This window comes from Capra hircus, chromosome 8, assembly GCF_001704415.2.
Source record: "Capra hircus breed San Clemente chromosome 8, ASM170441v1, whole genome shotgun sequence".
Taxonomy (NCBI): domain Eukaryota; kingdom Metazoa; phylum Chordata; class Mammalia; order Artiodactyla; family Bovidae; genus Capra; species Capra hircus.
In genome coordinates, this window is record NC_030815.1 from 29,615,021 (window position 1) to 30,191,736 (window position 576,716).

Consider the following 576,716-nt stretch of genomic DNA (forward strand, 5'->3'; position numbering starts at 1 on the left):
AAGGTAAGCGATACACAAACTAGAGTCCCTGACAACTTTTTAACTTTATGGATGAAATATTGTACTCTAAAAGAATCCTGGTTTGGATCACATGGTTTTGGCAGCTATAGTTTTCACCAATCGATGACAGCATTATTGCCTTGTTGTTGTTCAGTCCCTAAGTCATCTCCCTCTCTTTGTGACCCCATGGGCTGTAGCATGCCAGGCTTTCCTGTCCTTCATTATCTCCCGAGTTTGCACAAACTCATCCATTGAGTTGGTGATGCTATCCAACCATCTCATATCCTGCTGCTCTCTTCTCCTTTTGCCCTCAGTCTTTCCCAGCATCACGATCTTTTCCAATGAGTTGGCTCTTTCCACCAGGTGGCCAAAGTATTAGAACTTCAGCTTCAGCAGCAGTCCTTCCAATGAATATTCAGGGTTGATTTCCTTTAGGACTGACTGGTTTGATCTCCTTACAGTCCAAGGGACTCTCAAGAGTCTTCTCCAGGACCATAATTTAAAAGCATCAAATCTTTGGCTCTCAGCTTTCTTTATGGATCAGCAGTCACATCTGTACATGACTACTGGAAAAAACCACAGGTTTTATTCAAATTGTGAAATGATTTTGCTCACTGAAAAGTCAGGAAAATTCCTTGTACTTCTTTTCTTGGACATCAACTAAAATAGCAAGAGGAAGTATTAATTCTCTGTATAAGCTATCTATGTCCCTCATGTTGGTGTATCTCTATAGTGGGCCTATGGAGTTTGTTCAAATAAAATATTTTACCTGTGTGACTGTAGTTGAGTAGCTAAAAATTCAAAACTACATATGCTTGCTTTATTACCATAAGCTTATGGCTAGCTGAAAGCCTCTTTCTTGCTCTCTACAATATAGTAGGCCAGACTGATCTTCTTTTTTTGTTCAGACCCTATCTTCTTGATCTCTATCACCAACCTGCTGAATTGAAGAGAGTTTATATTCCAGTCTTTTTGATTCCAGACTTTAGTGAGTGTCCATAAATAAAACAAATTTGCATTTTCTGATCAAGTTATTAATTGAACAGTCTCCAGTAAATGGGCTCAACCTCTATCTAGTCCCTGATTATAAAGAAGGTAGTTTGTTTTGTGCAATAAAAATATACTAACTTATAGAAAATGATTTCTTAGAACCAAATCGAAATAGATGCAATTCACTTTCAGGGAGCCTTGCAGGGCTAGGATGTGACTGCCATCTCCTCTGTGGGGGCAGGAGGTCTTAAGGCCCAACTCATTGGAGCAGCAGTGTCCCCAGGAGTGGCAGCTGGTGATGACTTGCAGAAAGAGATTACCTGTCCCCCACCAACTGCTGCAACTTCATCCATAGGATCCGGACACAGAGAGTTGAAGGGCGGGCCGTTTCCAGTCTCTCTAGCTCAGCCAGTAAGAAGTATGCGACACGTTTCCAGTGCCCCTACCTGTCCTAATGTGTTGTGACTTATCTCAGTCATGTCACCCTGAAAAGCTGAAGATCTGTGGCCAGGCCTGGAAATGTGAGCCTTCCTGGGAGCTGACTCGTGAACGAAAATTCCCTCAAAAGCTGAATCAGAGAGAACGTTTTTCTGGGCAGGTGGGGATTCGAATCCCACTGCTGCTGCTCTGACAGTTTGACTTTGCACCTGACCTCTCTGTGCTTCAGTTGATTAGCAGAACAGGGGCAACACGAGGAGGCAGAGAAGGCGATGCATATCTAGTGTGGCTCCTGGGGACGATGACAGTGTTTCCTTCCATCCCTTCCCAGGAATGCAGTTTTTGTTCTCTGTTGCTTTTTTGAACTTCACAGCATTCAAAAGTCAGCCCCCCAAAGCAAACCGAAAAACATGCTTTGGATGCGAACTCTGATTGTCAAAAGTTTTAACACTCTCATGTCTTCACCTAAGCCCTGGCTTCTGATTTCAAGTCACATTGCCATCAGAAAGATGAACTCTTTGTTTTCCAGCCTGTTTGATAATAAGCAAAGAGATTGGCAGAGAGGTCACCGTCAAGTGACTCCAATATAAACATGAGTTGTCACTAGATGGCGCTGCTTGTCATTATTCATCAAAGACAAGGACCTCTTTTTCTTTCTTTTTTTTTCCTCTCCATGGATTTCTGGCCCAGCCTGTCTGCAACTGGGATCCTAATCATGCCAGAACTCTTCTGTTCTCTGAAGGGAGGTTCTATTTTCAACATATTATCATCCAGATCTGAGGACTAAACAGACTCCACCTACAATCTGGGGGAATTACCTCAACAGTGTTGCCTTTATCCAGAGGTGATTTTAAAAGAATATATTGTATTTGGATGTCAACGTTCAAAGGCTCCGAGGCAGAAAATTCCATTTCAAAGAAAGTGTGATTAATGAAGCCACATAAATCCTATAGATTTATGTAGAGGCTGGAGCAGTTTCAGAAATCACACCATACAAATCAAAGAAGCGGGTTTTTCTACATCCTCTCTCGCACTTTCTCTCATTCTTATTTTGGTACATCTTTTCCTTTCCTTCTCTCTTTCCCTTTCGAAGTCTCTTGAATGCACATATCCCAAATTCCAAAACAAGAGGGAATTTGATCGGATATCCTAAGTACAGCCACTTTTAAGCTCTAACCATCACCATTTCTCCTCACTCTTCCCCCAAGAGATGCAGAAACAGAGTTGAGGCTGTAACAGTTAACTCACATAACTCAGACTGCTTATAAAGTTAAGTCAGTTCTGGAACTCCGTGTAGTAAGACTCCCAGCTTCAGTAAGGGATCTTACTTAAAGAAAGCCAAATTTAAAAAATAACGAAGGTCCTTACTAAAGGTTTTCTAGGTGTTGGGGCAGTTCTAGAGATAGCTTCACGTAGAAATTTGTTCAAAATCTCCTTTAGACATATCCTTCATATTTCACACACTTATATCAACCTCTAACTGTACCCCTTACTTTCCTTCCTTACTTTTTTTATATTCTTAAACCATCCACTCTTTTATACCCTTCTCTACTCTGACGACATCCTGTTCAGACTCCCTATCTCTTTCATAAACTCTGACATGCTGGGAGTCCCCTCAGCCCCCTGAAAGTGGTGTCCTTAGGCCAGTCTGACTATATCTGCTTTCACAAGTGAGCCTGTCACCCTGGGTAACAATGTAAAATGTAGTACTGTGTTCTCTAGTTAGGGTTGTGGAGTGTGGTCTCTAATGGGGAAGCACATGAGCTATAGAGTCAGATTCCTGTGTTGAAATTCCACTTCTACTCATCACTTTCAAGATGACCCTGGTCAAGTTAGTAAGCTTCTCTGTGCCTCTGTATGTGTGTGCCCTGTGCTCAGTCGTGTCTGATTCTTTGCAGCCCCATGGACTGTAGCCTGCTAGGCTTCACTGTCCATGGGAATTTTCCAGGCAAGAATGCTGGAGTGAGTTGCCATTTCCTACTCCAGGGCATCTTCTCAACCCAGAGAATGTATGGGTTGACTTCTGCACTAGCAGGTGGATTCTTTACCACTGCACCAGCTGGGAAGCCCATGGCTTAATAGTCTCTCCCTCAAAGGGTTGCTGTGAGGATCAAATGAACTGGTATAAGCAAAGCATTTTGAAGAGTGTCTGGTTCAGAAACAGTACAGTATTCACTGTAGCTTTGTTACGCTCATAACTGATAAATTATTACTATTAATATATGCCAGGCACAATGATAAGTAAAGAGGTAGAGAGATGGTGAAAAGTGAAAGTGAAAGTCGCTCAGTCATGTCCGACTCTTTGTGACCCCACAGACTATACAGTCAATGGGATTCTCCAGGCCAGAATACCGGAGTGGGTCGCCTTTCCCTTCTCCAGGGGATCTTCCCAACCCAGGGATCGAACCCAGGACTCCCACACTGCAGGTGGATTCTTTACCAGCTAAGCCACAAGGGAAGCCCAAGAATACTGGAGTGGGTAGCCTATCCCTTCCCCAGAGGATCTTCCTGACCCAGGAATTGAACTGGGGTCTCCTGCATTGCAGGCGGATTCTTTACCAACTGAGCTATGAGGGAAGCCCAAAGAGATGGTTCAGTTCAGTTCAGTTCAGTCACTCAGTCGTGTCCGACTCTTTGTGACCCCATGAAACGCAGCACGCCAGGCCTCCCTGTCCATCAAGTAAGACTATACAAATAGACTATATCTTTGTCTCCATGAAGCTTTCAGGTTAATAGAAGAAACAATTAAGTCAACTGGTACTTGGCCTGCAGCATGATAAGATGATGTAAAGGAACACCACAGGTCTGACACCAGTACACACAGATCTTTAGTCCCCAGTGGCGAGTCCAGAGAAAGGTTCCCTTTGGCACTGTGACCCAAAAGGGGTCAAGGATTGACTTTTTCAGAGATAGCTACCAACACACACCTCTTCCAGCTTCTGTGGGAAGGGCATAAGCAGAAAGGCGGGAACCTTGTTCCTCTCTTTCTTGGGTTTTCAGCCTAGCTCCAATGCAGTGAGTCTTGAAGGGAGCCCAGCCCAACTGAGCAACTTGGGGTTCTGGATCTTTAGGAACTCTAGGAGGCTCCCAGAACAAGGCACATATAAAAGCAGTTAGAGTGAGAAGATGAAAATGGACTTATTTCTGATTGTCTTCCTGGACACTCCCTGAAATATCCAGGCATCTCTTCAACTAGAGGAGTAGTGAGGATGAGGGTGGACATTCTCTAACATCTGGTAGGCTTGATGAAGCAGCTAGAAATATAACGTCCTCTATGCAATGGAAAGTAAGTTTTTTTTTTTCCTGCTTTTAAAGATTCAAAATATCTGGTTTAATCTTTTAGCAAGCATATGTTAAGAGCCCATGCTATAAAACCTGGAGATGCAATAATGCTGAAAAAGAAAGCTCTCAGTAAGCTTGCAGTCTAAAGGAGAAATATAGGCACAGATTCAACTGCAGTCCATCAGGATGTATCATCCTAAAGCCTCATGGGAACACAGAGGAGGTAACGAAGTCATACAGGCAAAACATGTAGCTAGCATCTGACCTACAGAGATTACAACTGATAAAGGGAGAGGAGGTGCAAGATGAAGGCAGAGGCAGAAAATTTATGTAGAGATTAGCAAGTTATCAGACTGTGAATAGAAGACTCTCTTTCTCCTTTAAGCCAAAAATTGTCTTACAAATTTAAGACTTCCGGAGTCGTAGTTCAGGAGGATTTGGGAATACTCCCAGACAGGACAACTTCTCCATTCTCCAGGCCAGTGTCACCTTCATTTCCAAAGAGTTCCCAGGGAAGAAAGGCAAAGGGGGAAGAAAGCAAACCATTGAAAACAGATGGAGACAGAAGAAAGGACACTGTGGCTGTAAAGGAGAATGGCTGCCGCCAGGCTCTCCAAGGAAGCCTCGTTTTTCTCCTTGCAATCGTAAAGAACACCCAGGTTTATCTATTCTGTATGTAACGGTTTGCATCTGATAACCCCAAAGTCCACTCCATCCTTCCCCACCTTGCCCTCCACCAACCGCAAGTCTGTTCTCTATGTCTGCAAATCTATTTCACAGATAGGTCACTCATGCCATACTTTCGATTCCACATATCAGTGATATCATATGGAATATTTGTCTTTCTCTATCTGACTTACTTCACTATAGTCCATCCTTGTTGCCGCAAAGGACATTATTTCATTCTTTTTGATAGCTGAGCAGTGTTCCACTGTGTATGTATATCACATCTTCTTTATCCATTCATTTGTTGATGGGCATTTGGGTGTTTCCATGTTCTGGCTACTGTAAATAGTGCTGCTATGAGTGTAGGACTGAGGTATAGCACAGGGAACTATGTTCAATATCCTGTGATAAACCATAATGGAAGATAATAGAAAAATATGTGTATATGTGTATATATATGTATAATAAATCACTTTGCTGTATAGCAGAAATTAACACAACATTGTAAATCAACTATACTTCAATTAACAACAAAAAAGAATACCCAGGTGAGATCCCTCTGTGGAGAATCAACTGAGATGCAGAGGCTGACCATATTTCTTTTATTCTTTCACTCATTGATTATTTCAACTAACACTTACTGAGTATCTACTAAGGTGTTATTCTATGTGTGTGTTGCAGGGTGGGGAATGAATGAAATCATGCTTCTGCAGTGAAGTAGCTCATCGCCAATAAGATAGACAGCCAAGCAGACTAATATTATAGTTTCACACAATCAACTTTTGAGGTACTGTGGCAATCCTTCGGTTTGAGGTAAAATAAAACTAGGGATTAGGTGGCCTGAGATAAGCTTTTGTGAATATATGCACAAAAAAAGGATACAGCAATCTCTGAAATTTCAATCCCACTAAAATCCAGATGTACAGAGAAAATGTAATCTCTTTATATTGCTTATTATCAATCTGATCTTTCTTGTAAGCCCCACCCTATGGGTGGAAAGGCAGGAAATGATTGTCTAACTCAGTTTAAATTTTAGTCCAGTCCCCAAAGGTAAATACTCCCTATAGGTAAAGCTCAGTCTTGCCGAGCAGTGGTTTAGTCTTCACTTTTCTTCTGCCCCTTTCTTCCCAGCTCTCTACAAAGTGGCCTCAGGTATACAGCTGGGGCAGGGAGCAGGGCTCACATGATCTTGTTAAGGTAGAAGGAGGGGGTGGACCACACAGTGTCCCTCTCTTGCCCTCTGCTCCTGCTGGGACACGTGCTGCAGGTGACGGTGGTGAGCCTGATACTCTGCCTCCTCTCCTCTTGGTCGGGGTTTCGCGGCCCTTCCTGGCTGACTTGGCTGCATCTTGTCTCTCTTGGATGCTGAGGATACTTCTAAAGCCCTGCCACATGACCCATCTGGCCCTGTGGAAGACTCACTGTTCATCTGGGTGCAGTAGGAATTGGTGGATCATCCACGTCATTCAGAAACTCAGAACAGAGAGTACAACTCATTCTAAATACTCCACCTGAGCCTGCCACAGGATAAGCCCCACCTCCCCTAAGTAAGGACTGGGGACTTGAGCACTCCATATTTACTCAGTCTCCTCCCCCTCCTCTAGCCCAAAGGCTCAGGAGGGGAAATTGGGACAGATCTGATCAGTTTGCCCTTCATCTTTCTCTAACTGTCCCCCAAATGCTCCCAGCCCTAGAAAAATGGGCTTCCCTTCTCTTCTTCCTCTTCCTGCCTAGATGTCCCTTTGGTAAAATTCTACCTAGTCCATCAGACCTAACTCCAGACGGGGTCAACCTGGAGGTAAAGAAAACTTTAAAAAAATCCTCTCCCTCTCTGTGACACCTGTCTCTCCCACCTATTATCTTGCTGAAGATGCCCAGAACCTACCCTCAGAGGTCTGCCTCTGAGTCAGTAAGCCCTTGGGGTGAAGTCTCTGAAAGAGGTAGTGATACAGTGATTTTAAGAAGGAATTAAATTCTTCATGTCTTCCATATCTACAAAGAGCATTATCAGTTTTAAGATAATAGAATTGTATTTCCTTGTCTTCTAATTGGTGGTCCAAGGAATGCCATTCTGCAGGTGGTTTCTGCGCAAACCGTGCTGAGTGTTTCAAGCTCAAGTAAGTTTAGGGAATGCTGAGATAAACTTAAATAGGTTTATTTAATGGGAAACCATAGAGCCTTTAATACACTAATATGTTCTGGGAATTCTGCAATACTGTTTTCCAAAACTATTTGACCTCAGAACGCTGTTTTTCACATCTGGAAATAGTGTCCTGAAGAATATAGGGATGAAAGATGCAGAAAACTTTTGTCCCCAGAATTGGTGAAACCTCTATTCCTCCATCTTGCCTTCATTAAGTCAGCAAAGCAAAGTGTTAAGGCAACTGTATCCATATCTCTTTTACCCTTTTTTTTTTGGCTATGCTGGGTCTTCATCGCTGTGCATGGGCTTTCTCTAGTTGTAACGCTTGGACTTCTCATTGCGATAGCCTCTCTTGTTGTGGAGCACAGGCTCTAGGTACACAAGCTTCAGCAGTTTCAACACATGGACTCAGTAGTTGTGGCACAGGGCTTAGTTGCCCCATGGCATGTGGGATCTTCCTGGACCAGGGATAGAACCCATGTCCCCTGCACTGGCAGGCGAATTCTTAACCACTAGACCACCAGGGAAGTCCCATATTTCTATATCTTGTTTGTTTCCTAACTGGGCCCTCTACTCTCTCTAAGTCTTGTAGTTATTTTTAATGACAACAGCTTTGACATCAGTGTTGTAAGCACGAAATACCTGGGAATTAGATACTTGGAGATGCTAGACATTTTAAGGAGACATGATTTTGATCCCTGGGTGGGGAAGGTACCCTGGAGAAGGAAATGGTAACCCACTCCAGTATTCCTGCCTGGGAAGTCCCAAGGACAGAGGAACTATACTTCATGAGTCTCAAAAAATCTGACACGATTTAGCAATAAAGAACAACAATCCCAAAGTAAACAAGAATAATCCCCTCATGGCAAAATGAGAAGTAAAAAAACCCAATTCGTGGTCTTCTCTGGGGATTGTCTAGTGGAGATATAGGCCTTCCTGAGTTGCCCCTTTGCAGGATGAGAAGTGTATGATGGCTCATGGTTAAGGAATGCAAAATAAAGATCTTATGACTTTCAATATAAAAATATATATAGTGTAAGATTACTGCACCATTCCCCACAATCAGAAGGAATGCAAATATTCCCTGCACGGCCTCAATAGTGAAAACAGAACCTGAGTAGAGAGAAAATTGGTATCAACAGGAAAGTTCTGGCAAAAGTGCTTTGCAGAGAACATAATGATCTTAAAATAGATTCCTTAAAAGGAGCATTACCTAGGAAAAACAACCAAATCTCAAGGGATATAGATGAGATTCTAGGGAGGACAATGATGGATGAGAGGAAATGGCAAGAGAAAACCGTAGACGGCCGGGATAATGGGCCCAGCGACCCTTTTACCTTCCTCAAACTTTTCTTCTGTCCCTGTGTAAACAGAGAAGAGGCCTGACTCACCATGCAAAGTAAAAGTGGGGCAAAAATTGATATTTCATGTGCAGCCACATGTGGGCTGAAAGTATAACTCACAAAGAAAAAAATCCTTCCATCATATACATCTCTGTGCAAGCGGGGTTGATTTACATGAGCAGCTTCAGCTTGAGAAAACACGGCGAGCACACAGGAAAATAGTCGGGGCTTCCGGAATCCCAGAAGAGTCAGATATTATTGGTCATTCTGTGCCTTCATGGATAAGGGCAGTAAAGCATCCTCAAGAATGAAGTAGAAGGTTTTTGCCCCCTAGCCCTATTGCCACTTCCTGCTCCCTCAGTCTTCCTCAAGACAAAACATGATATAGGCTTTATTTTCCAAGTCATTTGATCAGAAGTGGTTATATTGGTAGCATTCTTTGAGTTACTTTGTATGATAAAATTGCTCTTGGCCTGTGGGCATACTTGTTCCTCAAGAAAGAGTTGATAGAAATAAGAATGGCAATTTGAGCTGTCATGAATCCCTATGGCTGTTAAATAAGTAAAATAAAAGCCATTCATACCAAGACTTCTGTTTTGTTGAGAAACCAAAACTATGGAGACCCCGCCTCTGCTGGCCTGGTCTGGAAGCGGTGAACATCACTGCTTAATGTACGTGTCAGCTTCCCCTCTGTTTCCTAATGTTCTCCTCCCCTCACAGCACAGCCGGTGGGAGATGGGAACTGCACTCTGCACTCTCTCTTGGCCACAGAGGTGGCCACTGGACCAGATTGGGCCAGTTAAGGACCATGTCCTTCTAGCCAAGCTCTAGGCACATGATCTGTGCTGAATCAGCTGGAATCCCTCCTTGGAATGTCTAGAAACGAAGGTGAGGCAATGTTGTCTCTAGGTCAGCCTTTCCAAGGTTTGGTTTTATGAACCTATTGGCCTTTAAGCCTTATCGCCTTTTAAAGTTTAAAAGGATGTTTATCGTGAAGTTGAAAGATGTCCAACTAATACAGAGACCTTAGCAGAGCGAGAAACCTTTACTTTCTTTTTCTTACTCCCTAAGAATGTTTATAGAAGACATTCCATGTGCCAGACTGGAAATACGGTGGTGAGCAAATGTAAGCTCTGCGGACAGTCAGGGAGATGGTGGCCTATTGGGTAGAGCTAGCAGTCAATGATGGCTGATAATTAATCAAGTTCAAGTACTTGGTGTCCTATAAGGAAAAGTAGCTAATAACTAGAGACCTCATATCTGAATGGGGAAGAGGTGGCAGTTTCCACAAGGAAGGGATGCTTAGTCTGACCTGACAGGGGTTAGGCTCATCCTCTTGACTAACATTTCCTTTGCTATTAAAACCTTGCACAGCATGGTAGCTGCCTCAGTTTAAAAATGTCTCTTGTTTTTTCAACTGACTGAGCTGACATCAGCCAGTTTATCTGATCTCATTACTGGGCATATGAGTTTTCCTGTCCTTTCCATACTTCCTGTAACATTATTAAGTTGAAAATGCACAAGAGAAAATTTTGATCTGAATAAAATAAAGTGGTAGACAGAAAAGTGGAACAAATAACCTTTAAGAAAAAAATATTTCTTTGAATTCTACTGTAATTAATTGTCTTTGGAGTCTTAAATATCTGTAAAAATTCTGACCCATATCTATATTTTTTATTCAATCAAAAATCATGAAAAATACAAAATAGAGTATACTTTGGTACAAAGAATATATACTTTTGTTAGAAGGCAACTCTAAAGATATCTCACAAGGAATCTGTGCTAGAACCATACCTTGTGTTAGTCACTCAGTTATATCCGACTCTTTCCAACGCTATGGACTGTAGCCCACCGGGCTCTTCTGTTCATGGGATTCTCCAAGCAAGAATACCAGAGTGGGTTGCTATTCCCTTCTCCAGAGAATCTTCCCAACCCAGGGATCAAACCCACGTCCCCCCCCCCCCCCCACTGAAGGTGGATTCTTTATCGCCTGAGCCATCAAGGAAGCCCAAAACTATATATACAGGTATACATATATATGTATATATACACATGCAGGCACACACACATATATATAACTGAATCACATTGCTGTAAGCCTGAAACTAACACAGCATTGTAAATCAAAGTATGCTTCCAGAAAAAATATTTTTTAAAAAGTGAATCTAAAGAGGGAATATATGTATCAGTTGAGTTCAGTCGCTCAGTTGCGTCCGACTCTTTGTGACCCCATGAACTGCAGCACGCCAGGCCTCCCTGTCCATCACCAATTCCCTGAGTTCATGCAAACTCATGTCCATCGAGTCGGTGATGCCATCCAACCATCTCATCCTCTGTTGTCCCCTTCTCCTCCTGCCCCCAATCCCTCCCAGCATCAGAGTCTTTTCCAATTAGTCAACTCTTTGCATGAGGTGGCCAAAGTACAGGAGTTTCAGCTGTAGCATCAGTCCTTCCAAAGAATACCCAGGACTGATCTCTTTTAGAATGGACTAGTTGGATCTCCTTTGCAGTCCAAGGGACTCTCAAGAGTCTTCTCCAACACCAAAGTTCAAAAGCATCAATTCTTTGGCACTCAGCTTTCTTCACAGTCCAACTCTCACATCCATACATGACCACTGGAAAAACCATAGCCTTGACAAGATGGACCTGTGTTGGCAAAGTAATGTCTCTGCTTTTCAATATGCTGTCTAGGTTGGTCATAACTTTCCTTCCAAGGAGTAAGCGTCTTTTAATTTCATGGCTGCAGTCACCATCTGCAGTGATTTTGGAGCCCCCCAAAATAAAGTCTGACACTGTTTCCACTATTTCCCCATCTATTTCCCATGAAATGGTGGGACCAGATGCCATGATCTTCATTTTCTCAATGTTGAGCTTTAAACCAACTTTTTCACTCTCCTCTTTCACTTTCATCAAGAGGCTTTTTAGTTCCTCTTCACTTTCTGTCATAAGGGTGGTGTCATCTGCATATCTGAGGTTATTGATATTTCTCCCAGCAATCTTGTTCCACCTTGTGCTTCATCCAGCCCAGCGTTTCTCATGATGAACTCTGCATATAAGTTAAATAAGCAGGGTGACAATATACAGCCCTGACGTACTCCTTTTCCTATTTGGAACCAGTCTGTTGTTCCATATCCAGTTCTAACTGTTGCTTCCTGACCGGCATATAGGTTTCTCAAGAGACAGGTCAAGTGGTCTGGTATTCCCATCTCTTTCAGAATTTTCCACAGTTTATTGTGATCCACATAGTCAAAGGCTTTGGCATAGTCAATAAAGCAGAAATAGATGTTTTTCTGGAACTCTCTTGCTTTTTCCATGATCCAGTAGATGTTGGCAATTTAATCTCTGGTTCCTCTGCCTTCTCTAAAACCAGCTGGAACATCTGGAAGTTCACAGTTCATGTACTGCTGAAGCCTGGCCTCGAGAATTTTGAGCATTACTTTACTAGTGTGTGAGATGAGTGCAATTGTGTGGTAGTTTGAGCATTCTTTGGCATTGCCTTTCTTTGGGATTGAAATGAAAACTGACCTTTTCCAGTCCTGTGGCCACTGCTGAGTTTTCCAAATTTGCTGCCATATTGAGTGCCACACTTTCACAGAATCATCTTTCACAATTTGAAATAGCTCAACTGGAATTCCATCACCTCCACCAGCTTTGTTTGTAGTGATACTTTCTAAGGCCCACTTGACTTCATATTCCAGGATGTTTGGCTCTAGGTGAGTGATCCTACCATCGTGATTATCTGGGTCATGAAGATCTTTTTGTACAGTTCTTCTGTGTATTCTTGCCACCTCTTCTTAATATCTTCTGCTTCTGTTAGGTCCATACCATTTCTGTCCATTATTGAGCCCATCTTTGCATAAAATGTTCCCTTGGTATCTCTAATTTTCTTAAAGAGATCTCTAGTCTTTCCCATTCTGTTGTGTTCCTCTATTTCTTTGCATTGATCACTGAGGAAGGCTTTCTTATCTCTTCTTGCTATTCTTTGGAACTTTGCATTCAGATGCTTTTATCTTTCCTTTTCTCCTTTGCTTTTCGCTTCTCTTCTTTTCACAGCTATTTGTAAGGCCTCCCCAGACAGCCATTTTGCTTTCTTGCATTTCTTTTCCATGGGGATGGTCTCGATCCCTGTCTCCTGTACAATGTTACCAACCTCAGTCTATAGTTCATCAGGCACTCTATCTATCAGATCTAGTCCCTTAAATCTATTTCTCACTTCCACTGTATAATCATAAGGGATTTGATTTAGGTCATACCTGAATGGTCAAGTGGTTTTCCCTGCTTTCTTCAATTTAAGTCTGAATTTGGCAATAATGGGTTCATGATCTGAGCCACAATCAGCTCCCGGTCTTGTTTTTGTTGACTGTACAGAGCTTCTCCATCTTTTGCTGCAAAGAATATAATCAATCTGATTTTGGTGTTGACCATCTGGTGATGTATACATATAGCTAATTCACTCTATTGTGCTATAGAAACTAATACAACATTGTGAGGCAACTAAACTCTGATAAAAATTATTTTTAAGGAATGAATCTGTGCTTCTGCTCAAATTAGCACCTGCTCAATCCTAGTATCAGAGAAGGCGATGGCACCCCACTCCAGTACTCTTGCCTGGAAAACCCCATGGACAGAGGAGCCTGGTAGGCTGCGGTCCATGGGGTCGCTAAGAGTCGAACACGACTGAGCAACTTCACTTTCACTTTCATGCATTGGAGAAGGAAATGGCAACCCACTCCAGTGTTCTTGCCTGGAGAATCCCAGGGACGGGGGAGCCTGGTGGGCTGCCATCTATGGGGTTGCACAGAGTCGGACACGACTGAAGCGACTTAGCAGCAGCAGCAGCAGCAATCCTAGTATGGCCTTCTTTACTTTGTTAAAATGTCTCTAGTTGTGATACATCCATTGTCCACTGATTTCCAACAAGTAATTTGCATTTGTCAACTCTCATTTGTATGTAGATATGATAACTCATATTGATAACCCATCTTCTTATCTTCCTCAGTGGAAGAGGTAATCTGATTTATCATTTTTATATTGTATACTAGGTATTCCTCTTAGCATCCAATGTATTCCCTTTATATTTTTGTTATATACTATATGCTATGGACTCCTTTTGAATGACCTGTCATGTTCATATACTTACATATTGTTCCCTAAAAGAATGTTTATGCTTTTGAGATCAGGGACTAGGGATTTGATGCCTTTTCAGCTTTTTTCTATCATGCCCAAAGCATCTTATCCAATAATTGATATTAATTTAACAAATATTTCTTGGCATGTATAAAATACTATTTCTAGGTCAAGAATTTGCTAGGTAAATGCTCTTTCCATTGGTGTGATTGTTATTATCTCATTTAGCTTTTGGTGAGAACTGCCATCTATAGAGAAAAAGGAAGGGAGGGAAGGAGAAAGGAAGGAAGGAAAAAGCTTGCGTCTCTGTATTTATGAATACCACAATTATTTCACATGGTATTAAATGCCTCTTACATGAGACCCAGAGTTTTTAAATTGCGTGCTAGTTCTGCAACAAAACAGTTAAAAGCAGGATGTGAAAAAGAAATCAATGCAATTTATTTATAATTAATTTAAGATTAAGTTAAAAATGAAAAAAAAAAAGTGGCTTACTCTCAGTGGTGCTACTGTTGAACTGTCATTTAAAAGCTTGTATATAATTAGTGAAAGTATGTTAATTGAATTATGGCAATTAAGTCAGCCTTGAGACAAGAGAGTCCCTTCTGATGGACGAGATTGTGGTAATTCTGTAACCCATTCTCCTCTGTCAGAAACTTTCAGGACCATAGCTCATCTTGCCCCTTAGTACTTTAGCTACTGTGATGTAGCCAAATCTTGATTTCTCTGATGTAATTATCTACTTTGTCGATTTTTTTGAACTCTTGGATTCTTCTTTTCCTTTTCCATTGGTTACTTGGTTGTCATCACTGATGGGTAGACTGGAGCCATGAAGAGGTCATGCAATTTACATCTGTTGGCTTTTTTTTTTTTTTAACAATGAAATATCCTCACCGGTAAAAGATAAAGTGTGTGGGGGAGGAAGTAAAATTATTTGAGAGGTTGATGTGAAGAAAGTGATTATCTCTTCAGCCTTCTCTTTAATCATGTCATTGTTGATTAAAGTGTTGAGAAAATACTGAAGCAGGAGTTGGCAGGAATTTGGGGGCTGTTTGGAGACTCTGTCCACGCTAACCCCTTTTTACAGGTGTTGTAGAATGAGCTAGCCATGTCCCTATCCTGATATTCACAAACAAAGTAGCCTTGGCAAATTTCCTTCCTCTCTCCAGGACTAAATTTACTCTATAAAATGAGATCACCACAGTTCCTTTCAACTCCAAAATTCTCCAGTTTTTGGTCTAGTCACAAAGACCATGCCATGATTTTTAGAAACTCTCAGTATGGATGGTTCACCTCCTATGCCCTAGGGTGACAAAGAGACGCAGGCAGAATGTATGCCAGCCTGATGAACCAATGGGAAGTGGAGCTGATGCCACTGGGGACTGGCATGGGGGTGGGTCCAAATCACGGATTCCTGCAGAAAAGAAAAAGCAAGAGGGAAGCCAACAGAGAGGAAAAGGGACAACCATACTGACATGCCTGAAAACGGAAGTCCTGGGGGAGTTCTGTGAGCCGGACCAGCCCGGTCATGTGCAGGACTGGGTGCGAAATGAGAATGTGGGGCTCCTTGTTTCAAGACAAAACATTTCAAATGGCACTGACAGAGCTTTAAGCTAAACAGAGGGCCTTCTCCTGTCGACCCTGTCTGGGGCCTAACTGGAAGGGATTGATTCTGTTTCCCAGGGGGTTGAAATCCCAGGAACCTCCCCTCCCTGGACGCCCTGAGTCTGCAGGGCTCACTTCAAGGCTGCTGCTCATTCAGCACTGTTTCTTTCTTGCTTGCTTCTTTTTTTTTTTTTCAACAGTGCTGCTAGCTGTATAAATATTTTACAGTTCCCCTATGAAAAGTTTCCAAGGGGCCCATGTTAAGGGAAAAATCTTTGAAAGGATTTTTTCCATAGCAATTAAAAACTTTCAAAGCACCGAGAGCTCCCCAGTCTCACTTTAGTGCAACAAACCTCTATTTTTTTGGACCAGTTTGGATGGCTCTGAGTCTGAAAACAAGCCAGCCTCTTTGTTTGGTGACTTTGTGGGTTGCCGATAGACATTTGGAATTTAAATTCATTAGATACATAGCAGAGCTGTGGATGGAACCGTCAGAGGGTTTAGGAATGCTGTGATCAGAAACTCTAACCCCGATTTCCTGTATCTCATTTACAGGGGTAAAATAACTATAAATCAAACTAAAGCTCATTTCAGCTCCCCAGATGAAGTCAAATGTACACTCTGACTTATGCATATACCATTTTTAGTTAACGCACCAATAAAAATAATTGTGCAAGCCTAAATTTGGAAGTGTTCCCAGCGTTTATGACAAAACTTAATAAAGCCAGGCGCATTGAATGTAATATGGGAATTTTATTGAAATGAAATTAGTCCATCATGTAAGCTCCACATTTTCCTCAGATTTCTTGGACTTCATATGAGCACTCTCCTGGGGACCCTAATAGGGTCCTGCAAAAATTCAAGTAGAGTCTGTAGAGACACACTTCAGACTACAGCTCTGCAGTGGGTAGAATGGTGTACCCCAAGTTTCCATGCAGCAAACCACACACACTTTTCCAAGCATGCCCCTACTCCGCACCCTGAGGTCTAGGCAGCAGGCATATTGTTGTGGTTTTGCTCAGAACGTAGGTCTCCTGGAGAGATGGGATGGAGGTTCATTTGTAACTCTAGTAACTGTGATATGTGCCAGAAACCTATTACGTAATTTCCCTGGGGAACTAGAATGGCAGCAGCATTGAATATATCCATGTAGTCTGGTTGTTTGACCGTATCTGGGATGGAAGTCAGGGGGATCCAGGGTGCTTTCTGGCTGCCCAAAGGAGGAGACAATATTTGTGGATTTGAAATTTAGGGTTTGGGGTGGTGTTGTAAGGATGAGATTGGAAGATTGGAAAGAAGGAATTCAAGTTCAGATATGAATTGTATTTCATTTACAGTGGTTCACAAGCTGCAATTTGTATAAACACTTCCTGGGGTACTTGTTAAAAAAGCCAATGCCCAGGCTCCACCTCAAGAGATTTTTAATCAGTTACAGCCACAGATGGACCTGGGAAACGGCTTTTCAAACAAAACCTCAGGTGGATTTGACACAGGTTGTCCAAGGATCTCAGTTTTAAAAATACTGCTAGTGGATTGATCATCACCAACAACAAACTCTTTTCATTATGTTTAATTGCTGTAGACTAAATGTTTCCCTGTAAATTCGCATGTTGAAACCTAACCTCCGATGTGATGGCGTTAGGAGGTATGGCCCCTGGGAGATGATTAGGTCATGAAGGTGGAGCCCACATGAGTGAGATTAGTGCCCTTAAAAAAGAGACCCCAGAAAGCTCTCTTGCCCTTTAGCCCTGTGAGGACGCAAGGAGAAGGTAGCCACTCTGAACTAAGAATCAAGCTCTAACCAGACACCGAATCTGCCAACACCTTGATCTTGGACTTCCAAGCCTTCGAAACTGAGAAATAAATTTCTGTTCTTTATAAGCCACTCAGTCTAGTTTATAGCATCCTGGAATGACTAAGGCATTACGAAGTGTTTATTTTTGAGGTGTTACTATGTGCATAAGGAAAGGTCTGGATCATCTCCTTCACTGAATTTGGACCACCATCTACATAGGTGTCTAGTCGATTTTTTTCAACTCAGAGGACAGATATTTTATAGCATTTTTAATAGCCTGTTCTCAGTGATTAATCATCATTACTGTTAAGACTTTTTTCCTTAGATCTACACAAATTTCTTGCTGAAATTTGAGCCCATTTCTCCCTATTCCCTTCTCAGAAGATATAGAGAATAATTGGATGGTATCTTGATAATAGGGCATCCCAGTTGGCACTAGTGGTAAAGAAACCTCCTACCAATGCAGGAGACGTAAGAGACTTGGGTTCGATTCCTGGGTTGGGAAGATTCCCTGAGGAGGGGCGTGGCAACCCACTCCAGTATTCTTAACTAGGGGATCCCACGGACAGAGGAACCTGGCAGGCTACAGTCCATATTGTCACAAAGAGTCCAACACAACTGAAGCAACTTCACACACACACACACACACACACACACACGCCATCTTGATAATAATCCTTTAAGGATTTAAAGAAAGTGAAAGGTATCTTGTCATTAATCCACATGGCAAGTAGTTTTGTTCATGGTCACAGGCCAGTTTCCATTCTTATGATTCCAATCCGTAGGTCCAAGGATGGCTAAATTAGGCCTGGACTTCAAATACTTCAGGTACCTGCCTGCTCAGACTGCCTTCCCCAAAGCCATCGTGAAGGGACTCTGGGAATTTAAGGAGTTGTTTTTGGACATTGTCATCACCACTGCCACAGTTTACATGGAGAGAGTAACTGTCTCTTCTTTGACCTTTTCTTAAACTCAATTCTTTCTACTTTCCCTTGCCTTCCCTATGTTTCATCCCTCTAATTAACAGACTATAAAACCTTGCCTGACCTCTGTGGTTGGAACAGAAAATGAACTGGAGAATTTAAATGGAAGTTGGGCATGGCCTTTCTTCTCTGTGGCAGTAATGGAAAACCTCTGAGGTTGTCTCCTCACACCCACGCTGTGTATGATCAGCTCCCTTTGAGTGCAGGCAGGGCCTGTGACTGTCTTCTCACCAACAGAATGCAGTTAAGCTGATGGGATGTCGTTCGCGTGACCACATCGTGTCTTATGAGACCCCACCTGCCTAGCGATCATGGCCCCAGAGACTCAGCTTGCTCGTTTAGGGAAGTCCATGTGGCAAAAAACCATGGGTGCCCATGAGGACTTGAGGGCAGTCTCCAGGCAACAGTCAGCAAGAAACTAGGGCCCTCAGTCCTACAGTTTGCGAAGGTGAATTCTGTCAACAACCTAAATGAGCTTGGAAGCAGATTCTTCCCTAGTCAAGCCTTCCCGTGAGACTTGATTGCAGCCTTGGGGGACCCTAAGCAGAGGATCAATGCAAGCTGTGCTCAGAGTCCTGCCCACATGAATTGTGGGATAAGTATGTATTCTTTTAAGCCAGTAACTTCATGGTAACTTATTACTCAGCAATAGAAAAGGAATGGAAAGACCACCTGATTTTACTTACCTGGCAGTGTGTAGGGAGAACTATACAAGGCTGATGAGAGAAGGCCTCCAGAGAAATATTTAGCCTTGGGGGGCCAGGATCAAAGGGGACCTAGTATTTATATCCTTGTAAATATTTTGGAGTTTAGTGGATGAGAAGGTGTTTGAAATCGTCCCTAATATTTGTATGAAAGCCATTTCCATTATAAGTTAATAGTGATCATTAGAATAATAACTCTCATTTTTGTAGCATGTACTTTGAGTCATGCTACAGTCACACTTTGGGTGTTTATATAAATCAATTCATTTAACTCTCTTAATTGTACTAGAAGATAAAAACCCCATTTTATAGATGAGGAAACAGAGGTACCCAGAAGTAAAATTATCAGGTCACCTCTTTATTTGAGAAAAATATAAAGGACAGGGGGCCCAGAAGGCAAACAATTATTTTTGCCAGCTGATATCCAATTAGGCTTTCATGTATCTTCATTTTTAGAATGATATCTAGCTATTATGAAACCTGGGCATGGCATGGGCCTCTTTAGACTTCTGGGAGGCCTGTGTGGATTTGACATAGAGGTATTTTTCCTAAAGATAATAGTAGTTGCCAAGTAGACAGAAGTGAACTGTACTTCTGTAAGGTTGGAAACAGTAGAAGCTCAGACTCTTGGACCAAATAGGATTTTAGGCCTATTAACTCTGGCAAGACATTTGCAATGCTGTCTCTATTTTAGTGGCTTTTACCAACATATTCTCAATTTTATTAATATTCTTTTGAAATTGTAGAAACAAAAGACTGAGCTTGACATGGTCAATGGAAGTACCATTTTGGGCTCTCATGGGTCATGCTGTTTTTATGCATCCTGCAATGATATTAAATTACCTTTGGAAATAGCTGCACAACATCCTAAGTGGGTAGGCATCCTATGATTTACTTTTTTCTCCAGGCCTTAGATTTAATCAAGCATTTCCAAGTTCCACTTGCAGTTTTTTTATTTCTTTTGGCCTTGAGAAACCTATTCAGATTCAGCTAACATGTTTTTAGTGAGTGCTGGGGGTAATTACTAGTGTTTTCACTTTACAGGTTAAAAAAACTGAGATTCAGAAAAGCTAACTGCCTGTGGTTAAACAATTAGAAATAACAGATGAAAGATTTGAAATCAAATCATCCAGCTCCATGCTCAGGACTCTGCACACAATACCAAGCTGAATGCTTTATATTTCTCCCCAAAAAGTTCTACATTTGAAATGACAACAAGATGGGTCATCCTTTCCCCCACATTCATGAGTATGTGAAAAGATAAAGTAGAAGGTATTTAAATGTGCCTGATTGTGTTTTCCCCAGATGATGCGGTTTTCAGCAAACCAAGAAGGTTCCACCTGCCTTAAAATGGGATCTCTGTTATCACGCACTCCACTGGAGATTTAGTCCTTTCAAAATAAAGGCTTTTTGGAATTTTCATAATGTTTCCTTGAGACTTTATCGACAGATTCTGAGAACTAGTGCCTTGATGACAATTGGCTGTTCTTTGAGAACCTCCCACCATGTGTATTCTGCCAGTTAGAGAGGTATGGCCTAAGGGAAAGGAGAGGGGTGGTCCTGGGCATGGCTGTCCCAGAGTGAGCAGCGCTGGGTCTTGAAATACAAGTGCCAGTCCCAGAACATTTGTAACCAGACACCACACCACTTGGAGCAGCAACTGAACTTTGCACTTCTTAACAGCCATTTAAAAAAGTACCTAAATTAAAAAAAATAAAATCTAAAAGCCGCATGTCCCACCCTTACTTCTGTCTTGTCCCTTGGTCTAGTTTCATGCTACACCCCACATCCTGAGCAGTCGCCTCTAGGTAGTGTCTACCAAGTCTGGAGAATTGTAGAAACTCTTCCTTCTCACTTAGAGTTGGGAGAAACCCACTGTGGCAGTAATTTTCTCCTGAATCCTGCTCCTTCCTTAGACCCCAGATTACCACTCCAAGATCTCTGACTGGTGGCAAAAGATAGAACTTGACTTGTGAGTTAGATGGGAGGATGGTAGGGAGGCCAGTAAAAACAGAAGAAAGGAAATGAATGTTCAGCGTGAATTTCTCACACTTCAAGAGAATAACCCAACTTGCCCTGTGCTGACTCACTCTTTAGCTAGCAGTAATCCTGGTGTGGTCTGAAACCATGTCCATTATCTCATTTCATATTATTCACTTCTTCCATGACATTTATTGAGACCTACTGTGTGAAGCACTATTCTAGGTATGGAGATTCAATTGTCAACCAGATTCCTTTCCTCAAAGCAGAAAAGGTTCAGGGAGGAGTCAGACTCATGAATGAGTGACTGCAGTCTTGGGTAATGAATTATCTGGGACCATAAGGAAAGATGGGCTTCTCTGGTGGCTGAGGCCGTAAAGAATCTTCCTTAAGTGCAGGAGACCAGGTTTCATCCCTGGGTTGAGAGGATGCCTTGGAAAAGGGAATGGCAACCCACTCTAGTATTCTTGCCTGGAGAATCTCATGGACAGAGGGGGCTGGTGGGCTACAGCCCATAGCATCGCAAAGAGTCAGACATGACTAAGTGACTAACACACACACAGGGAAAAATAATCTAAGCCCCTGCATTACTTATTTACTTATAACAGATCACCCCAAACTTGGCAACTTAAAACAGCAAATATTTACTATTTCATATAGATTCTGAGAGTAAAAAAATCAATGAGTGGCTTAGTTGGGTAATTCAGGCTCAGACAGAATCCTGAGATTGCTGTTAAGATGTCAGCCAGTGTAGAACTCATCTGAGAGCTTGACTGGAGCTGAAGGATCCTCTCCCAAGAAAGCTCACTCACAGGGCTGTTGGCATCTGTTCCTCACATGTGGGCCTCTTCCTCAGGCTGCCATCCTCCCCCAGAATCAGTGATCTGTGAGAGAACCAGGAGCTACAGTGTTTTTATAACCTAACAGCAGAAAATGTCCTACCATCACTTCTGCTATATTCTACTGGTCACAGGTCAACTCTGACACAATTTAAGAGGGACTTCTACAAATCATAAGTACCAGAAGGGGTTTTGGGGGGGACATTATGGAGGCTGACCACCACACCAGTCTAGGAGCTTTGGGAAAGGCCACCAACAGAAACCAAGATCACAAGGAGGAATAAAATTCGAGACCTAGTACAAAAGTACATCTAGTCAAAGCTATGGTTTTTCCAGTAGTCATGTATGGAAGTGAGAGTTGGACTATAAAGAAAACTGAGCACTGATGAATTGATGCTTTTGAACTGTGGTGCTGGAGAAGACTCTTGAGAGTCCCTTGGACTGCAAGGAGATCCAACCAGTCCATCCTAAAGGAAATCAGTCCTGAATATTCATTGGAAGGACTGATGCTGAAGCCAAAACTCTAGTACTTTGGCCCCCTCAAGTGAAGAACTGACTCATTGGAAAAGACCCTGATACTGGGAAAGATCGAAGGCAGGAGGAAAAGGGGGTGATAGAGGATGAGATGGTTGGGTGGCATCACTGACTCCATGAATAAGAGTTTGAGCAAGCTCTGGGGGTTGGTGATGGACAGGGAATCCGGGCCTGCTGCAATCCATGGGGTCGCAAAGAGTCAGACACGACTGAGCAACTGAACTGAACTAATCCTTCTATCATTCCTTGGAAAGAAGGCTATTAGAAACCCAGACAGAGTATTAAAAGGAAAAGGCATCTCTTTGCAGACAAAGGTCCTGATGGTCAAAGCTATGATTTTCCCAGTAGTCATGTATGATATGAGAGTTGGACCATAAAGAAGGCTGAGCACCAAAGAATTGATGCTTTTGAACTGTGGTGTTGGAGGAGACTCTTGAAAGTCCCTTGGACTGCAAGGAGATCAAACCAGTCAATCCTAAAGGAAATCAACCCTGAATATTCATTGGAAGGACTGATGCTAAAGTTGAAGCTCCAGTACTTTGGCCACCTGATGTGAAGAACTGACTCATTGAAAAAGACCCTGATGCAAGGAAAGATTGAAGGCAGGAGGAGAAGGAGGTGACAGAGGATGAGATGGTTGGATGGCATCACCAACTCAATGGACATGAATTCGAGCAAGCTCTGGAAGATAGTGAAGGGCAGGGAAGTCTGGCATCTTGCAGTCCATGGGGTCACAAAGAGTTGGACATGACTTAGTGACTCAACAGCAACAACAGGTAGATCATAAATATGGATAATGTTGAGACCAAGAGAGTCTAAGAACCAGTACCCATTACTATCTTTGAAAATTGCTAATATCCAGTAACATGTGTTCAATAAAACCTATTTTTGTCTTCATTTAACAGTGACTTTGTGATAAGTAATAGAAAGTTAGGGATGTTTACATTTCTAAATGAATAGCATCTTAAAATTTTTGCTCATTTTTATAAACTGTCAAAATGGAAACAGACATCTCTAAGAATCATAGTACATGCCTTTTTACTTATCACGAATCAACATTTTTTTAAGGATCAGAGGTCTGCTAAAAACTGCTGACATTTGCAAGGTGTCCAAGATAACAGAACTCTAACAAAAGACTAGTCCCAAAGACTGGGTTATCTTTAAAATTGATATTCCCTATATCAACAGAAATGATAAGAAAATTAATGAGACTTGACTTTAAATTCATAATTTTATGTGTGCATCTGTGCTCTGAGTCTGAATCAGGATGAGCTAAGTATTCGAAGCCACAGAGCAGAGAAGAGATGTTGTGTCCAAGAAAGTGGAAGCTGCTCTATGTCCAAATAGCTGCATCAGGGTGGAGGGATGCCCCTAGTGGGGCAAGAGCAGCGTCTACCTGAGGACTCAGGAATATCCACACCCTCTCTCTTTGTTTTATCTTTGTTATCCTCTTTGTTTTCTCTGACTCCTGACTTTCTGTCACTACAATCTTCAGTGCAAAACTGTGCTGAAGGTGACTTGCACTGGCTCATAAGAGCCAATTGTTAGATTTTCACAAAATTTGTGAACCTATGATTAAACATAGCCAGTGTTGAAAAATTAAGTGATAAAGCTTATAATTAAATCAATTACATTAAAAAGAAAACATTAATAAATACTCAAAGCTCACCACTTCCTAATTATTTGGCTACATTTTGCTATTATCTATGGTCTTGAGGTTATTTATCTATGATGAGAGTATTTGCACCATGGATAACAGCCAACACTATAAATCAGGGATTTTTCCCCACCAGAGAACCAGTTGTTAAATACTTACCAGCATATTGCTAGTAGCATCCTTCTATTAATCCCAAGTTTGTGGAAGTACTTGAGTCAGACTGACTTGGTTTAAAGCCAGGTTTTGCTATTTAACAGGTGACTTGGGCGTGTTATTTAACTTCTTTGTGTCTTAGTCTCATCATCTGTAAAACAGAGATAATACAGCACCTATTTCATAGGGTTGCCATGAGGATTAAAAGAGTTGATATTTGTAAAGCATTTTGGAAGAGTGCCTGAAACCTAATAAGTACTACTTCAGTGTTTGTTAAATAAAATAAACTACAATTCTAAGGGCTGTTATTCCCTCTTTGATTCTCATTTGTTTCCTCACCTCTTAAAATCAATTATGTTCTTTTCCCACATGAATAAAACATCTGATTTTTGTTGGATTCATGATCATCTAAGATTAGACTTGTCAACCTCCCATAAATAAATTCTGATGAAGACAATATAAACAAAAGTATTATATGGTATCTTCCAGGAATTTACAATGACAGTTGGAACATTCTTTTTGCCTTTTTCTTTTTTATTTCCTCTTCTGTCCTGATCTCTGAATCTTGGATGTGATGGCTGGAACTCCAGCCATGATATTGAATCCTGAAGAATAAAGCTATACCCTAGGGATAGGACAAAGAAATATGGAATAAATCAGTCATCGCTGATGGCAAGGAAGATATAAAAAGTAGCTGAAATATGTTCATGGTTTAGAATTAGAAAGATATACAGAATCAGGTTTCAGAGGTCTTTAGAGATAAACTAAAATTCTGAATGATCTTATAGTTCTAGATCTATGAAATTTAGCTTCTGTGGCTTTTCTTGGATTTCTGGAAAATTCCATATCCCTTATTATCATGTGAATGTTTATAATAAGCCTTAATTACTTGAACTAATGTAATTGGCTATTCCTTGTAACCAGGAGTGAAACTAACTAAACCTTATGGTCTGAAATATAACCATAAAGGTATAATTCTACCTACCTTCAGGCATATTTTTCTTATTAAAATTTTCCTGTGCAGGCAAACTTACACCATAGGAACTGAGGGCTTTTTCTTTTCCTTTGTAAATGTTCTACATCCTAGTGTGGTTTCTGGGTATCAAGTTTCAGTCTCAAGTAACACTTATCACTTCCCATCTTGAGAAGGCTCTGAATTTTTATTATACACTATCTGGATTTTTATATGTTATTTATAATTAATGATCCTCTTGGGAAAAATTAAGTGGACAAAGTTGCTTTTCGTCTGATTCCTTTTAATGTTCGTTCCAACCTGAGTTCAGCCCCTGAGTTGAGCAGGGGAGTGCACCTGATTAAATAGTCATCAGGTCTTTCCCAACCCAGTAACACTGGAGACTTCTCCCCATTTCATCACAATTTTCATCACATATAACATTTTCCTCAAATCATTGCTAAACAGCTGGTCAGTGGACCAGAGACAATTTTATTTCATTGAGGTATTATCTGACTCTGTTATAGGTTCTAATATTGACTCACAAAATAGAAGCTTTAAACTGATCTTTCCAGTTAAACCAAAGGGAAATTTAACATTTGTAGAATGGTTAGGTGTCAGCCATTTTGCAAAGGCCACTATTTAACTTTTCACTAATCTACCAATCAAAGATTTTAGTTGCAAACAAGAAAAATCAATTCTGAGTGACAAAAAATAAATTGGAAGGATGTTCAGAGGCTCACAGGATAGCCAAGACCACACCAGGCTTAGAAAATGTGCAGGAAAAATGATAAGGCAGCAACTAGTACATCAGTTACAATACTGACAGCCTATCAATATAAATAGATAAACTGTAAAATTCGAATGGTTTAAGACAAGATGCGATATTCCACGTGCAAATTTCAGCTGATGTTTGAAGGAAAGAAGATGAGGCCTCGCTCCATGCGATCACTAAGGAATTTGAGTTGATGAGAGCCTTAACAATTTCCACACCTGACTCTCAAGATCACCTGGAGCTTCAACATTTTGTCAGCAAATGGGAGAAAAGAAGGAATGGAGATCCATGTGTGAAGTTTTTATAGGCCAAGACTGGAAGCAGCATCCATCACTTTTGCTCTCATATTAGGGGTCAGAACTCAGTCACATGACCAAACTTAACTGTAAGTGTGTGTGAGCTTAGTCACGTCTGACTCTTTGCAGCCCCATGGACTGTAGCCCACCAGGCTTCTCTGTTCATGGGATTCTCCAGGCATGAATATTGGAGTGTGTTGCCATTTCCTCCTCCAGGTTATCTTCCTGATCCTGGGATCCAACTGGCATCTCCTGTGACTTCTGCATTGGCAAGTGGATTGTTTACCACTGAGCCACCTGGGAAACCTCCTTAACAGTAAGAGAGGTCAGGAAATTTAGTCCAGCTGGGGCCAAGGAAGAAAGAGGAACAGCTAGTGATCTCTGTTCCAGCCCATCTTCTTATCACCAAATATACATGCCATGCTTCTTCCCACAAAGAGAATACAATCATCTCCTCCCTGAGAAAGATAACTTCAAATACCGTCACTGTTGTTTTTGTTCAGTTGCTCAGCTATGTCCAACTCTATGTGACCCTATGGAGTACAGTACACCAGGCTTCCCTGTCCTTCACTATCTCCTGGAGTTTGCTCAAACTTATGTCCATTGAGTCAGTGATGTCATCCAACCATCTCATCCTCTGTTGCCTCCTTCTCCTCCTGCCCTCAATCTTTCCCAGCATGAGGGTTTTTTTTCCAATGAGTTGGCTCTTCACATCAGGTGGCCAAAGTATTGGAGCTTCAGTTTCAGCATTAGTCCTTCCAATGAATATTGAGGACTGATTTTCTTTAGCACAGACTGATTGGATCTCCTTGCAATCCAAGGGACTTTCAAGAGTCTTCTCCAACACCACAGTTCAAAAGCATCAGTTCTTTGGTGCTCAGCCTTCTTTATGGTCCAACCCTCACATCCATCCATAACTACTGGAAAAACCATAGCTTTAACTATACAGACCTTTGTCAGAAAAATGATGTCTCTGCTTTTTAATACACTGTCGAGGTTTGTCATAGCTTTTCTTCCAAGAAAGCATCTTTTAATTTCATGGCTGTGATTACTGTCCACAGTGATTTTGGAGCCCAAGAAAGTAAAGTTTGCCGCTGTCTCCATTGTTTCCCCATCTATTTGCCATGAACTGTCACTGAATTTGCTCAAAGCTCAGATTCTCTAAGGATGCTCAGTATTTTCCATCAGGTTCATGCTCATGGCTCATCATGGTTCAGCTTCCTCTTCCTAGAACAAATTACCTACTGCCTCCTACCAAAGCATCTGATATACAATGATAGAACAAGAACAAAAATAACTGTGGCAAATCCACCCTTGTGGAAAAGAGAAGATAGTCAGTGATCACTGGTATGTCAAGATGTTGGATGCTAATGGGCAGGCTTCCTGAAAACCCTACCCCTGGGAATGAGTAAGGAAAGCTTCTAGAATAAACTCGAGTTCTGCTTCCTGAGAGAAACTCTCTCATCCATTGATCTTCATGACTCCTTGCTCCACCATCTGTAAGCTTCTTTGTTCTTTCCCTCTTTGGCCACTTCTGATAAATTTGGAAGAAAGTATGTCCTCCTTGGAGGCTGTGTAGCTTTCAAAGCTCATACATTGCTAATAAATTTAGAGGCGCAAAATTTATTTTGATACTCAGAGTCTTATTTTAGTCCAAGTTCATGGTTTCTTTGGCAGTATAATTCCATCAAAAACCTAGTAGACTTCTAATCTGTTCGCATCCAATCAGTTTCATGTGCTAGTAACTGTACCCAATGTTCTTTCCTGGTCATTATTCTCAAGCCTGATTTACGGTTTTGCTTCCCAGTGCCTATGACTCTTTCCATCTACCGCCTAAGGCCATCGAGCTTAGATAGAAAGACCACACCCTTGATTGGATCTTAGCTGCAGGGCTGAGTCTTTCCAATCTGATTTCTTACTGTTTGAATTTTGGAAGCAGTCAATTTTTCCAACTTTTCAACACCTCTAGTTCCTGACATTCAGTTTCATTTTCATTTGAAAGCAAGCCAATTCTTGCCTGAGTTCATCCACTCTTTTGCAAATTGCTACTAACATTCTGCTTTCCAACCCTTTCCCCTAGAGCTAAAGAATCAGCATACACGTGACTTGTCTTCTGACTTATATCAAGAGACAGTTTTATCAAAGAGTTTTCTACTGCATAACATAGATCTTCATCTTTCCAGCCTCCAAAGCGAGTTTCCTTGCCACTCACATCCTCATTGCATACCCAAAATCATGAATTTAGATTTTTGTTATGGAAACACTACACTTCTGGTACAAATGTGTACATTAGTTAGGAAAATTTAGTTGCTATAAAGATAAATCCTAATATCATAATGGCATAATACAATAGAAGCTTCATATTTACTAAAATCTACTCCCTGCAGTCATCTGGGGACCCAGGCTGATGGAGGCTGTGCCACATTCAAAGTGTGATAATCTGGTTATTCTGGTTATGCCGAGGTTATTCTGGACATTGTCAGTCAGTTAACAGATGGACGCAGAGAGATTATAAAGGATCTGGTGGGAGGTTCTATGGATTCACCTTGGAAGTAGCATCTTTCTTTTGACAGCAGCCTTTTATTTGATCCCTGGATTGGGAAGATCCCCTACAGAAGGGAGCAGATACCCACTCCAGTATTCTGGCCTGGACAGTCCATGGTGTCACGAAGAGTCAGACATGACTGAGCAACTTTCACTCTAACTATGAGCCAAAACTTAGTAATACGGTTACACGTAGCTCAGAAAGGAGACTGAAAGATGGAGTCCAGCTTATGCTGAGGAGTAACGCATAGATTGATAAAAAACTACAAGGAGTCTCTCCTGCACACTAGAACCACTGCCAAAATCATGGCAGACAAAAGACAAGTGAGGGTGCCATAGCTACTGATGCTCAAGACTGGACATTGAAGCTTTACCGCCAATGTAGAAGGGTAATGTTGCTGCTACTTTTACACTGTCCGCACCCAGAATGGGTGCGGTGTGTTCCTAGTTAATTTAACTCACTAGCTCCCAAATCAAAGCCAGAGCAAACACATCAGAGGTTAGCTTAGAGGTTGAGCTTAGATCATGTAGCAACTCCATTATTACAGAAAAAAAGACGAGGAAATCAACTCTCCATTTTTACATCATATAGTGAACAGATCCTGCCCCCAGTTATAGCTCCTAGGATGAGATATTCTTTAAATACAGAGAATCAATTCAATCAATGAAATCAATTCCATGATGCAAATTTCAGCCAAAAATGGCAAGCTGGCAGGAGAGAGTATTTTAAAATTTAGGAAATGACTTACTTTATTCTGTATGTATGTATATACACACAAGTATATACATATATATTGATATATGTATGTATATACACACAAATGCATACATACAGAATAAAGTAGGCCATAAATATATATGATATACATGATGATATATATCATCTAATTCCTAGCCATTGAGAATTTTGAGTTTGTCTTCATCTGGACCTTTCTTGTTCACCACTATATCCCGATGCCTAGAATAATATCTGGTACTTGGTAGTCATGCAACAAATATTTGCTGACTGAAAGAATCCCTTGCCCAGTAAGTGTGCTTATTGTAAGTGCATCTGTTCCTGGCTCTTCCGATGGCCAGTAGGGACTGGTGAAACATATCAAAACATCAAAAAGAGTAATAGAGCTTCAGTATTACATAGCAAGCTCACAGTTCAGAACTGTCTGCCTGATTTCTGATAGAGGCATTCATCTATTTACATGATAGAAAGGAAAATGAATGCCAGTGGTGGAAGGAAAGACTGGTAAATATTGCCAGATTATTTTTAAGATTTTGAAAGGACATACTAGATATTCAATCTGGAAATTAAAAAAAAATATCCCAGGAGATTCATATCATTGGCACATTTATTTGGAAAGCTCTCCTTGAGGTTTCTGTTTAGTAGGATAATGGCTTTGAGTCTATCTCACAGGAATCTCCTTGTGTCTCTTGAGCATAGAATTCCTTTCTGGGAACCTGAGTTATGACATCTCTTGGGCAGAAAAAGGTTTGCATTTGTAGACATTTTGGGTGGCACTGAAATTACATGAGATTATTTTGAAAAACAGTCAGCCAGCATGGGGCAAAACCATTTCATCCTTCCCTCTCCAGATGAAACCATCTTCTTTGTTTCTGTATTACTAGCAAGAAAAGTACGACATGCAGTACTCTCTCACTTCTTTTGTCCTGATGCATGGTGCTTGGTCACTTAGTTGTGTTCAGCTCTGCTACCACATGGGCTGTAACCCGCCATGGGATTTTTCCAGGTAAGAATACTGGAGTGGATTGCCATGCCCTCCTCCAGGGGATCTTCCCAACCCAGGGATCAAACCCAGGTCTCCCACATTGCAGGCAGGTTCTTTACCACCTGAGACACAAGGGAAGCCCTTGTACTGATGTAGACAAGGTTAAAAAGTGATGTACTGAATGAGATTGCTGGAAAGATGAGAGAAAAAGGAAGAGAGTGGAAAGAACTCACATCATTTAAATTTTGAATGAAGATTCTAAAATATTACAACATAACAATGTTAGCCTCCATAACAGCATGAGAAATGTTAGTGGAAAGGGTACCCCACATCTTCTTTTACACCCTAAGACAGGGATATAGGCGCATTGCCACCTAGTGTGAATGCGCTGAGTTCAGTTCAGTTGCTCAGCTGTGTCTGACTCTTTGCGACCCCATGAATCGCAGCACGCCAGGCCTCCCTGTCCATCACCAACTCCTGGAGTTCACTCAAACTCATGTCCATCGAGTCAGTGATGCCATCCAGCCATCTCATACTCTGTCGTCCCCTTCTCCTCCTGCCCCCAATCCTTCCCAGCATCAGAGTCTTTTCCAATGAGTCAACTCTTCGCATGAGGTGGCCAAAGTACTGGAGTTTCAGCTTTAGCATCATTCCTTCCAAAGAAATCCCAGGGCTGATCTCCTTTAGGATGGACTGGTTGGATCTCCTTGCAGTCCAAGGGACTCTCAAGAGTCTTCTGCAACACTACAGTTCAAAAGCATCAATTCTTCTCCACTCAGTTTTCTTCATAGTCCAACTCAAGCCACATATAAAAACCTATTATTTCCTAAAGAAACAAGACTTTACTTTGAGCAGAGCTCATCATGGCCTGGAGAGCCAACTATACCCATACTATACCATTTCATAGCCAAGAGGCTTAGATTTCAGGAGTACAGAGCTGAGGGAAGTCTTTATCCCACTGACGATATATTGGGAGGCGTGCAGGGATAAAGCTGTGAGAACAAGCCAAAAGAGATACTCTGTTCAAACAATGTGAAAGAGGAGAGTCTCTGTGTTGGACAAAATTGTCTCAAATAGAACTGAGAATACTAGCTCAGGTCATCTTTTCCAGGTTCCATATTTCAAATGCTTCTTGGTATTTGCATATTTGTAACTAGCCTTTGAATAGGTACTGAGCGTTTTGGGGTTTTTTTTGACAAGTTGAGTACTTTTTGTTCCAGGATGACATGAGGAAAGAGAAAAATATTTTTTTAAAATTAATTTTTGATTTTTAAAAAATTTCTGAACATGTTGGAGTTAATAATTTTGGCATCTAGTATTTTATTTTGAGGCTAACATGCCACGCCATCTGCCAAATGACAGTGTCTTTATTAGGTTACCATGGTATATAAAAAGCAAAATGCTTTGCAAAGGTTTGAGCAAGATGATTTTCATTTCCCCCTTTGATTTTTTTCAAAATATAAATTAACATATTTTCAATAAAACTGTTGAAATTGGAGTTATAAATATTGAGATGATATGACCCAATAATTTAAGCCCTTTATTTTCTTTAAGATCTATTATTTTAAATCTGAGAATAATATTGGAGTTTAGAGGATTTTAAATATATATATTTATATAAATTATGAAATCCATAGCAGTGTTAACCACTGGAATAAACACTCAGAATTACCCACTTGGAGTTTTTATCTTAAAAAAAAGAGAAATGTTTATTCCAACTATATTTAAGAAGAGTGAAATTATTTTGTTCTTCTTTTGCATTAACTGGGAACAAAGTACAGAAACTGAAAGAAAGTGAAAAGAGAAAATGGGATTTGTGTACATTTGGCACAAGCTAATAATTTTCATCTAAAAGCTAATGCTTTACATGCACTATTTTGCCTCCATCTTCCAAAATGCACTTTTAGGTGGTGATTTGATTCAGCTTTGTCCTAGGCCAAATGGTTTTTGCTAATGTTTTTAAAAATGGTGTGTCATTACTATGCCTCTGAAACTCCCTGGTAGTCAAAGTTTCAGTCTTTATCCTCCTTCTGTCTTTGAGGAAAGTTTTCCAGGTTTCATTTTTTTCTATATGCTTTATAAAAAAAATTTAAAGTAAGCTGTTTATGTCCAGAGACTTATGCAGACATACACCAGAAGGCACACACATGTATCTGCTAGCGGTCACATACACTTTCAACGCACTTTAGATGTCACAGAAGAGTAGAGGGGGAAAGATTTTGGACCCACCAGTCCCATTTTTATCATTGAGTTAAAGCATGTTAAGGATTTTTCTGGGGAAGAATTTCTATAAACCATGAGCTAACTTTACTATTACAAACAGTAGGACTGTGCCTCCGGTAATAGACGAGACTAAAATAATAAGGAAGTGAGCTCTGGTGAAAGACTCAGAGTGCTCAGCATCGTGGCCTATTTCCAATCAAAACTAGGCAAGAATACTGGAGTGGGTAGCCATTCCCTTCTCCCGGGAGTCTTCCCAACCCAGGGATGAAACCAGGGTCTCCTGCATTATAGGCATATTCTTTATCATCTGAGCCACCAGGGAAGCCCCATGTCTAATTAAACACTTGACTAATTAGTTCTGTTCGGATCCATCAAAAAGAAATTACATTTCTAAAAGCAACAAGAGGGCACATAGACTATTCAACTTTTAAAGTAAGGCAGTCAATATTTGTTGAGTGACTACGATGTAGCAGCAACAATGCTAGGTACACAGAAGATGCCTTGAGTAAGACAGACCCTGTCCCAGGCTTCTCATGCCTTCCAAGTCAATGGAAATGTGCATTTCCCAATGATAGATGACACTGTGCTTAGAAATCTAGGACTCCGGAGACTGGAAGCAAGGCCTCATGAGGACAAAATCTCCCAGTCACATAGATTCCAGGGGGTAATGATGAGAGTGGAAGAGGGGATGACAAAAGTCAGAGTTGGGACAACGAATTGATGAAGCCTTGAGAGGGTGATAAGAGCCACCAATCTTATCATGCTGTGGGTAAACATTTAGCCTTTTAAAATAATTTAACTTCCAATGAGCCTTTGGAGAAAGACTCAAAATTGTCATCTCTGTTGACTATCTAATTGACCACTACTTCTTGAAACTTGTGTAAACAGTGTTTTGTCCCCTCTTGTGGTGATATAAAGAGACATTCATGGATCCAAACGAAGGTGAAATACCAGAGAGGAAAAAACCGAGGCTACTCCTGACTGGAGGAAAGACCGCTGATTGGCCACTCTGCAGGTGGCTCACTGGAAAGGCTTTGCCAAGCCATTGCCTCCTCCCTACCCCAGTGATGCAATATCACCCCACAGAATGTTTTGTTCTCCAAGACCCTGTTTCAATGGGTACATCCCATTAGCGAGGCCAGCAGATGTCAGTCCTGATCCACTTTTTCTACGGAGGAGGAAGAGCCGATCTGATTTCCCAATCACTGCCTTCTCCTTGCTGGCTTTTCTTCTTCCTGAGATGGAGGCCCCCTGCTTGGTTTGCTCTGTTAATATTTGCATTATTCAATAGTTATTATGTGATAAGCATGTTGTTTTCTTTAGGTTTTGGTTGGTTTGCTTTCTCGTGCTTTTATTCTTAGCTGATAGCTTAACTTAAGTGACAGCTGTGCTCTGTATCACCCAGCGGGTAAAGGATGAGTGATTTTACAGATTCTTACCTGCTGCCCCAACAATCCAAAGTTGGGCCAAAACAACAACAAAAAATTCCAAAGTAAAAAAAAATGGAGCTTTTTCCCTGCAAAACCATCCCTTTGGTATCAGCCTTGGACTGACCTCTTTTAGCATGAAGAAACATAGGTTTGCAGGTACTATGGCAAAACATTTCTGAATGCACATATTTTTACCTTTTCTGAGTAAGAAATAATAGCATCCCTGTCCACTTAGCAAGCAAGAATCCTGTCCTTGTGTGAAAGCATTTTATGTCTAAAGATTAAGTATTTATTATAAGTATAAATTGAAATGATTTTAAGTAAACAAAATATAAAGCTAATGTTTATAATCCATTCTGCTATTTGCACGATACTATTTATTATGAAAGCATGCCTCGGAGATGATACTGAAATTTTAAATCCTAGGACTTGCTAGTGAAGAAAAATGTGTGTTCTTGCCTTTGATCTAGTACTTGTTTGTTATAGCCGATTAGCTGTTATATGCACCAAGGTAAAATTGTCATATAAGACGATTTCAACACGCGGGTGAAAGAATCTGAAGCTTGCATGTTGGCTGGTCACAGAGTACATTTGGGCAATACTCTGTTGCTTAAATTAAATGTTAGATATTTATTTACCAAGTTGCTTTATTAAAAAAGGCAAGAACGTTCTTGAATTATGACTAACAATAAAACCTAGAGTATATACGCAACCTTTAAACATCTCCAGCTGAATATTTTCTTTCTTTGCGGAGCAGTGACTGGATTCCCCCAATGTATAACACTGACTTTTTTTTTTACATGAACATAACTTCTGCACTTAAAGAATTTAAAAACCTAATCCAAGTAAACTTATTTTACTAATATTTTGAGGGCTGGAAGAAAAAATCATTTTTTATGATTCTGAGGACACTAAGTAAAAGTTAAAAACTAAAGAGTATGTATCTGTAAGCCCGTATTTCAAGCTGATATTTTAATTGTCTAAAAATCCTTTGCCTAGTTTTCAATTGAAAAAAATGACTCACTGCTAGTCAAAAACGTATCTATACAAAAGTGTGCTTGTAAAGTATTTTCTCATTGTGTGTGTAGCACTTTCATAGTATTGTCAACTGCAAACTTAAAAGCCAAGCAAAGGTAATTTCTAAAAATGCGTTGCGTTGGCCTATGAAATTGTGTTCTATTTCTCTGTCCAACTATCTGGACCAATGCGGTTCAGTGGAAATGTATAATGCAAGCCTTAAATGTGAATTTACACATAAGCCACACATCATTAATTTTTTTTCTAATAGCCACTTTTAAAAAAGAAAACAGAAATAGATGAAATCAATTCCAGTAATATATTTCCAAAATATTATTTCAACATGTAATCAATATTTAAATATTATGCATGAAATATCTTACATTTTTTCCCTGTGTCCTAAATCTTCGTAATCCTATAGGTATTTTCACTTTGTGCACATCTGAATACACACCAGCCTCATTTCAAGTAGTCAGTAGCCACATGTGGCAAGTGGCTAAATTATCAAATCCCCACCTCTCAAACACATTGGCTGAATGACTTTTCTAGAATGTTACTGTTGAGTTGATACTGATCTAAGAGCTCGATTCTGAGTGGAGCAGAGACTTTGCATGCTTTGTTCCCGTTCTCATTTCTAACAGCTTGCTTTGCTCTGTAAGGATATATCAGCGGCCCTTAAACTGTGGGACCCTCTGTTTGTTCATGCCTGTGAAGTTGAGATAGTCACTCAGGAGAGGGTGACCTGGAGCAAACATTGTCAAATGGCCCAACTGAGAGAAGCAGAGCCTACAAGAATCTAGTCAGAGATCCATTCAGGATGTGGCAAGAATTCCAGTTTTTACTGGCTTCTGGGTTGTCTGGCATGCGGTCCTGAATTGTAACCCAGGAATTCCCAAAAGAAAGTCAACTCCATGCCTAGGTTTTCTGGGAGGGTCTAAATTTCACAAAGTTTAGTCAGTTTCTCTTTCACATGCCCCTGTTTTTTAGGCTACATGTCTCAATTTGAGGTTCAGAAAATATGGCCACTCTGGCAAGTGTCCCTCCAGTTGCAGGGCTGGTTTTCCAGGCTTTCACGGAGCTGGCACAGGATCGTGTGGAAATGGTATAGGGAAAGAGTAGAAAAGGCCAGGAGATAAACTAACTATTTCACGGAGAAGAAATAGGATAGATATTCTGAAGTTTATCCCCTTACCACAAGCCTTGAATTATTGTGCGTTTAGTTAAGAAGAAATTAAGCTGAAAACTGGAGACGGTTTTACAAAATGCAAATAAATACCTTTCTTTGTCCTTTTCACACCTCTGCTATTATACCCCACTCCAAAGTCCTTATCAAAAATAAATAAGAAGCCATTGATGTTTGGCATTTTCAATAACAGTGGGAGAAACATTCATATTATATCAAATAAGTATATTGCATGGAACCTGGGACATAGTGAGTACTAAATAAATGAAGGCCATTACAAAAAAACATACTAGTGATGAATGATTTGAGAAATATGAGAAAACTGTAAGAATGACAGAATGGCATCATTCCTTGAATATCTGTTTTATCTTGTGTGCCCTGAGAGGCAGTGAGTGCCCATTACATCTTCTTTGTACCCTTCTGAATGGAATCGTATTTTCATCCTTATTAATATACCTTAATTAATAGAGGTACATTTGTATAGCAACTTTAGCAGAACACCTCAGCTGGATAAAGGTTTTGCATAATTTTGTTGGCTGTCTTGTTATTTCTTGATTAAACTGAAAGAGAATATTGGTTCCAAGGTATTATCATTACTTCATATGGTCTTAGAAGAGGAATTTCATGGTTTTCTTAAATTGGTTCTGAGTTTCTTCTTAGTCTTGGGTCAGATAGAGATTTGTGATGAATTTCTCAAATCTTGAAAAAAAGAAAAAATGTTCATTCTCTAACCCACTTTTCAAATTATAAAGAGAAATATCACATTGGATATTTTTAAATCTCTTGGAGATGAGAAATATGAATTGTTTTCTCCAAAATTAGCACTTATTGTTTTTACTACCCAAATTTCCATTGCCATCACTGAATCATCATGAAGCTCTTCAAGAGGAATTTATCTAATAGCAGGAATACTCAGTTATCTTTGCATATTTATCTAAGCCTCTGTTGTTTACACTGTTTCTGTTTTGTTTTTTTCGAAGATTGTATGAGAGACAACCAAATATAATACCACAGAAACAGTATGCCGTGGAGCAGGGCAACAGCAATTTTATTAAGCTTCAGTTTTAGTAGGCAGTGGGTTTTTTTGTTTGTTTCGTTTGTTTGTTTAGTATTTTCACTGTTGCCCATCTAATATCCGTAGGCCTTTTATTCAAAACGGAAGGGAGAAAAAGGGAGACAAAAACAGAGAATGGGGCATAGATAGCTTATCATAAAGAAATGCTATCCACCCCTCTTCCCAGAAATGAAGAGGAAGAGTGTCCTTAGGATCTCTGATTCTACCTAGTTTTCCGAAACAAAATCAAATTTACTTCCTGTTAAAGTTATGGCACGCAAGCTAGAACAATGGTCTTCCAAAACCCATCTGCATCCCCACACTCCTGGGGCCACTGCTCTTCTTTGTCAATGCCATCAACAGCTCAACAGACCACAGGAACCTCACATTCTGCTATGGAGAATGATACTTGGTCACAGTCAGGCTCCCGTGACAATGACATTTTCTCTGAGAGTTCTGCACAGCTGTGTCACTGTTAACTTTTAATGAACATCCTTCCTTCCTTTGAAAAGTTTCAGTGAAATGAAACGGATGTGCAATTTCTGCTTTCATCTCCACTTTATGTGGGATAATATACGGTAATTCTGCCTGCCGAAGTCGTCTGCGACATGCCTAATTTGGGGCGTTTCAAATCTAATAACAATTTTGCCCACAGTTACCCACAAATATAAAACATTTTAAAGGCTTAGGCACTAAAATATCCTGTAACCTCGAATATACCTAAAAGTAAAAGAGACTCACTCCCAGCCTGAATTTGGCGACCCCCCCTCCTCCCCGCCGTTCATTTCAGGGGATTGCTGACTCAATGGAGCGCTCCGGTGGCAGGCGTGCCAATAGCTCCCTGGACAATGAGCGCACAGAGGCACCACCAGGTTATTTGGAAGCATTATTCTTCCTCGGTTTCCACAATAGCTGGGATCTGATAATTTAGCATTAAGCCTCTTTTCAACTATATGGAACTGTAATAAGGTGATTTAGCCAATGCGCTTGTCCATTGTCCTAAAGATTCTGTGATCTATTATGCGGTAATGGGTAAAAAGAAAAAAAAGAAAAAGGGGGATGGGGGGGTTGGGCAGAGAGGGACATAAACCAACTCATTATCCAAAACATGCAAAGCTGCTTTGAGAGAGCTGTTATTGGCATTTTTTATGAATCAATATAGATATAGGAATCAACTGCAAAAGCCTCTGGGTACGTTCGCATAATGAAAGCCCAATTAATATCCCAAAGCACAGTGCACCGCCGGCAACGGGAGCTGCAAGGACAATCACGGGCTTCCGCAGCCAACGCCGACAGCTGCAGCGCCCGATAGAAGAAAACAGCTTCAAAGGCCCGATCCCCACCCCGCCCCCACCCAGCCTCCACTCAACACTCCCTTCGCATTTCGCCCTCGCGGAGGCCAGGCCTGCCGGAACAGATGGGATACCAGAAGCAACCCATGGCTATCTGCGATGTCACCCAAGGAGGCATTTGGGGATGCTGTTTGGGTGGCAAAAAATGTCAAAAGAATATGGGAGGGGGAAGGGCGGGACAAGGGAGCACTTTTTTAGGTGAAATCTCTGCACGGCCAGGGATCTCAATAGGTGGGAGGATGGATACCGGGACGCCATGGCAGAGGTCACGCTGGGTCTGGGCTCCTCTCGGCTTACATTTCAGTTTTATTTTGGTGTGGATTAAGGGAGCTTTACATTTGTTGGGCTCACAAGAAAAGCATGCGTCTCCATGTCCTGTCGGCCTGTTTGCTTTGGATCCAGCCAGGACGCCCAAGCCCATGCCAGCCAGTGCGAAAGGGTATTCCGACTCTCTTTCCAGCTCTCACCTTCACTCGCCTTCTCAATCGCTACTACCTTTTGCAAACAAGATCCAAGCTTACTTTTTGAAGATGTAGCATCTCTTGATTTAAAAAAAATTTTTTTTTGCTATAAAATATGAATTAATCTCTAGCCTGAAAAACAAGGGTCTCGAAGCCGACTGGATCTTCCAAAGTGCTAACCAGGTGGCTGGATGGTCATAGGGGTGGAGCCTCTGCTAAGTCACGTCAGTCGTGTCCAACTCTGTGTGACCCCATAGACGGCAGCCCACCAGGCTCCTCCATCCATGGGATTCTCCAGGCAAGAGTACTGGAGGGGGGGTGCCATTGCCGTCTCTGGTGGAGCCTCTAATGATGCCTAAAATTGGCCAGGTAGTGACTCTCTCACAGAATGCATTGAAACCTGGGCACCAGAGATCTGAGGAAACCACCCAATATCAGGCTAGTCAAAGCAGAAAAGTAAAACTTGATTAAACAGATCATACAAAATTTTCAATTCTTGAAGGGGTTGAGTACCATTAGAGGAGGTTGTAAGGTGAAAATGTTCTCCTTTGTCTTGTATTAAATGCAATAATAGTTATTCACATTCTTACAGCCCTTCAGAGTTTGCAGAGATCTCTCATTTGATCTTCCCAGTAAATTTAGATACTTTTAGGCATTAATGTAATGATACTGTTGTTCAGAGGAGGAAGCTAAAACTCTGGATGTTTCAATGACTTGCTGATGGTCAAAGCTAGGAAATGTCAGAGGCAAGGTCATTCTCAGCTTTCAGTATCCTCTGCAAGACAAGGGAGCTATTTGAAGAAATCCATGAAATAATGTTTTTTAGGGGGCCAAGCATCATTACAAGTATGTTCCACCAACCAGTGTCCACATTATTCTTATGATGACACCTGTCATGTTGCTTTTGTATTTATTTATCTGTTTCCCCGCCATTGCATTGGGAGATCTTTGAAGGCAGGGACTTTCTTATTCATCCCTAAATCTCCAGTACCCAGAACAACACCTGGGGTATATCAATCAGTAAATGCTATTGAAAGTGGATGGATGGATAGATGATAAGAGTCTTATTTTTGCTGTTTGTATAATTTAGCAAACAGCAATTCAGTCTCAAAACCCCCTTCCTTGGTGTTGAAAAAATGGAACATATTGGGTTTAACCATTTCTATATACACTAGTTAGCCAAGAATACAGTAACTGATGTTAATAAGAAACGAAAAGAACACTGATAATGATAAATCAAGAGGGAGAATTATACTGTGAGAAAAAAAAAAACAACTAGGAAAAGCAGGCAATCACTGGAGCCGTTTATTTTATCATAGGGTCTTTGGAATAGTCCCTAGACAACTCAGGAAAGCCCTCTCTGGAACCTCTGTGAAGGGAGAAGAATCACAACCTTTGAGTGCTTCAGTTACTTTTTGGATAGCATCCAAATTAGTATCACTTTAACAAATGTTTACTGGAGCACTGGATGTGCCCAGCTTGGTGCTAAATGTGGAAAAGGTTATCAGGTGGAGCTGAAGCTGGCCTCAGCCCAGAGTGAGTTGACATACTGGGAGAGATCTTGCAGAATGCCTGTGGATACCTTCAGCACGACACTGGGCTCCAGCGCTCAAAAGCAAATCTAAATACAACACTCAGAGAAGGTTACTGCAACTTCCAGTTTGAGTTGAAAGCAGGGTCACAGAGGCTTAATGGACAAAGTAGCAGGGATGCATGTATAAGTAGGAGCCAGAGATTTTTTTCGGGGGGGAGCAAACACCAGACGGTAAAATGCACTCTTCAGGTCATATGCAGGGTTGTAGCAGTGCAGAGATGGTCCAATATGCTGGAGGTGTATGTAGCACGTTTCTCATAAAATAACTAAAGTGAAATTCATTGGATAAAGAGGCAGAGTTGGAGGAAACTTATTAGAAGGAACATTGCCCAGCTCTGTGTAGAGCGAGTTTAATAATTCAGAAGCATTGTCCAATTCATTACTCGGAGCTCCATCCTGACCTGCAGAATAATGTTAGAAAACTAAAGCAATGAATGAAATAGACTTGCCCAGCAAAGATAAAAATCTTAGCTTCTCAAGATTATTGATGCTTATAAAATAAATGCTTAAGGCGGTAGAATTTGTTAGTTCTTTCTTAATGTTCCCCAAGTAATATGAGTATTACGCTTCTAGAATGAATTGGTAAGACTGTTCACAAAATAACTCTGCTTAAAACTGCTGCTGCTGCTGCTAAGTCACTTCAGTCACGTCCACCTCTATGCAACCCCAGAGATGGCAGCCCACCAGGCTCCCCTGTCCCTGGAATTCTCCAGGCAAGAACACTGGAGTGGGTTGCCATTTCCTTCTCCAATGCATGAAAGCGAAAAGTGAAAGTGAAGTCACTCAGTCGTGTCCAACTCTTAGCGACCCCATGGACTGCAGCCTACCAGGCTACTCCATCCATGGGATTTGCCAGGCAAGAGTACTGGCGTGGGGTGCCATTGCCTTCTCCGGCTTAAAACTGCTAAACAACAATAATTCCTAGACATTAGCTTGTACTATGTGCCAGGCACTGTGCTAAGTGCTTTAAATTTGTTATTTAATTTAACCCTCATCCCCACTCCATGAGGTAACTATTTCTCACACTAACCTTTTGATCTTAGGATAGTTTAAGACCTACAGAAAGGCTGGAAAGGTGGTACAGAGGTTTCCTAAATACTCCTCCACCTAGTTTCCCATATTCTCTTACATTAGTAAGGTACAATTACTAATTAATCAACTGATATTGATACATAATTATTAACCACAGTCCATACTTTATTTATATTTCCTTAGGTTTTACCTAAGGTCCTTTTTCTGTCCTACAACCTCATAACACAGTTAGTCATTCTATCTCCTTAGGTTCTCTTGGCTGTAATGGTTTCTCAGACTTTTCTTATTTTTGGTGACCCTGACAACTTCGGAGCACCCTGGTCAAGTTTCTTTAGTAGAGTGTCCCTCAGTTTTGATTTCTCTCATAATTATATTGAGTAATAGATCCTTGGGAGGAAGGCCATAGAGTAAAGTGGCATTCTTCTCACATTGTACCAACAGTGCCTGCTGGTCTAGTGGTTGAGACTCTGGGCTTCCACTGCAGTGGGCACAGGGTCAATCTCTGGTTGGGGAAGTTCCACAAACTGTGCAATGTGAGGGGAAAAAAAAAGAGTGCCTGCTCTCAACGTGATTTATCACTGATAATGTTAAGCTGCTTGAACTCCTGGCTGAAGTAGTATTTGTCAGGTTTTCTCCACTGTAAAAAGGTGGTTTTTTCCCACCCCCTACCTTCTTGCCACAATAGTATATTCTAGAAGAAAATCTCTGTGCATAGCCCATGTCTGAGGGGGCAGTAGCTACATGAATTGTTTGGAATTTTTCCATGTGAGTGATTTGCCTGTTCTTTCCCATTTATTTATTCAATCATTTATTTATATCACTATGGACTCAAGGATATTTATCTTATACTTTTGGTTATAATCCAATACCACATTGTTTATTTTGTTGATTAAATGATCTCAGTTTTGGCCATTGGGAGCTCTTTCAGTCAGCTCTTAACATCCCTTTGGCATTCCCTCACCCTTGTTTGGTTTTTTTAGAGTATTTTCTTACTTTCTGACACTGCAAGGTGCTCCAGGCTCATAATTCGATAGTCCTTGCCCCAGAAATTAGCCATTTCTCTGAGGAGTCCTGTTTCCTCCTATTGGAGAATAGTGCTAAAAACCAGGCTTCCCTGAGCTCAGTCAGTAAAGAATCTGCCTGCAATGTAGAAGACCTGGGTTTGATCTCTGGGTCAGGAAGATCCCTTGGAGAAGGAAATGACAACCCACTCCAGTATTCTTGCCTGGAAAAATCCCATGGACAGAGAAGTCTGGTGGGCTACAGTCGATAGGGTCACAAACAGATACAACTTAGTGACTTAAAGCACCACCATTAGAAACCAAGATCTGGGTTTTGGTTATGGAAGTTAACTTTCCATTTTCTATACTTTATGGGAAAACTGAGGTTTAAAGAGATGAAGTAACCTTCCCAAGGTCATGCCTTTGAAAACTGTAGAACCTAAACTCCGAATTGGGTCTGTCTAATCTTGGAACTATGACATGATTTCTTTCTTTTCCCCTGCCCCCTCCCCTTGGGATATCAGTCTGCTTTCCAGTGAAACTTCAGTAGTGTTGGAAGTTTTCCTGGTCTGTTGACATATATTCTATTTCAGCATTCCCTTTCTTACTGTCCCTGAGATCAGATTTTGGTAGGGCTTATTCAAGACAATGGCCCTTTAGTTAGGGTTCTAATCTAAAATAACTATCCCTGGAGGTAGTGCTGAGGGTCTGAAAGCGATTTTTCCACATTTTGGGAAATCTAATGGAAATCATACGTTTAACCATGACACAACTGCCCAGGCTAAGGAGAATGTCACATTTCTTTGATTCTGTATCAACTCACTGTGGCTGACTACATGAGTTATTTCAAACCATTTGAAACTGATTGGCTGATGATGACTTCATAGGAATTTCTGAAGTTGGAGAGGATAATAAAGAGTCTTTAGGGGTAGAAATGTTGGAAAAGGCCACTTTCGTTACTGTTCTACTCGTGATCCAACTTTGATTGAAGTGGAGCCATTGTAAGAGCTGTCTCTGTGTATGTGGCAGGGAAAGAGTAACTTTTTTGGATATAAAGTAGACATATATATTTGGTGTATGTTTTACCAATTTTCTGTAATGTTTTAATGTTCAAATTTCTGGCCCAAGTTACTTTTAATTTCTGCTTCATTTTAGATGCCTATTTAAAATTTTTTTAAGTGTACACATTGGAATGATTTTTTTGTATTCTATTTTCTGAAGGAAAAACCTCTATCTTACTGTAGATAAGCATATGGATCTATTTAATATGTTCAAAAGCAGTGCATATGAATGACTCAAAGCCTAAGTTTGTGATGCTTGGATCAAGTGCCTGTTGGGATGGACTCAGAAAGGTGGTAGGAGAAAGGGGGAGAGATGAACAGACTAAACGGGAGAGGAGTAACATGTGGTTCTAGAAAACAAAAGAGGCATAAGTAGCCATAAAAGACAACTGGTTATGATAGAAGGAAAAGTCTCAGTGAATATTAACAGAGCCTGGCTTTTCACTCAGTTGTGTTCACTTGAAGCCATATGAAGAAACAGTACGATTAAAATACTTAAGAGAATGTTATTTGAAAGAAACTTTTGAGATCATCTGATTCAGTGATTCTTAACTCAGGGCTGCATACTGGAATAACTGGGGAAGTTCTCAATAATACTGATACCCAGGCTCCACATCTTAAGTTTCTGACTTAGTAGATCTGTGATGTAGTCCTAGCATGGGAAATTTTTTAAACTCCTCAGTAATTTTAATATGCTTCCAGGTTTGGAACCATTGATCTAGCTTTAAAAAAAAATTGAGATATTTCAAATGCACAAAAAAGATAGTGAAATTATATTAGAAGCCTATGTATTTACTATTTAGATTTAACACATAACTTTTAGCCACATTTGCTTCATTTGCTTTTGTTTCTTAAGATACAGGATGGCACACATACCCTTTGAGTCTCTCTGTGCTTAGTCGTTCAGTCGTGTTGACTCTTAGCAACCCCATGGGTTATAGCCCACCAGGCTTTTCTGTTCTGGGGATTCTCCAGGCAAGAATACTGAAGGAAGTGGGTTGCCCTGTCCTTCTCCAGGGGATCTTTCCAACCCAGGAATCAAACCAGGGTCTCCTACATTGCAGACAGATTCTTTACCAGCTGAGCTACCAGGGAAGCATATAACTTTTAGCCACATTTGCTTCATTTGGTTTTGTTTCTTAAGATATAGGATGACACACATATCCTTTGAGTCTTTCACTCACTTTCAAATCCCATTGCCATCTCTTCTTTCCCAAGGGCATTCGCTACCCTGGAGGTGGTAATACCCTGCCCATGCATATTCTCATATCTTTACCTAACAAATATGTGAGTATCTACAGTTTTGACTGTCTTACAGTTTTCATGCATATATTTTGATATATAGTATGTGGATGCTTTTGCATTTTGCTTTCTTTACTCAACATTATGGTTTTGCAACTTATCCCTGTAGTCAAATTCATGAATTGTACCTGCTATATGGTATTCCCTTGTATAACGTAATTTATTTATTCATTTCCCTACTGATGAGCTTTTAAGCTGTTGCAGCCACTTTGTTTTGTTTTGGTTTGGGTATATTAAAAACTCTATGGTAGACATTTTTGTACATATCTCTTTGAGTATACTTCTCTAGGGCAGAGCTTTCCAGCCAATGGTGCAGCAGGACTTCACAGCTGAGTAGGAAATCGGGGGTCCCTGAGCCTTCAGGCAAGCCAAGTGGGACCTAAAGGGAGCACAGACCCCGGGATGGGTCACCTCCTGCTGTGAGCAACCCCCCATCAGATTACCTGCAGTGTGTTATATGAGTATCATCATTCTCTAACTTGCCATGATGGAAAGGGAGTTGGAAAACACTGCCCCCTAATATGTGAAATGTGAAATGTACCTAGATGTCAAAGTCCTGTGTTTTAGAATGAGCACATTTTAGTCAATAATTATTGCTAAGTTATTCTCCAAAATAATTGTACATGCCTGTGTTGCAAGATTTGAAATTTTTTGCCAGTCTCGTAGACATGAAATGATATCTTGTTTTAATTTGCATTTTCTTGATAAAGCAGGCAGTCCTTTCATATGTTTATTGGCATATGTTTGTGGTTTGTGAATTGGCTGTTTCTGTCCTTTGCTCATTTTTCCATTGAATTGTTTCTTCTTACTGATTTGCAATGATTGTCTGTTTTCTGCATATTAATTTTGTGTTGGTTATATGTATTTGCAAGCTATAGCTTACCTTTTATTTTTAGGATTATTCTTCATTAAAAGTTTTTTGTTTTCTAGTTCATATTTCCAATGAAAACACTTGAGCCTCGTTTTACCTAGTGGTAGTATTTCAGTGGAGCATGCGTGCTCAATTGTGTCTGACTCTTTGCAACCCCATGGACTGTAGCCTGCCAGACTCCTCTGTCCATTGGATTTCCCAGGCAAGAAGACTAGAGGGATGTTGTCACCATGCTCACCACTCTAAACAGTGTAGCCATATTGAAAAGAACACGGGTCTGAACCCAAGGTTACAGAAGTCTTCAAGATCTGTTTCTAACAGTTGTTGGCAAAATGGTTGTAAAAACTTATTTTCTGATAATTAATTAAATGGTTACCTAAGTAAGGTGAGCCAAACAGTGATGAATAATTTAGTCACCTAGTCCCAAAACATACCTATTTAGTGCCAAAGCTACCAGAATGCCACATCTTTTCCCAAAGTGTGCCCTCTGGGGTCTTACTCTTTCAGCTCAGTTCAGTCAGTCGTGTCTGACTCCTTGTGACCCTATGAATCGCAGTACACCAGGCCTCCCTGTCCATCATCAACTCCCGGAGTTCACTCAGACTCATGTCCATCGAGTCAGTGATGCCATCCAGCCATCTCATCCTCTGTCGTCCCCTTCTCCTCCTGCCCCCAATCCCTCCCAGCATCAGAGTCTTTCCCAATGAGTCAACTCTTTGCATGAGGTGGCCAAAGTACTGGAGTTTCAGCTTTAGCATCATTCCCTCCAAAGAATACCCAGAACTGATTTCCTTCAGAATGGACTGGTTGGATCTCCTTGCAGACCAAGGGACTCTCAAGAGTCTTCTCCAACACCACAGTTCAAAAGCAATTATCTGGTCCATTTCACCCTTCATTTCCTTCTTTTAAAAATATATATACTTATTCATCTGTGGAATCTCCTTTTTCTGTGGAACATCTAATAACATCCCAAGATACTATTATTATCCTATAGAACAGACTTTGAGAATCTACACTAGAAAACATTCATCTCAGATCTCCAAGCTTGCCTTCCCCTGTGCTGGTACTTTGCCTGAACAGTACAGTAAATGCAGGAATATGGAAACACCAACATTTGTTATATTGAATGCCACGCACTGATCTGTAGCAAAGAGAAATTTTAAGGCTCCTTTTGTTTCCTAGTGGAATCTTGTGTTTTACTTTATGAGAGTGAAACTCTTTCCTTGTCCCTTATGTGTGCATCTCTTTAAAATGTGAATTATTATGTGTATGGGATTATGATTATTTACTGAGTTCTGTAGATATGGCTCTTTGGAAGGGTCTGTCACTTACCTGAAGACCTAAAATTCCAGGACAAAAGGCGACAGCTCAGAAGATGGACCTTTCCTAGAGGAAAAATATCTCTTTGGACTTTGATTTCTTGAGTCCAGAATTTAAGGAACTGGGTTATTCAGATGTATGTGTCCAAGAAATGGGTAGTAAGAAAACTGGGAGCTTGTACTTTCAAACTCTGTATCAGAAGGTATCCTTGTAAGTCAAGAATAACAGGCAGGCTTTTCTATTTATCTTTTTCTACATTTGAAATTTTGAATAAGCATATGTATTATCAGTTCAATAACTTGATGAAATTAATAATGAATGATTAGGGATTTCCCTAGTGGTCTTGTGGTTAAAACTTTACCTACCAATGTAGGAGGTGTAAGTTTGATCCCTGGTCATGAAGCTAAGATCCCACATGCCTCATGGCCAAAAACTCAAACATGAAAGAGAAGGAATAATGTAACAAATTCAATGAAGACTTAAAAATAATGAATGACTAGATTTTATCTTACGATTCAGCATGTGGTATCAGGATCTTACTATGCCTCTGACTGCAGTTAGGGGACTGTGGCAACCAAAAAGTTAGGAAATACCTCTGGGGAAGTGATTATTATGATACTGATGAAGAAATACAGGATTCAAATTTATGTATACAGAAGATCACAAATATATAAATTATGCATAGAAAAAAATGGCAAGAAATATATATTAAGGTGTTAACTATAGTGGTCTTTGAGTTGCTAAGAATATTGATGGGTTTTCCTTCCTTCTAATTACGAACTTTCTGTATCACCACATGCTACTCTTTAAATGGTTAAAAAAAATACATTTTATTTTTAGATGTATCAAAAAAAGCTTTTAAGTATACCAGATGCTGATACAATTTTAGTGTTAATACATGTTTTGCAAAGACCACCGAGCCCACTTGTGTATAATAATTGTATCCTGTAAACTGCCCATCAGTTATAGTCCTCATAATCAGTGGAAAGTAGCTAAAAAGTAATAATAAGCACAGGCTTCAGAAATAGAAGACTGAAATCTTAGTTCCCAAGTTTGGTATTTATTACTGGATGAACTTGGGTAAGTTTCTGAAACCTCCCTGAACCTCGATTTTCTCGTTGGCGGAGTGAGGAAAATAATGGCAGCTACCGCATAGGATTATTGTGAAGATTAGGTGAGAATCGTAGCCCTTAGTGTGGCATGTGCATAGAAAGCCCTGAGGATTGTCAGCTCCTGCTGGCAGTTTGAGCCCAAGACTTTCAGCTACATAGAAGAAATAAATGCCTCATATGGGATACAGACAAGTTAGCACCCCTGTGTAACTTCAAGAGGCAATTTACCAGAAAATCGAAGTGGAGAACAGGCTTTAGGGAGAGAAATCTCGTGGAAATACTTCTCAAAAAAAAAAAAAAAAAAAAAAGAGAGAGAGAGAGAAAGAAAGAAAGAAAGTGGTTAAATATTTTTCTGCAATAAAATGTAGGAAAAGGAGATGGCAGGGTAAAAAATCTATCAAATGATCTTGGACATCAGGTATAGTGTTACCTGTCGGGAGGAGATAAGAGGAAGGGCTGTAAGGTTACTGACCAGACAAAACCAAATAGGGTATTAAAGAGAGGGTTTGATATCGAGCCCTGAATAGAATTTCAGGAATATGAATGATGGTCTGGGATTACCATGTTATAAATCAATTGGGTGGCTCAGATGATATCATAGACCAGAAGAACAAAATTCAAATAGATATTAATAACACCTGACCTTGGATATTAACCTTCAACACAGCTATTTGTAATCTAAAATTCTGAGGTGGACAATCCTGTAACCATCTGGTTCTTTTTTATTTTATTTTTTGAAGGGAGGAGGTGGCAAGGATGGGCTTTGGGAAGGGAAAATAATAAAGGCAATTTAAAACAAGACATTTGGGCTTTGAAGGCAAGAGGGCTTGGAAAGGTTCGGAAGTGCTGAGCTATCAAGTGTCAGGATGGTGTCAGGTTTGTTTTCTGTGAAATATTTGAACTAATTTTATCAGCAGCATTTCTCTCTGGCTATTTACCACCTGAGTATTTGTCAAGGCCTTCAGAGGAGGCAGCCAAACAAGTACATCTGAAATTCTTTCTATTTGGAGCACAACTTGGGTGGGGAAGGCTCTCTGGTGACAGGGGTGGGGAGCTGACAGTAGATGTTGCTGTGAGAAAGATGGGATTTCAAGAGCTGTCATCAGGATTGCCACGTCTGGTTGCAGTCGATATTTTTCCAAATGCCAGCCACACGAGGATTTAAAAGAATGTGCAAAGAAGCATGTGGCGTGCTCCTCATGAAGCAAGAGTGGGCTAAGTGGCTCGCTTAGCATCACTCGCCCCCAGCCAATCACAAGCTCGGGCACCCTGGTCTCTTCCCTGCAAGGCCTTGGCCACATGCCCTCCTATACAATTGTGAGGAGATTGGATGAACCACGATGGTATTTAAAGCACTCTTCCATGGCACTCTTGCAGTTGTAAAATTTCCCAAGAGGCAGTTGCCAAGATTATGTTCTTTCCCACTGGCTTTTAATTTGTAAATTTTAATGGGCTTTAGATATGGCAATGTAGGTGATGCTCTGCAAGGTGGCCATAGATGAGAAGGTCCCGTGGAAATCTTCAGACTGCGCTCTCTGCCATCATAAAAGATGCTTTTTTAAAAAAAGGCATAAGGATCAAATTCTCTGATTGTTAGCATGCTGCTTACAGAAACTCTTAATTTTAAAAGGAATCTGTGAATCATCTATGTTCTTATAGTAACTAGAAAATCACACAATTTTGTTTAAAAGTAAACCACCCTTTAAAAATGAAAAGGAAACAGATCAATACTCGCTGGACCATATTTTTCTTTATGTTTTTATCCACCCTAATCATGCAAACTCTGCTGGCAGCCTTCCCAGATTCTTAGCACTGCCTTGACACTCTTTTTCTCTCCTCCTGGTGTAACAGCCCTATTTGAATTATTAATTCTGGGATACCTCCTTCCGCTCAACCTAGAAGGCAAACAGATCCGCCCATTTTGGGCATCAGAAGAGTAATCAATGGTATATTAAGATCCACTTCTATTTCAGTATTGGATCCTTAATAAAAGATTTACTTGAGAGTAATTCAGTATCCATTTTATGAATAAAACTGTTCACAGATTAACTAAGCAGTTAAACTTCACATAGGTGACAGATTACAGACATTTCTAAATGAATTTGCTCCCAAGCTCTTTTTCATTAAACTGTTAGGAAGGGTTTCAGGAATGGAATAAGCCTGTTACCTTTTGTTTTCAATTTCTGTCATCTTCCTTTTGCCCAATAATCCTCTTTTTAAGGGTTACACATTGCTTTATTGAGCCCAAGGCTAAACTGATATCTCTTCATTGCTTCTTTCTAACTTGTACACTGTTGGGAGGCTTCCAGATACCCAGCCCAAGAAACTCAGTAAGTGAAACATCTAATATCACAGGATTGCCCCGTCTGTAGAAACTTCTATTCTCTCTTCTATTTCTTGCTTGCTTTTTCTTTTCTGGACTTTCATTCTCTTTTCAGTGCATATCTCCAGTCTTGCAACTGTAGTTCATCTATGCCAATTATTCTTGTGGTGGTGCAATATTTCACTAAGGGAATATATCACAGCTTTTTTTTTTTTTTTTTATCCCATCGTAAGACACTTAGGTTGTCTCCATCTGGGGGTTGTCACAAACAGTGCTGCTTTGAACTTTCTTGCACATGTAACCCGATACACTTAGACAAGACTTTCTTAAAGATTTAGTCCTAGGAGTGGTATCGCTCTCCCCTGGGTGTGCCTGTCTTACTCGATAATACCAAACTATATTCCAAATAGGTTTTGCTAAGCAACTGCCTATTCAAGGGCTCCTATGTGCCCAGCTCTGTGATGGCCCAGTAGCCAGCACAACACAGTCCTATCCCTCGCCTCACAGTGCTCACTTATGCTGTAGTGGGAAGAGTGGTTCTGTCAAGTCACCGTCCTGACCGGAACCAGAATGGAGGGATGTTCATCTCCCCTCTCTCTGGGATCGCTCTTTGTCTGCCAGGTATGGTCAGCGATTGGACGGTTCTCTGTTGTGTTCTCTGAAGTGGTGTGGTCATTCATCTGCTCGTCTGGAGGCCTCCTCTTGGCATTGAAAAGGATTGTCGTCTGAGAAGTGTCTCCTAGATTATAACTCTTTCAGAGAGATAATTCAAACACTTCCTCGGTAACTCTTAGCAGCCAGGTGACTTTGTCCCTGCCCTCAGACTCTGTAGATTATAATAAGGGAGACAAACTACATAGTTAGAAATGAACAAGAGCCTAGTTGAAATGCCCTTGTAAAAACCACAGCAAGTGCTCAGGGTTTTTGCCTTTTTTCCCAGCTGGAACAGACATGAAAGGCTGATGCTTTGTGCCAAACATCGTGGCACCACTATTTCATTCCCCTCTGTAAGTGGATTGAGTTGGGAGGACTTAAGACACTCGACACTTATCTGTCTGTTCATGCGCTCACCAAATGATTGTTGAGGGGTCGCTGCATGCGAGCCGCTATTTTGCTGCCATCATCTTTGGAAGCCTACATCCTGATGGGCCCACTCTTCCAGGGCTTTCTCACTGCCTGTCTCCTTGCCTGATGTGGCGCCTTAACCACACTGAACCCCAAGCACATCACTGACCTTCCCTGAGCCTGGGACAGAGTTTCCCCTGCCCCTGCACTTAAGTACATCCCCTTTTCCCGCAGTGTTTTCACTTGCTGTCAGTTACAAAGCTCCACCGGCTACCTGGAAGTATCCTACGCCTCGTGTGCACGCAGCTTCCCTAGATCTTCCAGATACTGGCCCAGAACAATGATAATTACTATTTAAAGAGAGGTATCTTGCCTGGAGAATCCCATGGACAGAGGATCCTGACAGGCTACAGTCTATAGGGTCGCAACGAGTTGGCCATAACGGAAGCAACTTAGTACGTAGCAACAGTTTAGAAAATGCTTTTTGCATCCACGATAGTGTACTTATTCACATCAAATTTAGAAGATCCACAAATAGGCATTTTTATATCATTATTAGATTATTCTCTATTTCACAGATGAGAATTTCAAGGCTCAGAGAAGGCAGGTAACTTGCCCAAGATCACACAGTTAGTAAGTAAAAAGGTCAAAGTTTCGTCCTGCATGTTTCCCTCTATAATTTGACCTAATCTCCCATCCCACAGACTGTTCTAGTCCCAACTAGACCAGGCCTGCTTCTTCTACCATTCCCATGTCCAGTTCAAAGCCAACCTAGGTCTTTATTTTTAAACATGACTCTGGATCCTTGGGGACTTGCTACTAATGAAGTAGCCCTTCCTTGGGTTTCCCAGAAGTAAGATGTAAGTTCCAGGCATGACCTAAGATCCTGAGATATCCAGAAATGTAGCCATCTTTCAACAATCCTTGGATGCCCATCCTGTGCATACTATTCACTGTAGTAGCCACTAGTTACTTAAATTAAGAGGCTTCCCTAGAGTCTCAGATGATAAAGAATTTGCCTGCAATACAGGTGACCTGGGTCTGGTCCCTGGGTCAGGAAGATCCCCTGGAGAAGGGAATGGCTACACACTCTGGTATTCTTGCCAGGAGAATTCCATGGACAAAGGAAATTAAAATTAAAACTCAACCAAAAAATCCAGTTCCTTTGTCACACTAGCCTCATTTCAGGTGGCTACTGTGTGAGACAGTGCAGATTATAATTATTTCCATCAGGAAGGTTCTATTGGATGATGTTAGTTACAGCAATCTCCACATGTCCATCAGTGCTGCTGGGACAACCACCTGCTCATAAGTGGGTTTTAGTCATAAATAAATGTTGGGATCGAGCATTGAGGTCCATGGGTTTTGTTTTTTTTTTTTTTAATGAGGATAAGCTATTGATTGGGAATAAAAGAGAGGGTTGTTGTTGATTTTCAGTCTCTAAGTCATGTCCGATTCTTTGCAATCCCATGGACTGCAGCATGTGAGCCTTTCCTGTCCTTCACTATCTCCCGGAGTTTGCTCAAACTATGTCTATGGAGTAGGCGATGCCATCCAACCATCTCATCTTCTGTTGCCCCCTTCTCTTCTTCTTCCTCAATCTTTTACAGCATCAGAGTCTTTTACAATCAGTTGGCTCTTCACAAGGAGGAAGAGAACAAAGGGCCAAGATGTGAAACCCCGTTTCTCAGCCAAAAAAAGGAACAGGAACAATTTGAAATAAAATGGAAGTTGTGGGCCAGTCAGAAGTGGGCACAAACCGCAAGCACAGTGAGACTTGCCCCGTTGGGGGCGTTAAACCAGCCACTGCAGTTTGTACCCAAAGCTGCTAAGAAGGGATTCACTCTGGAGATGCTTTGATGACCTATAGCCCAGGAAATCAGGCGGCCACAGTGAGCAAAATCCAGGGTCAGAGAACCTGGGCCCCAGTGAGGCTGAGATCTGGGTGATGCGGGGACAGGCGAGGAGGGCTGGTGGCAACACTTAGCTCCCTACTACCTGGGCGTGAGTTCCTGTTCTGCCCCTTTCTGGCTGTGTGGCTTTGTGTGCATTACTCAGATTCCTGCTCTGAGAAGCAGGGATGGAAAAGCCTTCTCTGCAGCATAGGTCTGTGGATCAGATGCTAGGATGAAAAACACCAAGCGCTGCAGAGAGCCGCGGAGATGGTGCCACTTCTATCACTGCTCGGGTCAATGACTCAGTGATCTGGCGAGAGGCTCCAGGCAGGGGTTTTCTGGGTGCGACGGCATTTCTCAGGCAGAACTCCCTCTCATCGTCTCCCTTGTACAGTGAGAGAGAAAGAGCCTGGACTTCGGGAGGATTCATCTTCTGTATTCTTTTCGAGACAGATGAGTTAAGGATCAGCTCAAGTGAGTGAAGCCGTTTCCCTTTCATTCTGACCTGCCCAGTAGACTTTTCTATTTATCTCACCAGTTCATTTGATCAAAATCTGATGCAAGTACAACTGGTCCCTGGTTTGTTTTTGGCTCATTGTCTTTAGCCCTCAAGCGCTCAGTACACGTTTTTGTAACCCCTGTACCACTGTAAGGAGTATGGTTAAACTGGATTTCCTCGGTTGCTTCTTCCAGGTTTCCCCTTGTTTAAAGACCCAGATGCATTCTTGATCTAGGTGAAAAGAAGTTTGTTTTGTTTGTTTGTTTCTTTATTGTGGTGCTAAGAGCTTATTTTAAATTTTCCATTAACCTGTAGCTCAGAGGTGAGACTGTTACTGAATTGAGTTCATTTTGTTTTGCAAAAATATCCAGAAAATTGTACCTTATTTGGATAAGAAGTAATGGCAGAAGCCAGAAATATTCCTATATCCTGCCCTCAAAGGATCACATAATGTTTTTCTTACCTTAATTAAAATAAATTACTTTAGAAGGAAGAGAAGGGAATTTTGTAATTTGAAAATTAATCAAGCTCTCAGGCAACCTTCTCACCCAGAGTCAAAATGATGATATACCACAGTGACCTAAGGATTTTAAGATCCCTGGTTAAAAAGGTCAGGTTTATGTAAAATATTATTCTCATTATCATTCAAATAACTAGCAAGCAGGGAATTTTCACCTGCATTCAGAACTTACAGCTCACCACAAATAGCCTTTTATGTCTCAGCTGGTAAAACCATAAGGAGGTTGCTATTCTACAAAAGAGCTTTTCATAGAAATCTAATTCAATTTTAAGAAAATGAATATGAAGGGAAAATACCTGTTCCTTCTCTTTGAACAGTTCCTCCTACTCCCACTCCCACTCTGAGTCAAAGTTCCTTTAAAAGCTAGTCACTCAGTAGTGTCCAGCTCTCCGTGACCCTATGGACTGTAGCCCACAAGGCTCCACTGTTCATGCGATTCTCTGTGCTGAGAATACTGGAGGGGGTTGCCATTTCCTTTGTTGTAGCCACGCATTCTGGGAAACAAACGCGCTCAGAAGGACAATGCAGATAGTGGAGTGCGGTTTATTACACCAGAGGGCCCAAGGCAGAGTCTCCTCTTAGCCAAGGATCCTGACCAGTTTTTCTGAAAACCTTATATACCCTAAGTGTACATGCCCAAACCCACCTCCCCAAATTCCATGAAACTAGTCTGAACAAAGGAAAAGAAAGATGCAATCAAAGTTAAGCCTAGGTAGTTAACAGCAGACAATTATCAACAGGCCTGTGGTCATACCCCAATAAGCATAATAGAATTTATGATTCTATTCGCTTACACAGATAATTAGGGTATTCTTTTAGGCAACAAAGAGTTTAGGTATGAGCCCTGGGGCTCTTCCATCCAGGGGGCCTGGTTTTCCAGTTGGTATGTCATTTCCATAGATACTGGGCATAGAGCTCAAAGCCCACAGTCTGGCCCAAGATGGAGTCCTGCTTTCAAAATGGAGCCTGTTCTGTCTGTTTCCTCCTTCACCTTCTCCAGGGCATCTTCCCAACCCAGGGATTGAGCCCAGGTCTCCTGCTTTGCAGGCAAATACTTTACATTCTGAGCCACCAGGGACCTTCCCTAAAAGGCCTTTTTCCCAAAGAAAGGCAATGCCAAAGAATGCTCAGACTACCACACAATTGCACTCATCTCACACGCTAGTAAAGTAACGCTCAAAATTCTCCAAGCCAGGCTTCAGCAATACGTGAACCGTGAACTTCCAGATGTTCAAGCTGGTTTTAGAAAAGGCAGAGGAACCAGAGATCAAATGCCAACATCCACTGGATCATCAAAAAAGCAAAAGAGTTCCAGAAAAACATCTACCTCTGCTTTATTGACTATGACAAAGCCTTTGACTGTGTGGATCACAACAAACTGGAAAATTCTGAAAGAGATGGGAATACCAGACCACCTGACCTGTCTCTTGAGAAATCTGTATGCATGTCAGGAAGCAACAGGTAGAACTGGACATGGAACAACAGACTGGTTCCAAATTGGGAAATGAGTCCATCAAGGCTGCATATTGTCACCCTGCCTATTTAACTTATATGCAAAGTACATCATGAGAAACACTGGGCTGGAAGAAGCACAAGCTGGACTCAAGATTGCTGGGAGAAATATCAATAACCTCACATATGCAGATGACACCAACCTTATGGCAGAAAGTGAAGAACTAAAGAGCCTCTTGATGAAAGTGAAAGAGAGTGAAAAAGTTGGCTTAAAGTTCAACATTCAGAAAATGAAGATCATGGCATCTGGTCCCATCACTTCATGGCAAATCGATGGGGAAATAGTGGAAACAGTGGCAGACTTTATTTGGGGGAGGCTCCAAAATCACTGCAGATGGTGACTGAAGCCATGAAATTAAAAGACGCTTACTCCTTGGAAGAAAAGTTAAGACCAACCTAGACAGTGCATTAAAAAGCAGAGACATTACTTTGCCAACAAAGGTCCATCTAGTCAAGGCTGTGGTTTTTCCGGTAGTCGTGTATGGATGTGAGAGTTGGACTATAAAGAAAGCTGAGCGCCAAAGAATTGATGCTTTTGAACTGTGGTGTTGTAGAAGACTCTTGAGAGACCCTTGGACAGCAAGGAGATCCAACCAGTCCATCCTAAAGGACATCAGTCCTGAATATTCATTGGAAGGACTGATGTTGAAGATGAAACTCCAATACTTTTCGGCTACCTGATGCAAAGAACTGACTCTTAGAAAAGACCCTGATGCTGGGAAATATTGAAGGCAGGAGGAGAAGGGAATGACAGATGATAAGATGGTTGGATGGCATCACTGACTCAATGGACATGAGTTTGAGTAGGCTCCGGGAGTTGGTGATAGACAGGGAGGCCTGGCATGCTGCAGTCCATGAGGTCACAAAGAGTTGGACACGACTGAGCAACTGAACTGAACTGAACTGAAAAGTCCTCAGGGGTTTCCAGGTTGTCTGAAAAACAATCAGCATTCATTGCTTGATATGTAGCTTCTGCCAGAAGGAGATCCATTAAGGGATGCATTGGGGGGAAATAGTAAATATATGGAAAGTTACGCATGATGTTAAGATGTAGCATCTTGCGTGACTGATTATAAGTTTTCATGAGCCCTCTTTCTGAAGCAGTTTCTTCAACAGAAAATACAGCTCTGCTCGTGAAGTACAAGTGGCTACAATAGTGTCTCCCCTTCATTTCAAATATATCTCCTCTTTGGTAGAGAAAATGCACACACCCTTTTCTAATGCTATTAAAATGAAAAACATTTAATATCAAAGCCCAAATCAAATCACGTCTGAAGTTCAAAGTGCTGCTCTACCTTCAAACCACACTCTGACGTCCCTCTTCTGTAGGGCTGTGGATGGGCGGGAGAGATGGGTCCCTCTAACCAACAATCACTGTCTTGTACTCGTCTATTTTTTTCTTCTTAAATGTCTTTACCACAGTCCATCACTAGAAGATAATGACTGCTCCTTTAAATGAATCTCAGTTCATAGAGTTTTATACAGTGTAAGAATGAAGTGGTCTAGCAGGTGAAGGGGGGAAAATTGTGAAAATAATAAGTAGTATTTATTGAACCCTACATATAAAGTGGGGCTTCCCAGGCAGTCACTGGTAAAAGAATCTACCAGGAGGTGTGGGTTTGATACCTGGGTCAGGAATATCCCCTGGAGTAGGAAATGGCAACCCACTTGCCTGGGAAATCCCATGGACAGAGGAACCTCGTGGGCTACATACAGAGCCCACAGGGTCGCAGAAAGTCAGGCACAACTGAGCAGGACCACGTGCAAACATGGAGCAGATGTGGTGATGAGCCCCTCTCAGGCGTGAACTGAGCGTTTGTAACTCCACTCTGAGGCAGTCACTATTCCCTTTAGAAAGCTGAGGGAGCTGAGGCAAAGAGCCCTGAAACAACTTACCCAGATCCTAATGCTCGTAAGGAGCTGAGCAGGGTCCCAAGTAGACAAACCCCCACTGTCAGGTGCCTTTTTAATCTTTGCAGCTGATTCTAAATACTTAATTTGTCCACTTGTTATTACAACAGTGATTACATAATTATCGTCCAAAACGGGACCATTTTGGAAGATGAAAGTGGTCAAACAGTATGCCAGGACAACAAGCATAAATGGGGTCGATTCCAGGGAAATTAGATGTGTATTCAACTTAATTATTACGAGCTTAGAACATTATTTTCTGTAGGAACAATGTCACACACGGGAATTAAGATTCCAGGCCAATCCATTCTTCTCCTTTCTCTTAACGTTCTCCTTCATAGGCCCCAGGACACAGTTATTTCACAATAAAATATTAAAGTTAAATGCTCCATGCTCCATAAATACATAATTACTTCCCTTCCTAAAAACTCCTATTTTAGTAGAGTTTTTCTAATGTACTAGGTGTATATGCTGATTAAAAAAAAGTTCTTCAATAATGTTTTTTTTTAAAGTTCCAAAATAATATACACAAATATTTGATCATTTGGGTAAAACAAAAGGATTTTTATATATTTGCATTGCATGTATATGTGTGTTTATACCTATGTATGCTTCTGCATGCAGAATATGTCTCTAGATAGTGCTCACAAGAAATGTTTAGTAATTGTTCCATCACCAAGGAAATGAATCCTGCAATCTGGGGTGAAAGGGAGACTTGTTTACACAGTATATTTATTTGTTCAGATTGAATTTTTTTGCCACCAGTGTGTATTATTTTTCGAGATAAATAAACTAGATAAATAAATACCTCCCATTAAGTGAAGCTGTATCATAGCCAATAAGAAAGCAATCCGATTAAAGTAATTGGCACTGATTTTTGAACGACTAATAACTTTATCTCTTTTTATAAACTGACATTTTAAGAAAGGGATGCCTGGGAACCAAAGTGAATCTTTAATTGGTAGAATTTTAAGAGGGGAGTGAAGAAATTCACAGGAGAATAATCAACCATGCAGGAAACAGTGTCTTCTAAGTTGGTGCCAGTCTTCATATTTTCTTCCTTTTCACCAATTATTAACCCACAAATTTTCTAAAATGTTCACCTTTTTATAATGTAGGAAATGTAAGCTCCGGTAGTATGGGGAAGAAAAAGATTGCAGAAGATGCAATCATTTATCAAGATAATTTCTAAACAAGGAACTATTTGCTAAATTTGAAGGCTCAAGAGTGATGGAATTTTCTGCTCCTTAGCTGTGTACTTCCAAACTTCTGTAGCTTAAACTTCACTAATAGTGGAGAAAAAGATCAGAGATGTATAAAAGAATTCAATTTGGCCATGTGTACTGAGACAATTCAATGCAAAATTGGGTTGTTAAGCTAATGCCTTAAACACCATATAAATCAAACAGGAGCATCAGTGATTCTTAGATTATATACTGGCATTAAGGATATTTTATATGAGTATGATAGAGACCTCAAGTTTCACATTAATACCTGCTTGTCCCTTATTACTGTAATAGAATCCTGATTTCATTTAGGAGAGTAATTTTTCTTCCTAAAAGACCACATCTCCTAGGTTCCCTTGAAACTAGGTACAGCCTTGTGACAAAGGTTTGGCCACTGAATTGTAAGTGGAAATGTTCTGATGTGCTTCTGTGGAAGCTCCTTAAAGGGAACTAATCAGGGTAGGAGGGCTTTCCTTTTTGCCTTACCCGTTCCTCTTTCATGCTTGGAGAGAACATACAATGACTAGAGGGACATCTTGGCCGCAGGATGAAAGTCCCTGGTGACTTTGAGAAATCACCCTATGAGCCCCAGCAATCCAGAGACAGGATCTCTGCCATTAACAGCGACATGCTTTCCCTAACTGATCAAACAAATTACTTCCCTCCTTTGGAGAAAGACTGTCATGGAATAAAATAAATAGCAAATTCATTCACCATCATTCCTAATCTGTATACTTTGCCTGTTTTTAATTATGTTTTTAATTAATTCAATTTTTAAAAGACACCTCACCTTTTAGAACAACCCAGGAGCTGAGTCTTCAGTTTCTCGAGGTCTAGAAAAGTTCCTCCCCTTTATGAACAACCCATCTTTCAACTCACAGAAACCTCAATTAATAATCATTTTGCTCTCAAGATGACTCTGGAGGACATTTACTCAGACAGTGTGACTGTCACCACAGTTGCTGGAACTGGAGTTATATCCACAGATGAACTTTTCTCACTTGTTTATTTTCCACGTGGGGTGTCTCATTTAAAACAAATCCATTGTTCATCCCCAGGCCCTAAATGTAGGCTGTGTTATGGATATCCTTTGAAACTTCTCTCTGATTTTCTCCAGGAAGGAGGGGAGGCAAAAGCTTGACTGAAAAGAAAAAAAAAATTTATAAGAAACAAAATAAAAACCATATTTTTAACAGAAGGATTTTTGAAAGCCTTGGAAAATGTTGTGTTCACTCACATAAGGCCCCACTGTTTTAAACATATTTTACTATAATTTTTCCTTCAAAATTCTGACATGCGAAGTTGAACAGGGCTCTTTCAGTGTACAACCCCGGGATATGGAGAAATAGAAAGAACAGTATTCCAACTAATGCATGCTCAGTGGGGATCATAATATCGCATAATTGCTTGAAATCCACAGGCTGATCCAATGTCATCTTCAGAAATATGCAAGTTTCCCTTTGTTTTCTGAACTAGAGATATTTTCTTGCTTTAGGGCTTAACCCTTCAGCTCCCACCCCTAATTACTGAAACATGATGAAAAGTGAACATAGAGCTGCCCTTCCAAAACCTACTCCAAATGTTCTGTAAGATTCTCCCAAATCTGCCAACTTTTCTTCTAACAGAAACGCACAATATGTGTTTAATTTTATCAGTGAACCTCAAGTGTTCCTTTTCACCCATTTCCTTTTCTACCTGTTTCTAAATACACACACACACACACACACACTCACTCACTTACACACACACAGTCCTAAAATTTCCACAAGAAACTCTGCAAGAACAAAGAGTTGCTATTTCGGAGCATGTAATGACATGTTTAAAAGTTCATCAACTTCCTCCTTATAAGAAAAAAAAAAAACCTGGCAATGAGTCTAAAATAATAATTCAGAAAGATTTAGAGGAAAAAACCTTTAAGACCTCTTCTTCTGTAACATTATGTAAATCATAAATATACCCCGGTCTGGAAGTGATTACAAGCTATGAGACAAAAGGTACTCCAGCAGACATTGCTGACAATAGGCTCTGTTCTCTCATCACGGTATAAGAGGATTTGGGAAGGTAAGTTCTTGTAAGGACTAATAAGAGTTTCATGTCATTAGGAAGAATTCCCAAGTGTATGTGTTCCAAATATTAACCCTAAGTCCTGGGCCATAACTGATTGATAAACTCAGTACAGAAGCGTGTCGTCTCATTCAAGGTGAAGGACTCTGGATGCTCCCAGCATTCACTCACTCTTCTCCAGTTCTGCCTTTTCTTCTCAGTTGTCATTGTCCCTGACCTTCCAAACAGGATCCCTGTAATGAAGAGGAGGAAGCACTATATAAACAGTTCATTCTAGAAGCGTGAGTCATTCCTACCTCAGCTCCCCCATTGCCTATCGAAGGAATACCCATTCAGATCTAAGCTTCTCAATTGCTTTTAGAAATCATTTCTTTGTTTCGTTTTCCCCCATACCTTTTCCCCGAGGACAAAAGTTTAACTTTTTCACTCTTCTTAAAGCATTGCAATACTCAGTTTGGATATTCAGTTAACAGAACATCAAGAATTGCATTTTGCTTGATCGTATAGCATTAGAAGCTAAGGCCCGCCAACTCAAAGGGACTCTGCAATGCCATTTTATAATTAAGCAGAGCACCCGCTGGACCGCATGTTCTAACAGATGTTTCCTGGCCCCAGGTACTAAGCCAGCACATAGTAAAACTGCCCAGAGCCTCCCCCTGAGCCAAGATGGGTCAGTGTCTGGAACGACTCCTGTCTAGTGTCTCTTACTGTAATTAGAGAATGAGGCTAGCTTTTGGTCATTAATTCCATTTGAAAAATAGCCATGGCTAAATTGAAAAAAGAAAGAACATCAGAGTACTTTTAAAATTGAAAAGCCCATAAGAAAATGGAGATAATTTATTGGTGATTTGTTATTTCAAATAGTGTTTTAGACCTTATATAAACTCTGTACAATGATTTGCAAAATTCTTCAAGATGTTTTGCAAAATTTTCACTCCATTTATAAAATGGATAAAATTAGAGGTTCCTTATGCTTAGGCTGGAAAAGAGTTTGTAGATTGGTTAGTACCAGGAAATCAAACTCATATGCTGTAGCGGCCAGTTGGTAAATGAACAAGTCAATCAAGGGCAAGAAAAACCATTCTGCCTTTAAAAAAAAAATCTAGTTTTCTTTCATTTACTTGTTTTCAATAAGAGATATGGGCACAGAAATATATTATCAAAGAAAACAACAGATCAAGCAGAGCTTAAATTCAGGAGATGTGCTCCTGCAGTCAGCAAAGTCCGTATACCGTATTCGGCATCTGGAGACTGCTCTCAGCCTCTCAGTGATGCCACCCTTGCCCTTGCCCCAGGAGCTCTTGAGCCTCCCCCAACAGTCAGGCAGCTAGGGAGAACAGGGCATCCCTGGGATGTTGTACCTAGCACAAAGGTAATCCATTCTGATGGGTGAGTCCCATGCCTTAGTAGTTAAATGTTTTTAATATCACTCTGAGTACAAGTGCATGGACAAACAGAAACCAGTATTTTGCCTCTGTGTAGAGCAGACTAAAGGTCAGTAGAAAATGATGAAGTCATGGGGCCCCATGCCATGTTAAAGGGCTCAGGGGGTCCACTAGTACAAAATGAGTAGAAATCTGGGACCCCTGTGGCCAGATCTGATTTCTTGAGAGAAAATATAAACCTACATTCTTATATGGACTCTCCCAATTAAATGTCACCTCATTCAAACACTATAAGGGTTAAACAACACACTTCTGTGGTCCAAGTCTGGCCTAGGTGTTCCGCATTTGCAACCTAGAGTTTTAAGTGACTTGCCCAACCATCACTCAAGTGACTCTAGATATAGGCTAGAACTAGAACCTAGAGTCTCTGACTCCTTATCCAGTGAGACCTGACTTGCATTTCAATGATCCTATAAACCACTGAACAACTTTCAAGAGGGATTTATAGACTATATACCCTAAGAAGCAGGAACTTTGATATTTTTAGTATTATGGTTCTTTACACTAGCGTTTTCTCCTACAACAGAAAAGAAAAACTCATTTACAAAGTTGACATACAGAGGAGGAAAAGATAAAGGTTTCAGCGATTATAGGCAATCTATAACTTCAAGAAAATGTTGGTCCTCTGGCAGGTTGGAAAGGACTGAGGAAAATTTGTTTTAAACAAAGAGATGGATGGAACTCTAAGAAAGATTTTAAAACATTTAAAACCTCCTATGTTGAGGGTGGCCCATAGCAGGGTAGGAAAGCCTTCAAGTCAAAACAAACCTATTAGGAGTGATCTGGCTTTAATGGATTTCTATTTCATATGATCCTGAGGCCAGTCTGTCCTTGTCGTAGCTGTTCTTTACCTCTGTTATTAAGCAACGTTGTGCCTGGAGGGAGGTTAAGTATTCATAAAATAGATTTGTTCATGGATGTGTGTGTGTTAGTCACTCAGTCATGTCTGACTCTTTCTGACCCCATGGACTGAAACCCACCAGGCTCCTCTGTCCATGGGATTGTCCGGGCAAGAATAGTGGAGTGAGTTGTCATTTCCTTCTCCAGGGGATCTTCCCAGCAGAAGGATCGAACCCAGGTCTCCCACATTGCAGGCAGATTCTTGACCATCTAAGCCACCAGGGAATCCCTGGTCTTCATGGATTAACTGACGTATGTTGAGTATGTACCATGTCCAAGACCAAAATCTCAAATATCTGACTCATCTTCCTTTTACCACTTATGTTGTTATCATTATTTAGTTGCTCAGTCGTGTCTGACTCTTTGGCAGCCCTGTGGATATAGCCTACCAGGCTCCTCTGTCCATGGGATTTCCCAGGCAAGAATATTGGAATGGGTGGCCATTTCCTTCTCCAAAGGATCTTCCCAACCCACGGATCAAACCTGTGTCTCCTGCACATTTCCTGCATTGCAGGTGAATTCTGTACTGGCTGAGCCACCAGGGAAGCCCAATTATGCTATTAATCATTTATTAAAACAAACAAACAATGTGGTCTTTTCCCTTAAACAGAAAAAAAATAAAACCTTAACTAGCCTTACATTGGGATAAAGCTTACATCAATGAATTAAGCAGTCCTTGCCCTTAAGTTTCCATGGATCATTAATACATAAAGAACTAATTTTAATAAAAATGTTGGAAGCGTTTTGTTGAATGCAAAGGAAAATTAATTTTCCTTGAGTCATCTGGGAGATCTGAAAAGAGCCTCACCCTGGATGTGATATTGGGTTGAGCCTTAAGGAATGAGCAGGAGTTTTCAAGGCCAAAAGGGAGAGGAAGGTCATTCTGAGCAGAGGAAGCAGTTGGAAGAAAGGCAGTCCCACGGTGTGTTCAGCATTTGCGGAAGAGCAAGTGGTTCAGGAGAGCTAAAGCCAAGGACACATGAGAAGAATGGCAGGAAAATCTGACTGGGCTCAGTTTTAACTAAAATAATTATACAGGAGTGAGTATAACCTCTTAAGCTGAAGGTGAGGGGCACTGCCCAAGATTTTAGAGATGGAGAGTGTCCAATCTGTTCTAAGTTAGAGAAAGATCGTCTTGCCTTCAAAAGGCTGGTGAGTGAAAGTACTGAGAGTAAGACAGTCAATTTGGAAGCTGTCCAAACTCTTCAGGCAAAAGATGGTGACATGCAGTCAGCCCTCTGTATCCAGAGATTATATTTGAAATACGAAATTCCATAAAGTTTCAAAATGCAAATCTTGAATTTGCCAGCAACAATTTACACAGCTTTACTTTGTATTTACAACTATTTACATAACATTTACATTTTATTAGGTATAACTAATCTAGATACGATCTAAAGTATATGTGAGGATCTGTGTAGGTTATATGCAAATACTATGTCATTTTATATAAAGGTCTTGAGCATCCATGGAGCTTGGTATTCTGGCAGAGGCCAGGGGCTGCAACCAATCCCCTACAGGTACGGAGGGACCTCTGTACTGAATTAGACAGTAGCAGCTGAGATGAAAAGGGAAAGCCAGATCTGAAAATACCTTTTTTGAGGTAGAAACAATAGAACTTGGTGACCAGTTGAGTAAGGCAAATAGGAGGGTTAAAGATTGAATCTAAAATCTTGAGTGCCTGGGTGGAAGAACATGTCATCTACCAAAACAAAAGGGAAAGCAGGGTTTCTGGAGGGTAAATTTTGGAGAAGGAAGAGGGGCAGCTGGTAGATGAGCTCTGGCTTGGAGATGTTAAGGCTGAAGTGTCCCTTGTAGATTCTAGTAGGTGAAATGGGACTCAAGGGACTCAAGCAAAAATTACAAACCATGATCTTGACCCATGTAGAAATGCTCTGGAAATAACCTTTAAACGATATGAATGGAAACTATTGGGTTAGCTAAAAAGTTCATTTGGGTTTTTCTGTAACATCTTATGGAAAAACCTGAATGAATTTTTTGGCCAGCCCAGCACATACTGAGAACCCTAAAGGATGACAATTAAATAACTTGAAAACTAGTAGTAAACAAAGGTACGAAGCAGCACTTCAATCAGCTTCCATGTCCTTTTTTATACAATAAAACTGGGAAATTATTAAAAGAGCACCAGCCTTGGAATTATGCAGACATAGGTCTGAATACTAATCATGCTATTTACTAGATGTTTGACTTTGGACAAGTTATTATGCAATCCCTGTTAGCAAGACACTTAGGTGTTTTGAGGCAGATACTATTCTATGGACTGGAAATACAAAGATAAATGAAGACCCTCAGAAAGCTTAAGTTTCCTTTTCTATAAAACAAGATTATAAGGAGTACATTTCAAGCAGGCTTCCCAGGTGGTTCAATGGTAAAGAATCTGCCTGCCAAAGGAGGAGACATGAGTTCCATCCCTGGGTTGGGAAGATCCCTTGGAGGAGGAAATGGCAACCCACTCCAGTTTTCTTGCCTGGGAAATCCCATAGACAGAGAAGCCTGGTGGGGCTACAAGTTCATGGACTTGCCTAAGAGTCAGACACAACTTAGCAACTAAATCAACAACAGCAAAATATTCCAAGCACCCAGCACAGCCTAGAGAGTACTAAGACCTGTCACCTTACTATGTGCCAAGTACTTGCTATTCATCGGCTCATTTAATTCTTACATCAAAACTATGAGACAGACATTAATGTTGGTCCATTATACAGTTGGGAAAACTGAGCTTAGGCATGTCTTAGTTTCATAGGGAACATATTAAGAGTCATCTGATTCCCAAAATGCTGCACTTCATCTTCTTTCCTTTGCCAAAACCAAGTGAGTAGGTGTAGCCAAGAATCGGAGAAGGCAATGGCAACCCACTCCAGTTCTCTTGCCTGGAAAATCCCATGGATGGAGGAGCTTGGTAGGCTGCAGTCCATGGGGTCGCGAAGAGTCAGACACAACTGAGCGACTTCACTTTCACTTCTCACTTTCATGCATTGGAGAAGGAAATGGCACCCCACTCCAGTGTTCTTGCCTGGAGAATCCCAAGGATGGAGGAGCCTGGTGGGCTGCCGTCCATGGGGTCGCACAGAGTCGGACACGACTAAAGCGACTTAGCAGCAGCAGCAGCAGCAGCAGCCAAGAATACCTTCTCTGTCTCTCTCTCACGTGTGTTTGTGTGTTTGTGTGCACGTATGCACACTTAGCCATGTCCGACTCTTCATGACCCCATGTACTGTACCCCGCCAGGCTCCTCTATCCATGGGATTCTCCAGGCAAGAATACTGGAGTGGGTTGACATTTCCTTCTCCAAAAGGGTCTTCCCAACCCAGGGACCACACTCATGTCTCTTGTCTCCTGCACTGGTTGGCAGTTTCTTTACCACTGAGCCACCTGGGAAGCCCCACCTTCTCTCTCAGTTCCCTGAAAATATGAGTAAGTGAACTAGAAGTTATCATCCAAGGAAGTACCAATTAAGTGGAGACAAGTGCTTCATATTAACAGGAGGATAATTAAAATTCAAGCTAGTCGAGATAGTGCTGGTATGAATTTCTTTGAATGATATTCAGAATAACGGAACTAGAGATGACTCCCTACAAATGCTCTTCATCAGTTTGTAGATGGCCGAGGTTACATAGTCACACATGGTGGTCCTGGCTGCTGCTACAATCTCTTTCCTACTGCAAATCATTTTTGGAAGTAAATGGAGAAAGAAATGCAGTGAGTCCATAATTTAATATTAAAAGTATTTTGGAAGTAATTTTCCCTGTTAAATAATGAAATACAACTGCTTAATAGTCATTCTGGAGTGAGAACCTTCATTCTACGACCTTTTAATGTCTTCTGCTTTGCTATCACTCTTAAATCTTCATTCTCATTACCATCACACTGGCTTGGTTTAGGCTTTCTTCATTTCCCTCCTGGATAGCACTCAACCCCTTGAGCTCTCTCTGTGGAACATGCTATCACAATTGCGCCAAATCTTTATCCTGTTCCGTAGTTCCCTTTCTCCTAAAAAGCCTACCCACATTCATGCATGAATACAGGTTGCTTACAACAGTTTGACCTTCATTCCCATTGCACAGAACATCTTAGGTTCCACAGGTAGCATGCTATTTCACACCTCTGGTCCTTGGCAGTTGGTAGCCTCTCTGTATGACATGCCTTACCCTAAGTTTATCTGATAAACTCCAACTCATCTTTAAACACACAGCTCAAGAGTCATCTCCTCTGAGAAACCCATCATTACCTTTTCATGTTCTAGTCTTTATATCCCATATGATTCTGTTTATTAAGAAATCTGTCACACTAAATGACTTATATTTGTTTACATGTTTATTTCTCCAAGTAAATGCTAAGCTGTGGGAAGAATGTATATCATCCTCTACATTTTTGAATCTCCATACGGGAGAACCCCAGTGTATACAGTAGGGGCTCAGTAAATAGAACCGATTCCAGTTGTCATTATCATGGGCATCATTCTATGGTTAGTGGATGCCCACAGGAGTGTAACTTGGTAGGTGATACATTCAGCGTTTAGAGAGGTTGACAGAAAGGTACCCAAACTCCTTGCTGTTTCTGATGAAAAGAAATGGGGGTCTATCTAAAATAGGAAGGAAAGAAGAAAAGCTAGAGGAGCCTGAAATGTGTTCATTTTGTCACTTTCGGATGCCAGAGTTTGGGATTTTAGTGCAGGCCAAGCCACTTATCTTAGAAGGTTTTGACAAATTTTCTGGGAAAAAATAAAAGAAATGAATAAAACAAAAATCTGTGGTCAGAAGGTTACAGAAAGGAATGGCACACATTTCTGCTGAGGAATAGGAAGTGGTCTTGTCTCCCGCAGCAGGGCTGTCTAATAAATCTGGAGAGTTTTATTGACTTCATAGGCGCAAAAATAACCACCCGGAGAAGACATCGGGTTTCACTTATTTTTTTGGAAAGTAATTTTTCACAGACGCGAGGTTAAAAGAAAGTGGTTGCACGGGCTTCGGCTGTGGTGGTGTGTCTTCTGGTATGTGTAATGCAACTGGATCTCAATTCTGGGATGATGCCCAGTTTCAGAGGTCTAAAAACCTCTGTTGAAAACCATGAGGACAGAGTGTTGCCAAAGTTTTATGTATGCAACTGTAGATCGGTTGTCTTAGTGCAAGGAGAGACTTTGATCAAGAGCGTCTGGAGGGAGGGGTTTCATTAAATGCTGTTTTCAACCCTTAATTCTACAGCTTTTATGTCTGCTTGTTCCTAAGTCTAGCACAGACCCCTAATGGCCCTGACACAGAGAAGCCCCTCCCCAAACCCACGTCTGGCTCTCCCACAACAGCAGTGAGGGGCATGGAAGGCGTTCTTGGGTAGAAAAGATACACAGTTTGGAAGGTTTTGCTCCTTACTCCCTGGATTTCAGTCTTGTGTTGGACCATTCAAAGGGGAAAACGTTCTCCCCCTCTAGCCTCATGTCTGTGATTCATTAGGAAACTTCCCCTACACAAAGACAAGCTTTCCTAAGAAAATGCTTGATAAGACTGTACATTTGTTGACTGAGTTCTTCCTTTTAAAAACATCTGGCCAAGAAGGGAAACTTCAGCCAAACTTAGAAGGTTTAAGTGTCCCTTTCTGAACTCGTTTCTATTGTCCTCACAGTCATGGAAGAGATGGCAACTTGGTAATATTTTTAACCAACCTTCATGATCATTTCTTATGGTGAACCTGCAGGGACCTTCTCCCACAAGGCAAGTAAAACCATTTTTTCCATACATTGGCATTTCTTCTATGAATCAATAGGAATGCAGATAGAGGAGATGTGATCTTAGCTGGTTGGTTCATGAGTGAAACCACCTGGTGTGCGGGAGGCCAATCATTCTCAGCGCCTCCAGCAGTCTCCATGAAAGTGGACTGGGTCTTAGAGTAGGATCATTGGATTAGAACTTGGGAAATAAAATTTAACACTACTCCATCTGAAAGAGTGACCTTGTGTGAAAGACTAACAAATAAATGGGTGGTTTCAAACTGTATGTTTTAGTAGCAGAATCCATTTTCAAAGGAAAATCATACATAATAAATTAGTAAACATTTATTGAGTCTTTGGGATGTGCAGGGCACTGGGCTGACCCAGGGATCAAACCCAAGTCTCCTGCATTGCAGGCAAATTCTTTACTGTCTAAGCCACCAGGGAAGACTTTTACATGCATCGGTTCAGTTCAGTCGCTCAGTCGTGTCCAACTCGTTGTGACCCCATGAATGCAGCACGCCAGGCCCCCCTGTCCATCACCAACTCCTGGAGTTCACTCAAACTCAGGTCCATTGAGTCGGTGATGCCATCCAGCCATCTCATCCTCTGTCGTCCCCTTCTCCTCCTGCCCCCAATCCCTCCCAGCATCAAAGTCTTTTCCAATGAGTCAACTCTTCGCATGAGGTGGCCAAAGTACTGGAGTTTCAGCTTTAGCATCATTCCTTCCAAAGAAATCCCAGGGTTGATCTCCTTCAGAATGGACTGGTTGGATCTCCTTGCAGTCCAAGGGACTCTCAAGAGTCTTCTCCAACACCACAGTTCAAAGGCATCAATTCTTTGGCGCTCAGCCTCCTTCACAGCCCAACTCTCGCATCCATACAGGACCACATACATAGTATTATTTTATTTGAAATTCACTACTCTCAACATTCTCTACTCTCATGTCTATTTTATAGATGAGGAAAGGAAGGGATTGGCTTGCTCCCGATACCATGCTGTATAACCAACCATATGAAGCAGATCAAAGTGGGGCTCCTGTGGAATTAGGGTTAGAGTACCACGAACCTTTAAGACCTTCCACCGTACTCCTCTGTCAACTTGTGTCTCCCGGAAGCAACATCAAGGCTTTGTAGAGCTAGAGTTTCAAAATCTGTTGACTGGATAAATCCTGAAGTTTCCTCCCAGTCTAGTGCCCAGTGGTCCTAATTCTGGACACATAAACCATAGTAATCCTCAAAATGAGCTCCTTTAGATTGGATGTTGGCAAATGGAGCTCTTCTTAAATGGGCTGACTCAGAGTCACTTATCACATACCTTTAAAGAATAGATTCTTCAAATGACTTTGCTCCACTAAACATTGGAGTGAATTCCAGGAATTGTGCAGAGGTAAGCATTCTGATACTATAAGATTAAATGTGCTGTTTACATTAAAACATTTCTGCCCAAGTCAAGACCGCTCTTTATATTTCTTTCATGATTAAGTTATTAAGTATTATAGAACTAACACATTTGCTTATATATTCACTGTGAATCATCTCTAATCCAGCTAGGCACAAGGATCAGGTGTTAGAATTTTTGCTTCTCATCTTAGCTAGATGTCTGTCTGGGTATTGGCTCACTGAGAGCAGAGGGCTCATCAAGGAGAGGGGGAGACTTTTGATGTCTTTGTTAGCGGTTCACAAAGGGAGAAAACTCCACAGGCTGAATCTCTTAACTCCTAACTCACATCAGACATCCCTAAATTGCCCGATTTTAGTGTTGCTAAGGGAGGGGGGGCAGGCTCCTCCTTACAGTGTAGTTTGGGGTGTAAATTGGTATAAAATTATTGGAGGGCAATTTGGCAATAGCTATTAAAAATGAAGTGCTCATACCCTTTGACCTGATAATAATTCACCCTCTGGGAATTCATCATAGAGAAACACTCCTACAACTGCTCAAAGATGTAAGTGTAAAATGATGTTTGCAAGAATCTGTGTTACAGGGAAAACTGGAAAGGGCCCAAATGTGCATTAACAGGCAATTGGTTAAGGAAAGTTTGGTTCAGCCGCACAATACAATACCATGGAGCCATTAAAAAGAAGATTAAAAGGAAGATCACTCTTTGCAGACTGGCAGGGAAATATGTCTAAGACATATTGCTAGGTGGAAAATAGCATGCTTCAAAGTTGAGAATATAATCCCAGTTTTGTAAAATAATAAATAAAATGTTAATATATGCCTTGAAAAAAATGTTAACTGGTTTTCTCAGCTGTGTGGGATTAGGAAAGATTTTCACTTTCTGTGCTATATATTACAATGTTTCAAGTTATTTATGGATGTATATTATATACATGCTGTTACTTTTGTAATCAGAAAAAAAAGTAAATGTTTCTGTGGCTTGGTCTCTTGAGCCAAGAGAGCCTGTTGAGAAAGTGTGGAAGCCTAGTCCACATCCTTCAACTTGAACAGAAAACAAAACTTAGCTGATGTTGGAACAGTGATGCAGCTTAACCAAAAGGAGGACCACGCATGGAAAATCTTCTGGCCTTTAGAGTCTGTAAGCCATTGCAATAATTAGCCCACAGTGGAGGGTTATTTCACGAAGGAGTTAAAGAGAATAAGCTTAAATGGCAGTCGGATTTTGAACCACTACTGTGGCTGAGAGGACAAGTGAGGACCAGAGGCTCAAACCAAGAGGCCTCAGGGTCAATAGTGACTTGCCAGAGGTAAAGAATAGCCATAGAAGATGAAGAGGACTTCGTGTTTGATTTTCACACTCATATCAAGTGAAGATTTGATGCTATTTGTAAGGACAGGGGAAGGGTCTACAGCTTATTGATTAAGGGGACTCAACAAAAAGAATGCAAAATTACAAATACAAAGTTAAGTACAGGGTTTTGGAGCGGGGGGGGGGGGGCGGGCTGAGAAAGAGGGGTTCCCTGGTGGCTCAGTTAGTAAAGAATCCACCCCCCAATGCAGGTGACCCAGGTTCAAGACCCTGGATCAGGAAGATCCCCTAGAGGAGGAAATGACAATCCATTCCAGTATCCCTGCCTGGAAAATTCCATGGCCAGAGGAGCCTGGTGGGCTACAGTGCAGGAACTGGACACAACTTAGCGACTGAATCACCACCACCTGAGAAAGAGGGACCCTTAAGCTATTCTTCACCCGTTTTTCAGCAATTGGGTCTGCTCTGGCTTAGAGTTTTTAAACTAAGGTAACATGAAGAGTGATACATACTTCCTTTTCTTTAAGAATTATCCTACCAGAGAAGTATTTCCATTTCATACCTGGTGAAAGCCTAGAGGTGGCACCTGAGCCCTGGGAGACTGTGCTCCCAGGTTTTTGGTATATTTGCGTTTCTGGGGATGTATAAGCTCTGGACAAGCTCTGTTTGTTGACTATGGCAGATACCCAGTTCTTGATGCTCATAAAACTGTGGCAGTCAGAGTTGGAAAAGTCCTATTAGGTCATCAATTTAGACTCGTGTCCAAGGCAGGATGATTCCCTATTGTAGTTGGTCCAAGCCTTCCTCCAGGCAGTTTGGAAATATCTCGAGGGCCTAACTCTTCTGAAGGCTGTTCCTCTCTTCTGGTTCCTGGGAAAACGCTGAGGCATTTGATGGGGGCGGCAGGGGTGGGGTGGGGGGGCGGGTGGGAGGAAAGCATTTTAGAGCCACACAACTACTTAATTATATCCATTCACCTAGATTCCTATCGATGTTTTCCACAGGAAGAAAACAATTCCGTGTAAAGAAACTCTCGTATCTCTGGCATAACGTTGCCATCAGGGAACAAATCACTGATTTTTTCTGGTTCCTTGTATTTCAACTTTGGTGGTGAGTTTCTTTTTAGCTTTAGGAACAGAGCAAACTTGTTTGAATTCTCCATAGCCAGGGTTATCAAGAATGAGTAATATTTAATTATTTAGCAGCTTTCTAAACACTTATTTTGAGACTGTTTACTTCTGGTTTTGCTCAACTTGATGTGTTCCCAATTTTTATTTTAGGCTTCCAGGAGGCTATAAAAATGGGGAGTCTGAAAGCTACAGTTTTAATTTCCCCATGGTTCCTTGTAATTCTAAGTTGATAATGAACCTAATCACCTCCAAAATTTTGGGAGCTATTTTTTTTAATGTATTTTATGGAAGTATAGTTGATTCACAACATTGTGTTAATTTCTGCTGAACAGCAAGGTGATTCAGAGGACACACAGACACCCACACACTCTTTTCATATTCTTGTCCATTATGGTTGATCACAGAGGATTGAATATAGTTCCCTGAGTATACAATAGGATCGTGTTTATCCATTCTATAAATAGCAGTTTGTGTCTACTAACCCCCAAATCCCAATCCATCTCTCCCCATTAGTGGCTACATTTTTGTACAGAAGGAGAATTATCCTAGAAGAGTGGGCTTGAATTGTTATTGACTGATTAATGTATACGTCCTCAGTACAATCTCTTATTCCCTATGTGGTTGTTGGTTTTTGTGGGTTTTTTGACTTGAAAATACTCAAAGTCTCTTTTTGATACGTAATGCTACTAGCAAATATAAAATACTCAGAATAATGTATTAGTTGGATACTTGCATTTGAAAGTTTATTGTCTTTTTAAATCAACACAAGCAGGCATTTGTTTATTGATGCTAGTGACATCAGTATTAGAACTTTTATCAACATGCAACATTCACCAACCTTTTTTTCTTAGAATTCCTAAAGATGGGCTCCCAGTTAATCAGCTATTAAAATACTATCTGTTAAAGCTGAGTTAAACTTAGCTGAGTTTAATTAAATTTTAAAAGTTGACTGGGAATTCATCCAAAATGCGCTCATCAAAAGACAAAGGTATTTGAAAGTAGAGGTAAGAGATAGGATTATGGGGGAAAATTAATTTTAAACCTCTTGAACTGGAAAAATGGTTTAGTGATAGAAAAGCTGAAGATAAAAAGATTTTACTTTAAAAATAGTTCAGTACTGTATATCTGTCCCTAGGATTTTCTGTGGCACGCTCCTTTCAGAAATGTGCCTGCCCACATTAAAAAATTACTAAGGATGATACAAAGTGAAAATTGCTGAAATGTACAAATTACCAAAGGTACAACATCGTTTGGAAATAACTATATTTTCCCAACCTAAAAACTCTAAAAGATTTTTTTATGATCTGTGAATGTACTTAAATGTAATCTCATAAACAAGTTAAAGTATTTTAGCTGTGCATTAAACAAATTCTCTTTAGGAAGAATAATGAAATTACATGAATTTAGCACTGTCTGGAAAAATATGGACTACAAAATGGAAAGTTAATCCTGCTGGTAATCTCATTAATGTGGGTTACACTGAACTCCTTACAGGCAAATAAACTGTTAGCTCTTACATAGATGGATATCTGTCCTGAGTAGAATGTTTGAGACATGTTTGGCTCAGTAATTATCAGTGGAACAAATAAGCATGCTTTGTTCAGATAGATCTCAGATTGTTCACTGTTTGACATATAGTTATGTTTGATTTAAATAATAACTAATGAAATGACAGCAATTTTATGTATTTACAATCCTATCTGTGCTCTGAAAATTAACATGTCTATATTGGTCAAGCCAACTCATTAGAAAAGATCCTGATGCTGGGAAAGATTGAGGGCAGGAAGAGAAGGGGGCAACAGAGGATGAGATGGTTGGATGACATCATTGACTCAATGGACACGAGTTTGAGCAAACTCTGGGAGATAGTGAGGAACAGGGAAGCCTGGAAAGCTGCAGTCCATGGGGTCACAAAGAATCAGACACAACTGAGTAACTGAACAACAACTGGTTAAGAACTTGGTTTAGAAAGAAAAGAAATTAATTTGTTCATAGAATTTTAAAAATTCAATAGTAGAATAGATTCAGCTTCTCAAATAACACTGTCTGGATTCTGACTCTCTTCTTTCTGTTTCTGCATCCCGATTTTACCACTTTCTATGCTGTTCTCCTTCTTTGGCAAATATTCTGGCAAAGACTGAACCGCTTAGCAACCTTTAGTAGGAGTATATTTCTTTTACAATAGGAGCTGACCTCCCATTGTCCTAGCATGGGTTACACGCCCATCACTGAACCATATAATAGTGCTGCAGTGGTTTGATGGTACCTTAGCTTCCTGTGGCAGCCAAAAGAAATGACCACAAACTGGGTGGCTTAAAACAGAGGAATTTACTTTCTCATTTTTGGAGGTCAGTAATCAGAGGTTAAAGCGTCTGCCTCCAATGCAGGAGACCTGGGTTTGATCCCTGGGTCGGGAAGACCCCCTGGAGAAGGAAAGAGTTGGACATGACTGAGGGACTTCACTTAATCCAAAATCACAGAGAAGGCAATGGCAACCCACTCCAGTACTCTTGCCTGGCAAATCCCATGGATAGAGGAGCCTGGTGGGCTGCAGTCCATGGGGTCTCAAAGAGCCGAACACAACTGGGCGACTTCACTTTCACTTTTCACTTTCATGCATTGGAGAAGGAAATGGCAACCCACTCCAGTGTTCTTGCCTGGAGAATCCCAGGGACGGGGGAGCCTGCCGTCTATGGGGTCGCACAGAGTCGGACACGACTGAAGCGACTTAGCAGCAGCAGCAATCCAAAATCAAGATGTCACCAGGTCTGTTCTCCCTTCAGAGATTCTAGTAGAGATTCTGTTTCTTATCTCTTCCAGCTTCTGGTAGCTCCAGGCTTCCTTGGCTTGTAGCAGCTTTACCCAGATCTCTGCTTCAGTGACCGCTTTGCCTCCTCCTCAGATCTGTGTATCTCCTCTGTGCTTTTGTGTTCATCTCCCTCCAAGTAAGAACACATGTGATTATATTTAGTGCCTTATGGGATCATCTAGGATGATCTCATGTCAAGAACCTTAATTTCACCTGCAGAGTCCTACTCCAAATAAGATCATATTCACAACTTCCTGGGACTAAGATGTAGACATAACTGTTGCCGGGACACCATTCAACCCACTCTAGCTGGTAAATGTTTAACAATCCCCTTGACAAAAAGGAAAAACCCTTATATACAGTATTTGCCTACCTCTGTGGTGTAAATATTGCCACCACGTCCACTTTCAAGCTGTCAACTGGAAGTCACTGAACTTGGAGTTGGGAAAAGATGCACAGTAGCAGAGTACTCTAGGACCTCCACCATCCAGATTCAATAGATGTAAAAAGCCTTAAGAGCATAGATAATAGAGTAATAAATTCAAATGATTAGAAAGTAGTGAGTTTTGAGGACCTATTCACTTTGTTTTAAATATAATTTATTATATATTCATATACTTTAATTTTCAGTGGTGATGATGTTTAACAACTGGCTCACAAAATTCCTGAAAATTTACTGGTGGGTTCAGAAGAGCTGATGTGATTCAGCACCAATACCACTGGGTAGAATCTGCTACCTGATCAGGTCAGAGTCATAAAGCCTAAAACATAGGGTCAGCAACATGCAAACCACCCAGACTGCAAATGAGGTTGGTGGTTCCTTAAGAGAACGCTGGGGTGCTATTAGTTAAGAAAGAGAAAATAATATGGAAAAGACAAAAAAGACAAAGCCACTTCCCATCATTGTTTACAGAGATATTAATGATTTCAGGCTTAGAAAAAAAATTTAGCAGTGTGAAACTTACAGGTATTGTGGCTACGTGTAGTTCTTCAAATCAGTCTCTCTACCTGAGATAAAAATCAGTTTTCACATTCTCTTTTCTTGGTTCATACAATCTGTTTTTAAGCCTAGACATATCTATCCCAAGGCTTCCCTGCTGGCTCAGATGGTAAAGAATCCACCTGCAATGCAGGAGACCTGGGTTCAATCCATGGGTTGGGAAGATCCCCTGGATTTTCTACCCACTCCAATATTCTTGCCTGGAGAATCCCATGGACAGAGAAGCCTGGTGGGCTACAGTCCATGTGGTGGCAAATAGTCAGACATGACTGAGCAACTAACACTTTCATATCTATCCCAAGGCAATAAACTTCAGAAAAAGACATAACCAATGGTCTTTTTTAGAGTATCTTAAAAAAATTTTTTTTAAACCTTTATTGAGATACAATTTATACATCATGCAATTTACCCATTTAAAGTGCGAAATTCACTGTTTTTTGGTATATTCTCAGAGTTGTTCAACCTTCACCACAATTAACTGTAGAACATTTCCATCACTCCCCCACCAGAAACTCTGAGCTACTCAACTATCATCTTCCAGTGCCTGCACTCTGACCTATTCCCCTCGGTGACCACTAGTTATTTTCTTCTCTCTAGATTTGCCTAGTCTAAGAATTTCATACGAATAGAATCATATAATAATTGTTCCTTTGTGACTGGCTTTTTCAATTAACATAATGTTTTAAAGGCTCATCCATATTTTAATGTGTCAATATTTCATTCCTTCTTATTGCCAAATGGTATTCCATTGTAAGGATAAACCACAAGTTGTTTAGCCATTCATTTAGTTGGTGGCTGTCTGAACTGTTTCTCCTTTTTGGCTATTATGAATAACGCTGCTGTGAACATTTGTGGACAAGTTTTCATGTGGACATAATTTTCATCTGTCTTAACCCAGTGGCCTTTTAAGTTAAAAATTTTTAGTGAGGTTTCTTATATTCCACATGCTGATGGGAACTACCATTTAGGAATGAAATCAGAAATGCCACATACCGAATTCCAGTTCTCTTAGATCTTGGGTCACTACCTCAACCCCTTAAGAATCTTGGGACTGGTTCAGTCCAGAGGAGGACTCTGCTCGCCAACTCGAGGATGGAGGAGGGCACTGTTTGTCAGAATGTAGGAGGTGACTTTGGGCAAATCACCGAGTAGGTTTGATAGAATTTCCTCTCACACGCAAGGCCTGGCCTTGCCCACAGCAGGCTCATAATCATTAGTCCATCACAGTGCCATTTGGGCACTCTCCATAAGCCAAGTATAAAGAATAATAAAAATAAAATCTTAGTCTCTGACCTGGAAATAAGAGTCATGGGGTTTGGGACACTTGCAGAAAAGAGGGAAATTTTTAGCTTCTCTGATAGAGGCCAGTAGAGAGCTTCATTTTCTCCCATGAGTGATGGGAGGAGTTCTTTCCAGTTCTGTCTTGCAGACCTGGGATGGAGGGAAAAAAACAAAAAACAAAAAAAACTCCATATTAATTTATACAGCAGCTTTCTTCCAAAAAATTCAGAGTGTTTCAAACAGTCTTTCACTCATTCCCCTGAGGGAGTTTGCATAAATGTGCATATGAAATTATTTCTTTTAAAATTTACACTCTCCAGTTAGCCAGTCCTGGGCAGAAATAGAACTGGAGAAGCAGACCTCCTGACTGAACATTCCACTATAACATTTTCAGTGAGCTTCTATAAATCAGTGCAGAGCCTTAAAAACAGGATCTCTCCATAATATGCCGGGACTTTGCTCCCTGATGACTGACATTCATTTCCCCAGGGGCAAAATTTTCCCTTCCGAATGAGACTCAACGGGCATGGCGCGCACCACGACCCTCAGGAACCTCATTCACTTACAGTCGAGGGCTTAGGCCCACCTTGAAACAGGCAGCCCAGATTCCCTCTCGCAGCTCAGCCCTCCTAACCTAGCTGGAAACCTCTCAAGAATCTTGAGACTGGCTCAGCCCAAAGGAGAAGGAGTCCTGCTCCCCAGCTGTGGGCAGAAAGCTGTGGTCTAGCCCGCCCTCTTCTTCTGTCACTGTCCTGCCTCCATGTTGCTGGCCCAGGGAGCCGCACTGCCCTTCAGAGTCATGGGGGTCACAGCGGGGCATATACTCCGTTTGTTTCCCAGAGCCCAACTAGGTGCCTGGGAGCAAGGCTCTCGGAGAGCTTCCAGCATCAGGCATACACAGAGCCAGCCCAGCTCTCCACCCTAAACCAAACATTAATTCCTCCTGTTGGACCTCTTCTCAACATATTCTTATTTTGAGGTTCTGATCACCCAGCCCTGAAAAAGAAAAAAGTTGTGTGGTTGTTATTGACATTGTTAGAGTTACACTAGCTCATGTATTTAGAATCTCAGGGAATCACACCTGGGGAGTATCTATGCGCACTGTTCTTCCCACCCGCAGAAACCTCTGGGCTTCACAAATTCCTTCACAGGGACACTGGGGGAATGGGAAGTCATAATCTATTTAGCAACAAAAAGTTTAAACTTGTGTCCCATGCTGCATGCAGCCTCAGACATATTTTGTTTCAGCCCCTACACTCTTAATTAACCATGTTTAAATTTTATTTAAACTTCATGTTTGGATTGGTTCCATAGTTTGGGGGGTCTGGTGCAATGTGAAAATGCAAACCCCTTGTTCAACGTTGAATAATTTCACGTGACACCAAGCACCGAGGCCCTTCTGAGTACCAGTCTCATGGGACTACACAGATTGCTTGTCTGTGAAGCCATCAGCCCTGCTGCCAACATTTAAGGAGCAAAAGACTCTTAACCTCTCTCAAAAACTAGAAAAATTTGGTGCGCTAGGTTTTCTTCCCCAAATGAAACACAAAATTGGCTGGTGCTGAGAAGCCACTTGCATTACTTCGCTAGGGCTACCGTGACAAAGTTCACAGACTGAGTGACTTCAATGACAGTTTATCTTCTCACAATTCTCAGGGCTATGCAGCTGAGATCAAGGTGTCAGCAGGATGGCTCTTCTAAGGCCTCAATCTTGAGGTTCCCCCTCCCTATATCTTCACAGGGTCTTCCCTCTGTACTTGCCTGCGTCCTAATCTCCTCTGCTTATACAGACACCAGTCACCTTGGATGGGAGTCCACCCTACTGACCTTTTAATTGACTAATATTTTTAAAGGTTCTATCTCCAAATACAGTCAGATTCTGAGGTACTGGGAGTTAGAGCTTCAACATATAAAATTGTGGAGGGAACCCAGCACAGTTCATTCAGTCCAGTATACAGTTGTTCCGGCTTCCTTGGTGGCTCAGCTGGTAAAGACTCCACCTACAATGCAGGAGATCCAGGTTCGATCCCTGGATTGAGAAGATCTCTGGAAGAGGGAATGCCTACCCTCTCCAGTATTCTGGAGAATCCCCTGGACAGAGGAGCCTGAGGGCTACAGTCCACAGGGTTGCAAAGAGTCGGACACAACTGAGTGACTAACACTTTCATTTTCACACTTGCACTTTAGGGAACTGAAGGCACAGTGCTCCAGGTCAAAGCACCAGCCCTGTGCTCAGCAGCCACCATCCACCGTGTTGTATGGGCTCTGTTTTCATCCCATTTCCTCTCAGAAAAGCAGCCTCACTCCTCCCGGGAAGCATATGGGCTAATTACACTATCAACCCTGACTACATACTCCCTGAAGCTCTGCCTACTAAGGTCGCTACTCAAGTGATCCTTGAAAGCACTATAATCAGTTTCTTAAACACAAAAACAAAAAATGTACCCATTCTGTCATGATAAGACTTCAAGTGCAGAGCAAAAAGAATTGCCCTGGGAGTACAACTGACTACTCAGAGACTTGATCTGCAGGTTTTAGGAGAGGAAACTCACAGCCACCACAAACCTCTTCCTGGGGCTGATCCCACTGAACATCACCTGACCATACAAGGGAAGGCTCAACATGTCAGTGGAAACCCAACTCTACAGCTCCTTGGAGGCGGCACACTCCCAAACAGGCCTTTGTACCTATTTGCTGAAATGTTAGCCAGATTATAGCTGAAAATTCTGCTAATTCTGGGGAAGTTTTTGGTCTTGTGCCTGGAACTATTGAAACATACATTCACACCTACCACATGTAACACTTAGCAGCATAATTTCCAGCACAACACTTTCATACTTTATTTTTAAAAGAAACAGAGCAGAGACTAAAGACCTGCACTCACTCTGCGGCTTTTTGCAGGAGGCTCCACAAAAGGTGGAGAGGATGGCTTCTGCGATGAAGGGAGGGTTGTTTTGCATTTTTAAAGGAAAGGAGCCACACAAATCTTTGCTCAGAATCAGGGAACTCAGGATGCTGAAACCTAACATTTGCACCTGCACATAAATAGAAAATAATAATAATAATAGTAATGTGCAAGGCTCTGGCAAAAGAGTAATGATTATCTCATAAATCCCAGCAAAAGTATTTTAAAACATCTTACTGTAGCCCCTTTTGTGTTAAAACTGAAAAAGGGAGGTTCTTAAAATGTTAAAGACTCAGACCAGCTCTGTGCTTAAACGCCCGATCTTTTCTCCCAGCCAGGGCAGTTCCCACCCCACTAGGTTACTTCTAAACAGGCATTGTCCTGCCGGCCTAAATTGCATGCCAGAATTACAAAACCCGCTCACTTTACACCAACGTCTCTATTTAGACTGCAGAGTTGAGAAAGCAAAGGCTATTTCAACTTCAACTCCCTTAGCAAACAGAAGAAAAGGCATCTGACTCGCCAACTTTTCCAGCTGGTCCTTGGGGTCTGGTCGCCGGTCTCCGCCGCAGCGCGCGGGCGCCGACCGCCAGTCTGCCACCAGGGGGCGCAGCATCCTTTGTCCTGACACAGGCATTGAAAGCAGGCTATGCAGCTGGCTGGGCCTCCCCGAAAATCTGACTTTCACTCCTTTCATGGTTTCTCTCTGGAACCAACCCACTCCCCGGGCCGCTTCATTCATTTTAAAACCGTTTCTTCTTCCCTGATGCTCACAGTCTCCCTCCATCTCATCTCAGATCTGGGCATGTTACTGGACTCTGGTCAAGTTTCTAAAAGGGCTTTTCAGAGGCACCAGTCCAACCCCAGCTGCTCTTCCTCTGCAAAGCTTAGGAGACCCGGGCCCTAGCTTATCATTTGCTGTCACTTGGAGGCCCCTCAGTTGAGGATGTTTCTAAAGATTCTTCCAGAATGAAGGAGCCTCAAAGACAAGACTAGCTTTCTGGAAGAATTATTACATTCATTCTCTAATAGCCCTCCCCTTCCTCTCAAAAAATAATAACAAACAAATGAAATGACCCCCCACCCCCACCCCAACAACCCGGCAGTGTTCAGCTTCACCACCCCTCCTGCCCCTGAACAATCTCAGGTCAGCTTTTGCAGGTAGACACCTACCCTCGGGGACCAGCTAAAGCATCCTTTCAGCCACACCTCTTACCACTCACTGTGCTCCCCAAGCAAGGCAACTGCCTCCTCCTACCCTCAACAGCTTGGCTGTATCTATTCTCCAGCAGAAAGAAATCCACCCAGATACCAAAGACTCAGAGTTGTCATCTTTCAGGGATAAAGAAACAGCCGTTTCTACTTTAAAACACACTTGTAGCCCTGCCCCTACAAACAGACAGAACACAGACAAAATGCAAACCCTTAGATCCCTAAAAATCCACTGTTCCGCAGGAGTAGGGCACAGGGTTCCTATCCAGGCCTTTGAAAGGCAGCTGCTCTATTTACATGGAAAGATGTCAAGTTTACAGTGTTTTCCCTGCCTCTCATTTTAGCCTCAGAGCAACTCTCAGAGACAGGCAGCAAAGTCTCAAGCCCAAGACATCTGCTCCAGCCTTGGAGCTAGCACAGGGCAGGGGAAGCACTTTGGGGGCAGTACTCAGGTGACCGGGGTCTGAGGAGAGCTGTGGGCCCAACTGCTGTCACAGACGAGCCGCAGGATATCTGCACTGAGAGACCCATGGTTTGGTCTCCTGAAAAACTGTGGCCTGAGTAAGTGCCTAGATGGGGCAGGAAGAGAGGAAAGGAAGGGGTGATATTAACTCTAACGTGACCTTCTTTTTATCTCTGGCTTTCTTCACTTCCATTTTCTCCCCACGCACCTTAGCTAATGCAGAAGGGTGGAAGTGCTGAGCCTGGGGACAGATAGCCCCAGCCAGTCCACCTAATGTGAGCTGGCTTCTCCTTCTTCATAAAGTAATGATAAGGTCTGTCCGATAGGGAAGAGAGTCACTAAAGGACAAAAAAGGTCAGTGGTATTCTGGACAGGGGGGAAGAGCAGAGTGGGAGGCTTTTACTTTCATTTTATGCCCCTTTGTATTTTGATTTATGCATATTATTACTTTCATAATTTGATTTTAAAATTTTTATTGGGGCTAATGATGCTCTTCAGAACTGCTGTAGTGATGACTTACGTAAAGTGTCTGGTGTGCACGTGGTCTGGCACGGAGTTGATGCTTCCTGAACAGTAGTTTACTTTAGCAATCACAAGACCCTCAAAACTGAGCAAACGGAATGCAAAATCAAGAATCTCGGAGTATAGTGCAGACTCCGCTCTCAGCTCACTGTGTCCTCTTAGGAAGTCAACTACCTTCTCTGAGCCTTTGTTTCCTCATCTGTAAAATTATGAGGTGCAGGCCAGTTGATTTGAAAAACTATGGGGAGGACAGAGCAGGGCTCAACTCTCCCTCCAAAGTGACCAAGGCACCTTTTAAAACTCAGCTACACGCTTTGCAAAGGAGGTCTCTTAATCTTGAGTTCATCAGAGACCCTTCCTAAAAGTTGTCAACTAGGGTAGGCGGAAAGGGCCAGACACAGCTGAACAAGTTTTAAAATAATACAGGAATTACATTAGGAAACAAAAATACATCAACACTGGGAAGGCCATCAACTTAAGAGGGTGGGGAAGGTGGGAAAAGATAGTTTAGGCTCTTCTCTGGGTGCAGTTGGCACCATGATGATTTCCTGACGAAAGAGTTGTCATTGGTTGGCAGAGGGGATGAAATTCAAGGCCCAGCCAGGGTCAGCCCCAGTCCAGTCTCCTAGGCTGAGAGTTTTATGTGGGCGCAGGGCTGGCCTTGGAGAGACTAGACCCTCCCCTTAACACAACCATAAGGAGAGCTGCCCAGGAGAATTGGACAAAAACACCTCTGAGGTTTCTTCCAACATTACCTGAACCACCACCACTATCACCAGCACAACAAAAGTGGGAGACTGGCTCATAGAAGGCAGAGATGCTCAGACAATAACACTTCAGCAGCTTGATTGGGGAGACCTTTTCTGGGGCAACCCAGCTCCTGATAATCCAATGGAGGCTTGTTTCTGGAACATGCGTGGATTCACTTCCCACCCTGCTCAAAATCAAATTTTTCCTTATAGTCTCCTTTGCCAGTGCTGGGCCTTTGGGGAGAGGATGGCAGGTAGTCTGATGGGTAGGAAGGTTGAGACTCCTTTCACCCTGTGGTCTTCTTCCTATTTAAAGCAGCACCGCCTGTCACAGCAGCCTCTTGCCAATATTGGAGGCAGGAATATTTTTCTGACATTGTAAGGGGGGTGTTCAGAGCATATGGGAGGCCCTTTCCCAAGGCCACTACAGGGTAGAAATTGGTTTCACCCTCTCCCCAGGAGGAATCTTCAGCCTCCACCGCCCCCCCCAACCCCGCCCCGTCCCCACTCTGGAGGTCAGACTCAAAAAATATCTACATTTCTATTTTTTAAAAAAGGAGAAAAGTGGATTTTTTTTCGTATCTCTGAATTATCTGACCATGCCTGTTACAATGACATCTCCTCCCGAAGCCCGTGTTGTCACTGCCTAAAGAGAAGGCAGTGCTTTCTGTTCTTGTGGGATCTGAAATAACGGTACCAAAGTATGGGGACACCTGAAAGACCCCTCCCTTTTTTTATGAGGCTAGCGATCTAAGAGACGGGAAGGGGTGGGGGGAGAGGGTGGAGGAAGGAGTCTCCTGTAGAGAGGCATCCGCAGGTAGCAGCAGCTCTGCCTGATTTCCAGAGAAAAACTAAGTAAATACAAACTGCTCCATCAATCATCACGCTTTGACAAACATATTCCTCGAACTTCAGTGTCTTTCAGAGAAATACCTTCCGTTGTACATTACAAGTCAATTTCAATGGCAGTTCTGAATGTCTGGCCACTTGTTAAAATGCTTTCTGCGCTTGCTTTTCTGTGTGGTTCTTTTCTGTGCCCGTTTGTATCTCTAATAAGCAGCATTGTTTATTATCCTTGGGTCCGTGCCCCTGGGACTGAACTGAAATAGAACAGGAGTGCCGAGTTTGAGCGCTGGAAAATACTTCGGGTTTCCCAGGCCCCTGAGGGGTCTCTGGGGCAGAGGAGACAGCCGCGTGGGGAAAGCCCACCCATGTGTGTGCGCCCTGCGAAGAGCAAGCTTTGCAAGAGTTGTTCCAGACTCCCTTAGGTCCTGGGCAAGGATGCTGAGATGAGTCCACAGGAAGGAGGCACATGGGTATGGGAAATGCCACTAAGGTCTGGGACTAGGTGTTTGACTTAAGGGCCAAACAGTCTAATATTGCCAGGATCATAAAAAGAGACTGTGGCGCGGGAAAGGTTCTGAGCTGTCTTTTAGGTTCGAAGTCTCAATACTCATCCCCGTGCAATTAATTCTCACGAATAAATTCTCTTTCTTCTACACAGCCCTTCAGTCTCTGTTGTCAAAACGAGCATCCTAAACAAGACGAGGATTACCCCCCTTCTTCCCTGCAGTTGCCTAATATTTCTCCCCATTTCGTTTTCAGCCGGGTGCTTTGTAACCATGGGATGGAAGCGCGTGCGCCGAGAAATAAAGCTCCACTGTACCCCTAGCTTCACAGACTTTCGGCCCCCTCCAACCGCCAAATCGGCCCCTCCGTAAGGCCTCTCCCAATTCCACTGCTCCCGAAACAGAGTGGGGTTCGTTATCAAAAAGCAGAAACCCGCATCGGAGATACAACCCGGCATGCCTTCCGCGTCTGGGGGAAATTTTTCCGGTATAGCCCAGCCTGCGTTTAAACGTCCACCCCACTTTAATGTCAGGGCGGGATCTGCCGGAGAGTTTGCCGGAAAGAATGCTATTAAACCGCGTGAGCTAGACCCTGGCTGTGTGCTTCCCAAGCGAGACTTCTAGACCCAGGGCCCAGCCCGAACTGTCCTTGCCACAGGTTCATGTGAGAGACAAGCCCCTGTCGGCAACTTCCGAAATTTCCTCCAACAGGCTGCAAAGACTGCTCAAATTGTCCTTCCTAGCTCCACTCCCTCATCCAGTTTGTTTTAAAATACAGAGATTCTGTTTGCTCGTAAGAACAGAGTGATTTCCCTCAAGCAACTCCTGCAAGAGCTTTAAGCAGCCTCTGGGTTGCAGCGCGTCCAAGCGTCTGAGGAGTTTTCCGAATTTCCAGAAGTAGTAAAGAGAATTTTGGTGCCGGAGAAAGTGCGGGGTATGCGAGTGCCGGGTGGGGGTGGGCGCCGAGGAAGCCGCCTGGAGGCTTTTTGTTTTTTAAAGTTAGACTTGCACCGAGGTGCCAGTACAAACGGCACTGCTTCGTGGTTTCCTAATTTAGAGAATCGAGCTGAGTTTGGGCCCATCGTTGAAGCCAGGGGCCCCGCTCAGCGTACTATTAACAGTTTTCCAAGAGCGAGCAGGAGCGGGCGCAGCTCACTGGGCACTGCCAGGCGCAGCTGACTTTGTCCGCTGCTCCCGGCTCTCCGCTCCTCTCCCTTCTCGTGCCAACCCCAGAGCCATCCCATCGCTGCCAGGATTGCTCCGGGGAAGTGAGGGCCGAATGTCTAGGCTGCAGAATCTCCCAACAGGTAGTTTCACCCGGAGCTGGCAAGGCTTAAATATCAAAGGTTGGGTCGCACGGGCTGCATTAAACTAGAGCACGGACGCGGTCACCGGAGCAAGGAGAAGAAAAGTTGCTTTCTGGGAGTCACTTTAAATAACCCCATTTTCTCTCCAATCTCCAACTTCTCTCGAAATAGCGCGAGCTGTGCCATTTGGAATGGCACTCAATGAGCCTAAATAAGCCGCTTCAGGCTGTAAACTCATATCCGATTTGAATTCTTTCCCCCCCTCAGTAGTTACTAGAGAACCCAGCTCGGCTTTGGAGCGATAGGTATTTATTTCAGAATTGGGAGATTCGCCTTCGAAACGTCGTAGGCTCCAGGGCAAAAGAGGAAAAGGCTGTGTTGCACTTGGATGATATAATTGAATTATGCCTTTCCCTGGTGTGCAGTGAGGAAAAGCAGGATGCCAGGCAGTATGTGGAATGGGCGGCGGCAGCCTCGCGCTCCAACGAGCGAGCGCACCACACTTCCTTCCCAGGGCGCGGGGAGAAGTTGGGTTGGGCCACTGTGTCCTGCCTCCAGCAAGGATGTGCACCAGCTGGAATGTCGTCCCAGCAGCACGATCCTGACTGCGTGGCCCCCTCCCTTCGGGGGCACTCTCCCAAAGGTGCCCGCCGGAGTCCGTGGACGCACGTGGTACATGGAGACCCGGCGCGCGACTCGAAACCGCGCGTATCACCCCAAAGATCCTAGGCGCGCGCAAGGCCCTCACCGGGTGAGGGAAGGTGGGGGACCCGGCCCTAGAGCCAGCGGATCTAATCCCGCTTTGGCAGACGAGCTCTGCGCTGTCATGGGGTAATGCTTTCCGCACGACGCAAATCGCGGAACTCCGGCTCTGCCTGGTCAGTCTCCTAGAGAAATGTTCTCAAACTTTCCCGGGGTACTGGCCCCTAGAAGCCTCTGGGGCCATAAGCGAACCTGACCCGGGAGACTTGGATCTTTAACCGCCTGAGGACCTGGCGTCCCAATAACACCCAGCCGGCTCCCCCATGCCTTCCCCAGTACGGCTTGCTTGCGCTGCGCCTCCACCGCTAACCACGCTACCCAAACTTTCCAAAGTTTTCTACAGCTTCACCACCTCCAGTTCGCCTCGGCTGCAGCGGGCGAGAGGAGAAAAAGAACCCCCCCCCCCCCCCGCACACACCCTCCCTCCACCTCTCTTTCTCGCCTCTCCCTCCCACCTTCGGCCTCCCGTGTGAGTCCAAACCTTGCAAGTCGGAGCGTGCGGCTGTGGAGCCCCCGAAGGCACCGACTCTGCAGGGGACGGATTTCTCGCCGCATCCCCCACTCTCAGAGCCTCGGCCGTTCCGCCCCCTCCTCCCCCACCTCGTTTGCGGCGCAGGGACCTGTGGGCTTGTAATTTAGTTTTGTTCAAATTTAGTTTTTTATCCCCCCTTTTCATTTTAAAGATTTTTTTTCTTCTTTGAGATTACACTCTGTTGGAGCTCAAGAGGCTGCCTGCCTTCCAGTTTCCCTGCGCGGGGTTCGGGGGACGCATCCTTCGCGCCGGGCGGGTTGTCTTGCGAGTGGGGCCAAGGGCTCCCAGGCCGTGATTTCTCCAGCTGGGTTTCGTCTCCCTGAGAGACCCTCCATCCTGGCGAGGGGGCAAATTCGTGGCGGAGTTCAGCCTCAAGGCAAGCCTCCTGGGCCGCCACCGCACCCCACCCCGCCCCCTACCCCCGCCAGAGCTACGGCTGCAGTTGGTTCCAGGGATGTTTTTATACCAGTTTAGGAGACAGAGTAGGCAGTAGAGGGGAGACCCTATTCTAACACCTTCCTGAGGTCTTCCTACACAAGGAAAATTCGAGGTAGAAAGGTTGCCTCCCTCCAGGTTCCGCAGCGACGCGCGCCCCACCAGGAGACCCCCGCACAAATGCCCCAAGTTGGTTGGTTTGCGGCCTATTGTGTTTTTATTTTGTCTAGGATTAATGTGGTTGGAGATTTTTGCAGCCAGCCTTACTACCCTGGGGCTTCAACTTTCAAACCAAGTCAACGGGAACATTCCGAAGGAAACTGGATCCCCGGGTGCGCCGCCCGTTCGGGTGCGGGGCAGAGAAACGTAATCCTCTGCGCACCGCGCGGGGCAGACTCTTGGTCCTGGGATCATTTCTGAATCCCAGTGGATTGGGCTGGGGATCGGACTAACCCCCCTCCCCCCCACCCAACCCGAGGGTTGGGGCCAACACTTTGCCTCGATCCTTCCACGTGCTGGGTTCCTGGTGCCGTTTGCAGACGACGCCTGCCCCGCGCGCATCCCTAGGGGCTAATGGGTTCAGCCCGGCCGCCTTAGCGTCCCCAGCATCAGACTCGAGTTTGCCAGGCACTCAAGGTTAGGCTGCCTGTTACCTCGTGTGACCACGGACATGAAAATCTACCCAAAACAAAGGTGCCCACAAATGGCTACCGGAGGGAGCAGCTGAGACCTGGCCCCTCCTCACCTCCTCCCTTTGACCTCCCTGCGCTGGGGAACACCTGCCCTGCATGCCCCACTCGTTTGGGGCTCCTTCCGGGCGCTCCTCACACAGGCCCCGCTAGGACTCGGCGGCTGCCTGGGACCGATGTCCCACCTCCTCTCCCCTTCGCCCCCCCGCAACCCCCTGCTCCCCGCACCCACCCCCGGGCTGGTCTCTGCCGCCTCCTGCCCACGTTGCCACCAAGCTTATGTGGGAGAAAACCCAGCGGAGTGTGGCCTGGGAAGGAGGGAGGTTTCCCGGCCCGTTCAAATGGCAACCCAGCAGTAACAGTAAAACCGCTTCATCGGCGGGTGAGATGCCTGTGGCGGCTTTTTAAAAGACGTGGTGAGTGGGGATGAAGAGGGAGGCGAGAGAAGAAAAATTAAGGTAGAGGAGGAAGGCAGTGGATAAAGTTGTGGGTGTAAGCTGCCCTGATTCTTAACTCCTTATCCTGCCACCCCCGAGTCTGAGCAGTTGACAAAGCTGTCAGTCTTTTAAGCCCCAAACTTCTCAAGGGCAGGGAGGAGGAGAGGCACCCTAACCCCCAGAGCCAGCGGTGCCCAGCCACACTTGGCTTGGGGGCAGGATACTCCACTGCGGTTTACTTTGAGTATAAAGGATCAGTGCACAAAGAAACCCCCACTTCCCTTTGCCATCCCCACCCCCACCTACCCTTCCATAGTCCTAGGGCTGTATTTATTTATTTTTCATCTCTGGCACCCGAGATTTCACTGGGAGATTTTAAGGCAGGAGAGGAGAGAAGGAAAGTAAGATTAAGAAAAGGGCTGGCTGAGGACTACAGAGGTATTGAAAACCCAACTTAGATGAATTTGGGAGTGTTTTAAAATTTCATTTCCTTCAGAAGCTGTCTGCTGCAGACCAAAACCTAGTTCCATTACTGGAACAGGAAACTAGAAGTCTCTCTGGAAACAAAGAAGTGAAAGGCTGGAGGGACACCCCTTTCCCCTGTCTCTCCTCAAGTGAATAGAAAGCAACTCTCTGCTCAGCGTTGTGACACCTAGCTGCCCCATCATGTGGATGGTCACTTCCTTTCAGGAAGGCCGAGGAGGGGGTAGGGAGTGACCCAGAGCCTGATGGCTGTGCCGTTTATCTCCTGGGATGGAGCCTGGGAAAAGCCGGGTGTAACACCAAGAGATGGGGCAGTGCCTTGGCAGTGTCACTGGAGGGATGAAGAGCCATCCTTCTTCAAAGCCCCTCTCCTGATTATTTACAACTTCAGGTTTATATTTCAAATCTTGAGGCTTAGTTGCTGTTGTTTTTTTAAGTAGAACATTTACCAATGTGTTTGGAATTATTTCTGTATGGTCCCTATTACTGTTGTTTGTAGGATTTTCTTCTCCTTTTTGTCTTTTCTTTCTCCCCTCCTGCAGTATTGGCAGCCCCATAGGAAGAGCTTTAGTGGGGAGGGTGAAATGGACCCGTTCATTCTTACTACCACAAAAGGCAGCATACACACCAACTCTCCATTCTTAATATAATCCTTTAAAAAAATTAATAAAACAGTCACTTAGGCAGGAACTGGTTAGGAGTGAGAAATTGCTAATACTAGGACACTAGCTAATCCTGTCTCTTTAAGAAAAATCCATAAAGCTCTTCCATCAGCCCAGTGTCTGGGAAAGAAGCAAACTCAGTACTTGGAACAAAAGAGACAAAGAGGCCAAACAACAAAACAAACAAACAACTCCCCCTATCCCCCCCTCGGAGACAACAATAGACGAGACACAGCAAGTGCAGTTACTGCCTGGCCCGCCCGCTGCTGTCCCACTGCCAAGTCTCCTGCATTTGGCTGGAGACTTTCTCTCTCTCACCCCACTCCCACTCGTCACCCCCCTTCCTCAGCCCTTTCCTGTCTTTCTCTGTGTGTGACTCTCTCTGTGTGTCCTTCTCTTGGGGTCTGGCTGTGTGTGTGTGTGTGTTTTGTCCCGGTCTGTCTGTGCTGCTTTTGTTTTCACTTGATGTTGCTCTGTCTCAGACCTTCATATTCTCTCTCCCTGTCCCCCTCTTTCACACTCCCGCCCCCAGTTTAAAGGCTCACAGCATATTAGCATACTCTGCCCTTTATATATTTACTTGCTGGCCCTTTTCTGGGCATCTCCTAACGGCCTTCTCAGAACTTGTTTCTCTGGGTCGTCAAGGTGGCTTGTTTTGTATTTTGTTGGCAGCCCTTTCTGCCAGGAGAATCCCAAAGTCCATTTGCACTTGGGTGTTTAACTGCTTCTCCTGTTCAGGTCTTTGCGCTTTTTCTATAAGGCCCCAGGCACACTTTGTCTGCCTGTCCCCGGCAGTCCTTTTTGCTCTTCTCAGCTGCTCCTCCGGCCTCTCATGCATGCCTGCCTTTGCTTTCTCTCACGGTCTTCCCCCCCACACCCCCCAATCCAGCCTTTTCCTTCCTTTCCCCTCCTCTCCACCAAACTTTAATACAATGCTATAAACATCTTTGCCTGGCGATGGCTTTTCTTTGTAAAGTGAATATAAACCGTTGGAAGGTAGGGAGTGGAGAAAAAAAGGGAAGGATCAATCAATGGAGCCTGCAGACAGCAGAGGCTGAACCATGGAGCAGGCGTCCCTGCCAACAGCTCCATCCTTTTCACACATTTCTCTCCCTAATAAACCCTTTTGTGATAGTATCTCCTCCTGAAGCATCTGTGTGAGCTCCAGGGAGACATGGGATGGGAGTGGGGGAGAACCTGGTCAGCTCTCCTCAGCTGGGGAGGGAGATACAGCCTCATGACTATGCAGCCCCCAACCCAGCCCCTCTCCCCTTCCTCTCAGGAAAACAACACAGAGGTTGTTGGCAAAAGGGGCAAGGTCTTTGATGCCTGTTTCGGAGGTGCCTCTTTAAGAGAAGTATGGGATGACTGCTTGAAAAGAAGCTTCTCCAAGGCTTCTCCAAGCTTGTCCAAGGCAAAGGGAAGATTCCAACTATCAGAAGGTGGTGGATTGAAGAGGGCTGCGCTGTGTATCTAAAGGAGATCTGAGAATTCCCAGTTGGTGGTGCAGGGTAGCACAACTGTGGCACTCGCCCCTCCCACAAAAAAAGAAAACAAATCCTGCCCAGCAGGCAACAGAACCAGGACGAATGATCTCCCTTGGCGTCAACCCTTCCTCTTCTCCTCCTTTCCTCAATAATATACAGGCAAAGTCTGGTGCCGACAACATTGGAGGCCACTCTGAAGAGAGGAAAACCGATTAGCTTGAGGACATGATAAAAAACAGAAATGTAACAGGAAAGTTATCTGCATTGTTTGGTTGCTTGGTGACAAGGGCAGTATTATGAAACACTGATGTGATAAAACACATATGCACAAGCATATACACAGGTGTATATGTATGTAGATTTAGTCCATGGAAAAGAGAGGAAACTGGAAATTAAACCTGACTTGAATATAACCTGGCCACTCATCAGCTGGGCAACTATACCAACCTCACAGTGGTGTTCTATAGTGTCTGCGGAATTGCATGAATCAAAAAGCCAAAAGCAATGTCTGGCAAGCAGTCTGTGCTCAATAAGTGAGTCCTCCCTAACTGTGTTCCTTCCTCCCTCCCTCCTCCCTTTCCTCCCTTCCTTGCTTCCTTCTTTCTCACTCCACTGGCTTTCTCCCTGAGCCTTCTACGGTGCAATCAAAGGGGAAACCGTCCAAATTGCCTCAGTTTCCAGACCCTGAGGGAAATTTGAGATCTTGCTGAGTCCCAATATTGGAACAGGGCAGACCACACCATAACTTACTCCTTCCATGCCCAAATACCACCTGGACTAATTTGTCCTTGGATGGCAGTATTTGGCTACTACTGCAGCACCTCCCTTAGAGTCTTTCAACAGTTAGCAGGGAGAGAATCCTTTCCCCAAATCCAATCTTTTACGTGTTTTATTAGATACTGTGTACCCTGAGAGCCTCTGTGTGGGTGCATATATTAAAAATCACACCCTAACCAAGAGGTCTAAGAAGGGAGAAGCAGAAAAGAGTATGTTCTAATGAACTGTGATCCTGACCTAGAATTGCTCACTTGGGAAGGCTGTTTTCTTGGTATTTTGACCTTGTCAACATGACTGATTTTTTTTCCCCCTCTAGAGGAGTCACTCTCTGGTTAAGCTGTTTCTTGGGCAGTGTTTTGGGAGGACACTTCAGTGCATCTGGAAGCATTCACTGGTTAAGGCGCCTGTCCTGACCCTCCATCAGGGACTGTTGCCAGGACGCCTTCTCTTCCTTTCTCTTTCCCCAAAGCTGAACCAGCTTGTGACAACAGCAGGCAACCCCTGAGCCATGTGTGGCAGGGGCCCTAACTTCAACTAGTGAGAGAGTGAATATGTGAAAAACTTTCCCACCTTGGACTTCCTTTCTCTGTGTATCTTATTGTCTTTTCTACAGATACTCCATTTCCATGTTTCTCTGGCTTCCTATACATTTTCCTGTTTTATCTCCACCTTCCCAGCCATGGAGGGCACTGATATTGGAGCGTATTCTGTGAGGGTGGAGAGCTCCTCGTAACCTCTCCCCAACACTTTCCATCATTTCTCATCTCTTCTTCTCTGCCTTCATCACCAGGCCTCTGCTACCTATATCCAGGATATGGTTGTGTCTTTGTCTCTCTCCCTCTTCAGGCACCCCTGTTTTCAGGTGGGGCCTTTCTGTGAACTGCAAATAGAACCCTCTGTCCTTCCTGAAAACACCTTTTCTGACTTCAGATTTCCACCCCCATACACCAGGTTCCCCTGGGCAGTGGACAACCTGTGCCACCATACATGGGCACTCTGAATTTCCCTCTTTGACAGGTAAGAGTGTTGTTGGGCACTTGGTCATTTAGGGATGCCCCCTGAAAATGGAAAAGACCATGAAGTGTGACGCTAGGAGGCTAGCAGCCTCTGAGACCTTCCAAAGCCTTGTCTTCTACTCTTCTTGGGCTCCTGTCCAGGAAGAAGCCTGAGATTAGGTCTCATTATTTTGTTTTTGACCTACATTCTTCTTCTACTAAGGCCTCATTGCCATACCAATGGCAGCAAGGCATTTGTTACTGCAGAGGGTACAATGAGTATTGATGTCTAAATAAACTCCTAAACACTGGTAAGTCCTCTGTTCTTTGCTTGACTTTGCTTCTAGTGGGCCAGCTTTTGTAGTAAAGGAGTCAGTCCCTTTGGGACTACCTGAGAGCTTTAAGTTGGTACTAATGCCCATGGTTAAAGCTAAGTTTAGAAAAATTGCCCCATGTAAATACCAGCATCAAATTAGTAGATTCCAAACTACATTATTCTGAGTTGGCAATGTAATTTGCATTCTTCACATGGAAAAGGTTTGAAGAGCAGGTCAGTTTCCTGTTTAAAAGAAAGGTTTGCTCCTGATTGCTAAGTTACCATGGTTCTGTTCTGATCCCATTCTATAGAACAAGAAACTTCTCCATTTTGGAGTCTTTGGAAAAATAGTTTATCCTGGGAGGTGGCTTGCAACCCTGGCTGCATTAGAATCACCTAGGGAGATTTAAAAAATTACCAGTGCCTGGTCTCTCCTCAATCCAATTAAATTCAAATCTCAAGGGGTGTGGTGTGGGCATCGGCATTTTTTAAAAGCTCCCTTGGGTGATTGTAATGTTTAGCCAAGGTTGAGAACTACTAATTTATAGGTTGAGAGCACAGTGCATCATGGTGAATAATACTCATTCCTTTAATAAGTGTGCAGAGAACTCCTACTAAAGGAGACGGTTTGCTCGGACAAAGAGATGAAGTTGATGGACACTGCTCTGTGCATCTAGGATTTAGTGGGCAAATGCTAACAACATAGGTGTCTGAACAGAACCTCTGGGAAGCATGATCAACTTGGCTGCTGCAAAGATCATGAGACAGGAAGTTAGAACTCCCAGTTCCAATTCAGGTTCTAGCATGAGCTAGGGAAGTGACCTTAGACAAGTCTCTTTGCCTCTTTGGGTCTCAGTCTGATCATCTGTAAAAGAAAGCAGCTGAAACGCAGTCTAATATTTGTGCTGGTGTCCTCCAGCCTTACAGCGTGTTGCTAAATTCTCTGACACCCATAAGCTGAGCCAGGCAGTTACCAAATTCTTTTGGAAGCTGGCTCCTTTCACTCATACATAATGCTGACAACTGCCCTTCTGATGTTCCACCAAATCTCTTTACAAACCCTAAGTATCAGAGTGTTAATTTTTAAGTAATACTGGGCTCCCTTAATTCTCTCCCCTGCACTCTTACAAATTAGCAGATGAAGGGAATGGAGTGGTGGTAACGTCTAGGAGCAGTGGATAATGACTAACAGAAGTTTATCCAGTTGGATAAATGTCTTGTGGATTGCTACTGGGGTCAGTGTTAGTTCTGGTCTTAATTAACATCTTCATTAATAGTGTGGGAGAGGGAATAAACAATAGCTAATGATATTTGCAGATGGTGGTAAATTCAGAGGTGTTGCTACTACCAGTGAGAGCAACAAGAGCCATGGGGATATCAGAGATGTGAACAAGAAGTGATTATAATGATGTTTGTTCTGGAAAAGGCAGAATGAAACCTTTAGTAGGGGAAATGACACAGGAGGCTGGGAAATGCTGAAAAAAACAACTATTGCTATATTTGTAACTGGGGTAGGCATTTGGCAAACAAGGCAGCTAATGGCCTTATGACTTTGGTTGCCTGTACTGGGGTGCTTGTCTTGAACAGCAATAATAATCATCAGGAAAATAATAACAAGAATAATATTCAACATTTATTGAGTGCTGAGAGTATGCCAGGTAAGGTTCTAAGTGATTTGTTAACACGGTTTTTAATCCCTCAAATCATGCTGCACTATCTTAAGCTCTCTAAAGATTCTGGCTGCAGTCTTGCTATGGCTCATGGACTTCTAGGTGTGAATAGACCTAGGAGGTGAAAGGGAAAAGGACAGAAATGGATCATCAAAGTGTGTCCTGTGCTCTTTCCCCAGGCTTCAGAGAAAAATCTCCCACCTTTAATTTTTCCTGACCCTAACATTTCTACCATCTTTTTCTTTCATTCGAGAATTGCTGGATTAATGAGGTTAATGAGGTAGGCAGAAAAATCATGCAAAAGGAAATGATGGAGGGGAGGGAGGAGAATAGAAAGGAGGGAGAGAGAAAGAAACCCGAAATGTATTGCCCACGTCCACAAGTCCTGCAGAAGGGGTAGAGCTGGGTACATTTCACAGACTTTCTGTTTAACCGTCACACATCTCATTCTCACAATGATTTTCTCTCGTAGTCACTTCTGTTAATGAAAGAAAAGACTCAGAGAGGCTGAGTCACTGGCTTTGAACACACAGCTGCTAGGTTGAGTGAGGTTCACACTCCAGTTGGTTTACTCCTAAATTCATGTCCTTTCCAACCTTGAATACATGTTTTCTTTTTTTAAATTTCGCCCTGTCCAGTTAGTGACAACATACAGGCACACATAGAAAGCCAGAAGGTAGAAATATTAAGAAGAGAATAAACACTGAAGAGCAGGGGGATAAAGGGAAAGTAGCCAGCACACACATCCACTGCCCAATTCAATCTGATTGAATTATTTATAATTATATTTTGAAATTAGGAAAAATGGAATTTGCAAACAAGAAAGGCTTCAAGACAATGGAACCCATAATAATGTAGATTTGACCTTGAGGGAATTTGGCAGAGAGCATTAGTGTCTGAGACGAAAGCAAACTGAAAAGAAAAACATTTGAATGCTATAAAAGCCAAGACTCTTCTTGGCAAATGTGGAAGCCCAGGGCCAGATGGATGCCAAAGGTCTTCAAAATGATATCAGAGGAGCTTCAGGAAGTTGGAAACATGTGGCCTGGGCATGCGGCTGCTCCCTACCCCGGGCCTCCCACCTCCCTCACTATGGAATGGGGGTCCAAATGCCAATTTAGGGTTAGCGCCAGGAACTGAACTTTTAAAAATGATGAGATGTACATTTCAGAGCAGCTGAATGGAAGGTATAGTTCGAAGAATAAATATAAACAACAATGTAAGCATGACCCAAGTCAAGAAAGATAGTGTTGCCTGAACCTCAGAAGTCTCCGCCTCCCCGTCATCTCCCCCTCCTGAGAGGGAATCATGGCCCTATTTTTCCTATGATCGTTGCTTTGCTTTTGTTTTTGTACTTTAGTTTTAGTGTTTATGCGGGCCTATTTTTGAACTTTATATAAATAAAATCACACTGCATGTACTCTTTTATGACTTGCTTCTTTTCTTTCAATCATATGTTGTATATAAATACACAGTGGTGTATTTAACCATTCTGTCTTTGTGGGGACTTCTGGTTTGTTTCTGGTTTGCAGCATTCACGAACTGTTCTAATGTGAACTTCTTGTCCACATCACCTACTGCACACGTGCAGGACTTTCCCCAAGGAGGGGCCAGAAACCTACTGTCCGCAGGCCGAGGAGAACCCACTTCTTATTTTCTATGGTCTGTGAGCTAAGAAAAGTTTTCATGTTTTTAAATGAATGAGAGGAATAAGAGAAGAAAAACGTCTCATGATATATAAAAATAAACACTTCATTCCAATTCAGTGTTCATAAATACAGTTTAATTGAAGCACAGTTGGGCTCACTTATTACATGTCATCTATGGCCACTTTCCTCTAATGTGGACAGAGGCAAGTAGGTGCATCAGAGACTTGTACGACCTGCAAAGCCTACAATTTGGATTGACTGCAGAATATTTCATTTAAAATGAAAATTCAGAAGCTCACCTAAGGAAGAAAGCTTTCAGTAGTTTCAACATGGGGACAGCAGAGTTTGCAACCAAGCACAGAACTTTTCTTAGTATGTAAGAAGGAAGATTTAGTTATTCAGTCATATCTGACTCTTTGCAACCCCATGGACTGTAGCCCACCAGGCTCCCCTGTTCATGGAATTCTCTAGGCAAGAATACTGGAATGGGTTGCCACTCCCTTTCTCCAGTGGATATTCCTGACCCAGAGATTGAACCGGGGTCTCCTGAGTTACAGGCAGATTCTTTACCATCTAAGCCACCAGGGAAGCCCTTCTAAGTGTGCGGTACTATGCAAATACCTTGACCCAAGACTGGGAAATTGACCCCACCTAAAACATTTGGTTCTTTACAAAAAAGGCTTTCTGATCCTGTTCCAGAGTGTATTCCTAGATGGGAAATTACAAAGATCTTAGATAAAATAAGATGCTATATGCAAAAAGCTCATCCAATGACTGATAACTTGTAGGAATTACTATGAACCGAGGCAACCTTCCCACTAACCTTTCACCTGGGCTTTCCTGCCCCCAAGAGGTCAGTCTATACAGTTTGTTTCCAAAAAAGTTCAGGTTCTCATCTGGCTGTCAGTTGCCATCATAGCAGATGATGGTTTGGTTTAATACTACAACAACTGCACACGCTTTGGGGTTCATGCATTTTTATCAAAGATCTTTGAATTAAGATGACATTTAAGCCCAAAGGACTGAAAGAATTAAAATGCACGTGTGTTATTCCCAGCTCTAAGTAAGAAGAATGTCTGTCTGAGTGTATTCAAGGTTTCTTAGAGAAAACTTGTTAACAAATAAAACACTAGGAGAGCACATCAAAAGACCAACAGAAGAGTTCATCCAAAGATAATATTACAGAGAACAAATTTAGAGAACTAACACTACTTGATTTCAAGTATTATTATAATGCTATAGTGATTAAGACAGTGTGTTATTGGCCTCCAGAGAGAAAAATGGACCAGCGAAATAGAATAGGAAGTCTAGAAAATAGACCCGTACATATACGGACAATTGACTTTCAACAAAAGTATAAAGGCAATTCAGTGGAGACCAAAATAGTCTTTTCAATAAATGGTATGACACAACTGTGTATCCATACGGGAAAAAATGAACTTCAACCCATACCTTACACAATATACAAAATTTACCTCAAAGTGGACCTCCTTGTAAAGCATAAAACCACAAATTCCAAAAGAAACAAAGAGAAAAATCTTTGTGATTTTGGATTCAGCAAAATATCTAAGATATGAAACCAAAAGCAGGATCCATCATTTTGACCTCCTCACAATTTTAACATTCTACTCTTCAAAGAACACAGTTAAGGGACTGAAAAGAAAAGCGACAGTCTGGGAGAAAATATTGTGAATCAAATATCTGATAAAGGACTTGTGTCCATAATATACAGAAAGAAACTTTAGTCACTCAGCAATAATAAACAGCTCAGTTTTTTAAATGGGCAGAAGATTTTAAACAAACACTTTACGAAAGAAGATTTAAGAATAGACAGCATATTCAAAAGCAGAGACATTACTTTGCCAACTAAGGTCTGTCTAGTCAAGGCTATGGTTTTTTCCAGTGGTCATGTATGGATGTGAGAGTTGGACTGTGAAGAAGGCTGAGCGCCAAAGAATTGAAGCTTTTGAACAGTTGGAGAAGACTCTTGAGAGTCCCTTGCACTGCAAGGAGATCCAACCAGTCCATTCTGAAGGAGATCAACCCTGGGATTTCTTTGGAAGGAATGATGCTAAAGCTGAAGCTCCAGTACTTTGGCCACCTCATGCGAAGAGCTAACTCATTGGAAAAGACTCTGACGCTGGGAGGGATTGGGGGCAGGAGGAGAAGGGGACGACAGAGGATGAGATGGCTGGATGGCATCATGGACTCGTTGGACATGAGACTGAGTGAACTCCAGGAGTTGGTGATGGACAGGGAGGCCTGGCGTGCTGCGATTCATGGGGTCGCAAAGAGTCGGACACGACTGAGCGACTGAACTGAACTGAACTGAACTGAACTGAACTGAATGTGCACGTGGAAAGATGTTCAACACGATTTGCCATTAGAGAAACAAATGTTCAAATGACAATGGACCACACTACATACCTGTTAGAACGGTTGAGGAGAAAACAGTTGATCATACTAAACTGGTGAGGACAAGGAGAAACTGGAACTCTCACACATTGCTGATGGAATTGTAAATGGTACAGCCACTATGGGTGACAGCTCGACAGTTCCTTAGAGAGTTGACCCTTTAAAGAGATACCTACCACATGCCCTCAAATTTCTTTCCTAGGTATTTACCTGGGAGAAATAGAAGTCTATGTCCATACAAAGACTAGTATACAAACGTACATTGTAGCACTGCTTGTAATACCCCCAAACTGGAAGCATTCTAATTGCCCATCAACAGGTAATGGATAAGTTGTGGTATAACACACAAGAGAACACCACTCAGTAATAAAAAGAGATGAATTGTTGATACACGTAACAATATGAGTACATGTCAAAGTACACTGAATGAAAGAAGTCAGGTGAGAAAGAGCACAAGCTGAGTGATTTTATTTGCATAAAAATCTAGACCATACAAACCAAGTTATAATGACAGAAGCAGATCAATCCTTTCAAGACATGGGAAGCAAGAGAGAGGAATTATCATGAGGCATAGAAAACCTTTTGGAGGTGAATAAAATTATTCCTATCTTGTATGTGGTGTAATTTCGGGAATTTACACCCATGTTAAAACTCATTAAATTGTACCCTTCAAATATGTTTCAGTTTATTATGTGGAAATTAATCCTTAATATATATCTTTTAAAACTCACAAAGATATTATAATGTTAAATGAGCAAAATTGTAAGTGGAAAGATAATTTGCAACAGACAGAACTGACAGAGGTCTCATGTCCAGAATGTGTAAAGAACTCCCAATTAGAAAAGAAAAAAGGAGAGCCCAGCTAAAAATGGATGAAATATCTGAACAGACATTTCACAAAAGAGACTATCCAAATGGTCAGTAAGCAGGTAAAAAGCAGCTTAATCTCATTAATCAACTGCAAAGTACAAATTAAAACCACATTGAGAGGGACTTCTGGCGGTGAAGAATCCACCTGCCAATGCAGGGGACACAGGTTTGATTCCTGGTTAGGGAAGATTCCACATGCCACAGGGTAATGCCACAACTACTGAGCCTGTACTCTAGAGCTGGTGAGGCGCAACCGCTGAGCCCACGTGCTGCAGCTACCGAAGCCTGGGCAGCTACAGCCCGTGCTCCGCAGCATGAGAAGCCAGCACAATGGGCAGCCCGTGTACCGCGGCTGGAGGGTGGCCCCCACTCACTGTAACTAAAGAAAGCCCTCACGGCAGTGAAGACCCAGCACAGCCACAAATCAATAAATAATTTTAAAAGTTAAAAAAAAAATTTTAAACCATATTCAGGTATTTCAATTCTCTAGAAGTAAAAAGGAACTGATACAAAGTGTTGGTGAAAATATGAAACAACCAAATCTCTCTTATACCTAGTAGGAGTGTAAATTAATACAATCATGTTGGAAATTTTTTGTCATTATCTACTAAAAATTTTCATAGGCTACTTCATAACCCAGAAATTCTCCTAGGTGTACACCTAAGAGAATGCATATATATATATATATATATATATATATATATACTGGAAAGCATATAGAATGCTTCTATTCCTTTTATTTGTATTGGCTCCAAACTGGAAAAAAGCCGGTGGTGGTCAAGTGTACAACAGATAAATGGTGTTGTGTGCATACAATAGAATTCCATACTGCAATGTGGAAAAACAAAACAACTTTGTTTTTTGCAACAGCAGGAAGAGCTCTCATATGAAATGTTGAACAAAATTGTTCAAACATAAAAGAGTAAATATCATATGCTTCCTTTTTATATAAAGTTCAAAAACAGAGAATACAACTTTGTATTGTTAGAGATGAGAATAGTGCTGTCTTCGGGAAGGATGGTGGTAGTAGTAATTGGCAGAGAATGGGATGTGTTTTTTTTAATTGCCAGTAATTTTCTATTTCTTAAAATGAATAGTGGTGGTATGGGTTATCCACCTAACTATTAATATACACTTATGATGTGCACTTTTCTACATGCCTGTTGTAGAGAAGTGTGTTCTTTTCCTTGGTATATAATATTCCACTGAATGATTGGATGATTGTTTATTTTTTAAAAGCTGATAAGAGAGAGGGAGGTAGTCACTTAGGTCTCCCCCTTTAGAGATCCAAAGAATGAAGACAAAGATGCTAAAGAGTCTTTTCTCCTTAGTGACTAAGTCTTCTTGGGCCTTTAGTGTTACTCTGTAGTTGTGCTAAGTTGTACCCACACTATGGCTGCCTGTTAGGGAGTTGTGGGACATAGAATGAGCCCTACAGGTAAAGAGGAGAGATTTTAAAGTTGGGCAAAAAGTCACGGTATTGTGGGGAAGGGTGTGCAGGGGAGAGGAAAACGTTTGCATGAAATTGGTGGTGAAGAGCCAAGGGCCTGGCACAGACTGCCTAAGTGCGTAACCTACCTTTGGAAGCTATTGACCTTGGTTAGGTAAGTTTGTTTCTCTGTACCTTAATTTTCTCATCTGTAAAATGGAAACAGTATTGTACCTGTTCTTATAGGATGGGTAAGAAGATTAAGGATTCCCTAGTGGCTCAGACCAGAGAAGGCAATGGCAACCCACTCCAGTACTCTTGCCTGGAAAATCCCATGGATGGAGGAGCCTGGTGGGCTGCAGTCCATGGGGTCGCTAAGGGTCGGACACGACTGAGCGACTTCACTTTCACTTTTCATTTTCATGCATTGGAGAAGGAAATGGCAACCCACTCCAGTGTTCTTACTTGGAGAATCCCAGGGACGGGGGAGCCTAGTGGGCTTCTGCCTATGGGGTGGCACAGAGTCAGACACGACTGAAGCGACTTAGCAGCAGCAGCAGCAGCAGTGGCTCAGACAGTAAAGAATCCACCTGCAATGCAGGTGATGCAGGTTCAGTTCCTCGGTTGGGAAGATCCCCTGGAGAAGGAAATGGCACCCCACTCTAGTGTTCTTGCCTGGGAAATCCCATGGACAGAGGAGCCTGGTAGGCTACAGTCCATGGGGTCACAAAGGGTTGGACATGACTTGGTGACAAAACAGCACCACAACATTAAATGAGTTAAGTGGTTAATTAAGGGTTACAGTGTGAAAATGAACATGTTATCTTGAAATGAAAAACATGGCCCTAGGTATTCAGACTTGCAGGATGCTGCGAAGGAGAACCTGTGGTGATTCTAGATCAGCTGCCAGAGCTCTACAGCCCTCAGAGGCTGCTCCTGTCTCCACCCCTTTGTGCTGCTGCTAAGTAACTTCAGTCGTGTCTGACTCTATGTGACCCCACAGATAGCAGCTCACCAGGTTCCACCGTCGCTGGGATTCTCCAGGCAAGAACACTGGAGTGGGTTGCCATTTCCTTCTCCAATGCATGAAAGTGAAAAGTGAAAGTGAAGTCTCTCAGTCGTGTCCGACCCTTAGCGACCCCATGGACTGCAGCCCACCAGGCTCCTCCATCCATGGGATTTTCCAGGCAAGAGTACTGGAGTGGGGTGCCATTGCCTTCTCTGCCACTCCTTGCTAGATGCCCCTGATTGTATGTAGTAAAAAGCTTTGTACACTTCTCTTTCCTTCTTTCAGTAAACATCTTCCTTCCAGGTTTCCAGAATTCTCAGACCACCCCTTTGACCTCACAGGGAAGCCTAGCAGGTATATGAATTTGGAATACCACCACACAAACTCTCCGTTTGCTCCTTTCCCCACTCCAAGTCTCTTTCCTCTATGCTAGCAGACTGTTTGGTTTATTCACACCCTGTCTTCTGGAAATAGCAGGTGCTCTTTTGTTGCCTAAAAGTTACATCATCTCATTCAGTTGCCAAGTGACACTAAGGATATGGATGGGTTCTGGGGTATTCTCACTGCTTCCCATTTGGGTAGCAGCATTCTATGCCTGCCACTAAGTCAGTTGTTTGGAAACTGTTCCTGAGCACAAGAGCAGTTCCCCTTGTTCCACCTTGAGCTGGAAAGGGCACTTTGTGTCGGAAAGAGCATTTGATTAATAGGTTGTTACATTTTGTACCTTTCTAGAGATCGCCTAGGAGTAAAGTTGAGATAGAAACTGCCTCCCAGAAACTTCAACTCACATTATAGCCTCCTTTCAATCCATCTCCCTGAGCATCAGAGAGCTAGAAACATCACTCTTGATTCTTCAAGTGTAATTGCAAATAAATGCTATATACCAGGCCCAGAGGCTCTCAGAGGGCCTCTGAAGTCCCGTCATTATCACAAACTCTGTTAACTTTTCTTTATTATCTCTCACCACATTGGAAGAACAAGGACAGAGACAAATAATAATCTGATAGATTCAGAAAATACTTACTGAAAGAGGACTAAATTTCAGACACCTTCCTACATATTCTGATGCAGATTATTTTTAGATATTCTTTTCTCAAACAGTAATCCTGATGTGGGAATTATTTTCTTACATATTTTTTGAAGGTGAGGAAACTTTGGCTAAGAATTATTACATACCTTGCCCAGAATCGCATAGCTTTTGTCAGGATTTGAACCCCAAACCTTGGTGCCTCTAAGTCCAAGTGTAAAGCCTCTATCCCATTACTTTCAGAACATGCTGGAGAATGAAAATCATCTTGTTACATTCCATCTCGCTTTATTTTCAACCCAAACTGGTTTACCCAGCTTGATAAGTTCTTTAGTCACTACAGGGTATTGAATGAATCATGGTCATATCCAAAACTCAAATCCACGTTCAAAGGAGGAAGATATATCCCACTGATAATATTTTAAGAAGAATGTGCCTGGGGTTCTAAAGGCAATTTCAAAAGAAGAGTGATAAAAATGTATTAAGGAATACTTGTAAAACATCCCAAGGCAAACTTCTGTGATGCTGCCACGCTCACCTAGGTGGCTACAGTCTAGCCCTTGTTCTTGCTGCAAGTACTGGTCTGCTATAGCCACAGGCTTTGGAATTAGAAGCCCTGAGATTAGGAACACCCTGACCTTCCATTGGTGACTTAATCTCTCCTTGCCTCAGGTTCCACATCTTTAAAAGGGCTGAAATAATATATATGACATTCTGAGCAGAGAGCACAGCCATAGTTAGGCTTCAGTAAGTGGTAATTATTATCACTTGTCATGACTTTCATTTTAACCTAACGGGAAAAACTATCGCCCTAGGGGAGACCTCACTTAATTGAGGTGCTGCGGTTGGTCACAGCAAAGGAGAGGATTCAGTCTGCAGATACTTATTTAAAATAATACAGAAGAACAGTGCCTATCTGGTCCTCAGGGAAAGGGAAAATGGGCCCAGAGAGTCTGGCCTCCTTATTGATGTTCAACTAAGAGGCTGCTTTGGCCGGAATAAGAGCAGTGAATACTGCTGCTGATTTATCCCTCCCTCCCCCATCTTTCCCCTCTGGTATAAATTAAAAGGCTAGGATTAACATATACACACTACTATAAAAAAATAACCAGGAAGGAACTATTGTATAGCATAAGGAACTCTACTCAGTACTCCGTAGTAATCTATATGGGAAAAGAATCTGAAAAAGAATAGGTATATATGTATACCTGAATCACTTTGCTGTATACCTGAAGCTAACACAATATTATAAAAAAAGTATACTTCAATATAAAGTAAAAATTTTCAAAAAAGACCATTTCTGTGAATGAGCCTAGAGCCTGATTGAATACAGATCACTTTCATGTCTGCCAGAAAGTAATTGTAGATTCAATAAGTACATAATAGATGAGCTTCTCAATTATTTACTATTTACATGTGACTCCATGACGTTGTCTGCATGTTCTTAGGTCCTTCTCCCATTGGGAGCAAAGCCTAGAGAGTAGGTGTTCTGTCTGGAGGTCAAAGCACTACCAGAAAGTGCAAACTGCATGGGACACTTAAAGGCAGTGAGAACACTGCAGTTCGTCTTTCAAGTCCCTCTTTCTACGCAAATTCCTAAGAACTGTCCACACAGATATAGACACTGGGCATTCTTCAATGGTCTACATTTTTATTATTTTTCATAAAGCCCATTTATTAAACCACAGCTAGCAATGATTCATTTTCTAAAACGTTTATAAAACTTTCCAAAATCTTAAACTCACACACACACACACGCACGCACACAGGTTCTTGGTTGAACCATGTGTCCTGGTTAACAGTCTAAAAATAGTCTCTGTATAGATACAGGAGTTTTATATTTTCTAGGAAGTGGTTGTTTGCTAGGGTATTGGTACTTCATCACACCTCTATGAGATAGGTCTGATAAGAATATCATAAAGTTTTTTACTTTTTCATTAGGTAACACTTTTATTAACAGTATTAGCAGCAGATTGAATGTTACCTCTGTAAGTGATCAGCTTCCTGTGCTTGCATTCTGATATTTTGTTTTTAATAAGAGAAAGAACAGGAGTCCCTGTGAGCAGGGCCAGGACTTATGGAGGTGCAGATGTCTGGCTTGTGCACATCAAATGTTAATTGTGACTTGGAGTGAACAGGTGGCAGGTGGCTGACTTGGGACATTTCAGTCTGTAAAGGAGGTTGTAGTCAAGGAAGTTCTGGTGAGGTTTTCGGAGTGGCACCCAGAATCCCACTTCCCCACATGCTTGGGAATGAGTGTGAATACACAGGATGCTTCTTTTAGAGTCAGGAGGTCTCTTTCACAATGTGAGCAATGCTACTTATTAGCTTTGTAACCCTGAGCAAGTCACTTTTACCTCTCTGAAACTCCTTTTCCAGCTTTCAACTGTAAGAAGAGCATTTGTCCGAGATCAAAGGTTGTAGAAGAGGGGGAGGAAGAGGCGCGTTGGTAACTAGCATAAGGGGACAGGGAGTGGTGGGGGCTGTGGGGACCATGTGCCACCTAACAGGGATGGGAGTGGCGGGGCAGCAGTGGCTGCTTTGCTCCAACCTGTGTGCAACATTCCTCCCCAGACTGTCTCTTCTCCTTCCCACTTTTTCAAGGGCAGGAGGATATTTGGATTTTCAAGTAAGACATCCCAACTTTAAAATATTGACAGTGACATCCAGCATTAAAAATATGAGAGGGCAATATGCAGGATGTTGCTGGTTTCATTTTTCTGTCTCTCACCTGGAAGCCCCAAAAGTGTCTTCTAGTTTTAATATTTTAAGTTTTGTGTTTCACTAATGTCAATGATAGAGATAAGTGGAAAAGTTAAAAGACAAAATTCTATCCACCTTAATATTATAACCATGCACATAGAGTATGTGTATGGAAGCAAAGCAAATACTAGATTGGAATACGTATAAATGAAACAAATTTATAGGTGATGAGACTGTAGGGGGATGTCATTTGTATTTGCTAAAATATCTCTGCTCTTTCCTTGCTTGTACAACAAAAAAGAAAAACATAATAAAATAAATATTGAGTGGGTCAGAATGGTACCAGACAAAGGAGAAAAAGGGAGAGTGACTGATGTTAAATTATGTTCTTAAAACTTATATTTCTGTCCTGATCTCTGTATTTGCTTGTCAACATTCTTAACCAATAAAAGCAGACAGTGTTCAGTTGCATGTAGGCAAACTCCATGTGCCTGAAATTTCCCACCTAATTAGTACTATTCTTCCTCCCCTCCCCCCAACCTGATTATTTATAAAAATACTTCCCACATCATGAATTAGAGTGGTATCAAAAGTTTCACAGAATTATTAGTTTGGCTTCTGAATATAATTTACAAGGGTTTTTTTTGTGTGGGTTTTTTTTTTTTTTTTTGCTTTTACTGGGTGGTAGGATAGAAAGGGTAATTTATTGTCCCTAATTACATTTTCCTTTGCTTTCTATCAACACTGTTTTCATTCTATAAATCCACATCAACTACCCATAAAGTGAGCAGAAAACCAAAGGTTGTTATTTAATGTGTTTATTGGAAGGCTTTCAAGATGCCCTGGGGGAAAGTTACTTTCTTATAAACAAATTTAGAGGAGAATATTAGCACAAAGGAATAGAAGGTCTTTTTATCACAAATGCAGAAATTGTCAAAAATCTATCCATCTTTGCAGGGTAGTATCCAACCCCATACTAAATATGCGATGCATGTCTATAGAAAGATGGAATTTTTCCTCTACTCCCTGGCCTGCATCTAGACTTTCTTAGCTGGGGAATAAATCCACAAAAATGTGGTTATTGATCTTCTTTAGTAGTGGGAAAGTGAAAATAATCCCACCACGTTCTAGATACATCAAGAAGTATCTTTTGACACTGAGGACAATCAGCCCCAGGATGTGGATGCAGGGGACTTGACTTTCACTTTCTCACTGAAAATGGTCCTCTGAGCAAAAAGCAGGATGGTCCTCTGCCAGCATTGTAGAGAAGGACCAGTATACTGTCTAGCGCTTTCTTGCGTCCTGTTGCCTCACTGATTTCTGGATTGCCAGATGCTTCTGTTTTTTGAAAATGGTTTAAAAAAATACCTTAGGGATTCTGTTGTTTCAGAAACCTTACATATGGCACAAAATATCCTAAAAATTTTTTGAGAAAACATTTGCTTTTTCTTTGCTTAATGTAATCATTGCTGAAGCCCAAATTCATTCAAATTTATTGTTTTCTTTTCATGGACATTTTGATGGTTGAAATTCTAAAGTTACATAAAAGTGTGAGTAAGCAAGTTGTGAAGATTTAATTGCTCATTTTTTTAAAGTAAGTCTTAAAACCATAAGTCGGCTAAGAGAGGTTGAGAATTTAACCTTGAAATTGAGAATTCATAACAACTGAGATAAAAATGATTTTTTTTGAAGCTGGAAGATAGCCTTGATTTATCCCCATTGAATCAGAGAGCCGCTTTCTCACACATTGAGTCATAACTAGAGGCTGTTTTTTTTTTTTTTCTCCCCTTTTGGTAAACCACCTTAACCCACTCTTGAAAACCTCTGGTTCATGTACAGAATGAGTCTGAGTCTGCCTCTATTTAGCCTGTGAAATTTAACAAGACCAGAGCCTGGGGTTGGTGAGGCTGTGAGCCACACCACCATCTCAGATTTTTGATGACACCACAAACCACTTGAGATTTATTATGTTAGCAGATGTCATCAGATATATGTGTGCACAGGTGCAGCATGCAGCGAGTGAAAGAAGAAACACCGCATGTGTATATTTATTTTTGTACCCATACTCTCAGTAGTTAGAAAGTGACCTGTTGTGCCTGTCCTGGGCAGTGTGGTGTTTTGACTCCATTGCAAGCCCTTATCTGATAATCTCTTGAAGTCTTTTCCATAGATATATCTCCATATGATGAGCAACTATGTCTGTGGCAAAGACACTGTTTATTTTCCCAGTCAATGTCTAAAGAAGAGGCATAACGGAGTATAGCTAAAGATTGTTATAATTACTGAAAAATAAAAAGTGTCACCAGAGGTGGTTATTTATACTTGGGGATCCTTCTTATACAATAATATATTAGATATCCATTCTTTTCTACTCAATAAAAGTTGCATGGGATAGCTCTCAGCTATGGAACCCAAAAAAATGCCAGAAGTTGGCACTTTATCAATGTCCTAATTTAAGCCTCTCTACTATGTTTAAAATAATTAAGAAGTAATTGAAACTATTTTCTGGGGGTAATATGAAATATGAATGTTTACACAGGTTTATACCTTTTGCATTGTTAATTCTAAAATGTAATCATTCAATTCTTTTAGAAGATGGTATTATGTTTTATTTAGTATTGAATTATAAATATTCCACTATATTATATACATTAAATTTGCACATTTGCTAGTATAATAGACTAAATATAATAATCTAATAAATTAGTGTGTACCCTTTAATAGTAAAAATAATAGAAATAAAAACACACTTCCTACATTTTTTAGAAATAGGTAAGTAAGATAAAATAAACACCTTTGGAGTAATGACTGAAAATTACTGGTTTAGATGGGGTAGAGGAATTACTTCAATTATGACATAAAGCATTATAATAATGCATGCCTTTTAGAAATAATTATATAGTGATTATTCTCAGATAAACACACGCAGATGTTGCTTGTAGACTAAAAAAATTCTTAATTTGAAAAAAATACAGAAATTGCTTTACCAGTTAATTGGCTTTAGGAAAAAATAGAAAATCTAAAGTTTCAGTGTAGTGGAGACTCTTCTGTTAAGTTCTAAGGAATGAACCATGCCTCTAACGAAAGGCAGGGAAAAAACAAAAAGCTCTTCTACTGGAATCACTTCAGTTAGATGTGTCAGAAGGTTAAAACACCTAAGTAATGTTAGATACTCCTGATTTTTTAATGAATAATTAATTATAACTTATAAAAAGTTAAATATAAAAAGACATTGGACCTTAAGTATATTAGGAAAGACTTCTAAGCAAGGTAGTTTTAATTTAAGAAGTATCTATATTCAAACACTCCGATTTCTACATATTTATTTATATCAGAAAGTATAAAAACTGGAAGATCAATCAGTGTTGAAGATTAGAAGACCACAATCATTAGGCCATTGAAAGATTTAGGAGGAACAACCTGCTGAAGTGACTACAAATTAGTGAGACCAATTTCTATAGGACATGTAATCTCCTTAGTTTATAAATCTTAGATATCATTTAATTATAATATATGTACATATTTGACAGACAGAAGAGTGATTGGTATAGGAGTAAGTACTCTCGTGAGTTTCACATGTCAAAAGAAACAAATGACATGCAAATAGAAAGAGAAAATCTGTAATACTGAACATGACATACAATGATACATTCTATTACTAAATAATATGCTTAGAAGAAATTCTCTGATGGGTGACACTAAATCTAGATTCATTCAAGTCATCACCAGGAGCAGAGGAAATCCTTCCCTTTCCCCTTTCCTGTTCCTTTTCCCATTTTGTGTCTTGCGATATTTCCTAAAGAAAACTGGATTCTCTGTGTAACATCTTTTCTTCTTTGCATGAAATAGACGTGGGGAAGTTTTGGTAATTCTGGTATGGACTTCAAATAATTACAATAGAGAAGCTTTCTCAGGCACATATAAAAGTCTTATAATTTGATAGCACTGCTCATTTAAACACTCCTTCCACCACCCTAAATAATATATTTTAATTGAGCTGCACTGAAATTTCATATTTTATATTTGATTCCTTATTGCTAAATGTGATTTTATGAACCATGAAACTACTATTAGGAAATCCTAGGATGGAAACAGATCTGCTTGTGCCTGGGTAGGCTGAATTTTAGCTATACTACTCGAGTGGTTAAAATTACCTAAATTGGAACAAGATAGATGATAATAATTAATTTTCCTTGGGAAGTTATAGCTAAATGGGGAGTTACATATACGTGTGTTTCCCTCACCTCTCTCCCAAAGCTGTATAGATATACACTGTGTTGCTTTTTTTCTGAAGGAAAACGGGGAGGTAATAACCCACTTTAAAGTTTGGCATTTTCCAAAGTTCACCTGGGTCAATCTGGTTTAGTTTTGTACTTACTGAAATTAAACATGTACACTATTCACAAAGATATATGTAACATGTACATACTATATGTATGTAATATATGCATGTATATATGTGTGTATGACCGTGCCGGAACAGGGAGGAAAAAAAGAAAAACTTTTTTTGGATAATGAGGCCAAAATGTCTCTTTTACAATGTGTATTGTTGGAACAAAGAACCTGAACAATATTGTTTAAGTTGTCTTGGACTTTGAGGATAAATATAATTGGGATTAAAACACTGACGTGCTCACATTTAGTAGAAAGATAAGAACAATTCATTGGGAGCTATTCCAGTCCCACTAGTAATCACATAATTGAGTAGGGTTTTTGGAGGATATTTGAAGCTATTGCTGTCTGTTGTGCTTACATAATTACTCAGGATCTCTGTAATAAAATCCTTCTCAACACAGGTGAGTTAGTATTAAGTAAATTTAGGGCAAGTGTTATGTTTTTACTTTCAATACTTCAGTTTTAGATCAGAATTATAGAACTTGATTTAACAGTTAAGCATTGTTATACCACATTACAGATGCTTAAAATGCAAAATAACTGGATTACTTGAAAATTAAGCAAAAATTACATAAAGTTTAAAAAACACTCAAACAGCTTTACGAACATGAACCCGCCAGCACATCTCACCTAGAGTGTTTACTTTTGGGTTGCATATTTCTTTGGGGTTGATTATTTCTTCAGTGAACAGTGTGAAAGTCGCTCAGTCGTGTCCGACTCTGCGACCCCATGAACTACAGTCCATGGAATTCTCTAGGCCAGAATACTGGAGTGGGCAGCCATTCCTTTCTCCAAATTATTTCTTCAACCTACCCCTGAATTGTTGATATTTACCTGCATGCCTATAAATAGTAGACTTCTGGTTGTTTTGCTTTAATGATAAGGCTACGCAGCGAGGAGCATTTCAGAATTCCTTTTACAACGAAACAAACGTGGCCTGGCAAACCGGACCCAGCAACCCGGCGTCAAGCAGGGAAGAGCACCAATCCCGTCTCATTATTATTTGGTGACGCGTCTCCCGCGGCCGCTCGGCCGGGCTCGGCTCTCGCGCACGCCCGCGGGGAGGCCCCAGAGCGCGGGAGCACAAAGGCGCGCGGAGCCTGGCGGCCCCGCAGACTGGCGGCGCCGCCCTCCTCGCCCGCCCTCGCCGCGCTCCGGCCCCGCCCGGCGGCACAAAGAGCTGAGCCGCCACTCGTGAGAGGCCCCCGCGCAGCGCAGCCCGCCACACCCACTCGGGCCCGCTCCCGCCTCCGCAGCCGCGGGCGCCCTAATGAATATGCATCACCGCGCCCCCGCCCCCGGCTCCTCCTTTCGGTTTCCTTCCCGCCGCCAGGCGGAAGCGAAGAGCCACGCTTCCCGCGCGCTGAGCCGGCCTGGGTGGGGCGGGGCCGGGCTGCTGGTTCGGAGAAAGAGAAAGCCGGGGAGGCGGCGGCCGCAGAGCGCGGGCCGGGCCGGGCGCGGAAAGGGTGCGCGGATGGCCGGCGGTTCCGGGGTAGCGCCGCCGCCGGCCCTGAGGATTCCAGGGCGGGGAAGAGGAGAGCGCGCAACCTCCCGGCCGCGCCGGGTGCATCAGCCTTAGCGCGCTCCGAGCCCGGGCGGGGAGGCAGCCCTCACCCCGGAGCAGCCCTGCTAAAACAACAATAAAACCCACCAAGCACACTCGCGCACGCACGTACACACGCTCACAAATACAGACCCGGCACTCTGGACGGCTTTCAAGTCAAGCTCACGTCTTCTCCAAGTGAGAGGAAGCAAACTGGAAATCCAGCCAGGCTGAGGGGTTGCCTGTTTTTAGACTTGACTTTTACCGCCTTTTCTTCTTCGGGCCAGGAATTGTGGCATTGCAGAAATTATCATTAAAAACAAAAGTAAGAGCCTACTCCTGGGTTGCGCTCTTAAAAAAATACAAAAGCGACACTAAAACAACTCGAGGAAAATCCACAAATCTCTACCTGAGATACGTGAAGTCAGCGGGCCAGGGTTCTGTTATAAACGCAACATCTCTTATTTATTGCAATAAGCAGTGGTATGTAGCTTTGAAATGAAGAATTTTATTTGCTTGTCTCTTGCATCCCCTTCTATTCCCAGACACAGATTTTTTTCCCCTTTGTACATTGTAAAGAGAACCTAAATGTCATTTCTGCTTTACAGGTTGAGCCATATGTTGGATTTTCAGCCCTAATGTTTTAAAAAAACACAACTTTGTCAACTTTAGTGTACATGCCACACTTTTATGATAGGAATCCGTGGATAATATTGTAAGTCCAAAATTGAAATGTAGCATTTTTTCTGCTTCATCTCCCTAACCCCCTTCCCCATGATGGAAAAAATTACTGTACAAATGCTACTTCAGTTGTACCTTGTAGTCCATTCTTTTCGGAGCATTTTTTTCTTCCCTGCACAGATTTGTTACATATTCTCACTTAAAAGTGTATTTACTTAGCTCTGATTGGTGTATTGGAGTTTTTAAAATCATTCTTCATTCCAAAGTGTAGTTACCACCACTCCCTTGTTCCTGAAGTGGCAGGATAGAATTGTTAGCCCTCTCCCACTCTTCCCTCTACTTAAAGAAAAAGAAAAAGATTATGATGTATTTCTTCCCGCTCCTGTTTTTTTTTTTTTTTTCTGCCCTGCTGTTTTCACTCTAGTATTTTTCACCCCCTGCCTAACAAAGTGTGTGTGCGTGCGCGTGTATGTGTCTGTCTGTCTCCCTCTTCCCTTGTCTTCTCTTTGCCAGTATGTCTGGGACATATTTTAATGCACGATATCCCATCCATTAAGTTGTGGTTGAATGCGGAGTGTGTGAGGACTTGGCAGCTTTCAGGTTGAAGAGGGGGCGGGGAAGCCCGTTTCGACTTTGACACAAGATGCCGAAGTGGCGTGATTGGAATTATTATTAGTGCTGTGAACATGGCCATCTTCTCCTCTGGTTAGAAGAACTGCCATTGAACTTGAGACAGGACAGACAAGATCTCCAACCCCCAACTGCCCCCCCCTCCCCAACCAAGTACAGTAGCTGGCAGGGAAAAGGCGCCAAAATACACAAGATTAACTCTAACTTTCTTTGACAGGATCCTATAACACCATCCTTTGTAATTTTAACTTTCCATCGGGTGGGAAAAAGTTAACTTGTGAACCCATACTTGAACAGACATTTAAATCAGCCCTAAAATGGAATAAATCCAGAAAGTCATACACGCATGCTTATGTGGTTAGGAAAGAATGCACATGTAAATAAGCAGGGTGCATGTGTGTATCTGGGGAGTTCAAGATTTAATCAAAATCAGAATGAGTGTGACTTTTGAGTACATTTACTCTATGGGGCAGAGCACGGTGAGGCAAAGAAGCTGACCTTTAAGCAATCTAAGTAAAAACTGCAAAGAGTTGTGAAACACAAAACGTTGTGGTTTCCAGTTTTACATTTGAGGTTTGATGTTTTCATTTAATGGTATGAGAGATGGAGAAAGCACCAGTGCTGAAAAGTCCCTATTAAATCATATGTGGGCAAAGGTCAAGCACTCCAATTCACTGATACAATATACTGCAGATTCCTGCCTCACTGATGGGGAGCACAGGAAAAAGCGCTTGGGCAATAAAAGTATTAGAAGGGTAATTATTGTACGTGGTTGGGACTGCATTCTTGTGCACTGGGAAGAGGTTTTTACTGGCCCTGATGAATTTTAAAGCTGAGTATTGTTGAAAGCTGTTTTAATAGGAAATTGATTAGCTGAGTGTTTCATACAATAAATGGTGACAGTTTCATTGTTTGATGTCCAAAATAAATTCTTTTTATTCTTTAGTAGACAGAGTCATCGGTTTAAGATGGTCAGACAGCAGCAACATAATTATGAGTGAATGTGATGTCATGAACATCTGTAGCTTTGCTTTTGGAGCTTGTGACATCACACAATTTGACAATATTATTGCTTTGGAAGTTATTAACTTACTGTGTGTTGTAAAATATTTTCAGATGTATCTCAGAGACAAAGTTTACTTAAAATATTAGTATGTATTTTGTATAGGCCCAGTGGTTTGTTTTCTATCATTGTAATTATGCAATTGTTGGCTAAATTTTATTTTGAAAGTTAAAATGAACAGTCTTATTATTGTGATTGTTTTGGTTTTGAAACAGAAACGCAGTTTTCAAGAACAGATTTACAGAAAGGGATGCAGAAAGTTTATGTTGGTTTGCAGTGCACTTTCTACATTTCTTCATGAACAATATAAAGACAACTTAGCCATGTTGCATAAAAGCTTTCTAAACAGCTCATTAAAGCCAATTTTTTTCATGTCACAAAGGCGCATGTAGATAGGAAACAAAAACCAACTTACATGTAGAAATAAAATGATGGTATAGTTTTAAGTGTTAGCGATTTTGAAAAAGGACAATAGCTACAACTCTCACAGGCTCAGCAAAGAAGTCTGTGTGTGAAGGTGCCTGTAAGTTCTGAAGTATTGTTAGTGAACCAAGACAATTATTACTGTGATTTTCAAAGTTTAAAATCATACAAAAATTACAGGGCAACTGCTGACTTTGTAATCCCAGAAAGCAATGTCTTTAGAAGCTGGGAATCTCCGTTGATGAACTAGCCTCATTTCTGTACAGAAGTGAAAACCAGCTAAACTTAATGCTGGCCAGTCTACATACAGATTCAGTGGTGGTTTGAAAATGTGCCCGAAATGTAGGCACACTTAGCGGGACGGTATTTTTTTTTTTAAACAGTCGAGTACAGGCATTTCAGCAGTGACATTATTAACAGCGTCATTTTTCTCATTTAGTTTTGTCCTCAGGGGACACCGAACAGCTCCCCGAGGATGGGAAAAAAAAAATCCACAGTTATTTATTCATTTCAGTGAAAGGCAAAGCGCTGGCAATGGGGGGTGGGGAAGCTAACCCGTTGTGGATTTTGTAGTAGGGAAAAATTGCTACCCTAATTTGACAGTAGTAGTTTAAGGGCTGATAGAGCTGGGCATGATTTTGCAATTCCCATCAAGTGCAGGCAATTTCAGTACTTGTTGGTTGTTTATACATGTGTTGTTGAGTGGATTTTTGATGTTCTTGCTTGTGGATATAAAATCGTGTTTTCCAGGCTACACATGTATGATTTTTGTGGTTCATTTGGAAGAAGAAAAGGTCCCTGGGCATGGTGTAGTGGATACTTGCAGTCTTGCAGGCCTGTTTCCTGGGGTCAGGAGGTCATCTGTCTCTTTTGTATTTAGTTTTAAAATATTGATATTGGCCATGCAGCCAGGGTGTGTGGAATTGTTGAGCCACCCCTCTAGTCACATGCAAGAGCTAAAAAAAAAAAAAAAAAAAAGAGTCATCGAGTGTATTGAAAATGACAGCTTTGTTAAGCTCCAAGAACTTTTCCCTAAACTACTCAAGATTTACACCCTGTCACTGAATTTCTTTAGAAAGGAGAAGATTAAAAGGAAATCAATATTGGAAGACCCTTGAGATGTTATGCTCCTCTCTGGAGGTCAGTGAAAGGCTCCAATTGGGTAATACTGCTTACTTTTTCAAATATACAACTGAGTTTTGAAAAATCCAGTCACCTGAAGAACAGACACTCCAGCACTTCTTGAAATTAAACTGTCAGAAAAAAAACAAAAAACAAAAACTTTCCTCCTCTGTAAGATGGCAGGGAATAGGTGATCTAGGGAGGAGGTCTTTAGGGATTCTGAAATATCAGATTTTCCTGTTGCTACAGAAGGTTTTCACTTCTTTCTTCCAGCCAGATTTTGGGGTGAATGAAATTAGTTTAACTCTTTCAGTGAGTGTGAGAGAGAGAAGTTTAGGAGAGGTAAGTACCAGTCTCAAAAGTGTTTCGCCCACTTTGATAGCATCAGAAGCTTTTCAGAGATACTTTCAAACCACCCTTAATGCCATGGCACAGAAATGCTGGGTAAAAGGGAAAATGGCTAAAATACCATATGTACCTTCTCACTTCCTCCTCTTTTTTTCCTACCTGGTGTTTGAAAGATTGGCATTTCTGAAACCACAGACAGTGAAGTGTCCTGCTGAGAGAAGTCACGGTCTACCCCCTTCCCCCACCCCAGTCCCTCCTTACAAAAGGCTATCTTAAGAGTTCATCTTGAGAAGACTTGCAGTGTCCCTGGTATTGGCTGCACAAGAAGCAGAGTTCTGGGTGGGGTGAGGTTGAGGGGATGTCAGCCATTTCATCCATGGTTCCAAGGCCTAAGAAGACAGTCAAAGCCAAATCCACTGAGTACCCCATGTCTCTGTTGCTCATTTTTCCTCCCTTTGAGTTTCCCCTTCCTTTCTTATTTTCCTTTTTCTTGGAAACAAATCAAAACCCCCACCACCAAGTATCCTCCATGCTCATCCATAAGTGCCCTACAGACAGGGAGAGGTTTGAACCTCTAAGTGATAGGCCTGGGAGGCCCCAGACATCTTTAGGTCTCGGGGGTCTTACCTGGGTCTGTTGCTGCTTCATCACCCCTGGTGCTGCTGTAGCTTTTGTGGGCTCTTCTGTGTTAAGAGTTGTCTTTCATTCTTCTTTTCTAAGCTCGTGAGAAACTTTTGGAGGCGACCTAGTTTGGGTGGCAAAAGGAAAGGGTTTCTGTTGGTAAGGGAAACTAGTAAGGGAGGAGGGGTGGCGATGTCTGCAGACACTTGCCCAGGGCTCAGCACTGGGCCTCTTCTGCCAGGGGACAGCGGCTGGTTCTGGGATCTCTGGCTGAAACGGAGCACTTGCAGGGTGCCAAGATTTCACTGGGGGTGGTGTGGTGAGGAGGGAGGGAAGAAGGGAGGGAGGGAGAGAAAGAGAGATGGGAGCTTGATTTTTAAAGAGACCCCGAAATAATGGCTTCTGTAAGAGTCCAGGCATTCAAAGAGGTGTGTTCAAGGACAGGAGAGTATTCGTGCCAACGGGAATGTCTTTATGGTAAATTAACCCCGGTTAAATGGAATATTTGTTCAAAGGGAAACTCCAGTAGTTAAAGCTGGTATTATCAGTAGCGCTTCCACGCACCCACCCCCCACCCTTCAGACCTTGTAAGAGGGTGAGAAAAGGGATGCGGCAGAATGTGCAACACAAAGTGATGTTTTGGGCTTTTTTCTTTTTTTAAATCTAGGATGAGATTGCTTAAACATTTCTGAGAGAAATTAGTATTTATTCGGATTAACCCGTACTGTCACTTCATTTCTTTTATCTATAAAGACTGTCAACTTTATTCTGGCTTTTCAAAAGGAAGAAATGACCCACACAAAGGAAATTAACGTTGTCAGAACCCGGACTAGAGGATTCCGCTCCCAGTGGGGTGTGCCCTAAAGGGTTAACTCCGGGGGGTTTTCTAAATTTCCCCGACTTTACCTGTCTTCCAAGAACCAAAGCTCCCCCCTCCAACCCTGGCCTCCTCGACTCCCCCTCCTTCCCCACCGCCTTTCTTCTTTAGGCTCTTGCTTTACGGGGGCTGCAGCTGGTGGACTTGGCAGGCTCGCCTCATTAAGAGCGCTCTTTGAAAACGGACTGTGTTTGAGCATTTCCCTAATGAGGACAGGACGGGGTTAAAAAGTGACCATTTCATGGTTGACTTGAACCTGCCTACTTTTCTTGATGTGTCGTTGTGAAATGCTTGATGTGGATAACTCCCACTCGGTGAAGGAAAAAGTCACTAGTTCCTTCAAGTCCGCTGGTGGTGGTGGTGGTGGGGGGGGCGCGTAAGAAAGGGGTGGGAAGAGCGCAGAGAACGAGATAGGAGAAAGTTGAGGGGAAAAAATCGAGAGGAAGCAAGCGAGAAAGAGGAAAGGGGAATCAGGAGAACCTCCAAACGGCTCCAGAGCACAGCTGGAAGTGGGGGCGGCCCCGCCCCCGGGCTGGGGCCTTCGAGTGCCCTCCGGGGCCCCCGAGCTAGGTAGACGCGTAGCCCCTGGCACTCACTTTTCCTCTCTCCATTGTCTGCACAGCCTTTGCTTCCACCTCTTCCCCACCCACCCCTGGCCGAAAACCGGAATTTGGGGGGCGGAGTGTGTGTGTGTGTATGTGTGTGTGTGTATGTGTGTGTGTGCGCGCGCGCGCGCAGAAAGAGTGCGAGGCAAAGCGTCGGCCTCCACATCTCCGAAATCAAGTTCATTCACTCGGGGCCCGCGGCTCGCGGCGGGGTGAGGGCGGGGCCTCGCGCGGGAGCGAGGCGGGCGCGGCGGCCTCTGCAGGGCTCTAGAGACACACGCACCCCGCTCGCGCGCGCGCCCGCCCGCCCCGCAGCCCCAGGCGCGCTGCGGCCCCGCCCTGCCTGCACCCCGGCGGCGCGGGAGCCGCTTTCCGCCGGCGCCCCGGGCCCCGGGGAGGGGTGGGGATTGGGAGTGAGCCAGACGAGTCGCGGGAGGAGGACTAGAAGGAGGAGGGCGCAGGAGGCGGCGGCGCGGCCCGATCCTCCGGCTCCGAGCGAGGCCACGTGCACCGGGCACCCCCAAGGGAGGGCGGCAAACCGCGGCGAGGCGCGCCGCTTGTGCGGAGCTGCCCCGGGATGCGGGCCCGTGCTTGGGAGACCCCGGATGGGCCCCGTTCCCACCCGCGCCGGCGTGCCCCAACTATTTAAGTCCAAGTTCGTTCAGCCATCCCCCCTCCATCTCCCCCTTCTCCTTTCAGCCGGCGGAATCGGCGGACCGCGCCTGCCGCGGGTGCGAGAGTCGGCGCCCCAGTCTGGGCCCCGGGGCGGCCTGGGTGTGAGGGAATTTTCCATTCGTTCCTTTCTCGGGCCCAGTTCGGCTCAGGGCTTCTCTTAACTCGGAGGTTCCCGCGGCTTAAAGAGTCCGCAGCGAGCACCGAAATACCTTTTTCCAGGGCGGGTTTTCGGGGTGTGTACGTGTTGGGGGAAGGGCGCGGGACTTGCCCAAAGGGCGGAATGATCATTTATTTAAAATTAAAAAAAAAGTTGTGGTTCTATTGCAGTGGTATGAGAGCTTTAACAAATGAGTGAGAGAGAGAGGGAGAGAAGCAAGAGGAGGAGGAGGAGGAAGGTGGGGGGCGGGGGGTGTGGAGAGGCTGGTGCAAAAGGAATGCGCGTTTGCAGGAGGAGGAGTAAAGCGATGATTGTGTAATTAAATAATAAAACAATCCTTAAGTCTGATTTGGAGAGAGCTCGAGCGGGGTCCAGAGGGTGGAACCGGTGAATTTTTCAACTTCCAAGTTTTGCAACGAAAGAAAGCGAGAGAGGGAGGGGAAAAAAAAGAGCCCAGAGCAGAAAGAGAGGAGTTTGGAGCCGAGCGGGAGAGCGGGATTTATCGTTTGGGATTTTTCAGGAGCGCGTGCCGATACCCCCGGGCTCTGGGCAGCCGCGGCAGCAGCAGCAGCAGCCTCCTCGCTCGGCCGGGTCAGACGCGGGGCGAGGCGGGCGGCGGGCGGGCAGCCGGGCGTGGAGGAGTCGGCGCGGGCGGCGGCCGCTGCAGCCGGGGACCGCGCGCCGCGAACCTCTTCCGCCCGGGAGACCTGCGCTCGCGCCCCCTCCCTCACCCCGGCCTCTGCCGGCTCCCCCACCCACCCCGCCCCCACCCCGGCCCTCTCCCGCGCGCGCCCCGCCACCCGCGCGCACTCGCTCACGCTCCCCCCTCGCGCACACACATGGTCGGCTCGCGGCAAAGTTTCGCCTGCGATCGCCACTCCGGGATCCTGCCGCAGTGCTTGGGGCTGTAACCTTGAACTTTCCCAGCGCGGTGACACATTCTCCTCGCTCTCCCTCCCGCCCTCTCTCCTGCGCCCCCCTCCCCGCCTTTTTTAAAAAAGCATTTCACCACCAACCACCACCCCAATCCGACCCACACCGAACCTTCGCGCACCCCCTAGCCCCCAACAACAACAACAACAACAACAACAACAACTGCAAAACAGAAAACAAACCCCAAACCCAGGCGAAAAGCAGCCAGCACCGGCGGCGGCGGCGGCGGCCTCGGCGAGCACGGCCAGCGCGCTCGGACTGCAGGAGGGTTAAAAGTGTAGATTGGATTTCACCCCGGGAAATCTAGCACGCCGAGTGAACTTGAATCTTTGGCTATTTAAGGAGGACTGGGTTTGTTGTGAAGTTGCGGTGATCCAGCGCAGAGCCCTGTCCTGATTGATCGCATCGCGGGGCTCAGATGACTGTAAAATGAATAGATGAAATTCTTGCTTCTCGAAGATTTTCTTGGGCATCTCCGGGAAAGTGCGTTTTAAGGCGAAGTCATGATGTATTCTCCCATCTGTCTCACTCAGGTACATGTCTCAGTCGCTCTCTCGAGCTTTCTCTTTAGCTCGAAATGCCTTTGTTTTGTTGCTCTCGTCCGCGGACAACTAATGGTTTTAGTTAACCTCCGCACACCCCGGTAACCCAGCAGCAGAAGTGGTCCGGAGTTGCGGCGGGGTTTGCAGGGCGGCACCACAGCCGGCGAGCGGCCCCTAGCTCACAATCACCATGCGCGCCCAGCCCGGCACGCTGGGCACGGAAAGCGGGTGCCCGCGTGCTGCCAGAGCGGCTGGGCCGGGCGAGGCCGCCAGGGATGGGCAGGGCCCGGGCCCGCGAGAGCTAGCCCGCCTGCGGCCCCTGGAGTGCTTGCTGCGCCCCTGCCCAGGGTGTCTGCTGCCTCTTTTGGTTGCTTGCGCGCTGAGGTGGACTCCGGCTTTAGAGAAGCTTTGGGGGGCGGGGGGGGGTACTGAGCCTTAATAAACAAGCAGTGAACTTGGGCGAAGGGACTCCAGTAGGAGTCCTTGTGGGCGCCTCTGGACTCCGCTGCAGGCAGTGGGCGGGAGACGAAGCGAGTCGAAGGTTGTGGTCCGGGGACCATTCCTTTGCTTAATTTGGGGATCTGAAACTCTAGTCCATCGCGATCCGCACTTTGAGGTTTCCAGTGATCATGCCACAAAGGCGATCTAGACGTGGACTCGAGTTAGTTGGGATGAAAGTTAAAGGACTTTTAAAACATGCTCATTTTGTGGAGACCTGTTCATTTGACGATATTGGGGCGTAGGTTAGAAAGTAATGCTGGAAAAGTAAGGTCATTTTCAAAAATTCACTTTGAAAATTGTCCTAAGATTTCAGGTACAGTGTTATGAAATAAAATATTGGCTTTATACTTTTACAGGAACACAATTTACATAATTTTAAACCGATCGGTCAAATGGAAAAGTGGAGAGACGGAACAGACTTACCTGGGGGCGGCTTTCATCGCTGCCCGGCTAACTAAGCAACTGACGAACTAACTAAATATCTTAGCCTAGAGTTGTTATTTGAAGCAGTATTTTAAACCTCTAAAGGTGTGGGAGAGTTGACTGCAGCTTTTAGGAGGCTATGCCACGATTAGTAATTGATAACCATTTTCTTTGACATTGGCTTAAAAACTATAAATAGTTTAAGAAGTGTCCCCTAGTTTTAGGTGTGTTACAAGTTTTAAAAAATCCAGTATCATGATGATGCGTTTTTGTAATGGACAAATGATTAAGATTTCAATTGTATGACAATTAGAAGCCATTGTGATTCAAAAGGACTGAGGCATTCATAAATTGTGAATGAAGATGAAAACAATGATAAGGCTTATTCAGTGATTGGATACAGTCCTGTAGCTTTTTGGCTGACACATTTTTTATTGTTTATATTTTGTTTGGCATCTGAGTGTGATTAACTTAGATATGGCTATTTTCAGCAAATAAACATGCACTTTAATTTAACAAAACTGGAAAAGATGAGTTGCTGACCTATTTGTATTTTTAAGGCTGTGAATAATGGCCAGTAAATATGGTGATGAAACTGTTTCAGGTATAACGAATTGCCTTCAGTTGCAAAAGTTACCTTTCATATTACCCATCAGCAGGATTTTTTCCTCTTTCTGGTAAACCACATCCATTTGATATTATTTTTACATTATTGAAGCATAGTTCAAATAAAACAAATTGAGGTAAGCTTTTCACATGCAAAGTGCTGCACTACTTGCTCTCACCTGTGAATGATTGTTTTTCTGTATTGGTTCATATTGCCAGCATCGACTTTTCAGAAACATTGCTAGCGATTACATTGCATGTTTGGTTTCCTCTAGATATGAATCGAAAAGTCACTAGCTTTATCTAAATTTGTGTAAGTTAAAAATAATATTGTAGCATCGTGACATATGGAATATTAGGAGCATGTACAGTATAGTCATTCGACTGTCCTATTAGTATTCAGGGATACATACTTACCAGCACTAATTCATGATGACTGATATTCTCTACTGTTTTAATAATGTAAATCTAGGTTGACATATTGAAACTGTTTTGGGGATTTAAGGCCTAGATTAGAAGAAAAATTTTAGCTTTAAAATTCTCCCTTTAATATCTGTGTGACTTTATAGATAGTGTAAGGTGTTGCAGAAGTAGTATTAACAATGCTATTTTGATATCAGACCAGTAGTTTAGTTTTGTATTATAGGAACTTAATAGCTGTAGCAAAACATTTTTTAGGATTATGTAAATACAAAATAGAGAAACATTCTTAATTGATTGAAAACTTTGCAAAGTGCTTTCGTTGTTGCTATAAGATATCTAGGCTTTAGAAAGAAGTTTCAAAAGAGGCTATGGTTGATATTTATCAAAGTGTTATTCAAAATTATCAGTATATGGATGTAAATCTGTATTTTTACATCAGTATGAATCAGATGTAAAAAGAAAATTAAACATCATATAGGATTTTGTATTTGCTTTTGCTAAAAATAATGTAAACCCTTAATAATGTAACTTTCACTTGGAATGATTGTATTGAATTTTTTTTATTTCACTATTTTTCAGGTTCTGAAGGTACATTTATAAAAATGGTTTATTGTTAAATAGCAGTGCTCCAAGAACATCTAGTATTTACTCTTCTACCTCTATATTGGTCTAATTTTCCATCCCTTTCATGGAGACCACTGTTTTGTGAAGAAAAATAAATATTTCCAGTGGAATTATGACTATTTACTTTTATATTTGAAATTTGTAACTAGGTTGTTTATCAGTTTAGTTTAATAAAAGAAGTTTGAAAAGAGAAAGAATTACTGAATGCCAATGTGTTTTAATAAAAATTCTGCAAGAGCAAGGTGGCCTATTACCTTAGCATAGAGACATTAGATATTAGCTTACTTAAATGCTTTGCTTTCTTAAAAAAACAATTTTCATAGTTGTTTATAGTGTTATTGTGATAACCTATTAATTAGGACATTTGAATACCTTAATCATTTTTTTGATGAAGACAAGTTACTATGCTTCATATAGATGCCATTCAAAATCACTACAGATATATTACAACTCAGCATTAGAAAACAATCATACTTGGGAGATGGTACTTTAGTCATGTTAATACAAAAATACATGTGACTTATTGAAAAACTCTACTTACCATTTTTTGAGGATATCTTCGTGTCAGAAGTAAGCGTTTTACTTGAAAGGAATTCGCATAATAGTAAAGCCCTGAAAGATATTTGTAAGGCGACTGTGGACTCAGAAAGTTTGCTGCTTCTATTTATCAAAAGAAAAAAACTATGTTTTAAAACATTACTTGGCAGCATTGGCAACAAGCTAAAGGCAACCTTAAAAAAGCAGTCAGTGTTTTATGTGCGTTTGCTAAGAAATTCTAAGTTTAAGCCCTCAGTGTTGCATTTTGGTTGTTTAAAATAAGTTGTTCAGATTTTGAAATCTATTACATGATAGATGATTAGAAACTCAAACAAATGTGATCAAAGTTATATTTGAAGTCTTTATAAGAAAATGAAATGTTACTGAACATAGTACTTAAGGATAAAAGTACTTGAGAGTTACCACATTGCTTAGTATCTGTTAAAATAATACTGCATTTTAAAATAAAATAAATAAAATAATACTGCAAGGGTAGAGTGAGTGAGACAAAGCTCTTCCCATCGCATGTACTCTTTATGATTTCAAGGTTTTAGTTCGTGAGTATATATATGTGGGTTTTTAAATCATATCAATAAATCATAGGAGAAGTTAGATTATAGGAAGTGAGTTCCCAAAGCATGAGTCCACATTTCCTCGAGCAGGGTTTCCTCTTGCATATATTTCTAAGGGAGATAAACAAAGTTTTTGTAGTTACAGTGAACGCTGAAAGCATGGCATTAGAAAGTGTATGGAGATAGGGAGGTCTTATCATGGGCTGTGGTTGCTGTGAGCAGGGCTGCCTTCCCACACAAAGAACAGATTGTGGTTTAACTCTTTCCATGGCCTAGTTTAATGTGCTCGCATAGTAACTGAATTGTTCAAGTCTCTGCTGGAAACTACTGATCGGTTTAATGATTTCCTCTATGGCATTTGGTTATGCCTCATGCTGTGATGTAATCATCCACATTCTGTATTGTTATAAAATTTTGATTTAGGCTGATCCTGCTCTCGGAACATTTCATGGCAATATGTTAAAACACTTGAAAATTGCATTATTGATTGGATGGGATGTATAACTCTTCTGGATCCGAACTATAGACTGCGAACATGCCGCAATCTTTAACATTGAAACTGAATATGATCTTGAAAATGAATTCGTAACTCTGTGGGAGTTTGGGGGCATCTTCTTTGTTAGAGTCATTCATGATACTTTCATCATTTTTACCTGATGGAATTCATCAGACTGCTGATTAGATAGAATTTATTCCATATAGTTCAGGGTGACCAGTACTAGGCTGTCAATTCTAACTTGGGATATAAGTCGTTAGAGAAAGTTATTTTGCGGTTGAGGTGACGATACAGTCACGAGAAAAGTGGCCGTGGTGGAAGTTCTCATTTGTTTCAGATCTGGCCTCACTGCCCACTTACAGTGTGCACGCCCTGGATGTTAAGCTCTTTCTCGGAACAGTAACAGGCCTGAGCTTAGGAGACAGGTTCTACCTATGGCAGGAAGTAATGAAACACTGACTGCTTTGGGAAGTAGCTTGAAATAACTGTAGGTGCAGATTATCTGCCACTCCTAGCTGCCTGTCTGCCTTACAAAAGGCTTGGATGAAACAGGCAGGAAAGACACAGGAGCCTAAGGTGAACCACTTAATTCACTAGACGGGATCTCTCCACGTGCAGATTCACAAGCCCATGCATATGTGCACCCACAGCCCTGTCCGAGAATTCAGAAGTGTAGCAAATGAATTGTATTGATTCCACAAAAGCAGGGAGTGACCTGCAGTGCACTCCTGGTGTCACCCTGCCACCGCATGCAGAGACACAAAGAATGTAAAGTTGGTGCCAAGTTGCCATTTTTCATTGTTCACCTCAGATTGATTTTTAAGGGTTTTAGAATAATTGCCATACTCATGTGATCGGTTAAACAAATTAACTGACTCAGTGGGGCTTCAGATTCTATAGGAAGAGCTGCTGGAAGAACATCTGAGTCAATTCTGTTTTCAACTTTAGAAACTTTTATTTAAAAATGCAAGAGTGTGTCTGTGGATCTGTGAGAGAGTAAGAGCGTGCATGCGTGTATTTTTGTGTGTGTGTGTATATGTGTGTGTTGGGGGCTAGTGTTGCTGGTGGAGGGAGGGAATGTGCTGCTCCAAGTATGGAAACCTTCTGTTCAGGACACCGATACGACAAGCTGTGTCCTTTGCCCACTTTCCCTCACCGTATACCAGTTTCTCTAGTTACCACTCCTGGAATGGTGCTGTTTCAGTGTTGGAATGTTGGACGTTTGATAAGAAAATGGATCAAGTTTAATGGCGCATGCTCTTTGTGCCACCAGCAGCCTCTTGCTGAGAGCATGCTCCAAAAGCGGGAACTGTGTGGCATTACACTGAGCATCTATATGCTTTGTGTTTCTGTGCCACAGAGAAGAGAAATGAACTGTGCCATCGCTCCTGCCTTCTGAACAGCTCTGCTCCGATTAAAAAAAAAAAAAACTCACTGTGTTCTTTGTAAAATGGTACTGCTTAGTGTTAGTTGGTCAAGTAAATATTTAAATATTGAATTAGGTGCCAAGCACCTTGGTTGCTTACGTTTTAAAGAATATAGGATGCATGGTGGGAATGAGGGGGATGGGGCCAGAGTGGAAATACAAACATGAATCTTTATTCCTTTTTTTTTTTTTTTAGGAGGGAGAATCAACCTGTGAGTCTTGGTGGAAAAGGGGCAGCTTGGCATACTTTATTTTCTTCTGGTCCTGCTATTTTGATAATTTTAAATAAGAAAAGAATGTTATTTTTATGTGTAACTTCTGGTACTGAATTGGGAATGGGTTGTGGTCTGATGGTTTGGAGCCTTTACCAAACTAAACTGACCGTGTATGTCTTGTTTTTCCCCCTCATCTTCCACAGGATGAATTTCACCCATTCATCGAGGCACTACTTCCACACGTCCGTGCAATCGCCTATACTTGGTTCAACCTGCAGGCTCGGAAACGCAAGTACTTTAAAAAGCACGAGAAGCGAATGTCAAAAGATGAAGAAAGAGCAGTCAAAGATGAGCTTCTCAGCGAAAAGCCTGAAATCAAACAGAAGTGGGCATCCAGGCTCCTGGCCAAACTGCGCAAAGATATCCGCCAGGAGTACCGAGAGGACTTTGTGCTCACCGTGACTGGCAAGAAGCACCCGTGCTGTGTCTTATCCAATCCTGACCAGAAGGGTAAGATTAGGAGAATCGACTGCCTGCGACAGGCAGACAAAGTCTGGCGTCTGGATCTAGTCATGGTGATCCTGTTCAAAGGCATCCCCTTGGAAAGTACCGATGGAGAGCGGCTCATGAAATCCCCACATTGCACAAACCCAGCACTTTGTGTCCAGCCACATCATATCACAGTATCAGTTAAGGAGCTTGATTTGTTTTTGGCATACTACGTGCAGGAGCAAGGTAGGAGCAGATTGTTCTTTCTTCTAGCCTGGCACACATTGCCCGCAGACCCCACGCACAGAGCACCTGGCTTGGGTTAGATGGTCCTGGAGGCCCCTAGGTCTCTTGTTCACCTGATCTGGGGAGAGTGGCATGCCCCTATTCCTCCACTCGCTTGTCCACTGCCATGTGCAAGCCATGGAAATACACATGGAGCTTTCCTACCTGGATAGGCGTGGATATTTAAAGACCACAAAGAGATGCGTTTTCAGATGTCTTTGAAATGATACACCTTTTCAAAGACACAGAATAATCTGAAGACTATAGTTGATTACACTTTGCTCTTTGTCCTCGGCTACATTCTTTACATCTAGTCATCTTTTGCCAGTTTGAAAATGTAACTTGATTTATGAATAGTCAAACTGTTCTTTAACAGTCTTTGTATTAGCTTCCTAACGAGGTAGATGAACTTTGTTCACGAATCTAGTGCTACTGCACTGAAAAATAGAATGAACATTTCCTATTACAGAATGCTTAAGATAGCCAGTATCAGAAAGTATATCTTATGCAGACTTAGATTTATTTAATTTAAATATTTCTATCAACACCTACTTTTGATTGTGTAATATTCGCTGTAGATTAAACGGATTATAGGTCTTGTTTAAATAATTTATGTTCTAATATTCTCCCAGAGTGATTTGGGAACACTTAATACTGTCCGTTTACTTGAATGTAAATTCATGAAACTTACCAAGGAGAGAAGTCGCAGCTCTCCTTAGAGAACAAAAACAGAAAGTAGACTGGTTACGCTGGTTTAAAATAAATCTCAAGAAGAATGTAGAAACCGCATACCATACCTATTTTAAAAAATCCTTGATAAAGAGAGTGGGGTGAATGTTGCCTGAATAATTTAAAAATAGGTGATATTTTTTGCTGAGTGTTTTCTGGGCTCATGAAATATGTTTATTATTTTTATTTTTCTTAATATATTTTCTTTAAGGAGGTGAGAATTTCTTTACTTCAAATAAATTTATCGATATATATTGATGTGCTTGTATTAGCAACAGTCCATAGTAAAACATTAAAAAAAAATCTACTGAAAGTGGACTGTAGTTTAATCTACCATAGTTGGTGGTACATTTCTTAACTTGGCCAGGTGGTAGGGAAAGTGGCCTGCAGATAGCCAGGTGGCAGATGGTTATCTGATGTTTGTTATGTAAGTGTGGGATATAGTCAATTGTATGAACTTCATCATCCCAAAATATAAAATATCAGAGTTACTTTTGACTCAGAAATCTAGGTATTATTATGTGTTTTTTTTTCTTTACATTTCCTTGGTATAGTTTTAGAGATATGCTTAAAAGTTAGCTAAACATTTCTAGTTTGATTTTAAATAATGGTGCTTGAGATCATATATTTGGAAATATTCTTTTTTTAAATAAAAGACTGCATATACTATTTCTATATGTTTAAAAGTTAAAGTTGAAGTAATGATGGTTTGGGGAAAAAAGTGTTTTTTCCCTGTGTGTCCTAAAATAAAAACTCATTAGCACATGACACTTAATTTGATTGACAGCTGTCTAAGAGGTGACATTATAAGGTGGGCCGTATATATGTGTTGGATTGACTGTAAATGTGTTGTAACTCTGTCATGAAAGTCAAGACTGGAAGTAAAGTTTTAGAAAGTGGGTTATGTAACTTTTTAGTGCAGGGAGAGAAGATTTGCAAGCACCTCACTGCTGCTTGCATTTTAACTTGCTTGAAGGCTGTTCCTTGAGGTGTGCACACATGTACACTCACTCCTGGGGCAGGCGGCCAACTGTCTTAGTTGATGAACTGACAATAAAGAACATATCCTTTGGATCTGGGAAGATAGATTGAAGAAAGAAAAAATGCATAAATGCCTTCTGCATTAAACCATTGGTCGTGATAGTCATAAAGTTTTAAGTAACTCTTGGAGACCACATTTTCAGATAAAAAATTCATTTTGTTGTTGTTTTGAGTCTCATTTTGAAAACCTTTCATTATCTTACACTGCGCACCTAATTTATATCTTCTGTTACTTGTGAATACATCATATCTTTATAATATCTGATGGCGCTTTCTTTGAAAAAGTCACATCAAGATGCTTCTGTGTTTTCCCTTTAAAAAATTTTTTCCTTTGGTCAAATGTAGATTAATTACATATTTTTGTGGTGCGGTTGGTTGAAGAGGGCATTTTAAAAAACTAATCTGTAGTCAATCAGAGAGCTGCATATCTCCCATCGTGACTTTTTACTTCTCCTCTAAGTGCATGGAAACCCACTTAAGTCTATTTTATTAATCAGGTAAAGAAGTATAAAGAAAAACACAAGAGAAAATTCAGAAAAGAAAAATGTAATGTTTGCAAAGAATGAGCAACAGAATTACCTTTCCCCCCTTTTTTCTTTCTTTCCCCACTTCTAAACGACTGGGAGGAAAACATGAGAAAGAACAGAGAGAATGCCAAAGATGGTTGCCACTGGCACCAGGATTGGCATCGGACCCTCTTTGTTTAGCTCAGGATGCCTGTGATTTGTTAGTTGGCATCCGCATTGCAGTGTGGAGTGATGTTACAATATATTGACAATTTCCAGATCTAGAAATGTCAATAGTCCTCTTGGTTATTTACACAAGATCACAAACTGCATATCTTCTGGAGAATGAAATAAAGACCAGCAAATAATAAAGTTCATTGTTGACCAACTTCCTATGCTTTTTCCCTCTTTCTCTTTTGGTTCAACCCACACTTTTATTTATTTTTTTTTCATGCCCAGCAGCTTCAGTCTCATCTATTTTTTTGAAATGTGGAAAGAGTTACTATAGCTTTGACACAAGCTATAGTGCTACATCTGCATCTGATACAGTTTTGGGGAGAATGTATGCATTTTGAAATCATTTCTGATATATAGTTCATTAGACTTTTGCATCCCATGGCCGCAGGGCAGGATTTCCTTTAAAGCGAAATCTCTTTGTTATTCAGCCTCTCCTGTGCCTAGAGTCTGGTTGACCGCAATTTAGTCCATTTTTCTATTGCTCTATGTTTAGGAAAGAGTCATATTCAATATAGTCATTTATTAAATGATGCTACCCCCACTTTACCTAAAATACACACATCATGTGGGAGTCCCTGCATTTAAATCCATAAAATCATTTGACGGTATTGATTCAGAGGGCTGCGCTTCGGCTGTTTCGTTGCTACAAGAACCGCCATTTTGTTTGTGAAGTGCCAGGCGAGGGGGAAAAAAAAGGCAGACACTGTGCTGGATGCCAATAACGGTTGCCAGTGGCACCGAGGTTGGCATCAGACCCTCTTTGTCTAGTTGCTGAATGCCTTTGATTCGTTGGTTGGCATCCGCATTGCAGTGGGCACACTGGAAAGTTTTTGACAATCCCTGAATGAAAGCTGCTTGCTTGCTTGCTGCAGCAAACCTTAGCTGATAGAAAACCCTTCCTTTTATTTTAATTTTTTTCGGTTTCCTTTTTTCTTTTTAAGATGATGACCGATGAAAGGAAAAAAGCTCTAATGTGTCCTCTATTTTTCCCAAGATATTAAAGATGTCCAATGATTCTTGGGCAGGTGCTACCTATTCCCCATATTGTCTTTGTTATTGCCTTCTTGAAAGCAAAGCAAAAAAAAAAAAACAAAAAAACAACAAAAAAACAAAAACCAGGCAGGCCTTGCACAGGACACCTTCTCGGGACAGAAGTGTACTGTAGGATGCCTGGTGTGCTCTGGGAAGGGTGTGGAGGGCTAGCTGGCTGCAGTGACATGGAATGCACTTGCCAGGACTGACTGTGGCAGTCACATCACTGCTTATTTCTTAGGCAATTTCTAGTTCCTTCAGTTTCTACACTTCCAAATTTTATAGTAAGCCATTGAGAGGACATTTGTTTTTTTTCTAGTTATGTGTAGTAAGTAGTAATGTGTAACAGTGTAAATGCTAAAAAAAAAAAAAATAAGAAATGAGAGAACCTTCGTGAGGAAACATGACACCAGGAAGACCAACAAAAAGGCCAAAATAATTTTGGTTGAAGTTTCTCGGATAGTTTGCCTGAACATTGATTTCCAGTTAACCATATTTATCTCATTAATTAATCAGAAGGATTAGCAGGCTGCACAGAAGGAAGTCTGGCCTGTGGAAGCCTTGAGTAGCCAGTCTGTGTCCTGTCTGAAGGGGAAAAAGGCAGGGAGGGGTGGGCAAGGTGGGCTGGGCTTTCTCGGAGGGAAGAGCTTCGAAGAAAGAAGTTTCGAGATCTCAAGAGAGAGTAACTGTTGTCATGAATTTGCCAGATTCGAGTTTCAACTCAGCCTGACTGGTTTTTGAACTGTACTTTGCACTCCTGTTAAACATGTTTTGGAGTGCTAGAGAGATGCCCGGAACCTTATGGCTCTCATGAGAGAAGAGTTTCCGTTTTAGCTTGGTGGAATCCTTAAAATTGTGGATGGCAACTTCTGTTGTTTTATTGGTAAATGATATGATAATCAACGTACATTTTGAAGTTGTGAAAAAATGTGACTTGTTTACAGGGGGAGTTGTAATCATTATTATTGTGTTTGAAACAGAATCCTTCCCGGTTGTCACATATTATTAGAGAAGAAGCTAATGCTAACAATTGTCTTCCTCCCTCAGTTACTGACTTTGAGAATTCTTTGGGGGTAACAATTGTTATTTTTTTAATGAAAAGCTTAAGTAGATAATTGTTTGCAAGTTGACAGCATATTTTACCATTTTAATAAATTTTGCTTCATTTGCAGATATTTCCCACTACAGGGAAAATGAAGCTTTCATAATTTGTTAACATGAGGCTGCTCTCCAGGATGATTTGGTGTGCTTACATTGTGAAATGCTCAGAAAGCATGACGTTTGTATGCATGTTTGATTTAGGGGAACCCTGTTAAGTTTTCGCATCTAGAATCCTGTCCTTGACTGAACTCATGAACTCTGTGCACGTTTGTTTGCATTCTGGCTCTCGCACAATTCGCCAGATAAAGAAGGGCTCTTACTGGCATGTCTTGCTCCTAGGCTTAATGAGACCTTTGTGGGAACACATATTGTAAGATAAGATACTTAGCAATTTTCTCGCTGATAAGGAGAAAACACAATCCGAGAGGCCAGAAGTTCGCCCTCTTGGCCATGATGTTCCCGCCCTAAGATAGTTTTGCTGGACAGTTCAGGAGTTAAACTCTGAGGCCCCAGTTGCCAGTTGGGAAAGCTTGGCATCTGTGTTCTGATGTGGCAAACTAAGCTCTTGCATTGCTCTTCATATGATCTCACTTTTCAAAGGGAAAGGGGAGAGAGAGAGAAATAGAGAAAGAAATGGAGGGAGGGAGAGAGAGGTATGGTATTTGTTGTATCAATTATGATTTTTAGGTATTTAAAAAGTAGATGACCATCCAGTTTCTGGAGGCAGCAAAGATCAATAAAACACCCTGTCGACAGCTTTAGGTGTCTCTCCCCACCTTATTCCTTCTCACCATAAACACAGCACTGCATATCTTGTAATAAAAAAAAAATTTTCAACTAGATTATGTGTTTAGATTTTTAGATTTAGTGCACTCTGCTTCTTGGGTGGGAAAATAACTCCGTATGCAAAGGAACCAAAATGATGTTCATTTTTCAGGAATACTGGTTATTTGAAACAGTGCAATAACAGGAGATGATGGTTAGGTCTTCCAGAGGGTGCTTCCTAACAGATAAAGAATGAGTGCCTATGGGCCCAGCTGGGCAGGAGCCACTGAAGGAGGCCTTGGCTTCAGGCTTCAGTTCTTGAAAGTTTCTGTTTTATAAGTGGTGTCTGAGAGGTCTGTCCACCCATAGGTGTACTATAGATTTCATAGGGTTTTTTATTTACTTTCTCATTCTTCCCTAAATTTGGAATTTACGAGGAAACTGCCAAAAGGAAATTAAAGTTTTAATCCACCATTAACTTTTTCCTCTTAAGTTTGGCACTATAATTTGGAACAACAATCCAAGATATCTACCTAGTAATGTCTGTCTCCTCATAAACTTTCATTCTGCTCGATTGAACTGAAAAACTAGACCAATGGGCTTAAGAAACTGTTTTATGACACTCTGACTCTTGCCATCCCTGCCGACCAGTTGGAATTTCAGCCCCTGAAGAGGGAGGGACTCAGTGAGAAGCTGAGCCACAATTATCTGGAGCTGTTAAAAGTTGAGAGAAGTTTTCTGTCATCTCAGTGGCTTACATGCTAACCGACTTTATAATCTGAGGGCTCATTACTGCTTTGTTGGAAGGTTAAGGTTTTTAGAGAGTGGAAATAGCCTATGAGTTGCTCCTTAAAATAGGGAATTCCTACATACCTGAAAAAGATAGGCAAAGGCAAGGGTGATCCCTGGGTCTGAAACTGACTTTGGGTGGAAGCGTCTCTTCAGCTGATGAAAGAGTGGATTTTCTAGTTTGAAGTTGAAGAAAGTTTGACTTGTGACACTCGAGGAGTCTGTTAGTCTGTTTGCTGTGACAGAGAAAATGATCAGTTGATGTTGTGTTCAAAGCAAAGTTTTCCAGCCTTTCTTCCTTCCGTCCTTGTGTCAGAGGAATAATTTTAGAAATCTCAGAGAACTAGTGGTTATGTGATGGGAAACGCGCGTTCGGTAGCACTCCTCTACGCCAAGCAGAGCCAGAGGGGAGCTTCCTCTTCAAGCTCACTTTTTCTCCGGCAATGTGGTGTGTCATCTCATTTTAAAATACATTCTTGGGTCCTTGAACTCTAATGATGTGATGTGGTTAATTTCACTGAATTCTGTTGTTGGGATTTAGCATAGAGAATAAATCACTGCACTGCAGAGAACTTGCGAACGTTAAGTGCGTGTCTTGGAGGAAGGAGTCTGTGGGATTAGTTTGTGTTAGACTGGATGTTACAGGATGTGAGGCTAATGGGACTTGAATGCTTGGGCATTTTGGTTGTTATATTATTCAGAAAATTGGAATAAATGACCACCAGTTAACCAATGAGGTGAAAAGACCTTGAGGCTGAATTGAAGGCCACACATACAAGAAAAAAAAATCTTCAGAAATTTATATCAAGCAATGTTCTAAGAGTGGAATGCAAATTATTCTTGCACATAAATATATTGTATATAATAAAACAGTTAGATACACATATTCTCACTGTTTATGATGATAGTTTAAACAGGATAGCATTGATGAATCACAGATGAATTAAAGAACTCTGAATAAAGACTATATAATTGAAAATATGGGGTGATGGATGAAGTAATTTTACTAGCTGAGAGTTGCCTGGAGGTTGTTTATTTTCAGAATCCCATTTTAAGGCAGTTCAGAGCATGTAGTAAGTTATGGATGAAGAACAAATCAGTTGAAAATGGGATTTGTTTAAACAAGCACAAAAAAGGAAAATAAGAATTGCCTTTGAGAAAAAATTCCTTAAATATATTGGAATTTTTAAAATTCAGGTTAGCTTCAACTCCATGTCTCAAAGTAGAAAATTCAGTAAATAGTATTGAATTGAATTATATAATACCTGTGTCTCCAACAAAACTGCACAAAAGCATTTAATAACCATCAGTTCATGTTGTGACACTACTATACTATGCAGCATGAAGCTGAAGACTTTTTATTTTAAGCTTCAGTTTTTCAAAACTCATATTGTAAAAAAGTACATGGAGAAAGTTACTGTTGTTAACAGGGAATGGTAGAGCTTAGGACAAAAATCTCATCATGGGCACAGATGTTAGGATGGTTATTTGAAATAGGGTATATTCTGTAATTCATGTGAGTAGGGGATTACATTTATGTCCATGTTAATAACACGAGTATGTCAATATGAAGTCTATGCCCCTCTGTTAGTGAATTCTAAAGTGTGAAAAATGTTCCTGCTTAGGACAACTTGTATTTTATTATTCTGACATCTGCAGTTTCTGGATGGATTACCTTAAATTTGCTATGCTATGTTAAAAGCCTTGTTTTATGAGGTCGGTCTCAGCTTCTGGCCTTGGTGTCAGGAACCCTGCTACGTGATGCAACTTGCCTTGTTAGGTTTAATTGACCAAAGCTGATGTGTTAAAACAATTCATTTGTGCTGTAACTTATGCCCTGGCTAAGTTGCTACCTGAATCCTTTGACCTTGACTTGTCTGGGTCATGAAATGGCTGCAAGCTGTTTGACCTTTCTATTGTGTAGTAATGTCACTGTTTCCTCTTATTCTTTTATGGTAATAGCTGACAAAAAGCCCCAGCCCTGACTTTACACCCCAGTGGATTCCAGGCGTCCCCTCCACAGCAGCCACGTCTTCTGTTTGACATGGTCTAGCTGTAGAAGTGACTTTCTTTTGTTTGCTGAGAGCGATGGGAACAAATTTGCAGCCCTCATTGCTCCAGGAAGTGGGGGATCTTTGGGCATTTAGAGAAATTTGAATTCCTTCTGCTTAGATGTTCAGTTTTCGTGTTTTATGATTATTCATATCACCGTTTACCTACCCCCTCTCTTCCGAGGTTGGCTTTTCAGCTTTTTATATTTATGGTTTCCTTAATAATTACTTTTCAACATTTTCAGCTGTTACAATAAAAATACTTTATTGTCACTATATAGGGTAAAACTGGTAAACTTAGTCATGCTTTGGGTTAGTGTAGGTCCTAAAATGACTGACTTTGAAACTTCACCTCTTAAACTTGTCTGGCATTGGAAAAAGCTGTATGCTAAACATGTAGGATTAGAACAAATTTTTAAGAACTGAGAGTCATGTTTTAACTTTATATAGTCCATCTTATAGTTTTAGGGGAGACCTATTCTTATGACTTAGATGGCTATATTTCAAAACATTAGTGAACCATTAGTAAATTTGAAGTTTTTCTTTCTTTGGGGACATTTGCCAACATGTGAAATTCAATGTTTATTTCAACGAATATTAAATTTTTTCCCCCATCTTTATGAAACCCTCCTATGCAAAAATAGAGAATTTTACCTCTGTTCTCTTCCGAAGCAGTGAAATAATTTTATTTTTAAAATATTGGAAATGCCTTCTAAAATGTTAAAACACAGATATTTTTATCCTACCAAATTTTTCTTTGCCAAATACGACATTGTAGTTCATGATTTTTTTTCCTATATTTGCCAGATTAAATATTTAAAATCCAAGCTGTTACATCTTATTTTTAAATTATTAGAGGAAGAGAGGAAGTTTAAGTTAGAATGTGCATTTCCTTACTCGTGTGTCCCATACTGTTTATCCATGTGTGTGGAGACACTGGCAGATGGGAGACAGTGTGGCCCAGGCACTAGAACCTTGGGAAAAGGCGTGTGATTTTTCTATTCCCATTTTTAAAATATCTGAAATGGCAGGTGAGAAGGTTTTTCTTTTTCTTGATTCTTGCTGTTTTAAATGATTTTTTTTCCCCCAGGAATGTTCACAGAATCAAGGAATTTAAATGCTTTTCAGCATTGTGTTGATAATCCAGCATCCTCAGACCCAAGGAAGGAGGGTGAATGAAAAAATCTGGTTTTAGTCAAGAGCCTCAGTTTCTCTTTCCTGTCCCATAAAATCTAATCTAGACTTGAAAGCACCTCTCAGACCTTTCTGCTCATTCAGTGGTGTCTCAGCAGTAGAGCCAAAATAGAATTGAGTTGGGATGTGGTTAGTGGGCTAATCGGTCATATGCAGTGGGACTGTGGTACAAGAACAGTGGACCAGCCCCCAAGGGTTTAAAAAATGTCTGCGATTTCTTCCAGAAATCTGCCTCAGTTCCTCCAATGAAATGATTTATAACAGATCTCAGCTGCTGAGCTAAAGAGAGGAAGTTCCTGGATCTTGGGTAATTGATGTGTGTGTGTGTTTGTGTCTCGCAGAGTTGAAGTGAATGCAGAGGGAAAAAAAAGGACAGCTCAGATCTTGCGGGAAGGATGGTTCATTCATAGGTTGAAGGGTAAATAACATACCATTTAAAATATTCGGTTAGCTTTAGAATTTGGATTCCTTCAGAGTTGAGCATATCTCCCTTCTTCCTGGCTTTTAGTTTTCATAGAGCACAGGAAAATAAGTGCATTAATCAGACATTTCATTCTGGTTTTGATTCTACTCTTCATCAGCTTTAGTGACCTTGGCTAAGTCACTCAAGCTCCATGTGCCTTGGTTTTCTGTTTTGTAAAATGGGGTTAGGATGCCTACTTCACAGGACTGTTTTAGGGTTACATGAAGTAATTCACATAAGTAAAAGCTATAATGTTAGTAAGAGTAATGATTGCTCTATATAAAGCAACATGGCATAAGGTAGACACCTAGAGAAAATACCCAGCTGTGAAGAGAATGGGTTAGGCGTTGCTGCATGGGCTTGTCAGTTAGTTTGGGTGTATCTCAGGTGATAAGACATTCCAAGGAGAAAATGAAAGTCCTGAGTACAGTGGTGTGTATAGATATTTGTTAGTAGGTGCATGAGATTAACTAGTTGTGTGTGGGTTTTAGATTAGTTTAAATTAGAATTACTGTGTCAGAAAAGGCGATGGCATCCCACTCCAGTACTCTTGCCTGGAAAATCCATGGACGGAGGAGCCTGGTGGGCTGCAGTCCATGGGGTCGCGAAGAGTTGGACACGACTGAGCGACTTCCCTTTCACTTTTCCCTTTCATGCATTGGAGAAGGAAATGGCAACCCACTCCAGTGTTCTTGCCTGGAGAATCCCAGGGACAGGGGAGCCTGGTGGGCTGCCGTCTATGGGGTCACACAGAGTTGGACACAACTGAAGTGACTTAGCAGTAGCAGCAGCAGAATTAGTATATAGTTTCAGCAATCTTTTATGTCAGACTTACCAGACAGTTAATTTCTTGATCAATCTAGGAATCATTGAAAGGAAGGAGTTATTTTATTAGTAGCTGTTGGAGTAAATAACTTTGTGTCAGATGAAGGGTATCCTAGGAAGTTCTTGTATTGATAATTTATTGCACTCCAGTGAAAACGTAAGACTTGTGTGTGTGTGTGTGTGTGTGTGTGTGTGTGTGTGTGTGTGTGTGTGTGTATAATGAAATGGACACCAGCTGGGAGAACTCCACTTATGTTTTACAATTGGTGGGACGGAAGTGGTGATGATATGGACTGGGTTGTTCTTGAGGAAGAAGCTGCTGGGTTTTTAGACTGTTAGGTCTGAGACTGTCTTATTTAGAAATGATATCCACTTGGGTCAAAATTCACAATGCTTCATTAGTTACATGAATTGTTTTGACTTTCTTGCCACTGAAAATCCTCCTCCTTAAGTCAGTCTTTCTCACTCATCCTTTTTAGGGTGTTAAGAACATTAATTAAATAATCTTAAGGGGAAAAAAAGGTAATATTTCTTACTTAAAATGATGTCGCTTTTTCTGAGAACATCTGAAAGTCATGTAGGAAGTGGTTGAAACATTCTCTTCTTCTCAGATTTGGGATTAGCCTTTGAGTGTTGTGGTTCTGGTTGGTTGGATCTGGGTGGTCCTGAAATCTCTTTGATGGGCCAGATTTTTCTTGGGAAGCAGTCATGGTGCTTCTTTTCCATGGACTGTGGATTGCTTTCCTCAGTTACTTTGTACAGCAGGTTTGGAAAGTGGACAGTTTGCCCTTACCCGTAGTCTGTAGCTACAAGGGAAATACCTTAAATCACATGTCACACTGACGCAGTGCAAAAACTGATTCATATTTTTCTGTGAAGCATTTTATAATAATACTGAGGAGTTCTGACCAGGAGTTAATAGAAGTTCCCTCTCTGTTTGTTCGTCTGTTAAACAGTAACTGGGGTATGCAGAAAGTAGAATCAAAACATTGATTATCAGCTGGCTTAGATCCTGGCACATCATTTTTAATAATCTGTGTCCTGCCTCTTCTTTTTGAGAACTTACCTGGTATTCAGTTGCACTTCTGTTCAAAATCAAGAAGCGTGTATTTTAGTACATGACAAATGTACAACTCCAATTTTTTGACATATGTAAACTGGATTGCTGTTGATGGCAGAAGGATTTGGTATTTTGTCTTTCGACTTTGAAAAGCTTTGTTTGCACTTAGGATTTAAAGTTAATATGGACCTTAAATGGGAATGCATATATGATTCTTAAATATTGGTTGCCTTTTTTTAGCCTCATGGAGATGCTAACATGTTTCTTTAAATTTCCTGACGGTAAAGCATTAGTATTTTTGGTTAGACGTATAGTTATCATGTAACAGTGTCTGTTCTATTTGCAGTGTCCAAGTAAAGGAAAAGCTGCTTATAGTAATATGAGGATCACTGGTCTTACAATAATTAAATAGACTTGTTAGACTACATTAATCCCTTTTAGAACATTTGGAATGACTTCTTAGTACTAACAACACAGTATTAGGGCCTACAATTAATCTGCTTTTTGTATCCAACATTTGTATAATATAAAACGTGTATAGAGAAATATATTTTGACTTTAAAATGAGTTCATAGGAGGGCAAAATGAAATTATATTGAACTGTGAAGGAAGATGAATATGATTCTAAGTACTGATAAAATATGGAATTCATTTCAAGTTAGCATAGATTAATTTTTTTTTTTTTTTTTGGTGAAGACCTTTTTTGGGCTCTCAGAATCACTTTCCCCCTGAGTTCCAAGCTTTGTACATGACACACCAGATATGTACAACATGAAATGGAAGCATTTGTTCAACCTAATATCTAGGAGATATGTTAACTCTTTGTGAGTTGGTGTTTCTTGCTTGGTCTTTGCATTGATACAGCTATTTATTAACTCTGGAGAAAGTGAAGCAGACTCGATTTTAAAGTCTGGTCCAATCTTGTTCTGTGTTTCATAGAAATGGTTTAAGTCAAGGACAGACTCTGTACTCAGTATTCAAACAGCATTATTACGGATTGGTTAAAGGACTTATGAATTAGGATTGTGTTCACATCTTCTGTTGTGGAGGTCTCAGGAGGTATAATTTCCTCCTCGAGGTGGGTTCTCTTTTTGTTATGGAGTCTTTCACACCTAGGGATGTGAATTCAGCCTTGGGTATTGCAGTTACTGGGAAAAGATTTCTTGAAGGATGCAGTATTAGTGCAATTCTGGGGCAGATTGCAGGCGTGTGTACAGAGTACTATGGAAGCGCTGGAATTATTGAGTGGTTTGTAGCCATTTCAGACCATGTGCCTGGGACCAGCTAACACATTGTCAGGGAAAAACATGATGTAGCAACAATATTAGATCATGCAAATGAGACTACTGAATAGTAATAGTTATGGGCAATATTTTGGAAAACACTGATTAGTGACAGTTTTATTACAGCAAATGTATGTATCAAGTCCCCAGATTTCATTGTAATGCACTGAAAACAGATGTCAAAGTGTCCCAAACAGAATTTCATGGTTAATCTACATATTGCATGGAAAGTACAAACAAACCATTTAGAATTCTGTTATTTAATCCTTTTAGAAGGAATCAAAATATACAATTTAGATTTACTCCATTCTTTCTTTTAATTTCAGATTTTTTTTTCCTAGGGGCTGATGATAAATTATTTCTTTTCTTTGCTGTTTTCTTAAGATGCGTATGGGAGAAGACATATCTGCATATGGACTTGGTTTTACTTAATGTACTTTGAACTGTAGGTTTCTGAACATACGGTCTTTGCATTAAAAAAAAAAATTAGGCTCTAAATTATTTAGTGACCTGGTAATGAAATTACCTTCTTCTGTTCCTTTGTGTACTGATGTAGAGTTTCACTCTGTGCTACTTAGTGATTGAAGCAGACTGAAGCCAAAGAAAAGAAAATGGGTAGCCCTCCTTCCTGCAAGTACCTGGGGGATCTGGCACCTCTTCTTGACTTGCTTTCTCTGTCCATCAAGTGAGAGAGTTGGCCAGAAGGTTTTCACTGTCCCTCTTAGCACCGGAATCTGAGGAATTTGACTTCTGGTTACCCTGGCAGGGGAAGATCCCCTTCACATTAAGCAATATTTAATGAAGTTTAGCACACTCTTGTTAAATCTAGGATTTTAATACACTTTATTTATTAAAGAGAAATAGAAAATGTATAACTTGACTCTTGAGTAACACTTTCATGTTGCTCAATTCAAAGTCCAATAGTCAAATCATTTGGTTCAATCTAGATAAAAAGCTTGCTTTTTAAAGAAAGAGGTCTTTAACTCATAGATTTTTAGAGCTGGAAGGATCCCTAAGGGACCGTCTCACTTTACAGCTGCGGGTACTGAATCTGAGAGAGACTCAAAGCCACTTCGGCTGTTTGTGTTAGTTTTACTGTTATAAGAGCATAAATAAGCATAAATAAAGAACAGTGTTATTTTGTGAACTTAGCAATTTTTTTTTTTTAGGTACAAAGAGAAAATTTGTGATTGAAAGACATATGTTATCATTTGTAATTTATTTAAATCAGTTGTTTCAAGAGTTTGGCTGTTTTCTTTTATAGCTTTTCATAGAATATATTCTATTGAAGTCACTCTGTAGCTGGGGTTTTTATGAGAATTACTGTATTTATCTTTTCAGTGGGTGAAGAAAAGCTGTGTAAGTTATGGTCAACTAATATGCATTTGATTGTAGTTAGAAAACAGAAAGGATCCATTAAAAATGTGCTGCCAGATTTCCAGTAACCATTAAAGGTCATGTTTGAGCCTGGTTGTAAGAAAAAATTTTTTTTGAAAGTCAGGTATTGGAAGAAAACTTGGGAGCTGGTTATGAGGAACTGGTTTAAGTTCTGCTTCCTGGATGTCTACAATTTTCAGATTAGCTTGATAATTACCACGTCTCCATTTTCCTTTGTGTGGTATATGTCTCTCATCTTAGTTTAAAAAAATTGCTTTTCTCCAGTTTAAAGCAAACATCCATATGCCTTCTTTTATTTAAGAGATGTTTCTAAGCATTTTTTCTTAGTTTAATTTTAGAAACCAAAATAAATTCACAAGGGGAATTCAATTTTAAAAGGAAACTTTCAGTGAATCCTTTTGCTATGGTGAGAATTCTTTTATGACATGAAAGATTTATCTGTCAATTGTGTTATATGAGTGTCCTGTAGTATGCTTATGTATATCAAGTCACCTCTGAATATAGCAGAGATGATAACTTTTAGAGAAGAGATATTAGCAGTGTTAGAAAAAGTTTCATGTCAGCTACTTTTAGTAGCTTTTAGTTTGAAAGTTTATGAGGAAAGCTTGAAAGCATGTCTTAAAGGCACGATTGTAGACAGAGAAACAGATGAATAAAAGATGGATGTTATGTAAGTTCATGTCAAAATAATGGGAAATGGCTTGGGAGCACATTATAAAATTGATAATAAGTATTTGTGGAATGAATGAAAATAAACTACTTAAAACAGTGTACAAATATTAGGGGCAAATCAGAGAACTGTTGCAGTTATAATTTAAGGGAAGTTGCTGAAACTGGAGAGATCTGATTTTTCCCGAGACTTGTGTTCTGTTTCCACTAGTGACTGGTGACTGTATAAGAAGTATTATCCATACCTTATTTGTGCTTTCAGTTTCAGGAGTGATTAGAATAAAACCATATGAAGTGTAGTGTCTGTATTAGCAATAGAACATATTTTAGAATCAAGCTGTGGCTTTAAATGTTTGTTTTGCTATTATTCATTATGTGGTTGGGCAAATTAGGTATATTTCCTGAGATTCAGGTTTTTGAGCTCTGCAGTGGGTGGCAAGGGTAAAATGAGAAAATGCTTGTGAGATGCTTAACACCGTGCCAATCACATTGTAGGCTCTCAATAAGATGTTTGCAGTTATTGCTATGTCTTGTAGTCAGCAACCAGTACGGTGCCTGCTCATAGTATGTACTAAGTACTTATTCGGTCGATGAATGAATGCTTACCACCTATTCTAAGGAATCTGAAAGACTTGATCTCTTTTGTGGGACAGGGCATTAAATTAGGGATAGTATTCTACCAAAAGACGGAGAAGGCAATGGCACCCCACTCCAGTACTTTTGCCTGGAAAATCCCATGGACGGAGGAGCCTGGAGGGCTGCAGTCCATGGAGTCGCAAAGAGTTAGACACGACTGAGCGACTTCACTTTCACTGTTCACTTTCATGCATTGGAGAAGGAAATGGCAACCCACTCCAGTGTTCTTGCCTGGAGAATCCCAGGGACGGCAGAGCCTGGTGGGCGGCCGTCTATGGGGTGGCACAGAGTCGGACACTACTGAAGCGACTTAGCAGCATTCTACTAAAAGAAGGAAGAAACATATTAAGAAAGCAAAAATTAAACTATTTTAGTTGCTATGTAATGTCTCAAAATTGATCTATAAAGAAATGAATGATACAGAACCACCTACGAATCACCATGCTCATTTCAGTATCTGTAGGTGACTGAAAGAAAATAGCCTTTCCCAGGAGCAATTGCTGCTTAGAATCCAGTATACTTTACACTATCCATTTTTCATAAGGCTTTTTCCTAGGGTATAAGAAAGACTTAGACATAAACATAATCAGGAAAAAAAACAACATATCTGTAACTGTTGCCTAGCCAAGACTACCTGTGGCACTGGGATTTTGTGCAGGAAACCAAGACTTTAAAATCCCAAATCTTTCATGGGCTTGAATGGTAAATACTTTTTCTCCTTTTTGTCTCTGATAGCACTGAATTATAGTCCCACAAAAAGTTTAGATGAGAGATTTTTAGTCTTTTAGGTAAGATTATTTTCTGAAGAATAATTTTGACTGTTGTGTCTTAATCATTAAAAATGCATTACATATTTTAAAAACCATTTCACTAATGATATAATTTAAGTGTCTAAAAAATTTTGGTGTTGGCAACTTTTCCTCAGTAGTCACTGGGTAATAATCGTTACCCAATTACTATTCATTTGATCAGTCATTATTAGGTTTTCCTGAAGAGAGTGCCTGTGTATATGCGTGCTGTGTGCTCCGCTTAGTCGCTCAGTCATGTCCGACTCTTTGCGACCCCATGGAATGCATCCCACTGGGCTCTCTGTCCATGGGGATTCTCTAGGCAAGACTACTTGGGTTGCCATGCCCTCCTCCAGGGGATCTTCCCAATCCAGGGATCAAACCCAGGTCACCTGCATTGCAGGCAGATTCTTTACTGCTGAGCCACCAGGGAAGCCCAAGTGTGTAAGGCATATATATGGAACATTAATTCTTTTTATTTGGTATGTGATTTATATGATTCTGCATATATCGTACAGTCAAATAAGTGGGCATGTATGGATTTATTAAAATGTATCTTTCAAAGAAAATATAAAACACCTGGTATACAGGTGAAAAGTGGTTGAGAAGTGCATTTATTGAGTGGGAACTCTGTGCTAAGCATTTCAGCATTTTAAGGAGTTAGGAAAGAATGGTGAAAATATGGGTGACCTTTCCCAAATAATTTATAAGTAGAAAAGAGAAGATAATGGTCACTTATAGTGAGAAAGAAAAAGACAGTGGAATAGGTATACAGCCAACTAAAGTCTTACCAGCTACTATATGTAGTTGGATTTACTGAGCTCTCTGGGTGGACACCCTGTGGGACTGCCCTGGAAAGGTCGCAGAGAGGAGATGGATCTCAAGCAGAGTTTTCTCAGGGGTCATATCACAAAAACAAAACAAAAACGAGACAGGTAACCAAGGATCTACCTCTTATGTAAATGATTTCTATTTGGCAATGATATATATTGTATGAGAATTATATATTTTATTATTTTGGTAACAGATTTGGTGTTTTTAATAATTTGTTAATAAAGGAAAAGTCTAATAGTAAGCTGTAACCCAGATGCCAAAATACTCAATATTAAATGGCTTGAATTGATTAATCTCTTTTTTAGGGTAGGTAATAATATTCCAGTAATTCTAAACAACATTATTCTTATATGCAGCCTAGCTCTTAGAATTCAGTGTAATCCTGTATACATGATTTAAAAATGTTTAAATATCTTTTAAATTTAGTTTAGTATTCTTTATTGTTTATAATTCTGAATGGAAAATGTGAATACATATTTGTTAAGTGTCATATATCTAATAATTTGTTTTAAACATTTTAAAACTGAGATGATAATTCTGTAGGCAGTTAAAAAATCTGGAAACCAGAAGACATGCTGCAGAAATATTTTGTTTAAAATATACTCTAAAGATAGCTGAATTTAGTTTCATGTCCAGTTTATATCACTATTATTATTTTAAAAATCAAGTGAGGCTCTCCAGTTCAGTAGAAAAAAAGAATTGTTTCAGTGTGATGAGATGTCAGGCTGAATTTTATAGTCAGGCTGAATTTCTGATTTGAAGCAAATTTATACTTTCTTTTTTCAGTAAGAGCAATGGATCTGTACAGTGACACACCCAACAATAAAATAAGCCCCAGCTTTACATATTGAATTTTTCTAATATATTTTACTTTCTGTAAATGATACCTATTCTATACCTAATGTTTGCATATAGAAATAAGAGAAAAAATATAAATGAAAACCTTGGTAATCCTTTGGCCTTAGCTATGACATAGGTAACTTCTTTAGATTAGCTTTCAAGCGTTAAAGGTTAGCAGCCTTAACACCTGAAGAAAGATTTGAATCCAGTGTGTGAAATCTCTGTTCCTCTATACTTCCTCAGACAAATAAGATGTGAATATAAGTTCTTAAAGGGCAGTGATCAAGTTTTCTCTTTTCTCATGCTTCTCTTCTCCTATTCATCAACATATATATACATACATACATATATATATACACACACACATATGTTTACACTGTGTTGATTCTCAAGCTGAATGTTGATTATGATATGCAGATACAGTGAAATTAGGAAATGTCTCAATTTTTCATTTTACGATGGCATTTTAAAGCCAGCCTATCTACAAACAAGTTGCTTAGTCATTCAGCAAATATTCACTGAGTACCGGCTTGTGAATCAGGCACTGTGCCGAACACTGGGATTTCAATATAGAGAAAATGGACATTGTGCTAACTTTTGAGTAGGGAACGACAATTTAAGAGGAGTTATCCAGTATTTATAACTATTTTTTCTTAACTGAGAAATGTTACTATTAGCTTCTTGATAAACGCTTTGTGGAAAGAGTAATGTTAGTGAGTATCATCTGAAGGAAATGACTTAGGAAAGCTTGTGACAATTTCTGAGAAAAAAGTGAGATGGTGAGAACAGATAATTTCAAAGAACAATTTTTCATCCATATGACAAATAATAGTTTTGACGGGTGCACATGGTAATTTCCAGGTGGCTCAGTGGGTAAAAGAATCTGCCTGCAGTGCAGGGGACTCGGGTTTGATCCGTGGGTTGGAAAGATCCCCTGGAGAAGGGCATGGCAACCCGCTCCAGTATTCTTGCCTGGGAAATCCCATCGACAGAAGAGCCTGGCGGGTTATAATCCATTGGGTCACAAAGATTTGGACACAACTTCAGTGACTAAGCGCACACACTCATGGTAATATGAGCATGTTCTGGGACATCTAGTAGTGGGTAGCTTTTCTTGCAGGAAACTGGAAACATGTCAGGATGCCTTTCTGAACTCTGGCCTTGCTCCTAACTGGAGCCGTCGCACTGGACTCTGAGTGGCATTAGCACCATACCATTCAGAGGTGAGAGAATCAGGAACTGTAGTGAGGCCTGAGGGAAGAGTGAGTACTTGCTGGGCTCTGAGCTGATGATGGTAATTAATAGAAGAAACAGAGTAGACGTGTAGCATTGGAGGGACACTCAACAGAGTTCCTTGGATGTCAGCAGATCTGTTGTAGATTTTGAAGCTAATGTGCCAGTCTGATGGATGACTAGGGCAAGTGACTAGAAGCACAGGGGGTGGGAACTTGCTGGAAGGAGCCATGAAAGCAGTGTCATGGATTTAGAATCAGGAATACTGAGTCTAAAACTCTTGTTTTGATCATTTTTACCTGTATGACTGTCAGCCAGTTTTAAAATTCCTGATGCTCCATTTCTTCTGTGTAAAGTGGGGATAATAATAATCTTAAAAGCTCTGAGTAGGGCTACATGAATTAATGACTTGAAAAGGCCTTGCCTAGTGAGTAGAGGGTCTCATACGAAAGCACACTAGGATAAGAGGAAACGACAAATGAGAATGACTGCATAGTTTAGCAGAAAAGATTAGGATTTTCTCGGCTGTGGCAAAGTTCCACTATGCTTTTTGGTACATAGTTGTTCAGCTAAGATTTTGTGAGCACTTACTGTGTGATGAAGCATCCTTTGGAGAGTTTTATCCATGTGACTTGTTGCTTCCTCCTTAACCATGTGAGGTCGATACGTTACTGTCCTTTCACACATGAGAAATCCGTGGCCTAGTCTAGTGACTGAACTCAAATTGGAACCCACGTAGTTTGTCTCTAGGTCTTCCCTGGTGGCTCAGATGATAAAGAATCCGCCTGCAACGTGAGAGACCTGGGTTCAGTCCCTCGGCTGGGAAGATCCCCTGGAGAAGGGAATGGCTACCACTCCAGCATTCTAGCCTAGAGAATTCCATGGAGTTCCTTCTTAATCCTACTTCTAGATAATGAAGTTACTCCATCCACAGCAGGGCAGAAGGGACAAAATGTTACCAAGTGAGGGATAATCGAAGTAAAAAAGATAAGCTTATTTTGACTTAGTCACACACACATTTTTAAAAGGATTGACATCATCATTTGTTTTACCTTTGACTTGTAAGTTGTTTCTTTCAATTTTGAGTAATTCTGATACGGAAAGTAAAAGTTGTAGTGATTGCCAAGCTAATATTTTCTCCTAAACGATGCAGTCTTTCTCATTTTGTTGCTTCCCCTTGTTCTCGTGTGCTTTCATATGAGACCCTGAAATTGGACGTGTTTATTGTGTAGACCACAAAGGATCCATAGGGAAGATAAAACAGCCTTAAAGAGAGGATTAAGCGAGTCAAGAGCCATACATGGTAATCCAGCTCTTCAAGAATAGGCATCATGGCCTTTATGATTGGTTTATGATAAAAAAACCTTCCCTGTTTCACTCACACCATGCTAAATTAATGGTTTTCCTGGCAAGTCTCAGAACAGTTTTTCTTCTTCTGTCCTTCTTATTTGTTAGAAGAGCTGGGACATTTTTCTCAGGTTTACTGACATCTGCTTACTTTTCAGTAAATGTACTCTGGCATCATTCTGCAATGAGAGCTTTTGGAAGGAAACAAGCACTTGAATGAAGGACAGGTATTTTGGTTTCCATAATAATTTCTTTGTTCAGTTTTTCTAAACAAACTATTTTTGAATTTTAAGTGCCTGCTTTGTGGATTATTTAGGTCAGAGATCATGAGATTTATAAATCATCCTAGAGTTCGCAGAGCAACGCTGCTTCATCCCCGAATCCTCTATGTTTCATTGACCTTTCGGTTTGGTAGATTGATTTCCTTTTTTGATAAGAGAGTGAGACTTAGAAGGATAATGTGATGAGAAGATGCAGACATGGCTCTTCTTTCTTTTCAGAAAAGACAGGGATCCGTCTTATTATTGCTGCTTTATTATGGTAGTAATAATTGGTATTGATAGCAGCAATATCAAAAATAATTGCAGGGTGTTGAGAATGTCCTGTGTGTCCCACGAATTACTTGTTGTTCAGTTGCTAAGTTGTGTCTGACTCTTTGTGACCCTATGGACTGCAGCACGTCACGCCTCCCTGTCCCTCACCATTTCCCAGAGTTCACCCAAGTTTATGTCCAATCGGTGATGCCACCCAGCCATCTCATTCTCTGCTGCCCTCTTCTCCATTTGCCTTTAATCTTTTCTAGCATCAGGGTCTTTTCCCGTGAGTTGTCTGTTTGCATCAGGTGGCCAAAGTATTGAATGAATTATTCATGAATTCATATTATTAATTATTTACTGTAATCATTATAGTTATCCAAAGAAGTAGGTGCATCCTTTAATAGATGAAGAAGTTGGGGTTGAATGCATCGATTAACTCTCCAGTCAAACAGGAAGTCAGCGACAGAGCTAAGATTTGAACCCATGACTGCCTCCTTCCCATCTCATATTCCAACTCCACTACTCCTACCTTGCCATTTACAAAGCTTGTCCTTCAACCATCTCCAGGCAGAATAATTATTTTTATTTTTTTAATTCTTCACTTTCAGGGGATGTTATTTGCATTTTATAATCATATATGCCTATTAATTAAAGAACTGTCACCAAATCTCAGTGTGGTTCTTCCCATCTAGAGTAAGAAATAATTACATTTATTTTTTCTGTCCGATGTAAATATTTCTTTTTTACCTGCCTGGATGTACACTGGTTTGTTCCCCCAGACACTGCTGTTCTGTCCCTCAGTGAGCAGCAAGTGACAGGAAACTTTCCAGTGTTCCTGGATGTTGGCAGAAAGTGTTTAAAAATGTTGGCTTTATATATTCATCCCAAAACATGAGTGTGGGTTCTTTTCTCTTTCTGTTCCTTTGGTTTCCTTTCAGAGATGCTTTATGTAAAGACCAGGGAAGGCCCAGGCTGAATCCACTCGAGTTCGTGCAGCCCTCAACACCATCAGGATCACTCTTGCCCTGAATGAGGAGTTCATTGTGCTCCAAGACATTATGTTGAAGCCCTTAACTGTGAACTCTCAGTCAAGATGCTAGACTTGCCAGTTAGTTACACAGAAACTATTCTGTCTGGGCTGGAATGTGGCAGTTAAGGCAGGGGAACTTTGATCTTCAAGATAAAGTGGATACAGACACTAACGCACTGTTGCCGTTTTACCCCAGTTTTAATTTGTATGTTTTTTTTCTCACTTTAATCTAAATTCATTAAACCTCTATCTAGTGAATGGTGGGATGACACATATCAATGAGTATTTTGTTAGGAAATATTTAAGGACAGCCAGTGCAGTCATTCCCCAAGACCTGCCCGCGCCCACCCCCCACCCCAGTCAAGAATTACAGGGATGTTTAGTTACGTCAGTTAGTTTCCTTTTAGAATGTGTGCCAGACTTTAATCTCTGGGTTTGATATTTATGTGGTTATTTATTTAATCTTTTAACCCTGTCCAAGTTGTCTTAGCCAGCTCTAAGATGGCAGTAACCATAACAAAGTCACAGCATCTGTATTTATTAAGGTCTTACTATATTCCCGGCAGTGTGTTTAAGGACTCTGCTTACTGTATCTCAGTTAATCCTCACTAGTACCTGATGTGGAAGCCATCACTCTTAGCATCATCTTCTTCCTGGTAGAAGTAAAAATAATCAGGTGGGCAGAGATTCAGCCATGACCCGAATTTGTACAATAGTGGGTAGGAGAAAGCACAGGGCTTTGAACCTGGGTATTTGGACTTGGGAGCCCTGTTCATCTGACTGCCTGGCTCCTCGTTTGTTCTGTGGTTTGGGGCAAGTAAGCCCACCTTCAGGAGCTTGTTCCTGATCTGTGGGAAAAAAATGTGCTCTTGCATTTCAGCTTATTAAGGAGACCAAATTAGCATATGTTAAAAAAACAAACAAACAAACAAATCCCTGTATACTTTTTAAGAAATATACAAATAGATGAGATGATTTTCATGGCATCAACACCTTCTAAAGATTATGTTTCTATATTGCCAATTCTATGAATAATCTCAGAAAATAGATTACCTCACTTATAAACAGGACCTCTGCAATGGGCCATCAATGTAATGTTATTGTGATTTTTGCATTTATGTTGTTGCTGATGGTAAACCATATTATGCTTTAGGGTGAAGGTCACTGAAAACAATTCTGTATTTTATTCCAGAGTACCACCCTTACATATTGATTGAATGTTCAGGATTCCCAGGTGGTTCAGTGGGAAAGAATCCACCTCCAATGCAAGAGACGCAGGTTTGATAGCTGGGTTGAGAAGATCTCCTGGAGAGGGAAATGGCAGCCCACTTCAGTATTCTTGCCTGGGAAATCCCATGGACAGAGGAGCATGGTGGGCTACAGCCCATGGGGTCACAAAGAATCAGACACGACAGGAATGACTAAACAACAACAATTGGATGTTTATTGTCCTCTTGTGCCCATTAATACCCTTTGCTGGGGGAGGGAAGACTGACGATTATAAAAACAAAAGAAATGGATGTAATAGTTCTGCTTGTAGCCAATGAAATGAGGTAAATAGTTGGATCATTGTTACAAAAATGTTATCAGCGTGAGTAGATAGATTTAGCATTTACAAAATTACTCTCCAAAAAAGGCAACCTAAACCCCGCTTATACAGTAGCAGAAGTTTTGATACTGAATCAAATTGCCTCAATCCTTCTTTTCCCCTGAGTACACAGAGCTGCAAAATAGAATATTTTTAGAGGGAACACTTACCACAAAATGTTTCTTCTAAAATTTAATTTGGCTTCTTAAAATATAATACCGATTTATAAAAAGCACAGATATTTGACCCATGCAGTGCGTATTTTGTACTCCTTTGGGTATTTATGAACACATGATTTAGTAGTTTTTATGTTCACTCAGTTTGTTTCCTTAAGAAAGACAGGTGTGGAACATGCACCTGTTTGTGTGTGTGTGCGTGTGTGCATCTGAATGTGTGAAAATGCAGCTTAGGGATTACAGCAATTTAGTGAAGGTCATAAGTGACCTGCCGTGCCCTTGAACATGCTGTTTATAATTGCTGTGGTTAGTTTTTCTTCTCACTGTTTTTACCTATAATGTCAAAACACAATTATATGGAGTTGGTATGTTCACTAATAGCAGTTTATCTCTGCATGGTTTATAGACAGAGTCAAAAGCCAACAACTATAATTACATCCATGTTTCTAACTTAGCAGCAAGCTAGAAAAGTGTGGTTGAAGTATGCTGTGGGTATAGTGCAGCCAGTAGGAATTATAGGGTAAAGTCATTGCTTTGCATTCTTTTGGTTTTATAATAATTGTTACTTAAATTTTGTTTTCTGGATTTTACCACTGTCTGTTGTGTTTATATGACCACATAAAGAGTAGTTGAGTTATGTGTCTCTCCACTCTATTTTTCTACTGCTTGCCTTCCTCTATAAATGGACTGGTTCTCCTTTCACTTTCTTCTGACTCAGCAAACAGTACATTACAGTTAATAGTTTTCTGAAGCAGCCTGATATTCATGCTCTATGGAACCCATAAGACTTCTCCTATTTGCATTTTATGTTTAATTGGATAATTGTGGGAACCATGTTGAACTGTTAACAACTGTCAAGCCTTTGATTAATCTTTTGAATGTTCATTGGCATGGTTCAAGTTAGCAACTGCAATGCAGATTTTTGTTTGGGCTTTTTGTTTTGTTTTTGTTGCTGTTCTCATGATTATTTGAGGGTGTTAAAAGGATTTATCTGGAAAAATATATGTAATTTCCCATTTTGGCTCACCTTACATATTGCAGCAAAGAAGAAGCAATGCAGTTTTTGGATCACTAATTTATTTGCATGTGAGATATTGCAATCTAGGAAATCTCCAGAAAAATTACTACAAGAAACCATCTTATATTTTGAATGACCTCAATGATATGAAATACAAAGGAGAATCTTTATTTCGGAAACAGTACTGAGTTGAGTCCATAGTTTGGAAGCAGTAATTAAAAGGGAACCTTCATAAATTTGAAGAATATTTGGTATTGAATCATAGAACTAGAGATGAATTATATAGAAAATAATTCGTTTACTTGTGTTTGTTCACTTCATATGGGTCTTATATGATATGAAATGAACTTCAGAATTCACAGAGCAGAAAGTTCTATTCAAACATAAATAACTCTCAAGCACCCGTAATTTTTTTTGTCTATTTCCCTTTAAGTGCATGTCAGCATGCTTGTGGAACAATAAAATGTTAGCTTTTCTTTTAGTACGCTGTAGGTATTTAAGATATCTGGCCTAACATTATACAGTTTTGGGAGTTTGTGTGCATGTATTTTGGTATTGGATAGAGAAAACAGATGCACAGTGGAAAGGTTAGAACGAATAAATGAATATTTACAAATAAATCCTAAAGACTTTCTGTGAATGCCATAAAGACTTATAGGGGCTTGATACTGTTTGATTAGTCTCTGTATTTTCCTTGTGTTGACTGAAACTCACTCTTACTAGAATGTGTACTAAGAAATGTAAGACTTCGTTTTATGTCACAAATTTCAGAGTAGAACTTTGGATAGCACTATTCCAGGCTTTAAAATATTATTTTTAATTGTACTTTGTTGTTTAGTGGCTAAGATGTGTTTGACTCTTTGAGATCCCGAGGACTATGCCCTGCCAGTCTTCACGGTCCATGGGATTTTCCAGGCAAGAGTACTGGAATGAGTTGCCTTTTCCTTCTGCAGGGGATCTTCCTAACCCAGGGATCGAACCTGCATCTCCTGCCTCAGTAGACAGATTCTTTACTGCTAAGCCATGAGGGAAGCCTTTCAGTTGTATAGTGACACTCAAATAGTTTCTCATTGTCAGAGCTGGAGTAAATACAGCTAACATTGCTCCAACCAATTTCTGCTCCTGTCCAAGGAAACCACTGTTACCAGTTGGATCTGTCTGGGCTTTCTCCTATATCTCAGGAGTTATTTTGTTCTTGTTTTGCTATGTGTCGTGGAGAGTGTTCTGTTGGTCACAAAAGAGATGTATCCTCCAAGGAGCCACAGATCTCACCTGGGTTTCCGTCCTGAGCTGTCTTCTAGGTTCTCCGTTTCCTGACAGTGTCTGGTGCAGGAATGAAATTCTTTGTGAACTGGTTGCTATAGGAGGAGACTAGCCAATGAGATGCCTCATTTTTAAAGGCATGCTGGAAGATCTCCTGGAGAAGGGAATGGCTACCCACTCCAGTGTTCTTGCCTAGAGAATCTCATGGACGGAGGACCCTGGCGGGCTGCAGTCCATGGGGTTGCAAAGAGTTGGATGCAACTGAGTGACTAACACTTTCACTTTCATAAATTGAATACTAAACATAGGAACATTGATCTTATAGGAAATACATCTAGTTTTAAAATCAATAAAATCAGGTTGCCAGGGTAGGAAAGATTGAAGTGTTAAAATTGATAGGGATAGATTTTCCTGGGTAAAGATTTGATGCTGGTGGATAAATAGCAGCATTCTTTTTAAACTCTTGAGTTTGTGATTGTGAGTTTGTGTGTTTATGTGTGTATGCACGTGCACGTATCCAGCTATTTCTTACATCAGCCCTGTGAGGCAAGCTCTGTTATTATCTGTTTTTTTTTTTTTTTGTATATATTTGAAGAAACCAAGGAACAAAAAGGTTAAATCATCTGTCCAAGGTCACAGAACTAGTAAGTGGTGGAATTAGGATTTGGACATAGGCAATTTTGTTAATCTATTATTTTAGATCAGATCTTAAGCTGGCTTAGTGAAGCTAATCCAGGATAGGAATAACCTCTTTAGCAGACTTTGTACTAAACTAGATATACAGAGCTCAAGATTAATTTCTCTTCCTTGGAAATAAAATACTGGATTCTACCTGTCATTTCCAGAGTGTGTTGTTTTGAAGTACCATCTTGGATCAAGTTAATAGGTTGGAATGGGCACTTCAGCTGCTTGTAAAGCAATCCTGCTACTTATGTTGAAAGTGTATTTTGGTGCTTTAGTCAAATGCACACAAGACGTGGGGGAAGGAGGATTATTTTAGATGAAGAATATGCAAGAGGAATCTAACACCAATTCTCACCTCTTGAGTTTGCATGATTTTTATAAGACCATTGTTGGGAGCTTGGGAGCTTTATGGTAATTGAACCTTCCACTGAGGCTCAGGACGTGCTCTTCAGCCACCTCCTAATAGGATAACTGGAGAGAAGGAGTGAGGAAGGAGTGTGTAGAAGGAGCAAATTCAAACTAGAAGCAGCACATAGTAAGGCCTGCAAATGTTCATCCAGGAAAATGTTTTAGGTGCATTGAGTTGTAGATGAGCAACTTACATCCAACTTGATTTGTACTTTGTTTCCTGAAGTATGTTATTTCAATTCCTCCTGCCTCATAACCTTTTCCTTGTAGTGTCCTTAAAGCTCTTCCCCTTGCCATCTCTAAGGAGACAGTCTGATGACTGTCAGCCTCAGCTTCCCTATTTGGGTTTTCCATAAGCTCTCAAGCTTAGCAGTCTTAGGTAAAATGTTTGTGTGAAAGGTAATGGAAAAGGGATATAACTTTGAGAATATATTTATTAATAATGAAAACAGGATGCACAGCTTTCAGGCCTGATAGACTTCTTTCATTCATGGAGATCCATAGACATAATATTCTGTTATTATTGCATAGTATAGAAGAAGGTGCGTCCCTGGTGGCTCAGACGGTAAAGAATCTGCCTGCAGTGCAGGATGCCCAGGTTCGATCCCTTGGTGGGGAAGATCCCCTGGAGAAGGAAATGGCAACCCGCTCGAGTATTCTTGCCTGGAGAATTCCATGGATAAAAGAGCCTGGCAGGCTACTGTCCATGGGGTCTCAAAAAGTCAGACACAAATGGATGACTAACACTTTCACTTTCACTTTTAAGGGCTCTGCTAGGAGCCTTTGGTTTCCATTACCAGCTATGGATACTTAAGCTTCAGTTTCAATTCCAGAGGATAATTTTGATAATATGCATGGAGGGGCTTTGTGAACTGTAATTGGGTGTTCCTCCTCATGTGTGTGTGTGTGTGTAAACAGGTGGTGGTTTAGTCTCTAAGTTGTGCTCAACTCCTGTGACTGTATGAACTGTAGTCTGCCAGGCTCCTCCGTCTATGGGGCTTTCCAGGCAAGAACACTGGAGCGGGTTGCCATTTCCTTCTCTAGGGGCTCTTCCCAATCCAGGGATTGAACCCTTGTCTCCTGCCTTGCAGGCGGATTCTTTACTGTCTGTGCCACCAGGGAAGCCGTCCGTGCAGATATATAGACATCTTTTTGTTTACTCTCTCTCTCTGCGCTAATGAAAAATGCCTGAGACTATGAACTTTGACTTATTCTTGACACCTTGCTTAATATGTAGTACTGGTAATCTTTTTGTATTGAGCCTATTTTGGATTCTTAGCCTCTCTTAGATAGCTTACTGAAAATCTGAAGTTAATCCATACATTTTTTTTTTTTCACTCAGTGTTCCTATAGTTGATAGATGGAGCAGACTTGTACTGCTGGGAAATGTAAGGGACACAGGACAAGGTTTTAGCCTCAGGCCCTGACTGGTGATACTTTCTCACAGTCCTAGTTTTTCACTTTCTCCAGAGAACGTCACCGCTTATGAATCATGCTGAGGGTAAAGGTCTAAATTCCCTCTGTACAGTCCAAACGTTACACCTCAGTAATGCTTCTTCCAGGGTCCTGCCCCATTCCCTGGCTCACCTTTATTTTTCACGTTTTGTTCTCTAACCTCCACATCTGAATGTTCTAGGCTGTGCTTGCTCATAGCTTTACGTATTTTCTTTCCTGATGTCTGAGACAACTGGAGGAGATACACTGGTCTTCCTTTTCCATACGGTTGTTTGTTGATTTCCATGGATGTTTCAGACCATTGAACTGTCCAGGTTTGGAGATCCAAAGAAAGACTTCGATTGAACATATGTGTCTTGTTAGCAGTGTTATGACAAATAGCAGCAGCTGTATAAACTAATCTTTCTATAGCTTCACACAGGGGACTCAATTAACAATGGACCACTGTCAGCATTTAATCCTTTCTACCTCTTGGTTCTTGTGGACTTTTCTATTAGGTATCAGGATTATTCTTACCCACAAACAGAAGAAAATGTCAAAATTTACAAATCAATTGAATGTCCCTTGGTGTTCTCTAAGGTGACCTGGAGAAGAGAAGACAATTATAATGATCATTTTATTCATCCTAATTAGAAACATACTGGTCATGAGGAGGGTTGTGACAGAATTTATGAATCACTTTGCTTTGGAATTGTTTTTGAACTTAGCACCGGAGTCTGGTCTTGACTGCTAAACCTCTGAAGTTTAGAATGACTATGGCATAAACAGGGCAGCAAGGAGCTTCTCCCAGATATACTCATAGAGACAGACACTTCTTTGTGAGCTCTTTGTCATGTAGAAGTCGACTTTTGCGTATGATAATCTGAAGACATGAGAAATAACAATCTCAAGTGATCTTTTACCACATTAGGTAATTTCTATCTTTGTTTCTTTGTCAGAAAAAAAAGAAGGCACACTGGATGTTCAAGTACAGTGGGGAATTTGGAAAAGCAGAGTTACAGCTTTATGATAACAGTGAACAAAAGTTCAGGTTCAAGTTTAAGTATACTTGACATTTGAACTTGTCTGAAGCCCTTACTTTGGGTCTGTCTGCAGAGGACATCTGAAATTCCTTTGGCTTCTGATCTGTGGCAAGTGAACAAGAATGGATGACAAAGGGATGTAAAGATAGAGCTCAAACAAGTTGTTGTTAATTCTTTCTTTCACCTAAGAGGACTAATGAAAAGCTTAAATTACTAAATTCAGACTAGACCATTGCCGCTACTTGCCAAGCAGTACATGCTTGTGCGTCTGTCTAATCCATATTTGAAAGCCACAAACAGAAGCACATAATTTGGCAAAACACCAAAAACATGCCTCGGCACACTTCTAGAGAGTCTTCCAAATGACTTATTGATTCAAAAATTTTAGAGTGTGTCTGTGTGTGTGTGCATGCAAGTACACATATATTCATATTGCTGAGATGCTTCAAGTAAGTTCTGCCAGCAAACCGTGTGTATTATACTTGTTTCAGGAGCGGGGGAGTTGAGGACTTTCTTTCAAAATTCTGAATTATAGAAAGCAAAATAAAGCTGATTATTGGGCAGTTACTTTCTCTTTTACTTTCAGGATAAGTGGAAACTTATTGCTTAAAAATGCTCCTCAAAGCACAACATATAAAGCAGTTTATCCTTAAAGAAGGTTAAGATATCCAATTTGTTTTTAAAATGTATTTTGAGGTTTTGTTTTGTACAAATGGGTCACAAGTAGTAACTCATTATAAGAAAAGAAATCTTCATAGCACCATGAATAAATTTCTTACATTGATAAATTATTCTTTTACCAAAGTATTGTTCCTTTGCCAGGTTTCTGTTTGATGTAGAAAGGATACACTTTTTAAAAGCACATAATCTGAATTTAATCCAGAATACTTGAAGATATTTAGAAAGTAACTACATGAAGTTATATTAACAAGACAGATGTGGAAGACAAATGGTCCATAAGAAATTTCTGGTGTGGTCTACTTCCCCTTGCATGAATATTATTTTTTAAAGTCAAGGGCTTTTCTGTGTAGCATTTTATTTAAACACTGCAAGCTTCCCTTAGACATTATTATTCCTTCTTTGTTGTTGTTTAGTCACTAAGTCATGTCTGACTCTTTGTGACCCTGTGGATTGTAGCCTCCAGGCTCTTATGTTCCTGGGATTCTCCAGGCAAGAATGTGGAGTGGGTAGCTATTTCCTTCTCCAGAGGACCTTCCTGTCCCAGGGATAGAACCCACATCTCCTGTCTCCTGAGTTGGCAGGCAGATTCTTTACCACTGGGCCACCTGGGAAGCCCATTCCTCATTTAAGGAAGAGGAAATCAGAGCTCAAAGAGTTTAAAATAAGCTGCCCAAAGTCACACAGCAAGGAAGTAGCAAAGGTAGGATCCCTCTGAAGCCTGCCTGAGTCCACAAATTAGGCCCTGGACCCTACACCTCTCAGCCTTCTCAGATCCATCCCTTTGAATTGCAAGCCATACTGCTGTGAAGGTAATTGCACGTGGAGTATTTTAATGTATTTCCTTTTGTCTTTTATTTACACCATCTTATTTAATATTCATCTCAGTTTGACAAGATAGATATTGTCCCCATTTTACAACTGAGAACCATTAAATCCTCACCCAAAAGGTAGTCAAGAGCTGAGCTTAAGTATGGGATCCTTCCTCAACTGTTTTTTTCTGTTGCAGTTTAAATGGCTCCAATCCACAGAAAATCAATGCTAGGCTCTGTATCTCATATTCAAAAGTTAAGCATTATAAAGCTAGAACTTTTGGGCTTAATTAATCCCCCCCCCCCAAAAAAAAAAGAAACCCACAGTACCTGACCATGTAATTCTTTGTAAGCACCTTCTCACATTAGAGGTGCAAATTGGTAATTGGTTGAGCTATGTATGTGTTCAAACACATTTTGGTTATGATTGAGTTCCTTTTTTTATCCTTCCTAGTTTCAAGGAAGTTTGTGGTATTCTGGTAGGGGTTTGACCAGAACAACTTTTAGTCTTTTGGTTTCATTAGGCATAACAGGATTAGATACATTAAGGCGACTGAATTCACACAAATGCAAAAAACAAAAAAATGGGCAGGGGAGATGGGAAACAGAGTTAGATGGGGAGAAGGAGTTAGTTGTCACTGTTTTATTTATCGATTTGCAACACCATTTGAAAAATTTCACAGGAAGGTGTTGTCCTTCCTGCAGGCTTCATTTTGTATCAGTTTCTTAGTGTCCAGGGAAGGAGAGTATCATACTCATGACCTTTCAGATAAGTATTTGCGATGAGGAAATTAAAAGGCTAAAATCTTAAGCTGGAATGTGTGATCGGGTTTTCGCTTACATACATGTTCATTATCCCTCAAGGTAATGCTGGTGGTTGGGCTGACTCGGAAGGTAGCCTTGAGAATCTTTCTGGCCTGGCAGGGTTTCGCTGCCGTGCCTCCATGTACTTTGTTCTCACTATTTATTCCAGCTGCATTTATATCCCTTTATTAATTCTCTTACTCTGACTTTGAGATTGACAATTACCAAGACCCCCAAACTTGTCAATTCAAGTGTGTTCCTTTAGAGGAGGTGAACGTTGACTGATAAAGAGGAAGCTGACATGAGATCACAAGAAAGGTAACGAAGTCTGGATCACTCATTTAAATATGTGGTGCAGATGGAGAACATGCAGACCTGAGTGCATGCTGGGAGGCAGTCTTGGCCCAATCCATGTAAACTCTCATCGCAAATTACCATCAGCGCCATCTACCATGCTGAACTGAGGTCCATCAGACAGACTGAGGCAGGGACTAGCGCTAAGAACTTTTAGCCAGTCTAGGACAGTGATTTGACTTTTTCTTGAAACAGATCTACTAGAAACCTCTCTTTTATTGGTTGCCTAAACAATGTTTCCAAAAGTTAACTAACTGCCTAAGTTCAGTTGATTTGATTTTCTCAAGAAATCAGTTAATTTCACTACAAAACACACAGAACTCTGCCACCTCTTGTGTGGTGCTTAAACAGTGTTTTCAAAAGATGATTATCCTTCAATCAGAATGGAGGAGGTCCATTTTTTATTTTAACAAAAAGATACTGCTTACTCCCTCTTTTTGGTGAATTTTAGTCTATTTAGACTTAATTCTTATGCCTCATATTGAACATTTGTTCTAGAGAAATGTGATCCCAGGAGTGCTGGTGATGTGCTGTTCAGACGGCGCTGTGCTTTAGGTTTCTGTTCCAATCTAAGATTTCAGAAGAGTCAGTAACTGCGAATAATCTAAAAGGGGAAGAGAGAAGAATGCTTCTAACTTTCCTTTGAAATGAATAGCTCTGCTAGAGCAGCAGCTATTAGAAAAACAAAAACAACAAAGAAAAGCTGCCCAGCTCAGCACACAGAGGTAAATTTACTTACATCAGACTGAAAAATGAGGGCTGGGCTTTGAAAAGACATCCCTTCTGACTAGAGGAAAGCTTGTAATTTTGGCATGGCTGCAGCCCTCCTAAGCCCCTGAGAAATTCTGAAAAACATTACAGAAGACTGTTCTTAATATTAATGGATGTCTTCCTGTGTGTGTGTGTGTGTGTGTATGTGTGTCTGTGTATGCACAGGGAAGAAAAATGCCAGCCAGGGAAGGGAGAAAGAATGAGAGAGAAGGATTAGGTAGAATGAAGAACTACCAGTGAAAGTGTCTCATTTCTGCAAAATCTTCTGCGTCTGTCATTTTCGACTCTTCATCCAGTAGAGTGTCTCAAGATGATTTTCAGAAGAACCCCAGCCATTTAGACACTTCAGGTTATTAGCCTTGCGATACTCTGGTCCTGTTAACAAACTCTTCCTAAAATGCTTTGTAGATAACATGACTCACTGATATAATCTCAAATCATGGTCTTATCTGTTACATGACATCAGAGGTGAAAAAAAGATTGTTTCCCCGTGTCTAGCTGTGGTGAGCGTCACATCGTGTTGTACTGTGGTGAACAGTTTCAGGGGTACCAAGGGCCTGCAGCTCTGTCTCTTGGGAGGAGACTTTTCCTTTGCAGCTTAGCTTCAGGAAACCTGAACATTTGTGTTTTCAAGACCACATACCATTGGGAAGGAAGTAGGGGTGGAGATGCGTGCTGAGATTAAGTGGCTACGAGAATCCCTGTGCTGTGCAGGATCTGGGAACCGCTAGGGTTTCTGTAGCCCTCTTTGTGGCATGCCTTTAGAATTTGCGAAGTTCTGCTGACAACAAACACTGATACTTGCTAAGGATACTCTTTGCAGAATAACGTGTTGACTTTTCAGGCCCTTCCAGACAGACTTCTGTACAGCTTGCCTGACCAGCATGGCTGTAAATTGTGTGTGTGCTTGTCTCAGGAGACAGACGGATATCTGCTGCCTTAAGAGTCCACCGTCATACTTCTTTGGGATACGTAACTGTTACCTATCATGGTAAAGGAATTTAATAATTGTGGGAAACAGTTGTTCAAAAGCAACTTGTAGATTATTTTCAGGAAGGAGGTGTTAACTCCTCCTAGCCCTGAGTCAATCTCTCCGTTTCGGGCACTGGCCCACGTTACCTTTAAGGACGCTGGCCTTTTCTGGCTCAACATGTGGACCAGTTTTGCAGATAATAAACAGAGAGCCAAACTTCTTTTCAGGATTGACAATGTGGGGAAAAAAAACAGAAAATGCACCCATTTAAAAAGGGTGCCTTGATTTGCTGTGGAGTTTAAAGCTGGGAACGTGTTTTCCCAGACATGTGGCAAATAGTTCTGTAGCATCGCTGCCTAGTTAATAAGTGATCTCCCTGGCCTGTTGTGGCCAGGCATGTTTTCCTGACTTAGGACTGACCCTCTTCTTATAATCTTAATTCATTTTTAGTCTAGGCTGACTAAATCTTCTGATTTGGCAGAGTAGAGTGTCCGGATTGCCGTGTTATGTTTGCTCTGGATTTATATCTTAAGTTGAGGTTAAGTAACATATTTACATAAATCAACTCAGCACTAGATTCTGATACAGAATTGTTTCACTGAGAGAGCGAGAGAAAAAAATGAATTGTATTGCTTCCTGAGATTTGCTTTCATTTTATATTAAACCTCAGAGGATTTATCAATTTAACATGTTCTGTGTTAAAATGAACTCTTCTGTGGGTTTTGCTGCTTATAAAAGAGAATGAAAAAAAGTTTATTTGCCCAGAGCTGGTTATATAGCTTTTGCTACAATGGGATGACTTTTCTAGAGGTAGAATGTAAAATATAGTAAGCCGATATCATTTAGCAAAAATATCAATATGCTTTTATTCGTGTTTTCTTATGGGTAGCACAAGGACTCCAAAAAATTTGAAAAGTTCTTTCAGTAATAAAGATACTGCAGAAAGGTAAAGAGGTTTTAAATTTATGGTTGCCAGTATTTAATGGGAGTACTTTTTATTGTGATTCATGCAAATGTCTTTCCAGAATTTTATTTCTTTTAAAATAATGGGAAAGAGTATGTCATGGCTGTATTGGATGGGTCATCTATTAATTCATACTCTATTTAAAACAGTTTTTACTTTTGTTAAAATATACTTGTATATATTTCTAAATCATAATAAAAACGTTCAGAATTTGGGGATAAGATATTTTAAAAGATATCATTGCAAATGCCATAAATATATAGAATGAGCAAGAGATTGCTGGTTATTTTAAGTTTATTGAAAAACTACACTGAAAACTTGCTACTTTCAATACTATGAAATATTAGCAAAACACTACTGTCTGTGAAATATAATGTTAAATGTCTGACTTTAAATTTTAATATTTTTATGACTACTGAACAGAATTTGCCTAATTTTAACAATGATGGTTTTATGCATTCATAAAACTAGGAAATGCTAAGTAACTTCATGACAGGTTTTTATTTTCATCTTGAATATATTTTCTTACTAGACTATTATTAGCATTGCTAAAATATCCTTCTGTACCTAGGGGAGATATTCTGTCTCCTGGGTTCTTGCAAGTGTATCTAAGATTGCCCAAGTGAAGGGGGTCACATTAATTTTGAACAGAATAGTTTTCATGGTGGGATGGCTTTGTATTGTGTTTTGCTTTGTTTAAAGAAATTATTATTGACTCCTTAAGTGTTCTTCCTGAGGTTCCGTATTTCCTGACTTTATCTCATTTTGCACCATTTAACGTTAGTGTGGCTGTCTGGCCAACCGCTCATCCTTTTTCATCCGTTCACTTGAGAAGATAGGATCCATATTTCCAGTCTCTGCAAGGTGGAAGCATGTGTTTTGTCCAGCTGAGTCTCTTGGTCTGTTTTTTTTCCTGGTCCTAATACATGTTTATTCCTACATGTGACAAATCTGCAGTCATGTTTTCTTTCTGAGTTATAATGACTCAGATGTCATAATTAATTTGATGAGCAGGTGGGGGTTATTAGCCTTGTGCTTCACTTGCTAATAGCTGCACAGTTTTTCTAAAGTACTCTTTCAACTAAGGAGGCATTTCTTCACATAGAATAAACAGTACGGCACAAAAGCCTCAGTTAGATAACTATCCGTGGGCTTGAAAAGCTGCCAAGCAGATGTTGTTATTGGAGCTGGCCCAGGCGAGATTGGGCAAGGCAGATGCTCGTGGGGCGGGGTGGGGGGAGGAGAAGGGGGAGGAGATGTGAGAGAGCAGAGGTTGTGGGGTGGGGGGAAAGGGAGGTTCTACAGGACTCTTGCTTGCTCTGCAGGGGTTGGGCCAGATTTTGTTGGGGTGGGAGTCATCTTCTCGTGAGCCACCTCCATGGTGATGGCCTCCTGTTGGCCTCTTGAAATGTACATAAATGAGGATGGGGTGGGGTTGGAGGGGACCCTCTGTAAATATCCACATGGGAATGAATCCTTGTGTTCATCCAGAGGGCTGAGACTTCTGGTTTGCATTAGGGCGGCTGTGTGCAATTTTTGAAGGGCCTACGGAGACTCTGCTTCATACCTACCCACATATGTAATGGACATGACTGCCCTGACATTTACCAGAACTCATAGGTTCTGCTTTATTGCTATAAATTAGGTTGTGCAAATTTAAGACAAAATACTGTTTTGTTTCCTGTCACCTCACCATATAATTTTTTTTTTCTGAGCCTTCCCCACTCTTTATTAAAATATTGTGAAGCAGCAGCATACTTTAAAAAATGAAAATCAATCTTGGAATGTGTTAGATTTGTATGAGGTAAACATGTGGCAGGTTTAATCTAAGCTGATCTTGTTTCTGTCTGTTGTCTTTTTTTCTTTCTTTCTTTCTGTTTTTTTTTTTTGGTGATCTAAGGCTTTTTAAAACTCATCTCTCACTCCCCTTCACTAGATTAAATTCTATAATCTCATTTTTCTTTGAGCTGATCTCAAGCCAGTGGTCTGGGGATTTTATAGCCAAGGATAATTTTTGATAATGGGCTATTAAAACACTTGCAGCTCCTATCCTGTCTTTCAAATTAGTGTGTGCACAGATTGTCTTTCTGGGGAAAAAGTCTTTCCCTTGGCAATAAGCAACTGATTATATGTTACAACCAGCATAAAAGCTTCCTGTAATGCTTATACCAAAAACATAGGTAAATAATAAATGATAAATAACAAGGGTGACTGTACAGTGGGAACAGCAGCTCTGCCCAGGATTTTTGCTTTATCCCATGGAGAAAAAGTCCTGTTTTCCCTATTCAGACAGATTTAGTGTGTTCTGACAACAGGGTCATCTAACAGTTTCCTTAACGATGGAAGTACAGTGGCTGGAGACAGCTGTGTAAGGTCACGTAACTTTCATTGTTGTTTATAGTATGCTTATTAATAGGTTAAAATGAATAACTCCCTGGACAGAGGTCAGGTAGCACCTGTATAAATAATGAATTTACCCTTCCAAAATATGTAATGTGAAATTAATATACATAGCTTACCACTTTTTTAAAAATTTAGTTCAGCTTCCTTTCCTTTCTTTAGTTTTCTGAAGTATGATTAAAGTAAAAATTAATGAGGCCTGAGAAGGCAAACAAAGCTGTTCCCCAATATCCTGTTTCAGTACGACTGAGATTTTGTTAGCATACAGTTAAAGCCAGTAGCCTCTCTCATTAAAAACGGTACCTGATTCTACATTGCAATCATTTGTCACAAGGAAAAATATTTTGGACATGCAGGCATATGGAACATAAAGTGATGTAAGGCCACCAGTTGTGAAACTGATGTGATGTGTGTTGTGCTGAGAGTTGGCATGAATGCTTTTCTTCTTCATATGTAAAACTGGGGTTCAGATGTATCTATATGTGAAATGCATAGCTGCATTGTGTGCAGATAATAAGAACACATATGTCACGATACCATTTTTTATGCCTGTATGCTTCATTGCTCAATAGCCTGATAGATGCATATGGCTGAATTCATTCATTCTGTTGATCATACTTTTGGAAATGATGTTGTGATTTGGCAAACTGGATCTTGGTTGGAGAGCAATACTGAAAGCAAAGAAGTAGCACACTTTTGATTCTGAAACTTGTACTCAAGAATTCTGAAACTTCTTCAAATATTTCTAATCTAGTAAAGGGTTTCTCTGTATCCAGGCCTTCAACTGTATAAAATTGAAATCTGTTAGCTGGTAAAGTGGATGTTAATTCTGTTTCTTATCTAGTAAATGGTGCTGTACCCAGGCCTTCGACTGTATAAAACTGAATCCAGAGCAGACATTATCAGTGCCTCTTTCATTGTTTTAATTATGCAAATAAGAAGTTCAAGGAACCTTTGTTAAATTCAGTAAACATAATATATGCCTAGCAATATGCTAGTGTGCTAAATATTAGGGAACTATAAAGACCAATAAAGTATTGATCCTTGTTCTCAGGGAGTTTGTAATCTGATCTAGTAATGGAAATAGAAGCATAAAGCTAACCACCCAAATTGTATGAAACAGATGGTAGACAATGATGTACAGACAGATAAAAAGTACTGTTGGAGAGGAGAGGAGGGAGTTAGTAATTTATGAGAATCCAAAGAAAGCTCCTGCAGTAATTCCCTGGTGGTGCAGTGGTTAGGACTCTGCACTTTCCCTACTGAAGGCCCAGGTTCAATCCCTGGTTAGGGAACTAAGATCCCACAAGCTGCACATGGTGGGGCCAAAACCAATAAAACAAGTCACAGAGAAGGCTCTCGTGACTTTTAGAGATGAGCTAGAAAGATGAGTACAGTTTTCTCAGACAGAAATGTGAGGGGATGGGGCTCCTGGATGTTGGAATTAGCATAAGGAGAGGTAAGTATTGGGAGCGGGTACGGGCACACTGGTGGTTGTGGGTCACGAACAACCAGGAGGGTGGTGAGATTTTAGCTTGTGTAGGAATGGAGAGTCTCATAAGAGGCTAGACGGAAAGAGTAGGGTTGCTGGCGGTTTCAGTTGCCACATTGAATAGTTTCCAGTGGGTACCTCTTCACAAGTCTCTTAAAAGTTATAATTAGATTGCCTTATATATGAAAATTTTGACAGTAAAATGAAAGATGTATTGGAGAAGGGAGAAAATGGAACTGGGAAAGGGACATTTTAGGCCAGGCTTTAAAATTTTCATGTAAAATATTTGTCTTCTCCCTGTATTTTGTATATTGCATATAAAGATTTAAAACAGAAAATATAGACTTCATATTCAATAATTTAAACAATTTTTATTGAGCACCTGCTATAAGCCAGTGATATTTCTAAGGGCTGTGGATATAATCATGAACAAGACAGATATGAGCTCTGCCCTCAGGGAGCTTGCCTTCTGTTGGGAAAGAATGATCAAGTCAAACCAACAAATTAATAAACAAGTCATTTCAGATTGTGATGGAACAAAGAGAATGTGATAATACCAGGATACAGATTAAACTGGAGATGATTATTGGGGAATCTCTGTTAGCTAAGGTCTTATGGGAAAGCCTTGTTGAGGAGATGGAATAGGAAAGGATGAGGAGTACAGTAGTATCCTAGTATGTTTGATACTAGTTTGTGACCTCCGTTATCAATGTAGCTCTGGTTAAAAGTCCCTTTCTGGCATTGGCACTTTCAGAGATGGTCTCAGGGACAGGTGATGCTTTCATGATTGTTAGAGAGCTCTCTATAAGAAGCATGTCATGGTATTCCTGGACAGACTTCCATTTGCAGAATCCTCACTTAACTTTAGGTGGTCTTCACTGTAAACAAAATATTTAAGAAATATTTTACATGTAAAGACCCGTATATAGACTACTTTGCTTACTTTATAAAAACTGCATTTTCCTGTTATGTTGTTCATTGCCTCTCATTCAGTGCGTTACTATTCTATGCCTCTGAGGAATCCAGGCAACAAATTTGTTGGCATGCCTCTTTTCATCCTATGATGAGACTTGTGTAGTCAGTGTTACGGTTGTCTTTTCCCAGTATGACCGACAGCTTAGAGCTCAAAATTTGTGTGTGTTTGTCTGTTCATCTCTGTTTGGAGTTTGTGATAGCAATTTCCATTTCCTGTCTGTCTTTATCTTTTGGATTTTCTGTTTTCATACATGAATTTTTGCAGTTTTCTGTTAAGCGAAGTGTCATGTCATTATTTGTAATAATAATAAAGATTAATCTTCAGATTTGATGCTTGGGATCTGACTGAGTACAGAATCAGCAGGAATGACGGGATTCTGGAAGTATTGATGAAAGGGAGTGTGATACAGAATCAGCAGGAATGACTGGATTCTGGAGGTATTGATGAAAGGGAGTGTGATGATAGATGGACATGAAGGGTAAGGGGTGGGGAAGGAGGAGGAGATGGCTATACCATGGGGAGAAGCCTAGGGCAGCTTACAAACACAGGCAATCCAAGAGCAAGAGCAAATCTGAGGAAGGGATAAAGACTCAGGTTTCAGTCAAACTGTTGGTCATATGCCCTGCTGAAATGAACTGTCTATTAAAAAGAGTGCTAGAGTAGAAAAGGAGGGTTCTGGTTAGGAATCCAGAATTGAGTGTCATTGAAAGCTTGGAAGTAAATGGAGCTATTAAGGGAGGGATTGTTTCTAGAGAAGATCTGAGGGCTGTGAATGGACCCCTGAGGGAGGTCTACAGTGAGTGTCTAAGGGAGAGGCCCTCACATCTCCCACCCTCTGCGTGTGTGTACACTGTCCTCCCACTAAGATGACATATTTTATCCTCCATCCTGCCTCTGACTAGTTCTTGTTCATCCTTCAAGGCCCATCTGAGACACTGCAATACGTTGACCCCCCTTGTCTGAGATGGTGGCTTGTCCTTTGGGCTCTTATAGTACTTTGTACTTGTCAGTAGTAGGACTTACCACATATTGTTAGAACTGCTTGGTTCGTTCTTTTTCTCCCCACTGCCCTGTAAACTCTCCGAGATATCTTGCATGTAGCTGAATGCCTGCTGCATAGCTGACGCTCAAGACACATTTGAGGGGTAAATAAATAAATTAGAAGAGTCATCCTAAACATGAGAGGAATGCTGTCTCAGAGATGTCAGGGAAGACAGATGAGTGTCTAAAGAGAAGGACACATAGTCAGCATCAGGGTGCTCATGATATGCCTCCTGTCTCAGTCACCTTGGCTGCCATCGTCAAATACTGTAGACTGGGCAGCTTAACCATTGTTTCCCATAGCTCTAGAAGCCAAGAAGTTTCTGATGCCTCTTTTCACGGTTTGTAGGCTACTACCTTCTCATGGCGTCCTTATATGGCAGAGAGAGAACAAGCAAGATCTCTGGTGTCTTTTTATAAAGACACTAATCTTATTGGATCTTATTAGACTTCCCTGTAGCTCAAACGGTAAAGAATCTGCCTGCGGGTTGGGAAGTTCCTCTGGAGAAGGGAATGGCGATCCACTCCAGTATTTTTTTTTTAATTTTTAATTTTTTTAATTTTAAAATCTTTAATTCTTACAGGCGTTCCCAAACATGAACCCCCTTCCCACCTCCCTCCCCATAACATCTCTGTGGGTCATCACCATGCACCAGCCCCAAGCATGCTGTATCCTGCGTCAGACATAGACTGGCGATTCAATTCTTACATGATAGTATACAACTCCAGTATTCTTGCCTGGACAATTCCATGGACAGAGAGGCCTGGCAGGCTACAGTCTGAGGGGTCTCAAAGAGGCAGCTAGGACTGAGTAACTAACACACACACACACACACACACACACACACACACACACACTCTCACAATCTTACTGGATCAAGGTCACAAGGGTGGGGCTGGGACTTCAATATATGAATTTGGGGCATGCACACAAATTTTAAGTCCATAGTACCTCCCTCATAGCTGGGTACTGTTTGTAGTTTATACATAGATAGATAGATAGATTAGTAGATATTCCTAGTTGAAAGTATGATATAACATCGGATCCATAGTGGAAAGTGTGTACCTTTGCTCTGAATTCTGATCCAAAGGACTTTGCCGGGACAACCCACATATATACCTAGTTGCAGTAAATCAGTTCTGATCCAGTAATTTTTATGACTGATCCTGCAGAGTTTCTCGTGATATCCACTATATGTGTCTTTTTATTCACTTGGTGATGACTGAATGTGCTTAGACTATAGCTTGAAAGGAATTTCATGAGTAGAAGGGTGTTAGGCTCAGGAATTTAGGGAGGGAATTTATGGAGCCTGATTTATTTTAAAATTAGATGATTATCTGCTTAGGTTGCTCTAGGTGTGGCTTTGCCTTAGGTGTGGGGATAGCCCAGATTTCCTTTTAAGTTTCTTACTGGCTTTCACATCCTCTGATTGGAATTTAAAAATTCATATTTTTCAGAACTATTTGAAATTCTTGTCTTCTCCATCTCCTAGAAATACTGTCTGTTGAAAATAAGGCATAGTCAGGAGAGGGTATCTCTATAGAGTTGTAGCAGAAGACGTAACAGAATCTTTGAATAATTAATGAAAATACTTGTCTTATTCTATAATGGATAATCCTGAGACACATAAAAACTCATCGCTGATCATTTTTATTTTTCTGAAGAAACCGATAATGTGTCTTTTCTCACCTAAATGCTCCTGTATACACAGATGTTAGCAGTTCCTTTGGTTTCTCTATTTTGATAATTATTTAACCTCTTGTAGTTACTTTCTTTATTCTTAAGAACATTATTATTGGGCATACACTTTTGAGTTTTGAAAAGTCACAAGTACAGAAATAACCTTCTCTGGATATAAGAATGGCTGTTGACTGGGCAGATGGAATAAGGCTGGGGTGTGTGATGGATCATGTCTCCTAGTATCAGAGAGGGAGGAAAAAAAGTATTTAACTTTTTGTATACAACATCTATCTAGTCTTAGTAGAAAGATTTGTTGTTGTTTTTTGTTTTTTTGGTCAATTTAAAATGGGCATTTCTATATTTCTATAATGTTTGCTGGGAAATTTGTTTCCCTAAGGCCGGAAGTCTGGGCCAGAGGCAAACCCTTTGAAGTGTGTCTCCTTTCTTCCTTTGTACATTAAAATAAATCAAAACAGAACTCTAATCCCTTTATAATACTTGACAACCATGGACTATTGTTCTGTACTGCATCAGCAAAATCACTCTTTCGCACTTGAACTGAAAGTTTTTTAGGGTTGCCTCTTTGCCGCCTGCGTGTTTTAGGGGCAGATACACGACACAGAGGCAATGCTCGTTTCTGGGGGGTGAGTGCTTGAGTACAGACACTGATATTTGAGCTCATAGTTGGCACTGTTCGCTTTCACTTTTCACTGAATGGGCTGCTCCGTTTGTCTAAGACTCACTTTCCCTTTTGCTCTCCCTAAGCTCTTCCACCACTGAGATCCATAATTATTCTCCATAATGAATACATAACACAGATTCTTTGGGTGACTGGAACTGTAAATATGAGGAATCTGGGTGACAAACCTGTGTATGGCCCTCAGTGCCCATTATTGTCACCAGTGCTGAATTTCATATATATGTATTTCTGAGGTTTCAGCCAGGCCACATGGGAAGCTGTGTCCCTCTTCTCTCTCCCTGCCCCTACCCCCATCTTTTGGGAATGAGTTTATGTTTTAACATTTTAAACACAGTTTTTTATCCATAGTCAAATACAAGTGTTGAACTTGACTTAAAAATCAGGGTATTTGCTCTTTTTTTTGTCAGAGCAATGAAGGAGAGTGCTGGGAGAAAAAAATCTATCCTGGAAGAGATTTTCTGCACAGGGAAGAACTGATGGCCACCATTTCTTCATGCTCATCCTTGAGTCTGCAGCTTTTATGAAACAAGTCTCCTCATGCCATACAGAATGCCATCGAAACATCAAAACACTTAAATAATGTTTTAAAGGAACGGCCTACCTTGTTTAACGGTAGTTTATTTAGAGGCTGCACAAATAACAAAATCATGCTATAGGTTAAAACAAAAAGCCATGGCAATCTACCCTATCACGCCTTTCCTTTTAGGGGAAGAGGGCCAGATGTTTAAACAATATTGCAAGCGGTGTGCAGACTGCAGCTCTTGGAGGCCTTGGGAAAGAAATCATGTCTGCACCCCTAGTGTTTCACAGTTTTAGACCCCTGACCTAGAAACAGTTTAAACAGATGTTTAGTTCAAGGGATTTATGTCGACATTGAAATTTTTTTCCCCCTTGGAAATGGCTGCCTCTAAAACTGGAGCTTTTTCTTAGAAAAAGGACCAGAGAAACAAGGACATCTCACAACTTCATAGTTTCATGTTGCAAGTGTCCCGGTGCAACAGAAACAGAACAAATAGGTACCAACCACCTCATCAGCCACTGCTGTTCATGTGTATGGACATTTTTGTAGCCCCCACTTTCAGTTCTGTGTAGGTGAGCACAGACTTGGAACAGGAAGTTTGCTAAAGCAGAAAAGACATTGGAAAACCCCTTTGGCTTATGAACCAGCTGAAATTATGGCTTCTCTGCCTCGCTTATTTCTTTCCCCCTCTCCCTTCCAAATCTTCCTCTACCTCTTCTCCCAGAAATAATTCCTTTCAACTTTGATCCTGGTGTGTGGAGTTCATACCATGACTTGGGTCAGTCAGGAACAGTGCATTGCATCATAGCTGCCTTTATGAAAGTGTTTATTTCATATCTGAAATGTTTTCATGTGCATTCGCTCTGCTTTGACTTGCAGAAGGGGAAAGAAAGTAGTTTTACTGGAGGCAAAACAGCCACCTGTGAAAACTAATTGCGTAGGTAGACGTTTGATGGTATCTCTGGGAGGGACCCAGCAGGAAGAAAGTAAATGTTCTTAATCTACAGGGAAATTACCTGCGTGCCAAGCTGACCCTCTTCATCAAAGCCAGGGTTGAAATATACCATCAAGTTGGTGGCCTCTGTTTAGGAGGCCGAGGTGGGGAGGGTGATAAGAAGGAGGAGCCCTGAAAGGTAGGTACGATTCATCGGGATGAACTGAATAGACAGAGGGAAAAATGACAAATGTGATATACTCAACTGAACCACCTCGTTAAGGGCTGACATGTGATGTGAATGTTCTATAGTCACTTTCAAACAAAAGCTTGAGATGTGGCTCCTCCTTTCTTCCCCTTCATCAAGTTCTCTTTTTAGTCTTAAGTCCTGCTGTCTTGGCTTTTTTTTAAAAAAATCTTTCCTCTCCTTGATCCATCAGTCTAGTATACCCACGTGCCTTGCCATTGAAAGGGCAAAATGTACTGTGACGGAGAAACAGGAATCAGTGATGCAGGCTCCCTCTTGTTACCGTTTGAGTAGCTCTCTGACTGATTATACGCAAGTTTAGAAAAATCCGGTCCCATGGGGCCATACTATGTACCCACCGATAAGTGTAGGTCTCTGTGAAACTAACCAACCTGTGATTGGTCTTCCGATGGCAGGGTCTGAGCTCTCTTGTAAGCGTCTGCATTTTGCTGGTCACTCTGCTTGGCAATCAGCAGTAGTCTTGGTACTAGATGTTTTCTACTCACATACCTACATGTTGCCTTAGCTGTGTAGCCAGAAAAGTTTGACAGCACGTGTCTGCATGCTGGTTGTTGTTTAGTCACTAAGTCGTGTCTGACTCTTGGTGACCCCATGGCCTGCAGCACACCAGGCTTCCCTGTCTTGCACCAGCTCCCAGTTTGCTCAAACTCATGTCTGTTGAGTCGGTATCTCATCCTCTGTTGCTCCCTCTTCTCTTGCCCTCAGTCTTTCCCAGCATCAGCCTCTTTTCCAATGATTGGCTCTTCGCATCAGGTGGCCAAATAATTGGAGCTTCAGCTTTAACACCAATCCTTCCAATGAGTATTCAGGTTGATTTCCTTAGTGTCTTTCCGGAATGGCTGTCTTTCGTGGGAAATCAAAACTCTAGAGGAGAGGGGAAAAGTCCCTAGTGTTTGAAGCGCTGTGAGATTTAGGGAGATTTGGGGAAAAGTTAGACTATCCTTCTGCGAGATTAATAAAAAAAAATTTTAGAGAAAGACTAGGGAGTTTTACAAAAGCTCCATAAATTAAATAAGAACACGAACTAAAAGGAAAGTTACGTGATTTTTAAAAGGAAGCATTTTGTGTTTGGAAGACTTTGGACATTCCTTACTGTGTGGGGTCCTCAGTCGGGCCCTGGGTGCAGTCACTGGGATGCTGAGCTGCCCAAGGGAGGCCAGATTCTCTTGGAGGCTCCATTGCCTTTAGCTTTCACTGTCTGGGAGTAACTAGATCCATGCCTCTGAAGTCCGTGGGTGCTCACTTAACCCTTATGTACGTTGACTTCTTCCTACTTGTTTTCCTGGCCCAGCGTCTTGTGGGTCCCTTGAGGATCCAGCGATTCAGTCTTGCGCCTGTCCCTGAGAGTGCTTCCTTGGAGCCTCCCACTTCAAATTGCCATTAGAAGCTCTTCTACAAAGCTAAACAGGAACCAGTGTGACCCTATCTGGAGGTGATATTGGAGTCCAGTTCTCAAATTCAACCCCAGTTGATTAAAATACCTGGGATCCATAAATAACATTCCGTCAGAAGACCTTTCCAATCATAATATGTGACAGGACTCCTGGGCCCCTTTCTCTAGAGCCTCATAAGCTACTTGTGTGAGAAATTTCTCCTCCATCAAATGTAAGATAGTATCTTGTTCAGGAGACATCTACAGTTATGTCCAGTTTATTTCCATGGTGCCTAAACACTTAGAGCAGTGTATAGTAGACCCTTGACACTTCTAAGAGATATTTCAAGGATGATCATGAATTTCTAAATTTACAGGCAGCCCCGTGGACTACAGTTTGTTCCCCAGGTGTCTGTATTTGGACAAGAGGCACCACTTCCATATGCCTTTTCACTTTCTCTTAACTTCTGTCACCATCACAAGTAATTGGCCTTTCTTTCAGTAGCCTTTATTTTTTAAACAAAGGAACAGTGTTATCACTTCATGAGCTTTCTGTGTAACAATGAATAGAGAGAGAACAACAAAATTGCTCCGAGATGTGACTGTGGAATAGTCGGCCGGGTTCATACAATACCTAAGTGATTCTCTTCAGTCTTGCATGCCTGTGGATCAGATTTGTCCTCAGAAAAATGACAGATTTTGATTGTAGAATTTCTCTCCTTAAAGGAACTTTTGTTAATAGTTCATGTACTTTAGAACATGGTCTGGGGAAGCACTGGTATTTTGTAGGAGCTCCTGAATGAAAGCAGATCCTAGAAAGAAGGCATCATAAAAAGAACCAGAGATAATGTGTTTGTTGTTAGTCCTGGGGTTCAGTTTCAAGTTTAGCAAGTGTGTGTGTGTGATGTGAATGTAGAAAGATTCATATGTGTATATTATGGTTATAATGTTTCCATGCAGTGTGCTTTAAAATGGAATGACATCCTTTCTAACCTGATGTATGAAGCCACTGTGTAAAGCTGTCTAAAAAGAGTATTTACAAAATGAGGGCGTTATAGAAAAGTAAACCGCTGGAATAGTGGGACTGTTGCTCAGAGTAGTTTCCTGGTTCACATCAATGATCAGCAAACTCATTTGGCATGGTTTCCTCTATAAGACATCCAGGGGCAAACACAAAAATATTTTGCTGGTAGCTGCAGCAGAAAGAGATTTCATAAGGCAGGTAGTAGTGAGACCTCATCAGGCTTCATCCCAGGAAGTACGGGCTAGTTTTATGCCTGCTGCCTGCTCTGTGGCAGAAGAGGGCCCTGGCAAAGAGAGCAGATCTGGAAGGGCAGCACAGGTAGGTCGAATGTCTTCAGGTACTTAAAACCATCCTCTTCTCACCTACCTGCAAAGCTCTTTGACCTGAAGGGCCACGTTATTCAGCATAATTCTGAAAGCACTGTTTCTTTGCTAATAAGCAGACAAGGTTAGCCAGCCTGTTGGTTAAATTGTATGTTGAAATCAATTGCCCTGTTAGATCACAGCAGTTATAAAAGGAGAAGATCTGAATGAAAGTTCTCAGTCATTATAAGCGGTACCTTTGTCTCCATTGAGTTTATATTCTAACGTGAGTCATCAAAGAGGCTCTTTTACAGCTTACTATGTCTGTAAAAGGGAGGGGGACATGGCAACCCACTCCAGTATTCTTGCCTGGAGAATCCCATGGACAGAGGAGCCTGGTGAGCTATGGTTCATAGGATCGCAAAGAATAGGACATGACTGAAGTGACTCAGCACGCATGCCCATAAAAGAGCACTCAGGATGCTTGACGGCAGCAGCAGCCACCACCACTAAAAATGTAAATGGAGGGGAAAAAAAGCCCACACTTTTCAGACAGTTTACTGGATTGCATTAAATAAAACCTAATCATAGGAGCTGTAAAGTGATATAAGGCTCTAAAAAAACCATTGTCCCTTTAAAAAAATCTTATCTTCCTTTAGCAGTACAACCAATAATTCTGCCTACATGTATTGATAAATTCAGACAAAGACACCATAGAAGGTGCACTGTAGGCGTCATCTCTGGAATTATCTCTTTATGACTCAAGGATTTTTGACATTTTAATCCTTGTTCATTTCACGCTGAGTGAAGCACCAGGGATGCTGGTTTTTGCTGGCCCTGCCTGGGGCATTCACTCTAACATCCAGCTCATGAGAGAGCCACCTCCAGTGTTTCACAGGCTTTGCAGCTGTGTTGTGCTAAGTCCCTTCAGTCACGTCCAGCTCTTTGTGACCCTATGGACCATTGCCCACCAGGTTCCTCTTTCCATGAGATTGTCCAGGCAAGAATACTGGAGTGGGTTGCTGTGCCCTCCTCCGAGGGAACCCAGGGCTCGAACCTGTATCTTCTGCGTCTCCTGTATTGGCAGGCGGGTTCTTTAGCTGTGCAGTAGCTGGAATAAATTAGCACCTTGTATCCACAACGACTTGAGACTGGCCTGTTATACATATGTATCATCTCATTTAATGTTCACAGTAATCTCGCTTTGATTCCCATTGAGGGGAGCTTGCCCAATGGCTCAGTGGGTAAAAGAATCCACCAGCATTGCAAGAGACACAGGAGACTCGGGTTTGATCCCTGTGCCAGGAAGATTCCCTGGAGAAGGAAATGGCAAGCCACTCCAGTGTTCTTGCCTGGGAAAGCCCATGGACAGAGGAGCCTGGTGGGCCTCAGTCCATGGGGTCGCAGAGTCAGACATGATTGAGCAACTAGGCCTGCATGCATGTTTAGGTGAGGAACCCGAGGCTCTGTGTGGAACTGACTTGCTCAAGGCCAAACCACTAGGAGTGGTCCCAGTCAGGTAGAACCAGGGCAGTCTGGCTTTAGAGCCCTTGTTGCTAAGCTGTTAGGCAAAACTTCTTGATCTCTACGAGTGACTAAGGTTTTGTTAGAAATTGGGCTCTTCCTCTCAGAGTTCTTTCAGATCTGCTCAGTTCTGAAGAGGCAGAATCTCCTTAGAACCGGGGCAGAGGTGAAGCCAGGTCAAACCAAGCTGCGGGGACTGACTTAGTTCCTGGTTCTGTTTAGAAGGCAAGTCCGAAAGTTAGCCTGAGAATGCTGTCTGTCTCTTCAGGTTCTGAAGAGAGCCTCTGTAATCTATAAAGTGTTGGAGCAAGTCATCCCCCAACTCTGATCCCTTTTGCCCAACTGGTCTTGTCACCTTGGGTCCAATTTATGAGCTCATGACTATTAAGTAACCTTGATGCTTGTAGTTTTGTAACTGCGGCTGCCAAGCAGGCTAGTGTTTCTAAACTGTGTTAATGGTATGGCATATTCTCTTTCTTTTTGGAAGTCTGTGAAGTCAAGGCAGGAATATGAATATTGTATTTCATTCCCTTCCTTCCTTCCTGTCTTTCTCTATATCTTTCTATGAGTCCTTCTCTCTCTCTCTCTTTTTTTTTTTCTATCCCATTCTCCTGATATATTTTCTTCTTGATTTATAGCAGTGAAGTTGGGAGTGTGGATTAAAGGGACAATTTTCTTTCTTAAGGAGGGGGACTTGTCTAGTTAAAATTTTTAAGGAAATGGATTTATTTCTAAATACACAGAAAAGGAGAAGGGGGCCACAGAAGATGAGATGGTTGGATGGCATCACTGACTCAATGGACGTGAGTTTAAGCAAGTTCTAGGAGATAGTGAAGGATGAGGAAGTCTGGCATGCCGCTGTTCATGGGACGCAAAAGAGTTTGACGTGACTTAGCGACTGAACAGCAACAATGCAAAATGAGTACATGGTTAATACGTTTTTTTTCTTCTTGGCCACAGTGTTTGCCTCTGTAACTATGTTTTGGTGTGAGATGAAAGATGAAAAGCTAGATTGTTAAGACAAGAAATTCAAGAAGAACTCTGTTACCCTCAAACCCAACCTCTCTGGAGTTTGATCCGTACTTTTGTTGGTTTGAGGCTTCTGGAAAATGTAGGTCAAAATGACTGCTTTTGATAAAACAGAAGCTACAGAGTTATGTTTTCTTTTTAATTCTCACAACAGCCATATGGCAGCAGGTACCATTATTAGCTTCATTTTACATATAAGAGAGACATCAAGGAACTTTTCAAAATCACACAGTTAATGAGTGGTGGGTTTAGATGAGGTGCTTTGATTTCAGAATCTGTGTAGTTCACCACTTCAGTATGTATCGGTATAACTGCGGCACAGAGGCTAAAGGAATCTAGCGATATCTTGAACAGGTAGAGTTGAGTCTGAAGTTTTGGAATGGCAATCAGAGCATCATTTGCTCATTTTTCATGTGTGACATCCTTATGGTCAGTTAAGTGCTCTATAAAGCACACCAAGACTGATCAACGAACTGAATTGTTTAAAGTTAATTGTTAATGACCTTTTATAACTTCTCTATGCTCTGCTGCTTCATCAATAAAAGTGAATCCTAATTTTTGTTACCTTTTAAAGGATGTTAGGAGGGTTAATCTCTTCCTACCCTTGAAATAGTTTATAGAAATTGAAGTACGTTTCTGTCTATATTAATTATATTAGATCCAAATCTTACCACTCCTACCTGGTCATTAGTATGACCTACACTTTTAGATCATGCTTGGTTAACATGGAGGTTATCACTCCCCACCCCCAGTCACTGAGTACATGCTCATTTAGTGGGAAGAGTTAAACGAGGCAGTTAGTTGCTCAAAGTCCTTGATATGTAATATCATTGAGATTTAGTCTGCATGTGGTTTTGCACTAAGGATGTACCCTTTATATGTTAGGGGCAGAATGGTCACCACATTAGGTAAGACTCTTGTGCACCTGCAGAACAAAAAGTACCCAGGAGTTGACCCCTCCTAGTTCAGCCAAGTTTATTTCATATTCTAATTTGGGAACGAGATTGGTCCTTTCATATGCTAATGTTTTGAGGGTTATAACTTAATAGTTTTGTCTGAAGTTCACTGAAGAGGGGTAAAAGTCATTGTTACCACTTACTCCTCTAGTCCCTGCCTGTTAAAACACATATACATATTTACACACACATGTACACAGAAGACATTAATAATCTTACCTCATAATCTAATAATATTAATCTGTGTTTAATAATCACAGACACTGTGATGGTTCACTTGTTTAGCTCAGATACCTGTGTGTTGTTATGAACACGGGCATTTTAGCAGCTAAGCTTCTGGATGAATGAAAAGCTTTTGGGTGGCTATTAGAAAACCAAGGCACTGGGGCCCAGTAAAATCAATGTACCTCATCTGTTCGCTTCCAATCAGCAGACAGTCATTAGTGGGCAAGTCCTGAAGGTCAAGTCTCCATTCTTATAGGTTTATGTGGGGTGGAGGAGATAGATTGGCAAGTATGTGAGAACCCCTCATGTTGGCAAATAGGTGTGGAGCTACTGAGAGGTGGAGGAGGGGCTCAGCTGGAGGTTGGGGTGGAGGAAGCATCTTATGGAGAGGTTGTGTTTAGAGATTATGGTTTTACAGGATATTGAATCTAGTTCCCTGTGTTGTATTATAGGTCCTTGTTGTTTATCTATTTTATCTGTAGTAGTTTGTACTGCTAGTCCCAAACTCCTAATTTATCCTTCCCTTGCCCCTTTCCCCTTTCTTAACCATAAGTTTGTTGTCTGTGTCTACGAGTCTGTTTCTGTTTTGTAAATAAATTCATCTCTGTCACTTTTTTAGATTCCATAATAAGTGATACCATATGATACTTATCTTTCTCTGACTTTATGATAAGCTCTAGCCCCATCCATGTAGCTTCAGATAGCATTATTTCGTTCTTTTTTATGGCTGAGTAGTATCCACTGTTTGTGTGTGTGTGTGTGTGTGTGTGTGTGTGTGTGTGTGTGTGTGTACACATGCCGCATCTTCTGTATCCATACGTCTGTTGATGGGCGGTTAAGTTGCTTCTGTGTCTTGGCTGTTGTAAGTAATGCTGCTGTGAAATTGGGGTGCATGGATCTTTTTGAATTAGAGTTTTCTCTGGATATATGCTCCAGAGTGGGAATGCTGGATCATATGGTAGCTCTGTTTTTAGTGTTTAAAGGATCTTCTGTACTTAAGGAAGTGGCTGCACCAATTTACATTCCCACCAACAGTGTAGGAAGATTCTCGTCTCTGCACCCAGAGGGGTGGTGTTTTAAATTGATCTCAAGACATGGACACGACTGAGCGACTTCACTTTCACTTTTCACTTTCATGCATTGGAGAAGGAAATGGCAACCCACTCCAGTGTTCTTGCCTGGAGAATCCCAGGGACGAGGGAGCCTTGTGGGCTGCTGTCTATAGGGTCGCACAGAGTCGGACACGACTGAAGTGACTTGGTAGCAGCAGCAAGACATGGATTTTGTCAAATGTGTGGGAGGCATTCGGATCAGGTGAACCAAAGTCACCTTTTGTGCATAAACAAAAGTCAAAGGGCAGGAAAATGCAGGAGCACTTTTGTAGTGTGGCTAGAATAAAGAACCCATGCATGGTGCAGCAGGAGCCTATGGGAAAAATGCAGTGTGGTTCCCTCCTGGGGAGCCTTGAACTTTGGCCTGAGCAATGTGTACTTACTGTACCAATTCCTCAAAAATATCTGGAGGCAGCCCCCAGGATATTACTTATTCTCAAAAGAGAATTTCAACCAACTTGACTTAAAACATCTTATTTATGTGTTATTTCTTCACTGTTAAAAGGATCAGAATTTCTCTTTCTTTTTTCCTTCTGGGACTTTTGGTTTTATTGTCCTAGCAGAGAAGAGCACACGTGACACGCAAATGGGCTGTTCTCTCTTTGTGCGTTTCCAGCCTTCCTTGAAACAGTCATCTTGAGAACTGTCAAATTATCCAGCTATAATCTAATTGGTGGTGACTGCTTAGTCCCTTTGCACCAAAGAACTTGTATCTAGCAAGATTCTCTTTTTCAAACATTTGTTCATTCATTAAAGATGTTATGTTAGAGGTATGCTATGATGATGCATCTGAGAAAGAAATAAAAGACCAGGACAAAAGACAAGTTGAATAGTCAAAGATGAGCTGTAACCATCAGGGAAAGCTAACTATAGCACCTGATTTTGATTGAATAACTGGTGATCACATTGGCTTTGAAGTTGTTTCCAGTCTGCTTAAACTTTTTCATGGATGGAATGAATGAAAATTATGAAGCATTGATGTAAAATAATTTTTTTTGAGGGGGGGTCTATTTTTCTTCTTTCTGTCCTAAGAATCAACTTTCCTTTTCCTTCCAGTCTCCCTTCCTCCCTCCCTCTCCAGTCTTTTCTTATCGAGCAACTTCCTTGACAGATTGACTTCTGATTGTAAATGTTTATCTGGATTTAATACAGGTGATTGTCATGGGTGCAGTCTTTTGCTGCAGGGAAAAGGAAAGGCCATCCATCCCCTCAACAAAGCTGTGGCAGAAAGGAACATGGAAAACTCCACTAGTAAACCTTAAGATACCTTGTCCTCATAATCATCTTCTCAGTCACTTTGCTCAGAGGCTTCCCCAAGGTAATACTTGCTAAGAATGTACCCAGCAGTGAATAATATTCATTCATATATCAAACATGTATTGTCTTTTATGCTTATAGTAGAGTTAGTAGAATTATTATCTTTGTTTTTCTTTTGCCTGTTAAAACCAAACCAGTTCCTGTTTTCTTTTAAAATTGTAAATGTTTAAAACTGTCCATAATTCTTAATTAGTGCATATTTTTTCTTAACAGTTTTATGACTTTATTTACCAGCAGGGAAAAGAAAGGATGGAAAAAGCTAAATATTATGATAAAGTAGAAATTCTATGTATAATATTTTTAGCCTTTAAAATATTTTTTAAGACTTAGCCTGTTTAAAAATAAGTTTTTTTTAAAGTGAATTCATCATAAATAGGTCTCATGCTACCCTAAGAAGGAAATCATAAAGAGGAAAATTAGAAATAATTTAAGGTACTTAAAGCATTGGGAAATAAGTTCCAGAATTTGAAAGTACAGTCCACAGGCTACAGTTGCCCTTCCTGACACTTATGCTTTCTTCTGAAGAAAGGAAAGGTTAAAAAGTAGGTCTCATTTTTAATTTTCTACCTTGTGTTTTGGGGAGTGAAATGTTATTTTACTGAGAGCTAAGGGTTGCCGCAGTTTTTAAAACTGGCTACCCCTTAGATGCAGGCACTCTTGCAAATCTTGCAACAGCTGAAAAACCTCCAGGTAGATGTAAAAACAAATTAATGTCTTACTGCCATGCAGGGAGGGCTTTCCTGGTAGCTCAGCTGGTAAAGAATCTGCCTGCAATGCAGGAGACCCCGGTTCGATTCCTGGGTTGGGAAGTTTCTCTGGGAAGGAAATGGCAACCCACTCTGCTATTCTTGCCTGGAGAATCCCATGGACAGAGGAGCCTGGCGGGCTACAGTCCATGGGGTCACACAGAGTCGGACACGACTGAAGCGACTTAGCATGCATGATGGCTCAGGTGGTACAGAATCTGCCTGCAGTGTAGCTGACCTGGGTTTGATCCCTAGGTTGGAAAGATTCCCCTGGAAGAGGGCATGACAACCCGCTCCAGTATTCTTCCCTGGAGAATCCCCATGGACAGAGGAGCCTGGCGGGCTACCGCCCATGGGGACACAGAGGTGGGCACGACTGAGCGACTGAGCACAGCACCGCGCAGGGAATGTGGGCACATGTGGATAAAGCTGACTAAATTCCACAGAGTGTGTGCGGCTCGCCTGTGAAACCTCAAATAATGTCATAGGAGTGAAAGCCAAGGCCCATTTTCTGTTATTTTCCTACCTGGCTGTTTATTTATAAAAGTCGCACCTGTCGGTTTTAGGCTCTAAGTGTCCCCGTGCAGGGAGCCTGAGTCATTGCTGGTCATGGAGTGGACTCTGGGGCATGGGACAGAGTGCAGGATCTGGGTCGCTGGGGCTGACAAACTGGAATCAGCTGCTTTTGCACAAGAGACTCCAGAGGCCCCTGGGCCCTGGTGACAGGCCCAGCACCTCCGTGTCTCTGTGACCTCTAGCAGTAAAGTGCCGGCCTAGCTCACTGATACCATTCGCAGGAACCTGAATGACTGGTTAGTCTGGTCAGAAGAAAATAGCACTGACATCATGTGATTCTGGCAAAGTAAACCACATTGGAACTTGGCCTTTGAATACCCAAGGGGCTGGCAGCGATCTCAGGGGTTGGCTGGGAGCCCCATTGAGTTCACTAGTAATCAGTTGACTGCTGAGCTGGACAAGCTGCCCTAGTTTTCCTGACAAGCTCTGTCTAAAAGAATGATGGGCAGTCTGCCATTAGGATTTTTGAGCAGAGTTGCTAAAGATTAACTCTTTAGCTACTGTCCATATATCATGGCATGCAGTTAGGTACAACTTTAGAGGGAAAGTTCAATTCCTCATTCAGTTCTCACACACGGAATTCCTGTCTTGCACACCAAATACCCATAGGCAGGGAGGACTACTGTAAAGCCCTTTATGTGTATGTTCTAAAGGAATGCCAAGTGGATGAGTTTTCCTTGAAGTTTCTAGTCTGGTTTATTTTTCAAACAAAATACTATCATTTTTAATTTTGCAAAAAGTCAGATTTGCATGCTAGCCATCCCTTGGGAATGGATATTACCTAAGAGAAGCCTTTGAAAAACTATGAACATTTAATATGTTTATTTATTATGATTGATATATCCATACATATTCTTTCTAATAAAACTTGATAATTCAGAGTTTTCGAGAAGAAAGGGACTAGTTGCAGTCAGTGTGTCCTAGGCTAGAGAGACCCGTTTTGGGGGATAAACCTGACTTCTCAAGGTGCTTATCTGTGCATCTTTCTCTGGAAAAGGTGATGCCTTCTTATCTTTTATTCCTGTTAAATTAAAATACAGTTGGTAGTGTTAAACAGTTTGATCAAATAATTCTACACGCTGTGCTCCTGGTGACGAGTTTGGTGTGTTTAAGCTTGCTTGGGGCCTCCCTGGTGGCTCAGTGGTAAAGAATCCACCTGCCAGTGCAGAAGACATGGGTTTGATCCCTGTGTTGGGAAGATACCCTGGAGAAGGAAATGGTGATCCACTCCAGAATTTTTGCCTGGGAAATCCCATGGACAGAGGACCCTGGTGGTTGCAGTCCGTGGGGTTGCAACAGCGTTGGACACAACTTACGGACTAAATGCTTCATGCTGGTAATTTTTCCTAAGAGGCACTCTGTTTTCCACGAGTAGCTGTGACAGTCTCAGCTGGCCACCACAATTCCGGCCTTTACCACATCTTTCGACAGTCAGATGGCATTTGTGGTGGTGCTGCCGAGGGAGTGCGGTTCCAGTGATGTGTTGTGTATCTTGGTCCACAGCGGGAGTTTTAGTGGCAAAAACTGACGTTCTGGACTTCTTTCTTCCTTCCGGGTCAAGTCTTTCATTCCGACGCCTCTCTGATCTTTTCTCCCAAAAAGCCATGTTTGAGGAATAGTACAATGCCTCTCATGTTTAAGAGATTTGTGACATTAGCAACCTGGGGACATTATTGTCCACAAGAGAATTTATAGGAAGGGAGCAGAAAGATAACATAGGTACAGATATTGTTTAATGAGCTCTTTCTGGTTCCAGCACTTCCTGTCTCCCTTCCCCCAGCCCAGGAATGCTCCACAGGCCATCACTTCAAAAGAACCATTCCCCCACAGTACAGCTAAACACTGAGAGTGACAACCTGTCAGGTTAAAGGAACATTTTCAGGAGTTTTTAATTTGGCTCGTCACCCTAAGAATTACCAAGAGAAGATGCAAGTGATTCAGGGGTTTTGAATTTACAAATGGGTGAAACTTCTGAGTCTCTTTGTTCCTACCAGGTGTGGTTTGGGGGACCAGCCAGTGAAAACACACACAAGACTTTGGCATTCCTGATGCTGTTCCTGCATGGTTCAGGGACGCATCTGTCTAGCGCTTTGTGTGGGGCACTGTCGCCAGGCCTTCTTTTATCCAAGAATGGACTTGGGAGTGGTGACGGCACGATCCAAGAGACGTGGGTTACCCTCCCTCCTTCCCTGTTTCTCTCGCTTTCTTCTTGTCTCCTCCCTTCTCCCTCCATTCTGTTCCCTCCCTCCATCCCTTCTTCCTCTCCTTTGTTTTCTCAGCATTACTTACTGGAGCATCTGCTTTCACCAGGCGGTACACAGTGATGAGCAAAAACAGTGCTAGTCTAGCACTCAGGGAGTTCCTGGTCTCATGGGCGACAAAGATGCCTCTAATCAAATGATCATAAAAATAAACACGGAATGAAGAATTATAGTCAGTAGTTTGATGAAGAGGCAGATGACAGCAGGAAAACGTAGAGCAAGGGGATCTTCCTGTATACCAGGAAAACTTCTGGGTAAGACCATTTCGTGGTAATACTTAAGAAAATCAAGAAATCAGATCTGAGGTTGAATCTCAGCTCCACAATTTACTATTTCAACTTAATCAATGGACTTAAGCTCTTTCAGTCCTAATTTCCATATCAGTAAAATGAGGATAATAATATCCACTCCCCAGAGTTTATATGTGGTTGGAAATACTAATTTTGAAGCATTTAGTTGACACGGAATTTAACAAAATTATCTGTTATTATTAATGCTGTAGTTCAATGAACTAAATTAAAGATACCCTGTGGGTTTATTTTTCCCTGTCATTAAAATACCACTGACAGCCTAGTTTAGCGCATCCCCATTGTTCCCACAGCCTGCTGCTGAAATGTAAGAAGTGAACCAGTGTCTCCAGCTGTCTTTGCACTAATATGGACATTGCCGTGGTTTCGTTCACTAATGTAGCTAATGCTTTTGAGGTGTGTAATAACCCATTGACATTTTCAGGGATAGTCCCTGAAAAATGCTGCCCATACTTTCGTCTCTCTTTCCTAACCTTTCTTTCTGTTTACTTCCAGGGATCCTTTTGGTCATTGAAAATTGTCAAATTCTTGCTGGCATTCAGGCTGTATATTAATTGCAAGTGTCAGGAGCTGAAGTCATGCAGACCGAAGAGAGAAAGGGGAGTTATTGGCTGATATAACTGAAAAGTTCAGCATCCTCAGGCGTAGCTTGATTCAGGTGCTCTGATGATGTAACAAGGAAGGTTCTCTGCCTTCCTCCGCTCTCCTCTTGGTTACTTTCCATCTTGGGCAGGGTTCTCTTTCACAGTGGCTGAGCTGCAGGTTTAGCTTCCATCAGCTGAGCATCTTCAATGGGGAGGAATGTGGTCCCTTCTCAGTAGTTCCAGGAAAAGTTCCTGGGCTGGCTCTCATTGGATCCCCATGCCAGTCACTGAATTTGCGCCCTGTTATTATCAGCAAAGCCCAACTTGCCTGCCTGCTGTTGGGGCTAGTGGATGAAGGCAGGACATCCAAGGGCTGTGATCTCAGAGAGTGGGGTGAATGGCTCCCAGAGGAAGATTAGTGATATTACTACCAGGAAGTAGTAAATGTACAGAAAACACCCAGATCAAACAAACAGAGGCAGAAATCCACTTATGGATAAAAAGAAAGTTTAAACCACCCTTATTCCTACTTTTGGAGCTTCCCTGGTGACTCTGACAGTAAAGAAACTGCCCCCAATGCAGGAGACCTGGGTTCAGCCCCTGGGTCGGGAAGATCCTCTGGAGAAGAAAATGGCAACCCACCCCAGTGTTCTTGGCTGGAGAATTCGGTGGACAGAGGAGCCTGGTGGGCTGCAGTTCACGGGGTCACAAAGAGTCAGACATGACTGAACAACTTTCCCTTTTTACATTCCTGCTTTTGATGTGGGTGGGAGTGGAATTGTTGATGAGATGACATCCAGGCTTAGTACCTGCTAAGTCTTGACTGTATGCCAGGCAGCAGGCTGTACCCTTCTGTATCTTACTTCTGATATTCACAGTAACCCTATAAGGTAAGTGTTAAAATCCTCCTTCAATAGATGAAGAAACTGACATCCAGTGAAATTGTGTAACTGGTTCAAAACTGAATAGGTAGTCAGTGGTGAATGTAGGTGTTAGCCCCCAGCTTCCTACTTCAGAGCCCATGTTTCAGAGGCATAAGATCTCTGATCTTCTTGTTGCCCTGCATTGGTGCCCGGGACATGCCAGGTAGCCCTTCAGGCCCAAGGCAGCACAGAGCCGTGCCAGTCATACCTAGATGACTGGCATATTTTCCTGTGGATGTAGAATACTCTTTTCCAGGACAAGGTTTTGAAAGCCAGGACTTTAGAATTGTGTTGCGGGTACGGGCACCATCTCTCCCTGGATGACTCACGGAAGGCCACACATTCTCGGTGTTCTCTGTAAATCGGTGACAGAACTCTTACAGTGTTGGGAAATTAATTGATTTGCAAAATTACGCGTACTGAGTGTCATATCAGAGATTTGAAAAATCGGTCTCAACACTCAATCCTGGACTGCTCCAGTTATTTTGGCTAGGGTAAGTGACTTAGCTCCTACTACTGTAACAAAATACTAGAGATTGAGTGCCTTCAACAACAGACATTTATTTTCTCACCGTTTATGGGGCTGGAAATCAGAAATCATAGTGCCCACATGGTACAAGCTCTCTGCCTGGCTTGCAGGAGGCCACCTTCTTGCTGTGTCCTCATGTGTCAGTGAGAGTGAGAAGCAACTCCCTGGGGTCTCTTCTTATGAGAACGCTAATCCTATCATATAAGGGCCCCACCCCGTGACCGCATTTAACCTCAAATACCTCCAGAAATTTCCTGGAGAAGGAAACAGCTATCTGCTCCAGTATTCTGGCCCAGAGAATTCCATGGACTGTATAGTGCATGAAGTCGCAGAGTCAGACACGACTGAGCGACTTTCACTTCACCTCCATAAAGGCCCTGTCTTTGTGTACAGTCACTTTGGAGTTTAGGGTTTCAGTGTATGCATTTTGGGGGGACCCATTCAGTCAGTAGGAAATTAGATATTAGTGGTTTTGTATGAACCACACTTCTGCATTGCTGTTTCCCTCTAACCCTTTATGTCTATTAATGGCACTGAATAAGAGGGCTTGGTAGAGGGTATTTCCTTTTTTTCTGGCTGCGCCGCATGGCATGCAGGGCCTCCTGCAGTAGAAGCATGAAGCCTTAACCACTGGACTGCCAGAGAAGTCCCTAGAGTGTTTCCTAACGTGTGGGCATGCGCACACGTGCTCAGATGTGTTTGACTCTTTTGTAAGCCCATGGATTGTAGCCCACCAGTTTCCTCTGTTTGTGGAATTTCCCAGGCAAAAACACCAGAGTGGGTAGCCATTTCTTTTTCCAGGGAATCTTCCTGACCCAGGATTGAACCAGTGTCTCCTGCATTGGCAGGAGGATTTTTCACCACCGTACTACCTAGCCTTTGTGTTCTAATACTTATTTGTTTCTTTTGGTAAAGGGATTTACACATTGCTCATTGACATTCCCAGTTAGAGTAACAGGTTTTAGAAAATGACAAACATGTGGGCATTCACTCTACAAATCCAGATGTGCGATGTATAGAAATAGAAGTGTTAACTTAAAGGGCCTGAAAACTCAGGGTTAAAAATAATCCAGGGTCCCTGGTAGGTGCGGGGGCTGGGGGGGCTTCAGAAAAGTGAATCTTGGTATCACAGGATAAATGGGATTTCAAAGGGTATAGGGCAGAGAGGCTTTCTGATGACTGGGACACAGTCCTGTATGACAAAACCTGCTGAACCCAAGGAATGGTGTTTGGAGACCAGTAGATGCTGTCTCCCAGCTAATTGAGTCAGAATTTGGAGTCCTTCAACTGCCTGCTCATCTGGATTTTATTTTGGAAACAATGGAAAGCTGTGGAAGGTCTTATGGAAAAGGGGAAGTATCATAGTTAGACCTTAGCTTTGGCCAGGCATATTTTGAAAATATATAGCTTGATTTAGAGGCTACAGTTGGAGGTCTAGCACGTGCTATTTCTGCTGTGTAGAATGCCTTTCCTACTGTTTGTCTTCCCACCAAACTACCATTTGCCTTCAAAACATTGTTTTGGAGCAGTGTCCACAGTAAAGGTATTCCTGACCTGTCCAAACAGAATAGTCTCTCTGTCCTGTGTCCTTCTCCTATAGGTTATGGGGGCCTATTATGACAGGCTTGTATAACACATAATACTGTATCATTATGTGTTTACAGATCTCTCCCACTTCTTGAGATGAAGGACCTTGAGAGAAGGACTTGCATCTGTTTTGTTTTGCATTCAGAGTGGACAGGGCTTGGCACATCGTAGATGTGCTTGACTGTGTTCCACATCATATTTGTTGAACACGATGAAGCTGCACTAAGGCTGCTGTGAAAATCAGGAGAGTTGCAAGAAAATGAAAAAGGCTGCATTGTTAGGAGTAGGAAGCAGAGACATACTGAGGGTGTCAGAAGACGAGCTGGGGATGATTCTGGACGTTTCTAACTTGGTCATCTGGGTAAATGTCAGTTCCAACGGAGATGTGTGTGCTAAGTCACTTTAGTAAGTGTCTGACTCTTTGAGACCCTATGGACTGTAACCCTCGAGGCTCTTCTGTCCATGGGATTAAGGAGCATGAAAAAAGTTTGGAGGTGAGAGAATGAGTTTGGTTTTTTCTTTTTGTTACTTAGGAACATTCTAAGTGGTGATGTCTGGTAGACAAATGAAAATACAGGTCTGAATTTAGCTTGGTCGTTATCTCAAACCTTTGAAGCCAAGGGTTTGATTGTGATTGCAGACAGTGAGAAAGTGGGCCAAGAATGTAGCTTTGCAGAACGTTGACTTTTAAGGAAATGGAAGAAACTTTGGGATGAACAAAGGAGAATGGAAGTGAGAAGTCCCAGAAGTAGGAGGAGAATCAGGACAGCTCAGTGTCATAGAATTAAAGAGATGAGAAATGGGGCACAAGCTAGACCTGTCTCTGGCTAGAGATTTTTTTTTTATCATGAATCCTTTCCTAGTAAGAAAAGCAACAGCAGCAAGAATTGAAAGTAATAGTACTCATCATCTCCTCAGTACTTGCTGTATTCCAGGCATTTTGCTAAATGCTTTTCCTGCATCTTATTTAATTCACACCTTATGCCTGTTATCCTTAAGTAGACTTGCAAAACCAAACTGATAGGTCGGATAATTTATCTGAGGTCAAACAGCTAAGTACCGGAGCTGGGCATGCTTTGCAAACTTAGAAATATTGCAAAACATGCTAAGCAGTTAATTTTATTTTACTCTTTGGTGGAAGCAAGTCTGCAGATAGCATGGGGATGAAAGTTATCTGAAAAACTTACTTTAGTCATTCTCGTTAACTCAGAAGAGATATAATTCTTTCTTTCTTGGGTGAGAGGGTAAGTTGTTTAGTAACATTTTTTGAACTACTCATGTTAAATCAGCTGATTGAAAATATATCCATCCAGTTGCATATATGTGTATATATACACATTTTTTGAAGTACAGTTGATTTAAATGTTATATCAGTTTCAGGTGTATATTCAGTTATATATATATGTGGTATTTATTTTAACTTTGTTTTCTTATTTATTTGGCTGTGCCGGATCTTAGTTGCAGCACAGGGTTTCTTCTGTCTTTGATGCAATGTGTGAATTCTTTGTTGCTTCTTGTGGAATCTGATTCCCTGACCAGGGATTGAACCCTGGCCCTCCTGCCTTGGGAGTACAGAATCTTAGCTACTGGACCACCAGAGAAGTCCCTAACTTTGTTTTCTACTATAAGTTCATTTAAAAATAGCCCTTATTTATCATTTTTCTACAGCCTGACTTTTTATATAATAAAGGGCATCATTTAATTGGAAAGAGAAACCTGGATATTTTTTTAGCAATTATGTGGTTTAGTGCTTTTATGTAGAGTTGTATACATAAGACACATACACAGTAGCAATTCCTGAAAATATTGGCTCATAACTGCTGCACTCTTATGGATGTATTTTCATATATAATTCAGGAAAGAAAAATTATTACATATGATAGATTAGTATTACCACATAAAACTACTGATTTGTGTATCCTATTTTAGTGCATTGCTAATTCTCAAGAGATAGCAATACAGTAATTTCTAAGAAGCCAGACAGTTTAATTTTGCTACTGGTGTCAGGTTAAAGCATTGGCATATGTTTGCAGCTGTAGCTGTGGCTCCATCTCATCCTTGTGCAAGACACCTTTGAGCAGCAAGGATTATGGTCCGGGCTCACCCAGACAGTTTACTCTTACCCCAGCCTCACCACTTGTGGTTTCCTATGTTTTGAGTAGTGAATATCTCCAGCTTTCAGGCCATCAGAAATGAGATTGAGATTTCTCAGGAAGAACTGTTATAAGGAAAACAGTAAGGGAAGTGAAGGACAACATGATACTGTATAGAGAAATGGACGAACACAAATTTGTTCATTTGATTTTTGAACTTTAATTAGGTGAATCTAACCACAGATTGGTTTTCAGGCTGGACTTGAAGACTCATTTATGCCCAGTTTATTTTCCTTCAAACAAAACAAAAGAACTCCCAAAAGCAAAAAATGAAAGTCTGCCCTTATTCTGGATCCTGGAAGGGATGAGGAATTGGGGTTGAGATGGGGGGTGGGTCAAGACTGGCATGCTTGCTGTTTCTTATCCACCTGGTGGCTCTTTTTCTGAGTTAACATTTGTTTCAGAGTCACATGCCAGGTTCTCCACCTTCAAACGCCTTTTGATGCAGAATATGATGCTTTTTGAAACAGTAATATAAATTTGCTTCTACTTCTTCCAATCATGGCTGTCCCCACCCTGTTAGAAGTCAGAAAACCTCTTGGAATTTTCATCAAGTGATTGGTTTTCATAGTTTCTGTGTCTATAAAGAGGGAAAGAATGAGATCGAAGTTTTTAAACTGAAGATGACTAAAATATTCGCAGACTTGGTGAAATCTATGATCTCTTTACATAAGTATTGGATTTCTTTCAAGGTGCTGTCTTCTTACCAACATACTGTGCAAATAATTGCAGTTTAATATAGAGATATCGTGATGTGGTTAGATTTGGTAAACCCTCTTATCTTTCCGACATGCATCTTTTATTTAAAATGCATAGGCATATGTTCAGAACAAAGTTATTTTCAGTGCATATATATTCATTAGCCTGTGTGTGAAAGAACATTCAAATAACAACCATCTTGATATTTGTTTTCCTTTCAAAGCTTTCTTCTCTTTCCATCTTGGTTTAATTGAACCCTAGACCGGAACTTTTTAACGCATTCCCATGGAGCCAGGGTACATTCGAATGTCTTGAACTAATACAAAATTGCTTTGTTGATCATATACCCATACATGATAAGATATGCGTAAGAAGAAATCTGGTACAGAAGTATAAATAATACTTATCTTTAAGCCAGCATCTGTCATCTGCTTCAGCAGACAGTGCTTGCTTTCTCCCTAGCACAAAAAGGGCTGAAAGATTTATGGAGCAGCTTTGTTTGTGTTCCATGATGCTTAATCAATTTTTATTAAATTCTAAATTAAAACTTGGCTTTCACTACAGTGACATCTCTGATGTATAGAACAAGGGGAGAGAGCATGGTGCCCCGAACAGGTTAGACATGGGTGATATGAATCCTTGATCTAGTTCTTCCTGCAGAAGTTTTCCTAATAACTTTCATAAGTCTGACCAAATCCTTGTAGGCTTGCACAGGAAAAAAGTAAATACAAACTTAACTTTAGACTCTTCAGACTTCTAGAGAGAGGGGGAGTTTTTTGTTGGTTTTTGATACTCTCATGCATGTTCTAAGAAGGAAATGGCAACCCACTCCAGTATTCTTGCCTAGAGAATCCCAGAGACGGGGGAGCCTGGTGGGCTGCTGTCTATGGGGTTGCACAGAGTTGGACATGACTGAAGCGACTTAGCAGCAGCAGCATGTTCTAATATCTAAGAAAAGAACGCATAAATTATTCCAGTGTGCAGGTAGTGTGCGGACTTTGCATTCAGAACGGTTTGATAAATGGAGACTCACTACTGCACTTACTGAGAAGGCTAAAGTTTTTGTAATTGAAGCTTAATATGTTAAAGGTCTGATGGACGCCTGGGCTTTGCAGCCTTTTTTCTGCCTAGTTTACCTTGTAAACTCTGTGTTTGCAGTTTTCTGGTCTTATTTCATTCAAATGCTTTTTGTTAATACCAGCATATGGTAGGAAGTCCACTCAGAGAACCCCATTTATAAATGATCATCTTATTTTTGCAGCCGTATGTATATAAGAAACTGAGATTCATGGTCAAATTGAATTTTTCTTTTTCAGATGAAAGTTAAAAAAAAGTTATACCTGTGATTAGTTTTCCTAGATCCTATACCTATAAGGAGGGGAAGAATGAGATTTAATTAGAAATTTATTTTTCTGTTGCATACTGATATTTCTGGTTTTGAATTTGCTTTTTCTTACATCTGGTACACACCAGATTAACCTGTACATATTATTCCTTTGGAAACATATGTTTGTGGGCCCTGATCCAAAAGTAGCTTATGTATCTACATATTAAAGTATAAAGTTTCTTGAAGAGAAGTGGGGGGGGTGGACAACTATGAGATTTGTTAATTATTGTTTATTTTCTAGAAAATATGGCAAGCTGTAAACTTAAGATCAGAATATCTGTGTTTTTGAATTAGGTAATATGCTAAGAGAAAAGTGAATTAAAGAAAAATTTGGAAGCCAGTTCTTCCATGCCCAAAGAATATTAATAATTCATGCAGCTCTTTCTCTCCCATCACTTATCTTTTCATTGCCATGTTTGTGCTTTTGTCTTACACATTGCCATTTTTTTCGTTGTAAGTGCCAAATGTAGATATAGATGTCCACATTGACATATTCTGTTTATCTCTCTGCTCACTACCTAAGTCTCGATGTTTCTCCAGCCTTGGTATTGCCTAGTATGCCATGCATATCTAGCTAGGGGTGCAGTCTTTTGATGATCTGGAATTATTCAAAGGCTCTGCCTAGAGCGGTTAAATGGCAGGTTATTTCTGAATACATTTGCCCCTCATTTGCCTAAAATGTATTATGTTTGGTGCCTGACTGTATTCTTACCATGTGCCTTCTTTCTCAGCTGCCGCTGATTCAGAAAGACCCTTTAGAATTACTGTGAGAGTAGGGAAGAAGCCCTGGATTACTAAAAATGAAGACAGTCCTGCCCAACTTGATATGCAAATTAGCTTTGAGGATGTGCAGTTGGTCCTGGCTTTCTAACCTTAGAACTGCTTCTTACACCGTGGCTTGCCAGGGCTACCACTTTGTGATACTTGCAGCCTGTATAGCTAGGGAGATTGTCTGCTTTCCGTGTTTCTGTGGAGTCATTTTGAGGAGATGAACTGAGGCGTGGGAGAGATTGCCAAATGAGGTGGTGATGATGGCTAAAGAGACTTGGACTTAGGGAGTGCTTTCTGGCAGAAGTTCAGCTCAGACAGTATCGTGTTTTTGACCATGGTACTTTAGACACTCTGCCAAGTGTTTGTAACGAGATAGGGCTGTTACTATACTTTGCTTTTAACTTTACTTTTGCATACAGTATGCCGTTCTTGTTTTATAAACTGTGTCGCATACTTTTTGTACCTCTATAAACAAGTGAAGCTGTTGAGTTTTTGGATAAAGTTTGAAGCAGTCTTGTGTTGCTTCCTCTTTGCTTTCTGCTCCAAGTTGAGAGCTGAATAGTGAGATCTTTTTTCACACCATTTATAATGCGATGCACATTTTGAAGGCAATTTAAATTCTTTTGGCTCCCCAGCCATATGCTTCAAAATGGAAGCATTATACATGTATGGATAGGGGAATAGGTAGGAAATTGGAGTGTAAAGATATATGGCTGGGTATGTAGTAGGGTAATACTATCCAGAGAGAGAGGTAGGGGCGGGGAGAGTGAGAGAGAGAGAGGGAGGGAGGAAGGGAGGGAGAAAGAAAGAAGAAAGGGATGTTTCACTCTCTAGGAATTTTTCCAAAGTTTAGGCCCAGTTTTGCTGAAGAAAATAATATTACAGAAGAAGTTTAAAGTGTTTCCACAGGCTATACAAGAACCTTTATACATGTAATTTATATGCCTAATGAGATTTTGGAAATTTACCAGTGTATTATTTGAGAAATTGATAATATAGCCAAGAGGAATGCACTTTAAGGTATTTCTAATGGAAGGACAAAAACTAATATAAGCTATAACTATAGCCTTGTTTTATTATTACATTTTATATCATTTTGGGGGTGATTTTATTTTTCTCCATTCTTGCTTTGCCCTTCAGTTTTTTCTCAGTTTATTTCTACATTGGAAAAATGAAGTATAATATTCTCCTTAGCACATAAACTCACTCTGTCTCTCTGGAGATTCTTTTTACTGTTTTCATAATCCATTCTGCCTGGGTAAAAAACACCAGATTTCTCCAGTATTCTGAAAATAATTTTTACTTTGCTTAAATGAAAATACCCTGCTTCTGAAGTTTCTCACTATAACCATGTAAGTTTCTTGTGGTTATGCCACATTGCTCACAAAGAATATTGTTATCAATTAATTGGGTTGATGTTTGGTTGATATATTTATGTATATTTACGTTATGTCAGGGACCCCTTTCCCATTCTCATTTAACTTGTCTACCTTATTTGTTTTCCCTTTTCCATCATAGGTAATAATATGATAATAAGATTCTAATATTAGTTCAGACGTAATACATAATTTCTTCTATAACTTTCACTGGAAATGAGAGTGCTGTGTCAATCCAGGTGTTTCTATACTTTTTCCTGAAGAAAATATCCTGTAGGTTAAGTATATCTCTGAAGCATTTTTTATTTAGGATAATATTCCTAGAATATATATATATACATATATATATATAGTTAGTTAGTTAGTTGTTCAGTCATGTCCAGCTCTTTGTGACCCCATTTTCTGTACCCCGCCAGGCTTTGTGACCACATGGACTGTAGCCCACCAGGTTTCTCTGTCCATGGGATTCTCCAGGCAAGAATACTGGATTGGGTTGCCATTTCCTTCTCCAGGGGATCTTCCTGACCCAGGAATTGAATTCAGGTCTTTGGCATTGCAGGCAGTTTCTTTACCCTCTGAGCCACCAGGGAAGCCCAAGCTTGGGGAGGTCTAAATAAAAGTACACATTAAAGGCATGGATCACAAGTTCCTCAAAAGTCTAATCCGACAGATTAGGTTAGTAGTTCTAGTTTAACAGTAATAATTTAGTAGTTCAAACTTAATAGTAATTTAATAACAGTAGTTCTAAGTGCCAGGCAGTTACAGAATGGTCAGAGACCAGGAAAAGCTGACCGAGAAAGCAAAGTTCCATACACACGCTTCGCCCATAGGCTTTCAATTGCTCACACACTCAGGTGCATGATAGAGTTAGTAAAATAAAGCAGAAAGCGTGTATACTGGGTATATGTGTGTATATATTTAAATATGTGTGTATGATTATATATACATATACACATCTATACACACACACACGCTCCGTTCTCTTTTGCTCCCAGTACACTGTGCATGCAGAAATGATGCGAACACCTTATAAAAATATAATTGCAATTTGTATATATTGTCTTTGTGACTATTTTATAAAAATAGTTTTCAAAGTTAAATTACTATTCGAACATTTTGAAAATAAAATTCCACACATCTTTTGAGTTACCTTATGGGAAATCATTTTGTTCTTTACAACAAATTTCTTAATTTTCTTAGATCTCTATGTTATGGGATACATTATTGGGCACTTTTATAGAATACAAATTTCTTATAAACTACATAGTATAAGATAACAGCCTTTGAATAGTTATCTTGTAGCACACTTTCACCATCAGTTGACTTTATGTTGTTTAGGAAACACATGGGAGACTGGGAATTAGGAAACAAAAGAGAGAGGGAAAGAAAAAAAATTAATGGGACCTGAATTTCGGTCATTCATTCATTTATTTTTGAGAAGGGGTGGAAAAGCCCACAGATTCGTATCTCAGTAGGGTGAAGTTGTATTACTGTTTATCTGTATCATTTTCCCCCTGTGGCAAGAGACGTGAAGAATAGACACTCACTTCCAAAGATACCAAGTTCCAAAGCACTGACTCATGAGCCCACAATGAAATCCTAGGATGCAGCCATTTCCTACCTTTGTTTGGAAATGAACTGATTGGACCAGGCGGATGTAAGCCCTCAGCTGCAGAGCTTTACAGAAGGAAATGCTTTTGGTCTCTCTTAGGTACTGGATGCTGTTGAGCCACTTCTTTATATTTGATATGGTCAGCCAGTGTGAAAATGTTTTCCTAGTGTGTAGAAAATTCAGAGCGGGGTCCTTCTGTGTGTTTGTGCCCATGTAGCCTCTCCCCGATGGCACCCCCTCCCTTTCATGCAGGGCTTTTTCATTGTAAGCTTGTGCATCAAGCACGTCACGCTGGTTTCCCTCTCTCTAGCTTGGTCTCATTTGTGTTTGCAGTCTCCCCATCTCATGGTGACTTCCGAGGGCTATAAACCCTGGCCCCTGCCTCGCTCTCCTGTCCAGGTCACACTCCACCTGCTCTGTTAGCACCCGGAGCGCCGGCCATCTCACCACTCCTCCAGCATAGCTGAGCCTCAGGCACTTTGCTCTTGCTGTTCTTGCTGCTGAGAAGCCTTTCTTCCCAGGTCCTTGCAGGACTTGTCCCTTCCTGTCATCCAGACAGTTAAAGTTAGGCACTCAGTTGTGTCTGACTCTTGGTGTCCCCAGGCTCCTCTGTCCATGGAAATCTCCAGGCAAGAATACTGGAGTGGGTTGCCATTATCATCCAGAGGTGGGCTCAGAAAGGCCTTCTCCCGCTACTCCACCCATTTCTACCCCGCCGCAAGCCTCTTTGCCTTTCCTCCGTTCGACTGTTTCCCATTGGGCTCCCTGACATATTTTATATTCACCTGTTTCCTGGTGTACTGCTTCTCACCTCCAGTAGACTGTGAACCTCTTGTGAGTTGGAACATTGATCATTTAGCAGCTTTCTGCCTGGGCCTAGAACATACTAGATAGAGGTATAGTACCTACCGCAGTACAGAACCTGGCAGATTCATAGTGACGTCTGTGGAACAGGCAATGCAGACCTGCCAGAGATGGTGCTCACCTCTGCTACTGGGCCATTTGGCAAGTTCTGTACTTCTGGATGCCTTGGCTTTCCCATTCGATGAGCAGGGACTACATTTTGTGCACCTCACAAAGCTTCATGGGAAGCTGAATAATGGCAAGTGACTTTAGTCATGAAGAATGAAAGCTCAAACAGAGTTTTTATGAAATGGAGCGCTGAACTAATGAAAGGGTCTGTGCCAGATGGGAAGGGGTATATCTAAGATGCTCAGGATTTTCTGTGTGTGTATGTGCTGTCCCTGGACACTTTTTTGGTGATAATGCTTGTGATAAGCCTCTAAGGATGGATGAGGAGAAAGCTAAGGATAAGCTTAAGCACAAACTTAAAATTGAAAGATAATTTGGGGGCCACAGTAGAGCAAGCGAATGAGGACGATGAAAGAGGTTGGCTCTAAAGAGAGCGTTTGAAATTCTAGCTTGTTGTCATATTTACCACCTTCCGTTCTCAGACACGATAGTTTTCAGTCAGTAACCTTTCTGGGATTTTCTGAAGTGTGATTTTTACCTTGAATGTATCAGAGCTGAAAACAATTGTTTATGTTTATGCAGTTCAGAATTTTGCAGTTTAGTTTGTGTGGGTTAGTGGCCCTACTGTTCAACTGGATGGCAAATCTGTGCTAGGAGGATACCATATGCACAAGTATTTTCTTAAATAATGTTGGCGTTTGCCACTGGTGTTGGGGGAGAAGGGAAAAAAAAATGAGAGTAATTCTGGAAGCCCTCCAGTAAGGGGTTAGGAAGGAACTTAGGGACAAATGCTCCTACTTGGAACACAACACCAAATAGTGGTTTTGTGTGTGTGTGTGTGTGTTTTAAAGAGAAGCCAAAATTAAACACAGTAGAGTTTACTGTTTGCTAATCAGCATGTGTTTACTTTCTCTTCCAAAACTGAAGTTGCCAACCAATACATTTCCTACCCAGTGCTATGAATCTGTCCAAATAAACATGGGAAGTAGTAAAACAATGACACCACATGAAAAATATATCCTCATTCATTAAATAGAATCCAAAAAATTCTCTGGAATTTAATTCTAGCAATGAAGTGAGAATTGTTTGGTCTACTAAGAGAGGATAGTGACTTCCTGCCTTGGTTAGTCCAGCATGAAAGGATATGTTTCTCAATTCCCATACAACTCTCCATGCGTTGGCCTAAACCTGGAGAGACGTAGATGGATTATTTCATGTGAACCCCTCGCCCACATTCCCAGAGGACTAGAGCATTTGGGGTATAACATTGTTTTATGACAGTTACGAGCATAAGCAGCTTGTAGAATTCAAATAATTTTAATTTCTATCTCCATCACTGACAATTACTGACAAGGAAGTTCTCAAGATGAAATTAAAGAGTCTTCTTTGGGAGATGGCAAACATAAGGAGAAAGAGAAGTTGTAAAGAGATGCTTTTATTTTGTGGTCATTCAACTTTGGCAAATAAATTCAAAAGCAGTAGCTATAATCAACAGTACGGAGAACCTTATGTTCATAAGTATACCAGTTTACTTTAGCTGTTAGTGAGCAGTCCCATATTCAGTCATTATCTATACTGTATATGTGTATCTTTGTGAAGAAGCTTTGCTATAGTAATGTTAGATGGAGATAGACTGATTACTGTGGTATTATTTTTATGGTTTAAATTTGCATTTGAAAGTACCCAGTGTACTCTTCATACTAGAGCCCAGATACCCCTGGAGCTGACTCCTATCTTCTATCTAAACCTGCTTTCAGGAAATCATATAATATTAGTCATTTGCTCTTAAATGTGAGTTTGAATAAATGCATTGAGCTTTCAGTTTTTCCAGTAGTCAAGTATGGATGTGAGAGTTGGACTATAAAGAAAGCTGAATGCTGAAGAATAAATGCTTTTGAAATTGTGGTGTTGGAGAAGACTCTTGAGAGTCCCTTGGACTGCAAGGAGATCCAACCAGTCCATTCTGAAGGAGATCAGTCCCGACTATTCATTGGAAAGACTGATGCTGAAGCTGAAACTTCAGTACTTTGGCCACCTGATGTGAAGAACTGACTCACTGGAAAAGACCCTGCTGCTGCTGCTAAGTCACTTCAGTCGTGTCCAACTCTGTGCGACCCCATAGACGGCAGCCCATCAGGCTCCACCGTCCCTGGGATTCTCTAGGCAAGAACACTGGAGTGGGTTGCCATTTCCTTCTCCAATGCATGAAAGTGAAAAGTGAAAGTGAAGTCGCTCAGTCATGTCCAACTTAGCGACCCCATGGACTGCAGTCTACCAGGCTCTTCTGTCCATGGGCGTTTCCAGGCAAGAGTACTGGAGTGGGGTGCCATTGCCTTCTCTGGGAAAAGACCCTGATGCTGGGAAAGATTGAAGGCAGGAGGAGAAGGGGACGACAGAGGATGAGATGGTTGGATGGCATCACTGACTCGATGGACATGAGTTTGAGTAAACTCTGGGAGTTGGTGATGGACAGGGAAGCCTGGTGTGCTGCAGTCCATGGGGTCACAAAGAATTGCACATGACTGAGCGACTGAACTGAACTTCAGTAGGAATCACATTAAAAATCTTATGAGTATTGTAGAGTTAAGCAGTTCAAGCCTTGGGGAGAAATGGTGTGATCTAGTAGGAAGAGGCATCCTTTCTGATGGGTCTTTTCTGGCAGAAGTGACTGTTTTTTTTTTTTTTTCTCTCTGGACAAGTAAAGCCAGCCCCTGATCTTTACTAATAGGCAGGTCCCAGTGTTGCTTCTGGGAACAGCAGAACAAAAGGTAGTGGGTTCTTTGAAGGCAATTTAGCAGCTAATTGTTATTCAGGATTACATTTCCAGTCATTCTAGATACTTCAGGACAACAGTGCTTTCTTTTTTTAATAAGAAATTAATTATCTGTACAAATTTACTTCTTGGATTTACTTAGGTAAATGGTATGTAACCAAATAAAAATTTTGAGTAAAACTAACAGCACATGAAAACCCAAAGGGATCTTTTAGGATAAGAAAGCCTATGTCAAAGTCGTCAACTGAAAGCTCTATAAATATTGGTTGTTGTCCTTGTTATCTAATCTAATCATTTATAGATAAGGAACCTGAGGCCTTTACAGCTAAATGTCTCACCTAGGCTAGGGAGGAAGCAGTCTCGAAGAACCGAATTCCTTTAGGATTTATACAGGACTCATTCTACTCCAACAGGCTGCCACCCAGACCTTTTTCTTTAAGTTTCCTGAGCTTGAATTCAAAGGAATAGAATGTAGAAAGTTAGTGATTATTTCCTAAAAATCTGGTGTCAACAGCTGCTTTCAACATTCAATACATATATTATCAAGCTGCATAAGAAAGTTATTTGTTCTGTGTCACTTTTTCATCTGACAACCGCATATATTTGATATGTACATAGATTTACATACCTATATCTTCCTGGATGTAAGAGAATGGATATATGTGGGACTATTCTGTGTATGTTTTAAATTGAAGAAGAAAGTGGAAAGATTTTAGAATAGTCATAGTGTTCATTTAGCCAATCACTCAGTAGAAGTATGGGCTTCCCTGGTGGCTCACACAGTAAAGAATCTGTCTAGAATGCAGGAGGTCTGGATTCAGTCCCTGGGCTGGGAAGATCCCCTTGAGAACGGAACAGCAATCGACTCCAGTATTCATGCCCGGAGAATTTCCTGGACAGAGGCGCTGGTGGGGCTACAGTCCGTGGGGTGGCAAAGAGTCAGACATGACTGAGTGACTGACACAGTAGATGTATGGATAGTGGGAATGCAAAGGTCAGAAGAACGGATTCTGTTCTTGACTTTATGGGAATTAATAAACCTCAAGTAACTGTCCCTTGGACTGCAAGGCAATCAAACCAGTCAATCCTAAAGGAAATCAACCCTGAATATTCTTTGGAAGGACTGATGCTGAAGCTGAAACTCCAATACTTTGGCCACTTGATGTGAAGAGCCGATTCATTAGAAAAGACCCTGATACTGGGAAAGATTGAAGGCAGGAGGAGAAGGGGACAACAGAGGATGAGATGGTTGGATGGTTTTCCTGGCTCAGTGGGCATGAATTTGAGCAAGCTCTGGGAGATAGAGGGAAGCCTGGTGTGCTGCAGTCAGTGGGGTTGCAAAGAGTCAGACATGACTGAGCAACTGAACAACAACATCAAAGTAACTGTAAGGTATGGATAGGGAGATAGCCAACCAAGTTTGATGGAAATATGGGAGAAGTTATGATATTGTAACATAGAATCTCATGGGGACAAAAATGAGACAGACCCAAGTACCAGATCTGTGAAGGCAGCTGGAATGAAAGTTAACCAGGGGAAGGGAGGTGGTGGTGTTCCAGAAGGATGGAACAGCATGTGTGAAGCCTCAGAGAGCTCAGGATTGGAAATGGTTAGTAAAGGTGGTTTTAGGAGTCCCACAAATGAATCAGTCTGACAGTCTTCTTTCTAAGTTTCCATTGGAGGTTCTTAAACTGCATGAGAATTTTTTTTCTGGCATAGTGTTTATTCTTTATATTGTTTTTCAATCATCTGACATTCTCTGTAATGTCCTGCTTGAGTAAAATTATCATTGTCATCAACAGACATATCTTTATTAAGTACCTATCAGTTGTGAAGGCCTGTGTAGTAAGAATGCCACATTTGAACCCTGATTATAGTAAAGGATTTAAATTTGAAAAGATTAGGTTGTTTTGGTCTGTTCAAAAAGACCAACTGTACATCCTTGAAGCTGTTTTTTCCCCTATAATTCTTAGATCTGGTGATTTCACCTCATTATTCCTTTCCTAATTTCCTTGGTTCAATTTCTTAAAAATGTATTTTTAAATATTTAAGACATACAAAAATAGATAAATATTTCTACAAATTCATGCATGCACCAGCCAGTTTAAAATTTTGTTTAAATTTATTTGAATAAAATTTAAAATAATGAAAAGTTTAAATATATGTGAATAAAGAAATAAAAATTTGAAATTAGATTAATAAAATCCCTGCACGCCTCTTCTCCCCATCTTATTCCTTCTTATCCTGTTACACCAGGATAAGTCTAAGTGTATTGGGTTCTTGTTCCCAGGACTTTCCTTGCCTGGGCATTTTGTAATGTGTTTGATGCTAATAACTTGAATCTCTTTGCCATCCAATCTAGGGAGTAATCCTCTGACATTTTCTGTGGGATAATTTCTCCTGCGTTTGATAGTTCAGTGAGACAGAGGTCTCTAGGCTCCAAACTTATGTTTCCAAGAGTCACAGAAATTCTCAAGGTATCTTTCCTTGACAAGTAATAGAATAATAAAGCATTGCTTTTGATTCTTGTTTTGGTAATTATAATTGATAGCTGCTTCATATATGTTAGGTGATATATAAAATTCAGAACAGTTTTCCTTTTGCATATTTGGGAAGAGTGCTAATGATGACAGAAGTGTCCTCTGGTTTGATTTCAGATCAAAATTGATAGACTTGAATGAAACAGATATTTAAGTTTACAGTACTAGTTAGTTTATTCTGCCTTGAATATAGGCTTATTTTGCAATCTATGTAGTTTTGCAAGCAGATATTAAAGAATGACTGCAAAAGAACCAAATGCTGAACCTCAATCTTTACAACCCTCTTTATGATAAATTGTTAGATATTTTTCATGAAAAATTTTGGGATCACTTTCAAAGAAATTTTTCCACACCTAGAAATTCCAGCTTCCAGATACCCATGAAGGAACAGAAAAGGTTTACCTATTATTTTCAGTTGGAAAGAGAGTATTTTAAAACTACATTAGTGTGGATATCACAGTTGCAGCATAATTTATTATCTTTAGGGCTTAACTACATGTCTGTAAAGGATCTTTTGAAGAGCAGTCGTAATACAGTTAGTTTAGGAAATGCCACAGCTTCAGCTTCCTGTTCTTTGCCTTGGCCTTCTTAAAAAGTGAAGACTTTCTGCTCCATCCTGTCAAGAGCAAATACGGAGTGTGTCAGCAGAAGGAAGGAGCCAGAGGCAGGCCTGTCCTCTTGACCTGTCCCGCTGGGTGTGTTGGTTTGCTCTGTGAGACCTGGCCATCCTGGGCACTGCATCAGCGGACCCTGCAAGTAGGTGAGGGCATTCCTGACTTCTGTAATCATAGCCCACTGTAGGGGCAGAATTTACCATGCAGGCCAATGAATCCATGTTAATGTCTAAAGTAAGACAAATAGTTCAAATCATGTTAGAAACTTGTCAAAATTTAGGATTCTCTGAATCATTTAAGAGACATAGAAGACGAATATAAGGATTCTGTTCCTTAAATTTCTAATTTGAGATTTTCTAAGGTGATGTCCTTCTTAAGAAATAATTCAGTACTGAGGCTTGTTCCCTCATCCTCCAAGACATGATCTGCTTCTCCGGGCTTCCTTCTTGGCACCTGCCAACCTTGGTCTTCCATTTCTCAATGCTCATCATGTGGAATAAATGTGGCGGCTTTCATTTCTTCCTTTCCTTCCCTCGAGCAGGTGAGTGGTGCCCACAGCTGAGTGTTGTCTTCAGAAAGCATCTAGGACCACTGTGTGTATTGTGTTTGTCAGTGGGCAGGCCAGGCACGCACAGAGTTAAGCCCACCGTCGCTCTGTGTTAACAGAACATTTCTCAGTGTAGCCGGGTCGTAATCCCTAAGCAGATGCTTTCTGGGGTCTTGTTATTGTCCAGAAGTGGCTCTTGTATGAGAAAACGCAGCCATGCAGAAACGGCACACACACTGTTGACTCGCCCACCATGGCTTACAGTTTTTCTTTTTCACATCCATGAACCCTAGATTTCGTCTCTACCTAGGCAAGAAGCATTGGCACCTTCCTGGTCTCTACACCTTTAACTCGTTTAAAAAAAAAAAAAAACAGCCATAAACTGGAATCACATCATAACGTTCCCTACTGATAAGAGGTTCTGATTTTCCTTGGGATCTTTTCAGTTTGTTGTTGCTGGCCCAGACCTTGCCCCTTTCTCAAGTCTTCCAGCCGCATCGTGGCCTTTCAAAACCTTTAAGTCCTGTAATACTATATTTTGTGAAGAAGGGAAAAAAAATAAGATTTTTTTCCCTCCTTGCTTTTGTTAACCCATTCTTGTTTTAGGCTCCAACAAAAAGGGTTTTTGTTAACTGGAGCTTAAAATCGGCCAGCTTGCAAAGCATTCTCCCTTTTTATGCAGGGAGGATTAGCCTGGCATGTTATGCAGTTCCCTTGTATGAGCCATTCACGTGTCCTGTCAGAAGGTGTATAATTACTCACTTCACCATCAGCAATCATTCTTAAGTTAAAACCTGTTTTAAACCTCTCATTAATATAAATCATACTGGGAAGGTAGAAAATACACCTTCAAAATGAACGAAGTGTTAGAGAGTTAATCTTTTCTTTTCATAATAGACCCAGAGTAAATAATTTTTACTTAGCACTTCTCTCTCTTTGCAATCAAAATACTTTGTGATAAAAGATCGGGTACCAGGGATTGCATAAACGTGCAGTGTTTTATTCAGACAGGATTGGGCTTCCTGCTTGGTGCCAGCCTCGTTTTCTCTCTGTCACCCTTGAACAGTGAAGTGTGTAATCCTCCTTTCTTTTAAAGTCAGTCCCCCGACAGAATGTCCTCTCTCTCCCTCTTTCTCTCTCTGTTTCTCTCTCTCACACACACACAGATTCAGGAGCAAAATGTTTTCATTTTTCATGTCCTTCTTTCAGTGAATGATCCCAGCATGCTTAGCTAACTGTCTGAACTTCTAAACAATGACTCAAAAGTATGATTTTCCTTCATGAAAGCACCTCAGGCGAAGGACTCAAGTATCCCTGGTGTGTTTATTCATCTGTGGTGAGTCCTGATGCAGATATGGGAGCTCGGAAGGTACACTCCAGGGACTCATCTTCGTAACAGACAGAGGCTGCTGCCGCTCCTCCTCCATGCCCCCCACCCCAGAGTCTCCCCTGCCCCCTGCCCCCTGCCCCCTGCCAGAGCTGTTCTGCTTGTGGAATGTTCAGTCCAAGTTGGGGCTTTGCGATGAGACAGGTCAAATTCTTAAACATCCTGAAAGGCTCGGACATATCTGGCCTTTGCCCACCTCTCCAAATTCATTTCTCACTTTTTTTCCTAGAGCTTCTGACTCATCATTTTGATAATCTCCTTGCTAAGTTGGCCGAAGACCGCTGCTCCTTTCTACCCAAGGCCATCACTTCTGCTATCTCCATGTCTCCCAGCTAGTTTCGACTCATTCTTCAGGTCTATATTTAAGCCAATGTCCTTTCATTTTTACACATTTTCTGCAATGCAGGGCCAGTGATGTGCCAGAAGTTATTCTAGGTCCTTGAGATTCAGGGTTAATTTGAACAGATGACATTCCTACTCTGATTGGGCTTATATCCTGGGAGAAGCTTTCCACAAAGAAGTCTTCTTGGACATTCCAATCCATGTGGGCCCACTTTAGGCTGCACTTCCATAGAACTCTATGGTTCTTCATTTTATTTCCTCATACTAAAGGAATAAAGGAATGGCTTTATTCGTTTATCTCTCTGTTCCCAAACATCTTTCTGAATTCTTTTACATCATTCTTCTACTCTCTGAAACATTACACTGATTAGAAATTTATTGGGATTGATAGACTTTTTCTTAAAAAATAAATGTCAATTACTGGAAGCAGTTGCTTTAATTGATATCATTTGCTCTTCTTTTAGCACCTGGTGGACATTACTGGCTGCAGGAATGGGGATGAGGTTGGGCTGAGAGGTGATACTTTTAATGTTGGGCACAGTGGGAGGTCGAAGGGCACGGGGCGCAGGACCTGGGAGGATGGGTGTCTGGGTTATGGGAGTGCCCACAGAAAGAGAAGAAGGTTTAGAAGTCAAACTTGGGTTTTTTTTCAGGAATTTAAAGAGAGAAAGCTAAGTCCTCCCTTTTCTATTTTGTCCCTTGGGAAACAAAGGGAGGACTAAAATTAGTTAATCTTTTATGTGCCAAGAACTTTCCATATGTTATTTCTTTTAGGGGATTATTTTATCTCCAGTTTATATCTCAAAAGTAAGTCTCTTTAATTCTAGAATTAGAACATGTAAACTGACACTCTGTAGCTTCTTGGTTCTCAATTAATGTCTTATGAATGAATGACTTTATTGTATAAAAACATGTTCTCCATTTTGGCATGCGTCTTCAGGCCAGCTTCCCTCGACTCAGATTTCTTATTGGTATCACAGTTGAAGTGCATTCAGGGTTGAATTGGGCTTCAACTGGTATGTAAACCTAGTTACTTTGTATGATACTCTTTTGATAGGAGATTTCAGTGTGGGTTCCAGACCACTGACTCACCTATGAGCTTTTGGAGCTCTGTTCCTTAGTAAGTTGGGGATTATCTACATGTGAATGCAGAAATTATAGGAAATTAAATCTCATCTGTTCTGTTTCCTTGTAATACTTAGGATGCTTCTTTTCTAATTGAGTTTAAGTGATTCTGTCTTTTCCTGTTTTTTTTTTTTTTTCCCCACAAATCTTCCTAAAGCCTTTTTGTAAGGCAATGGCACCCCACTCCAGTACTCTTGCCTGGAAAATCCCATGCGTGGAGGAGCCTGGTAGGCTGCAGTCCATGTGGTCGCTACGAATCAGACACGACTGAGCGACTTCCCTTTCACTTTTCACTTTCATGCATTGGAGAAGGAAATGGCAACCCATTACTGTGTTCTTGCCTAGAGAATCCCAGGGATGGTGGAGCCAGGTGGGCTGCCGTCTATGGAGTCGCACAGAGTCGGACACGACTGAAGTGACTTAGCAGCAGTAGCAGTAGCAGCAGCAGTATACCTAATGGGCTTGCCAGGTGGCTCAGTGGTCAAGAATTTGCCTGCCGAGGCGCAGGTTCAATCCCTGGGTTAGGAAAATCCCCTGGAGGAGGAAATGGCAACCCACTCCAGTATTCTTGCCTGGGAAATCCCATGCATAAAGGAGCCTGGAGGGCTATAGTCCATGGGGTCACAAAGAGTCAGATATGACTGAGCAACTGAGTACACAGTATTCCTAATAAAGATAGTAATAAAAGTTATCACCTAAAAAGATTTTAAAAAAGTGAAAGGAAAAAATAATTTCTAAGATCCCACAAATATAAGATCTTTTGATATGCCCCTGTTTCATATTGAATCACTAGGAACATGACATTAAACTGATTTGAGTTTGGGTTCAAGTGGAAGAGAAACCACATTAGTGATTAACTCTAATAAAATTGAAACATGGTCAAAAGGGAGACCCCATATGGACTGAGAGAGGCAAACGGTGAGGTCCTTTCTTACATAATGGTAAAGCCTGTCCAGAAAGAAATCTTTTTCACTGGAATATTTCCAAAACTAAGCATGACCCCAGTTTACAAGCGGTTTGAATTTGTATGTAATTGGCATATCTCAAAAATATTAAACAATGAAATGTTTGCTATTTTGACTACTAAATTTGAGTGGGTAGTGAGAATAAGTAGGCTTTTGTACATGGGCTCAAGTAGATTATTTGGTTAAGACGTGGGAATCACTATTAGTAAAAATAAGGGTCATATCAAGAGTCTAATGTCTTTGATGTATATGTTTCTATTGCTATATACTTATTTTTAAGTCAGTTTCAACACAGTATATTTACAGTTGCTTCTACTGTTCCTATATCTATTTTTAAAAGATACATAGAAACGAAAAGTTAGATAAGAAACCTGATTAAAGGAAGAGTGCTTGAGTGATTCAGAATGAATTAGAATATAATTTTTCTTTAAAAAGTGTTCAGTTCAGTTCAGTTGCTCAGTCATGTCTGATTCTTTGCGACCCCATGAATGCAGCACGCCAGGCCTCCCTGTCCATCACCGTCTCCCGGAGTTCACCCAGACTCACATCCATTGAGTCCGTGATGCCATCCAGCCATCTCATCCTCTTTCGTCCCTTTCTCCTCCTGCCCCCAATCCCTCTCAGCATCAGAGTCTTTTCCAATGAGTCAACTCTTCGCATGAGGTAGCCAAAGTACCGGAGTTTCAGCTTTAGCATCATTCCTTCCAAAGAAATCCGAGGGCTGATCTCCTTTAGAATGGACTGGTTGGATCTCCTTGCAGTCCAAGGGTCTCTCAAGAGTCTTCTCCAACACCACAGTTCAAAAGCATCAATTCTTCAGCACTCAGCCTTCTTCACAGTCCAACTCTCACATCCATACATGACCACAGGAAAAACCTTAGCCTTGACAAAACGGACCTTTGTTGGCAAAGTAATGTCTCTGCTTTTGAATATGCTATCTAGGTTGGTCATAACTTTCCTTCCAAGGAGTAAGCGTCTTTTAATTTCATGGCTGCAGTCACCATCTTCAGTGATTCTGGAGCCCCCAAAAATAAAGTCTGACACTGTTTCCACTATTTCCTCATCTATTTCCCATGAAGTGATGGGACCAGAGGCCATGATCTTCGTTTTCTGAATGTTGAGCTTTAAGCCAGCTTTTTCACTCTCCTCTTTCACTTTCATCAAGAGGCTTTTTAGTTCCTCTTCACTTTCTGCCATAAGGGTGGTGTCATCTGCATATCTGAGGTTATTGATATTTCTCCTGGCAATCTTGAGTCCAGCTTGTGCTTCCTCCAGCCCAGCATTAAAGTAAACTTGGAAAAATAAATTATGTAAAATTAAATTCATAGATATGGATTATTCCTAAGTACTGAGTGACCCTGTAGTTCAGTGGATGGAACACAGGCTTGGAAACCTAGAAGGCTCTTCTCTGCAGTTCAACAGCAGCATTAACTTGGGCAAATTACTTAACCTCTTGAGGCCTCTCTTTAAGGTTTATTTTTAAGATAGGGCTAGTAATAATAGTATCTACCTTGACAGTTTGTATTGAGAATTAAACCAACTTTTGTGAGGCTTATTATCAAATGCCTGCTTATCTAAGATGTCTCACACAGTGGATCTTCCCATCAACCATTATGTAGCAATAGAGGAAAGTTATTTCTAAGAAATGATTACCAGTAAGTCATGGTGTATTGTCAAATTATCATACTGTTCTCATGATACTATTCCTGTTGCTTAAGTTCAGGGAAGAATATCCAATTCATGAAAATCCAAAGGATCTCTGCTTTTTTTTTTTTCCCTATAATACATGATATAATACACTTCAAGTTTAAAGAGGGACATTTCAGGGACTTCCCTGGTGGTCCAGTGGTTAAGATTTCGCCTTCCAGTGCAGGGGGTGCAGGTTCAATCCCCAGTCAGGGAGCTAAGATCCTACGGCCAAAACCCAAAAACAGAAAGTAGAAGCAATACTGTAACAAATTCAATAAAGACTTTAATAAACAAATAAGAGGGACATTTCAGAACAATGTCCATTGACTTAAAAAATTCATCAATTTTTCATTCATTCAATAAACAGTTTCTGAGTACCTAGTGATATTCTATGTTTTATAATAACCTCTAGGAATAAAAAGCCGGAAAAGGCAATGGCACCCCACTCCAGTACTCTTGCCTGGAAAATCCCATGGACGGAGTAACCTGGTGGGCTGCAGTCCATGGGGTCGCTAAGAGTCAGACATGACTGAGCGACTTCACTTTCACTTTTCACTTTCATGCATTGCAGAAGGAAATGGCAGCCCACTCCAGTGTTCTTGCCTGGAGAATCCCAGGGACGGGAGAGCCTGGTGGGCTGCCGTCTATGGGGTGGCACAGAGTCGGACACGACTGAATTGACTTAGCAGCAGCAGCAGCAGCAGCAGGAATAAAGAGCATAGGCTCTTTCCACAGGGATGTCACAGTCTAGGAATAAAATTTTACCAAGGAATGGTAATTCATTAGTCAATGGTAAGTGGCAGAAAGCTTTGAATGGATAAATAATTGTTTAAAATTGTAGTAGTTTTTTGGGCATCTTTAGGAATGCACACACACACCTTGAGTTTATGATGTTAGAAAGCCATTTAAAATGTTAACCAAAAAGTCCAATTAAATTTTTAGTCCATGGCAAAGATATAGTTAGCTGAATGTTCATTTTTAAGGTGTGCTTGGCTGTCTTAATCTAATGTTTATTTTTAAAATGTTATTAGCAATTATCTGGAATAATTTTTAAAACATATACTTCAATTAACAAAAGTTATATCAACTTTTTTTGTTTTCTGTTCTTTGAGACTCATAGATTTTATATTCATTGCTTTTTTAAAAGGTGGTTTTACTGAATAGATTTTGATGAAAATTGTTCTTAAAATATATCTGATTGGCTTACTGGTAGAGGGATGATTCATCTCTCAATGAATTATGTTTTCAGCTCTTGTTACAAAGCCAAATTGTCATCATTAAATGATTTTAGAGAAATAAAACCGGTTCTTTAAAATGTGGGGTCCATACCTTCTCAATTAATTATTCTGATAATGTTTATTGAACAATGAGAGCCAATTTAAGATTACAATAATTGAATCTTATGAACTAGTGTTAAAAATTTACCCAATCAATGTTCTAAGTCATATTTTAATCAATTTTGTTAAAATTAGTTATATTCAAAAGGAAATAGCATGTATTTCATCTCAATGACCAAATATTATGTACAACTAATGTAAAAGAAAAACTCAATAGAAACAAATGTATTGTCTTGGACCTTTAACTATTTTGTTTTGTGTTTCTGAATACTTTTTGGATCTTTTCGTAGAGGATTACAGAAACTTTGGGACTGAAGTCTGAGAATTCGATAGAGCCGGATCTGCTTCTGAGCATAATGCCTGCTTATTAAGCTGGAAAACATTACTTTTTTTTTACATTAGACTTTAATATCATAAACAATGACAGCCTTTTCATGTTGTTTTCATAAAACAAAATTTCCTCATAAACCCAAAGCCATTAAACCACAAAAACCCCAGACACAATCCATCACTTTGTTCCATCCCAAGTTCAGTTTATTGCTTTCAAATACATCATATAAAGTGCCCTTTACTTGAGGAAGAATATAGTATAAGGATGAATCCAGTATTGAAGAATCTCTGGCCTCTTGAGAACAGAATTTATATTTATTCATTTTCTCATAGAATTCCTTAGGATTTGAATTCTTAATATCCAAATCAAATGCATTCAAATAAACAAACCCTACAGGTCATATGTAAAAAGTGCTCTCAGAGGAGAATTTATACAATTAAAAAACCACTTAATATCCTTGAAGGGAAGCAACTATATACCTACATTAGTGGTAAAGAAAATATGATAATGGAAAATATATAATTCTGGAAAAGAGCAAGACAGGGCAGATGATTCAACTGAGATCATATAAAGCTGATTTTTGTTCAGGACTCTTTCAATTCCAGTTACTTTCCTTGGTTCTTAGCTGTTTATTTTTAGTGGTGAGGTCATAGTGTTCCATGATTAGCGAAATAGGGTCTCCACATGGAGGTATGATGTGGCGACCAGAAAACAACTGTACTATCAGTGGAGCAGAGGTCTCAGAAAATGCTAGTGTGGCTTTCCCCCCCAGCCCCAGTTTTGAAAAATAATCGACATACATCGCTGTATACATTTAAGGCATACAGCATGATGGTTTGATGTATATTGTGAAATGATTACCGCAATAGTTTCAGCTACCACCTGTCTTCTTATATAGATAAAGAAAAAAGAAAAGAAAAAATTTCCCTGTGATTAAGAACTCTTAGGATTTCCCCTCCTAACAACTTCCCTATATATCATATAGCTGTGTCAGCTGTAGTCACAATGTTGTATGTTACATCCCTGGTACTTACTTACCTTGTAACTAGAAGTTTGTATCTTTTGACCACCAGCCTCCAGTTCTCCCACTCTCCACCTTTGGCCTCTGGTAACCACAAGTGTGATTTCTTTTTCTGTAAGTTTGTTTGTTTAGATCCTACATACAAGTGAGGTCATACAATATTTGTTCTTCTCTATCTAGTGTTTTCGTTACTTTTGGATGTATTCCCTTTTTCCCACTTACACACCAACATTTGTTATCTCTCGTCTTTTTGATGATGGTCTTTTTTACAGTGATGAGGTGATTGATACTTCATTGTGGTTTTAATTTTCATTTTCCTAACAACTAGTGATTAAGTATATTTTTATATACCTGTTGGCCTTTCATGCATCTTCTTTGAAGAAATATCTATTCAGTTCCTTTGTCCATTTTTAAATTGTTTTTTGTTTTTGCTGCTGAATTGTTTTGTATATTAATCTAAAACCTGAGTTCTTTATATGTTTTAGGTATTAACCCCTTATCACATATATGATTTTTACTTTGTTGATGATTTCTTTTGTTATGCAACTTTTTAGTTTGATGTAGTCCCATTTCTTTATTTTTGATTTTGTTGTTTGTGTTTTAAATATCATATCCAAAAATCATTACCAAGAGCCATGTCAGGGAGCTTTGTTTCTATGTTTTCTTCTAGGAGTTTCATGGTTTCAGGCCTTACATTTAAGTCTTTAAGTCAAGTTGATTTTGGAGAGTAGTATAAAATATGGGGTAGTATAAAATAGTTTTAAAAAATGAGACTTTTTTTACATGTGAAGAGCTAATTATCTCAGTACCACTTTTAAAAAATTTTTTATTGATGTACAATTGATTTACAATGTTGTGTTAGTTTCTGCTGTACAGGAAAATGATTTGGTTGTACATATGTGTACACCCTTTTTTGTATGCTTTTCCATTATAGTTTATCATAGGATATTGAATATAGTTCTCTGTGCTATGCAGTAGGACCTTGTTTATTCATTCTGTATATAATATTGGTATCTGCTAACCCCAATCTCCCAATCCTTTCCTCCCCTACTACCCCTTAGAACGACTCATTGAAAAGACTATTTTTTTTTCTATTGAGTGTTCTTGGCCTTCTTGTCAAATATTAGTTAACTGCATATGCTTGGGGTTATTTCTGGGTTCTCGATTTTCATCCACTGATCTATTTGTCTTTTTTTTTATGCCAGTAACTTCCTGTTTTGATGACTACAGTTTTATAGTATAGCTTGAAATCAGGATGTGTGATGCTTCCTGCTTTGATCTTCTTTCTCAGGATTCTTTTGCTATTTAGGGTCTTTTGTGGTTCCTTATAAATTTTACTGGTGTTTTTGCTACTTCTGTAAAATAAAATACCTTTGGAAACTTGATTAGGATTGCATTAATCCTCTAGATGATTTTGGTGGTATTGACTTCTTAACAATATTATTTTTTCCTGTCCATGAACATGAGATACCTTTCCATGTATTTATGTCTACTACTATGATTCATTTCATCAGTGTCTTATAGTTTTTGGAATAGAAATCTTTCAACTCCTTAGTTACATTTATTCATAAGTATTTTATTATTTTTGATGGTATTGTAAATGGTATTGATTTCTTAATTTCTTTTTTAGAAAATTCATTATTAGTGCATAGAAATGCTACCAATTTTGTATCTTGCAATTCTGCTGAATTCACTGGTTAGATCTAACAGCTTTTTGTTTGTTTATTGACTTAGGATTTTCTGTGTATTACTATAAAATCATGTCATCTGCAAATAGAGACAGCTTTACTTCTTTCTTTCCAATTTTGATACCTTTGTTTTTCTTGCCTGTTTAGCTAGGACTTCTAGTATTATTAATATGTTGAATATGTGTGGTGAGAGTGGGCCTCCTTGTCTTGCTCGTGATCTTGGAGGAAAAACTTTCTATCTTTCCTCCATGAGTATGATATTAGCTTCAAGACTGTCATGTATGGCCTTTTTTTATGTTGAGACAGGTTCTTGCTGTACCTACTTTATTAAGAGCTTTTGACATAAATGGATGTTGAAATTTGTCAAATACTTTTTCTGCATCGGTTGAGATGATCATATGCTTCTTTCATTTTATTAATGTGATGAATCACATTGATTTATTTGCATATATTGAATCATCCTTGCATTCCAAGAATATATCTCACTTGCACATGGTGAATGATGCTTTTAACATGCTGCTGTATTTGGTTTGCTATTTAGAATTTTTGCATCTATATTCATCAGGAATAGTGGCCTATAGTATTTTAGTATTGGGATAATTTTAGTATTGAGATAATGCTGGCTTCATAAAAGAAGTTTAAGAGTGTTCTTGACTCTTCAGTTTTTTGGAAGAGTTTGAGAATAATTGTTGTTCATTCTTCTTTAAATGTTTGGTAAAATTCACCAAGGAAGCCATTTGGTCCTACTCCTTTCTTCACTAGGAGATTCTTTGCTGATTCAATCTCCTTGCTCTGTTTAGATTTTCTCCTTCTTCCTGATTTAGTCTTGGTAAGCTGTATGTTTCTAATAATTATCCATTTTCTCTAGGCTGTCCAGTTTGTTGGCATATAATTGTTCAGTGTGGTGTAGTTTTTATAGCTTGTTTTCCACTTTATGCTTTTTGAATATGGCCTTCTGAGTATGTCAGAAAGATCTACTCAATAAAAAGTTGTTTATAAGGGATGAGGTTGAATTTAATGAGGGACTTTTTTGGTTTCATTTTATTATGAGCTTATGTCTTTGAGTATTTTTTAAATTGTTGATGGGTTAGGTAGAAGCCTATTTACTAGAAGGACAAAATCCTAGAAGATATACAGAACACTCATTGGTGGCTTCTTGGCAAACTGGAGTGTAGTTGAGGGGCTGATGGAATGCAGGGTGCCTGGGAAGGAAGCCGCAGCTAGAGCCTGTGGGACCCGGTGGGTTCCTACTGCTTCAGTTGCCCTCTTAGCCTCCAGGGAAGCCCCTATCAATCACAGGCACCGCCATCTCCTTATCAGGTGGAGGTGTAGAGGAATTGAGCTAGAACTGATAGGAAAGTTTCTCTGTTTTTCCATTTCACTGAAATTAGATTGGCTCTAACCTATACCTTTAACCGCTTCTTCATTTTTTCTTTTCTTTAAACAGTGAGGTCCAACATAATTTTTCAAAATTTTCCTTTTTGATTTCTCTCTCCCATGGAATTGTACAACAGGGAAAGTACTCAAAGTACAAAAGAAGCCAGTGTAATTATTAAATAATGAGTGGTTATATTTTTGTAAATAAATGTCCTAAAATTAAAAAGAAAATTCTGGAACGCTAATTTTTAACAGTGTTCGTATCTAAATGTGTTTCTTCTGGGAACTGTGGGTGGGAGTTATGCATTCTAGAATTATTGCAAATAGACTGCCATTCAGAAAAGTAATGCAACATAAAAATTAATTACTATCACCAGTTTGAACTGGCATCTAGTGTAATCACTTATTAGAAAGTGGAGGGCCCAGTTAAAGTAGTTAGCGCCAAGATCCACTCTGCTGCTCAAAGTACCCGAAGTGCAGCCTGGCTTCTGTTAGGAAGAGAAGAGTTTTGTGGTCAAGTCCCTACTCTGCGGCTCTATGATCCAGGCATAGTGCCTAACTCCTCTGAGAGTTAATAATCCTCTGAGCCTCTGGATAGCTGTGTAACTGACAAGATAGAGCTATAGGTAATATTCTGAGGGGGCAGCAGAAATTCAGGATTAATGCTGAGTCCAAAGACTAGGAAAAGTTCTAGGAAGAAAATGGCATTTGATCTGGTCTGCATGGCATACTGGTTCCCAAGTGCTGTGGAAAAAGAGAAGGACAGACCTGGGGCAGTAGCATGGGCAAACACACAGTGGTTCAGCTCCCTGGGTCTTGAAGTGTCTGACTTTGTGTCAGGGGAGCTGAACCTAGAATTTAGGAAGTGGCCATTGAGGACTCTGAACACTGCATGAAGTGACTTTATTCAGTAGGTGTAGATGATTCTTGTGCTGTGTAACAGATTACCACCAATTTACAGCAACACGCATTTATTAGTATGCACTTTTGTTGGTCTGAAGTCCAGTGCAGTGTGGCTACATTCTCTGTGCTGCTTATTGTAAGACTGAAGTCAAGGAGTCCACTGGGGTAAGGTCTGCTTTGGAAGTTCAGAGGAAAAATCTGTTTTCAAGTTCATTCTTACCTTTGGCAGAATTGAGCTGCTTATGGGTGGAGGACTGAGGTCTGAATTTCTTTGTGGGCTCTCAGGGGTCTGTCCCCTGTCCTTACCATGTGGCTGTCTCCATGTTTAAGCCACCAATGGCACATTAATGCCATCTTCTGCTTTGAATCTCTCTGATTTTACCTTCTGAGACAGACTAGAGAAAATGTTCTACTTTTAAAGAGCTCATGTGACTAGATCAGGTTCACCTGAATTACTTCCCTAATTTAAGGTCAGTTGTGTTATGTAACATAATCTAATCTTGGAATTAAACTCTCTCACGTTCACAGTCCTGAGACTATGCAGAGTGTGTAGACCAAAAGGCAGGAAATTTAAGGGACCAACTTAGAATTCTGCCTTCACGGCAGGTAACAGAGAGTTATGGGCTCCAAGCAGTGTTCTAGAAAGTTAACAATAGTGGAATGTAGAAAATGTTTGGGAAAAATGAGAGACTGGAAGCAGTTGACATGGGAGGAAGTCTTTGCAATATCCAAAGGGCCTTAGTACTGCTTATGTCCTCTTTGGGCTTCTCTGGTGACTCAGTGGTAAAGAACCTGCCTGCCAGTGCAGAAGATACAGGTTTGATCCCTAGGTTGGGAAGCTCCCTGGAGAAGGAAATGGCAATGCACTCCCAGTGTTCTTGGGAGTGGACAAAGGAGCCCAGTAAGCTACAGTCCAGGGGGTCGCAAAAAGAATAGGATATGGCTTAGACACTGAGCACGCATGCATGCCCTGTTTTGTACTGATTTAGTACAGCTCAGCTTGAGAAGGGCTTCTTCAGAGCATTGGAAAGAGGGATCCAATGGTCAAAGAGACTTGACAACTTGCTACCTCCAGTTTCAAGCCAAGCTTGTAGTCATTTGTGTTTATGGAGGAAAAGATAGTGGGTGATGCTAAGTAGGTGGTCTTTTTATGCCTCCCCCTCTAAATCAGGCTCACCTTGATCTACTTTATGTACTGGCACTTCACTTGTAAATTAAATTCCATTTTTTCATTTTCATTGTTTCATCTAGAAGCCAGTTTGAGGGCTAACAGCTTCACTTTATGCACGAGCAGATAGTGGCACGGGAGGGGAAAGGGCGTCCCTTTCAGGGTTTCTTGTCCTTGACAACTGTGATGTTTAGTTTGAGAAGAAACAGCCCATTGGTAAAGAATGAGGAGAGGGGTAGAGGGCGTAAGTGGGTGAGTTCATGTTACTGTCTCATGGATTCAAGGGAGACTGGGATTAGCTTGGTTCCAGATTTGTTAGGAAAACTTCAAGGAAGGAAATGGGTCTTTGTCTGTCTGTTAAAGGAACTAATGGAGGGAAAAATCAGCTTTGCCTAAGAAAAGATCTGCAGATAAGGCCAGGTCTGCAAAGCTGGGTGTGAGACATGCTCCAGAGACAGTGTGGTAGTGAGACCTGAGCTCTGAGGTCTTAGTTGTGTGACATTGGGGAAATTATTTTGTCTTCTTGAGCCTCAGTTTTTCCTACTGTGAAATGAGGCCAATAATTTTGCACATATAAATACCTAATAACAGTTCTGTAGGTGAAAACCCGTTGAATATCTGAAATCTTAAATGTTTCAGTCTAATCTATTAATATCTGATCGGGTTATTGTGAGGCCTGGGTATGATAATACATCTTTACATAGTACCTAGCTTACAATTGGGCTTCCCTCCTGGCTCAGATGATAAAGAATCTGCTGTCAATGCAGGGGACTCAAGTTCAATCCCTGGGTTGGGAAGATCCCCTAGAGAAGGAAATGGCCATCCACTCCAGTATTCCTGCCTGTAGAACTCCATGGACAGAGGAGCCTGGCGGGCTACAGTCTATGGGATCACAAAGAGTTGGACACGACTGAGCAACTAACACACTTTAGCATAGGATCAGTACTGAGTGTATAACACTGGTTTGAAATATTATTCAAGGAATAGGAGATTTCAAACTTTGGGATTTAGGTGGAGGGGTTAACCTTTCAAGCCAAGAGAAGCCTTTCACTTTGAGATATAGGATAGTAGCCAGGTTACAAGGAAGAAGATTCTGGATTTCAAGTGAAATGTGCGGATATCAATCAGAAGCTTGACTCAGGAGGGCAGAAGGATTTCTGATTGTGTCAATATTTGACTTGACCTGGGAACACAAAGTTTAGCCACTTGCTGTGAATTATGGTCATAGAAAAGCTCACATACTTGGGAGGAAGCTAGATAGGCTATAGGCAGGATAAAATCTAGTTCAGAGCAGAAAACTGTCCCTGGGAGGGGCAGAGAGGGCCAGGAAGGAAGACAGGGATGGGGTGTGTGTTTGTGTTGGGGAGATGGGGGAAAGAGCAGAGCTAGGTCTCACTGGATGAAGAGCAGAAGCTCTAAGTGGTGGAAAATCGTCTGGACCTGCCTGAATTTTAATAATGAGATGGGGCAAAAACAAGGAAGTGACACTTTTGATGAAGGAAGTTTTCTGGAAAGGAAATGAGGGTTTCTTAGGGAAGAGTGAAGAGCTGGGAGAGGGGCCAGAAGAAGAGGAGGAAGTAAGGGGAGGGCTGAGATTTGTTAGTGTTGAGGGTGTGGGGGTAACGGGCACACTGAGATGTGAGGTCTGTTGGCTGTGGTCCACTGGCCAGGACACCGTGAGCCTAGCATCCAGAGTGACAGCAAGAAGAAACCAAGGCTCCCGGAAGCAGGGTTTCCGATTTCCCTAGAACTCTAGGTTTGGTAGGAAGGAAGACCCCTTATGCAGAATAATCTACGTCTTAATTGTCCCCCCGCCACAGATTCTTAGTACTTGGAAATGCTAAGTCGTTCCACTACTCCAATGCATGAAACAGAATCAGAGAATCTCTCTCTGAGCCTGAGAACCACAACAAGGGCTTTACGACAGCTTCAGAGAGGTGCATTTACCTTGATGCATGTACTAATTAGAAAGGGCTGTTCTCTTTGTGGTGTAAGACTTTGCAGTGGACCTACATGGTCATTATTATCAGTAATAATTAATGAGAAAAGTTTAGAACATGTGTTTGGTAATCCTGGGTGGAGAGATGTCAGGGGATCTTGTTCCCTGACTCTGCCTTCTCGCCACCTGGAAAGGAGGCTCATGAGCCCAGCAGACCCCAGCTGGGTGGGGGCGAAGTGGGTATTCCTGGGCTCACTGTAAAGAAGGCATGGCATGCTGATATTAGTGTTTACCACAGAGGAGGGCGGCTGCTCTGATACTCTCTCAGGACTGGAGATGAAGTAGCTGATGTGCAGATCCATCCTCTCATGGGGAAGTTGCTCCAGTTCCAGGCATGGAAGCTTGGCCTTCGGAGTCACAGGGTAGATGCTGACATAGCAAGTCAAAATATTGGCTTCTAGGAGAATGTTTGATGTGTTGTTTTATTCACCATAGCTTTAATTCCACCATATAAACAAGAACATGCCATTTTCTTGTCATCTGAAGAACCCTGAATTTCTTAAGTCTCATCAAAGAGTGAAAGTCACTCAGTCGTGTCCCACCCTCTGTGACTCCATGGACTGAAGCCCACCAGCTCCTCTGTCCATGGAGTTCTCCAGGCAAGAATACTGGAGTGGGTTGCCATTTAAATGTTGTCAAATGTAGTGTGATTTACTCAAGCTTTCTTCCTGAATTCTGCCCTGGAGTGTTGGTAGGCAGTTACATTTATCTCTGTAACATTGCTCACCATTTAGTAAAAGAAACAAAACAAAACAAACCCCAGCAAACATGCCTCCTGCATAAGACATAAAACAGGAATAACATGTGAATGAATAAGATCCCGCCTTGAGTTCATTCTCTTGCAACAAATGTAGAGTTGTCTGTGATTTTGAGTAAATGAGTCTGCAAACCAAAATAGTTAGTAAGTTTAATTTGAGGTTTATAGTTTTGACATTGTAACCCTAAATTACATCTTATTTGGAAAAATCTTTTCAACTCAAACTTTTCTTTAACCTAGTGCCACAAGATGACTCTATATTAAAATTTCTCAGGACACAGTATAGCTCTGCCCATCTGTCCAACCACCTAAATTTATATATAGATAATAAATAGTAATGTTTATATCAAGGTGAAAAATGATATCATTATTTGCCCCTTAGATTTGCTATTCTTATTGAAAATGTTGGTAGTCCTAAATATAAAACATTTAAAAAAATGAAAAAGCCTTTAAATGTGGCAGAGAGGAGATAATAGGTTGTATAAAACTCCATCAGATGCAACATCTTAGGGATGAAAAAAGGCTAAAAATCAAAATTTCTTCCAAACTGGCTTATCTACATGAGTTTTATTCAGTTCAGTTCAGTTCAGTCACTCAGTTGTGTCCAACTCTTTGCAACCCCATGAATTGCAGCATGCCAGACCTCCCTGTCCATCACCAACTCCCGGAGTTCACTCAAACTCACGTCCATCGAGTTGGTGATGCCATCCAGCCATCTCATCCTCTGTCGTCCCCTTCTCCTCCTGCCCCCAATCCCTCTCAGCATCAGAGTCTTTTCCAATGAGTCAACTCTTCGCATGAGGTGGCCAAAGTATTGGAGTTTCAGCTTTAGCATCAGTCCTTCAAATGAACACCTAGGACTGATCTCCTTTAGGATGGACTAGTTGGATCTCCTTGCAGTCCAAGGGACTGTCAAGAGTCTTCTCCAACACCACAGTTCAAACGCATCAATTCTTCGGCACTCAGCCTTCTTCACAGTCCAACTCTCACATCCATACATGACCACTGGAAAAACCATAGCCTCGCCTAAACGGACCTTTGTTGGCAAAGTAATGTCTCTGCTTTAGAATATGCTATCTAGGTTGGTCATAACTTTCCTTCCAAGGAGTAAGTGTCTTTGAATTTCATGGTTGCAATCACCATCTTCAGTGATTTTGGAGCCCCCCAAAATAAAGTCTGACACTGTTTCCACTGTTTCCCCATCTATTTCCCATGAAGTGATGGGACCAGATGCCGTGATCTTCGTTTTCTGAATGTTGAGCTTTAAGCCAACTTTTTCACTCTCCTCTTTCATTAGCCACCTTTTAATGAAGAACTAGCACTTAAGATGCTATGGTTTTCCCAGTGGTCATGTATGGATGTGAGAGTTGGACTGTAAAGAAAGCTGAGTGCCAAAGAATTGATACTTTTGAACTGTGGTGTTGGAGAAGACTCTTGAGAGTCCCTTGGACTGCGAGGAGATCCAACCAGTCCATCCTAAAGGAGATCAGTCCTGGGTGTTCATTTGAAGGACTGATGTTGAAGCTGAAACTCCAATACTTTGGCCACCTCATGCGAAGAGTTGACTCACTGGAAAAGACCCTGATGCTGGGAAAGATTGAAGGCAGGAGGAGAAGGGGACGACAGAGGATGAGATGGTTGGATGGCATCATCGACTCGATGCACATGGGTTTGGGTGGACTCAGGGAGTTGGTGATAGACAGGGAGGCCTGGCGTGCTGCAGTTCATGGGGTCACAAAGAGTCGGACACGACTGAGCAACTGAACTGAACTGAGCACTTAAGAAATGTTTTTGTAGTTGGAGACTGAGGCGGTAATTAAATGGTCTCCAGTTAGAGCTAGTAATAGACTAAGAGAGGAATGGTTTTAGGTTCCTTAGAGGATAGAAAATGTTTCTTTAAAAAACAGTCACTTGGTGTTGTGCCTCCAAGAGCAATGTAAACAAACAAGTACTTAATAAGTGTCTTTTGATGATGGCAGTGGCTGGTAGATCAATAGCTGAAAGTGCCTGAACTTATGAGACTACAGGCTAATAGAAATATATCATCAGCTGTGATAAGATCAATGTATTGAAAGAAATACTTTTCTACTTCGGACTCATGGGGAAAAAGGGACCATGCACTTCAGATGCCAAACACTTGACCAACTCTGGGCAGTAGTAATAGCCTCTTGTGGCCCTTGGTAAAATCTCCAATAAACTAAATACCAAAATCAAATATAGAAATGAAGGGATCTCTGTGGACTAGCTGAGTGACATGGATAGTCATTGGTCTCTCTGGTGGCCAGGAGTCCAACTCAGAGTTCTATAATACTTCACTTGTGCTTGCCCAGGACCTTCAGAGTCTCGGATTAATGTATGAAAAGTCTTTTTCAGGAGCCTTTTCGAAGATCTGTTGGCTTGGATAAAATGCTAGTGGGTAGAGTCTGGGTTTTATCAGGTGCTGCTTGAGGAAAAACATTTATGGTAGTTTAAGAAAAGCAGTGAAATCAGAAACACAGTTTGGAGTTTGTAATTTGGAATCAGATTCTTGAATGTATCATGGAAACAAAACAATTGTAAATTTTAAAAAATATTTCATTTTATATTTGGCTTGAATATGGTGATCATGTTTGTCTGTATTTCCTGGACAACTGGCCTGTTCCTTTGGTATTTTTCCTTCGGGAAAATGTATTCCTTCCAAATGCTGCCTTGTCGTTCACACCTCATTATTCTTATTCCCTTGTTAGGTTCAGCAATCTTTGTTTTCTTCTTAAAAATGCTGTTAGTGCCACACAGTAATAGAAGAACTCTCAGCAATTACAGAGGAGACTACGTCTGCTGCAGAAAGTACAGTTTAGGGAACTTCCCTGCTGATCCAGTGATTAAGGCTCCACACTTCTCATTCATGAGGCACGGGTTCAATCCCTGGTCCAGGAACTAAGATCCTGCATACATCGTGGTGTGGCCCAAAAATTAAAAAAGAAGAAGAAAATACAGTTTATTGGCAAAGTAGTCTCAAAGAGTCAGACAGGACTGAGCGACTTGGACTCACTCACTCACTCACAGCAGAATCTAATGACTTACATTGTTGCACCCCTCACTGCCCATAAATATTTTATTTTCTTACTTTGATTTTCTCTTCCCTCAGAATGACCCTCCTATTTGTTTTATCTATCTCAAATAAAATAATTAGCAATATGACCACTCACAGCAGGATTTTATGAGTCTTCCAAAATAATGTAAATTTAGAGTTTGCTTAGTTTGTGTCTTTTTCTTCTATCTCCCAACGTTATTAAATAATTAGATAATTTATATCTTAATCTTTTGGTTGTTCATGCACCCTCCAGAAATAATTTGTAAGGCAATCTAATTTAGATTCTGTCTAGTTTGAATAGGAATTAGTGTGGGTTGCATATAACATAGTAAAAGACGTAACCTGTGCCAAGTTATTGCCCAGAAGGTTTGGAAATTACTATTCATACTATTTTTCCTTTGGGCATTATAAGGCAGTTGATCAAAATGGTCAGCTCAGTACATGGAATATGACTTTTGAGTAAAGCATACTTAAGAATTCAGATATTAAATCATTTCACATATTTTCCACTTAATTTTATTGAGTTCTGCCCAACAGCACTTTCCAAAAATTATTCATAACTTACTTATGCTGCTATGGCAATATTTTAGAAGATGGATGGGGATAGCTATTTTAGTTTGTAGTGTAAAGCATCATGTCCTATACAAACAGGCCAGAGTATTCCTTGTGAAATAAATGACTTTTAGTTGCTGGGCTGCTGGACGCAGATTTTTTACTGGAAAGTATACTTATTTTCCTTTCTTTAGCATGACTCTAAAAGCAGTTTTGGCAAATACAGCATAGTTCGCAGTGTCACGTGAGTGTGATGGAATTGAAGTGATTGTTAATGTGGCCTTGACCTTGCTGTTGTAGCAAGGGTACTGTAAACCCTTTAGAGCATACAATATCTTTCTTCTGGGATTTTCTAATGTTTGTGGAATTTTACCTTCTCCTCAACTTTCTACACACACATACACAGAATCTTCATTCCTACCAGTGGATACAGATAAACTTTGGTGGCACCCACCTGAATCCTGCTTCTAGCCTTTCTCTTACCTGAAGTTCTTTTGTGTCTGCCCCATATTCACAGGACTTTTTGAGGGGTCAGCAGAGTGGATAAACTAATAGATGCCTCCATGTTAATACAGACCTTCCCTGTGGCATCACCCCAGCCTGCTTGTCAATTTATATATATATATATATATATACATTTTTTTTGCAGATGACCATTAGTTTAAAATGGTTTAGGTGTTTTATTTTTTATGTAAATTCATTTTAGACAAATGAGAAAACAAAAATTCTTGACCACTGACCATTAGCTTCTCAGCTCACCTTTGGCACCCTATCATTTCTAAACACACACTGCTATGCTGTGCTTAGTTGCTCAGTCGTGTTCAACTCGTGACGCCATGGACTGTAGCCTGCCAGGCTCCTCTATTCTTGGGGATTCTCCAGGCAAGAAAACTGGAGTGGGTGGCCATGCCCTCCTCCAGGGGATCTTCCCAGCCCAGGGATCAAACCCAGGTCTCCTGCATTACAGACAGATTCTTTACCTTCTGAACCACCAGGGAAGCATCTGTGTTTCTCTTTATATTGAATATTATATGTGACTAACTTGAAATTCTGCTGTGTCAGATAGAATTGGAAATGTACCAGCTTTATCGTCATTGCTAAGAGCAATGATAATACCTATTATTTATTGCACACTCACCACGAACAAGGCACTGTGTTGGGAATTTACATGTAGTGTCTCAATTCTCACCTCAGGCCTGCTTGGAAGAGATTACTTTTTTATCTTTTACAAGTTGATTAAAGGAGCTCTGAGATATTGGGCCATTCATCCAAGTTATAATGCAAATAAGTGGACAAGCAGGTTGAGAATTCTTTATTAAATTTTGCTTGGATAACAAGAGTAATAATTGCTTTTGTAGTAATATTGCCGTATTGTAGAAGTATATAAGGTAGGAAGTTAGACTCCATCTCAGTACATCATTCAGAGAAAATCTCCATTAACAAATGGTCCATCTTTATCTGACTCTTGAAAGTAATCCTTGAAGTTTATCTGCTAGTTTTTAAGTAACAGTTTCTAATTCTTTTTCTTATGACTTTTTGTTGATGTACTTTTTACTTTCTTTACAATTGGATCTGAATGCATTATAAATTTAGAATAGGCAAAATTCTCACTTCAGTATAACTTTTCACACATTTGTTTTCTGACATTTTTTAATTCTCAAATACCCAAATCTTTCCTTGTTAGTTAACTTTTAACAATCATTTATTCATAAAATTGCCTTCAACTAGTATTTGCAGATGTTCAGTGCTATCACTTCTATTTTTCATTGACCACCATTAAATGTATACCAGAGACAAAATTTTTTAAGCTGCTTGTTTTACTTCCTGTTTTTTTTTTTTTTCAATTACAAATATACTACAGAGTCTATAGAAACATGTTCTAGTTGGTGTCTTTGGAGATTAAATAAAGATTGTGCCAGCCATTATTTTTCTTTTCTTGCTTTACTAAGAACCCCATTAATGAGCTTGACATGAGTTATTTTTACACACCTATTTACTTTAAAAATTAATAAGTAATACATTTACAGAAAATCATTATATACCACATATAGGTAAAAATGAAAAGCAAATGTCCTTCTTCCCCTTGTTTCTCTCTTAGTCCTTCACTCATTCCTAAATTTCTTCTCTTTCCAGATTTTCTTAATGGACATACAAGCATAGGCACAATGTATGTACATATTTTAAGTAATAGCGTCTTTTCAAGTTTAAATTATGCAGGATGATGACCATCTTTACAGTGCATGCCTCCTTCTATGCTCACTGCACTTCTGAATAAGCAGGTCTCAGCAGGACTTTTATATTCAGTAACATGAGAATACATTTCAAATGTGTAAACACAAGTAGGCCAAGAAAATAGAGATGGGGAATCAAAATGTGAAAAAGAATACAAATTTATAGTTTATAAAGTGTGCTTCCCAAACCAGCAGCATCCAATCTGTCATGGGCTTCTTAACAGGGCAGAGTCATGGGCCCCATTCTGATTTGATTTAATAATCAGATCTCTGAAGATAAGCCTGAAGCTGGGTTAGAACACACTCTTCAGATGATTTGTAGGCGTGTTAAAGCTTGAGAACCACTGCTGTGGAGCATGGATGACAGAAGGAATTTAGAAAGTGTTTGTTATAAATCCCTTATTTGACTTACGATGAACCTGAGAGCTGGGGTGAATAAGTAACTTATCAAAGATGAACTTAATGGTGGTTGATAATTAAGACATGAGTCTCCTGACTCTGCTCTGTCTTTAGGCTGTGTAAACTTCCTAGGCAATGAGAGGATTATCAGAAAATTTTTGAAAGGAAGATATAATTATGTTATATTACCTTTTCAAAACAGTGTCTACTAAAGTATAAATGGAAATAGGCAAATAATTTAAGTATGCAGTGACTGATATATAATCTTTGCTTGTATATTTCACATGCAATGAATGTTATGTTTGTGTGTCTCAGAACAGAATAGGGAAGAAGGAAGTGACTTCTCTAAACTTAAGCTAATTATTCTCTAAGCAGTGAATTTATTAGGTCTATGACCTTGGGTAAAACATTCAATCTCTTTGAGCCTTAATTTCCTTATCTATGAAATGGGGTTAATAATAATTGCCAACACTGTTGTTAGGATAAGGAAGCTTATGTGAAAGTGTTTTGTAGGTTGTAAAGCTTTATAAATGTGAGTGATATTGTTTTTATTGCAGAGTTTAAGTCCATTTATCTAGCAAACATTTATTAAACAAGTGTTACAGGCAATATTATAAGAATAGACATTTTAGAAATGTGTTTTTGTTTGGAAGAATTACAATATTTTAAGGTGATTTCCTAAATTATTCACATAATTAATCAGTAGGAAACCCACTTAGTTTTAATAAGGGAATTTTTGCTTTGAAACTTCAAATCCTATGTTTTGTATTGACTCATCTTAAGTTGTTAGTTTCCTTCTGACTTTTTCTTAATTCTTATTTTCTAGAGACACTTAACCAACACATTGTGAGGTGCACTCTACTTTAATATTTTTAATTTTGTCCTTTAAGAGGTGATTCAGCTTAAAAATTAAATGAAGGTATAGTTATTTATATAACCTTACAGAACAGCAGCAAAAGTGTGTGAGTAATTTAAGTCAACGAGTGGTTTATGTGACTCATCACACCTTAAAATGAATTGGAGTAGTTTTGCTTTCATCAATTAAGTTGAAGTATAGTGGTTATTAATAGGAATCTTTTGATTTGTTCATTTAAGCAGGTTCTAGAAGTTCTTTGTAGATGTATGCTAGGATCTCTCTGAAATGTTATGTCTCTTTAGCATGGAAACACCCACTCCAGTGTTCTTGGGTGGAGAGTCCCAGGCATGGAGGAGCCTGGTGGGCTGTCCTCTGTGGGGTCGCACAGAGTCGGACACGACTGAGGCGACTTAGCAGCAGCAGCATGGAAACAGTTCATTTCTTAGGAATGCCCACCTACCTACCTCTGGGCTTCCCAGGTGGCATTAGTGGTAAATAATCCATCTGCCAATGTAGGAGACATAAGAGATGAGGGTTCGATCCCTGGGTAGGGAAGATCCCTTAGAGTAGGAAATGGCAACCCATTCCAGCGTCCTTGGAAAATTCCATGGACAGAGGACTGCGGCAGGCTACAGTCCATGGGGTCTCAAAAAGCCCGACACGACTGAGCGCGCGCGCGCGCGCACACACACACACGCCTACCTCTAGAGGTGGCGGCGCTTCTTTAAAAAGTGGTACTTTATTTGCATTTACACTAGGTAGTAGCAAGGAAATGGCAACCCACTCCAGTTTTCTTGCCTGGAGAATCCCAGGGACAGAGGAGCCTAGTGGGCTGCCGTCCATGGGGTCGCACAGAGTCGGACACGACTGAAGCGACACGGCAGCGGTAGTGTTAATTAATACCAGCTAAAATGCAGTTATCTATGAAGCCCAGGGATATATTCCTTTGATGGGAACTGACAGACAGTTCTTTAAATATTTTAATCTTTTGTTCATTATTTGATGTTGAAGATCTTTCCAAAGTACACACTTCCTTTCCTTTAAGGGCAATATCATTGTCTTAAAAAAAGTTAGTCATTTTAATAACATGCCACCGTATGGTTCAACTCACACTTCATTGTAGGGTCCAGGAGAGGCCAGACCTGAAGGGTGCCCCCAAGCTGGGCTGGTACGAGAGGTAGAGAGATCATCAGTAAGGCTGTGCTGGGGGGTTAGCATCTCTGCTATAAATGAACAAACCTCTGACCTCACGCTCACCACCTACTCCCTTTACCTGGCTTTGCTCCTGCCTCTGGACTCTGTGTCTTCTGTTGAATTTCAGCTTGTTGGTTCCTTGCCTTAAGGGATTATCCTAATATTTTTAGAAGTAGACAGTGGAGTGGTCAAAGCTTTTCTCCATTTGCACTACTTTTTATAGTAATGTCATTTTAAAGTTACTAAGATTATTTTATTTTATTTTTTAAATTAACTAATGTAGATAAATCTTTATAGCCCATATATTGTGTTTCTGTACATTTCTATTTAGTTCCATACTAGTATTCTAGGGAATGAAGTATATTCCTTTTAAGAAATCTCCCAAATCCATTAATACCTGAATTCAGGTTGTTTTTCGAATGCAGTTTTTAAAATTAATTCTAATTCCAGATTGAAAAAATTAACACAGGTAATATTGCCATTAAACAGAGACAATACATATTTTAAAAATACAGTATCATGGACATGAAGTTAAGTGCAGTATTTTTTTAAATGAAAGATTGCGTTTTTATTTTGGGTTTTTCCCAGGTTGGAGTGATTCCTAACATGGTAGACATATATGTATGCTATAAATATTCTAAGCTTTAGGGAATGATTATTAAGTATTTTGCTTTTAGTCTAAACAGAGACAAAATAATCATGTACATGCAGATGTATGATTTCAGTACAATTTCAACCTGTTAACTAGGATTTCTTTAGTTTTACTGAGTCAGAAATACATTACATACTAACTTCCTGGAAAATCTGCAGTGTACAAGAGATACAGCTATCTTGATACATATTAAAACTGACTCTGAATAAATGAAATTTGAAATGGGAAGTTTTTAGGACTCATTCAAGAGCATTTACATGTGATAGTTTAAAATATTCTTTCTTCTTTTTCCTAGCAAAATTTTAAACAGAACAAAATTAAAATAATGAAGGTGTTTTCTATTGTACTTATTGTATTACCTCTTCTGCTTGAAATTTTATATTTTGGCCTCATATGAAGTGACAGATCATTACAGCCAATTTGTGGCTTTAACAATCAGAAGTAACTGACTAATGATGCTATTCATATTTGGGTTGGGAGTTTAAGAAGACTGTGTGTGTTCGTTTTTGTGTATGCTTATATTTTAGTATTTCCTTTACCATTGAAATGCCAAAAACAATTTGGAAAGCTATTCTAAATTTTTGATGTTCTCAAACTCAAGGTTGTTAATCTTTTCTTAGTTTTTTTTTTTTTCCCGATCTTGTAAATACTTCAAATTATTTTTTGTAAAAACATTTTTTTAAGAAAAATTAGGAACTTTACTCCTGATCCTGGAGCAGATGAAAGGGTAGAGATCTTAACCAGAAGAAAAATGTTTTAAATGCCCTCCACATTTACAACTTTAGTTGTACAACTTGGATGCCTTTTTATATATTTAGTTTCATTCAAGTTTTCCACTCTTCATTCTGAAAAGGAAGCAAAATACTGAATCCATTTTCCAAAGGAAAATGTTTGTAGTGTCATGAAAAATGAGAACAGATGGCCCTGCAAAGCTTTGGGGAGAATATCGCTCTCCAATTCAAATTGTTAGGCAAAGTCAGAGACAAACACAAGCTACCAATCATTGCAGTGATTTGTATGACTTAATTCAAGTGTGCCAAACAGAGAGTTACAAGGTAGAATTTTGCCTCTTACATTAACTTAAAGTTGTTTTACTAATTTACAGCCCAGACTTGACTAAGTGGATGCCCCAGAAGGCACGTTTTGTTAGGAAAAAGAATAATCAGGGAAAAGCAGTCCTCGTCACTTCAAATGTATTCTATAATTTTGTGTTTCACAGTGGGCACGATTATCCAGATGCAGTGTGTACTAGTGGAATAAACAGATCTTCTGAACCTGAAGTCCTCTGCTGTTTTCCCTCCACCTTTAACTAGATTAGCTTTGCAGTGCATCAGGGCTTGGGATGTGTGGGGTGCATTAACTTCTCCCCACACTATTCTGATTGAGCAGCAAAGCATCCATTACCAATACCATATCCAAAGTGACGTTTCCATACAGGCTGCCTGCTGTTTCATTCATAACCACAAAACAGACTGAAATGACTTTCCTTCTTTTTACAACTTGCAAAGAGTTAATGGACTGTGCTGGCCCCCTGCCAGAACCTTTAAGAAACTTTATTAATGTGTTATAAGGCTGGGACACCATAGTGTGGGATTTTATTGGTTATTCATCTTAATGAGTAGAAATATGTATGCACAATTAAGGCCATGTTCTCCAGCAATTGCCTTCTAATAAATGTTGAGTCTTTGTCAGGACTCGTCATTGCATTTGCTGATCAATTTTGATTCTTTTTTTCTTCTAAACCTAAAGTTATCAGCAGTGTAATAACATGGCTTTTGTTTAAAGAAATACCAGCTTAGTATTTGAGAGGAACAATTATTTAATGATGAAAGGAACATTCTTAAGTAAGTGGTAAGAATGACTATTAAAAAAAGAAACCAAAACTCGGTGAAAAACAGCCTGAAGCATAATCTGCAGCATTTTCTCATTTTTTATGTAAAAAAAAAAATTCGTCTATGATCTACTAATTCTTCAAAAGGCAGAGATAACATAATTTTGTACAGATTATGTGGGAAAGAAATCTATGAGTAAGCATTAAATGTTTCTTTCCTGTCTGTTCTGACATGTAAGTTATCAGAAAACTTATATTTTTAAATCAGAAAGCATTTTTATTTTCATATAGTTTCATTCTTCTTCCACTTTTGACATTTTCTCCCTACCACCCTAAAGGTGGAGTGTTTCAAGTAGGGAATGAGGGCAGAAATCATATCATATTGAAAATAAATACAAAAATAGGCTGAATCAGGTCTAGGTAAATTTCATGCTGCAGCTATTTGGAAAATAATGAATATTTTTGCATGTTTTGAAATATGTACTTTCTCCCCTAAATAGAATACTGTGCACCTTCAAAGAATGTTGAGTAGTCTTTTTCAGTTTGTGAAAGTAATCACAGGCACCTCAAATGAGGAAAACTTCCAGGAAATTTTTTTGGCAAAATGATTTTTATATTATGGTCATTGGAGTGACCATAATATGGGGAATATGGGGAAATTTTATACTATTTTATAAAAAGTAGTTCTGAACAGTTATTTAAAAAAATCTTTGGTGAGTAAAACTACCCAGAGAATGTTAGTATATTACCCTTGCAAGGCAGTAGAATAAGTTTAGGCCATGTTTGTTTTTATGGATTTGAGTAAGTTCGTATGAATAAGTCTGATCTTAATTCATACTAAAGTTTCTGAGACATAAATTCATCTATGATTTTGTCTGGAGTGGAAGTGAGAGTAATTCAATTTTCTTGAATTAACAAATTTAGAAATATGCTTAATTTATTTCTCTTTGACAGTTTAACCTTGATGTTAGAATGGGTGCCAATTGCAATGAAAATTCAAACAGCCATTGAATTTAACACCTAGTAGCATTTTCACTTTTCACTTTCATGCATTGAAGAAGGAAATGGCAACTCACTCCAGGGTTCTTGCTTGGAGAATCCCAGGGATGGGGGAGCCTGGTGGGCTACCGTCTATGGGGTCACACAGAGTCGGACACAACTGAAGCGACTTAGCAGCAGCAGCAGTTTATTCTCTTAAAGATGAGCCAGAACTTTGCCTTGAGTTCTAAAAATGATCTATCTTGAGGTTATTAAAATGATTATAAATAAAAAATAGATAAATAAAATAAGATTACAAATAAGAGAATAAAATGTGAAAGATGATTCAAAGTGTATTTGGGGGGGAAATAATCTTTCATTTTAGATTTCGTATCCTGGGTGTGGCTGGCTGTATTTTCAAGTGGAGACATCATCCTGTGTTGCTTGACCTTGTGAGTTTGATGATTCTGTGCTCTGTGTTGAAACTAACCACCTAAACTGAAGCAAAGGAGCATTTTGCCCTTGCACTTTTTCTTTGAATCTCATTCATCTGAGGAGGAGGATATGGTGAGAGTGGGGTTGGTGGATCTCCTTCAGGTGGCAATGGAAGCTGGCTCTTCCCTGCAGCCATGTTGTATCAGTAGACAGATAGATCAGACCCCAAACCCTGGTTAAGTACAGCTAAGCCTGAAGTAACATTCAAGGGAAAAACGGCACAGGGGGAGAAATCAGGCTGTCATTTGCAAGATGTGGCTTAGAGGGGGAATTACTTGAGCCTGTGGTGAAGTCTCGGAACTTTGGTGGGCGATTAGGTGGTTTGTGGGGAGTGAAGAGGGCAGTGACTTTGAAAAGGGTGTCTGGTGGTCACGTGTTATCACGGCACTGAGCTGCTCACGCTGAACTGGCCCTTTGCCATTCAAGTGCATGCAGCGACTTAGTCCTCAATTTGTGGCCTGCCACGGGCAAAAGGGGTTTTCTGGTCTCATCCTTCTCCCAGCCTGTGCACATTACCAAACCACAACATAAACTCACTACAGTCAGCAGCCTTCATTCAAGTGAGGCTTCCGCCAGGAAAATTGGGACATTATGTGTCAAAAATTAGGAAGGTTGCCCAAGAAACCTTGTAATTGTAGAAGAGTAACCTCTATGTGGCCTCTCTCTTTCAGTCTGATGGTGACACTTCTAATTTGAGAAACTAGCAGATTTATATGGGATTCTGCAGTCAGATTTGATTGAGTTTAATTCCTGGCTGTTTTAATTGTTTGTGGAATAGCCTGAGGCAAGTTTTCTTACCTGAAAATGGGGCTAATAATATTAATACCTATCACACAGTGTTTATTGCAAGGAAGAAAGCCACCTAGAGTACAGAGAACACTCTTGGACAAGTAAACAAATGCCCACTGACTATTAGCCTTGCCATTATTTATTGTTCTTTATCCAGAAGATATCTGCTGATGAAAGAGAGGGTATAGAACATTTAAACACATAGAACATATGAGGCAATGGTGCTTTGTGTAACTAATTGCATCTATCCTCACTAGGTTCCTTTCCAGTGTAGGGATCTATTGTATATGTATTTCACTATCTTGTGTACTCAGTGAGACATAAAGTGTATGAGTTTTAGACATTTGTACTTTAGTTGGGGATACAGAATATATCTACTTGGCAATATGTACCTGAAATGACTCACATAAGAAAAAATCTGAAACTATTTTTTAGTGTTTTGTGTAAAACATGTCTTAATCTCCTATTTCTGTATGTTATAGCAGAGTCTCTACATGTAGTAGGTGATAGATCAACATTTGTTAAATTCCTCTGTTTGTCGAATAGTTTATCATTTTAGAATTTGGGAACTCTCGAGGAAAAAAAGAAGTTAATGGTATCAAACCATAAACTTACTTGAAAGTGAAAAAAACGAAGCTCAAGTTTGAAAAGTATCAGTAAGTCAATAGTGAATATTTTCTGAACACACCAACTTTGGTTCACCAGTCACTAAAGAGTGGCCTGCTATTGTACAGCCGTGTGACTGACTCTCTTGATAACTAATTAAACAATGGCTGAAAATTCCCATATGTTTTTTTGTGCAGGATTATAATAATGGTGAGAAAATTTTCTACCTTAAAAACACTCGAGAAGTATGTGTACATAGGCACCTTTATATATATTTCAGATGAGTACGGGAGAAAGAACAGTATTCAGAATACACTGTTAAAGAGACACTGGCGTTTCTTCTTTTATGACGGGGATTTTAAAAAATAAAGTAGAAATTATTGGAGTGGCTCTGCTGAGTGTGTGGACTTATAATTAAAGCTAGAAAGCCTGGGCATTTAGGGAATAAGCACCATGAGTATAATGAGTGCCACCGGTCTCTGTTAGCATCATGGAATTCATCTTTCACCTCTGAATTATCTCTCGGCAGAGGCAATGTTGGATTCAGTTGAAGCTTAGAATTACGGAACCATAATCACTGCCAGTAATGATTATAGGATAGTATACCAGGCCTACTGTGTCTCTCAACCTGGGTTTATAATTGTGGAACACCCTAAAAGAGAAGAATCCAGTGACCTCAATATGCAATATTTGGCAGCTGTGAACATAGCATTTTAGCTGGGACTTAAGTCTAAGAGAGAAAAAATAAGACAGAGACAGTACACATCTGGCAAGATCTAGCTGTATGTTTGTAATTCAAGTGTTGTGTACATTCCTGCCAGGAGTAGGGCTTCCCAGGTGGCTGAGTGGTAAAGAATCCACCTGCCAATGCAGGAGACCCAGGAGATGTGAGTTTGATCCCTGGGTCAGAATCCCTTGGAAGAGGAAATGGCAACCCACTCCAGTTTTCTTGCCTGAAAAAATCCAATGGACAGCGGAGCCTGGAAGGCTACAGTCTATGGGGTTGCTAAGTCAGATATGACTGAAAACACAAACACACACACACCAGGAGTAAACTGGGTGGGGTCACAAAGAGTCCGATAGGACTGAACACACACACACACACACGAATAAACTGAACACACAGACACATACACACACACACACACACACACACCCAGGAGTAAAGTGGATGGGGTCACAAAGAGTCCGATATGACTCAACACACACACACACACACACACACACACACACACACGAGTAAACTGGACACACACACACACACACACACACACACACACACACACGAGTAAACTGGACGGCTGGAGTTCCATGCAGTCCCTCCGTCTCCAGCCCTCCCTCCTTTTGGTCAGCTCTTGGAACTTGCAGTCGCTATAGATTTGGTCTCAGTTTTTACAGTTAAGTGGGTTTTGTGCTATGGATATTTGCCATAGAAAACTTTTTCCCCCTTCAGCTTTGTTACTTTAACGATGTAAAAGAAGCATTGCTCCTTAACGAGAGAGAAGGAAGCAAATTAAATAGTTTTTTGGTTTTCATTTTGCATATACACATGCTTTGCCACAGACTCTAAATCCGGTCAGAATCGTGCATTGAAAATGGGAAAATGTGGTCTTTGCTCAAGCTTTCCTGTTGTGTATTTTCCTGTAGCGGGGAGTTCCGACTTTACTTTTTTCCGGAGAAAATTACATGAGTTCCTCTCATGAGTAGCAAACGTTGTGGGCATAGGCGTCACTAACATGTGGAGGTGAGTGGGATTCAGAAAAGACCCGTCACCACTTTATAACTTGGAACATTGCAATATTGCTTTGTAGTTTTTCAAGCAACTTAAAAAAAAAAAAATTGTGATAGCAGGCCGTCTTTCTGTGGGAATGTGCGTCTTGGCTTCCTGCGAGGCCGTCGTGGGTCTGCCCGGCCGCCGGCTGCCCTCTGCCCTTGGTGAGGCGGGCCAGGCCGGCGACATTTCAGGAGGCCGCTTGGCAGCCATTTTAGATCCTGCCCGCGCGCAGGGCTCCTGGCTGCCAAGAGCTGCAGCCGCTCCGTGCCAAGACACTCTTGGCAGTGGAGATAAACTTTGTAGAGATACACAGTCCAGAAATATCTTATAATTACAAAGCACAGGGGGCAGAATGTTTTTACAATACAGCTGTGCTAATGTAAACATTTAATTTGGCAGCCTTCTCCACCCACTTTTCAATTAACCGGGTTTATGCAGATACTTTAGGTCTGTAATAAACTTTATTGCTACTTCTCTTGGAGTACAGTTTATGAAACACAGATTGGAGGGGCTTTTTTGGGGGGTTTTCCATCCATTTAGGAAAGCACATGGTGAAGGTTGTGTTGCCATGAAGGGGAAGTGTAAGCTTTCTGTCTCAAAAACTGCCACAGGCCTGGCTTAACTGAAACAGTGTCTTTAAGGAGAAAAATGTGGGGGCTGTCTCCTTTGGCTTCTAAAGCCTGGGAGAGGATATTAATAGAAAGAGGTAAAATCACTTATATAGCTACAAGAAAAGACACTTGTGTTGATCATTAAAAAAGATAAATGTCCCCTGCAAGGCATGAGACTGTTTCAAGAGATAAATTCCCAATAACAGTTCTTACAGATATAATTATAATAATTGTGTAATCGCCGTGATAATTATTCTTATAGAGTGAAAGAAATAATTTTCTATCTAAAGTAGCATTCAACTGTTCAGCTCACAAAGCTAGTCAATAGATCCTTTTCAGCTAACCTAAAAAAATGGTAGAGGTCATGGAGTTTTAAAGCTAAATTTGGTTTTAATTGACATTGTGAAAAAGGAAGGTATTTTTTTTTTTTCAGAAGGAATATGACATCACATTTCAGGATATCTCTTTGCATAGATTTGCTTATATGTTTCTCACATAGATTAGAGAGTACCATATAAATGCCATACACATGAATAGTTTTTTTTTTTTAAGACAAAAGATTTTCAAGTTGTATTTTCCTGTTTTACCACTTAGAAACTTTGCCTTGGTTATGGTTTTTAAAAATTAGCTTTTCCTCTTAATGATGGATTTTCTTAATAGAAAACCATTCTTATAATGTTTTCGCCTCAGGACTCCTTTTGAATCCCTCATTCAGTCTGGCTCCATCACCATTCAATCTATGGGTGTGACCATAAAGTAATTTTCAATCTGAAGTCGTGTTTGACTGTTTGGCTTCCAAAGCTCAACAGATCCCTTTCAACTATTCTGAGAGATGGTGGAAGTCAGAGAATTATAGAGCTGTGGTATCATTATTTTATAGTTTTGTTTCATGCTTCCATAGCTGTTTTGTTATCATATCGCCTTTGTGCATTCTGCTTATCACAGCTCAACAAGGCATTTATAATGGCTTTTATTCTCTCAGGTGTTTTATTCATTAAAGCAGAAATAAAAAAATGTGTCACAGTGAAAGATATGTGTGCATTATGTCAATTTTATTTTCAAAGTATAATAATTGGGGATACTGTTTATTTATCAATTTCAAAAAGAACTTTTTATCCATCAGTAAGTGCTGATGAAGTCAGCACAATGTGGATTAAATTATAAGCTGCATGAAGAGAGGAGCAAATGGTGTTTTTGGTCTCTATTGTAGACTGAGCTCGAGGGTTGGTACATGGGAATCTTGTCACAGTCAAAGAGGTCACAGTCTTCTGCAGCGAAGCAGCATATGTGCCATCAGCTGTAATGCAGTATTCAAGTCATGTATTACAGATAAGAGCAAGGAGTGATGGGCCTTGGGGGTGGCCTTCTTAGCAGGGAGAAAGTAAGTTTAAGAAAAGATAGAATTCAAGGGCTTTGAAGAATGAATTAGGAGTTCATAGCTTTGAAGAAGGGATATTTTAGAAAGAGAAACCATGTGGGCAGAAGCATAAAGGCCTGAAATTGCACAACATATTCTAGGAATTTCCAGAGTGCGCTGGAGTTGACATATTGGGAAATTGGGCATAGATGAGAAAAGGGGTGAAAGAAGGTTGTCTTTTGATTGCAGTGGGTGATGAGGCTAGGTTGGGGCCAGGTGATGATGAAGAGCATCATTATTGATTCAGGGTAATAAGGAATCATTCAAATGTTTTAAAGTTTGAAGTGTTGTGACTCCTGGCTGGCAGTGCAGAGGATGGAGTCTGCTTTCATTGTGAATAATAAATCCTAATGGTTTGAGGAGGCTGAGGCTATTGTCAGATGAGACACGAAGGCTCAGTGAGGGATTTTAGCAGCGTTTCCAGAGGAAACAACGGGGTAGACTTAAGAGATAGAGTCTAGCCCAATGATTCAATGTAAGGCTTTAGGGAGATGGGGTTTCCAGATGTCTGAGTTTTCAGCTTGAGACACTGAGTGGGTATGGAAGCCGTTAATTGAGGTGTGGAAGAGGGGTTGCTGAGTGTGCATGAGTCTTGCACTAGGCAACATCAGGGGGGATTTTGCAGTTGAATAGAGAGGTTAGGCCTAGAAACAGAGGTTTAGAATCTCTCACAAATGGGTAATATTTGTAAACATGGAGCTTGTTGAGTTGTTCAGGGGGAACCAATAAAGACAAGATGGAAGGCCACTTGCTTGGTTGTCTTACAGATCAGCAACATGCAAGGACCCTGCAGATGAGGAGACGGCCATAGCGATTGAAAAGTTACACCCAAAAGACAGTCTTAGAACGAGGAAGGATCAGTTCCCTGGAGAAAAAGGGAAGGAGAAGTTTTAGAAGTTGCGGATACTTAGTGTCCAAAGTCAATTAGGTAGAGTTTGAGAAGGTGAAGGCAGATTGTGATTTATAGAAACAGTGATTTTAGAGTTAGGACACATCTGTACTTATTGATTCTGAGAGCTTGGTATTGTGTATAAGATTATTATTTGCTGAATTTAAATGGTAGTCAGGCAGTGTTAAGTTTTGCCCTTGCCTTTTACACCTCAGCATGTAACTTCGGTGAAACAGATTGTCAGACTGTGGTCCTGGGTGGCTTAACAGATTAATTTTCTATAGACCTTAAGAAATATCTGGTAGAAAACAATGGATTATGTTTATTTGTAATCTCTCTTCTCTCCTAATTCTGTTGGAAATAGGTTTTTTTTTTTTTTCCCCATCTCACTTCACCACTGGCTACTTGTACTGAAAATAGTAGAAGCGACTTTGAAAGTTTTGTGTGGATTTTGGAGAAGTTATGAACAATTTCACAGAAAAGGAAAGGTGCCTAACCTCTGAGCATACCCCTTTAATTGTTCTTACGAAGCCTTCAGACATTCCCTTGGGAAATTACGCATCTAGCTCCAGGTCCCAGAATTCACCCTGTTAACTGCAGCAGTGAGGTTTATTTGTACAGTCCCCTCTGTACCTGTTCTCTCTGTGTGACTCCCCAGCTGAGCAGTAAAAGACTCAGAAAATGGTGATATTATGCTAGAACATACAGATTATATTAGAAAATAAGTGCCAACTTATATGTAAGTTAAAACAATAGCCTGCTGCAAACTGGGTGCAGCTCTGCCGTCTCCTGGGATATCTTAGCAGGTTTTGTTAAGTCCTTTTTAAAAACACCTGTTGCCTTCAAATGTGCTGAGGTCCATCTTCAACATGCAATGTCAACTTCACAGTTGCCTCTGAATAAAAATAAGTGAGCAAGTAGAATGCTTGTTAGTTAAAATTGAAAGCGCAAATATATATGGCCCTTTCAAAAAGCCAAATGTACTAGACTCCAGTACATTTTCACTTGGTTTTATCTCTCCAGCCCTTTAACCATCCTAAGATACTGCTTCACCACTTCCTTGAGGAAGCACAAGCAGGAGCAAATTAAGTTTCCGAAAGTAAAGTTGGATCCTGTTTAAGTAGATTAGGGTCTGGCATACCATTTAATTTTATCAGGCATTTAAAGTGAAGGATGTACACTGTGGCCGTCTGTGACTTGCCAATTAGCTGGGCTTTCCCCACTGTTTCTGGTTTGGCAGGGACGAGGTGGTTCACCCTGCTGCACTGCTGCCTGCCAAGGACACATGGCCAGTTCCCGGCTTCCTGTCTTCCTCTTTGTGTCCTGGCCTTGCCTTCCAGGGAGCTGCCAAGACACCACTGCCAAAAATCTTCCTTCGGAAAGGTCAAGCAACCTCAAGTCACCTATGCCAATATTTGTGTTTTCTTTTAAATCCTTCTGTTTCGGTGCTCAACTTGGAGAAGAGTGTACAACTGAACATGCAGAGAGTGGAACCTGGGGTCACTTTGGATCACTTGGATAAAGCAATAGAACCCAAAGAATCCCTTGGCCAGTCAGGGTATGATGTTTCTGGTAGAATTCTATTTAAAGCTCTGTGAAGTGTGATAGAGTTCAGAATGGTTCAATGTGGATTTGGATGTAGTTTGCTTTTTACGATTCACTATACACATGTGATTGTTGGCTGTAGCTGTCTCCTGGTGCATCTCGTGGTAGGGAGAGAGAGAGAGTAAAATGGAAATTGGTCTTGGCTTGAGGTCTGCAATTCTGTTTGTGTTTTTAGGACTCTATATAGTCACATGCTACTTTTGCTTTCCAGTTTGCAAGGAAACATCCTGGTAAGCAGTCTGAGAACAGTGCACAAGAGAGTTTACCTGGGGTGCCTGTTGAAAGTGCCACTTCCTTGGCCCCAGCACTGCTGTATGAATCACAGCCATTGGGAGTGAGGTCTGGGAATTTGAATTTTTAACAAGCATCGTTAATGATTCTGATGCTCACTAACTTGTGGACTGAAGGTGTCACTGATTATGAAATGAAGATAAGGCAGGTAGCATTTATTGTCACCAAACAGCAAATTGTCCCACCTGTTTCCTTCAGTTGATCTTTTGGAAGACGTAGATCTTAATTTGAATCTTCAGATTGTATGCAAACCAACAACAACAAATGCTCTTCGGAAGATTGAAGTTTTAAAAAATACTAATAAGAAATGTTATCTAAATAAATATCTCTTGTTTGAACCCTCAGTTTTAAGGTTTTTAAAGTTTTTTTCCCATGACACACAGGGCCACCACAGGTTGTATATGGAGCAACCCTAGCTATCTTACCACCTGTAGCCCACCTGTAATGTTCTGCAGAGTTACAGTGTGATGAGCCTAGAAACACCCCTCACTGAAAGAAAGTTCATGTTGCTAACATTTCAAAATTCCAAGTGGTTTTCTTTAATTTGAAAAGATTCTATTGGGGGAATATGGAGCTCTTACAGTGCCTAAAACTGTGGTACCTACTGATTCTCAGGGTTGTTGTCATTTAATCAAGAGAACACCATGTGTTCTGCCTGTAGATTCAAGGGATGTTCAACGTAACCCCAGTATTCTCTTTTGGCTTTTCATGTGAAATTGTCCTTAGCATTTCCTTACTAAGTAAGCTCTGTTTAATTTTCCTGTATCTTCTGATATGCTATCTCTTTTGGTAAGGATAGTCTTGAACCTTTTTTTTTTTTTTTGTCATTTATTTGTAGCATTCCTAGAGTTATGCCCAGGTTACCTTTGTAATTTTGCCTTTTTCTTCCCCCTAAACTATTTCCAAAATTTGCTGAAAAGCTGTAGCCCCAGGGACACCTCTGCTTTTCTGACATGACTGACAATATCTCCAGTAATATGGAACACATGTTCTGTGAGAGTTTGCCGATAGTCTTGGGTTCCAAATTTGCAACATCAGCATCTTCCATTGAAAAGAAACAGCATATTTTTTCTTAAACTTCCCCTTTGCTTCCCCTTAAACCATAGTCTTTTATAACAGTAATAAGGAAATGTGGTTATGGGTATAATTGCCAAGAGGCAATTGCACCCCAGAGGACTGGCAGAATTTTCTTTTCTATATCTGAAGGCTGGGCTCCATCAAGAAGCTCCATTTGCAAATAACCCAATTAGAATAATCACAACAATGTCTTTATTTTTGTGGCAGCTTTCCCCATAGAGATCAAAGTACTTTGGAGACATCCTATCAAATTCATTGTTGTAATACTCGGTGGACTAGGATAAAAAAGTTTTATTATAGCTTGTTTGGAATAAGTGATTGAGGCAAAAAGAGGGTAAGTAACATCCTATAGGTCACAAAAAAAGTCAGCAGTGCAACTGCAAAGAAGAATTCAGGTTTCCTGTTACTCTGCAGGTTATCAAGCTACATTCTTTCCTGGCCATTGGAAAGATTAAGAATAAAGAAACCCTCTTTTCAGATTGCATAACAATGTAGGTGAAAGTGCTTTGAAAATTGTAAGGCATTGTTGCTATCTTTATCACTTAGTACAAATGCAAGGTAAGAAAGAACCTCACTGTCAATAGCTAGTTGTTCCAACTCATGTGACATGGATTTCTACAAATTCTTGGTTGACCGGGCCCAAATTACCATTCATCTCTATCATCAGTGAAAGACTAATGAAAACTTACATCTATAATTCTGAATTAAATAATGCACTTAAACATTTTATAGCTCTTTACAAATTCTTAAACTGCCTAAGTTCCATGGGATTGATACCAAACTTTGACTCAGTTAAGAAGCCAGTGGTCAAAATTTCTATGGTTAGATAACTACTTAACCAAGAGCCGATCTAAGTGTTCTGACTTAGAGTTTTTACTCATAGATTCTATAGTTCTGAGGGTGGGTCTAAGGAATTTCAGCCCTGTTTTTTAATGGGAATTGGAGATTTGGAAGTAAAATTGCTGTTGCTGCTGCTGCTAAGTCGCTTTAGTCGTGTCTGACTCTGTGTGACCCCATAGACGGAAGCCCACCAGGCTCCCCCATCCCTGGGATTCTCCAGGCAAGAACACTGGAGTGGGTTGCCATTTCCTTCTGCAATGCATGAAAGTGAAAAGTGAAAGTGAAGTCACTCAGTCGTGTCTGACTCCTAGCGACCCCATGAACTGCAGCCTACCAGGCTCCTCCATCTTATGGGATTTTCCAGGCAAGAGTACTGGAGTGGATTGCCATTGCCTTCTCTGTAAAATTGCTACTCATTTTCTAATCTAATTTCAAATTGCTGCTCTTCTTTCAATCTGATTTCAAAGAGCCTTGGCGGTTACACCCTCTGGGAAAGAGACACAATTAATGTGATGTTCTTAATTATTATTGTTTGCTTAGTGGTTAAAGTGACATATTTTGGTGTAGCTCTATACGTGTCCTCTGTACTGGTATTGGGGAGGGTCAGGAGTGGTAGGATTTCCTCCTGTGAACAGGAATCTCTTTTCCCAACCAGGAGCTGAAAACTCAGAAACATCCCCCAGTTATCAGACCTTGCCGTCTAATGGGAAAAATGAGAAGTTCGGCATAATACAAATATGTGATGTTTTGAAGCTCTCTTTTGATTTTCGAAGTTCTAGAGTAAGTTCCGAGTTTTTCCCTCTAAATAAGTTTTTCCCTTCACATAAATGAAGTCATCTTTCCCTTATCATAGATCCTCCCTGTGCATCTCATGGGAAGAGTAATGGCCTTGAGACTATCTCGTCATCATTACACTTCTTGTTGTGTCTTAATGCTTAATGAATGTTAAGCTGAAAATGAATCCATGTGAACAGGGGAATAAAAAATAAAGTTCAACCAATGAGGCAGCAGCCCAATGAAAGTCTTCTCATTTTTATAGTTTATGTTTGTCAAGCAAAGTCCAGAAATTATCATTTTCTTAGAGATTATTTCCCTGTTTCACATCCTTGCAAAATTAGCTAGACTTCTTTTAAATCCTATTTTTACTTTATTTAAGTATTCCTTAAATATACAGTTTGGTAAGAAATTGGATATTTTGTCAACAAGATGTAAAATGACAGGCATCATTTTCTTTTAAGCCCCCTTTCTTTCCTTCATTTCTTTACCGGTGTCACGGGAGGGAGAGGGGCTGTGCTCCTCTCAGGCAGACAGCAGAGCTTTGCTGTCTTGTCTTGGTAAGTTGGTTTCCACCTTGCTGTCTGTCTTCGTTAGTTGGTTTTAGTTCTGCTTAGGTTAGTTGTAGCAAAAGTCCTCTTCTTCTGGGAGTTGAATGTCCAGTAAAGTAAGTGAGTGGTTTCAGTTCACGTCTTGGGTAGAGAGACCCCAGAGTTAGCACTCTGGTTCCTGCAGTATTATTCCCAACTGACATGCCAAGGCTGAAGATTTCCATCCTGGTCAGGTGTAGCACATTAGAAAGGAACGTAGAGGATGTCACACTAAGAGATTTACTCTTTCCATGAGGGAGAGAGAAAGAACACACACATGCTGGATTGAGGGGACACAAGCCCCCTTCCAGTATTAAAAAATTGTTTCCTTATAAACCATTTCAGTGTTATTCTGTTCCATTATATCTGCTGTGACATTTGTAAGTGGATGGAGATTTTCTGTTTATTGGCTTCCAATCAGATCTTAAGATACATTGTTTGAAAGTGGAGATTAGTTCTTCTTGCTCTATCAGCCCATTGGTAGGAGGGTACCTCTTTATACCTATTTCTGGGCCAATTATTAATACCTCTGTCATAATTTCAGTTATCTGCTTGGCATAATGTAGTCAGTTCAATTTCATTTGTTTTATCTTGGCTCTGAGTTATAGATTCCTGTGTGATGATTCTTAAATCACAGAATCCGCATATAGAGTATATTGGAAAAATTGGCGATAATTTTTTCTTGCTTTGGATTGCAACTCAACAATGAAAGTTTAACTACAGAATATGATCTATGTAGTAAAAAAAAAAGAAAAATTTATTTACAGGGCAACAATGGAGAAACAGACATAGAGAAAAACTTATGGACATGGGAGAGGGGAGGAGAGAATGAAATGTATGGAGAGAGTAACATGGAAACTTATATTACCATATGTAAAATAAATAGCCAATGGGAATTTGCCGTATGGCTCAGGAAACTCCAGCAGGGGCTCTGTATCAACCTAGACGGGTGAGATTGGGAGGGAGGTGGGAGGGAATTTCAAAAGGGAGGGGATATATATATATATACCTATGGCTGATTCATGTTGAGGTTTGATAGAAAACAGCAAAATTCTGTAAAGCAGTTATCCTTCAAGAAAAAACAAATTAAAAAAAACTGTTTAACATTTAGATTCATTTATATTTGGCATTAGGCTTCCTGCCCCTCATCCATGTTTCCAGAGAATTTCAAGGACTGTTTCTAGCTTCTGGTCTCAGCATTATTCTTGTAGTTTTCCATGTCTGTGCACTGTGTCAACTGTCATGTTATGGAGGTCGTCTTTTGGCTTATTCATTGTACTAGAATTTTCTCATTTGAAATAAAGGGAAGGGATAGGAAAATGAAAAAGTAGAATTTATTATCCAGCTTATTTCATGCTCATTTTATGCCTGTTTAGACTATAACTCATTTTCCTTTTTTCAATAAAATTTATTGAATTAAATTTACAAATTTCGCCTCAAATGACAATGATTGACTAAATAGATTTCAGGCTCAGGTTTAGAAAAATGTAATAAACAATGATTTTCAGTTGATGAACTCTCCATATGATGTTTGGTGGTCACTATCACAAACCAGGACAATAATGTTTAAGAAACAGGAAAATAAATGAGCACCTACTGTATAGCACAGTGAGCACTCTGCTCACTGCTCTGTGGTGACCTAAATGGAAAGGAAATCCAAAAAACAGGGGTATATGGATTCGTATAGCTGACTCACTTTGCTGAACAGCAGGAACTAACGTAACATTGTAAAGCAACTATATTCCAATTAATTAAACAAAAGAATTCATTAAAACAAGAGAAGCATGAAAGTAAAACTTTGGTGGGGAGGAGTGGGAGAGTTCCAGATGATTGAGAGGAAATAGAAGGGCATGGCATTACAGTGCAGTGCTGGCAGCTGAGTGTACCTCCCAGGTACCAGTGTCATCCTGTCAGTAGTTTCATCAGAAGTCGGCAACATGGATTGTAAGTCGGCAACAACATTAATGTGGATGAATGCTTTATGTTTTCTATAATAATGTCCCTCTAGTGGGGTGTTACGGAGAAGGCAATGGCACCCCACTCCAGTACTCTTGCCTGGAAAATCCCATGGGCAGAGGAGCCTGGTAGGGTCTATGGGGTCGCTAAGAGTTGGACACAACTGAAAGACTTCACTTTCACTTTTCATGTTCATGTATTGGAGAAGGAAGTGGCAACCCACTCCAGTGTTCTTGCCTGGAGAATCCCAGGGATGGGGGAGCCTGGTGGGCTGCCATCTGTGGGGTTGCACAGAGTCAGATACGACTGAAGCGACTTAGCAGCAGCAGCAGCAGCAGCAGTGGGGTGTTATGTAGCATATCAAGCATATTCATACTGTTTGCCTTTATGATTACAAAGTTTTGATATTTTGATATTGTGAGAAGTATGCATATACTTCCCTGTGCATACAAACATAACCAACTTTGTTTTCTCCTATTTGCGGAGTGTTCCAGTAAAGCCTCATAGATTATGCAGTCCTGACTGAAGAAAATACTTGTGCATGTTCTTATTTTATGACTGATGTGAAAATGCTGGATGTCAAGTGAGGGAGAAAGTAATGTTGAAATTATTTCTCTTTTTAAGTATGAGAGTGAAAGTGTTTGTTAGTTGCTCAGTCATGTTCAACTCTTTGCAACCCCATGAACTGTAGCCCATCACGCTCCTCTGCCCATGCAATTCTCCAGGCAAGAATACTAGAGTGGGTTGCCATTTCTTTCTCCAGGGGATCTTCCCAACACAGGGATCGGACTTTGGTCTCCTGCATTGCAGGTGGATTCTTTACCTTCTGAGCCACCATTCAAGTATATATTTCTTATGTTGGTATATGTCAGTCTGTAGGTAAGACAGCTTTTTCATTATCTCCACATGATACTCTTTGTTATTCAGATAATTGATAAGCACGTCAGAGTTGTTTGTGTCATGAGACAGAAATAAATATACCATGTTCTATAAAAATAATCAGGCTCATAAACTGATCTAGTAGTCAAGGAACAGACAGTCATGTTTATAGGAAAGTCACATACACAAGGAAAAACCCAGTTATCGTGTTATTTGTTAAAAGTTAGATAGAAAGACTAACTCTGAGATGGTAAGAGGAAGACTAACTCTGAGATTGTACACCTGGGTGGGACCTGGATGGGTGGGTGGGAATATCAGATCTCCTGGAAGAGATGGATTTAGAGCTTGGCATTGAAAGTCTAATTAGTTAATCTGTTTTAATGTTGATTACCTTTATGTGTTAATATCGTGCATTATAAAAGACTGGAGTATAGCATTTCATACGTAGTACTGAATGGTGATGGTACTTTGTCACTTTTATGCTTGGGGCTGGTGAATGGGGATGACCCAGAGAGGATATGGGGAGGGAGGTGGGAGGGGGGTTCATGTTTGGGAACGCATGTAAGAATTAAAGATTTTAAAATTAAAAAAATAAAAAACTAAAAAAAAAATAAAATAAAAAAAAGAATCCTAACAAATACCTGAAATGTATTAATATTCTAAATGATATTATATTTAATCCAATACTGATAACTCCATTACCTGACATCTATTTTAAAGTAATGAATATGTCAAAAAACACATCTATCTGTCAGGATCCAGAATAATACAGCTCCTACCAGAGTCCACTAGAAAGAATAAGATAGGGGAGACCAGTTATAATGATGTTAGAAGAGGTGAAAAGCCAGATGGCAGAGGCAACCCAGACATTAGCATCTGTAGAAACCCACTATTGCAACTAAGGCTGGAGGGATAAAGGGAAGGTGTGGTATTGCCTTGGAGGCCACAGAGAGAGCGACCCACACTGTGAAAGCTAGAAAACAAGTGAGGCAGCCATTGCTCAGAGTTACTTGTTAAAACAGACAGAAGGAAAGAGATACCTCCCCTTCTTTCTTCCCAGTCTGCATTTCCCAGCTCCCACCAGTGCCTCTAACTTGAAGCCAGTTGCTGACAGAGCTGGGAAATGTAATTTGCAGGAACAGAGGGAGGGATGTCTCCAAGGACACATTACCGTTACATGGCAATTCTGATTTTGGAGGTGGGGTCGGGGGATAGAATTGAGGTGAGTTCAAAGCATTGATCTTGTGAGAGGGATTAAGTTTGCAGGATATTATCCAAAGCCTTATCATACTAGGTTTTCTTACTGGCATTGAGTTAACTAAATTTTTTTTTAATCCTACTGGAAAATTTAGCTTGTATCTTTTCATCATAGAGTTACTGTTAGATGCTTTTGAAAATTCTCTACGAATGATCTTGTTGGTTAATTTTCAAATGTTAACATACTGTAAATGTCAGGAAGTATTTGATCTTTTCTAATTAGAGCCAGTCTTTAAAACCCAAAACAACAGGTGACAGGCTCAATTGTTCCGATGCCAGTTAGTAGCTCTCACAAAAAAATTATAGGCACCTTCTCCCTTTCCATCTTTTGGAGATTTTAAGAATGGGCTAGGAAAAGTTCAACTCCTCCTGGAATCAAGCAGTGTCTACAACTTGAAGATAATGATGTGGTTTCTTGGTTCTTTTGTGATTTTTGCTTCTTGGAGGTTTGGGTCTGTGGCAGAGTTTGTAATTTGTTTCTTGATTGGATGGCAATGTCAGGTTTGAAATGGCAGCGTAATAATCAATTTGGAAAATTGAACATTAGCCCTGTGCTATGTGCAGTGAAAGTAATCTTTGTTAGCATGGGAGATGAGGCTTCAGTGAAAACTTGACGTTGGTCTGTGTTAAAATTTTGTCACATCTGGAAGGCATTTGATGTATAAAATTACATAGGTTTGATACCATGTAGGCCTAAGACATATGGATGGGACATTATGCAGAAACTTGTTCTTTTCCATATTCTTTAGGTTAGAGATTTTTGAATCATAAGGAGTCCATTTGAATCTCCATTGAAGATAAACTGAGTAAAATGACAAAATGGAAGGAATTTTGAGCACATGGTCAACAGCTCTGTGTCCTTATACTCCTGATTCCCTTCTTTAAATTGATTAAGCACGTGGGCATGGTCATCATTTTTTCTCATTTTCTAAGTAACCATAGTAATGAATATTGGATTCCATGGTAGGCTGCTGTAATAGGCTTTTTATTATTCTTGGTTAAATTTACCTGCATTTTTAGCTTTCCTCTTAAAAAGATCATTTGAAGTAATATTGCCCCATAAAATTATAACAAATCATATTTCTGTTGGGTTATAAACTTTTCAGAGTTCTTTCAAACATAGTATTCCACTTATTAGAATAGTTCTGACCTTGTCTTGAAAAGAAGAATTAAAATCATATTCATTGGGTATTTTTTGGCTTTTATTTTATCAAAAAAATTTACTTTCCTCTCATGCACAGTTTTCATTTGGAGGAAGTACTCCTCATCTGTTTCCTCATTTTATCCTTTAAGAAAAATGTTAGTTTACATGATGGTATTATTCAAGCAGTTTTATTCCTGGTAAATTAACTTTTGTCTGAAAAGAAGGGGACATAAGTTCTTTGAACTACTTATCAAGGAACTGTTAGGACATTTAATACCATTATCTGCCACATCAGCAAGCTTCCTGTTTCATCAAGTGACTTCTCTGATTTTTCTTCCTCCAATATTATGATACAGTTATTTTATAAGCAAAAGTAGTATGAATGTCTGATGTACAAATCTGCTGTACCTTGGTAGAATGTATATCCTCTTTGTCTTACTCTGTTTCTCTGCTAATGATTATGCACTTTTGATTAAACATGAATTTATTTTTTTACGAATACATCATCATAGACTTAAGAGCCATGATTTAATAATAAAGCAAGGCTGACTTGTTGATGACATACAACTAGTAGGGTATGTTAAAAAACCCCAGTAATTTCTTTTCTCTAAACTCGTGTAATGATTTAAATATGAACATTTTACTGATTGGGCAAATTATATTTTACCTTCAACAATGGAGAAATCTGTCGAAGTGAAACATTTCTTCTTAAGAACATATGCCAGTGATAAAATGAGCACAGGAAGAAGTAAGAATATGACTCTTTGGTCACTGACCGCATCATTTGCTTGTATTTGTGGGGAGTTTGCACTTCCCTGGTGGCTCAGAGGTTAAAGTGTCTGCCTGGAATGCAGGAGACCAGGGTTCGATCCCTGGGTCAGGAAGATCTCCTGGAGAAGGAAATGGCAACCCACTCCAGTACTCTTGCCTGGAGAATCCCATGGTAGGCTATAGTCCATGGGGTCGCAAAGAGTCAGACACGACTGAGCGACTTCACTTTTTTCACTTTTCACTTGCAGACACTAAAAAATACACTATATGTAGATAATAACCAAACAAGTAAAAATTATGATTAATGACTGCCAATTATAGTTTGAAAAAGATGGAAAGTATTTTAAGAGCTATCAGCCATCAAGGTCCGGTTCATTGTAAAGAGTGGTCCTTTTTTCATCACATATCGATTGGACGTCTACTGTATGCCAGGCAGTGAGTAAGGCTAATATGGATCTTGACCCCATGAATGTTATACTCCAGCAGGAGACCTGAACACTAACACAGAACTTCACCTGTGTTGTTAGGGTTTCCAAGGGGAAGTATAGAGTGAAAACAGAGGACAACTAGCTAGGTGCTATTTTGGGGGTGGGAGGGGTGAGTGTGGGAAATTAAACCTTAAAGTATATTTTAAAAAAATGCATTTCTGCACAAATATTTATGCATATTTTCACTGTGACTAAAGCTAAAAGCTCTTACCTTTTTAAAATTCAGTTTTAAGTGATTGGGCAAGATACAAAGTGATTCAGGCATGAAGTGGTTTGCTTAGGGTCAAAGCACAGGTATTGGTGGTTACTGAGTAGAACCCAGGAGTCTGACTCTCCAAACAGTTGTGAGAAAACATGTCCTGTTCCCTGAGAAGAAAGATTGCCAGCAAAATATTAGAAAGTCTTCTGTCTGGTTTTAATCTAGATAAACAATACTGTATTAAGTTTGAGAGAAATATAAGAAATGATATAGGGCTTCCCAGGTGGCTCAGTAGTAAAGAATCCCCCTGCCAGTGCAGGAGACGCAGGAGAGGGGGATTCGATCCCTGGGTTGGGAAGATCCCCCGGAGGAATAAATGGCCACCCAATACAGTATTCTTGTCTGGGAAATCCTACAGACAGAGGAGCCTGGCGGGCTACAGTCCATGAGGTCGCAGAGTCAGACACGACTTAGCAACTCAACGATAACAACAACAAGAAATGATATAGCAGGGACGGGCCATATGTACCCAGAGTGTGCTATGTGTAGGACTCAGAATAGTGCATAAAGACCCCAGGAAAAAAATAAAGCATATAATGAATTACTGTGCCAGGCAGAGTAACCAGTGCTGTTCAGGACACTGATGGTAAGAGTATTTGTTTTTTGCCCTGGTTTCCTTTTAAGAGAACATTTCAGACCAATAGGATCACAAATGTTGCATTTGGTTTATGTTGAAATTTTGCATTGATTTTTCAATTTGCCTCCACAATTATGCTCTTGAGTCTGATGACATTCTGGTTTTCATTTTCAGATTCATATTTCACCAGCATTCTCTTTGCACTACATACCTTGCTATAAAATGCAGGTTTCGTGGTTTCCAAGGGGGAAAAAAAAGTATATTACATAGTATAGCTGAAATCCACAATGTTTCCCAGATGGGAAAGACAGAACATTCATCTCATCTTTTCCTCCTGGATCTGGTGGGGTTTTGGAAAGGGCTTCATTGTTTTCATGTGGCAGAGTGCATTGGCAAATTGTTTTCTAAAGTACGCAGTGGCGTGTTCTTCTAATATTATGAGATATGGGCAGCATTTATGAAAGATTATAAATCTTACAACTCTCCTCAGAAACTTAAAATACAGCTGGAAATGTTTTGCTTCCAACAAACATGCAATCTTCATAAAATTGGAAAAGAAATGTTTTGAATAAATAATGTTTTGGTTTATTTCTCTCTAGTGTGAGATCTATTTTTTTTAGTCAAAACCATGCCATAAAACTCCTCCTCCTTCTACACTAACACCCTTGCCTCTGTATTTATATTTTGCTGGTGCATCTTTTTTTTTTTTTTTCAGTTTTAAAGTATGCCAGATTGCTTTTCCTTGTTTTTAAAGATAGAAAACTGGATTTCTCCCAGGGACTCTTTCCCTAACTAGGATGGTTTAAAACCGAAACAAGGATTGAGTCAGTTAATTAATTTAAATGAGATTACAAATCAAAAACATATTACACAATCTTGATTTAATTACCGCATTTTATTTACTTAATTGAAAACACACTGTAGAAAGTTAGCAGTCTTGACAATGACCAGTATAGTATCTTTACATTCTATAAACTAAAGTCTTTGCAATCAAGAAGTTTAGATGATCCTGGTTGTGACCTTTGGTTCACTCAATCCCTGGATCAGTAGAGAGTCACTGAACTTAATCTTAGGCCAGAAAGGTCAGATACAATTATCCCTGCTTTCATTTGGGAGAGTTTGGTGCTAGTTAATGAAGCAGTGCAAACCTCTGGTCTGACGTGTTGGCAGGTTTCATACTTCTTGGGCAGGGTTGTCCCACTGCATTGGTGAAGAGTCTCCTGGCATGAATAGAACCCTCTCAAATGGGGAGGTGATTTTTTTCACCCCCTTGAATTTCAGTGCCCTATATTTCCTGGCTAATCACTTGTGAACAAATTTTGGTCTTGAGCTCAAACAGATCCTCTAATCCTCCTGTTAAGCAGAAAGAGAAAGTAGCTCTTTAAAAGAAAGTTTAATAATAGAACTAGTGGAATGTGTAGGATAAGAAATTGAGGGGATAGTACCTATCTACTGTCTTGTTGTATATTTTTCTTTGGTTAAATAAGTTACTTTATCTGTAAGGAGCCTCAGCATAACAATTTTTTTTTAATAGCAACCTTTTTAAAATCTCTGTGTTTTGCTATGTTGAAGATACATTTTAAAATCCATGTTAACCAATACAAAATGAGATCTGAAGGTATGGGTCTTCAGATGGAAAAGAATATAGATTAAAATGCATGATTGAAAATATGTAAAAAGCCTTGTATTCCAAGTATTATTTTGAATCTGCCAAAAGTATTGGGAGAGATTTCATTTCTCTGCCTGCTCAGTACTCAGTTTAGGGGAATGGATACAGACAGCAAAAATATGTCGATGGCTCCATTAACAAAGTGACAGAGTTAACGACCACTTCCCGTGGATGGCTGGTTACCCGAGTTTTGCAGGGAACTTGATGCCGTGTCATGGAATGTCCTATTGAGAATGGACAGACTGAACCACAGAGGGAGAGTGCGAGCGTTTTGCCGCATGTTTCCATGCTTATGAGAGATAAGGAAGCACTCAGTTTTCCCAGGTTCTTTACGGTATTCTAATAACCATTTAAGAGCAGAAAAGGGAAATATTGCCAAACTCTAGTTTTGTGCCATCCCAGTTGATGAAAGAGCCCTCCGTGAAAACTGAAGCTATATAGATTTTTTACTGTGCTGCTGAAAAAAATACAGCAAAATATGTTCTTAGAATTTTGATTACACAAGCTAACAACAAATGCCAGGGAAATTAGCGCTCATAGAAAGTAAACTCCCGAGAAGGAGGCAGGACAGTTTACACAGGGATAGGGAGGTGTGTAGGAGAAGCAAAGTTTTCTCCTCTCTCCTTGTAAAAGATGGATGGTTTTTGTTTTACTTTGTGTTTTCTTGCTATAAAGTGCACGGATTTGTATCCCTTCCTTCAGGTTTTTGTTTGTTTCTTACACTGGCTTTTCTCTTTCTTAAGCTCTTCCTGGCATACTATATATGTAATTTATAAAAATATTCTATTTTAGTATGTTGGTAGTTAATAATGTTTTGGAGAAAAAGAAGGGGACTATTCTAAGCCTTTAGAAAACTCTTGTGGTATTCTTTAGTTGACAATGGGCTGTTTCTTTACCTGCTTAAAGCAGAGGAATATGACAAAGGGGCCCTTTATCACATGATGACTAATTTTAGTTCTAGCAGGAGGCTATCTGTAGGTTAACAGGTTACAGTGTGGATTTCATTTACTCTTCTGATATCCCTTGATATAAAAGCTATATTGTTAGACAGTCACAGAATTTTAGAGCCAGAAGGGACCTGACAGGGTACCTTGTTCAACTGCTGCTTTGCACCAGAATAATTATATGTAAAATTAATGCCTCTCAAATGTGGTTTTCTGTTGATACTCAAGTCATGGTGTCAGAGAGTAAAATGAATTCCTAAAACAAGCGTCACCTTGGGTTAGAAAGACAGCCTGTATAGAAAGATCATCAAAAGCTTCTTGGCTTCCTGCTTGCTTCCTGGAACCCCCCACAAACATCTCCTCCTTTTTGTAGGAGAAAGGCAAATATGAATTTCTGTCTCAAAATACTTCCTCTTATCTACTGCCTCCCATTTCCAAATATTTCTTCAAAAATTAAAGGGAGAACTAAGACTTACAATAGGCTGGGAGACCCACCCTGGGAATTGTGTCTCTCTCCCCTTTTCTTGTTACAAAAGGTTTGCCTGCTTGATTCTTCTCTTTTTTTATTGTGAATAATTTCTAAAGACATTATTTATTCTAAATTGAAGTATAACTGATTTACAACTTTTCAGGTATACAGCAAAGTGATTCAGTTATACATATACATATTCTTTCTGAGATTCTTTTCCATTGTAGATTATTATAATATGTTGAATATAGTTCTCTGTGCTATATAGTAAGTCCTTGTTGGTTATGTATTTAATATATAGAAATGTGTATTTGTTAATTCCAGCTCCTAATTTATCTCTCCCCTACTCTTTCTCCCTTTGGTAATCATAAGTTTGTTTTCTGTGTCTGTGAGTCTATTTCTGTTTTGTAAATAATTTCATTTTCAGCATTTATTTTTAGATGTTTCTGCATTGAGGAAGCAGGCCTAGTTTTTCTTTTATTCTAGTCTTTCTTCTTTGTGCACCTCTGTAGTTTATAGACAAATTGTTTTCTGTTCATTTGACAAACACATCTGTGAGACAGTATAGCAAAGATTAGGGCCATGAAGCTAAGCAGGCAGTAGCCCTGCCTTCATATAGTTCAAAATCTGAAAGGAATGACCTCAGCATGGAGGAATTTAGGGGGGAAAAAGACAGACAGCATGTGCAAAGACTCAGGCGCATCAAATGGAGGTGTGGCACACGTGGAACTGAAAGGCTAATGTGTGACCCAGGTGTCAGTAGGGGCCAGATCAAAGTGCCTTGAATGGCATCCTAAAGTTTTTGAAGTTTTTTTCTCTTATGTATTGCAAATACATGTACGAATTTTAGCAGGGAAGAAGCTTAAGCAGTTTTAGGTTTTAAAGAGATTACCTTGGTAGTAAAGAGGAATATGTATTAGGAAGATGTGAGATCTGTTCATTTTTCAAGACCCTGTTCCTGAGGTCACCTCCCTCTGATATATTTTATAACATGTCCTTACCTATCCGTCATCAGTTCAGTTCAGTTCAGTCGCTCAGTCGTGTCCGACTCTTTGTGACCCCATGAATTGCAGCACTCCAGGCCTCCTTGTCCATCACCAACTCCTGGAGTTCACTCAGACTCACGTCCATTGCGTCAATGATGCCATCCAGCCATCTCATCCTCTGTCGTCCCCTTCTCCTCCTGCACCCAATCCCTCCCAGCATCTGAGTCTTTTCCAATGAGTCAACTCTTCGCATGAGGTGGCCAAAGTACTGGAGTTTCAGCTTTAGCATCATTCCTTCCAAAGAAATCCCAGGGTTGATCTCCTTCAGAATGACTCTTTGGATTTCCTTGCAATCCAAGGGACTCTCAAGAGTCTTCTTCAACACTGCAGTTCAAATGCATCAATTCTTCGGCACTCAGCCTTCTTCACAGTCCAGTTCTCACATCCATACATGACCACAGGAAAAACCATAGCCTTGACTAGACGGACCTTAGTTGGCAAAGTAATGTCTCTGCTTTTGAATATGCTATCTAGGTTGGTCATAACTTTCCTTCCAAGGAGTAAGCGTCTTTTAATTTCATGGCTGCAAATAGGAAGAACCAATTATTTCCTCTTGATATATACTCATTTATAGCTCCTATCCTGGAGGACATGGCAACCCACTCTAGTGTTCTTGCCTGGAAAATCCCCATGGACAGACGAGCCTGGTGGGCTACAAAGAGTCAGACACGACTGAGCAGCTGAGCAGAGCACAGCACATAGCTCTTTATCATAGTGTGCATTTAAAAAAAATTGTGCATTTCTGTCTTAGCAACCTCTGAACTTCTAGAATGTGTAGAGTGTATAATCTTCTTTTTGAAACAATATTTTAAGGGTCAATAATGAAAATTAAATGGAAATTTAATACATATTATGGAGAACTCATTATGTTCCAAACATTAGTAACTGGAATACAGAAGATACTCCATAAACCTTATTGATTCTCATTTAATTGATGCTTATTTGAATGACCTTCAAAAATATCTTTCACAGTTGAGATGATCCAAGCACATCAGATAACTGAGTTCATCCCCTTCCACCTTTGCCCACTGCCCGCCTACCCCAAGAAAGTTAGTACTCAGTAACAAACATTTAACAGGTTATTATTTATTTATCTTATATATTTAACAAACATTTTATTGGACTTCCACCAGATTATCAGTAGAACACTAGAATTTCCTTTGTTTAACAATGAGAATCCAAGCTAAATATATTTAAAGCTGGCTTCTTTCTAAAGCATCAGTTAGTGTATGGACATCAGTGAGACTAATAATTATTTACAATTTCAGTTAGAAAAAATGTGTAGGAATTTTAAGGATTTTTAAATTTCTGAAGAAGGTTGTGAATATATTGGTAAATAATGGGGGAGGAGGGAGACTAGGAGAATATAGTTCCCAGAAATCTTTAATTGAGTGAAATGTCATTTGGCTTTGCTTGATTATGAGATTGCTTCATAACCACTCAAGAGGCAGGGTATCTTAATGGGTGGCCCATGTAGAGAACTCATGTTTTAATAGTTGCCATGTAACTTTGGACAAGTCATTTAGATCACTTAAGTATCCCAGGATTTTCCACAAAATTGAGTCATTAGAGAAACTTGGTTACTTCTTAGGTGAGGCTTAGATAGTAGAAGAACATGAAAGATTGGCTTCTTTTTAAAAAGGATACAAGGATTGAAGGAAAGTTAGTAAGTGTCATGTGTAGATTAGAATGTTTCTTAGTCCTGAAATCTTTAATTTGGGGGAAGAGAAATTGATTGTTTAAAAAGCATTAATTTAGAAATGGCTTCATTAACTGTTGTTTTTCCTAGAAGAAATACATTGTGTTTAATTCATACTTTTAAGACACAAAGATTGAGTAGTAGGAGTTTTGTATGTAATACAAAATATATTTCAGTCCTACATTCTGTCAAGTCAGAAAGAGACAAAGAAGTGTGAAAGATATAGATTGAGATCAAGGAAGAGAAAGCAAAATGTGAAAGGAATGATGGGACTGGTTTGGGTCTGCTGCCTTCAAGAGCCCTTTCCCTCTCTTTTTCTTCATGGCATCAGTATCTCAAGACTCAGAGTGCTGGTCAGTTCACAGTTCCCATTCTGACCGCCCTCCTTCTTCAAAGACTTCGGTCATCCAGAAGGTAATTTTCACTCCTGACTTTTGAGCACGACAGCTCCCTGAGAGCCTCGAAATGGCAGCAGTGCCTTCCTCCCTTTTGGGGAGAGTGGGACCAAGGTATTTACAGAGGAATTCAAGAGGCACACACTTGCCCATCTTCAGTTAATTCAACACAGACAATTTTAGATGCTTACACTGGGATGGACAGATTTAGTCATATCCCTTTTCTCCCTTTCTTCCTGAAAGTCCATTAAAAATATTAGTCATTTTTTGAATGTGTCCTTTTTATGTTTAACAATATCTTTTACATATTTAATTGTGTAAGAGGTGTCTGACCAGTACTTAATGCTTATATAATAAAATCTTAACAGTGATTCTGTAAATTAGGTAGTAATATAGTTAAAGATGAAGACCCTACAAGTTAAGTAATAAGATCACACTGCTACTGAGGGACAGAGCTGGGATTCACTATAATACTTGATGTGTGGGTACACACACATTTGCACACACAACTTGAACAAATGTTGGAAGCAGTTAAAGAAAACCTTTGGGTATAGAGTAATTTGACCTAGGTGGTGGATTGGAAGGGTTTTAGATGTGGTCTGAGTAATTCTTTCTCTGAAGTTAACCACAATAACAGTTCATTTTTGGTTTCTCTGCCAACTGCAACTCCCTGGTTACTTCCTTTTCCAGCAGTTGGAATTAAGTGACCACCGATATGAGGTGACATAAGAGTTAAGAATAGATTAGAGTTAGAATTTACTGTTGGAGAAGTAAGTGTTCTCCTGCTTTGAGGGGGCCTCTTCTGTGTTTTGGGGATCCCGCTTATGCTATTTTACTTCATGAGAAGGCACAGACATTGGAATATGAGGGAAAAATCTGTCATTGTGTGTCAGTAAATGCCAGGTTATTTTAGAAAGTGGCATTGTTAAAAGCAAATATACGATTCAAATTTAGGGTCTACTTCAGCTTTCCCTCAAATGTTTGTGGTTTTTTTAAGAAATTTCAGTTTTTTTTTTCAGTTGAAGAAGCTGTTGTCTGCAGTTGTTGCAAATGGGGGAAAAGGGTAATATACAGCAGAAAGAAATAGAGTTTTCCAAAGGGCTATTATGGTAACAGGGTGTGTCATTGTTCTAATGGAATACTTTCTTAGGAATGGAAGAGACCTTAATTCCTTACTGGTCCAAACTTCAGCAACAAGATGTTGGGAAAGAATTTTGTGCTCTGTTTTGAAACTGGTTTAACTAAACCTGCTGAGGCTCACCTGGAGTATACAGCTCCTGTACCCTGCAGATGGACAGCCTTAATCTGCCTCCCATTGTGTTGTCCCGAAGATGGCATTAACCTCCTTGAGGGATGAATACCTAGACTTTCATAAATGTGAAGAGTCTACTTTATGAAGTAGACTTCCATAAATGTGAAGTAGCTTTATTAAACATAAAACAGGGGGAGTCCCTGGTCAGTGGGTTCACCGTGTAAGTAGAAACTTCTCAAAATGTTAGAATCACCTGAGAAATTAAGCTGGAATATAGTATCAATTCTGAGGGACATTTGTCAGAGCAACTCGAGGCAGAAATAGCTGAGGCTATAGCAACATCGTGTAATTTATCTTTTTTTTTTTTTTTAAAGGTAGCTATCATACTCCGTGCCTGGAAAGTAGCCAATATTGTGCCATCTTTTATGGGCAGAAAGAAAGAGAAAGATTGATCTCCTAAGTTAGAAGTCACTGAGCCTTGCCTTAAAACCAGAAAAACTAATAGAATTCGTGGGAGATGAGACAAACATTTTGAAGAGAATCTTATTCTCTTTGATTGTCTGGAGATGATTCTAGCCAGAACTCAGACTGCAGGAGTAGTCCTTAACTGGTTTCGTTTCCATTTGGAAAAATTAGAAATAAATTGGAAGATAATGTGGGAATCATTAAATATATTTACGAAGATTTTATAAAAAGTGTTCTAGGGCCAAAAAAAAAAAAAAGAAAAAAAAGGAGGGAGAAGAACAAGAAAAAAGGCAAGGATATGGGAAGAAGGGGAACAGTTCTGATTTCAGCATTAAATCTAGTTAGTAGGCATGAGGCAAAGGGCAGAAATAAATAACCAAGTTTTATAATAAAGGAAGTCAAAAGAATGTCCTTGCAATTAATAGTAGAAGCAGCAATTGCAGTATGTTAATAACTTCAATGGAAGAGCAGAGTAGCCCTGCTGAAAAACACCAGCATAAGATGTTTCTGCTTAAATAAGACTGGATCCCTGTCTTAGGTGTAATGGCTAGGTTTGGGGAAAGAGACTTTTGTCTGTGGCCACCTGTCACATTTGTTGAAATTCACTATCAAGTTCAAAATTGCCTTTCCTAGGCAAGCAAAGAAAGCTTGCTGAATCTGAGCCATCCAGCCCAGTGCATTCACAGCCGTGAACAGCACATTGAGGAAGACACAAAAGAAGTAGACAGAATCTCTGCCTCTGCTTAGGAGCATGCAATTTAGTTGGGGAGACAAAACTAAATGCTAGAACCAATAAAAGAAGATTACAAAGCAACTTACAAGTAAGTGTATAATAATATGGCACAAATGACACAGATAAATGCAGAGGGGACATAGAGGAAAGAGGAGTGAGCCAAACACAACAGTGTCAGATTAGTTAGGAAGGCATGTTTCCTAACAGTACTGTAGCTTCTATGCTCCTTTCTGTATCAGTGATGAGGAATAACGTGGGATAGGAAATTCAGATGTTCCGCATTGATCTCTTTCTCCTTATCTGCCGAGTCTGTCTATCACAGATGGAAATTAAATTGATCCAACAATTTACTCTCCACAAAGCCATGTTGGTTTCTACCTAGTAATTTATGCTTTTCTTGGTGTTTGCGAATCGATCGCTATTATGGGATGCAGTCAAATCTGGGCCTGGATCCAGTAGGTTGGGGGATTATTGGAGTGGATATGTATGTATACACGTGAAATCCTGGAAAAATGGACTCTAGTTTCTGTGTATTTTTACTCATTGGGTAAAAACACTTTCAGGTTTTTTAAAAAAGCATGTTTAACTGCACTCAAATTGCATTTTTAGGGAATATGTCTTATTTGTTTCATATTACTCCTGACAGGCCCAGCCTTCAAATCCCCTTCAGTGGCATTGTCGCCAGACCTTTTGTTTTAAAAAAGCCTTTCCTTACCCCATGAATATTATAGATCTCTACGTTTTTTTCCCTCTTGACAAAGAAATATATATATGTATACGTATCTACAGATTTTCATGTAGTTTAATAAATAAAATATTGCTGCTGAAAGGCTTAGGAAAGTATACTTTATTTAAACACTTGACTTCATTGTTCTACCTTAAAAAATTTTTTTAAGTCCTTCTGAGGATTGTGAAATTCTTTCAAAACAAATTAAAAAGAAAACATTTTCTGTGATTTCTTTACAGATTCTGGACAATCAGGAAGTCCAAGCCACAATGATCCTGCCAAGAATCCTCCAGGTAAATATGTGTTCCAGGACGTTTGCAATCTGACATTGTTGGAGAACAAAGGTACCACTGTATAGATAAACACCCCTTAATTGGTCAGCTGCCTATTTTGTTCTGGAGGGCAGGTATGATCAGGACAAGATGTGATTCTATTCAGACCCTTCACAGTGGCAAATACCTCCACATTGGCGTCATCAGTATGTACCTAATCACTAATGTTTTACTTTTTGTTGGTGTTTCTTTGAAAATGAATATGCATGTATTTTATAGTTAGTTGTGTATCCTTCAGGTGCTAAAAGGCACTGCTGTTTGAAAAGCCAAAAAGTTTTCTTTCTTTTAAAATGCACAAGAAAAAGTAAAAATTTTCATACTCTTATTATAATTTATCAAATCTCATTACTTTAAAAGGTGGGGTCTGGTGGTAGATGATTATGTCTTCATGAGGGATTTTTGCAAATAAGTTTTTATTCCATAAGGTTCTTTATAGAATTCCCAGAATCAGGAAATAATGAAAATCAGGCTTTTCCTTTCATGTAATGTATGCCCAATACTTTCTTGGTTTTCAGAAGTTGTTTCAGCTCTAAAACTGGCTTTTATAAGAAATCATACTGTCTTTATGATTTTGTTTTTCCTAAGTTTGAAGACATAGAATTTTGATGTTGATTTAAGGGTAGTATCTTTTCTGATGAAGTAAAAACTAGTGCAAAGAAGAATTTCTAAAATTTTAATCTTAAAAGATTTTTAATTGTACCTCTGACTTTAGTAAAAGAATGCTCTAAGAATAACGTAATGAAAACAAAAGCAAAAAAAAAAAAAATCAAATCAATCACATATACCCTCCACGTCCCAAAAGGATCTCGTGTGTCTTTTCATTGAAAATAAACCCCAGATTTATAAAAGGTAATGATAAAGGTTTCCACAGGTCGACCCAGTTTTAGGTCCTTAATTGCTTGATCTTTCTATAATAATACTTTGTTAATGTGAAGTCGAAATACCTGAAAAATCCTCAAAACTACAAGAAAATATGTCAGAACAGTCTTGCTTTAAAATGATATTAGAAAGATATAGCAAGTAAATACATAAGTAAAGATGCAAAGTCAATACATTTTTTTCTTCCTGAAAGACTGAAGGCAGGATTCTTCCTTGCTTATATTTTGTTCTTTATTTTTATCTTAGGAAAAATTTTTTCACCAACATATTAACTTCTTCTATATTGTACAGGATCATATTATATGACAAAAGTAGGATATCCTTCAAAGATTAAAAATCTCTAGTTATAGATTAAAATGTATACTAAATTGATTTTTCTTTACTTTCATCAAAATCACTTAATATGACTACAAATTGCTAATGAAACATTCAAAAACTGAAAGGATCTAAATGTAATTTCCAGTTAAATTGATTGTTTTATTTTCTGTGTGGATGAAACCACAAAGGTGAATTATTTAGAATATACTAAACTTTGTCACAAATTTTCTAAAGTTGAGAAAACTTATCAGCTTGCAGTGTCTTCAACTTTATTAAAATTTCTTCTTTTTAGTTGACTAACATTTCCTCTGTGTAGCATGATAACCAAAAGTGAATTGTATCCAAACATTTTTTAAAACCGTCGTTACTCATTTTACAAAGAACGGGGAAGGAGGGAAACCTTTCCTAGAAAAAGAGTTGATAAGTATTGTAAGTCAGACTAAACAAAGGATATGTTCTTTGCATTTGAATGACAGCTTCGTTTGAAATTAATAAAGCTGTTATTGTTTGAAATGCATTTCTGAACATGTTCAGAAAGAATCATGCTCGCTTAAAAATGTTCTGTGCTTGAGCTGAATGAATAATCTCAGAATAGTTATGCAATGACAGAATTAGATTTTTCAGTATTTGTTGAGAAGCTTGCTTAAATTTTTCCTTTACTACATTCAATGTAACAGTTATTAATGTATCTGTTTCCATATAATATGACAGAAACAATCAAGATGAAACGTCTCTATTTTTTTTTCCTATTAAATTTTCCTTAGAAATCAACCTTTTGAGAACTATGTCTTACGACTGGAATGTTGTAGGTAACTGCAGACTATGATTAGTTGAATACTGTGTGCATGTAAATTGTACATTGGTTACCAGTTTTTTCAGAGATAGAATATAATAAAACATACAAAATATCAAAATGAAGTGGAATAAAATTAGAATTTTCTTTGATGATTCAGAAGCATTCCATCATTTTAACTTGCTTTGTGTATCATTATATTTTGGTCTAATAGTGGAGATTATGAAGGAATTCTGTTTGATAAAAGCAAGAGTTTGTTCTGTAATACCTTGAAATAAATCAAGCCATTAGGAATATTAAATAGTTTCTAATTGGAAATGTGAAAAAATCATAACTTATTAAGATTATTGTTTTGCAATCAATAGGGATAAATTATACTTATTATTATAAGCTCTTTTCATAAATATAAGCCTGTTTGGTATTTTTAGAGCATAATTTATCTCTAGGAGCCTCTGTTCAGCTGCTTTCTGGCGTTGGCTGAAGTGTGAAATCTCCGAAGTTCACATTTAGTATAAGAAGAAGGGTCTATATCTTTATGGACAAATTCAATTTACTACCATATGCAATGAAACAGTCAGATCCCTTTGCTGTTTGTATTGTTGTAACAAAGAGAAAGTAAACTTTTGAAAAAGATTGCCTTGAGTGGAAGCACTGTCTTGTTACTGCTAGTTTTCCACTGGGAGTGAGCAACCTCTGGACATTGCCACCTTCTTCTGTGTTTATTGCATAACAACTTGGGAAGAGACAAAAATTCAAGATCTTTTCAAGGCAACGTCTCTTTGAAATCTGTTTTCCTCTGTTGACATGAAGGTGGAAATCACATCCAATCCTCCTATAAGTACAGGTGCATGAATCTCCCACAAATGGGGCATCCCTCTGGCTTGGATTTTCTCCAGCATCAGACATGACTGTCTAACATGGAGACATTTCCTTGCTGATTCAGAAGAACTTCTGAAATGTGACCTTGAAGCTCTTTATACTGTAGTATGGAGTCTACAGATAGGCTTTTAGTTTTTAAAACTAAAACTAGTGTTTAGTGTTGCCTTCTTGAGATTCGTATTTAGTAAGCAAACTAGTCACAGGTATTTGAACAAAAGCTATGCATTTTGGGGAAGGAAGAATATTTGTTACTCACTATTTTTAAATGCATTTAAATAGTTTTTTATTGAGAAAAAATAGAGATGTTTTATCTTGTTTCTGTTTCTTTTTAAATAATAAAATAATATTTTTTATTATTTAAAAGTACAAATAATATGTTATTTAATGTTATTTATGTCAAATAATTTGTCACCTTATATCCTTTCTGGATAAAAATGGAGCTAAAGAAATACTCAAATAAGTTAAATAGTCTTAGTAATATTTCCTTATACTATTAATATTTTGTGATTTAATGTTTTGTCTTTATCCTTTGTTACGTAGTGGAGATGGGCACCATAATCTTTTCTGGGATAAGGTGCACCAAAAGTCTGACTTTGTCCAAGGACATGACAGTATTATTTTGGTTAAGAAACAGTAGACTACTTCATTTTTTGTATGAATCACGTTTTTCTTATTTATTTTGGGGTCAAAGGTTATATGTTTATATCTAGATGCTTCTTTTTGAACAGTAAATTAATCCCTTCTAAGCAACAGAACTGCAAGAGTCCTGTCTCAACTATAGGAAACAACTGTTGTGGACCAAAAGAGAATAAACCATTAAGTGAGGAACTTAGACACAGACCTAACTTTATTTTGAATGATTAAATCCCCCACTTTCACTTTGAGAAGGTGTGTGATTGGATTATATTCTTTTGAAATGAACTTTGATGGGCTATATTATTTTGCGTCTCTATATTCCCTGGGCTATGAACTTTCAGAGTTCCCAATCTCAGTCTCTTGCCCAGTCCTGGGGAGTTGCTTTCCAAGAAAAACAAGAGAGTCTCAAAGTTGGATTTTGCCCCTCAGTCAGCTAGAAGTGGATGCCTCGTTTTGGAGTTCAGGAAGAGTGTAGGTTTGTGGGGAGTTGTCTCTTGGAAATATAACAAGGAAACATTGAATCCTAGGACACTTTTTTGCAAATTCTATACTGAGAGCTTATGAAGCATTCTAAGTATCACTAACCAGAGCTTTCTTACCTAGAATGATATGGACTTATCCTGCTTTTCTTTTTTGCAAAATTTGTCAGATGCTTGTGTTGTTTTCTGAGGTGCTCTTGCATGTAGTTTGGCAAAATCTCTGGCAGCTATTAAGATCATACATTGGGTAAATGTCAAATAGTTTGTCATTTTATATCCTTTCTGGAATAAAAATGAAACTAAATAAATAATTGAATAAGTTAAATAAAGTGTATCTATTAACTAGCAATGTGCTTATCTTGCATTTAAGACATTATTTTATGTTTATATAAATTCTATATTTGAGAGATCATACAGTAGTTGCCTTTCTCTAACATATTTCATTTTAGCATAACGCCCTCAAGTCCATCCATCTTGTCCCAAATGGCAGGATTTTGTTCTTTTGGTGGCTGAATAATATGCTATTCTATGTGTGTACCACATACATATCACAATTTCTTTATTGATTTACCCATCAATGGACACTTAGGTTGTTTTTGTATCTTGTCTATTGTAAATAACCCTGCAATGAACATGGGAGTGTGTGTTTTTTTAATTTGTGTTTTCATTTTCTCAGACGTAGAATCAGTGGATCATATCATAGTTCTGTTTTTAATTTTTTAAATTACTTCCATTCTTTTTTCTTAGTGGCTGCCCCAATTTACATTCCCGCCCTTTTCTCCATATCCTCTCCAACACTTGTCTTCTCTTTTTGATAATAGCCCTTCTAACAAGTTCAAGGTGATATCTCACTGTGGTTTTGCTTTGCACTTCCCTGGTGACTAATGATATAGAGCATATTTTTATGTATCTGTGTATATCTCCTTTGGAAAACATCTACTGAGGATTTTTGCCCATTTTTAAGTCAGCTTTTTTGATTCTTTTGCTATTGAGTTGTATGATGTCTTTATATATTTTAGATGTTATACCCTTATCTGATATATTCTTTATCAATAGTTTTCCCCATTCAGTAGGTTGCTTTTCATTGTGTTGATGGTTTCCTTTGTTTGCAGAGCTTTTTAGTTTGATGTCGTCCCATTTGTTTATTCTTCTTTTGTTGCTGTTGCTTTTGGTGTCAGATTTTAAAATCACTACCGGGGTCAACATCAAGGAGTTTACTGTGTTTATTCTAGAAGTCTTATGGTTTCAGGTTTTACATTCAGAACTTTAATCCATTGAGTTAGTTTTTGAGTACAGTCAGATAGTTGTCTAGTTTCATTCTTTAGCATCTGGCTGTCCAAATTTTCCAGTACTGTTTATTAAAGAGACTGTCCTTTACCCATTGTATATTCTTGGCTCCTCTGTTAAAAATTCGGTTCTGTTCAGTTCAGTAGCTCGACTCTTTGTGACCCCATGGACTGCAGCATGCCAGGCCTCTCTATCCATCACCAGCTCCCGGAGTTTACTCAAACTCATATCCATTGAGTCGGTGATGCCATCTAACCATATCATCCTCTTTCATCTCCTTCTCCCACCTTCAATCTTTCCGAGCATTAGAGTCTTTTCAAACGAGTCAGTTCTTTGCATGAGGTGGCCAAAGTATTGGAGTTTGAGCTTCAGCATCAGTCCTTCCAATGAATATTCAAGACTCATTTCCTTTAGGATTGACTGGTTTGATCTCCTTTAGTCCAAAAGACTCTCAAGAATCTTTTCCAACACCACAGTTCAAAAGCATCAATTCTTCGGTGCTCAGCTTTCTTTATGGTCCAACTCTCACATCCATATGTGACTACTGGAGAAACCATAGCTTTGACTAGATGGATGTTTGGTGGAAGAGTAATGTCTCTGCTTTTTAATATGCTGTCTAGGTTGGTCATAACTTTTCTTCCAAGAAGCAAACATCTTTTAATTTCATGGCTGCAGTCACCATCTGCAGTGATTTTGGAAACCCCAAAATAAAATCTGTCACTGTTTCCATTGCTTCCCCATCTGTTTGCTATGAAGTGATGGGACCGGATGCTTACTCCTTGGAAGGAAAGTTATGACCAACCTAGATAGCATATTCAAAAGCAGAGATATTACTTTGCTGACAAAGGTCCGTCTAGTCAAGGCTATGGTTTTTCCAGTGGTCATGTATGGATGTGAGAGTTGGACTGTGAAGAAAGCTGAGCACTGGAGAATTGATGCTTTTGAACTGTGGTGTTGGAGAAGACTCTTGAGAGCCCTTGGACTGCAAGGAGACCTAACCAATCCATTCTAAAGAGATCAGTCCTGGGTGTTCATTGGAAGGACTGATGCTGAAGCTGAAACTCCAATACTTTGGCCATCTCATGCGAGAGTTGACTCATTGGAAAAGACCCTGATGATGGGAGGGATTGGGAGCAGGAGGAGAAGGGGGCGACAGAGGATGAGATGGCTGGATGGCGTCACCAACTCAATGGATATGAGTTTGACTAAACTCCGGGAGTAGGTGGTGGACAGGGAGGCCTGGTGTACCGTGATTCATGGGGTCGCAAGGAGTCAGACACGACTGAGCGACTGAACTGAACTGAACTGATGGGACCGGATGCCATGATCTTAGTTTTCTGAATGTTGAGCGTTAAGCCAGATTTTTCACTCTCTTTCACTTTTGTCAAGAGGCTTTTTAGTTCTTCTTCACTTTTTGCCATAAGGGTGGTGTCATCTGCATATCTGAGGTTATTGATATTTCTCCCAGCAGTCTTGATTCCAGCTTGTGCTTCATCCAGCCCAGCGTTTCTCATGATGTGGTCTACATAGAAGTTAAATAAGCAGGGTGACAATATACAGCCTTGACGTACTCCTTTTCCTATTTGGAACCAGTCTGTTGTTCCATGTCCAGTTCTAACTGTTGCTTCCTGACCTGCATACAGATTTCTCAGGTGTCAAGTCAGGTGGTCCAGCATTCCCATCTCTTTCAGAATTTTCCACAGTTTGTTGTGATCCACACAATCAAAGGCTTTGGCCTAGTCAATAAAGTAGAAGTAGATATTTTTCTGGAACTCTCTCACATTTTCGATGATCCGTTGGATGCTGGCAATTTGAACTCTGGTTCCACTGCCTTTTCTAAATCCAGCTTGAACATCTGGAAATTCACGGTTCTGGAATACACGGTTCATGTATTGCTGAAGCCTGGCTTGGAGAATTTTGAGCATTACTTTACTAGTGTGTGAGATGAGTGTAATTGTGTGGTAGTTTGTGCCTTCTTTGACATTGCCTTTCATTGGGATCAGAATGAAAACTGACCTTTTCCAGTCCTGTGGCCACTGCTGAGTTTTCCAAATTTGCTGGCATATTGAGTGCAGCACTTTCACAGCATCATCTTTCAGTATTTGAAATACCTCAACTGGAATTCCATCACCTCCACTAACTTTGTTCATAGTGGTGCTTTCTAAGGCCCTCTTGACTTCACATTCCAGGATGTCTGGCTCTAGGTGAGTGATCACACCATTGTGATTATCTTGGTCCTGAAGATCTTCTGTGTATTCTTGCCACCTCATCTTAATATCTTCTGCTTCTGTTAGGTCCATACCATTTCTGTCCTTTATCAAGCCCATCTTTGCATGAAATGTTCCCTTGGTATCTCTAATTTTCTTGACGAGATCTCTAGTCTTTCCTATTCTGTTGTTTTCCTCTATTTCTTTGCATTGATCGCTGAGGAAGGCTTTCTTATATCTCCTTGCTATTCTTTGGAACTCTGCATTCAGATGGTTATATCTTTCCTTTTCTCCTTTACTTTTCGCCTCTCTTCTTTTCACAGCTGTTTGCAAGGCCTCCCTAGACAGCCATTTCGCTTTTCTGTGTTTCTTTTCCATGGGGATGGTCTTGATCCCTGTCTCCTGTACAATGTCATGAACCTCTGTCCACATTTCTTCAGGCACTCTATCAGATCTAATTCCTTGAATCTATTTGTCACTTCTACTCTATAATCATAAGAGATTTGATTTAGGTCATATATGAATGGTCTAGTTGTTTTCCCTGCTTTCTTCCATTTCAGTCTGAATTTGTCAGTGAGGAGTTCATGATCTGAGCCACAGTTAGTTCCTGGTCTTGTTTTTACTGACTGTGTAGAGCTTCTCCATCTTTACTGTAAAGAATATAATCAGTGTGATTTCAGTGTTGACCATCTCATGATGTCCACGTGTAGAGTCTTCTCTTGTGTTGTTGGAAGAGGGTGTGTGCTATGACCAGTGCGTTCATTTGGCAAAACTCTATTAGCCTTTGACCCACTTCATCCTGCTTCATTGGAATACCCAAGGCCACATTTTCCTATTACTCCAGATATTTTTTGACTTCCTACTTTTGCATTCCAGTCCCCTATAGTGAAAAGGATATCTTTTTTGGGTGTTAGTTCTAAAAGGTCTTGTAAGTCTTCATAGAACTGTTCAACTTCAGCTTATTTCAGCGTTACTGGTTGGGGCAATGACTTGGATCACTGTGATATGGGATGGTTTGCCTTGGAAACGAACAGAGATCATTCTGTTGTTTTTGAGATTGCATCCAACTACTGGATTTTGGACTCCTTTTGTTGACCATGATGGCTATTCCATTTCTTCTAAGGGATTCCTGCCCGCAGTAGTAGATATAATGGTCATCTGAGTTAAATTCACCCATTCCAGTCCATTTTAGTTTGCTGATTCCTAGAATCTCGACGTTCACTCTTGCCATCTCCGGTTTGACCGCTTCCAATTTGCCTTGATTCATGGACATAACGTTCCAGGTTCCTATGCTGTATTGTTCTTGACAGCCTTGGGCTTTGCTTCCATCATCAGTCACATCCACAATTGTGTGTTTTTGTTGCTTTGGCTCCATCTCTTCATTCTTTCTGGAATTATTTCCAGTAGCATATTGGGCACCTAGCAACCTAGGGAATTCATCTTTCAGTGTCCTATCTTTTTGCCTTTTCATACTGTTAAAAATTAATTGATCATATATGTTTAGGTTTATTTCTGGTCTCTCTATTCTGTTCCACTGATCTTACATCTGTGTTATGCCAATACCACACTCTTTTAATTACTATAGCTTTGTAATACAGTTTTAAATCAGGGTAGATGCCTCTTGGTTTGTTCTTTGTTCTCTAGACTGCTTTGACTATTTGGGATTTCTTTTCTTCCACTGAAATTTTATAACTGCTTGTTCTATTTTTGTGAAAAATGCCATTGAAATTTTGCTAGGGATGGCATTGAATGTATATGTTTCTCTGGGTGTTGTGGACATTTTAACTACATTAATTATTATAATCCCTGAGCACAGAGCATCTTGCCATTAATGTGTGTCTTCTTCAGTTTAATTAATGTTTTTAGTTTTCAGTATAGAGTTCTTTCAATTCTTCTGTTTAATCTATTCCTAGATATTTTATTCTTTTTGATGTATTTATAAATGTAATTGTTTTCTTATTTCTTAATTTATTTTTCTGGTCATTATTAATATATATAGAAATGCAACAATTTTTTGAGTATTAGTTTCATATCCTGTAACTTTACTGAATCCATTTATTAGTTCTTACAGTTTTCTGATTGGGTTTTAGGGTTTTCAGTATAAAATCTTATGCTATCTGTAAATAGTACCAGTTTTGCTTCTTCCTTTCCAATTTAGATGCCTTTTATTTCTTTTTTCTTCTTCTTTTTCTAATTGCTCTGGCAAGGACTTCCCATACTATGATGAATAAAACTGGAGCCAGTGGGGATCCTTGTCTAGTTCATAATCTTAGAGGAAAAAAATTTCAGCTTTTCCACTGAGTGTGATATTAGCTGCAGGATTATCATATATGGCCTTTATTATGTTGAGGTACATTTTCTCTGTATGCACTCTGTTGATAATTTTTATCATGAATTGATGTTGAATTTTGTCATACTTTTTTTGCATCTATAGAGATGACAGAATAATTTTTATCTTTCCTTTTGTGATGTAGTATATCACATTGACTGATTTGTGGTTATTGAATGATCCTTGTATCACCTGAATTAATCTGACTTGATCATGGTGTATAATTTTAATGTGATATTGAGTTTTTTGTCTAATATTTTGTTAAGGGTTTTTTTAATCTATGTACATTAGGGATATTGGTGTATAATGTTTTTTTGTTGTAATGACATCTTCTACTTTTGTTACCATGGTATTACTAACCTCATGAGTTTGTACATACTTTTAATTTTTGGGTAGATTTGGAGAAGGATTGTATTGATTCTTTTTTGAAATCTTGGTAGGTTAGCTGTATTCAGGTGGGAATAGCTGATCATGATAGATTTGGTTTTCTACAGATTCTATTCTGGTGTCTTGGTTGGACACTGCCAGAGAAAGTCATTTGTGATTTGGGGTTGCGCTTGAAATCTACATCTGTAAAGTTTTCTACTGTTCATCTAGGTCTGCATGCACATGGCAGATACTAGGTAGACCTTGTGTCTTGCACCTCATCACCTGTACCTCAACGCTGGCTGTTTGTTCCAATGTAGTGTGGATTTGGAGAAGGAAATGGCAACCCACTCCAGTGTTCTTGCCTGGAGAATCCCAGGGATGGGGGAGCCTGGTGGGCTGCTGTCTATGGGGTTGCACAGAGTCGGACACGACTGAGGTGACTTAGCAACAGCAGCAGCAGCAGCAGTGTGGATTTGCAGGAAGAGCAGGACAGTTCTACCTGTCCTTATTTTCCAATCTAGATTTTTGTAGACATCTCCTGACAAAGGTACTTAATAATTGCTCTGTTGGAACTTTCTAAACAATAAAATACATAACCAAAAAAATTTCACTGAAGTGGTCTAGTCCTGAACTTTTATTTTTTGAGAGGTTTTGGATTACTGATTAAATATCCTTACTAGTAACTGGTCTGTTCAGGATTTCTGTTTCATCATGATTCACTCTTGGTAGGTTGTATGTTTCTAGGAATTTATCCATTTCTTCTAAGTTGTTCATTCCATAGAGTATAATTGTTCATTGTAATCTCCTATGATACTTTGTATTTGTGTGGTATCAGTTGTAATATCTCTTCTTTCCTTTCTGACTTTATTTATTGAAGGCATGTATCTTTTTTTTCTTGGTCAGTCTAGATAAAGGTTTGTCAATTTTGTTGATCTTTTAAAGAACTAGCTCTTAATTTCACTGGTATTTTCTATTGTCATTTTGCCTTATATTCATTTATACCTGTTCTAGTCTTTATTTTTTTTCCTCCTTCTACTAACTTTGGGCTTCATTTGTTGTTTTTTCTAGTTCCTTGAGGTATGTGTTTAGGTTGTTTATTTTAGATTTTCCTTATTTCTTGAGTTAGATATTTGTCACACTAACTTTCCTTGTAGAATTGCTTTTGTTGCAGCCCGTAAAGTTTGGTGTGTCTCATTTGTCTCAAGGTATTTTTTCTTGTTTGATTTTTCCTTTGGTCCATAGTAGTAACTATTGACTATAATAATATGCTAGTTTTGCATTAAAATTTTTTTTTTAATCAAACAATTTTTGAGGTTCATCTCTCCCCTACTCAACTTTATTGATACTGAGATTGAAGTTGCCAAAGGGTTGTCATGAATCTAATGAAACCAACCAAATAATTATGAAGAAAACTAGCATCTGCAATTGTACTTATCATCTACAGGGATCCCTAGGGCCTATATTTGACTTCTCACAATGTTTTTGTCGAAATTTAGCATTTGGAACAAACATTACTCTCTTAATAGTTACAGAAATAAAGCCACATTTATCTTTGCTGTTTGCATATGATGGCAGAAATTTACCATAGATCCTAAATAACCTTAGGGCATGTTTTATTTTAGAATATCATTCATGTTTAAGATCAAAGAAAGGGAAATATTTACTCTTTTTTTAAATACACTATTTATTTATTTGTTTTATTCTTCATGGAAAGCATTTTATTTTACTTATTTATTTTTTATTTAAATTTTTATCTTTACTTTATTTTGCTTTACAATACTGTATTGGTTTTGGCATACATTGACATGAGTCCACCACGGGTGTACATGAGCTCCCAAACATGAACCCTCCTCCCACCTCCCACCCTACATCATCCCTCCGGATCATCCCCATGCACCAGCCCCAAGTCTGACTTTTTAACAATAGTCCATTCACGCCTTAGTTTATAAGTTCATACCCACTCATTCTTGTATCCTCATTTATCGTATCCACCAGAATCAAGTTGTTGTTGTTGTTTTTTAATGGGGATGGGAAATGCACTATTTCATGATACATAGCTGCTGCAGCTGCTAACTTATTTCAGTCGTGTCCGACTCTGTGCGACCCATAGACGGCAGCCCACCAGGCTCCCCCATCCCTGCGAATCTCCAGGCAAGAATACTGGAGTGGGTTGCCATTTCCTTCTCCAATGCATGAAAGTGAAAAGTGACAGTGAAGTCGCTCAGTCGTGTCTAACTCTTCGAGACCCCATGGACTGCAGCCTACCAGGCTTTTTCATCCATGGGATTTGCTAGGGAAGAATCAGTTGAGTTCACTTCAGTCGCTCAGTTGAGTCTGACTCTTCGTGACACCATGAATTGTAGCACGCCAGGCCTCCCTGTCCATCACCAACTCCTGGAGTTTAGTCAAACTCATGTCCATCGAGTCAGTGATGCCATCCAGCCATCTCATCCTCTGTCATCCCCTTCTTCTCCTGCCCCCAATCCCTCCCAGGATCAGGGTCTTTTCCAATGAGTCAACACTCACATGAGGTGGCCAAAGTATTTGAGTTTCAGCTTTAGCATCAGTCCTTCAAATGAACACCCTGGACTGATCTCCTTTAGAATGGACTGGTTAGACCTCTTTGCAGTCCAAGGGACTCTCAAGAGTCTTCTCCAACACCACAGTTCAAAAGCATCAATTCTTTGGCATTCAGCTTTTTTCACAGTCCAGCTCTCACATCTGTACATGACCACTGGAAAAACCATAGCCTTGACTAGATGGACTTTTGTTGGCAAAATAATGTCTCTGCTTTTGAATATGCTATCTAGGTTGGTCATAACTTTCCTTCCAAGGAGTAAGTGTATTTTAATTTCATGGCTGCAACTACCATCTGCAGTGATTTAGGAGCCCCCAAAATAAAGCCTGACACTTTTTCCACTGTTTCCCCATCTACTTCCCATGAAGTGATGGGACCAGATGCCATGATCTTCGTTTTCTGAATGTTGAGCTTTAAGCCAACTTTTTCACTCTCCTCTTTCACTTTCATCAAGAGGCTTTTTAGTTCCTCTTCACTTTCTGCCATAAGGGTGGTGTCATCTGCATATCTGAGGTTATTGATATTTCTCCCAGCAATCTTGATTTCAGCTTGTGCTTCATCGAGCCCAGCATTTCTCATGATGTACTCTGTATATAAGTTATGTTAGCAGGGTGACAATATGCAGCCTTGACGTACTCCTTTTCCTATTTGGAACCAGTCTGTTGTTCCATGTCCAGTTCTAACTATTGCTTCCTGACCTGCATATAGGTTTCTCAAGAGGCAGTTCAGGTGGTCTGGTATTCCCGTCTCTTTCAGAATTTTCCACAGTGTATTGTGATCCACACAGTCAAAGGCTTTGGCATAGTCAATAAAGAGAAATAGATGTTTTTCTAGAACTCTTCTTTTTTCGATGATCCATGGGATGTTGGCAATTTGATCTCTGGTTCCTCTGCCTTTTCTAAAACCAGCTTGAACATCTGGAATACACGGTGCATGTATTGCTGAAGCCTGGCTTGGAGAATTTTGAATATTACTTTACTAGCGTGTGAGATGAGTGCAGTTGTGTGGTAGTTTGAGCCTTCTTTGACATTGCCTTTCTTTGGAATCAGAATGAAAACTGACCTTTTCCAGTCCTGTGGCCCCTGCTGAGTTTTCCAAATTTGCTGGCATATTGAGTGCAGCACTTTCACAGCATCATCTTTCAGGATTTGAAATAGCTCAACTGGAATTCCATCACCTACACTAGCTTTGTTCCTAGTGGTGCTTTCTAAGGCCCACTTGACTCCACATTCCAAGATGTCTGGCTCTAGGTGAGTGATCACACCATTGTGATTATCTTGGTCATGGAGATCTTTTTTGTACAGTTCTGTGTATTCCTGCCACCTCATCTTAATATCTTCTGCTTCTGTTAGGTCTATACCATTTCTGTCCTTTATTGAGCCCATCTTTGCATGAAATGTTCCCTTGGTATCTCTAATTTTCTTGAAGAGATCTCTAGTCTTTCCCATTCTGTTGTTTTCCACTATTTCTTTGCATTGATCACTGAGCAGGGCTTTCTTATCTCTCCTTGCTATTCTTTGGAACTCTGCATTCAAATGGGAATATATTTCCTTTTCTCCTTTGCTTTTTGCTTCTCTTCTTTTCACAGCTATTTGTAAGGCTTCCCCAGACAGCCATTTTTGCTTGTTTGCATTTCTTTTCCATGGGGATGGTCTTCATCCCTGTCTTCTGTACAATGTCATGAACCTCCGTCCATAGTTCATCAGGCACTCTATCTATCAGATCTAGGCCCTTAAATCTATTTCTCACTTCCACTGTATAATCATAAGGGATTTGATTTAGGTCATACCTGAATGGTCTAGTGGTTTTCCCTACTTTCTTCAATTTAAGTCTGAATTTGACAATAAGGGGTTCATGATCTGAGCCACAGTCAGCTCCCAGTCTTATTTTTGCTGACTGTGTAGAGCTTCTCCATCTTTACTGTAAAAAATATAATCGGTCTGATTTCGGTGTTGATCATCTGGTAATGTCCATGTGTAGAGTCTTCTCTTGTGTTGTTGGAAGAGGGTTTTGCTATAACCAATGCGGTCTCTTGGCACAACTCTATTATTAGCCTTTGCCCTGCTTCATTCCGTACTCCAAGGCTGAATTTGCCTGTTACTCCAGGTGTTTCTTGACTTCCTACTTTTGCATTCCAGTCCCCTATAATGAAAAGGACATCTTTTTTAGGTGTTAGTTCTAGAAGGTCTTATAGGTCTTCATAGAACTGCTCAACTTCAGCTTCTTCAGCGTCACTGGTTGGGGCATAGACTTGGATAATAGTGATATTGAATGGTTTGCCTTGGAAATGAACAGAGATCATTCTGCTGTTTTTGAGATTGCATCCAAGTACTGCATTTCGGACTGTTTTGTTGACCACGATGGCTACTCCATTTCTTCTAAGGGATTCCTGGCCACAGTAGTAGATATAATGGTCATCTGAGTTAAATTCACCCATTCCAGTCCCTTTTAGTTCACTGATTCGTAGAATGTCGATGTTCACTCTTGCCATCTCCTGCTTGACCACTTTCCATTTGCCTTGATTCATGGACCTAACATTCCAGGTTCCTATGCAATATTGCTCTTTACAGCATCGGACCTTTTTTCTATCACCAGTCACATCCGCAGCTGGGTATTGTTTTTACTTTGGCTCCATCCCTTCATTCTTTCTGGAGTTATTTCTCCACTGATCTCCAGTAGCATATTGGGCACCTACCACCCTAGGGAGTTCCCCTTTCAGTATCCTATCATTTTGCCTTTTCATACTGTTCATGGGGTTCTCAAGGGAAGAATACTGAAGTGGTTTGCCATTCCCTTCTCCAGTGGACCACATTCTGTCAGACCTCTCCACCATGACCCGTCCATCTTGGGTGGCCCCACAGGACATGGCTTCATTTCATTGAATTAGACAAGTCTGTGGTCCATGTGATCACATTGGGTAGTTTTCTGTGATTATGGTTTCAGTGTGTCTGCCCTCTGGTACCCTCTTGCAACGCCTACAGTTTTACTTGGATTTCTTTTACCTTGGATGTGAGGTAGCTCTTCACGGCTGTTCCAGCAAAGCGCAGCTGCTGGACTAGGGTTATCCCCTCTTGGCTGCCCCTCCTGACCTTAAACATGGAGTAGCTCCTCTAGGCCCTCCTGCGCCCGCACAGCCGCCGCTCCTTGGACGTGGGGTTGCTCCTCTCAGCCGCCTCCCCTGACCTCAGGGGTGGGGTAGCTTCTCTCGGCCGCCTCCCTTGACTTCGGATGTGGGGTAGCATAGATATAATTCCAAACTTCAGCTCTTGACAATATGCAACAGACTATAAACAGCCTTTCTATTCATAAAACTATAAGTAGAAAGAAAGTAAAAGTGTTGGTTAACTGTAGTAAGACCTCACATTATAGGTAAACCAGCTTTTAAGTAATTTGAGAATGAGGTACATGGGAGTCAGTGTGAAAATCAAAGGATTTTTTCCTAACAGGTTTTGTTTCCGAGGAGTTTTTCTTCTTTATCCTTTAACTCTTTGAAGGCATCACATTCAGTACATTTCTTAAATGTTCAAACTGAGGACAGAACTCAAGAGCAGAAGAGGGGTGGATAGGAAATGTGTTTTGTTAGCAGATTAATTTTAGGAGGTCTGGAAGGGCACATAGTCCTTAGCTACTGATTTTGACAGTTTGCATTATGGGTGTGTGCATGCTTGCCCAGTCACTTCAGTCATGTCTGACTCTGTGCAGCGCTATGGACTGTAGCCTGCCAGGGTCTTCTGTCCATGGGATTCTCCAGGCAAGAATACTGGGATGGGTTGCCATGCCCTCCTCCAGGGGATCTTCCCAACCCACTGTTCGAACCCATGTCTCTTATATTGGCAGGTGTGTTCCTTACCTCTGGTGCCACCTGGGAAGCCCAAGCATTATGGGTACTCTTGTATCACCCATTCCTCAAAAGTTGATCCACATAGCAGTTGGCTCCTCCATGCCTAGCCTCTTCAATAGGTCCAGTCTGATTACTTGTAATATTAATTTTGGAGGAGAAAGACAATTGAGAAATATTTTATGAGGACATGAAATCAGATTTATTTATATTGTCCCAATTATCTGCCCTGTTAGCCTACAGATACTGCTACTTGAGTGCTACCTGGTTGCTGATTTAAGATTTAATTATTACATTCCAGGAGACAGGGTGTGGATGGATTAAGCTCTATATGAGTAGAGACAGCCATTTGTCCTGCACCATTCCACACCAAGAAAAATAAACAGCCTTGAAAGAGCTGTTTATAGGTAGATTTTTAGCCTCAGATATTTAATGGACGTCTGTTTGGTACGTGGCACTAGACTTGATGCTGTGGAAGAGTCAGAAGTGATTTACATATGAACCTTGCTCTCTCAAAAGATTCTGTCCAGTCTTTAGGGTTTTCTATGTAGAGGATCATGTCATCTGCAAACAGTGAGAGTTTTACTTCTTCTTTTCCAGTTTGGATTCCTTTTATTTCTTTTTCTGCTCTGACTGCTGTTGCCAAAACTTCCAGAACTATGTTGAATAGTAGCGGTGAAAGTGGTCACCCTTGTCTTATTCCTGACTTTAGGGGAAATGCTTTCAATTTTTCTCCATTAAGGATAATGTTTGCTGTGGGTTTGTCATATATAGCTTTTATTATGTTGAGGTATGTTCCTTCTATTCCTGCTTTCTGGAGGGTTTTATCATAAATGGATGTTGAATTTTGTCAAAGGCTTTCTCTGCATCTATTGAGATAATCATATGGCTTTTATTTTTCAATTAGTTAATGTGGTAAATTACATTGATTGATTTGTGGATAATAAAGAATCCTTGCATCCCTGGGATAAAGCCCACTTGGTCATGGTGTATAATCTTTTTATTGTGTTGTTGGATTCTGATTGCTAGAAAACCCTAAAGACTCCACCAGAAAATTATTAGAGCTAATCAATGAATATAGTAAAGTTGCAGGATATAAAATCAACACAAGAAATTGCTTGCATTCCTATGCACTAATAATGAGAAACTAGAAAAAGAAATTAAGGAAACAATTCCATTCACTGTTGCAACGAAAAGAATAAAATACTTAGGAATATATCTACCTAACGAAACTAAAGACCTATATATAGAAAACTATAAAACACTGGTGAATGAAATCAAAGAGGACACTAATAGATGGAGAAATATACCATGTTCATGGATTGGAAGAATCAATATAGTGAAAATGAGTATACTACCCAAAGCAATCTACAGATTCAGTGCAATCCCTATCAAGCTACCAGTGGTATTTTTCACAGAGCTAGAACAAATAATTTCACAATTTGTATGGAAATACAAAATATCTCAGATAGCCAAAGCAATCTTGAGAAAGAAGAATGGAACTGTTGGAATCAAGCTGCCTGACTTTAGGCTGTACTGCAAAGCCGCAGTCATCAAGACAGTATGGTACTGGCACAAAGACAGAAATATAGATCAGTGGAACAAAATAGAAAGCCCAGAGATAAACCCATGCACCTGTGGACGCCTTATCTTTGACAAAGGAGGCAAGAATATAGAATGGATTAAAGACAATCTCTTTAACAAGTGGTGCTGGGAAAACTGGTCAACCACTTGTAAAAGAATGAAACTGGAACACTTTCTAACACCATACACGAAAATAAACTCAAAATGGATTAATGATCTAAACATAAGACCAGAAACTGTAAAACTCCTAGAGGAGAACAGAGGCAAAACACTCTCCGACATAAATTGCAGCAGGATCCTCTATGATCCACCTCCCAGAATACTGGAAATAAAAGCAAAAATAAACAAATGGGATCTAATTAAAATTAAAAGCTTCTGCACAACAAAGGAAACTATAACCAAGGTGAAAAGACAGCCTTCAGAATGGGAAAAAAAAAATAATAGCAAATGAAGCAACTGACAAACAACTAATCTCAAAAACATACAAGCAACTTATGCAGCTCAATTCCAGAAAAATAAACGACCCAATCAAAAAATGGGCCAAAGCGCTGCTAAATAGACATTTCTCCAAAGAAGACATATGGATGGCTAACAAACACATGAAAAGATGCTCAACATCACTCATTATCAGAGAAATGCAAATCAAAACCACAATGAGGTACCCTTTCACACCAGTCAGAATGGCAGCGATCCAAAAGTCTACAAGCAATAAATGCTGGAGAAGGTGTGGAGAAAAGGGAACCCTCTTGCACTGTTGGTGGGAATGCAAACTAGTACAGCCACTATAGAGAACAGTGTGGAGATTCCTTAAAAAACTGGAAATTGAACTGCCTTATGACCCAGCAATCCCACTGCTGGGCATACACACTGAGGAAACCAGAATTGAAAGAGACACGTGTACCCCAATGTTCATCAGAGCACTGTTTATAATAGCCAGGACATGGAAGCAACCTTGATGTCCATCAGCAGATGAATGAATAAGAAAGCTGTGGTACATATACACAATGGAGTATTACTCAGCCATTAAAAAGAATACATTTGAGTCAGTTCTAATGAGGTGGATGAAACTGAGCCAATTATACAGAGTGAAGTAAGCCAGAAAGAAAAACACCAATACAGTATACTAATGCATATATATGGAATTTAGAAAGATGGTAATGATAACCCTCTATGCGAGACAGCAAAAGAGACACAGATGTATAGAACAGACTCTGTGGGAGAGGGCGAGGGTGGGATGATTTGGGAGAATGGTATTGAAACATGTATACCTTCATGTAAGAAACAAATCGCCAGTCTATGTTTGATACAGGATACAGGATGCTTGTGGCTGGTGCACTGGGATGACCCAGAGAGATGATATGGGGAGAGAGGTGGGAGGGAGGTTCAGGATTGGGAACTCAAGTATACCCGTGGCGGATTCATGTCAATGTATGGCAAAACCAATGCAGTATTGTAAAGTAAAAATAAATAAATCAATAAATAAAAGAAAAAAAATGTTTCTGTCCATAAGTACATACAATATTTTACACATATTGTGAAAACATAGTATCACTTAGTGCTACAACTCATGTGTTATGGAGTTTGAAGTTGTGAGTTACTATTTCCAGCCATTATAAGGAGTGTATTCCCTGGTAGCTCAGATGTTAAAGAATCTAACTGCAATACAGGAGACCCTGGTTGGATCCCTGGGTTGGAAAGATCTCCTGTAGAAGGGAATGGCTACCTCAAGTATTCTTGTCTGGCAAATTCCATGGTCAGAGGAGCCTGGCAGACTATAGTCCATGCAGTCGCAGAGTCAGACACTTTTCTGAAGTGTGTCCGAAGTGAAAAGTGATAGTCACTTTTCACTTTCAGAGTGGAAGTAACAATTAATGGAATTACAAATTTCCCCTGGATCAAGGCTCCAAGTTTTACAGTGGTCACAAGGGCCGTGAGTAGCATGACCAGATCAGCCCCCTTCTCTGTAACTCAGCACAGTCACACTCATGCAGGTTCTTGGTGAAAGGTAAAAGGGAGGACTTTTTCATCTTCCTTTCTCTCCAGCTAGGTTTATCAAGAAGACTTTCTGCAGGAAGTATCATTTGATGTGAATCCCAATAAAAATCTGTTAAATTGTTACGCTGTACTCCCCTAAAGACTTCAGATGAGATAATGTTACAGATCAAGATAAGGTGCATAAGAATAGAATATTAGAGATTATATCAAAGAGACAAAAGAAACATATTTTAAAGTCTCAAGGTAGAATAGAAGTATGGTTTTATGGTAGTCAGTTTTTTCCTCAAGCCTTTGGCATAACAGGAAATGTGGAATGAAATTTTGTTACATAGTTTTTCATAGTGAGGTGAGAAAGGGTACAAATGTATCTTTTGAGATTACTCTCCCACTGGCCACACTTTGTATCTTAGTCTGTTATATTCACTTGTATAAATATTTTCCTGCTTGCCTTTACATACAAGCTACCAGCTCTCTCCATTGAAGATTTTCTCTATCCCTTACTCTTCCTGGTCCTCTCAGTATAACTCCCTTATTCTGTTAACTCCTTTCTGGAAACCTATTTCTTTAAAAAAATTAGGTCTTTTGGCCCTCATTTAGACAACCCCTTTCAACAAAGTGACTCATCTTGCTCTTCTTTTTCATGACATAATATAAAAGATTAAAATTTCTACTTACCTTCTCCTACAATTGGACTTCTGTCCCTACTTGAAATGATTCTCATTAAATTCACTTTTTATGACCAGAATCCAATATGGTTCCTTTCCATTCTATTCCTGTTTTGGTATTATTGAACATGTGATTTAATTGATGATGTGCTACTGAAAAATTTTTCCCTTGGTTTAACTTTTTAAAAAGCTTTAGTTCACCAAGAACACTTAACATGTGGTCTGCCCTCTTAAGAAATTTTAAGTGATTCTAGAAACAGTATTGTAAAACACATTTCTAGAGTGTGTTCATCTTAACTGAAACTTTTTGCCTGTTGACTAGTAACTCCCTATTTCCTCTTTGCCCCAGCCCCTAGCAACCACCATTTCACTCTGATTCTATGACACTGACTATTGTAGATTCCTCATGTAGGTGTTTTTCTATGACTAGTTTATTTTACTTAGCATCACATCTTCAGGGTTCATTCATGTTGTTGCATACTGCAAAGTTTCGTGGGTTTTTTTTTTTTTTTAAAGGTTAAACAGTATTTGCTGTATGTATATAACATATGGACTTCCCTTGTAGCTAAGTTGGTAAAGAGTCTGCCTGCAATGCGGGAGACCCAGGTTTGATTCCTGGATTGGGAAGATCCCTTGAAGAGGGAAATGGCAACCCACTCTAGTATTCTTGCCTGGAGAATCCCATGGACAGAGGAGCCTGGCAGTCTACAGTCTATGGGGTCTCAAGAGTGGGAACTGACTGAGTGACTAGCCATGCATATACCATATATTTTTGTCCATTCATCTGTTGATGGGCATATAAGCTGTTTCCACATCTTGGCTATTATAAACATGAGAGTGGGTATCTCTTTGAGATCCTGATTTCAATTCTGTTCAATACATACGTGGGCCTGGGATTGCTAGATTATATGGTAGTTCTGCTTTGAATTTTTTGAGGAATACTCCTCATATTGTGTTTCATAATGGCTGTACCGTTTTGCATTCACACTTGCATTCACCAGTGTGCAAGGATTCCAGTTTTTCCACATTCTCCACTGCACTTACTATCATTTTTATTTTTTGATAATGTGTGTGCTTAGTTGCTCAGTTGTGTCCCACTCTTTGCAACCCCATGGAATGTGGTCCGCCAGGCTCCTCTGTCCATGGGATTCTCCAGGCAAGAATACTGGAGTGGGTTGTCATGCCTTCCTCCAAGGGATCTTCCCAACCCAGGGATTGAACCCAGGTCTCCTGCACTGCAGATTCTTTACCATCTGAGCCACCGTCCTGATGAATGTGAAGTGAGATCTTATTTTGATTTGGATTTGGAATTAACAACAGTTAGTGATATTGAGCCTTTTTTCGTATGCCTGTTGGGCATTTGTATATCTTCTTTGAATAAAAGGCTATTAAAGTCCTTAGCCCATTTTAAATAAGGTTATTAGTTGTCTTTTTTCTTTGTTTTGCTATTATGCTGTGTATGAGTTAGTTGTTCAGTTGTGTCTGACTCTTTTGCGACCCTGTGGACTATACCTGCCATACCTGTTCATGGGATTCTTCAGTTAAGAATACTGGAGTGGATAGCCGTTCCCTTCTGGGGATCTTCCCTACCCAGGGATTGAGCCCAGGTCTCCTTCATTGCAGACAGATTCTTTACTGTCTGAGCCATCAGGGAAGCCCTAGTCTTTGTTTTGTTTTGCTGTTATGCTGTAGGAGTTCCTTATATATTTTGGAGATTAACCCTTTGTCAGATCTATGGTTTGTAATGGTTTTCTCTCATTCTGTAGGCTGCCTTTTCACTGTGGTTTCCTTTCCTGTGCAGAAGTCTTTTAGTTTGATACAGTCTCATTTGTTTGTTTTTGCTTTTGTTGCCTGTGCTCCTGAAAACAGGGCTTTTTCCTGGTAATCCAGGAACCATAATGTTTTCTTTTAGTTAGTGATTAACAGATTTCTGTCTTTAGTTCTCTGTTTTCAATCCCCCTGTGACTTTTAAGTTCCTTCACCTTTCATTATTCTTAGATACATGCCTTTGGAACAGGTCTCTTTCCCAATGTTTTAAGTGCCCAACTTCTTGTTGGACATTTTGGACTTTTTGGACCCTGTGTCCCTTGGGTAACAGCTCCAAAGTTCAATTCCTTTTTTCTCCTGCCAGACTTTATCTCCACAAGGGCCACTGGAATCTCCACAGACACCCTTGGCTAGACTCGTCCCCAAGTTCTCTCTCAGGATCCTTTCTCATCCTCTACGTATCCATTTGCTCCTTATATACTCATATTCCAGGTCATGACTTTAAATGCTGTAAATGCAAGTATATCAGATTCCTTTCCTTTCCCTTTCACCCACGTGATTTGCCCTTTCTCTTCCAGGATTGCCATATCCACCCTAGGAATTCTTGTTCATCCTTTATGTCCACACCATTCCGTATGTCTTCTTGGATTGTCCCAGGCAGAGTGGGGCTTCTCTACCTGTATTATGATTGTTGCTTTATGTTTTACCTATATTTGTTTATACCCCCATGAAACTGCTAACATTTTTAAATGAGTAATTTAAGACTCATTAATAATTCAGTATATTTATTTGTTTGGCACATGCTTGGAAACATGACTCCAAAAAACAGGTTGTTGGGTGCTTATCCATGGCTAGTCCAATTCTCTATGTATGAAAACAGTGCGGAAAAGTTAAGTGATTTTCCCAAGGTCCCAATTAGTTTTTGGCAAATTAAACTAACTCATTTTTTCCGTAGGTCAGAACCTTAAATTAGTAGTAATTCCACTGCATTATTGGCACCTTTGTCCTTGCTTCTCTTTCCTTACCCGCGATGGATGATACAGTTTATTGTGGTACATTGCTTTGTGAATGATGAGAACAGTTTGGCCTTGACTAGGCTTGGTCTAAGTATTGGTGAGTGTGCCATGAAGAAGAAAGGAAAAATCTTTGTATTGAGATGACTTGGCAGGACAGTCTGGGTCCCCTGGCATTCACAGAGAGAACCACTCTTGAGTCCCTGGTGGCAGTTTCAACAGCTGTAGCTGCCAAGACAAAGAGCAGTGGGCAGGTGGTAAGGAAATGATGGAGGGGACTCTTGAGTAATCCTTGCCTCAGTGGGGTGAGCTTGGGGAGAGATGTCAGCTGAGTTTCTGAGGTGTGGGATCGGTGCATTGGTGAAGGAGGAGGCTTCATTGCCAGGATAGTACAGCTGCTGGACCTCAGTGCCTCCGTTGTGTTTTCGCGTCCCTCTTTTGAAGTTCATGTGCTTTACCTTTGTTTGTATAGGTCGGAGACCCACTTGGTACACAGTCACAACTGCAATTTAAACCTAAAAACTACTTTCCTTTCACAAAGCTGTGACAGAAAGAACTAGTTCTTGGGCTATGGTTAATTATTCAAGCTATCGTTTTTTCCCAGCTCCTCATTTTATAATTGCATAGATTGATCTTGTGGTATATGAAACAATATCATCATGAGGTAACATAGAGTCCAAGTGAAAATATACTGATGTAGGCACTTAATTTATGTACTTCCTGGGTGGCATTCGTGGTAAAGAACATGGCTGCCAGTGCAAGAGACCATAAGAGATGCAGGTTCAGTTCCTGGGTTGGGAAGATCTGTTGGAGGAGGACATGGCAACCCACTGCAGTATTCTCGCCTGGAGAATCCCATGGACAGAGGAGCCTGGTGGCTATGGTGCATAGGGTTGCAAAGAGTTGGGCACGACTAAAGTGACTTAGCTTGCATGCATGTACTTACTTTATACTGCACCTATTTCCAGAAAACTTTGAAGAGGCTTTGCACCTAAATAAGTTGCAGTTTGTCAAATTTTGGAGAGCAAGTCTCACTTTCTTTGCTGAGTGTCTAGGTTCCCCATAGGCAGGGCTGGAGTCCCTGTGTGAAAAGCAGTCTCCCTCGTGACTCACCTAGGTTAGGCTGTGGCTCAGCCTTCTGCCCCTAGCAGTTTGGTGATGGACCTTTCACTCAGGAATCTCAGGTTCCTTTTATTATACAGTGACTGCCTGCGTCTGAAGTTTCCTCTCAATTTAAATTCTTTTCCCTCTCTGTATTTACAAGGTTGGCTTTTACAGCATATGGCTACAATTTAATAATGCAAAGCATTTTCCTCCTCACAGCTGGAAAGCTGCGATTGTTCGGTATCACAGAGAGAGTGGACTTGCTCCAGGCTAGTTAAAATCACTGAACTCTGCAGAAGCTAAGCTTGCTGCATGGATTGTCCTATACAAAGGCACCCAGGGGACCCCAGGTTGCATATAAGAGCATCATGCTTGGAAAAGGGATCAATTCTGTATATTGCAAGCAGAATAAAATACTAAGTGTGTGTGTGTGTATATGTGTATAGGTATATATGTATATACATATATATGTATGTATATACACATACACCAGAGAAGGCAATGGCACCCCACTCCAGCACTCTTGCCTGGAAAATCCCATGGATAGAGGAGCCTGGTAGGTGGCAGTCCATGGGGTTGTGAAGAGTCAGACACGACTGAGTGACTTCACTTTCACTTTTCACTTTCATGCATTGAAGAAGGAAATGGCAACCCACTCCAGTGTTCTTGCCTGGAGAATCCCAGGGACGGGGGAGCCTGGTGGGCTGCCGTCTATGGGGTCGCACAGAGTCGGACACGACTGAAGCGACTTAGCAGCAGCAGCAACATACACATACACCTCTCTCTAGATTTTAATCTGTTTCTACCTCATAAGATCGAAGAATGTGTTTTCAAGTTATTAGGCAAATCAACTAAAACCTCATTTCTTTTTCTGTAACTATCAAAAAGTATCAAGGTATCAAGTAACTTAAGCAAATACTTTTGTATGGTAATTTGACTCTTGGCTTTTATGGGGTTGTCCAAAAAATTCATTCGGGCTTTTTCATATGGTGTCACAGAAACACTTGAGCAAACTTTTTGGCTAACCCAATACATAATATCATTAGTGGTTGACAAATTTAACAGAAAAATTAGGTTTTGTTTTTCAAAGCTGTTACTAATCTTTCGGGGCCTTTTAGCTTGTGTGCTGGTCTTTGGGGACCTTGCCCTCTTTCATTTTCTTTTATGTAGAATTAGGGACACATTCCTGTTTGCACTGAGATATTTCCAACTCTTGATTCTAACAGATATAGCCCCTTCCTCGCCTGTACTCCTTACCTGAGCTCATGCATTTCCCCAGTGCATTTAGGAGGAAGAACACAGAAAAACCACTTGACTTTCAGATTTGATCTTATCATCATTAAAATCATCACATATACTTGTTAATGACATGAAATAAGCAATGATATGATATATATTTTAAAAATATATACATCATAGGTTCTACAGATATGACGTGTCTGGAATAGACAAATCCATAAAGACAAGAGTTTAGAGGTATTGAGGGAAATGGGCACGTAACTGATAATGGGTATCATGTTTCCTTTTAAGGTGATGAAATGATTTGTAATTAGATAGATACACTCTGAAGATACGGCAAACTACTAAATTGTATACTTTAAAAGGGTATGTGAATTATATCTCAGTAAATCTGCGATTTTCATGTCTGTTTTAAGTATTTATGAGCCATTAGGAGAAAAAGGTCTGGAACTCAGAGCTATGATAGAGACTTGGGTAGGGGGTTGTGTTGTAATCTGGGGGTTAGGGATCTCAGGAAATCCAGGAAGAGAGGCCCCAGGGAAGTCTAGCACAAAGAAGTCACATGGCAAATGGTATGAGATACGCATTTCTCTGAGCTTTGTTCTGTCTCAATAGAGCCCCTTACTCGGGTGAGGTACAGAGGTCACCGGCACGTGCCAGTGATGAGTGACATGATGTACTGGCTCCATTGTTTATTCTGTGGCACTCTTGTAGGTATAGCAGATTTTAGTTTCAAAGTTTAGTATTTTGGGTTGCAGTCATTTTCTGAAATGAATTCTTTCAAACTGAACAATGTTTTCTAAATAAGTAAGCAAGGAATAAATGATCCTCTTTATTAGAACATAATAAAGTATTCTGCTCATTGTTGGTCACTCGCCAAGTTGTGTCCAGCTCTTTACGACCCCAAGGACTGCAGCATGCTAGGCTTCCCTGTCCCTCACCCTCTCCTGGAGTTTGCCCAAGTTCATGTCGATTGCATTGGTGATGCCGTTGACATGGCGTCCTCTGTTACTGTCTTCTCCTTCAGCCTTCAGTCTTTTCCAGCATCAGGGTCTTTTCCAATGAGTCAGTTGTTTGCATCAGTTGGCCAAAGTATTGGAGCTTCAGCTTCAGCATCAGTCCTACCAATGAGTGTTCAGGGTTAATTTCCCTTAAAATTGACTTGTTTGATCTCCTTGCTGTCAAAGGAACTCTCAAGAGTTTTCTCCGGCACCATAGTTCGAAAGCATCAATTCGTTGGCGCTCTGCCTTTTTTATGGTCCAGCTCTCACAACTGTATGTGAATACTAAAAAGATCATAGGCTTGACTATACAGACCTTTGTCGGCAGTGATGTCTTTGTTTTTTTTAAGCACACTATCTAAGTTTGTCATAGCTTTCCTGCCAACATCTTCTGGTTTCATGGTTGCAGTCACCATCCACAGTGAGTTTAGAGTCCAAGAAGAGGAAATCTGTCACTGCTTCCACCATTTCCCCTTCTATTTGCCATGAAGTGATGGGGCCAGGTGCCATGATGTTAGTTTTTTTAATACTGATTTTTGAGCCAATTTTTTCACTCCCCTCCTTCACCCTCATCAAGAGGTTCTTTGATTCCTCTTTGCTTTCTGCCATTAGAGCAATATCATCTGTATATCTGAGGTTGTTGCTGTTTCTCCTGGCAGTCTTGATTTCAGCTTGTAATTCATCCAGCCCAGCGATTCTCATGATATACTCTGCATGGAAGTTAAATAAACAGGGTGACAATAAACAGCCTTGTCATGCTCCTTTCTCAGTCCTGAAGCAGTCAAGTGTTCCGTATAAACTTCTAACTGTTGCTTCTTGACCTGCATACAAGTTTCTCAGGAAACAGGTAAGATGGCCTGGTATTTCCATCTCTTTAAGAGTTTTCCACAGTTTGTTATGATCCACATAGTCAAAGCCTTTAGCATAGTCAGTGAAACAAAGGTAGATGTTTTTCTGGAATTCCCTTGCTTTCTCTATGATCCAGCAAATGTTGGTAATTTGATCTCTGGTTCCTCTGCCTTTTCTAAACCCAGCTTGGACATCTGTCAGTTCTCAGTTCATGTAATGCTGAAGCCTAGCATGCAGGATTTTGACCATAACCTTACCAGCATGGGAAATGAGTGCAGTTGTCTGGGTGGTTGGAACATTCTTTAGTACCGCCCTTCTTGGAAATTGAGATGATTGACCTTTACCAGTCCTGTGGCCACTGCTGAGTTTTCCAAATTTGCTGACATATTAGCAGATAGCATTCTGCTATTTTATATTTAATATGCCCCTAGTTGACATCTGGAAATAACCCATTGCTTTACCTAGTGTTGACTGGTGAATAGTGGATTATCCATGAATTTTTTGAGAGAGCATGTAGAAAGAGAAGCAGAGAGACGAGGAAAGACCATTGATGGGGTTACTCTTAGAACAGATGAGGAAGGCAAAATATTTTTTTAAGTTCTGAATCTTAATGTGTTATTTTAGAAAATATTGACACTCTGTCCTTTTAACTAGAGCACCTAGATTTTTAAAATAATTTTCTTAATCTCTGTAACTGGTATTTTTGCCTTGGTTCTTAGTCCCTGTGATACATTCTGTAATGAGCCCTGGTGTTCTCCAGAATGTGAGCATCTAATTATTTCTTTCTCCTCCCCTGTCTGCGTTAAAGGTTCCCACTCTAGGCTAAACCTAATCTTTCCACGGCATCTGATGCAGCCCATAATGGTGTGTCCTCTGCTCGCCCTTCCATTGCCCACGTGGACCTTGCACCCAGCCTTTGTGTTCACCATGTGCCTCTGCTTTGTCTTTGTCGTGTTTTTCTGCCTGTACTCCCTTGATGCTTCACCAGTGAAACTTCTCCAGACACTCTCTTCAGTACAGTTTACAATAACGACATCTTTATCACATTGTGCTTGTCTTTTTCACTAAGTAGATTCTGAACACCTTCAAGTGAAGACTGTATTTGTATTTGTCAACCCAGTATCTAAGGCAGTGCCTGGCCAGAGACAGTGTTCAGCAGTGTTCAAGATTTAGGCAATAGAGGCTTAGACCAACAATAGGTTAAATACATTTTAACCTGTTCTTGAGGTTGCATTCCCCAGAATCTGACCTAAGTCAGGAGAAGCAGAGCGTTTCATAGAGACAGGCATGGTGAGCTTCTTCTGCCCTGGAGGTAATCTACGTGCTAGACATGACTGACTGACTGAGAGATGTTCTGAACTCCTAACTTGTGTAGCATGTCCAGTGGTAAATTTGGTAGGGATGCATCAGACAGAGAATTGTAGTGCTCTAATATCATTACTGATTCAGGATACCAGTCTCAGATGCATCCAGTTTTTCTCTTCTCCCAAACTAATGAACTGTAGAGAAGGTCTATTTGCTATTTCATGCTTTTGTTTGGTATAAATATCAAAACGTTCCTAGAGTTTATATGATCATGAATGTGTAAGCATGTGTAAGGTGGCTTTCTAGAAGTTGTGAAAATTTCAGGACTAATGAGAGTCATTATCTTCAAAAATTTTCCTGACTACATTGACTATTCTTTATTCATTTGTGATTCTTTTGGAAATATTACATTCTAAAAATTTCAACCCCATTGTTTATAGATTAAAGAGGTACTTTATGTTTTATTAAGGTATAATTGACATATAATATATTGCATATCTACCTATTATATAAATATATATCTATGTATATAAAAATGAAGAGAATACTTATCAAATATACAAAGCCACATATTTATGTGTGTGTTTCTGCTCTATTTCATTGATCTATCTTTTGCTAATACCAAATGTTTTCTTGATTTCTATAAATTTATAAGATTTTAAAATTATCTTTATGTCCTCTGGAGAAGGCAATGGCGCCCCACCCCAGTACTCTTGTCTGGAAAATCCCATGGATAGAGGAGCCTGGTAGGCTGCAGTCCATGGGGTTGCTAAGAGTCAGACACGACTGAGCGATTTTCCTTTCACTTTTCTCTTTCATGCATTGGAGAAGGAAATGGCAACCCACTACAGTGTTCTTTCCTGGAGAATCCCAGGGACGGGGGAGCCTGGTGGGCTGCTGTCTATGGGGTTGCTTTAGGTAAAGGTTCATTAGATGAAGGACCAGCAGTCACTAGAAATTGATTAGATTTGGAAATTCTACTGTTACTCATACTACTACTGCCATTATAAATAATTGTGTATTAAACCCTAAACACTTCATATATACTTTCTTATTTAATAGTTGCTTCAAATCTGTGAGTTCAGCATTACTATCATTATTCCCCTTTCACAAATGAGAATTGGAGGTGGGGAGTGGGGAGTAGAGAATTTAAGTATTTATTCAGTCATTAATAAAACAGGAAAAGCCTGAAAATTGAACTGAAATAGAGTTTAAAGTGCCAGAGCCTGGCATATAACAAAAAATGGTAGCCACTGTTGTATTATCATCATCATTATTATCATTATTATTATTCCTTATTTATATTAAATAAATTAATCAAATTTATCCAGCTAGTAAATGATAACAAATGATAACATGGGAATACCAGACCACCTAACCTGACTCTTGAGAAATCTGTATGCAGGTCAGGAAGCAACAGTTAGAACTGGACATGGAACCACAGACTGGTTCCAAATAGGAAAAGGAGTATGTCAAGGCTGTATATTGTCACCCTGCTTATTTAACTTATATGCAGAGTACATCATGAGAACTGCTGGACTGGAAGAAACACAAGCTGGAATCAAGATTGCTGGGAGAAATATCAATAACCTCAGATATGCAGATGACACCACCCTTATGGCAGAAAGTGAAGAGGAACTAAAAAGCCTCTTGATGAAAGTGAAAGAGGAGAGTGAAAAAGTTGGCTTAAAGCTCAACATTCAGAAAACAAAGATCATGGCCTCTGGTCCCATCACTTCATGGGAAATAGATGAGGAAATAGTGGAAACAGTGTCAGACTTTATTTTGGGGGGTGCCAAAATTACTGCAGATGGTGACTTCAGCCATGAAATTAAGACACTTACTCCTTGGAAGAAAAGTTATGACCAACCTTGATAGCATATTCAAAAGCAGAGACATTACTTTGCTGACTAAGGTCCGTCTAGTCAAGGCTATGGTTTTTCCTGTGGTCATGTATGGATGTGAGAGTTGGACTGTGAAGAAGGCTGAGCGCTGAAGAATTGATGCTTTTGAACAGTGGTGTTGGAGAAGACTCTTGAGAGTTCCTTGGACTGCAAGGAGATCCAACCAGTCCATTCTGAAGGAGATCAGCCCTGGGATTTCTTTGGAGGGAATGATGCTAAAGGTGAAGCACCAGTACTTTGGCCACCTCATGCGAAGAGTTGACTCATTGGAAAAGCCTCTAATGCTGGGAGGGATTGGGGGCAGGAGGAGAAGGGGACGACCGAGGATGAGATGGCTGGATGGCATCACGGACTCGATGGACATGAATCTGAGTGAACTTCGGGAGATGGTGATGGACAGGGAGGCCTGGTGTGCTGCGATTCATGGGGTCACAAAGAGTCAGACACGACTGAGCGACTGAATTGAACTGAAATGATAACAAAAGAATCCACATCCAGTTATGTTAATTCTACAGCCCTCCTTCTCAATCTAAAAACTGTATGCATTTTTTGAAGCAGAACCCTAAATTTGAGTACCCTGTAAGTAAAAAGTAAACAACCAACTATGTCCTTGGAGAAAATACTGAAGAACAAGGGAAAGGATTTATCATTAAGATCCAGAAGAACATGTCTTTAAAAATGAAGAACTAGAAGAAAATTTCAGAGAAACATTTTATTTTCTTAGAAAAGGGGCTTACATAAAATGAACAGATGAGAGAAGAGCTTCAATGAACAGAACATCATGAGTTCATTCACCATTGCAATGAAAAGAATAAAATACTTAGGAATATATCTACCTAAAGAAACTAAAGACCTATATATAGAAAACTATAAAACACTGGTGAAAGTAATCAAAGAGGACACTAATAGATGGAGAAATATACCAGGTTCATGGATTGGAAGAATCAATATAGTGAAAATGAGTGTACTACCCAAAGCAAACTATAGATTCAATGCAATCCCTATCAAGTTACCAACGGTATTTTTCACAGTGCTAGAACAAATAATTTCACAATTTGTATGGAAATACAAAAAACCTCGAATAGCCAAAGCAATCCTGAGAAAGAAGAATGGAACTGGAGGAATCAACCTGCCTGACTTCCGGCTCTACTACAAAGCCACAATCATGAAGACAGTATGGTACCGGCACAAAGACAGAAATATAGATCAATGGAACAAAATAGAAAGCCCAGAGATAAGCGCACTCACCTATGGACACCTTATCTTTGACAGAGGAGGAAAGAATGTACAATGGATTAAGGACAAATCTCTTTAACAAGTGGTGCTGGGAAAACTGGTCAACCACTTGTAAAAGAATGAAACTGGAACACTTTCTAACACCATACACAAAAATATACTCAAAATGAATTGAAGATCTAAACATAAGACCAGAAACTATAAAACTCCTAGAGGAGAACAGAGGCAAAACCCTTTCCGACATAAATCACAGCAGGATCCCCTATGACCCACCTCCCAGAATATTGGAAATAAAAGCAAAAATAAACAAATGGGACCTAATTAAAATTAAATGCTTCTGCACAACAAAGGAAACTAGAAGAAAACTGAAAAGACAGCCTGCAGAATGGGAGAAAATAATAGCAAATGAAGCAACTGACAAACAACTAATCTCAAAAACATACAAACAACTCCTGCAGCTCAATTCCTGAAAAATAAACGACCCAATCAAAAAATGGGCCAAAGCGCTAAATAGACATTTCTCCAAAGAAGACATACGGGTGGCTAACAAACACATGAAAAGATGCTCAACATCACTCATTATCAGAGAAATGCAAATCAAAACCACAATGAGGTACCATTTCACGCCAGTCAGAATGGCAGCGATCCAAAAGTCTACAAGCAATAAATGCTGGAGATGGTGTGGAGAAAAGGGAACCCTCTTACACTGTTGTGGGAATGCAAACTAGTACAGTCACTATAGAGAACAGTGTGGAGATTCCTTAAAAAGCTGGAAATTGAACTACCTTATGACCCAGCAATCCCACTGCTGGGCATACACACCGAGGAAACCAGAATTGAAAGAGACACGTGTACCCCAATGTTCATCGCAGCACTGTTTATAATAGCCAGGACATGGAAGCAACCTTGATGTCCATCAGCAGATGAATGGATAAGAAAGCAGTGGTACATATACACAATGGAGTATTACTCAGCCATATAAAAGAATACATTTGAATCTGTTCTAATGAGGCAGATGAAACTGGAGCCGATTATACAGAGTGAAGTAAGCCAGAAAGGAAAACACCAATACAGTATACTGACACATATATATGGTAGAAAGATGGTAACGATACCCTGTATGTGAGACAGCAAAAGAGACACTGATTTATAGAACAGGCTTTTGGACTTTGTGGGAGAGGGAAAGGGTGGGATGGTTTGGGAGAATGGCATTGAAACATGTATAATATTATATAAGAAATGAATCGCCAGTCCAGGTTCGATGCAGGATACAAGATTCTTGGGGCTGGTGCACTGGGGTGACTCAGAGGTGTGGTATGGGGAGGGAGGTGGGAGAGGGATTCAGGATGGGGAACACGTGTACACCCGTGGCGGATTCATCTTGATATATGGCAAAACCAATACAATATTGTAAAGTAATTAGCCTCCAATTAAAATAAATAAATTTAAATTAAAAAAGAAAAATTAGCAGGAAAACTAAAACTGGTTTCATACAGTTAAAATATGGATTGGAAAAATAAAAAAGATAGCTGATGTTGTGTAAATAATCACTGATACAGAGGACAAACTTGAGATATTTGTTCCAAAAGCAAAGGAAAAGAGCAGAGAGGTTAAAATTGGGAAAAAGGTTTATGATGGAAGAATAGAAAATCAAACATTAATTTAGGTTTTCATGTTAGGAAATCAGAAATTTTAGGAAAGAAATAGAATCAAGGACAAATGAAGAAAACTTTTATGAGCTAAAAATGATCTAAATATGCCAATTAAAAAGGCTGATATTCCTAGCCAATAGTAATAATATTGAAATATTATGCTGTTGCAGTTTTTGTATTTCATAAGTGGAAAGGAGAATCTTGTAGAGATTAGAGAAAAACAGTTACCTAAATTTCTTTTAATGTTTGAGGAGTTTTATTTCTAGTCAAAGATGATATAAATATAGTCTTTATTATTTGTTGTATCAAAAAAATAGTCCCTTATTTTCTTTGTAAAAATTTTGCTTGAAAACTTCTTGCAGTTGACAAAGTGATGCACCAAAAAAAAAAAAAAAAATTAGTAAGAGAAAATCCTTAGATATATACTGATAGTTATAAATATCCTGTAACTACTGTAACTAAAGAATTGCAGGTGGATTTTCTACTATCTGAGCCACAAGGGAAGCCCAATAGACTAATAATAAAAATAATAAATAGAAATTTATGTCTAAGTAATGGACAGAGGAGCCTGGCAGGCTACAGTCTATAGGGTTGCAAAGAGTTGGACACGACTGAAGCAACTTAGCATGCAAGCCAAGTATTGTAAATAAGATTATAGACATAATTTCCTATGTAAAATGCAGTTCTTGAATATCAATAACAATAACAATTATCTGGGTCTCAATTTGCAGATCACTTTTTTTAATTGTTGTAAAATACATATAACTAAAAATTACCATTTTAGATGTAAAGTTCAGTAGTGTAACATTTATTCATTTTGTTGGACAGCTGGTCTCTAGAACTTCATCTTGCAAAACTGAAGCTCTGTACCCATTAAATAACAACTCTCTTCTCTCTTCCTCCATTCTTCTTTGTTTCTAGGAGTTTTTCTGCTCTAGATACCTCACCTAAGTGAAATCATACAATATTTGCCTTTTTGTTACTGGTTTATTGCAGACTACATTTTTAAGGAATGAAAAGAGGAAGAGATTTAAAGAGATTGGATAACTAAGAATGGCAGACTGATTTTGTCCTTTCAGGATAATTTAGTTTGGCTTTTGCTGAAGAGTCTCTATTGTTTGCTTTTATCTCTTTTTCTGCTTAGATTTGTTATCAGGGAAGCCTTCTTCTCTTCGTGGAGTCAAGTACATTCTCAGCCACAATTGACATAATCATGTGTTGTTCTTTGTTGTCATTTGCTTGTTTTTTAATTTTTTTCTCTATTATATGGATAGATTTCCTGACAGTGAACTACCCTCATTTCTGAAATAAACTCTAATGATAATATAGCATATCATTCTTTTGATAACAGTATTATATTCAATTTAAATATATGAATTGAATGCATTCAGTTTTATCTAGGATTCTCAAAGTTGCATTTAACTGCAACTTATGTTTGCATAAATACAGTACATGCATTTATGTTTGCATGACTTTTGGTTGGTTGTTTGCTTGCTTTGTTTTGATAAGGGACATTGCACGTTTAGTTATTTAAACTTTGCTGTCCTAATGAAGAGTTTATGAGAGAGCCTTCTTCATAAGGTAGCTTGTCATCAATTTCTACAGCCTGGGAATGTGTAAATAGCATTGAGATTTGAAGGCAAAGTAAAGGATAGCTCAAACCTAGCTGTGCACCCATCTGTACCTGATGCCATTTTTAAAGGTGGTTTTAAAAATACTTATTTATGTTGTCCTAGGATTTTCAAATTTTAAAGTACACCTGAGCTCATTAAGCTGCCGATTGTAGGCATCACAGTGGAACCTGAGCTTCTGCATTTCTAATAAGCTCTCAGGTTATGCCAATGCATTTGGTTCTGGAATCACATTTTGAATAAAAAAAGACTAGCATGGTGTTCCCCAAATTTTGTTGCACATTGAAATCACCTAGGGAACTTTTAGAACATCTGCATGTCTGGGACACATCCATACCAATTAAATCAGAATAGCTGGGAGTGGAAACCAAGCATAAAGTGTTTTTCAAGAACCCCATGGGCTTCAAATGATCAGCGAATTTTGGGAACCACTGTGCAATTTGTTTTGTTCAGGTTCCACTTTGCTGAGTTTTGGTTACTTGCCCATTTAAGTTTCAAAGTCAGTAAGTTTCATGTTTTAATCTCTCATAATTCTTTTAATGTATTTGGTTTCTATGGTTATGTCTCCCTTCTATTCTTGTACTTGAAGCTTGTAAATAATTTTTTTGTTTTGTTTGACTTTTTGGAGAATCATATTTCCTTTTTTGCTTTAAATATTCCTCTTTTTTCCATATTATTAATTTCAGCTTTTGTCTTTAATTCCCTTTTTAATTTTTTTTGGATTGTTCTGTTGTTTTTCTATGGTGAATAATTTTCCTTTTTTTTTTTGTCTTTTTTTCTTCATTGCTTCCTAGATAGTTGACAGTTTTTCTTTTGATTTTCTGTTTGATTCATTACTAATTTTCTTAATTTTCATGTGGTTAGAAGATATGGTCACTTTTTTTTTTCGCTTTTAGTTTTATTTGCCAAAGATGAGACAGATGATGGCCAGAAAAAGTTCTCTGCCTTTAAGAATTTGTTAACGTTTTCTTTTTGGTAAAGGACATGATCAATTTTTATAAAATGTCTGTGGATATACCAACAAAGTATAAGTTGTATTTGAATGATAGAAAGTGAGTCTGTATCTAGCAGTCATGTTCACATCTAAGAGAAATGTATTCTGAATTCTCAATATAATTATACTTTTATCAAGTTTCTTGTATTTTATTGGCTTTCATTTTATGTATTTTCCAGAATATTTTTGGTGAACGTGAGATATGTGATTTATCTTCTTCATTGATTATGTACTTCATTAATAATGTTCTTTATCCTGTTTATTGTAATTCACCTTAAATTGCATCTTAACCGTTGCTAATAGACACTGATTTTTTTTTTAATTTGCCGAAATTCTTTGCTTACTATTTTATTTTCAACGTTTTGTTCTTATTCTCATTTTGTTTTAAGTATGTTCCTTAAAAACAGCTAGATTTTGTATGCTTTAGTTAATCTAATGCTCTCTATTGGATAATTCAGTTCAATCTTGTTGTAATGATTGATATACTTGATTTTATTCTTCCTATTTTACTTTATACTGATCATTTATTTTCACATCTTATATCCTTATTTTGGCTGTCTTGATTAGCTCCTATTACATTTTGTTTCCTCACTGTAAAATTCTACCTTCCCTTTCTTACTCTTAGAATTAAACACCTCTTTTGTTATTATTTGAAGATAATAATAGAGCCTGATTTACAGTAATACATATTGACTTAGTGGTACTATGATTATCATCTGTATTGTAAAGAAGAGAAATAGGGGGCATAGAACAATTGCTTAGCTTTCCTTAAGTTTACATAGTAAGTGACAGAGTTAATTTATTAGTATAGCTTAATGTAGTTTAATATAATTATATTAATTATAGTATATTATAACAATATATAATATTTATTTTACTATAATGTCCATACAGTAAAAATAAACATAGTCCACTTAGTAAACCATAAAGTATATGTGCTAAGAAATTTAAAAACCTGCAAAAATTGATTTTCTTCAATAATTTATAATAATACTATTTCAAGGCCAGACAATAGGAATAAATTTCTTGAAAGACTAATAGTTGTCTAAGAATCTTTGCTGAAACAGATTCTGGGAAGATGATTTTACCAGTGAGTTTTTCTAGACTTTCAACTTTTTGTATTTTATTTTCATAAAGGATAGTGACTCATCCAGTCCATTTTATGAAGCACACATATAACCCTGATGTAAAAACTTAGAAAATAAAATACAAAAATTCCTACAAAAGTATCCCACCTACATATAGGGAATTTGGAAGAAACTGTCAATAAACCAGTTCAACAGTAAATTAAAGAGGTATGTACCATGAACCAACAAAGATAATATAAGAAGTCTGTAATATGTAACAACAAAAAATGCTGTAAGGGATAAAAAGGATAATCTCTACAAGACCAAAAAGGCATTTAGTAATAATAACTATTCTGATCAGAAAACTTTAAAAAACTCTGAGAAAACTAGAAACAAGTGAATATGTCAAATACTGAGAAAGAAATCAATCATCAATGAATAGCCAAATTATTACTAAAAGTATTCTCGTTAATATTATGAGTAAATATTCCTGCTATCACTCTTATTATTTACATGTATTTGAATGTTCTCTTCAAAGAAATAATGAGAATGTCTCTGAAAAAATCCTACCTTATTATAATTAGTGAAAATTATAGCATTAATGTAATGATATCTTTTCTCTATCAACTATCCACAATTAAAAACAAATCCGATTAATATGTCTAATATGTAATTCTGGCAACAGGGAAGTGACATGAAACACTCAAGATCTGCCCGAGGGAATATAAATTGGCAAAAACCTTTATGGAAAGTAGCTTGACAGTTTTTACCAAGAGCTTTAAAAGAGTTTATGTCCTTTGACCCAGTAATTCCACTTCTGGGAACTCCAGCCTAAGAAAATCACAAGAATTGCTGACAAAGATTTGTGTACAAGGATGTTAATGGCAGTGCTGTTTATAATATTTTTTAAAATGGGAAATAACCTAAAATGCCAAACAATAGGAGAGTGGTCAAATAAAGTATGATACAGCCATGCAGTATAATATGATACAGGCATTAAAATCATGCTATTTAATTTAAAGGAAAGATATAATGTTAATTAGAAAAAGTCAGGATATGCATTTATTTAAATTTGATATCAGTTTTATAAAAATACATGTTTATATGTTATATATGTAGGAAAATTTTAATGGACTGGAAGGAAAAACTAAACAAACATAAAAAAATATATTAATGTAGTACTATCAGAGTGTGTTAAAGTCAGAAAAGTTCTCTCTGCCAGATCATGTAAATAACCATCAGGGATTTACATTTCATATTGAAGCACAAACTTCATTCTAAACTAATACTAAAATATTGTCCTTAGCTGTAGGCTGAGGTTCAGTCTCTGTGCAGAGAATCATTGCCTTTGCAATAATTAGTGTATCTATTTTATAATCATAGTTTCCATCCTTAACCATGGACAGTTCAGACCAGTTAGGAAACTGAAGAGAGCCCTGTCTTAGAAAATCACCAGTTTGTTAGGTTTTGTAGCTGAAGTTTTATGAAGATCAGCAAAGAGTTAGTATGAAATAATCCAGTGTTGCGCTTTGCATCCATTAGCAAAAGGATTTAGGCATCTTTACACTCGGTAGAAGGAAGTGGATAATTGGAATCCCGCAGCTGGAGCATGCCTGTGTGATATCCAGTGTCCTCTTCTTTTCCCAAATGCACAACACGAGGAAACTTAACAGGAAAACCGCCATGTAAGAAAGAGAGGACTCTGAATGTTTCAGTGGGCTTTTGAGACACTCTTATCCAGTTTCCGATCCATAATGAGAATTCTTAAATGCAGTAGCGGGGGGAGGGGTCTTGATATCCACTGAGAAACCCCCTATGTTTGCAGATACAAGTTTTCTCATCTGTAAAATGGTAACAACTTGAGGATAACTACGAACTTGGCATGAACTCATGCTTTCTAAGATTTTCGTAGCTTGGCGTGTCTTGGTTATTATTACCTTTGCAAGGTTTCACATTCCTTTCTAGGACTTTTCTTATTGGGTGACAAACCTGTTTACTGAGCCAAAAAACAGTTCCTGGACTATGCAGAATAAGTCTAATCCACCATCTACATTAACAGTCCTTCAAATACTCGAAGACAGCTTTCATGAATTTAATAACTGCTTTCTGTGGGTTTTTTTTTTTTAATTTCAAGAATAGAACACAGTAGACCATAAAAATGAGCCATTATCAGTCTTCCTTTGGATTTTCTGTGTGAATGTTGTTTAACATTTAAATGGTGCTGATTATAATTTGAGATATTAGCAGTTAGATATGCCATTGTGTCACTCTGTTATTGTTTGTAAAGGAGGTTAAACACTATATTAACTTCTGAGCAGTGATTTATTGTTGCTTTTGTTAGAGAAAAATAAAAAGTGTAAAATAATATAATTTGATATTGCCTTTGAGAATTTTCAGTTTGCAAAGGTCTTTATTTCCTACTCAATTTTATTTTTTAAAAAGCATACATGTAGTGTAAATACAGCATCACATAAATGCTAAGTTGTTCTTTGCTTCCTGGCATAAGCTGTTGTGTAATATTGCTCTGTAACCATTAAGCAGCTGCTCTGTCTCAGAGATGCTCATATTTCCTTTGGTAGATAAAGGGAGTTTGCTAAATGAATGTCTCCAAATTGCTTTAAGATCTTTGGCCTTTGTGTCAGCTATTCTAGATTCACAGTGGTCTATATAACACATGCAAACCATGTTTTTAGAAGGCCCCAACAGCCTGGAGGTTACAGATGGGGTTGTGTTAACAGCAAGAACCTGCGTTGTGCTGAGTCTTACCTTCTATACTGTATAGCAGGGCTCATGACTCGCTGCGTGATCCTCTCCAGTTATTTTCCCAGAGTCCTTAAGTACTATCTCTTGTATGCTTGTGAGCAAGCACAATTAGCTGTCCAAGTACCGTATCACCCCCTGATTCTTTTCTTTAGGCTGCCTCATCTTGGGTAATGCCTGTCCACTGTAAAGGCTGTGCTGCATGCAGAGATGCATGAAGGGGGCAGCTGTCTGCTTCGGGTGTCTCTCCCAGGCTTCCAGTTGGCTGATTCCCACCAACCCCCGTCCCTGCCCCACATAAGGTCATGGTGTCATTGTTATCTTGCTATGCCCCATGCAGGAGTGGAGCCCAGTGGTACCTATGATGTTGCAATTTTGCTTGTGGGTGCCAAAGCAGTTTGGACCTACTTCTAATGCCTTTCACAGTTTTAGTAAAATAGCTCTTTCAGTTTTCCTTGTAGATCCAAATTCCTTGGAACTCGGGGAATTGGGGATAGGGAGTGGAGAAGCATCCTGCAACATTCTGAATTGCCTTCCCTTTTCCATGTGATAGTCATTGTGTCTGTCTGTGTGTGACTGTCTTACTTTCTTCTTCCTGGTAGGATTACCTTGAGGTGACTATTTGCTACCTTAGGATTTGGTTCCTCATGGACCACGCATCACTCCATCTTAATGAATATGACTAGAGCGTGAAGCAAATAGAGTCCTGACTACTCTGGAGTAATAAGGAAATGAACTTCAGATAATATCCATATAGTGAAATGCTAGCCTGTATTGTTCAGTCACTAAGTCATATCTGCCTCTTTGTGACCACATAGATTACAGTACCCCGGGCTTCCCTGTCCTTCCCTATCTCCCAGAGTTTGCTCACATTCACGTCCCTTGAGTCAGTGATGCCATCCAACCATCTCGTAATCTGTCACGCCTTTCTTCTCCTGCCCTCAATCTTTCCCAGCATCAGGGTACACGTGGTATAATTTGTATAAATAAATTGAAATATTTACCATTTATTCACTCATTTGTCAATTTATAAATATTTGTGAACTGTTTGAACACTGCTAGTGCCTTGGTAGTTATTTTATACTAAATGCCTAGAGCTGTACATTAGTTACACAACAGAGTTAGAGATATAATCTGACTGTAATCATTATACTTTCCCTTTCTGCCCAATAACTTAAATAAACTCCTAAGCAAACAAATTCCAGGGAATAACAAGAATCAGTAAAAGTATCCTTCAGTCTTGAGCTATCTTTATCTTCATTGTTATAAAATTATTAAGGTATACATTTGTGACCATGTTTCAAAAAGTTGAATTTTACAGTTTTTTTCTGCAAGTGTTTGCTAGTTAGTGTATATGTGGGCTCTGAGTTACTTGTTAGGAGAGAAACAGAGATGAACAAAACCCAGTTACTGCCCCAAATAAGAAAAAACACAAGACTTGAAAACAGTTATCTTAGAAAACTTGAATGTACAAAGTGATGTAAAGTAAGTACAAACCCGGTGCTATGTGAATATAGAAAAAGAGATCAATTTTAGCTGGCGTAGGGGTTGGGAGAGGAGGGTGGAGAAGCAGTTTATGGAACAGGTGGTGGCTGAGCTGGACACGGAAGGCTGAGAGTTGAGTGTGGATAGAGGGCCTTCTGATCAGAGGCAGCTGTGTGAGAACGGCATGACCGTGGGCCTTTACAGAGCGAATAACCTTGTCTGGTTGGTTAAGCATGCGAGCTGTCATCATGATAAGTAAGTCTCTATATTTAATGTACTTGTCATATGTGAAATGTTGACTATACATAAAGTACAGTGTAAGCTATTATACTTTAGAACAACAAAAACAATAATGATAACCAATCAGGAAATTAAAACTGTCTTTGTCTCCAGCTACAGAGCGGGAGTTGATGTCCTTTTCTGTCTCAGTGGCTTTTAGCGCTTGGTACAGTGGTATCTATCTGAAAGTTTCTCAGTAATCACTGAAATGAATTCAGCCTGACAGAAAATTAATTGCTCAAGAAGTAGGCGTTTCTTAAAATAGAGCTGCATTAAGTGAGGACATTTAGTTCTTATCCTCTTAAAAATGTATATCTTTTTTAAAGTAATGATTTAATATGAGACCTGAGTTTTATCACCAGCTGAGATCTCATAATTTCTTCTCATTCTTTCATTCTTTTTTCTAAAGAAGGTGAATGGATGGATATAAAACAGTGTTCAGACAGCCTTCAGACATATACAGCTCCTCTGTTTATTCCCAACAGTGAAGTATATGTATTAATTAAATGATTTTCTGTCTTTTCATGCTATGTATGGTTAAAAAGTAGGGAGGTGACTCTCATTCTGGTTAAGTTTCCAAATGGTTATTTATAGTTATCTTGAGACTGGAATTCAGTGTGTATATTTCAGTGTGTGCGTGATTGTTGCCTCCATGAGCCAGTCCTAATTTATTGGTAATGTTTAATCTGTGCCTACTCTGCGTTTTATAGTTTTATCTCACTTATTCATAACTCTGTAAGGTAGCTAATTTTATTGATATTATCTTTAATATATGAATGAAAACTCTGAGGCACAAAGAGTCTAATGTTCCAGGACAGCTATTATTATTAATTCCTATAAGTTCATTATTAATTATTATGATTAATTATTCCAGGATGCCATGGTGGCAAAGTGTAGTCAGGAGTCAAAGCCCAGCTCTTTGACGTGAGTGTGCCATGTTGCTAAACCACTCGTGCCTGTCTTTCCTACAGTAAATCCAATCTCTCAGTCAGCCCCAAAGTGCTCTGCAGCATTGGATCAAATTGCCATTTCTTGGAATTTAGAGTTTTTTCCTGGAAGCATTCGAATACTGAGGATTTTCACGCTTATTCTCTCCCTGGGGCAGCAGAGAGTATCCACATTCCATCTACCTGAGGTGTTCTTCCCCTCCTTACCACCGTTAAACTTTCTTCTCGTTGGCTAGAACCTGGCGACAGGACAGTCGGTGAGAGTCCCATCTCCAGTCCTGGGCAGAGCTAGGCCAGCCAGAAAGCCTGTTTGACTTAACTCTGGCTCCTGACCGGTGGAGGTCCCTGAAGGGTCAGGAGGCATTCCTGGAGGTCTGGCCTCACCACTGTTTGCCAGAAAAAGGATCCTGTTTTTGAAATGGAGTACCAGGGAGTGGCAGCAGGGTGAGAAAGCAGTGAAATTGTGTGAGGTATATTAAAGGTGCACGGAAATAGGTCCGTGTGAAGTGTTTGCTCTGTGTGCCGGCTCTGCTTTTGTGTGATTCAGGAAGGGAACAAAGGTGGGAGGGCTGGTAACAGCAACTCACTTTTCTTTACTCAGGGAAGGATTTGTTAAAGAACAGTGGTTTCCAGAGATCTTTGAAGTAATTCCAACAAGGTGCTAATTGTGGTTGTGGTTTTCCTTTTTCTTTCTTGCTTTTTTTTTTTTTTTCAAATGGTTGGACTTTAGTCTACCAGGTGCTACTGGCCGAGGGCCCCTAAACCTTTATTCCCTATGCATGAGCCAGGCAAATAAAACCAGACCAATTGCCTTGTACACTTGGAAAGTTACAATTTTTTTCTGAGAGATTATTTAGCTTCTAAACTGTAAACTTTTGTTTTAAAAGACCCAGTTTGCATTTCACCAGCATTTTGTTTTTAACGTGTCTCTGTTGTACGCATACTTGGTTTTTAGTCGAACCTTCAGTTTGAAACACTTGAGTGAATTCTAGTGTTAAATCATTTATTTGCTTCCTGCTTATGTTGATCTCTTTCCTCTTGATGTTTATTTTCAGGATACCTTGAGGATAGTTTTGTAAAATCTGGAGTCTTCAATGTATCAGAACTTGTGAGGGTATCCAGAAGTAAGTAAACTCTTTTCTTATTATTTAATTATACAGTATGACTTAAAATGTTTTATATTTTTAAAGTGAAATACAGTATGAAGGGAACTATGTATTAGGAGAATTTCAGCTTCTAAAATCTCTAACTTTTTGATTTCACAAGTGAATTTGTCTGGCTTTCTGAAATATTTGCATTTAAATCAGTACTTTTTGTAGTACAAAAATAATTTGGAGTTTGTTCTGCTTGCTGTGTTGTTGGTGTTCATTTAATTCACTGTTCACTCTGTGACCATAGATGGTCATTTATATCAAAGGAAGTGTGATTAATTAAATGTACTCGGTGTTGTTATGATAACCCACATAAGTTTCCTGTAGATAAGTGCTTTTTCATTTTGCTAACATTTTGGTGGGGGCTTGGAGATGTACAGGATATACACGCTAACAGGCAGAGTGTAGAGGGATGCAGAAATTAACTTTGCAGATTGTGGTTGGATATAGATAGAAAGCATTGTTATCCAAAACAATGCCAAATTGTTTTCACTGGCCACCTCACCTGAGACACCATTCTTAGCAGCCGGGAGGAGAATTTTCTCGAGTAAGTTTACCTGGTCAGCTAACTAAGCAAGGAGAAAGTTTTCTTGATCACCTCTTTTAGTTATTATGATGGTGTCTGCAGATATATGTAAGAGGCAGTTCTTATCTCATTGATTATGCTGAAGGGAGTGACTCATTTCTACTTGCTCTCTTCTTTGATTTAGCTTATGTATGTACCTTTGATGGCTGTATTTTCACCTGGCATTTTGATAGGGAGTGTCACAGTTTGAAATGGTTTATTCAGATGATGTAGGGCCACTCTGGTCCCTGTTTAAGCTGTGTTTTTCACTTGGGTCAAATTCAGAGGTCATGAACAGGAATTATGATGATCCAAAAAGAACAAAAAAAAAAAAAAAAGACTTGCTGAGGCTAAGTATAGGTAGTACTTTAGCATGGCATTCAGTGAAGTAGTCTCCAATGCCATAGGTGACTTTGTCTTTGGAACTGTAGTTTCTCAAATTCAGATTTCTGAAGTGACTAGTGCACCTAGCCTGTGTTTCAGAGAGTTCTGTAAATAAACATTTAAGACTTTAGTAGCATCCTTTCTGACATAATTCTGCAGTGGATAAATATTATGCCCCAAATACTTCTGCCTTTGTCTGTTGACTAAGGAGTAGTATAAGTGACCAGAACTTCATATCCTGTATCCCTGTGTCTATTGGATTCATGTTTGCTAGGCAAGAGGATTTTGGTGGTCTATTTCACTGACCAAGGCCATGAGACTTCTGTGTTTTTCCTGATCAATATGTGTTGTGCTAAGACTGCAGTATTTGAACTTTTTATGTTTATTTTTAACTTGTAAAGGAACGTGCCTGAGTGACTTACTACCACTTAATGGCATTGTGTAAGAAAGGGAGTATTTGAAGGGGTGTGTGTGTGTGTGTGTGTGTGTGTGTGTGTTGCTCTTTAGCAGAGAGGCTATGCTGCTACAGTTATGAGAGTTTATGAAATTATTTGTTTAAATTTGTAATTTTCTCAGTTTTATATTTCTATCCTTCTTATAAGGATAATAGTGTTATCTGTCAGAAAATATTATTAGTTCCTCATTAGAGGTAACATTATGTTAGATGCTATGAGAGAGCCATATAAAAACTTATAAAAACCCATATTGATACTGTGAGAAATCTGAATTTGAAACTTAAAAAATATATTTCTGTAACAGTTCAGAAGTGAGGTAAATTTAACATACATCATTCATTCTTTCTTAAATCACACTCTCCTCTCTTAGAGATTTTTAAGTTATCTGTTATAACAAGCATTACTGATTTGTAATTAGTATGTTAATTATCTATATTCATTCATTAGCTAATTAATTCAGCAAACATTTTCTATCCCATATGTAAATAGGTGTCTCTGAAATGCTTGAGAAGTTATTCTCCTAAGTGTTTAATATATCTACATTATAACCTTATTTATACAATTGAACTTCATTGTTTATGAAATAGGGTTTGCTAAGTAAACATCAACTTCAGCACAACCCTTTTGCTGTACATCACAAATTCTGACTTGAGGGTTTACGATATGTTAATGGTTTCTGTCCTGTGGGGTTTTACTCTGGTATGACCCTCTAATGTGCATGTTGACTTTAGCTAATGAAGCTGTTCAATTTTAGGATAGTGATCTTTCTGGTGAACGATATTATCTCCATCTTAAAAGTTGATTTAGGATCAGCTTTTGGAGTGAAGAGAACAATAAGAGAGATTAAGGGTTGCCCTCTAACCCTTAGAATCTGAGGTTCTTCTGAGCTTGGTTTCTAAGAGGGTATTGGCAGCCTCTTAAACATGATTTGCAGCCTTAAGGCCCCTTGCTGCTCTCTGGGAGAGGTGCTAACAATGATCTTTGCATCTGATAGAAGTTTTTCCTGAGGCTTTTAAATAGGCCTATCTGCCGGGACTTGCTGTTCTTACACACTTTGTCATTAGATAATTTTTGTGCATGTGCTGTTTTAGAATTTGGCCGTGTTCATTATTAATCTACTTTAATTTCTGTAATCTCCCATTTAGTGTCAAAATCTACACTAAATTTTACATTGCTTGTGTGTAAATCTATATACAAAATGCTTTTGTCTTTTCTTAAGCCATGACTAAAGCTTTACTCTCCGTCTTGTCCTCACACCCCTGCCCCAGTTTTAATGAGACTTAGTTGACATGTAGCACTATATAATTTTAAGGTATATAGCATAATGACTTGACTGACATACACTGTGAAATACCATAGTAAGTTTAGTTAATGTCTATCATCTCATGCAGTCATGCAGCTGTCAAAAAGAGAGAGAAAGAGAAAATGGTATTTCCTTGTGATGAGAACTCTTAGGATCTACTCTCTTAACTGCTTTATATATATATATATATATATATATATATGCTACATTAGCTATAGTCATTGTTTTGTACATTACATCCCCAGCATCTATTTATTTTATAACTAGAAGTTTGTACATTTTGCCGACTTCCTCCAATTCTCCCTCCCCACTAATACCCACTTCTAGTAAACTTTTCTATGAGCTTGTTTTTTGTTTGTTTAGATTCCACATATAAGTGAGATCATACAATATTTGTAAATAAAGTATTTGTGTTGCTTCCTTGATATTTTGAAATAATCCTTCTGGTACAAAATTTAGGAAAAAAAATAATATTTCCAAAGATCTGCAATTGTCATTTTCCTATAAATTATACCTAGTATGCTTATGGTCAAGCAATCTGTGTTGACTGTCATGCCATATGTTTATTAAATAGGAACTACAAATCTTTGTCTAAATATTGCATGAGCTTAATAAATTGCAGCTAATTGATATAAGATATAACATGTAAGTTTCCTGTTGGTAACTCAGTTCTTTGAATTGTATCCATTATTACTGTCGAAAGCCAAACAGATTGTTTTACTTTCACTGAGCCACTCAAATGCCTCCTTCCAGCACTACTCTGCCTTCCAATGTCACGTAGAACATGGTTCTAATAATAAACTTTAAAGCATGTGGTTATTGTGGGATTTCTTACCTTGCATTTTTTTCAACCTCTGGTGTACCTCAAGCCACAACAAGCAACTACATTTTAACTGTCCAAAGAACTGAAGCCATTAGGCATAGTTATACATTGAAAACTAGCATGTTTATATAAAATGAAGCTAAATCATATTATGTAATATGAATAACCTAACAGCAGGCAGAAACTGCAGATCTTTAGAGCTGAGACTAATCTTGTATGTATTAATTTATTTTGACTTAATTTTTAATAGAGCTATATCCATTGTATATTCCTTGATTATTTCTCTGCAATAAAGCATGTACCTTCTAATCACATTTTCTAAAAAGATACTTTGTTAGTCTTGGCCTGCCTGATATTGAAATACAATTCAACTGATAGTGAACACATTTCAGATGTCTATTAAAAATTCTACGTAAGAAAAATTCCTTGAAAATCAGTGGTCCCTTTGGAATTTTATACTCAACATGAGGTTAATTTGGAGAAAGGGGAAGATAAAGTGGACTCTCTGTTGTAGTGTGAATCTCGGAGGCTCTAGAGTTTTGTTGCCATGGGCTAGAATAGACTTTCCCTCATCAATGATCTTGAAGGCCTGGTGAAAACAGGTGAAGAAATAGAATTTATTCTTAATCATGGTCCTTTGACTCCAGCCTGGCTGATCTCCACCTTGCATGTCATCTCTGCCCATGACCTTGTTCTTTAGAGTAACTTGTTATTTAGAGTAACTTCCCTTTAGTACCCACCACATCCTCTAGAGCCCTGGGCCAGCTGTGGCTTTCTGCAGATTTCTTGGACCATTCAAGCTTATATTGGATTCTTCTTCCCTTGAAATCCTATAGCATTTGTTGATCATGTCATTCTTTTGGAAGTTTCACTATAATCTGCATTATGCTTGTATTTCCGTGCTTTTCATGACTGTTTTGTTTACCCAACTTGTTGCCCAATGTGTCTTATTAAGGACAAGAACTATCTTATATCTTAGACAGTTTTGTGTCCCTTTCAGCACCTGTCAGTAATGGATACAATAACTTGTTGAATGCACAGACCTTCAGTGGATAGATTCATTTGTACCTATTTACTGCTGTTCATAGGTTTTTGGACTGTTTCATCTTTGCTAACCACTGTAGGTTGCCAGGGAAGAGTTTTGGGGGAGAAAGCAAGAAAAGGGAACTCAGACTTGTTGAATATCTGTTATCCACTAGGCATCATGATAGACTTTTATCACTCCTTACCTCATTTCATCCTCAAAATAGTCATATTTGATAGCTTATTATAATTCTCATTTTATAGTTCAGGAAACTGAGGTTTATAGCACATAAATGGCAGAGGGAGTTAAAATATTAAGTCTGTCTATTTCCTAGTACTCTCCTCATTCTAACACAATGTGCTGCCTGAAAGATTTATTCAAGAAGTTTAGAAACCAATTTTAAAAATTTAAAAAGCTGTAATCCATGGTATGACAACCAATACTTACATCAAAAATCTCAGTTCACAATATATCAGCAAACTAAAAAGACTTCTTGATTTATACCTTAAAGTATAAAACTCCTAGAGTATATTTTAAATGACTTCTGAAGTTGGGCATATAAACTTTTTAAAAAACAAGACATAGAGTAAAACTGTACTTCCCATCCATATATGAAACCGAATATGTATTTTGGAAAAAGAAATCTTGACTTTTATTTCATATTTGTTGACTTTACTTATATACTTGCCTAATACAATAATTATTTTTATATCAAATAATTATACATATGATATCTAATGTACTTTAATATTAATGTTAATATTGTTATAAAATAATCCTTTTATGGAAATATTTTAATTTGATTTATTTAACAATAATTTGATTTTTAAGAGCTGAGTTAGTACAAAGGGCCTTGCTTTGTCCTGAGCAATAATCAGCATGTGTGTTCCCGGTGGCGCATCCATAGACTAGTGGGATGGCAGATGTAGTGATGGCTAACAGTAAGGACTGAATGAAGAAGCTTGGGCAGTGCGAGTAGAGGAAGGGATAACCAGTGATGACTGTCTTAGTGCCTTGAGTTTCCACACTTGAACATTGGCATAGTGAGGATGCTTGCAAGTCTTAACCAGTGGACGGTTGATACTAGAGTCTTAAGGTAAAGAGAATTCCTCTCATCCTTGCCCAGAGGCATGGAAAATATGAGATTATTATACCTGAATAGAGATGACAGTACGAAATGCCATTCCCAATGCTCTTTTTGTTGTCTTATTCCTCAGCGCCCATAACCCAGGGAACTGGAGTCAACTTTCCAATTGGAGAAATCCCAAGCCAACCATACTATCATGACATGAACTCGGGGGTCAATCTTCAGAGGTCTTTGTCTTCTCCACCAAGCAGGTAACTGAGAGAGGAACTGCTTTTCTTCTCAGTCTGGTATGCAAATAAGTAGGTAGGGATACATGCACATAGATACGTTGGCCGGTAAACACGGGGAAATAAAACAAACAGTTCAAGATTTGTTGCTGATTTTTCACAGAGTTTTAACCTTTGTTGGTTAAACGTATTTTGAAATTTGAAAGTTAAGTGTAATTGTTGTTCAGAGCATTTTCAACAATCATTTCGGGGGTGGGGGGACAAGGGAACTATGAAAATGTATTAATATGATTTTTATCTTCTATGAAGTATTGCAATTTCACAAGTCATATAATTATTTTGGTGACCTTAAAAATGATGTTGCCCTGGTTTAGGATTGATCCACCCAACTTTTATCCTAATAGCATGTCCAAACTGGGGATAATGAAGTGAAAAATAAAATGTATCATTTATTTAACTTTAAAAGGCCTTATTCTAGGCCACAGGTTTGCCAAGTGCTTCAATTAGTTGATGCTCTTTGAATAATTTAGTTAACTTTTAGTTACCAATGAAAGTATTACCTGCTCTGAGATTTGGCTGAACCAGTTGGGAAAGAGCTACAGTGAGGTGACTTTGTCTTTTAGTTCTCTGCTGACATTCTCATTTTTCTCTCTTAACCTTCTAATTGTAACCTTCAGGAGTTTAAAAGGAAATCTTCTATTTAAATGAGGGAAAATTAGCTTGGAAAGTTATTGTGCATTAGAATTTCATGATATGTTCCTTTATTGTAGAATGATAGAAAAGGACTGAGTGAATGAGAAGGAAAGATAAACAGATATTGTAGCTTTATTGGGTTTTTTGGAGGTCGAATCTTCAATACAGAAAGACCAATCTCATCTTCAGAGCACTGAAAATACCGATGATCAGATAAAAGATCCTACATGAATTCCAGAGCAAAACATGTATTTTATAATATCAACTTCAAAAAATAAAAAAATCTGGATAACCATTTTCCTATGCTAGTCTCAGTAACAAAAATTAATTGCATTCGGATTAATTATGGGGCGGTGCACATTTGTACATTTATTAGCTAATTTAATTGTGTGTCATTTATGGTCAAACTGTGTTTTCCTATAGGAAGATTTCGTAGCAAGTATTAGGTTTATTATTAAAATTGTCTGTGATATAGTAATTTGTTTAAAATGCTTTGATTTTTCTAAATTTAAAATGTGAATAGTAATATTTTTATTTTATATGATGGATCGGTATCTTGTCCACCAACTCTTTCCTCATGATCATTCAGTATTAAATACAATACTATGTCATTTAGAATAAAAAAGTTTTAAAAAACATTTATCTTTTATTTCCTTATAAAAATCTTTTCTCCCTCATTTCAAGTTTTCCTGTATTTACTGTTGATTCACAGATGAAAGAATTAGATTGAAGGAGGGATTTAAAAATACATTCTAATTTTGGATACCCTAGAAAGAAACTAAATATCTACTATTTATTCTCACCGTGAATTAACACTAATAGAAATTGCCATCTTCTACATAATTTTAATAGTTTGGGAGTTGTGAGTTAAATCTTAATCACAAATGTATCTATGAGTATACCCAGACATGCGCATGTTTCCAGGATTTTGAAAGAGTACAGTCTAGGAAGTCAGGCTGCTACAATTAACATGCTCTGGACAATTGATTTTCTTCAAATTTGTCTCCCTACTTGTAATAAAATGGAGGATTGGATTATGTGTGTGGCTTCTAAAGTCAGTTACAACTCTGAAATCCTATGATATTAGGTTTTTTATCACTGCTGCTGCTAAGTCGCTTTAGTCGTGTCCAACTCTGTGCGACCCCATAGACAGCAGCCCACCAGGCTCCCCTGTCCCTGGGATTCTCCAGGCAAGAACACTGGAGTGGGTTGCCATTTCCTTCTCCAATGCATGAAAGTGAAAAGTGAAAGTGAAGTCACTCAGTTGTGTCCGACTTTTAGTGACCCCATGGACTGCAGCCTCCAGGCTCCTCTGTCCGTGGGATTTTATCACTACCTCAAGTTTATTCAGAAGATTTCCTTTTTTTAGTTTTTACCTGCATGGGTGTGAATAAGAATTTTTTTTTTACTCTAAGGAAACAATATCCATTTTCATATTCATAACTGTTTAATAGAATATTGGTGGAGAGATATGAAGGCATATATTAAGCAATATTGCATGTGGCATAGAATAGCTTTTTAATCGTGGCTCTAAATGTTCATTTTTCTTAGTTATAGTGATAAAACCATGTTTTCTTTATTAAAATATATTATTTTGGAATTATACCATTGGGTTTGAATTTGGCAATGACGATTTTCATGGTTGACCTTAAGAGTAAAGGATCAGCAACTGTATTTTTTTTTTAGGAAAAGGTAAATAAGAATATATGAAACAGTTTATAATCAGAGAAGTACTATAAATTTTTAATATTATTAATTATAGGGTTACTACTACTAATTACTATTTAATAAGTGCCGCCACTAAATGTATGAGCTGTATATTTAATAACTCATTTAATCCTCCCTACAATTCCCCTTTGAGCAATGTTTTATTGTTTCCATTTTACAGATAATTAAATTGAGTTTAGAAAGGTTATGGACCTTACTTATCTATGAATTCATATGAGAGGATTACATTGTTAATGGCAAGTACTGTACAAATGAACATTATTAATATTGATAATTATGAGTTAGGTGCAATCTTAATAACAATTTTTAAGTTAGTATACATATCACATTAAGAATTCACTTTTTAACTACCAAAAATAGTATTTTACTACTGGAAATATATTTCAAAAGGTAAATATAAGAGACATCCTATTCATTACACAAATATAATTCTACTGTTATAATAAATGATACAAAAAACTGGAAATGTTTGCTACTCCTGTTGATGTCTTGAATACTCACCATTATTTCCGGGATATTATTACTTGTGTTTGTGGAAATTTCTCCAGCAAGAATATTCTTAGATTATAAACTTTCAGGTGATACACATCTTCCTAGAATTCCCATTAACATTAACTGTTGTCATATTTTAACAGCAAAAGACCCAAAACTATATCCATAGATGAAAATATGGAACCAAGTCCTACAGGAGACTTTTATCCCTCTCCGAATTCACCAGCTGCTGGAAGTCGAACATGGCACGAAAGAGATCAAGGTGAGTGATAAGGAGTCGCCTCTAGGGACAGTGGAAGAAAATGTCAGCTCCTTCCATAAGTTTCATTTAGTCAAAATTTCATAATTAAATCAATGTGGATTATATTTCTTCACGAAATGATTGCAGTACAATTTTTTTTAAGGTCATGTACTGATCAAATCGGAGAAGGCAATGGCAACCCACTCCAGTACTCTTGCCTGGAAACTCCTTTGGACGGAGGAGCCTGGTAGGCTACAGTCCATGGGGTCTCGAAAAGTCAGACACGACTGAGCTCTCTCTTTCATGCATTGGAGAAGGAAATGGCGACCCACTCCAGTGTTCTTGCCTGGAGAATCCCCGGGACGGGGGAGCCGGATGGGCTGCCGTCTACGGGGTCGCACAGAGTCGGACATGACTGAAGCAACTTAGTAGCAGCAGCAACTTATCCAATGTTATTGAAGTTACAAAATTCCCATATATTTATGTGTTTATTAAAATTGAACTTTTTTTTTTAGGCAGAATAATCTTTTAGAAACCTCAGTATGTATGTGACTAATGATGGTCTGGCCATATTAGTTGGTTGGATTATAGCAGGAGCATAAATTCTCATTCAGTCAGATCAGTTTGTTCCTCTTAATGGGGAATTTTAAGGTGGAGCCAAACTTTAAGCAGTTCTCAGGTGCCAGTTACTGAAAGTTCTCATTTAAAAGAAACCATGCTTTCTTTTGGAAATAGGTACAATGTGAACAATAAATAAAAGTGTGATATTAGACACTTGGTGTCTCAGTCAATCTAGTTATTTCTTCTAGATGAAACTATAACCTAACTCTAGGGCAGCTCTAGGAAAAAATATAAATTTCAAAATAGGTATTCTTTGACTCTCTAAATTCATACTTTGCTCTTTTTTTTTCTCAAAGTCTACTGGGTTAAATATATTTCATCAGATATACTCATGCCTTTTTGCCACAGTTGGAGGGAGATTATTAAACATGGACACAAAGATTAGCTAACAATCTTTGTTGGTATGTGTGCAAAAATGATTTATAGAGCAGAACAAAGTGTATTTGAAAGTTGTCTTTAAAATTCTCCATTTAATTAAAAATGTAAAAAAACAAAAAAAGCTCATTATCAGTGATTTTCAGTCCATAACTTGGGTGAGTGTATGTGAGGGTTGAGGAGTTGCATGTCCAGTAATCTCAGGAAACCAAATAGTCCTGAAGCTTAGCAGTTAAAGCCAAAATTCAGGATTCCCTTTCTGCTGCTCCATGTTTTTCTACTGAGTGCCATAGGATTTAAAGAATGGTGAAATAGTCTTCAAGGAGGAATTGACATTGAGTCAGGTGGAGTTGGGTGGGTCTCCTTTAGCTTGCTGAGATTTTAACCTGTAAAGCAGCGGGCAGGGTGGATGAAGACAATAACAGAGTTAAGCACTGAGGTGGGGAAGTGAGTTTCCGAATGGCCATGTGTGTGCCCTGTGGCTGGCGGCTGTTTGTGTGAGTGGAAATAATGGGAGGTCATTTTAAGAAAGGATTTGAAAATCAGCTGAAGAGTTTGGGCTCTGAGATCCTACCCTACCTCCCCGATCTATTCTGTAGACAGAACCATCTTTTAACGTTATATCATTCCCCTGCTTCAGTTACGTCCTGCTTCTCCTCGGAGAGAATCAGGATTCCCTCACACGATTCACAGATCTTTCTGTGAATCTGGCCTCTGACCACTGCTCCAGTCTCAGCAGGGGCTGTCTGCTTCCTTCTTGTGCTTGAGCCGACTGCTTTGTTTAGATTTGGAAGTGTAACACCCAAGACCTTCATATAAGCCATGCCCTCTGGAACACTCCTCTTCTGACTCTTCACCTGGCAAATTCTTGGTCATTTTTCATGTCCCAGCCTAAATTGAGGGATTTCATTCTGAAACCTCTTGACACCTGGTATTGTTCCCTCTCTGTACTCATAGTATGTCGTTCCATATTTGCTTATGGGATTAATTGTCTGAGTCTGTCTGCATTGTGAGGACAGAGACTTTATCTGTTTTGGCTACTGTGTATTCAGAGCCTAGGAACCATGTGCAACACTTGGGGCTCAGCAGAGGCAAATAGATATTTGCTGGCTACGTGAATCACTGATAGGCGAAACACCAGTCTCATTAGCGAAGGCCAGAAATAACAGGGCCTTCATCAGACTTGCGGAAGTAAGAAGAAAAGCTAAACCCTCAACCCTTTATATTTTATTGCTTGTTTTACTGACGTTGTCAGCTTTTTCTAAACAAAGCCATATTTTCCTCGTCAGAAAATTGTTCTGGAAAAGATTCTAATGGTAATAACAATAACGTCGTGAATGTGTGTCAATGGATGTGTTGTGCAAAGTGTAGGTGTTCTTTATGATAGAGAGTGTCACCCTGTAAGAGTTGATTCCTCTTTCAGCCTGCTGAATAAAGCCAATTTCAAATCATATTGTAAAACATTTTTGAAAAGTAGAAGAGAAACTGTCATTCTTTCTCTTTGTAAAATCATTGTATTGTCTTGGTGATTTTCTTTTATCAAGATGACTAGAATTATTGGAGAAGTCTGTAAAGGCATATTATATTAAGAGTAAGAAAGAATGATTCATTTTCACACATGCTTAAAAAAAATGTGTGTCACTTTGATTCTGAGACCCTGAAGATTTTGTAATATGCACAATAAGCCACTGTGGGAAGAAGACTTCAACTATAATGAAAACATGAGGGCAGGACAGTACTATCTTTATAAATTTCCTAAACCAAATGCAGTGCTTTTGTTCGGTGAAAATTGCTTTCTTCAGATTTGCAAAATAAAATGCCTCATGGCTGTTCTTGTCCATCTTCACAAGTTCTTTAGTTACACTTGCCTGTCGTCTTGAAGGGAGTATTCTAAAGGGCATATTGAGTACCACTTGATATTGTAATGGCTTTAGTACATGTCTAAAAACCCCTGCACTAATTGGTATTCAGTGACTACTTACTGGTCGCTTAAAATATACTTGTGTTTACAATTGGCAGAAATGTTTAAAATTTACTATGAATTATTTCCTGCATCTGCCTTATTCTGTTCATGTCAATTTTGCACTAAAATCTACACTTGCCATAGTCCTTAAAACCGAGTGAACTATGTGAATCAATGAGAGTAAAATTATGGACAGTATGTGTCATTCCACCTTTCCTTATAATCTGAACCACGAACCTAAACCTTTCAGATTTATTCCAAGTAGATAAAAATAAAGGATATAGTGTAACTAAATGATTATCCTAATTTCATTTTAAAAAATTAGGTAAAAGTTTAAAAGATCTAAATTCATGCAATAAGAAATGCTCCTGTAATTTTAAAAATTTAATGCAAAAAGTGTTTTTATTTTAGCATATAACATAGTTATATTTTTCTGTCTTCCAGAATGCAAAAAAGTTACATTTCATAAAATCATTGTAATTTTTAGTTTTGTAGAATATAGAACATTTTAAAACTGAACAGTGCTTAATAGTGTTAAACATTTTGTAGGAATCTTTATGATTTGCTCAATTTTCTTCTGAGAAATAGTGCAGAAATTAAATTTGCTAGCATCTGTATTATATAATATTTATGTTTTAGCTTTGTATTCTTTTATATATAAAGGAAGAAAAAAGAAAACTGGGGCAGTAACAAAGGGATGTACAGCTGCTATTACATTGTTTTCCTAGATTCTAGAATACGTTTGTCTTGCTTGGTCTCTGTTTTGAATTTCCTAGTCTTAAACTGCGTGACTGCTTTTACCACTCTTGACAAATTAGTTTCTTGGATACTGCTTTCCATCATTTTAGATTTTAATAGTTAAATTAATTGAACTGGGTCAGCTTATCAATTTGCTTGTTGAAAGTTTCTTTTATTATTCTAATAGTTAACCTCACAAAATATTCCATCTGAGAACTTGTCTACCTGAAATTTCTTCCACCTGAGCCAACTCATAGACTAAATTCCGTGTTGATATAATTCCCTTGAAATCATTAAACTAGTCCTTTGTAACTTATGATGTAATAGGAAAAATAGAGATAGGTCTGAGTTTTTCCTCTAATTTAAGTTGCTTTCTTGAGACTCAAGCTTGTAGTATTTTCAAGGCCAGAAATTTAACAAACTAAAAATTTTACCTAAGATTACTAGTTGTTCAAATACTTATCAGACTGAGAAGCTGTAAAATTTTCCGTTTATAAAGCCCAAATGTATATTACAAATACTTTTACTATATCACTAAATGTCTATTAAATAGTGTTTTAGGAGTTTTATATTCAGGCTTTGATGAATCAGCAATTATTAGAATGGCAGAAGCAGATAAATACTTTTTTATTATTTATTTATTTTTATTATTTATGAAAACTGCTTCACAGAGAATAATGTAAATCAGATTATGAAGAATCTGTCTGCATGACCATCTTAATTTTGAGCATTATGAGAAATAAATCTTTTACAAAAATCAATAAGTTGATATATTAGCAAAAACTAGCACTACTTAGAGGTGTGTTGGTATGTAATCACAATTTTAAAAGCAGTTTAAAAATTTATATTGGACTCTCAAAACAGTCAGTCTTTAGGAGTAGTGTTCTGCTTATTGTAGGTACTAGAAAAAAACACTTTAAAAAAGTTACAGTTCTGTCATACAAATAAGTCTCTTTAGCTAGGTTTTTTGAAGTTGTAATATATTTCCAAACCCTAGAGATTTATTTGTGATGAATTTGCAAAGGTTCTGTTTAGTAATAGAGTCTTATATGTTGTGCTCAATTTCAATTTGCACTTTATAGAGTTCTATAAGGATATGGTATTAAATATCTAATGAATTAAGCCAACGGCCCCAAGGGAATACTCGGGGCTAAAGAGTAATAATGCCAGCTTAGTATCATGCATTTAATCAAGTACAGTCAGTAGAATGTGGTGACACCAATAGAACCAGAATCAGAGACTAGCCTTTCATAATTCAAGTTTGCTGCTGCTACTGCTAAGTCACGTCAGTTGTGTCCGACTCTGTGTGACCCCATAGACAGCAGCCCAACAGGCAAAGAGTATTAATAGATGAGCTAGATATGAGAGCATTCAACTAAGATTGAAAATTTTTATTTATATAAAACTTTAAACTTCCTTATTCATAAATCATTTTGTAGAATATTTAACATGCTACTGTCGGCTATGAATATGAATATCTCTCAGTGGATATTGACAGTATATGTTTATTAAGTTTGTGACCTTAGAACCCTTTTTCCCACCATCTAAGAATCTATAGGGAGAAACCATCATATATTCAAACTTTAAAAAACAACCCTAGCCCAAACTACAGTCTGACAAATGATAAACTCTCAAGGTTTTTCTAACTGTAGAAGTAGGTGAATGAGCAGCTTTCACAAATAATTGAATAACTACTAACATTCAGTGATGTCCTAGAAAAATGCAAGGAAACAGCTTAGTAATCTCCTGAATGTTTAAGTTTGCTTTAGGGGCTAGATAGAACAGCAACAATTCCTTATATCCTTAGAGTTTGTATCACAAGGATTAAATATGAAATGTTCAAATATCAGATTTTGAATTAAAATCAAAGATACAAGTGATCTGGAAGGATACAAATGATCTTGAGGGATACATGTTGTTTAAGCACAATTAAAAAAAATTTTTTTTGGTTCAGTTTATTATTAAAAAAACATCAAGAACTTACAGTTCTTACAGAAGTTGCAGTGAATCTCCATATATCATCCTGTTATCAGAGGGCAAACCCTGTTGATGCCTTCGTCACAGTCTTTTTCATTTTCTTCAACCACATGGCTATAGATGAAAAATCAGATTATGAATATCTTTCAAACAGAAAGGAAAACAGTACATTGTTGGTGAGGCTTTCATCAGAATCCTTATCCTGACTGCTATAACAGATGTGTGTGCTCTTTTCACGTGTTTTGGATGGAGCACAACCTGTGTACCTGTTAGAAGAGACAATACTGCTTATAAGTGGCAAGTGATACTCAAGTCCTGTTCTCTGGAGCCTTAATAATTTGAAAATACAGCATTTTGCAGAAAAACCACCATGGATAATTGGTTTGAAAAAAATGGCTTGCTGTGTGTGATGCTGTGCTTCTAGACTGGGGGAACACAGCCTAAATTAGGGGAGCGGAAAACCCATGGGACACAGTGTGCTTCATTATCACAGAGTGCCCTAAAAAGTTTCTTGAAATGGAAAAAGGTTTTATTTCAAATCCATTATGCACTGATTTCCTATTAAAGTTTATTTTGAAGTAGCTTGGAAACCCAGTTTCTTTGGTTATTATGATACCAATATCATACACAATAGGAAGTTGATTTTTCAGACATAAGAACACATATTATTAGAAGCCTTAGTGAAAGTCACTCAATCCTGTCCAACTCTTTGTGACTCCATAGACTGTATCAGTTCAGTTCAGTTCAGTTACTCAGTTGTGTCCATGATTTTGAGACCCCATGGACTATAGCACTCTAGGGCTCCCTGTCCATCACCAACTCCAGGAGCTTACCCATTGAATCAGTGATGCCATCCAACCATCTCATCTTTTGTCATCCCTTTCTCCTCCTGCCTTCAATCTTTCCCACCATCAGGGTCTTTTCAAATGTGTCAGTACTTCGCATCAGATGGCCAAAGTATTGGAGTTTCAGCTTCAGCATCCGTCCTTCCAATGAATATTCAGGACTCATTTCCTTTAGGATTGGCTGGTTTGATCTCCTTTAGTCCAAGAGAGGCTCAAGAGTCTTCTACAGCACCACAGTTCAAAAGCATCAATTCTTTGCTGCTCAGCTTTCTTTCTAGTCCAACTCTCACATCCATACGTGACTACTGGAAAAACCATAGCTTTGACTAGATGGACCTTTGTTGGCAAAGTAATGTCTCTGTTTTTGAATATGCTATCTAGGTTGGTCCTAACTTTTCTTCTCAGGAGCAAGCGTCTTTTAATTTCATGGCTGCAGTCACCATCTGCAGTTATTTTGGAGCCCAAAATAATAAAGTCTGACACTCTTTCCATTGTTTCTCCATCTATTTGCCATGAAGTGATGGGACCAGATGCCATGATCTTCGTTTTCTGAATGTTGAGCTTTAAGCCAACTCTTTCACTCTCCTCTTTCACTTTCATCAAGAGGCTTTTTAGTTCTTCACTTTCTGCCGTAAGGGTGGTGTCATCTGCATATCTGAGGTTATTGATATTTCTCCTGGCAATCTTGATTCCAGCCTGTGCTTTATCCAGCCCAGCGTTTCTCATGATGTGCTCTGCATATAAGTTAAATAAGCAGGGTGACAATATACAGCCTTGACGTACTCCTTTCCCAATTTGGAACCAGTCTGTTGCTCCATGTCCAGTTCTAACTGTTGCTTCCTGACCTGCATACAGATTTCTCAGGAGGCAAGTCAGATGGTCCAGTATTCCCATCTCTTTCAGAATTTTCCACAGTTTTTTGTGATCCACACAGTCAAAGGCTTTGACATATTCAATAAAGCAGAAATAGATGTTTTTCTGGAACTCTCTTGCTTTTTCTATGATTCAGTGGATGTTGCCAATTTGATCTCTGATTCCTCTGCCTTTTGTAAATACTGCTTGAACATCTGGAAGTTCACAGTTCATGTATTGTTGAAGCCCGGCTTGGAGAATTTTGAGCATTTCTTTGCTAGCATGTGAGATGAGTACAATTGGGCAGTAGTTGGCTTATTCTTTGGCATTGCCTTTCTTTGGGATTGGAATGAAAACTGAGCTTTTCCAGTCCTATGGCCACTGCTGAGTTTTCCAAATTTGGTGGCATATTGAGTGCAGCACTTTCACAGCATCATCTTTTAGGATTTGAAACAGCTTAACTGGAATTCCATCCCCTCCACTAGCTTTGTTCATAGTGATGCTTTCTAAGGCCCACTTGACTTTGCATTCCAAGATGTCTGACTCTAGGTTAGTGATCACACCGTCGTGGTTATCTGGGTCATTAAGATCTTTTTTGTATAGTTCTTCTCTGTATTCTTGCCACCTCTTCTTAATGTCTTCTGCTTCCATTAGGTCCATACCATTTCTGTCCTTTATTGAGCCCATCTTTGTATGAAATGTTCCCTTGGTATCTCTAATTTTCTGAGGAGATCTTTGGTCTTTCCAATTCTATTGTTTTTCTCTATTTCTTTGCATTGATTACTGAGGAAGGCTTTCTTATCTCTCCTTGCTATTCTTTGAAACTCTTCATTCAAATGGGTATAATTTCTTTTTCTCCTATACAGTCCATGGAGTTCTCCAGACCAGAATACTGGAGTGGGTAGACTTTCCCTTCTCCAGGGGATCTTCCCAACCCATGGATCAAACTCGAGTCTCCCGCATTGCAGGATGATTCTTTACCTTCAAACTCCTTATTTCACAGGTAAGCAACCCAGGCTTCCTGGGTGGCTCAGTGGTAAAGAATCCGCCTGCCAATGCAGGAGACACGGGTTCAGTCCCTGGATCAGGAAGATTCCTTGGAGAAGGAAATGGTAACCCATACCAGTATTCTTGCCTGGGAAGTCCCATGGACAGAGGAGCCTGGTGGGCTACTGGAGTCACGAAGAATCAGACACAGCTTAGTGACTGAGCACACACTCCCCATTTAAGTATGAGAGGCTGTCTCATTTAGAGTGTCTAGATATTAAGATCAGAGCCTTAGTCTTCTTTTTCAAAGGCTGTTTTTTTTTTTTTTTTTTTTTCTGTTATCCTGCCACCCACCAAGGAATCGATATACCTTATGTAGGGAGAAATGGACTAGGAGAATCTGAACGTTGCTTAACATGTCTTGGCAGTTGAACAGTTCTTGTAGGGAGCTTCATGGAAGGTTCTGTTAAACCTTATAGAACTAGAATAAAAGTAGAGATGAATTTATGAGGTTTTAGGTTCTAGAAGAATTGTCAAAACAATTTTGAGATGGTAAAATTTTTATCTCATTTTTTAAAAAAACCTCTTGCACTTACACTTTGTGCCATGATAAAGTTTCTGAACTAGGAAAAAAAAAAAAGGAGATATGAGTGCTTTCAATGGATAAATGTGGAGGAGAGCTGGTTTGAATATTTAAGCATGCTATTTAAAGTTTAAAAAAAACTTTTTGTTATAGAGAATGTAAAAAGCAGAAAGAATCTTACAGTGAACTTCCATGTACCATTTTTCAGCTTTAACTGTCATCAATATTTTGCCCATCTTGTTTTGTTTAGTATCTCCTAGGTTTTTTTTTAGTATCTTAAAGTAAATCCCAGACTTTGTGTTATTTTACTTGTGAATACTTAAGTTTCTAATAGACAGTGAATTTTGTTTTTAATATAACCCCCATATCATTATTAACTTAACAAATACAACAATAATTCCTTAATATGTACTGTATAACTCATGTGTGAATTCCCCAGAATATCTTACAGGTTGTTTGTTTAAATGAAGATCCAAAACAGTCCATGTACCATACTTGTGTTTTCAACCAGTCTTTAACCTATAATTGTTCTATTAACTATTTTTATATTTATTCCCTTTTATATATCATTTATTTATTGAAGAAACCACATAAATTTAATTTTTCTGTTCAACAAATACATGTAAATGAGGAAAACCAGACCCTTCTGCCATTTGTGACTACCGTTTATTGAGCACTTACTCCCTTTCAGGATTGAGCTAAGGCTTTAGATATATTTTTATTTTCAACCCTCTTTAGAAACAAACGTTTTTTTCCCACAGCTTGTTAAGCCCATTAGTGGCTAAGAAATCTGACATAGAAACACAGATCATAAATAGCAGAGGTAGAACAGAGCCCGTGTCTCTTTAGTTACTGAATCCATACTCATTATTACTATATATACTGCCTTCCAAAGAAGTCAGTCATGCTCTGTTCATGGTTTTGCAAACTGGTTACCAAACCTATATGACAGATTTTCTTTTCCTTACACAAATGAAATTTCATTATAAACACACATGATGACAGAAGAATAAACTTCAGGGATTCATGAATACAGTCCGTGGGCTGAGCTCAGCATCTCTTTTCCTTTTGATACTAAGATGTTGTTAATAAATCATCCTAAAGTCTAGAATGTCTTTAGTAGAGGTGTGTGATATGCATTCAGTTTGAAATGAGCTAGGTGTGTCAAACTTTAAGAATTACATTTAATTGACCAGGAAATTGTAAATAGTGGTATGGCCTTAGACAAATCACTGAATGTCAGTAAACTGAGTTTTTTCATCTGTGTGATGGCAAAGTTGGATACTAAGGTAACACTGTGTTCTAATGTTCTGGATTTTAAATTAATTGAAGTCAGAGATTTTATAGATCTTTAATACTTGAGTCTTTAAGCTTTCATTAACCTGAATCTTTTTTAAAATTCTGAAGGTTTTCAATTTCCTAAATTAGTTTTTAGATGTTTGTTTTAAATACTCTCATTGAATAACATGATAATTGGCTCTGTAGGTGCTTGGAGGCATCATATGTTTTGCCTTATACCTGAGGAATGTGCAGTTCTTACAGATACATGCCTTGTCCTGCACCATTCTGGTACAACAGATGATTGAGAGAGACTGAGCTATTATAACAGAACCTTGTTATGGGATCAGTGTCTCCTACTTTGAAAATAAATGACTCAGCCAGACGGCAACATTTATTTTCTCTAAATGACTAGGGATGTAGCAATAGGAGACCATTATCCTGTGACAATATTCTGTTTCATTGACATTATCTCACAAATGTAATTGGTCCATTACTAAATAGAGGTTTTGTTACTGATCAATTTCACGTGCTTTCTAAAACCATTAGGATAATAAATTTGCCATCATAGTAATTTCATTGACAGGATGTTCTTTTTTTCTTCATTTACATTTGTTAAAGGAAAAATATAGATTTAGATTGAACTTAAACACTACAATTTATAACAGTTTTGACTACTTTTCCCTGAAGAGAAATGGAATATTTTGCAGAGTAATCGTATTTACATTGAACTGCCAAAGTGAGGACTTTATAATTTTCATGATTTTTTTTGTCTTCTATAGTAAACCACATCAAATCATAATTGTCCCTAAGCAATTAGTTTACTACCTCAGGTTAATGATTTTATTTGAAATAAGTTCCAAATCATTTCTAGGACTTTCCTGTAAATCCACTAGAGTAACACATCAGTAAAGTCAACCCTAACAATTACCAGCGTGTATAATAACGCCATTAGTAACAACCTAAACCTTGAGATGTCTTACAGCGTAAATGTTTCTAAATGCATGGCTTTTCCCCAAATGTTCTCTAAAAAGTCATCTGTAATCTTGTTAAATTAGAACTCTTCCAGTATCTCTCTGACTTTTACAGTTAAGGTTACGGTATTGATTTTATTTTATAGTCCATGGCTCTCAGATGCTTAACACTAATAAGCCTCTATAGCCAAGCAGTTCTCCCCAGAGGCATGGTGAATAACAGCTATTTACCTATGCCAATATTTAATAAGCATCTAAAATATACTCCAAATCTTGCATAATTGTTTGGTGTTTTTCCTCCTTGAAAATTAGATTTTCTGGCATTACTCAAGACACTTTATCCTTGTCTGTCTGTTAAAATGAAATTGCTTAATGGACAAAAGTATTTTGAAGTGCTTTTAAAAATGAAGTTTTCACTTACTCAGTATTCACTCTTTTAGCATTGTTCCTCATTGTTCAAGACTTTTTCTTTATGTATCAGGAAGGTGTTTGTGAGCTTCAAAGGGGTTTGAGCTTTAACTTGGCATTGGGTGTGGGTGAAGCTTGGAGACTTTTTTTTTTTACTAGAGTTGTGATAAACAGAGACTTGTAGAAACATGCTGCTTACAGGCTTGGGTTGGAATATACTATATAGAGAGACTTAAATTATCACAAAAGTTTTCAGACTGCTCAAGGATACAGTATTATACTCAAGTGTAGTTAAGTTTATATAACTCAAATATTATAAAGTAAGAATTTTCATATATTTAACATGAAGACTACCATATTTTCTGTTTTCCCCTTTGAAAAAGAACATATTTCTTTAAAAAAGAAAAGACTGACAAATCTAATTGAAGATGATATATATCTTATCTCCTCTTACTGTAGCTTGCTGATTTTCCAAAGTTATTTTAGAGTATGGCAAATATATATATATATATACATATATACATATATATGTATATGTATATGGAGATACTTAACATGGCAGTTAATTGTTTTTTGAATCATCTGGCATCATCATCAAACTACTGTAGGGAGATTAAGTCCCTAGGTTTTGTCATAACATTCAGAGCTTTTGTTAACTTGGATTGTGTGGGAAGGACTTTTTCATATTTGCCACAGAATCACAAAATTTTACATTTAGAAGAGTCCTTAGAAAGAGATATTCAGATATTTCTTTTCACTTGCATTCTCAAATTCATTAGTTTGCCTCTAGTCAACTAGATTGCAAATGTTATATTGAAGCATTTGATTTTGCATTTTTGCAGCATCTAATACCTAAGACCAGTGAGGCATTTCCTTCTTAAAGTGTAGTGTTTGACACACCATCAATATCTGATATTGTTCACCCATCCTTGAGAACTATTTAAAATATTCTATGGAGCTACAGGCAGTATTTTTCTCCAAATATGTATTTTACCATGTTTTATTATAAAAGGAAAAATTTATTTGTGGGAGATTTGAAAACCAAACTGTCAATTATAAACAAGAAAATAAAAATTACCTATAATTCTATCATGTATAGATAACTCATGTTAATATTTGGACATATGCCAGTCTATTTTCTATATAAATATTTTTATGGATATCCTATATATTCTATTTCAAGTAATTTTTTTTCACTAAATTGGGCTTGTGTATGCTGTTTTATAAATTGTTTTCTTTTTTTTGGTCTTTTATTTATAATATAATAGCATGTTACCATGTCATTCAGGCTTTCCCAGTGGCTCAGCAGTAAAGAATCCAGTTCCAATGCAGGAGACTCAGGAGACCTTGGTTCAATCTGGGTTGGGAAGATCCCCTGGAGGAGGGCATGGCAACCCACTCCAGTATTCTCTCCTGGAGAATGCCATGGACCGAGGAGCCTGGAGGGCTACAGTCCATGGGGTCACAAAAAGTCAAACATGACTGAAGCAACTGAGCATGCACTCACGCCATGTCATTCAATTTCCGCTTCATAATGACCACAGCGTATGTTACCCTTTGGCTATACTATACAGTTTTAAAGGTCTACTTTGCTCATGAATATTTAGATAGTTTCCAACTTTTTATATAATTAATAAAGATACAGTAAAAATCATTGCATACAAATCTTTGTACTTAAGTTTCATCATTTTGTTCCTGTCTAGCTCTCTTCTGTGGCCCTGTACCTAGTATACTGCCTGGCATTAAGTCACCAAATATAATAGATAGATGCTCAATGAATTGTACTCTTACTGTAGAATTCCTGAGTTAAATATTATGTCCATTTCTAAGGCTTTTGATAAATACTGGCACAGAGTCTGGAAAGATCTTATCAACTTAACATTCTCACTAGCAGTGCCTGAGTGGTTTGTTTAATTCCACTGTCCTACCCATACTATTTAGACAGAGCACAGGGCTCTATGAGCAATTTTGAAGCATGTCCTCTGACGTGTATTTAAAGAACAGTGAATCAGTGCCTTCTGAGTCTACTCATGCCTCTTTTTTTCTCATTTATCTTTCGTTTAAGCCATTGGGCATCCAATTACATCTTTTCTTCCTGGGACCCAGGAGAGCCCCCATCCCATTTCTTTGTGGAGGAAACAGGGAAATGTAGAGGGCACCTTGTGGAATATACACAACTTTCAAGTAAAGACACCTAAGTATTCTCTCTCCTTTCTTGTCCTCCAGGCATGCCCACTCTGGGTACTTCCCCACATCTTTACATTATCTACAGGGAAAATAGGAAAGTAAGGGTCAGTGTGGTTCCCCCCAGGGAAATAATAGAAATAAATACATCAGAGCTCTGTGCTTGGTAATTTCAGTGTTTTACATAACGTTTTTTCAGTTATAGGTAACCTCTCCTCTAAGCTTTCCTCTCTTCCCCATGATTTACCCCCAGGCAGAAACGGAGAAAGAGAAACCTTGGTCTCTTTTAGAGCTTAGTTGGCAGAGTCATCTTTCCTACCTTCTCCCCGTCCTCTGGGCACAGGGCCCAGGCAGTTTCCTTGTCTTGGGACTGACTCTAGATTTATGGCCTGAAGTAAAAGTATCAGATTTCCAGCTCCTGAACTCGTCCCACACACCAGATTTAGTGGCCTCTCATTTATTATCTCATGTATTATAAATAGCGTTATTATTTTATACAGATGGGTCATTTCTTTTTCATGTTGTCACCCAGCTTTCACCCCACCATTTTAATGGGAAGCAGGAATTCCCCAGTTTAGCTCACATTCATATTTCACTCCATTTTGTGTTGTTTGACAGACTCTCAGTGTTGAACGTGTTGACCACCTTTGCCTTCATCCAACAAAGAGTTCGATCTCTGAAGAGATTCTCCATATCCAGAGTTTGTGTAAATTTTTAAAGCTTCTTAAAACTCTAAAAAAATGTAAAACCTGTAAAATAAATAAATAAATAAAGGAACCTGGGAAACTATGAGAGGTATTAAGTTAGGAAGACTTGTCAGTATAATACAATTTTATCAAATCCCAGTCGCTGGACTCCCTAAGCTAAGTTTTCCCACAAATGTACTTTTCTTCTTTGATCTGTGTCATGCTTATTCCAAAGGGCCAAAGTTTCATTGCACCTTGAGCTTTCCTTTGCAAAAGGAAAAAAAAAGGAATACTGTAACATCTGCTCAGAAACTTGATGATGTGTAAAATAGAGACATTTTAAACAATGATTATAGCTATTTAAGCACCTAGTAATAAAATATACCTTAATATTAAATATTGGAAAATAACAGATGTTAGCAAAAGGTGATTTGTATCTAGAGGATTCTTTTAGACTTGTTTACAAGTGTAGCAGATAAATGAGAAAGACAACTTACTAAGATGTAAAAGGATTGGAATTTTAAAAGATTTTGAGGCAATTTACTTCTTTGTTAATTAAATGAAATAGGTTTTTCTAAATCATAGGAATGGCACAGTTAATATATTTTAATTTAGTGTTATACTATGCTTGAAAAGAACAGCTTCATAGGCACTCAAGAATTTGTGTGTGATCTTACACAATTGACTTCAAATAGTTGTAAACCTGTAAACCGTGTCATATAGAGCAGAAGAATAGGATTTTTTTTAAAAAAAGAAAATGATACGGTTTCTTGTAGGTGATAAAAATTAGATTTGTAACATTCATCTACTGAAGCATATGGGAAAAGATAACATATTGCTCTCCTGTATGTGAAGGAGCAGGTGTCCCAGACGGGCACGTGTTAAGGTGGCTGTTTGAGCTTGCCCTAGATCACTAGTTGACTTCAGTGAAGTTCTGCTAACAGGTGGCTAACTGATTGGAGTGCCATGTGACATTTATCCCGGGAGCGACTTGGATGACAGGCTGCTACAGACTGAGGAAGGGGTCTTTGCTTTGATGAAGAAATTGCCAAAACTCATGTCTCATTAGTGTTTCCTAAGGTTCTTTGGAAGTGAACAACAGTTTAATTAAGGGCTGACGTAAACACGTTTCTGCACACTTTCCCTGCAGCATTTTATCACATTAGAATTGATCAAAATTGTTGCCTTGGGCTGACTTGAACAGATATACATCTGGGGCACCATTTGTGCAAGCTGCCGACGAGTCAAGTACATACGCTGTGTTTCACAGCAACGCTCTTCCTTTGTAGATGAAATTACCTTGTTGGGAAATGAGTTGATCTAGCTGCTTTATTTGCTTATACCTTTCTCTCTTTGAAGTGATACTGTGAAATGAATGACACATCAGGGTTTAGGATGTATGTATGTCAGAGTGCCAACAATATTATAGTATGGCTAGTAAAATTTATGTGATAACATGCTTTTGCAAAATATTTATTTAAAGGTATGCTTAAGTCTAAATGAACCAACTTAGAGAAGTATTCTCCGTGAACCTTTCCTTACATGGCAACCTTTTATTATGTATTTAACTACATAATTGGTTTCTAAAGCCATAGCTAATTGTCCAATTATAAATGTAAACATGGGTGTGGACACTGAAGATGAACACCATCAATGTGAACCTCCTTTAAAAAGCAACAGACTCCTAGTTTTTTGCCATTTAGAAGGATCCTTTCTATGACCCAATATTATCACACTTGCAATTGTTTAATAGATTTTTATAGTTGATGTCTGTCTTCTGTGCTGAGCTGTGTCATCAGCACAAGAAACAAGTGGTCTTGTTTAACATCTTGCAGTTTTCCTACACTTCTTAGAAGCTCAGTGACTGATTTGGTTCTTTCTGTTCATTTTACATTCAGTTCTTTCTCATCTGGCGGTGTCTGTCCCCTCATGATACATTTTAAGACTGACTGTGTTTATTTCACTCATCCTACACTACTGGTTATCACTCGACCAGACAGCTTCTTTCATGTGCAAGAGATTCTAAAATAAACTGCCTAGACGCAATGTCTGCTCTACCTCTTCTTCCTTCTTTTAATTCTAGATTTAAAAAATTCTTTTTGTGAGCAGCATGATCTTCTATCCTCCACGTTTTTTGTGCCCTTGATAAAATCATCTTCTATACGTAGTAAGACATTAGTTAACTTTTTAAAAAATGTACATGTGTGCGTGTGTGTGTGTGTATATATACACACACAGATGCATACAGATGCATGTTATGGATGTAATAAGTACAAAATAATAATATAATAACAATAACAAAATAATGAAATAATGATGAAGTAATATAGTTCAATTCAGTCGCTCAGTCGTGTCCAACTCTTTGCGACCCCATGAATCGCAGCACGCCCAGCCTCCCTGTTCATCACCATCTCCCGGAGTTCACCCATACTCATGTCCATCGAGTCAGTGATGCCATCCAGCCATCTCATCCTCCGTTGTCCCCTTCTCCTCCTGCCCCCAATCCCTCCCAGCATCAGAGGCTTTTCCAATGAGTCAACTCTTTGCATGAGGTGGCTAAAGTACTGGAGTTTCAGCTTTAGCATCGTTTCTTCCAAAGAAATCCCAGGGTTGATCTCCTTCAGAATGGACTGATTGGATCTCCTTGCAGTCCAAGGGACTCTCAAGAGTCTTCTCCAACACCACAGTTCAAAAGCATCAATTCTTTGGTGCTCAGCCTTCTTCACAGTCCAACTCTCACATCCATACGTCACCACAGGAAAAACCACAGCCTTGACTAGATGGACCTTAGTCGGCAAAGTAATGTCTCTGCTTTTGAATATGCTGTCTAGGTTGGTCATAACTTTCCTTCCAAGGAGTAAGAGTGTTTTAATTTCATGGCTGCAGTCACTATCCGCAGTGATTTTGGAGCCCAGAAAAATAAAGTCTGACACTGTTTCCACTGTTTCCCCATCTATTTCCCATGAAGTGATGGGACCAGATGCCATGATCTTCATTTTCTGAATGTTGAGCTTTAAGCCAACTTTTTCACTCTCCTCTTTCACTTTCATCAAGAGGCTTTTTAGTTCCTCTTCACTTTCTGCCATAAGGGTGGTGTCATCTGCATATCTGAGGTTATTGATATTTCTCCCGGCAATCTTGATTCCAGCTTGTGTTTCTTCCAGTCCAGCAGTTCTCATGATGTACTCTGCATATAAGTTAAATAAGCAGGGTGACAGCATACAGCCTTGACGTACTCCTTTTCCTATTTGAAACCAGTCTGTTGTTCCATGTCCAGTTCTAACTGTTGCTTCGTGACCTGCATACAGATTTCTCAAGAGGCAGATCAGGTGGTCTGGTATTCCCATCTCTTTCAGAATTTTCCACAGTTTATTGTGATCCATGCAGTCAAAGGCTTTGGCATAGTCAGTAAAGCAGACATAGATGTTTTTCTGGAACTCTCTTGCTTTTTTGATGATCCAGCAGATGTTGGCAATTTGATCTCTGGTTCCTCTGCCTTTTCTAAAACCAGCTTGAACATCAGGGAGTTCACGGTTCACGTATTGCTGAAGCCTGGCTTGGAGAATTTTGAACATTTCTTTACTAGCATGTGAGATGAGTACAATTGTGCAGTAGTTTGAACATTCTTTGGCATTGCCTTTCTTTGGAATTGGAATGAAAACTGACCTTTTCCAGTCCTGTGGCCACTGCTGAGTTTTCCAAATTTGGTGGCATATTGAGTGCAGCACTTTCACAGCATCATCTTTCAGGATTTGAAATAGCTCAACTGGAATTCCATCACCTCCACTAGCTTTGTTCGTAGTGATGCTTTCTAAGGCCCACTTGACTTCGCTTTCCAAGATGTCTGGCTCTAGATTAGTGATCACATCATCATGATTATCTGGGTCGTCAAGATCTTTTTTGTACAGTTCTTCCATGTATTCTTGCCACCTCTTCTTAATATCTTCTGCTTCTGTTAGGTCCATACGATTTCCGTCCTTTATTGAGCCCATCTTTGCATAAAATGTTCCCTTGGTATCTCTGATTTTCTTGAAGAGATCTCTAGTCTTTCCCATTCTGTTCTTTTCCTCTATTTCTTTGCATTGATCGCTGAAGAAGGCTTTCTTATCTATTCTTGCTATTCCTTGGAACTCTGCATTCAGATGCTTATACCTTTCCTTTTCTCCTTTGATTTTTGCCTCTCTTCTTTTCACAGCTATTTGTAATGCCTCCCCAGACAGCCATTTTGCTTTTTTGCATTTCTTTTCCATGGGGATGGTCTTGATCCCTGTCTCCTATACAATGTCATGAACCTCATTCCATAGTTCATCAGTCACTCTATCTATCAGATCTAGGCCCTTAAATCTATTTCTCACTTCCACTGTATAATCATAAGGGATTTGATTTAGGTCATACCTGAATGGTCTAGCGCTTTTCCCTACTTTCTTCAATTTAAGTCTGAATTTGGCAATAAGGAGTTCATGATCTGAGCCACAGTCAGCTCCTGGTCTTGTTTTTGTTGACTGTATAGAGCTTCTCCATTTTTGGCTGCATAGAATATAATCAATCTGATTTTGGTGTTGACCATCTGGTGATGTCCATGTGTAGAGTCTTCTCTTGTGTTGTTGGAAGAGGGTGTTTGCTATGACCAGTGCGTTTAAGAAACAATCAAAAGATCATTAAGGAAGTCTAGACCTCCAAAGTTTTTTAGGAGGGATTACTTAAAAAGAAAATAAGTCAGTTTGGTTCATTGGATAAAATATTGTTCTATAAATGGAATAAGAAGACAGAACGACCTAATTTTCTAGCCTGAGGAACCATCATATGCTAGGAAAGGCGCTGAGTTAGAAATACATCCCCTGTGGCCTTTTTCACTCCCAAGACACCATAAACGGATTAGACTAGCTAAAGTTTAATAGAATGATAAGGAAATATTTATGTAAAAATGTGGTACCATGCTAGATCTTAATATGAAGAAGATACCATTTGAAGAAGATGATTCCAACTATTCTTTTTATGCTGAACCACAATGAGGAATATTTAAGAAGGAGTATAGAAAGGAAATTCTTGTTTAACCCAATACAAATCAAATGGGCCATGTTGTGAAAGAGGAAAAAAATAGAGTTTTGGAAAGTTTTTCCGTCTGAAATCAATTTATTTGTATATTGCTGCTTTCCGGGTCACATTTAAATTTCTTTGTCTGCTTTCAAGCCTTCATAGTCCTCTGCTTTCCTTGCATCTGCCACCAGCAGCTCCGGCCTCCTTCTCACCAGAAGAAAAACCAGAAAAACCTTTTTCATCATCTTGCTCTCTCTTCAACTTCTTTATTTCATGTATTATTCAATGTATGCATTAATATGTATGTATTATTATTCAACTTATTACATATTTATATATTATTGTTATTATTATTCAGCTTATTTTCAACATAATCTTTTTATGTATGATTCTTCCTGCTTGAGGGACATTAGATTGTGAAAAACTGGACATTTGTTTTTCTCCACAGAAAGGACCATCTTTCCTATGTATCTATTCCTCAATCTTTTTTTTTTTTCTGTAGAATATGAGAGCACTAAACTTAGAAATGATATCATTTTTCAGTTTGGCATGAAGTCTGTTGGACTGCAGACATTAAAATAAAATTAAAATAATCTGAGTTTGATTCATGCTTAAAATGTAATAGCTAGTGACTCTATCTTTACTTCTCCCAGATAATTGACCTTTATTTTTGTTCTCTCTTCAGGCCAGAGAGGTTTTTTCTCCTTTGTGAAAGAGGAGGGGGCTCCATTTTTGTCACCTTAAGTATAGTGCATTCTACATCCTGTACACCAATATATTTTTATTGACTCAGTTCAGTTCAGTTAAGTCGCTCAGTCGTGTCTGACTCTGCAACCCCATGAATTGCAGCACGCCAGGCCTCCCTGTCCATCACCAACTCCCGGAGTTCATCCAAACTCATGTCCATTGAGTCGGTGATGTCGTCCCCTGCTCCTCCTGCCCCCAGTCCCTCCCAGCATCAGAGTCTTTTCCAATGAGTCAACTCTTCGCATGAGGTGGCCAAAATATTGGAGTTTTAGTTTTAGCATCAGTCCTTCCAATGAACACCCAGGACTGGTCTCCTTTAGGATGGACAGGTTGGATCTCCTTGCAGTCCAAGGGACTCTCAAGAGTCTTCTCCAACACCACAGTTCAAAAGCATCAATTCTTCGGTGCTCAGCTTTCTTCACAGTCCAACTCTCACATCCATACATGACCACTGGAAAAACCATGCCTTGAGTAGATGGACCTTTGTTGGCAAAGTAATGTCTCTGCTTTTCAATATGCTATCTAGGTTGGTCATAACTTTTCTTCCAAGGAGTAAGTGTCTTTTAATTTCATGGCTGCAGTCACCATCTGCAGTGATTTTGGAGCCCCCCCCAAAAATAAAGTCTGACACTGTTTCTCCTGTTTCCCCATCTATTTCCCATGAAGTGATGGGACTGGATGCCCTGATCTTAGTTTTCTCAACGTTGAGCTTTAAGCCAACTTTTTCACTCTCCTCTTTCACTTTCATCAAGAGGCTGTTTAGCTCCTCTTCACTTTCTGCCATAAGGGTGGTGTCATCTGCATATCTGAGGTTAATTGATATTTCTCCCAGCAATCTTGATTCCAGCTTGTGTTTCTTCCAGTCCAGTGTTTCTCATGATGTACTCTGCATAGAAGTTAAATAAGCAGGGTGACAGCATACAGCCTTGACGTACTCCTTTTCCTATTTGAAACCAGTCTGTTGTTCCATGTCCAGTTCTAACTGTTGCTTCCTGACCTACATGCAGATTTCTCAAGAGGCAGGTCAGGTGGTCTGGTATTCCCATCTCTTTCAGAATTTTCCACAGTTTATTGTGATCCACATAGTCAAAGGCTTTGGCATAGTCAGTAAAGCAGAAATAGGTATTTTTCTGGAACTCTCTTGCTTTTTTGATGATCCAGCGGATGTTGGCAATTAGATCTCTGGTTCCTCTGCCTTTTCTAAAACCAGCTTGAACATCTGGAAGTTCACAGTTCACATATTGCTGAACCCTGGCTTGGAGAATTTTGAGCAATACTTTGCTAGCATGTGAGATGATTAATGAGCCCAGTTGATTTCAGAGTGGCAAAACAAAGGCAGTTAAGTCTGTTTTCTAATACTACCAGTCTTTATCTGTTTCTAAAAAAACAAATTGTTTCGGTAGAGACAGTGGGCCTTCACATTCTTATTTTTGCTTAAGGTAATTTTGTTGTTTAGAAAATATGGCAGTTTGTGGTCCCTTTTACAATTTTCGAGTGAATTTTATTATTTCTGTAGTGCTGGCGTCTATAATTCCTCTGTGTATTTTGAACATGAAGGTATCATTATTCAGTATATGCCTAAAGAAAACTAGAAAAATAAACAGATCTATAATAATTACCCAGTAAAGCAAGTGTATCATTTTGACTAAGAAATTGCAAAGTCTTCATTTCTCAAAAATTACATAATCACCTATATTGTTGAACTTATCTGTACAAACAGTTCTGATTTATGGGCCCTTTATGAAAAGAAGCCCACATAAATTCACATGGGTTTAATGAAAATCCTGAAATAGTTATGGTAGTTGCAATAGCCTTGGTTGATCTTCTCCAGAAATGACATAACCAGAATGACATTCATATTCTGCTTCCCAAACTATGGTCATATTTAACTGCTTTTAAATGAGGTACAGTATATGGTTTATTCCTTGTGGTATGGAGTCTTTAGAAACTCATTTACTCAGGTTAATTTTATTCAAAATTTATATTGAAGTACAATGTAAACTGTCAATAGAAACTTATGTTTCTTTTTCTAAGAGTTAATTTTAAATTAAAAATTTGGAATGGAAACTTATTACATCACCGATCAAGTGAGGGATGGAAAAAGCAGTTCTTTCTACCTCTGATAATCGGTATATTTGTGATTAACTTACAGCAGGCCAAAACGTATATTTGTGGTGTTGCCTTTCAAAATCACATAGCTCTTAAGTGAAATCAAGTAATATTTTTGGCATTTTTCAAGGTAATTTAGCTGAAATGAACTTCCTTTGTCTATTTTTTAAACAGTTTTAAAATTTCTGTCTATTTGGTAACACTATTAATTTTGTGATTTCTTTAGTGAAATGTGTTTTTCCTTTTTGAGAGAGAGTGTAAGGAAATGGTACACTGACTCATCAGAGTTCTCATAGGTTAGTGACAACCAGTTAGTCACAAATTGTAGCTTAAGGCTACAAATACTCCTGTCATTTTTTCATAGACTGTGATGTCTGCTATGGTTACAGTAGCATATCTATTCTTTACATGCCAGTGAACTGAAAGCATATATTTAATTTTATCAGATGCTTTTCCCAGAATTTAGGTAATTTTTTAAATGGTAAAACAGTGATAACTAGTTTCTTGTATCAATAGCACCATGAATTTTTTTTCTCATGTCAAAAAGGTACTAATTAAAAATGCAACTTGTAAATATATTTTATGTGTGATAAAGTCAGGTTTTTTTGAAATAAAATTTTCTCTTTTTTTAGAGATACAAACTGAAATATTTATAGGTGGAATTATATGATGCCTGAGATTTGATTCAAAGTAATACAGGAGGGCAAGTATAGATGGGATAAAAATGAAATAATTCAATTGTCAAAGAAGCTGGGTGATGAGTGCCAGAGAAGAATTACTATTCTGTCTACCTGGTGTATATTTAAAGTTTTTGATAATGGAAATCTAAACTTAATAGCGCATATGATTTTTAGAATATTTTACTCTATATTTATAAACTCTATAAAAGTCAACATTACTTAAGATGTTGAGAAAAGGGTACACATCCTTGCCAACCGGGGTTTCCTCCTGAATCCCCCATTCGAACTAGCTGCATGGTACAACCTCACAGTCACCCGAGACAATGACCTTCTACACTAGTTATTCATTAAATTGGGTCAGTTCTGTTGAAGTATCTATTATTACATTAGCTCTGTCTGTACTGTTCTTCCAAGTCTCAATATTTTGGCAGTATAAAATATTTGTGGGATGAATGAATGAAGCAAGCCGTGAATACTTCTGTCACAGCACTTTTTACATTGTTTTATGATTCCTTCTTAACTTGTCTATATTCCCTCTCTAGGTATCAAGTTTTACAGAGGCTGAAGCCAAATCTAGGTCACATCATGTCCCCAGCAACTAGCACAGTGTTAGCCTATATTAGACCTTCAGTAAATATCTATGGGATGACTATATTAATTAATCTTCCCAAGTAATACCCAGGATGGCTGTCTTTATTTCAACTAATTCATCTTCCCTGTAGTTTTTAGGGAGATTGCTCTACACAGCAAATGTGATCCTATTTTGCTCATCAGTACTGTTTCCTTATTACAGTAAATTTTTAGACATTTATACACAGTCTGTGACCACTCATTGTGCAGGTCCTGCCAGCTCTTCACTTCCTCCCTCATCTTTGTACTTGTTGAAGTAGAGACTACATGTGCTACTTAAACAGATTTTGTGCCTCCCATCTTCTGAACATTTCCTCTTCTGGAAATGTCACCCCCATCCATGTTTTAAACATGGCATCACTTCCTTAACCTGAGGAAGCTGAGGTGATCAATGTCCCTGTGCAGTGAGGCTGGAGAAGTAGCATCCAACACCACAGTACCTCTGCTGTCAGCATACTTCCTCCTCCTTGATATTGGCAAGCATTTTCTTCTTATCATTTTTCTCTTCACTAAGAGTAAATATCCCTGCAGCAGCCATTGCTTTTTAATTTTTTGTAGCATCCTCCCTTTAGCTAGCAAATAGAAGAACTCTAAATACCTCCAGAATGAGCAAATTAGGGAATGTCTTTTTTGCTAAACAAATGTTATCGTTCTTCAGTTGCTAAGCCATGTTCGACTCTTTGCAACCTCTTGAACTGCAGCACGCCAGGCTCCCTGTCCTTCATTACCTACCTGAATTTGCTCAAACTCATGTCTGTTTAGTCAGTGATGCCATTTAACCATCTCATCTTCTGTCGCACCCTTCTCCTCTTACCCTCAGTGAGTCGGTTCTTCCCATCAGGTGGCCAAAGGATTGGAGCTTCAGCTTCAGCATCAGTCCTTCCAGTGAATATTCAGGGTTGATTTAGTTTTTCATAAAAAAATTTAAATTACTGATATACTTACCAGCATACTCAAAGGTTATTTTTCACTTTTGCACCAGGTTTTCTTCTATTTTCTTCCATACATAGTCAGTTAATCAAAAGACAAACCCCTGAATTGAATACATGTATGAATGAAATGCTGAGGTTAGAAAAGACCTAGATGTGAACCAAAGTACCATGGGATGCTAAGTTCAAGATTCATTTAGTAGTTGAAATAATTCTGATGATACTTTTAATGAAGCTTCAGTGGAGATTGTTTCTGGCAGATATTTTAAAACTCCAACATAGCTGGGTCTTTGACTCAGAATGTATTTTGTAAAAGAGCCAGACATACAAAAATCACAAGACACTGGCAAATGAGATCTCTTACTAGGTTGGTATGAAACTTGTAGCTTGAGAATGTCATAAAGCTTGGACTTTCCTCTCTTTCTCTGTAGATATGTCTTCTCCGACTACTATGAAGAAGCCCGAAAAGCCATTGTTCAGCTCTACATCTCCACAAGATTCCTCACCAAGATTGAGCACTTTCCCCCAGCACCACCATCCCGGAATACCTGGAGTTGCACACAGTGGTGAGGAGTTTCAAGCATAGAGGAGAAACCTCCCTCTTGTTTGCAGAGTCCAAAGTCTTGGGGATGGATCAAGACAATAATCACAAAAAATAAGCAAATATATAGTTATCTTAACAGTAGCTTCCATATTGGTCCTAATTCTATATATTTTACTAAGAGAAAGATAGAATTTCACGTATACTGCTGAGTCTAAAATATTTCTAGCAGCATTGATGTATAGATTCTATTTCCATAGATGTTATTTTCTCTATAGAAAGCAATATTTTAACTACTTGTTTGGGAGCAAAGTTAATCAGAAAAATAAGAGACATTTTGACAATTATTTTATATATATAAATCCTTCCTGTGGGCTAGTACACTTGATATTATGTTTAATATCATAATTTAAATAGGAAGAAGAATCCAATATTTCACGTTTATACTTTGAAGGATGATTCACATCAAATGCTCTTTCAAAATTAAAAATGAGATCTAATTCATCAGCAATATTGCATACTTTCTTCCTATTGCTCTTAAACCCTAGAGAAGAGTAGGCTGACTTTAAGGTGAAGAAAAATTTTTTATATAAAAAATAATATGTTTATAGTGATACTTGTATTGCTTTAAATATATAGTGAGGCAACTCCTTATTCTTCAAAAAATAAATCTAGGTTTTAAACCATTATTCAAGGGATACAACAACTGTTGATAATAAAATTCTTAAGTTTGGTCTATGAATATATATTGATAGGTATTGTCACTGTACTTAAAAAATGCATAGCCTTCAATGCTATCATTAAGACAATTATAAAATTAAGAGAAGAATATACAAGTCAAATTGGTATATAATTTTTTTTACATTTATTTATTGGACTGCTAAGATAAGTGAAAAAAAATCAATAACTATTTCATACATTTGTAATATTGAGTGGGGCAAAATGAACTTCGAAGTCAGATCACCCCTTATGATATCTGATTATTTACATTTCTAACATTTGGGGAAAATTCAACAGTCCATTTTTACATAATAAGCCCTGGAAGATCCAGACAAGCCCTGCACCTTTGTCTTTCACCGTGTGTATGGTATGTTCAGTATGTAATGCATTAGGAGCTGTGGTACCCTTGTCCGGAGCAACATTTCCTCTCCTTAACGAGTAATGGTATAGTGGGGAGAGAGAGAGACCACAACACCAGCTAGGCATTGAATACAAACAGGATTGACTACATGGAGGAGGATAGATGCCTAGAAGAGGTAGGTTCCCAACAAAAGGGAACAAGCTAGGGAGACGGACATTTCCGGCAGAGCAGACAGCGAGTATCAATAAAGTGGAGGTCATTGCAGCAAGGAACTGCTGTATATTGAGGAATACACAATACCAAAATGTGCCCTGCACAGGGGAAAGATGAGGCCAAGGAAGTGGGACCAGATTGCGTCTTAAAGCACTTGCTGCTGCCCTTAAGTCGCTCCAGTCATGTCTGGCTCTGTATGACCCCATAGATGGCAGCCCACCAGGCTCCTCTGTCCCTGAGATTCTCCAGGCAAGAATACTGGAGTGGATTGCCATTTCCATCTCCAATGTATGCATGCATGCTAAGTTGCTTCAGTCGTGTCTAACTCTGTGCGACCCTATGGACACAGCTCACCAAGCTCCTCCATCCACAGGATTCTCTAGGCAAGAATACTGGAGTGGGTTGCCATTTCCTTCTCCACTTAAAGCACTTGAGGACCATACAAACATGTGAAGTTGTTAGAATTTTATTATTGAAGCAATAGGGAGCAATTGAAAGATTTAGCAGAGAAGTTCCATGATTTAAATGATTTTTTAAAAATTATTCATTTGAGACTATACAGGATTAGGAAGGAGCAAGACTGGAGAAAAGAAGGCAATAAGGAAGACTTTGCAATATCTAGGCAAAGAATACATATAAGTACATGTATGTATGAATGGATTCTTTCATAATGAAGGGAAATGTTTTTTCTTTGTAGTTGGCTGTTCTGTCTTTAAAAGACTAGAATGACTTTTATTAATAAGGTAGCCATTTTTACCTTCATGGAAATTCTGCATTCTACCTAGTTTGTATCAGGCCAGCTAGAGCTTATTTGAGTACAAGTTCTTGGGAGCCCAGAGTTTTGAGCTCTGATTTGCTATGTGTCAGTTCAAATCAAAAGAGATCTCTTCCAAAACTATTGATACCAATTGATCTTAAAGCCCAGAAGACCCAATGGAGCTATTTATATATCTTCCAAGGGTTTGGGTACAGATGTAAGTAAAAACCATGGTTAAATTGAGCTGAAATTAAGAGCACTTTGACAGTAAGTCAAAAGATGAGCAATTTAATTTATATGTTTGCATTTTCTTAAATTATACCTCCAGGTGTGTATGTCTCTTAAAGTAGTATTTCAAAAAGGAGTTTTGCTTTAGGAAATATGTAATTGTTCTCTGAATTGCATCCCTTTGGAGGATGCTCAGACTTCAGTGTGTGCAAAGATTACATGGGACACTTTGATCTAGTAGGTCTGTGGTAGGCCCAGGAATCTGTACTATAGCAGCAACTCAGAGTATTTCACATGCTTTCTAAAACTTTGTTCCCTGAGAGCAAAGTTGTTCAGGGAGCAAAGTTGTGACCATAAAACTGAATTTATGATTCTTCTATGATATACATTTAAAATTTCTTGTATCTTCTGAAAGTTTTCTTTGGGGAAGATAAGCAATATCCTTAAAAGTAACTTTTTTTGTATATGATTACAGAGTTTAGGTAAGTCATTCCAGATGATCTTCATTTATAGGTCATGGAAGGAACTTATTTTTCATATTATTACATTGTGTTATAAAACACTAAACATTTATCATATATAATGTTCTATAACTTGGATATGTGGAATCTTTAATCTTTACTTATGCATATACTGATTGATACTCTTCAAATGTACTTATATAAAGTACAAATTCAACATTGAGGAGATAATGATTATGCAATTACATTCTTTACCCATTTTTAAACTTAATAATTATATTTCAAAAATTGAATAATAAATTGTGATCTAATGTTGAAAAATTACAGTAATATTAAACATTATCCACATTACATATGTTTTGTGCATTATTTCTCTTTACAAAATATGTGATTTATGGGTAAGTTAATATGCCTATATGAAAATTTGCATTTCTGAGAGTAAGAAAATAGAACTCTTTTGATTTTAAAAGGAACTTTTTCATTTAAAAAAAGAGTTCTCAGGTTTCCATTCAAATATTCTTAAGCATTTATACAATTATTGGGTAACTGTTCAGAACGTTATTATTTACTAATTATTGGCTTCCTTTCTAAATAGTGGAAAATATTTATTTAAAATTGAAGCACACTTCTGTTTAAAGTTTTGGTAGAAAATGTGTGGGTCTCGTGACCTCTAATTATTGCTATGACTTGATCTCAACTTAGGATACAAAGACTTTTTAATCAAAAAATGTGTTCTTGTGGGAGATAACTTTGCTTAGAGAAACGTTTTATGAAGTGTTAGTTTAACCTTTAAAAGAGAATCTTGCCTGGAGAATTCCATGGACAGAGGAGTCTGGCAGGCTACAGTCAGTGGGGTCTGAAAGAGTCAGACGCGACTAAGCGACTAACACTTCCACTCTCATAAAAGAGAAACTTCTGTTTTAAAAACCACTCATGGATCTAGAAAGTGAGATCGTTCATTTCCTAGACTGGACGTTATGTCTGTGTGTACTTAGCAGTCCAGGCATGGAGAATACAAATAAAAGACTAGCTTATTTTAAGAGAGTTTGGTCAAATCAGAAAAAAAATGAGGAGCTGTTGGTTGTTTAGTTTCCTGAGATTCTGCAGGGTCAGGTTGGAGCTGTAAGGACAATAGCTGACGAGTTAATCTGGCCTTGCTGTCTCTTACAGTCATCTCGACCCGGACTCCACCTCCGCCCTCACCGTTGCCGTTTCCAACACAAGCTATTCTTCCTCCAGCCCCATCGAGCTACTTCTCTCATCCAACAATCCGATATCCTCCCCACCTGAATCCTCAGGACACTCTGAAGAACTATGTACCTTCTTACGATCCATCCAGTCCGCAAACCAGCCAGGTAAAAATGAGAGAGAACATATGAGTAGAGCCTAAGGGCGATGCCACAGGTCTAACCCCAAGCCATGAAGCTCACTCAGACAGTGAGTCTGGCAGAACAGCAAGCTTTTGAAATCCATCTTCAGAAAGTTTCTCGGTGACTCACTAAGTTTTTATTGAAAGGTGGCTGAATGACAGGTAGGAAGTTTGTTTCCCCAAAGGGGCACATTTGTGAAGATGTTCTTGGTTTGATGTTTTAGGATTTCCATTGGATAAAGAGAAAATTAAGGCAGAAAGTCCATTGACAAAAATGTCCTGAGCTGGAGTTCACACCTCTGAAATACCTGGTTTGACACAAAGTGCTCATTTCAGGCAGGAGCGAAGTATGAGCTAAAATAAACACAGGCAAAAGACCTTACAGTTGTATTTATAGACCAACTATTAGGTATTAAAATAAGCTTTGGTAATGTAAACATTTTCAGTGTTTGATGACTACTTGAATATTCTTTGCTCAGACATGACTGTGTTTCATAATGAGTGACATTACCAGAAGTGTCTTTTTTTTTTTTTTTTTTAATGGTAAACTGTGCAGTGACTTGAAGGATTCTTTGTATAAATGGCGTAGCTCTGTGCCTTCTTCACTTCCATAATATATGATTTCTTCTATGGAGAGGTCACATCATGGGGATTTGGTGCAAGAGGATTTTTTGTTATCAAGTAGACAGTATACCAAACCTGGCCTATCAATCATCGTAATATCCAAAGTCTGCAATGAAATTTCAAACTTAGGGTTTGGTATTTGGCTTTGCTATTTTACTTCCAAGACTCCTGTCTACTTCCAACTACCATTTTTAATGCTCTGAGGGATTTTCATAAGTGTTCTGTCATTAATGCTTTTCATTTACTAAAATGCCAGCAAATAGTATGTGCATATTAATTGAGACTTAAAAAAGAAAGATCTGAAAAAAAAATCCCTTTGGTGTTAATTGTTAAAATGGAGCAAAATGGTCCCTTCTGAATTTTTTTTAATAGCATATTCAGCACTATTTTGGTTAGTTAAAATTAAATTACTTGCACTTGTTCCTCCATTGATTAGTAATACTAAGTATACCATTCTTGAATTTTGAATTTAAAGTTAAATGATTTGTGTTTCAGAAGAAAATGTTCAAATGGTATAGCACTTTTAATGGCTTAAATAATTATTATTAAGTAAAACAGGACCTTGGTATATCAATTTAGAAATAAAATTTGCTGTCAGAGCATAGATGCAGAAGTCTCAGTTCCATAGAGCATTTTGCTAGACTCAGCTGGGAACAGTGCACACAAGGTCTGATTTTAATTTGTGTAGAATTTCCATGAATAACAAAGTCTAATTAAGACATCCATTAAAAGTCCTTAACGTTAATTCAGTGTGGAAAATCTTAGAGTTCCATTGGATTTTTTTTTTAACTGATGTCTTAATTAGGCACTGTTAGGGGAAAAATTATGCAAATTAAAATCAGGCCTTTAGTGTTCTGCATTTCTTTAATTATTCATTGCTTGTTTTACGTATATTTCACTTTCTTTATAAGTTAAGGGGGCATATTAGGTGATAATCGGCCTATATTGTTCTCAGTTTTTCTTCATATTTTCAAGGTAAAAACCCAGCTTCTGAGAAGCATCTTACTCTCATCTCAATTAAAAAAAAAAATCCCTCTCAGGATTTTGTATAATAGGAGCAATGTACTAAGTAGTATAATCCTTTCCTAATGCTGTTCATCTGCAGATAAGTTGTCTCTCTTTTCATATCTACAATATGAAAGTTCATCTATTAACAACCTTAAAAGAGAAGCTTTATAATGTGGCTTCATCTGTTTGAACCAGTAGAAAACTGAAAAAGAAATAACCCTCTCATTCTTCTGACCCTGAGTTTCAGAAAAGTTGTCTGCTTTGGCTTGGGAATTCCTCCATTGTCACTTTTATTATTTTTTTCAAATGAAAGAAACATCTGTTTGTTGGTTTATGTCAGTTCAGTTCCAGTAGATGAAGCATGCAGGGTAGGAAAAGTAATATGTTCGGTGGCAGCATTTTCTTGGCAGTTTTTGTCACTTTTCTGTTCTGTGCTCTCAGGTAGGTACTGTCGAACTGTTTTGGTGACGACAATATAGAGAAAGGCTTTTTAGCATCGAATGAACCACCAACGATAAAATGAGGTCACTCTTCTTTCTTGGGGGAGATATACAAAGCAGTTTTTAGCAATGATCACATAACCAGAAGTTGATGACCTGCTCTAGAAACAAATTACTTTTTCAGTTTGAAAGGAAAAAAGTAGGCCTTTATTATAAATGGTGGAGTTGTTTTTGTAGCAACATTATACCTGCTTTGATGTTTAACTCCAACTCAAAACCAGTTCATTTGTACTTCCAAATAGGACTCTTGATATTCACCCTTTTGGCTCTAAAAATGGGGAGCAGGCAGGAAATGAGTACTTGTTGACCTGTAGTCAAGTTGACTGTTGACTGTTCCTTCCCAGTATCCTCCAAGGCTGCCCTGATTTTGCTTGTTAAGCAACTCAGAAGCCTTGTCGTCCCCACAGCAATTTGGAGATTAATTACACTGCTGCTGCACTGGGTAGAGTGAGACAGCCATGCTATTTAATGGAATATTTTAAATAAAATTAGTCTAAATATATAATTCTTTCCTAGGTTTTCACAGAGGGGAAAATCTGGTCAGTTTTCCTGACTTCAGTTAAATACTTAATTTAGTCATGAGGAATAGTCAGGATATTCAAAAGTTCATTCTTTATAGAGTAAGTCATGTGGCCTCTGAGGCACCCAACCAAGATTTAGTTCATGTCTCTAAGTTCTGATAGTTAGGTGTTCTCAGCTGTTCATCTTTTTCTTTAAAGAATCATTGACTTGTAATTTATATGCAGGCATTTAGATAAATATTCTGCTTTATTGCTTCCTTTGCCTTTAAAAGTGGTACGGATTATGAAGACTAAATATTTGTGGAGAATACCCTCATAGCAAGTTGTTATGTACATTATGTAGAGGAGAATTCCAACATGAATGTAATTAAGAATAGCATTCTGTCTAGAAAAATACATTCCAGTATTTCTTTCAAACAGTGTGCCTTTAGGATGGACACTATTTTTGTACTGGGGTTAAAACTCAGATAATAATATCTTTTCTATCATTGCCCAGGGATTTTCTCAGTTAACTCACACAAATGTCAACAATCAATGTTTTATGCAACTCTCTAGGTCTGGCAATGGAAGAGTAAGAATTCAAAGATCAGAGTATATTTGATTGCCCTCTGCTTCACTTCAGCACATTTTAATTTACATTGGAAATCTTTTATTTATACATGTACAGTCAGAGCTAGTTCAGCCCTTTGTATCATTATATAGACCCTGAAATTTTAAAGGTTTTAAATATCTTTCTACCTGTTTATATAATTACCCCATCTCAAGTTGAGTGGAGACCCTAGAATCAAAATTGCTTGATGTCTGTGTATGAGTGGACCTGTGTGTGAGCAAGGGCTAAAATTTTTGTGTGCTGAAGAATGGGCCTAGACTATAAATGATGATAATTGTTAAGTTCAGTGTGTTTGGTCTCCTAGAAATTCTTGTCTTTGTTGTCTCAATGATATCATTATGCAGGTAAACATTGTGTTCTGAGAGCCAAAATTGACTCATTTTAGCACGTGAAGAGCAGGAAAGAAGGAAACACTGCTTCTAATTCTTACTAGCTCAGTGGTGAGCCCAAGCTAGCTTACTAGCTTGGTGGTATAGCCACCAAGTCATGTCTGACTCTTGAGACCGCATGGACTGTATCCCGACAGATTGCTCTGTCAGTGGAATTTTCCAGCCAAGAATACTGAAGTGGGTTGCCATTGCCTCCTCCAGGAAATCACTAAGGACTTCTGTTTTGGCCTCAGGCTCAGCATCAAAGTCTCCACTTGAGTTTTCTGTCCTGCTCTATGGAAGGCTCAGTTCTCCCTGGTTCTCTGGGTGTTGTAGAAATGACTAAACCTATATCAAGTGCCTTGTAGCTGAAGACTTTCTTTTAAACGCTGCTGCTGCTTCTTAGGACTCCTAACCATTGAGGAGCCTCTCAGCTCAGATCTGAGGGGCTTGTGTGGTGGTTCCACACAGCGCGCGGGGCCCCCGCAGTCGAGTGTGCTGAGTGGAGTTGCTGGACGGGATGACTGCCTTTGGGATTGTTTCACCCGGCATTCTGTTTTTGTTTTGTAGCCTAACAGCAGTGGTCAAGTGGTAGGGAAAGTGCCTGGCCATTTCACTCCTGTCTTGGCACCCTCTCCCCATCCCAGTGCAGTGCGGCCTGTGACTCTGCCCATGACAGATACTAAACCCATCACTACATCCACTGAAGGTGAGGCAGCTTCACCTACAGCAACCAGTAAGTATTTCTGTAGGAAATGAGAAATGTCCATCGAGGGCACCTCTGGATATCTGATCCAAGGTGGAAAACCCAGCACCTTTTCCAGCTACTCAACCAGATGGAGATTTCTCATTTATGTGGAACTAGCAGGCATGATGTAGCCTGGCTCTCACACGCTCTCTCTTATCAAATTTCACTCAGTATTTGAAAAGGGAGAAGCTTATTTGTTTGAGTAAATAGCTATAACAAAAATAGTAAGTCGTGCCTGCTTGTTCAAGGTATACATTGAAAATGCACCTAATGACATAACAGTGTACAAGGTTTTTATATACCCAAAGAGAGATGTGATAAATGTTAGTTATTGGAGTGTTCCTATAGAAATCAAGCCCCTTCACAAGGCAGACTGGATCAGTACCTCTGTAAGATAATTGCATGTTTATATCACGGTAGCTTATGTCATTGTGAGAAACAGTCACACAATGTTCAGAGTAGAAAGCATTTCAAAGCTTAGTTTTAGGCACATGTCAACCACCTGCACTTTCATTGTCTGCAACTTTTTTTTTTTTTTTTGATTATTTACTCTATCATGGTGCATCGGGTATTATGCTTTTTAGCATGGCTAGAACATCTGAAATGTCAGAGATTTAGCCGGTGAATTGGCAGTAGCTCATACCAGTAACCCAAACGATTCCTTTGCTTCTTTGTACAGAGTGCTCAGAAGTACACAAGAAATTATTGCAAAGCTTTTTAATTGGCTTCATCATCCAAGCTGCCAGCTTTCTAAAACTGGAGTTGATGTATACAGACTGGTAATAAAGTAGAATGGATAAAGTTCTAGTCAGGAGGAATTAGCTTGCTTCTCTTTAATTATTCTTATTTCTTAAATCCAGAGTTTCTATTTGCATTGTTAGAGCAGGAAAATCCCGATGTTCTGAAAATTCTGTGTGAAATTATAGAGATTCAGAGCCACTGGCTCTTTCTTTATTGGCCATTGGAAAGATGCTCTTTTTTGTATGTGTGGCCCCTGAAAGACTTGGCAAGAACCTTACAAGAAAAGTGGATAATACTTGGTGTGTACAGTGAATTCAGCATTTCTTTCTCAAAATTCATGAGGCCCCATAGACTAATAAAAACCAGATAAGCTTGTAATTCCCATTAATAATCATTAATGCTTAGTAACTGGTTTGTTGATAGAGGGACCTATACTAGTGAATACTTCCCTGAATGCACAGAAATGGATCAGACTCAGTCAAGGAAGATTAAGGATCCTTTAGTGCTACAGGTTAGCCATGTACATTACAGTCGCTAAAATACTGCATCCAAATTTCAAAGTGGATGCCTTGGCATCTTTAAGCAAACAAAGTCAGAAGTTTAAATAAAAGCAAATAGAAAACAAAGGTGTTTTTTTTTTTTAAGTAGCTAAAATTTCCAGAAACTTCTGGTACCTACTCTTACATTGTCATTAATAGATAAGATTCAAGGAAAAATCAAACTGAAATGATCACAGCTCACTTATGGGAATACTGTCAGCCTGTTTGTTAATGAACTCTTTCTTATACTCACATACAGGTTGATCAAAAAGGGATCTGATTTGATTTACAAAATCATAAAATAGTCAAAAGGAGTATCTTGGTTATATAAAGATAGCTTCATCAGTCCATTTTCCATCCTTCATAAAAGTGATATAGTGAGCTGTTTTTCTTTCCTATAAACAAAATTGTAGCTGCAATTCCGCAGACACCACTGATAATGAAAAATTGGCCATTGAATTCATAAGTCAATAAAATTAAATACAGAGGCCAAGGAAACCTCTTTTTCATGGTTGAAAAGAAAGAATAACACACACTTGGTGCCCACTCTGTAAGGGTGAGGCTCTTCAGTGCTGTGCATTGAATTCCAGAGATCTGGAGTTTGAATGGGGGCCACTGGCTGTTTATGGCTGCCATTGCATGAGTACTTCATTCAGGAATAAATAAAAGGTGAATTGTGAAAATCTTCATTGTTTTAAAAAGCTTACTTAAAAAAGCTTCACTGAATCAAACGAACATGGCAGAATTATTGGTTTTTAAAAAGTCTTTTAAAAGTTAATGTCTGGATTCCTCATCAATCTGGAGGTTTTGAACCAAATATTTTAGCTTTCTTCAGACCTAGAAATGTAACATAAATGATGACAATTTAGTTTTCCTGTTTATTCTGACATGGAACAATGGGGTTGCTTAGTGCTTGGAAGATGCATTAGTCCTTTCTTTGTGAAAAGAAGCAAAACTCTTTAGGACTAGGGAGACATTTTCTGTGGAAAATTCACTCTGCACCAAAAAGTACCTAAATGAAAAGTACTGGCAAGGTGAGACCATAATGATTTAAGAAGTATTCACCTTATGCACTTACTACCTGGTGACCAAGTATTTAAAAGGGGCTGTCAACTCCCTCCCTGGATCAATCACAAAAGATTGGCTTTTTGTACTTCTGGGAAAGAAATCACTTTTTTTTTCAGAAACATGTTCTCAAATATAATAAAAATTCTCCTTCATGTTAATAATATTAACTTTTCTTTTTAGTAAGACTTTTCAGTAAGACATTTTTCATCCTGCATCATCAAGTACATCTGCTTAAATTCCATCATTTAAAGCTTTCACTTTTTCCTAACAGACTTTCAGTCTGATTTTACATTTAGAACCACAGACCATCATTGATTATTCTGTTGCTAGACACCCAATATCTAGTAAAAAGTTATATCTGAGAAAAAGACTCTACTACTTAGCAAGTCTTTGGTACTCCTGCAAGACTAGAGCTTGTATGAGATGACCACAGCAAAGGATAGGATATGGTTCCTGGATAGATTTGGTGGAGAAGAAGGATAAACCAGGTGACTTGAGGTCAACTATCATTTCTATCACTTGGTATTCACCCACACAAAAGAGAAGAGAAATAGAGATACATCTTTTTTTTTTTTTTCGGTTGCAAGTCCCACTTCTCTGGGTTTCTTTTACGTGGACAAGGTGTTCATTTGATAGTTCACAATTTTTATCTTTGTTTTTGTTCTTCCTTAATCAGCCTACACAGCCTCAGGCACATCTCAAGCCAATCGATATGTGGGACTAAGCCCAAGAGACCCATCCTTCCTACATCAGCAACAGGTGGGCAAGTTTCACCCAGGTGTGATGGTGTAGCCACGCTTTTGCATTGGTGCTTTTCTCCATGCTGTCTCTCAGATCTGGACTCAGAATGGGGCTCACGGGACTTCTGAGAAAGAAACTGATCATTTCATTTTTCAAACTATTTTCTCATTTATCTTTTGTTTCTTGTTTCTCTAAGCAGGGTTTCTCAAATTGGCTCAAGACCTTTTCCCTCTCTGTAGCATATATCCATAACATCCATGAAAACAGTGTTTCAGCTAGCATATTTTTCTCAGTCTTATTGGCTATTGAGAACTTACCAGCGGCCTATAATTTTCCAAGATGAAAATTGCCAACTATTTAAAGGCCATTAGAGTAGAAATACAACGCAAGTCACAGTTTGTGTTTCCTTTTTCTGGTTTGGACACTTTCATGTTTCTAGTTGTTCTGCTCCTCGTTCTGTTTTTTTTTTTTTTTTTTTTTTTTTGGTTCAAGAAGATGAGTTATGAAGTTGAAATCTCAGGCAACACATCCTTCCTATTTTAATAGGGTTAAATAGTTTACTGATTTCAGATGTGATAAAACACTTTTTTTGGTTCTGCTTTCGTACATCAGTTATGTTTCAAGTAGCATTTTAAATTTCACATCTCATTAATGCTGTAAATTTAATGCAAATGAAGTGTTTATCCAAACTGTGAAAATATACAGCCAGGATTAATGGTAGCTTATAAACACATTAGCCATAGTCAAAAGCATGGACCATACAAATAAAAATATCCCATGATTCCAGTTACAGGATGACAGAAATAATTCTAAACACTTCCAAATTTAAATGTATTTTATGATGCATATGTTTGCTGCTCCCAAGTTTTGATAGCAGAGCAGTTTGAAATTAAGTGTGCAAAATATTACATATGGAAAAATAGTCTATAATGAATCAGAAAGAGTTGGTATTAATGAGCTTACTCTTAATTTATAATATACATTGTATGTGCATCTGAATTTTTACAGATGTAACAAGCCTGTACAGGTACTCATGTCAGCTTCTTTTGTTCTAGACCTGTCCACCTAGTTTAATCATGCATATCTGTGCCTCGCGTGGAATTTTCAAATCCTGCCCAGTTGTAGGCGAAGGTGGCAGACTGCTTATATTAAAGGTCACCACATGCAGAGTTCAGAGAAAATCATAAAAATGATAGCTTATTCAAGATACTTGACGTTTTGCCAGGTTTAAAAAAAGCAAAACAAAACAAAAGAGTGAGAACTAACTAAAAACATCTGTACACAGTTATGAAAATACCAAATAATAATTAGTGGTTTTGCCAGCTATTGGCTTTTCAACATAATTTTCTGAAATGTTGCTTTTTTTCACCTCTAAAATTGCTATAATATAAAATGTGCTATAATTACTAGAATATGGTCTCTTTGAAAAATGTATATGTTCCTTGTGTTTTTTTAAAAAAAACTATGCAGGATTTATAGATTTAGAAACTTATTCTCTTAGAAATCATTCCACGTATTTTCAGATATTCTTATCATGGGATTTGCATTATGACACATTTCTAGTTTTCAGTTAACTTTTAATTCATAGAATCATGCCTTTATTATTTAAACCTTTAGCCCCAAACACATTTAGAACATGATAACCACTTTCGTGTATTTAGAAGAAATCGTCCCATCCTCCTGTCCTAGCCTAAGGCAGCTTTAATTTTTTAACTTATCACTTGTGACTGTCATTAGAGCCTCTTGTAATTATGATCACAACAGTTGATTGTATAAAAGTTACTTCCTTCACATGTCCAAGGATAAATCAAGAAAATTTTATAAGCATCAGGAGAATATTAGTGAATCTAGATAGAGTTCTGAGCACATAAATTGAAATATATATATGAGTTCCAGAACTACAAACTTTTTTCATCAAAGGCCACCACTTGTTATTTAAGTAGACAATGTCAAGTGAAGACCTCTTACAATATAAATATGACTTGATTCGTCAAATGCAATATATATTTATAGAATATGTAATGTATATTGATCTTTAGAAGAAAAATTACATGTTTCATAATGAAAAATACAGTGTTCAACTTAAATACCATACAAACAGATAATTTGTCCTTTGTATAATGAAAGAGTTGGTGCTACTTTTTTGAATTGAAAGAGCATGATATACTAATTCATAATCAGCTACAATTTAAGACAAGCAGAAAATGAATATATATGCATATCTTACTGTACATGTATATTACTAAACTAAGGCTCTAGTTAAAAGATTTCATTTAATTTAATCCTTTCAAATTTTAAAAGAATCCTAGAGATGAAATTTTATGTTTACTGTCTAGGAACAGAGGGACAGAAATGGTTTAAATGACTTCAGTAGAGTAAAGGTTATTCTTTTCTACAGCAGAAATGAGATTGATTTACTGTGTCCTTTCATTACTTTCCAAAGATTTAAAAGAGACCACTCTTCTAGCAGCAGGTTTTAAATGCATTTGGTTTAAAGTACTCAGTGATGAATGAAAAGAAAAATCAAGGGGTACATGAAATAAAGGTAATCAATCAATTTATATTAGCTAGGAGAAATTCAAAATTAGAAAGGCAATGGTTTTAGTCTGAGAGAGTTCTTTTAAACATACCCCTTAGCTTTTAATATACATGACCCCTTAAGAATAAATATTGTCCCCAGGTACATTCTTCAGTTTATTGGTGACTGTTTTATAAAGATTTATCCTTTTAGGTTATGAAAAGTATTGATGTGCATTGTCGAGTGCTATTTTTTCCTTAGAAAAGAACTTTAATATAGCCTATATAAATTAGAGTTAACAATAAATTTAAAATTGTTGAATAATTTTGACTATCTTATAAATAATCTTTCCACACAATGACACTAAAGCAGAGCTTTCAGTGTAGTTATTTCTAACCTACAAGGACACTGACTTCTTAAATTGAATGAAAATATTAAAATTAACCCTGTACTCCACTGGTAAGAGTAATATGTTCATTTTGGCAGATCTGAATACTAAAAGCATATGCTTTTATAACCATTAAGTTGGTAAACATGCAGTTGTTATTAGTAATTATACATCTCTGTGCTCCTTTTTATAATGATTATTACTGATCAATACTGGTTGCTAACTGTCTTGAAATAGTAGTTTCTTCTGACATAGGAATTTTACTGCTATTATAAATTTGTTATCTCATTTGAATGTGAAAAACAAAATCACACAGTCATAAAGAATATTTCAAAAATATTTATTTAAACCATTTGAGTATTTTCAATTAAAAACAGCCCTGAAGTTAGTTATAATCATTAGCTCATGCCAGCTGATCAGAACTTTGAAATTTTCTTCTATTTCTTAACTCAATCTTGAGTGTTGTTCAAGGTCTGGAACCAGACTCTCTTTGGGATGATTGACTTATTTAATGCATTCACTATTGGCATGGGGAAAATCTTAAAATCAGAACTTCAAATTGGAACTTCATTTTTCTTTAACTTTTCTGTTGGAAGATGGTGTCATGGCTTGAAGAACTCATGGGTCTCTGGCAAACTGAACTCTTTAGTCTTTGCTGAAAAATATCTTTTTACCTTTTCAGAAGTGTCAGGGACCTCTTCTCTGGCTTAACTTCATAGAAGTTTAGTAAAATGTGGTGTTTCCTTTCTGCCTTATACTTCCTAAATACACTGTGCACAATCATTATGATAGGCAATGAAGAAACTACATTTCCCAAGTTTCATCTCCCTAGGAAAATGGTAACTATATAGCAGAGTGTTGGGTATTGCTTAGAAAATACAGAAATTATTGTATTATTGTATAAATCTAGTCTAACAATTTTAGTATAAACAGTGAGTATGAGACCACTTCCTTGAATTAGCACAGCTTTCTAATCTGATCAGCTTCATAATGAGCTTGCTATCTTGCAGGTCTTTTTTCTCCTGGAAAGTTTGGTAATGTAAAAGAATCAGTTAATTTGGTGGTCACTGTTATATTTGAGTGTGAGGTCAGTATAAAAGTTTAAATCCTTACTATCATACATCAATACAGCATATTTTAAAAACCCTTATGCAGGTTAGAAATAAAAGTTTGTAGCTAAGAAGCTTCTTGTTTAGAAATAAAAGGTTGCTATTGGAACCAGCTACTAGAGTACAAAATAACCTTTGATATAGATTTGAGATGGAGCAAATGGAAGGTCACTTTTACCTCCCTGAAACAACAAAGTCAAGTGAGCTCTAGTGTATAAGATACAAGGCTTATTTTCATATCTCAAAATTATAATCTCCTGACTATATATGTTACTTATTATTAGAGCTTATTAATAATGCTACTTATTAATGAGTCAGTGGCCTAATCAGCTCAAGTCCTTACATTACTTCTTAGTTGCATGGATTTTTTTGGTGCCCTGGCTTCCGCATGTTACATCTCTTGCATGGCTGTATGATGCTCTTATTTCAGTTTCAATCACTGGGCTAGTTTCTATCAAAATATTTTCAATACTTTTCTTGATCTAATTGTGAAACTAGAATTTGAAAGGACTTCTTGTTATGCTGAAAATTTCTGTTCTATCTAATGGCCTTTTTAAGACAATGCCTCTGTAGGATTTTTTTTTATTTATCCAAGATATTCATTGAAATCTCTATAATATTTGTCCTGACAAATGGCATAGCCAAAGCTAGGTAGATGAAAACCTCTGGCAAGGTAGTCTTTTATTAAAGGCAAGCAATTGAAAGGCCACAAGTGGACTATCAACAAACTTTTCAATAAAGTCAGGAAGCAGGCTATCAACACTTGGGCTGTTCTTATTGTGTCTGTTATCATAATTGACAGCTTGACGTAAAACCCTATCACATGACTTCTGGGTAGGTATGTAAATGGATAAGAGGTCACTTTTCACATATGCTAGCTGGAAAGGAAACACATTTAGAGGAAGTTTCACTCAAAATAATGACTATGCAAATGTTTAGCTTTTTGGCTAGTTCTTAAATTAAAAAAAAAAAGAAAGAAACCTTCCAAAGTCTGCTTTATCATTCATTGATTCATTCACTTACTGGTTATGAAATGTTAATATCCAGATAAATTATTCTAGATAGCATAAAAATAAAATTATGTTTACTATAATTTTAAATTTCAATCAACACATTCACAAAGGGAAAATTGTCTTTTCTGATAATTTTAACTTTAGAACCTTTAAGTAGAATCAGGGGGAAAAGGGAAATTATAAAGAGTTAAAATTATAGACATTTTAGCCTTAAATATTTTTGAGCTGTACGTGAAAAACAGGGTAGGAAAAGAACAATGACAAGCAAACTGGTATGGTGGGTGAGAAAGGGATTAGGATTCAGAAGGTGTGGTTTTAGTGTTGACTTGGCAGGACATGTCTAGGCTTGGACAAGGCTTGAAACCTTCTGTCCTGTGTTCTTATCTTGGAAAGAGAAAATGAAGAGGTTGAACTATGGGATCTCCAAGTTCCCCTGAAACCTTAAGTTTTACAGGTGAAAGTAGCCTCCATTTAAAAATAAAAAAACTTTTCATTTTATAGTTCTTACAATTTATTATCAGTAGTGTTTATTTAGCTCTTGAACTAGGCATACCCATTTAACTTAATTCTACCATGTTTTTAAATATTCAAGAAGCACAAGCTTCAGAAAGTAATATTAGATGTGACTTTAAGGTACCAGGATGACCTGGAATATCTTTTTCATTTTTATGTGTCATTTATAAGTTCCACCTATATCACAGTTTTATCTTGACCATTTTGCTTGTTGACTAAGGCTATACCCTTTTCCTTCAGAGTCATTTTATCTACTCTCGGGGAGATAATTAATAAAATAAAAATCAATCTAAGAGTTAAGAAAGTATGGAAAGTATGAATCCTCAAGGATTAATATTTTTAAGCATCCCACCCCAAAAGCACCTCCACACACCAAAAATCTATTTCTTTTTCTTTTTCCGGGGCTATCCGGAAAAATGAAGAAACCTAAAAAAACATAAAATACACCTTTCAAGATTCTGCCTTGAGGGTCTGTGTAAGGTTGGAAAATAAAAAGCAAAAAGATAAATTTGCCTGTGTTGATTATTCTGTTTACAGTTTAATGGTTTACTGGTTCAACTGAGAGCTGTTGTCATCATAAGGGACTGTTAGTACATGGGCCTGTTTGCTGAGTCCAGCAAAGTAGAACGTTTTCTTACCTTCTTTCTTTTGTTCCCAAAGCTAATTGCGAGGCATTTACAAAAGCCCCTGTTAATAACAATGGAGTGCCTTCATGTGAATAAACAGACTCTTATTCTGAAATCACAGGCAATGTTGATTCTCCCTACATGAATATCTGAGTGCTCTGTAGGCTAGGACAAGATCCAGGTCTTAGGTGTTTCCCCTTAGGCGGAATTTTTTAAAGAAGCTAGATGGTCTCCATCCTTGTTTTTCTCAAACTCATTTGAGTTAGACTTAGAATAAGGTTCTCATTCCGGAGCCTTTAGGGAACTTCATCCTAAGAACATCTGCAGTGAAAACTTTACCTTGCCTTCTTTTCAAGTTGTTTGGACTTCTTCAGCCCCATCTCTTCAATCATAGCTTTTTTAAAGGAGAATGTTAACTTCTTTACCTTACCTTCTGTTTTCTTTTGGAAATCTGGGCATAATTTTTTTAATATAAAAATTTCCTTAATTGTCTAAACAATTTAATTTCATGTTTGTGGGTACATATAAATTAAAGAATTTAAATTTTATCTGTGTATTTATGTAAGAATATGCATGCAATCAAGTCTGTCAAAGGGTCTATATTGTTACAAATGTAAGAGTTGCTACAAACATGCAACTTCAACTAAATTTCTAAACTACTTTGCTACTGCTGTTTTAAATTTGGTTACTATTGGGGGCAGGGGGTGGGGGAGAAGTATCCTCCTATTTTTTGAGGGAAAATTATTGGAAAAATCACTAGGGTATTATTGAAGCCTTGCAGAAAAAATTTACGTTAATGAAAGGCATATATTTATGTACCACTTAAAATTAAATTTTTAAATTTAATTAAAAAGTAATTGATAGCTAAATTACATAACACCAGCTATCTCACAGGATAGAAATTGAGGATTCACCACCCTAAATTCAAATAAGATTATTACCTACCATTTTAAACACTTAAAGCTTAATATAAAATACATTTTCGTTAGAAATTCTGAATCATACTAAACCAACAATATTTAACTTGTTCCAAAAAGAAGCCTAAGTACACTTAATGTTAACTTTTCATCACCTGAGAATCTGTTCAAAATTTGCTGAGTCAGAACTATCATATTCAAACAAGATTCTTAGAAACTGATTTTGTTAGAAATTAGTGTCATGGAAATTTTCAGTGAATATGCAGTTTCTATTTTAATTATTTTGCTCAATCATGAAGTTTATTAAGTATTAATTGAAGGATGCTTTATGCAAAAGGAAGTTAGTTAAAGAAAAAAATGAAGAGAAAGGTTCTTCATTAAGTTACCTGGCTTAAGTAGGTTATAACATATAAGCAGGTATAAATATTTCTCCTCAGAAATTTTTGGAAATGTTGATAATGCCAGCCCACAATCTAAATAGCTAAATAAATTTAAATTGTATTTTATATTTTCAGTAACTGGAGGGAAGTCAACACTAATTAATATCCTACCCATTTCTTTGGCATTTAGGTTATTATTAAATATGTTCAGTAGTTGTTTTTTATTTATTTAAGCATAACTGTCTGTTTGGAAGAAGATATTTTGTTCTCATGTACCTTAAATATGATTGAAAATGAAGAGCTGTAGTGAGGTTTAATCCTTTTGAGACTACTGCTGGGAAAGAAACATCTAAGACTATGTTGATTTTAAGTGTTCAACAGGTGGCCAAAGATAGCGTACTGGACATTTTGTAGGAATAATAAACAGAAACAAGCAAAAAACTAGCAACATGAACATCAAAAAAAACTGATTTACATATGCATTCTTCCAAGGAGACAGTAGTGTTCCCAATTTTCTGAGAACAAGCCAACCAGTGAGAGATACTTGGGTTCACTTGGCTTTGTGAAGCTAGCTTCTCTTTTTGAAAAGTTTTCCAGTGTACTCTGAGAGGCTCATAGAAACTAACCTGAAATTAATTATTAGCAGAATTATGTAATTCTAAATATAGCCCTCCGTTCTTCAGAATATCTAACTGACTCAAAATTAGGACTAGAGCAGAATCTATGAGTGGTCATTAAGATAATTGTTACACAAAGCCAAACACCTTCAACTGTTTTTAGATTGTTTTCCTAGTATTGCTTGAAAAGAATGCACTTTGAAGGAGGCAAGTGACTCTGACTGAAAAAAAATTTTTTTCAGATTGCCTAATTGCATTGCATTTCTGATTAAATGCTCCATGTTGAGAACTTTTAAAACATCTTGTCACAAAATTTTGTTCTGTTTGATTAAAAATGAATGAAGTATACATTTTCTCCTTCATGCAGGCATTAAGATCCATTTTAAGAATATTTTTCATTATAATTTAATTTCTTTACTGATTTATGGCTTATTTATGAAATGTATCCTAAGCAAATTTTACATATCTTTTAACTGTCTACATTAAGTGAACTATTTCAGCTTTTTAACTAATTAATTATGTGGTTAATTAAAGTTCTTTAACCTGAAGTCTCAGTATAATTAAAATGCATGTTTGGGGAATTTTAGATGGTATTTTTGAGCCTCAGAGAGCTGTAGAAACATAAGCAAAACCAAATATTCTCAAACTGCAGAATCACTATTATAGTATGTAGAAACTAGTCTTAAAGGGAAAGGTTCTTAATAGCCTTTTTTTTTTTTTTAGCCATACTGTTATCAGAAAGGATTAAAGTAACTTATCATAAGTTTAAAGGGACTTTGGCTGCAATCATCATCTTCTAGAAATTCTTACTGAAAAGCAGCACGCCAGGTTTAGTGGATTGCTGTGAATAAGTCCTCTTTTCAGTGCGAGATTCAGTTAATTTACAGCATAGCTATCTACAGATTAAAACCCATGATTTTCCAGTGTTTTTGTTCCCCCCAAAGCCAGATAAGTTTACTTTCTTAAGCATAAAAATAAGCAATATATCTTTTCAATAAATCTGCTAGCACTGTAGGGCAGCTGTTAACCAAACAGAGCTGGATAGGGTTACTGGAACAACCTCTGAAGGGCAGAGCTGATGATTTGGAGAGCTGGGAAGAATTTGTTTCAGCTAGTATTCAGTGCATTCCTCACTCTATTCAAATGTGGTAAAGGATTTCCAATGCCATTACTCTGAGTTTAAAATAAAGTAGAAACTAAATAAAGTATCAACTCTTTATGGAAAAAAAAATGCCAGTTTGAGTAAAATTAGTAAATATCTAAAATGGAACCCCTTGATGCTTCTAATCATAACTTAGGGGAAATGTTTATAAAGTGGGGCCTTTCTCCTCTAAACTGCATGTCTTCTGTGTTTTGCAAACTGCATGCTTAAAGTTATTGATTATTTTACTCAGTGCAGATGATTTGGTATGTTATATATTTTTAAAAGCTTAAAAATTTTTTTCTAAGATATCTCTCTCTCTATTGAACATTAACGTTTGCTTTTATTTCAGCTCATTTTGTAATCTAATTAATGTCTAATTGTTATGTTCTAAGCACTTATTTCTCTTGTATGCTTTAATTAATAGAGAAGCATATTGCAATAGCTTTTTCTGAAATATATTCTAGGAATTTTGCTTTTCAGAGTGAGGTTTTCTTTGCCTTTTTTTTTTTTTTTTAAGTTGCCTCTTGGGAAAATAAGGTTAATGCCATGTACAGTACTAGTTTGCATGTGTTCATTTAAATACTAAAAACTGTAGTACTGCTCGATCCATATCTGACTGCTAGGTTTCAATTGACAGCTGAGGATTTGTGACTGGACCATGAATCAAAACGGCAGGCATTTATACCCCAGTACCAGTGAGGATACATTGGGAATTACTTGGCAAAGGTAACATTTTAATTATTTCCAACCCTACACTTACACCTAAAAATTACATGAGCTACAGTGTTTGTTTCTAACTAGCTTTACAGAAAGTATATATTAAAATTTTAGTTGTTTAAGCTATACCATTCCTCTTTCCCTACCCTCTTCCTCCTTATTTCTTATTGAGATATAACTTCAAATTAATAGGAGACTAGAGCAAATAGTAATTAATGATTGGAATTTCTGAGTGCTGTCAGATGTTGTCAACAGTTTATAATATTGGTGAGGGTGGGGCGGGGAGGGGGAGGAGGTTATTTGGCACCTAGATTTAGGACCTGAAAATTGAAGTCGTAGTTTTAGGGAAGACTTTTCAGCTATCTGAGGGTAAAATATTGGCTTTTTCCCATTATAGATTTTTCTCATTTCAGCTCTTTTTCTTTACTGTTAACTTTAAGTCATTTTAGACTCATTTACTCCCTTCTCAAAGGAGGAAAGATAAAATAATGTTCAGATTAGTCAATTTAACTGTTTATTAGCAACACTCATGAATTGCAGGGTGTGTGTGGAGGGGTGGGGATTGTTGGAATCAACAGCTAGAGAAGAAATTTGGTTTAAAAAAAATTTTAACTTCTGTGTGTACCTTGATGTGAATCACTGAGAATTGATTTGGTTGGCTGAGATGATCACTCTAAAATTTCATTTTTGAAAGTAGTTTTGATAGTGTCTCATTTTAGGTTTTAGAAAGTAGGTCGTGCTAATTCAACTTCTTATGAATTATTTCAGTAAAGAACAAATTGTGTCAAATTGACAAATTAAATGATTAAAATTCATGATATAATCATATGTAATGAGATAAAAATTTATAGAAGACTGAGGTAACCCCATAAGGAGTTCAACAAAAGTAGAGCCAACGTAATTTTCCGTCTCCTCTCTGATTGTCATCTTCTCTTTACTGAGCATCCCTATGTTAAAAGTACATTCTCTAGTATTGGTTGTGAAAGCATCTTCATATGCTTGATAGGAAAAAAAGAGTAGAGTTTCAAAGAATGAAATTAATAAAATTTCCACTTTTTACTCAGGTGAAAATTAAGAAAATTAGTTAGTTTCTGTTTTAAAAGCTTGTTGACTTTTTAAATTCACTGTCTGAAATGAATGCCATATGACTTTTCCTCTTTTTAGAAACTACTATAACATCCACTTTAAAATGTATAACTTTTTACCTTTTTGATTTTTTTTTCCATGAAGCTTATATTATTCGTCCATTTGGAAAAAAATACAGTGTATACTTAGAAAGAAAAGATACACTCAGTGAAAGAAGATAAACTATTTATTTATTTAAATAGTCTTTGTTATTATTTTAAAAGTTGATTTGACTTGGTAACACAGTGTTTGGATATAATTTTATTTATCCTTACATTCCATGTTCTGTTGGTTGGCTAAACGGCCCATTTCTACATATAATCCTTACTGTATTTAGAAAAAATTGCAAGTTAGATGGTAAGTGCCTATGTTTTTTAATGTGGATGTTGCTGTGTGAGTTTCCAAATCTGTGGGTTACTGACTGACATTTACTTACCTAAAACTGGGTAGTATTGCTAAAGTACATTAAAGTGAAATGAGGGTGTAAATTGCTGGAGACTTAAATGTAACTGCACCTAGTTCCTAGTAATGTTTCAACTCAAAAATTGATGTTCCCAAACAGAAAAGGTGAGTGGACAATGAATCATCACAGAACACAGGGGCTCGGTGAATTAGTATGATGACTAAACTCATTTCTTAAGAGAGCTTTGTTCATCTCACCCATCACCTTCCTGGTGACAGGTTGGTGTGGTCATCAGCTTCAGGTCATAATCACTCAGGAAAAAAATAAATTCATTTAGGATTTTATTTTTTCTCTCCAAAATAATTTTTGGAGATTAGTAGACAATGATATGTAGAATGGCCTTAATGCTTCAAAAAGCTTGACAAAGGTAGTTGGTTTGTTTCTTCCCTTTTTATCATGATTCAAGGGGCACATAATTGATAATAGCAGGTGAAACATTCATACATTCAACAGATATTTATTGAAACTCTGTGGTGGGCAGTCCCAAACACTGCATGACTGATACACACCCTCACCATTCTTAAAATAAAAGTATCCTACAGTTCAGAATAAATGAACTGAAAGGAGACAGCAGCTTGCTTTGCTTTGTTATACTTATCCAAAATAGGCACAAGTAGAATCTGTATTTGATCATACAAATAGGCCATGTCTGTGGTACAACATATGCATCATTTATGCATGGTTTATAATATGTGTCTTGCAGTTATTTATGAAGCATAATAGTTTTTTTTTTCTGAAAAAAGATATTAAAAAAATCAGAAATGTCTGTAACGCTATCACTTTTAAAGTAGATAACAGACATCTAAAATCTTCAGGCCATTGCTACAACTTTCTAAGGATCTGAATAAATTAAATCATTTGCCTCTGTCCTGGTGGAATAAAGAAAATATCAGGTTATTTTTGTTGTGGACCCCTGGAGACTTTGCAGGAGCAGAGAACAAGGCAAAGAAAGTGTTTGGTTTTACTTTGATTGCTGTTTGCTGCCATTACCTTCTTGGTATAATCACTGTCCATGGTCGCCTTCTTTTCTGCTTTGTGCCCATCGTTCTGTAGAGGTGTTTCCATGTCAAAGGCAGTTTCTTCTTCGGGACTGAAAATGGCAGTGCCCAGGGAGCTATTCGAGCATAAATCAAAGCTGGAAGATTTCCTCCATCCTCTTCTCTCTCCATGCATCCCCCAATCCCAGTGTATAAACATTCCTTTCAGAACTGAAGCTGACTCCTTTGGAAAGTTTTCACAGACTTATTAAGTTGCAACCCTGAAGGTGTTTTGTTGTTTTGACCTTAGAATTTTGAGAGCTGAGTGTGTGTGTGTGTGTGTGTGTGTGTGTGTGTGTATGTGTGTATGTGTGTGTGTGTGTGTGTTGCTTGCATCTTGAAAATGTGATTTTTTTTTCCCCTAACTCAAAGGTCAGGTACTGCAGTTAACCCAGAGTGAAATCCGTTGGCAGAGTGCTCACTTCTGCGTGAGTCCGGAGGGGCTCAGCTCTTAGCAGGGTAATAGGTGATGAGTTGCTTATGCTGTTCATGAGAGTACTGTTGTGTCTGTGCTTTGTCCTCTGATGTGGACAAATTACACTGTTATATCTGTGAGTTATGTGGGTATAAACAAATACAGCAGTTAACTCCCTAACTGGCTTGCTTTCTTGAAGCTATAGCCAGAACATAGCTTGTACTATCAAATATGAAAGAGCAATATATTTGAATGAACAAGAAAGCCACAGGACAATCCAAGAATAATATAAACAGAAGTTATTTTAAAACATTGGAGGGAGTACTTTATGCAAAAGAGAAACTGGATTTATTGTTTCAGTCCCTCTTTTCCCCCTTCACCTCTTTCAAGAAAAGGCAAAGCCACAAGTGAGTGGCTGTATGTGTCTGATGGCTTCTATAAACATAGCAGCAGCCTTCAGATGGCTAAAATAAACATGTGCGTGTTACTGAAGGATATGTTTACACAAACCATTTGCTCAGCCTCTGAAATAATGAATAAATGAAGATTTTACTGAAATAATTGGAGGGATTTTTGTGTTTCTGCTGATGCCATAATTGAATGGCACCGAAGAGACTTTTATCAGCTATTTTCCATGTTACACGTGTTAGCGGTTCCTTTCTATGAGTTGAATACTTCATTCTGTAGTGACTTTACACATGTTTTTGTAAGAAATTGTCGTTTATTACTGCAATTCTAGAGAGTTGCTTGATTTCCCAGGAGAAGTTTAGCAGCCAGCAAAGATTATTTGGATCTGATTGGTCAGGAGAAGGAGGGCAAAAAAGGAAGGAATAATAGCATTCATTTCATACATTTACGTCTATTTGCAAAACCCTCTCCTCAAACTTGTCCCGTTTTCATTGCTTCATCCTTTAAACTTTTCTTTGTAAAATACGTCCTCAATGACCTAAGAATGAATATTTAAACAAAATAATTTTCACTGTTGTGTTGCAAATTATGTTTGTATGTAAAATATACATATGCATACAATGTGTGTGCATAAATGGTGTGCATGTACATGCACGTGTACGCATGGGTATGTGCATGCATGTATGTGTGTATACATGTGTCATGCACAAACATATGACATGTGTATGATGCGGGTGATGTGTGTACTGGCTTTAACACCACAAACATTTTGGTGTAGTGGGATATAGCTGATTAACAATGTTGTGAACAGTTTCAGGTCAACAGTGAAGGGACTTAATGATACGTATACGTGTATCCATTCTCCCCTAAACCCCTGTACTGGCTTTAGGTAATGTTAAGAGTTAACTTGTATTTCTACATTAGACGTAGACCATCCCTACAAATTCACCAGCTTAGCATTTCCTGCTTTCAGTTTGTTATCTTGACACATAACTACAGTACAACAGCTGGGTTGTTCCTGGAGTTCCTGGGGGGAGCTTTATTCTCAGAGTGCTGAATTTCCTTTTCAGCTGTCAGCTCTAACGTGTATTCAAAATGTTCAACTTTTTACACACCATTCTGGGTCCCTAGCACCACTCTGGGACTATGATAGAAATGCTGATAAGGAGGTGGCTGAATGGGAGAATCCGGTTCAAGGAGGGGAATTTGCGAAAGCCAAAATTGCACATGACCGTTGTTTGGGAACCAAACCTGCTAACTAGTGTTGCTCTTTGTATTTGGATATTCTATTTAAAAGAATTACTACTCTCTTTTCATGAAAATTATTTGCACCTGTTAGGAACCCCAAAATTAAAATGTGAGCATTCTTAAAAATAATCTTGATCTGGTGTTTATACACACGGAGTTATCTGTAATCTGGCTGTTGAAAAATACATTGGGGATTTGTTGCCATTTTGCCTAACTTTCTCTATTTGTAAAGAAAGATTTGCACAACACAACGTTTCCTTTTTATCTAGGAAACTCTTCAGAAGACTTCCTAAGAAATTAATTGTATTCCAGCCAGACTTGCATGCTGCCATCCCACAGGAAATGGGTCAGCAATCCATTAAGATGCCATTAGATAATCTAATTTGGAACTTAATCTCTAAATTAACCATGCTCCATACTTGAAGCATACTTGAGAGAAAGAAAAAAAGTTTACGTTTGAATCGATAGGGGAGCCGAAGCGTGAAGAAGGCTGTTTGTTTTTTCTGTAGCTGTGGTCACGTCTCAAGCCGTCTGGTAACCAGGAGAAACCAGACATGATGTAATTCCAGATTGAACTTGAACTTCAGGGACTTAGGATAGGGGAACAATGGACCGTAGGAATCAATAATGTCCATTTTCCACATGATTATGTTTGGAGCTTTACGTTAACCTTCATGGGAGAAGCAGCAGGATCTGCAGTGTGACTGAAATGGGATGACCACAGACAAGATGTCAGAGGAAAGAAAACAACTTTTTCCACGATATTTTCTGAGCAGCACTGCAGATTCCAGCAGGATTAGAAAAGTTCCCGCTCTGCAGTAAACGAGTGGCCTGTTCAGAGCACTCTTTGTTCGCTTAGGTAGGACAAACTTAATCTTACGTTTCCTGTCAGATGATTTTTGGCTGCACTAGGGGAGAGGGAGGAGCATGATGCAGAAAATTCCCAAATGTCAACCTTGCTGATTAACCCTTTGTGATGAAAGAAGTACATTAAACACCTACTTTATTTGAAGATGTTTAATGGAAAGTGCCATATTTACATATATACTAATTTCCCAAGAAATTTAGCTCTGTTACTGGCCAACGCACCCTTTAATAATTTCCTTTTCCATTCTCACGTTTGCTAGTGTTATTAGGAAGTATACAGTGTGTTTTTAGTCATATTTACTTAGATGACAAAGTATAGGAATTAAGTAAACAGGGTAATAAATGTAATAAGAAACTACAAAAGGAGAAAAAGGGAAGAATTTAAGACGTTGAAGAAGACAAATTTTGAATATTTAGAAATTGTAGACATTTACAGTTATTCTCTCCTTTGTTAATTTTTGTTTTATGACAGAAGGTTTTTTGTGCATGTGAACAGAGTAGCAGGCGTAACATAAAAACATGTTCAATTCCTTAATCGTCTGTGATTTTATGCCTCAGAATTCTGACACCAAAAAAAAAAATTCTGTCTTTTAGAGGTGAAATGGTGCAAATAACAACTGATTTTTGCTTTTAAAGGAAAATTATCTGGGAAAGATCACATTTTGCTTTTGTGTAAAACTTACATTTCTGTTTGATTTAGTATGCCTAGGGTGATTTTCTCTAGTGAAAGACACTATTTGGAGGCACTATTTTTGTAGAGAATTTTGTCTGCTGTTGAAGACTCACATATGCTAATAAGGGGGCTGTAGCACTTGTAACAATAGCCCTGAAAAGGAGCCGGGGACAGAGAGGAATACAGACTAGAGAAGGAGGAGGGAAATCCACACACAGGATTCTCTATGGGAGGAGATCAAATCACTACTTTGATCCTGATAATTCTGTATTTTTAATTGGCTAAAACCTCCCACAGCTACATAAATTGTTATATACATAAGAGTCTGTATACTGTAATTTATTTACAATAATGATTCTCTACCACTTTCAGTTCTAAAACACAAAAAGTATCTAACATAGTTTTGTTTTTTAAATTTGACCAGTATAGGGGAAGAGTGTTTTTCTTACTTATGGCTAAACATTTTAAGGAAATAAGATTTTATTACTCTCAAGTATATTGATTACCTTGTTGAAAGGTCTAGGATTTTGTAAGAGCTGTTTGCTAACCGTACAGACATTAGAATGAGCACGTTAGACCTTTAACTGCAGTGGCTGCATATATAAGGACTCTTCTTGCCCTGTGCTATTGATTAAATAACATATTTCACTGGCATATACCATTATTTCACTTAGAAAATGCTAGTACTCACACATGGTAAATTTAACATGCCATCCAGCATGCCGTGATAACAAAACACATCTGAAACAACTGAATATAAATTAATGAGCTTTGATGGCCTACCGATTTGATATGTTATTTTCAAAATCGTTGGTCCCCCAAGAGGAGCAATAAAGCAAGCTATTTACCTACTTAGTTAAGAAACAAATACATTTCTCTTTCATTACTATGAAGTGCTATTGCTTGCAGTTAGAATAATTCCATGAGCCACCTGCAGTTTATGATATTTGGTGTTTCCCAGAGAGCCCACAAGAGTACTTTGCAGTTCAGGTAAGAGCCAGCCAGGGAGCTTTCCAAAACAGATTATTACAAATAGTAACAATCATTAGAAATCATCTTGCATGCAAATAGGATCATTCCAATGGTAATAATGATCCTTAAAAAATGGGGAAATAAATCGAAGAAACCCAAGACCTGTGTAAAGCACTTTGTATATTTCACTTCTGGTTTTAGCTGCATCCGAAGTGGAATGCAAGCAAGCAATTTATAGACATGCAGCAACATCTGTATATACATCAAAAAATGCAACTATTGTCCTCAGATGAAAAGAATCTTGAATTAGATAAATAAAATATACTTTTTTGTGTTGAAAAGTTATACTTTTTAGGGAATTCCATTGTGCCTAAATGATATGGACCTTAATTTATAGAAATCCCTTGTATAATTCAGGGAAATTATGAATTCTTGCTTAGTAATATAAATAATATGTCTCACAAAAGAGGGAGATGAGGTGAAGTATAATGGGTAAGAATGTAGGTTTTAGAACCACACTGCTAGATTTCAAATTCTGGCTTCTACAGCCTAACACCAGGAGTTGGGCAAGACACAATTTTCCAGCTTCAGTTTCCTCATCTGTAAAATTAGAAGAATAATCATACTTTTCTTATAGATGTATAATGAGATTTGAAAACTTTAAATTAGCTCTAGCACATAGATCAGTGCCTGGCAAATAGGGACACACTCTGTAAATGGTAGTAACTGGTATATTTAATAAATACTGCTTTCTTGGCTCTAATACATTAATGAGTTATTAGATATATTATTTTTATGTAATAATTTAATAATTTGTAAATATTTGGGTACTTAAATACCACTCCTATATTCCTTCCTCTGGCCGAAGTGGGCATTTTTTTCACAAGACATAGTCTATAGCGTTTGTATTATATCGAAATAAGCTGCCAGTCCAAATGCACACATCCAGGACAGCATGGTTTTGACTTGATAATCATACTGCTCTTGATTGGTTTTTCCAGCAGATTTTAGCTGTTGATAGGAAGTGTTTATTGTGCATTTGGGGAGAGATACTAATACTTGTGTGTTGATGTTATGGAAACAAAATTAGGAACAGTTAGCCAAGGAAATAATAAACTTTCCGTCTTGGGGGTATTTGAAACAGGAACGGTGGAACTAAGGGCAAATCTTGCTTTTAAATGAAAGTATTTATTTTACTTATTATCTCATGCTTTCTGGGCCATTGCTTATTTTTATTGCTATCTATAAGTAATGTGGCTACTGGTACAGTTTAGGTATGTGTGAGTATATACAGTTCTCTTCATTCCTGTAATATATTTTTTAAGCTTCTTGAAAGAGTACAGTCTCTAAAGCAGATGTGGTAGTCTTAAGATTAAATCAGTATGCAAAATCTGAATGGGCGATATGATTCGTTCCCTCAAAATATTAGAACACTGGACACTTTGACATTTTATAACGTGTTTGACACGTGGGTTGCCTAGTGCATTAGCAGATGCGCATTGAAATTTGCCATTCTTCAATTTGAATAATTGAAGGAAGCCTATGTCTTTAGTTTTTTAGTCAACTTATGATTCCATATATGGTTTTTTTTGGTGCCCCGTGGTTCTTGGGTTGTTACCAAGTTAAAAGCTAAGAACCTCATCCTTTTTGGCCTAGAATACACAGTCACAGAATGCATAACTTTTAAAAAGCACAACCATCGACTTTTGACTCGCCCAAAGGAGTTTTCTCACTTTCATTCTTTGTCTCTTTACTCCTTCTGGATGCAAAGACTAACAGTTTTATCCAGTTTGTCCTGGATTTTAAATATATAAAAAGTGTATCATTTTTAAGAAGTGGGTATCTTCTTCCTCCCTAATCCTCACCATAAGGTCCCTCTAATAGAACTTGAACTGGATTTGTTTTCAAAGGAGATAGATAGATATATCAAATTTCAGAGCTGTTTGATCACCTAGACCAACCGCATGTTCTGTGCACAAGTCTGCTGCAATACTAGCCAGGTTATGATCCAGCAGTGTGGGGCATGGGAAATTCATTGTCTCTTGAAGCGAATACGTTTTGCCTTTAGAAAACTGTGTTCAAAAGTTATTTTAAATATTTGGTTAATATCTAACTTCCCAGGGAAGCAATGTAATAGTTAAACGGCCATGGGAATCAGATAGAACTAATTCACATCTGAGATGTTGCTGGGTAACTTTGGGTGAGTTTAAGCCTCAACTTTCTCATCTGTGGAAAGGGGATAATGATGGCAATGTCGATAATTCTCTGAGAAGATTAAGTGACATAGGATGTGTGAAACACCCAAGACGATATCTTATTTATAGAAGGCCATCAGCGTGATTATCTTCTGAAGGTTTCTCCCTGTATGCTAATTCTGTCTACTGGAACCACATGAAAGATATCTATATTTCTTTTCAACTCAACTATCATGTCTTGCCTGTCTCCCTTTACCTGTTTTCAATGACATAATTTGGTGTATTTTTTCACCAAAGTAATGCCATACAGTTTGTTTCTCTTGAAGAGTGATACAGGGAAGAAACACAATGCTTCCGAGATAGTCTTATCAGAATAAAATGAAGCCATACCATCACCCACCGTTAATGTAATTTGTTTGTTTGCTTCTTCCCTCTGGAGAACAACCACATCATATATTTGACCAGAATCATATGAAAATATTATCTGTGAGGTCAGATATATTGAATTTTTAATAGAATTTTTATTTAACTTTTATTCATTTTTAATGAAATATCTCAATACACACTGAAAGCATATATAGAGTAGGAGTCACTAGCATGAATTCTGCTGTGTGTTGTGGTATTGTCGAAATCTTTGGGTTTTTTTTTTTTGGTGCCTGATTTTTCCACGAAGTGCTTGTATTCTTCTTTTTTTTTTCTTTTACTAATATGGCAGGTATATATATTTTTTAAAGATGTGCTTTCAGTCATGCTCATCTTCTGTTTGCCTTTTTAAAAAAAGGTGATTTGGCAATGGAAAATTTAATGAAGTCTGAGTATGTGTGTGCTTGAAGATACACTGCTGAAAACCTTAATTTGACTTTGAATATTTTGAAATCTTTCAGCTGTATTCTTATCTCTTAATAGAGACACAGATTATTGGATTGAAGATTAAAGTCCATATAATTTTCATTCTATTAGGAATGAAAATCAGAAAGCATTTTACATATAACTAGTTGGTATATGTACATAAATATGAAAGTGTGTTTATTTTATCCATTCTGGTGATTATTGGCATTGACTTATGTAGAGAGACTTGATATTTAAAAAGCACTGTTACCTTTTTACCCAAAAAACTGTACAATTTGAGGCATTGTTTTTTGAAATTAAATGATCTAGGTTATTTTGTTTGATTAAACATTTTTCTTTATTATAATCTTTGAGTTAGTTTTACCAGATTTTTTTCAACGGTACTACCAAAAATTTCTAAAAATATCTGTGCTTATAATTCTGAGTTTAACCTCCAAATTGGCAATAAGAGGCTTATAAACTCATATATGGGGTCTGCACAGTGTTAATGTCTGAGATTTATTTCTCCCCAAAGACTCATAAACAGTATTGACAAATATATCACACACTGCAATTTTGACATGGTCATAATGTAGGATGGAAGGTTCGAAAGGTTTAAATAAACATCTAAATTGAATTTGTTAGATATTGTGCAACAAGAGTCCTTTAAGTCACTAGCATCTATTTATTTTTATTGAGGATTTTCCAAATGTAACAATACATGTCTTTTCTAAAGAACTGAGTAAGAAAGCTATTGCAAATTAAACCCTGAATTTTTATCTTTTCCACCATTAATTGGTAAACTTCTCCATTGAAGAGCCACATCTATTTTCAAGCATTAAAATACACTTTATTTTCCTACAGTATGTAGTTTCTAAATGACTTCCTAGAGCCCATTTAATTTGGGACTCGTTAATTTTGCAAAGTGATTCGCTTGTTGTTGACATTGTCTTTTACTGTCAAGGACTGTCCATTTGAGCTAGTCTGTTTGTTTTTCATACATGCTTCCTGCTTTAGGTTATAAAATAAGGAGGTCAATTTTAGTCATTTATTTGTTAAGAAATGATTAGCATCAGCTATGGCCAGTAATGAGGATTGATAAGGTCATTTTCTTTACAGATCTTACCTTTCAGTCAGTAAGGTAATCATAGGTACAGAAAATTATGATATGAGGTAGTGCTATTGTAGTTCTATATGACTAAGTACAGTGTAAGGACAGTAGAGGGAAAATATTTAATAATGTGTCATGTAACACTCTTCCCCATCAGCGATGCAAAGTGCAGAAATACTTGTTGAAGATGTGTGTGGGAAGAAAGAAATATGTGAAAACAATTAAGTCTCTTAGAAAAAGTTTCAATAACAACTTTTTATTCTGTAGAATTATGATTTTTCATCTGATGATGATATTTTTTTTTAGTGTCAATTTTTGGTTTCAAGTATTATTTGGTTACTCCTGCATAGTTAATTTGTGTTAATATGGAACATCTCTCATTTTAAGTCCAGAGATGCCAGTTTTCTTATCATAGAGGGCCAAATTGCAGTGTATTCATGAAGCTATGTGATTATGAGCAACACTTTTAGAGAATAAATAGTTGGGTGTGATTTGGAATATTTAATTGATTTTCTTGTTTATCCAAAAATTATTGAGCACCTATAATGTACTAAGTACTGGATTAGATGGAGAACAAAAAGAGAATGGACTTTGTTTTTATGGAGCTCATAGTCTAATCACAAAATCCTTTGAGCATAAGAGGTTACTGTAAGGTTTTTCCTATTAAAATATTAACTCAGAAGTATGTACCTAGACATGTAGTAATAACCCTAATTATTTCTTTAAAAGTATCATGAAATTAAAAAAAGGTACATACCAAGTTATTTTGTTTTAATCCAAGCTTTTTCTTTGTGGGGGTGGGTGGGTAGGGAAATTGTTTCTTCAAGTTAATATTCCATAAAGTTTTTGTACCTTTGGAATTCAAATATGAAAAAAAATGAGAATGTCTAGCTTGATAGCTACAGTAGTAGAATCCATCTCACTTCTTGGTTCCAAAAATAAAGAATGTAAATTAAATTTAGAGGATCAGTTAAATTTAAAACACTGAAGTTGAGTTTCCATGCCAGACCATGACAAAACTGGGTATGGAATTGTCAGTTGGGTGTTTTCTTGGTTCCTGATTATTTGTGCAGCTGCTACTTAACTGACATTCATTCCAAGTTGAATATTGAAACTAACAATGCATCTGGTTAGGTATACTCAAAATGTATGGTATGGGGTTGTCCATGATATGTAGGTCTTGTGTTATTTTCCTCTGTGTGATACTTGTTTAGTGAGGGATTATGCCAGTAGCAAACTCTGGGAATTGGTGATGGACAGGGAAGCCTAGTGTACTGCAGTCATGGGGTTGCAAAGAGTCAGACACGACTGAGCAACTGAACTGAACTGAACTAATGCCAGTAGCAATTAGACAACTGTTTTTCAAAATTTTTTGTTTTAAATAGCCCCAAATACAGCATAGGTGAAATTAGAGTCAGTTGGAGACGGGCAAGACTCTCCTCTGCTTACTCCCTGTAGAGCTCCACCCACACCCCTCTCCCAGCTCCCAAACTCAGAGCAGCTGGGATGTGGAAACATGACTGACAGGGAGGAAAAGGTTTCTGGTGTCAGCTTCAAACTAAGTATTATGCACTGGCCTTCCTGGAAAATATGCTTTCTCTTATTATGAGGGAAAAGGAATCATTTTCATTATGGCTTTCAATTTTGTTCAACCAATAGGCAGGTAAAAAAAACTGAAATACATCACAACTGTTGTGAGTTAAAACAAGATCAGAATATAACTTGCAAAATATATCAATACTGTTGTAGATTTGCTCTTTTCTTCTTGACAGAAAATCATACCATATTTACATCAAAACGGACCAAATATTTTAGGAAGAATATCCTCTCTCAGTCAATTAGCGCTTACCTGTGGATGAGTCTTACTTGAGATATTTTCTGCCTCACAATAGTCTTACCATCTGTAAAAGAAATAGACCATGTAGTTTATATATGCATAATATGTATAATTTATAAGCACATGTATCTCATATTAGACTCTTAATTTGGAAAAGTCATAGTAGTAATTTGATGCCTATGGAATTTATGTCTCTAATATTGTTATAGATTTTAACGTATTTTTTTTCTTTTTCTCTTCCCTCCCTCCTGCCCCTCTCCTGCCCCCTTCCTGCCAACAGTCCTGGTACCTGGGCTAGCTTGGTTCCTTTCCAAGTATCAAATAGGACACCCATCCTACCGGCAAATGTCCAAAATTACGGTTTGAACATAATCGGAGAACCTTTCCTTCAAGCAGAAACAAGCAACTGAGGGGAAAAAATGAAATACAACACTAGTTTAAGAATTTTTTTTAGAAACAAGAAAAGAGGAAGACTGGACAAAACAAACAAAACAAAAAGGGAGAAAGGAAGGAAACTGAAGAAAGAAGATAATAGACCAGCAATCGCAGCACTTACAATCACTAATTCCCTTAAGGTTGAAACTGTAATGACATAAAAAGGGTCGATGATATTTCACTGATGGTAGTTCGCAGCCCCTGCAAAGTAGCCTTTGTTACATGAAGTCCGCTGGGAAATAGATGTTCTGTCTCTATGACAATATATTTTAACTGACTTTCTAGATGCCTTAATATTTGCATGATAAGCTAGTTTTATTGGTTTAGTATCTTGTTGTTTACGCATGGAATCACTATTCCTGGTTATCTCACCAACGAAGGCTAGGAGGCGGCATCAGAGGTGCTGGGCGTGACAGAGCCATGAGCCAGCCATTTTATAAGCACTCTGATTTCTAAAAGTTAAAAGAAATATATATGAAATCTCTGTAGCCTTTAGTTATCAGTACAGATTTATTAAATTTTGGCCCTTAACCCAGCCTTTTCCAGTGTGTAACCCAGTTTGAAATCTTAAAAAAAAAAAAAAAGAAAAAAAGAGGAAAAAAAAAGAAAAAAAAAGGAAAAAAAGAAAAAAGAAAAAAAAAACAGTTTGAACACAAAAGGCTCTATGGAAGAAATGCCTCTTTGTAGGTGAAGTGTTATCTCTGCATGCAACAGTAAAAATTAATATAATATTTTCCCCACAAAAGAAACACTTAACAGAGGCAAGTGCAATTTATAAATTTATATCTAAAGGGGAATCATGATTATAAGTCCTTCAGCCCTTGGACTCTAAATTGAGGGGATTAAAAAGAATTTAAGAGAATTTTGAACGAATTTATTTTCCCCTCAGTTTTTGAGGGCAGTAAAAAGGCATTAAATCAAGACAAATCATGTGCTTGAGGAAAAAAAAATTAATGAAAACACAGCACTTATGTTGGTTTAGCTGCAGCCTCCTTGGAGGTAGAATTTATTTATTTAAAATTACTGGTTGCATCAAGAACCCATAGGGTGTACAAAAGGTTCTATAAAATCTGCATTCTAGAGACAAAGAGGCAGGCAAATCCATGTCACAAGGGTAAAGCTTACAGTTTACAAACTGGGAATGCCAGGGTGTAGGATGTAAAAACGCACTCTTGAGAAAACAGATGTAATCAGGGTGCTGAATACTTGCATGGTGCTTTCAGACATTAGCCTTGTTCAACAAACTTCTTGTATTGACAGATCTGTAGTGTGCATGGGCAGACACATTTTTGCCTCTATGTCTCTTAAAATTTTAATTAAAAATACTCTTTCCAGTAATCCTAATTTGCACGAAGATATAATGTCCACATTACGTGCCTTGCCTTGAAATCTAAAAAAACAAAAAACAAAAAAAAACTACAAAAAAAACACAAAAAAGTGACATCACTACACTTGTTTTGCTGCATTTATTATCATTTTAAATCTTTACCATTTTTATGACAAAATATTTTGTACTCCAGACGAAGAAAAATGTGTGACATCATGGATTTTTTAGACAGTTATACCTTTATCTCACATTTATAAAGCATATCATGGCTGTGTATAGTTGCCGCTTAAAAATTGTAATCGACCAGCAATATTTTCAGTATTTTGGTGTTTTTTCTATTAACCTTTCATGTTTTTCATCTTCCAATTAATATTTGGGGGGGAGGGGTTTCAAATTTATACGAATTATGCAATACCAAGTTTTGCCTATGTAGGTAGTGCTTTTAGCTGTATTGGTTATTATAGGTAAGTACACAGATTTAAAAAAAAAATAATGTATGCTTTTTTTGTTTGTTTGTTTGTTTTAATTGACCAAAGTGGGTACTGCTATTTTTGCAGTGTGATGAGGTCCTTTTGTGTACTGAGAGATGGACAGGGGATTTTTTTTAATATACATATATATATATTCTGGGGTGGGTGGGAGGATTTTTAACACTTTACAGTGTAGCTGTGAAGCAGTGCACCCTGAGATGGGCCTGGGCTGCAAAGCGACTGTTCTGCCTACTGTGACAAACTTCAACTTAAACACAGGTTTCCCCCTCTCGAACTCCCCACCTGGGGTGCAAGCTGAACTCATTTCTGGTTTTCATAACAACAAACAGGAGTAAAAACAAGTGAACACAACCAGTTCTCCTGGAGGCAGACTTGGCTTAAAACAAATGGTCTTATCTTTCTGTTGTTGTTGGGGGTGGTCGTTTTCCTTGAAAGTTTCGGATCCACAGTGGAGAATGAGCCTGTCTCACATTTGGCAAAGATAGTTGTTGAAAAGTGCATCTAGCAGATGTTTCGACTTTGGGGGTTTAACACCTCAGTCTACTTTCTCCTCTAAAATCTGCCATCCTGCTGGAGGGGGCGCTCTCATATCCTTTCCCCACCACTTCTCTTCCCCATTTCTTCATTTTGTGAACGGTAGTCTGTGATTTACCTATGTCTCACTACTTCAAGTGGATGGTAGTGCGCTTGGAAAAAAAGGTATATTATTTAAATATCCAGAAGATTGAACAGAGGGTTGCTATTATTAAATGTATTTGGACTTCTAACTTTGATTAAAATCAAAGTTCAATTTTTAAAGAACAACAAAAAATAAATAAATCTTGTTAAGTTTTCATTTTACCTGCCCTTTTAAACTGAGAACCCAAGCAGAAGGGAAATAGAGAATTTTAAGAAATGAATTTTCCTGTGGATGAATTAAGCCCATTAGAGGCTGATGGGATTTTTTTTAAAGAGATGGTACCTCAAATATATATTGGATTTAATTTCCCTGGAGGGCTAGAGGGTGAATGGAGGCTGGTTCTACTTTACTTCTTCCCACTGCCCCCCAGTTCCATTGAGGGAATTCATTACTAGAAGGAAACTCTTTTAGAATTAGTGACGCATGGTGGGCTGCCATGAGGAGCCCCCTGACCCCCTTCCCCCAGGCCATGGCCTAATAAAATAAACTGTCTATTGTTCTCACAGCATATCATTTAATGACGAAGACTTTAGAACAATGCTTACGGGCCTGAGAATTGTATTTGATTAGCCCATTCAGTTTGATAGCCCCAATGCTGAAAAGCACAGCAGGATCATTGCAGTGCAAGTTCAAAAGTAAGTTCAGTCATTTTTGTGATGACTTGCCCTGGTAGAAAACAGATCATCTCAGCCAAGCTCTTCAGGTCTCTTCAACCTAATAGGTGAACAAATCCACCTCACAGGACACACAGTATTTTTTTAAGAGCAGACTTGCTCTCTTTTTTAAAATTTTTGCCAGTGAATGAGCAGCTCTAGCTGCATAAGTTACACACTGTGGGTATTCCTGCCTGCCTCTTGAATACAAAAGCCTAGTTCAAGTGTTGCTTTTTTTAAAATCATTTTTTTTTTCTCCCTTCCCTTTGAGATAAAACTCTTTAAAAAGATCCTACTCTCTATATAATCTCAAATCCATTTTGGCCTCCTTCTCTTTTTACCAGGAAGTATCTTGTGACTAAGGGCCCCCCTCTTGCAGGTCTTGCACGCCCCTCCCCTCCCCAGAATTGCAGAGCTACAGGATGGTGAAGGTCACCCAAAGGCATCAGTAGGGGGTGGCGTCTCCAGCCCCTGGCTCCATGGCACTGTTCAACTTTCCTTGCGTTGCTTTTCAGCCCACCCCTCACAGTGCCTCTGAAGTGTTTCCTCTGGAGTAACATGAGCGTTTGAGGGCTTGTCTAAGGAGAAGAAAAGAATAAGGCAGTGAAGGAGACTGTACATAAAGACATGGCAAAAATCGTAATTATAGCAATATAGTTATGGGGTAATGTTCGGGTGGGCAGCTCCATTAAAAAAAAAATATGTGAATGAATCTGTGAAGCTGCGAGTAGCAAGAAGAGCGAAAGGTCTTCTTCACAAACCGCCTACCTTGTAGACAGTAATTTGTACACTGTATAGTTTTGTTAAGAATTTTTTTTTAAATTAAAATTCCCATGTTTGTAAAGCTAACTTTTTAACAATTATAATGGAACTATATGTTGTTTCCATTTTTAAAGTAAACAAGAATATTCCTTGTTTGGAGACTGGACTTGAGTTAAAACTCTCCAGGCTCTTAAGTTATGTATTAAAAAAGAAAAAAAATCTGTCCATGTTAGGAGTTATTTCACAGATTCCTGTGCTTGAAAAGCATAGGATACTAATCCTTTAAAAAGTGTAAATGGAGAAAAGTTATATTTTATGAAGGTTATTTTGTTGTATTTAGTATTGGAAAAGTTGGTTTTCAGAGCATTTCAGAATGTCGGAAGCACCACTGTCTTTTTATTAGTATAAACGGCCTTTAGCAAAAGTTTTTGTGATTGTTACGTGATGGTATTTAAGGTTGTTTCACAGAGCATTCAGGATAGGCAGAAAATGACAAAACAGTGCTATGTCTCACATAACGTGTCCTCAGGGAGCAGAATCTTGGATTTGTGACTTGTAGCTTCATAAGGACTCAACAAAAGAGATTGCACAGGGACATTTCAGCAGTGTGACACCAGGACATATGTTCTTTACCTAGATTCAAACTCTATGTATCGTGTGAAACGATGAAGGCTGCAGAAAGTTATCCCATATTCAGTGTACAGTATTCATTTTTAATGAAACAACTACAATATTGCTGGCAGATAGGCCCCAAGCATGACATTCAATATAGTTTACATGTTCCTGTCAAGGTCTTTGGTTAACATTAACCAGCTGCATGCTTCCTGGACTTTAAAAAATTGGGTTTCTATAGAAAACTTTTTTTTTTTTAATGTGCAGGCTATTCAAGTTCAATAGTAAAAGCTTAAAATTGAATGTTCTACTCCATGCTGAAGGAGCTGAAAGCTGCCTTCTTCATTTTTTGCACTTTCTGGTAGTTCCCCTGTTTTTTTTCTAATTCCTTATGAAATTGTGTGGGTGGGGTGGAGCACTGCAGTTGGGGGGTAACATGGACCACTGATTTTTGCCCTTTGACCCTGCACAATGACCTTTGCATCAGCCAAACTCATTGCCATGACAACTCTTTGTACTGTGTCCGTGCCACAGATCTGTTGGTGACATTGTTCATATAGTCAAAGGGGACAAGTTGGAGACGGTCAATTTTTACTTTTTGTTGTTGTTGATGTTGCAATTCTTTCTTCAATGGTTGTAAGTAGTTTTTTTTTTTTTTTTTAATAATAAAAGGGTTCCCTAGTTAAGACTCTTTAGAAATATCTGTGTGTTGCAATTCAAATGTATGTTGAGATTGTGAAAAGGCTTCAGTGGCACTAGCCTGCCAGCACGCCAGCCCCAGCCTCTGATAACTTTTATCGCATGATCAGTACCGGTAATAAATGGTGGCCTATTACACAGGAGACAGTGTGAGCTGGTGACACTAAAGCCGGTCTTGTATTACTGTATTTTTGACAGAATGGTTTTGAAAACTGTGCTACAGGGACTGATGTGGCAGATATATCTTTTTATGCAGAAGGAAGTCTTTTTTTTTTTTTTTCAAGAAGTATGGCTTATTATGCATTCTTCATCGAGGGCATTGAAGTTGCATGGACTGAAAAAAGTTGATGCAAAACGAGAAAGAAACAAACAAAACAAAACAAAAAAAAAACCAGCAAAATGTTTACCAAAAAACTCAAACAAATGAGCAGTGCCTGTTCAATTTCACAGTCTCTGTTGAGTTCAGTTGTAAATATGTTTCAAATGACATTTTCTTGGAAAAAAAAAATATCTCTACAACATTGTAGAATGTGAGGGGTAACTTCATCCCAGGAATAGGCTTCTCAAAGCTGCAGTAGATTATGTCTTCATCAAGCTGTTAATTTGTGCTTATATCATATAGAACTTTTAGCATCCTGGGAAGAGGTGCCCCCACCTCAATGATATTTCTCTGAGAACAACTTTTGTAGGACTGTGTGTTTCTTTAGATACATTTAGTACAACTGTAGGTGACGAGTAGTCAGTTATTGCTTGCTAGCTACACACCAGGGTTGATCCATTTTAAAACTTTTGGCATTTTGTCCTCATGGGCCATAATTACAGAACCTTGTGTTTTAATTAAATTTTTCAAAAAAGAGGCACATGCACAATCTCCGTGTAACAAACCTTTAGCAGTAGGATGTATTATATGACAGTTACTTAATTTCTGGCATTCAGACCACTGGGATCAGCCTCAGAAGGGGCCAGAATGTTAGCAAAGGTTTTATTGTGCCCGGTTGGAGGATAATGTTCTTTGGGTACTTTTTGTGGGTTGCAAATGAACTCAATTGCCACAAGTTTTAAACTGGTGTAAATCAAGCTTGACTTAATGTGATTGTTACTGTTATATCCAGCCTATACTGCTAGCAGCTGCTCATACTGCAGTCAATTACTGGAAGCAGATATATTTCCTATGCAAAAACTGTTTAAACAATAAAATGAGCTATGCTACAGACTCTGGCCTCATGTTTTATTTTCCTCCTCCGTCTCATCCCACCACTCTTCCTGCACCAGTGTTGGGGTCAGTAGTATTTTGGAAGTGGATCTTGGTCCTTCCATTTGGAAATTTTGTAGCACGGGTTTAATTTCTTAGTGTCTGGAATGATGACTCTTCCAGTTCGATACTTCCAGTTTTGCACTGGGCACAGGTGTATCTGTGTAAACCCTTCTTGCAATTCCTAATACGTATACTCTTCACAAGCTCTCTAAACAATGGCAGTAAAAATACAAGTGCAGTTCTAGAATTTCAGCCCCTACTCTCCAAGAAAGGCCTTTCAGCAGTGAGGTGAAGATGTAATGTGTGCCCAGGATGACTGGACTGTGGTCTCCTCCACTGAAAAACCACAGGGCCTCAAACACACACATTCAACAGGAGGAGGTAAGTCCTGGGGCCACCCTGTGGCTGTGGGTTTGGTGGTTTTGTGACTACTGGAGAAGAAGAATTCCTTTCTCCCCATGCCTGAAAAGGAGCAGCATCTAAGGTTTCCAAGGAGCAGAGCTACTTTTCATTGTAAGGGGAGGGGGAGGTTAATGTTCCTTATTCACGGGGAGGTGGGACACGAGCTGAAATTGAGGATGGTATCCCAGATCCAGGCTCCTTGAATACAGCATTTCTGAATGGAGTCAGCTGCAGTTCAATAATAGCTAATTGAAAAGGAACCAGCTTAAATGGCTTTGGGATCCATCTGAGTAATGTGCACAAATGAATCAAAACTAATGTAAGCTTGATTGAAAAGAAATAAAAATGCCTGGAATTTGACCATCCCAACTGAAGACTTGCTGAGACAAATCCAATGGCCTGATCCTACCACCTCTAATTTATGGCTCAGGTCTCTCATCTCCCCCAGTCACCCTGATATAGTGGGTTTATACTGCTGTGGGTGGAGTTGCAGGGAAATCAGTTGACCACAATCTATTGAAAAAACAAAAGGAAAATTTTGGAAGGTTCCATCATGAGATGGTGATGAAATGTTTTAGAAGATTAAGAAATGTCATAGGAAATAGTTTAAGAATATTATACTTGAAGTAAAATTTTTACCTGTTGAGAGACTTTTTACTCTTATGAACACGTTTGACTTTGTTAGCATCAATCAAGATTTGGGGATAGAAGAGAGATGGTAGTGAGGAAGTTGTTCAGTTGCTCAGTCATGACTGACTTTGGGACCCCTTGGAATGCAGAATGCCAGGCTTCCCTGTCCTTCACTGTCTCCCAGAGTTTGCTCAAACTCATTTCCATTGAGTCAATGATGTTTCCAACCATCTCATCCTCTGTTGCCTGCTTCTCCCCCTGCCATCAGTCTTTCACAACATCAGGGTCTTTTCCAATGAGTCGGCCATTTGCACTCAGGTGACCAGAGTATTGGAGCTTCAGCTTTGGTATTGTTCCTTCCAGTGAATATTCAGGTTTTATTTCCTTTAGGACTGACTGGTTTGATCTCGCTGCTGTCCAAGGGACTCTCAATAATCTTCTCCAGCACCACAATTAGAAAGCATCAATTTTTCAGTGAACTGTGAGGAAGAATACACAAATATCTCAAGTCTCTGCTCTAGAGTTATACTGCCTGTTTCAAATGCTAGAAATGGTCAGCTGTATAGCAGGTTATATAAACTTTCTTTGCCTCAGTTCCCTTATCTGTAAAATTAGATACTAGTAAGAGTACCTGTCTCATTAAGCTATTGAGAGGGTAAATGAGATTGTGCATGTAAAGTTCTTACAGTACGTAATTTCTTATTACTATTATTATTGTTATCACCATAAGGCTATATGACCCATTCAGTTCAGTTCTGTTCAGTCACTCAGTCATGTCCAACTCTTTGCGACCCCATGAATCACAGCACGCCAGGCCCCCCTCTCCATCATCATCTCCCGGAGTTCACTCAAACTCAAGTCCATCGAGTGGGTGATGCCATCCAGCCATCTCGTCCTCTCTCATCCCCTCCTCCTCCTGCCTCCAATCCCTCCCAGCATCAGAGTCTTTTCCAATGAGTCAACTGTTCACATGAGGTGGCCAAAGTACTGGAGTTTCAGCTTCAGCATCATTCTTTCCAAAGAACACCCAGGGCTGATCTCCTCTAGAATAGACTAGTCGGATCTCCTTGCAGTCCAAGGGACTCTCAAGAGTCTTCTCCAACACCACAGTTCAAAAGCATCAATTCTTTGGTGCTCAGCCTTCTTCACAGTCCAACTCTCACATCCATACATGACTACTGGAAAAAGTAAATGGATTAGTTTGTTTCTTTTAGAGTTGAAGAGGTAAGGACATTAATTGTTTTCACTGGCTGTTGGTATGTGTGTGTGTGTGTTGTGATTTGAAAATAATTGGATTGCTACTGGTTGGAGAGCATCACTTCCTTTCCCTTCTCGTTTTAATGCTGTGGCAGCCAGTAAGTCTCTACTGAGAGATTATTCAGCAGAGTCCTTCCAAGAGATCATTGCTTGAATGGAAACTGCATACCTGTACATGACCTGATCTTAGTTTCTAGAAGTTCCCTTCAGGTGATACCAATACTTTGCTTTCTTTGTGAACGAAGAAAAGCATTGAATTCTTAAGTCTGTTAATTTTCTAAATAGCTTTATTTTATAGGACACACCAGAATTTGCAAGGAATAGGAGTTTTCTCAAATAGAGAAAAGTCGTGAGAGCTGAACGGAGAGATGTTGAGAGCAGAGGAAGCCCTAGGCGAGAGTGCAGCGTCTGACTCTTCCCTCCTCGGACAAGCTGACAGCTGGCATCTGTGCTCCACCACATGACACTCCATTCTTTCCTCTCAAGGTGGGGACTGGATAAGGTGGTGAAATCTGCAGTGGACTGGGAGAAACTGGATAAGCCTGAGATATGCAGCTTTCCAGACTTCATACAGAGGATCCCTCAAAGTCTTTACAGGACACAATAGCTGCTCCCATGGGACAGGAAGCAAATGTTCTGTCTTTCCTTCCACCCTCCCACTGTAGAATCCCCCTTCTTGGTTTTCCCCTCACTCCCTCTTCACCCAATCCCAAATGTCCCCATATCATCCTCAGGTGGTCCAAAATTGCTCTTTCTATCCAAGGTTGGAAACTGATGATGCTCACGGTGTCTCTTATATCAAAATGGTCTTTTCCTCCATGTCAACAAAATGCCCCGCTCTGGAGTACTATGGGGTGTTGGATTTTAATGGGACCAAAGTAGTCCATGTTAAGGGCTTAAAGGAGAGATTGAGGGCAAAATAGAGGTGGAAACTTGCATTTTCCAAGTTTTCACCACTGTTATTTTTAACAGATTGTTCTCTTTGGTTGGGTTGTCTGAAGACGTTTTTGCAGTATGCAGTTTTTTGCTGTGAGGGTCAAAAGTGCAGATGGTCACAGTTCGTGGGGGCGTTGGGGGAGGACAGGGCAGGTAGCATAACTGTGTCAAGAGGCAGGGGTAACAAATGGAGATGGTGGGATTGATGACCTGAGGGGGTTGCCCACATTTAATAACAAGAGCTGGGGATTGTTCTGTCCCTTAAAAGCACCTTCACCGTCTTCCCCACCCCCAATAGGGTGACCACAGAAGTAGACGAGCCCAGGGCTACACGGGATCCATGCCTGTCACCTCCACCATCAGCCCAGTACCCTTCAAGGTACAGAGTGAAAGAGACTTTTCTCAGAAAGAGAGACTTAGAAGGTGAGTCAGATCCACCCTGCCACGGTCATATCTGTTTCTTCCAATTACTCTTTTTCACATTTTTACTCCTCCAGAATCCAAATTCTCTTTGTTAGTACAAAAATTAAGTGGTTTTACACCTATCCAAGGAACATAAAAGAGGAGTGACACTGATGTAATTTTATCATGATTACAAATTCAAACTGAGATATTTTAATATCAGTTTCAGCCCCAAATCCATTTCTCCTATAGTTCCTTGTCTAATTTGTAAAAACCCAAATACATAAATAACCTAATGTTTGCCATACTAAACCAAATTATCCAGAATACTTAAATATCCCCATTTCTTTATTGCCTTATCATTCTCATTTGACTTATTAAACCAGCAACACTGGTTGAATCATAAACAATTAGTTTTTCTGTACCAGAAAGAGTTGATTCCTATTAAAGTGTATTCCATACAAAATTAAATGTAACCTGGAATTTCAGGGATGTGCAGAAGTGAGAGTACATGGGCATAAATGTAGCTTCCATATTAATTTAAGTGCGAACTTTTGTGAAACATTGTTGGAGTTGTGTCATAATCTAGCAAAATAATCAGTTCCAAAGTAGTGTTCAAATTAGATGATAATAACATAGATAATCCTGCCTATTTGTACACATAAACATTCTTTTCCATTGCAAAAATTAAAAAAAAACATTAAGTCAAGGCTTGAATCTAATTAATTTTTCTTCATCTTATAGCTGACATAGGCAGAGGAAAGAAAATTATAGTCTCCTTTGCATCCTTCATTTGGAAGAAAGTCCATACACAAACTAGAGTATAATTAACAACTTTCAATGAATACAAACATTTTAATGTATGAGGCACATCCTAGGGAAAGCAAGAATCAGATTAAGGAAAAAGTAAAAACATAAACCAAAAAAATGATGTAAATATCACTTATAGGTCATAAAAGAGGATCACAGAAAATTTTCTTATACATATTCCATTTTAGATCTAGCTTTATGATAGTCCTGGTTATAGCTAGCCTTTAACTAATTAACTAATTAGAGCAGTGGCATATAGTAAAGATAAAGTAAGCATTCTTAAAGGTTCTTCAGTTTTTCTGATACATTTGTCAGTTCCTCACAAATACAACATATATGTACTTTGAATTTTTAGAGACGTTCTGATTTTATCTATTCTTACTCTGACTTATCTATTCCTATTTTGATTAATCAGTTAAACATATAGGTGCATTTAACTTTTATCTCCTTGAAAAACTTTGCATATAAATAAATTCCTTAAGCAGAAAAGACCCAGATTTATTGTAAGGCTTGGGACAAAAGGTGTAACACTGGCGTGATCTTCCCTTCATGAGAACAGAAACACACTGGATTGGGTAGAGACTATTAATTTTTCTCCTTGACCTCTTTCCTGGGTAGCTTGAAATAAAAACTGGGTTCTGCTCCAGCTTATGTGTCCTCACTGGGAGCACTTACTAAATTGTGAGTGTGTTGCCTGGTGCTAATGAAATCACATGGGTTGCTCCAGGTTCAGTGGTTTCCCCTTCCGATTTGCTGGTTCTGGATCTCTGTTCCCACTGGCCACCCCTCCAGTGAGAACTCTCAGGATGCATTCTCCATCCAGTTTAAAGGAGTTTTGTGTGGAGAAATAAGTCAAATCAAAAGCATGTGTTAGAAATCACCATGGAGCCACCAATACCAAGATTTCCCCCAAACAGTGAAAAAGGTACAGAACAGAGGATGACAGAGGGCAGGGAACTTAAGATGGAAACAGTTTTGTTGGCATTAACACAAGAGTGGGCATAGTCAACATTCATTGAAGGCCCTGGGCTGAGTATTTCACTTCTATTATCTTATTTAATCCTTTTAAGGCTCATGAAAGGTAAGTACTAATCATATTCCTATTTTACTGATGAGTAAACTGAGGCCCAGAGGTGAGATGACTTGTTCAAACAAATAGTGGAAATGGTAGATTTAAATATCATTCAATGAGCAGACCTTAATTGCTTGCTTAACATGTGTCTTACAATTTGGTCCAATGAAATCATTTGGTTATCTTCTTTTGAATAGTATAGAACTTGAAGGTTGTAGAATTCTCTTAACCTCAAATCAAAACTAAAGCAACTTTAATTGGATTAAAATTGACCAGCTCTGTTTTCCAGGATTTATGTGAGAATGGTTTGGTTAATTAATTAATCAATTTTAATTTCAAAATTTTAAGCCTCTAAGTTTTGGTGAAGGTGGACATTTGAAACTCAATATTTCATTCAAGATATTATTCTACCACCATAGTCTTTATTAATGTATCACTGAGCTTATAAAAAAACAATAGAGTAATAGTGATCATTTATTAAGTACCTGTTACTGTGGTTCAGGGTCTGTACTAAATATTTTACATACAAAAATTTAACTTAATCCTCAGTAATATTCTAGCTGTCAATATCTCCATTTTTCAGATGAAAGAAAGAGGAATTCAGAGATTAAGCAATTTACTCCAAAGTCATACATCCTTGATGTGGTGGGCCCAAGCTTAGAACCCATGTATGCCTGACTGCAAAAGCCATAATCATTACCTTTGTGTCTTGTCTTTTACAGTCAAATAAACCAACAAATAGATAAGATAGTGAAAGAGTAAAACTTTTACAAGTTGAATATTTTTCCCCCAATTATTTATTTTTAATTGAAGAAAACTTGCTTCACAATACTGTGCTGGCCTCAGTTAGCATGAACCAGCCACAGGTATACATATGTTCCCACCCTTCTCAATTGTTACAGAGCCCCAGTTTGAGTTCCCTGAGTCATACAGCAAATTCCCATGGTTATCTATTTTATACATGTGCGTGTGTGTGCGTGCTTAGTTGCTCAGTCGTGTCCGACTCTTGCGACCCCATCAGTTCCCTTCAGTTCAGTCGCTCAGTCATGTCCGACTCTTTGCGACCCCATGAATCGCAGCACACCAGGCCTCCTTGTCCATCACCAACTCCCGGAGTTCACCCAAACTCATGTCCATCAAGCAACCCCATAGACTGTGACAAATTGAACAATTTTTATTGTCATAAATAAGCATTTTTAAATTGAACCGTCTTTGTTATCGTAGCAGTACTGTCACTTCTGAGAGAAGACTTTCCATAGTGTGGAATTCCGTGTTTTGTGGCTCTGGCTAAGCCCTGGTGCAGGTGGGTTATGGGGCTCCACTCATGATGAGCTCACAAGTCTGAGGATAGCCTAAGTGTGCATGTTTGCTTGTGAAAACCTCAGGGGCAGAGGTACGGTGCCTGGCAGTTCTCCTCAGTCTTCACTCCTTAAATTCATTCAGAGCAAGAGGAGAGCGCAGGTCCTGTGCTAACGCTGCCTTGGCCCAGAGCTTTGCAAGTACCCCAAACTTGGAAGTTGTTCCTAGAGACGGTGGTGGTTTTCATTTGGCCAGGCAGTCTAATTATGATGCAAGTGGGCTTCCAGGCCTCAACAAGTTTTCTTTCACCTTGGGTGCCCTGAGGAGAAAGGAGGGGCTTGAGGTATGGCCTCATTGTTTGAGCCTGTTGTGCAGGTGCCCTGCTGGAAAACAATGGACTCCATTGATGGTGCGTGGCCCAGCACAGGCCAAAACCAATGCGTATTGCTGTAGGCAGGTACGTGAGTCAACAGAGAGGCAAAACCAGGTGGGGGTCCAAGATTGAAAATGGCCTCCTTCTCCTGACAAAATTCATCACGGCTATGCCGGAGACTACCTCAATATTTTGAAATACCAGTCTGTGAGTTTGGACAGACGCTTCAGCTCCAAAGCCCCTGATATTATGGCAGATGCTTCTATTTTCAGAATCTTCCACAAATAGAGAAGTCTTGAATGTGGAAAATTATATGCACTTTATTTTTAAAGAAATTATGTCTAAAGAACTGTCTTTCCTGCAAAAGGGGAAAAAGAACTTAGAAGATTTCTTGGATTTGTTTAAATTTGCTTGTTTACTGGAAGAAATAAACACAGATAAGAGGATAAAATATGTCATGGGAGTTTTAAAGAAACTCATTATTGTGATTTTCAATAAGGAATTATTAAGAGGCTTAATTTCACACGGCTAAGCTGTGCTTCAGGCCTGATTTTTCTAAGCCAAAAGTTTCTAAGCAAAGGGGCACACAGACATGGAAATACATACGTGGAAAAATACAGACATGGAAAATCAGGTAGGAAGAGGCATAGGAATATAGCCCAGCCTTGCCCTGAAACACTCATGAGAGAGCAACCATTCATTCATTCATCTTTTCATTTATGAAACCCTTATTAATCTCACATAACCTGGCACTATACATGTGTTTTTGATCCTTGGGCTTTAGTTTTGCAGGTTTCTTGGTTTCCAAGTTGTGGAATAAAATTCACCATTAAGCTGAGACCAAGATGATTATTTCATTGTCTCAAAAAACTTTACTGGTAATAACCAGGTGCCAGCACCATGATTTGCACTAGGGACACAAGAGGAAGCAAAACTGGCTTATTCCTTCCTACACTTTCTCTGCTTGGGTAGAGCAGGCTTTCTATTACCCTTTAACTAGAATATAAGAGCAACTCCCGTGTAATAGAAATAAACATGGTAAGGTATGACAAGTACCTGGCAAAGGGACAAACTTTGTGGGTGAATAAAACTCTTGAAGCCTCAGTATCCTCATCTGTAAAATGGGAACAATAGGAATTAGTAGTAGTAGTCGGTCATGTCTGACTCTTTCTGACCCCATGGACTGTAGCCCACTGGGCTTCTCTATCTATGAGATTCTCCAGGCAAGAATACTGGAGTGGGTTGCCATTCTCTTTTTCAGGGATCTTCCCGACCCAGAGATAGAACCTGGGTCTCCTTCTTTGCAGGCAGATTCTTTACTGTCTGAGCCACCAGGAGAGATTTAAATGGTTGTTGTGGGGATTAAATAAGATGGACCAGAAAGGCTGCTAGCCATTGTTGTTATCAGTTTCTGATATCTTGTTTCTCTCAGTCTTTATACAGCTACATTTATGGATGACCTTGTGGAATGAGGCCATATTCAGTGCCCCAGAAGGCTTGTCATGTGGAATTTCAAAGGACATGAAGTAGACTTCGGTTACTTAAAAATCTCATATTCTTGCCTGATCAGCACCATGTTCTAACATTTATTTCCCCAGTGCTCCATCCTCAGCCCCATTTTCACCTTACAATGTATTCTTTTCTTTCTTTTTGTCTAACAGGGACAAGGAGGGTGGCCAGGAAGGGGTTTCCCCTTTCCTGATTCCCAAAGTTACCCTCACTCTTGAGTTTCTGCTGAGGGAAGCAGCTTGTCTACCTGTGGGAAGATTAGAAAACCAACCCCCAGCCTTGGCTCACCAGCATGGATGTGTGGGCAGCAGCCAAGCTGAGAAACTCATCTGGACATCAGGGCCCCCTGGGGAAAACATATCTGGCTCTGTTTGTATTGGCTTCCAGAGCAGCCTTCTGACTTGATGTTGTGCTAACTGGGGATTGTGGGAACGTCCATCTGACCAGCAGCTTCCCGCAGGTGGCTTTTGATTAAGCTGATGGAGAGGCCTGAGAAACATGCAGCATGCAGCCTGGGTCTCCAGGGAGGCCCGTGTCAGTATGGACACCCACCTCCCCTTGCCCGGAGGAGAGACGTGGACAGCAGGGAAGGATCAACCCAGTCTCAGAAGCCAATGTCACGTGCAGAAACCAAAAATTCGATTTTCACTGTTTGGCTTAACTTGAACGGTAGCGCTGGCCCTACATTTGGCTGCTGTGGGACAAAGGGTTTTCACCAGCTGGGGTCATTGAAGAGTGGACTCCAGGTCAGCACTGAGTAAAATTTAACTTCTGTTTATTTTTCTCCCTTTACTTATAACACTATTGGCCCCAAAACGCACTCCCCCACTCCTGATCCATTTCTCTCACCATGTCCTGACCAGGGGTCTGACATGGACACTCTGAAAGCAGAAATCGGTTCACTGCTTTTGAGTTACTGGCCTTCCCAAGGTTAGGTTAAATCTGATAAGAGTCAAATGAGTTTTGTTTGGCGGCAGCCAAAGAAGGAACAGGTCCTGAGGGGAGAGAACAAAGTGAAGTTTGTGCATGTGAACATACCTTGGCCTCATCTGGCCTCCTGGGACTTGCACTCTCTCTTCCTGTCTCCTTCCTTCCTCAGCAGTTTGTGCTCCGCAGCTTCTGATTCTCTCACAAGGGTGTCAGCTCATCCCTCCCTCTGCCCTGGTCCTGTCCCTTTCTCCTTCCCTTCTCACTGTCAGGAGTTGGCCAGTTAGCAAACCCACATGTGTGAAGGCAGGAATGACTGGCTGCCCCACACTCTCTGCTTCCCCAGTGCCTTTGCATTTTCTCATGGATCGGACTTCATGGAATTTCAGGATGGGGATCAGAAACACTTTAAGGGTCAAGATTTAAAGACAGGCAGGGTGGCCTGGAAAGTTATGAGTTACAGAGCCAGGTAGATTTGGGTCTCAGCCATGCGTGTTTTGATCAAGTTGCCTAATCATTCTGAGCGCCAATATTCCCAACAACAGAAGATAGTATCTTTTTTTTCAGAAGCGATATGTGGAAAGTTTCTAGCTCTATGCCACCTCGCAGATACTTCATAAATCTTCAGGGTGATTGTGGTCATCAGGCTGCTCCATCTACACCTGAGCTGAATCCTAGACAAGGGATGACTGTGAAAGAGGTCTATTATGATGGGGAGGCATTATTACCTCTATCTACCTGTTAGTGTTGTGTCCCACGGCTGACTCTGAGGAAACCAAGAAGCCAAAGAAGGATGAGAGAGAAACAAGCAGAGATAATGATGTTGTCCTGCCTGGAGTACATACCAAGTGATGACAAGCTTGGTCACCAAGGTTGCCAGGGTTTCGTTCACCTGACAAGACAAGAAGCTCAGGGAACCAAGACTCTCGGATAATAGGCAGTATTAGGTACACTCCGCTGGTGACCCTGTTTCTGAGGGGTTCCCAAGTCCCCTGGTGACCTCAGCTTTCACAAGCCACCATTTTCTTTTGAGGCCAGTGATTTTCCAGCCTAGCTGCCTGTTCGAATCTCGTGTGGGAGTGGGCCTGACTAGCTTTAAAAGTACCTCAGGTGAATCCACTGTAATCAGAGCTGAGAATCACTGTTCCAGACCCAGGCTGAGCCTGTCAGGGGTTCTTCTGTGGAGGGAATTTCTTTTGGTAGAGTATTCTCCCCAGATGGATCCCAAATGATCAGAAAAGGTTGATGATAATTATTCATGTTGCTTGTGTCATGCTTTAAAATCATTTATTTACTTTAAACTTTATGCATTCCTTATTCCAACAAGCGCCGTCTAATTTGGTATAGTTATCTTGCTTAAGCAAATAGATCCCAGCCTTCCAATTAAAAAAAAAAAATGCAAGGAAGGAAGGGAGAATTATTACTGCAGCTTATTTCTGGAGTAACACTGAGTCACTTGGGGGATGATAAACTTAAGGATGAGTCGAGGAAGCATTCTAGGGTGACTCCTTCATTTCTCTAAACTGGTTGATTAAACAGAAAGCCTCACATGTATTGATGGATACCTCATCTCCTAGGAGTCCTCCTCCATCATTCAAGCTTTTTTTTTTTTGGAAAGGCAAACTCTCTGCAATTGACACACATGTGATGAGAAACCAGCATGCTAGCAGTTGACCAAGTTTCTACTCTCATTGCCGAGATGTAGCTGTTACATCCCTAGACTTCTAGGAAAATATATTTTATTCTAAAGAGCCATTATGAAACTTAGTGTTGGTGTAGTGTCAGGGAAAATTGAGGCTGATGGCACTGCTGTTTTATCTGGAAGGATTACCGCCGGGAAGCTCTGGGTCTACCCACTGTCAAATATTGACGTTCAGTTTTGTGGAAGAGTGATGTGACCACACATGTTAGGTTCAGATGAGCGTAATTAGGGCTGAGGGTGAGAAGTTAGAGACACGTAAGTACTAAGTATGGTGGAGGCACTTTTGTCCTCCATGTTGACTGAGCTGTGCACCAGAGTGTCTCATTCAAATACCTGAAGGTCAGTGTGGTGAGTACTTTTTTTTTAGTTTAACAGATCTAATGAAGGTCCAGTGGGGAATACATTTGGGAAGACGCTCCAAACATGGCTCTGGAGGTTTTTCTGGCAGGGAGAGTCCACCTCTCAGCTGCCCACACCTTCTGGAGTCCAAATCTCAGGCCAGAGAGGGGCTGGCCTCCCAAGCTTGGGCTGTGGAATCACCACCTGGGTGCCGGCTGGGTTCCAGGCCAGCCAAGCTGAGACAGGACAGGTCCTTGTAGCCCAGGCTGGTGCGTGGCTGAGTAGCTGGGTTATTAGTTACACCAAAGACTTTCAGCTGGCCAGGCAGAAGGGCTCCATACGCCGAAACCAACGCAGGAGGAAGAAGGTAAGAGGATAAATTCAATCTGCTTCTCACAGTATCTTACACACTTATGAGAATTTTAGAGGAAGGAGCTTTCATTGTAAGGTGTTTAAGCCACTGTTATCCATATCAATACGCTCAGGAAACAGACTCAAGGAAGGTAAATCTTTGTCCCAGAGCTTCACAACAACATTGAAATCAAGGTCTACCTGACCCTAATTTACTATAACCCTATCCTGATTGTAGTGTTTCTGCTTTGCTCCTTTTTTTTTTTTTTTTGTATTTGTTCTTTATGTAACATTTGTATGGTATCTTCAAAAACTCATCAGCATAAATTCAAATCTATATTCAGTATATGTCTGGGGCAGTGATCTACCCAGTATTTGGTCTGGGAAGCAGGCAGATTTTTTAGATGTGGTAGTAGATATGGTATACCATGGAGGGGCCATCCATGAGATGTATTTTCCAAGTGAGTTCGTTAAATGAGAGACTCAATAATAGGAAGACTAACATAGGTCTGATTTCAGAATGTCAGGCCTGCTTTATATTAGCTGTTTGTTGAATCAAGGTTCCATTCTTACCCTCTGTGAGCAGAAATCGTCTCTGCACTAACCAGGTATGTTGGGGTGCTGGGGGTGGTGCATCCCTGGGTTCTCAGTCCTCCCTAGCAGATCCAGGTCACCTCCAAATTCTGTCCCTCCTGCCTCTCAGCTGATGACCTAGAGCAAGGCATGTATGTATCGTTTCTCATGGCCTTTTTCTCATGGTTGGTTGTAATTAAATGAAATAGTATGTTAGGGCTTCCCTGGTGGCTCAGTGGTAAGGAACCTGCCCGCCAGTGCAGGAGATGCAAGAGACGTGGGTTCTATTCCTGGGTGAGGGAGCTCCCCTGGAGGAGGAAATGGCAATCCACTCCAGTATTCTTGTCTGGGAAATCACGTGGACAGAGGAGCCTGGTAGGCTGCAGTCCATGAGTTTGCAAAGAGTTGGTGACTAAACAAGAAGATGCTAAATGAGATGTGAAGTATCTTCTGTGGTGCTAACATAGTTTCCTTCTTCTTGCCTCCCTTCTGAAATACTAACTTAGTTCCCATTCAGCACAGGTCTTGTACTAGCTGCTGAAGTTTCAGCAATAAATCAGACCTGTTTCTTTCTGAACTTAAAACTCAGTGAGAGACAGACTAAAACCAAGTACAGAAACTACACCTCGTGAAGAGTGCTATAAGAGAAATAGAAGGTGCAGAGACAGACAGTCAGTGTAAGGCACCAACCTAAGAGTAGCCAGTTGCCATTAATTGCATTGTTGCTAAGATTATGGTTCAAGTGAGTTCTTTTAGAAAAAAGACTATAATGTAATTTTCAAATATATGCAAAATTAAACTCAGCTGTAAACAGTTTCCATTAATGACTGCTCATGTTTGATGGTATTCTCTATTTCTACATCCCCCTGGCAACTGGATTATTTTGTCAGAAATCAGTTATCATATTATGACCTGTAAATATTTCAGTATTTATATATCTATTTATAAGAGATAAATATAAGTAAATGGTTCAGATAACCTTACTATTATAGATAAATCTTTGAGGGCCTTGGAGCTGAAAATCTTGGCCAAGTCTACCTGGTAGACTTTCTCTTCACTGTGTGTAATGCTTACTTGGACCTTGGAAGATCCAAGCTGTTAGATGTTGAAGTAAATCAGTACATGGAAAGTACTTAGAAAAATGTCGACACAATACATTTGTTCAGTAATTGCTGATTATTAGAGCAGTTAGAGTGTGACCAGAATTGAAAAATTTGTTCCGATTTTTGCTTAGGAACTTTCCTGTCTTAGACATAATGAATTGATGATTCATGATGGCTAATTTTGTAAATCCAGGAAAACATTCAAACAATACTAAGCTAAGACCTGTTTTTATTTACTTGATGGAAATCATCACAACCATCTGTCCATGCTCTTTGCCTTGATTGACTGTCCACTATGTATCATACATGCTAAGTCGTGTCTGACTCTATGACCCCATGGACTGCAGCCCACTAGGCTCCTCTGTCCATGGGATTCTCCCAGCGAGAATACTGGAGTGGGTTGCCATGCCTTCCTCCAGGGGATCTTCCTGACCCAGGGATCGAACCCATGGCTTTTATGTCTCCTGCATTGGCAGGTGGGTTCTTTACCACTAGCACCACATGGGAAGCCCCAGTATATATCAGGTACTTGTAAGATTCTGGAGATTCGTATATAAATGTTATAGTATTTGGCTCACAGACACACTTAAACAAAATGAATAAACAACACCATGGGGCCTAACAGAGACCTAGTTAATGTGCAGATGGCAATTGATTCTCTTAGGCCAATTCAATGTGAGCAGTGAAGTGGTGAAGTAAAGGCATATGGCCCCACGAAAACATCTTGAAGGAGTTGATATTTGAGTTGGACTTTAAGGACAGGTTATATTATGCTGTGCAGGGGACCAGGGGAAGGGCATTTTAGGTGGTAGTAGGAAGTGATGCAGAGCAGTGAAGTGCAGCAGTGTCCTTGTATTCTGGCAAGACTGCATTTCACGTGACTTCTTCAGTGGATATGTGGGGACATTGGTTGGAAGATGTCCTATGAGTTTCAGACTCCAGGCATAGTATTAAAGATATTTTATTCCTTTCTTAGGGCGGTTGTGGCTATATACTAAAATTTGGACTTTGTGCCTTAGAATATTGGGAAAAGCACAGATTTTGGAGAATGAAGGAAGCCATAATTAGGAGAGTAGAGGTGTGATGTGGTACAGCGTATCACCAACGCGTGACTGTCCCTGTGACAGTGGCTCCCCTGCCCTGCTCTGCCCCCCTTGCCACCCCCAACCCCAGTATCCCTTGTGAATGTCTAGAATCTTTATATTCTTTGTAATTTCATGAAGGTGGATGGTGGCGGGTTGGGGGAGAATCCATGAACTATTTTCTATTTTCCAAAAAGCTCAAGGAAATTAAACACTGCCTTATAGGGTAAAAACCAACCTTCTCATCAAAGCTGCAGGACCTTTGCTTCAGTTATGACCCTGCAGTAAAGACATATGGCCAACAACTTTGGGAAGGTTTTCCTTTCAGAGAGCTTACATGGTTCAGGAATTTCAAACATAGGTTTTAGAGGCAGATAGTTTTGAGTGTGAGCATTGGCTCTGTGGCTTCTTCTGGTCTATGTGATGGGTGCCAACTTATTCATCTTTTGAAGCCTCACTCTCCTTGATGAACTACTAGGATATACTTTACATCTTAATCTCATTATGTAAGTAGAGAGTATGGCCTGCCTGTGGAAATGATGAATGCTGCCAGGTAAATTACCACCTTTTGTGTGTCCATCAACATCACTGAGCAAAATTGTTCCTATATGGTGTCCTCATTGAGGATCTCTGGGGTAGACTGCTGCCAGGGTTTGATGGTCCCACTCTGGACTCCAACTTGCCACTGTGTCTGCTGATGGCTTTGTCTGAATGCCTTCAAGACCTGCATTGATCCCCTCCTTTTTGCCCAGTGTCTGGCTGAGAGGATTTCCTGAGCCTGACTGCTTGCCTCTGTCTTGCAAAAGCTGGAGAGAAACACTCTCAGTGCCATTTCCCACCCAGCTCATCAGTCAACTTCAAGACTTCAAACGCCACACTCTGTCTCAGTTTGCTGTTTTCTATACCTGACACATATACAAATGTGTTCAGTGCACATTTCCTATGCTCGGGCATGGCTTTGGGGAGCCCCAGTGGAGGCTCAGTGGTTTTATGCTTTTTAGTCTCTATTGCCTGAAAGAACCGATACAAAGGCTAAACAAAGAGGTGGTAGGTATGGATGTCATTTAATGTTACAGTCATATGGCAAGTCTGAAAATGATTTCAGAGTTAGTAGTGTGCCCTAAATGGCCTGTTCATATAAAACAAGCTCTTCTCGAAAATGGCTTGAAATTTAACTTTCTTTTATTGAGTTGACTCTTAGAAATATAGAATCGTTGACAACTCATATCCAACACTGTTCATTGTACAGTGCTGGGCAAACATAAAGCAATTCTCTTTGGATAACTGCCCATGTACTTTACTGTTCATATACGCTTTCCAAAAGTTTCAGATCTGGAAAAACATAAAAAAGTCAGGAAATCTCACTTGAACAAGCTTTCTTGGGCAGATTTCTGGCAAATAATGCTTCCTGTTACATAGGAAATACTCTTAAACTTAGCTTCATTTATAGTACTTTGGCTGGCCTGCTATTTAAGCTGTGAATTCTCTTTGGTTCCTAGTAACAGAAATGAAAAAATGAGACAACAACAACAAAAGTGACTTGAGGACATTTAGGGTTTTATTTTTCTCTCACATAAAATATATTGGGGGATTGGTACTCGGGGTGACATGGCAGCTCCCTGATGCTATCAGACTAAGGGCCTTCTAGGTTTGTGCTCCACTATCCGCAGGGTGTACCTCTTAACTTCATATTGTCAAGATGACTGCTGGAATGCCAGCCATCATGCCGATGCTCATATCGGGAAAACGGAATGAGTAAAGAGCAAAATAAGTATGTGAAGTCATGCCTTAAGAGATTTTTCTGGAAGTCCCTCTCTGTCACTTGTACTCACATCCCAACAGTCATAATTCTCTCACATGACATTCTTTAGCTGCAGGAGAGTTTGATTACATATTCAAATAGGCCTGTTTCCTCCTTTAATAAAAACTTGTGTTTGTTCATAAGGAGAGAATGGTTATTTGGCAGGCAAGTAACAGTCTGTGATACATCTACCTTTAATCATAACTAGACTTTTTACTTATTCTTGGTTGAAAATCATAAGGGAAAAATGGAAAAAATTTTCTAACTACAAATAGATATAAGGGTTTTTTATAGTGAAGAGCTAATTAAATACTCCAACCTATAACAATACATTTGAGAAGACTTGTATTGGACTTTCTTTGGTTTCCAATTGTAATCTTAAACCTAAGGGGTCTCCTTGTATCCATTGTTCTCTTGCAATTATTCAGTGGAAGTTTCATGATACACTTATCTTGTTATAATGAAGAAGGACATTTGGATGAGAAGATATTATGTAAACACCTAGTTCCAAGGACATTTTCTAAGATTGTTTTCTTGTTTTCTGATGATGATTGCACTAAATTAGCTGGTAGGAAGGAAGCAAATAATAACACTTTTGAGAACTACAGAAAGGTATAATACAGTGCTTTTCTATTATCTTTATTTTTTTTATTTTTAATATTTTACAATATATCCTTGTAGTCCACTTACTCTTTTTTTAAAATTTTGTTTTATATTAGAGTATAATTGATTTGTAATGTTGCATTTAGTTTCAGGTATAAAGCAAAGTGGTTCAGTTATACATATATCAATTATTTTTCAGATTCTTTTCTCATATTGGTTGTTACAAAATGTTGAGTATGTGCTATACAGTAGGTATGTGTTGATTATCTATGTTATATACAATAGTGTATTTTTTTAATCTGCAACTCCTAATTTATCCCCCCCACCATGCTTCTACTTTAGTAACAAGTTTGCTTTTGAAGTCTGTGAGTCTATTTGTTCTGTAAATAAGTTCTTTTGCATCATTTATTAAAAGATTCCTCACCTAAGTGATATCATATGCTATTTCTCTTTCTCTGACTTACTTCACTTAGCATAATAACCTCCAGGTCCATCCATTTTGCTACAAATGGCATCACTACATTCTTTTTAATGGATGAATAATATTCCATTGTATGTATGCATCACATCTTCTTTAGCTATTCCTTTATTGATGGACATCTAGGTTTCTTCCATGCCGTTGCTATTGTGAACAGTGCTGCAGTGAACACTGAGGGGCATGTATCTTTTTGAATAATGATTTTCTTCAGATATATGCCCAGCAGTGGCTTTGTTATCTTTAATAGTAACATTATTTCTTCATATAAAACCATGGTGGCTCAGTCGGTAAAGAATCTGCCTGCAATGAGGGAGACCTGGGTTCATCCCCTGGGTTGAGAAGATCTCCTGGATAAGAGTATGGCAACCCACTCCAGGCCTCTTGCCTGGAGTATTCCATGGACAGGGGAGCCTGGCTACAGTCCATGAGATGACTGAGCAACTAACACTTTCACTTTCAAAAGCAAACTGAAAATTTGCTGTTGTTCAGTCGCTAAGTCATGCTCAACTCTTTCCAACCCCATGAACTGCAGCACGCCAGGCTTCCCTCTCTTTTACTGCCACCCAGAGTTTGCTCAAACTCATATCCATTGAGTTGTGATGCCATCTTCTGTCATTCCCTTCTCCTGCCCTCAGTCTTACCCAGCATCAGAGTATTTTCCAATGAGTTGGCTCTTTGCATCAGGTGGCCAGAGTATTGGAGCTTCAGCTTCAGCATCAATCCTTCCAGTGAATATTCAGGGTTGATTTTCTTTAGGGTTGACTGGTTTGATCTCCTTACAGTCCAAGGGACTCTCAAGAGTCTTCTCCAAACCACATTTTGAACGCATTAATTCTTTGGCACTCAGACGTCTTTGTGGTCCAACTCTCATATGACTACTGGAAAAATCGTAGCTTTGAATATACGGACCTTTGTCAGAAAAGTAATGTCTCTGCTTTTTAATATGCTGTCTAGATTGGTCATAGCTTTTCTTCCAAAGAGCAAGCGTCTTTTAATTTCGTGGCTACAGTCACCATCCACATGACTTCGAAGTCCAAGAAAATAGTCTGTCTCTGTTTCCATTGTTTCCCTATCTAGTTACCATGAAATTAAAAGACGCTTACTCCTTGGAAGGAAAGTTGTGACCAACCTAGACAGCATATTAAAAAGCAGAGACATTACTTTTCCAACAAAGGTCTGTCTAGTCAAGGCTATGGTTTTTCCAGTGGTCATGTATGGATGTGAGGGTTAGACTGTGAAGAGAGCTGAGCACCGAAGAATTGACATTTTTGAGCTGTGGTGCTCGAGAAGACTCTTGAGAGTCCCTTGGACTGCAAGGAGATCCAACCAGTCCATTCTAAAGGAGATCAGTCCTGGATGTTCTTTGGAAGGACTGATGCTTAAGCTGAAACTCCAATACTTTGGCCACCTCATGTGAAGAGTTGACTCATTGGGAAAGACTCTGATGCTGGAAGGGATTGGGGGCAGGAGGCGAAGGGGATGACAGAGGATGAGATGGCTGGATGGCATCACTGACTTGATGGACGTGAGTTTGAGTGAACTCCAGGAGTTGGTGATGGACAGGGAGGCCTGGCGTGCTGCAATTCGTGAGGTTGCAAAGAGTCGTACCCGACTGAGCGACTGAACGGAACTGAACTGAGCTGATGGGACTGGATGCAATGATCTTAGTTTTTTGAATGCTGAATTAATTTAAGCCAACTTTTTCAATCTCCTCTTTACCATCGTCTAGAGACTCTTTAGTTCCTCTCACTTTCTGCCATTAGGGTGGTATCATCTGCATATCTGAGGTTGTTGCTATTTCTCCCAGCAATCTTGTTGTTTAGCTTTATTAAAAAAGAGCAAAAGCAGTCTTCCTCTAGTTGAAGCATGAGTCAAGTATCCCCACTATTTCTCTCTCCTTCTTGACCCTAGGGCTCTTGGCATGGAATAACAAGGTCTCCAGAGAAAAACTTTTTAAACAACCTCCCTTTCTCTAGAGTCTTGTCTCCATTCTGCTATTGGCTGGCTCTGTGACCTTGGGCCAATTCCTTTCCTTCTCTGGGTCCTGCATTTTTGAAATAAAAGACAGGGAGGTTGGATTAGCTGATCTTAAAGAGCCCTCCTAGTTGCATGTTCCTATAATTTCCTGGTGACCAATGGGCCAGCTTCTAGTATCAAGTCTGATCTGTTCTTGTCTCACCAAAATGGTTGGTTGCTAAAGCAATCAAATCATTAATATGGACTAGAAAGAAAACCTGGAAGTAAGAATGCTTTTCTCTTAAATATTTTCCTGCTCATAGGGAAACAGCTGAAGGAACATCGTGGTGGACTTTAAATCACAGTCAAGCATTTATCTCATTGAGTTCTACAGAAGGAAACCAACACCAGTGAAACTGACCATTTCAAAGTATCTATTCCCTGAAAAGAACAGCAATCATTGTTCTTGGATATTTTCTTTCATTTAAATTACATGACATTCATCATAAGAGATATTATTTCCTCCTTCATCCGGGAAACTGGACCAAACTTGTACTGGATTTGAACTTGCATCTTCTCTCCTTAACATTTTCACTGATGGAGTCCCAGCTACTCCTATATTAAAAGGTCAAAATCTCAAACTAGGTAAGGCCTTGGATGTGCCCCAAGGAGCTTTAGTGACTAGTTTTCATTTCTTCCAATGTTGTTTCCTTGATAACAGTTGCACTCACTCTGTGCTTTACATTAGAATTAATCTATGGGAGGGGTGATTAAAATGCAAATACTCTGGCCTCCTTCCTGCTCCAGAGATCTTCACTTGGCAGATCTGGGGTGGATCCCAGGTGTATGCATTTTAATTCCCTATTCAGATTACTCTTGGGGCCCAGGAATGGTAGAGAACCATAGCGTTAGACCTACTGGAGTTAGGGACATTCAGTGGCCTATCTTCCTAACTAGATGGTAGGCCCTATGGAATGGGCCCTGAGCCTTTTTCATTTTTGTTGTTATTGTTGTTTGTTTGTGTATTTGGTCTGTGGTAGGGGTTAAAAAATATTTGCAGATTAACAGTGAGAAAAAAAGAGAAGAGGAAATTTATCTGAAGTTAAGGCACAGAATTCACTCCCACTGGTGGTGTCTAACAGCACAAGTAAGAGGAGGAGGGTTGTGTTCCATGGGACAAATTCTCATGAGCATGTCAGGATTCAGATGAGCTGGCCAACTAGCAGCCCCTGTCTTGTCCCACCTCCATTCATTCCTCTTCTGCTGATTTATTTTCATCGAAACACTTAACACCTGCTTGTCCTGTCCTGCTCTCCACCCCTACTACCTCTAGTGTTCGTTACTTGAGAGTCAGAATCTGCTCTGCGGCTCACTCCCATACTCCCAGTGCACACAACAGTCCTTGGCACACAATGAAGGGAATGAAAAAAGAATTATGTGATGTCCTGAGTCACAGCAGGAAGGAGTGAGATTGGAGGGGATACAGGCTAGTCTTGAGTATTGCAGGGCTCGTGAGGCAAAATGCTAAGTTACTCCAACACTTAATTAGCTATTTTTATTAAGTGTCCAAGCCTCCTTCATTTAATGGGTGTTTTATTCCTTTTATCTCAAGAAAGATGGCAGAAGTTTGTGTCTTTTGGCTTTGATCACATTATTTCTGGGTTTTGTTACTTAATAAGGCAGAAGTTTAAATTAACATCATTCTCCATTGCCTGTTGAGGGGTTAGCTGTACTGTACAGAATGGGTTTTGGCAATTTTTCAATGGAGGGAAGAAAAGGAAACCTCTTTTGGGGAGTTGTAGTGGGGGAAGGAGGGAAACCCATTTACCTGAGCCCCTGGGGCTCCATCTGTTTTCCAGAAAAGGTCTGCCATGAAATTGAGTCACTTGAGCCTTGTGAGGGTGACAGCCAGGGGCAGATAGGAGGAGGACTGGGCCAACTATAGCCTACAGTCACCACGGAGCCAAAGAGGAAGTTTGGAAGGTGAAGTCACAGTCTGTCTGTGTTCAGGGCCCTCTCATCCATTACAGTGCAATCAAACACATTGTCAGGCTGAGCGAAAGCCCCTTCTGCAGGTCCTCCTTAAAACGTGCAATCGCCTAGGCTCTGATTTGAGGCTCATGTGAACAGGATGTGCGTTTACTCCTTTCCCTCTCCATTCACTCACGGCAGGGCTAGTGTGATGGCTTACAGAACACGGTAACACTGGCTTGTTGCACATTTAGATCACTTCAGCCAAAGGTCTGTGCCTGTATTAATTAGCTTCTGCGAAAACGTTGCCTTCACTTAAACTGTTTGAATACATCTTGTTGAATCATCGGCTTGACTCAAGTGTTATTAATTCAAGAATCAAAATGTCTTTTGTCCCTATCAGATAAACGTTGCCATAGCAAATGTAGCGTAAACAGATTTGTTCAAGCCACAACAACCTATAGAAGCCAACAGACAAAGGAGGACCGGTTTCGCCTTCACAGAGGCCCTGGTGCCGCAGTTAATGCCACCCAGTGGCCTAGAACACAGCCACACAAACCCCATACTGAGGAGTGGACCCTGGGACCCACTTATCCCATGGAGAAGCCTTTGTCATTGGAGGGTTTTTTATCAAATTTGAACAGTCAGTGGAACATCTGGCTTTAATACTGATAGAAGCTGTCGGATTTTGGCTGTTCTCTGGCCTTGCATATTTTCCACCCTCTGTATCAGCGCCTGTTGTCAGTGATTTGATGAAGTTAAATGAACTGCATTTGATTCCTTGAGCACAAGAAAAATTACAGAATAAGTGTGAGTTGCTCTGGGTTAGGATCCCAAAACATTTAAGAAGCAAAAGAGAATGAAGAAAGCACTTTCCAGGACCTCATCTCAGGTGAGCCCACCTTGTTTACCAAGAATCAAGGAGGGTGCGGTTAAACCATATGGGTGATGTCACTGAACCGGTACCAACTTTTGTGGGTTTGATTGCAGCCAGAGAAAGAAAAAGGATGGTGAGAGGGAGGCGCAGGATTGAAATGAGTGTGCAAGGTCTTTTGATGTCAGTCTTCCCCAGAGGACCTTGTCAATCTCCCCCACCCTCTGCCAGGCCAGTTGATGTTGTCTGGCACAACTGGCAATCACGGTGCAGAAAATGACAGGACCCAAGTGAAGATGGAGATTGAATTCACACCTCATCACATCCCATAAAGGGCAATTTTTCAAGGTCAGCATTTAGGTGAATTAAAGGAACAGCATTTGGCAGAGGGCCCTCTGCTCACCCCTCGGCAGGCCATCCATCCAGCTGCCACTCTTTGTGTGCAGGGAGAACACACACACACACACACAGACACACACACACACACAGACACACACACACACACAGACACACACACACACAGACACACACACACACACACACACACCCCGCACTCTAATGAGCACATCTGTGTCCTACTAAGCAGACTGGTGGGTTTGGGTGCAGATCTTATTTGTTAAAAAAACGTCCCCATGATGTCCAAGAAAGGAAAACTGAGACAGCCATTGTAAATACATTGGTGAAGGGAAAACAGGCTCAAGAAGTACCAAATTATCTTCATCTGGGAGTGAGAGAGTTTCATCTGTTATTTACCTAAATGTGAATGTGCGACCTGTACCCCAAATACTCCCTCCCTTGCAGCCAGACAGGCTGCTGTCTGTTTTCTGATGCAGGACTGACTGTCCTGTCACCCATGAAGGAAATATTGGTGTGTTTGGGTCATTGGGCTGTTCTGTAGTGTCCTGGCCCACCAAACGTGGCGCTCACTCAGCCCAACTGCTTCATCTCCAGAAGGAGGCCATTGAGGTCCAGAGAGGCAGAGTGAGTTTCCCAGTGTCGAGTAGCTAGCTCGAGCCAGAGGTAGAGCTTTTTCCCCTAATTCCTAGCCAGATGCTCTGCTGGCCTCCATGCTGCTTCTGAGATGCAGATAAAATAGCCCTCCTTGTCGCTTCCAACAGGAGTCCTGTTATTAAGTCAGTTCAATGGTCATTTATGAAATACCTACCACACTTCTGATAACGTTCTGTGTTTTGAGGACCCAGGAATTACAGATCCAGCATGGGATTGTCATGTAAAAGTTTTATCACATGCATTGGTCCTCTTCTTATTCTCATCTTACAGAAGATGAAGCTGAGGGACAGAGCGGTAGATAAAAAGTTTATGTGAGTGCTAAAGAGGGAGAGGCTGGTTCCCAGTGAGGTCCTGGAGAGGACTTAGTGGAGAGGTACTGAAGGTGTTTCTTAGAGAATGGTTAGGATTCTGATGGGAAGAGCTGGAGAGTGGGGAGCATTTCATGTTGAGAGCGTGAGGAATATCATGGGTTCTGGAGACCAACATTAATAGATGTTTGTCATCTTATCAGAAGTCCTAGTCCATTCTCTAAGTATTTCTATAAACTCTAGCCCAAAGAAGTGGAGATTTGTTATCCTGGAAATTTCTTCTTGTTCTGTATGTTGAACTTCATTTCTAGGCTGTGGAGGAGAAACAAAGCAAGAAAACCGCAAAACAAACACAAAGCTACAGCAAAGGAGGCTTAGTGTGCATACTCATGAATAAACCATGCAATTCCGGTGCAGTAACACAAGAAAACAATTAAAAATAAGGGAGAAAATTAGGATGAGGGAGAGAAAGTATATTAAAAATATCAGGTGAGATGGGGGCAGTGGTTTCTAGGGAGTTTAATCCTGAAATCTTAACAGCTTTTGTTCAAATAAAGAACAGAAGATTGGGTCCCCTTCCACAGTCTCACCTGTGTCCAACACACACACGTGCATATACAACCCACGATAGCACCTGAATGAACTGCATGTAACACTCCTAGTTCCCAAATTAGAGTGTGTGCTCACTGGTGTCGGAGAAGGCAATGGCACCCCACTCCAGTACTCTTGCCTGGAAAATCCCATGGACGGAGGAGCCTGGTGGGCTGCAGTCCATGGGGTCACGAAGAGTCGGACACAACTGAGCCACTTCACTTTCACTTTTCACTTTCACGCACTGGAGAAGGAAATGGCAACCCGCTCCAGTGTTCTTGCCTGGAGAACCCCAGGGACGGGGGAGCCTGGTGGGCGGCCGTCTATGGGGTCGCACAGAGTCGGACACGACTGAAGCGACTTAGCAGCAGCTCACTGGTACGCTTCAAGGTTTGTTTCTCAACAGCCCTCAGTATGTCAATTGCCTTTCCCTTAACTATAGTGAACACACTCACCATCACTTCTCCCCACCCCCATGCACACGCAGACTTGTCCTCCATAAATTATTCAACTGTGGTTTGCATTGCCACCAATATTCATGTTCTAGATATTGGCACAAAAACAGTATGAAAAAAGTGAGTGAACGAATTCCTCTCTAAAATAACTGAGTACTTTCTGTGTGTTGTGTGCCAAAGGACAATTAGGATATTCCTACTGCATCAAGTTTAAAACTGAAGGTCAGTCCAAATAAAACTCATAACTTTGCAGCCAAAATGTTTGAACAACAACCTGTTGTGAAGGTTTGTGGCCCCCCAAAATCCATTTGTTGAAGCCCTAAACCTGGTGAGATGTTATTAGGAGGTAATGAAGTACAGTGAGGTGAGGACATGAGGAGGCACCCCCTGAAACCTCACCCCCATGATGGGATTGGTACTTTTACAAGAATAGAAATAGTCCCAGAGCCTTCCTTCCCCATGTGAGGACACAGCAACCATATTCAAGGCAGGAAGAGAGCCTTCCCCTGAACCTAACCAGGCTGATACCCTGATCTCAGACTTGCAGCATCCAGAGCTAGGAGAAGGAAATTTCTGTTGTTTAAACCACTCATTCTATAGTATTTTGTTACAGCAGTCTGAGTTAAGATATACTCCATGGTTTTTCATTCTCTTAAGCTCCATAATTCCATAAAAAATTGAAGACTTCCAGCCTTAAATGGCCAGCTTAAATTTCTTTAAGCTGGTACTTCTAAACTTATTCTAGAGAAACATTTTTTTTCTCCCCACAGGTGACCTGGTATCTCACGGGATACCAGGATTCTGATGAAGCCAGTAGATGGTTGTTTTTTTTTTGTTGTTGTTGTTTTTAATCTTTGGCTACTTTGATAATCCAAAGAATGGAGCCTAAAACTGAGGTCCAGAACTTGGAGCTCCATGTCCAGCTTGGCATCAAAATATTTTTGAAAGACCTTTAGTCCCTTGTCTCTACCTCTCAATATTTTCATCAAAAAACTGGGGATTTGTTCCCCCTTTTCCTTCATACAAAAATTTAGGAAATAGCGTGCCTTTCATCCATTCACGAAAGAGATGCTCTATTGTACCCAGAGGCATTTTAGTTTTTTAAAATTTAGTTTGGGAAAGTGGATATTTATATGGAACCATAAAGCTAGTTTGATACTTTTCAGGGAAAAGAAAGGTGTGGATTGTAGTTTGGAGTCTATCTGTAAGAGAAATATCTTGGTTATAAATCCTTTTTTTTATCAATAGACCAGAGGAAGGGGAAATGGGACTTTAGTTATTAAAATTCCTAATTAAGTTCTTAATGGCAGAAACACCTCAGAATGTTCCATGGTTTCATTTGGCACTGAGGCACTCAGACTCTTTTTCAAACATTAGGTCAAGATATTGGGTTGGACACCAGGAAAATAAACTTCCTTATGAAGGCTCCAAGGCATAAAAACACAGAGCAAAGGCGTTCCCCGTGGAACTCTGATCTAAGGATTTCCTTTAGGAGCTGAGATTTGTGAAAAAATAGGAGTTAGCATATTTTGGTGGTTTATCCACTGAAAAGAGTAAACCAAAGTGAAGTTGTTAAAAAATTATAGAAGAAGTTTTATGTATGGGTAAAGTTCCTAGGATACTCCATGTTTTAGCAAACGCCGAAAGTTTGTGAAATCTTCCTGATTTCTGTGCCTCCACAGGGTACCATAATTTAATCTAGTTGGTGGCACCAGACGCTGGTTACCACAGCCAGCCATTATGGGCAGGGGTTCCAAACATATGGCCTGTGCATTGCATCCCATCCTCTTCCCTCCATGAATTATTTTTATATTGGATGCCAACCTAGCAAATGCATGAATCTTCATGCACACTGCCAGCCTGCTACCAGCCAGCCCTCCTTCTTTCCCTCCCCATTGATACCCTCAACCTCCCAGGCCAGAATCCTGTGCTGAGTACAGGCAAGGGGGCGCACAAAAAAGCGTGGGCTGGTGACACCGGGGGGCTGCCCTTTCTGTCTGTAACTGAAACACGGTGCCCAGCACGCACCCTGGATCCCCCCAGCCATTGTGTTCAGTTTCCCCAGCACAGCTCTCTGCTGGGCTGCTGTTAGAGTCGCACAGTGACCTGCAGATCTAAGGGAAAAAACAGATGTCCCAATAAATTTTTGTCAAAACGTAATTACCTCGGGATTAGAAAACCTCATGGGGGTGGGGAGGGAAAGGAACAGATGCATTACTTTCAAATATGCAATCACTATTCTGCAGAAGTTTAAATAATCAAGAGGATTAAATGATGGCAGTTGGGAGTGTTCCCCTGTTTATTTTGGTCCTCTCCTTTCTTTACCTTCAGCTCTGGATGGTTTGGAAGGCTCTCCTCCTCGCCTTGCACGAATGGTGCTCCAAGCAGAAGGGGGGCATGTTGCTCAAAGGATCATCCTGAGTGCTTTTTCATAAATAAATCTCAGCAAATATGACAGGCTGTCTCTCCCTCAGGAATCTGGCCAAGTCTTTTCTTCCTCTCCAGCCGACAAAATATGATAAACTATGAGTTTTCCCAGTAACCATAAAAGATTCTTATTTTCATGATTTGAACTGCTGGGTGCAGGTCAAGGTAGTATATCAAACAGGAATTCTTGGGGGGAAAATCCTTTCTCTGTTTTCTGTTTGCACATTTTTCAAGTCGGAGGGGGTGCTGGGTGCTGATTGAAGATTCATTGGGTTATTTGTTAGCTGGTTGTCATAAGGTCCTTAAGGTGAGATGTTCATCTCTTTTAAGTATTTGCTTATAGGCCAAAGGGAAGGAGTAGTTAGGGGGAAAACCTGAAGTTCCAAAAGATCCAAGGTTCAAGAAGCCATCGTTGCTGCAGGTTGTTGGATTTTGTCACCATTGGGTAGAGGTTAGGTGGGATATTACTACACTGCTCTCCAGCCTGTCTTCAAAACAGCCCAACCTGGAGCAGAGGCTGAGGATCCCTTTGTACTCTTGGATTACGGAAATTCAAGTCATATATTAAGGCTTTTACCTTTATAGAAAATGGTTTTTGTTTGGTAACATTATAAGTTAGTCTTCAGAATAATTACCAGTTATCAGGAGTCTACTCATTGCCAAGGTCCATGCTATGCTCCCTGATCCTCCCAGAGGCGCTGTAAAGGAAGCATTGTCACCCTAATGGGGAGATATGGTAATTGAGGCACAAACAAGACAAGTCAAATAACCTTTTCACATAGTCACAAAGGTAGCAAGTAAGAAATCTGAAGTTTGAATCCATGTGTTAAAGTATATAAAGACTTCATCTATCCATTATCGTCTTATTCCTTGGGATATATATATATATATATATATATATATATATATATATATATATATATATCATACACATAAAACAACTAAATATGCTCTGAAAGTGGAAATAATAGATTGAAAGAGCAATTTGTGCTACACTATCCTGGCCATGACATATACACTTTCTGCATAGAGAAGTCATTTATAATAGGCCTATTTTGCTTCCATTTGCAGATAGTGGAATTATTTGTAAGTTAGATTTATGCGCTCTCACAATTTTAGCCCATTACAGATAGTCTGGAGCCAACCACACATATTTAGACAAGAAAGAGTTAAAAAGGAAATCCTGCTTGAAGCAGTAAGCAGAGGAGAGTTGAGTCCAGCTGCTTCCGGGGGATATCTGATAGAGGGAGGCAGTCAGGAAACAACCACAGGGAAAAGAATTCTCAGGAATGGGGGTGTCTTCCTGGTTGCCATCAGCCTGGAAGTTATCTTTTCCCACCTAAATCCAGAGAGGCTTGTAAAACTCCAAAGTCCACAGCAGCATGAGGAAAGAGATCTTTTTGCAGAGAGAACTAAGAGAATGCCTTTACCCTGGAAGAAGTGATATCTTTGGAGGATCCAGAGCCATGTAGATTTGTAAGCTAATAAATAGAGGAAGCCACAGAAGTTGTCATTGGAGAGGCTGAGAAATTTGAAATTGGTTAATTGCCCTTATTTTAAGAAAGGGTGAATCCAGTATGAGACACTGACTCAGACAGAGGCACTCAAGGGCAAAGCCCATCTAATAAGATGAAAAGGAGGAGAGAGGCTCAGACAGTACTGGGACAAACACCGTCCTGGACCAAACTTGAGTCAGGTTCCTCTGAGTCTTCTTTTGACTTGACCTGGGGCTCTGTCCTTGATCTGCTTACTCCAGTTTTATTTAGCAAGACTCCTGCTGAGCCAGTTGTTCAAAAATCTCCCACACTGGTCTCCCACACAGGTCTGATCATCCTGACCTGCCTTTAACAAGTATCCTTCTGAGTTGGTCTTGCAATAACCCCCTTAGCCTCTTAATAATCTGTCATCCACTGACCTCACTCTGATCCTTGCCTATTAATCTCCATTTGTCCTTGTTGTATGTTAAGCTCTCTCTCTCCTCTACTGCAAAACCCCTATTGAAGTAGTACCTTTTGAATAGTCTTCGTTACTATTAGGGTCTGAATAATAAATTTATTATTCATTAATACACACATTTATTAATTACAAGTATTTGGAATTGTAAAGTAGGCAGGAAAATGGAAATGGAAACACTGACAGAACTCAACACATGTAAAAATTGCCTCCATCCAAATGCTATTTGACGATAAAATGCTTCATGTTGATGTCTGAATTGGTCAGTCTCTTACAGCATCCAGAAGTAAAATGCAAAATACAATATAACCTGATTACAAGGTTAAATTTAAAACTTTGTAAATGGTATGAGATTTCATAAAAATGCTATTGGAAAATCACTTTAACCACAGTATTTGCACATCTCATAGTTTTAGATCAGTTAACATTTGGAGAATAGAAAATCACCAAGGAAGGTCATATGGCTGGTATGTTGGAAGACAATGACTTACGTGTTAAAAGGTTAAGGAAGCCCTGAGAAATGACTCTTTATGATCATTTCATTAAAGTCATGTGTGAAGGGAAGGAGATATTATAATGAGCAGTGATACAATTGTGTCAAAAAATGATCCTGAAATTCAAACACTTGATCCTTTTCTTTGTTTTAAAAATTAACAGATTATAACCTAAACTGAGACAAACTTGCCTTCATAGTTTTAAATTTCAGTCAAGTCCTTGTTTTAAATGTATTCACTTTAAGTGAATTTTCTAGTGTAAATTAACCTTATATAATGAGACTTTCATTTATATTAGTTAACCAGATATGGTTCATACTTAAGCATCAACCCTTATCAATTAATCCTTTCTATTGCTTTTATGAAATAATAAGTTAAAATAATTCCATCGTGTGTTGTTAAGAAGCACCCTAACAAGAAGTTAAATTGACTGCTTCTAGAAGAAGGCTTGAGATATTTTCAGAGAATTCAGAGGGAAAAAATATGGAGATTAAGACAAAGCAGAGATGAAGATACAAAGATATCTTAAATGATTCAGCAAAAGGACTCTTTCTGTTTCTAAGGTTGAGAAATGGAAAAGGAAAAGTATTTATAAATGTAATAAAAGAAAATTTTCTCAAAAGGGCATAATGTTCATCAAGAGAAATTTGATGTTATATGTAACAGGTACTTTAAAAACAATGGATATTGCTAAGACTGATGTCAAAGAAAGTACCGTCTATGCTTTCTTCTAGGAGTTTTATAGTTTCAGTGATTACATATAATACTGTAATTCACTATGAGCTTATTATATATATATATATATATATATACATATGTACTTTTGAGAGTGTAGTCTAGTTTGATTCTATGGATGTAGCTATCCAGTTATCCCAAAACATTTGTTGAAGAGGCTGTACTTATTGCATACTTTTGCCTCCTCTGTCATAGATTAAGTAAACATAAAAATGTAGGATTCTTTCTGGTCTCTCTATTCTGTTCCATTGATATATAGGTTTGTTTTTGTGCCAATCTGTTTTTGATTATTTTATCTTTTTAAAATATAATTATTATTTTGTAAGTATTATTTTCTACTTTATTTTTATTTACTTATTTATTATTATTATTATTATTTTTACTTTATTTTACTTTACAATACTGTATTGGTTTTGCCATACATTGACATGAATCCACCATGGGTGTACATGTGTTCCCAAACATGAACCCCCCTCTGACCTCCCTCCCCATAACATCTCTCTGGGTCATCACCGTGCACCAGCCCCAAGCATGCTGTATCCTGCGTCGGACATAGACTGGCGATTCGATTCTTACATGATAGTATACATGTTACAATGCCATTCTCCCAAATCATCCCACCCTCTCCCTCTCCCTCTGAGTCCAAAAGTCCGTTATACACATCTGTGTCTTTTTTGCTGTGTTGCATACAGGGTCGTCATTGCCATCTTTCTAAATTCCATATATATGTGTTAGTATACTGTATTGGTGTTTTTCTTTCTGGCTTACTTCACTCTGTATAATCGGCTTCAGTTTCATCCATCTCATCAGAACTGATTCAAATGTATTCTTTTTAACAGCTGAGTAATACTCCATTGTGTATATGTACCACAGCTTTCTTATCCATTCATCTGCTGATGGACATCTAGGTTGTTTCCATGTCCTGGCTATTATAAACAGTGCTGCGATGTTTCTTTGACATCAGTCTTAGCAATATTTTTCTGGATCTCTCTGCACAGACAAGGGAAACAAAAGCAAAATTAAACAAATGAGACTACAACAAACTAAAAAACTTTCCCCCAGCAATGGAAGATATCAATAAAACAAAACGGTAGCATATTGAATGGGAGAAGATATTTGCAAAAAATATATCAGGTAAGGGGTTAATACCCAAAATATGCAACAAACTCATAGAAGTCAATATCAAACTCAAAACAACTCAACTAAGAAATGGGCAGAGAACCTGACTAGACATGTATCCAAAGAAGATTTGCAGATAGCCAACAGACACATAAAAAGATGTTCATCGTCACTAATCATCAAGTAAATGCAAGTCAAAACCTTAATGAGATATTACCTCATGCCTGTCAAATGGCTATCATCAAAAAGAACATAACAGATATTGACAATGCAGAGAAAAGGGAATCCTTGTACACTGTTGGTGAGAATGTAAACTGGCGGGGCCACCGCAGAAAACAGTACGGATATTCCTCCAAAAGCTTAAACTAGAACTACTATATGATCCAGCAATTCCACTCCTGAGTATATATCTAAAGAAATAAAAATACTAAATTGCAAAAATAATGCAAAAACAAAAGCAACCAATGGATAGATATCTATCAAATTCAAAGGGAAAGAATCTTAACAAACTAGACACCGTTGTTCAGATATAAAGATTAATCCAGACATCCTGAAATAGGAACAAACGCAACAGACATGGCACCCATAAGTCTTCCCTGAAAAAAGTAACTGATGAAAAATTACTCCAAACAAGTTGAGTCAAAATAAAGAATTTAGGAATAGACAGACTGTAGTAAAAACTGGTGATAAACACTGCATTCATTTAAATATGAAACTAAGATGAGACAACCAAGAGAACAGCAGTTGCAAAAAGGAATAAGAAAGTCATAAACGGTAACCTAGGAAAAGAAGAAAAGCAACAGAAATTGGACAGTAGAAGTATGGGAAATGAGAGGAAGTAAAAAATGATAAAAATCACTTCAGGTTTTAAAGCAAAGTTAATTGATATTGCCTAAAAGTGACGCCAGTGGTAAAGAACCTGCTGGCCAAAGCAGGATACATAAGGAATGCTGGTTCAGTCCCTGGACTGAGAAAATCCTCTGGAGGTAGGCATGGCAACCCACGCCAGTATTCTCAGCCAGAGAAGCCCATGGACAGAGGAGACTGGCAGGCTGTAGTCCATGGGGTTGCAAAGAGTCGGACACGGCTGAAGTGACTTAGCAAATGCATGCAGGCAAAATGTGGATACATTGTTGTATAAAAAGGTCCCAACTTCTTAATGGTTTCAATGATCTCTCCTGTTTATCTTAGAGGACTCTTAGCAATTAGTATCTTTTGTGGTGAAGAAATATTTAATCTGATGGGCTGCAGTTCCTTTGATTTTTATTTTGCTCTGTGTATTTGGAATAATGTTAGCAGATGGTCCAATCATACTCCTATTGAGAACCACTATTTCATGCATGAGGACATTTAAGAATACTCCAGGCCCCTGTCTGCTGAGAGGAACATTCAGGTCAGAGATTAATCCAACTCCAGTTCACATTGGTCAACTACCTCAAACAAACATTTAGTTACAGAAGAATCAGCAAATGCTCAACTACATCCTGCCTGCTGATTTCTGGACAATTCTTTTTTGTGCTATGCTGTGCTTAGTCACTCAGTCATGTCCGACTCTTTGCAACCCCATGGACTATAGCCTGACAGGCTCCTCTGTCTATAGAAATCTCCAGGCAAGAATACTGGAGTGGGTTGCCATTCTCTTCTCCAGGGGATCTTCCCAACCTAGGGATCAAACCCAGGTCTCCTGCACTGCAGGTGGGTTCTTTACCATCTGAGCCACTAGGGAGGCCCTTAACGAACAACTAATGAAGTCCAGTCTAATCCTAGGATACAAAGAGGAATTTAATCTATAAATTGTGCTGCTGATCCTTTTTATATAAGTCACTGAGTACATTTCACCAACTATCTGTGAGACCTCTGAAAATACCTTAATGCCTTTTCCCAAAATAATGTTGATGTTACATTTTTATTAGAGGTAACAAAGCTGAGTGCAAAAGGGCACATATTTGCATAAATACCTTACTCTAGAATGCAAGGGAAGTTTTAAGATTTCAGATTTGGACAATAAAGACAATGCTCTTTCTGTGGAAAAAAAAAAAGAAATGCTGAGTCTGTGCTTCCCTTTCTGAGATCTTTTCAGCAGAACATAGCATGCTTCCGTGCCCCATCCCTCCACTCTACCTGAAGCATACATTCCTGGTTGATTTAATTTGCTCGAGTCTGATTTTGGGTATTCTCATAAATTTGTACTATGTTCAAAAAAAGAAAAAAGAAAAGGAAAGATATGCTTTCCCAGTAAACTCTCCCTCCAGAGGCACTTTATTCAAAGGGGCTTTGGGAGTTTCTTTCCCTAGATTAGAGATCCTGATACCATGTTTCCCAAAACTATACTGAGTCCTGATTAACTTAGTTTGAGTAAAAACTCTTTTGACTAGCAGAAAAAGTAGCAAGAGTAAATGACAGTGGCATTACTAGGTCCTAAAATGACTGCATATGGACATGAGATCTAGGCGGCCTTTGACTATTGTACAACTTGTCACCAGTTCTTCCTAACAGATAAAGACCCATTGGTGCTTTATTCATTCGGAAGATGCAGCATAGGCTTGACTTGCCTTAAGCTTTTGCTGGTGTGTGGCCTTGGAAGAGAGACTCAGGAAGGGAAAGTCTCCATATTATTCAGGATACAAATGACAGTGCCACCTATTTCAGAGGACATCCTAAAAGAAAGAAAATTTATCAGACAAAACTTCCCCTTGGCCAGTGCTTACAAATGTGTCTAGTGGCGCATTTCCCACTCGGGTATGATTCATTTTGAAGTTTTAAGGGCTGAATTTGATGGCATGAAATAGGTACCATGCTCTAAGGGCTGTCTGTAGTCTATCTTGCTGTTTCTTGATACTAACACCTTGGTTATTACAACAGTCCAGCCATCTAGATAGTCTTTTAAATTTGCACTTCATGAAACCAATAAAAGGGTACATTTAGAGAAGAGAGAATTTGTGCTGCACAGTGTCCCTCAGGTAAAAGTTGTTGAATATGTTCTAGTACCACCAAATGAATAAGATATACAGCTGATTCTACAGATCATTTCCAGTGCTTTCTCTAGTTCGAATGATTACCTTTCACATCTGTGCGTCCCTTGATGTCCTCTCCCTATATTGTCTATGTTGGAATGTTCTGGCCCTTATTAAAAAGTTGTCATTTTTATTTCTGTATTTGCTCAAGACTTAAACATTTTAGGTATACATTTTATGTATAGTCATTTTCAGTAATTTTCTACAGAAAGTGAGCCTCTTTGGCAAAGACTTAGTGACATGCAATAGTACATGGGGAAAGTGTACTTCCCTGCTCACCCCCTTGTATTTACATGGAGCAATGTGGCTAATTCTAGCCAGTTAGGAGTGAGTGAAAACCCATGTGTTAATGAAATGCCAAGGACCAAGGATTGTGTGTTCAGTTGTGTTCGACTCTGTGACCCCATGGACTGTCCCGCCAGGGTCCTCTGTCCATGGAATGTTCCAGGTAAGAATAGTGAAGTGGGTTGCCATTTCCTTTTTCAGGGGATCTTGCTGACCCAGGAATCAAACCCATGTCTCTCATGTCTCCTGCATTAGCAGGCAGATTGTTTTACCACCGCACACCACCTGGATTGTGTCTGTGTATCTGTCAGCTCGCTCTTTTGTTACAGCAACCATGAGGGCGTGTGTTGATTGGGGGAGACAAAAGATTGAAGAGGAGTGGGATCCTGAGCTAACAAACGGAGCTCGGCTGACCAGGAGAGACCTCCAGATCTGTAGAAAACTCTGCAAAAATAAGAAATAAACCTTTGACTCAAGACATTGAAATTTCTGTGGGCTGTTTGTTACCACAGAACAACCTTGCTTGCCCTGACTGATACAGCTTCTCTCTAACACACTCTGCAGAATGGTGACCATTTTACTTGTTCACTAAAATTCTCTCTCTGATCTAAGAGTTCTTTGTCTGGGCTCTATCTAGGGATACTGTTTTCTTTCAATCATATTTGCTTTTAATTCAGGTACATGGGTGTGGGGCAGGTTAATAAGACACTTGTTCAAAATGAGGCAATTCTGTTTTAGAAATCCTGCTGTAAACACACATTTTCATTCAGTTAATCCCCATGGTACTTCCTGTGTAATGCCATTCAACATTCCTTAGAGGTACATGCACTTACATACTATTACTAAACCCCCTTGTGCTTGATGTCACGTAAGCTTCAAATATTTGGTTTCTTTGAGGTAATAGGATCATTCTAGATTAATACTAATTTATAAACTATTAGTTTCCTGCACTTTTTAAAAGACTGATATCAGATATTCATAGATTTCTTCTTGGGCATTCTGAATGCTTAAAAATGTGTATATACGTATCACTTTTCTATTAAATGGTTATGGCCCTTGCCTTATGTTGTCTCTCTGCTCTGTTATGTTCAGAAATGAAGAGTCTTAACAATTAATATTACTAAGGAAATGTTTCTGAGCACCGCTGTTTTAAAGCAGGTACTTTGTGATTACATAGTGAGAGACTACTGTTAACAACAATACGACAAACCCGTAACAATTCACTTGTCCAATAGCTCTTTTACATGCATTATGTTGACTGAGTGTGAGCTAAAGCTATCTAGATTATTACTTTCAGCATTTAATAGATAAGGAAATTGAAGCTTGGAGTTTAGAAACACTTTCCCTTTGGCAAACTAGATCGTAAAATATGCCTTTAGATTGAGCTGTCCCTATATTTGCTTTTTGAATTAATACTTTAATAAGTTACTTCTTTGGATGCAAGAAAGAACTTGAGAATAGAATTTTTCAAACTGAATGTACAGTTTAGAACTTCTCTATTAGGATCCGTTGGTAATTAGGAACTGAATGGAAATGAATTGCAGCCCTGCGTGCGGAGATTTTTGCCTCGTCTCTTCCCTCCTCCTTGGTCCCCAGCCCTCACGTGTGTTCCTCCTGCCAGAATGGAGAACCAGCATTGGTTTCCATGTAGTGCACACTGTGCCTCTGTGCCGTGGGGACTTAATTACTGGACTCGAGTCCCTGTGGCAGGGAGGAATATGAGATGACCACTTGTAAAGTGGTCATTCTAAAAGAGCCATCTCAAATTCCCCAAATAAACAGTGAATCAAGATATCATATTAGAATTCTAGAAGAGTCGGTTGCACGGCATCACCAACATATGGACATGAGTTTGAGCAAGCTCCGGGAGATGGTGAAGGACAGGGAAGCCTGGTGTGCTGCAGCCCATGGGGTCACAAAGAGTTGGACATGACTGAGTGATTAAACAACAGCAACAGTTCTAGAAGAGAGAAGGAAAAGTCATTTAATCTGAAATATTAAGAATGGTACAGTGGTTTAGGTGATATTTTTGTTTTTGAAAAAATTTCAGTGAGTAGCAGGTCTGTGTCACATGTACTTGATACACTTTCTTCAGTTAGAGACATTTATTACGAGTGAAAATTTAGAAGGTATCTCATATTTAAGAAGAAACAAAAAGTGAAAGTGAAGTCGCTCAGTCGTGTCCGACTCTGCGACCCCATGGACTGTAGCCTATCAGGCTTCTCCGTCCATGGGATTTTCTAGGCAAGAGTGCTGGAGTGGGTTGCCATTTCCTTCTCCAGGGGATCTTCCCGACCCATGAATCGAACCCGGGTTTCCCACATTGTAGGCAGATGCTTTACCGTCTGAGCCACTAGGGAAGCTTAAGAAGAAACAAATTATAGTATAATTCAACAGTATATTTCTGTTTATGTACTCATCAAAGACCTTAGATCTTTTCCAGTTATCCTACTAATGTGCCTCCCACACTCTCTGTTATTCAGGCATGTATATAATACAGGCTTTAAAAAAAGAAAGATTAATATTATGTCCTGGTTGTAGAGGTTTGAAAAGAGATATTTATCTCAAAGCTGTCTGGGTACTTTCTAATTACTCTCATCTATGGGAACCAAATCACTGGACTCTTATTGAGTTAGACAAGAGATCTGGGTTCTAAGCTCATCTCTGTTCCTACCTGGCTAGATGACTTGCACACACAGTCTCTTCAGGCCTCAGTTTCCTCCTCTGTAAAAGGAGAAGTTTCCACTAGATTATCTCTAAGGTCTCTCCAGCACCAATATTTTTTATCCTTCAACACTCAGAGAATCTAATGGCAACATCTGGAATTGATTCATGAAGGAAAGCGTAATCATACCATTTGCCCCCACTCCTTTTAGCCTCAAACTACTATAACTTTTCATAGTCACAGAATATCCCTTCTCAGATGATACCATAAATTCAGAAGATTACACTGGGCTTCTCTATAACTTTTCTCTAAATGGGCTAAAGGAAATTGCTCCAATTGAATTGGCATGCTTGCAAACAACCAATCTGTGAATCAGTGGACTTCACATAGTCTAATTTCTTTTAAAAGTATAGTTTAAAGAGTCCAGAGCCTACTTTCCCCATTGGCATAATTTCACATGTTTATGTGGCAAAGGAAAATTACTTCTTCCTGAAGTCGAGATGGAGAGTAACCTAAATGTCATAAAGTGAATGTCTTCTAGGTGAGTTGTTCAAAAGTTTATCCTGTAACGTGACAAAGGGTACATTTTGGTGAAAACTGTGGCAGTTCTCAAAGATAAAGTTTCGATAATTTTTTAAGATAATGTATTTTTAAATTTTAAAATTAGAGTCTGTTTACTGAAAGTTGCTGAGAATTGTTCAAGGAGACACAAACTTGTCACATGTTTCCCATAGGTTGTCTGGCATGTTTATAATGAACCTAACAAAAGAGAAGGCATACATACACACAAGAATAGGGAACATAAAAATGTTTGGGAACTCATGTAAGAATTAAAGATTTTAAAATTAAAAAAATAAAAAACTAAAAAAAAAATGTAACAGTGATATGCATTTGATTGTGTTAAATGAAAAATACAAGTGATAGTATCAAAACACTACACCCAATAACTGTAAACTATCTTAAGAACAAATGCTGATCAAATACTATTTGAGTAACTCACCATTGGAAAACAGTTTTCCTTGCTTGGATAACAAATGAACTCCTTGAAAACTTAGCTTGGTTACAGACTTGTTCTCATTTTTATTTTTGTGAAAAAATTTTGCCACAGAAGATATTCCATTTTAGTTTAAAAATTTTCTGACCGCTGTTTTTCTGTGATGAATGCTTATCTAAGAATATCAACATGTATTGTATTCTTTCAGCACAGTGCATGTCCTTGCATAATAAAACCATGCTTTTTGAAAATATATTTTTATTTAAGTATAGTTCATTTACAATGTGTTCATTTCTGTGGTATATCAGAGTGATGTAGTTATATATTCTTTTTAATATTCTTTTTCATTATGCTTTACTCTAAGCTACTGAATATAGTTCTCTGTGCTATATAGTAGGACTTTGTTGTTAATCTATTCTGTATATAATAGGTTGCATCTGTTAACCCTAAACTTCCACTCCATCCTTCCCCTGCACCACCCTCTCCCTTGCAACAACAGATTTGTTTTCCATGCCTGTTAGATTAAAATCATGCTTTGATATCTAATTTGATAGTAAAATTTTACTGTACCTTAAGGATACAGCAAATTTCACTTTTCCTGGCATAATGAGTATACACAGGTAATAAACAATTTTAAAATATCAAAAAGAATAAATGATTGAAAATTAATAAAATCAATAAGGAATAATTTGAGAACTTGGGAATTAAAAAATGTCAGAAAGAAAATGTGCAAAACAGAGTTATGTCCCTGAGAATTTAAAATACATCCTGAGTCTATTATGAAGAAATGGAGGAAAAAGCCATCATTTAGAAGTTATGAGAATAATTAGGAACTGTTACTTTAAAATTGGGCTTCCCAGCGTGGTGATAGTGGTAAAGAATCTGCCTGTCAATGCAGGAGACTCAAGAGACAGGGTTCCATTCCTGGGCTGGGAATATGCCCTGCAGCAGGCAATGGCAACCCACTGCAGTATTCTTGTCTGGGAAATCCCATGAACAGAGGAATCTGGCACACTACAGTCCTGTGCTGTGCTTAGTCGCTCAGTCATGTCTGACTCTTAGCAGCCCCATGGACTGTAGCCTGCCAGGCTCCTCTGCCCATGCGGATTCTCCAGACAAGAATTCTGCAGTGGGTTGCCATGCCCTCCTCCAGGGGGTCTTCCCAACCCAGGGATTTTACTCAGGTCTCCTGCATGGCAGGCGGATTCTTTACTGTCTGAGCCACCAGGGAAGCCTGGGAATATTGGAGTGGGTAACCTATCCCTTCTGCAGGGGAACTTTCTGACCCAGGAATTGAACCAGTGCCCCTTGCATTGCAGCAGGTTCTTTACCAACTGAGCTACCAGGGAAGCCCGGGCTATAGTCCATGGAGTCACAAAGAGTTGGACATGACTGAGCACAGGAAGGCACTTAAAATTATCCAATAAATCACAATGACTATTGACATAAAGCTTAATAAAGATGCATCATATTGTTAAGAGTAGTTTCCTCTGTGATGATAATTAGAGTGATTTTAACATCCTATGTTACACATTTTTGCATTAAATTATTTTATTATGAAAAGCAAATATTGCTCTTATTATCAAAAAAATAATTCTCTACTAAAAGAATTCTTTACTAAATTTTTTGCTTTACTAGCTCTATAACTTGGGTGAATGACACTTTACCCTGCCTTCCACAAAGTTGGCATCTTGTATAACTACAATACAATGTCAAAACCAGAAGACGGATATTAGTCCAATCTACAGACCCTATTTGGACTTCACTAGCTATATATGGATTTGTTTGTGTTTGAGGTAAGTATATGTGTAATGTCATGAAATATATTTATTAAATTAATTAGTTTTTTTAATTGAAGGATAATTGCTTTACAGAATTGTGTTGGTTTCTGCTAAACATCACATGAATAAGCCATAGGTATATGAAGCAGGGCAAAGGCTAATAGAGTTTTTCCAAGAGAATGCAATGGTCATACCAAACACCTTCTTCCAACACCAGAAGAGAAGACTCTACACATGGACATCACCAGATGGTCAATACCGAAATCAGATTGATTATCTTCTTTGCAGCCAAAGATGGAAAAGCTCTATACAGTCAGCCAAAATGAGACTGGGTGCTGATTGTGGCACAGATCATGAACTCCTTATTGCCAAATTCAGACTTAAATTGAAGAAAGTAGGGAAAACCACTAGACCATTCAGATATGACCTAAATCAAATTCCTTATGATTATACAATGGAAGTGAGAAATAGATTTAAGGGACTAGTTCTGATAGATAGAATGCCTGATGAACTATGGCAGAGGTTCGTGACATTGTACAGGAGACAGGGATCAAGACCATCCCCATGGAAAAGAAATGCAGAAAAGCAAAATGGCTGTCTGGGGAGGCATTACAAATAGCTGTGACAAGAAGAGAAACAAAAAGCCAAGGAGAAAAGGAAAGATATAAGCATCTGAATGCAGAGTTCCAAAGAGTAGCAAGGAGAGATAAGAAAGCCTTCCTCAGCAATCAATGCAAAGAAATAGAGGAAAATAATAGAATGGGAAAGACTAGAGATCTCTTCAAAAAATTAGAGATACCAAGGGAACATTTCATGCAAAGATGGGCTCGATAAAGGATAGAAATGGTATGGACCTAACAGAAGCAGAAGATATTAAGAAGAAGTGGCAAGAATACACAGAAAAACGTTAGAAAAAAGATCTTCATGACCAAGATAATCACGATGGTGTGATCACTCACCTAGAGCCAGACACCTGGAACGTGAAGTGAAGTGGGCCTTAGAAAGCATCACTACGAACAAAGCTAGTGGAGGTGATGGAATTCCAGTTGAGCTATTTCAAATCCTGAAAGATGATGTTGTGAAAGAACTGTACCCTATATGCCAGCAAATTTGGAAAGCTCAGCAGTGGCCACAGGACTGGAAAAGTTCAGTTTTCATTCCAACCCCAAAGAAAGGCAATGCCAAAGCATGCTCAAACTACCATACAATTGCACTCATCTCGCACTCTAGTAAAGTAATGCTCAAAATTCTCCAAGCCAGGCTTCAGCAATACGTGAACCGTGAACTCCCTGATGTTCAAGCTGGTTTTAGAAAATGCAGAGGAACCAGAGATCAAATTGCCAACATCCGCTGGACCATGGAAAAATGTAGAGAGTTCCAGGAAAACATCCATTTCTGTTTTATTGACTATGCCAAAGCCTTTGACTGTGTGGATCACAATTAACTGTGGAAAATTCTGAAAGAGATGGGAATACCAGAGCACCTGACCTGCCTCTTGAGAAACCTGTATGCAGGCCAGGAAGCAACAGTTAGAAGTGGTCATGGAACAATAGACTGGTTCCAAATAGGAAAAGGAGTATGTCAAGGCTGTATATTGTCACCCTGCTTATGTAACTTCTATGCAGAGTACATCATGAGAAACACTGGACTGGAAGAAGCACAAGCTGTAATCAAGATTGCCGAGAGAAATATCAATCATTTCAGATATGCAGATGACACCACCCTTATGGCAGAAAGTGAAGAGGAACTAAAAAGCCTCTTGATGAAAGTAAAAGAGGAAAGAGTTGTGTTAAAGCTCAACATTCAGGAAACGAAGATCATGGGACCAGATGGTCCCATCACTTCATGGGAAATAGATGGGGAAACAGTGGAAATAGTGTCAGACTTTATTTTTGGGGGCTACAAAATCACTACAGATGGTGACTGCAGCCATGAAATTAAAAGACGCTTACTCCTTGGAAGGAAAGTTATGACCAACCTAGATAGCATATTGAAAAGCAGAGACATTACTTTGCCTACAAAGGTCCGTCTAGTCAAGGCTATGGTTTTTCCAGTAGTCATGTATGGACGTGATAAGTGGACTCTAAAGAAAGCTGCGTGCAGAATTGATGCTTTTGAACTGTGGTGTTGGAGAAGACTCTTGAGAGTCCCTTGGACTGCAAGGAGATCCAACCAGTCCATTCTAAAGGAGATCAGTCCTGGGTGTTCTTTGGAAGGAATGATGTTAAAGCTGAAACTCCAGTACTTTGGCCACCTCATGCAAAGCATTGACTCATTGGAAAAAATCTGATGCTGGGAGGGATTGAGGGCAGGAGGAGAAGGGGATGACAGAGGATGAGATGGTTGGATGGCATCATCGACTCAATGGACATGAGTTTGGGTGAACTCTGGGAGTCGGTAATTGACAGGGAGGCCTTTCATGCTGCAATTCTGGGGTTGCAAAGAGTCGGACACAACTGAGTGACTGAATTGAACTGAACTGAACTGATACATATGTTCCCTCCCTCTAAATGTCCCTCTCATCTTCCTCCCCATTCCACCCCTCTAGGTTGTCACAGAGCCCCAGTTTCAGTTCCCTGAGTCATATAGAACTTTCCCATCAGCTATGTGTTTTACATATGGTAATACAAGTTTCCATGTTTCTCTCTTCATATATCCCAACTTCTTCCTCCCTCTTCTCCCCCACCCCATGTCTATAATTCTGTTCTCTATGTCTGTGTCTCCATTGCTGCCCTGCAAAAAATTTCATCAGTACCATCTTTCTAGATTCCATTCATATGTGTTGGTATACAATATTTGTTTTTCTCTTTCTAACTTACTTCACTCTGTATAATAGGCTCTAGGTTCATCCACATCATTAGAACTGACTCAAATGCATTCCTTTTCATGGCTGAGTAATATTCCACTGTATGTATGAACCACAGCTTCTTTATCCATTATCTGTAGATGGATATCTAGATGGCTTCCACTTTTAGCTACTGTTAATAGTGCTGCAATGAATGTTAGGGTACATGTATCTTTTTCAATTTTGGCTTCCCCAGGGTATATGCATACCAGTGGGATTGCTGGGTTATATGGGATTTTATCCCTAGGTTTTTAAGGAATCTCCTTACTGTCTTCCACAGTGGCTGTATTTTTTAATCAAAAAATTAACCAAATTTGTAATTGAGGCTTATGCAAAAACTAATATATTATTTCCCTCACATCACATCTTCTATAAGAGTTCTATTTCCAATAATTAAATGTCTCATAGCAGTTCTTTCAAATGAGAACAACTGGAGAAATTATGTGAAATTTAAAATACATATTTTTTAAACATGAAAAAAAAAATCCTCCCCAAACAGCCAGGAGTTGAAGGTCCATGATCCTGTACAGGGCTCCCCTGATGGCTCAAGTGGTAAATAATCCACCTGCCAATAGAGGGGATGCAGGAGATGTAGGTTCAATCCCTCATTGGGGAAGATCCTCTGGAAGAGGAAATGGCAACCACTGCAGTGTTCTTGCCTTGAAAATCCCATGGACACAGGAGCATGACAGGCTGCAGTCCATAGATTTGCAAACAGTCAGACACAACTGAGCATGCACCAGCCTCAGCCTTTGTCTGCTTCCTTCTTAAATATAACTGAAGTAGCAAGGAAAAAAGATTGAAATAGGGTTGGTATTTTAGGCAAATTTCCCTCCTTGACTTATAAAATGATGAGCTGAGAGCCAAAGAAGCTAAACACAGAACATCTCTTAAGAGTCAGAGATGTTGATCACGGTATTCAGTCTTCTCTCAGAATCTGGGAGACGAAATTGGAAATTCAAAGTTATAAAGGTAGCCAGGAATTAAGGTTTCAACCCATTCAGAAATCAGAAGTACCAAGGAAGCAAATGGAGTTTTTACTAGTCTCAAGGTGATGCAGAGACAAAATTTGACTTCAGGTTCTGCCAAGGGAGTGAGGTTACTGTTGAATACCCTGAGCTTTCAGTCAAGACACTGTTCCTTTAGCAGAAAGGTCAAATTGGAAATAAGCCAAGACTGAAACACTGAAATCCAGTCTTGAATTAACTCTTTTGATCAGACAAAGGTGATGTGCCCTATTCTACCTGCTTGACAGAAGTTACAGATGCATCCAGATTCTCTACAGCTTTTAATATTTAATGTTTGACATTTGAACAAAAATAAACAGTTATGCCATGAAACCAAACCAAATGAAGCTAAGAGTAAAAACAGCCAGTAAAAGTGGGCCCGCAGATGAGCCTAATATTCGAGCAAGCAGACAGAGTTTAAAATAACTATGACTAATATATTCAGAAAAATAGAAGACAGCATGGATCATTTAAACAGTGAAATTTATAAAGGAAATCAAATGGAAGTTCCAGAAGTGATACCTCAGAAACAAATGAAAAGTCAGCAGATACTAACAAGAGGTTGGACACAGCTCCTATTTATCAAAATGTATAAAAACTTAAGCACTAGGAAGAAAAATAATAACTGATACAGACATATATAAGACATCTGAAGAGATAATGTCTGAGAATTTTTCCAAACTGATGGAAAGATAGCAAACCTTAGATTCAAGAAGCATTTTATGTCTTAAGCAGGATCAGTGCAAAGAAAAATGCATTAGATACAATCTAGAAAAACTGATGAAACCAAAGGGAAAAATCTTGATGTCAACCAATAAAAAGATAAATTATCTGCCTAGAAGCAACAACAATAAGTGTGACTTTTCAACAGCAAAGATGGAAGCCAAAATGTAATAAATCTTTTAAAAGCTGAAGGAAGAAAACCCTCTACCTAGAATTCTACATCTAGCAAAAATTCCCGTTAAGAGAGAAGGCAAAGAAAAACAAACTGTGAGAAACTTTCAAAAACTCTTGCTGGTAGTCCCATACTGAAATAAATACTTTAAGAGAGAAGACATATAGAAAGTGGAATACCGAAAATAAAGGAGAGCAACAGAAAGAATAAATAGTTGAGTAGAATTTTTTAAAATATGTAACATTTAAAATAAAAATATCTTTGGGATTTAAAATATGAGAAGAATAAAAATACTTGAATATACAGAAAAGAATGGGTAAATATGATTAAGTATCTAAAGACCCATTGCTTAGAATGGAATAAGATTACTAACTCTAAATTGCTATACATCTAGGGCACATAATGAAATCTGTCAGAAAATTATTTAAAAAATGATAAAAGAATATTTAACCAGAAAGTTAAGAAAGAGGGAAATGGAATAATAAAATATTTAATTAATCCAAATGAAGGCAAGAAAAAATGAAAAAGAATACAATAGGTAGAAAAAAAAAAGAAGGTAGATGACAGATTCAAACCCTAAATAAATGGACTCAATTCTAAAAATGAAATTGGGAGACTACATATAAAAACACCAATTTCATGCCATTAGTTCTGCTTTTTAAATTATTTTTAACATAGGTTTTCAGACTTGGATTTCCTTTTGTTACCCTCTCATCTCTTTAGTCTCTCTGGGATTTCCTATGCTAGGTGAAATCTTCTAATCTGTGAGACAGGACAGGGAAATGAGAGGAGAACAGCATTTGCAGCTGTCTATGATGCTTGCTGAACTCACATGGAAAAAGTCACTTTACCTCATTAGACTTCCATTCATTCCTTCATCTGAAAAGAAATCTGCTGGAATCAAGTTTCTTCTAGACTTTTTTAGTAGTAGGGTCTTTTTAATTGACTCTGTACCAATAACGTGGGGCTAAGGTTTATCACAATCTCTCATATTTTCAAAGCAGTATGAATGTAGTTAGCAAGAAGGACAAGGAAACCTTAATTTGTACATATTCCACTCTGATCATTTAATTTGCATCTTCAATACCAAGATGAACTGTGTGGGAGGAATATGATACAGAGGTAAAAGGGCAGTGGTGAAGAGATCAGTGGATTAGGCTCAGAGGAAGGAGGTTCTAGGCCTGACTCTGCTGTTTATTAGCCATGTGTTCAGGGAAGTCACATAAATTCTTAGGCTATTATGTAAGACTGGAAGTGGACACTACTGCTGTCTTCATGCTTTGGGACAATGTTCCATGTAGAAATGCTCAGTGGAGAATTTGTGTCCTTCAATAACTAAGTTCCTTTAGCTGGTCTCCGACTGAGTCATCTTTTAGTATCCAAGAGTCTATTAACAGCAATATTTTCATTTGGTGACCTGGGTCTGATGTCATACTGTAAGCAATGGAAATAGGATAGGAAAGCACAGATTTAATACTCTCCTAGCTCTGTAATTTTAGACAACTCATTTGATTTTGCCACACCTGGAAAGTGGGGGTAACAATATTTGCTTTCCAGACCAAGAATGATAATGAATTAGAAAGTACTATATAAACTGTAAAGCATTTTATGGACAAAAAGTATTATTATAATTGAAGTTTTTTGTAAGTAAACTCTAATCAAATCTACAAATATGATTTGAGCAAATAACAGTTAACTAGAGGCAAGAACGAATAATGATTTTTGTTAATCAATGACTGTTTCAGTATCTTGATTCTGACAATGAGATATCACAAGTCAAGATGGTGGCTAAAGGTGCCTCTTTACTCTTTTGCCTCCAATATCTCCATCTTTGAAAAGAGTTTAGAGCAAATATTTATTCATTTTCCTCCTCAGGCATTTGGGGCTCCCCCCATATTATATTGCCCTTTGTGCTCCACAATTTGCTTTTTTTTTTTAAAGCAACATGTCTTGCAGATCATTAAAGAGCAGAAAATAAAAGCTTACTTTATTCTTTTCAATTGTATATTCTGTAGAATAAAAATGCCATTAATATTATTAAAGATACTTCAATTAATTGACAGTTAAATTGCTTTAGGTTCTGCATTATTAAGTGGGAGCATTTGGGTAGGAGAGATTTCTAAGAATGCAACTGCTCAAGCAAGTATTATTACAGGTAATTTGGTAAATATTGCCAAATTACCTTTCAAAGGCAGAGTTTATGTTTTACAGATTGTACTCCCATCAACAAAATGTGAAATGCTTCCCCCTCTCCTGCCACCACACCCTCATCAGCACTGCATATTATCAATATTTAAATTTTGGCTTTTGGGGGCTCCAAAATCACTGCAGATGGTGATTGCAGCCATGAAATTAAAACATGCTTACTCCTAGGAGGGCTTCCCTAGTGGCTCAGACGGTTAAGTGTCTGTCTGCAAAGCAGGAGACCCTGGTTTGATCCCTGGGTTGGGAAGATCCCATGGAGAAGGAAATGCAGCCCACTCCAGTATTCTTGCCTGGAAAATCCCATGGACCATGGAGTGAAGGAAAGTTATGACCAACCTAGAGAGCATATTGAAAAGCAGAAACATTACTTTGTCAACAAAGGTCCGTCTAGTCAAGGCTATGGTTTTTCCAGTAGTCATGTATGGACGTGAGAGGTGGACTCTAAAGAAAGCTGAACGCAGAAGAATTGATGCTTTTGAACTGTGGTGTTGGAGAAGACTCTTGAGAGTCACTTGGAATGCGAGGATATCCAACCAGTTCATCCTAAAGGAGATCAGTCCTGGGCGTTCATTGGAAGAACTGGTGTTGAAGCTGAAACTACAATATTTTGGCCACCTAATGCAAAGAGCTGACTCATTCGAAAAGACCCTGATGCTGCGAAAGATTGAGGGCAGGAGGAGAAGGGGACGACAGAGGATGAGATGGTTGGATGGCATCACCGACTCAATGGACATGAGTTTGGGTAGACTCTGTGAGTTGGTGATGGACCCAGAGGCCTGGCATGCTACAGTTCATGGGGTCGCAAAGAGTCGGATATGACTGAGCGACTGAACTGATAGATGGGAAAATAACCCATTGATTAGTAATGAGGTGGAGTATATTTTTATATATGCCTTGAATATATCCTTGCATTTCTTCTGTGAATTGTCTGTTTATAGCCTTCATCCATTTTCTATTGGTTTATTTGTCTCACAGATTCGTATCATCTATATTTTCTTGATCTTCATCCCTTGTCCTTTACATATGCTGCAAATATTTTTCCAATCTGCTACAATATTTTAGTTTATTAAAGATATTACTTGCCATTATAAGTTTTAATTATTCATTTTTTTTGTTCTTTTAAATATCTAGAAAATGTTCTCTCATGGGCTTTTCTAATGCTTTTATTTTTGTATTAAGCTTTTTTGACAATCTGGAATTCATTTGGGGGTACAATAGGAATTTGGAAAAGGAAATTGCAACCCACTCCAGTATTCTTGCCTGGAAAACCCCATGGACAGAGGTGTTTGGTGGGCTACAGTCCATGGGGTTGCAAAGAGTCAGACACAACTTAGAGACTAAACAACAATAACAATAGGAATTAGGAGTATTCATTAATTCCCCCCTAATTAATGGCCAATAAATACAAAATTATTTCAGCATGATTTTCCTTAATGATTTAGTTTCTTTCCATCATTTTGGAATATAGCATTGTTAATATTAATTTACACTGATACATGGAAATAGACCTGGATCCATTAGCAGAACTCTCTATTCTATTTCACTGTACAGTCTTGCATTATAATGCCATTTTAATTATGTATCTTTTCCTCTTGATACTTGGAAAAATATTTTTCTAAATTAAATATTTTATCTGTTTATTTAGGTAATTAAAAAAATTTTACTGTAATCTATCAATTTTGTGAACATATAATGGATTTCCTGATGTTGAACTATCCTTGCATTTCTGAGAAAATCCTATTTCATTTTGTTTTCATACAATAATAGATTAAATTTTCTTATTCTTTAAGATTTTTTTTCCTCTGTGTACCTGAGTGAGATTGACCTCTAGTTGAAGTGTACCCTCTCAAGTCTTTATACATTTCCCTAAATGTCCTCCCGCATTTAATATAAGATTTGTACTAGCTTTTTGTATTGAGCTGAGACGCTTTCCATCTGCTTCTATGATCTGAGAACATTTGTTGTATATAAGAATTATCTGTCCTTTGAAAGTTAGATAGACCTTACCCATTACTTTGCCTGAGCTAACTGTAATTTTAGAGACAGTTTTTATTTCTTCAGTGTTTATGGTTACATTTTTAGCTGCTATATTTAAAGATATTTGCTTGGTTTTAAGATTTTTTTTGTTTTGTATGTAAACGCTTCTTAAAATTTGTTGCTTTCGTTGCTTCACTAGTTAGTATGTCTTGGCAAATAGCGCACTATGGCCTTGGCACTTCCTCCATCAGTCATGTCACAAAAAGCAGATTCACTGCAAATAAGTTCAATTCAAAACTCAAACTTTCGATTACATTTCATGTTTGGCAGGAGCTCTTTATTTTTCCCCTTATAATATCAAATACATATATTTTTCAATGTATATTTAAGACAGAGACTGAAATGTTGCTGAACCAAAATCAAGGCTTTCAGATCACCCAATTTAAGCTGCCTTATCTCAAAGCAGTGACTATCAGGAATGAGAAGCTATAGACACATATTTAATTACTTGAAAATAACTCCGTGCTTCATCCTTACTGTTTTTTAATCACAGAAACAATGGATAGTAGTGACAAAGTAGAAAATGCTAAGAAATGCAAAAAGAAGATAATAAGTTAATGTACCCCAAATCCATCACCCAGAGGAAAATGATTTGTTGTATAATCTGCCAGAAATTTTGTGCAAATTTGCCCACAAATATACCAGAAAAAATTGTCCATTTTATATATATGGGTGGGTATATGTAACCTGCATTTTTCACTTACCATTATAAACAGTTTTCCACATCAGTAAATACAGATCTGCCTTACATTGGCCAAATGGTATTCTGTTGTGTGAGTCATTACAGTTTAGTCATGCCCCTATTATTACACATTTATATTGTTTTTAATTTTTCACTACTTTAAACAAGCTGTGACAAAAATAATTTGAAACACTCTATCTTGAATATTTGGTGCTAATTATATAATGAATCTGTCTGAAAGAGGGTACTCTCAGGCTGTGAAGAGCTGTGAGTCTTGAAGTCAGCTGACGTCATCTGCTTAATGTTTTATGATCCACTCCTTACATCTAGAACTTTAAGATGAGCTTGAAGTTGGGCAGGCTTGCACTCTGTGCTACTCCTCCAGCTCACCCTCCTACATTTTTTTTTATTATATCTGGCATCCTCTGGCCTTATTTTTATATCTTCTTTTTCTGATTATTAATTTAGAGAAAAAAGAATTAAAGCAAGAATTTGGCATACTTAAAGCATTAGCAAACAAATAATCAAGTGCTTTCCTTGTGGGGATACTAAGGTGAATAATGTGGCAGGGAGCTAATATTTCTTGAGTACTTTGTGCCAGATTTTTAATATTCATTATTTTATTCAACCTTCACAGTACCTCTTCAAAGGTGGTATTGTAGATGAGCAAACTGAGGTACAGAGAGGTCCAATAGCATAACCAAGATCAAACTGAGTAAGTGATAGTCAGGTTTGGACACAGGGAATCTCCTTGATACGGATAAAGCACAGTTCTTGCCCTCAAGGAATCAACAAAATGGTGCCATACCCTGGAAGTTGTGTGCTAATTGTAATTCATGAGCACGTGTACTTTGGTCCCTTGCCTATTTACCCTTTTCTAGTTTTGAGGAGGAAAGTCAGCTAGTTCTTTACAACAAAGAAATGCTATACTTAAGCAGGACCTCAACTGAAATGATTACAATGAGAATACCTTATGCATGAACAGAACATGCATGCATGAAAACCGCATGCTGCAGCAGGCAATGCATTCCTGGGAGACGGGCTTTTTCAAGAATTATAAACACAATTAAAAAAAATAAGCCAAGCACATGTGGTCACCAAATATTCAATGATGAGAGTAAGAACAACAAAAAAAGTTTTCTTTTTTTAAAAAGTTCTACTCATCTTCCTCCACGGTTTGAAAGGAGCAGGGCTAATAAGTAACCTTAGGGTTGTTTAAAAAGGTCAGTTCATTTTAGTAATTTGGAAGCATACTTACTGCATGATGATATTTTCCTTTCAGCAATCATGCCTCAGATAATGTGCTTAAGTGCTTAAAAAAAAAAATCAAGACCTTTATTTCAGATACCCCTGGATGGGCTTGCTCCCCAGAAAGTCAGAGGCACTCTGTGCTGAGCCCTCCCAGGAAGGGAATGTCTTCGGGCTTTTTCTCCACACCTCTCTTTCTACATCTCTTCAGGTCTTCCGGCTTGAAGGAAACGGTGGTATTTAGCTTGAAGAAGAGATGGCTTTTAAGTAAGATAATAGCCGATTCCAGTTCTTTTTAAAAAGCAAAACAAAAGCAAACAAACATGAAACTTTCTTTTAAGATTCTCCAGATCAGAAATAATACCACCAGTGTGAATTATAGTGAGATTTTTTTCTTAGAAGAGAGAGAAACATATCAAAATCTATGAGACAGCAGAAAGGGTGCCAAAGTCAGGGTGAGAAGTTTCAATTTCACATCCTCTTAGGAAGCATATGAACTTGCACTAATGTCTTAACCTGTCTGGACCTCATGATGTTTATCCAGGCAGAGGGCAAAATATTTGCCCCACCTACCACTTAGGATTGCTAATGTCAATGAAATGAAATAATATGTGTGAAAACCATCTGTGAAATGTTGAGTGCTCTATAAAATGTGTTATTATGTTATGGTGATATTATTAGCCTCATAATGCCTGATACAACCGGGTACTTGGTTACAACTTGTTTTTGTTGTTTTAGTAACATTCCCATAGCAAATAGCTATAGTTTTGGAGCTCTGTGGGTTCAGGCTGGCATGTTATATGAGCCTGTTGAAAAATGATGGCTGATAACTGAAAAAAGGAATGCAAGCAATTTGGGGGCTGCTCACCTCCATCCTGAATCTATGGTTCCCACCCAGCTGGTGAGACTCTCTGAAGCTGTGACTCTTATGTGTCAACACATAAGGAAAGAAGGAGAGAAAGAGGGTTCCTCCAACTTAGAAACTCCGATTAACATTTAAAATTGACAAACATTCCCCTAAAAAATGCAAAACAGTAATAAGAACAAAGCTCATTTCAGTTGGCCTGTGATTTCCAGAGAACCAGGATGCAATTTCCAAGCAGGATGTATTTGGGGTGTGAATGTGGGGTTGGAAAGGCCTCTTGTCTCAGTCAATGGGCCTGGAGATGTTAGCCCAACCAGGTTGGGGTCCCAGGCACAAGCAGAAGCACAGATTCTTAGGTCTGGTGCGTGTTCTATCTTCTTCCACACTCTCCACAGTCTACCAAAGGCTTAGCCAGAAACACTTGAAGCAGACTTTTTCCCTGAAGCTATTTCTGAAATTCCAGAATATAACCTGGTCAGGCAGCAGGTGAGCTCCTGGGTTAGGGCCCAGGTAGGGTCCATGCTCAAAATTCTCCAAGCCAGGCTTCAGCAATACGTGAACCGTGAACTTCCAGATGTTCAAGCTGGTTTTAGAAAATGCAGAGGAACCAGAGATCAAAATGCCAACATCTGCTGGATCATGGAAAAATGTAGAGAGTTCCAGAAAAACATCTATTTCTGCTTTATTGACTATGCCAAAGCCTTTGACTGTGTGGATCACGATAAACAGCGGAAAATTCTGAAAGAGATGAGAATACCAGAGCACCTGACCTGCTTCTTGAGAAACCTGTATGCAGGTCAGGAAGCAACAGTTAGAAGTGGTCATGGAACAACAGACTGGTTCCAAATAGGAAAAGGAGTACGTCAAGGCTGTATATTGTCACCCTGCTTATGTAACTTCTATGCAGAGTACATCATGAGAAATGCTGGGCTAGAAGAAGCACAAGCTGGAATCAAGATTGCCAGGAGAAATATCAATAACCTCAGATATGCAGATGACACCACCCTTATGGCAGAAAGTGAAGAGGAACTCAAAAGCCTCTTGATGAAAGTAAAAGAGGAGAGTGAAAAAGTTGGCTTAAAGCTCAACATTCAGAAAACGAAGATCATGGCATCTGGTCCCATCACTCCCTGGGAAATAGATGGGGAAACAGTGGAAACAATGTCAGACTTTATTTTTTTGGGCTCCAAAATCACTGCAGATGGTGATTGCAACCCTGAAATTAAAAGAGACTTATTCCTTGGAAGAAAAGTTATGACCAACCTAGATAGTATATTCAAATGCAGAGACATTACTTTGCCAACAAAGGTCCGTTTAGTCAAGGCTATGGTTTTTCTAGTAGCCATGTATGGATGTGAGAGTTGGACTGTGAAGAAAGCTGAGCACCGAAGAATTGATGCTTTTGAACTGTGGTGTTGGAGAAGACTCTTGAGAGTTCCTTGGACTGCAAGGAGATCCAACCAGTCCATTCTGAAGGAGATCAGCCCTGGGATTTCTTTGGAGGGAATGATGCTAAAGCTGAAACTCCAGTACTTTGGCCACCTCATGCGAAGAGTTGACTCATTTGGAAAAGACTCTGATGCTGGGAGGGATTGGGGTCAGGAGGAGAAGGGGACAACAGAGGATGAGATGGCTGGATGGAGTCACCGACTGGTTGGAAGTGAGTCTGAGCGAACTCTGGGAGTTGTTGATGGACAAGGAGGCCTGGCGTGCTGCAATTCATGGGGTTGCAAAGAGTTGGACATGACTGAGTGACTGAACTAACTAACTAAGGTCCATATACTCAGAGAAGGGCAAGACTGGTGTGGTCCCAGGCAACGTGGGCTTCATGCTGCATGTCTGGGACACATAAACACTGCCTTCTTTGCTTCTAAATTATATTCTTAGCCTTTTCTCCCTGTCTTTCTTCCTTTTCCTGCTTCCCACATGTTCCTTTTCTTACACATATATGCTGTTCAGAGTCTTACTCCTTTTCTTTCCTCTTTTTATTTCTATTATTTAGTAGAGTCCTAACGTTGACTCAGTTAACTGCTTTCTGTTGCATTGTCCTCATCTGTGAAATGAAAATTGACTCTTCACTTTGTAGAGGGTTGGCGGTGCTAGTGGTAAAGAACCCATCTGCCAATGCGGGAGACGTAAAAGACGTGGGTTCATGCAAAAGACCTAAAAGATATCAGGAAGATCCCTTGGAGGAGGGCATGACTACTCACTCCAGTGTTCTTGCCTGGAGAATCCTATGGACAGAGCTGCCTGGTGGGTTATACTCCGTAGGGTCGCACAGAGTCGAATATGACTGAAGGAATCCTATGGACAGAGCTGCCTGGTGGGTTATACTCCGTAGGGTCGCACAGAGTCGAATATGACTGAAGGAATCCTATGGACAGAGCTGCCTGGTGGGTTATACTCCGTAGGGTCGCACAGAGTCGAATATGACTGAAGGAATCCTATGGACAGAGCTGCCTGGTGGGTTATACTCCGTAGGGTCGCACAGAGTCGAATATGACTGAAGGAATCCTATGGACAGAGCTGCCTGGTGGGTTATACTCCGTAGGGTCGCACAGAGTCGAATATGACTGAAGGAATCCTATGGACAGAGCTGCCTGGTGGGTTATACTCCGTAGGGTCGCACAGAGTCGAATATGACTGAAGTGATCCTATGGACAGAGCTGCCTGGTGGGTTATACTCCGTAGGGTCGCACAGAGTCGAATATGACTGAAGTGATCCTATGGACAGAGCTGCCTGGTGGGTTATACTCCGTAGGGTCGCACAGAGTCGAATATGACTGAAGTGATCCTATGGACAGAGCTGCCTGGTGGGTTATACTCCGTAGGGTTGCACAGAGTCGAATATGACTGAAGTGATCCTATGGACAGAGCTGCCTGGTGGGTTATACTCCGTAGGGTCGCACAGAGTCGAATATGACTGAAGGGATCCTATGGACAGAGCTGCCTGGTGGGTTATACTCCGTAGGGTCGCACAGAGTCGAATATGACTGAAGTGACTTAGCACAGCACACAGGCAGGTGATTCTATACTGATGGCTACCTCCTCAACCCTCTCCTGTCCTGTCTTCATCTTACCTTTAAAATCTCTCTCCTTCCCTTGTCCTTTTCCTTGTTCCTTCTTTTTCTCCTTCTCTGCCTCTCTGTTTCTTCCTGTCACACACAGCCATCTCCGCTAGCTTAGTTTTATGCTTTCAGGAGGTCACCGTGGGACATTCTGTCTTCTTGACTAACCCTTGCTCCTCAGCTCTTGGGGCAGGCAGCATGGCTGGGGCCAGCAGGACTTCCAGAAGCAACGGTATCAAGGTCTTTCTCTTTACCTTCATCCCATTCGTGCTGAACCCCAAGCTATCGCAACTGCAAAGTAGAGCTTGATGGTCTAAATCTCTTCCCATGCTGACCTATGTCTGGTGGTGTTTCCTATCTTTTTCTCAATGAGAATCAACTGGGATGTTAGTCAATGTCTTGGAAGCCACAGAAATTATTTGATTCTTGACATGTAGCAGAGGTCTTTCCCTTCTGAGAATATAACCCTCAAGGCCTTTTGACCCTTAATGTGAAATCTAACTGCTGTCCCCTTGCAGGTACCTCTCAGTAGCATCTCATGGAAGCTCTAGAATGCGGACCATTTATAGGTACCATAGGAAAAGTGGGTTGGATTTCACTGAGAGGATTCAGAGAACATGAGAGGTATTCCCCACCAGGAACAACGTAAGACTGAATTTGAAAGTGAAGTTTCCTAGGTAGAGCTGGCTTGGCTCACTCAGCCCTGTCATTCACTCTGTGTCGCCACCATGGGCCAGATGCTGAACTGAGCTCCATAGGTAACGGCGGACAAGATCTTTGTTCCCAGTGGTTCATAATCTAGCTGGAGAGAAAACAAATAAGTGGACAGTCTTTCCAGTTATACCAGAGGGAACACTAGGATACCGGGATAATACTGGTGCTGACGGGCATCTTCTCTGCCTGTGTTTCAGATATGTCTAGGGTTTAGGGGCTACACTAGTGGTGATAAAATCTACCCCAACCTGAGACTGTTGGACAGGAAGGACTTCCCAAGGAGAAACAATAGACTTGAATCCGAAAGTGAATTAATAAAAGATAGATATGAGACGGTATTAGGCAGGGGGGAGAGAGAATTTTCTGGCCAGAAAGTTGTTCCAAGACTAGGATGTGTGTACATGGGGGTTTGGGTAGTTCTGCATGCTGGGTTGCTAGTGTGGAGGCAGAGATTAGCAGGAAGTACAGCTGGAGAAGGAACTGGAGTGCAGGAAGGTGTGATTGTCATGCTAATGTATTTGAATATTTTCTTGCAGGCATTAAGAAGCCCTTATAACCATGAAATGGGGAGAAAACATGACCGTATGTATTACTTTTGAAAACCCATTCCTAACGTTAGTGGAATTGAAGGAGAGCAAGCCTAGATACAGAAACAACAGGCAGGATGGTGCTTTCTACCCTGGTTGCACATAGAATTGCCTGGGGGCTGAAAAATACTGATACCTCAGTTCCATCCACAGAGACTCTGATATAATTCGTCTGGGGTGTAGCCTGGGCTTTGGAAAATTTTAAAAGCTACCCAGGGGATCCTGGCTTGCAGCCTAGGCTGAGAAACACAGGTTTAAGAGGCAGAGGATTGGAGAGGACTGAAACGCTATTAGATGTGTCCAGCTTGGACAGGACATTGCTGAGGGCTTCCTGAAAAAAACACCTTATATTTTTTTTCTTCTAAAAGTGGTTAGGAGGTGAGTCTTATACTTGATGGCCAACTATAGGTGGGTTCTCAAATGACTGTGAGGGGAACAGTGAGCCTTGGAGTTTATCAATACCAAGCCTGAGATGTTCATTGATGGGAAGTAGCAGCATCTCAAGACAAATTGGTGACAACAGGGTGGGGGAGTGGAAATGATGTAATTTGATTAGAGTATAAGTTATTTTGTGAATTACTTATGATCCCCTGGAGGAGGGCATGGAAACCCACTCCAGTATTCTTGCCTGGAGAATCCCCATGGACAGAGGAGCCTGGAGGGCTCCAGTCCATAGGGTCACAAAGCCTGGGACACGACTGAGCGACTTAGCACACACTCACTGGTAAGTCAGAGTAAGTGAATTAGCATACACATATAGCCACTTAATATCCCCCGCCTGCCCCCATTTTGTCCAAATTTCACTTCAACTTTCTTCTCAAATTGATTGAGACTGGACAGAAAAACTCTAATTGAGCTGCATTGAAGCTTTTCTATTTAGCCTATCCAAACTATGGCTAATTTTTGAACAACATCAACAACAGCAGAAAAGAAATGTTAATTTTAAGTCTGACATTTTGAATTTATTGTATCTTTCCATGCATTATGTTTTTGTGAAGAACTCAATGCCCTATCGCCCAGACTTCATTTCCCGTTTCTATTTAGCCCTCTAAGAATTACTCAGCCCCAGAACACTGAGAACATTCGGGCAAGTCCAAATACCATGGAGTTAACCCCTTTGTGCACAGAAAGTTTCTCCTGACTTCACAGCAGTGGCTTTGCTGGGAGCAAAGTCTTCAAGGGATCCCCAGTGCTGGCTGAGGGGATGTGATATAGGAGTTAAAGGCAATTTGCAATTTCCAAAAACCACTTGATTTGTTGAAAGAGCCTCCTGAGGAAGAATATGTAAGTCTGAAACGGTTTACAACATCTGAGAAGGTGGGAGTGCACGCTCAGAGGCCCTCAAAATGTCAGATTTGGGCCCAGAATCAGGAGACAGACTCTGCTGGGGTTTCTATGACTCTCGTTAACTGCTAAGCCTTCCTGTTGAAATCTTTGACAGTACCTTTGACAGCAAGTTATTATCTTACCATCAAATCTGCCTCTCACCCCCTAGTCCTTCTGCTCCCCCAGTTTCTAAGAAGGTGTGTAATAGTTAATGTGGGGGATTGGAGAGTTAAAAAGCAGATTCTAGAATTTCTAGGGACTTGACTCTTTCACGGGTAGGCTGTGAGCAAACTCTCCAAGTTTGGTTTTTTTTTTTTTTTTCCATTTTCACTGGAATTGAATTAACAACAGCAAGAGAATGCCTCCAGGTTTACAGTTGTATGGCTTATTGTGTATATATCCTATAAAGTTGAAAACCATATGGAGAATTCCACTTCTTGGCTTTGTGTGTGTGTGTGTGTACCAGGAAGTAGTAAAATGTTTTGAGGTGCTATTAAGTCTTTAAGTTACAAAATCAAGATTCCACCTTAAAATTTTTCCATACTGTACTTGGTTGCATAGCCTGGGGTGCTGAGTGCCTGCCAAATATCTATCAGAGAGTGATTTATGATATATGATACGCTCCCCGGCCCAAGTGGAGGCTGTTGTTGAAACATGAGAGAGGGGAGGTTTGCTCTCTCGAAACCATGAGGGCTGGTTTCTGTTTGGCTTTTCTGAGGGAATGACCAGAATAAAACGTGTCACATTTTACAGCACCAAAACTTATGTAAGAAACAAAACACGATTCTGTTAGGGGAAAAAACAAAGCAATACAAAACCCTTAGTTTCTCTTTGTGGTTTGTTAGGGATTGTTTTCTCTCCAAGTGACCGTTGTTCTTTGCTCCTTTATTCATCCACCCTATTACTCCCCTCGTCTGTTGTCGCTAATCTACTGAGTCCTGAAATAAAAAAGGAAGAGCTCTGTACAGGCAATTAAAGTATTTTAAAATGAAATCTCAGCTCCATGTTTTAAATATTTCATGTGCTTTCCATTCTACTCTAACTAAGAATATATTGTGAGTTCTGGTGTTTTCTGTTCTGCAAATGTTTCCTTTGCAGCTGTGAGGAAGTACATCTCCCATATGGCTTTTAGGACACTTTGCAGTTTGCTTAGATAAAGCAATATGGACCAAGAAAAATGAAATAGCAACCGTTTTTCCTTCATCTCAAAATCTTTTGGGTTTCTAAGTGGATATTTGAATTAACAGCAATGTAAAGCACAATATGATTGGCTTTCTAAAGTACTGTTAGTTGGGGGTATTGCTGCAGGTTTTTAAAATAGCCCATCTATGAATGCTGAGCCTTTTTTGTTGGCGAAATATGCATTGCTTGGTTTCGGACCATAAAAGAAAGCTATGGTCACTGGAGAAAATTTGGACAATACAGAGAGTGCATTTAAGATACTGTACAGCGCCTCATTGGTTTCCTAAGTTACCTTACATCGTTATTATTCTTCAGTATCATTATACATTCTTTGAAAACACAATTCCTAAAGGCTTCATAATTTTTGATATTATTTTGACATACTTATCTCTTTCCTTGTTATGGGACATTTAGGGTATCTCCATTTTTAATGAAAATGTTATTTTAAATAACAATGTCATAAATAAATCTGCTCATGGAGCTTTAACCATATTTCCATTTAGGATAGGTATTACACAACTGGTGTTACAGATCAAAAATTATTAATGTATTTTAATAACCTTGTTACATATTTTCATATTGGTTTCATACATTGTGCTTTACTGCCATCATTTGAAGGTGAGTTTGTGTCAACCTCATCCTTACATTCTTCAGTACTCTGATGGCAATTTTTTTAACTGAAGTATAATTGACATAATGTTCTATTAGTTTCAGGCATCCTATATAGTGATTAGACATTCATATTTACTATAAGATGATCACCATAAGTCTATTTACCATCGGTCATGGTTTAAAATTATCATATTTTTGACTCTGTTCTCTATTCTGAATATTATATTCTCATGACATTTCTTTTTCTGCAATTGGAAATTTGTGCTTCTTAATCCCCTTTGGCTGTTTTGCTCATCTCCCTATGATCCTCCTCTGTATCTAGGAAACTATTTTTGTTCTATTTGTTTTTCTTTTATATTCCATATCCAAGTAAAATCATTTGGTATTTGTCTTTCTCTAATTTTACTAAGAATGCCTTCTAGGTCCATCTATGTTGTTAAAGTGGCAAAATTTCACTCTTTTTATGGTTGAACAATATTCCTATATACATAATACACACATATTTATGTATATATATTTTTATATACTTATATATTCTGTATATCACATCTTATTTATCCATTCACTTGCTGCTGCTGCTGCTGCTGCTAAGTCGCTTCAGTCATGTCCGACTCTGTGCGACCCTGTAGACAGCAGCCCACCAGGCTCCCCCGTCCCTGGGATTCTCCAGGCAAGAACACTGGAGTGGGTTGCCATTTCCTTCTCCAATGCATGAAAGTGAAAAGTGAAAGTGAAGTCGCTCAGTTGTGTCTGACTCTTATTGCCTTCTCCATCCGTTCACCCAGCCGTGGGCATTTGGATTGTTTCCATGTCTTGACTGTTATAAACAATGGTGCAGTGAACATAGGAGTGCAGGGTGCTTATATGTTCTTAAATTAGCATTTTCTTTAGGAAAATACCCAGAAGTAGAATTTTTAGATCCAATGGTAGTTCTATTTTTAATTTTAAAGAACTTCCATATTATTTTCCATAGTGGCTACACCAGTCTATATTCCCTCTCAAAGGGAACAAGTATTCTTTTTCCTCCACGTTTTTGTCTTTACAAGTTATTTGTTGCCTTTTTTGATAATAGCCATTCTTACAGGAGTAAAGTAGTATATCATTGTGGTTTTGCTTTGCATATCCTTCACAGTTAGTAATGGTTAGCATTTTTTCATGTGTCTGTTAGCCATCTGTATGTCTTTGAAAAAAATGTCTATTTTAGACTTTAAAAATATTAAGATGTCTGAGTTCTATATATACTGAATGTTAACTCTATCAAATATATAATTTGCAATTATCTTCTCCCTTTTTGTGCTGTTGCTGGTGTTCGTCACTGTTCAAAACCTTTTTATTTGTTGTAGTCCCACTTGTTTGTTATGCTTTTCATGCCCTTGCCTAAGGAGACAGATCCAAAAAAATGTTGCTAAGAATGATGTCAAAGAGCTGACAGTCTATGGTTCCTTCTAGGAGTTTTGTGGTTTCAGTCAAGTCTTTAATCCATTTGAATTTAATTTTATATTTGGTATAAGATAGTGGTCCAGGTTTATTCTTTCACATGATTATCAGTTGTCCCAACATCATTTATTGAAGAGATGTTTTCCCACTGTATGTTCTTACTTCCTTTATTGTAGATCAACTGATCATATGTCAGTGGGTTTATTTCTGGATTCTCTATTTCATTCCATTGATTTGTGTGTCTATTTTTATGCCAGTACCATATTGTTTTGATTGGCAAAGCTTTGTAGTATAGTTTGAAATCAGGAACCTTGATACCTCCAGTTTTGTTTTTCTTAGTGTTGTTTTGGCTATTCAGAATCTTTTTTTGGTTCATACAAATTTTGAAATTATTTGTTCTGGTTCTGTGAAAAAATCATGAAGAAAATCCAAATAAAAACTGCAGTTGATAGGAACTGCATTGACTACGTATATATTACTTTGAATAATGGCATTTTAACAATATTGATTCCTCCAATCCAAGAGAATGGTATATCTTTTCATTTATTTGTGGCATTTTTTTTTTTTTTTTTCATTAGTATCTCACAGTTTTCAGAATGCAGGTGTTTTGTTTACTAGGCTAAATTTATTTCTAGGTATTTTATTCTCTTTGAAGCAGTTGTAAATGGGATTGTTTTCTTAATTTCTCCTTCCTTATTGGTGTATTGTAACACAGATTTCTGTATGCTAATTTTGTATCCTGCAACATTACTGAATTCATTTGTTAGCTCTAATAGGTTTTTCAGTGAAATCTTCAGGGCTTTTTTTTTTTTTAATATAATATCATTAGCAAATAGTAACAGTTTTACTTCTTCCTTTATAGTTTGGATGACTTTTATTTCTTTTTCTTGTTTAATTGCTATGGTTAAGACTTCCAATACCATGTTGAATAAAAGTAGAAGAGCAGGTATCTTTTTCTTGTTTGAGATCTCAGAGGGAAAGCTTTCAGCTTTCACCCTTGAGTATGATATTAGTTGTAGGCTTCTCATATATGAACTTTATTATGTTGAGATACTTTCTCTCTGTGGCCTCTTTGTTCAAAGTTTTTATTATAAGTGTGCATTTAATTTTGTTAAATGCATTTTCTGCAGTCATTGAGGTGATCAAATGATTTTCACTCTTTATTTTGTTAGGGTAGTGTATTGGTTTGTGAATGTTAAATCATCCTTGCATCCCTAGAATAGATCCCACTTGATCATTGTATATGATTCTTCTAATGTAGTGTTGAATTTGTCTTGCTACCATTATGTTAAAGATTTTTACATCTATATTGATCAAGGATATTTGCCTGTAATTTTCTTTCTGTAGTGTCCTTGTCTGGCTTTGGTATCAGGATAATGCTGGCCACATACAGTGAGTTTGGAAGCTTTCCTTCTTCTTCAATTTCTTGGGATAGTTCAAAAAGTCTAAGTATTAAATCTTTTTAAAATATTTGATAGAATTCACTTATGAAGCTGTCTGGTGCTGGCCTTTTGTTTGTTGAGAGTTTTTGATTATTAATTAAATTTTTACCAGTAATTAATGCATTTAGATATTTTATTTCTTTCTGATTTAGTTTTGGAAGATTATACATTTCTAGGAATTTAGCCATTTCTTCTAGGTTTTCCAATTTGTTGGCATATTATTGTTCACTGTAGTTTTTATGATCATTTGCATTTCTAGGGAATCAATTGTAATTTCTCCTTTTTCATTTATGATTTTATTTGGGCTTTTCTTTCTTTCTTTTTTTTTTTGATGAGTTTAGCTAAAGCTTTATCAATTTTGTTTACTTTTCAAAGAAGCAGCTGTTAGTCTCATGGTGTTTTCTAATTTCTTTTTTGTCTCTCTTACTTATTTTCACTCTGATCTTTATTATTTCCTTCCTTCTACTAACTTTGGGCTTTGTTTGTTTTTCTCTTTTTAGTTCTGTTAGGTGTATAATTGTATTGTTTATTTGAGAGTTTTCTGGATTTTTGAGGTAGGCCTGTTTTGCTATAAACTTCCCTCTTAAAACTGCTTTTGCTGTGTTTCATAGATTTTGGAAGGTTATATTTCCATTTTCATTTGTCTTAGAAATTTTTAAATTTCATCTTTGATTTCTTTGTTGACCCATTGTTTAGTAGCATGTTATTTAATCTTTTTGTATTTGTGTTCTTTTTTTCAATTTTCTTCTTGTACTTCATTCTAGTTTCATACCTTTGATATAAAAAAGATGCTTGATATGATTATAATCTTATTAACTTTATCGAAACTTGTTTTGTGGCTTAAAGACCTCTCCTGGAGAATGTTCTGCTGCTGCTGCTGCTAAGTTGCGTAGTCATGTCTAACTCTGTGCGATCCCATAGACCGCAGCCCACTAGGCTCCTCTGTCCCTGGGATTCTCCAGGCAAGAATACTGGAGTGGGTTGCCAGTTCCTTCTCCAATGCATGAAAGTGAAAAGTGAAAGTGAAGTCACTCAGTCGTGCCCGACTCTTAGCGACCCCATGGATTAGAGCCTACCAGGCTCCTCCATCCATGGGATTTTCCAGACAAGAGTACTGGAGTGGGGTGCCATTGCCTTCTCTGGGAGAATGTCCTATGCGCCCTCAAAAAGAATGTATATTCTGTGTTTTTGGATAGAATGTTATGTATACATGTTTAAGTCCATCTAATCTGATATGTCATTTAAGGCCATTGTGTGTGTGTGTGTGTGTGTGTATTTTTAAGCTGTATTTCTGTCTAGCCAATCTATCCATTGCTGTAAGTGGGATATTACAGTCCCCTACCCCCATTGTATTACCGTCAATTTCTATTTTTATGTCTGTCAATATTTGCTTTATGTATTTAGGTGCTATTATGTTGGATGCAAAATATTTACAAGTGTTATATCCTCTTATTGAATTGATACCTTTATCATGAAATTCCCATCTTTGTCTCTTTTTGCAGCCTTTGGTTTGAAATATTTTTTGTGGTACAAATATTTCTACTCCAACTTTCTTTTTGCTTCTATGTGGATAGAATATCATTTTCCATCCCTCCACTTTCAGTCGGTGTGTGTCCTTAGATCTGAAGTGAGTTTCCTGTAGACAGCGTATATATAGGTCTTGTGTTGTTGTTATTGTTTTTAATTCTTTCAGCTATTCTGTCTTTTGATTGGAGCATTTAGTTCATTTACATTTAAAGTAATTATTGAGAGGTATATACTTATTTCGCTAATTGTTTTCTTTTTCTTTCTTTGTTTGTATTCTTCTGTGTTCCTTTCTTCTCTTGCTCTCTCTGCTCTCTTCCTTGGTGATTTGATGAATTTCTTTAGTGTTATGTTTGGGCTCCTTTCTCTTAAGTTATTGTGTTTCTATTATAGTCTTTTGATATGTGGTTACCATGAGATTCATGTATGACAACCAATGTATATAGCAGTCTATTTTCAGTTTATGATCTCTTGAGTTTGAATACATCCTAAAACACTACATTTTAACTCTCTCCACTCACCTGTTTTACTTTTTGGTGTCACATTTTACTTTTTTTTTGTATATCCCTTAATTACTATAGTATTTCAAATCCTAAAAGATGCTGTCTTGAAAGTGCTACACTCAATATGCCAGCAAATTTGGAAAAGTCAGCAGTGGCCACAGAACTGGAAAAGGTCAGTTTTCATTCCAGTCCCAAAGAAAGGCAATGCCAAAGAATGCTCAAACTACCGCACAATTGCACTCATCTCACACGCTAGTAAAGTAATGCTCAAAATTCTCCAAGCCAGGCTTCAGCAATACTGAACCATGAACATCCAGATGTTCAAGCTGGTTTTAGAAAAGGCAGAAGAACCAGATATCAAATTGCCAACATCCGCTGGATCATTGAAAAAGGAAGAGAGTTCCAGGGAAACATCTATTTCTGCTTTATTGACTATGCCAAAGCCTTTGACTGTGTGGATTACAATAAACTGTGGAAAATTCTGAAAGAGATGGGAATACCAGAGCACCTGACCTGCCTCTTGAGAAACCTGTATGCAGGTCAAGAAGCAACAGTTAGAAGTGGTCATGGAACAACAGACTGGTTCCAAATAGGAAAAGGAGTATGTCAAGGCTTTATATTGTCACCCTGCTTATTTAACTTATGTGTAGAATACATCATGAGAAACGCTGTGCTGGAAGAAGCACAAACTGGAATCAAGATTGCTGGGAGAAATATCAATAACCTCAGATATGCAGATGACACCACCCTTATGGCAGAAAGTGAAGAGGAACTAAAAAGCCTCTTGATGAAAGTGAAAGGGGAGAGCGAAAAAGTTGGCTTAAAGCTCAACATTCAGAAAGCTAAGATCATGGCATCTGGTCCCATCACTTCATGGGAAATAGATGGGGAAACAGTAGAAACAGTGTCAGACTTTATTTTTTTGGGCTCCAAAATCACTGCAGATGGTGACTGCAGCCATGAAATTAACAGACGCTTACTCCTTGGAAGGAAAGTTATGACCAACCTAGAAAGCATATTCAAAAGCAGAGACATTACTTTGCCAACAAAGGTCCGTTTAGTCAAGGCTATGGTTTTTCCAGTGGTCATGTATGGATGTGAAAGTTGGAGTGTGAAGAAAGCTGAGCACTGAAGCATTGATGCTTTTAAACTGTGGTGTTGGAGAAGACTCTTGAGAGTCCCTTGGACTGCAAGGAGATCCAACCAGTCCATTCTGAAGGAGATCAGTCCTGGGTGTTCTTTGAAAGGAATGATGCTGAAGCTGAAACTCCAGTACTTTGGCCACCTCATGGGAAGAGTTGACTCATTGGAAAAGACTTGATGCTGGAAGAGATTGAGGGCAGGAGGAGAAGGGGACGACAGAGGATGAGATGGCTGGATGGCATCACCGACTCGATGGACATGAGTTTTAGTGAACTCTGTGAGTTGGTAATGGACAGGGAGGTCTGGTGTGCCGTAATTCCTGGGGTTGTAAAGAGTTGGACACGACTGAGCGACTGAACTGAACTGATAGTTGATTTTGCTACTTCCCATACTAGCTTTGTAAGTTATTGATCCACTACCTTTAATATATGTTTGCTTTTACCAGTGATATTTCTCTAATATAATTTCCTATTTCTAGTTGTGACCTTTTCCATTTAAAGAAGTCCCTTTATCATTTTTTGTATGGCTGGCAGTGGTGAACTCCTCTAATTTTGCTTGTCTTGGAAACTCACAATCTCTCCTTCAGTTCTGATTGATCAACTTGCCAGGTAGAGTTTTCTTGAGCATAATTTTTTTCCTTTCAGAACTTTTAATATATCATGTCACTCCCTTTTCCGCTGAAAAATCAACTAATATTCTATGTATATTCTCCTATACATAACCAGTTGTTTTTCTCTTGTTACCTTTAAGATTCTCTCTTTAGCTTATTTTTATTATTTTATTTTATTTATTTTTGACTGCACTGGGTCTTTGTTGCTGTGTGTGGGCTTCCCTTTGCTGCAGAGAGTGGGGGCTACTCTTCATTGCAGTGTTGGGGCTTCTCACTGTGGTGGCTTCTCTTGTGGAGAACGGGCTCTAGGTCTGCAGGCTTCAGCAGTTGCAGCACACAGGCTCAGTAGTTGTGGCCCATTGGCCCTAGAGCAAGGGCTCATTAGTTGTCTCACACAGACTTAGTTATTCAGGCCATGTGGAATCTTCCCAGGCCAGGAATTGAACTCATGTTCCCTGCATTGGTAGGTGGATTCTCATCCACTGTACCACCAAGGAAGTGCTCTCCTCTTTTTGTTTCATTTTGTCCCTGAAACTCTATGGGCTTTCATTGAAAGTCTATATCCTGTGCCAGCTTAAGAAAAGTTTCAGCCATAATTTCTTCAAATAAGTTTTCTGACACTTTTTCTCTATCTTAACCTTCTGAGATCTCTGTAATGCAAATGTTAATATGCTTGATATTGTCCCAGAAATATCATAAACTAGCCTCATTTTTTTTTTTTTTTGGTCCATGCTGCTTCTCACGCAGGATCTTGGTTCCTTGACCAGGGATTGAACCTGGGCACTGAAAAGCACTGAGTCCTAGCCAGTTGACTGCCAGGGAGTTCCCATATCCTCATTAATTTTTTAAAAATTTTGTATGATTTCCATTATGCTGTCTTCCAAAATTCTGACCTATTCTTCTCCATCATCTAATCTGTTGTTGATTCCACCTAGCATATTTTTCATTTCAGTTACTGTATTCTTCATCTCTGATTGGTTCCTTTTTTTTCTCTTTATTAAAGTTCTCACTATGTTCATCTATTCTTCTCCTGAGTTCACTGAGCATCTTTATTACTGTTACTTTGAACTCTTCATCGAGTAGATTTCTTATCTCCGTTTCACTTAGATGTTTTCTGAAGCTTAGTCTTGTTCCTTTGTTTGGAACATATTACTTTGTCTCCTCTTTCTGTATGTTCTGTCTGTATTTGTTTCTATGTAGCAGGTAGATCAGCTTTGCCTCTCGCCTTCCTGAAGAAGTGACTTTGTGAAGATAGTTTCATATGGGGTTCAGAAGAATGATAATCCTCCAGGTCTCCAGAGTCAGATGCTTCAGGGGGGTCTCCTGTGTGGGTTTCACATACCCTCCTGTTGTGGGGATACTATAGTTGCTGTGGGTGTGATAGTGGGTGGGTCTAGCCCCAGTCAACTGCCTGTGGTGTCCAGCCCAACAATTCTGGGTGCAATGGTGGGCAGGGTGGGCTCTCCAGGACGGAAGTTGCTTTGAGGAGCCACTGACACTAGCTGAAGCTGCTGCTGGGTGTGGTGGGTGCAATCTCTTTTGTAGGGGTGCTGGCAGGAGAAGATATGGGAGGTGGAGTGGATCCTTAGGAGATTGCTTAGACAGAGTGAGTGATGCTAGCAAAGGAGATGCCTAGCAGTATCAGACCACCCAGGAAAGGGGAATTTTTTTTTAAAGGAACTTACCAGAACTTAAGTTTCTAGAGACAGTTCCCACAAATCCCTACCCCTCAGCCCTCACCATAAAACTAGGCAGGGGATCTTCTTCACATATGGCCCAGGAGCTTTTCAAATTGCTGCCTCTACACTGAGACTCAGAGTGGGTGGGTTTGTGCACCTGCTCTTTGAGAGAGGAATTTTGGTTTTCCATAGCCCTTTGACTCTCCTGGATGTAAGCCCTCACTGGTTTTCAAAGCCAAACATCAAGGCTGTGGGGGCATAGCTTCTTGGTGCAGTTACCTAGGACTAGGGTGCTCAGTGAGAGATTCAAACCCCTCACTCCTTAGGGAGGACTTATGTGTTTGTGATATCCCCTCCCACTTGAGGGTCACTGCATTGAGTTGTAGGTACTGACTAGACTATCTTGCCCCTACCTACCTGTCTCAGTGTTTTTTGAAAAATTACCGTTAGTTTTAGACATGATGTTCAGTTAACCTTCAGGTCATTTTCAGAGAGAATTTTTCTATATTTAGTTGTGATTTGTTGTGTCCATAGTAGAAGGCTAGTTCAGAATCTTCCTACTTTTCCATATTGATCCTGACTCTTGATGGTTGTTTCCTTACATCTTTGCCAGTTCAGTACCTACCAAATGATGCAATTAATTTTAATCAGCATTACTTTAATTATTAAAACAACATTTAATTTTCTCTTGTATATAGTCCACAAATTTCAAGCTTTTAGTGACTTGGTTTAGTAAGCTTTCCCCAAATCCACATTTGGTATATCAGAGATTTTTCTGAAAACTCTGACTATACATATAATAATAACCTGAGAAGTAGTTATCTCTTTGAGCAGTTGATTACTGTATGGAAGCCTGGCCAGAACTTGAATAAGTGTTTCCTAAAGCTACTAAGTCAGTGTAACTAGAGGATCTATCCCAGGTATATCCAGTGAGAACTGGTCTTCTGCAAGAACTCTGAAAGCCCTGCTTTGGTGGTAGCATTCCTTGATAGATGTGTGTTAATCTTCCAAAAATGAACTGGAGCATAACGGCTTTCTTTTTGTTCTTGATTCTACTATGAACCTGTATCCCATTTGACAAGTTCTTGGACTTCAGCTGTTTTAGATAAGGTATTTGGGATCATCTTTCCATGTCTTATCTCAAAACTGTTCTTATTGAAGATGTCTGTACAAGAATTATTACTGGGATGTCATTAATATTTGGTTGAGAGAGTGGAAGTTGTAGTTGCAGCAACTTGAAAGCCAGTCTTGGGGATGCCTCTCAAGGGAAATTTTCCTTGCTTTTTTATTTTCTAAGGTACTGTCCATTGAGCACGTATTGCATGCCAGGCACTTTTCGCACTTGATCTCATTTAAGTTTCAATACCATCGAATGGAGTTTATATAATGATCCATTTTCACAGGCAAAATAATCTCAGAAAGCTTATGTCAGTTCCCCAGAGATATAAAGATTAAAAGCAATAGGTGGTAAATACAAAAATGTTCAAAAGTCCTGTGTATTATTTATATAGAATCTATAGGAATAGGCAGGCCAAGGGATCTCAAGTAAACTATTGAGTGACTCAGGAAGACAACCAGAGGATCGCTTCACTATTAACATATAGGAACACTCTGTTACCTGCTCTCTGAAGAACATATATTGTTTTAAAATTATTTTTTAAACAATCAATGAGATTCACATGCAATCATTAGTCTCTCAAATATTCGTATTGCAGAATTTGCCAGTGACCTCAAGTTCTTAAATTTATCCTACAGACTTGGTTGAGAATCTTAAATTTCTATTCACATATATTTAGCAAATTCTTCTACTTCATGGCTTAATCGCAAGGTATTTACCCTTGGAGCAGTCCAATGTACCCATAAAAACAGGAGTTGATCATTTATGGAAAATGGCCATGGAAATACACCGAAGGTGTTTTAAGGACATGTTTTTAGTGTCCCCTCTAGGAAACCTGTATTTCCACTTCTCAGGAGCTCAGGATTTTAAAGATCAGGCTTCCTAGCCTCTTCAACCTCTGCAAGTTGAGATAACCTGTTGCTATTTTCAAATATAAATAGACTTTATTAGGCTTTAAAAGAACTGCCCAAGGGTTTTCCCCCCTTTTTTCATTTTAGTGTTTGGATTGTCAGCGGAAGTCTTGAGCTTTGAGACTTGGAAGGCAGTGCCTGCAAACAAACATCCTGTGGACAAAACTGTCGGCCCAGCACTTGGTGTTCCAGGATGATTGACAGGAAACAGGGTGTGCGGTGAGAAGGGAGGACGGACTCTGAGCACCATGGCTTCCAGTTCTCCTAAACAATAGCTAGGCTCCCCAGGAGCCTCAAAACTCCTTTTCCATCTGCCCTGTGGAAGCGTGAATGGTTGGCTGTGGTGGGAGTTAGGGAGGATGTGGGTTGGGCAGGAGGTGACAAGACCCCTGGTATTCAACCTAGCAATTACAAACAGAAAACTGAAACCTTTTGATAATGCTTCTGTTTGAGGGATAGGAACATGTAGAGATGCCAAGATCTGGCATGACAGTGGAACCAAACAATGACCAAAAAGGAGCCACCTGAAGAAATTGTGATCTATCAAAGCCAACACTCATTGCTTGGGGGAGGTAGTGCTAAAGAGAGATCAAGGATGGTTAAAGGAAGTGAAATGAGACTCATAAAGAAAAGAAAGCATTAAACATTTTTTTTCCCACCTTCCTCCCCGCTCCCCTACCCCACACAAGGCACTTTAGGAGAAAGGAGAGGAAATGCACATTTTTAAAAGCCCATCTCTGTGCTGGGTTTTTGAGGTAGGTATTATATTAATTTTTCCAGGTGATGAAAGGGAGGCTTAGAGAGTTTAAATAAGGGTTGTTCAATGGGGCAAATTTAGACTATGGAACACTTTGAGTTCTGTCCTTTGGGCCCCAAAACTCTCTGTTGCATTTTCCTCTATCACGTTTCCTCCCTAAATTTGTCCAGGTTCTGCCCCCTTCCTTCTCTGCTTCAGTTCTAAAGGGAAATATGTCGAAGAAAATTTCTCTAGCTCAGGCTCCCAAAGCTCTCAATTTATATCTTCTTTTCTAATTTTCCCAAGCCTTTCCTCAACTTCTGGATTATCAGGCCCATTCATCTCTCCAGGACTTCACTGTGTTCTTTCCTCTGCGGCAGTGACTTTTCTTCTTTCTCTATAACACAATCTTCAGCTCACTCCTGAGAGTCCAGGTCAAATGTCACTTCTATAAAGATCTCATGTAGCACACTTTACCTTACTCCCTGAGGTGGGATCAGTACCTTTTCAATACCATAGTCTCACAGCAATTTGTGTCTACTTCTTTTATAATTATCATATGTTATTTTGAATCTAACTATTCCTGGTTCTTGTTAATCCATGAGTAACCCACAAAAGAAAACCTGAAGATTTAGTCTTTTGATAGTTTTACAATGTCCCATTTAGGTAAATATTAGGCTCTAATCCTCCTTTCCTTTCCTCTGTCTCTCCCTTTATGTCTGAGAATTCCTGAGAGTCTATTGTCTCTTTATAGTCAGTAGTTGTCCTTATGGGATTTCATAAATTAAGAAGAAAAAGTAGGCAGAGACATTAGAAGACTTAGATGGGAAGAAGGTCCCCTGTCAACCCTTTCCTCCATCCTTCCCTTCCTCCCTCTTTGTTTCCTTCCTTCCTTCTTTCCCTTTTGCTTCCTTCCTTCCTTAAATATTTACAGGTTATCGCTTATATTTTTGGTACTGTGTTAGACACTGAGAATATAAGTAAGAGCAGAACCCACACTTCTTCTGCCTCTATGGAGCTATAGTCCATTGAGGGGGTAAATGTTATAAATACAACACTCAAAATATGCAGTTGAGAACTGTGATGAACACTATGAAAAAAAGATCTGGCTTTGTAAATATAGTTCAGGTGGGCCTGAGCTAGTCCGGGATTAGTGGGTGGTGCTTGGCAGTTTGACATGGACTTTCAGGGAAGGATTTAGATCAATCTGAAAGCATTCATGTAGTCAGGTGGCTACTAGACACTTATAGGTATACCTGTTGTTCACAGAAGGTAAAGGGTGAAGGGAACTCCCCTTCCACCAGGGAGAAGAGGAATGGCAGAGCTTGGTTTTGTCATGAGACAGTACTCAGTTTTGCTCGGGTGGTAGAATCTCAGAAAAGCCAAGTGACTGAATTTAGAAAAGGGTATAGCTGGTATTCTTGCCTGCTAAGTCAGAAAAGCAGTAGAGCATTGCAGGCTGCTGCTGACACTTGTAGATTTCATTTTCCAGGTGCATTAAAGTTCCTCATGTCTATATGAAGAAGTCTGCTTTTGTGATACACATATATCTGTATATATATGTACATACATGCATACACACATATATGTCACTTGCTTTGTATTGAACTTCTCCCCTTTACTTTGTAGAAGACTAATTGTCCTTTGTTTCATATATTCCTAGGATTGCTGAGAAATAGGGGAAATGGAGGGTGGTGAGGTTGATGGAGGAATGTAGCAGAGGTGGCAGAACAGGCCACCCAGAATCATCCCATGAATCAAAATCCTTAAGGTAATTCACAAAAGATTTCATGGCCTGTAGTCAAGCACATGAACACCCCATCTGGGGTTCCATGCTCCTTTGCTCTGTGTGTGGGCCTTGCAAAAACTTTTGATATGGGGAGGCCTGTGGATAAAGTGTCAAAGGCATACACTGGAGCGGAGATGCCATCTCTCCAACACACTAAAAGCCAACATGCTCTTTACCTACATGCTTTGGGGAGTCATGGAGGCTTCAGCCACGTATTTATATGCAATGTGAAACTTTATGAGGCATAAGCTGTTTGCCAGATGTCAGTTGGTCCATTTCCTTTCCTTCCTGCCTTCCTCACTCCCTTCCTTCTTTGCTTCCTCTCCTCCTTTCTTCCTCTGAAGTGTGAGCTTGGAGAAATTTAGAAACCAAGTTAAGGAAGCTGTGTTGTAGTTTATTAGGATTTGAAGTGGTTGGGATACATCTACATTTGTAAGAGTTTAGAGTTTCAGTGTTTTTGTTCAGAGAACTGTCCAAATTCCCTACCTTAGCATTCAAAACTTCATACACCTGGTTATTAACCAGGCACCCAGCCGTATCTACTCTTACTCCCCTGGTCCAGGCAACTGATCTCCTCATTGTTCTTGGAACAATCATGCTCCCTTTGTTTCTTTCTTACATCTTTCCAGAGCTGACTACCTCATGTCCACTTGCATACATTCCCAATTCTTCTCTTGCTGCTTGTCCTGCATTGGCAGGTGGATTCTTTACCACTGAGCCACCAGGAAAGCCCTCCTCTACCCACCCTAAAAGGCCCCACCTGAGTCTTACCTGCCTCCAGCTTGAACATCTTCCTCTTTGCTTAACTCACAGCACTTCTAGTTCCCTTGACAGTGAATCCTGTGTGGGTTTGTGAAAAAACTTGTTTTGTTGGATGAGATTGCTGTAGATTATTATTTTGTCTTTCTACTTTGTATTTTCTACTGCCTTCTAATCTGGAACTTATGACCTAGAGCCCTGGAACTTCTCTTTCCTATTTTTGTCCCTCCAGCTGTTTGAAACACTGAATTTTCTGAGCAAATCATATGTCTTTATTAAATCACTTGTTTACTTAGTAAGAGATGACTTTCATTGTTCAAAGTATCTGATGCAATGTCAACGAGGAAAGAACTGAATTGTATTAAAATATCATTTATTAGAATGCTGGAGAAGATGTGGAGAAAAGGGAATTCCTACGCTGTATGTGGGAGTGTAAATTGTTACAGCCATTATGGAAAACAGTATGGAGGTTCCTTTAAAAAAAAAAGAGAGTTACTATATGATCCAGCAATTCTACTTCTTGGTATATATCTGGAAAAGGTGAAGTTATAACTCAAAAAGAAACGTGTACCCCAATGTTCATAACTGCACTATATAAAATAGCCAAGATGTGGAAGCAACCTAAGTGTCCATTAACAGATAAAGATGTTATACACACACACACACACACACACAAATGGAATACTAAGCCATAAAAATGAAATAATGCTGTTTGTAGCAACATGGATGGACCTAGAGATTATCATAACAAGACAATGACAAATATATAATATCCCTTATATGTGAACTCTAAAAAAATTGCAAATGAACTTATTTACAAAACAGAAACAGACTTACAGACATAGAAAAAAACTTATGGTTACCAAAGGGGAAGAGATGGGAGCAGGATAAGCTGGAAGTATGGGATTAACAGATGCATACTGCTATATACAAAACAGATAAACCACTAGGATTACTGTGTACCACAAAGAACTAAACTCAATACCTTGTAATAAACTGTAATAGAAAAGAATTTAAGATAATATACATATATATACATATACATATATATATATATATATATATATATATATATATATAAACTTGATCACTTTGCTCTACACCTGAAACTAACACAATACTGTAGGTCAACTACAATTAGAAAACCCATAAATTGGATTTGAATTAAAAAAAAAAGATTCTATTAGGTACATGGCTAAAGTTTCACGATACAACTCTAATCTTCCCCTAATCCTGGTGAATCAATTATATACGTTTACAGATGAAGACATTTCACTTAGAAATTTTGAATTGTTTGCTTAGGATCATGCAGAGAATGTATCAAAGTTTGGTTATCTTTTTCTTCCCCACAAAAATGTATTCATTGAAACACTCATGAAACAGATGTTCATTAAGTACCTTCATGATTCAAGCAGCAGAGATGCAATGATGACTAAAAATCTACCCAACTCTTATTTTCATGGAACTTCCCTGAATGGAAAGCTTCATGTGGAAAACACAATGTCCTAAATAAATGTAAAACTGCGGCTATCTTAAATGCCAAGATGGAGATATCCATGCTATTAAAAGAGTGTATCATACAATGTTTATTCTCTGGGAAGGAAGGAAATACATTCTTGTTGAAATACTTGGACTGGAAGTATAGGGTAAGAGTTAACCAAGAAGAAACATACCCAGTCTGTGACATGGAAGGAGCATGGCAAGTCAGGAAGACTGGAGGGTTTCAGAGTGGCTGGAGTGTGTGCATGTGTGTGTGTGTGTGTGTGTGTGTGTGTGTGTGTGTGTGTGTAGCTGGAGATATAAGCCTTTCTGTTTTTTAAAGTTTTTTTGAAGTCTTTATTGAATTTATAACAATATTGTTTCTGTATATTTTTCTTTTCATGTTTTAGTTTTTTTTTCGTCCATGAGACATGTGGGATCTTAGCTCATTGCCCAGGAATCAAACCTGCACCCCCTGCATTGGAAGGCAAAGTCTTCACCACTGGGCCTCCAGGGAGGTCCCCTTTGTTTGTTTTTATGTTGGTCTGAAACACACTGAATTTAATGGAGACTTTTCAGCACATGAAAGACAAGATCACTGTGGTCTCAGTGTGGAGAGCAGACAGAAGAGGGACAAGACGGAGTGAGGGTAAGGGAGGCCAGAGACTGTTGTAAAAGACCTGGCCATAGAGAGAGCAGCTGGCCTAGAGCAGAAATGGTGGTGGGCATAGGATGGAGTAAAGAGGCTAGGCTAGAAAACTATTTAGGCGGTTCAACCGAAAGAACTTGATGGGTTGGATGTCGGGGTGACGAAGAGAAAGGGGACACAGATAACTCAAGAAGTTTTGCCCATAAAGCTTGCTTGATAGGAGGGCCATTATTATACTGGGAACTGTGAAAGATAATCAAATTTTAGTAGACACTTATCACACTGGATTTGGATGTATTTTAAGATGTATTTTGGCTTCCCTGGTGGCTCAGTTGGTAAAGAATCCACCTGCAATGTAGGAAACCCAGGTTTGATCCCTGGGTGGGAAAGATGACCTAGAGAAGGAAATGGCAATCCACTCCAGCATTCTTGCCTGGAGAATTTCATGGACAGAGGAGCCTGGCATGCTACAGTCCATGAGGTTGCAAAGAATCAGACATGACTGAGAGTTTGAGCATGACAATAGGTATATGTTAGACATCTAAAATGAAATGCTAATTTGGATAAATATGCCTAGAGTTAAATGAGAGGTCTGTCTGCAGAAGTAAAATTATGAGGCTCTAGGCAGAGGTGGTTATGAAAGCCCCTGGCATGGATAAAGTGGCTGGAGGAGATGCCTGAGTAATGTGGGTGCTGCTGGAGGCACTGAGCACGAGCTGAAGATGATACCCAGTTCCTGGTTTAAAGGGACTCTTGCTTTGGCAGTCCAAGCTTGGACTTGTCAGATTCCAAAGTCCACAGTTTTTCACTGACATCATTCACTGAGAAAGCAAAGGTTAAAATGAGTGGGAATCAATACTGTAATTCTTGACCTTTAAGGGTATTTTTTTTCTAAGTTTTGTTTTCTAAGACATGTGGTTTCCTGCCACTGTTTTGGCACATTTATTGTTGAGATTGGGAAACAGTAGTGTGTATTATATTTGGCATTTATGCCTATTACCTTACAGGGTTTGTGTGAGTTTAGGAGATATAAACTTTTTTTTTTTTTACTTTGCAAATAGGAAAACAGAGGCCCAGGCAGACTCAGAAGAGTTTGAGGTGAGATCACCAGAGGCCCGGATATAAAGTTTAGAATCCATGACATGACAACTCCCAAAGCAGTTTCCAGGCCTCTGAAGCATGCTGTCATGACATGCTTGTGTTTTGATTTTTGTGTGTCCCCTGCCCCCGCAACAAGGCTAGGAAGAATAGCTAGAAAAGGAGTTGGCATTTCTGCCCCTTAGGGACCCCTGACCTGTCCAGCCTGTTGTAGACTAGATTGTGAGTGTCAGGTTTATTAATAGCATCAGAAACATTTCGGACAGTCATCACATTTGTACCCTAAAAATAGTGAAAGTGAAAATAGTAAATTGCTTCCATTCTAATAACATGTCATTCATGGTAATAAAAATAAACTATAAAAGGACTAGTTTTACAGAAACTGAAAGGGTAAATTTGAAAAAACAAATATTGAGCTAAAGAGTCTTTCAGAGATTAGTGACTCTCCAAAATAATTTGTATTCAAGAGGGGTATGGTTTTTTAAAGTTATTAATTCAGAGAAGTAGCACTTCCCTTTGATAAAAGATGCAAACAGTGTAGGAAAGTACAAAGAGCAAAGATCTCCACAGCCATACTTCCTCCCAGAGCCCAATTTCCTCTTCTAGGGTAACAGTTGTTATCAGTATTTTTATTTATTTATTCACATATTTTCTTTGTATCTGTCTTTTATATACAAATGGTAGCTTGTAGCGCAGTGTTTCATACTCCATTTTTTTTCAGCTGGCATACAGTCCCAAGTCTGTTCATATAGATATGTCTTGTTCTCTTTGGCTGCAGACTATTCCATTGCAAGCACCCCATAACTTATTGAATAGTCTCCTACCAATCTAATCTTTGGCTATTAAAAAAGTGTTGAAGAGAATATTCTCATACAAGCTTCTTTATACGTATATGCAAATATCTGCAGAAGATATATCTGGATATATAATAGCTAGGTCAAAGGGTGTATATATATATATTAATAGTTTTAATAGGCATTAGAAATAGCCATTTAAAGACATTGAACTAATTATTATGGGCTAGCAAAAAATGTACAAGAGTACCTGGTTCCCCCAACCACTTGTAAAATATATTGTTATTTCATCAAAACATGAAATGTTTTTTAAAGATATTGGAGCTCTCTGATTTGTCTCAAGATTTTGCTTGTTCAGGAGTCCAGAGACTTCCAGATTATCCTCTCTCAGCCATTCCAAGAGATTTAAGAATTATTCAGTGCTTGTTTTGGCAAATGACCCAACCTTCATGAGACATTGAAGGGAGAAGGGAGCTAAGATTTAATGAGTGTTAAGCTATGTTATCAGGCTTCCCAGATGGCTCAGCAGGAAGGTATCTGTCTGTGATGCAGGAGACGCAGGAGATGCAGGTTTGATGCCTGTGTTGGGAAGATCCCCTGGAGGAGAAAATGGCAACCCACTCCAGTATTCTTGCCTGAAAAATCCCATGGACAGAGGAGCCTGGCAGGCTAGAGTCTAAAGGGTCGCACAGAGTTGTACACAACTGAAGAAACTAAGGATACAAGCACAAAATTGTGTTATCATATTCATTCAACTGATATTTACTGAATACCTACACTGTGCTCTGTCTGGAAGCTTGAACTGCATCAGAAACAATGAAGACCTAGACTGCTGACAACTCAGTTCAGTCCAGTTCAGTTCAGTCACTCAGTCATGTCCGACTCTCTGCGTTAGGAGCTGCAATTCTGATAGCTTATGATGAACGGTGTCAGGTTTGTGATCTCCAAAAAAGATTTAGCTTCAGGACCAGGGACCAGGCTTGATGGCTCAAGAGCTTTTGTGTAGCAGGCTTTTATTAAAGTGAAAAAGAAACAGAGAAAGCTTCTGACATAGACATCAGAAGGGGGACAGAGAGTGCCCCACTGGCTAGTCTTAGCAAGGGAGCTATATACTTTTTCAGTTGGTTGTTACAGTAAATCAAAAGAATGTCTTAATATTGTAAATGTCTTATCAGACCCACTCCTATAATATACATTTTAAGATAACAGGATTAGTTAGAAGGTTCTCAAGAAGGAGAAACATGTCCTCAAGTAGGATACATTGTTGTTATATAATCCTTCCTACAGAATTTATTTGTATTTTTTAATTTTAACTTTTACTTTATTTTGCTTTACAATACTGTATTGGTTTTGCCATACATTGACATGAATCAGCCACGGGTGTACATGAGTTCCCAATCCTGAACCCCCCTCCCACCTCCCACCCCATATCATCTCTCTGGATCATCCCTGTGCACCAGCCCCAAGCATCCTGTATCCTGAATCTAACATAGACTGGCGATTCGTTTCTTACCTGATAATACACATGTTTCAATGCCGTTCCCCCAAATCATCCCACCCTCTCCCTCTCCCACAGAGTCCAAAAGTCCGTTCTATACATCTGTGTCTCTTTTGCTGTCTTGCATAGAGGGGTATCATTACCATCTTTTAAAATTCCATATATATGTGTTAGTATACTGTATTGGTGTTTTCCTTTCTGGCTTACTTCACTCTGTAAAATTGGCTCAGTTTCATCCACCTCATTAGAACTGATTCAAATGTATTCTTTTTAATGGCTGAGTAATACTCCATTGTGTATATGTACCACAGCTTTCTTATCCATTCATCTGCTGATGGACATCTAGGTTGCTTCCATGTCCTGGCTGTTATAAACAGTGCTGCAATGAACATTGGGGTACACGTGTCTCTTTCAATTCTGGTTTCCTCAGTGTGTATGCCCAGCAATGGGATTGCTGGGTCATAAGGCAGTTCTATTTGCAATTTTTTAAGGAATCTCCACACTGTTCTCCATAGTGACTGTACTAGTTTGCATTCCCACCAACAGTGTAAGAAGGTTCCCTTTTCTCCACACCCTCTCCAGCATTTATTGCTTGGAGACTTTCAGATCACTGCCATTCTGACTGGTGTGAAATGGTACCTCATTGTGGTTTTAATTTGCATTTCTCTGATAATGTGTGATGTTGAGCATCTTTTCATGTGTTTGTTAGCCATCTGTATGTCTTCTTTGGAGAAATGTCTATTTAGTTCTTTGGCCCATTTTTTGATTGGGTCATTTATTTGTCTGGACTTGAGCTGCATATGTTGCTTGTATATTTTTGAGATTAGTTGTTTGTCTGTTTCTTCATTTGCTATTATTTTCTCCCATTCTGAAGGCTGTCTTTTCACCTTGCTTATAGTTTCCTTTAAGGTGCAGAAGCTTTTAATTTTAATTAGACCTCATTTGTTTATTTTTGCTTTTATTTCTAGTATTCTGGGAGGTGGAACATAGAGGGTCCTGCTGTGATTTATGTTGGAGAGTGTTTTGCCTATGTTCTCCTCTAGGAGTTTTATAGTTTCTGGTCTTACATTTAGATCTTTAATCCATTTTGAGTTTATTTTTGTGTATGGTGTCATAAAGTGATCTAGTTTCATTCTTTTACAAGTGGTTGACCAGTTTTCCCAGCACCACTTGTTAAAGAGGTTGTCTTTAATCCATTGTATATTCTTGCCTCCTTTGTCAAAAATAAGGTGTCCATAGGTGTGTGGATTTATCTCTGGGCTTTCTATTTTGTACCATTGATTTATATTTCTGTCTTTGTGCCAGTACCATACTGTCTTGATGACTGTGGCTTTGTAGTAGAGCCTGAAGTCAGGCAAGTTGATTCCTCCAGTTCCATTCTTCTTTCTCAAGATTGCTTTGGCTATTCGAGGTTTTTTGTATTTCCATACAAATTGTGAAATTATTTGTTCTAGCTCTGTGAAAAATACCGCTGGTAGCTTGATAGGGATTGCATTGAATCTGTAGATTGCCTTGGGTAGTATACTCATATTCACTATATTAATTCTTCCAATCCATGAACATGGTATATTTCTCCATCTGTTAGTGTCCTCTTTGATTTCTTTCACCAGTGTTTTATATTTTTCTATATATAGGTCTTTAGTTTATTTAGGTAGGTATATTCCTAAGTATTTTATTCTTTTCTTTGCAATGGTGAATGGAATTGTTTCCTTAATTTCTTTTTCTACTTTCTCATTATTAGTGTATAGGAATGCAAGAGATTTCTGTGCGTTGATTTTATACCCTGCAACTTTACTATATTCATTGATTAGCTCTAGTAATTTTCTGGTGAAGTCTTTAGGGTTTTCTATATAGAGGATCATGTCATCTGCAAACAGTGAGAGTTTTACTTCTTTTCCAATTTGTATTCCTTTTATTTCTTTTTCTGCTCTGATTGCTGTGGCCAAAACTTCCAGAACTATGTTGAACAGTAGTGGTGAAAGTGGGCACCCTTGTCTTGTTCCTGACTTTAGGGGAAATGCTTTCAATTTTTCACCATTGAGGATAACGTTTGCTGTGGCTTTGTCATATATAGCTTATATTATGTTGACGTATGTTCCTTCTAGGGCTTCCCTGGTGGCTCAGAGGTTAAAGCGTCTGCCTCCAATGCAGGAGACCCGGGTTCGATCCCTGGGTCAGGAAGATCCCTTGGAGAAGGAAATGGCAATCCACTCCAGTATTCTTGCCTGGAGAATCCCATGGACGGAGAAGCCTAGTAGATTACAGTCCATGGGGTTGCAAAGAGTCGGACACGACTGAGCGACTTCACCTTCACTTTCCACCTTCACCATGTTCCTTCTATTCCTGCTTTCTGGAGAGTTTTTATCATAAACGGATATTGAATTTTGTCAAAGGCCTTCTCTGCATCTACTGAGATAATCATATGGTTTTTATCTTTCAGTTTGTTAATGTGGTGTATTACATTGATTGATTTGTGGATATTGAAGAATCCTTGCATCCCTGGGATAAAGCCCACTTGGTCATGGTGTATGGTCTTTTTAATGTGTTGTTAGATTCTGATTGCTAGAATTTTGTTAAGGATTTTTGCATCTGTATTCATCAGTGATATTGGCCTGTAGTTTTCTTTTTTGTGTGTGGCATCTTTGTCAGGTTTTGGTATTAGGGTGATGGTGGCCTCATAGAATGAGTTTGGAAGTTTACCTTCCTCTGCAATTTTCTGGAAGAGTTTGAGTAGGATAGGTGTTAGCTCTTCTCGAAATTTTTGGTAGAATTCAGCTGTGAAGCCGTCTGGACCTGGGCTTTTGTTTGCTGGAAGATTTCTGATTACAGTTTCAATTTCCATGCTTGTGATGGGTCTGTTAAGATTTTCTATTTCTTCCTGGTTTAGTTTTGGAAAATTGTACTTTTCTAAGAATTTGTCCATTTCTTCCACGTTGTCCATTTTATTGGCATACAACTGCTGATAGTAGTCTCTTATGATCCTTTGTATTTCTGTGTTGTCCATTGTGATCTCTCCATTTTCATTTCTAATTTTATTGATTTGATTTTTCTCTCTTTGCTTCTTGATGAGTCTGGCTAATGGTTTGTCAATTTTATTTATCCTTTCAAAGAACCAGCTTTTGGCTTTGTTGATTTTTGCTATGGTCTCTTTTGTTTCTTTTGCATTTATTTCTGCCCTAATTTTTAATATTTCTTTCCTTCTACTAACTCTGGGGTTCTCCAATTATTCCTTTTCTAGTTGCTTTAGTTGTAGAGTTAGGTTATTTATTTGAGTTTTTTCTTATTTCTTGAGGTATGCCTGTATTGCTATGAACTTTCCTCTTAGCACTGCTTTTATAGTGTCCCACAGGTTTTGGGTTGTTGTGTTTTCATTTTCATTAGTTTCTATGCATATTTTTATTTCTTTTTTGATTTCTTCTGTGATTTGTTGGTTATTCAGAAGTGTGTTGTTCAACCTCCATATGTTGGAATTTTTAATAGTTTTTCTCCTGTAATTGAGATCTAATCTTAATGCATTATGGTCAGAAAAGATGCTTGGAATGATTTTAATTTTTTTTAAATTTATGAAGGTTAGATTTATGGCCCAGGATGTGATCTATCCTGGAAAATGTTCCATGAGCACTTGAGAAAAAGGTGAAATTCATTGTTTTGGGGTGAAATGTCCTATAGATATCAATTAGGTCTAACTGGTCTATTGTATCATTTAAAGTTTGCGTTTCTTTGTTAATTTTCTGTTTGTTGATCTGTTCATAGGTGTTAGTGGGGTATTAAAGTCTCCCACTATTATTGTGTTATTGTTAATTTCCCCTTTCATACTTGTTAGCATATGTCTTACATATTGCGGTGCTCCTATGTTGGGTGCATATATATTTATACTTGTTATATCTTCTTCTTGGATTGATCCTTTAATCATTATGTAGTGGCCTTCTTTGTCTCTTTTCACAGCCTTTGTTTTAAAGTCTATTTTATTGGATACGAGTATTGCTACTCCTGCTTTCTTTTGGTCTCTATTTGTGTGGAATATCTTTTTCCAGCCCTTCACTTTCAGTCTGTATGTGTCCCTTGTTTTGAGGTGGGTCTCTTGTAGGCAGCATATACAGGGTCTTGTTTTTGTATCCATTCAGCCAGTCTTTGCCTTTTGGTTGGGGCATTCAACCCATTTATGTTTAAGGTAATTATTGATAAGTATGATCCCGTTGCCATTTACTTTATTGTTTTGGGTTCGGGTTTATATGCCCTTTTTGTGTTTCTTGTCTAGAGAATATCCTTTAGCATTTGTTGGAGAGCTGGTTTGGTGGTGCTGAGTTCTTTCAGCTTTTGCTTGTCTGGAAAGCTTTTGATTTCTCCTTCATATTTGAATGAGATCCTTGCTGGGTACAGTAATCTGGGCTGTAGGTTATTTTCTTTAATCACTTTAAGTATGTCTGGAGGGAAAGATCTGCAGTTATCCTTATGGGAATCCCCTTGTGTGTTATTTGTTGTTTTTCTCTTGCTGCTTTTAATATTTGTTCTTTGTGTTTGATCTTTGTTAATTTGATTAATATGTGTCTTGGGGTGTTTCGCCTTGGGTTTATCCTGTTTGGAACTCTCTGGGTTTCTTGGACTTGGGTGATTATTTCCTTCCCCATTTTAGGGAATTTTTCAACTATTATCTCCTCAAGCATTTTCTCATGGTCTTTTCGTCTTCTTCTTCTGGGACTCCTATAATTCGAATGTTGGAGCGTTTCATATTGTCCTGGAGGTCTCTGAGATTGTCCTCATTTCTTTTAAGTCGTTTTTCTTTTTTCCTCTCTGATTCATTTATTTCTACCATTCTATCTTCTGTTTCACTAACCCTATCTTCTGCCTCTGATATTCTACTATTTGTTGCCTCCAGAGTGTTTCTGATCTCATTTATTGCATTATTCATTATATATTGACTCTTTTTTATTTCTTCTAGGTCCTTGTTAAACCTTTCTTGCATTTTCTCAATCCTTGTCTCCAGGCTATTTATCTGTGATTCCATTTTGATTTCAAGATTTTGGATCATTTTCACTATCATTATTTGAAATTCTTTCTCAGGTAGATTCCCTATCTCTTCCTCTTTTGTTTGGTTTGGTGGGCATTTCTCCTGTTCCTTTACCTGCTGGGTATTCCTCTGTCTCTTCATCTTGGTTATATTGCTGCGTTTGGGGTGGCCTTTCTGTATTCTGGGAATTTGTGGAGTTCTCTTTATTATGGAGTTTCCTCACTGTGGATGGGGTTGTATCAGTGGCTTGTCAAGGTTTCTTAGTTAGGGAAGATTGTGTCAGAGTTCTGGTGGGTAGAGCTGGATTTCTTCTCTCTGGAGTGCAATGAAGTGTCCAGTAATGAGTTATGAGACGTCTATGGTTTTGGAGTAACTTGAGCTGCCTGTATATTGAAGCTCAGGGATGTGTTCCTGTGTTGCTGGAGAATTTGCATGGTATGTCTTGCTCTGGAACTTGTTGGCCCTTGGGTGGTGCTTGGTTTCAGTGTAGGTATGGAGGCGTTTGATGAGCTCCTATCGATTAATGTTCCCTGGATTCAGGAGTTCTCTGATGTTCTCAGGATTTGGACTTAAGCCTCCTGCTTCTGGTTTTCAGTTTTATTTTCACAGTAGCCTCAAGACTTCTCCATCTATACAGCACTGATGATAAAACATCTAGGTTAAAGATGAAAAGTTTCTCCACATTGAGGGACACCCAGAGAGGTTCACTGAGTTACATGGAGAAGAGAAGAGGGAGGGGGTAGTTAGAGGTGACTGGAATGAGATGCAGTGAGATCAAAAGAGGAGAGAGCAAGCTAGCCAGTAATCACTTCCTTATGTGCACTCCTCAGTCTGTACCGCTCAGAGATGTTCACGGAGTTATACAGGGAAGAGGAGAGGGAGGAAGTAGACAGAGGTGGCCAGGAGGATAAAAGAGGGAAATGAAAAGGAGAGAGACAGATCCAGCCAGTAACCAGTTCCCTAAGTGTTCTCCATTGTCTGGAATACACAGAGATTCACAGAGTTGGGTAGAGAAGAGAAGCGGGAGGGAGGAGACAGAGACAACCTGGTGGAGAAAAAGGAGAGTCCAAAGGAGGAGAGAGTGGTCAAGCCAGTAATCTCACTCTCAGGTAAAATTGGGTACTGAAGATTAGGTTTATAAATGTACAAAATTGACAACAAATACCAAAAAGCAAAGATTAAAACTCTAGATTAGAGGTTGGATTTTCAAAAATGCAATATTAAAGAAAAGAAGAACAAGAAGAAAAAAAAGTCACAAGAATTATTAAAAAACAACAACAACAACCACTGTATATATATATGGCGTTTGCTTTAAAAATTGGGTTGTTTTTTTTTTGAAAAGTGATAGTAGGTTATAAAAATTAAAATTAAAGGACAAATAGAGGACTTAAAAATTTTAAAAAGTTAAAAAAAAAGGAGAAGAAAAAGAAAAGAAGAAAAAACAATCAAACAACATCAACCAAAAAAAAAAAAAAAGAAAAGAGAATGGTCATAAAAATAGTAGAGATATTTCTGGGACTTTCTCTGGTGTTGTGGGCAGTGTGGGGTCACTTCCAAGGTGGTTCCCTCTGTTTAGCTTCTTCTGTTTGCTGGTCTCTTCAGTGTCTGATTTCTGCCCTGACACAAGGGGGGTGGTGGTGGACACTTGTTTTTTTTTAGGCTCACCTGTTCAGTCGTGCTGTGGGGAGGGAGGGATGATGCAAACAAATAACACTGGCGTGTGTTCACAGTGTCTCAGCCACGGGCGCACACAGCTCAGGCTCTACATTGCTCCGCCGGGAACCGTCTGAGGCTGGCCCTAGGCTGCATGCACCTCCCTGGTCTAAGCTGCTCAGGCTCTGCTGTCAGGTAGCCCTGAGAGGCACAGATTCGGTTGGGCCTGCGTTTTCTGCCCTTCCCAGGACCTAGTAGCTCAGGCGTTTGGCGAGCGTGGTCGCTGCAACTTATCGCCTTTCCCTGCTGCCCAGTTTTCTGGGTGTACCGCTGGCGCCCCTTGTCAGGCAGATGGTGACTGTCCAGGACCCCAGGAAGTCTTAGTTAGCAAAGAAGCCTGCTTGCAGTTTGGTAGGTAGTCTCTCCGGGGCTGCGATTGCCCCCTTCCAGCCCTTCTGGCTCTGGCTGCCTGTCACCATGGCGGATGGTCAGCATCCAGCTATTTCTGTTCCATCCTTTGTTCTGTGTGTGGTCCTGGTGGTGTCTTATGTTAGAGCTTTTCGCGGGGTAGCTCCCCCACCATCTGGTATGCTGCCCCAAGTTAGTTCGCTCTGGTTACATTCAGGGCATTCTGGCCCAGTTCTTAAAAAGCACTGCAGCCCGCGCCTCCCTGCCCAGCCCCCACTTGCTAGTGGTGGATGCAGGCGTCTGCACTGCTTCTCCACTGGGGGAGTTACCGTTGGGCTCGTGATCTGTTGGTTTTAATTACTTATTTATTTTTCCTCCCTCTCCCTGTTATGTTGCCCTCTGTGCTTCCAAGGCTTGCCACAGACTCGGCAGTGAGAGCGTTTCCTGGTGTTTGGAAACTTCTCTCTTTTTAAGACTCCTTTCCCGGGACAGGACTCCCTTCCTGGGATGGAGCTCCCTCCCTACCTACGTTGTCTCTTTTTTTGTCTTTTATATTTTTCCTACCTGTTTTTGAAGACAATGATCTGCTTTTCTGGGTGCCTGATGTCCTCTGCCAGCATTCAGAAGTTGTTTTGTAGAATTTACTCAGCATTGAAATGTTCTTTTGATGAATTTGTGGGGGAGAAAATGGTCTCCCCATCCTATTCCTCCGCCATCTTAGGACCGCCCCCCTTCCTACAGAATTTAAGCTGAGTTATTTTGTTGTGTAGTCATCAGCTGTGGGCTTAAAGAAAAAAAATGTTTGTGCATTTCTTCTTCTTGAGGACTCCAGACCCCGTCTCTTCCTTGGGGACCCTGGACTTCTTATCAGCTACCTAAGAACCGACTCATTCATTTCCCCCTTTTCTTTTAGGAGAATATGGCTGCCAAGGGAAAGGGTCATCATTTTTATTCCATAACTACTTCCTGCTCTTGAGGGGCATCATGCCTAAATTGTTGAGGCAGCATATTCTCCTAACCCTCATATTGAGAGTCTCTGATCCAGGGGCCCCAAGTAATAGTTGGAGGAGATTGCGACACTGGTAGGAGCTTGAACAACCATTTGTGACCTAAAAGCTTTCAGATGGTTAGAAACAAACTCCATTTTACAGTTATAGATATAAGGCAAAGTAGTCGCTAAACCAAGTCAGTTCAGTTCAGTTCAGTTGCTCAGTCGTGTCCGACTTTTTGCAACCCCATGAATCGCAGAACGCCAGGCCTTCCTGTCCATCACCAACTCCTGGAGTTCACTCAGACTCACATCCATCGAGTCAGTGATGCCATCCAGCCATCTCATCCTTGGTCGTCCCCTTCTCCTCCTGCCCCCAATCCCTCCCAGCATCAGAGTCTTTTCCGATGAGTCAACTCTTTGCATGAGGTGGCCAAAGTACTGGAGTTTCAGCCTCAGCATCATTCCTTCCAAAGAAATCCCAGGGCTGATCTCCACCAAGTCAAGACATAATCAAAAATGAAAGTCACATTATATACATAGTTATATCAGGCCATCTTAGGATTGTTAGATGTCATCAGATCAAGAAAAGGCATCACATAACGATTGTCGTTGCTGAAGGTATTTGCAGAGTTGAAGAAAGAACTTTCCTTGAAGCAGAGAAACCCACCATGGCTGTTTTTATTTTCTGCCTCTTCTTTTCGTCCACATGTTCTCTACCATAATATATCATTTGAGCCAGCTGTAACAGTTTTTTAAATACTGATTAGGTCCAAATGCCTGTTTCCATAACTTATGGCAGGTATCTGGAGCTGACTGAGAGAAATCTATTTTTTAAGGTCATTTCTCTCTCTGCACTTTTGGGATCAACATCAGTAAAATTTCACAGAGCCTCTCATAGTCTATCTAGGAGTCTCCTTTTATCTGTGTTCTATGTCAGCCAAATTAGCATAGTCTATATCTTAGCATGCACGCGCTTGAGTTCTTCAAGAATTCATCTGGCAAAGTGGCTTTGTTATGAGAACTGCTTGGCTCCCAGAAGGCAATGGCAACCCACTCCGGTACTCTTGCCTGAAAAATCTCATGGACAGAGGAGCCTGGTAGGCTGCAGTCCATAGGGTCGTGAAGAGTGGGACACGACTGAGTGACTTCACTTTCACTTTTCACTTTCATGCATTGGAGAAGGAAATGGCCACCCACTCCAGTGTTCTTGTCTGGAGAATCCCAGGGATGGGGGAGCCTGGTGGGCTGCCATCTATGGGGTTGCACAGAGTCGGACACAACTGAAGTGACTTAGCAGCAGCAGCTTGGCTCCCAGGAGGAAGGAGCGCTGTTTCATGTTCCCTCTTTACCTCAAACTATTCACTTCCAACAGTAGGAGCTTCCTTAAAACCCTAAAAACTGAGTCAGGGATCAGCATCCATCCCAAGATATACATTACATTTCTCTAAGTAAGGTCATAAAATAAAGCTAGTCACATAAAAGCTTCTAAGTACTTTTCTGGATCCTCTAGATAGCCTCTACCACAATTGGAACTGTTTGAAATTCTACTGAGACAGAGGCAACCTCTCCTGGACAGGTGCTCTGATTCTCAGCCTGTTCAGTTGGGAGCCCCATATACAGGGGCAAAGTAAGAGGATCGGAGGGAGCTGAAGGTTTCACAGCCATATCTGTACCCTTAGGACATAAGTCTGGCATGTCCCACAGAGAGCTAAAGAGCAAAACATATGGCGCTTCTACCCATTTCCCTTGTTTTCTACAGAACTGGTCTAGTTGTAAAACAGTATCGTAATTAAGAGACCCTTCAACTGGCCATTGTCTGCCATCTTTCAAAGGATACCGTGGCCATTCAGTATCACAGAAGAAGATCAGGTGTGTCTTTTTGTAAACTCTGGGGATCAAACTTGCCCCAGTTTTTAAAATACATTTTAAAGGAGTGGTTCTGGAACTGGTAGTTCCCATCTGTAAGAGAGGAAAAAGCAGCATCCACAGCCATGGCTTCTTTCCACCAGAAGTGTCCCTCCCTGCTCTAGATAGGGATGTAGACAGACTTTCCACCCAAGCTTTCCTTTCCTGGTTGGACTTAGTTTGCCCTTTACCAAGGCAGGCACCTTACTCATCCCTCCTTGGTTCTACCCTGAGGTGGGGTGGAGATGCACCAGGGGTAGACCTGATGGCATCCCAAATTGATTTCTGGTTTCATACCACCACTTTGTTTGACTTGTCCTTTTCCTCTGATGACACTCGGGCTGGAGCAGAGTAGTTTTCTGGAATGTTTTCCAAGCTAGGACTACTAGGGGAAGCATCCATCATCCATGAGCCTGTACACATTTCTGAGTACTGTTCTGACTAAAATAGGCTTGGTGAGTTATAAAGAGATGAATGACAACCAAGCTGTCCCTTCTAAGTGTCACCACGCTAGTATACATGATAGCAAAAGAGGTGGTGGAGGGTCGACCAGCGAGGAAAAAGTGATTTTCGTCCTCAAGCTACTAGGGCCAATTCTTCCAGTTCATTTCCACAGATTCCACAAAAGGAATATCTAGGGATTTGAGACAAAAGCCACCAGAGAGCCTTTTTTTTTCCCTCCTTGAGAACTTCAGACCCCTCTCTCCTCCTGGGGGACCCCAGACTTCTTATCAGCCTACCTAAGAATTCACTCTCGTTAAAGAAATTGTCTTTACTCCATTGTATATTCTTGCCTCCTTTGTCAAATATACGGTGTCCATATGTGTGTGGATTTATCTCTGGGCTTTCTATTTTGTTCCATTGATCTATATTTCTGTCTTTGTGCCAGTACCATACTGTCTTGATGACTGTGGCTTTGTAGTAGAGCCTGAAGTCAGGCAAGTTGGTTCCTCCAGTTCCATTCTTCTTTCTCAAGATTGCTTTGGCTATTCGAGGTTTTTTGTATTTCCATACAAATCTTGAAATTATTTGTTCTAATTCTGTGAAAAATATCGCTGGTAGCTTGATAGGGATTGCATTGAATTTGTAAATTGCTTTGGGTAGTATGCTCATTTTTACTATATTGATTCCTCCAATCCATGAACATGGTATATTTCTCCATCTATTAGTGTCCTCTTTGATTTCTTTCATCAGTGTTTTATAGTTTTCTATATATAGGTCTTTAGTTTCTTTAGGTAGGTATATTCCTAAGTATTTTATTCTTTTCATTGCAATGGTGAATGGAATTGTTTCCTTAATTTCTTTTTCTACTTTCTCATTATTAGTGTATAGGAATGCAAGGGATTTCTGTGTGTTGATTTATATCCTGCCACTTTACTATATTCATTGATGAGCTCTAGTAATTTTCTGGTAGAGTCTTTAGGGTTTTCCATGTAGAGGATCATGTCATCTGCAAACAATGAGAGTTTTACTTCTTCTTTTTCAATTTGGATTCCTTTTATTTCTTTTTCTGCTCTGATTGCTGTGGCCAAAACTTCCAGAACTATGTTGAATAGTAGCGGTGAAAGTGGGCACCATTGTCTTGTTCCTGACTTTAGCGGAAATGCTTTCAATTTTTCACCATTGAGGATAATGTTTGCTGTGGGTTTGTCATATATAGCTTTTATTATGTTGAGGTATGTTCCTTCTATTCCTGCTTTCTGGAGAGTTTTTATCATAAATGGATGTTGAATTTTGTCAAAGGCCTTCTCTGCATCTATTGAGATAATCATATGGCTTTTATTTTTCAATTTGTTAATGTGGTGAATTACATTGATTGATTTGTGGATATTGAAGAATCCTTGCATCCCTGGGATAAAGCCCACTTGGTCATGGTGTATGATCTTTTTAATGTGTGGTTGGATTCTGATTGCTAGAATTTTATTGAGGATTTTTGCATCTATGTTCATCAGTGATATTGGCCTGTAGTTTTCCTTTTTTGTAGTATCTTTGTCAGGTTTTGATATTAGGTGTGATGGTGGCCTCATAGAATGAGTTTGGAAGTTTACCTTCCTCTGCAATTTTCTGGAAGAGTTTGAGTAGAATAGGTAAACAATCTCTTTAACAAGTGGTGCTGGGAAAACTGGTCAACCACTTGTAAAAGAATGAAACTAGATCACTTTCTAACACCATACACAAAAATAAACTCAAAATGGATTAAAGATCTAAATGTAAGACCAGAAACTATAAAACTCCTAGAGGAGAACATAGGCAAAACACTCTCCGACATAATTCACAGCAGGATCCTATATGATCCACCTCCCAGAATTCTGGAAATAAAAGCAAAAATAAACAAACAAGATCTAATTAAAATTAAAAGCTTCTGCACCTTAAAGGAAACTATAAGCAAGGTGAAAAGACAGCCTTCTGAATGGGAGAAAATAATAGCAAATGAAGCAACTGACAAACAACTAATCTCAAAAATATACAAGCAACTTATGCAACTCAACTCCAGAAAAAGAAATGACCCAATCAAAAAATGGGCCAAAGAACTAAATAGACATTTCTCCAAAGAAGACATACGGAGGGCTAACAAACACATGAGGACATGCTCAACATCACTTATTATTAGAGACATGCAAATCAAAACCACAATGAGGTACCACTTCACACCAGTCAGAATGTCTGCGATCCAAAAATCTACAAGCAATTAATGCTGGAGAGGGTGTGGAGAAAAGGGAACCCTCTTACACTGTTGGTGGGAATGCAAACTAGTACAGCCACTATGGAAAACAGTGTGGAGATTCCTTAAAAAATTGCAAATAGAACTGCCATATGACCCAGCAATCCCACTGCTGGGCATGCACACCGAGGAAACCAGAATTGAAAGAGACACATGTACCCCAATGTTCATTGCAGCACTGTTTATAATAGCCAGGACATGGAAACAACCTAGATGTCCATTAGCAGATGAATGGATAAGAAAGCTGTGGTACATATACACAATGGAGTATTACTCAGCCATTAAAAAGAATACATTTGAATCAGTTCTATTGAGATGGATGAAACTGGAGCCGATTATACAGAGTGAAGTAAGCGAGAAAGAAAAGCACCAATACAGTATACTAACACATATATATGGAATTTAGGAAGATGGCAATGATTACCATGTATGCAAGACAGCCAAAAAGACACAAATTTGTATAATGGACTTTTGGACTCAGAGGGAGAGGGAGAGTGTGGGATGATTTGGGAGAATGGCATTGAAACATGTATACTATCATGTAAGAATCGAATCACCAGTCTATGTCCGATGCAGGATACAGCATGCTTGGCGCTGGTGCACGGGGATGACCCAGAGGGATGTTGTGGGGAGGGAGGTCGGAGGGGGGTTCATGTTTTGGATCGCATGTACACCCGTGGTGGATTCATGTCAATGTATTGCAAAACCAATACAGTATTGTAAAGTAAAATAAAGTAAAAATAAAAATTAAAAAAAAAAAAAGAATTGACTCTCTCAATTCAAGCAGCCGCGTAAACCAATAAGGAAAATAGGATAAATGCATCATTAAAGGGTGGCAAGTGTGGAAACAAAATGTAGAACAAAGTAATATATATTAGGAGTCCAGGGGTAGAATTAGCAGATGAGGTAAGATGGTCGAGGGTGGGGCCCACTGAGAAGGTGATGTTGGATTGAAGACTTATAGGTGATGGAAGCTGGCCTAGTGATAGTTCGGGAGGAAATTTCCAGATAGAGTCTGTAGGTAGAGCAGGGGCCCTAGGCTGGGGTGTGCCTGGGGACCTCTGGTCTGCCTGGAGTGGAGCAATGAGCAGGGAGGGCAATGCAGGTACCATAGGACCTTGCAGGTCATTCACAGCATGAAGGGGGAAGCATTGCAAGGTTTTAGTAAAGAAAGGATGTGATCTGATCTAGGTTTTCAGAGTGTGACTCTATAAATACTGTGTTGAAATAGACTGAAGTTGGAAAGGGAAGAGCAGGGAAACCTATTAGGAGACTGTTGTCTTTAGTATACCCAGGAGAAAGGTGATGGTGGCCTGCAGGTAGCAGTGGGCATATTCTGGATAGAGTTTGCTCATGAAGTGGACAGAATTTTCTTGGGGGTTATGGCATTGGCTGTCAGAGTAAAGAAGAGGTAGGAACTATTCCAGAATTTTTGGTATGGGTTACCATTGATGGATATACCATGAAGTTCATGAAGACAGTGTAATTTGGGGAGGAGACTAGAAGTTCTCTTATAATCATGTTGCCCTTGTGATGTCTCTTAGCTAAGTGGTTTATCAAGTAGGAAGATAGATATATGAATCCGGAATTGAGAGGAAGAGGGTGAGGGAGAGAGAGGGAGGGAGAGAGACTCAAGGAAAAGCAAATTCCATATTACGTCTTATTTAATACAGTTAAGTCTCCTACATATGAGTCTTTAAGTAGTGAACTTTCCTACATGTGAACATGCATTCACATGTCCAATCATGTAAGTTAGTTCATGTTTCTGGGGTACATTGTCATGCATGTGCATCCTGAACAAGTGGTTGTTTTATGCACTTTCTCTACAGTGCTATTTAGAGTACAGAAATACAGTATCTTGATTTCAAGCCCAGGATATACAGAGGCAAGCATGAAAGCAGTGGTATATAGCCAATTGTGTTAGTTGGGTACCTAGACTAACTTTCCTGGAATTACAAACAAATTGGACTTACGAATGCAGTCTAAGAATAGAACTCATTCATATATAGGAGAATTGTATTCACAGTAATAGGCGATGCTACGTTCAGCTGTTAGATGAAAGAAGAGCTCAGAGTAACTTGCTCTGAATTATCTGAATCCAAAGCCCACCATTGCCCATAGCATTACCTGGTATTCTTTTACTTGCCACACAGCCTCCATGTGCCAGGATTTGTTCAAGGCTGCTTGTCATAAGGAATCTGAGACCTGTGGGTTATACTTGCAGACACCCAGTTGTGGATGAGGGTACTGACAGAGTCATACCATGGATTTGAGGCCCCCAAGGTCTGTGGGCCCTACTAGGTTGATGGCTCCACATGAAGAATGTGGAATCTGACACATAAGTGATTCCCTTGAGCTGGCCTGTTTCTGGTAACATCCTGTTTTTCTCTTCTAACTGTGCTCTATTGGCCTCATTAGTGTCATAAAGGTGGAGTCTTGCTTTATTTCTGATATCTCAAAATCCTTTAGCATGCCAGTGAGTGATAAAGAATTTTCATTCCATAGAATGAAAAGGATTTTCATTTGAAAGAAAAAGTTAGTTCTGCCTGATGTCCAGGTGTGGGAATATTTTGTCCTACAGCAACCTCTGTCAGATCACTGCTGCCAGGAGACTAGAGAGCAAGAAACTGTGTTCTTAAAATGTACTCACAGCTGTCAATAAAGTTCCAGTATTTTCTAAAGTGGCTCAGTATCACAAGGGATTTAGACTTCTCTGTTGTTCACTTATTGGGTTTTTAGAAACCAATGGAAAAAATCTCAGTAGTGGTTAAGGATTCAGGCTTTGAAATCAGGTATCTCCACCAATTCTTATCTGTCTGACTTGGGGCACATTACTTAGGTCTCAGTTTCTCCAGAGTTATAATGGAGCTAACAATGGGATCTGCTTCAAAGAGTTGAAAGATCAAAAGAGATAATACACATGTACCCCCATGTTCATCGCAGCACTGTTTATAATAGCCAGGACATGGAAACAACCTAGATGTCCATCAGCAGATGAATGGATAAGAATGCTGCGGTACATATACACAATGGAGTATTACTCAGCCGTTAAAAAGAATTCATTTGAATCAGTTCTGATGAGATGGATGAAACTGGAGCCAATTATACAGAGTGAAGTAAGCCAGAAAGAAAAACACCAATACAGTATACTAACACATATATATGGAATTTAGGAAGATGGCAATGACGACCCTGTATGCAAGACAGGAAAAAAGACACAGATGTGTATAACGGACTTTTGGACTCAGAGGGAGAGGGAGAGGGTGGGATGATTTGGGAGAATGGCATTCTAACATGTATACTATCATGTAAGAATTGAATCGCCAGTCTATGTCTGACGCAGGATACAGCATGCTTGGGGCTGGTGCATGGGGATGACCCAGAGAGATGTTGTGGGGGGGTTCATGTTTGGAAACACATGTAAGAATTAAAGATTTTAAAATTTAAAAAATAAACTAAAAAAAAAGAGAGATAATAAATGTAAATTCTTAATACTTTGTCACACATAATGAATAGTTATCATTATGGAGGTCCCACACAAAAATTAAAAATAGAAGTACCATGTGATCCATCAATTCCACTTCTGGGTATTTGTCCAAAAGAATTAAATTCAGAATCTCAAAGAGATATTGGTAATTACATGCTCATTGCAATACCAAAGATGTGGAGACAACCTAAATGTCCATTACTGATGAGTGGAAAAGGACAATGTGGTATACACACAGAATGGAATACTGCTCAGCCTTTGAAATGAAGCATTCTTTACCATCTGAGAACATGGATCGACCTTGAGGACATAATGCTAAGTAAAAGAAACAAGACAAAGAAAGACAAGTACTGATAATTCTACTGTTATGAGACACCTAAAAGTCAAATTCAAAAAATCATAGACTGAGATGGTGGTTGCCAAGGCCTAGGGAAAGGGGGAAATAGTGGATTATTATCAGTAGGCATAGGTTTTAGTTATGTAAGATGAACAAATTCTAGAGATCTACTTTATAACATCATACCTACAGTCAACAATAATGGTTCATACACTTAAAATTTGTTAGGAGGGTAGATGTCATGTTAAGTGTTCTTTCAGAATATAAAAGGAAATATTAGTAGTAGTATTGAGCTAGTATATAATGATGATAATATATATATATATATATACACACACACAGTTTATATTGCCAAATTCTTATGCTTAAAATGAATGATTTTTTATCATATAGAATCACTCACTTGCTCATTCATGTCTAAATCTTTGTAATCCTATGGACTGGCGCCTGCCAGGTTGTTCTGTCCTTGGGATTCTCTAGGCAAGAGTACTGGAGTCTGGTAACTGTTCCTCCTCCAGGGGATCTTCCCGACCCAGGGGTTGAACCCAAGTCTCCTGCATCTCCCCCATTGGCAGGCTGATTCTTTATCACTGAGCCACCTGGGAAGGCCATGGTATAGAGTAGTAGCCTGTAAATATTTTCAGCAATAGTGCTTTTTTGGAAATGACATTTTCAAACTGTTCAAATTCATAAATACTATTAAAAGCACTTTAAAGTTTAAGTACATATGGATTATTAGAAAGTCAGTTGATGAAAAGTATGAGCTTGCTTTAGTGAACGTAAATACTTCAGCCGCAGTTAGATGACAGTGCCAGTCTTCCACACACTTCAGCATCCAGCTGATAGCTACATTTTCTTTTGATTGCAATATATCAAGGAAATCTTAATTCACACAGGAACATACTTGGTTCAGATGATAACTTGAAAAAAATTTACCTTGCAGTTCTCAAGATATGCCTCAAATAAACTGAGCTAGGAGCCTGAAAAAGAGCAATAGAAACATTTTGCTCTGAATTTGAATCTTGAATAATTTGAGCAGAGGAACTGCTCACACTCCTTGTTGGTCAAATAGACCCAAGTCTTCTGGTGAACACTGAAAATGTTTATTGTTGTTGCTGTTCAGTCACTAAGTCACGTCTGACTCATTGCGACCCCCATGGGCTGCAGCACACCAAATTTCCCTATCCTTCACTGTCTCCCGTAGTTTGCTCAAGTTCATGTCCATTGAGTCAGTGATGCTAGTGTTTATATATAACATATCTGAGGCCTTCCCTATAATCAGGGGTGTTAAAATGCAACTTTGTTTTTCTCTAACTGGACTTTTGTTCTTTCACACCTCCTATTAGTCCAGGAGGCTTGATATAAGTTTCTGGTAATTCAAGGTTTTCTCTCCCCTTCATGAAATTGTAGCTCTATCTCCTGGGTATTTATATAGTGCCCAAGCAGGGTGGGGAGAGGGACCTCGAGTCCTCCATTGTCACTCATTCATGTGGATCTCCTCTGAGATCTGAGCATCCTTATCCGGCCCGTGGCTGCTTTCTCTCCCAGGTCACCTGCTTCTAGTCCTGACTGATTCTCTCTAGACTTAGTTCTCATTCCCTTCTCTCTCCCTTCTCCCTGTCCCTCCTGCTTTTGCCCTTCTCTGGCACATGGGAAACATTTCATTCAACCAACCACTTCAGGATGATGATAAATGATGGGGACACTTCCATGACCCTCTGCTAGGTTATTTGTGGCATACTTTCCTGGTTCTGCCCCTGCTGGGTACTTGAGACAACTGAGACCTTCAACTCTCTGGGTCCCAATCAGAAAAGGGATAGCAAGTGTCCTCTGCTTTTAGGCCCTTTTATCTATCTGGAAACTTCTACGGGCATATCGTCTTTCAAGATTCAGCCTGAAGTTTGGTGCAGGGATCAGGCCACCCACACTAGCATGGAACTCAAAACCTTACCTCTGTCTGACTTTTCTCTTTCTTTCTGGGGTTTTTTCTTAATGTGAGCCCACCTTGGGCAGTTAAGCAATCCCTATCCAAATTTATCTGTATGAGTAGACATATAGAAAAGTTTAAAGCAGCTCAAGTATTTGCACAAAAATGGATGGATAAATATTATTTACAAGTCTGGACACATGAAAGTAGTAAATTTGGTATCACATGTTTATGACATGGGTTCTTGGTCTTTAAAGGGTTAATATTTGTAGAGTAATTTACAAAGTGTAGCTCTTGCCTGGGCCACAAATACCCTCCTCTCCTCCAGTGTCCCCAGCACAGTACTATCACCACCATTGTCCAGTTTTTTCGGCCAAAAATCTGTATCATCCTTACTTTCTCTTTGTCCCTCATTTTTAAAGGATATACTTCATTTTTTTGGTAAAAGTTTTAGGTTCATAGCAGAATTGGGCAGAAGTTACAAATGCTTCCATATATGCCCTGTGCTTTCCAGGTGCTCACTCAGTCGTGTCCAAGTCTTTGTGGTTCCATGGACTATAGCCTGTGATGCTCCTGTGTCCATGGAATTTTCCAGGCAAGAATACTGCAGTGGGTAAGAGTGGGTTGCCGTTTCCTACTCCAGGGGATCTTCCCAACCCAGAGATCAAAGTCACATCTCTTGCATCTCCTGTTTGGCAGGCAAATTTTTTACCAATAGCACACCTGGGAAGCCCTGTGTCCTCCATAGAGTGCTACATTTATTACCACTGATAAACTTACATTGATGCATCATTATCAACTAGAGTCCATAGATTCCATTAGGGTTCATTGAACTGTGTACATTCTATGGTGTTTGATAAATTTAGAATGACATATATCCACCATATGGAAAAGGAAATGGCAACCCACTCCAGTATTCTTGCCTGGAGAATCCCCATGAACAGAGGAGCCTGGCTGGCTACAGTCCATGGGGTCACAGAGTCGGACATGACTAAGCTACTAACACACATATCCACCATAACATGATTCCACCATAATGTAGTCATACAGAGTAGTTTTGTTTCCCTAAAAATCCTCCTTGCTCTCACTGTTCATCCCGTCATCTCTACTAATCCCAGACAACCGCTGATCTTTTTATTGTCTCTGCAGCTTTGCCTTTTCTAAAATTTCATATAGTTGGAATCAAAGAGTATGTAGTCTTTTCAGACTGGCTTCTTTCACTTAGAAATATGTATTTATGGTCCTTCCATGTCTTTTCATGACTTGATAGATCATTTCTCTTTAGTGCTGAATAATACTCTACTGTTTGCATATACCACAGTTCAGTTACCACTACTGAGGGATGCCTTGGCTGAGTCTAAGTTTTGGCAATTATGAATAAAGCTACCACAAGTATTTGTGTGCAGGTTTTTTGTGTGAATATGAGTTTCAGCTTCTTTGGGTAAATACCAAAGGGGCACATTATTGGATTTTATGGTAAGAATATACTTAGAATTGTAAGAACCCTCCAAACTGTCTTACAAAGTGACTACCATTTTGCATTCCCATCAGAAATGAATGAGAGCTCCCACAGTTCTATAGTCTCATTAGCATTTGCTGTTGTCAGTGTTCTGGATTTTGGCCATCCTAATTGGTGTGATATCTAATAATAGTGATACCTAATAGTAGTGATATCTCCGTATTTTAATTTGTATTTCCCTGGTGGAGCATCTTTTCACAAGATGTGGAGCATCTTTTCATAAGTTTATTTGCCATCTGTGTATCTTCTTTGATGAGGTGTTCAAGATATTTGGCCCATTTTTTATTTTGGTTTTTCAATTTCCTTATGGTTGATGTCTAAGAGTTATTTTCAGAAAGCTGAGCCCCGAAGAATTGATGCTTTTGAACTGTGGTGTTGGAGAAGACTCTTGAGAGTCCCTTGGACTGCAAGGAGATCCAACCAGTCCATTCTGAAGGAGATCAGCCCTGGGATTTCTTTGGAGGGAATGATGCTGAGGCTGAAACTCCAGTCTTTGGCCACCTCATTCGAAGAGTTGACTCATTGGAAAAGACTCTGATACTGGGAGGGATTGAGGGCAGGAGGAGAAGGGGACAACAGAGGATGAGATGGCTGGATGGTATCACCAACTCGATGGATGTGAGTCTGAGTGAACTCCGGGACTTGGTGATAAACAGGGAGGCCTGGCGTGCTGCAATTCATGGGGTCGCAAAGAGTAGGACACGACTGAGTGACTGAACTGAACTGAAAAGTTCTTTTCAGTTTTTTTATGTAATAGTCTTTTATCAGATTTTTCTTTCATGAATAATGTCTCCTAGTCTGTGATTTGTCTTCTTACCCTCTTGACAGTGAAGCAAGGCAGATATTTTAAATTTTAATGAAGTCTAACCTCAATTTTTTTGTTTCTTGGATTGTGATTTTGGTATTGTATTTAAAATCACTGCTAAATCCAAGGTCATCTAGAGTTTCTCCTGTGTTATCTTGGAGTTTTATAGTTCTGTGTTTTATATTTATGTCTATGATCCATTTGGGTTAATGTTTGTAAAGAGTATAAGATCTATGTCTAGATCATTTCTTCTTCTTCTTCTTCTTTTTTTTTTTTAACATGAGGATTTCCAGTGGTGTCCAGCACCATTTGTTGAAAAGACTATCTTAGGTCCATTGTATGGCCCTTGATCCTTTGTCAAAGATCAGTTCAGTTCAGTCGCTCAGTTGGATCTGACTCTTTGCAACTCCATGAATCACAGCACGCCAGGCCTCCCTGTCAAAGATCAGTTGACTGCAATTATGTTACTATTCTTTCTATTGATCTATGAGTCTGTTCTGTTACCAGTCCCAAAGTGTATTGATTACTGTAGCTTTAGAGCAAATCTTTAGGTTGGGTAATGTCAGTCCTCCAACTTTATTCTTCAATATTAGTTGACTCTTCTGGGTCTTTTGCTTTTCCATATGAACTTTGGAATTACTTTGTTGAAATCCACAAAATAATGCTGGGATTTTGATTGGGATTACATTGAATCTATAGATCAAGTTGGAAAGAACTGACAATATCAAGTCTGCCAATCCATGAACACATAGCATCTCTCCCTGTAATTTCTTCTTGTTTGATTTTGTTCAGAGTTTAGATTAGAGTTTTATCAAAGATTTTTAGTTTTCCTAATATAAATTTCATACATTTTTGTTTAGATTTTTACATACATATTCACATATATTTAGTGCTAGTGAAAATAATAATTGCACTTTTAAATTAAAATTCCACTTGTTCACTACTGGTACATATGAAAGTGATTGGCTTTTTTCAATTATTGGTTTTTGAAGTAAAATAAGATCTTTACTATTAACAAGTTTATTTCTGAGATGTAAAATTCTGTCTCCATGTTTTACCTGTATTACTATGGTTTTTTTGCATGAATATACTATGAATATTATGTATTCTTATATTATGTATATTATGTAGTATACATAGAATACTATGTATATTCTTTGCAGCCAAAGATGGAGAAGCTCTATACAGTCAGTAAAAACAAGACTAGGAGCTGGCTGTGGCTCAGATCATGAACTCCTTATTGCCAAATTCAGGCTGAAATTGAAGAAAGTGGAAAAAACCACTAGACCATTCAGGTATGACCTAAATCAAATCCCTTATAGTTATACAGTGAAAGTGAGAAATAGATTTAAGGGACTAGATCTAATAGAGTGCCTGATGAACTATGGATAGAGGTTCATGACATTGCACAGGAGACAGGAATCAAGACCAAACCCAAGAAAAATAAATGCAAAAAAGCAAAATGGCTGTCTGAGGAGGCCTTACAAATAGCTGTGAAAAGAAGTGAAAAGCAAAGGAGAAAAGGAAAGATATACCCATTTAAATGCAGAGTTCCAGAGAAAAGCAAGGAGAGATAAGAAAGCCTTCCTCAGCAATCAATGCAAAGAAATAGAGGAAAACAATAGAATGGGAAAACTAGAGATCTCTTCAAGAAAATTAGAGATACCAATGGAATATTTCATGCAAAGATGGACTCAATAAAGGACAGAAATGGTAGAGACCTGACAGAAGAAGAAGATATTAAGAAGAGGTGGCAAGAATACACAGAAGAACTGTACAAAAAGATCTTCAAGACCCAGATAATCACAATGGTGTGATCACTCACCAAGATCCAGACATCCTGGAATGTGAAGTCAAGCATCACTATGAACAAAGCTAGTGGAGGTGATGGAATTCCAGTTGAGCTATTTCAAATCCTTAAAGATGATGCTGTGAAAGTGCTGCACTCAATATGTCAGCAAATTTGGAAAGCTCAGCAGTGGCCGCAGGACTGGAAAAATTAAGTTTTCATTCCAATCCCAAAGAAAGGCAATGCCAAAGAATGCTCAAACCATCATGCAATTGCACTCACCTCACACGCTAGTAAAGTAATGCTTAAAATTCTCCAAGGCAGGCTTCAGTGGTACGTAAACCGTAAGCTTCCAGATGTTCAAGCTGGTTTTAGGAAAGGCAGAGGAACCTGAACTGAACTATGTTTTTCTCTTTGATTACTCTATTCAGTCTTGACTGCCACAATCAGGCAGACAGAAAATATGAGGACACTTTTTCCTAGCATCCGTAGTGGAAACCTTAGGAATAGACAGTAATTTTTCAGGTTTGATCTACTTCTTTTTTTTTTTTTTGGCCATAAATCCACCTACATAGTACTTTTTACTTTTTAAATTTGTCAAACTTTAAAGTCTTATTTAAAGTCTATACTCAAGGAAAGTTTTGTTTCCTGATCATTGTATAGCTGCACTCTTTTCAGCATTCAGGTTCAAAGGCTATTTCCTCAGAGCCTTTTCTGACCACCCCACTGCAATAGTCACATGGTCAGGTTCCTGCTGCTGTTTCACTACCTCTTCATTCTGTTTTCATTCATACCTTCCTTCCACAAATGTTTATTGAATGCTATGCATGCTGAGTTGCTTCAGTTGTGTCTGAGTCTATTGCTATCCTATGGGACAGCAGCCTGCCAGGCTCCTCTATCCATGGGGATCTCCAGGCAAGAATACTGGAGTGGGTTGTTATGCCCTCCTCCAGGGCATTTTCCAAATCCAGATGTGAACTGAACCCGCTGTCTCATATCTCCTATATTGGCAAGCAGGTTAAATCTTGGTATGTACCACACACTATCCCAGGCATTAGTCCAGTAGAACAAGAGAAGGGCTCCATGTGCCCCTGTCTCATGGAGCTTGCCTTCTGGTTAAGGAAATAGGCAACGAACAGGTAGATACTAGATATACAGTTTATCAGGTAGAGATAAATGATGTGGAGAAGGAGAATACAGAAAACAAAAATACAGAATTCTAGGACTGAGGTGAGAGTGTGTAATTTTAAATGGGTGTGGCTAGGGAAGGCCTCACTGAGCAATGACCTAAATCCATTGAGAGAGAGACCTGCTCTCTGCAAAAGAACAAATAGAGAAAACCCAAAGTGCAAAGACCCTGAGACAGCAGGCTGCCATAGGTGTTAGAACAAAAGCAAGGAGGTCTGCATGACTAGAGTGAAGTGACCAGTGGGGAGAGTCATGGAAGATAAGCTCAGCAAGTTTAGGGGATGGGAGTGGGTAAACTCCTGCAGGTCATCAAACTGTTAGATGCTTGGTCACGTCTGACTCTTTGCCATCCCATGGACTGTAGCCTGCCAGGCTTCTTTGTCTATAAAATTCTCCAGGCAAGCATACTGGAGTGGATTGCCATTCCTTCTCCAGGGGTCTTCTTAACCCAGGGATTGAAACCATATCTCCTGCTTTTCAGGCAGATTCTTTGCTATTTGAGCCACCAGGGAAGCCCGTCATTGAAGGGGCGTGGGCTTTTCTCCAAATAAAAGGATCCTTTTTAAATGGGCCAAAGAACTAAATAGACATTTCTCCAAAGAAGACATACGGATGGCTAACAAACACATGAATAGATGCTCAACATCACTCATTATTAGAGAAATGCAAATCAAAACCACAATGAGGTACCACTTCACACCAGTGAGAATGGCTGCGATCCAAAACTCTGCAAGCAAGAAATGCTGGAGAGGGTGTGGAGAAAAGGGAACCCTCCTACACTGTTGGTGGGAATGCAAACTAGTACAGCCACCATGGAGAACAGTGTGGAGATTCCTTAAAAAATTGCAAATAGAACTACCTTATGACCCAGCAATCCCACTGCTGGGCATACACACCAAGGAAACCAGAATTGAAAGAGACACATGTACCCCAATGTTCATCGCAGCACTGTTTATAATAGCCAGGACATGGAAACAACCTAGATGTCCATTAGCAGATGAATGGATAAGAAAGCTGTGGTACATATACACAATGGAGTATTACTCAGCTGTTAAAAAGAATTCATTTGAATCAGTTCTGATGAGATGGATGAAACTGGAGCCGATTATACAGAGTGAAGTAAGCCAGAAAGAAAAACACCAATACAGTATACTAACACATATATATGGAATTTAGGAAGATGGCAATGACGACCCTGTATGCAAGACAGGAAAAAAGACACAGCTGTGTATAACGGACTTTTGGACTCAGAGGGAGAGGGAGAGGGTGGGATGATTTGGGAGAATGGCATTCTAACATGTATACTATCATGTAAGAATTGAATCGCCAGTCTATGTCTGACGCAGGATACAGCATGCTTGGGGCTGGTGCATGGGGATGACCCAGAGAGATGTTATGGGGAGGGAGGTGGGAGGGGGGTTTATGTTTGGGAACTCATGTAAGAATTAAAGATTTTAAAATTTAAAAAATAAAAAACTAAAAAAAAAAATTAAAAAAATTAAAAAAGATAAAACCACACACACACACAAAAAGGATTACTCTGCCTGCTACTGGGCTGAGAATAGACTATAACAGAGAAAGATAGTTGAAGAGGACCAACTAGGAGGCTATCGTAAGGCTCCAAGTGAGAGATGCCGGGGACTTGTACAGGACAAAAGTGGTAGAGGTGAGGGATAGTGGTCATGTGATGGTGGATTTGGATGTGAGATGTGAGCAAAGAGCTGAGTCAGAAAAGATGATAAGCCACTGGAAGACTAGTTTGTCCTTGATGAATGGCAAGAAGACTGCAGATGGAACAAGTTTAAGCGCAGGATGGGAAAGATCAGGAGTATTTTGTACACATTATAGTAAAGTTTGATGTCAAATGGGCAGTTGGACTCAATCTCTGGATTGGGAAGATCCCATGGAGAAGGGATTGGCAATGCACTCCAATATTCTTGCCTGGGAAATCCCATGGACAGAGGAGACTGGTCGGCTATGGTCCGTGGGGTCATAAGAGTTGGGCACAACTGAGTGACCGAGCATGCACAGGCAGTGGGTGCCTGTGTCTGGAGTTCAGCCTAGATGTGCGTGTACATATGTGTGTATGAACATAAATGAATATCTGCATATGATTTTTAAATTATCTTTTAATTTAAGAAATATATATGTTGAATGAATTTAAGTTATGTTTTTGCAGAATTTCTCAGGGACAATTGCAGCAGTTGTGTGGTGTGCAATTCAACAAAACTTGAAGCTTTGTTTTAAAACTCAGTCTCTTGAGGATGGTACAACCATCATAATCAATTTTTGGTGTGTGTTGTAGCAGTAATATAGGGTTTCTGGATCTATACTCCAGAGGGTCTTATCTCAATATTTCTGTTCTGTCATGGGAATCTATTACTTGAAAAGTACCCAGGTTTTTCTCACGTTGTTGAATATGTTGATGTGAACCATCAAAGCTCTTGATAGAACATTTCCAATGGGACAGATCACTCCTCCTGTTTAGGGTCATATTGGCATGACCCCATGAAGGGATTTTGTGTGATGTGCAAGTTGTCATGATGTACTTTTTAAAAATAGTGTCACTGACATGCATCCACAAAAATAAATTAACCTTCCTATCTCAACTGACTCACATTTTGGAAAGAGAAACTTCACATGCCTTTGACGGTATAAGCAGCAGGGTTGGGTCAAGATGAGAAAGTCACAGCCCAGCAACGGGATAGCTATATAGACCTTTTAATAGTCTTTTTTTTTTTTTTTTTTTTTTTTTTTTTTTTGCGGAGCACTGCCAACACATTGAGCATGAACTGAGATTTGTACCAGTCTGGGTTGTGATTCAAGCTCTTTCATTTTACAGATGGGCAGGATGTAACTTCTCCAGACTCAAGTGTTGAGAAATAAGATATAATAGGGAATAATTATAACTGTCCATTGAGAGGAACTAATGATCTAATGTTTGCCAAAATACTTAGAATAGCACCTGACATATAGGTAGCTGTCATTGAATGATAATTATTTGTATCAATAACTCTTCCATTTAAATCTAATAATTTGGTCTTTTGTAATACCTGAAATGTATTGGAGAGATTCATTGACCTTACTATTTCACACCCAATTGTTTTATTTTAAAATATCATTTGAGTAGCAAATGATGCTCCTGCAGACCTAAGTCTCAGAATATGATTTCCCAAGTTGTGACTTGGACTCAGCAGATTCAGTGAAGGCTTCTTGAGAAAGTCAGCCCCAGTCCAGGTACAAAGACATGCCTTTGAGCAGAGGTGATTTGAGATGATCATCTCTTAATTGATGAGCAGGACTGCTACCCCAGTCTTAAATTTATCCAGGACAGAGCCCTAGTGAGAATGAGCCTCTAGATCATTAAATCTTATAACTGAAACCCTTCCACTGCACTCTTAAACAGTTGACACACACGTTTCATCTTTCTTGGCTATTATTTGGACTTATTAAGCATTTCTGTAACACTTTTCCCCTGTAAATTGGCTGCATTTCATTAGCAGTTCTTCACATCACCCTGTGTAAAAGGTGAATACAGCAGTTCATATAATATAGACAAGGAAATTGAGGTCCAAGTAAGTACAGTGTAGTTTGGCCAAGGACACCAGAAAGTTAAGCTCTGGAATGAGCAACTAAACCCAGCATGCCTCAGTGTTGAGTCATGGCTGACTTTATCAAGGAGACTGTTCTTCATTGATGATTTGATTCAACACATTCAACACACACGCATACACACACACACATGCACACACACACACACACACACGCACACAGAAATAATGTCCCCTCCTCTCCCTAAGGACAAGAAAACATTTCATGATTTCATAGTCATAATATTGTAACCAGAGTGGTCAATCTAAAATTGAGTCTGATCAAGTCACTCTTCTGTGAAAGGCTGGTTCTTATTCTCCATCACCCTGGTATAAAGTCCAGTCTTTTTAATGACATACATGACTTCTCACTGTCCTTCCACACCCCTACTGCCAGCCTGTTTACTCATCTTCCCATCTTTACTTTGGTCATGGGGCCAACTTTCAGTTCTTGTAATGTGCCTCTTTCTGTAATATGTAGAAAAGAATCTTCTCCCATCTCCTTTCCTTTCCTTTTATTATCTGTCAGAATTAAAAAAAATTTTTTTTTACTTTACGATATTGTATTGGTTCTGCCACACATCAACATGAATCCGCCATGGGCGTATGCATGTTCCCTATCCTGAACACCCCTCCCACCTCCCTCCCTGTACCATCCCCCTGGGTCATCCCAGTGCACCAGCCCCAAGCATCCTGTATCGAACCTGGACTGGCAATTCGTCTCTTACATGATATTATACATGTATCAGTGCCATTCCCCCAAATTGTCCCTCTCTCTCCCTCTCCCACAGAGTCCAAAAGACTATCCTATACATCTGTGTCTCGCATACATGGTTATCGTTACCATCTTTCTAAATTCCATATATATGTGTTAGTATACTGTATTGGTGTTTTTCTTTCTGGTTTACTTCACTCTCTATAATAGGCTCCAGTTTCATCCACCTGATTAGAACTGATTCAAATGTATTCTTTTTAATGGCTGAGTAATACTCCCTTTTGTGTATGTACCACAGCTTTCTTATCCATTCATCTGCTGATGGACATCTAGGTTGCTTCCATGTCTTGGCTATTATAAACAGTGCTGTGATGAACACTGGGATACACATGTCTCTTTCAATTCTGGTTTCCTCAGTGTGTATGCCCAGCAGTGGGATTGCTGGGTCATAAGGCAGTTCTATTTCCAGTTTTTTAAGGAATCTTCACACTGTTCTCCATAGTGGCTGTACTAGTTTGCATTCTCACCAACAGTGTAAGAGGGTTCCCTTTTCTCCACACCCTCTCCAGCATTTATTACTTGTATACTTTTGGTTAGAAGCCATTCTGACTGGCATGAAATGGTACCTCTATCTGTCACAATTTTTAAGAAGTCTCCCTACATTTCTCAAGACTGGGTCAGTTAGCCCTTCTGCACCTTCTATTGTACATGATATTTTTACCACTTATATCACTAATATTATCTTAGTTCCATATTTTCCATGAGATTTCAATCCCCCTGAGGACAACTGTTTACCTGCTTCATTGTAGATCCCTATTGCCTACCATAGTTCATACAAATAGTAGTGATATAATAAATAACTTTGGATGGTGTGAACGAACAATATGCCTTGTGATTTGACATTTTCTATCACACAGAGTCATAAGGTTATTCCCTTTTGTGTCAGACTCGGATAAATGCTAGAGATATAAGAGGTTATGGTCTGAAGCTTTGATGGTGAAATTGCTGGCAACTGCCAAAAGGGAGGGGAGGGGAATGATGAAACTTACCAGTTAGATGTTCCAGCTTAAGATAACATCCCTTATATCTGTATCTGTTGACAGCCTTTGGTCTTTTATAGGTGTAATCAGGGCAACCATATTGTTGTCCAAACTGGTACAGCTCTGAGTGGAAATGGACTCTGTTGAGAATGATATGTTGACAGTCAGTAAAATGCAGGACAGTCTCAAATCAAGTGTGTGATCACTCTAGGTGTATAAATCACCCCAATGTGCTGTTCATCTTGAGCTCAGTTCCTGGTTCAACTGAGCCATGTAATGGGCTTAAAGGTGCTGCTGGGTGAGAAATTGCACAGTGGGCCTAACTGAAACAGCTAAGGAACCTGAAGCAGTCACGGTGCAACAGTTTTCTCTTGAAGCAGCTCTAAACATAGTAGTAGTTCTATCTCAGTGACAGCAGCAGGTGAGAGAGGCAGTTGAGCAGTAGTTCTATTGTTCAGTAAAAGTTTTGGCACCTGGATTTGGACATGAAGAACACTGACTGGGGAGCTGAAGGAGTTCCAGATCAACTGAATTGCTCGAAGATGCCAAGTTGGCCTGAGAACTTTTCCTTTGTGAGGGAGATGTGCATGACAGCCGAGACCACTCCTTAGCTGGAAAATGCAGTTTAAGCATATGTTTAAAAAAGCAATGATTAAAATATTATGTTTTCAAAGCCCTTTTTGTACTCCTGAATCCATGGCTGTGCCAAACACTTAACTGTGTGGAGGATGATTATCTTTTGAGAACAGGATAGTGGCTTCCCAGTTGCTGCAGCATAGGTCTCAGTGCTGGCAAGTGTTTAGGAAGTGAAAGAGGGGGACTTGCACATGAGTAATAAAGGTGAAAATCCCTGACACCAAGAAGATGTTGAAATTCTGGTTAGCTTATTTATCTTGTTTTGGCAAATGTCCTATATCCAATGGAGGATGGCATGTTCCCATTACTACATTTATTTTTTATTTCCTGAGAGACTGTCTCCAAATTTATGTCCATCATCTATGCCTGGAGAATGTAGTAATTTATAACTAACAAATTTATTGGCAGTATACAGTATTAATTGCATGGTAGTGACCTTGGGTTGGTGTGAAGAATCCTTTTGTAATAACAGAAGAATAGGAAATGGATTTTCTTTTTAAGTATACTATAGAAACAAACATACATTGAGAGAGGAAAGCAAAAACAAAACAAACCCATGTAAAGCTGGTTGGTTGAAGTCAATCAAACCTTGGAATTTCATCTTCATATCTTATCATACTTTTCTCTAGCTTTTTATTAGTATCTTTTTGTAAAGTCCTGAGTTGGCACCAGGCACCTTTGTAATTGGTATTCATAATTCCCTAACTCAGATTTCTAGGCCAGCAGTGTAATGATGGTTTAGAACTGCGTTCTTCCAGGACAAATAAAAACCAACAGAAAAACAAAACAAAATATATGAAACGGTAGTTGCTATACAAGCCAATCACATCAGCTATATACCATTACTTTTGGGAAAAACTATACTGTGTGCCAAAAAAGCACTACTTGCTGTTTGGCGTAAAGAATTATAATTGACAGGATGTCTATGAGAATAACATAATCAGGAAGCAAATTCTGACTTTTTATACCCTTGACCAAAAAAGCAGGTCTTTCATATGTCCAGGAGAACTGAGGGGTTTAGAACAGAAAGTGAAGAAAAATGTCAGGCTCCCAGTGTCATAGAAAAAATCAGCACTGGTTATAAATGTGTTTCTAGACTTAAACAGCCTGGGTTCATATCACTGCTCTGTGCATTTGTTGTGTGACCTTGGGTAAGACACTTAACTTCTTAGCTTCAATTTCCTTATCTTTAAAATAGGAAAAGTAACTATAGCTTTGGTGAGAACTCAGTGAAATGATCCAGAAAATCACTTAGTAAAGTGTTTGACAAATAGTAAGTTTAATAAGGGCTTCCCTGATAGCTCAGTTGGGGAAGAATCTGCCTGCAATGCAGGAGACCCTGGTTTGATCCCTGGGATGAGAAGATCTGCTGTTGAAGGGATAGGCTACCCACTCCAGTATTCTTGGGCTTCTCTTGTGGCTCAGCAGGTAAAGAATCTGCTTGCAATGTGGAAGACCTGGGTTTGATCCCTGGGTTGGGAAGATCTGCTGGAGAAGGGAAAGGCTATCCATTCCAGTATTCTGGCCTAGAGAATTCCATGGGGTTGCAAAAAGTCAGACATGACCAAGTGATTTTCACAAGCTCAGTAAATATCAATTATAATTGTTCAAAACCCCAGTTATTCAACATTATGGCTACATTTTTCAAAATTTCAGGTTGTGCTTGAATATATGGTTAACATCCCAGGAATGTTTGTATTTGAGCTATATGGTTCACTAAGATCATTCAGGCCTCCCACACTGCATTATTCCTAGGTCAGGGAGATCCTGAAATGTGGTACATCCAGAGAGCCCCACCTTCCCAAAGTGCTTTGCTGGGCACTAGTCCTCCTTCTGAATGGGAGTCTGCCACCGTCCCCTCGGGGGAGCAAATGGGATTGCAGTAACAGGCAGGAGAGAGAGCCATGGATGATTTTTTCCCCTCAGGAACGCCTTTAAATCTTATATATCCTCTGTTGCTCTGTTACCGTGTTTTAAAATATTTTTTCTTTTTCTGTATTTTTATTCTAAGTCAAAAATCAATAAAGAGTCTGGGTTATATGTCACGAGGCATGAATATTGGGTTTCCTTTAGAAACCATGTATTTGGATGGTGAATTGGCACCAAGACCTCACACCAGACTCTAAGAGCGTCTCGTCCTCTCTTCTAGCCCCATTCTTCTTTTCTCTTTCCAATAACGCTAACCACAAGAATAGTCATCACTGTCTGCTCATGTTGCTTCTCGCCGATTTTGCTTCTCCAACCCTTCCAACATGGAATTCTTGTGTTGTGTTCCTTTTGTGTGAAATGCAACAAGTGATATTGCTGGAGTAAGAGGTAAGAAGATTTGGAAGAATTTTGAACGTACTAATAATCTGCTGTTACCTGGGTCTTATTATTAACCTTCCCGACTCCCAGCTGTGTGGGGATTGGGGCATGATAAGCTCTCCTCATTTGTTTTACAAGATTGTCATGAGGATAAAGTTAAACAGTAAGTGTGCAAGTGCTTTTCCTATATGCATAGTATTTGCAAGGATACTATTTATTGTTAAGTGCATTTATATCATGTTTGAACTTGTTGCAAAATTAAAAACTATTTAAGGCAAATTTGAAGTTACAGTTTCCTTGTGAAATATGTCTAGACTCATCTGGTTCTCTTTCCTATTTTTTTAAAAACTATATTTTACAACATTTTTATGTTCACAGAAACATGTAACAGAAGGAACAGAGGGGCTGCTTCTATTTTTAATATTAAACTGGAGTATGACAAAAGTTCTGCTAACTTATTGATCCCTTTTTAAGAAGTTGTTCCTTTGCTGCTGCTGCTGCTGTCGCCTCAATCGTGTCCGACTCTGTGCAACCCCATAGACGGCAGCCCACCAGGCTCCCCCATCTCTGGGATTCTCCAGGCAAGAACACTGGCGTGGGTTGCCAGTTCCTTCTCTGTTCCTCTGCTAGCCTAGTTTTTATTGAATTTTTGGGTGGTCTGTTTGATTTGTGTAAGTGGAAAAGTAAATAACTGGCCTAGAGATCTCTTATGCTTCCTCTCAGCTATGTAAAGTGTGTGTGTTATTTGCAAAGCTGTTGCCATGGAATATTCCTAACCTCTATCCATTTTTGATGACCATGAGAACATTTTATTTATCATATTGGTAAGGAACAGAAATATACATTGTTCAAGAAATGTGAATCTATTCACTAGAAAGTGGAGTGTGGTCAAATTGAAGGTTGTCTGTCACTGGAACAAACAGTTTTTAGGTGGTGAGGGCATTCATTTTTTTTTTGTTGTTTGTTTCCCCTAAATAGGGGATTCTTCAACAGCATCCTCATATAAAGACTAATGCGATAACTAGAGAGTGATTGAAAAACATCAAGGACCGTCACAATAAAGCTCTTTACTCTGGGCCAGAGAATGTACTCTGCTTTATAGCTGCTAGCTCATTTAAACATCATAGAAACCCTATGAGGTAGACCTTATGAGACTCATGTAATTGTTAAGGAAACTAAGGTTCAAAGAGATTAAGTAATTTCTTAAAAGAGAGAAGCATCCTGGTTGAACAACTAGGATTTCTCTTCATATTTGCTTTAGCTAGTCCTGAGAAAACTAAGCAGCTTCTTCTACTCATAGTACAATGAGATATTTTAGTATTCGACATACAAATGGTATATTTATGATGAATAGAGAATTCCTCGCCTAATGCTCTTCCTCATTGTTATGAGGAATGGTAACGATGATGATGATGATAGTCTTATGTCTTGGCTTAAATATTTCCTACATCTTATTTCATTTAAGCTTTGCAATAATTCACTGGGGTAGAATCATCAGCCCTACTTTAGAGATGAGAAACTGAGTCAGTGAGGTGAATGGCTTGCCCAAGTCCCTTAAGTACGTCTCTGACTCCCTAGACTGTAGACCTTCTCTCTATATCATAGTGATGTTAACTTACCTGTTTCTTGAAAGAGTAGTCTTCTCAAGATTAGATCACTGGTGTCCTAAGCACTATCTACCCACTGTAGCATCTTTGTCTCTAACTTTTATGATGGGGGTATTGTGGGATGCAATAAACTTGCATTTGGAATGATTCTTTTGGGTTTTTTTGGGCTATGTTTGAGAACTTTTTCAAAGATTCTGTCTGGACAGTATCTTACGGATCCTTTTCTTCCAAAATATTGCCCTTTACTTCTGATTCATGCCACAGAAACAGAACATTTCTGAATAAACAAGCAGAAAGTACATCAGAATGACTTTATGCCTGAGTTTCTGATTGCTCAGATGACAACCCAGTTCTATCACACCATGCATTATGTTTTGAATCATTTCCCTTAACCTAAGTATCTCTGGTAACCAAATTATAGTAATGTCCCCAAGGCAACCTGAGGTTTGGAAACCAAGTGGGCAGTTCCAAATTCTTAGCGGACCATTCCAAGGCATGTAACCAAGAGCTAAGGTCAGAGCCCATTAGAAGAGGGTGGGGAAAGAGGCTGTGTGGAGAGAGATTCATGGCTTTCCATTGTACTGGAATTTAACTGGAATGAGTGAAGGCAATTTCATTTAAGAATCTCTTCCCCCTGTCACCTCATTAACACCTCCAATGAAAGGCAGCTGTGAGACTGTTAACTCTTTGCTTGCACATTCTTGAAAGTGCTATTGGCTGAGATCTCTTGTCCTTGTGAGAAGATACCCTGCTGTCACCAATCTGGGTATCTGTAGCATTGAAATAAAGGTTTTTCCAAGACTCATATTTATACCCCAATAGCACACCATTCTGTGGAGTGAGACATGCATTTCTGCCAGGTTTTGTGTATTTTCAACTACTACTCCATAAGCTGCAGTATGTTGGGTTTTTCGAAATTTGGCTGCCTCAAATTCTTTTTGGAATTAAATGAGAGCGTATGTGAACATTCATTAAGTTATTAACTCATTCATTTACTTACATTTATTGTGAGTCACACTGGATGAGTGCCTGTTATAGGTCAGGTGACATGTCAATGTCAGAGGTCTAAACATTGTACTTTCCTTCAAGGAGTATACTCTTGAATGTGAGCTTAAATCATTATTCCAGTGTCATGTGATAAAATCATGGCAAAAGTTACAATGGGAGCATAGAAAGGAGAGGCAGTAAAGCAAAGTCATCTAAGGGAGGTCAGGGAAGATGGAAGAGAAGGTATTGGCTTGGCCAAAATGCTTGTCCTGGTTTCTCCATGACAACTCCCAGAAAAATCCAAATGAAATTTTGGCTAACCCAATACTTGTGCTGTTTTGGGCAATAAGTGGGAGTTAGCTATCTGGAGAAGAGCTGAGATGGAAAAGCAACCTGTGCAAAATCAGGAAAGGATGGTTTTGGCATGATGTTAAAGACCAGATTCGTGTGCAGTGTAGTGAATGCTGTAGTCCACAGCCCAGACACCCCCTGTGGGATGCAGACACCCATTCTCCCAGCTACTGGGAATGTTGATGGCTAAAAAAAAAATCTCAGCTGAACCCCTTTTTGGAAATTGCCCTCAACTAATTGCCTCTTCCCCTGGGATAGTATGCATCTAAGACACAGAGGTATGAAGGCCAGTTCCCCTTACTTCAAGACAGAGAATTCTGACTGTGTACCCAGTTAGAAGAGCTGAAGAGCTCCCAGTAAGATCTTCTGAAGCTTCTGTTGCAACTGAACCACATTTCACCTTCTCCCTGTGATCCTGCTCTCACAGCTGGTGTCCTCTGACCTCTGGTACAAGAGGGACTCAAAAAGCTCACACCTGGATGTGACACGACCTTTCTGCTCTCATTGGGAGGACTTAATTTCAGGTCATACCAGGCTTCCGAAGATGCTGGAAAATGTCATTTCTGGCTTATGCACAGTCTCAACTCTGTCATAGACAAGAGAGAAAGCTTGCTTGGTCCACGACGCTTCCAGTACAGGTGAGATATCCAGGGAGGGAAGCAGAAATCATTTCATGTTAAACAGAGTTCTAAGCCATGGTGTTAGAACTGGCTTCTGCAAATCGTGGGGAGCCAGTGAGGAGTGCAGAGATTGGATAGTGAATAATTTACCAGAAGGAATTTTATTGTTAGGTGAGCCAAACAACTATACAACTCTTCCTGTGGCAATATTGTTTTATCATGGTATCTTTAACAAAGGATAGGATCTCTGGTCTGAACCTAGTTGATTTCTGCTCCCTACTTGTCACCTGAGGAAAAATATGGACATTGCTCTGTCAGAACAACTGTGGATGAACTGTTCTCAACCTTTCTTTGAAAGAAGAATTGACATAGCAGTTTCCTCCCTCCTTCTCCCCAGAAGCACAGGTGCAGGGCCTAAGGGTGAAATTTGAAAAGAGTATGAAAAAGAACATTAATATATATGTAATTGAGTCACTTTGCTCTATAGCAGAAATTAACACGACTAGAAAACAACTATACTTCCATAGAATAAATCAACCATACGTCAATAAAATAAATTTTGAAAAATCAAAAAAAAAATAGAATGTCATCATCTACTTAGAGATGGAGATGGGATGATGTGGAAGAGAGAGGACTAGTCTTTTGGGTCTAGTCAAGAGATGTGGGCTTGCTCTTGTGCGGATTCTGTCTCTAGACTGATGACTTTTCTCACATCACTTGGATTCTCTGTCACTCACCTCTAAGTCAGGTGACTTGATAGAATTAAGAGGTTGCCCTTCAGCTTAAAAACTTAACTGTATTTTGATAGGCTTGAAACCTGAAGTTTGGAACCAGCTGACACTGGAGCTCTAGAAAGGTATGTAGAATTTAATTAAAGTTTCTATCTTAATTTTAGCAAAGTCAGTCACTGCCTGACAACAAACAACAGTCTAGTAATCGTTCTGTGATCTCTCATAAACTGAGGAGATGAGCTTTATTTTTTCCGGCCAATTCCAGATCCTGATTCCCCTGAATATTGAGCAAAGGGGAAATTTCAAGAGAAGGTCTCTGGATGGTTCACAGCTGTAGGGCATCTCATATTACAAAGGCTTAGAAAGAGTTCACAGGAGAATGACTAACGTGTTCTTTCCTCACGGTATTCTGATGTCTGTGTGTGTGCTAAGTTGCTTCAATTGTGTCCAACTGTTTTCATTCCCATGAACTGTAGCCCACCAGGCTCCTATGTCCATGGGCTTCTCCAGGCAGGGATACTGGAGTGGGATGCCATTTCCTTCTCCAGGGGATCTTCCTGACCCAGGGACTGAACTTGAGTGTCTTATGTCTCCTGCACTGGGAGACAGGTTCTTTAAAATTAGTGCCACCTGGGAAGCCCCATTCTGATGTCTATGGGAAAGGGATTATGTGGGAAAGGAATTTATGAGAGTTGGCATTTAACTTGGGAGCCAACCAGATTGCTCTGTATTGGCCTTGAGCTTGGGCAACAGAACACACTCTCAGCTGCCTTGGGAGTGACAGACACATTTCCATTGCCTGGGCCCGTTTTGCAGAGGAAGTGGTTACAGTCTGTGATGGCAGTAGCTTGGGGAGCCAAGGAGAACAAAGGTGAGCAATTCGGGCAGAATGCAATGAACTGAGCTGGAAATTCGCTGAAACACCAAGAGTCACACTGTGACCTCCTCTGCCCTCATGGGACCATTACACTCATTTCTCCACCTTAAAAAAAAAATAGAGTGGCACCTGCTGGAGGTTCAGTCTTAAGTGACTTCAGTCACCCATAGCTGTTGGCTGAAGGGCAAGAATCTTGTATTTGCAATTGGAATCAATGGGTAGTGAGGTGTGCACACAAACCGTCAATGCTTTGATGGCAAATCCTCCCTTTTCAGATAGTTTTGAAAGGCCAATTTACTTAGAAAGTCTTATTTCCCCCAGATTAGCAGTCACGTCAGCACTTCAAATGCTAGCAGGGAGCAAGAATCAGTATCATGTTTGTCTAGAATATGGGAGGTGTCAGACACCTGGGCCTCTGTTCGTCCTGGGGCATGGTACGGGGGGGAACTGGGGCACAATGCAGTTCTTATTCTGAATCTGCATCCATCTGTACTCTGCAGCGGGCAGACAAAAGAGGATTGTTAGCACTTCAAGCTACCTTGACAGTCATCCCGCTTGACTCTTTATTAATTGCCCCATCTGCTAAGTGAGCACTCTCTGACACAGGTTGGTCCAGCCCTCTTAAAGCCCTTCGTCTGCTTCCTATTGGTTCCACATGTGTTTGTATTTGTTCTCAGTAGGCAGAGATTCCAGAGAGAAAATGAACCGCTGCAGATCGATTGCAGTATCAGTCATGCAGAAGACGTGGTGCAGCGTGCCATTTGATTTTGATCTAGTTTTAACCCTTGCAAGGCAATGGCCCTGGCTTCTTGGGTTTTGTTGACCTCAGTTTCTGTTTGAGGTCTCAGAGACTAAAGGTAAGAGAAAAGGTAGTCTGAGGCTTGGAGATGGCATTTCCCCTTTAAGTTGAAATCTTTTTGTATCTTTCTGAGACAGGGCAATAGAAAAGCCAGAAAGCATTCATGTGGTGTGTGTGTGTGTGTATATGTGTGTGTGTGTATAATAATGCTGCTGCAAAAAGATATGCCTTGTTTTTGTAGCCAATGACGACTCCCCACAAAAGTACACTGACAGCACCATCAGCATCTGTGCCCACACTGACAAAAGACAGACCAGCCCATCTCAACGGTTTACTTAGGCGACCATTCTTAGGCGACCTAGTATGATGTGTCTTTGTCCTTTCCTTTATTTTGTTTTAAAGAGATTCAGTGAGATTGAGTTAAGGGTGTAGTGTCTATTTCAGCCTCAGCTCTGCAATTTCCAGATTTAGCCTGGATTATGTTACAGCCCTCATGATACGGAGAGATTTTCCTATGGATAACGTGGAGATAGAAGAGAGAAACAGGAAGGGTGTGGCGTTTCCTCGCAAACTTTCTTTATACTGAGGTCTGAGTGTTGCATGGATCTGTATGTGTTTACATGTATGTGTGGATGTGTGTATGTGTGTGAGGGAGAGGGAGAAAAGGGAAAAAAGCACTGCACAGCAAGCAAAGCTTTTGCTCCTTGATGTTGCTCCTTAACTTCTCAATAAGGATTTTTGAGCTCCCTGCTATTTATCGAAACTCCAGGAACATAAAGATGGAGACCTTGGAGGGAGGGATGAGCCCTTGCCTCACTACACAGTGGACAACCTGAGGTTTTGGAAGGACTTAACACTTTCTTGTCAACCCCTGAAATCTCATTTTCTTCCCTGTGCCCCTGACTTAGATTCTGAGCTCTACTTTTCTGATCGAAGCTGGTCTGTCTGTCCCTCTCCTATCCTGTCTTCCTTGGAAGGGAGAACTGTACCTCTTGGGATTCCTGCTGTTGGAGGTAATAGAAAATAGTCAAAACTGGTGCACATAAAAAAAGTGTTTTACAAGTTTACAATACATGTGGGGGAGGGGTAGGATTGGCTTTGGCCATGCCTGCATTGTTAAGTTGCTTCAGTCTTAAGTCACTTCAGTCATGTCAGACTCTTTGTGAACCTATGGACTATAGCTCACCAGGCTCCTCTGTCCATGGAATTCTCCAGGCAAGAGTACTGGAGTGGGTTGCCATTTCCTTCTCCATGGCAGCACTGAGGGACTCAAAGGCCTTAGGAGTTGGTCCATTTCTATCTTTGAATCATTTCTGCTCTTTCTAAGTCTTGCTTCCTTCTCAGACTCCATATGTTGGTATGATGACTGCATTAGTGCCTTCCAATTTCATGTCTGGGTAGAAAGAGAACTTTTTTTCCTTTCTAGTGTGCTAGAAAATGTCTCACTGGGTCTGGCATGGATTAGTTCATTTGTACAAACAGGAACCAACTCTGCGGCCAGGGGATGCAGTTCTCTGGCCTGGACTGAAGCTATCATTTTCTTGGAGCTGGAGTAGAAGTCAGTCTTAAGTTCATTTAGGAGAAGGTTTTTTTTTTTTTTCCTAAGAGAAAAATCCGAGTACTGTTATCAAAGGGAGACAGAGCAGAGATGCCTGTCTAAAGAACAGTCCAAAGTCTTAGAAATTTAAAGAACAAAAAGGTGATTTGGTCAATCAGCAGCATTATGTATGTTTGTACGTCTATATGTAGTATGTATGTATGTATCATTTCTCTTTCTTTCTCTCTGATGTGTGTATGCGTACTCATATGGACACTGGTCAAACATACTGATTTTGAAATCAGATGTCCTGGGTTCAAATATTAATTCCAACAGTTCATGGACTTTTGGATAAGTTACTTAAAATCTTGGATTGCTTAAAACTTATGCTATAAAGAACTGTGATTGTGTTCAGTCAGTTCAGTTGCTCAGTGGTGTCCGACCCTTTTAGATGCCATGAACTGCAGCATGCCAGGCTTCCCTGGCCATCAGCAACTCCCATAGCTTACACAAACTCATGTACATTGAGATGGTGATGACAGCCAACCATCTCATCCTCTGTTGTCCCCTTCTTCTCCCTCCTTCAATCAGTACCAGCATCAGGGTCTTTTCTTTGCATCAGGTGGCCAAAATATTGGAGTTTCAGCTTCAGCATCAGTCCTTCCAATGAATATTCAAGGCTGATTTCCTTTAGGATGAATTGGTTGGATCTCCTTGAAGTCCAAGGGACTCTCAAGAGTCTTCTCCAACTCCACAGTTCAAAAGCATCAATTCCTTGGTGCTCAGCTTTCTTTAAAGTCCAACTCTCACATCCATACGTGACTACTGGAAAAACCATAGCCTTGATGAGACAGACATTTGTTGGAAAAGTAACGTCTCTGCTTTTTAATATGCTTTCTAGGTTGTCATAGCTTTTCTTCCAAGAAGTAAGCATCTTTTAATTTTATGGCTGCAGTCACCTTCTGCAGTGATTTTGGAGCTCAAAAAAATAACAGTCTGTCACTGTTTCCACAGTTTCACCATCTATTTGCCATGAAGTGATGAGACCAGATGCCATGATCCTAGTTTTCTGAATGTTGACCTTTAAGCCAACTTTTTCACTCTTCACTTTCATCATGAGGCTCTTTAGTTCTTTGCTTTCTGCCATAAGGGTGGTGTCATCTGCATATCTGAGGTTATTGATATTTCTCCTGGCAATCTTGATTCCAGCTTGTGCCTCATCCACACCGGCATTTTCATGATGTACTCTGCATATAAGTTAAATAAAGAGGGTGATAATATACAGCATTGACATACTCCTTTCCTGATTTGGAACCAGTCTGTTGTTCCATGTACAGTTCTAACTGCTGATTCTTGACTTGCATACAGATTTCTCAGGAGGCATTTCAGGTGGTCTGGTATTCCCATCTCTTTCAGAATTTTCCACAGTTTGTTGTGATCCACACAGTCAAAGGCTTTGACATAGTCAATAAAGCAGAAGTAGACGTTTTTCTGGACCACTCTCGCTTTTTTGATGATCCAGTGGATGTTGGTAATTCGATCTCTGGTTCCTCTGCCTTTTCTAAAACCAGCTTGAACATTTGTAAGTTCACGGTTCATGTACTATTAAACCATAGGCTTGGAGAATTTTGAATACGACTTTACTAGTGTTTGAGATGAGTGCAATTATGTGGTAGTTTGAACATTCTTTGGCATTGCCTTTCTTTGGGAATGAAAACTGACCTTTTCCAGTCCTGAGGCCACTGCTGAGTTTTCCAAATTTGCTGGCATTTTGAGTGCAGCACGTTCACAGCATCATCTTTTGGGATTTGAAATAGCTCAACTGGAATTCCATCACCTCCACTAGCTTTGTTCTTAGTGATGCTTCCTAAGGCGCACTTGACTTCGCATTCCAGGATGTATGGCTCTAGGTGAGTGATTACATCATCATGATTATCGGGATTGTGAAGATATTTTTTGTATAGTTCTTCTGTGTATTCTTGCCACCTCTTCTTAATATCTTCTGCTTATGTTAGGTCCAAACCATTTGTGTCCTTTATTGTGCCCATCTTTGTATGAAATGTTCCCTGGTATCTCTAATTTTCTTGAAGAGATCTCTAGTCTTTTCCATTCTATTGTTTTCCTCTGTTTCTTTGCATTGATCACTTGAGGAAGGCTTTCTTACCTCTCCTTGCTATTCTTTGGAACTCTGCATTTAAATGGGTATATTTTTATTTTCTCCTTTGTCTTTTGCTTCTCTTCTTTTCACAGCTATTTAGAAGGCCTCCTCAGCAAAGCATTTTGCCTTTTTGCATTTCTTTTCCTTGGAGATGGTCTTGATCCCTGTCTCCTGTACACTGTCATGAACCTTCGTCCGTAGTTCTTCAGGCACTCTATCTATCAGATTTAATCCCTTGAATCTATTTGTCACTTCCACTGTATAATCTTAAGTGATTTGATTTAGGTCATCCCTGAATGTTCTAGTGGGTTTCCCTACTTTCTTCAGTTTATATCTGAATTTGGCAATAAGGAGTTCATGGTCTGAGCCACAGTTAGCTCCCAGTCTTGTTTTTGCTGACTGTATAGAACTTCTCCATCTTTGGCTGCAAAGAATATAATCAATCTGATTTCAATATTGACCACCTGGTGATGTCCATTTGTAGAGTCTTCTCTTGTACTGTTGGAAGAGGGTGTTTGTTATGACCAGTGCATTCTCTTGGCAAAAGTCTATTGGCCTTTGCCCTGCTTCATTCTGTGCTCCAAGGCAAAATTTGCCTGTTATTCCAGGTATTTATTGACTTCCTGCTTTTGCAGGAAAAAGACATCCTTTTTGGGTGTTAGTTCTAGAAGGTTTTGTAGGTCTTCGTAGAACTGGTCAACTTCAACTTCTTCAGCATACTGGTTGGGTTAAATCTGCATAATTTTTAAAGAAATGGGTAACTACCTTGTTTAAAAACCCATTTGTGTATTCTTATTTCTGCCACAAGCAAAAATAGTATTTCATGATAATCTAGTAATTTCTTGGAAATATTTGATGTACTCTCAGCTAGCATCTTGAGAGCTGTCCAAAATTCTACTTTTCCAATTTTTGTGTTTCCAGAGGAGAAATGGGTTTTCTTTCCCAGATATCTCTTTCCCACTGTCAGAGAGCCTTCTTGGGTGGATGTTTTGCATAAGTGTAACCCAGAATGACTGTGTATATATGAAAAATGAAATGATTTGTCTTTTCAGTGAAAACATCTTTTACTGTATTAAGCTTATGCACTGCCACAGTTATCTATTAGTCCACAAATCTTTCACCTTCCCACAAATATTTCAACAGCTGGGACACAAAGTCTCATTCAGAAATAAATATGTGCACCACATTTGCAGTGTGAAATTCAATCTTCAAGCATTACTTGATTAGAACAAACATTATAATGCATTGTAATTTTTTTCATTTAAATAGCAGCCAATAAATTTATACCATAATCTATCTCCAAACCCAAAACGTATTCGAAAAGATTTCAATTAACACTATTTTAACCATTCAACACCAAAATATTTACCAAACTCTTTAGGTGCCCAAGGGAAGAGCACCCCAGTGTGTGTATATATTATTCCCAAACTCCTAAATTGTCTCTGGAAGAACTAAACAAAAAAGATCTTCATCATACAATGCTGTGATCACTCACCTAGAGCCAGACATCATGGAATGTGAAGTCAAGTACACCTTAGGAAGCATCACTAAGAACAAATCTAGTGGACGTGATGGAATTCCAGTTGAGCTATTTCAAATCCCAAAAGATGATGCTGTAAACGTGTTGCACTCAAAATACCAGCAAATTTGGAAAACTCAGCAGTGGCCTCAGGACTGGAAAAGGTCAGTTTTCATTCCAGTCCCAAAGAAAGGCAATGCCAAAGAATGTTCAAACTACCACATAATTGCACTCATCTCAAACACTAGTAAAGTTGTATTCAAAATTCTCCAAGCCTATGGTTTAACAGTACATGAACCATGAACTTCCAGATGTTCAAGCTGGTTTTAGAAAAGGCAGAGGAACCAGAGATCGAATTACCAACATCCACTGGATCATCAAAAAAGCGAGAGTTCCAGAAAAACATCTACTTCTGCTTTATTGACTATGTCAAAGCCTTTGACTGTGTGGATCACAACAAACAGTGGAAAATTCTGAAAGAGATGGGAATACCAGACCACCTGAAATGCCTTCTGAGAAATCTGTATGCAGGTCAAGAATCAGCAGTTAGAACTGTACATGGAACAACAGACTGGTTCCAAATCAGGAAAGGAGTATGTCAATGCTGTATATTATCACCCTCTTTATTTAACTTATATGCAGAGTACATCATGAAAATGCCGGTGTGGATGAGGCACAAGCTGAAATCAAGGTTGCCAGGAGAAATATCAGTAACCTCAGATATGCAGATGACACCACCCTTATGGCAGAAAGCAAAGAACAAAAGAACCTCTTGATGAAAGTGAAAGAGGAGAGTGAAAAAGTTGGCTTAAAGGTCAACATTCAGAAAACTAAGATCATGGCATCTGGTCTCATCACTTCATGGCAAATAGATGGTGAAACCGTGGAAACAGTGACAGACTGTTGATTTTTTGAGCTCCAAAATCACTGCAGAAGATGACTGCAGCCATAAAATTAAAAGACCCTTACTTCTTGGAAGAAAAGCTATGACAACCTAGACCGCATATTAAAAAGCAGAGACATTACTTTTCCAACAAATGTCTGTCTCATCAAGGCCCTGGTTTTTCCAGTAGTCATGTATGGATGTGAGAGTTGGACTTTAAGGAAAGCTGAGCACCAAAGAATTAATGCTTTTGAACTATGGTGTTGGAGAGTTGAGAGTCCCTTGGACTGCAAGGGGATCCAACCAATTCATCCTAAAGAAAATCATTCCTGAATATTCATTGGAAGGACTGATGCTGAAGCTGGAACTCCAATACTTTGGCCACCTGATGCGAAGAACTGATTCATTTGAAAGACTCTGATGCTGGGAAAGATTGAAGGTGGGAGGAGGAGGGGACGACAGAGGATGAGATGGTTGAATGGCATCACCGACTTAATAGACATGAGTTTGAGTAAGCTACAGGAGTTGGTGATGGACAGGGAAGCCTGGTGTGCTGCAGTCCATGGGGTCTCAAAGAGTGGAACATGACTGAGTGACTGAACTGAACCACATCTCCCACTTTATCTTTTTTGGTGACAGTAAGTTTGTTTTCTATGTCTGTGAGCCTAGTTCTGTCTTGTAAGTAATTTCATTTCCATCATTGTTTAGATTCCATGTATAAGTGATATCATCTGATATTTGTGTTTCTGTCTCACTTACTTCACTTAGTATAATGTCTATGTCTATGTCTATCCGTGTTCCTGCAAATGGCATTATTTCATTATATTTTATGGCTTAGTAATATTCCATCTATATATGAATATGCACATACACACCTAAACTTCTTTATCCATCTATCTGTGGACATTTAGGGTGTATTCATGTCTGCTATTGTAAATTGTGTTGCTATGAGCTGTGGGATGAATGTATCTTTTCGAATTAGAACTTTCATCTTTTCCAGATATATGTCAAGGAGTGAAATTGCAGGATCATATGGAATCTCTATTTTCAGTTTTTTTAAGGGACCTCCATACTGTTCTCCATAGTGGTTGCACCAATTTATATTTTGCACCTCTCTTTGGAAGGAGAGGTAAAGGCATATTGAAAATAGATGTGCTTTCCATATAGAAGCAGTTGTGGCCACTGTTTTAAAATGCACCAAAGAAGCCAAACTATCTTCAACAAGCCACTTAGCATGGCTGAAATCTGTTTCCCCATTTGAAAAATAGGGATAATAACCACTTCTAGGGTAGAGAAATAAGTAATATCAGACTTCTCAAGTGCCTAGAGAATGGTATTTAGTCAATATTAATTCTACCTCCAACGTTCTCCCCAATTCTATCATATACCCTATTGACTATGCAAACATGGCACTTCCTGCAAATCTCTTCATGATCCTCTGAAACTCCCACTGATGTTCCCACCCAATGCTTCTGGTCTTTCCTTTATTTGAAACTTTTTCTCTTCACTGCTTAATCTATAAAACTTTATTCATACTCCAGGATATCAAGTCCCATTCCTTTGTCACTCCTGGACTTCTCTGGCCATTGTGACTGCTTCATTTTCTAAATTCTGGGAGCCCTTGTGATTTATGCCATTATTTAACCATTTGTTTATAAGGGCTTCCCTGGTGGCTTAGGTGGTAAAGCATCTGCCTGCAATGTGGGAGGCCTGGGTTCGATCCCTGGATCGGGAAGATCCCCTGGAGAAGGGAATGGCAACCCACTCTAGTATTCTTGCCTGGAGAATTCCATCGACAGAGGAGCCTGGTGGGCTACAGTTCATGGGGTCGCAAAGAGTTGGTTATATATTCCTGTGACTTTTGCTTAGCCTTATGGAATTATTTGGGCTTCCCTGGTGGCTCAGGTGGTAAACAATCTGCTGCGATGCAGGAAACCCAGGATCGATCCCTGGGTTGGGAAGAACCCCTGGAGAAGGGAATGGCTGCCCACTTCAGTATTTTCACCTGGAGAATTCCATAGACAGGAGAGCCTAGCAGGCTACAGTCCATTGGGTCACAAAGAGTTTGATGCACCTGAGCGACTAACACTTCTACTTCATGGAATTATTTGATATTAATATTCTGTAATTTGCGAACTGCATGTCACCAGCTATGCTGTAAACCCTTAAAAGATGGAGACAGTAGGACAGAATGGTGAAATAACAAGAGACTTGAAAGATTAGCCACATGGCCTCAGCCGTTTTAGTCCTTAATGCTTACTAGCTGAGAGGACACGAGCAAGTCACTTAACTTTTCTGCACCCTAATTTCAGAGTCATTAAAATAATAATATATATGCTTAGCATTGTTGTTATAAAGATCAGATAAGATTTATAGAGGAACATTCTTTTAAGTATTGTAAAGTATCACATAAGTATTTGGCCCGTTGTTATATGTTTAATGAGTATTCATTAAATAAATACTGCACACACAGGAAACATAAGAAACTAGATCTATTGAGTTTATTTGTGCAGGAACATGGATGTTCTTTTAATTTACCCCCAAAAAGGAAACTAAAATACCAGGGTTTTGGCAAAATCAACTTGATGGGTTCCAGTTGAATGACTCTACCATGTCCAATTACAATTCTAGTTTTTAATATAGTTCAGCAAGAGAAAAGACATGAGCGGTGGTTCAGTATTATTCTAAAATAGTTTCTGTTACAAAGTTTCTTTTAGAGGGAACATTTTGGAGGAGCCTACATTTTGGTCAGCTGTTTCAGCTATGGACTGTTAATATGGTTGCAATTGAGTTAACTTTCAAGCACATCATGGAGAAGCTTGTTTTACTCATACCCTACATGAAAAGTGTTCCATCCCAGCTCTAATGTAATAGATTGAGTCCATCAGAGGAAGGTTAGAATTGCAAGATTGGAACTTGTCAGGCTCCATGTAAAACTATTCCATGCAGACCTCCAAAGAGCCGCCTGTTTATATTAGATTTAAATATTTCTAGGGAGAGAGAGCTATGAACTTTCCATGTCTATCACATTTATCTTTAAGAAGATCATCTCATTGCACACCAAACTCTCACTGCCAAGCGAGACTTGTTTTGTTTTGTCCTAAATGGGGATATTGAACAGCTGGTCCATGTCATTTTTATGACAAGTTTCATACACTTGAATTCAGTTAATAGGTTGCCTCTCTTATTTTCCTTCATCCCAGCTTTCTTAACCTTCCTAGAGAGTTTTGTTTTTCTTTCCAAAAATCATTTTTATTACCATTTTCAGGGCCTAGAGAATTCAGGCCTCAAACTGGACAGAAAAATAAAGTAATTCTTGAGTTCCTGGCCAGTGTTTGTAATGACATTATTCCTTGTGTTCTTTGTATGTATGTTTGACATTGGTTGTAATATGTCTGAACACCATATATTTTACTGTTGATTCAAATGCATGTCATGGACTGTAGCATATTTCTTCCTTTGAAAAAAATGGTTCTTCAGTTTTTTGTTTACATATTTTGGAATTTATAAATAAGCACATGAGAAAAAAAAAATTACACACTCTCCATCAACTTAGGAATAGCCCCCTCCCCACCCCCCGCCCAGTTAGATGTTGGCTTCATGACTTCTAGGGCACAAAAAGTTGGTTTTCTCATTCCTCTCTGTCAGGTTTGCCCTCTTCCTGCTGCAGTCCTTTATCTATTGCAGACTTGCTACGATCCAAGGCAGACAGTCGTGGCCCTTGGCAGTGGAATAGTAAGTTGAAAAGTAATTGTGTATTATCAAGAACAAAAAGACATTAAGTTAATTCTGCAAACGGTGGAGAATGAATATTATCTTTATAGAGGGATTTTGTAAACATTAAATATACACGTACATATAATTTTTAGAAATATGTCTGAACATAGTAAGACCTGAATAAATGTTAACTGTTATTATTTCAGTTATAATAGCTATTGTTCTTACTACTCTTATTGTAGTCTTTGTCGTCATCATGATTAAATGCTTCTACAGACTGAGCCTGGCTCTGAGGCCTGTGAAACAATCTCTAGGATCTTTTGGTTTGGTAGGAATGACAGATAAGAAAATTTATAATTGAAGTCTCCAGCAGATCTAAACCAGAATGAAACAAATCACACAAACAATTCTTTGACCTGTATTAGCTTCTTCAATTCAGTTCACTTGCTCAGTCGTGTCTGACTCTTTGCGACCCCATGAATCACAGCACGCCAGGCCTCCCTGTCCATCACCAGCTCCCAGAATTCACTCAGACTCATGTCCATCGAGTCAGTGATGCCATCCAGCCATCCCATCCTCTGTCGTCCCCTTCTTCTCCTGCACCCAATCCCTCTCAGCATCAGGGTCTTTTCCAATGAGTCAAGTCTTCGCATGAGGTGGACAAAGTACTGGAGTTTCAGCTTTAGCATCATTCCTTCCAAAGAAATCCCAGGGCTGATCTCCTTCAGAATGGACTGGTTGGATCTCCTTGCAGTCCAAGGGACTCTCAAGAGTCTTCTCCAACACCACACTTCAAAAGCATCAATTCTTTGGTGCTCAGCTTTCTTCACAGTCCAACTCTCACATCCATACATGACCACTGGAAAAACCATAGCCTTGACTAGATGGACCTTTGTTGGCATAGTAATGTCTCTGCTTTTCAATATGCCATCTAGGTTGGTCATAACTTTCCTTCCAAGGAGTAAGCGTCTTTTAATTTCATGGCTGCAATCACCATCTGCAGTGATTTTGGAGCCCCCAAAAATAAAGTCTGACACTATTTCCACTGTTTCCCCATCTATTTCCCATGAAGTGATGAGGCCAGATGCCGTGATCTTCGTTTTCTGAATGTTGAGCTTTAAGACAACTTTTTCACTCTCCTGTTTCACTTTCATCAAGAGGCTTTTTAGTTCGTCTTTACTTTCTGCCATAAGGATGGTGTCATCTTCTTAGTTTCCTTAAAATACCTGCCTCCAGGCTCAAAAACACATTAAGTCTTTTGGTCACTCTGTTCTCCTACAGTCATTTATCCACTTATTTCATTATCTCATTCATTATTTTGTCAGGACTGAATATTTCCAGAAAATAAAGATGCTGTTCAGGGCCCTGTTTTTTCAACATCATTTATTATCATTTTTTTTTTACACATTTATTCAAGAAGGAGTTTCTTCCCTTATTGGCCCACTATGATGGCTATAATTAAGAAATGGTCCCATGATGCTCACAGAATTTGCAATATACCATTTGCTTTTTTATGATAACAAACCAATAGTCAGCCTCATCAAAACAGTGAAATAAATCAATCAAGCTGATTGTTAACTTTGAAACAGTATTTACATTGTCATCTTTGATTTGGCATCCCTTCACTTTCTCCCATGTGACTTAGTAGGTCTCTTTTGAGAATTTTCTTTATTTCACCCAGTTTCTATTCTTAGAGACATTTTACACAGAGAGATGGCAATATGGTATGATCTACTCTCTATCCTTCAATTCAATTTTGTCAGCTATCACATAGTACAAAGTAGGGGATTTTGTTAATGGAAGAAGGGCCTTGATCTTTGGGGAAGCACTTGAAGAACTGAAAGGGAATCCACATGTATTTGGTGGTAAACCCTTGACTTCCTCTAACTCTCCCTCACTCCCTTTTTTCCCTTGGGTTGTGTCTTTGGTATTATGTTTATAAGGTAAAGAGTGACTGGGGCAGGGAGTGCAGTGGGAAGTTATGGAATGGGGTGATACATACACACACATATATGTGTATACACATATACTCATATATTACCCTATTGATCTGTACTAATTTATAGAAGATAGTATCTGGAGCCACACTTTGCAAATGAGAAAACTTGGATGGAGGAGGATGATTAACTTTTAAGGGTCACGCAGCTACTGGGTGGAAGATCTGAAGGCAAAACCACATGTGTCTCACTCCTTCAGACACTGGCTTCTCGAAGAAGCAAAGCCCAGATCTTAACAGAGAGTCCCACTGCTTGCTTTGTCTGCTGCGGTGGCTTGTGCACAGAAGGTGTTAAGAAAATGTGCCTGAAGTAGCTTTGAAGAAAGAATAGGGACAAGAACGTTTTAAAAGCTATCCGTTGATGAGGAGTCCTGGGAATTGAGAAATCCAATACCATGGGTGGGAAAGTCCAAAGCAATTACATCTGTGAGTGTTAAAAATGTGTTGTGTGCTTTCTTTCTCTGCTGAAGGAGAAGGCTGTTTACATTATGGGGGATTGTTCCGGTCTGTACCAAAGAGCTTGTTAAGGGTGACAGACAGGTTTGTGGCACGAATGTGCACTCCAAATTAGATGAATGGTGGAATTATGAAGCAATCAAATGGCAAAGCTTTTAGCAGACTGCAGTACATTGCCCTGTTTTGCTACCCCTAGGCCTGTTAGCATAAAAGAGGCTATAAAGATAAAGTGCACAATATTATTCAAGTCTCCGAGTTCAACAAACACAGGCAGCCGGCACTTGATGACGAGCATCCTCAGGATGACTCAAAGCTGCTTCTCATCCCCGAGGGCTGATTCAGAACCACTTCTCCCCTCACTAGGACAATATTTGGGGGTCTAGTGTGAATTCGGAGAAGGCAATGGCACCCCACTCTACTACCCTTGTCTGGAAAATCCCATGGGCGGAGGAGCCTGGTGGGCTGCAGTCCATGAGGTCGCTAAGAGTCGGACACGGCTGAGCGATTTCACTTTGACTTTTCAGTTTCATGCATTGGAGAAGGAAATGGCAACCCACTCCAGTGTTCTTGCCTGGAGAATCCCAGGGATTGGGGAGCCTGGTGGGCTGCCGTTTATGGGGTCGCACACAGTCAGACACAACTGAAGGGACTTGGCAGCAGCAGCAGCAGCAGCAGTGTGAATTAGGAAGAAGAAAGAGAAACACCTGGTTCATTTTGACTTCCCTCCTTCTCTCCTTCTTTCAGAGTGGTCGGGGGAAGGAGAGCTGGGTAGGCTAAACCTCCCCTTGGCGTGGAGGAGTGAACGATGAGGGGTTTGGGTCTCAGTCTACTGACTTCTCTCCATCAAGAAGGGAAAGGAAAGTGCCTCTCTCATTGCAGGGTGGGGACTGCTCATTAAGGGGAAAGAGATGAGACTCCAAAAGGAGACCAAAGGACTATTGGTCCAAACTCTCATGTTAGATGTGAGATGCAGAGATGGTAGGTGACTTGTCGGAGGCTGCCCAGCTTTTCCATTTCAGTGCGGTTTCCCCACAAACATTTTAGGATGGGGGTGGGAGGGTGATATGTATATATCTTCTCCAATGGGATGTAGCTCAGAAGCCCAAAATGTCTCAGCATGGCATGCATGCTCAGTCATGTACGACTCTTTGCAACTCCATCAACTGTAGCCTGCCAGGCTTCTCTGTTCACAAAATTTTCCAGGCAAGAATACTGGAATGAGTTGCTGCTTCCTACTCCAGGGGTTGAATCCACATATCTTGGGTCTCCTGCATTGGCAGCCAGATTCTTTACCTCTGGCACCACCTGGGAAGCCCAATATGAGAAAGTTACAAAGCTACTTTGGTTGAAGGAGGACATAGGGGTAAGATAGCAGGTGGGGTCCTGGAATCCTATGCTCTCAGCCTCTCTTCACCCCTCTGGTCTTAGAAGATAGGCTTTAGAAACCCCAGGATTCTGGGGAAAACTTCAGCACCAGAATATTTGATGTTTTGTTTTTCCCCCCCTTTCCTGCCAATCCACTAAAAGTTATTTATTTAAATTTTCCCTGCTCTTCTCATCTTACCCAATTCAAACACTTTTCCCATTATGAATTCCACCTTTGCAGGGGCTGGTGCCACAATTATGGCTGAGCGGCCTTTGCTGACCTTGATCTTGTTATCCTGACCTGACAGCCAGAAATGGAGGCTTTGAGAGGTTAAGTGACAGCTAGGATGTGGCAGAGCTGGAATCTGACACCACAGCTCTCTGATCCTGAACCCACGCTTGTGTCTTAATCGCGCTACTCTGCTTCCAGAACAGAGGGCTGGGCTGTAGTTTTGCAAGCTGTCTGCCCTGTATCTTTGGATGTTTTTTCCCCCAGGAGGGAAAATGATGATAGTAGTCTAGATGAGATCTAGAGCCCTTTCTACGCGAATGTTCTGCAGTTCAGTATGGATTATAGTTTAGGCTAATAGTCCACTTAAAATGAAGGGAGACCGTCCTCCCCGAAATGTTTGGACATTGAGATTCTGGAGGCAATGGTCCACATCTAGGAGTTTTTGCTTGATTGTCCTTTTTACAGATCATTTTAAATACAAAACCATGTGGAGGACCCTTTCTTCTTTACTAATCTGTTTGTATTTTTCTATCTCTCCCATGGCCAACCACATTCTAAATTTGGTCTGTGACTGTGAGGGATCTACTTTATAGGGCTTATTAGAAATAACAGTCAAATACTTCTATGTGGTGCCAAGTCTTGCTGACGTAGGAGGCCCACCAATTTGCAGTAGCATGTAGCATGGTTAACAGTGGAGCCATCTGCATGAACCCGTCTGTACGGGAGGACAGCTCGTTCCTGACACCATACTCTCCTGGGACAAAGTGAATAATTCTGTCCAGTGGGCAGATGTTTGGTCCGAAGAATGGCAAGCTCTATGAGAGTTAGTGAGCTCTTTTTTTTGCAAAGTCCCCTTCCCCCATTTCACTGTCTCCATTTCATAAATCTGCTTTTAAAATATGCTTTGGAATTTGATAGGCACAGTGGAAGTGTGGGAGGAGATGGGGTTTAGGGCCTAGTTCCCTCCCTCACCCATTATGAACAGGGATGCAGATTACTGTCTGACTTAGCTGTTTGCTCTCAAGAAATAGGCATTCATCATTTATAGAACTGTGTGATTTGTCCTGCAGAAAGAAACAAAACCAAACCCCACTGCTATTTTTAGAGGTGTTTTTTTGGTTGGGGGGTGGTGGGCTGGGAGTAGGAAATGAAAGAACTCTGCAAGTGAGCCTGCCCAGCCAGGAAGACTCTGTGAGCTTTCCAAGTCGGTCCGCTGAAGTAGGAATTTGAAAGGCCCACCACAAATTGCTTTTCACTTCAACCAGAATGCTTATTATGATGCCCTGGCTCCATCCTGCTCTCCTCTGACTTACACATGAATTCAGTTACCCCGTATTTTAATTATATGTGTAGAGCAAATTTTATGTTCTCTGACAACTTATAAACTTCCCAGAGATCTCCCCAAACCATATTGTTCTTAAAATAGCCTTTGCCTTCTCTCCTTGGACCAAATGATACTCTCTTGACCCAGCCCTGGCTGGTATAAGTGCATTCAGGATCCTAGCAGGCATGTTCTCCTAAGCTACAGTGTAGTCTAAGTTAAGCTTGTCCCTGGTTGTGGAGCCCTATTCCTAAAACACACCATACGCGACACATGTGGTCAGTAACAGGCCTGAGGTGGATTTCAGTGGTATCCTTTGAGCCCGCAGGTACTCATATTTGAGTCAAAACCTCAAGTGTCAGGGTGGCGTTTATTTTTGCTCATTAGCTGTGAAGGAAAAAACACAGGATTTCACATGCTTCCACCCCAAGATATCTTTTCCTCTGCTCCATGCCATCTCTTTGTGGTTGCAAAGCCACAGTATGTACCTTGTGTAATTACCTGAGAATTGTGATTTCAGCAGACCTGAAAGTCCAACTGCAGTTCTAAATGTCACACAGAACTTCACATTGAGAAACCGTGTAAAGAGACATAGTATATTTTATAGTAATTATACTGTCCAATGCCTCCTTCCCCCCTTTTTTTTCTGCACGAAGTTATTTGACTGTTATGGGAAGCAATATAATAAAGACATAAATCAGTCTCTGGCCACATCAAATTGCTTAAGTCTTCCTCCCACTCTCTAAAAATTCAGAAAAGAACATCATCCCTCTAGCAGATTGTTGATAAATCAGACACTAGCAATAATATTTCTGGTGACATGGCCATGAAACATACGTCCTGAATGCTTTCCTTCCTGAAATTTCACTAATTGTAACATAATTCACCAATACAATGTTTTTCTAAAATTCGCATAAACAGACCAGCTCAAAAGGCTGTTTTAATAAAGGACTAATATCGCAAGCCTGTATTTTTTTAGAAAGCAAACATTATTGACCCAGCTGAGTGTCATTGGTGGGTAAAGAGCCAGAGTTCTGGACTGCAGGGTTCTGAAGTGTTTCTTTAATTCACTGTGGCTCTCTGGGGGATGAGCTTGTGATGTACATGTCAGACAACCCAAGGATCATAATGAAATAGTTTTAAACTGGTGGTGAATCTTGGAATTTATCTTTATGTCACTGCATGATTGGATAGAAAGAGAAAAATCTAGCAGATCCTTTTTAACTTTGGTGTTCCTGGAGGCCAGATCACCATGGACAAATGTTTTGTAACCTCCTCCCCTACACTCCAAAATCCATGACTTTGACAACTTGTTTAAATTTTGTGTACGAGTTTGGGAATATTTTCAAATTCCTGAGTCTTTGATAGTAATTCTCACTGATGAAACCTCTTTGGAAAGAGGAATTCAGAACAAAAACAGATGTTTAAAAATTCATGTGTTTGACAATAATTTTTCTTTAAAATAACAATAAAGCCCATAGGTCAATGTCAGGGAAGTTCATATCAGTGGTCCTGATGAGAAACACTTGGATATTTCTTGGATGGTGTATCATGGCAGTAGAAAGGCTGATGACACCTGAAGATGAGTGGAGTTCTGTCCCTTAGATAAGTAACTGGTTACCAAGTTTTCTTTTGCTCTGAGATTTGTTGAAAAGTCTCAGTTCAATGAGCCTGAAGTTTGCCAGGTATGCATGTGAGGTGCGTGGAGATTGCTCACTGTTCAGAGAGCCGCAGACCGGAGCCCCTGTGTGCAGCAAAGCATCAGCTCTGCAATGCCCTTCGCCGGAAATTCTGGGTCAGGGCCTAGAGTTGTTCTGAAGTCTTTTCCTCTTGTGGTTGCTTGGTTTCTAATTTTGGTTTCTAATTGTACCAGCCATGTTACCACAAGACCACAGATGTAAGGTGGCAATCGGACAAAAAGAAATAAGTCTGTCAGTTATCTCCCCTTCTTGTTAGACTAAATGACTACACTCTGTATTAACCATGAGTTTTGAGCTTGGAAAAGTATTTGTATGCCATGTATCTTATTTCTTCGGATTCTCCTCCACACTGCTCTGTAATCTAAATACCCAAATGTCATTGATGAGAAATAATCCAAAGAATAAAAATTACATGTTCAAGTTAAAGGAAGTTATTTTTATTTTTTTCTATTTAGCCAGAAAAAAAAAAAAAAAAAGAGAGAGAGGTCAAGCTTGGTTCATATGAAAAAGCATTTGGAGCTAGAAAGTACCATTCAGGTAATTTTTCAAGGTGTAGGTTTCTTCACATATAGAAAGAAGACTAGAGAAAATCTTCTAGTGCTAAGATTGTGTGGTTGGTTGGGGCTTGAGAAAATCAAATGGAATTTGACAAGAGGAGCAAAAGAACGCAAGTAAGTGGGATAACTGTGTTGAAGTAAGAAATTGTAATGTGTAAGAATGAGCAGAGACCTGGAAACAGAGCCTCAAGTTGAGTTTTTCAAAAAGACATGAAACTCATGGGAAGTAGCATTGGTTCTTTTCCTCAGAAAATGGTGTGGAAGTTATAAAGATATTTAAGAAATGAACTGAAGCCATGAAATAAAGATTGAAGGATAAACGTGACCAATGGAGATTAAGAATTTTTTTAGCTCCTAAGTAGAAGTATATAGATGGGTTTCCAAGATGGGTCAGTGATAAAGAATCCACCTGCCAGTGCAGCAGACACAGGTTTGATCCCTGGGTCAAGAAGATCCCCTGGAGAAGGAAATGGCAACCCACTTCAGTATTCTTTCCTGGAGAATCCCATGGACAGAGAAGACTGGTGGGCTACAGCCCATGGGGTTTCAGTCAGTCACTGCATAGAGACCAAACAGCAACAGCCACAGAAAGATGGATACAACTTGCTAGGGTGAAATTTTACTTTGTTCAATGTCTTCTCAGGATTTCTATTTGAAAACATTGATAGTACAAGGTAATTTATGGTCCAATTCAGATGTAATTGATGACTAGGAGGGAATTTCTTAGAGTGGTTCTTTGAATGATGATGAAATATTTGATCGTTGAGAATAAATTGCTCAAGTTGTTTATAAAATTTATAAAAAGAGTTATATATGCATTAATTTTCATGATTCCCCACCTAATAGATGCCTAATACATTACATCCATTTCCTTCCACATCTAGTCACACACAATGGCTCTGTGTATACTATGGAACCAGTGAAGTCAGAGGATAAAGCAAAATAGGGATGAATACTACTAACCCAGTGATCAACAGGAAGGAAGCTAAAAACACTCCAGTTAAATTGTGACAAAACCCAAATACTTGGTGGTCTTTACTCATGAGACAAATTTGCCAAAATATAATTTACCCTCTTCTTCCCCTGTTCCTTACATGTCTAATGTAACATTTTGATATAAGCTTGGAATGGGCTGATATGTATCGCTTGACAAATGTCACTGTATACAAATCTTATCTTGATCTTGATAATTTTGCATGAATGAAGATGTTGGTCATCTGTATTGTGTAGTCTTTATGCTCTGAGCTTTATTTATGTTAGTTTCCTTACTATTCACAGTGATTTGCTAGATAGATATCCTTTCCATTTTATTGATGAAGAAATAGAGGTTCAGAGAATTAGAGTACCTTGCCCAAGATTACTCAGTCAATAGAGTTTGGAATAAAATGTACACTACACCAAAATATTTAGACTTCCCAAGTTATTCATTGGAGCTCAAAGAATTCAGAAAAGACTGTGAATCTAAGATCAACCGTTTTCAAGGTGTTGGAGACATTTTCAAGCAAATCATTAACTCGTCCCAAAGCCACTTTTTAGGAAGCTGTTTATAGTTACATACCCAAGAAATGGTTTTCTTCTCCTAAAGCCATTTCTTCAGTGATCTCATGCCAACAAAACCATACAAATGAGTATGACCCTGTTCTCTTAGACCCATGCTCTGAAATGTTTTGAATCCATCAATTATTGCATATATGGCCATAAAATATGCAGAAGGGGAAACAATTAAAACGCATAACAGTTACTTTCTTAACCTGTGGTCAAATCAGCAACATCACCACCACCACCACAAAACCTCTCAAAATTGGAGTTGAATCCTCAGAGGAATGGTTTTCAACCTTTTTTGTTCTAAGTAAGGAAGCAGGTATTTAAAGTACACTGCATATAAATTGTACTTTCTCGCGGAAGTTCTGTACCCAGAGGCTGACAAGCAGGGATCTGAGGAAATAATAGATTGAGAGCTACTGAAATGTGAATGAGCTTCAAAGGCATTCTGCTGTCTATTGGGAGGCTATGCTTTTGCTGAGATAGCCCCTTCCTTTGCTGATAAACTTAGGAAAGAGGAAGAAACAGACATACTCTCTTTCTGACTTCACAGCCTGACTTAGAACCATAAGGACTTTTAGCTGGAAGGAATTCTTCCAGTCAACTCCTTCATGTTAGAGATAAGGCCTAGAGAGGTAAAGCAGCTTTCCCAAAGTGATAGAGTTAGTTAATGGAAGAGCTGGGGCAAGAAGCCGGAACTAATGAAGGCTCGGTTCACTGTGTTTTTGGATGAGCTTCGTGCTACAAATCCAAGGGAGAGGAGGCTTGGGCAGAGAGGGGGAGTAGTCTGTGATTTGAAGGCCAATCTAAAGCAGATGCAAGTGAAATAACAAGTTTCTAACAAGTTTCAGTGCCACTAAATAAGAAGAGGCAAAGTCACTAACCTTACAAATAGAAATTTATAAGCATTGACTAAATTCGACCTTAAGGCAGTCATGCCTTGCTGTTTTCCAACATCCCAAGAACATGCTCACACACGTCCACACACAGGCACACACAGCTCCACTTCAGACTCCTCTACATGAAAAGATGACCTGGAGACACACAGCAGGAAATGTGGATAGGATTTTCTAATAAATATTGCATTTTTTTAAAGAATAAAAAATAATCTGATGTCATCAGGCATTTTGCAGAAAAAGTCTTAAATGATTCATAAATAAAAGTCTTTGCCTACAAATTAGAACTCCGTCACAGGTTAATTGTCCCCTGGAGCTTGGAAATACAAACTCTATATCATTTCAGAAGGCAGTCTTGCTTCCTGATTCCCACGATACTCCTTTCTTCCTTGGCACATGGGAAGAAGAACTCTCTACCCTAGGAAGTTAGTCTTGGCCATCATAAAGCTTGCCTAGGATGATGCAGTGAGAAAACTGTGTCACTACCAGAGTGCTTAAGAGTCAATGTGTAAGTTTCCCTCATCCCCTCTTCCTGTTACATGGACCAATGGCTGCTTCACTAGCCCAAGACCCATCAAATTGACACGCCACAGAGCGGAGCATCAGTCAACCTGGGACAGACATAGAGTGTGAGCAAGAATTAATGTTTTGTGGTTTACAGCATGTGGATTTGGGGGTGATTTGTCACCATACCACAATATAGGCAGTTTTGACTAGTGGAGCATTGTTTGGCTAATAGGCTCATACTTTTTGAAAATAATATATTTTCTGTATTTGACCAATGGAGACTTGCACATATCTGTTGAAAAATGGGGAGAGGTCAAGAGTTGGTTCCCTCACTGTGCCCCCCAAAACTGCATAATCATAACACCTTCTTCCCTTTTCATAGTGCTTTAATATTTAAAGCACTTTCTTGGAATAATTCTTCAACATATATCTCATACATCTGTGAGATGCTCAGATTGGGTGATATCAGCTTTTTTTTTTCAGATAAACAAATTTTTAGAGTTTAAATCGCATACTTATGACTAGGAAGGTGTAAAAGATCTGTATTTTCCATTCACTATAGCATTCTGCCTCTGGTCTTCAAGTCGGTTGAGAAATTTTTTTTCAGTTTCTTCTCTTTGCAGGATGGTAGAGGTTTGGGGGATGTAGACAAGAGCAAATATATTGTGTCTTGTGAACACATTTTACGTAACTCATTTAATATATCTGCTAGGTGTCCACCGTAATGCTTAGTATATGGTAGGACACACTAACTATTGCTATGGTTTCCCTTTTAATGGGAGCCATATCCTTTTCCTCCCCATGGTATTCCCTATATCACTACCTCACTTCTGCCCTGCATCAAGCAGGTATGAAATTCCTTCTTGAGTGTGCATAGACTGGTATCCCACAATGAAAATAAATATACCCTGGGTCATTATCTGAATGGTTGTTACCCTCCCCTCCTCCTCAGTTCATTTATTGAAATCGTAATGGCCAATACGATAGTATTAGGAGGTGGAGTCTTTTGGGAAGTGATTAGTGACCAAGATTAATGCCCTAATAAAGAGGCCTGAGATAACTTCCTTGCCCTTTTATCAAGTAAGTATATATGTAGAGTTCATTTGAGTCTGGAAATGATGACTGTGGTAGGCAGTTGCTAAGATGGGCCCAATGACCTCTCCAGTACTCATACCCTTGTATGTGAGCTGGATTTGTTGACTTGATTCTAACACATAGAATATGGCAGAAATGATGGAATGTCATTTTCAATAATAGCTATGAAATGACGTTGGCTTTTGTCTTGGGGTAACTTTCCCTTCTCAGACCACCTGCTGCCATGTCTTGAGGACACTCAGATAGCTCATGGAGAGGCCACTGTAGCAAGAACCTGAGGTCTGGCAACAGCCACAAAAGTGAGCTTAGAGGCAGATTCTTCAGCCTCAGTTGGGCTTGACATGACTGCAACCCTAACCAATAGCCTGATTGTAAGCTTCTGAGAAAACTTGAGCCAGAGGCACTCAAGTTGTGCCTAGAATCTTGCCCCACAGACACTAGGAGACTGAGTGTTGTTTAAAGCTGCTAAGTGTTTGGGTAATTTGTAATGCAGCAGTTGATAAAACTAAAACCTATTTTGATGACAAATACCTCAGTCAAGGTAGGACAAACTCTAGAAAGGAAGTTGCCTGAAACGAGGGTAGAGGTGCACACAGGACAATGTTTGTCCCTTTTTTTACTTTCATTAGATACTTTTTCATCCTGATCTTTCAGGTTATACAGATATAAAGATTATATTTGAATACACAAACATTGAGAGCTGAACTAACATTGTCCAGCTTGGTACTTGATAAAACTGAAAACCAAGATCTGGAGAGGAGGTCTTAACTTGTTTCATTCCATGTCACTGAATTAATTCCATGTCACGTCTTGGAGGGAAATCCAGTCTGGCCAATAGCTAGTCCACTGCCCTTTCAGTAGTTCCGAGCTGTTTCCCTCACAATCAGAGAAGAAACGGAAAGACAGAATTAGCCGTTGCAATTGCACAGGGCTTCCCAGATGGCTCAAATGGTAAAGAACCCACCGGCCAATGCAGGAGACTCAAGAGATGCAGGTTTGACCCCTGGGTCGGGAAGATCCCCTAGAAGAAGAAATGGCAACCCACTCCAGGATTCTTGCCTGGGAGATCCTGTGGACAGAGCCTAGCAGGCTACAGTCCATAGGGTTTCAAAAAATTGGACACAACTTAGCGACTGAGAACACACAGAGCATGTTGAAATTCCACAAAGTATTCTTACAAGCCAACTTGGTTTCTCATTTTAATAAAAGCCAAAAACAGACTGTTAAAGTCTTTTTCAACAGTTTGTATAGAACACAGTTATTCATTCACACAATATCTTTTTATTGACCACTTACTATGCGGCAGGTGCTGTGCTCAATTCTGGAGTTGTCATAATGGCAAAAGCGTTTCTTGGACATTCCAAAAGCAGTGGCACATGAACCGTGTTTCCTTTACCAATGGTCCTTTCTTCCGTTATCATCAATAAAAACCCTTGTTTCCATAGACAGAAATCATTGAAAGACTCAATTATTCATTCTCAGTATAGATCTAAAGCTTTAAACATTCCTTCAGAAGGTTGATTGTAGTTCTAGTCTCTGTTTGGGCAAGGAAGCCTTTTGACAGTGCTTCCAGACAAGGCAGTGTCCACATTTGCAGGTTCTCCTTGAATGGGGAGGATGCCCTGGATTCCTGGCCCCCACGTGCCTGGGGAAAACGAACACTCTGCCTAACTGCTGTGGCTTCACTTGAATCACTAGGCACCAAGTAAATTCTTAAAAAGTAGAAGGAAGGTAAAATCCTCATTGACACATGGTGCGAATCACAATGTACTGGGGGTGAAGTAGTATGGGTATCTAGAGTTCAAAACCCCTGAAAGATTGGTTGTTCAGGGATTGATATTTGCTAGTCAAGTGACATTGGGCAAGACACTTAATGTAAAGCTACCTATTCATGTGCAAAATGTTGAGGATCATAATAATTATACCTCTTGACCCTGGGAAGTGCTTTATAAGCTATGAAATAATCTACGCTACTTCCGTTACTCGCTATCTATAAGATCCCTGATAGCAAAGTGCTGGTGATCCTTTTTAAACTTTTCGTAGCTGTAGCACTGCACCTAACAATGAGTAAGTATTCACTAGTTATTGTTGAAAAACTACTGTAATACTTAATAATAATGATAATCTCTGACCACCTATCTTCTTGAACCTAACATTGTCCTAAACACTTTATTGAATTTTGATTTCTTATAGTGACTCCATATGGTAAATATTATTACTCTATTATACAGGTGAGCACACTGAGGCACAGTCACATAGTAAGTGGCAGAGCTGGAATTAAAACCCACACTGACTGGCTAACTGCCAAATTTTTTTGCCTCTCTATAAGAACTGTGTATTGATTTACTGTTTCTCATTAGGAGAAATATAGGCAGAAAGAAAACAAATAGTTCTTATGTTGAATTAATAGGTGCTTCTTTTCTTTTTTATTTTAATTTTATTTCCTTATTTCTGACTGTGCTGGATCTTCATGCTGTGTGTGGGCTTTTTGTAGTTGCAGAGAGCAGGGTCTACTCACTAGTTGTGGTGAGTGAGCATCTCATTTCCATGGCTTCTCTTGGTGTGGAGCATGGGTTCCAGTAGCTGTGGTACGTGGGCTCAGTAGTGATTCCTGGGCTCCAGAGGACAGCCTCAATAGTTGTGGTACACAGGGCTAAGCTGCTCTGCGGCATGTGGGATCTTTCTGGACCAGGTATAGAACCTATGCTTCCTGTATTGGCAGGTGGATTCTTTACTACTGAGCCACCAGGGAAATGCTGGGTACTTTTTTTAAATGAGGTTTTATCTGATATCAAACAAAAACACTCCCCCCAAAAAACCTTGAACCTCCCTCCCCCAAATCACATTAATCCATGTAAAATCAGACTGAATCCTCTCAGTCTTCCTTTCAGGTAGCTGAGCCCTGGATGGTTGCTTATTTAGGATGCTGGTGTGAAGCTGAGGGCTCTTTGTCTGGGAGAATATCTGAGAGACAAGAAGAGACAAGTTGTGAGTTGTCAGCAGTGCTTGAAAATTATCAATATTTACGCAAACCAGTGGGTTTTAGTTGAATCTCTTGGCTGAAGCCTGCCTATCTTCTGTCACAGTGAGCTTATAATGACAGGAAATGAATAAATTAAAAGACTAGAAAGACCTACAAAACAGGCAACTGGCAGAGCATTTCTGAAAAATTGGTAAAGAAGGGGAAAGGGACATGAAAAAAACTAGCTTTTCTTGATTGCAATTTCTGCTAGATCTACATAAACTTATTTAAGCTTCATCCCAGTGAGTTAGGTAGGGCTAAACACATCTAGCCAGAGAAGGCAATGGCACCCCACTCCAGTACTCTTGCCTGGAAAATTCCATGGCTGGAGGAGCCTGGAAGGCTGCAGTCCATGGGGTCGCTGAGGGTCGGACACGACTGAGCGACTTCACTTTCACTTTTCACTTTCGTGCATTGGAGAAGGAAATGGCAACCCACTCCAGTGTTCTTGCCTGGAGAATCCCAGGGACGGGGGAACCTGGTGGGCTGCCATCTATGGGGTCACACAGAGTCAGACATGACTGAAGAGACTTAGCAGCAGCAGCAGCAGCAAACACATCTAGCAGATAAGGAAGCTGAAGCTCAAAGAGGTTAAGCAGTGTTTCCAAGAAGCACTCTTACGTGAGATTCAAAAGCAGATTTCACCCACCTGCTCCAAATCCTGTGGATTTTTCATTCTGCTTCGGGTATATCCCACCTCTCCTGCTGGTAGCTTTGCCTGATTGTTATAACTAAACTGCAGAATTGGTTTTAAGGAGCTTCTAGTAAGTTAGAAGACAATACAAAATGGCCAAGAAAATGTTGATATTATGTTGGAGAGGGGGAAGAAAGAACAACAAAAGGGCTGAAAGAAAGAAGGAAAGACCCATGGATATCACAAACTCTGAGTCAGACAAAAGCTTTTAAGCTTTTGCCAAAGTATAGAAAGAAGAAATGAGTACTCCTAAAGCGTGAATTTTTCAGAGTATAGGTTTCTGATTATAATAATTCTACTAAGAAGCAGAGGAAAGCTCCAAGAAATCTAGATAGTCCTTCTCCAAAGATAGCTGCTTGTTCTTTCCCCTTTGTCCATCCCACTCAACCCCCTTTCTTTTACTCAGGGTCACTGGTTTGGGACCTTTCTGCTCTCTCTGGACCATGAATTAGTCTTTGAGTTTTTACCCCATCCTTTAAGCAGTGGTCTGGCTAAGATCAAATTCCCCAAGGTGTTTGGGTCAGCATCACAAATGTTGATCCAGAGCTGGGACGTGGACCTTGATGAGGTTGTCAGTGCTCTGTGGTGGAGCGAGAAAAACTGTGATGAGCCAGTGAGCTTTTCACAGCTAAACATATTCAATACTGACCATGTTTTATTCTGAGATAATGTTATTCTTCCTTGTTTAATGTTTAGGTGTTTTTTGTTTTATGACATGTTGGTGAGATCAGTTCACTTGACTTCAGTTCAGTCACTGAGTCATGTCTGACTCTTTGTGACCCCATAAACCACAGCATACCAGGCCTCCCTGTGCATCACCAACTCCCGGAGTCCACCCAACACATGTCCATCGAGTTAGTGATGCCATACAACCATCTTATCCTTCTGATTTCAATCTTTCCCAGTATCGGGGTCTTTTCAAATGAGTCAGCTCTTCACATGAGGTGGCCAAAGTATTGGAGTTTCAGCTTCAGCATCAGTCCTACCAATGAACACCCAGGACTGATCTCATATAGGATGGACTGGTTGGCTCTCCTTGTATCCAAGGGACTCTCAAGAGTCTTCTCCAACACCACAGTTCAAAAACATAAATTCTTCTGCACTCAGATTTCTTTATAGTCCAACTCTCACATCCATACATGACCACTGGAAAAACCATAGCCTTGACTAGATGGACCTTTGTTGGCAAAGTAATATCTCTGCTTTTTAATATGCTGTCTAGGTTGGTCATAACTTTCCTTCCAAGGAGTAAATGTCTTTTAATTTCATGGCTGCAATCACCATCTGCAGTGATTTTGGAGCCCAGGAAAATAAAGTCAGCCACTGTTTCCACTGTTTCCCCATCTATTTGCCATGAAGTGATGAGACCGGATGCCATGATCTTAGTTTTTTGAATGTTGAGCTTTAATCCAACTTTGTCACTCTCCTCTTTCACTTATGTCAAGAAGCTCATTAGTGCTTCTTCATTTTATGCCATATGGGTGGTGTCATCTGCATACCTTAGGTTATTGATATATCTCCCGGCAATCTTGATTCCAGCTTGTGCTCCCTCCAGCCCAGCGTTTCTCATAATGTACTCTGCATAGAATTTAAATAAGCAAGGTGACAATATACAGCCTTGATGTACTCCTTTTCCTATTTGGAACCAGTCTGTGGTTCCATGACCACTTCTAACTGCTGCTTCCTGATCTGCATACAGGTTTCCCAAGAGGCAGGTCAGGTGTTCTGGTATGTTCATCTCTTTCAGAATTTTCCACAGTTTATTGTGATCCACACAGTCAAAGGCTTTGGCATAGTCAATAAATCAGAAATAGATGTTATTCCAGAACTCTCTTGCTTTTTCGACGATCCATGGGATGTTGGCAATTTGATCTCTGGTTCCTTTGCCTTTTCTAAAACCAGCTTGAACATCAGGAAGTTCACGGTTCACGTATTGCTGAAGCCCGGCTTGGAGTATTTTAAGACTGGCTTGGAGTATTTTAAGCATTTACTTTACTAGCATGTGAAGATGAGTACAATTGTGTGGTTCAGTTCAGTTCAGTTCAGTTGCTCAGTTGTTTCCAACTCTTTGTGACCCCATGAATCGCAGCACGCCAGGCCTCCCTGTCCATCACAAACTCCCAGGCTTCACTCAGACTCTCGTCCCTCGAGTCAGTGATGCCATCCAGCCATCTCATCCTCTGTCGTCCCCTTCTCCTCCTGCACCCAATCCCTCCCAGCATCAGAGGCTTTTCGAATGAGTTAACTCTTCACATGAGGTGGCCAAAGTACTGGAGTTTCAGCTTTGGCATCATTTGTTCCAAAGAAATCCCAGGGCTGATCTCCTTCAGAATGGACTGGTTGGATCTCCTTGCAGTCCAAGGGACTCTCAAGAGTCTCTTCCAACACCACAGTTCAAAAGCATCAATTCTTCAGAGCTCAGCCTTCTTCACAGTCCAACTCTCATATCCATACATGACCACAGGAAAAACCATAGCCTTGACTAGATGGACCTTAGTCAGCAAAGTAATGTCTCTGTTTTGAATATGCTGTCTAGGTTGGTCATAACTTTCCTTCCAAGGAGTAAGCGTCTTTTAATTTCATGGCTGCAATCACCATCTGCAGTGATTTTGGAGCCCCCCCAAAATAAATTCTGACACTGTTTCCACTGTTTCCCGATCTATTTCCCATAAAGTGATGGGACCAGATGCCATGATCTTCGTTTTCTGAATGTTGAGCTTTAAGCCAACTTTTTCACTCTCCACTCTCACTTTCATCAAGAGGCTATTTAGTTCCTCTTCACTTTCTGCCATAAGGGTGGTGTCATCTGCATATCTGAGGTTATTGATATTTCTCCCGGCAATCTTGATTCCAGCTTGTGCTTCTTCCAGCCCCGCGTTTCTCATGATGTACTCTGCATAGAAGTTAAATAAGCAGGGTGACAATATACAGCCTTGATGTACTCCTTTTCCTATTTGGAACCAGTCTGTTGTTCCACGTCCAGTTCTAACTGTTGCTTCCTGACCTGCATACAGATTTCTCAAGAGGCAGGTCAGGTGGTCTGGTATTCCCATCTCTTTCAGAATTTTCCACAGTTTATTGTGATCCACACAGTCGAAGGCTTTGGCATAGTCAATAAAGCAGAAATAGATGTTTTTCTGGCTCTCTTGCTTTTTCAATGATCCATTGGATGTTGGCAATTTGATCTCTGGTTCCTTTGCCTTTTCTAGAACCCGCTTGAACATCTGGAAGTTCACGGTTCACATATTGCTGAAGCCTGGCTTGGAGAATTTTGAGCATTACTTTACTAGCATGTGAGATGAATGCAATTGTGTGGTAGTTTGAGCATTCTTTGGCATTGCCTTTCTTTGGGATTGGAATGAAAACTGACCTTTTCCAGTCCTGTGGCCACTGCTGAGTTTCCCAAATTTGCTGGCATATTGAGTGCAGCACTTTTTCAGGATGTGAAATAGCTCCACTGGAATTCCATAACCTCCACTAGCTTTGTTCATAGTGATGCTTTCTAAGGCACACTTTACTTCACATTCCAGGATATCTAGCTCTAGATGAGCGATCACACCATCGTGATTATCTGGGTCATGAAGATCTTTTTTGTACAGTTCTTCCATGTATTCTTGCCACCTCTTCTTAATATCTTCTGCTTCTGTTAGGTCCATACTATTTCTGTCCTTTATCGAGCCCATCTTTGCATGAAATGTTCCCTTGGTATCTCTAATTTTCTTGAAGAGATCTCTAGTCTTTCCCATTCTGTTCTTTTCCTCTATTTCTTTGCATTGATTGCTGAAGAAGGCTTTTTTATCTCTTCTTGCTATTCTTTGGAACTCTGTGTTCAGATGCTTATATCTTTCCTTTTCTCCTTTGTTTTTCACCTCTCTTCTTTTCACAGCTATTTGCAAGGCCTCCCCAGACAGCCATTTTGCTTTTTTGCATTTCTTTTCCATGGGGATGGTCTTGATCCCTCTCTCCTGTACAATGTCACTAATCTCATTCCATAGTTCATCAGGTACTCTATCTATCAGATCTAGGCCCTTAAATCTATTTCTCACTTCCACTGTGTAATCATAAGGGATTTGATTTTGGTCATACCTGAATGGTCTATCAGTTTTCCCTACTTTCTTCAATTTAAGTCTGAATTTGGAAATAAGGAGTTCATGATCTGAGCCACAGTCACCTCCTGGTCTTGTTTTTCTTGACTGTATAGGGCTTCTCCATCTTTGGCTGCAAAGAATATAATCAATCTGATTTCGGTGTTGACCATCTGGTGATGTCCATGTGTAGAGTCTTCTCTTGCGTTGTTGGAAGAGGGTGTTTGCTATGACCAGAGCATTTTCTTGGCAAAACTCTATTAGTCTTTGCCCTGCTTCATTCTGCATTCCAAGGCCAAATTTGCCTGTTACTCCAGGTGTTTCTTGATATCCTACTTTTGCATTCCAGTCCCCTATAATGAAAAGGACATCTTTTTTGGGTGTTAGTTCTAAAAGGTCTTCTAGGTCTTCATAGAACTGTTCAACTTCAGCTTCCTCAGCATTACTGGTTGGGGCATAGATGTGGATTACTGTGATATTGAATGGTTTACCTTGGAAATGAACAGAGATCATTCTGTTGTTTTTGAGATTGCATCCAAGCACTGCATTTTGGACTCTTTTGTTGACCATGATGGCTACTCCATTTCTTCTGAGGGATTCCTACCTGCAGTAGTAGATACAATAGTCATCTGAGTTAAATTCACCCATTCCAATCCATTTTAGGTTGTTGATTCCTAGAATGTCGACGTTCACTCTTGCTATCTCCTGTTTAACCACTTCCAATTTGCCTTGATTCATGGACCTGACATTCCAGGTTCCTATGTAATATTGCTCTTTACAGCATTGGACCTTGCTTCTATTACCAGTCACATCCACAGCTGGGTATTGTTTTTGCTTTGGCTCCATCCCTTCATTCTTTCTGGAGTTATTTCTCCACTGATCTCCAGTAGCATATTGGGCACCTACTGACCTGGGGAGTTTCTCTTTCAGTATCCTATTATTTTGCCTTTTTATACTGTTCATGGGGTTCTCAAGGCAAGAATACTGTAGTGGTTTGCCATTCCCTTCTCCAGTGGACCACATTCTGTCAGACCTCTCCACCATGACCCACCCGTCTTGGGTTGCCCCGTGGGCATGGCTTAGTTTCACTGAGTTAGACAAAGCTGTGATCCTAATGTGATTAGATTGTGTAGTTCTGTGAATATGGTTTCAGTGTGTCTGCCCTCTGATGCCCTCTTGCAACACCTACTATCTTACTTGAGTTTCTCTTACCTTGGGTGTGGGGTATCTCTTCACGGCTGCTCCTTACCTTGGACGAAGGGTATCTCCTTACTGTCACCCTCCTGACCTTCAACATGGGATAGCTCCTCTAGGCCCTCCTGCGTCCACACAGCCACCGCTCCTTGGATGTGGGGTTGCTCCTCCTGGCCACCACCCCTGGCCTCGGGCATGGGGTTGCTCCTCCTGGCTGCTGCCCCTGGCTTGGGACTTGGGGTGGCTCCTCCTGGCTGCCCCTGACCTCGGATGCAGGATAGCTCCTCTTGGAGTGGCCACTGCTGAGTTTTCCAAATTTGCTGTCATATTGAGAGCAGCACTTTCACAGTGTCATCTTTCAGGATTTGAGATATCTCAACTGGAATTCCATCACCTCCACTGGTAAGATCAGATTATTTCATGTTAAAAAAAAGATCTCAATGGGTTTTGAATCCTTTCTTAGTCAATTTCAGCCACCCATTTTTTTCTGATCCATTTGTAAGAGTCTGGAGATAGAAACTAATGAAAGCTGAGAAAAGTATCTTAGTGAGGGAGCAACTGGCATGTTTGATAGACGAGTCATAGGTTGTTTAGAGATTAAATTAACAGTTATAAATTACTATACAAGCAACAGAGATTTACTATACAGCTCCCAGAACTATTCAATGCCTTGTCATAACCTGTAATGGAAGTAATTGAAATTTTTATATATAACTAAATCACTTTTCTGTACACCTGAAACTAACACAATATTGTTAATCAATTATATTTCAATTTTTAAAAAATTAAAGAAAAAAATTTAAGATTTAATTAGATTATCAAAATTATGTATATAAACATCCTACTCTAGCATCTGGTGTATTATCGGTATTTGAGCAAATACTTAAGAAGTCTTCTTTTTCTCCTTTAACTCTCTTGCCTTTGAGGTAGATCTATGCATTGTCTAACTTTTAGCCTTCTTGGCCCTGACCTACTAAATGTCAGTTCAAACTCCCAGTTTCAGTTTTGGTGACAAAAAGATCCTCACACTTTGGTCAACCTTCCCAATGGATCGTATCATCATCAAAATGAGAATTACTGAAGGCCCAGTAAGGATTGCCTGCTGCTGCTGCTGCTAAGTCGCTTCAGTTGTGTCCGACTCTGTGCGATCCCGTAGACGGCAGCCCACCAGGCTCCCCTGTCCCTGGGATTCTCCAGGCAAGAACACTGGAGTGGGTTGCCATTTGAACACCTTATAATGACTTATCACTATCCTCCACTCCCATTATAGATGCACAAACACATGCAGGTACAGATGGTATCTCCCAGTTTGGGTCATCCGACATTGACTATAATACCATACTTAAACCAGGTAATACACATGACACCCTTAAAATTAGAGTGCATATGTGATTTGGAAAGTATTTTTCTCATAAAACGTTTATATATGAATCTAAGCTTTGTCACCATTTAATGTTATAACCAGCCCATGGTCTTTGTTTCAGGAATTGCTTCTGCTTTGAGTCCTACCATGATAGAATCAATTTCCTCTGTGCTGCGTTCCAGAGGAAGGTATATACTGGAATGACCCAAAGTTTGTGAAACATCTCTTAGAGAGCCTGGCCATTGTCACCATAACTAGATGAATGGCCACTGCTCCAATACAGTATCAAATGTGTTTAATTGAATTCAGTATCAAATGTATTCTACTGGGGAATAGCCAAAGGATGCCCACGTGGATGCAAGAGAGAAGTTCAGACTCATTTATGTACCACTCGCCTGTAAACCCCCAAATCCACATCCAAAATCAAGAAGGTAAATTTACCTCCTTTCCACACAGTTCTCTAGTTGAATGTTGCATCTTCGTTTGTTTGGTCTTATTTTACCTTTACACACTAAAATTGACTCTATTTTGAACCAGTTTTGCCTTTTCCTGAGATTATGTTGAAAGAAGAAAGCATATATTAATTTCCTTCTTCTTGAACCCTGTGAGAGTTGATCCTTTCCATGCCTAAGCCTAAATACTTTTCACCTGTTTTCTTTTCTGAGTTTAGGACAGGGGTGAGCATGGAGAAGTTTAGGACCTGCAACTTTTTTTCTCCTTCTCCCCCAAAGTCTATACACACATTCATGAGATTGGTTCAGAGATCTTAGATCAGATGATTCACTGGTTCAGAGATCTTAGAACACACAGAATAGGTAAGAAAGAACACAGAGTTTAGGTGCTGTTAAGAGTCCAGCTGCACGGTGGCTCAGCAATTTAAGTATGGAAGAAGAAAATCTATGGTTATTGTGCTAAGCCCTGTACTCGGTACTTTTAGTACATTATCTCATTCTCTCTCCAAGGAACTCTGGGGTGTTATTATGAGAAACCAGAGGAGGGGGAAGCCAAAGCCTAGCCTTTGTTGACCACAACACAACTAGCTCTTGTTGTCAACGCCTTTATATAAATTCACGGCTCTCTGAGACAATTACATGATTGTCTTTTTGCAGATGTGGAAATGGAAACTCAGAGGGGTTAAATATCTCATGCAGGATCCCCAAGTGAGAAATGAATGAGAGATTTTGAACCCTGTTTGCTGACTTGTGCACTTTTACTGGGCGTTTTGCATGTTTACCTCTTGCTCATGGTTTTTTTTTTTTTTTTTTTTTTTTTTTTGGTATTTGCTAGTATATTATTCCATATATATATTATATTTAGTAGTATGTTATTCCATATATATGAAAGGCCCTAACAGGATAGATCTCCCCCCACCTTTTTATATTAGAGCATAGTTTACTAACAATTTTGTGTTAGTTTCATGTATTCAGCAATATGATTCCATTATACACATACATATATACATTCTTTATCAAATTCTTTTCCCATTTAGATTATTATGGAATATTGAGCAGTCCACCATGCCCTGTGCTATACAGTAGGTCCTGTTGGTTATCTATTTTAGATATAACAGTGTGTACATGTCAAAATGAAACTCCCAATCTAATCTTCCCCCTCATCCCTCCCTCCTTTTAACCATAAGATCGTTTTCTAAGTGCGTGAGTCTATGTTTTGTAAATAAATTCATTTGCATCATTATTTTTTAGATTCCACATATAACTGATATCATAAGATATTTCTCTTTGTCTGACTTACTTCACTTAATACGATAATCTCCAAGTCCATTCATGTTGCTGTAAAAGGCATCATTTCATTTTTTTAAACGTCTGGGTCCTTTTATGGCAACATGAATGGACTTGGAGATTATCATATTAAGTGAAGTAAGTCAGACAAAGAGAAATATCTTATGATATCAGTTATATATATATATATATATATATATATATATAGGAGAAGGCAATGGCACCCCACTCCAGTACTCTTGCCTGGAAAATCCTATGGACAGTGGAGCCTGGTGGGCTGCAGTCCATGGGGTCGCTAAGAGTCAGACATGACTGAGCAACTTCACTTTCACTTTTCACTTTCACGCATTGGAGAAGGAAATGGCTACCCACTCCAGCGTTCATGCCTGGAGAATTCCAGGGACAGGGGAGCCTGGTTGGCTGCCGTCCATGGGGTTGCACAGAGTTGGACACGACTGAAGCGACTTAGCAGCAGCAGCAGCTTATATATTTATACCACATCTTCTTTATCCATTCCTCTGTTGATGGATATTTAAATTACTTCTACATCTTGGCTATTGTAAACAGCACTGCAGTGAACATTGGGGAGCATGTGTCCTTTTGAACGTTTTTTTTCTGGATATATGCCCAGGAGTGGAATTGCTAGATCATATGGTAGCTATAATTTTAGTTCCTTAAGGAACCTCCACACTATCTTGCTCATTTTTAGGGAAATATGTTTTCACCTGATGCTGTTTGCTTTTCATTAAATGGTATCATTATATTTATCAGTGTACATTCTCTATTCCTTAGAATACATTTACAGGCCTGCTTGGCCAATAAGGGTTTTTGTGCTTTGGTATGCATTTGAAACCACTTTACCTAAGTCTCCACTTCTTGGTATAAATCTAAAGGTGAGTTTTCCCCCCTAGTTTTCCAACTGTGTTGTGTTGAAAAAATTGTACTTTCTAAAGGCAGCATCTCTCTTAATGCCATCTTGAACAGATCTTACCAATTTCAGTTTCTTTTGTCATTTGGGAAATCTCATCCTGACATTTATTTACTTTTTTTTTCTTTTTTTTTAATTTGAAAATCTTTAATTCTTACATGCGTTCCCAAAAAACTTTAGTCTCAAACTTGCTTTGAAACATTTCCTCTCCTCCCCTCCTCCCCCACTCCAGAATAAGCGGGTCGATTTATGGTCGAGTGGATACAGTTATAATGAGGATGGAAGGAGATGAAGGGATGCCAGAGTTGCTCTTTTACACCCTCCATGCCTACCAAGGTGATCATACATCTTGGTTGTCCAGGACTAGTTTCAGTTTGTACATATTTAACAGTTTGTGCCTATTAATACCAACTTCCTTCCATCTCAAATTTACCCTGCTTGTGTGACAAATTATAAGACCACCCAACCTCTTCCTCTTTTCTGTTCTGCCCATCTGTTGTCAGAGTGTGGAGGTGGGATAGGAAGGCAGACATTGCCATCTGCTTGGTGAGGCTGGTTGATCAAATTCCATCCATGGACTCTTTGCTACAGATATCCAAGTGCTTGTGCACTGGTGGGTGAAGTATGTGCCTTTTCCAGGGACTTGCAGAAGCTTCCCACTCCAGGTTCCCTGATTTGGGAGCTTTAATTCCAGCCTGTCTTCCTCTACATCTAATCAGATTTTGTCTCCTACAACACACTGCTTGACAGCTTCTGGCAAAGCGTTCCTCTCCAACTAGGAAGAAGTAGTGTACAACATTTTTGAAATGAGGCAGGAGGAATTAACCTATGTTTGCCAATGCTACCCTTAAACAGAAATTCAACTTCTCTTAGCCCTCAGCCCTCCTTCCATAGTGACTGGTGTGAAAGGAGAGAGGGGTGTCATGTGCAGGGCTGCCTCTGATGTGGTGCCTCTCGGTAAGTCTTAGGGAAGTGGCTGGCCTCTAATTCTTTGAAACTAGAATGTGGGGAATTTACCTGTCACGTGCTCAAACTGCACGTTAGCTGAAACCTAGAGAGACAGGTAAAGTCTTCCTTTACCTCGAAATGTGTTACTAACACATGGCAGCGTCAGCCACATTGGTAGCACCAGCCGTGCTGCCGTGGTGAAGTTCAATGGGAAGCGGTACACCGCTAGTTCCATTTTTGTTTTTGACTCACCTTTTAAAATTTTGCTTTCCTCTCTTTAATGATTTTAGTTACAATTGAGAAATGGTGTGGCTCCTTCCTTCCTAGTCATCTTGTCAACAAAAGACTCTTTTTTTTTAATTTGAAAATTAAAATGTTATTTATTTATTTAATTAAAAAATTGAAGCCTAGTTGTTTTACGATATTGTATTAGTTTCTGGTATGTATTTCCCTGTTCTATACCGTTGGACCTTGTTGTTTATCTATTTCATACATAGTAGAGTGTATCTATCAAACTCTTAATTTATCAACCCCCTTCCTCTTTGGTAGCCATAAGTTTGTTTTCTGTGTCTGTGAGTCTGCTTCTTTTCTAAGTAGTTCATTTATATCCTATTTCAGATTTCACATATAAGTATCATATGATATTTGCCTTTGTCTGTCTGACATTGTTTAGTATGGTAATCCATCCATGTTGCTGCAAATGACATCATTTTATTATTTTTTATGGCTGAATAATATTCCATTGTATATCTACACCTCATTTTCTTTACTTCTTCATTTGCCAGTGGACACTCAGGTTGTATCCATGTTTTGGCTATTGTAAACAGTGCTGCTATGAATGTAGGGGTGCATATATCTTTTTGAATTCAAATTTTCAGTTTTTCTGGATATACACTCAGGAGTCAGATCACATAGCATTTTTAAGGAATTCCATAGTGTTCTCCATAAACTGCTTCACGGCTTCACCAATTTACATTCTAACCAACAGTGTAGCAGAGTTCTCTTTTCTCCTGACCCTCCCCAGCGTTTATTATTAGGAGAATTTTTGATGATGGTCATTCTGACCATTGTTAGATGATACCTTATTGTATTTTTGATTTACATTTCTCTAATAAACAGCAATGTTGACTATCTCTTCCATGTATCTGTTAGCCATCTGTATGTAAAAAGACATTTTCTTTTCTTGACAAGCCACTTCAGACAGTTAACAATATAGCTTAAGAAAACAGAAAAAAACAAGAGTAGATCTAAGGGCTTCTGCTTCTTAAATACCATCAGTCAATATGGCCAGCTTTCTTTTCCCTATGATTTCTCTAAAACCAGATTAAAAGTTCCTCAAATGGCAGGAGCCATGTCTTATCTGTCTTGGCATTTCTGGTGGCTAACACATTGTCTGACACCTTATAGCTATTAAAAAATAATTTCCCTAGTTACTTTTTTATTTATACCATCCACCAGGGCCTAGCACAATATTGAGTATATATTAAGTGCTGAGCAGTTTTATTATTGTTGAAATACTGTGGAGTCCATTTGCTTCTTTTAGATTGCTTTAAAAGAGAAAGAGTTCATTTAGAGAATGAAACACATTTCTCACAAGTTTGCTTTCTTTGCACTAATGCCAGAACATTATCATGGGAAGAGCCTTGAACAGGGCTCGGAAAATGGTCTTCACACCTCAGTCCCTTTTAGAGACCCCCTTGGATGCCAGTGTTTCTGTCTAAGCAGCCATTGGAAACTTTCTTTTTATTAATTCTTCAGCGCATGCCCCTTCGTTTGTTAGCACTGTTCTCCCCCCTTCCCCCATCCCCAATCCCTGCAGGACTCCCAGGTGGGAGCGGCCTTGTCAGGAGTCAGGCTCAAGGCTTCAACTGGACTCATAAATGTGGAAATAACAAAATGTGTTCCCTGAAGCTTTGCAGCGTTGTCAGGAAATGGGCTGCTTGCATGCTGCACCTCCACGGATCTGGAAATTCTGCCCAGCTTGGGTTGACTCCAGAAAAAAAGTTTAAAAGTGTTCAGGGAAGAGAGGAATTAAAGCGGGCCATTAGCTGGAGACACCAGTACTCCTGCTGAGTCTGTGTCTTGGCCGGCTCCTTGGAAGGGAGCGATGCTGGTTGGGGTGGAAAGAGAGAGAGACTCTATGTGTGTGTGTGTGTGTGTGTGTGTGTGTGTGTGTGTGTGTGTGTGTTATGGACTGTGGCAGCGACGTTTGCATTTCTAAGGATTGGGGCTTTGCACAAACTTTCCTTCCTGCATTTTTCCTATCCTAGATATCCACGTGCCATCTTTGGGAAGGCCTTGAGGGTAAGTATTGTTTCTGGTTGGAAGACAGCAAGGCACAGAGAGGAATAAACTTGGAATGTCTTCACGAGTAGATGTCAGCTCTTAACTGTCTTAGCATTAGCCTGGCCTGGGATTTCAATAAATGTGTGGAATAAGTGTCTGAGTAAAAGTGATTCCTCTGGTGGTTCCTAGTGTCAAGGGCAAGGCCTGAGGGCAGCTTTATGTCTCTTTGGGTACCCTGAACTCCGCAGATGATCTCGGAGGCACGAATGATGGAACACAGCACCGATTTTCCTCGATTATGTTGCTGACACTACCCCTTCCTCAGATTCTAAAATCAGGAAGGACTACTCTGATCTTTGCAAAGGTCAAGATTGAGTTTTCAGGTGAGATAATGGAGCTGTTATCTGAGGAAGATGGAGTTTTTGTGGGTGAAACATAAATTTAAAATTGTTTTCCGTCTTGGTGGCTGTTGCGGTTCTCCTCGCCACCAGGGCTGTGCGACCCAGAAGGGAGGGTGGTTCGGCCAGTGGCCTGGGAGTCTGGTGACCTCTAGCCTTTGACTTAATTTAGGCCTTAAGGAAATGAGTTCAAAAGGCTAACTAGTTACCTGGCAGAAGCATTGTCGCTTCTAGATAGTGGGGGTTGTTTCTGTTAGCTGCTTCTCAGGAATTCCACACATTGATGGAATTTAACCATCAATCCAGTGGAAAAAAAAGAAGCAACTAGGGGTTCGGCCTTAGGGTAAATGCATTTCATTATTTTTTTCCATGAGACAGTTTGGGAAGGATTTGGGGGGGATGGTTTTTCCACTGTCCAAAGGAGCTTCCACTGTGAGAGTCTCTTGACCCACATTTCTTGTGTTCAGATCCTGGCTCTGTCACTTACAAACTATGTGACCTTGAGCAAGTTACTGATCCCTGGGAGTCTCAGCTTCCTCAAATGGAAAAGTGGGGATGATAATAAAACTTAAGTCACAGGCCTGTTATGTGGCTTTAATGAATTAATGCATGTAAAATTCTTAAAGTGGACTTCCCTGGTGGCTCAGTGGTAAAGAATCCACGTGCAATGCAGGAGATGTGGGTTCAATCCCTGGGTCAGGAAGATCTTCTGGAGAAGGAAATGGCAACCCACTCCAGTGCTCTTGCCTGAGAAATCCCATGGACAGTGGAGCCTGGCAGGCTATAGTCCATGTGGTCGCAAATAGTTGACTCAGTGATTCAACAACAACACATTTTTTAAAACAGTGTATATGTGCTAGCTAAGTTTATTGTCATTTTGCTGAAGCACCATCAATCAGAAAACTTGACATGGGGGCCAAAATAGGTATTTTCCAAAACTGATACTTTTTTAGAGAGTCCTGTGTGGAGGCTGGAAAATGAAATAGTTGAACTTTCCAGGTTTTCTTAGCAATAATAGGCTCCTGTGAAAATGCTGATTTCAATATTTGTTACCTTCACAACTAGTTATTGAACTGCTCTTGGCTCTCATATCCCAGATTCTTTATAGAGCAAACTGTACTAGTGCTCCATATAATTTCCAGGCAATTTGAGTACATTGGTTAACGTTTTTTAAATCCTCAAGTGAATGGCTCAAAGTGTCTTTTCAAGAACGCATCTCTGAGTATCTCTTCTGCTTTGAGCGCCAGTTATGAAACTGAAGCTGGGATTAAACTGTAGAATGTCAGCAAATGGTTTGGAGTCTTCTGGAGTAAATTCTTGCACTGTAAGCACTTGTCTCTAAATTATTTTTTAGAAAGGTGGGAGAGAGTTGGCTCACATCACCCAGGCAAGGCAATTTTCCATGAACACTGCTATCCCAATGCACGACAGGAAACTTATTGAAAAGTTAGTGGGTTGGAGAAAAACAGTAGCTAGCTCGACAGAGAGTGTCAAAAGAAGAGAGGGAAAGAATGAAGAGGGCACAACATTACCCAGAGCGCAACATTACTTAACATTGCTCTGTGTAAGGAGAACTCTCTGTGGAGTCATGGCTGGGAGTGTTTAGTGTCTAGAAGGGAGTTCACGTGCATGCACACCCACCCACAGGCAGGCACACACACATCTGGCACTTGAATTGCAGATAACCTAACCCGATCCTCACCTTGGCCTGGCTACAGAAGTAGTATTTTTACCAGGATGATCTGTTGTTAAATAATTCCTCCACTGCCTTAGTCATGCTTTACTTGAACTTGAGACAGACAGGTCTTCTTTCTTTTAAACTTATTTGAATGTGCACAGCTTTCTGATTTGATCTCGGAGCAAAGAATACTATCACTTCTGAATGCCAGAGTTATTCATGTACTCATAGAATGTAAAAGCGACCAAATGCCCATATCAAGGAACTATGTTTAATAAAATAGATAGGCCTATCTTTTATGAGTTCCATTGAATCACCAGAATTGGTCATCACAGAATTACCTATAGAAACAGAATTAGAAAACAGTGGTGAAGTCAGCATATTGCTTTGGACAGGTAATAAAATTATTCAGCCAAATCAATGATTTACTGAAGAAAATAGGAGTTACAGTACATCTAATATTGCTATTTTATCCTTACTTTTATTAGAATTTCTTTTGAAGACCTGTAAGTAATTTGGTATTTGTCCATTGAATTTCAATAAACAGTGAAATAATGATGCCTTTTTTGGGGCCTATGTCTCAAGCATTATATTTAGTGTGATTTAGCTACAGTGTTAAAGCAGTGGTTCTCAAAGTGAGTGACCTTGATGTATTAGCATCATTTGGAAACTTGTTAGAAATTCAAATTCTTTTTAAAAAATTTATTGAAGTATAATTTAAAACATTGTTTTAATTTCTTTTGTAGAGCAAAGTGATTCAGTTATACATATTATATTTTATATATTATTTTTCATATTATTTTCTAAATGTTTATTACAATGGTTATTGAATATACTTCAGTGTACTCTTACTATATAGTAGGACTTCACTTTTATACATTTTATATATAATAGTGTGTATCTGCTAATCCCAAACTCCCGATTCATCCCTCCCTATCGCCATCCACCCTCCAACCTTGCCAACCATAAATATGTTCTCTGTCTGTGAGTCTGTCTGTGTTTCCCAGATAAGTTCATTTGTGTCATATTTTAGATTCTACATATAGGTGCTATCATATGGTATATGTCTTTCTCTTTCTGACTTACTTCACTTTGTATGATAATGGCTAGGTCCAGCCACGTTGCTGTAATTGGCATTATTTCATCTTTTATGACTGAGTACTATTCCATTATAGGTATATGTGTGTACATATATACACACACACACACATCACATCATCTTTATCCATTCATGTCAATGGATATTTATTTAGGTTGTTTCCATGTCTTAGCTATTGTAAACAATGTTGCTATGAATATAGGGGTACATCTATCTTTTTGAATTAGAGTTTTGTCCAGATATATGCCCAGGAATGGGATTGCAGGACCTAATGGGAACTCTATTTTTAGTTTTTTAAGGAACCTTCATACTGTTTTCCAAGGTGGCTGTACCAATTTATATTCCTAGCCACAGTGTAGGAGGGTTCTATTTTCTTCACACCATCTCCAACACTTTTTTATTTATAGACTTTTTAATGATGGCCATTCTCACTGGTGTGAGGTGATACCTTATTGTAGATTTGATTTGTATTTCTCTCATAGTTAATGATGATGTTGAGCATCTTTGCGCATGCCTAGTGGTCATCTGTATGTCTTCTTTGGAGAGTTGTCTATTTAGATTTTCTGCTCATTTTTTATTGCATGGATTGACTTTTTGTTATTGAGCTGCATGAGCTTTTTTTATATTTTGGATTTTAAGCCTTTGTTGAGTACATCATTTGCATATGTTTTCTCCCAGTCTGTAGGCTGTGTTTTCATTTTGTTTATGGTTTCCTTTGCTGTGCAAAACCTAATAAGGTTGAATAGTTTTCATTTTGAACTTTTTGCTGTGGTTCAGTTCAGTTTAGTTCAGTTCAGTCGCTCAGTCATGTCTGACTCTTTGCAACCCCATGAATTGCAGTACGTCAGGCCTCCCTGTCCATCACCATCTCCCGGAGTTCACTCAGACTCATGTCCATCGAGTCAGTGATGCCATCCAGCCATCTCATCCTCTGTGTCCCCTTCTCCTCCTGCCTCCAATCCCTCCCAGCATCAGAGTCTTTTCCAATGAGTCAACTCGTCGCATGGGGTGGCCAGAGTACTGGAATTTCAGCTTTAGCATCATTCATTCCAAAGAAATCCCAGGGCTGATCTCCTTCAGAATGAACTTGTTGGATCTCCTTGCAGTCCAAGGGACTCTCAAGAGTCTTCTCCAACACCACAGTTCAAAAGCATCAATTCTTTGGCTCTCAGCCTTCTTCACAGTCCAACTCTCACATCCATACATGACCACAGGAAAAACCATAGCCTTGACTAGATGGACCTTAGTCGACAAAGTAATGTCTCTGCTTGCTGTGGTAGTAATACAAATTCTCAGGCCTCAGATATACTGAATAAGACACTCTGGGGAGGGGGCCTGATAATATGCCTTTTAATAAGCCCCCCTGGGTTGTTCTGATACATGCTCATATTTAAGTGAGGTAGTTAAAATAACTAACTACTGAACAGTAGGTAGATTAACTACTGATCTTGAGTTAAGTTAGCTTGTTATAACAAAGAGATTTAACAGGTATATCATCTAATTTAAGTCTTGCCAAAACTAATGAAGAATGATTCTCACACTGACTACATAACTGAGAGTTGTTGTTCAGTAGCTAAGTTGTGTCCAACTCTTTGAGACTCCCTGGACTACAGCACAGCAGGCTTCCCTGTTCTTCACTGTCTCCCAGAGTTTGCTCAAACTCATGTCCATTGAGTTGATGATACCACCCAACCCAGTCATCCTCTGTTACCTGCTTCTCCTCCTGTCCTCAATCTTTCCAAATATCAGGGTCTTTTCCAATGAGTCAGCTCTTTGCAACAGGTCCCTAAAGTATTGGAAATTCTGAGAGAATTAAGAGATTAAATTCACATGGCTAGATTCCATTCCAAGCCAATATTTCTTCATTCTTTTCAATAGTTTGTGGGACCAACAACTGTACAAAACCCTCTACAAAGACAAATTTATTTAAAAATGATTTATAGAATTTTAGGTCTATAGATAATCCAGGCAGAGAACTAGATATATTATTTGTCTTTGTTCCACAGAATATGTTTCTTTCATTAATTTGCCACATGAACTGAACAAATAACTTAGAATCTTACTTCCCTCATTTGAAATAGGATAATAATGGTTCATCTCACCATGTGTCTGGTGATAACAAAAGAGATCACTTCCAGGGGACTTGGAGCTCCTCAGATAATACTATGTCATTTAGTTGTATTTTACTAAGTATATAACAACATTAAAAGTTGCATAAAAATGAAATTTCCTCAATAAGGTATCTTTGAATATGCCAGAGAAGGCTCAATATAAAATATTACAACCCCTAATTGGAGCAAAAATAACATTTTTTGATGGAAACCATATCCTCCAATACAGTGTGTTTTGCCAAGGAGCAATAGGAGAACTCTCTGGAAATCATGCATCATAGAACAAATGCTTCATTGGGAAAAGAAAGGATCAAGGGTTATACATTTCAGAGGCACAGCAGCAAAATTACTATTATTATTGTGAATACAGGAATTTCAATAATATAGATGCTGTTTGGCTGTAAGTATATGGTTATAACACCTTAGCATCCCCTGACAGTATCCAATATTTGATTACACTGAATTTTTCCTAAAAACAATAGACTTCATTTCCCAAACATAACTAGCACTTTTCTTAATACAGGCTTTCTTTTACATATTTTCAATCAACTTTTTTTTAACCTTTTCTTACACACACAAAAGTCCCATACTTTTTAAACTAGACACTAAGCTATAAGTACAATGATTTCTTTTTCTTCTTCCATATTAGTTTTCAAAACAACATCACTTTAAACAATTATGTTACTTTTTAAATCAGTTGGATTAAAACAATTTAGGTAGATGAAAACACGTTGCTGGAAAAAAGATACCTAAATAAGTTTATGGTTAGAATCATTAAGAGTCACACACCTGTGTTTTAAGACTTAAAATTGTCTGTTGCTGTTTAATCAATAAGTCATGTCTGACTCTTTGTGACTCCATGGACTGTAGCCCACAAGGCTCCTCTGTCCATGGAATTCTCCAGGCTAGAATACTGGATTAGGTTGCCATTTCCTCCTCCAGGGAATCTTCCCAACCCAGGGATCAAACTCACATCTCCTGCTTGGCAGGCCGGTTCTTTACCACTGAGCCAAAAGTTACATATAGGGATAAAGTTTTGGATTTTTCAAAGTGCAGAAAGTGAAGATATGAACTCACATTTCCTGAGGCTCACTAATTGAAGCAGCATAGCTCTTAGTGAATTCAAGGAGAACTTGATTTCATTGTACAGTAGAAAGCAGGGAAACATTGGGGCATAGAAGTTGCAAACCCAAATGTTTATAGAGGCCAGCAAGCTAAGTGTGCCATGTGGACCTGACATGTTTTGAGGTATGGTAGGGACAGTGGCAAAGCCAAGGGGGTTTGTAGGGGACCTTGCATCTCAGCTCTAGTTGATTGTTGCCATGTGAAACATATGTCTTAAGAGAGCTGGAGATATGATTTTCTATGTGACATGTACTCATTTTCAAATGTTAATTCTCAGGCTTTTATAACAGTATGGTTACTGACATACAAACCAAAGGAAGCTCATTTGTGGGCTAGGTTTGGCTCAAAGACTGCCAGTTTATACCCTCAGGTGTAACAGAGGTGGTGTGTGTGTGTGCAGGCAGGCAAGGTAGGGTAGCACCAGTGATGGGGTTATATTTAATTCATTGATTGAATATGTACATAGATAGTTTTTGGATAACTGGAAGCTAGTGTGATGTAGTCTTGAACTTTACTTTTATTTTAGGAAGGGTTGTGCTGGGTATTATTTCTTTAGTCATGTCTAACTCTTTGTGACCCCATGGACTGTATAGCCCAACAGGCTCCTCTGTCCATGGGATTCTCCAGGCAAGAATACTGGAATGGGCTGCCACTTCCTTCTCCCAGGGAGCTTTCTGACCTGGGGATCGAATCCATGTCTCCTGCACTGAAAGGGTGAGCACATCTAAATCCCAACTCAACACTCATGATATATTCTTATGGAGTCATGAAAAGAGGTGAATTGAACCATTCTTTATTATTTTGACTGATTCTTTTATCAGTTGCTAGGGTATAACCATGAAAAAACCCTCCAAAGCTTAACTGAAGTTTAATATATTCAAATTGGTTTTGAGTTAGGTTGGTAACAACTGTAGGGGCAAACACAAGTTTGTATTTGTAATTGAGTTGTCCAGTAGACTGAATGGCACCCCACTCCAGTACTCTTGCCTGGAAAATCCCATGGATGAAGGAGCTTTGTGGGCTGCAGTCCATGGGGTCAGCAAAGAGTCAGACACGACTGAGCGACTTCACTTTCACTTTTCACTTTCATGCATTGGAGAAGGATATGGCAACCCACTCCAGTGTTCTTGCCTGGAGAATCCCAGGGATGGGGGAGCCTGGTGGGCTGCTGTCTATGGGGTGGCACAGAGTCGGACACGACTGAAGCGACTTAGCAGCAGCAGCAGCAGCAGCAGTCCGGTAGACATCCTTAGGCCATGACTTCACCATAAGATATGGAAATAGGGACAAAATGCCCTTTTAATTTTCATTCCACTGGGGAGACCTACATAACTTAGTCATGGCAGTGTTCTGCTGCTTGTGGTTGGTGCGGTTCCTTTTGCTCATAAAAATAAAAACCATTTCACATCATCTCGATTGTCTCGTAAATGTAAATCAAAGCCGGGTGTGGGGGGGGGTAGCTATAAAACAAAACAAACATAAATACCCACTTGATGGGCTAAGAAATAATGGACTGGGATTACTCTTAACGTATTTAAATATAGTACTTTGCATAACAGATATACCTCTCCTTAGTCAATAGATGGATTCTTAAAAAGTTACTTGCAAATCAATTGTGCAAAATGAAATCTTATATTTTAAATACATTGGATAAATTTGTTATTTAAAGGGAAGCGAGCATGAATCTTTTAGGAAAGCAAAAAAAAATGTCTGTTTTTAAAATGAAATCTCAATTTTAATATATCTTGGCTCCAATTTCATGGAGCCACTGAGGGTATTAGTTCAACTGCTGTGCTCATCCCACTTTCTTCTCTAGTATGTTATACCTGAAGACCTCAAAAGCCTTTGTGAGCAATGTGTTTTGAGTGTTGCTTTTAGATTCAAGTTAGATTTATATATCCATGAGGACTTGAATCAAATATAGAAATGCTTAATATGTTTGCAAACAAATGAATTTGTAGGCAGAAGAGAGGCTATATCTGAGTCAAAGTCATTGCATTTGCACATGTGAGGCAGGGCTCTATGGATTCTAATAAAATGGTCTTTAATCCCTATTTTACACTATGTAGAATTTAAAAGGTTAGACCAAGAGGTCATGCCTACCTCTACATTTGGTTCTTGCCGCTTGAAATTAATTCCATACCGTAATAAGTAGATGTGAACTCAGCCCATAGCACCATCTCTATAAAAATTCACATGCAAACAAAGGATACATAGGTATGGAAGACAGGAGGGTGGAATGTAGATAAGGCGTGGGTTTGCATTATAGCAGTTCAGTTCAGTCACTCAGTCATGTCAGACTCTTTGCAACCCCATGAATTGCAGCACACCAGGCCTCCCTGTCCATCACCAACTCCCGGAGTTTACCCAAACTCATGTCCATCGAGTCAGTGATGCCATCCAGCCATCTCATACTCTGTTGTTCCCTTCTCCTCCTGCCCCCCAATCCCTCCCAGCATCAGGGTCTTTTCCAATCAGTCAACTCTTTGCATGAGGTGGCCAAAGTACTGGAGTTTCAGCTTTAGCATCATTCCTTCCAAAGAAATCCCAGGGCTGATCTCCTTCAGAATGGACAGGTTGGATCTCCTTGCAGTCCAAGGGACTCTCAAGAGTCTTCTCCAACACCACAGTTCAAAAGCATCAATTCTTCGGCGCTCAGCTTTCTTCACAGTCTAGCTCTCACATCCATACATGACCACTGGAAAAACCATAGCCTTGACTAGACGGACCTTTGTTGGCAAAGTAATGTCTCTGCTTTTCAATATGCTGTCTAGGTTGGTCATAACTTTCCTTGGCAGTAGACAGTGTCAATATGAACATTAAATGTGACCATGCTGAAAATGGGCAAACACCTCCATCACTGAGGAATTTAAATGCACTCTGTGAAATCTTTCAGCCTGATTGATCTTCACAGCTGTTCTTATTCTTTCCTCTGCTTCTTCTTTTTATTAATTCTTCTTCAGAAAAAATCTGCTAGTGCAGAGTAGTTAAGCATTTTCTTTTGTTACCTTAACACCAGCCAGGTGTTTGGATTTCACTTTCTCATCCAAGTAGTTCATCAAGGTATCTTACAAAAGAAAGACAATTTCCTATTTGGGAATTTTTCAAATAATAGAAATTTCACCCCCACATCAAAAGAAACAAGAGACTCCTACCTCATATTAGCTGAGTAGAATGAAGAAAACCTTAGAAATGGTGATTAGATCAGGGGGAATCTCCTAGATCCTAAGTATAGGACAAGTGGCCTGGTAAAGATTAGAGAAAACCTGGAAGGTGGTCAAGTTTGGTGATCTCTGGTCTTTCCTTGCTCTCTCTGAGGCTACATGCCTCTTGTATCACATTATCTATTCACACTTTCCCATTTCTCTTTAAACAGGCTAGGTCTGCTTCTTTATGTGAATAGCTACTCCACAGCTCCCAGACTCATAGAAGCTAGTTCCAGACACCATCTCAGATTTTCCAGCATCCTCTGTGCCCTTCCAAATTCCCTGGTGAGAGAATCTGATTGACAGCCTTGACTCCCATGCCCATCAGCCATGGAGGGAATGGGGGATAAAAAAATGCAAGGTTCATGTGATAAAAATAAAGGCTGTGTGTGCTTAACACTGAGAGTGGAAAAGGGACAGATTTTAGAGAACAGAGTGAGCTGGGTTCACTCTTTATATAGCAGTCAATAGCAGATATTATCTGTAGATATTTGTAGATAATATTAAATATGGCATTGCTATAGGGTATCCCGGGAAGTCCGGAGCATGAAGGCATGATGAGAGGTATTGAAAGTAAAAGAAGAAAAAATGAGAGAAAAAACAACCTTGATTCCAACCAGTAGGTCATGTAAAGATAGAGCGTCATGAAAGGAAACAAATTGAAAATAAGTTCAAAAGGCAATATGGTTTTTAGACAAGAAGAAGGTAAAATGCAGACATGAATTAAGCCAGTTTTACCTGTGAGAAACTGAGGGAATAGCTTCTCTTCTATGCACTGAGTGTCATGGGAGATAAGGGCTCCAGAGGGACTAACACAGAGTGTCAGAAGCGTGAAAAGTCATGGCGGAAGAGGCCAAGTGGAGCCAGAAGGCTTAAGGAAGCTTCCTTGATGACTTTTACCTTTTCCTGCCACCTCTCTGTAAAACCAGAAGAGGAAATAAGCCCCTGGTTAGAAAGCAAAGAGGAACTAAAGGGCCTCTTCATGAAGGTGAAAGAGGTGAGTGAAAATGTTGGCTTACAACTCAACGTTCAAAACACAAAGATCACGGCATCTGGTTCCATCACTTCATGGCAAATACATGGGTACTGTGACAGACTTTATTATCTTGGGCTCCAAAATCACAGTGGACAGTGACTGATGCCATGAAATTTAAATGTGCTTGCTCCTTAGCTATGACAAGCCTAGACAGCATATTTAAAAGGAGAGACATTATTCTGCTGACAAAGGTCCATCTAGCCAAAGCTGTGGTTTTTCCTGTTTTCATGTATGGATATGAGAGTTCGTCCATAAAGAAGGCTGAGCACTGAAGAATTAATGCTTTTGAACTGTGGTGTTGGAGAAGACTCTTCAGAGTCCCTTGAACTATAAGGGGATAAAACCAGTCAATCCTAAAGAAAATCAACCCTGGATATTCATTGGAAGGACTGATGCTGAAGCTGAAGTGCCAATACTTTGGCTACCTGATGTGAAGAGCCAACTTATTGGAAAAGTTCCTGTTTCTGGGAAAGATAGAAGGAGGAGGAGAAGGGAATGACAGAGGACAAGATGGTTGGAGGGCATCATTGATTCAATGGACATGAGTTTGAGCAAGCTCTGGGAGATGATGAAGTACAGGGAAGCCTGGTGTGCTGCAGCCTATGAGGGTTGCAAAGAGTCATGCACAACTGAATGACTGAACAACAAGAAATAAACATTTTTGATAGTATTTAACCATTTAACAAATGACCATAAGTTATGATGTATCATCACTTTACCAATGGGAGATATTCTCTTTTGGGTAAATGGGAGCCAGGAGAATCTGAGACAGATTCACGAACTCTTACACAAGCTCCTCCTTTCTTCTGTTGTTGCTGCCGTTCAGCCATGCAATTGTGTCTTTGCAACCACAGGGACTGTAGCATACCAGGCTGCTCTGTCCACAGGATTTCCTGGGAAAGAATACTGGAGTAGGTTGCCGGTTTGTTCTCCAGGGGGTCTTCAGCACCCAGTGATTGAACCAGCATCCCCTGTATTGGCAGGCGGCTTCTTTACCACTGAGCCATAAGAGAAGCCCTTCTTCTATTAGATGGCATAAGTTCAGTTCAGTCGCTCAGTCATGTCCTACTCTTTGTGACCCCACGAACCACAGCACGCCAGCCTCCCTGTCCATCACCAACTCCTGGAGTTTACCCAAACTCATGTCCATTGAGTCAGCGATGCCATCCAAACATCTCATCCTGTTGTCCCCTTCTCCTCCTGCCCTCAATCTTTTCCAGCAATAGGGCATTTTCCAATGAGTAGCTCTTCATATCATGTGGCCAAAGTATTGGAGTTTCAGCTTCAGCATCAGTCCTTCCAATGAACATTAAGGGTTGATCTCCTTTAGGATGGACTGGTTGGATCTCCTTGCAGTCCAAGGGATTCTCAAGAGCATTCTCCAACACCAGAGTTCAAAAGCATCAATTCCTCAGAGCTCAGCTTTCTTTATAGTCCAATTCTCACATCCATACATGACTATTGGAAAAACCATAGCCTTGACTAGATGGACCTTTGTTGACAAAGTAATGTCTCTGATTTTTAATATGCTATCTAGGTTGGTCATAACTTTCCTTTCAAGGAGTAAGCATCTTTTAATTTCATGGCTGCAGTCACCATCTACAGTGATTTTGGAGCCCAAAAAATTAAAGTCAGTCACTGTTTCCACTCTTTCCCCATCTATTTGCCTGAAGTGATGGGACCGGATGCCGCGATCTTCATTTTCTGAATGTTGAGGTTTAAGCCAACTTTTTCACTCTCCTCTTTCATTTTCATCAAGAGGCTCTTTAGTTCTTCTTCACTTTCTGCCATAAGGGTCATGTCATCTGCATACCTGAGGTTATTGATATTTTTCCTGGCAATCTTGATTCCAGCTTGTGCTTCTTCCAGCCCAGCATTTCTCATGATGTACTCTGCATATGAGTTAAATAAGCAGGGTAATAATATACAGCCTTGACATACTCCTTTTCCTATTTGGAACCAGTCTATCGTTCCATGTCCAGTTCTAACTGCTGCTTCCTGACCTGCATACAGGTTTCTCAAGAGACAGGTCAGGTGTTCTGGTATTCTAATCACTTTCAGAATTTTCCACAGTTTATTGTGATCCACACAGTCAAAGGCTTTGGCATAGTCAATAAAGCAGAAATAGATGTTTTTCTGGAACTGTTTTGCTTTTCCAATGATCCATGGGATGTTGGCAATTTGATCTCTGGTTCCTCTGCATTTTCTGAAACCAGCTTGAACATCTGGAATTTCATGGTTCACATATTGCTGAAGCCTGGCTTGGAGAATTTTGAGCATTACTTTACTAGCATGTGAGATTATTGCAATAGTGCGGTTGTTTGAGCATGCTTTGGCATTGCCTTTCTTTGGGATTAAAATGAAAACTGACCTTTTCCAGTCCTGAGGCCAGTGCTGAGTTTTCCAAATTGGCTGAATATTGACTGCAGTACTTTTATAACATCATCTTTTATGATTTGAAATAACTCACCTGGAATTCCTGTCGTTTTTGAGGTTACATCCAAGTACTGCATTTCGGACTCTTTTGTTGACCATGATGGCTACTCCTTTTCTTTTAAGGGATTCCTGCCCACAGCAGTAGATATAATGGTCATCTGAGTTAAATTCATCCATTCCAGTCCATCTTAGTTCACTGATTCCTAGAATGTCGACGTTCACTGTTGCCATCTCCTGTTTGACCACTTCCAATTTGCCTTGATTCATGGACCTAACATTCCAGGTTCCTATGCAATATTGCTGTTTACAGCATCGGACCTTGCTTCTATCACCAGTCCCATCTACAACTGGGTATTGTTTTTGCTTTGGCTGCCTCCCTTCATTCTTTCTGGAGTTATTTCTCCACAGATCTCCAGTAGCGTATTGAGCACCTACTGACCTGGAAAGTTCATCTTTCAGTGTCCTATCTTTTTGCCTTTTCCTACTGTTCACGGGGTTCTCAAGGCACGAATACTGAAGTGGTTTGCCATTCCCTTCTCCAGTGGACCACATTCTGTCAGACCTCTTCACCATGACCTCTCCATCTTGGGTGGCCCCACAGGGCATGGCTTGGTTTCATTGAGTTAGACAAGCTGAGGCCCTTGTGATCAGATTGGCTAAGTTGTCTGTGATTGTGGTTTCAGTCTGTCTGCCCTCTGATGCCCTCTTGCAACACCTGCCGTCTTACTTGGGTTTCTCTTACCTTGAACGTGGGGTATCTCTTCACAGCTGGACCAGTAAAGTGCAGCCGCTGCTCCTTACCTTGGATGTGGGGTAGCTCCTATTGACCGCCACCCCTGAGCTTGGGCATGGGGTAGCTCCTGTGCCTTTCCACAGCTGCCACTCCTGCACCATTGTGCAGGCACCACTCCACCACTCCTATCACAGTAATACAAGCCTATGCCCCGAGAAGTAACACTGAAGAAGCTGAAGTTGAACAGTTCTATGAAGACCTGCAAGACGTTTTAGAACTAACACCCCCCAAAAATGTTCTTTTCATTATAGGGGGCTGGAATGCAAAAGTAGGAGGTCAAGAAATACCTGGAGTAACAGGAAAATTTGGCTTTGGAGTACAGAATGATCAGGGCAAAAGCTAACAGGCTTTTGCCAAGAGAATGCACTGGTCATAGCAAACACCCTCTTCCAACAACACAAGATAAGACTCTACACATGGACATCACCAGATGGTCAATACCGAAATCAGATTGATTATATTCTTTGCAGCCAAAGATGAAGAAGATCTATACAGTTAGCAAAGGCAAGACCAGGAGCTGACTATGGCTCAGATCATGAACTCCTTATTGCCAAACTCAGACTTAAATTGCAAAAAGTGGGGAAAACCACTAGACCATCCAGGTATGACCTAAATCAAATCCCTTATGATTATAAAGTGGAAGTGAGAAATAGATTTAAGGGACTAGATCTGATAGATAGAGTGCCTAATGAGCTATGGATGGAGGTTCATGACATTGTACAGAAGACAGGGATCAAGACTATCCTCAAGAAAAAGACATACACAAAAGTAAAATGTCTGTCTGAGGATGCCTTACCAATAGCTGTGAAAAGAAAAGTGAAAACCAAAGGAGGAAAGGAAAGATATACCCATTTGAATGCAGAGTTCCAAAGGATAGCAAGGAGAGATAAGAAAGCCTTCGGCAGCGATCAATGCAAAGAAATAGAAGAAATACAATAGAAAAGACTAGAGATCTCTTCAAGGAAATGAGAGATACCAAGGGAACATTTCATGCAAAGATGGGCTCAATAAAAGGCAGAAATGGTATGGACCTAACAGAAGCAGAAGATATTAAGAAGAGGTGGCAAAAATACACAGAAGAACTATATAAAAAAGATCTTCATGACCCAGATAATCATGATGGTGTTATCACTCACCTAGAGCCAGACATCCTGGAAAGTGAAGTCAAGTGGGCCTTAGCAAGTATCACTAGGAGCAAAGCTAGTGAAAGTGATGGAATACCAGTTGACCACTTTCAAATCCCAAAAGATGATGCTGTGAAAGTGCTGCACTCAATATGTCAGCAAATTTGGAAAACTCAGCACTGGCCTCAGGACTGGAAAAGGTCAGTTTTCATTCCAATCCCAAAGAAAGGCAATGTCAAAGAATGCTCAAACTACCACACAACTGGACTCATGTCACGTGCTAGTAACTGCTGCTGCGACTGCTAAGTCGCTTCAGTTGTGTCTGACTCTGTGTGACCCCATAGATGGGAGCCCCCCAGGCTCCCCTGTCCCTGAGATTCTCCAGGCAAGAATACTGGAGTGGGTTGCCATTTGCTTCTCCAATGCATGAAAGTGAAAAGTGAAAGTGAAGTCGCTAAGTCGTGTCCGACTCTTAGCGACCCCATGGACTGCACCATACCAAGCTCCTCTGCCCATGGGATTTTCCAGGCAAGAGTACTGGAGTGGGGTGCCATTGCCTTCTCCTACATGTTAGTAAAGTAATGCTCAAAATTCTTCAAAGCCAGGCTTCAGCAATACGTGAACCAAGAACTTCCAGATGTTCAAGCTGGTTTAAGAAAAGGCAAAGGAACCAGAGATCAAATTGCCAACATCCCATGGATCATTGGAAAAGCAAAAGAGTTCCAGGAAAACATCTATTTCTGCTTTCTTGATTATGCCAAAGCCTTTGACTGTGTGGATCACAATAAACTGTGGAAAATTCTGAAAGAGATGGGAATACCAGACCACCTGACCTGCCTCTTGAAAAACCTATATGCCGGTCAGGAAGCTACTGTTAGAACTGGACATGGAACAGCAGACTGGTTCCAAATAGGAAAAGGAGTACGTCAAGGCTGTATATTGTCACCCTGCTTATTTAACTTATATGCAGAGTACATCATGAGAAACTTGTGGCTGGATGAAGCACAACCTGGAATCATGATTGCTGGGAGAAATATCAATAACCTCAGATATGCAGATGACACCACCCTTATGGCAGAAAGTGAAGAAGAAAGAAAAAGCCTCTTGATGAAAGTGAAAGAGGAGAGTGAAAATGTGGTTTAAAGCTCAACATTCAAAAAACTAAGATCATGGCATCCAGTCCCATCACTTCATGGGAAATAGATGAGAAAACAGTGGAAACAGTGGCTGACTTTAATTTTTGGGCTCCAAAATCACTGTAGATGGTGACTGCAGCCATGAAATTAAAAGATGCTTACTCCTTGAAAGGAAAGTTATGACCAACCTAGACAGCATATTAAAAGCAGAGACATTACTTTGTCAACAAAAGTCCATCTAATCAAGGCTCTGACAGTAAAGCGTCTGTCTACAATGTGGGAGACCCAGGTTCGATCCCTGTGTTGGGAAGATCCCCTGGAGAAGGAAATGGCAATTCAGTAGAGGACTATTGCCTGGAAAATCCCATGGATAGAGGAGCCTGGTAGGCTACAGTTTATGGGGTCTCAAAGAGTTGGACACGACTGAGTGACTTCACTTCATTTCATGTATCGATGTGAAAGTTGGACTATAAAGAAAGCTGAACACAGAAGAATTGATGTTTTTGAACTGTGATGTTGGAGAAGACTCTTGAGAGTCCCTTAGACTGCAAGGATATCCAACTTATCCATCCTAAAGGAAATCAGTCCTGGGTGTTTATTGGAAGGACTGATGTTTAATCTGAAAGTCCTGTATTTTGGCCACCTGATATGAAGAGCTTACTCATTTGAAAAGACCCTGATGTTGGGAAAGATTGAAGACAGGAGGAGAAGGGGACAACAAAGGATGAGGTGGTTAAGTTGGATCACCGACTCAATGGACATGAGTTTGGGTAAACTGCAGGATTTGGTGATGGACAAGGAGGCCTGGCGTGCTGCGATTCATGGGGTTTGAAGAGCTGGACATGACTGAGTGACTGAACTGAAGTGAACTGAACCTGGAATTCCATCTGCTTCACTAGCTTTGTTCATAGTGATACTTCCTAAGGCCCACTTGACTTCACATTCCAGGATGTCTGGCTCTAGGTGAGTGATCACACCATCGTGATTATCTGGGTCGTAATGATCGTTTTGTACAGTTCTGTGTATTCTTGCCACCTCTTCTTAATATCTTCTGCTTCTGTTAGGTCCATACCATTTCTGCTCTTTATTGAGCCCATCTTTGCATGAAATGTTCCCTTGGTACTCATTTCCTTGAAGAGATCTCTAATCTTTCCAATTCTTTTTTTCTTCTATTTCTTTGCATTGATTGCTGAGGAAGGCTTTCTTGTCTCTCCTTGCTATTCTTTGGAACTCTGCATCCAAATGGGTGTATCTTTCCTTTTCTCCTTTGCTTTTCACTTCTTTTCTTTTCACAGCTATTTGTAAGGCTTCCTCAGACAGACATTTTACTTTTTCGTATTTCTTTTTCTTGAGGATCGTCTTGATCCCTATCTTCTGTACAATGTCACGAACCTCTATCCCTCTTTTCACAATTAGAGCCTTGCATCTTGAGCTCCAAATTTGGAGGCAAAATATAACAGATTTTTCCTTGCATATTGTTTTAGTAATGTCCAAAATTTGCTAAGAAACCCCATTACACTTTTACAGCACATCGGCTGGTGAACACTAAAAAAATAATGCAGACCTCATCTTACTCCACTAGGGATTCAACCTGGCCTATTTGAATTTGAATGTTCTCTGGGCTCAGGTCACATAAAGATATTATCATCACCTCATTGTTCAAAGCACCTGGCTAGGGAACCTGGAGTGTGAACAATTGCTGAATGACAAATGCTGTAAGCACCGGCCTGCCTTGCCTAATTATACAGCTGTCATGGTGCACTGGGCAATTTTTCTTTCCAGGATCTCCTCCCCTCTGCCCGACTTCAAACCACATAGTAAAGAGAAGAATCCACAGAGTCTGCATTAGGGTTTATTGGAGCAACCACAATGCTATCATAGTATCAGGCTGCAGGAGACTCAGAAGCCATTTCTAGAGTGTGGTTGACTCATCTGTTGCACTTGGGTTGTCCCATGTGTCAGACAAAGGTGCTGTTCATCAGGGCCGTGTGTATAGAGGACCTTGACCCAGGCTCCCTGGATCATTTGCTCTGTGTTTCAGTTCCTAGCTTTGTCCTCTACTTCTTTAAAGTGGCAGAAAGGAGATTGTGACTCTACATGCTTTGTCACAGAGCTGAGGTATGGGGAGAGGGGTGGTGGGAGGCAAAGTTGAAAGTTCAAGTCCTAAGCTTTCTAAGATATTTTCGGGACCAGTAAAGCACTAGGCACTGTGGCAAGAGTGACTGGAAGTCTAAACCAAGGTCAGGGAAATACTTTCCTTAGAGATGACTTAAACCTATATTATGAAACTTGATTATTTGCTTTCATTGGGAACCATTGTAAACCTCTTGTGATGCTGAGAGCATAATCATAGAAAGAAAAGTTCCTACTACCATGGGCGGTATAAAAAGGCCTTTACAGATAGGTAACACTATGTGGTTCAAGTTGATGGGAATCTGAGGATTCTGGCCAAAATTGGCCAGAGGTTAGTAAACAGACTACATTTTCTGTACCTTTTTAATTTCCATTTAGATGTGTGTTGGTTCTTGCCTGCCTGTTGGCACCTATCTTAGAAAGCTGGTGGCAGAAGATGGGACTCATGATGTTATTTGTCTCCTGACATCGGTTTTACAGTATTCCTCAGGTGATCAGTTTTAGGATTCAGAATAGTATTAACCATGTATTCTATTTTCTCCTATTTTCTTATTATTCAGTAACTACACTCTATATACTAGAGAAGCTTCATAAACACTTGCTAATTAGCACGTGACAAATTTTTTAATTAAAGTCATGACATCAACAAACGTGTGTGTGTGTGTGTGTGTGTGTGTGTGTGTGTGGGTGGGTGTATGGGTGTGTGCATAATTTCCATTTACTCAATTCTTCAGTTAATATGTATTTACTAGGCATCTACTTGTGCTAGGATTTTTGCTCAAATCTGGAATGCATTAAGTTGTAAGAAACTATTACAATATTGAATTTGACAGAAATTATATAATGTAATAATCTAAATATATATTGACCAAACTATGATTGCTTATTCCAACATTATACTTATTTAGGAGTTATCATTTTGTTCTTTCATGAATATACCCAAATTCAATTATGCAGAGACTCAGAGAATGAAAACTTAGTTTTCTTGTGGAAACAATACATTTTCCCTCCCTTCTTTCTGCTTCTCTTTATTATATCTGATTTTAATCTGTGGTTTATTCTCCTAACATATCAAAGACTATAAATACCAGAGGGTCACATACCTTTTTTTCCTTGATTTGGTTTTTTTTTTTTAATACAATACACTTAACTTCCTTAAAACCACTATTTTTCATTTCATCTCTAAGGAACTTTTATGACTCCAATGTTTTTGAAAGTTTCTCTGCAAGCTCAGTGAAGCTGTATGGGTAAACTCAAGGCAAAAAGATATAAGCAGAATTGGGTGCTGCTTAGCAGGTGTACTTTAAAGGGAACATTCACAAAATTCCTTCTTTCTTCCTCCATTCTCCTGCCTGGAACACAGCTTTGATGTGTGGAATCCTAGCAGCCATTTTGAATCATGAGTAGAAGCAATACTTCCTAGGAATGATGGCATAACAATGAGATGAAAAGAGCCTTTGTATCAGCTGAGATGTCTATCTCCTGACTTCTTCATGTTAGGGAGGAAACTTGTGTTATCTTGTTTCAGTAAGCTTGTTTTGGGTTTTCTGTCACTCAATTGAATCTAATTATAACAGATGCTTCAGTTCAGTTCAGTTCAGTCACTCAGTTGTGACCGACTCTTTGCAACCCCATGAATCGCAGCACTCCAGGCCTCCCTGTCCATCACCAACTCCAGGAGTTCACTCAGACTCACATCCATCAAGTCAATCCATCCAGCCATCTCATCCTCTGTCGTCCCCTTCTCCTCCTGCCCCCAATCCCTCCCAGCATCAGAGTCTTTTCCAATGAGTCAACTCTTCACATGAGGTGGCCAAAGCATCGGTCCTTCCAATGAATACCCAGGACTAATCTCCTTTAGGATGGAATTGTTGGATCTCCTTGCAGTCCAAGGGATTCTAAAGAGTCTTCTCCATACCACAGTTCAAAAGCATCAATTCTTTGGCGCTCAGCTTTCTTCACAGTCCAACTCTCACAACCATACATGACCACTGGAAAATCCATAGCCTTGTCTAGATGGACCTTTGTTGGCAAAGTAATGTCTCTGCTTTTTAATATGCTGTCTAGGTTGGTCATAATATTCCTTCTAACGAGTAAGTGTCTTTTAATTTCATGGCTGCAATCACCATCTGGAGTGATTTTGGAGCCCCCCAAAATAAAGTCTGACACTGTTTTCACTGTTTCCCCATCTATTTCCCATGAAGTGATGGGACCATATGCCATGATCTTAGTTTTCTGAATGTTGAGCTTTAAGCCAACATTTTTCACTCTCCTCTTTCACTCTCCTCTTTCACTTTCATCAAGAGGCTTTTTAGTTCTTCTTCACTTTCTGCCAAAAGGGTAGTGTCATCTGCATATCTGAGGTTATTGATATTTCTTCTGGCCATCTTGATTCCAGCTTGTGCTTCCTCCAGCCCAGCCTTTCTCATGATGTACTCTGCATATAAGTTAAATAAGCACGGTGACAATATACCACCTTTATGTACTCCTTTTCCTATTGGGGACCAATCTGTTGTTTCACGTCCAGTTCTAACTGTTGCTTCCTGACCTGCATACAGGTTTCTCAAGAGGCAGGTCAGGTGGTCTGGTATGCCCATCTCTTTCAGAATTTGATCTTTGGTTCCTCTGTGTTTTCTAAAACCAGCTTGAACATCTGGAAGTTCATGGTTCACGTATTGCTGCAGCCTGGATTCAAGAATTTTGAGTATTACTTTACCAGCGTGTGACATGAGTCCAGTTGTGCGGTAGTTTGAGCATTCTTTGGCATTGCCTTTCTTTGAGATTGGAATGAAAACTGACCTTTTCCAGTCCTGAGGCCACTGCTGAATTTTCCAAATTTGCTGGCATATTGAGTGCAGCACTTTCACAGCATCATCTTTTAGGATTTGAAATAGCTCATCTGGAATTCCATCACCTCCACTAGCTTTGTTTGTAGTGATGCTTTCTAAGGCCCACTTGACTTCACATTCCAAGATGTCTGGCTCTAGGTGAGTGATCACACCATCGTGATTATCTGGGTCATGAAGATCTTTTTTGTACAGTTCTTCTGTGTATTCTTGACACCTCTTCTTAATATCTTCTGCTTCTGTTAGGTCCATACCATTTCTGTTCTTTATCAAGCCCATCTTTGCATGAAATGTTCCCTTGGTATCTCTCATTTTCTTGAAGAGATCTCTAGTCTTTCCCATTCTGTTCTTTTCCTCTATTTCTTTGCATTGATCGCTGAGGAAGTCTTTCTTATCTCTCCGTGCTATCCTTTGGAACTCTGCATTCAAATGGGTATATTTTTCGTTTTCTCCTTTGCTTTTCACTTCTCTTCTTTTCACAGATATTTGTAAGGCCTCCCCAGACAGCCATTTTTCTTTTTGTATTTCTTTTCCTCGGGGATGATCTTGATCCCTGTCTCCCGTACAATGTTATGAACCTCTGGCCATAGTTCATCAGGCACTCTATCTATCAGATCAAGTCCCTTAAATCTATTTCTCACTTCCACTGTATAATCATAAGGGATCTGATTTAGGTCATACCTGAATGGTCTAGCGGTTTTCCCTACTTTCTTCAATTTAGGGAAGAAAGTAGGGAAAGTCTGATTTTGGCAATAAGGAGTTCATGATCTGAGCCATGGTCATCTCCTGGTCTTGTTTTTGCTTACTGTATAGAGCTTCTCCATCTTTGGCTGGAAAGAATATAATCAATCTGATTTTGGTGTTGACGATTTGGTGTTGTCCACATGTGGAGTCTTATCTTGTGTTGTTGGAAGAGGGTGTTTGCTATAACCAGTGTGTTCTCTTGGCAAAAGTCTATTAGCCTTTGCCCTGCTTCATTCTGTACTCCAAGGCCAAATTTCCCTGTTACTCCAGGTGTTTCTTGACTTCCTACTTTTTCATTCCAGTCCCCTATAGTGAAAAGGACATTTTTTGGGGGGTTTTAGTTCTAAAAGGTCTTGTAGATCTTCATAGAACTGTTCAACTTCAGCTTCTTCAGCGTTACCTGTGAGGGGAAAAGTCTTGGATTATTGTAATATTGAATGGTTTGTCTTGGAAATGAACAGAGATCATTCTGTCGTTTTTGAGATTTCATCTAAGTACTGGATTTTGGACTCTTTTGTTGACCATGATGGCTACTCCATTTCTTCTAAGCCATTCCTGCCCACAATAGTAGATATAATGGTCATCTGAGCTAAATTCACTCATTCCAGCCCATTTTAGTTCGCTGATTCCTAGAATGTCGATGTTCACTCTTACCATCTCCTGTTTGACCACTTTCCATTTGCCTTGATTCATGGACCTAACATTCCAGGTTCCTATGCCATATTGCTCTTTACATTATTGGACCTTGCTTCTATCACCAGTCACATCCACAACTGGGTATTGTTTTTGCTTTGGCTCCATCCCTTCATTTTTTTCTGGAGTTATTTCTCCTCTGGTCTCCAGTAGCATATTGGGCACCTACCGACCTGGGGAGTTCCTCTTTCAGTAGCCTATCATTTTGCCTTTTCATACTGTTCATGGGGTTCTCAAGGCAAGAATACTGAAGTGGTTTGCCATTCCCTTCTCCAGTGGACCACATTCTGTCAGACCTCTCCACCATGACCCGCCCATCTTGGGTGGCCCCACATGGCATGGCTTAGTTTCATTGAGTTTTACTGTCTCCTGATTTACACTACTGTTGTTGTTTAGTCGCTCAGTCATGTCTGACTTTTTGTGACCTCATAGACTGTAGCCCACCAGGCTCCTCTGTCCATGGGATTTCCAGGCAAGAATAGTGGAGTGGGTTGCCATTTCTCTCTCCAGGGGATCTTCCCAACTGAGAGAATGAACCCACAGCTTCTGCATTGGCAGGCAGATTCTTTACCACTGAGCCACCTGAGAAGCCCATATTTATGCTGACATTAATATAAATGAAAAAAAAAAAGGTCATAAAAAAATGTTCCTCAGCACTGACGGCTGGAGATAGAGTTATTCAAATGCCAGAAACGATGAGAAATTCTTAGTGGATTTAATGGAGGTTAAATAAAAAGGATCCCCCCACCCCAAGGTAGAATACTAACTGCAGTGGAGTTTTGTGGGTTTGTGAAAAACAAGAATAAGAAATCTTGGACCTTAGGGACAATGGTAGAACTTGGCAAAAACCGACTGGAGACAGAGAAGGGTGTAAGATGATGAAGAAAGCAGCAATGGGGTCAGCAGAATTGAGGTGAGAGTTTTGGGTGGCTGGATGAACTGAGCAGGAGCTTCTAGAAGCACCAGTGGTAGCTGCTCTGGAAAAGTCATTTCCTGAAACTAAAGTGATCTTAATTGATGCAGCAGGAAGCTTAATGGGGAAATCTGACCTGCAGATTCATGGATGTGAGTTGTCATTGTTCATTCGGTCAGTCATGTCTGACTCTGCAACCTCAAGGACTGCAACATGCCAGGCTTCCCTGTCCTTAACTGTCTCTCAGACTTGGCTCAAACTCATGTCCACTGAGTCAATGATACCATCCAACAATCTCATCTTCTGTCTCCCCTTTCTCCTTTTGCCTTCCGTCTTTCCCAGCATCAGAGTCTTTTCCAGTGAGTCAGCTCTCCACATCAGGTGACCAAGTAATGGAGTTTGAACTACAGTGTCAGTCCTTCCAATGAATATTCATGGTTGACTTCCTTTAGGATTGACTGGTTTGATTTCCTTGCTGTCCAAGAGACTGTCAAGGGGTAGTTATATTAGAATGCCAGCGTTTGCAGGTGTAGTAGTTCTAGAGAAGCAGCTTCTTGAGAGAGTGTGTTTCTTCCCTGATGTGGTGTGAGCTGCTGGTTAAGAATCGAGCCTGGGATCTTCAGGGAACTGGATGCAGAGGGCTGACATAAATGGTAAAGAAACTCTCCTTGAATAGTCAGGGAGAGTATTCCTGTTCCTGGAAGGATGTAGCCTCAGAACTGGTCTAATCTTGGAATAGCAGCCTTACCAGAAACTCAGGTTGAAACCCTTTCCCCTACCTCTGTCACTATGACCTTCAAGCCCATCACCTGGAAGTCTGAAATGTATCCTCTAACTGAAGCCAAGACAAATCCTCCACCCTATTTCTGAGGGAAATACCAGCCCTGGATAGGCTTCTCACTATTTCAATATGAGAAACTAGAGGGAAAAATGGATCCTGTAAATAATTCTGAATCATAAAGAAATGAGCATATAGTTTAAATAATCTGAATCTTAAATCTGAATGATCTGAATCTTAAATATTTTGAGTGTGTTCTTTTTAGCTTTCCTTTATTGTAAATTTAAATTTTTGTCTAAGTAATGTATTTAGTGATAGTTTTAAGATTTATAATTCCCTTCTCCTTTCCTCATTGCCAATTTTCTCATTCCTCTAAGGCAAGCGCCTATAACTCTTACTAGCTGCCTCCAAATGTAACCATTACATTATGTTGTTCATTTTTAAGGTTTAGGTATTATTTCCTATTGTTGAATATAAGTTCTTTCCCCCACATCTCTCACTGCAATCATAGCAGCGCTTTATTAACCCATATTCACACTATTCTGAGTATGTAAAAAATGTTCACAGTGGAGCCACTTTTGGGTCATTTGTATTATTTTGCTTTTTTGTACAACTTTTTGTTTCAGCTAGAGGTAATAATTACCTTCTTTCTGTTTGTTTGCTTAGCATCTATGTGTCTATGACTAAGTTATCACTAAACTCTCCAAATAAAAAGTAAATCTCCTTATTTTAGGCAAGCGGTTTTGGCACAGGCCTTCTGGTTACTCCATTCTCCTTCCCCATCTAGGTTCCTTGTACAATTGTCATCCTGGGCTCTCCCTCTACCATTTTTCTGGATTTCCCGTAGTTTCTAACTGTATGGGACTTCCAGTTTCCTAATTTCCGTTTCTATCTTTCATGGTTTATGTCTGTGTTTTGATGGAGCACACCCACAAATGACTTCTTGCAAAGAGCAAGAGAGAGCATTTTTTTTTTGAGGCCCAGAGAGTCTGAAACTGTCTTTATTTGGCTTCAACAAATGATTTATAATTTGGCTGGAATGAAGGTTCTGACTTGGAAATAATTGCAGACAGAATTTGGAAGACCCAGTGCGTGTGTGCTCAGATCTTGCTCCTTTATCATTTATCTCTGGATGTTGCTTAGTCAAATGCCATTCTCACTTGCCATTCTTCTAAAGCAACCTGTTATTTTTGGGTGGGACCTTTTGGCTCTTCTCTTTCTTCTTGGTGTCCTGAATTTCACAAAGATATTTCACATCATGGGTCTATTCTTTATAGGACACTTGGACTTTCGTAATCTAGAAACCCATTTTCTTTAAAGAGGGAACCTTTTATTGTATTGTTTCTTTGATAATTACTTGCTCTTTGTAAATTGAAAATTTCTGCTTTCTGAAATTCCTATTATTTTGATGTTGGACCTCTGGGATCTTTTGTCTGATTATACTAATTTTTTTTCTTCCTATTTCTATATTTTCTTGTGTACTTGCTTTACTTTCTGGTGATTTCCTCAGCTATCTCATTATCTTCCTCCCCCCATACCCCCTTTTTTAAAAAATCATTTTAAGTTAATTGTTCTCTGAAAGTTCCCTTCTAAATGGCAACATGTTCTTATTTCATGATGCAGACGTCGTCTCTGATTAGAGACTAATAATACTGCTTTTTAAATTTGAAAATCTTTTGCTGCTTGCTGCATTGTCTTTATTTCCTCCCAGTATATTTTATTTATTTATTTTGGTGTATCTTTCCTGTTAGATGCTTTTCTCAAATATGGGGTGAACCTCAGCCATATATTCACATTTGAAGTGAGGAGGCCTGTAGGCTGGTGGCCTCCAAGTGTCACTATATGAAGCTGTTTTGGGGGGGAATCATTTCTGTGAGGAAGCCCCCAGGTTCTTGCCTGGATATTGGAGGTTTCATAACTTAACGCGTATTGTTTGCTGGAATCCTCAACCCCATTCTCAGCATGGTATCTCATGTTCACCTTTAGCTATGCCTGAGGGCTCAGGATATGGGTTCTGGCTGATTTTCTTTCTCCAGGGACATAATCTCCTTTAGGGTAGGATAAGGTTCTTGGCTGAATATATGGAGTGTCAGAGCACATCTGTGGCAGAGATTTTCAAGTATTTCTTCTGTTTTTAATTTTACCTTACAATTCTGCTTTTTGCAATACTTGGATGAATCAATTTATGATACTCTCTAGGGTTGAGGGATACAAAATTATCTTCTTGGTTTATTTTGTTCTTTTCCCGCAGTCTTAGGTTTCAGCTTTTTTAATTCACTGTACATACAGTTAGGATTATACTATTTATACAGAAAAGCATATTTTGAAAATTAGTAAAGGAAAGAGAAATACATTATATACACTATTTTTTGATCTTGCATCTACTAGTAAAACATGGGTTCAATAAAATAAAATCTGCAAGATGAGAGGATAATACAATAGATTTGAAACTGGAGCTGATTTGAAAGATGAGCAGAAACTTGAAATGAGTTACAAGAAAAAATAGCTAAAGTAAACTATAAGAACAGCATTAAAAAAGGCAATAAGAATATAAATAACACCACTGTAAATTTAACCAACATTATTGAATATATAGTGGGCTTCCCTGGTGGCTCAGCCAGTAAAGAATCATCCTGCAATATAGGAGACCTCAGTTTGACCCCTGGGTCGGGAAAATCCCTTGAGAAGGGAATGGACGCTAGATATATGCTATGCTAGATAGAAATCTTCCAGGATTCTGAGATAGTGACCAAGAAATAAGAGATGAAGTAAATAATTTGCAGGGCATATTACTGAGATCCCACTTATAGAAAGTAAGTGTTACTGAAGGGGATGTCAGAATGAGTAGAAAGGAAGAAGTAATTAAAAAAACTATGGGCTAGTGAATACAGCTCTGATTTTGCAAACTGTATGAACTCAACAAATCCCAGGAAATATTAATGAAAATAGCTCAACAAATAAATGTATTCTGATCAAGGTCTTAAAGAACAAAACAAAACAAAGAATAATCTGATATGCATCTAGAAAGACAAGACTGGTCATCTACATAAGAGAAAAAAGCCAAGATATCCAGCCTCAGGTTATTCTTCTGTAGTAAGAAGCACCATAAGACTATGAAGTGATTTTCTAAGAGTTTTAAAGGGGAGAAAAGGTTGTAACAGAAGATTTCTATGCCATAGCTAGGTTTTATTCACATACAAATGAACAGAAACACATTATTGGCTATACAATCACTCACTTAACAGGCATAAATTACATGTGCACAAAGTTTCCTAACAACTAAGAGATGAATCATTTCAGCTTAGTTCAGTTCAGTTGCTCAGTCGTGTCCGACTCTTTGTGACCCTGTGAACCGCGGCACGCCAGGTCTCCCTGTCCATCACCAACTCCTGGAGTTTACCCAAATTCATGTGCATTGAGTCAGTGATGCCATCTAACCATCTTTATCCTCTGTTGTCCCCTTCTCCTCCTGCCTTCAATCTTTCCCAACATCACGGTCCTTTTAAATGAGTCAGCTCTTCACATCAGGTGGCCAAAACACTGGAGTTTCAGCTTCAACATCAATCTTTCCAGTGAACACTCAGGACTGATTTCCCCTAGGATGGACTGGTTGGATCTCCTTGCAGTCCAAGAGATGAATAGCAAACACAAACTCAAGAATAAGGAAGTAATGAAATACAGAAAAAAGGGCTATTATCATGAAAAATATTGACCTTAAGTGAACAATAAAATGTTAAGTAAATTAAGTAAACAATAAAATGTTAATAATTCTTAAAATACATGTATTTTAAAGTAAGGGTGACCCTTTGAAAGCAAGAAACTAAACCTCAAACACTGGATTATACCAAAAAAAGTGGTAGAAGAAATGAAAGTTTTCATTTTCTCATTTAAGGAATCTATCTAAAGTTAATGATTAGAGGAAAATACATTTTTATGCACAGTTGAAAAATGTGCAAGTGCTAGGTTAATTTCTTATAATATTGAGAAGGGGAGAGGGAGAGACATAATCTGGGTAAAACAGAAAGCAAATAAAACATCAAGGAAGGATTGGAAACACAGAAAGTATAAAAAGTGACAGAGTACAAAACTTGTATGGAAACAGGTGCTATAATGGAAAACTCTGCCTTGTCTCCGGACAGCATACCTTTCTGGATTGTTTAATTCTAGCCTTGCATTTTCTTCACATTATTTTACAACTTTACGTTGTAGCTAACTAATAGCAAAGCAAATTAATTCTTGTCTATAAGCATGCAAATTCTGTCCTGACTTGGACAGTCAAACTACTTTTCTAGGTCTCCCCCTCTCCCCACAAAACATTACTTTGTTTCCATTTATACATTCATGTCAATATCTCTGATCCATAATGTCTGTTCTTCCTTCAGATCCTCTTTTGAACTGGTCATGACTGTGTCTGGGTCCCTCATGAGTTAAATAATATCTTTAACTCCTGTTCCTTTCTCTGTTCCCCTGGGAGTCAGGATTGAACTTGTTTGGAAATTTTTCTTTTGATGAAACTAATTATTTCAGATTAGTATATGTTGAACAGTATCTTGGGCAAGTCAGACAGAAAAAACAGGGTGGGTAATATTGCTACATGACTGACAAGAATTGATGGCAACTAATAATAAACAGTTCGGGCTTCCTGTGTGACTCAGATGGTAAAGAATTTGCCTGTAATGCAGGAGACCCAGGTTCAATCCCTAGGTCAGAAAGATCTCCTGGAGAAAGGAATGGCTACCCACTCCAGAGTTCTCAACTAGAGAATTCCATGGACAGAGGAGCCTGGTGGGCTGCTGTCCATGGGGTCACAAGGAGTTGGACACAACTGAGGAACTAACAGTTTCACTTTTTTCAATAATAAATAGTAAAAAGAAAGTCAATGTAAGTATTTGAATTTTCAATCTGCAGTGAATTTATAATGAGTTCTAAATATATTATTAAAATAGGTAAAGCAGAAAATGTCAAAAAGCAAGGAGAACTGATGAGGTATAATAGTAGTATGAACCTCTATTATACCTCTCCTTTGTACTTGAGGCATGAAACAGATAGAATAAATAAATAAATATCCAAGTAATACTATTGACAATATTGATTTATTGGTCATATATGGAACTTTGCATTCTATAAATGGGTAATGACATGGCCTTGAAGTTTTCCCTCTGGTAAAGGAACTTTGCATTCTCAGAAAGTTTGATAGAATCAGAAGAACAGAACCCACTAATTTCATTTAAAAATATATATACTCAACCAACAACCTCGTCATACCCTGAATCTTACTATGTTCTCAAATTTTATCTTTAACTTTCTCAGCTTGGCCCTCATTGAAGCCATCATAATGACTGATAGATTGATAAATAAATCCAAGCGATGTTTCTCTGAAAAAAAAAAAAAAAAAAAGAAAATAGTTCAGTTCAGTTCAGTTGCTTAGTCGTGTCCAACTCTTTGTGAGCCCATGAACCACAGCACGCTAGGCCTCCCTGTCTATCGCCAGCTCCTGGAGTTGACCCAAACTCATGTCCTTTGAGTCAGTGATGCCATCTAACCATCTCATCCTCTGTTGTCCCCTTCTCCTCCTGCCTTCAATCTTTCCCAACATCAGGGTCATTTCAAATGAGTCAGCTCTTCGCATCATGTGGCTAAAATATTGGAGTTTCAGCTTCAACATCAGTCCTTCCAATGAACACCCAGGACTGATCTCCTTTAGGATGGACTGGTTGGATCTCCTTGCAGTCCAAGGGCCTCTCAAGAGTCTTCTCCAACACCACAGTCCAAAAGCATCAATTCTTTTGTGCTCAGTTTTCTTTAGTCCAACTCTCACATCCATACATGACTACTGGAAAAACCATAGCCTTGACTAGACAGACCTTTGTTGACAAAGTAAGCAAAGTAATGTCTCTGCTTTTTAATATGCTATCTAGGTTGGTCATAACTTTCCTTCCAAAGAGTAAGCATCTTTTAATTTCATGGCTGCAATCACCAGCTGCAGTGACTTTGCAGCCCCAAAAAATAAAGTCAGCCACTGTTTCCAGTGTTTCCCCATCTAAAATAGACAAACCCCTAGATAATATAATAAAAAGAAAAATAGAAAATAAAAAAACCTGGTGTATATTTATTTCTTTAACTTGAAATGAAGAGTGCAGATGGTGATGAGATTTATCCTGGTGATCATTTTGCAGTGTATAGAATTATAAAATCACTGTGTTGTGTAAAAGGAACTAACGCAATTGTAGGTTAATTATGCTTCCCAAAATAAACAGAATAAAACACATAGAAAAAGAGATCAGATTGACTGTTATTAGAGGCATTGGTTGGGACTGGGGGAAATTTGACAAGAAAAGTAAAGAACATGATATATATATATACAATGATTTATGCCAAAGAAGCTTTATTAGAGCAGCAGTTGTAAGTTATAAAACTGAAATAATCAAATGTTCAACAGGCTTTTGTATTATACTATATATTTTTTTACTTAGTCAAATTTTATCCTGCCATTAAGAAAAACATTGTAGAGAAGCAATTAGTAACATGGAAAATATCCACTGTAAGTTATTAAGTGGAAAAATATGACTGAAAAGCGCAGAGTATAATTTTATATTTGTAAAAAGTATAAATAAATATATATATAAAATATATGAGAAAATATATACCAAAATATTACAAATCTATTTTTTTCTGAGTAGAGATTAAAAATTTGTTTTCTTTATGTTCAACTGTATGTTCTAATTTTAAACTATAAAGACAGATGATCAAAATGTTTGAACTTGATACTCCCATTAGTCATGTCCTCTGTTTTCTCCTTACTCTACTTTCCTTTCTTTAGGAGTTTGCCCAGGTCACTCATGAGTGAGTGAGTGGGCACCTTGGCATCTCTTGTTAGGTAACAGCTGATGGGGCCAGAAGTACACATTTGCCCCAAGCTGTGCTCATTATGCTCTCTCTCCTGAGAATTTCAGATTTGGAAGAACCAGTCAGTTGGGCTTCCCTGGTGGCTCAGATGGTAAAGAATCTGCCTGTGATACAGGAGACTTGGGTTTGATCCCTGTGTTGGGAAGATCCTCTGGAGAAGGAATGGCTACCCACTCCAGTATTCTTGCCTGGAGAATCCCATGGACAGAGGAACCTGGAGGGCTACAGTCCATGGGGTCTTAAAGAGTCAGAAATGACTTAACAACTAAGACACCCTTGCAGTCAGTTAACTGTGAGAAGAAGGAAAATAGAAAAAGCTGGGGAGCTGGGAGCTGTCATTGGAGTGCAGCTATTCAGCAGTCATTAGCACTGAGCAAGCAGGCGAGTTGGTTTGCAAAAAGAATGCTGCTGTTGCTGCTAAGTCGCTTCAGTCATGTCCGACTCCGAGTGACCCCACAGATGGCAGCCCTCCAGGCTCCTCTGTCCCTGGGATTCTCCAGGTAAGAACATTGGAGTGGGTTGCCATTTCCTTCTCCAATGCCTGAAAGTGAAAAGTGAAAGCGAAGTCGCTCAGTCGTGTCCGACTCTTAGAGACCCCATGGACTGCAGCCTACCAGGCTCCTCCATCCATGGGATTTTCCAGGCAAGAAGTACTAGAGTGGGGTGCCATCAAAATAATAATTGACAACAAAAAGGGTATGCCATTTATTGTGTGTTCATCATGTGACAGGTGTTCTTCTAAGTAAGCACCCTCTGTGAATCAAGTCATTCATAGGCAAGTCGAACCCTTGAGGTAGATTTTTTTTTACTACCATTATTCTCATTTTATATATGAAGAAATTAAGGCACAGAGAGATGAGATCAATTGAAGAAGGATACAGAGGTCAGAGAGATGAATGACCACATGATCTCAGGAAAACAGGGAGGAGAAGCATGGCTCCCTTGGGCCTCTGTGCTTTGCAGTCCTAGTTCTCGTTCCTTGTGGGACCCAGTTTTATTTTACCCCATCTGGTTCCAAGAAATGTCTCTGATTCCTTAAGCTATACTCCTTGTCCTTTACAAGCCTGTATGGATAACAGCCTCATGAGATCTACTTAACCGTGGCTAAGAGGGAATCGATGCTATGGGTGATTACATATAAAGTGTCTTAGCTATGTTTGAATTTTTTTCATTTTACTTTTCAATACAGCCAAAAACTGGGAATAAGCTCTGTACGATCAGTGGCATCTATTCTCTCAACTCACAAATAATTATAAAGAGTATTCAAAATATGCCTATTAAGGAGAAGGTACTCATTGAAAAACAGTACTTGACAGATTAAATCTCTAGCTGCTCTTTCTCTTCCCCACCTGATGCATAGTTATGTCAATGTTTATACACAATTTTAGGGAGAGCTAACATATTTTAGGGTGGTTACCAACTTCCAGAGCTGCTTTTTTTTAAATTGCATTTTCTTTAGTTTTCATATTGGTGCAATGTTGAATTAACTTCATCTAACCACAATGATAGTAAACATTTTACTATATCCATCTTCTAGACTAGCTTTGTCAGTTTCTGGATACAAGGCAATTGGTGGTGGCATAAAGAGCATTGCTAGGAAAGGAATACAAAGATGGGAGCCTCATAAATGACTTTTAATGGCATCAAAAATACTTTTGTTTTTAGTCACCAAGTCATGTCTGACTCTCTTGTAACCCTATGGACTACAGACTGCCGAGCTCCTCTGTCCATGGGATTTTTCAGGCAAGAATACTGAAGTGAGTTGCCATTTCTTTTTCCAGGAGATCTTCCTGACCCAGGGACAAAACCCCACGTCTCTTGCATCTCCTGCACTGGCAGGAATATTCTTTACCAGTGAACCACCTGGGAAGCCCCAAAATACTTTTATAAGTTGTGAAAACTGAATATGAAACTTGCTTTTTTGAGATCAACATTTGGATTCTTCTTCCTAGATTTTATGATCTCCTGGGCTGTGAAGGTTTTTTTTTTTTTTAATGCATTATTTTAATTCTGGAGATAACTTGTATTTGAGAGTGGTGAAATTATTTAAAAATTATTGGAAAATAATTAATATTTGCCTTGGAGAATTGGGTAGTGTTTCTTTCCTTTATTTTGGTATAGAAATGGCCTGTAAAACAGCTAGATGGCTATTCTTACCTAGAGGACTCAAAGAACATTTAGCGGCCAAAGATTCATATGAAAACGGAAGCTTTCAGTTAATCATCTGGATGTTTTGTCTACATGAGGGAAAAATATGTGGATATTTCCAAATGTTGGAAAAAAAATATTTGGGAACATCCAGATGTTTGACCTAGTGCAGTTCAAACATCCAGTTGTTGGACCAAATTTTCCCAACCGGATGTTTTAGCATCAAGTAGACCCAGCCATGGTTATAGGAATTCAAAATTGCTACCTAGTGTCACAGGAAATTATTTGGGGGAAAAACATAGTGCACCAAAGTGCGAAGGTTCTAAATGAACATAATCATTAACAGTGGGAAGAATGGAGGAGGGGATCATACTACCGACCAACCAGGTTGTGTCAATGTTAAGTGTTAGTCACAGTCGTGTCCAACTCTTTGTGATCCCATGGACTGTAGCCTGCCAGGCTCCTCTGTCCATGGAATTCTTCAGACAAGAATACTGGAGTGGGTTGCCATCCCCTTCTCCAGGGGATCTTCCTGACCCAGGGACCGAACTCAGGTCTCCTGCATTGCAGGCAGATTCTTTGCCGTCTGAGCCACCAGGGAAGCCAGGTTGCATCGTTACTAAATTGTCAGAAATAATGTTCTCTTGTGGAGGGTCTAATAATTAGGAATAATAAACATAAGCTGGTGGCCCTTACTGATTAAAAGGAAGGCAGTAGCACTTTCAGTGTTTACAAAACTTGAAAGATGTGGAAAGGGACATCCTCTGCTTTGAAATGAGTTGAAAATTCTAAGCTTCATGGAAAGGAGCTAGGAGAGTTTAGTTTCCTCCACTCATTTTATTGGGCTCAGACTAATGTGACCCTGAAGTGTCTCCAATTACAATGTTCTTAACTTGTGGGAATCAGCCTAATAAAAATACTGTAAAGAAATATAGCTCATCCTGCAGCTGTGGGCCGGCTGTGTAGATTACCATGGTGCAGCAGTAAGGGTCGGTCTCCAAAAAGCAGATTCCATTTTCTGCACGGCAGTAACATGAACTTGAATGGAGGCGTTAAATAAGAAGACAATGTTTGGATTCTGATTAAGATCCTAAAACCTGATTTTTAGCCAACGTGTTATTGGCGAAGAACAGCAATGCCATAAATAAAATAGCCACAGATGGGTCTGGATATCTGTTATGAGCAACCATCAAGAAAATGCTTTTATTTTAATTGATTGATACTGAACAAGAGTAGTATTCAGCCAAAACCTTACTGCTAGTCCTGTTGTAATTATTTTTTTAACCAGTTCACCACTGCATTCCAGGGGAATGTCAAGACCTCCTATGGAGGTGCCTGGTACAATGTCCGCACCTGATATGTGTTTGGCTTTGCATACCATGCCTGAAATTGTTCAAGAAATTAATCTCTCTTTTAGTTACAAAAGCATAGCTTGTTAGAAAGTAACCTAGATGTGATCTGTGTTTCTTTTTTCAAGCTAACAGTCTTCAGAGAACCTGGGGTTGGGTTAAATTCAGGAATAATATGGGCTGTCATTGTTTGTAGGATGGGATTGACTGTTTGAAAGCCAATGCTGATTTTCCAAGGAATTTATCCAGAGAATGGAGGAGGAATTGCTTTCTGAAGAATTAGACTCTGGCTTAATTTGAGAAAGTATCTCAAAAAATTCTTCATACTACAGCTAAAGTTACCCAAGTATGATTCAATTTATATATATATATATATATATATGTGTATATATATATATATATATATACACACACACACAAACACACACATATGTATATGTGTGTGTACCTATATATGTGGGCTTCCCTGATAGCTCAGCTTGTAGGGTCAGGACGATCCCCTGGATTAGGGCTAGGCTACCCACTCCAGTATTCTTGGGCTTCCCTGGTAGCTTAGTTGGTAAAGAATCCACCTACAATGAGGGAGACGGGGTTCAATCCCTGGGTTGGGAAGGCCCCCTGGAGAAGGGAATGGCCACCCACTCCAGTATTCTGGCCTGGAGAATTCCATGGACAGAGAAGTTTGGCAGGCTTGGTAGTCCATGGGTCGCAAAGAATCAGACATGACTGAGTGACTTTCACTTCATTTCACACACACACACACACACACATATACATATATGCATACACACACATGGCCTACATCATTGTAATGCTCTCCATTATTTATACGCCAATGATAACATCCAACATTGTTTAATTTTAACAGAAACAGGAAACATGACTTTGGTTCTGATAATGTTTTCATGGGAGGTGGAGGAAGAAATACAATGAGTAGACAAATTTTTTGGTACCAAAGTGAGATGCTAGCCATGATTTTTTCCTCTGATGAGAAAGGTACTTTATACCTTTGCATGCTAACTAACTGGAAAAATATTCCTACAGTACTGTGTCTAGATTTGTTATGAGAGAACTGGAAATGATGAGGATCAGTGAGAGACCATGGGCATTATTGGGAATGCATATTATAGTGATAAGGGCAAACTAGAGGCAAGTGGCTTGGGTGAGAATCTCGGTTTTAGCTCTTCTGGCTGGTGGACCTCATAAGCGCTTTAAGCCTCAGTTTTCTCATCTGCAAAATGGGGATGATAACAGGAGTCCTAGTTCCTAGGTTTGCAGCAAAGATTAAAAAAGGGAGTACAAGTAAAGCTCTTAGATCATGCCACATATGCAAATAACTTCTGAAGCCAAAGTATACAAACCCAAGAGCATTGAATCAAAAGGTGTGTGATCTTTGAGATGGGAATAATGGGAACAGAAGAAGCTATATAATAAGATGTTATGATCAAAAATAAAATGAGACATGTTTTGACACTTAATGACATTCTAAAAGATTGGGCGGCAGTGAGATGCACACATGTGTCTACAGAAAATGTGGTGAGGAGGTGGGGGAGGGTTGGGGAAGGGAGATCAATCTCACAGCTTTCAATTAGCACCCCGTGGGCGGGAGAGAAGACTGAAGTTCACAGGGAAGGAACTGGCTGATATTATTATTATTTTTTGATGCAGCATTCCAGAAAACATAATCAATGGCATCCGTCCAGTTCCCATTTAGTAACCAAAGAAGTAGCTGCAGCTGTTTTTTGTGCCTGGTGGTGCCAGTTTGATAGTGTATAATCATATTTGCATAAAGATAAAAAGGAAGGTGTTATAGAACACAGTTAAGCCTATGGTTTCACCATGAATTAAAGGTAATTTCAGACTAATTAGGTATAATTTGTTAAGGAATTCTTCCCAGCAATGATGACTCTGATTTTGTAATTACAGGACAATGCTTACTGTGGCTTTCAAGGCAGGGGAAAGCACACCCGAGGGGGTCGTGTCCCACACTAGGAGGATCTAATGGTGCCACAAAAGACAGGTGTTTTGTCAGATTTCAGCCACACACTTTCACACCTGCAATGCATTAACCACAGCAGCAACATTCATGAAGGCCAGGTGCCTGTTTTCTAGCTCAAATGAGACACTGGCAGGAAGGTTGCTGTTTGCTACCTGAGGTCTACCTCGATCTCTGAAAGCCAGCCTTCTGGGTGACGGAGACGCTGAGCAGGGTGAGTAGGCTTCGGGGTGGCTTGGCCCTGGTGCCTCTTCTCCTGAGTGGGAGGACGGATTGTATTGCAATGTTGACCTTCATGGGATGGTAGTTCCCTGTTTTCTCACCCACTGCGTCACCCACCAGATTAAGCCATAAGATGGTGGGTATGACTCTCACAGCATGAAGGGTCCTCTGGCTTTCTGAGCTGCTGCCCTTTTTTGTGCGGAATTCAGCCTCTAAGAGCCCTGAAAAGAACGGAACTACAAAATCTACAGAATGATTTCTGGAAAGTGCAGTGTTATCAGCTGCTACCAGGGAAAGTTTGATTACAGTTACTTGAGTCTTTTCAGACTTGAAGTTTTGCCATTCTGTCCGGAAATGAGTAATGGAGGCCTTGAGCAAGCGTTTTCATTTTAATAAAACACAAGGTTTTCATTGCGTGTGGCTATGTCGTTGTAATGTTCTCTGCTATGAAATATAAAATCTTTGTGTCCCTCCCTTAAACAAATCCCTTAGCAGCAGAGAATTCCCCTGCTCTTTTCCTCTACTTTCCTTTGTTTCGTGACTTTTAGCTGCCGTTGTTTGCTCCTTGTATTGTCCAGCAGTTAAGTGAAAAGTTAATATTGTCTCAAAAAAACCACACAGAAACCACACACTCGAATTGAAAGTGGAGAAAAGAATGGGCAAGGTCTGGGTTCTCAGCAGCAGGAATATAATTATCAGGCTCATTACAAGTGACTTCTGTCCGGTGAAAGTCCTCTAACAAAACAGCCTCTTTATTTTGGGAGATGGAAGGGTGGACGAATATCAAAATGTTTAATGCTGTATTTAAACCAGCACTAATTAAGCTGGAAAAGAATGGAATCGTAGACTTTTAGAGCAGCAGATGTAAATCTCGGAGTGGGAAGGACCTCTCAACGCTGGAGTTTTTTAACTCTTAAATCCCTGAAGTGAATGCATTGTCATCTGGGCCAAACCTGCAGAACCTATCTGTTGAAGCGACCTGCTAGGAACCCAGATCCAAATCATTCTTTCCCACTAATTTTGCAGTGTTTTTCAAGGTGCATTCCAAGTGAACTTCAGAGAAACTTTTAAGAGGCACTCCAGAGGTACCAGTATGGCTGGAAGGAGGTGTTTTGAGAAACTTAGGACTCTGATTTTCCCTCTCTCCCACATTCTCCAAACCCACAAGGAAAGCAGTTTTATTTTCTAATTTATTAATTGGAAAATTTTATTTTTTAGAGAAGTTTTAGAGACGTTTTAAATCAAAGAGAAGGTATAGAGATTTTCCATGTACTCCCTGCCTCCCAACATATATAGACTCTCCCATTATCAACATCACCCCCTGCCCCGTGTGGTCCATTTATTACAACTGGTGAACCTATACTGACATATCAAAATCATCTAAACTCCATAGTTTACATTTAGGTTCACTCATGGTGTTGTGCATTTTATGGGTTTGAACAGATACACAATGACATGAATCTACCGTTTTAGTATCATACAGAGAAGTTTCTCCACCCTAACAATCCACTGTGCTCTGTCTATTCAACCCCTGCCACCCAATCCCTGGAAACCATTGATTATTTTACGGTCTCTGTAGTTTCGCTTTTTCTGTAATGTCATATATTAGTTGTAATTGTACCATATATCATCTTTGAGATTGGCTACTTTCACTTTTAATATGAATTTAAGGTTCCTCTGCATCTCTTAATGAGTTGCTAGCTCTTTCTTTCTTTCTTTCTTTTTTTTTTTTTTTTTTTTTTTTTTTACTTTTTAGCACTAAATACTTTTCCATTGTGTTGTCTGGATGTACCACAGTTTACCCAGTCTATGAAGGACAGCTTAGTTGCCTCCAAATTTGGGCACTTATGAATAAACCCAGTATAAACATCCATGTCTAAGGCTTCCTGTGGACATAAGTTTCAACTCCTTTGGGTAAACACAAAGGAGCACAATTGCTAGACCATAGAGTAAGAGTATTCTTAGTTTTGTAATAAACTTTCCAGCTGTCTTCCAGAGTTTTTCCTCTTCTCTGTTTCTTCCTTTCCTTTATTTTACCACTTTAAGCTTTCGTTGACGGTGCCCTGCACTTTTTAGCAGTATTTGAAAAGTGAATATCATCAAAAAGGCCCCCACCAAATTCATAAATAGATTGATGATTAAGATAGATGGGAGTGGGTGGTAGATGATGAAATGAAGGTGGTTTAAAAAAAAGATATATTATTTTGTATCTTCACCAGCATTGAGAGTTCCGTATTTTCACCAGCATTTGGTATTGTCACTTTATTTCCTTACTGAGTTAGCTCTGACTTTGGGTGCAGTGTTTTATAGGAGTGGTGAACCAGAACATCCTTGCCGTGTTCCTTTTGATTTCTTTTATTGATTTGTCATTCATTAAAGACTTCATATGAAGAATGGTGGTAGCTGCCACAAACTTGCTTGAAAATCCTCTCTCATGGCAGAAACCCACTGTTATCTGAACTCAAGCATTCAAGCAAATCCAAATGCTTTTGGAGGACTATGTTGGCCATACATGCAGATTGTTCTGAAGGCCACTTCTGGGCAGAGGTGTTGAGGTTTCTCATAAAGCAACAAATCACGTTTTTGATGCTTTTAGCAAGCCTAATCTAAAGCAAAAGAGTGTCTTTTCCATGAAGGCTTATGGTAGTTTAGACTAGAGGTACTCAGCCTAGGGCTCAATTTCAAACTAACCTCTTCTCCAAACTTAACAGAAGTCTCGAATTGATGTTTAAGAGATTGTCTCACACCTTGCTAATCAATGTGTGGCATATGGCTCTGTAAGAGTGATCTAATGTGGGAGCTTGTAAGAAACGAGGAATCTCAGACCCTAACGCTGATATGCTGAGTCAACTCATTTGTGTATCAAATTTTGCCCAGCACTGGTCTATGAAATTCTGTGACCATGT

General features: G+C 39.6%; 1 protein-coding gene and 2 long non-coding RNA genes across 14 annotated transcripts; 1 reads left to right on the plus strand and 2 right to left on the minus strand.

Annotated features, from left to right (window-relative positions):
* On the minus strand, positions 60,233-88,767 carry LOC106502397. Of its 3 annotated transcripts, none has more exons than XR_001918427.1 (4): positions 88,277-88,767; positions 78,565-78,702; positions 61,727-61,788; positions 60,233-60,632 (listed from the first exon to the last, which is right to left on the minus strand). It is a non-coding gene; the product is annotated as an uncharacterized LOC106502397 (long non-coding RNA). The 3 variants fall into 3 exon arrangements; XR_001918428.1 differs by lacking the exon at positions 60,233-60,632 and adding an exon at positions 76,645-76,782 and having other exon boundaries at positions 60,643-61,788; positions 88,303-88,750; XR_001918429.1 differs by lacking the exons at positions 60,233-60,632; positions 78,565-78,702; positions 88,277-88,767 and adding exons at positions 76,645-76,782; positions 77,237-77,413 and having other exon boundaries at positions 60,640-61,788.
* On the minus strand, positions 115,567-119,160 carry LOC102168346. Its single transcript, XR_310209.3, has 3 exons — positions 118,239-119,160; positions 117,873-118,000; positions 115,567-117,097 (listed from the first exon to the last, which is right to left on the minus strand). It is a non-coding gene; the product is annotated as an uncharacterized LOC102168346 (long non-coding RNA).
* Positions 119,256-382,436, plus strand: NFIB (nuclear factor I B). Of its 10 annotated transcripts, none has more exons than XM_018051952.1 (12): positions 119,256-119,679; positions 128,048-128,579; positions 262,389-262,442; positions 306,606-306,674; positions 312,473-312,593; positions 315,626-315,744; positions 340,758-340,892; positions 344,778-344,962; positions 349,178-349,343; positions 352,380-352,462; positions 362,307-362,395; positions 375,846-382,436. In XM_018051952.1, exons 2-12 carry the CDS (start codon positions 128,162-128,164, stop codon positions 375,973-375,975), a joined length of 1,569 nt encoding a protein of 522 aa, XP_017907441.1. In that variant the 5' UTR covers positions 119,256-119,679; positions 128,048-128,161; the 3' UTR covers positions 375,976-382,436. The 10 variants fall into 10 exon arrangements, with proteins under 10 accessions (XP_017907441.1, XP_005683714.1, XP_017907440.1 ...); XM_005683657.3 differs by lacking the exon at positions 119,256-119,679 and adding an exon at positions 121,358-122,012; XM_018051951.1 differs by lacking the exon at positions 119,256-119,679 and adding an exon at positions 121,358-122,012 and having other exon boundaries at positions 349,178-349,316.

Excerpts from the sequence above, each read along its gene's own strand:
- NFIB (XM_005683657.3), top strand. The coding sequence starts at position 121,983 with ATGATGTATTCTCCCATCTGTCTCACTCAG. Across the intron at positions 122,013-128,047 it reads CTCCCATCTGTCTCACTCAG|GATGAATTTCACCCATTCAT; the intron begins GTACATGTCTCA and ends CATCTTCCACAG. Across the intron at positions 306,675-312,472 it reads ACTTGTGAGGGTATCCAGAA|CGCCCATAACCCAGGGAACT; the intron begins GTAAGTAAACTC and ends CTTATTCCTCAG.